Source organism: Lissotriton helveticus, chromosome 8, assembly GCF_964261635.1.
Source record: "Lissotriton helveticus chromosome 8, aLisHel1.1, whole genome shotgun sequence".
Classification (NCBI taxonomy): domain Eukaryota; kingdom Metazoa; phylum Chordata; class Amphibia; order Caudata; family Salamandridae; genus Lissotriton; species Lissotriton helveticus.
Window position 1 is genome coordinate 168985419 of NC_136069.1, and position 576716 is coordinate 169562134.

Sequence of the window (576716 nt, forward strand, 5' to 3'; positions counted from 1 at the left end):
TGTGAACAAGATTTTCTGGTCCTTGAGACTGTACATGTATAATGGTGATCTTATTAGATGTGGCAAATTATAATTTTCAGAAATACTGCTTTGCCACTTCCACAAAAAGTGACCCTTTTTTGAGATTTACTTTTTTGTGTTTTGAATCGTGTTTTCCACAAAGTGGATTTAGTAACAATAATATTGTTGATAGCATTTACAGTCATAAAACGCACACCATAAATAAATTAAAAAAAACTGCTTCTATGCCTTTAAATAATAGTGGTTACATAATGGTGCTTAAATAATAATACTCTTTATCAACATGATATGTTAAGTTGGCACCTGGATTCGAATATGTGTACTGGCAGTTTATGGGAGATCGGTCAATCCAGTAAATTCTCCCCCCTGACTGTAATGAATTCATGTCGGGGGGAGCGCATCAACTATTTTCATACACACTTGCTGCAATGTAAGCAAAAATACGGATTTTAATTTGTCTGTTGCTACAAACGGTGCACTTCGCTCAAACACACCATTGTAACTCCCCTCACTGCTGAGGACAATGCGCAAGGCTACTGGAATTTTGCATAGTTATGAAATTGTATTTGCCCCATAATCCATCATCTGCTGCATAATTGGCAGAATTTTACCCCAAAAAATAATTTCTTGCTCAAACCGATTTAAAGCTACTAAAGACTCAGTGACATGTGTTGCAGTGCAGTGGGAGTCCCTTTGCAAAAGTTGACTAGTCACCTTTCTTTTGCTTATTGTGGTATTAAACTGGTAATAATGAGGTGAAACCTTTGCCCAGACTGTGCCAATATGATTAACAATGACAAAATAATGAGGTAAAACTACCACACAATCTGCCAAATTAAACTGCATCTTTTCCCTTATTTTGTCGTCTTAATTATTCAACCCTGCCACATAATTTGGCCCTCCCCTGCTGCACAATTCCTGTGGCCCTGACAATGAGTGGCCTTATAAATTCGCTCCAGGAAGAATGTCATTACAACACCTTACTTTGTTGTTTTTTCCTTTCTTCTTTTTGGAAGTGGGTAGTGAGTACATGTTAGGCAGAAGAGAACTGACCCTGTAAGCTCCATTCCATTTATGATGCAAATACATGCAGGGCACCCTTCTCTGGGCTTCACAAAACCTGGTCTTAGCTGGAGGCCAGGGGAGGGGCTGCCTCCCCTGGTCCTTGCAAAACTAGACCATGGCTGAGGACCCCTCCACCCCACCCCCACAACCCTCTACCCCGCGCCTAACAACACTGAGACATACCTGCAAGTTGCAGTGAAGGGAGATCCCTCCCCTGGGCTTCACAGGAATAGTTCATATCTGCGAGGCACAGGGGAGTGGGGCTCCCTCCCCTGGGTCTTGTAGTGCTATACCCTGCAAGGCACAGCTGATGAGGCACTTCTAAGGGGTGTAGCTATTAATAATGCAGCGGCAATCATTTTCGCTATGCGAAAAAAACAATCCACATACATTTACTAGAAATTACTGATTGTAATTTTGCAATATACAACTTACTGTACCAAACATGTGACCTAGGTTGAGTTGATGGTGAATACTCAACAGTGCAATGTCAAGTTTTCTTGTTTCTTGATAGAATTAGCCTAGGAGAAATTTCTAAAGACTGTTAACTGAATCTGCATCATGGTAATTTACAAAAGGATATTCACTTTTACCTGCCTCAGTGTATACTAATAATTAGAATTCGAACTTTGAAAGGGTGCAGGGGGGTTGCTAGAGGTCTTCTAGCCCACATATCATTGCATTGTGGTAGTTTCACAATTACCAATGCATGTTTGGGCTGAAAAATTCCAGAATGCTAATCAATGACAGACAAAACTATAAATAATAATGACTTGTTTGCACAGCACTCTGCTGCCCTTTTCCTAGTTTTTACCTGTGCTATAAAATCGTTCAGATAAAAAGGTAAATGTATCAACATTTCTCATTAATCCCATAGCTTAATTTTACAGTGAATTGAGTGAAGCCTTTACAAATATCAACCATATATTCTCTGTTGACGAACTGCGGCAGCTCAGGCCTTCTGTGTCTCCACTCTGGACACACTCTTTAGAGCTAGTCAATCACTCAGGAAGTGGAATCTTGTGCCAACATTACAATTTCACCACAGACAGTAACCCGCCTAACCACAACAGCATACAAGGTACCCAAGACAATAATGCCCTTTTGAAAATGGAGTTGATAAACTGCAGATCCCAATTAGGACACAAAATAGAAATTGGGCTGCTTCTAGAGGAAGAGGCTCTTGACGTGTTGTTTATTACAGAAACCTAGCTAAAAGAGAGTTTGGCACCAGATATCACTATGACCCTCCCCCGGGATATGGCATAAGCAGACAGGACCGGGTGGCAAAGTTAGGAGGAGGGGTGGCTATTATTTACAGACTGCAAGTCCTCACTCCAGTCCAGGTTCCATGGTCGGACCATTTTTACATCCCTCTTCTGTTTATAATACCGGTCACACAAACGCTGTCTGCAGATAATCTGAATCCAGGCAGGAATTAGCCCAGGGCTGCACCAGTAAATTGGACCAAATGTCGTACGTCCACTAACCCCTCTCGAACAAAAGATCTTAATGAGGCACACAAACAATGGGTAGACTGGATCAACCATTCGGTAGACAAATGTTTTCAGAGACCTAGAAAAACAGGACAACGCAACCCGAAAAGAGCATCTTGGTTCAATAACCAGCTAGAATCTCGAAAGGAGCTGGAGGAAAACTTTTGCCCCAGACCTCAAGCTGGTATACAGCCCTCAGACAATATCATGATGACATCAAACTAGCGCAGGCAAAATGTAATGAGGAGCGGATAAATATGGCCTTCAACTTCCCCAAATAACTTTTTAAATCGTGAATTGACTCACCATGATAAAACAAGGTGCTCACGCGCTTCATTCCTCCAAGGAAAGATGCAATGAGCTAGCCACTTTCTTCAACAACAAAGTAGAAAATATAATCACCTGGCTAAACTTGTACCCTGCAGATAGCACCGAAGAAAGGCTAGCAACCTCGGATATGAAAAGCCAATTATCCAGTCTAGACCAACACAGCCCGCCTCATCCTCCAGTACTGGATGTGAGAAGTTGGCCTGATATATGATGTTCACTAGTTCTAGTGACCACCTTGTATCAGTCCAAACAACCCTTATGGTGATTGGTTGTAAGTCAACCTTATAGACCAGCTATCCTAATGGTAGCATGGACCAAGCAGTCTTAGGCTAAACTCTTTTGGCATGTGAAGCCAGCTGTTTTACCACAATATAACCCCTTGAATACCAGATGAAAGGACACCACACAGGTTTTTATGAAAAAAAACAATATATTTATTAATAACAACACCTCTGAACTCTTTATGAGATCAGAGGGCTAAGCACATGACAATACTACGAAAGAAATACGAGTTAGCACAATATTTACACGTGTGCCTTAGGGGCACGACAAACCATATACTAAGAACAATGGAATGCGAGGAAGGAAAGTACTGTAAGGAGATCCAGAGGCTGGAGGATCGCTGGGACTACGCTATGAACTAGGTAAGTACGGAGCAGGAGGCCCACGGGACTCACGTGCAGAGTGGAAACTCTCCCGCGAGATGCGTACCAACGTCTATGGATACTACAGTTTACAAAGTTACGGATTCCGGACGAACCCGGCTGGATGGAGGGAAAACAACAGTGCACCTAGACACTAGGATAGTGATCACTGACTTCAGCACCTAGAAGCTTTAGTTACCTAACCCACAGGCTGCGGGTGCATAGGGCTGAAGTGGTGTCGGGTTTGCTGCGTTGATCCCGGTGATGCCTGAAACAAGGAGTTGCTGGCAGGCAGCCAGATGGAGGAGTCCTGTGGTTCCAAGGATGGAACTAGGAAGGAGAAGTCCTGAAAGGGAAGGGGACAGAGTCTTGGTCACTAGCCAGTGACGGTGCTGGAACCAGGAGGGAACCAGATGCTGTCGCCGCGTTCAGGTGAAGGACGGGTCGCTTCTCTCTGTAGCTGCGCGGACCAGGAGCTGTTCTTTACGACCAGGCTGGAGGCACGAGCTGTCCCACGTAGTCTGCTGCTGATGGCGGTGTTGGATCGTCGATCTGGTCAACAGGCCTTGGCCAGTGCAAGCCACGCGGTGGAACAAAGATGGCGTCTGGTGCGGACCAGGAGGGCCCGGGGTGCTTCTCTTTCACAAGGAAGCAAGGGCCAGTCTGGGGGACCAGACTAGCAGTGTTGAAATCTTCGGGTCGTCGTCTCAGAGGTCACGAGCCAGCCGGCAAGTGACCACACAACAGGAAAAGCAGCAACCAGGCAAAAGGGCCCCACGCAGATCTCGTGGAGGCTGGGGGGCCGGTCTTTGATGCAGGTGCTGTGTCGGTGTGGGGCTTCTCAGTCCCCGATGCACTTACTCGAGGGTCCCTCGGTGGTCGTGCTGGAAGCACTGTGCAGGTTTCTTCAAGATGGCCGTCTCCACGCTGCTCGTCGCACCCACAGGTCCCAGCTGTGCTGTGGATGTGGGTAGAGGTCAGAGGGGTCTGGAGGTCCGGGTCTCGTTGAGCTGGGTCGTCGGATTCCGGGAAGGAAGGACTTGCAGTAAACCGCACAGTAGCTTGATGGTGCCTGCGAAGCAGGATGGTCACTCCCTGACCATAGGGGAGATTCTTCAGTCTTCTGATGTTCAGGAGGTCGAAGGTCAAGAGTTTCTTCGTGGAAGTTGTCAAGATTAATCTAACTGGGAATGGGACCAGCTCCTACCTTTATTCAGCTAAAGGGGGCTGCACTACGACTAGGTCCCTCCTCTGGGTGGGACCAGGAAGGGGGGTGGTTACATCCCCTATCCTTTGTCCAGTTTCCCGCCAGAGCTGGGGCTAGAGTGCCCCAGCAACTGGTTGGAACCGGTGTATGCACAGGGCACCTTGTGTGCCCCAGGCATGTCTCATTCCTTTCAGCCTTGGCCTACCTAATACACAAAATCCTGTCTGGGGTGGTGCTAGCACCTCCCAAGGCAGGAAACCCTTTGTCTGAGCCTCCCTCGCTGGAAGGACTCCCAGCAGCAGGAGGTCAGACTTGTGTCTGTGGTGGCAGCATCCATCTTGTGATGCTGAGGCTCGAGTTAACTTTAACCGGGGTTCACAGTTACACACATGTCGTGTCCCTCTAGAAGGGTGGAATGCTACCCCCGTCGCCAGAATTGGCGAGGGGGTAGTATTCCAATTCGTATGACACCTTACTCGACATGTTTTGATAATGTTATACCAGAGTTAGCATTTAACCGCGAGGATTATAATGCACTTAAGAGTATATGGTATAGCGTTATCATGGAACAGCTATTAGGACTTGGTTACGCAAGCTGCAAACGGGCTCAGCTCATGCCAGAGCACCATCTCACATAGTTCCAAGCACTCTGCCTTCAGGATTGATAAGGCCTTCCATAGGAGTGACTGATAGGAATATATGTGTCCATTTTTAGGTTTAGATATAGGGAACTATATCTAAAGCAAAGGGTGATTACACCACCTTGCCCCAGCTGTCGTGCAGCCAGTTGTGTCTGTTTTGGATGGCCAGCCAGGGGTGGCATAATACATGCTGCAGCCCCTGGTAGGCCCTGGGTACACCTATGCCCTGGATACCTAAGGTATACTGTACAGGGACTGATAAGGTGGCCCAGTACCAATTGGTAAATGCACCTAGGGTACATGGTTGTAATTTAGAGAGAGAACAGCTAGGCTGTGGGTCTGATTAGCAGGCCCACAGCCAGGGAAAGTCGTAAATCAGTGAAGCAAAAAGTAAAAATCTGGGGTGGCCATGGGATTGCAGACCCCACCCTCCTACATAACCCCCCCCAAACTTAGGAACATCAAACTAACCTTGACCAGGTGAGTCTTCTTGTTCTAAGTGGAAGTTCCTGGAGAGACCATCTGCATTACCATGGTCAGTCCCTGGGCGGTGCTCCACTGTAAAGTCCATCCCCTGTAGGGAAATGGACCACCTAAGAGGTTTGGGGTTTTCACCCTTCATTTGATTTAGCCATAAGAGGGGCTTATGGTCGGTCTGAATCTTGAAGTGAGTACCAAACAAGTATGGCCTCAGCTTCTTCAGGGCCCAAACCACAGCAAAGGCCTCCCTCTCAATAGCTGACCAACGTTTCTCTCTAGGGGTCAGCCTTCTACTTATAAAAGCAATGGGCTGGTCATGACCATCAATATTCAGCTGAGATAGAACAGCTCCCACACCCAACTCAGAAGCATCTGTTTGGACAATGAAAGGTTTGGAGTAGTCTGGACTCTTGAGAATAGGTGCAGTGCACATGGCCTGCTTTAGATCATCGAATGCCTTCTGACAGCTAACTGTCCACTGAACTTTCTTTGGCATTTTTTTACTTGTCAGGTCATTAAGTGGAGTCACAATGGTTCCATAATTTCTGACAAATTTCCTATAATAACCAGACAGGCCCAAGAAAGCTCTGACCTGTGTCTGGGTGGTTGGAGGAGCCCAGTCCTTTATGGCCTGTATCTTGCTCTCCAGAGGTTGAACTTGGCCTCCACCTACAAGGTGGCCCAAGTATACAACTTGACTCTGCCCTATCTGGCACTTAGTAGCCTTGATAGTGAGGCCTGCCTTTTGCAGGGTCTCTAAAACGTTCCTTAGGTGGATCAGGAGATCCTCCCAGGTGGAGCTAAAGACAGCAATATCATCTAGATATGCTGCACAAAAGTCATCCAACCCAGTGAGAACTTGGTTCACCAACCTTTGAAAAGTGGCAGGTGCATTTTTCAAACCAAAGGGCATCACCACAAACTGGTAATGACCTCCAGGGGTTGAAAATGCTGTTTTGGCTTTGGCATCCTCAGCTAACCTGATCTGCCAATAACCAGCTGTCAGGTCAAATGTACTTAAGAAAGTTGCAGAAGCCAACTTGTCTATCAGTTCATCTGCCCTAGGTATTGGATGGGCATCTGTCTTAGTGACAGCATTGAGACCCCTGTAGTCTACGCAAAACCTCATCTCTCTCTTACCATCCTGGGTGTGAGGTTTAGGCACTAGAACTACAGGACTAGCCCAAGGGCTCTCTGAGGGTTCAATGACTCCCAATTCCAACATCTTTTGTACTTCTTGCTTTATGCAGTCCCTGATGTGGTCAGGTTGCCTGTAGATTTTACTCTTTATAGGCAGACTGTCTCCAGTGTCCACCTCATGTGTGCACCAGTTTGTCTGACTGGGGGTCAGAGAAAACATTTGTCTGAAGGATTGAAGGACTTGCTTACAATCCTTTTGTTGATGCTCAGAGAGGCTGTCAGAAAAGACTACACCATCTACCGACCCATCATCAGGGTTCTGAGTGAGCAGGTCTGGGAGAGGGTCACTCTCTTCCTCCTGCCCCTCATCTGTGGCCATGAGCAAGCCCATGTCCTCCCTGTCAACAAATGCTTTGAGCCTATTCACATGAAGTACTCTGTGAGGGCTCCTGGGAGTTCCCATGTCCACCAAGTAGGTGACTTCTCCCTTTTGCTCAATGATGATGTGGGGTCCAGACCATTTGTCTTGGAGAGCTGTTGGGGCCACTGGCTCCAACACCCATACCTTCTGTCCTGCATGGTAAACAGTTAGGACAGCCTTTTGGTCGTGCCAAGCTTTTTGAAGTTCTTGGCTGGCCTCCAGGTTTTTAGATGCCTTCTCCATGTACTCTGCCATCCTGGAGCGGAGACCAAGTACATAGTCCACTATGTCAAGTTTAGGCTTTTTGAGAGGTAACTCCCATCCTTCCTTCACCAGACATAGGGGTCCTCTTACAGGATGTCCAAACAAAAGCTCAAAAGGGCTGTAACCAACCCCCTTCTGTGGGACCTCTCTGTAAGCAAACAGAAGGCAGGGTAAAAGGATGTCCCATCTTCGCCTAAGCTTTTCAGGTAACCCTTTTATCATCCCTTTGAGGGTCTTGTTGAATCTTTCAACAAGCCCATTGCATTGTGGGTGATAAGGTGTGGTGAATTTGTAATTTACACCACACTCCTTCCACATAGCAGTCAAGTATCCTGACATGAAGTTTGCACCTCTGTCAGAGACAACCTCCTTAGGAAACCCCACTCTGGAGAAAACTCCAACCAGGGCCCTAGCCACAACAGGAGCTGTAGTGGTCCTAAGGGGAATAGCTTCTGGATACCTGGTGGCATGATCCACTACCACCAGTATAAATCTGTGCCCAGATGCTGTTGGGGGGTCCATTGGTCCAACAATGTCAATCCCCACTCTTTCAAAGGGAACCCCCACCACAGAAAGTGGTATGAGGGGGGCCTTTGTTGTGCCACCTGATTTGCCACTGGCTTGGCAAGTGACACAGGAGCGACAAAACTCTTTAGTGTCCTCAGACATATGAGGCCAGTGAAAGTGTGGGGCAAGCCTGTCCCAAGTCTTGTTCTGGCCTAAGTGACCTGCAAGGGGAATTTCGTGGGCTAAGGTGAGAAGGAAACCTCTAAGAGACAAGGGGATGACCAGCCTCCTGGTAGCACCAGGCTTGGGGTCTCTTGCCTCAGAGTATAGGAGTCCATCGTCCCAATATACCTTATGGGCACCTGTAGCATTCCCTGCAGCCTCAGCAGCAGCCTGCTGTCTGAGGGGTTCAAGAGAGGAACAGTCTAACTGTGCCTGCCTCAAGTCTGCCCTGGAAGGTCCCCCTGTCCCAAGAAACTCAACCTGTTCAGGCTCAAGCTCTTCTAGGACAGTTCCTTCTGGGGTCTTGGGGTCAGTCTCCCTCCTGAGAGAGCTGATCCTCCACCTGAGGCAGGGGGGAAGGGTCAACCTTACCCCTACTGCTCTTTCTCTTGGGTAGTGTCTGGTCCATTCTTCCAGGATCCAGCACTAGTTCAGCTGGGCATTTCTTGGCCTGTGACCTAGTCACAGCAAGGACATGTGCTGATAAACCTAACATTTCCACATGAGTCCTGTACTCCACATCTGACCATAAGGAGGATTCCAAATCATTGCCCAAAAGACAGTCCACTGGGAGGTCTGAACTAACAACAACCCTTTTGAGGCCATTTACCCCTCCCCAGGAGAAATTAACAAGTGCCATACTATGGGAGGTAGTGGCATTGCAGGTACCAGGTAGGTCACCAGGTAGTCAATCAATCAATCAAAGCATTTATATAGCGCACTACTCACCCGGAGGGTCTCAAGGCGCTAGGGGAGGGGGGGTCCGCTACTGCTCAAACAGCCAGGTCTTGAGCTGCTTCCTGAAGGAGTCTGAACCTAGTATTATCTGTTCAGGGTCCACAAAGTTTGGTGTCACCATAGTGACACTGGCACAAGTGTCCCTGTAGGCCTGAGCCATTTTTCCATTGATCAAAGGCGTTTGCCTGTACTTGCCCAGAGTACTGGGACTTATTGTAGGGGTCATATCCATGTCCCCAGTACAAACAAGAACCGCCTGAGTAGGTATCCTGACTAAGTCAGAACCCGCCTCAGTTCCCAGGGTTAACCCCACTATAGCCTTGGGAGGATTACTACCACTACTAACTGTACTAGGGGGTGCAGATGCCTTAGGAGCAGTAGTGGTAGGAGTTGTGTGGTTCTGAAAATTCTGGACTCGTGTAACCATTCTGGACTCGAGAATTAAACTTCGTCGAAACATGACGAATTTGGTATCAAAAAGTCGAGAATGACGAGTACACTATGTACAAGCATTTCCAGCAAATTCGAGTGACGATTTCACCTCGAAATCGTCATTTTCGTTCAGAACCCTCAACTTCCATTTTTGGTATGGAAGCCATTTTCTGAGTTGCCCTTTACATAGGCTTATAATCCAGCTGAATTCGATCCCAAAAGGACACCTACACCTTCATCGACTTTCCTATGACCTGTGCAAGTTGGAACCATTGCCCCAGGCCGAACTCGTTAGGTCAGTTTCCCTCCCAGTGGCCGAACAAGATAGCATCAAGGCTCAACAAGCCATAAAACCATTTTCAGCGCACACACCTGCCGTATCTTGCTCGCATCTGTCTCTGCTTTTTTTGCTTCACTTGCTTTATGGTGGGGAGATGCCCGTTTTATTGGGGGTCCACCGATATCTGATGAAATGTTGGGCCTTGCCGGGTGATTTGTTGTAGGCAGCACAAAGTGAAATATGCACATGTCATCATGACTCTGCTTTTTCTTTGTACTAGAGATATGTCAATGATTTACTGTAAAACCAAGAATGTTTGCCTGAAGCTTAAAATTCTGTATAAGAAGAGAAGCCTGATTTTGTAAATTTGAGCAGTCTCCTGAGAATATACTTCCCGTGTGTTGTACTTCTAGGACACTTGTTACCTTGGTTGCAGCCAATAAAATCGATCCTTGACTTCACCTAGAAGACTCTGAGTTTCTGTGGTCTAAATCAGGAAGGACTCGAGGTCTCTGGGTGTACCCTGACACCGCTGGGTTGCCGGTTCTGTGCCGGTTCTTAAAAACCCAGTACCTCAGCTGGCACCCAACGTTTGGGGCGATTCCAGTGGTACCAGCCCAGCCAGAGGTTCGTGAGGAGCTTCGTGTGAAAATTCCGGAGGACGGCCAACCACCTCATCGACCCCTGCATGTCAACGTGGTCCGAAGGTCTTTGCTGCGAGGTTCCCCGCTTCCTAACGGCTACAGAGGACTGCTGCCCTGGCTATCGCCCTGATTTGGACCCTTGAAGTTTGGTAGAGCGAAACACTAAGACGAGTCTTCTGGTGACGTCATCGATATCTCAGTTAAGTATAAGTGGAGCGTCTCCCATTCCTTAGTTGGCTTTGATTTGGAGCTTGCAAGCGCCAAAGCCGAAGGACTCCTGTATTCACGAGAAATATCGTAATCGATAATCCTTTGAAGTTTGGAGCTAGACTAGAGAGCGAAGATGCCTAGTCTTAGACTTGGAAATTTGTTTTGTCTTGGTTGTAATAATAGGGACTACCGACTGGAGGACTCATGTCTGGTTCCTCCGGTTGGAACTCCAACTTACGAGTTATATGTGAAACATGGGGTAGGCCCCATCACATACAATGAAGTGTGGATCAAATACACCAGAAAAGATGGTGTTTTAAAATGGCCCCAATATGGTAGCTTTGATACCGAAATCTTAGACAATCTTGAAATTAAACTCTTTAAAAAGAAAGCCCGGCCGGCAATGTTTGACTCTTTCCGCCTATGGCGTAAGGAGGCCAAACAGAAGGAAATCAAATTAGCTAAGAAAAATAAGAGAGAAGGGGGACTTTCAGTAATGCGAGCTGCTATGCAGTTTAAAGATAATGAAGAAGAGCAGATGAGTGAGCAGTTGCACAGGCAACGTAAAATGGCAATGGATAAATGCTATCCAGTTTTGCCGTCTCTTCAGCAAGAGGCAGCAAAAGAGCGTGAAAAAGATCCATTAATGTCGCATTTATTAAGTTCGCCACCCCCCTATGCGCAAAATGCCACGGCACCTCCGCAACCTTTAGTTGTGCAACCTGCGCCTCCTGTTCCTCCACAGCACCCACCAGCTGTTCTTCAGCTGGCTCCTGCTCCTTCGGTGCAGCCTCCTCCAGGCCCACCGACCACTTCTGCTTCACCTGTGCTTTCTACGATTTTGCCTAGTGTACTTTCTACTTCTCCTAATGCTCCCTCTACGATTTTGCCTAGTGCTCCTTCTATTTCTCCTGATGCCTCCTCTGCTATTGTCTCTGCCCCTGCCCTATCTCACCCCGTTTTTCCACCCGTTCTTCCTTCAGTTTCACCTTCCGTTCGGCAGAAAATGGCCAGCACTGTTACTAACCTTTTCTCACCTCTTTTCGGGTCGCCTACTACGACCCCTAACATGGGACGCAGACAGTTGCGAAGTCGACTGCCTGACTATCAAGAGAGAGATTCACTGAATCGTTTAGCGCGTAAATGGGTTATGGATACTGTAAAGTATGATGTATAGTCTGTCATGGAAGTTTTCTGTCAATGGGAAGCACCGACGCAGAGATATGTTTTTGAACAGATGTGTGTTTTCCTTTGTGAGGATTTGGAAGACAATGATCTGGAATGCAACCCGCAAGAGTTGTGTCGTGTGCGGTTCAAGTTTGGAGAGGGCATGATTGTAGGTCCCGATGTGGAGAAAGCGGTTGAAATATTGTTATCATATCGGAGTAAGGGGAGCAGCTCTGGGTCACAATCTGAGCCTGGTGCATCTAGTAGGAAAAAGGCGCGACAATACCCCATGAGGGCAGTTCCCCCACAATGGAGAGAGGGCGACACAACTGTTGACCCCCCTATTCTGCCACACTTTCAGCGTGTATGGGTACATGTCCCATGGAAGCGAGCTGAAGTTTTAGCCCTTAAACAGACATTACCTGATCCGCGCAAAAATCTTGCAGGGTATTACAAAGAGTTGTCACAAACTGCTGGGTCATGTATAATGAATTTAGCCGATATCGATATGCTATTTGGGAATGTTGTTCCACAGCCTTTATGGGGTAAAATTCGTCATACAGATCATGATCAGGAGTTAGGTGACTCATGGGCTAATATTGCTGCTGCAGATGCCCGACAGATTGGTGGTGCTAAGCCTGAGCCTTTGATAGCAGAATTCCCTGGTAAAATAGTTGATTACATGAAAACGATAATGCCTGCAATACGCGTAAATTGGGATAAGTTGTCTGCATGCAAGCAGAAGAAAGAAGAAACTGTCTCAGATTTCTTCACCAGGTTTGAAGAAACATTTGTCGACCACAGCGGTCAAGATATGACCACAGAAGGTGGTCAGAGATTGTTCGTCGATAAATTCGTGCACAATCTGCTTCCAGAATTGTGTAAAAAGTTAAAGGATTCAGAAAGTTCTTGGGCTGTGTCATCTTCAGCCCAGATATTGGCTACTGCACAATATTACGAAAATAGAGACAAGGACGAGAAAGATAGAGCAGCAAAGAAAACTAAGGAGTTGAAAACAAAGGTTTTGTTACAGCAAGCATATCCGCCACGTAGTGGTGGTGGTCAAAACAAAAGTGGTCAGAATAACTATCAGAATAATTTTCAGCAGCCTCAACAGTATCAGAGGAACACGCAAAGAGTCGAGTACACTCAGCCACGTGTCCCTGTAGGCCCCAACCAGTGTTCGTATTGCAAGGAAGAGGGTCATTTCAAGCATAGTTGTCCTATTTTGTTACAGCGTACAAATGGTGGTTCTAGTGCAAGAGGTCGTGGTGTTCAGCAAGCGCCTAGAGGTAGAGGACGCGGAAACGTCCCCCATAAGGCACGTCCCCTTCCACCCCAAAATTCTCTGAATAGGTTCGATCAGCAGAACAACGCATCTGACAGGACAGCTCAATACTACTATATTACTATATATATATATATTACTATACAGAAGATGAGTATTTGGAGGGTAATGATTGCTAGGACAGCCATAGACAAAGAGAGGGAGTTGTTTCAGTTCCAGTAGATCAGAGTGGACCTTACGTTGAGGTGATTACATCAGGTGTGTCAGAGCCTTTTCTGTTGGATACTGGTGCTACAAAGAGTTCTATTATGCACTCCAAACTCCCTGGCGCACCTTTGTCTGGCGAAATGAACGTTTCTGTAGGTTTTTCTGGCGCCCCGGTTAGAAATCCGATTTCTGACCCTTTGTCTCTTTCTGTTGGTCCTTGCGAATTCGAAGCACCCCTTATTCTGACAACAGGTTGTGGCGAAAACTTGCTAGGATTGGATTTGTTAAAAAGATTGTATGCGACTTTGTACTGTTCTCCCTCAGGAGTACAGCTTACTTTAGGTAAAAAGGTGGTTTCTCCAATGTATTTGTCGAGGGATAAACTTCCAGCAGAATTGTCGTTTCTTCCAGATATTCTTTGGGCTGCTGGTCCTAATGATGTGGTTCTTTTAGAAATACCCCCATATGTTGTAACATTGAAAGCCAATGTTCAAATGCCACGAATTCCCCAATATAGGATATCTAGTGAAGGTGAAAAAGCTTTGCTAGCGATCGTTTACGAACTGATTGAAAAGGATGTGATTGAAGAAACACGAGGCAACGTTTGCAACAGTCCTGTTCTGCCTGTTTTAAAACGAACTGATCCCTCTCAGCCACCTGTGTACAGATTTGTGATTGATCTTAGAGAGGTGAATAAAATTGTTGTGCCACAATTCCCAGTTGTCCCCGACATTACCACATTATTGACTATGATTCCAGCTTCTGCCACTTGGTTTTCCGTGATTGACCTGAAGAATGCTTTCTTCAGCATTCCGATTGCTGAAGAAAGGAGGGATATTTTTTCCTTCAGTTTAGGAGGTCGCAGCTTCCGTTTTAAACGCGCTCCTCAGGGCTACTGTGAAAGTCCATCAATATACAGTCAAGCTCTAAAAACACAGCTTGATACGATTATTCTACCTGAAGGTGCTGCCCTTATTCAGTATGTGGATGATTTGCTCATTGCTGCAGACACTGAGGAAATTTGTAAAAAGGCCACGCTGTCATTATTGCGTCATCTGTGTGATCTTCATCACAAGGTGTCACTTTCCAAACTGCAATATTGCCGACAAGAAGTGACCTACTTAGGTCACCTCTTATCGAAGGAGGGAAGGAAACTGACCCCAGAAAGAATTCAGGCAATAGCGAAATTGAGTGTGCCAAGAACACAGAGAGAAGTGCGTGCTTTCTTGGGCATTACATCGTACTGTAGACAGTGGATTCCAAACTTTTCATTATTGGCCAAACCTTTGGTGGCATTAACATGTAGAGCCACACCCAATCCCATTCCTTGGTCTGAAGAGTATCAGAAAAGTTTTTCTGAATTACGCACAGCATTATGTTCGGCTCCTGTGTTAGGTACCCCCAACTACAGTAAGCCTTTCACATTGTATGTCCACGAGAAAGAGGGCTGTGCATTGTCAGTGTTGACTCAGTTGTTTGGAGGTAGGCAGCGTCCATGTGCCTAATACACTAGTCGTGATGGTCCCACATGCAGTAGACACGTTGTTAAATAGAACCAAGACACAGCACTTAACTAGTGCTCGATTGTCAGGTTACGAATTAACATTGTTAGCGAGTCATGTGCACAATAAAAGGTGCAATACTTTAAACCTAGCCACATTGTTGCCAATTGTAGAGGAATCAGGTGTTTCAGAACAGCACGATTGTTTTCTTAGAACAGAGGAAGAGACGAAAGGGAGAGTAAATCTATCCGATACTCCTCTTGCTGAGTGTGATGGTACATTGTGGGTGGATGGTTCATGCTTCAAGCTCCCGAATGGTGACACGACTGCAGCATATGCTGTCACGACTTTGCATACAATTGTTGAGGCTGCACGTGTCCCACATAATTCAGCTCAAGCAGCAGAATTAATTGCACTCACGAGAGCATGTGTGTTGTCTAAAGGAATGAAAGTGACTATCTACACTGATAGTCAGTATGCATTTGGAGTGGCTCACAGTTTTGGACGGTTGTGGAGTGAACGTGGGTTCCTGACTTCGCATGGAGCTAAGATTCAGCATGGTCAGTTGGTGAATGAGCTTCTTGAATCACTGACCTTGCCTCTGCAGATGGCGATTGTGAAATGTAGTGCTCACAAGAAGGTGACTGATGATGTTGGTCGTGGAAATGCATTTGCTGATGAGATCGCGAAAGAAACGGCAAGGAATGTAATGAGCCGAATGTATGTTGCAGGCCCTGCAAGATGGACTGGTGATGTTGGAATGTGTGAAGACACGATAGAGAGTGTGAAGTCCATTCAAGCTGAGGCCACAGAGAAAGAGTTGAGCACGTGGAGAGAAAGTACGGGTAAAATGGATGCGAATGGTTGCTGGATTGAATTATCAGAGCATCAGAGATGGTTGTTACCCGATGCATATGTGTAGGCTTTCCTGTTTTCAGTTTCTATTTTTGGTAAATTCTGGTGGTGTTTTTTCAGTGTTTTCCAGTGATTTCCATACCGCAAAAAAACAGTACTTTTCAGTGTTTGCTCATTTTCACGCCATAAAAAACAACTGAAACGGTGTTTTGCCGGTGCTTATGGAACGTTTTGCTTTTATTATTGCTTGCTTTCTGCACTGATAGTGCATGGTATAATGACATTGTACATACCGTGTATATGTGGCCCAAATACATTTTTACAAATAAAACTTATTGTAGCACACCATACTATACGTCTTTAGTGAGTGTTTGGTCATGAGTGCTTGCTCTTTCCTTCCCATGGGAACTTTTATATGTGAAAGGGCCCTCTCAACATTGCCACTTGAGATGGGCAACGCCAAAACAGCCAGAACACAAATTAAAGTAATAAACAGCTCTTGTTTTTATTTGTTGCCCTTCTCCTTTTATAAAATTCAGATCTTGAACCCTTTTATATCTTTGTGGCTTGGCCACTGCAGTGCTCCGTAACTCAGTCTTACAGATTGTTACCTTCATTCTCTTTAGCTGGTCAGAAACTCAGGGCCCAGAATGGTGTTGGATCCGGACAGAAAAGACCATGCAACTCCTGCCTTAACTTCACTACACTGGCTCCCTGTTAAACAACGAGTATTTTTCAAAACCTCATGCTTGCTACATGAAACCTTAAATGTTAATTTGCACGCTCCCCTCAGATTGTGTGTAACCATGTACTACCACCCTCGGGCTCCCAAGTCATAAACACAATGTATCCTTCAAATCTTAAAGGTGAGGATAGAATTGCTAGGTGGCTGGACCTTCTCAGTGATGGCAACCTCCTACTAATGTAAGACCAAGTTTCTGAACTTTTCTAAATCAAAAAAGACCTTGTTTTATCTTGTTATAGGATTCTTAGAAAACAGTAAATTGAATTACTTCAAAACTAATTTGCATTAATACATTTGATGGCAATAGTATTACGAAAACAGTGTTAAATCTCAGGGCCTCTGTGAAGTAGAGACTGAAAATTGGCTCCCAAGGTGGGACTAGGTGCCTTTTATCTACTGCCACATTTCATGTTTCTAGGAGAAATACATCTTCATTGAGGGCTGGCTGGCAGGGATTGATGCATAACCTATTCTAGAAAGATTTATGCTTCACATTCTTTTATTCTTTAATGGCTGATGGGGAAAAACATTTGAAGTGAAAGGAATGGTATGGAAGCAAGACTGATGCATTCCTTGGTTTCTCCACAGAGAAATCACTTCCACTGCATTATATAATAATTCTTTTTTTTGCACATCGAACCCTTGCTCTCTTTTAAATGATCACCCCAGGTACCAATGAAAAGCACCCTCCATGCCCATCCCATTATTGGCCTCTTTCATAGCGTGCATTCTGAATGCCCATGCCATTTTTTACTAATAGACATGTAGCACTACCAATTAGATCCTGCAACACTCTGTTACGAACATATTTCACATTGAAAGTATTCACGTAGTTCCTCATTCACTAAACATGTATCTCTTCCTGGGATTTCCTTTTTTGTAAACAATGTTTATCAAGTGTATTATTCTGGTGCAGTCACATAAAGTGAAAAGAGTCTGCAGCTTTGATCCAGTTTGGAGCTATTAATGGTTGTAAGACCGTTTGCGCACCAGAGCAGATTGGTTTTGGCACCCCAGTGGTTCTTCAGTGACAAAGGTGAATAACGTATGAAAACAGTCTTTTCGCCTTTCCCAGAGTATTGTTCTGTTGGCACAATTTACATCAATCAGTGAAAGCTATTTCCATTCATCATGTAATGCGCACAAAGTGAAAAGATAGGCGCAGAACTGGCTTTTGGCATGGCATGGGCGAGCTGTACCGAGGTGCCAATCTTCAGAGCGGTGAAAACAACTATTTGCATAAATGTCTTACACCCAGCAACGCCCCCTACCTTGGCTGGAGTGATTCCGTTTAAAGTACTCTCAACCGTTCTTAACGTGCTGCAATCAATGTCTTTTAGCTCCCATTCACCCCCTACCTTGCCCTCCCATCTACCCCTCACCCTCTGTCGCCACTGATCTGTGAAAAAAGCCTACCAGCAAGGGCGGCATATTTCCTTTTGTCCACGGGAGCGATTGGGCCGTCTCTGTGTGCACCTCTCAAATGGAACCCTGTGCGTTTTTTATGTTTTAAACAAAAGCTCCGTATTGTTAACATAATTACATAATTTAGCATCTGCTGCATTATAATTTGATTCTTTCCAGTTTCATGAGATGCAAAGAACGCGGCACTGTTGACTCTTTGTTTTTGGTAAGTCACATGGTTGTGCAGTTTTCAGTTATTGCTTGCTTCTTTAAGCAGTTAAGCAAGTACTAAAAAAGCAAAATCTTTTTTCAATCACATTATATAGATGCGTGTTTATTAAATAAATTATTGCTACAGAAAGAGCCTGTAACAGCGAGATTTTTTGAGCATTTAGGGGAAAATTGGCAAGTTAAAAATTGTATTTGTTCATAGCAGTGTTACAACTACTGAAAAAAACAATGTGTAACAATGGGTCAACAGAAAAGTAAAGCAGCTATCTAGACAACTGTAAGTGTGTTTTTAAAGAGAACACAATCCCAGAATCCAAAGTATTCTTAGTGAAAAATTGTTCCCATCAGATACCCGTCCTGTACCGCCCTACATCACTTGGGATCCTTCACCAGAAGGAAGTGGAACGAACCACTTAGGATTAGGTGTATTGTGACCCAATCGAGGTGTGAAGGAATGTAGGGTGTGTGGGTAGACTATTATGATGGTATCAGGGGGCATAAACAGAACAAAACACAGTGCATTAAGTGCTCGCTGTGGCATGTGAGAGTGAGGAAGTTAATATTGGGTTGAGGGAGTGGAAAAAAGAGTTTATTGTGTTCCTACCCTCACCCAAGGTTAAAAGACAGTGCAAGTAGTGGTAACAAATAACTACTGAGATTTTAATTGGTCGACATGTTTCTGCAGTATTAGGTTCAAAGGATACCAGTCTGCTTCATCAGGACCTAGTTGTTAAGGAAGTGCTACTGCTCATCTTGAAGTGAATGTTGTGTCCGTCGGTACCCCGCGCCTTCCTCTAGGCAGTCAGCCTAGAGGAAGGCGCGGGGTACCGACGGACAGAGCGGTGCTCCATTTCTGTACCTGAGCTGTTGCCGGGTGAGGTGGAGAGTCCATTCCCCAGAACATGGGTGATATGATTTTATACACAACATTCACTTCAAGATGAGCAGTAGCACTTCCTTAACAACTAGGTCCTGATGAAGCAGACTGGTATCCTTTGAACCTAATACTGCAGAAACATGTCGACCAATTAAAATCTCAGTAGTTATTTGTTACCACTACTTGCACTGTCTTTTAACCTTGGGTGAGGGTAGGAACACAATAAACTCTTTTTTCCACTCCCTCAACCCAATATTAACTTCCTCACTCTCACATGCCACAGCGAGCACTTAATGCACTGTGTTTTGTTCTGTTTATGCCCCCTGATACCATCATAATAGTCTACCCACACACCCTACATTCCTTCACACCTCGATTGGGTCACAATACACCTAATCCTAAGTGGTTCGTTCCACTTCCTTCTGGTGAAGGATCCCAAGTGATGTAGGGCGGTACAGGACGGGTATCTGATGGGAACAATTTTTCACTAAGAATACTTTGGATTCTGGGATTGTGTTCTCTTTAAAAACACACTTACAGTTGTCTAGATAGCTGCTTTACTTTTCTGTTGACCCATTGTTACACATTGTTTTTTTCAGTAGTTGTAGGGACTGTAACAATGTTAGGTCAGTAAACATGTCCCACCCATGCCCCCCTCGTGTTTTATCATAGCAGTGTTAGCCTTAATAACAACAGTGACCTCCGGGCAAAAACGTCTACTAAAGATGTACTAATCTTATTTAAATGAGTTATTGGATGAAAGCAGCTGCTCAAATACGGCGATGCGAAAGGAACATGTAGGTGAATCTGCTAGCATTGATGAAACATCATTGAACTCGTCAAAAGGGCAAGGTAGGAGAGTGTGTTAACTCTCGATTTGAGATGCCTGCTTCAGATTCTCGGGGGAGGGAGGGCTCGGAGGACTAAGCCCCCCACAATCCTACCTGCTGGGAGGTGTGCCACTGCTACAGCGCTGACTGGGCACCATTAAACGCATCGCATCAGCCCGTCGCAATATCTTTTGCACTGCTTTGGCGCGCTCAAGTGGCCAAGCAGTGCAACAACAGTAAATGCAACAAATGTAAAAAATCTGCGATACTCGGTTTAAACCGAGTCAACTGATTTTCAGCCAGTAGGGTACTGTCGGCGATATTCGGTTTTAACCGAATTCCGGACAGCCTACATATGTGCTTGCAGTGATTACAATGGCTCATGTAATGGCTCATATCAGCGTAAAAGGGATTTGCGAGTTGTTGGCCCCAGTATGGCAGAATTCAGGGATTCCCAAGTGTGCAGAGAATGTCGTCAAGAATTGCATGGTATGTCTGAAGCACAATCCTGGTAGGGGAACCCCAACTCCAGCTGGTCATTTTGCACCTCCTACGTATCCGTTCGAGGTTTTGCAGCTAGATTTCATCCACATGGAGAGGTGCAACAACTTAAAATATGTACTCGTTGTTGTTTGTGCCTTCTCAAGATGGGTAGAAGCATATCCCTTAAAAGACAATACTGCTTTATCCACAGCGAAAGCCCTTGTGAAAGAGTTCTTCCCCAGGTTTGGAATGCCTAGAATGGTCTGGTCTGATAATGGAAGTGAATTTGTGGGTCGTGTCATGAAGAGAGTGTGTGAAGGGCTAGGTATTCGGCAGAAGTTCCACGCTGCAAATCACCCCCAATCAGCTGGATTAGTAGAATGCTACAACAGCACTTTAAAACTTAAACTGGCCAAAATCCAAGCGAGCACAGGTCTTAAATGGCCTGATGCTCTACCCTTAACACTCCTGTCCACCAGAATGACTGTGCATTCACAAGTGAAACTTAGCCCTTATGAGATCGTTTTTGGCCAGCCAGCCAACATATGGGGAGTGCCTGGACCCACAAAATTCAGCGAACTTGAACACCCTGTTTTGCCTGATTATCTGTATGAATTGACGGCTAAATTGCGTGTTTTGCATCAACAGGTTCACAACACCCTGCCTCCGGTCTCTGAGACTCCGGGTCACGCCATTGACCCTGGTTCCTGGGTTCTTGTTAAAAACTTTCAGAGAACGAAGAACGACCAGCCCAGGTGGACCGGACCGCACCTCATCCTTCTCTCCACAAGATCAGCCGTTCGCGTGGAAGGGAAGGCGAACTGGATCCACGGGATCCACTGCAAGCGGATCCCCCTGCCTCTGCCATATGACCAGTGGGTCCAGAAGGGTGTCGCTGACTCAGAAACCGACACCGTGCCATGCGTCCTACCTTTCAGTGATGCACGTGTAAAAGGAACACTGACCGAACAAGAGAATGAAAAACTTTTGCAACCAGCTGTATCACCATCAGAGCGGTTGAACACTATGGACAAATAAAGTAATTATTTTTCCTTCCAAGTATTTTTTTTAAAAGCGCAGCTCTCCCATCTGAAGAAAACTTGCTTATTTTTGTTTTTCGAACCGCCATCCGGGTTCCGCTGCTAGGGCCGCGATTGCTTAAAGTCTTTTGAGTGCAGCTGACGACGTTAGGTCGGCAGTTCTGGTTGGTCTAAGGGAGTTGCCCTAGACTGACAGAAGCATTCTTTAGCAGAATCAACCTGCCGTCGCGGGCAGCACTTTAGAGAGGATGGAGTTTTCCGAGATGGAGAGACCTGCCAAACCAACGAACTTTAAACGCAAATTATGTAAAGTGATGACAAAGAAAAGCTTTTTAATATTGTGCATTTGTATATTATTCAGTATGATGATATTTTTAATAAGTTACGCTTTATTCTCTTTTCGTGTAACATTTGCACCCACTACATCACCCATACCTCCTCCTACTGTTTCCTCTCACTCTTTCCACCCTCTTCCTGACCATGAATCCAATAGGAGATTGGAGTTCATTAATAACTCCTTTGTTCAGCTCTTGCACCAACTTGTAATGAACACAACTAACTGTTGGGTGTGCGGTCTTATGCCTCACACAACGGATAAAGGTATCCCTTATCTGGTCCTGCCATTTAGTCACAATGGTTCTGTATGGGCATACAGAACAATGTTCATATATGCCCATGAAGTCTACCCCCTACGTTCTGTAACAGACAATCCTAGAAAAAGTGCTCTAGTTAAGGGTATAGTGGACATGATTAAGGAAGGAATTTCTTATGAGACTATCCCGAGAGATGAGACACTGGTGTACATAGGATGGAACATGACTGGATATGGAGCTACTCTGAGTGAGAAACAGCAAGTTAAGAGATCTTCTCCGATTTGGATTGTACCCCATCAGGGTCATCTGTGTCTGCAAGGTAATGGCACGAATCCCAGAGCTCAGTTAGGGAAGAGTATCTGCACTAAAACGTATGTTTTTGCAGCCCAGACTTCCCCCGCGTTTTTAGCAGCTAAGGGTACTTATTTCATCTGCCATGATAGAGCCTATACATGGTTGCCCCCTGACTTTTCGGGCTCATGTTTTGTTTCATTCCTGTTGCCTCCCACCTACACAGCAGCGGCAGATTACTACAAGACAAGGATAGTTAGAGGTGTCTTGAGTGAAGAAGACACTGCAGGTCAAGAATTTGGGGACTTTGCGAAGGGTTTTCTGCCGTTCTGGGGATCCATGGCTAACAGCAGGAACATAAGGCAACTGACAAGGGTAGTTGAGTCCACCGTGATTGAAACTGCTGGTGCCCTTAGTAACCTGACTGCTGAGCTCCAGTCGGATCGCCTCATGACCCTTCAGAACAGGGTCGCTTTAGATGTCATACTTGCAGACCGAGGTGGGGTATGCAGATTGATCCGATCTAGTTGCTGTGTTTTCATCCCAGATAACGCTCCAACAGTGTACCAGGCCATCTCCAAACTACATAAGATTTCCGAATCTATTCATGTGGATAAAGGAGATTGGTCGTTAATGGGATGGTTCTGGGAACTGATATCCGACTGGGGATGGAAAATTCTGATAGTCATGGGGATAGTCTTAGCCATTCTTTTCTTGTTCTGTCTATGCGTGCAGTGTGCTCCTGCAAAATGTGGCCTTTGTGTCACATCCTGTGTAAGGAAGCCTGTATCAAGAGATGAACTGAGTACTAGAATGATGTTACAGAAACATCTCAATGACTTTAAGAATATAGATCTGGACTCAGATTAGCATGAGGATAGATTAATTGCCTATGTAAGGGCAAAAGGAGGGTTTGTGGTTCTGAAAATTCTGGACTTGTGTAACCATTCTGGACTCGAGAATTAAACTTCGTCGAAACATGACGAATTTGGTATCAAAAAGTCGAGAATGACGAGTACACTATGTACAAGCATTTCCAGCAAATTCGAGTGACGATTTCACCTCGAAATCGTCATTTTCGTTCAGAACCCTCAACTTCCATTTTTGGTATGGAAGCCATCTTCTGAGTTGCCCTTTACATAGGCTTATAATCCAGCTGAATTCGATCCCAAAAGGACACGTGCACCTTCATCGACTTTCCTATGACCTGTGCAAGTTGGAACCATTGCCCCAGGCCGAACTCGTTAGGTCAGTTCCCCTCCCAGTGGCCGAACAAGATAGCATCAAGGCTCAAAAAGCCATAAAACCATTTTCAGCGCACACACCTGCCGTATCTTGCTCGCATCTGTCTCTGCTTTTTTTGCTTCACTTGCTTTATGGTGGGGAGGTGCCCGTTTTATTGGGGGTCCACCGATATCTGATGAAATGTTGGGCCTTGCCGGGTGATTTGTTGTAGGCAGCACGAAGTGAAATATGGACATGTCATCATGACTCTGCTTTTTCTTTGTACTAGAGATATGTCAATGATTTACTGTAAAACCAAGAATGTTTGCCTGAAGCTTAAAATTCTGTATAAGAAGAGAAGCCTGATTTTGTAAATTTGAGCAGTCTCCTCAGAATATACTTCCCGTGTGTTGTACTTCTAGGACAATTGTTACCTTGGTTGCAGCCAATAAAATCGATCCTTGACTTCACCTAGAAGACTCTGAGTTTCTGTGGTCTAAATCAGGAAGGACTCGAGGTCTCTGGGTGTACCCTGACACCGCTGGGTTGCCGGTTCTGTGCCGGTTCTTAAAAACCCAGTACCTCAGCTGGGCCTTTCTTGGTGCACTCACTAAGCCAGTGAGTATTACTTTTACAGTATTGGCACCATGGTTTCCTCTGACCATTATACTTCTTCTTTTGGGAATTCTGGGACCCACCCTCTTTAGATTGTTGGGGCCCTCTTGAAGACTTCTGGTCATTCTGCTTATTCTCATTACCCTTGGGGTCTGCTTTCTTCTGGCCACCACCCTGGTTCTGGTTCTGCTGCTTGACCCTTGTCCTGACCCATCTGTCTGCCTTCTTTCCCAATTCTTGGGGAGAGGTCAGATCTGAGTCAATAAGGTGCTGATGCAACAACTGATTTTGACAATTATTTAAGATTTGTTCTCTCATAATCAGATGATATAATCCTGTGTAATCAGTAACTTTACTTCCCAGTAACCAGCCTTCAAAAGCCTTGGTGGCACAATCAACAAAGTCAGCCCAATCCTGAGACTGAATTTTCTGGGTGTCTCTGAACGGCAACCTGTACTGTTCAGTTGTTAAGCCAAACCCATCAATCAGTGTATTTTTCAGGACTTGGTAATTGTTAGCATCCTCAGCTCTAGTAGTGAGGAGCTTATCTCTACCTTTACCTTCAAAGGAGAGCCACAATATAGCTGCCCACTGACTCTGGGGGATGCACTGGACAGTGCAGGCCCTCTCCAAAGCAGTTATCCATTTGTGGATGTCATCCCCTTGTTTAAAGGGGGGCACTATTTTACTCAGGTGTCTAGTATCAAAACTCCTGTCTTTATCCTTAGGGATATTGCTGCCACCAGTGGGGACTGCCCCACTCAACTGTTGCTCTCTAGCAAAGGCAAGCTTCTCCTTGGCAAGGGCAAGTTCTTCCCTCTGGATCCTCAGATTAGCCTGTTTCATCCTTGCTTCATGTTCTCTCCTATGAGGGGAAGTCATTCTCCTCTGGGGAGAAGTCATTCTCCTCTGAGAAGAGGCATTAGAGTGCACAGATCTATTGGAGTCCCTAGAATGAGACCTGTCTCTTCTAACTCCAAAGTTAGGCCTGCTTAGGGTCAGTACTGGGGGTCCCCCAGATCCTTCCCTATGTAGGTCTAAGTTGGCCCTAGTAAGTCTGCTGACTAGCTCAGGACCTTTGTCTGCCTCATCCCCAGAAAGATCCTCTTCGTCCTCCTCCTCCTCTACTTCCTCAGTTTCAGGGAGGTCAGGATCACCAAGGGTACCTTCTAAGGGGGGCATGCTCCCATCTTATTTATTTTTATTTATTTTGTAGTTTATAGAGCGCGCAGCTACCCCCGAAGGGGTGTCCCGGCGCTGGAACCAGAGCCTCAAGGGAAGAGGGGAGGGAAGGAAGCAACATGAAGGGGATCAGAGTGCGGAGAACAGTCAGGTTTTTAATCTAGCACGGAAGATGGGTTCAGAAGGACAGAACCTAAGATCGATAGGGAGACAATTCCACAGTTTAGCAGATATAACGCTGAACCCTCTGCCGCCCATTCTGGCGCGTGGAAAGCGAGGAGAAACCAGGAGGCGTAGGTTGTTAGACCTCAGGGATCTAATGGAATGAGATATGGATACTCGCTTTTTCAGGTAGTTGGGTCCAAGGTCGTTGATAGCTCGAAAAGCGAGCGTAAGGCTCTTGAACTGAATGCGGCTAGCGATGGGGAGCCAGTGGAGTTCTTTGCGGTAGGCGGTGACTGACTGGCGGTATGGGATATTTCCGATCAGTCTGGCCGCCGCGTTCTGAACGATCTGGAGTCGATCGATCAGATACTGAGGAGCGCCAGCGTATAAGCTGTTGGCGTAGTCCAGGTGGGACGTGATGAGGGCCTGGGTGACTGTTCGGCGGGCGTCCAAGGGGAGGTAGGGAAATATCTTCTTGATCATGCGTAGTTTCATGAAGCAGGCAGATGTGACCTTGTTGACTTGGGATTTACATGAGAGAGAGTCGTCGAACTGATAGCCTAGGTTGCGAGCTGAATGGACAGGGGAGGGGGCGGGGTCAAGTGCAGTGGGCCACCACCGTGAGGGGGGGATAGGATTTTTCTGGTTAAAAAACAGCACCTCTGTCTTATCCGCATTGAGTCTTAAATGAGTGTTAGTCATCCAGACACGAATGCTGTCAAGACATTGGCGGAAGTTGGCAAATGTGGAGTCCGAGTGGTCTCTGAAGGAAAATACCAGCTGAGTATCGTCAGCATAAGAGACCACTCTGACTCCACAGGCCTCCACCACGGCGGCCAGGGGTGCTAGATAGACGTTAAAAAACAGAGGACTGAGGGCAGAACCCTGCGGCACCCCACACAGCAGGGGTTTATCCTCTGATTTAAAAGGCCTAAACATCACCCTCTGACTTCTTCCAGAGAGGAAGGATTCGATCCAGGTGAGGGCAGTGCCACCGATGCCGACCTGCTTGAGACGGTCTAGGAGGATAGAGTGGGAGACCGTATCAAAAGCGGCGGATAGGTCGAGGAGGACAAGCATGGCCTCCTCGCTCCTATCCACACATTCACGAATGGTCTCAGCCACTTCCAGAAGAGCCGTCTCAGTGCTGAAACCTGCTCTAAATCCGGATTGTGAATCATGCAACAGAGAGTTGTTCTCCAAATACTCCGTAAGTTGCAGTTGCACGGCCTTTTCCAGGATTTTGGCGGGTTTGGGGAGGAGGGAGATGGGACGGTAGTTAGCGAATATGGTGGGGTCGGCATCGGGCTTTTTCAAGATGGGGACCACCAGTGCTTCCTTCCACGTGGTTGGGAAGAAGCCATGGTGGAGGGATGCATTCCAGATGGAGAGGAAGGAGTTGGCCAGGGAGGGGGCCAACTCACCCAAGAGTTTGGCAGGGATAGGGTCGGAAGGGGCACCCGATCTGCATTGGGTGAATAGCCTGAGTGCTGTCTCAAGAGTCAACTTATTGAAGGACTGTAGGGAGGCGGATACAGGGGGCCTTGTGTTGGGGAACTGGGGGGCTGACCCACTGGGGAATGAGGCACAGAGTTTATTTATTTTTTCAAGGAAGTAGTCCGAGAGTCCATCACAGAGTGCCTGGCCAGCGGAGTTCTGCGTGGCCCTAGCGGGGGGGTTGATGAAGTCTTTGACAATGGTGAAGAGGATTTTAGATGAGTTCTTGGCGTTAGCAATTTGAAGTGAGAAGTGGTCTCTCATAGTGGTTTTTTTTTGTTTAAGGAAATTTTTCAGAGCGGATTTGTAAATGACTTTGGCTTCCGGGTCGTAGTTCTGCCTCCACTTGCGTTCGAGTGCCTTACATCTACTTTTTTCCTCACGGAGGGTGGTAGAGAACCAAGGAGCAGAAGGCCGGGACCTGGCGGAGGAGATGGATTTGAGGGGGGCGATGGAGTCAATGGCTTGGATTAGTGCGGTATTGAGCCTGGAAACATTAGCGTCAATGTCAATGGAAAGGGGGTCCGGTTGAAAGTGGAATAGAGGGTCTATGGTGGCACATGTGACCTTATGCCACTTTCTCCTCGGCTCCTTTCTGGGTACCGAAGGGGAGGGTTTCAAGCCCAATGCAAGGTAAAAAGGGATAAGATAGTGGTCAGACCAGGTGAGAGGGAGGGAAGGGAGGACTGTGATATTGGGGAAGTTGGCAAAAACTAGATCAAGGGTGTGTCCAGCAATGTGAGTAGGGCCCTTGACTAATTGTAGTAGGTTCAGACTCTGCATAGTTTCCGTCAGGTTGCTAGCTTTCGGGCAGAGAGAATTATCAACATGAAGGTTGAAATCACCCAACACCAAGAAGTGTTGGTGTTTGAGAGAGAGATCGGCCAACTGGTGAGTAAGTGCAGTAAGTGAGAGAGTGGAAGCGGTAGGGGGATTGTAGACTAATATACCCGCTAATATTACTGCCGCGGAGTCCGAGACAGAGAAGTACATAGCTTCAATTATCCCGATATTTGTCAGTTTGGTGGTGGTCAGATGCAGATGGGATTTGAGTATGATGGCTAAACCGCCTCCTGATTTGCCCCCAGTTCGATTGATGCCCTTTATGGTGTAACCTGGCGGGGTGGCAAGGTGGATATCAGGGGTAGAGGAGTCTGTGATCCAAGACTCAGTGAGAAATAGAATGTCCCATTCGTCAGAGATAATAGACATCCAAATCTCATTTGCATGGCGGGGCAGTGACCTGCAATTAACCAGGCCTGCTTTCAGCGTCAGGGGATGAGACAGGCGGTTAGGCATGTTGGGGCGGGGAGGGGGACGAATGCTCCCTGTATGAGAAGCTTTTCTAGCATCATATGTCTCTAAGAGACCTAACAGAAAAGGAGTGGTAGGGTTAGAACCCTGTTTCAATTTCCTGGAGGTACACAATTGTCTCATCTCCTGGAAACTGAGAGCTGCATATCTGGAAAGGACCTGTGGAGGGTCACTAACCACTAGGGGAGTCTCTGAAGACTCTCCATGGGTAGACATGCTTTCTAGTGAGGTGTAAGTGATGCACCTACCTACACTATGGGTTTTCCTACTGATCCCTTGCTAAGAGTTGTAGTCAGGGTGTGCTAGGCCCTTTCTACTACAACAGCTGGTTCAGTAGAACTCAGAGTATTTCTAAGCTTGCTATATGTACCTATGGTACATTATGTGATCTTTCAAATGATATCTCAAGATTATATTTGGTAAACACAACAGCAAGCTCAAATCCCAACCGCTGCACACCAATGTGAGAAGTTGGCCTGATATATGATGTTCACTAGTTCTAGTGACCACCTTGTATCAGTCCAAACAACCCTTATGGGGATTGGTTGTAAGTCAACCTTATAGACCAGCTATCCTAATGGTAGCATGGACCAAGCAGTCTTAGGCTAAACTCTTTTGGCATGTGAAGCCAGCTGTTTTACCACAATATAACCCCTTGAATACCATATGAAAGGACACCACACAGGTTGTTATGAAAATAAACAATATATTTATTAATAACAACACCTCTGAACTCTTTATGAGATCAGAGGGCTAAGCACATGACAATACTACGAAAGAAATACGAGTTAGCACAATATTTACACGTGTGCCTTAGGGGCACGACAAACCATATACTAAGAACAATGGAATGCGAGGAAGGAAAGTACTGTAAGGAGATCAAGAGGCTGGAGGATCGCTGGGACTACGCTACGAACTAGGTAAGTACGGAGCAGGAGGCCCACGGGACTCACGTGCAGAGTGGAAACTCTCACGCGAGATGCGTACCAACGTCTATGGATACTACAGTTTACAAAGTTATGGATTACGGACGAACCCGGCTGGATGGAGGGAAAACAACAGTGGACCTAGACACTAGGATAGTGATCACTGACTTCAGCACCTAGAAGCTTTAGTTACCTAACCCACAGGCTGCGGGTGCATAGGGCTGAAGTGGTGTCGGGTTTGCTGCGTTGATCCCGGTGATGCCTGAAACAAGGAGTTGCTGGCAGGCAGCCAGATGGAGGAGTCCGGTGGTTCCAAGGATGGAACTAGGAAGGAGAAGTCCTGAAAGGGAAGGGGACAGAGTCTTGGTCACTAGCCAGTGACGGTGCTGGAACCAGATGCTGTCGCCGCGTTCAGGTGAAGGACGGGTCGCTTCTCTCTGTAGCTGCGCAGACCAGGAGCTGTTCTTTATGACCAGGCTGGAGGCACGAGCTGTCCCACGTAGTCTGCTGCTGATGGCGGTGTTGGATCGTCGATCTGGTCAACAGGCCTTGGCCAGTGCAAGCCACGCGGTGGAACAAAGATGGCGTCTGGTGCGGACCAGGAGGGTCCGGGGTGCTTCTCTTTCACAAGGAAGCAAGGGCCAGTCTGGGGGACCAGACTAGCAGTGTTGAAATCTTTGGGTCGTCGTCTCAGAGGTCACGAGCCAGCCGGCAAGTGACCAGACAACAGGAAAAGCAGCAACCAGGCAAAAGGGCCCCACGCAGATCTCGTGGAGGCTGGGGGGCTGGTCTTTGATGCAGGTGCTGTGTCGGTGTGGGGCTTCTCAGTCCCCGATGCACTTACTCGAGGGTCCCTCGGTGGTCGTGCTGGAAGCACTGTGCAGGTTTCTTCAAGATGGCCGTCTCCACGTTGCTCGTCGCACCCACGGGTCCCAGCTGTGCTGTGGATGTGGGTAGAGGTCAGAGGGGTCTGGAGGTCCGGGTCTCGTTGAGCTGGGTCATCGGATTCCGGGAAGGAAGGACTTGCAGTAAACCGCACAGTTGCTTGATGGTGCCTGCGAAGCAGGATGGTCACTCCCTGACCATAGGGGAGATTCTTCAGTCTTCTGATGTTCAGGAGGTCGAAGGTCAAGAGTTTCTTCGTGGAAGTTGTCAAGATTAATCTAACTGGGAATGGGACCAGCTCCTACCTTTATTCAGCTAAAGGGGGCTGCACTACGACTTGGTCCCTCCTCTGGGTGGGACCAGGAAGGGGGGTGGTTACACCCCCTATCCTTTGTCCAGTTTCCCGCCAGAGCTGGGGCTGGAGTGCCCCAGTAACTGGTTGGAACCGGTGTATGCACAGGGCACCTTGTGTGCCCCAGGCATGTCTCATTCCTTTCAGCCTTGGCCTACCTAATACACAAAATCTTGTCTGGGGTGGTGCTAGCACCTCCCAAGGCAGGAAACCCTTTGTCTGAGCCTCCCTCGCTGGAAGGACTCCCAGCAGCAGGAGGTCAGACTTGTGTCTGTTGTGGCAGCATCCATCTTGTGATGCTGAGGCTCGAGTTAACTTTAACCGGGGTTCACAGTTACACACATGTCGTGTCCCTCTAGAAGGGTGGAATGCTACCCCCGTCGCCAGAATTGGCGAGGGGTTAGTATTCCAATTCGTATGACACCTTACTCAACATGTTTTGATAATGTTATACCAGAGTTAGCATTTAACCGCTAGTATTATAATGCACTTAAGAGTATATGGTATAGCGTTATCATGGAACAGCTATTAGGACTTGGTTCCGCAAGCTGCAAACGGGCTCAGCCCATGCCAGAGCACCATCTCACATAGTTCCAAGCACTCTGCCTTCAGGATTGATAAGGCCTTCCATAGGAGTGACTGATAGGAATATATGTGTCCATTTTTAGGTTTAGATATAGGGAACTATAGCTAAAGCAAAGGGTGATTACACCACCTTGCCCCAGCTGCCGTGCAGCCAGTTGTGTCTGTTTTGGATGGCCAGCCAGGGGTGGCATAATACATGCTGCAGCCCCTGGTAGGCCCTGGGTACACCTATGCCCTGGATACCTAAGGTATACTGTACCGGGACTGATAAGGTGGCCCAGTACCAATTGGTAAATGCACCTAGGGTACATGGTTGTAATTTAGAGAGAGAACAGCTAGGCTGTGGGTCTGATTAGCAGGCCCACAGCCAGGGAAAGTCGTAAATCAGTGAAGCAAAAAGTAAAAATCTGGGGTGGCCATGGGATTGCAGACCCCACTCTCCTACACTGGATACCTTCCTGATATTGAGAAAAGAACAGACAAGACTAATCTTTTTTTTTTTTTTTGTAAAACAGTTTTTATTGCAAAAGGTATAGCATACACAGCTGGTCATTGCCAATAACCCTGGGGCCGGCAGCGTATAATAATCATGGAAAAACAGAATAGTACACAGCCTGTGTGCCGACATCCCGGAGGCTCGGCGGCGATTACAGATCAAGGCGTGATGCTAAGACCAGAAATACGATCGTAAGGTAGTGTAGTCAACTGCTTGGTATTTTCTTTGTAAAACCAACGACAACCACATAATTGAAACATGCAAAATAAGAAGAGCAGAGTCAAATAATAGTCACAATTGGTGTATCAAATAGGAAGAAACAGCGCAATAAGGACGCATCAGTAATTAACGCAGGAGCCTTCCCACCGGTCCAGCACGTGACATAGCTAATTCAGCAGTCGGAGAGTCACACAGTTCACCCCTGTATACATTCCAGTGACCCCACTTCCTGTCCCACACCTTAGGGCAACCCCGTACCTTGTATACCGTCTTTTCTGCAATCATGCAGCGATCCATTTCAGCCACCCATCCCACCACCAAGGGGCTATCTCGGGAGCCACATTTCATCGTAATGGAGCGTTTAGCTAACAAAAAACCTAGAGCTGCCCATTGTAGTTCCTGAACATTAAGGTCGTTGGCACCCCAGACATCGAGGACACATGGCCTCGGCAATGGTGGCAGTGGCTTACCCAAGGAGTCGCTCATTTTCGTGAGGACGTGGCCCCAAAACTCCTGCACCTTCGGACGATCCCACAGTATGGGAAAGAAGGTGCCAGGTAAGTTACAGCCTCGCAGGCACAAGGGGTCAGGGCGCCGCCCAATTTTCGCCAAAGTAAGAGCAGACATCTAAGCCCTATGTAATACCTTCAACTGAATCAGGCGAAACCTATGGCAGATAGCCGATTGTCTAGAGGACATGAGGTTGGATTATTGCAACTCTCTCTACATGGAGGCCAACAAGGGCCTTATACATCGGCTGCAAATCGTGCAGAATGCTGCTGCACGTTTTGTCCTAGATCTCTCTAGAGCTTCTTCTGCTACTACTGCGAGGAGAGACCTTCATTGGCTGCCTATTCAGCACAGAATCCATTTTAAGATTCTGTGTCTGACCTATAGAGCTCTCGAGGATGGACCTAAGGGCGCTATTAGCTCCCTGCTTACTCGTTACCACCCTACAAGGTGTCTTCGCTCTTCGGGACTATTCCAGCTTGTTGTCCCTCGTTTCAAGCTCACCAGATGGGGAGCCAGGGCCTTTTCTGTTGTCGCTCCCCAGCTCTGGAACATTTTGCCTATGGAGATTAAGACTCTACCCTCTTTAGTTTTGTTCAAAAAGGCATTAAAAACGTGGTGCTTTTCAAGGGCCTACACTGGCTGAATTGTAAGGTCTTTGTTATGAGCTGATTCTGTAATTAGGCGCCTTGATGCCCACTGGGCTAAGTCCGCGCACGATAAGATCCCTTTTATTATTATGAGGGCGGAACGCCACTCTTCCTCATCGAAGGGGCCCAGGTCCGCTTCCCATTTGGCCCGCAGTGACGAGAAAGAGTTGGGGAGGTTATTACACAGTTTTCGGTAGGTGTAGGAGATAGCCTTCTCAGCGAGCGGTTCAGATAACAATTTGTCCTATAGGGGGGAAATAGGAGGAATTGAAGAGAGGTCTGGAATGGCGGACCGAATGGCATGTGAAATTTGCAGATAACGAAAGAATTCTGTGGATGCCAGGGAGTATTTAGTCTGAAGAGCACTAAAAGACAGGATGGAACCCTTGTGAACCAGATCTCCCACCTCAGAAATCCCTATCATGTCCCACTAGTCGAATCCCTGGGAGAAGCAGAGGGAGCCCAAGCGTTGCGACGACCACAAGGGGGTAGCTTTAGAGAGCGTGTCAGCCCATCCCAAACCCTTGTTGGCTGTGTGCCACAGTGTAACTGTGTGAGCCATGGGGCCGACGTATCTATGTTTAGCGGGCTTGCTATAGAGGGCTCCTAGATAGCCCTCCCGACCAGTTTGAATTCTATCAAGGAGGAAGGCCGGGTTAAGGGGTGAGCCGTGTACCCAGTGGTTGACAGCCACCAACTGTGACGCCCAATAGTAGAGGTTGGGCAGGGCAATGCCTCCATCATACCAGCCTTGAAAAAGCTTAGACAGGGCAATCCGAGCAGCACCACCGTCCCACAGTAGAAGACGAAGCTCCCCTTCAACCATGCGAAAATAGGAGTCAGGGATCAAGAAGGGGCAGTTTTGCAGGGCATATAGAAAGTGCGGGAGAGCTAGCATTTTGAACAGAGCCGCTCTGCTCGGAAGAGACAGCGGGAGGGATCGCCAATGTGCAACATCGCTGCGGAATCTGCGCAGGGGGCCTAATAAATTACGATCATGACATACCTTTGAGTCAGGCGTGATATAAATGCCAACATACTGGAAGCCGTCAGTGGCCACCGCAATGGAGAACCCCCGGGGCAGTCGGGGAGGGGGGCCATGCAACATACATAGCGTGGATTTAGTCCAATTAATCGAATAGCCCGAATATTTGCCAAAGTTGGTGAGGACATGAAACAAGCTATTAATGGAAGACCAAGGAGAGGACACATAAATCAAGATGTCTTCAGCATAGAGGGAGATTTTGTCCGTCACGTCGTCATTCCACTGGAGACCTCTGATGGAGACGTCCGTGCGGACCCAGTGTGCGAGGGGCTCGAGGGTAAGGGCGAAGAGCAACGGAGATAGAGGGCAGCCCTGCCCGGTGCCCCTGTGGAGACGAAACTGGCGCGAAGTGTGGTCATTGACCCTGACCTGGGCAAAGAGGTCTGTGTACAAGAGCCATACCCAGCTAATAAATTGGGGTCCAAAGCCAAAGCGGGCCAGGACCTCGAAGAGGTAGGGCCATTCGATCGAATCGAACGCCATCGTAGCGTCAAGGGATAAAATGGCCGCATCTTGTTGGATAATGGATTGATGACTCATGACATTGTTGACTCTGCGCAGATTCAATGCCGTATTGCGGCCCGGAAGAAAACCGGACTGATCATCATGGATGAGGGAGGGGAGCACGAGAAGTAGTCGAGTAGCCAACAGCTTAGCCAAGACCTTCGCCTCTGCGCTAATCAAGGAGAACCGCAACTATCTGGTGGTTTGTTCGGCTTCAGGAGTACAACAATGGAGGCCAGTCGCTGAGCCAATGGGAGGACACCATCATCTCGGCTTCGTAGAAATATATTTCGCAGATGGGGGATAGTCTCTCTGGCCATGCCCTTGAGGAATTCGACAGGGACTCCATCCGGGCCCATAGCTTTGCCGGAGTTGACGGCAAATAGTGCCGAAGTAAGTTCTTCCACCGTAATATCAGCGTCCAGGGTCACCCTATCCACATCAGATATGAGCGGAAGACGCATCTCCGCCAGGAGTTGTCTAGATTCTTCAGGCGTGTAGGAAGGACCCGCGGTATATACACTCTCCAAGCAAAAGCCTCCGCAATATCTTGTGGGTCATTAACCGTGACTCCGTCCAGTCTAAGGATGGAGGATACCCATCTAGAGCCCTGATCCCGGCGCTCCAGCCAAGCAAGCATTTTCCCAGCAGTATCTCCGAATTCGTAAACCCGATGGCGCGAGTGGAGCAGGCGGGCTCGCGCCCTCTCCTGGGCCAGCGCTTGGTAGGCCAGTTGTTGTGTACGGAGGCGGGCAGCGGTGTCGTCGGTGGGAGCGGTGTTGTGTGCCATTTCGAAATGGACGAGGTCAGATTCTGCCTGGAGGATCTGTTCATTATGTTTACGTAGGTAGCCCGTTTTTAGTGTCATCGCCTCGCCCTTTACAACCGCCAAGTACGCCTCCCAAAGTGTCACCGCAGAGTCAACCGAGCCGACATTTTCAGCTAAGTAAAATTCGGTACGTTCGAGGAGAGCGTCTTTAATATCAGGTATCTGCATAAGCCAGGGGCTAATAACTATAGGGCCCCGATTATAGGGGCGATGGTAGGTCAAGGACAAGACTAATCTTAAGCAAAATTATTCTGACTCTCCACTTGATCCCGCCCTCCCTCACATCCTACTTCAGGTCGGTAATTCAATTCTCTCCACAGTGGCAGATCTTCTATCACGATCGTACAAGTTACTTACTTTCGGTAACGATGTATCTGGTAGAGACGATTCAAACCGCAGATTCCTTAACGTAGAATTATCCCCAGGAGTGAGACTGGATCCGGAAAATTTTCTTTGCCACAGCATCTCTGCGCCGAGGGCGGCACCACGTGATTCCGTCCTGACGTCGTCTGCGGGTGTGACGTCAGCGAGGTCACACAAGCCCCACCTCGGCGCGCCAACATCAGTTTTTGTCGGAGAACATTTCCGCACCACCATGCGGAGCCATCCCAAACAAAAACTGTGAGAATATAGGAACAGTGTGCGAAATAGGAGAGAAACAGAAAGGAAAGAAGCAAATGGAGGGGAACAGCCCATTCGGGGAAGTGCCAGGCACTGTGGCACCTAAAGTCATAGAAGGGAAGAGCAGATCACAGACACTGCAAAGCAACCCTGCAAGCAAAGACAATATTCTCCCTGGGGACAGAAAAAAAACATGTGGAAAACTGCAGCAGACGAAAGAAGCCTGCAACCACAGTCCATTAACAGTGAAGGACTAGGAGTCCAGGATAGACGAGTAACAACAATCTACCCCAAGACAACACCATCAAGGAGAGTCGCGTCCCCTGAAAGGAGCTAAGTCTGAGGCCCAGTCAAGAGACCCAAACTCAGAGGACTGCACATGAGTCAGAAACTCCAATCAAGGAAAAAGGGGGAAATATGAGAAGGCCCCACACTGGAAACACCAGAGTGTAGGGATGCAGGAGTACCCATGAACCTACCAATCGAGTACCAGAAAAGAAGGAGTGCATGCAAACCCACCAAACAAGCATCCCGCTAGGGAGGAGTGAAAGAGGGCACTCGCAGAAGACAAAGCACCCAGAACGGGGAGGAAGGGCGGGTCGTGAAGGAATCTGCGGCTAGAATTGTCTCTACTAGATACATCGTTACCAAAGGTAAGTAACTTGTACTTCTGATAGAGACTACTCGACGCAGATTCCTTAACGTAGAATAGATACCCTAGCCTTACCCACGGGGAAGGAGGGTATGCAAGAGGACCCCATCAGCCTGGACATAACAGAGGGTCCCACAGGAGATGAGTCCAACGGACAGGGGGAGGAGCCCTGTCCCCCCAGGCAAGGGGAACCCCTACAGTCAGAACACCACCGATCCCAAAGGGATGCAGAAAGAAGAAAGGAAGAAAAGAAGAGGAAGCCCATTCACACTCCGCAGAGAAAACAGGGGCACAGCAAGAAGAGGCCGAAGCACCCCATGCCCATATCAGGCAACAAAACCTCCATCCAAGGCCAAGGCAAGGAAGAGGAAGAAGATCAACCTAGAGACACCAAGGAGACGAGGCAGAAAGGAGGCAAGCCCCCCCATCAGGAACACACCCCGGGAAGAGGGCAGCTGAGCCTACCACAGCCAGAAGTCAACAGACCAGACAGAACAGCGCCGACAGCAATAAAGCGGAAGCAGAAAGAGTAGCCTGGGGGCACCTAGGAAGACCCGGCAGGGTGCGCGTCTGAAAGAGGGAGGAACAGAAACCCATCTCAGCCCCCAAGACAGAGAGCAGGAAGGTGAAGAAGGGCCCGGACACACCTCAGAGAGGGGTCCGCACACACAACACAAAAAGACGTGGAACCAGAGCCATGACGCCAGGTCGCAGGTCCGACCAGGCTAACAGTGCATCGACCCCAGAGAACGATACCCCGGGGTGCCATCAAAGGCATTCAACCCAACCAAAAGGGATTTGCACTTGCAACGTACTTAAATGCCAGGGAGAGCAGAGGCCCGAAAGCGACCACAACTCCCAAGCACAGAACAAGCTATATAACAGCTATCACTACTCCACATAGGGTATGTTATGTCCCAAGACATGGGAACACTCTTAGGAAGAAACTTCCGCAGCAGAGGACAACACAAAGATTAGCGGGAAAACCCCCCGCAGAAGGCTTGTCAAGGAGCCAAAGAGAAAAAAGTAGAAGGCCTAATCTGAGGGCCAACCTGGTGTAAATAACTCAAAGCAAAAACACACAGTCAAGAAGGGCCGGCCAGCGGACAACAGAGCCACAGTCCCAACAAAAGAGGACTCGCAGGCACACCAATCACACAGATCACACAACTGGGGCTACACGCCCCGACGAAAGAACAGCTTCCGAAAATCTGATCAACTCACAGGTCACTGAGTGGGAAAAAGGAGGAGGAGGAGGCAGAAGCCCTGCCAAGAACCTCCGGATGGCTGAGTCTGCAGTCTGTATTTAGAGACTATCTTGTCCGTTTGTGGAATCCATTTTGTATTTCTGTCAGCCATTTTGTTTGCCATGTGCTCGCCATGTGCTCTGTCCTACCTTCCTGTCAACTGCTCTTGAAATCTGCCTAGAGATGAGATATATTTAGCCTCTTCTGCTTCGCACATGCTCAGTTGAGCTTACAGCTGTCCCCAACTTGTAACTGTCAGGATGTATCTACCAGAATTAGCTAACTGTCAGCCCCTCCCACTTGTTGCCAGCACACTCTCTGTATGAACTTATATGTATTTAAATCCAGCATTCTGTACTCGTACCGCCTTCATTTGAGCCCCTGTGTGGGTATAAAAGGATCAAGCTCCTTCCATTCAGTGTGCTACGTCATACATTACCGAATGGTGTTGTGTGAATGTAGTTCCACCTCATGAGGTTTCATAAACTCTGTATTTTCTTTTCCAGTTTCTGTGCCAACTTCTTCCTATTGGTCTGAGGACTCTGTGCAGAGAAGGGCGAATCCCTTGCACTGGTAGGCCTTGCTGAGGCTCACCTCCACAAATTGGCACTCCCAACGTGGGGCTCATCGGCGACTCGGATGCCCGAAGGACTGGTCGAGACGAAGGATTGGAATCTCGCTTTTTGACGCGATCGCTGCCTGAGGAGACCAGAGTCTTGGCACCCACGGCGGTTTTCCTTTCTTTCTGATCTGACCATCCAAGTGGCGCCGGTCCTCAACCTAGATCTCTTCTGTTGATTTGTCGTGCAGTGACCATTTGGTCGATTTGAGAACTTGGCAGTTGGAACCTGAGCCGTTCTGCGGCACTTGCTGTTGGTTTTGATGCCTTTGATTGGTAAGGTAGTTTAGCAACACTTACTGCGGCTTTTTGTTTGTATGATTGGCCAATATTAGAATTTGTTTGACAATTATATATGTATTGCAATTCATATAGACAGGTTGTGGAAAAGTAAATTTTGCCATGTTCTGTGTCCCTACATGTCATCCATCATATGTTATGTGTGCATGATTAATATGTATATGTACTCCCCATGTTCGATTAAAGACGCAATTACAGTTGTGTCCACCTCTAGTATGTCAGTTTTCAGTCCTCGTGAATAATACGAGTATCAGGCCTATGTAAAGCTACGTTGCCACGTTTCCCAGTGTGCACGTTATTTCATTGTAAAGTCCCCGTTTCCAGGCCTCAAAAGGGCCTGGACATCAGATTCAGCTCCTGTCTCCTGAAGCCTCGCTGAGGAGGGATACAGCCCCCACCTGTATCCTCGACCCTTCACTTACTTCCTGCCTCGCAGTGCCCGGTGCAGCTTGGCTCTGCCTCTAAGTCTGCCAAGACTATGTTATGATTCCAGTTATCAGTTCAGCCCTCCTTCCCTGCATTCCTAAGCTACTGGATCGCATCAATAGTTTCCGTCATTGTCTAGCCTTTAGGGCTCCATGTTAAGAGAAATACTGTATTTAATGGTCATTTAATATTCTTCATCACGCACTACATGAAGAATAATGCATGCTTCAGTCTTAGAGTCTGTTAGCCTTTCCCTTCCTGACTTCTAGTTTATATCAACATGTTCCCTAAACATCAGATACTAGATAGGGTTTAGGTACATGTCGCTCCGACCCTCCAGACTTTAGTCTCTGCTCCTAGCACAGAGTTCATAGCCCCCAGCTTCTCCTAGTGATACGTCATTGCCAGTTTGCGCGCACCATTAGGTTAGAGGTCCCGGCTCCTTAGGTAGCCCCCTCCATGGTTTCCGCCCATTCATGACATATTCTGTTACGTTTGCATCCCATGTCTATGTATACGCCCTGTTACACCTTCTTCTCACCCTTATCTTTCGCGACTGCTACGCGTCACACCTACTGCTCCACCCACTGTTACGTCCATTGCAATGTAATGCTATGTGTTTGCGTTATGTATATATGCTCATGTATTGTTATTAAAAGTTAGAGCTAGCCATTCCAGATCCTGTCCCCGGCAGCTGCCGGGCCATGCTAGTCCTTGCCATCCTGTTCCTATGCAGGTTATCCTGTCCCTGTCCTTTATGCTGTAATAAACCTGCAAAACTCCCACTACCTCGAATCTTGACTCTTATTTTATTGAGCTATCTGTTATTCATTCATTCATTCAAAAATAGATCCGGTATTATTTATTTATATACCACAAGGTAATGAGGAGATTTTTCTATATTTAAATTTGTTTGAATGGCTTAACGTACGAAGAGTACTTTAAGCGCTACTTTGATCATAATACTGCATATTCTGCACTATTTTTGGCATGTCTGTTTCCAGCACACTTCGTAGGATGTGTTTCTTTTGTAGTGGTACCAATTTGAGACTTGACGAAGCACAACGGCCCCCCCGGAGGGGACTCCTAATAGGGATATATATATTAAGTATGGTATTTCTTCCATAACGTACAGCACTTTATGGAATAAATATACTTGTAAAGATTCTGAGTTGCGTTGGCCTATGCATGGGTCATTTGATTTGCAAAAGATTCAGTATGTGGAGCAACGGATGTTTAAGCGAAATGCTAGGCAAGATATGTTTGACTGTGTACGAATGTGGGAGAAAGAAGTGCGTGAGCAAGCCTTGATTGAAAAAGAACAACGTAAGAGCATTCATGCGAACGCATTGGAACTGAAAAATAGGGAAATGAAAGAAATTAAAGAGAGGGAGAATAGGGAGCGTCATTTACAGGTAAATAGCCAATACGCTATTCATAGACCTCTTTATCCTATTCTTAATAAACCCCAAGATGATTCTCTCTTATTAGATCGTTGTCCACCTCCGTATATTCTTCCTACTGCTCCTTATGAGTCAGATGAGGACTCTCCTACAGACCAGGGCAAAGCTCGAGAAACTCGTTCAATGCTGGGCGTGCATCTGACATTATATCTGCTGCGCGTAAAGCCGTTTGTAGTACTGCCACTGCTTCTGAACTTTTAAATAGTATAAAAGGTTGGCAGGAAAGGGAGCAAATATATTTTACCAATACATTTGCCGCGGAGGTTATTGAAAGATTTAGGAAACATTAGATAGAAATGGAGCCCGATGATATAGCAGCTGATTGTAAACAATTACGTTACGGTCTTTTTGTCTTCTCCCAGGTGCCTGACACGATTAGACGCTTGGTTAAAGTGCGTATTGACGCAGCCCGTTTGCAAGCGGAGAGAAAGGCAGCAGATGCAGCTGCACAAACATCCCATGTCAGCATGGCACTAACTTCTACCCTTGAAACAGATAAGAATGTTGTAATTAATGTGAAACCCATGCGGGAAGCCGCGCCTTTATATGTTCCTCCTAAGGGAACGGGTACAAATGATGATAAGACTTCTGTAGATGCTAATGGGTATTTTATTTATAATTGGGTTTACACTACTTGGAATAGAGCAGATGTTATGGCCCTTAAAAATGCATTGCCTGAGCCGCGAAAGAATCCAGCAGCCTTTTATGAGGAAGTTGAGGGTGCAATTAGTTTTTGTACTATGACTTTGCCTGATATTGATTTGTTTTTTGGATTAATTATTTATTGTACTTGTAGAGCGCGCTATCACCTCAAGAGGCATCCTGGCGCTGGCAGTCACAAAAGCAAAGAGAAAAGGCAGTTGGAGGCGGCTGAAAATTAAGGCAAGCGTGGAAAAAGCAAAGTTTTTAGCTGCCTTCTAAAAGCAGGCAGGTGATCAATCTGCCTGAGTTCCATAGGCAGGGAATTCCACAGCTTAGCCGCAGCTACACTAAATGCTCTGCCTCCAGCTCTAGATCTTTTAAACCTGGGGACAGCCACCACCGTGGCCAGGGAGGAGCGCAAATTACGGGCCGGAACATACCATGAAAACATCCGTTGAAGGCAAGCCGGACCGAGCCCATGAAGGGCTTTGAAGGTCAGACACAAGGACTTAAAGGTCACCCTCTCCCTCACTGGGAGCCAATGTAGCTGCGCCAAGGCCGTAGCAGAAGAGGATCTCGGCGGCCAACCTAAGGCCAATTTGGCAGCTGCAGACTGAAGTCTCTGAAGCCTATCCAAAAGATAGCTCGGGGACTCCAACAGAAGGGCGTTGCAGTAATCTAACCTGCTTAGCACAGTGCAACGTACCACGTCTATCCGTGCCATCGGTGGTAGCAGGGGCAGTATTTTTCTGAGGGCGAATGATTGCCATACAGCTAGCTGCCACCTTAGAGACCTGCGCCTCCAAGGAGAGATCACTATTGAACATGACACCCAGGTTCCGAACTACCCTCACCGGCTGGACCAATGTGGTGTAGTCATTTGGCCAGAAGTTATGTGGTAAGGAAGAACTTATCCTAGGCCGAGGGCAATAAAGCACCTCGGTCTTCCCGGAGTTAAATTGCAGCGAATTGGCTTTCAGCCATTCTGCCGTGGCTCGCATGCAGCTGTGGAATTCCTCCAAGGAGGTAAAATCATTCCCCTCCAAGGACAGAATCAGCTGTGTGTGATCAGCGTAGTTGACAATTTTGATCTTAAAATGTTTGATGACCGCTATTATGGGCTTCATATAGATGTTAAAAAGAACTGGGCTAACTGCCGAGCCCTGTGGAACGCCATGCGAGACAGTGGAGAAGGCCGATTGAAAAGGTGGAAAGGATACAGCCTGTTCTCTGCCTTGAAGAAAGGACTCACACCATCGCAGGGCATTCCCCACAACTCCAACATCTCTCAGCCTGCCCAGTAGAATATCATGGTTCACCCTGTCGAAGGCGGCAGACAGGTTGAGCAGGATCAGAACCCCTGCCTGCCCCCTGTCTGCCCGCCAACGAAGCTCGTCCAGTACGGTCACCAGGGCCGTCTCGGTGCCATGAGATAGACGAAAGCCAAATTGCGCTTCGTCCAGGAGCTTATGCTGTTGGAGATGTTTAGAGAGGGTACCTGCCACCACCCGCTCTACAATCTTAGCTGGATAGGGAAGAAGCGAAATCGGCCTAAAGTTCTTAAGAGAGTCCGTATCAAGGGAGGGCTTTTTTAGTAAAGGGGTCACTATAGCTTGTTTCCATTGTGATGGGACCCTACCCGTGGCAAGAGACTGGTTGCATACCCGCCTGAGCGTCGGGAAGAGCTCCGGCTCATACTCCTTCCAGATTTTTAATAGGAGCGGGTCCAGCGGGGACCCAGATGTTATACCAAGAGCCACTTCCCTAAACTCCTCCACTGACAACTGTGCAAATTCTGCAAGGGGCTCGACTCCTCCCAATGCAGACGAAGTGTCGGGCGTCAGTAGGCTACCACCGTCAGTTGTTACCAGAGATGTTAGAGGCCTCACTCCCAAGTCATCAATAATCAATTTGATTTTACCCTGAAAGAACCTAGCTAGGTTCTCACAGAGCTCCTGCGAAGGGGGGAAGTCATTCTTCACACACTCTGGACTGATAAGCTTATTCAGGATATTGAAGATACTACGGGAGCTGTTTGGGGCCTCAAGGATCATCCTCGAGAAGTGATCCACCTTAGCTCTGTGAATCTTCTTCTTATATTCCCCTCGCTTGATTTTCCAGTTCAGCTTATCCCTATCCAATTATGCATGCCTCCACTTTCTCTCTGCCTGTCTACATTCCTGCCGTAGTTTTTTGAGGCTGTCTGTAAACCATACTGCAGAGGGTCTGCCCCTGCTCACATGATGTTTAAAAGGAGCAGAGGTATCCAATACTGCAGTGATCTTTGCGCAGAGAGACGCATAATTCACCTCTGCCTGTAAGGCGAGAGAAAAGCCTTCCTCAACCATAAATGTCGGTTATATATCTTTCTTCCGCGCAAGGGCCTTCCAGTCCCTACTCACATATTCCCTTACTTGGCCGGCCGGCCGGCCCTGCTATAAACACATCTGACTTTATAAAAAACGTAATCAAGGAGTGATCAGTCCAGGCCATAGGTAACACATCCCCAACCGTAAGAAGATTGATCTCGGAAAAGATCAAATCCAACCGGTGACCTCCTATATGAGTAGCTTGTAAAATATGCTGAGAGAGGCCGAGGGCCTCACATGAATGGATTAAGTTGAAAAAACCTGTGTTCAAGGTACCATTCAGCCAGAGATTGAAATCCCCCAGAATCATCAAATGCGAATGATTAACAGCCAGATTTGAAAATAATTCCAGCAGCGCCTGCTGCTGGGCCAGCGTAAAGACTACCGGAGGCCTATAGCAGATAATACCAGTCACAGCAGGTCTCTGCGAAATCTTCATGGAAAAACCAAATACCTCACAGCCATTACACTCTTCCAAATTAATGACGTTCAAACTAATAGTATCTTTAAAAATCACACCCACCCCGCCCCCTCTCCCACTCATCCTAGGCTTATGACACATTTGAAACCCCAATGGGCAGGCAAACCCGGCATCAACATCACAGCCGGGTGCCATCCAGGTTTCGGTCATGCATAAGAAGTCTAACTCGTGGGTCTCCAGCAGCAATTGAATGTCCACACAGTGCTTGGGAAGGGACCTCACGTTCAAGAGTCCCCCAACTAAGGAGTCACCCTTTAGAATGTCTACTAATGGGGAGGCCGTATTGGACAACAGAAGTGTCCCTATGCCACGACCCTTCTCACCAATATTGATAAGTTCCTCGCTGGAATACCTTAGTAGGTCACCCTCAGCACCCGGTACCCGTCCTGGCCAGATAGGAGCAGCCTCCCCGGCACTGGGTGCGTCCTTGGCGCGGACGGGCGCAGACGGGCTTGCCGTTGGCGCGCCCGCTGCGCGCGTCCGCTGCGCGCTCGCTCCAGCGTCGGCTTTTGTGCCCCCGTGAGTGCCTGAAACTAGACCGCCACTTTGCAGATCGAAACTACTTCCAAGATGGCGGGTCCGCTCGCACGGACGGACCCCCCACTCAAGGAAGAAGCAGAGTGAGCAGCGGCTGTTCCAGACCCCTTCTGCCCTAGGGTAAGTACCAGCAGTGCAGGAGATGTTTTGTAGCAAGAGTGAAAACTGTCACAGACTGTATCACACAGCAGCTGAAGACACAAGATTATGCCCCCCAAATGCGTGTCACATGCAAAGTTAAAACATAGCGAAATCAATTATTTAAAAACAATGGAAGCCACAGCCGTAGCTCCAACGAGACTGCCTTCCGCCTTCGAGCTGCCCGCATATACTGCCCGTATTAATATTACCGCCCGATATGTAGAGAACTGTGCGTAAAGTTGATGCCCGTGCGACATTTGGAGCATTATAGAAAGATTTAGAGCAGTTAGATGAAGACAGAGAACCTGCAGAGAAACCGTGTCAGTTAATTTTAGACCTTCGGGCAGCTATATTAGTTAAGTTAAAGACAATTATTCCCCCCTAAAAAGATAGATTGGACTGTATTAGCGTTGTGTAAGCAAAAGGCAGATGAACCGGTTTTAGATTTCTTTACACGCTTTGAAGAGGCATTCCACGATTTTAGTGGCCAGTCATTGACAAATGACACGGGTAGGCATCTGTTTGTCGATAAATATGTCGCGAACATTTTGCCAGGAATAGCTAGTCGCCTAAAGGCCAGTGAGAGTTCATGGACTACCTCTTCTCCGGTTTCACTCTTAACCATTGCTCAGTATTATGAGCGACAAGAATTAGAAGCTAAAGGTAATGAGGATAAAAAGTCTAAAGAGTTAAAAACAAAGGTTATGTTAGTTCAAGCTTATGGCCCACCTTCAAGAGGTAATGATAGAGGCAGACGTGGATCTTATGGTTCGTCTTTTCCTTCTTATACTCGTTCGAATCTATCTGTTGGCCAGTGTGCGTACTGCAAGAAATTTGGACCTTGGCTTTCTGATTGTCCAGTACTGCGTGCTCAGCAGTGTCCATGTGGTCAGGAACAAATGAGAAAGCGCTCAGGATATTCAGGGCCTAGAGGAAGCACAAATGATCGCGCTAGGTTTGATGCAAATACACGTGGGCAGGATGGGTTTAACACTTTTGATAGAAGGAATCAATATCAAATGTCCGACTACGTGCCGTCTGATTTTCAAGATTCTGCTTATGCATAGGATTGCCTAGGATGGGGTAAGGAATCAGTTGAAGTTCCAGTAGATCAGAGGGGTCCCTATGTTACAGTACATGTTTTGGGTTCTACTGATCAGTTTCTGGTTGATACAGGGGCTACTCGTAGCGCCTTGTCTAAACAATTGGTTCCAAGGGCTCCCCTGTCTGGCTTAACCATTACATCTATAGGTTTCGATGGAACACCTTCCCTTAGCCCATTGTCACAACCACTTGCATTCCATGTTGATAAGTTTACTGCTCCATGTCCGTTTTTGCTTTCTCCAAACACACCAGACAATATTGTGGGTCTCGATATGCTTAAATATTTCAGGGCTACGATACGATGTTCTCCGGAAGGAGTACGGGTTATTTTGAATGACAACTACCCTGTGATTGAGAGATCTTGTATTGTTAAAGAGGACATTGCACTAGCCTCACTCCCTAGTACTTTGTGGGCTACTTCAGACACCGATGTAGGGCAAATGGTTATTCTGCCAGTGCATATTAGTGTCAAGGAGGGTGCTTCATTGCCCAGACTGCCTCAGTATAAGATTTCTCGAGAAGGAGAAGAAGCACTCACAAGCATTGTACATGACTTGATCAAAGTAGGGGTCGTAGAAGTTTCTTACAATGTTTGCAATAGTCCGAATCTTCCCATTTTAAAAAAAGATACTGACACTAAGATTTACCATTGACTTGAGAGAAGTAAACAAGATTGTAGTACCGCAGTACCATGTGGTTTCTGACATAACAACACTACTTACTTTGGTTCCTCCGGCAGCAACTACATTCTGTGTTATAGACTTGAAGAACGCTTTCTTTTCGATCCCTATTCTTCCTGAAAGTCGATATTTGTTCGGTTTCACTTTGAATAACCGGTCGTATAGATTTTGTAGTTCCTCAAGGCTATACTGAGAGTCCTAGTATTTACAGTCAAGCATTGAAGAGACAGCTTGATTCCTTTACTTTGCCTGAAGGAGTGGCTCTCATACAATATGTCGATGACATCTTGTTGGAGGCCGATACGCCTGAACTATGTGAAGAGTGTACTTTGTCTTTGCTTTCTTTTCTTGCTACACACCATCATAAAGTGTCACAAAAGAAACTGCAATATTGTAGACCGAAGTAAACTATTTAGGTCACCTTCTGTCTAAGGAGGGCCCTGCACTGACACCAGATCGCATTCAAGCAATTTTAGACACCCCAGTACCTTCCACACAGAAAGATGTCCGTGCATTCATTGGTTTGACTTCGTTTTGTAGGCAATGGATATTGGGCTTTTCACACATTGTTAAACCCCTGCTAGCGCTTTTGACTAAAAACACTCCGATTCCCCTTCCATGGACAAATGAATGCCAAAATCCTTTTAGTCAGTTAAGACAAGCTCTTTATTCTGCACCAGTGTTAGGTACACCAGATTATACGAAAGCTTTTACACTCTATGTAGACGAGAAAGATGGGTGTGCATTGTCAGTTTTAGTACAGACACATGGTGATAAGCAGCGTCCCTGTGCATATTTTTCTGCAGTTCTTGATCCTGTTGCTCGTGCGTTGCCTGGATGCTTCCGTTCGGTTGAAGCGACAGCTGTGTCCATACGTCAAAGTGAAGGGATAGTTTTGTCACACAAACTGTTGGTGCTAGTACCCAATGCAGTAGATGCCCTTTTGAATCAGACCAAGATACAACACTTAACTAGTCCTCGCCTGACAGGATACGAATTGACATTAGTGTAGGAGAGTAGGGTCTGCTTCCTATGGTCTCCCCCACGTTTTGCTTTGCTTTACTGGTTTACGACTTAGATGTGGCTGTGGGCCTGCTAATCAGACCCACAGCCCAGATGCACTCTCTTTAAATTTACACCGTATACTCTAGGTACATACACAATTGGGAATTGGTTCACCTTGTCAGCCCCTGTAGAAGTGTACCCTAGGTACTCAGGGTATAGGTGTAACCAAGGCCTACCAGGGGCTGCAGCATGTATTATGCCACCCCTGGCTGGCCACTCAAATAGACATAACTGGCTGATCACTCAGCTGGGGCAAGGTCGTGTAATCACCCCTTGCTTAGGTATGGTATTCCTATACCTACTTATATATAGACACATAGTAACCTATAAGTCACTCCTATGGCAGGCCTTAACAATCCTGGAGGCAGAGTGCTTGGTTATGTTTGAGATGGTGCTCTAGCATGAGTTGAGCCTGTCTGTAGCTTTCGGAACCATGTCCTTATAGCTGTTCTATGATATTGCCATACCATATACTCTTCAGTGCATTATGAACCTCGCGGTTAAATGCTAACCCTGGTTTGGCTTTATCAAAACATGGCGTGTAAGGTGTCATATGCTTTGGAATACTACTCCCACGCCAGCTCTGGTGACGGGGGTAGCATTCCACCCTTCTAGAGGGAGAAGACATGTTGTTGCTGACTATCCCGGTTCAAGTTAACCAGAGCCCCAGTGTCACAAAATGGACGCTGTTTCCACCGACACAAGTCTGACCTCCTGCTGCAGGGAGTCCTTCCAGTCACGGAGGTTTGGACAATAGGTTTCCTGCCTGGGGAGGTGCGAGCACCACCCCAGACAGGACTTTGTGTATTGGGACAGGGAGGGCTGAATAGAATGAGACACTGCCTGGAGCACACTAGGTGCTCCATGCATACCCCAGTTCAAACCGGTTGCTGGGGCACTCCAGCACCAGCTCTGGCGCGAAACTGGACAAAGGAGTGGGGGTGTAACCACCCCCCTTCCTGGTCCCACCCATAGGAGGGACCTAGTAAGTAATCCAGCCCCTTTTAGTTGTATAAAGGTAGGAGCGGAGTCCTGAGACTTTAGATTAATCCTGAACTGAAACTTGAAACGAAACTCTGGACCTTCGACATTCTGCTGAAGCTGAAGACTGAAGATTCTCCCTTGTGGCCAAGGAGTGACCACCCTGGGCAAGCAGGCACCATCCAGCAAATCAACGGCTTACTTTGTCGACGTTCCCGCCGGAACCCGAGCACAGAGCCTGACAAGTCCCAGACTTCCAGACCTCTCTGACCCTCTCTTCACGACTGCAGCATAGCTGGGATCCGTGGAGGCGACGAGACACGTGGGACCGGACATCTTGGAAAGCCTGCAACTTGCTACCTGTGCAGCTCCTGAGGTACCCTCGAAGCTGTGCACTGGGGATTGAGAAACCCCGATCCCGAGCTCCATCTGTGACAAAGATCAGCCCTCCACACTCCACAAGTTCTGCGTGGGGCCCTTCTGCTTTTGTACTGCTCGACACGGTGTCCGGTTGCTGGCCCGTTGGTTAGTAGCCTCTGTGACGACAATCCTATTGAACCACATCGCTGGTCTGGTTGCTCCAGACTGGCCCTTGCTTCCCTGCAAAGGTGAAGCACCTCAGACCTTGCTGGTCTTCACCAGAAGCCTTTGTTGTATCCTGCGTGGGTTGCCTTTGCCAAGGCTTGTTGACTCCAATCCGGAAGTCGACCTCTCCATCTGCGAGATCCTTTGTGGGACAGTCCGTCTCCTGCACCTGGTCGTCGTCGACGCCGCCTCCTGGTCCACGTGGCTGCCAAGACAAGCTTCAAGACAGCACCTGATTGCTCCTCGACGTCGTCTGGTTCCTACCTGGTTCCACCCGGTCACTGGCTAGTGACCCAGACTCTGTCCCCTCTGCTTTCAGGTCCTCTTCATCCTCGATCCACCCTTGGATCCACCCGGACATCTTCCTCCTGGTCGCCTGCAGCCTTTTTCTTCAAGTCTCCATAGGATTCAACGACGAAATCCGACACATCTTCACACCTATGCACCCGCCGTCCGTGGGTGAGGTAACGCGAGTACTTCGGTGCTCCCAATGGTATTGACTATCCAAGTGTCTAAGTCTTTCGTTGTTTCCTCCTAGCTAAACCGGAAGTGTCCTAAATCCTTCTAAATCTAACTTCTAAGTTCCCATTGGCTTTGCATTGAATCCCGTGTGTGTGTAAAGACACTGCACGCGCCGCCTGGGGGCCTCCTACTTCTAAACTATTGTTAAGACAGTGTAGCCCCAGCGATTCCCTAGGCCCTAGGCCTTTTCTTTTCTCGTGACGTGGTACTTATACCACTTTCTTAATATATGGTTTACTTCGCCCCTATGGCCTAACCGTAAATTGTGCAACTTAACGTATAATAACTAAGTGTCTTGTTATGTGCTTTGGCCTCTGACCTCATAAAGAGTTCAGAGGAGTGTGTTAGAAATAAATACATATCTATTTTACATATATATTGTGTGGTGTTCTTTCATTTGATATTCAAGGGGTTACATATGGTAAAACAGCTGGCTTTACACGCCCTCTAGAGTCTTTTAGCCTAAGACTGTTCTGTCCACGCTACAACTAGGATAGCTGGTCTATAAGGTTGACTTACAACCATCACCATAAGGGTTGTTTGGACTGGTGCAAGGTGATCACTAGAATAGTGAACATCATATACCAGGCCAACTTCTCACAGTTAGCACCTCATATTACCTTGAAGAGGTGCGCGACACTGAACCCAGCCACTTTGTTGCCATATCCTGTGACTCAGTCCCAGTCAAAGGAACCTCACGATTGTATATTCCTTACTGAGCAACAGACAAAGGGTCGCATCGATTTGCAAGATACGCCCCTTCCAGATGTAGGTGGGGAACTGTGGGTTGATGGGTCTACCTCATGAGGTTTAATAAACTCTATATTTTCTATTCCAGTTTCTGTGCCAACTTCTTCCTATTGGTCTGCGGACTCTGTGTAGAGAAGGGCTAATCCCTTGCACTGGTAGGCCTTGCTGAGTCTCACCACCAAACCGAGATGTCCAGAGCAGAGCGAAGGATAAACGCCGCCCGCTTCCGGCCATCTAACGCATGGTGCCGCAAGTCAACACCAGCACCCTCCTGGGAAGCTGCAGATCCAAGGGACTCCGCCGAGTCCCACAAGCAAGAGGTGGCCCTAGCCAACACACAAAGTGTTAAGGGCCCGCAGAGCCGCACTGGTCGAATCTGACATAGTGAGGCCCCAAGAGTCCAGCCAGCGGGCCTTCCGTGATGGTGGAGACAACAGCGACGGCAGGGAGGGAAAGGCAGTCCGCAAAAGGGGGACACTGGCAGAGGGGTGGAGGGAAAGACACACCGGGTCATGCGGCGCTGGAAGGTGCCGGTGCAGAAGGTGTTGGGGCACCGGATCCCCCGTGGTGGGGTGGCCCCAAGTCCCCATCAGAGAAGAATAGAGCGAACCCTCAAAGGGAAGCAGCAGCTCCCTCCCACCAGAGCCCTGGTGAAGACCTCGCAAAATTCCCACAGCCGTGGAAACAGCGCGAGCGAAGGCCGCACCCACCTCCGTAGGGCGCCACGGTGGGGAAAGCAGCTCCTCTGTGGGTGACGGCTGCAAGCTAAGGCGGCCATCCCCTAAGCCAATCGGAGTGGGGAAGGGCCAGGTCCGGAAAAGAGAGGCGCCGAGGAGGGGGGGACCTGTGGCTCCTCCGGCGAAAACCATAGCCGTGGCGAGGTGCCGTCCTTAGATGATGTCGGGGAGGTCCGGAGACGAGTCCATGACCCGACGCCTGTCCGATGCCGTAGAGTACGCAGCCTGGAGCAGGGCGTCCTCTTTGTCCAGCGTCAAAGGAGATGCCGAACAGGCCTCCACCACATCACACGGCGCAGGAGACCGGGGCTGGCCGGAGCCTAGGCGGCTAAGGTGCCGACTCGACCTCTGACGGGGCAGTCGCCTGCGTGGAGGGACGAGAGGCACCCGGGGAGTGACAAGGAGTCCCCCGCCAGCCTCGACCCATGAGGGGACGATAGGGGCCCGCCGACCCCCATGGCGGCGCCAAAGCCGACTCGACCTCCAGTGAAGCATCCGCCTGCATGGAGGGACGAGAGGGACCCGGGGAGTGACAAGGAGTCCCCCGCCAGCCTCGACCCATGAGGGGACGAGAGGGGCCCGCCGACCCCAGCGGATCTGCCAAGGCCGACTCGACCTCTGACGAGGCAGCCACCTGCATGGAGAGACGAGAAGGGCCTGCGGAGGGACGAGGGGTCCCCCGCTAGCCCCGACCCAAGATGGGACGATGGGGTCTGCCGACCCCTGTGGCGCCGCCAGGAACAGCAGCTGCCGGCGCCGTAGCGGCGGCACCTTGGCCCGAGACAGAATCGCCGCCTGTTCAAAGGGCCGAGAGGGGCTCGGGGATGCGAACCGAGCCTCGGTGACCTCCTGCGACACCACAGGGATTCCCGCAGGAATTTGCGGTGAAGCTGGGGCGCCGCGGTCCGAAGGAGGGACCCCCGAAGGGCCGCACCCCAACGGCACCAAATCCTCTGAGCCTGGATCCGAATCAGTCGGCGCTGCCGCCGGTGATGCTGCGGAGGGCCCCGCACAGCGAAAGGGATCCACCGACGTCCCAGGAGGGAAAGGAGGAGGAGGAGAAGCCAGCGAGGCCTGCAAAGCCGCCGCATATGTCTCCATCTGGGCTCTCGATGCCCCCTCACCGGGAAACGGTGGATAGTGGGACGATATGCGGGCCGCATCACCCGAGGAGAGCCTACACCCCCAACAGGCCAGAAACCAGCCCTCGGGGACAAACTGCGACACTTACCTACAGGGGAGCGACGCTCTTGCGGCACAGGAGGGAATGACGACGAAGACGGCTGCTTCAAAAACCTTCAACAGAAGCTGATCAAGACGATGAAGCCGATCTGGACATGCGAGCCGAGAGAAGTTTTATCCGGCGCTCCCACCGTGACTTCGGCTTCAACCGTTGGTATGCCTCGCAATCAGTGGAGCCGTGATCTTCCCACAAGCACCACATGCACATGAGGTGAGGGTTCGTCGCCGACATCAGGCGTCCACAAGAAGAACACGTCTTAAAGCCTGAAGGCATCCGTACACTGTTCCCACCAACACACGCAATAGCGAGGGGAAAGGCCTAAACAGGTCCGGAGCACGAACCGGATCCGCGTTGCACGCGGAAAAGGAAAAAACTGATGTTGGCGCGATGGGGTGGGGCTTATGTGACCTGGCTGATGTCACGCCCGTGGACAAAGTCAGAACGGAATCACTTGGTGCTGTCCCCCGGCGCGCAGATATGCTGTGGCAAAGAAAATTTTCCGGATCCAGTCTCACGCCTGGGGATAATTCTACGTTAAGGAATCTGCAGCTAGTAGTCTCTATCAGATACGGAGTACTGGGATAGTCCCTAGATGTGGAAACACGCCATAGTGAAGCCTTTACTCATGAAACCGCAACTTGATCCCTCGGTTTTTGGGAATCTCTGCCCCATTTCACTATTCCCCATTTTGGGTAAAGTAGTAGAAAAACATGTCAATTGTATCATCTCACAGGTCCGGGAGGAAAATAACATCTTTCACCAGACGGAAATGGGGTTCCACCCAGGACATAGGACAGTCGGCCCTCCTAACAATAACCGATAAACTAAAAATGATACTGCATCAAGGGGGATCTGGCGCCTTCTTTTAGATCCAAGTGCAGCTTTTGATACCGTGGATCATAATATCCTTATACAGAGGCTAAACACATTGGGATACAGAACAAAGTCAATAAATGGCTTACCTCTTTCCTAAGTGATAGATAGTTCCAATGCATGGAATCAGCCAATCAATCTGATATATTCCTGGCCCACCATGAAGTTCTTCAGGGCTCGCGTTCAGTCCGACCTTGTTCTTTTTTTTTTTATATATTTATATTTATTAATTTTCAAGTGTCATGATACACATATATTGTACAGTCCACAATTACAGAGCAGTTTGAACAGTTGTAATGATCATTGCACATTTCGCCGACAGTTTAAAATTTGAAACATGGTCCATTACACTTCTAAAGATGACCCCCCCCTCCCACCCGATGAACCCTCATGCAAGTATAAGTGGCCAGTATAAAAATAGAACACACTCCGGCCAAGTTCGGTCTAGCAGCAACACTCCTGCATATAAAATGTTACATTACATAGTCTTTTGACAGGTCTTGGACACCTCCTACAAAGCCGCACATTGATAACTGCAGGACCCTATAATCTCCAGACCCCTGCTACATCTCCTTTACAATTCTTTTGCCTTAAAGTCTTCCAATATCGCGATCCACTCTAGGAAGATAGGCGTTTTGCGCAGACCCCGGTCTTCCTCCCTCTGAAGCTCAGCGCTCTCTGCTTTGCCCCATCTCACCACCTTGCTATACCACTCCGTCACCAACTGTGCCTTAGTGGCTTTCCAGCTTTTGGTGATCGCACGCCTAGCCAGGATTAGCGCTAAGTTAATAAATCTGATTGTGGTGTTGCCACTTTTGGACTTCACACCCAACCCCAGCAAGAAATGTTCCACTAGTACACCTCGCCTCCCCGGGGCCACATCCCTTAGGACCTCGTGTACTTCCGCCTAGTAGTGTTGTAAGCTCGGACATGTCCATAGCATATGCAACAGGCTGGCACTAGGGCTCCGGCACCGTGGGCATGCATCTGATGAGTTTGGATACATTGCGTGTAGCCTGCGGGAAGTCGAGTACGCACAATGTTCATAAGTTGAATAAATTTAAACTTTGCATTGCGCGACACCTTCCTTGGATATTCCATCACACAGTCTGACCTTGTTCAACGTTTATCTGACCCCTCTAGCACAAATTGTACAGGAGTTAGGTCTAACTGTTGTGTCCTACGCTGATGATACACAATTGGTAGTCTCAGGGTCGGACGAATTGAACTCTAATTATCTTCAGTTGGTACCATGCTTGGAAAAGATAGCCAAATGGATGACCAACTCCAACCTAACACTGAATGGCGATAAATCAGACCTGATGGTAATGGGCACCTGCCCTGGGCTAAGATCAGCTGGCCAGGGGACTGGGGTGCCCCTCCTGCTCCAAAGCCATCCATAAAAAACCTGGGGATGTGGCTAGACCACAACCTTTCCATGGAAACTCAAGCTATAAAACTTTCAGCAATTTATTTCGGCATATTGCGCGTGATCCGTAAAATCATGGACCTCATCCCTGAACAGGCGCGTAGAATGGTGGTCCGGGGCCTAGTGATCTCAAGATTAGACTACGGCAACTCCTTGTATTTGGGCTTCCCTAAATACGTGGTCGACAGGCTCCAAATTGTCGAGAACACCGCGTCCAGGATGCTCCTGAAAATCCATTGACAGGAGTCAGTTAGATTCTCACAAAAAAAACTGCACTGGCTCCTCATCCAGTCCAGGGTGAGGTTCAAAGCCCTTTGCCTAGCTCATAGAGCCGTGCACGATAGGGGTCCAACCCTGTTAAAAACCATGGTCACCCCTTACGTCCCCAATAGATCTCTCAGGTCCTCTACTGACTATCTTATGAACACTACAAGGATAAAGAAATAGAGATGGGAGGACGATCCTTCTCACACCTTGCCCCAAAGCTCTGGAACTTAATGACTAAGGAACCGAGGCTGACCAGAGATGAAAGAAGTTTCAGGGAAAATCTTAAGACGTGGCGTTCCCTTAAATCTTCTTCACCACACTTTCTTCCTCTCAGCAGTGCTGGGAAGCCCCTGGGCAGCCATGTGCTTTACAAATCCCATAAACATATTTTCAACAGTTTTCTTTGCTTTCATATTTTTCTTGTTTAAAAATATTCTGTACCACGCACATAACCTTGCACAGGGTATCTGGGAACGGGTGCTGGAACTCTAATCCACACTGCCTCCTCTTAAGGGCATCCTACATACTGCAGCACACCTTATTAGGGTCATAAGAAATATGACCCCATCACCCTAACCTGAAGGAACTCCAGACTCTCTTTGTCAGCCTTGTGTACTTGGATGACAAGCACTCTGCATACCTGCAGCCAGATGACAAAGAAGTCCAAAAATGAATAAAACAAAGGCCTTCTTCATCTATGCACTACAGATCTGAACGCTGTCCCTGAATCCATCCAGACAGTCCCACACCAGCTCTAATTTAGGACACAGCTGACTGCTCACCCTTTAAAGAATCATGATGCAGCTACCCCTCTTATGACATGTTCACTGTGTGTTTGCCTTTGATCCTGTAAAGCTCTCCACTGCCTTCCAACTACATTTGTGCTATACAAATACCACATATTTCCTGATATAATACAATAATCAAGGAACAGTGTTAAAATTGTAGTAAAGATATACCGCTGTGGTGCAGACGAGGGGTCGTTCCTACATACTGTGTGGAGTTGTGGAGCACTGCAGCTCTTCTGGTCTGGCGTGTTGTCTTGCTTGGGGAAGACATCGGGGGAAGGAACCGTTCTAAACCAATCCTACACTCAATCTTTTTGTCTGACCCTTTACACCTACTGCAATTCTCCAACCAAGTCCCTCACTTGCATGTCCATACCTGGCCACCAAAACCTTTCTTTCACTCTGTTGCCAGTTAAGGTCTGTCCCAGGTGCCCCTCATGGACCAAACCCATCACTGTATTCCTAATGGATTCTGGTGGTACAAACCTCTCACCCCTCAACTATACCCAGTAACCCTGTGTGGATAGTTCATCTTGCAACTTGACAAATGGTCTGAGACCTGCCGAAGCAGTACTTTCCGTTGAAACACCTTCCTTCACCATTTTCATAACACCTGTAAGGGTATAGTCATTGTGCATACCTTCCTCTCTGGTGATGGCCTTGCCTAAACCCTCAGTAATGTCAAGACTGGCAACAACTTCGTCAGTTACCAACTCTTGAAATGTCGCCTTAATGTCAGGTAGCTCTGTTAGGCAATCAGCTACACTGTTTCTACATCCTGGTACATGTTCTACCGTACATATAAAGTCTTGCATCCTCACAGCCAGACGTGCTAGTCTGCCTGAACAATTCTTTGTACCATCGGGACCCAAAACCTTGATAAGAGGCTTATGATCCGGTCGTAACATGAAAAGAACACCCCGTAAGAAGACTCTAAAATGTCTAGTGGCCCATTCAGGTGCCAGTGCTTTATGTTCAATGACGGAGTAATTCCTCTCAGCATCAGTCAATGACCGCGAAGCAAAGCCCACAGTGCCTGCCCTGCATTGGTATCAACTGGCAACGATGCTAAAATGTCAACCTGTGCGATATACCTCTTTATAAGACTAAAACCCTTATGTTGCTCTTCACCCTATGTAAATTTCCTGCCTTTCCACAATAACTCTCTTAAGGGTTCCACCTTGTGTGTAAAATCTTGAACAAATTTGGCATAGTACTCAACCATTGCCGTAAAAGATCTTAATTTGTCCCTGTCATCAGGCACATTGACAATGGCACTAACTAGATCGTGTTTGGGTTGGATCCCTTCTCTAGTGACCTGGTATCCTAAATAATCAACCTCCTAAACAGCAAAACACACTTGTCTTTTCACAAAGTTAACCCCACCCACACAAGCGAGATAATACTTGTTCTAAAATTGTTTTATGAACTCTCTCATTTTGCCCATATATCAAAGTATCGTCCTGAAAAAACACCACTCGATCGATACCCTGTAGGATCTCAGTAATAATTCATTGAAATGCACTGGCTGCCGAGCATAGCCCGAAAGGAAGTCTGTTGAATTGGAATGTGCCTTCAGTTGTGATAAAAGACGTGTATTTTTTCGAATCAGGATGCAGTCTAATTTGATGATATGCACTGCGTAGATCCAGCTTTGAAAACACCCCTCCCCCACCCCACATAACATTAACAATCTTGTTGATGTTGGGAAGCGGAAAGCTGTCCATAGTGACTCTCTTGTTTAAACTTCTTAAGTCCACACAAAAACATAACAAGCCATCCTGCTTCTTGGTGATAACAGGAGATAACCACTCTGCCGCCTCCACAGTTTCAATAACCTTGTCCTCCAGCATGTTTGATTATGTCTTTTAATTTCAAATGTGTTTTTTATTGAGTTTTGAAGAGCACAAAGAATGGGCAACACAATGCACGTCTACTGCTCTTTACTCTTGATTATGTCTTTTACCTGTGCTTTGGCTGCCATTGGAATTCTTCTAGCAACATGTCTGACAGGTACGGAGTTCTTTTTAAGTTTGATTTCATGCACTAACCCAGTGGCTCTCCCAATCTAGTGTCAAACACTTTAGCATGTCATGGCATTATGTTTTGTACTCCACTCTCATCTACAATCATCACTTGTTGCTCAGCCCTTGGGTCCACCCTAATGTTGAGATCGTATTGGTGAACCCATCCTAAATGGCAGGACCTTCTGGAGCAACATAAACCTTTCCTTTAGTTTGTCTTTCAGCTAACTTAATCTCTACTTCCATGTATCCCAGAACATCAACGTTCGCTCCCTAGTAGCCCTTCAACATTCCCTCAGATGGAATTAATGGTACATCCTTCCACACTGAATAACACAAACATTTAGGGACAATAATGTACAGCGATCCAGAGTCCACCTTTAAAGATACAACTTTCCCATTAATGTCAAAGTCAGCTTTGGGACGGATCCTGTTCTTGCCCATGTCAGAGGGACATTCTTCCTCTTTGACCACCAAAACCCTGTGTCTTCCTCCTCCACCACAGCTACCCTTTTCGCAGCAGCCTTGCACATGCAAGCATAGTGCCCCTTCTTTCAAAACTTATGACATTCCTTCCTTTGTGCAAAACTATTTTTGGAGTCTGCCAAGTGAAAAGTACTTCCACACCTATGACAAAAATGGGTGGACCCTCTCTGTGAAGGAGACGCCATGCCCTTACCTATCTCTGGTTTACTACTGTTAATGCTCCCCCTATTAGTTTTGCTGTACACCACATTCACCCCCTCAGGATCACTTTGTAAAGTCGCTACATCCAACCCTTTTTCCTGTTGAATGAATTTAATCTCCCTCATGCACTTTTCTGATTCCTCTACAACTTTTGCAATAATAGCTTCTTTTAAGTTGGGATTGCTGGCAGCCCATAACCTTTCTTGTACCTTCTTACTGTAACATTGGAATATTAGTTGATCCCTTATCATTCCCTCTTTCATCGGACCAAATTGACATTTCGTTGATAACGAACTCCCTTAGTCTGTACACAAATCCTTTAACTGATTCTTTCTGGTTGTGTATAAAATTTGTATCAGCACATAACAATATTCTCTTGCTTTGCAAATCTAGTGTGTAACCTGACCAGAGTATCCATGTAAAACATCCTCCACTTACTTCCCTGTGGCTAGCAGATATTTTAAAAAATGTTGTCCCTCTTTTCGTAACGCACCTAACAACAAAGCTTTATTTTCTCACTGCTGGAAACCTTGTACCATCTAACGCCACCAGATAATTTTTGAAGCAATCGCTCCAGTCCTCCCATTCTATGGCCGTTTCCCCAGCTGACATAAAGAAGGGTGCTGGAGCTGTGATGGTGTTGGCAATATTCATAGTGAGAACAACAAATTACCACCACCGGCTAACCACGTATCCTAGAAAACACAACTTAGTTTGATAACTTAAGGAGTGATGTACATTTGCTTTAATAATAAATTATGATCAAATTATGGCTATTCACCAGCTCCCAAAATTCACTGCATTGACTTAGCTGAGGAACTCAAAATTAACTCACATGAGTATGTTGCCTTTAAAACATGTCACAACTGTAATAACGTGCAGATTAATGTACCTTGAGGCTGCGCGTGTCAGCGCTGTAAGGCTGCACGCAGCTTTGGCGCCAATAAGGTGTGCATCACTGTTAGGATTGTAGGACACACACAGAGGCAAAAACGGTATAATGCTGCGATAGGGCGAACTTGAAGGTGTGTACGTCACCGTGGCTGCACGCAAACAGGCTCTACTGCTGGAGTCGGGTGTGCTGGTCACTGCCAATATCTGCAGGCACACGCAAAGCAGAAAGGCCAAAAACAATGCATTGCTCCGTTGAGACAAGCTTGAAGGTGTCCGCGTCACAGTTGTTGCACGCAAACAGACTTTGTGCTAGAGCCAGGTGTGCATGAAGAAGTTGAAGTTGAGGGAATTTATAGAGCGCACGTATACCAGAAAGGTTTCATGGCCCTAAATTGGTCCGGCAGCAGAATAAGGCAACAATTAGACCGCAAAGGCCCTAGTGAATAACCAGGTCTTCAGACATTTACGGAACTCCAAGTATGAAAGGGAGGATCGTAAATTATCGTGAAGGGAGTTCCTGAATCGAGGGGCCTGGAAGGAAAAGCTCAACCCCCCCATGTTTCTTCCTAGCAAAGCGTGGAACAACCAAAAGGTTCTTGGAGGAGGACCGAAGGTTTCTAGAAGGAGTGTAGATTGTTAGCCTAGATGCTAGATAAGAAGGAGCTAAGCCCGCTAATGATTTGAAAATAAGACACCCCAATTTAAGTAGGCATCTATGAGCAACAGGTAACAAATGCAATTGCCTAAAAAGCGGAAGAGCATGATGGTATCTAGACCGTCTATGAATCAGTCTAGCTGCCTGATTTTGAATAAGCTGTAGCCGGCGCAATTCATAGGCGGGAATACCAATGTAAAGGGAGTTAGCGTAGTCAACCCGTGAGATGACCAGGGCTAGAAGAATAAACTTGAGAGCATCAGTGGTGAAAAAACGGGAAACTTTACGAATAGTCCGGAGGCATAAAAAAACAGGACGAGACGACCATACTAATCTGGGTGTGCATCGAGAGGTTGTCACTGATTTTAATGCCAAGACTTTTCACAGACTTTGTAGGGGAGGGGGCAGAGCCAAGAGAAGAAGGCCAGAAATTGGGAGTCCAGGGATTGGATGGCCTCCGATCAGGACTAATTCCGTCTTGTCGGGGTTTAACTTAAGATGGTTTGTGCTCATCCAGTCCTGGATAAAGATCATGGTGTTCTGAAAGTGAGAGATAGGATCAGGAGAAGAAGAGAAAGTGAAAATGAGTTGAAGGTCATCAGCGTAATTAAACACTGTGACCTCCCGTTGGCGTAAAGCAAAAATTAGGGGAAAAATATAAAAATTAAAGAGAAGAGGGGAAAGAGCAGAGCCTTGGGGAACACCACAAGTTACTGTTCGAGGAGGGGAAGAAAAGGAGGAAAGCTGAACCGCCTGTTGACGGTCCTCCAAAAAAGAAGAGACCCAACTCAAGGCAACATCCGAGATGCCAGCACGCTGGACACGGTCGACCAAAAGATGATGGTCGACCTTGTCAAAGGCAGCCGATAAATCAAGAAGTACAATCAAGGGCCTGAGTAGATCCATGGTCAGCACTAACTTTTAGTTCATCCAAAACTGAGCGGATGACTGATTCCGTAGAGTGAGTGGGACGGAAACCAGCCTGATGGGGATCAAAGTAATCAGAGGCCTCAATGAAGGAACTAAGGCAATGAGTTACATATCTCTCCAATACTTTACCTAGAAATGGGAGAAGGGAGATGATTTATTAAGGAGAGCAAGAGGGGGGTCGGGACAGAAAGAAAAGATTTCACGAAGAATGTGTGAGGGGCAACTATCAGTGGGAGAACTAGATTTCGTAGAGCTCACCAGACTGAGAAATCTCTCTGTCGAGATAGGTGGGAAATGCGTAATGGTATGTGTACTAGAGGAAGGTAAGAGGGGGTCAAAGAAGGGAGAGGGAGAAGATATATGCAATTTAATAGTAGAGATTTTAGCAAAAAAGTAGTCGTGGAGGGAGTCACAAAGGTCCTGAGAGGGAAGAGGTTTGGCAGTGACTCGATCAAGTTTAGAAAGACTGTTAAGAATGGAAAAGATTTCCTTAGGCTTGTTGGGGGAAGATAAAACCATTGCAGAAAAGTATTGAGTTTTTGCTGTAAGAATGTCATTTTTATATTCCCTAAGTAGAGTGGAGTAAATGATTTTGTCGGAGGGATCATATCGTCGACGCCACTTTCATTCTGCCTATCTAAGCTGAAGTTTCTTTGTTTGAAGAGAGGAGGAAAACCATCTTTGCGTATCATGAGATCGTTTAATTCGAAAAGATCTCCAGGGGACTAATTCATCACAAGATGAGGTAAGCCAGGAATTAATGGCCAAGGCCTGATCGTGAAGGGAAAAGTCTAAGTTAGTCGGACTAGAAGCGGCAAGCGAGGAGCAAAGGGACTTGATGTTCACTCGCCCCCAATTTCTAACTTTGATGTAAGTAGGTAAGGGACTTCTGATCGAGGGTTTTAACGAAAGAGAAAACGAGATCAAAAAATTATCAGACCGCAAGGAAGAACAGAGATTAAAGAAATATCCAAATTGGCTGACCAGATTTGGTTCAATATATGACCAAACTTGTGAGTCGGTAAATGAACAAGTTGTGTTGGGTTCATACGAGTCAGTAGATCAGTAAACTCCTTGGAGTGAGAATCCTCCAAGGGGTCGCCAGGCCAGTAGTTGAAATCACCTAAAATCACTATACGTGAGTTGTTGACTATCAGATTGGCGAGAATCTCACCCACTAAAGAAGGGAAGGTAGGCATGGGCTGGGGAGGGCGATAAAACAATACACAAACCAGCGGGGGAGTGACAGAAGTAGTTTTCATCACCAGGTAGTCAACCGCAGAAATAATCGGGGAGGGCATTAGTGAAAATGACCACCTCGAGTGGATAATGGCAGCCACACCGCCCCCACTTTTACCAGTCGCACGATCTGAATGTAAAAGATAATCGTTTTCGGGGAGGGCAGCTAAAATATCTGGTGAAGACACTGGGGTGAGACAAGTTTTAGTGAGGAACAGACAATCAGTTTGAACTTGGTCAAGGAAGCAAAACGTCTCTAACTGGTGTTTTGTCAATGAGCGTGTGTTAAGCAGGCAGGCCGAGAAGACCACGGGGAGGGGTAGACAGAGGAGGGGACTGTTAATAAATTCCCACTGTCCTTAGGGCCAGGGACTTCCCCTGCTTCGGGGACTAAAGTAGGGGGGTCAGGGAGACAAAAGAGACCCAAGGTATCCAGCTTGGCCTGTGTCTGATTAGGAATAGACCACATACCTAGGTGCGCCATTAATTCTGAGGAGGTGTAAGTTAATTTTTGGGCAGCATCACGGGCCCCTGGGCGCGTCCGCTGCACGACCAGTAGGACATGTGGGCTTTGTAGTCCACCAACGTGACGCGTTAGGGAAAGCTCCGCCCCCCTGTATACGATGGAAAGAGGTCAGGTGACTTGTTTCCTCACAGGCCCTCCGCTCGAACGGGAAAACCCGGCGCCGGATCAGGCTGTGATGAAGAGGCACTCGTAATGAGGAGGAAGCTAAGCCGAGCATAAACAAGTGAGTGAGCCAAGCGTTTAAAAACACTAGGGCTGCTGAGCGGATGAACAAGAGAGCTCAGACTTATGCACTCCGAGTGAAACAAGTGAACAGGGGCAGCTGAGTATGTAGGCAAAGAGACTCAGACTTATGCGCCGCATGAAGGTAAAGGTCTGTTAAAAAAGTAAATAAGATCGATCAAACACAGCAATTTCACAGCATGCCACCACTTATAATAGCAGGCACACGCCGAGACGAGAGACTTCACTGCCCCTTTAAGTGAGATCAGTTGAGTGTACGTATCACCGTTGGAATGTCGCGCTGACGACCTCTACCTGATTTTTCTCACCCAGGAGGCGGATTGGAGCCGGTGGGGGCTCACACTAACGGCGGGCCCTCAGACAAACAGCGCGGGACAAGAGAGTCACTACAGCAACCTCCGGTAAGCGCTAGACCCCGTCTGAATGCACACAGGCTGCACGATAAAGTTAAACTTCGTCCGTATGCCATTGTAATGATCGTTGTGGCTGATGACATAGGGCACCCAACATCAAGTTTTAAAAAGTGATGGACTCACCGAGAAGTATACTTTACATGGTAGTGTCTTGATCAACACGTGTGTCCATGATGTAGCGCAGTCCTGAGGTGGGGGTACCACAACTTTATCGCCGAGTTGCGTAGGTTCATCAGGGTGATCTGCTGTGCTGCCTCCTGTCAATGCCTGGCCAGCTTATTAACAAAATGTAGTAAACAAACTTGATATAGGATTTTCATCGAAGTAGAAGCTTTATTCATCGGAAGCAGAGCAGTCACCCAACCGACACGGCCAGGCAAAGATGTCAATTCCCAACCGCCCCACAATAGAACATTCTGTATGTCATGGTGGAATTATAAACTTATCATGGCAGCACGAGCATAGCTGCGACTGCCTTAAGCACATTATAATGGTGATGTTGGATGTAATTTAGAATAGCCTTGCACTTTCCCTTTCTGCCTGTGGCCCCAAATATCCTGGAACCGGCAGTGCACATATGTGTCATCTTTCCTTGGCACAGCAGGAAGTATTGAAAGGATGATCAATGAGGCTGATGCTGGCACTTAAGACATCGGCTGGCAGAGGGTAAAAGGTGATTGGCCTTCGATTATTGCAGTATTTTCTAAGGAGGAAAACAGCAACTAAAAAGGGGCAGATGTGGGTTTGTCCATCAGTCACAGAAGTCTTCATCCTTTGTAAGGTAGATCAACCTTCTGGAGTAGCTTTCTCAATCCAATCAGAGTGCAACCAGATCACCAGGAGCGGTCATGATGTAAGCAACTCTTCCTCAAAGGAGTGGGGACCGGAGCTTTGTAATCCTCACAGTGTCTGAGAGATTCAGGGCCTCATTTATGAAAAGTGATGCATCGCTGGTCAAAAACAGTGAGGCGTCACTTTTCATATCACTATCCTTACGACACAATGGATGCGTCGTATTTACAATACGGCGCTCCATGGCGCAAGGAATTTCAGATATGTCAGGAATTCTGACATATCTGGTGGTGCAAAAATTACTCAATGCTGGAGTGTGTTGGAAAACTGACGCAACTCTAGGAATGTGTTGTGACCCCTGGGCGAGTTCCATGTGAAAAGACCTGAGTCAATCCTGAAGCCTTCTTGAAGCAGGCATAAGGATTTTGACGCAGTCAAGTCATAGGAGTGGTGTAGTGAAATCTCATAAATTTCACTGCGCTACTTCTACAAGGCTTTTTTACGGGTGAACGCCCCCACTGCATACATTATACTTGACGCAGGTATAATGTATTGCAGGCCTTTACTAATTGACACATCTGCCTAGATGCATCACTTGCAGTGTGGTGCATTGATTACGCTCCCGCAGCGTCACAAAAAAGTGGTACAACAGCGGCCCAAGCTCTTCATAAATAAGGACCTCAATGTCCACTTCAAAGATAAGGACGACAACCATCCCTTTTGATGCGGGCCAAGGCTGATGTTCATATTGTTTGTCCTGCATGCAACGGCCACAAACTACAACCAACATTTTTATTCACTTCTGTTGCGTTGCTGCAGTTTCTTAGGTAAAAAAAAAAAAAAAATTACAACAAGGGGTGGTGATGGACAGAGTCTCTGAATTAAGCAGAGTACTCTCACCCAGTCAAGAGATCAGGGCTAGATCCAACACCGTTTTTTAGCTCATTGCACCATCCCAGTTTCAGAACCCGGCTGTATGCAAATTAGTCTGTCCCTGGCCCAGTGCATCATGGGAACAGGGCAGACCAGACTACAAAAGCCAATTCTTACACTGGGAAGGAAACAAACTTCCGGGGACCGGTTTCTGCCATTTCAGGCGTCTTCGGCCCGGCTTGCTTGAATCCTGATGGTGCAATGAGCAAGGGACTCACATCTGAGTATACCCTTCCACGCGTAGGGTGGACAAAATAATTTACAACAAGGGGTGGTGATGGACAGAGTCTCTGAATTAAGCAGAGTACTCTCACCCAGTCAAGAGATCAGGGCTAGATCCAACACCGTTTTTTAGCTCATTGTTTCTTAGGTAGTCAGCAAACGTTGGTTCTATTAATGCTTAGAACAAATGCAGGTGCTGAACACCTGCTCTGCATTGAGTGAGCTTCAGCTATGAGCGACACAGTGTCTTGAGGATGGTACTACAACTTCAAAGTGTGCATCAGACAGTTAGGAAAGACGGTGGTAATGATGTCCTTTCGTTCAACATTCAGGAAGATGGAGTACATGTTGTTCTATGAAAATGTCTCATTTGCAACGGATATACCTTAATGTACTTGGTGACTGCATTACTAGGATCTTGTCTACTTAATGTATTAAGCAAGGAAGACACCAATCAGAACTCTTAAGCAAACATGTGGCAATACATACCATATTATATATAAATATTACAAAACTGTCACCAGGACAAAGCAATAGAGACACTAAACATAGATCGAAATAGTCTTCCCCTAATAGAAATCCCGCATATGGCCTGGTTGAACACCATGAGACGGCAGGTCCGCTCCGTTTCTTATGAAAAGGATCTAACCGCACTCCAAAATAACAACCACACGAAGGCATTGGACAAATCTTACATCCTGGGGAAAGTCCAACCATACCTAACGGAAGCACTAGGGGCCCAGGCCCGCAAGAAAATTCTGTTCATGAGGCTAATGGTCCTCAGAATTTGGGACTTCAATCCAGCATGGGCATGATCAGATGTAGCCATTTCATGTCGCCTATGTAACTACCAACGGGAATCTTGGCTCCATTTACTGTGTTGTTGTCCGAAACTCATCAACGAACGACAGCGGCTTCTTCGTCCCATCCTAAGAGCCCATGGCATCAGAACTTGCAATGAGGCATCAGATTGGTGCTTCTCGGAAACAAAAACACACCATCTTGCAAAAGTGGCAACATTTATTTTTCAGATAGGACAGGCTCCAGATGCTTTAGAACAAAAAAAGGTCTGTCCTCAAGCTCTCAAAATCAGAGTTGATAAACGTGCCAACAAACACCAAGGGGCAAAGAAGAGCCTATGTGCCACTTCAAGTGCTCTGCCTGGAACCTAGCCGCATCAAAATTAAGTACCAGGCTAGAAAGCTGAAAGGTCCCTGTAACACAAGATTGACTGTTGGAATGTTTTTTTGTTTTTTTTTTCTCACTGGAGGCACTGGGAGGGGGGTGGAAAGGGTGGGTGGAGTTCTAATTTTATTCTTTTACTGTAATGATTTTAATTAATCGAACGGTTTAATAAATCAATCAACCAGCAACCAGTAGTCTGAAAGCGTTGGTTCTATTAATGCTAAGAACAAATGCAGGTGCTGAATACCTGCTCTGCATTGAGTGAGCTTCAGCTATGAGCGACACAGTGTCTTGAGGATGGTGCTCCAACTTCAAAGTGTGCACCAGCATCAGACAGTTAGGAAAGAGGGTGGTAGTGATGTCCTTTCGTTCAACATTAAGGAAGATGGAGTACACGTTGTTCTATGAAAATGTCTCATTTGCAACGGATATACCTTAATGTACTTGGTGACTGCATTACTAGGATCTTGTCTACTTAATGTATTAAGCAAGGAAGACACCAATCAGAACTCTTAAGCAAACACGTGGCAATACATATCGTATTATATATAAATATTATAAAACTGTCACCAGGAGAAACTGTCTTTACTCGTTTTTATTTGAAACCAGAAAAAATGTACATAAACACAACAGTAGAGAGGACAAAAGAAGAGAACACAGGTAAACGCCATTCTAAACTGTAATTGTCCCGATTTTTCGATCTTCCTTCTTCACAAAACTCGAAGTTTTGAAGTGCAAAGGAGCCGGATTTTAAGAATCTCACCATTCCAGAAATATCCAGGAGTAGCAACACAACTCGTTTGTACAAAGACGACAAGAACATGCTTTATAACACATGCGGGGGTATAAGAGTCTTTACATAGCTTATGAGCTGCAGATAAGATGACAGCAAAACAATAACAGAGTCCATATGCTTCGATTCAGTTCCTGGTCCGCAAAAAGTAGCGACCCACAAGTTACTGCCATCAGTGTTTTAATCACAGACCATCAAAAGCAAGGTAACCTTGCTGTTTTGATTTTTTCTTACAGGGCCCCTGAATATACACTGCACAAATAAAAGAGTCGACTCTGGAAAGGAATAAGGACTGTTTTGTTTTGTTGCTGAACACACCACCGCTTCTGGAAATGACTGACTTTTAACTTGCTTTTTTCAAGTCATACTATGAGCATTTACGAAACATCAAAAAGAAAATTCACAGATCTATTAATTTGTTTGGTTGACATATAAATAAAAAACAAGGTTTCCAAACATCCATATATCTAAAACATAGAGTGGGGGGCACAATTAATTGTGCTGGGTCCTGGTAGTACGATTTGAATACGTGGTTCCTGCATCAATGCATGTATTTAAAGAAAACAGAATAATGCCTAAAATGTGGTATTTGATGGTGGTTAACTACTTTGATGTATTCAGTAAGACTGCCAACTGGGATGATCCCTAGGGCTCTGTGATTTCTTCCTTCTCAGCTGACAGGGTGAAGCAAAATGGCCACAACTTTGTTGCAAACCACAAGCCAACATGTAATTCCAACACCACCTGAAAGGAAATAACAGACACAATTGGTCAGTTTTCAAAATAAAAAACCGGCTTCACCAAAATCCTCAGCTTAATACAAGAAACATACACCTTCACACAAATAATGGAGGCCATCGATCTGTCAAAGACTGGCCTGGGCTTTTGCCTGTCTCTTCAGTAGTAACAATGCACGAGTCAGAAGCCTGAAATAAAATTGAGATAGGAAAAGGCAGCCACTGCGAAGGTGGTTGACTACTTGTTTGTATGCCTATGATTGATCACGGTCAAGTCAGTCAACAGGCTGTTGTTTTATGAATTTGGAAATCACTTTGAGAATCAATAAAGAAAAAGATAACACGAAATATGAACTTTATTCATCCCTTTGTCCTATAACGTATGAGAAGTTACTGACCTCATTTGCAGATGTATGTTACTCTGACTGTATATTACATCAGTCTTGTACATAGTTATATCATAGGATTGTGCTCTCCTGACCTTTCTGTTTGCTTATGTATATACTCGCTAATCCTTTGGCTTGACGAGTTTTTGCTCCTTCCTGGTAGTGGGGGACATTGGTCTATGCAGCACTCCGTCTCTGATATTTGGAGAGATTCTATTGACTGTCCAGTACTGTTTCCATTTTACCAATAGCAGTGTATGTGCGGCTTATTCCAAATTCTTTGGGAACACCACTACCAATCTTTTGTATATAATACGGTCAAGTCAGTGTTAGAAGGTAACAAAATGCGTACTAAATTGCACCATGAAAAACAGTCGAGTTGTCCACTCATTGATTGCTGTGCGACGTGTGTCTGTTGTGCAGTACCTGATCTTGGCGTAACTTGTAAGTAATCCGGTCTAGGCTCTCTGAATGCCATACAAGTTCATGCTCAACCTAAGAAAAGAAGATGTGGAACAAAAACCACCAATATTCCAGAACCACATACTGCCTACAGGAAGTTTTCTCAAACAAGAGCTACTTACATTTAGGGCTCCCTTTTACTGATTTTTACATATAAATACAGACAGAAAATTCTTGTCTGTATTTATTTTTAAAGTGGATAAAAACGGAAAATAGGTTACTTCTTCAGTAATTCTAAATACTGCCTGCCATGCCTGCCAGGCCAATAGCTGTATGGATTGATAGATAAGAGGGTTAAACAAGCATTTGCAATGTAATAGGTCTCGCATTAGGAAAGTTTGAGCTATTGGTATTGTAAATGACACATTTTTTATTTAGGTGTTGGTTTTGAAAATAGCAAAATTAATAGCTTTGTCATTTACAATGCCAATAGTTTTAACTTTCGCAAATGTGACACCTATAGCATTTGTAATGAAATATGTGTTGTATTTACATGACTTAGATGTATTGATATTACAAATAACAATGGCTTTTAATTTTTTTAAATAATTAATACTTAAATAAAAGTTATTGTAATTTATAATGGCAATAGATTAAACTTTTGTAACTAACTTTTGTGAAGATTATGTTCAGTGTATTTTATTGTGACGAAAATACAAGAACAGAAGTGAAATATTAACATCTTTTTGTGACATTTGTAATAAAGCTTGAAAAATTGAGAGAACATATTTGAACCAGTTGTTGAATGGTTGCGCAGATTGATGCTGTGGTGGCGCTGAGTGACGCTGTGGCGTTCAGTGATGCTGTGGTAGCGCATAGTGATGTTGTGGTGCCCCGGAGTGATGCTGTGGTGATGCGATAGATAGATATAGTGAGTGCGATAGATAGAGTGAGGGCGATAGATAGAGGGAGGACGACAGATAGAGGGAGGACGACAGATAGAGGGAGGGCGATAGATAGAGTGAGGGCAAAAGATACATAGAGTGATGGCAATAGATAGAGTGAGTGTGATAGACAGATAGAGTGAGGGCGATAGATAGACAGATAGAGTGAGGGCGATAGATAGATAGACAGATAGAGTGAGGGCGATAGATAAATAGACAGATAGAGTGAGGGCGATAGATAGAGTGAGGGCGATAGATAGAGTGAGGGCTATAGATAGAGTGAGGGCGATAGTGAGATAGAGTGAGGGCGATAGACAGAGTGAGGGCTATAGATAGAGTGAGGGCGATAGTGAGATAGAGTGAGGGCGATAGATAGATAGAGTGAGGGCGATAGATAGATAGAGTGAGGGCGATAGATAGATAGAGTGAGGGCGATAGATAGATAGAGTGAGGGCGATAGACAGAGTGAGGGCGATAGACAGAGTGAGGGCGATAGATAGAGTGAGGGCGATAGATAGAGTGAGGGCGAGAGTGAGGGCGACAGATAGAGTGAGGGCGATAGATAGAGTGAGGGCGATAGATAGATAGATAGAGTGGAGGGGCTCGGACTTGACAACTTACCACAACAAGGCGGAGGTGGGGAAGGGTGCAAGGGGGAGGGTGAGAAGGGTGCAAGGGGGAGGGTGAGAAGGGTGCAAGGGGGAGGGGGAGAAAGGTGCAAGGGGGAGGGCGAGAAGGGTGCAAGGGGGAGGGCGAGAAGGGTGCAAGGTAGAGATGGGTGCAAGTCGGAGGGGGAGAAGGGTGCAAGGGGGATGGGGAGAAGGGTGCAAGGCAGAGAGGAGAAGGGTGCAAGGTGTGAGAAGTTGGCCTGGTATATGATGTTCACTATTCTAGTGAGCACCTTGCACCAGTCCAAACAACCCTTATGGTGATGGTTGTAAGTCAACCCTATAGACCAGCTATCCCAGTGGTAGCGTGGACAGAACAGTCTTAGGCTAAAAGACTCTTGAGGGTGTATAAAGCCAGCTGTTTTACCATATGTAACCCCTTGAATATCAAATGAAAGGACACCACACAGGATATATATAAAATATATATGTATTTATTCACTAACAGACTCCTCTGAACTCTTTATGAGGTCAGAGGCAAAAGCACATAACAAGTTACACTTAGAAATACTTTAAATAGCACAATTTACAGTTAGGCCCTAGGGGCGCGTAAAACCATATACTAAGTAAGTGGTATAAGAACCACAACTTGGGAATGGAGTAGGCCTAGGGCCTAGGGAATCGCTGGGGCTACACTATCTGACCGTGAGGTTAGGAGAAGGAGGCCCACAGGCGGTGCGTGCAGTGTCAGTACACTCACGCGAGAGTCAATAGAAAGTCAATGGGAACTTTAAAGGTAAGTAATCGAAGATTTAGGACACTTCCGGTCTAACTAGGAGTGTACAACTAACAAAACTAGACACTAGGATAGTCAATCCCTACAGGAGCACCGAAGTAATCGTGTTACCTCACCCACGGGTTGCGGGTGCATAGGTGTCAAAGTGTGTCGGGTTTTCTCGTTGATTCCTATGGAGCCTTGGAAGAAGATGCTGCAGGCGACCAGGAGGAAGATGTCCGGTGGATCCAAGGGTGGATCTAGGATGAAGAGGACCTGAAAGCGGAGGGGACAGAGTCTAGGTCACTAGCCAGTGACCGGGTGGAACCAGGGAGGAACCAGACGCCGTCGAGGAGCAATCAGGTGCAGATGTGAAGCTTGTCGTTGCAGCCACGCGGACCAGGAGGCGTCGAGGACGACCAGGTGCTGGAGAGGAGCTGTCCCACGAAGGTTCTCGCAGATGGAGGGGTCGACTTCAAGATTGGAGCCAACAAGCCTAAGCAAAGGCAACCCATGCAGGATACACAAAAGGCTTCTGGTGCAGACCAGGAGGGTCTGAGGTACTTCACCTTTTCAGGGAAGCGAGGGCCAGTCTGGAGCAACCAGACCAGCGATGGATTTTCACAAGGATCGTCGTCAGAGGGCTACTAGCCAACGGACCAGCAACCGGACAACGCGTCGAGCAGAACACAAGCAGAAGGGCCCCACGCAGATCTCGTGGAGTGTGGAGGGCTGGTCTTCGGTGCAGGTGGAGCTCGGTGTCGGGGTGTCTCAGTCCCCAGTGCACACTTCGAGGATGCCTCAGGAGCTGCGCTGTTAGCAAGTTGAAGACTTTCCAAGGTGCCTGCTTCCACGAATTCCGACACCTTCCACGGAGCTCAGCTGTGCTGGAGTCGTGCAGTGGGGTCAGAGGAGTCCGGGAGTCGAGGTCTTGTCAGGCTCTGCGCTAAAGTTCCGGCGGGAACAAGGACAAAGCAAGCCGTCGAGTTGCTGGATGGTGTCTGGTTGCCCAGGGTGGTCACTCCTTGGCCACAAGGGAGATTCTTCAGTCTTCAGCTTCAGTTGAATGTGGAAGGGTCCAGAGTTTCGTCTTTAGTTTGATTCCAGGATTAATCTAAAGTCTCCTGGGTCAGCTCCTACCTTTATACAACTAAAGGGGGCTGGTTTACTCACTAGGTCCCTCCTATGGGTGGGACCAGGAAGGGGGTGGTTACACCCCCTTTCCTTTGTCCAGTTTCACGCCAGAGCTGGGGCTGGAGTGCCCCAGCACCGGTTTGAACTGGACTATGCATGGAGCACCTAGTGTGCCCCAGGCAGTGTCTGTTTCTTTTCAGCCCTCCCTGTCCCAATACACAAAATCCTGTCTGGGGTGGTGCTCGCACCTCTCCAGGCAGGAAACCTATTGTCCAGGCCTCCCTCGCTGAAAGGACTCCCAGCAGCAGGAGGTCAGACTTGTGTCTGTGGCAGCAGCATCCATTTGGTGACGCTGGGGCTCTGGTTAACTTTAACCGGGATAGTCAGCAACAACATGTCTTCTCCCCCTAGAAAGGTGGAATGCTACCCCCGTCGCCAGAATTGGCGAGGGGGTAGTATTCCAAAGCGTATGACACCTTACACAACATGTTTAGATAAAGCCAAACCAAAGTTAGCATTTTAACCGCGAGGTTCATAATGCACTTAAGAGTATATGGTATGGCAATATAATAGAACAGCTATAAGGACATGGTTCCGAAAGCTAAAGACAGGCTCAGCTCATGCTAGAGCACCATCTCACACATAACCAAGCACTCCAGGATTGTTAAGGCCTGCCATAGGAGTGACTTATAGGTTACTGTGTGTTTATATTTAAGGGTAGATATAGGAATACTATACCTAAGCAAGGGGTGATTACACGACCTTGCCCCAGCTGAGTGATCAGCCAGTTGTGTCAGTTTGAGTGGCCAGCCAGGGGTGGCATAATACATGCTGCAGCCCCTGGTAGGCCTTGGTTACACATATGCCCGAGTACCTAGGGTACACTTCTACAGGGGCTGATAAGGTGAGCCAATTCCCAATTGTGGATGTACCTAGAGTACATGGTGTGAATTTAGAGAGAGTGCATCTGGGCTGTGGGTCTGATTAGCAGGCCCACAGCCACATCTAAGTCGAAAACCAGTAAAGCAAAAGCAAAAAGTGGGGGTGACCATAGGAAGCAGACCCTACTCTCCTATAGCCCCCTCTTCCTCCACCTACCCTACAAGGTGCCTTTGAGTCTCTGCAAGTCACTCTGATGTGGTTCTCCTACTGACAGGTCCTACAATTGGATGCACAGATACCTCTCTCAGTCCTACTGCCTCCCTACTATTCCTCTCTGCGACCTTGGTCATCCATGAGGTTCCAACTACTATAGAGTCACCGCTCTGTTCCCGCCATAGGGGGAAATCATCTCGTTCATTTGTTTGCAGTGGGCCACTGTTTCACACAGATCCCGGGATCAAACCTTACATGTTGCTCCAGTTCCTCCACCTACTTCTGCTTGTTCAAAAAGTATGTTGTGAGCAGGAGCACACAGCTGTCTTGTTTTGTCTGTCACTGGAACACACATCAACATATTAATTGACCACCGCCATTTGACACTTGGTAACACCCTCTTCCATCTTTTCTTTTTAGATAGTCTGTGAAATTAAACAAGGGAAGTAACCAAATGTACAAAATAATGGCTCCTGCACTACATTTCAGTTCGACTAATATGAGACCTAATCTACTTAAAATTGCAAGCTTATTTTAAAAGTGGTCGGTTTTGTAGCCAAAGGCTACAGATACTATTCACTCACTAACGAACAAGAGAGGCTCACCACAAATCAATAGACCGCAAACAAGGTATGGATGGAAATGCTCACAAGAGTCATACCAACTGGGTAGCATTCCAATCCACTATTTGTATAGATTGTTGGTGCTAATATAGTACAGGACCAACCATATACAAATTAGTCTTGATGAAAAGGGACAGTCTAAGCTGAACTACTACCATATTCCCCGTGCATGGACACAAAAGCAACCTCAGGTGTGTTTTCAGCCTTGTTGGGCTCTTCTGAGAGGTGCAGCTTGGATCCGCAAGGCACCAAACGTTCAGTATCTGCACAAACACAAGCAGCATCGTTAGAACCTTATGGTTAGAACGTAGGGACTTGACCTGACCTAGACTGCTTTCAGTGTCGAACAACAATCCAGTGGCAGATTGACAAACAAGATTCATGCTAACTTCTTAGAGCTGCTTTCACCCCACCACACACAATACGATTCTCAATGTGCTGCTAGTCCCTGGAGCTCAAGCTAGGACTTTGCAATCGACAAGCTTACTTCTCAATCACTGTACAGGGGTGTACTTTCACCAGCATGTTAGAACACAAATTGTGTGTCCCCACCTCCTGCATATGTCATGAATTTACTTTGTCTGTGTATTCTTCAAATTATTGTTATACTTGTACTGCTATATTGTCTGGGTTTTTAAAGATTTCTGGTGCCAATAAAAGTTCAGATAAAAACTAGCGTAGTTTTTAAACAAACACGTTTGATTTTCTTTACAAATAAGTACATCTGTGTTACAATTCGAGAGGTAACCACCAAATACAGAACCACAAAGACAGAGGAAAAGAACAAGACCATGGGTAAGGGAGAGTAAATATAATCCAAACATAAAAACGGTACGGAATACACAAAATTAGGGCTGATTTAATGTTTGGTGGACAGGCTACTCTGTCAAAAAAGTGACAGAGGTCCAATCTGCCTTATTACAAGTGCCATAGGATATAATGCACATGTAATAAGGAGGGCAATTTATCCCTCACGTACATGACAGAGAAACCCATACGCTAACCTCTAAATCAGGCCCTTAGTTCTTTTTTTTCCAGGGACGCATAAATATAGTTTGGCTAAACATAATAACATGATTTCTATCAACACTGTATCTTTTAACAGCACATTTTGGGGGGGGGATTTTATATGGTGCAAACTCGTCTCAAAGGTATTATCACATCTCTTTACATGAGAACCAGTTGCGTTACAGACTGATACATTCATTTTGTTAGGCCTGGGGTGATTAAGTGATTCGCCCAGAATCACATGATGTTGAGCGTCCCTGCTGAGACTCGAACCAGGTTGGCCAGCTTTGAGGTCGACCGCTCTAGCCATTAGGCCACATTGTGTCGTTTTGTTTGGATATTTAGTTTGATAATACCAACTGTAACCCCAGCATCTGAATCTGGTATTGAATATTTGTATGATTTCCGGTGTGCTATCTCAATTAAAAACAATAAAATGATTTGAGAAAAAACAAGTAGTCACTACTAAGACCAAATATGAGCAGTACGTCAAATATACGACTGACTATATGAGCCTAAATATATCACTTGATACTCTTAAATTCAGAGATCTTGCCCCTGCTAAGAATTGACATCTTAGAGAATGGTCAGCTTTGACTTTTTATTTATTCCAGATTGGCTATACTTGTTCTACCAGTTTCTTAAAAACGTGTGTTTGCTAATCCAAGAGCTGTAACAATTCATTCATTTTATATAAACTAACATTTTCGGTTCCTAAGAAATCTTCTGATATGGCCACATTGACGGGCCGGCCTATTCACAAGGTGCACTTTTCAGTACTTTTTGTAGTACTACAATAGTACTACAAATGTACTACAAAATGCTATTCATAAATAGTGCTCCCGGTTTTATGGTATTTCTTTTCTTAACATTTTTGTCTGTATTTGTCCATATTTATTTTTTGCCCATCTTATTGGTATTTATCCTTATTTATTTTGTGTTTCGCGAATATATGGAATCATAAAATGGTATATTTCCACATGTATTTAACTTATAAACATGCACTCATACTTTGCTGCCTGTCGCGTTTTAGCACATTAAGCAGCCAAATATAGCAAAACACTACACCTTCAGGTAAATATGAGCATTATAATACAAATATATGTTACCATATACCCGCATTTACTGAAATCTCAATTTATTTTTACCTTTCCATGCTGCATATCTGCTCAGCTGTTGTTCTAGAAATCACGAAAAACAGTATGGACAGTCAACAACAAGAAGCACACTTTTCTGCATTTTTTCGCTTTTAAAAATAGATACAGACAGGAAACACTTGATTTTCTGTCTGTAATTATCTGTAAAAATGGAAAATCGGGAGCCTTATAAATTACTAGTAGAGGTCTACAACTTCGTCTGTCCTATCTTTTTTGTGCAGAGATCTCTACCCTGACTGTGGAGTCTCTGCAACATTAAGGCCCTCTTTAGGATGTCGTTCGGAGTTTTGAGACCGACCGACCTCGGGTCGGCGTTCCGAAACTGCAATTACGATGCGACCGCACATGGTGTGGTCGCAGACTCCCGTTTCCCTATGGGAGTTTGTGCGGTGGTCAGAAACCGGCAGCAGCTCAAGCTTCCACAGAGAAATGGAAGTCTACGTGAATCCATACACCCTGTGGCAAGCACCTCACGGTGCCTGCCACACACTGCAGGAATTTACAGAAGGGCAACACAGGTGCCCCCTCTGCCCCACACCAGAGGCTGTGGTAGAAAGGGAGCCCTGCTAGGGGCCCCAAAGCCTGACATGGAAAGCCTGTCTGAAACTGACATCATAATTCCGACAGCAGAAGCCAGCCGGAATGCCCACCCGGTGTGACTTCCAATCGCCATAATCATAATATGGCGGTCGGAAGTCAAACCAAGGATGTCGTCGGAAAGCCTCCGACCTGCTGTCGGAGGCTTTCTGACCGACATCCTAATGAGGGACAAAGTATACATTTTAGTAGTAAATACGGGAGGGATAGGGGAAGTAACTGGAAACTAGGAAACCTTTACAACTAAAGGGGAGGGATTTAGGGTGGAGTAATAAGTGGTTAAGGGAGGGTTAGGGAAGAACATGCACCCACCTACAAAAAAGTAAGCACACTCCTATCCACAAACTGCTCTTCTACAGTTATTACTGCCAGAAAGGACCTAGGTTCTAGTTAAAGGCCCTGCCTCCATTATTTTCTATGGGAGGGTGTTGCAGTATAAGTGGTTAGCCATGTGAGGTGTTGGGCTTACTACTACTACTTTTTATCAGTAATAACTTTACACTTGAAAATGTGGCTCCACTCCCTTTTCAGGTGGCAGAGACATATAAATCTACACTTTTGAGTAACTTTACACTTGGCTTTTATGCACAACCCAAAGTAGTACAGTTACTCCAAAGTGTAAAAGTAAACTTATAAGTGTAAATAGCTCACAAGCATAAACCCCCTGAGACTCTATGGGATTGGGAGGAAATGGTTTGGCACTTAGATGAGGTTCACATGGTGTAGAATGTGAGCAAGAGCCAGATACATTGAAGCATGTCCTTCATGTTAGCAATGCTATTTGTAAAATATAGACATCTGTATCACTGCTAAACTTCTCAGGTGTTTGAATAAATTATTTGATGAGGGTAAGATTATTGCTTTTATAAATGTTTGTGATTTCATCAATATTATGGCACTTGATAAATTGGCAAATGTTGAGTTGTAGATCTGTGGTAAAACTGCTGATTTGTAAAGTGTGTTTAGGTTGTTTGTATAAACTGTAAACAAACTTAAATTCAAAAAGTCACACTGAAGGTTCAGAACTTCAAGTGGCACAAAATTAAGAGTACTAGCTAGGTTATTTTCAATCAATCAATCAATCATAACATTTGTATAGCGCACTACTCACCCGGAAGGGTCTCAAGGCGCTTGGGGGAAGGGGTCTGCTATTGCTCGAACAGCCAGGTCTTGAGTTGTCTCCTGAAGGCGAGATGGTCCTGGGTCAGCCGAAGGTGGATGGGGAGGTAGTTCCATGTCTTGGCCGCCAGGTAGGAGAAGGATCTTCCTCCAGCGGTGGCTTTTCGGATGCGTGGTACGGCGGCGAGGGCTAGGCTTGTAGAACGTAGCTGGCGGGTGGGCGTGTAGAAGGTCAGGCGGTCGTTGAGGTACTTGGGGCCTAGGTCGTGGAGAGACTTGTGTGCGTGGGTGAGGAGCCTGAACGTGATCCTCTTGCTTACGGGGAGCCAGTGCAGGTCCCTCAGGTGGCCGGAGATGTGGCTGCGTCGGGGGATGTCCAGGATGAGTCGGGGGAGGCGTTCTGGGATGCGTTGGAGTCTTTTCTGTAGCTGGGCTGTGGTTCCGGCGTAGAGGGTGTTTCCGTAGTCCAGTCGGCTGGTGACAAGTGCCTGGGTGACCGTCTTCCTGGTTTCGGTCGGGATCCATCGGAAGATCTTGCGGAGCATGCGTAGGGTGTTGAAGCATGATGAGGAGACGGCGTTGACTTGTCTGGTCATCGAGAGGGAGGAGTCCAGGATGAAGCCTAGGTTGCGTGCGTGGTCTGTTGGCTTGGGAGTGGTGCCCAGGGCGGGGGGCCACCAGGAGTTGTCCCAGGCGGAGGGCGATGGTCCCAGGATGAGGACTTCCGTCTTGCCTGAGTTCAGTTTCAGGCGGCTGTTCTTCATCTATTCGGCGACGTCCTTCATCCCTTCGTGTAGGGTAGTTCTGGCGGTGGCGGGGTCTCTGGTGAGGGAGAGGATCAGTTGGGTGTCGTCGGCGTAGGACGAAGAACTCTTTCCATCTAGGTGACATAATATGACAGTTAACAAACAGATGCATTTGGCTTGCTCTCAGTGCAATCCCTTTCCAGTATTTTTCAGTGCTAGTCAGTTTGTCTCAGCATTTTCAGTGGGACACAACATAGCCTCATATTGATGTTTTGCAAGGAAATCTATTTTCAGAGTTGTCCTATTTTCTTCAGTAGAATGTGCAGAGCTGCCTAGTATGTGACAGAAATGGGATTTCCAAGATGCTCAACGTGGGATACACTTTTTGATTTATGTTTATCTACAAGGTTGTCCTCTTCTACCAAAATCAGGTGGCTGACCAACTCTAACTCAGAGGAGTAACTCAAACGTTTGCCTGTCAAGGTAAGACCTATTCTTGCCTTTGTACGAGTACACAAAGTATTTAGAGTAGGGATCCCCTGATAAAAAGCACAAGACCATTTACGAGCTAGTTCATGGGCTGAAACATGTTGGCACTTTGCAGGACAACAGAGACATAACTCTCTCTAGGTGCCTCCAATGTGCTCGCTTTTCAATCTTACCCCACGTACTCTTGAATAAACGAATTCCTATGGGTTTATACAGCGGTAGTTTTATGTAATAATCTGGATTTCTGGTTCACCCAGTCACTCTCATTTTGAACTCCCTCTCACTAAGCTTGATGCCATCTGTGAGAAGTTGGCCTGGTAGGGGATGTTTCCAATTCTGGAACCACCTACTACCTGACCAAACAATCCCCTTATGGTGTCTGGTTGTAAGTCAACCTTATTAGACAAGCTATCCTAGGGGTAGCATGGACTAAGCAGCCTAAAGGCTTAACTTAAGAGGTCGTGTTAAGCGAGCTGTTTTACCACATACAATCCTGTAATACCAAATGAAAGGACACCACACAAGTATATATTATAAAAATATATGTGTTTATTACTAAAAACAATCCCCAGTATCCTTTATGAATAAAGGGGCACAAGCGTTAAATCAAAAGCACTGTTTAAACATACAAGTTGCACAATTATGGATGAGGGCAGGGGGCCACTCAAACCATATACTAAACAAGTGGTATAAGAGAGGCCACTCGAACAGTGGTTAGGCCTAGGGCCTAGGGAATCGCTGGGAGCAGTCAGGACAAGCAATGCTGAAGTCGGGAATGGCCCTCGGGATTCGGGAGATGTGCGGAAAGCGCACGCATGCACCAATGTTAACCAATGGTGCGTAAAAGTCAAATAGTTAAAGTTTAAGGACACTTCCGCTGAACCTAGAGGAACAAAACTTAACACACAGACCCTAGAGGTGTGCACCAGTGTGGGAACACCGGCGGAGCAAAGTTACCTCACCCACAGGAAGTGGGTGCACAGGGTCGAAGTGGCGTCGGGTTTTGACACGCAGGCTCTTGGTGCTTGAAGCTGAAAGGGCTGCAGGCAGGGTGAAGACGAAGTGTCCGGTGGAGTCCAAGGGTGGACTCAAGTTGTAGAGTACCTGAAAGCAGAGGGGACAGAGTCTGGGTCACTCAGCAGTGACCAGGGTGGAACCAGGACGGAACCAGGCAATGTCGGGCGCAATCAGGTGGTCGTCGAGGCGCTTCTCTTCGCTGTCACGTGGGCTCTGGGGCATCTGCGACGTCCAGGAGCAGGTCACGATCTGTCCCACGCAGGCTCTCACCGTCGGTGCAGTCGGCTTCCGGTTTGGAGCAAACAAGCCTTGGTAAGAGCAATCCACGCGGGATTGGAAGATGGCGTCTTACTCGGACCAGGAAGGTCAGAGTCGGGGCTCCCTTTCAGGGGAGCTGGTGTGGATCTGGAGCAACCAGAATCACGAGTCTTCTTTTGTAGTTCGTCGGCACAGGGACCACAAGCCAGCTGGCAAGTGACCGGGCCAACGCGTTGAGCCAAATCGTGCCAAAGGGCCCCACGCAGCACTCGTCGAGTGTGGAGGGCTGAACTTCGGCTCAGGAGTAGCTCAGGGTGGGGGCTTCTCAAACCCCGGTGTACAGCTTCGAGGGTCACTCGTGGGCTGCACGGTCAGCGTCTCGTGGTCACTTCAAGATGGCGTGCCCCACGCTTCCGGTCGCCTCCACGGGTCTCAGCTTTGCATGGACTGTGGATCGGGCTGTTAGAAGCTGGGCAGGCTTGATCTCGTCGATCTCAGTCGCTCGAGTTCCGGCGGGAACTGCAACTAAGTAGACGTCGAGGGCTGGATGGTGCCTGCTGCTGCAGGGTGGTCACTCCTTGACCACAAGGGAGATTCTTCGGGCTTCCACGTTGAGATGGAGGGCGAAGGGTCCAGAATATCGTTTCAAATGTTTCTTCCAGGAAATCTGATGTGCATTGGCACTGCTCCCACTCTTATTCGAATCTGGTGGGCGTGATTACCTGCTAGGTCCCCTCCTATGGGTGGGACCCAGGAAGTGGGTGGATACACCCCCTTCCTTTGATCCAGGCCGCCCTGGCACGAGGGCTGGAGTGCCCCAGAACCGGTTTGGCCGGATTATGCAAGGGGCAGCCTTGTGCGCCCCAGGCAGTGTCTGGTTTCTTTCAAACCTCCCTGCTACAATACACTATCTCCTGTCTGGAGGGCGGTGACACCCTCCTGTGACAGGAAACCCTTTGTCCAGGACCCCCTTGACTGGGTTTCGGTCAGCTCCAGGGGTCCAGACATTTGTCTGTGGCAGAGGCATCCATTTTGTGGATCTTAAGGCCTTTGGAGAAATCAACCGCATTAAAGTGAAGTAACATGTCTTACCCCTCTAGAGGGGTGGAATGCCATCCCCGTCGCCAGAACTGGCGAGGGGATGGTATTCCAAAGCGTATGACACCTTACACGACATGTTTTGATAAAGCCAAACCAGAGTTGCTAAATAACCGCGAGGATTATAAGGCACTTAATAGTATATGGTATGGCATTATCCTGAAACAGCTTAGGGATTTGTTCCCGACGGCTGCAGACAGGCTCAGCTCATGCTAAAGCTCCATCTCACATAAAAACCATGCACCCAGCCTCCAGGATTGGTGAGGCCTGTCTATAGGAGTGGCTCACAGGTTTACATGTGTCCAGATATAGGTTTAGACATAGGTATACTATATCTAAGCAAGGGGTGTGTACACCACCTTACCCCAGCTGAGTGATCAGCCAGTTGTGTCAATTTAAGAACCAGCCAGGGGTGGCAAAAGATATGCTGCAGCCCCTGGTAGGCCTTAGTGGCTCCTGTGCCCTGTGCACCTATAGTGCATTCTACAGGGGCTGACAAGGAGTCCATTTCCAATTGGTATGTACCTAGGGTACATGGAATCCATTTTACAGAGAGAGCAGATGGCCTGGGGCCCTGATTAGCAGGGAACCAGGTCAACTAAGTCAAAAAACCAGCTAAACACAGGCAAAAAATCTGGGGTAACCATAGTCAGGTAGCCACCTTCCTACATAACCCCCCCCCAAACGAAAGGAGATAAGGCTATCCTTGGCCAGGTAAGCCTATATTGCCTGAGTGGCCATATAAGGAAGTACCTGCACTAGCATGGGTACCCCCTGTCTCATGGTCCACTAAGCAGTCCCTCACCCTTTGGGTATTAGAGGGTCTCCACCATAGGGAATCACTACCTTGGGTGTGTTTATGCAAAGTTAAAGGCTGGTTTGGATATGGAGTATTGAAGTGAGGCTCTACTAATTTAGGGCTTAGCTTCCTCCAATTATCTTCCACCATGTGTGCCTTTCTTTCTTTAACTGAGTTGCACTGTGCTCTCAGGGTCAACCTCTGGCTACCTAAAGCTGGAGGCTGGGTCCCTCTGTTTGGCTTGCTGGAGGGACAGTTCAGGTTTGGGCCCTTTGGGTCCCAGGTTTGGCTGTGCCCAACAGAATCCATCTGGGGGAGGTCCCTAACTGTTTTTAAGGGGGCTCCCTCAGGAGTTTTTAAAGTTTTCACCTTACTAGGGCTACTAGTTTTGGTGCACCTAATCTTTTGATGGGGGTGCTTTATTTGACAGGGGGCCCTCTGGGTCTCACTGTCCTTCTTGTCCTCTGCAGCCCTGGGCTGGCTAAGGCAAGGGAGAGAGGGGCAGGTTACCTGCTCCAGACTGGGTCCCACCTGAGAAGGGTCCACTGACATCAGAGGTTCTGTCAGGCTAGGCCCAACCACCTCTGGGGCAGTTCCTTCATCAGGGGTAAGATCAGTTCCCTGAGGAGGCTGATCCTGTCCTAAAGTCTGGTGAGGGGGAGATTTCTCTTCCTCCTCCATGCTCTCAGTTTGTGTGGAGTTATCCATCATTTCAGGTTTCACAACACACGTGTCAGTTTGAGTTTGGGCTGTGGCCATCACAGCCCCACCAACCTTTTCAGGAGGAGACTCAGTTTGGGTTTCTGCTGTTATCATAACAGCTTTGCTATTCTGTTCAGGAAGAGCTTTTGCTAAAGATGGGGCAGGGAGTATCTCCGCCCTACCAACCTTTTCAGGAAGGACATCTTGAATTGGGGCTGTAGCCATTACAGCCCCACTAACCTTTCCATTTGAATTTACCATTCTAGAATGGATTTCCTGTTCAACCCCAGCCCAGGCTGAGATTTCTAAATCATTACCCAGTAGACAGTCTACAGGCAAGTTTGGGGACACTGCCACTCTCTTTGGGCCAGTGACACCTCCCCAGCTGAGACTTACTACTGCCATGGGATGATTTGTTTGGATGCCATCAATGTTTATTACCTGGTAGGTGGCACCAGGTAAAAGTTGCTTAGAGGGGACTATGCCATCAGCCACCATGGTGATGCTAGCCCCTGTGTCTCTAAAAGCTTCAACTCTTAAACCATTGATGATGGGTTCTTGTCTATACTTGCTCAAAGTATTTGGGCAAGCAGAGAAGTTGGCAAACCCCATGCCAGCCTCATAAACAAGATCATTGGGTGATGGGGACCTGGATAGGCCAGGGTCCACCTGATTTCCAAAAGTAAACCCACCCAGATTCCTGGGTGTGCTTCCACTTCCTGGGGGATTACTGCTGACAGTAACAGGAGGTGTTGAAGCTGGCTTTGGAGGTATATTTTCTTTATTGTTATTCTTGGGACAACAGCTGTCTGTTTTGTAATGCCCCACCTGTTTACAGGGATAACAATAGGGTTTTTTCTCAGTTGAAGAAGTGTCTTGGGACCCACCCCCATCCTTGGAGTTTTGGGGCCCTGGGGAAGTCTTTTCTTTACTTTTATCCCCACCCTTATCTTGAGGCTTGGTAGACTCCTTCTTCTGGTTACTGTCCTGATTCTTAGGCCTAATCCTGGTTCTGACCCATTTGTCTGCCTTCTTTCCCAATTCTTGGGGAGAGGTCAGATCAGAGTCTACCAGGTGCTGGTGTAAGAGCTGGTTCTGACAATTACTTAGGATCTGTTCCCTCATAATCAAATTATACAATCCTGTAAAGTCATGTACTTTGCTGCCATGTAGCCAACCCTCCAGAGCCTTAGTTGCACAATCAACAAAATCAGTCCAGTCCTGAGTCTGTGTCTTCTGGGTGTCTCTGAACTTCAACCTGTACTGTTCAGTGGTTAAGCCAAACCCATCTATCAGAACACTCTTCAGGACTTTGTAATTGTTTGCATCCTCATGTCTGACAGTGAGGAGCTTGTCCCTCCCTTTTTCTGAAAAGGAGTACCATAAGATTGCTGCCCACTGTTCCTCAGGAACCTGCTGTACCATGCAGGCTCTCTCAAGAGCAGTCATCCATTTGTGGATGTCATCCCCTTCTTTGAAGGGGGGCACAATCTTTGTCAGGTTTCTACTATCATAGGACCTGGGTTTCTCTTTAGGAATATTGCTGCCACCAGTGGCATCTAAGCCACACAATTTCTGCTCTCTTGCCAAGGCAAGTTTAGCTTGAGCTAAGGTAAGCTTAGCTTGACTCAGGGCTACCTCCTCTCTCTCTATCTGGAGTCTGACAGCCCTCATTCTAGCCCTATGCTCAGCTTTCTGAGAAGCACTCATGCCTCTCTCTGATTCTCTGGAGGCACTAGAAAGATGAGAGTCCCCTGAGGGAGATCTCACTCTCCTGTTGCCTGGGAGAATCACATGTTGGGTTCTGGGGAGGTGCTGGCCCTCTCCATTCCCCAGTAGGTCCAAGTTGGCCTGGCTAAGCCTACCAACTGGAACCTGGCTACCCTGATCCTGTACTTCTAAGTCCCCAACATCTGAGTCCTCATCCAAGTCATCATCATCCTCCTCTTCAGGGGGATCAACTACAGGGGGGTTCTCTCCATTTCCTGTGTCTAGGGAAGCTGCTTTAGCCTTCTCTAAGTCATCCTGTTCTAGGATTTCTACCAGGGTTAGGCAGGTGGGGCTTCTGCCCCTTTTTAACCCTCTTGCTTTGCACAAGGCAATCAAGTCTCTGCGGGTTAGTTTGTCATATCCAAAAGTTGCCTGGGTAGGGTCAACTGTCACAGGAGCAGACCCTGAGGCTTTTCCTGTGTCAGACATGGTTACTAGTGAGGTGTAAGTGGTGCACTTACCTACACTAAGTGTTTTCCTACTGTACCTTGCTAGTTAGTTGTAGTCAGGGTGTGCTAATCCCTTCAACCTACAACTACTAAGTTCAGTAGAACTTAATATGCTAAGCTTTTGATTTTATATGTACCTAGAGGTACTTGATGTGATCTTTCAATTTGATATAAAGATTGCAATGGTAAAACAACAGCAAGCTCAAATCCGCACCGCTGCTCACCAATGTGAGAAGTTGGCCTGGTAGGGGATGTTTCCAATTCTGGAACCACCTACTACCTGACCAAACAATCCCCTTATGGTGTCTGGTTGTAAGTCAACCTTATTAGACAAGCTATCCTAGGGGTAGCATGGACTAAGCAGCCTAAAGGCTTAACTTAAGAGGTCGTGTTAAGCGAGCTGTTTTACCACATACAATCCTGTAATACCAAATGAAAGGACACCACACAAGTATATATTATAAAAATATATGTGTTTATTACTAAAAACAATCCCCAGTATCCTTTATGAATAAAGGGGCACAAGCGTTAAATCAAAAGCACTGTTTAAACATACAAGTTGCACAATTATGGATGAGGGCAGGGGGCCACTCAAACCATATACTAAACAAGTGGTATAAGAGAGGCCACTCGAACAGTGGTTAGGCCTAGGGCCTAGGGAATCGCTGGGAGCAGTCAGGACAAGCAATGCTGAAGTCGGGAATGGCCCTCAGGATTCGGGAGATGTGCGGAAAGCGCACGCATGCACCAATGTTAACCAATGGTGCGTAAAAGTCAAATAGTTAAAGTTTAAGGACACTTCCGCTGAACCTAGAGGAACAAAACTTAACACACAGACCCTAGAGGTGTGCACCAGTGTGGGAACACCGGCGGAGCAAAGTTACCTCACCCACAGGAAGTGGGTGCACAGGGTCGAAGTGGCGTTGGGTTTTGACACGCAGGCTCTTGGTGCTTGAAGCTGAAAGGGCTGCAGGCAGGGTGAAGACGAAGTGTCCGGTGGAGTCCAAGGGTGGACTCAAGTTGTAGAGTACCTGAAAGCAGAGGGGACAGAGTCTGGGTCACTCAGCAGTGACCAGGGTGGAACCAGGACGGAACCAGGCAATGTCGGGCGCAATCAGGTGGTCGTCGAGGCGCTTCTCTTCGCTGTCACGTGGGCTCTGGGGCATCTGCGACGTCCAGGAGCAGGTCACGATCTGTCCCACGCAGGCTCTCACCGTCGGTGCAGTCGGCTTCCGGTTTGGAGCAAACAAGCCTTGGTAAGAGCAATCCACGCGGGATTGGAAGATGGCGTCTTACTCGGACCAGGAAGGTCAGAGTCGGGGCTCCCTTTCAGGGGAGCTGGTGTGGATCTGGAGCAACCAGAATCACGAGTCTTCTTTTGTAGTTCGTCGGCACAGGGACCACAAGCCAGCTGGCAAGTGACCGGGCCAACGCGTTGAGCCAAATCGTGCCAAAGGGCCCCACGCAGCACTCGTCGAGTGTGGAGGGCTGAACTTCGGCTCAGGAGTAGCTCAGGGTGGGGGCTTCTCAAACCCCGGTGTACAGCTTCGAGGGTCACTCGTGGGCTGCACGGTCAGCGTCTCGTGGTCACTTCAAGATGGCGTGCCCCACGCTTCCGGTCGCCTCCACGGGTCTCAGCTTTGCATGGACTGTGGATCGGGCTGTTAGAAGCTGGGCAGGCTTGATCTCGTCGATCTCAGTCGCTCGAGTTCCGGCGGGAACTGCAACTAAGTAGACGTCGAGGGCTGGATGGTGCCTGCTGCTGCAGGGTGGTCACTCCTTGACCACAAGGGAGATTCTTCGGGCTTCCACGTTGAGATGGAGGGCGAAGGGTCCAGAATATCGTTTCAAATGTTTCTTCCAGGAAATCTGATGTGCATTGGCACTGCTCCCACTCTTATTCGAATCTGGTGGGCGTGATTACCTGCTAGGTCCCCTCCTATGGGTGGGACCCAGGAAGTGGGTGGATACACCCCCTTCCTTTGATCCAGGCCGCCCTGGCACGAGGGCTGGAGTGCCCCAGAACCGGTTTGGCCGGATTATGCAAGGGGCAGCCTTGTGCGCCCCAGGCAGTGTCTGGTTTCTTTCAAACCTCCCTGCTACAATACACTATCTCCTGTCTGGAGGGCGGTGACACCCTCCTGTGACAGGAAACCCTTTGTCCAGGACCCCCTTGACTGGGTTTCGGTCAGCTCCAGGGGTCCAGACATTTGTCTGTGGCAGAGGCATCCATTTTGTGGATCTTAAGGCCTTTGGAGAAATCAACCGCATTAAAGTGAAGTAACATGTCTTACCCCTCTAGAGGGGTGGAATGCCATCCCCGTCGCCAGAACTGGCGAGGGGATGGTATTCCAAAGCGTATGACACCTTACACGACATGTTTTGATAAAGCCAAACCAGAGTTGCTAAATAACCGCGAGGATTATAAGGCACTTAATAGTATATGGTATGGCATTATCCTGAAACAGCTTAGGGATTTGTTCCCGACGGCTGCAGACAGGCTCAGCTCATGCTAAAGCTCCATCTCACATAAAAACCATGCACCCAGCCTCCAGGATTGGTGAGGCCTGTCTATAGGAGTGGCTCACAGGTTTACATGTGTCCAGATATAGGTTTAGACATAGGTATACTATATCTAAGCAAGGGGTGTGTACACCACCTTACCCCAGCTGAGTGATCAGCCAGTTGTGTCAATTTAAGAACCAGCCAGGGGTGGCAAAAGATATGCTGCAGCCCCTGGTAGGCCTTAGTGGCTCCTGTGCCCTGTGCACCTATAGTGCATTCTACAGGGGCTGACAAGGAGTCCATTTCCAATTGGTATGTACCTAGGGTACATGGAATCCATTTTACAGAGAGAGCAGATGGCCTGGGGCCCTGATTAGCAGGGAACCAGGTCAACTAAGTCAAAAAACCAGCTAAACACAGGCAAAAAATCTGGGGTAACCATAGTCAGGTAGCCACCTTCCTACACCATCCTTATAGTATTATCTTATCAACTTGGGATGAGGTAGCAAATGAATGCCATAAAAGTGTGGGCGAGGCTTCTTCATCCAATATAATGAGTATTGGGTTTCTTAGCCATTTTCTTCACAATAGACCCGAAACCATTAAATGATTGCATTCATCGTGCGTTGTATTTTTGATATCAAGGAGGACATGCGATAATAGATGGACCTCCTGCTCTCTTGTTGTAATACATAGATAACTCTATAGGCCAGTCCAACCCTTGGCAAGGATGTCATGGGCCACGGTGAAAGCAAGAGAAACTGGTGGCCATCTACTGGTTGATAGTAAAAGACCAACAGTATTTGGGTCCGTGGGCCCTTTACACTCAGGAGCACCAGTGTCATTGCACCTGCTGCACTATTTAAACGTACATCCTCCTTAACAACCACTTGGGGTGGTGGCTGGTATGTTGTGATAGCAGAGGTGGAAGTCGGCCTGCTGCCTTCCTGCCGGGTCAACACATCAGTGCCTCCACCTTTGGATACAACAATAAGTATCATATACACCAGCATGGAAAACCTCAGTTTCCTAAAAAAATAAAATAGGAAGCATCTTGTGTTCCCCATAGCAAGAGTAAGTGACTTACTGGGGCCTACTTCTGGCTGGCTGTTGTGCACACTATCTCCCAGTACCCTGCAGCAGTTTTGTTTCTAGAGCTAATAACATAATTGCGCTCCGAAAATGTAAGTGAAAGTCCAGCCAATCAGCTTTAGGCCTCTCCAGTAGTGTAGCCAACCAGAGCTTTGCTTGTATATTCTAAGAGCGCATTGGCAAGAATAACCCTTTTCACTGTGCTCCGAGGGGATTTCTTTAGGGTTTAAGAGCAACTGATGCAAAAAGGGAAAGCCATTATGTCTTAGCATAGCCAGGAAACTCCCAATCTAGGGACAGCGAGGCTTTTTCCAGATAAGAACTGTGACTCCGAAGGCTACTGCCTCATTTAAGCTTCATACTCATGTAGTCTTGCAAATTTTAAATCCTACTATAAATCTATTAAAACAAATTGATATGAATTTATCTAATGAGACACTATCATTTATTTGAATAAGTTGTAGTTAAGACATTTATTGATCTATTACTCCCTTAAGCAAATTGTGAATACATTGCCCAATGCTGCCATGAAGGCCAAGCTGCACTCGGTATTTAAACATAACTTTCTGTAACTACTTATGTCAAATCTAAAACTGTCCATGTTGGTGGGCACCTTTTATCAGAATTTGAACGTGACTGTAGGAGAGTGGGGTCTGCAATCCTATGGTCACCTCAGATTTTTGCTTTTTGCTTCACTGGTTTACGACTTTCCCTGTCTGTGGGCCTGCTAATCAGACCCACAACCTAGCTGTTCTCTCTCTAAATTGACAACCATGTACTTTAGGTGCATTTACCAATTGGTACTGGGCCACCTTATGTTATGTTATGTTATAAAGTCTCTTCTATAGCGCACGGCTACTCCTCGGAGTGTCCCGGCGCTTTGGCAAAGAGAGCTGTAAGGAAGAGTACACAACATACCGCACAACCGCAGGCCAAAGAAGTATTACTGGGAGAAAAGCCAGGTCTTCAGTTCCTTTCTGAAAGTTCCTTTCTTATCAGGCCCTGTAGAGTATACCTTAGGTATCCAGGGCATAGGTGTACCCAGGGCCTACCTGGGGCTGAAGCAAGTATTATGCCACCCCTGGCTGGCCATCTAAACCTACACAACTGGCTGCATGACAGCTGGGGCGAGGTGGTGTAATCACCCTTTGCTGTAGATATAGTATACCTATATCTAACCCTAAAATGGACACATATATTCCTATCAGACACTCCTATGGAAGGCCTTATCAATCCTAAAGGCAGGGTGCTTGGAATTATGTGAGATGGTGCTCTGGCATGAGCTGAGCCCGTTTGCAGCTTGCGGAACCAATTCCTAATAGCTGTTCCATGATAACGCTATACCATATACTCTTAAGTGCATTATCAACCTCGCGGTTAAATGCTAACTCTGGTATAACATTATCAAAACATGTCGAGTAAGGTGTCATACGAATTGGAATACTACCCCCTCGCCAATTCTGGCGACGGGGGTAGCATTCCACCCTTCTAGAGGGACACGACATGTATGTAACTGTGAACCCCGGTTACAGTTAACTCGAGCCTTGGCATCACAAAATGGATGCTGCCACCACAGACACAAGTCTGACCTCCTGCTGCTGGGAGTCCTTCCAGCGAGGGCGGCTTGGACAAAGTGTTTCCTGCCTTGGGAGGTGCTAGCACCACCCCAGACAGGATTTTGTGTATTGGGGAGGATAGGCCTGAAAGGAATGAGACATGCCTGGGGCACACAAGGTGTCCTGTGCATACACCGGTTCAAACCAGTTGCTGGGGCATCCCTGCCCCCGCTCTGGCGCGAAACCGGACAAAGGATAGGGGGTGTAACCACCCCCCTTCCTGGTCCCACCCATGGGAGGGACCTAGTCAGTAGTGCAGCCCCCTTTAGCAGGATAAAGGTAGGAGCTGGTCCCATTCCAAATTAGATTAATCCTGAACTACTCTACAAGAAGAAACTCTGGACTTCGATGTTCTGCTCCACAGAAGACTGAAGAAATCTCCCTTGTGGACAAGGAGTGTCCACCCTGCAACTGCAGGCACCATCAAGCGTCCAGCGGCTTCACTTTGTCGTCTTCCCTCGAGGATCCAGACTTCAGAGCCCGACGAGACCCGGATTCCCAGACCTCTCCGACCTCAACTCACATCTGCAGCAAAGCTGAGACCCGTGGGCACGACGAGACACGTGGGACCGGCCATCTTGAACGAACCTGCACTTCGCTTCCAGCACGACTCCCGAGGTAAACTCGACCAAGTGCTTTGGGGACTGAGAAGCCCCAGCCCCGAGCAGCCCCTGCACCGAAGATCAGCCCTCCAGCTTCCACGAGATCTGCGTGGGGCCCTTCTGCTTGTTTGCTGCTCGACGCGTTGTCTGGTCACTTGCCGGCTGGTGGCCTCCTAGACGACGAACCTTTGCATCTTTGCTGCTGGTCTGGTTGCTCCAGACTGGCCCTTGCTCCCTTCCAAAAGAGGGGCACCCCGGACTCTCCTAGTCCGCACCAGACGTCTTTTCCACTCACCTCGTGGGTTGCCTTTGCCAAGGCCTGTTGACTACAATCCCGGATCCGACACCGCCGACAGCGAGAGCCTGCGTGGGACAGCTCGTGCCTCCATCCTGGTCGTCGAAGACACCTCCTGGTCCACGTGGCTGCAGAGTCAAGCGTCCACTCTTCACCTGATCGCGACGACAGCATCTGGTTCCTTCCTGGTTCCACACCGGTCACTGGCTAGTGACTTTGAACACTGTCCCCTCTGCTTTCAGGTCCTCTTCTTCACCGATCCACCCTTGGATCGCACCGGACATCTTCCTCCTGGTCGCCTGCAGCATCTTTTCTTTCAGGCTCCATTGACTTCAACGCGAGAACCCGACACACTTTGGCACCTATGCACCCGCAGCCCGTGGGTGAGGTAACGAGAGCATTTCGGTGCTCAAGGGTAGTCTAACTGTCCTAGTGTCCAATTCCACAGTCGTTGTTGTCCTACATAGTCAGGATTGTCCGTACTCACCTTTAACTTGAACTGTACTGTCCATAGACGCTGTTACGCATCTCGCGTGTGAGTTCACACTCTGCACACGCGTTCCGTGGGCCTCCTATTACTTACCTAGAGTTAGTGTAGCGTGGTCCCATCGATCCTACAGCCTCTGGACAGCTCCATTCTTTTTATCGACTCTCACATTCCACTTACTTAGTATATGGTTTGTCGTGCCTCTAAGGCACCATTGTAATTTTGTGCAACTTGTCGTATTTTTCGTAAGAGATTGTCATGTGCTTAGCCCTCTGACCTCATAAAGAGTTCAGAGGTGTTGTTATTGATAAATATACTGTTTATTTTCATAACAACCTGTGTGGTGTCCTTTCATCTGGTATTCAAGGGGTTATATTGTGGTAAAACAGCTGGCTTCACATGCCAAAAGAGTTTAGCCTAAGACTGCTTTGTCCATGCTACCATTAGGATAGCTGGTCTATAAGGTTGACTTACAACCAATCACCATAAGGGTTGTTTGGACTGATACAAGGTGATCACTAGAACTAGTGAGCATCATATATCAGGCCAACTTCTCACAGTGACCGCCAATGTTTGCTATTGTTATTATTTGTGTAGGGCCTGGATACCCTCACAGGTGATTAACCCCGCTCTGCAAATCCGAGTTGACGGATCATTGGTTTATACAATTATTGTATATATATATATAGCGCTTACTAACCCAAAGGAGGCACTTAAACACTATATATATAGTTGGAGGAAACAGAAAACCTCACAATCATACAGAAATACAAAAGCACGGGATGGTCAAGTGTTGATAGTGATAAAAAATACTGGAATCAAATCTTCCTTTGTACCTGCTACTCCCGTAGGAAAAGCCACTAAGCGCTCCAAGGGTGCGATCCATCTGCTTGGTAACACAGTCACTGGCTCCGAATAATATTTCCAGATGAGCGAAACCATCAAGGCAGCCTGCAGAAAACATAATAAGTCTAGGTAAATTAATTTGAAAAATAATATTAACATTACGCGGAATTATTTCCGGCGATATCACAGTAAGCAGACTGAATCAACATTGCTCAGATTCCCTCTACCCACTACCAACACTACTTCCCCACTTAACATATGCATAAAGCTTCAAATATCTGAGGGTATCTGCAACAAGAAATGAAAAGAGGCTTTTTTTGTGCCAAGTTAAGAACCACTGCTTGATCGTTCCGGCGGAGACTGCAGGCCGGGGACTCCCCCACTGTCTATACTGGGCAGGGTAGTGTTATATAACATGATAGAATGTTCTCAATTTGTTTATATTTTGAAAAGTGCGCATGTGAATTTGCAAAGTGCCCTTGTGGATCCCAGAATTGAGAGTGTGAGTGAGTGAGTGAGTAAGTGAGTGTGCGAGTCAGCGAGTGAGTGAGTGAGTGCATGTGTTTTTTTAGACCGGAAGTGGTGTCCGGTTTCGGCCCCCTCACACCACTCATGGCTCAGGGTCCTAGTGGCCACTGTCCAGGGCACGACATCTCCCCCTTTGTTGCAAAACAAACATGGTTGTGACACTACGTGTTGTCAATGAGAGAGAGAGAAAGAAAGAGATGTGGAGATGAAACTCTTCACATCTCTTCGATCAGTCTCTTTGGCCTCCTGCATTCCCTTCTCTGTCGTGTCTCTCCTTTGTCCATTTGCGCACCTTCGTCCTGTCTGGTGTCCCCCAGCATAGGTGTCTGCTTGTCTTCTTCTTCGACATTCAATTCCTTGAAGTGTGAGCTATTTCTTGTGATGTGGTAATGCCCTGCTGATGCTGTTATTATGGGCCCTTTCACTTCAGTCACCGTCAGCGGATCCTTCGAGAACGGGCTGTCTGACTTCCTCAGCTGTCTTTGCCGCACTATCACTTTGTCCCCTTGCTTTAGTTGCACCGGAGTGGCGTGCCTCCTTACATCGGCAGACACTCTGTTCATCACCACCCCCTTTTCTGAATCATTTTGTCCACCATAAGCGCGGAAGGGTATACTCAGACATGAGTCCCTTGCTCACTGCTCCATCAGGATTCAAGCAAGCCGGGCCGACGACGCCTGAAATGGCAGAAACCGGTCCCCGGAAGCTTGTCTCCTTTCTGGTGAAGAATTGGCTTGGTAGTTTGGTCTGCCCTGTTCCCAAGATGCACTGGGCCAGGGACAGACTAATTTGCATATAGCCAGGTTCTGAGCTGGGATGGGGCAGTGAGCTAAATAACGGTGATGGATCAAGCCCTGATCTTTGGACTGGGTAAGAGTGGTCTGCTTAATTCAGACACTCTGTTCATCACCACCCCCTTTTCTGAATCATTTTGTCCACCATAAGCATGGAAGGGTATACTCAGACATGAGTCCCTTGCTCACTGCTCCATCAGGATTCAAGCAAGCCGGGCCGACGACGCCTGAAATGGCAGAAACCGGTCCCCGGAAGCTTGTCTCCTTTCTGGTGAAGAATTGGCTTGGTAGTTTGGTCTGCCCTGTTCCCATGATGCACTGGGCCAGGGACAGACTAATTTGCATATAGCCAGGTTCTGAGCTGGGATGGGGCAGTGAGCTAAATAACGGTGATGGATCAAGCCCTGATCTTTGGACTGGGTAAGAGTGGTCTGCTTAATTCAGACACTCTGTTCATCACCACCCCCTTTTCTGAATCATTTTGTCCACCATAAGCGTGGAAGGGTATACTCAGACATGAGTCCCTTGCTCACTGCTCCATCAGGATTCAAGCAAGCCGGGCCGACGACGCCTGAAATGGCAGAAACCGGTCCCCGGAAGCTTGTCTCCTTTCTGGTGAAGAATTGGCTTGGTAGTTTGGTCTGCCCTGTTCCCATGATGCACTGGGCCAGGGACAGACTAATTTGCATATAGCCAGGTTCTGAGCTGGGATGGGGCAGTGAGCTAAATAACGGTGATGGATCAAGCCCTGATCTTTGGACTGGGTAAGAGTGGTCTGCTTAATTCAGACACTCTGTTCATCACCACCCCCTTTTCTGAATCATTTTGTCCACCATAAGCGTGGAAGGGTATACTCAGACATGAGTCCCTTGCTCACTGCTCCATCAGGATTCAAGCAAGCCGGGCCGACGACGCCTGAAATGGCAGAAACCGGTCCCCGGAAGCTTGTCTCCTTTCTGGTGAAGAATTGGCTTGGTAGTTTGGTCTGCCCTGTTACCATGATCCACTGGGCCTGGGACAGACTGATTTGCATATAGCCAGGTTCTGAGCTGGGATGGGGCAGTGAGCTAAATAACGGTGATGGATCAAGCCCTGATCTTTGGACTGGGTAAGAGTGGTCTGCTTAATTCAGACACTCTGTTCATCACCACCCCCTTTTCTGAATCCTTACATCGGCGTATGCATTCATTTTTGCCTTTGCTTCTTTGGTGGCAATGCTGCCTCGCTCTTTCTTTGCTACCTCCTCCATCTGCGGTATCCTCGTCCTGCTCAAACGGCCTAGCACTAGCTCAGCGGGGCACCGTCCTGTGGAGCTGTGAGGAGTGTTTCTGTAGTCTCTTAGTATTTGGCACAGTGCCTGCCCTATCGATATCTGTGTCAGCTTAGCTCGTTGCACAGCCTTTTTTATCGTTCCCATGAACCTTCCTGCCACGCCATTTATCTGTGGCCACAACGGCGTTATTTTCCGGTGGCGGATCCCTAGGTAGTCCATGAATTTTCTGAACTCCTCCCCTGAGAAGGGCAGACCATTGTCAGTCGTCCATAACTGGCAGCGTCGCGCTTGCTGATGTTGACGTCCCTTGCCGCACAATGGGAAATCTTGAAACATCATCAATTATCACCAGCAGTTAGTTTCCTGTCTCCAGGGGCCCATAGAAATCGGCTGCCAGTTCGGTCCACACTGCCTTCGGCAGTTCTGAGATCTGTAGTGGTTCCGGTTTTGTTCGCTGCCCTGTCACTTGACAGACGTGGCAGTGTGCGATTGCGGCTTCTATCATGTTGTCCAATCCCGGGAACCACACCTTTTCCCGTAGCATTTTCTTTGTTGCTACCATGCCTCTGTGTGATTCATGCGCCAGGTCCACCGTCTGTCTCCTCAGCGCTCCTGGCATTACTATTCTCGTTCCTCTTATCATTATTCAATTTTTGGTCTCTGAGAGCTCTTCATGGATCTTTTTGAATGCCAACATTTCTTCTTTGATCACGCCTTTATTCCATGATGCTGTTGTTGTTGACATGCCTCCACCTCTGTTGTCTTGTCACCGTCTTGATCGCTTGCATCGCTGGATCCCGTTTTGTTTCTTGTTCCAATTCTTCCATCTTTATTGATGCCGGAGTGTTGTGTTTTAGTACAAAGTTCAGGTACCCTTCCGCCATTGATGTTGCCTCAAGTGCGTGCGGCAGAGGGTGCCTTGACATGTAGTCTGCCGGGTTGTGCTCTTTTCCTGGTTTGTGTTTGATCTTGAAGTTGTAGTCCATTAGCCTGATTCCCCACCTCTCTATTCGGGGCGGTATTTTTGCATTGGGGTTTCCATAGATTGTTACCAGTGCCTGGTGATCTGTTATGATTGTGAATGGTTTCCCATATATGAACATGTGATAGTGCTCACATGCCCATACTACTGCCAGACTCTCTTTCTCCAGCTGAGAGTATGCCCTCTCGATGTTGGACAGGCTCTTGCTTCCGTAGGCTACTATGCACCTTGGCGAATCTTTGCCTGGTCTGTGTTGTGCCAGTATCGCTCCCAACCCCACCGGGCTGGCGTCCACCGTCAATTCTGTGCAAAGCAGAGGATCAAAGTATGCAAGGTGGTCTACTGCTGTCACTGCTTGTCTGATCTCTTCAAATGCTTTGCTGCACTCTTCTGTCCACACGAAAGTCTGGCCTTGTTTGGTCAGTTTCCTCAGTGGCGTGCTCAGTGTGGCAAAGTCTTTTATGTATCTTGCGCAGTAGCTATCAAGGCCGAGGAATGACTTGACTTTTGCAACGTCGCTTGGATGTTTTGCTTTTTTGAGCGTGTCCACTTTGCTGCGATCTGGTTGCATCCCTTTTTTGGAGCAAATGTGTCCAAAGAACAACAATTTGTCTCGCCCAATTTCGCACTTGTCCTCATTTAGCGTCAGCCCTGCTTGTTCTAGCTGGGAGCATACGTCCTGTAGTGCTTTGTCGTGTTTATCATCTGATTTGCCAAACACCAGAATGTCGTAACTGTAGTTCAGACTGTTTTTTACCGGCCTTATTACTTGCCGTATTGTCTCTTGGAATATTTCAGCAGCTGATGATATTCCAAAACTCAAACGCTTGTCTCTGAAGAGACCCATGTGCATGGAAAATGTTGTGATGTATCTGGACTGAGGGTCAAGTTCTAGCTGATGATATCCTTTGCACAGGTCCAGCTTTGTGAAACATTGTGTGCCTGTCAGAGGCAGCTCATCATGTCGTCGAGGTGTGGTCCAGGGTGTCTTTCACGATCAATTGCTGTGTTCGATATTCTCATGTCGACAGCAGATGCGAATTTTGGATGTGTTCTTCTTGGGCACCTTCGTCGCCAGTTGTCGTGTCGTCGTTCCTCAATCACGACAGAAGACCAATGATTGTATTCACGTATGTCTTTATTTATTCTTACAGCTCACTCATTCCACATCCTGCCCCTTGGTCAGTTCCTGTGTGTGTGTGTGTGTGTGTGTGACCGGAAGTGGTGTCTGGTTTCGGCCCCCTCCCACCACTCATGGCTCAGGGTCCTAGTGCCCACTGTCCAGGGCACGACATTCACTATTTCCAGGATTTCTTATGGGAGGGTGGGACGCCAATTATCTCATTGCTGATCCTCTTTGAGAGGTCAATGATGGAGGAATCTCCCTGACTAATGTGCAGAATTATTATTTGGGAATAATCAATGACTGGGTTTTTACGGATCAGAATGAACCATCTCTTAAGATAGCTAGATTTGCAATAGGCCAGAAGGGATACCGGCACTATTGATTCTGGGGAAATACACTCATATCCCTGCTCTCTCCAACGAAGGTGGTAGATAGGCAGGACCACCACTGGCACAGGGTGGAAAAGAAAGCAATCCATTATGGATAGAAATATGTATGAAGGAGGTCAGCAAACTAGGCTTCAAAAACCGGGACAAGTACACGATTAGAATAGCAAGATGAGAGACAAATGGGGACTAAATGCTATGCAGTCCTTTTCCCAGCTACATAGTTAGAGATGCTTGCGGCAGAATTATTTCTATAGCTCTGATTGCACTACACCATAGTGGTAACAGGGGAAGATGTGACAGAACATCCCCTGCTCAAAAATCGTCTGTTGAATCACTTTTTGGAGAGTATATACAGATAATGCAAGACGAGAAATGGCAAGAGGCAAAGAAGTGTCGGTTAGAAGAGTTATTTTTATATTCATGAATAAAATGAACCAGTAGATGGCAGTGTTGTCCAGTTCTTCCAATATGGGGAGAGAGTGAAGTGAGATCTTCACACGGCTCGTACAGGCACACTAATATAAGTGCCGAAACCAATGTCATAAAATCATTCAAGAACTTAAGCACACGCAACGTGCAGAGATAAAATAAATACTTCTCGGTAGCGTCACGATGAAAAGATCAGGAAAGAAACCGTTGTTTCAATGCGTTCAGCAAGTGAAAGTAAACCAAAAAAAGTTCCACACAACAGCAGATGGACACAGTCATTTGGTGACGGGAACTGATAAGCGCCCCTCTTTAAGATATATTAAATACAAGGGACTGCACAAACACAGCGTAAGCGGTGTGCAGGCGAAACTTAAAAAGGCAATTTCATAATGTTTCAAAGAAAAGTTACCCATCCATAACACCAGTTCTCCTTCATCTACATATTCAATTGTAGAAGTTTAAACATACAAACGTTTACACTAGAAGGGCATGCAAACATGATTTGTGTACAAATGATAATGTATTAGGGGGAGCTAGGGGACGTGGGCGTCATCGGACAAGTTTGTTGGCATGTACCGTGTTGTCTCCAGTGCGCGGGCAGGAAGGCTGGGGCCTTGTCCCATATTGACTTATGTGGTAGATCGAGTTCCTTATTTGAAATTCGGTGGGCGGGGCACTCAGTTAAAAGGTGACCGATAGCAATCCACTGACCTTTATTATACTGTAGCGTGCATGCAGCTATGTGCCCCAGCTTGTAGACTCTTGCCCCTGGCTGTATTTGACAGTATTTGCGATCCACACGGCATGCCTTCGTTCCGCCACTGGTGGGAAGCCGGCTAGATCAACCCAACACTTGATAAGGGGAGTTGCAAGTATGAACTTCTGTTTCAAGTTTTGTTCTATTGTTTTTATACCCCTGCAGGGTACACATAGGTCAGGGTAACATTTGTGTTATCTCGGGGCTCGACATTTGTGTAGAGAGATTAAGAGAATTTCAGATGGCACGGAGGTTGGAGCCTCCTGCCTTTTGTGGGTAATGGAAGCTCTCAGCCAGACATTAGCAATCCTATCACACTAAGGAGCGGTGTCGGCTCCTCCACTATGGCGGAGGAGAATCGCCTCACTGCTTTCTCACAGTGCGAGAAGCAAAAACATAAAATGGTGATAACTTGAAGTGGGTGGACGGGGCTGCTTTACTTACAGGGCAGGGGAGGAGGGGTTTGCCCACTCCTGAGCGTGCAGTGACTGTTTGGTCGGCCCTCTCGAGCCGCCCATACCAGACATGCGCACTTTCCCCTTCTCCAGGCCGGCTGCATTGCAGTCGGCATGGAGAACGCTCCCACTCCTCCAGCCCCTGGCTGAGCGCCGTATAACGGCGCTCAGACCAATGACAACTCTCCATTGTAGAGTTGAGATTGTTAGGGGTGGGAGCCTGGCTGCCTGCTTCCTGTTCCGACCTGGAGTCGGGCACAGGCGAGCAGGAGAGAAGACGGAGGACCCGGCGGCGGCAAGGTTTATTTACTTTTATCATTATTTTTTTTAATGCAGCCAGCGGCTGAGGCCCTGCCCTGTGCTCCCGCCACCCCACTCGTGAACCGTGCCGGCCCCCTTGCTAAGGAGCAACCACAGTGACACATTCACCCAACTGCAGCCACTGCTGATTCTTTCCTGACGTTAACTGCACAGGGAAGTTGCTTCACTGTTAAAAAGAAAGCACTGCTAAAATATTTGTATGACAAGGGAGCAAAGTTGGTGCTTTTTCAAGAAAAACACACTTGCAAACTTCTGTCATCCCTAGATTGAGATGCATATTTTGTTCCGCACAATTTCATTGTACAGCACAATCCAAAGTTGATTAATACACGAGTTAAAGTATATTTGTAATTCATTAAACAGGGACCACACTCCTTATTTGTAAGTATCTTATCACAGAATTTGAGTATCAAAAAGTTACGGATACAACCTTGCCTGAACATTTAATATGCTTAATCACAATATCAGATTGGGCAATTTATATAAATATTGAAATATATTGTTACATCCTGATGTTCCTATAGTCAGTATTATTGAAGGTTTGTATAAAAAATACTCTTTCACAGCTTTTTAGGACGTTTAATAAGCTGATTTTTTAATACTAAATTAGGGGGCAAAGTCTCCCGCATAATAATATTACTCATCTCCTTATGCTTGTCTTTACGCACCCGTATCATTTTCATAAAGGACGATGGCGAGTTTCTCTTACTGCTTACTGCCTGTTCCAACAGATATCAAATATTTTATTTATATCTATTTCTACTGACAGCTATATTATAAATAAGGCTCCCTGTTTTACCTTTTTACTGATTTTTACAGATAAATACAGACAGAAAACCATTTATTTTGTCTGTATTTATTTTTAAATGTGGATAAAAATGAAAATTGGGTAGCTTTTTGAGTAATTCCAAATACTCTCTGCCATGACTGCTAGGCCAATAGTTGTGAGGATTGATAGGTAAGGGAGTTTAAAAAAAGGAATTTTAGTAAAGCGGATTAAACAGCAGCAGATATGCACAAGAGTGATACTGAGATTGGCTTATTTTGATATAAGTGCATTGATTTATCTTACGCAAGTGTTCAGATCACTAAAACTCGGCAGCCATTCAAGCATGAGTGCATATTTATCGGTTAAATTAATATGAAAATATAACTATTTCAGCTTCATTTTTCTTACTAAGCCCCAAATAAATATGGCTAAATACAGACAGAAATGTCAAAAAATGAACTACCATGAAACCGGGAGCCCTAATCATAATACCTTGACAAACATCAAACAGCAGACACGGCCATGGCAGGAAGTTTTAATTCACACTGAATTTCATCGATCATGACTGCTTTTGGAAACTGCAATATTTTTGAACAGTATTACTCTCTAAAAGTCTCCAAGTAACATTTGGGTCACGATCACGAATTTCAGAACCCTAAACAACTATCAGAGGGGTATTATAAGTGTAAGGAGTAAGAAGAGTATCCACCGTAAATATTCATGAATTTTCATAACGCCCAGCGGAAACAGCTGTTCTAACCTTTAGAGTTTAAGATGGTCACTCCAGCTTAAACTCGTAAGAAAACAGCAGCCCTAAATATTTACATGTTGTAATTTCATCTACTCTTTCCTAAATTAAAAGCAATTTGTACTCCACGTGCCTTTTACCAAACACCATTACTGTCTATATTTATATTCAAGAAATTGTTATTAGAATATTTAACCTAAGACTCAACTTCCTTTGTCAGTCGATTTCAGTCTAATCATACAAAGTTAGATCTTAATCGTGCAAGAAAAACGGTATGTGAATATCAGACATCTTGGATGTGCCTTTCAGGAACAAAGGCAGATTGAAACTTAGAGGCCAAAGACAGTGGGTGCAAGCACACATCCATGCCATAATCCATTTCAAAGTGCTATTCTACTAGAAAAGCGCCTGATAAATCTAATTCTACCTGGCCCAAATTGGAGGTATGAAGAAGTTGGATAAGTGATAGCAGGCCAGGTGACATTCCCCAGTTTGATAACTTTTTCTAGAAAAGACTCCTTTCAAATGTATCAAATGCTGTGCAGAGGCGTATAATGCAACACCAGTCATGATGAATTTTGGAGAAATGGTGCTCTCTGGGAGGAAATAGTGCCACACTTTGGAGGATGTGGTCATACCCTGGGGTTTTGCCCTACCCTAATTGGACAGGAGTGTCTTCCTGCTTGACCCAGAGAACTTGGAATAAGTATCTGAGAGGGGCAGAGTTTCTCAGATCTGCTGCTTGAAACCGAAGAGACCAATAAGGGTCAACGCTGAGGAGTTTGATGTGCATTACCAGACCCTGCACTCTGAAGACTGCGCCTCCTAGAACTACAGCCCTGTGGACTACCTTGCTGGAAAAGAACTAAAGAGTGGACTACCTGCAAGCTACAGGTTAACAGAGCTCACCTGGAACATCACCACTTAGAATCGTCAGCCTGGAGTACTACCAGTGGATTTATAGGAGTTTGGCCACGTAGATTGTGTGAACTGAAGTCCCAAACTTTCAAGGACCATCTTGGAGCTTCCAGACCCTTAGAATATGTTTGGGACCCTTTGGGGAACTTCAGGAAGTAGTTCCAGAAGTTAGGAGCAACTTTGGAAAAAAGCTCCATAAGTGTACCGACTCAACCTGGTCAGCCAAGCCGGCGCCCCTCAACCACGAGCGGGCCTGCCGTCCAGTTTTGTCCCACTGAAAAGCTTAGGAGGTCCGACTTCCAGAGTTTGACAGGTAGTAGGCTGAGACCCAAGCCAGCGAACCCTCACCAAATCCGGTGAAGGGCATTGAGGGACCCAGCAAGAAAAGTTTTTAAGTTCGAACGTAGAAAAGATGACCGGGTCAACCAGGAGAGCCAAGCTGCCCATCTTCAATCGCAAGCCAGCCTGGATCCCAGGTTTGTCCAGTTGAAAAGCTCTAGAGGTCTGATTTCCATAGGTTAGACCGGGAGCTCGTTGCAAGGCAAGCCGGCGAATCCTCACTGAATCCAGACTGGCTGAGAGCTTTGAGGGACCTCAGGAAGAAAAGATCCAGAAAAGTTTCAAAGTCAGAAGGTAAAACCTTTGACTGAGACCTACCGCGAGGCATAGTCGTGCAGGGCTCCATCGCGGTCGGCTTGAAACGTTGACTTTGACCTGATCTAGCATGACCTGATGTCCCAATAGTGACTATATGTTTCTATATGTAATAAAGTGCTAAATCTTTAAAAATTCATATCTCCAGTTTCCTATGTGTGATTTTATTGTTTGGTGTCATTTTAAAGATACAAATATTTCCTATTTATATAAATTGATGTTGAATTTTTTGGTGGGATGTGCCTTAATTATTTACTGAATTGGTGTTTTTAAATGCTTTTCATACCGGTCTTTGAAGTTAGGCCTGCCTGCTCACTGCCAAGCTGCCCAGGGTTGAGCATGGGAATAATTTTCTAAGACTTATTCTGAGCCCTAGACTGTGTTAGTGACCTTATTGTCAGTGGCAGTTATACATTTGCAAAAGAAACATTTGATGGATGGAATGCTGGACAATGCAAACATTCATCTCCATTCACAAGGATCTGGGTTTAATCCATAATTCTTTTGCTCACCACACCACCCCAGTTTGGACCCAGCCATATGCAAATCCGTCTTGACCCTGTTCCTTGTGGGAACAGTCCAGCCCGAACTGCCAAGCCAGGTCCTCCCTGTACCGGAAACAAGCATCCTGGGACCGGTTTCAGGGCATCGCCCTTCATCAGCCAGATTAGCTTGAATCCAGTGGTGTAGTGAGCATGGGACCCATATCTGGGCATACCCTACCCACTTAGAACAACATATGCAAAAGAAACAATTGATGGACGGAATGCTGGACAATGTAAACATTCACCCCCAGTCACAAGGATCTGGGTTTAATCCATAATTCTTTTGCTCACCACACCACCCCAGTTTGGACCCAGCCATATGCAAATCCGTCTTGACCCTGTTCCTTGTGGGAACAGTCCAACCCAAAATGCCGAACTAGGTCCTGCCTGGACTTGAAACAAGTATCTTGGGACTGGTTTCAGGGCATCACCTTTTATCAGCCAGGCTAGCTTAAATTCAGTGTTGTAGTGAGCACGGGACCCACATCTGGGCCACTTAGGGTGACATATGCAAAAGAAACAATTGATGGACGGAATGCTGGACAATAAAAACATTCATCTCCAGTCACAAGGATCTGGGTTTAATCCATCATTCTTTTGCTCACCACACCAGTTTGGACCCATCAATATGCAAATCAGTCTTGACCCTGCGCCCAATGGGAACAGTCCAGCCCGAACTGCCAAACTAGGTCCTGCCTGGACTTGAAACAAGCATCTTGGGACCGATTTCAGGGCATCACACAGGCTAGCTTGAATCCAGCGGTGTAGTTAGCACGGGACCCACGTCTGGGCATACCCTTCCCACTTAAGGCGATATATGCATAAGAAACAACTGATGCACGGAATGCTGGATAGTCCAAATATTCACCCCCAGTCACAAGGATCTGGGTTTAATCCATCATTTTTTTGCCCACCACCCTAGTTGCAAATCAGCCTTAACCCTGTTCCTTGTGAGAACAGTCCAGTCCGAACTGCCAAGCCAGGTCCTCCCTGGACCGGAAACAGGCATCCTGAGACCAGTTTCAGGGCATCACCCTTCATCAGCCAGGCTAGCTTGAATCCAGTGGTGTAGAGAGTACGGAACCCACGTCTGGGCATACCCTTCCCATTTAGGGCGACATACTCGTCCCGTGCTCTCCATGCCACTGAAGGCAAGCTATCCTGGCTGAAGAGGGCTGCAAGCCCGAAACCGGTCCTAGGATGCTTGATTCCCGTCCAGGGAGGACCTGGCGTGGCAGTTCGGGCTGGACTGTTCCTATTGGGCGCAGGGTCAAGACTGATTTGCATATTGATGGGTCCAAACTGGAATGGCATGGTGAGCAAAAAAATGATGGATTTAGGCCCAGACCTCTGTACTGGGGTGAATGTATGAAATTGTTCTGCATTCTGTCCATTAATTCTTCTTTTTGCATTTGTCACCCGAGTGGATGGATATGCCCAGACGTGGTTCCTGTGCTCTCCATACCACTGGAGTCAAGCTATCATGGCTGAGGGCTGAAAACCCGAAGCCGGTCCTGGGATGCTTGATTCCAGTCCAGGGAGGACCTGGCCTGGCAGTTCGGGCTGGACTGTTTCCATTGGGCGCAGGGTCAAGACTGATTTGCATATTGCTGGGTCCAAACTGGAATGGCATGGTGAGCAAAACAATGATGGCTTTAGGCCCAGATCTCTGTACTGGGGTGAATGTATGACATTGTTCTGCATTCCGTTCATCAATTGTTCTTTTTGAAGATATACATTTGCCCCTTAATAATCCACTTTCCAACAGGTACCTTTTATCCCCTGCTGATGAATACTAGTTTACTCTCTCACAAAGAGTTGTCTTCCTTACACTTGCCGTCATGGGGTTATCAAGACGCTTATCAAGACTAGGTCAGCTATGTACATAAGGTAATGAGTATGTTCCCTGCCAATCTTGGGGCGGGGGACAAGTCCACAGTCCCTGACCCTTCTGGGAGACCCATTAAAACAGACCACGAACAATCATTTACAGACAACATAATATCCTGCATGATTATACATGAAAGTTTATCTTTATTACCATCGTGTATGAGATCATGTACAGATTTCAGAGCATATGATCTGGCCAGCATAGAACATGAATCAAGATTACGCTCCAGTCGCAGAGCCTGCAGCATTGAGTTTGTGGGGAGCACAAGGAGCGTCTTTAAACATAGACTCACCTGGAATTCCCAATCAACCCAATTGTCCAAGGCTAGCAATTCGGCCCCATAAAGGGCTTGAGGAAGCAGGTTCCCTGCCACTGCCTTTATCAGTGGCTCAATGGATAGACCCCCATACCAGTGATTGAACCTTTCCAAAGCATTTGCTGTGCTTAAAAGCATAGTCCTCACCTTCATCAGGTGCCTACCCCATTTCAAATTCCAAGAGAAGGTAATATCTAGATATTTGTACTTATTTACCAGCTTTAAAAGGGATGTATCTAAATACCAGGAACATTTATTTTGCCTGTTGAAAAAAATCAGGGTCTAGGGTTTATCCACATTAATAGTCAGAGAATTCTTCTCACAATAGGCATAAAAGGCTTCTAACTTCCGTTTCACGCTTATCAAGACTAGGTCGTGAGTAATAAAGGGGTTTGCCCTAGAATACTCGGGGACCTGGGTCCATGTAGCAGTATAAGGAAAATGGATTCGAGTAACAATTATCAAGTAACACTTATGTCTATGTTCATACACACAATCACCTTAAACTATGATTGAATTGGAAATGAATTCTTTTACACAATTTTGCATAATTCTCAAATTGTATTTGTTCATACACGGTTATAATTAGATCAATCAATGATTAATTTGGCATGATATACAATTAGATAACTTCCATGTAATTGTAGAATCATTACATTTCTAGAGTGCTCTCTGTGACGAAGGGATAGGATGTGCATAGGGAGTGAGGGACAAGGTAAAGGTGATGTGACATGTTGAAACCATCATATACATATCAAAGAAAGCCTTTACAGTCAAGTTTATGACAAAGGTTCCCAAATAGCATCACACATAGGTTTAAATAAGTTTCATTAGTTCGATCCTATGGTGTGCGGAATTGGCGTAGTTCTACGTTTCGACCCCCGAGAACGCTAAAGGGTTGGTTCAGGCCTCATGTTGGGGTCTTCATCAGGAGAAAAGACAGAGAGCATCAGGAGACGATAGCTGACTGTACCGTCTGTGGAGAGGGCCGTGGTGAGCTCCTCAGGTTGTTGGGTTGTATTGGCATTGAGTTGGTAACATCTGCCAACATCCCCGAGGGTGTTCGCCCGTGAGGTGCCTTCCTCTCCACCACACATTTTTCTCGCTTAAGGTGTGCACACATGTGGTGAAGTGTGGATAGATGTACTGTCAGTATAGGAGGCAGACATTTGTTGGACATCACGCTGGACATTTTTTGAATTGAGACCGCAGCATTTAATTTATTTTTTTGGAACAATAGAATGAGTGGGGACAATCAGACATTAGAGGAGTGATACCGCACTGCGATAGATAGCAGGGGTCTAACTCGGTATGTAAACAAAGAATACAACCTGAGTGATGTGTACTCATGTCTTTGAAACGTAATAATTGCCCCAGGTATAGGGATCTTGTTGTTGATTGAGTGCCATTCTTGGCAACATGTTTCGCCCAGTGGTCTTTGAACCAGAAAGCACCCTGATGCCAGATCCTCAGCTGTACAGCACAGATTGGTGATGGCCACCAACTTGAATGAGCAAGTTGCTATAGTTTAAGACGTTGCATCCCGTGAGCAGCCCCTTGGCGTTAACACCTGATTGTAGCTGGGATCAAAAGTGGACACACGCACACATATACTATTGGCATTCGCACAAGAGAGCAGCGCGAAGATTACAACGTACAATGACCATAGATGACAAAGCAATGACCAGTTTTATGGGTATTAATAAATAGCAATTTGGTTTGCCTGGTATTTAATGTGTGGCTATCCCACAAAGAGGCCTGCGCATTATTTTCTGCAAAGTGCTATGTCCTCGTAGCCTTCTCGGCCCAGTGGCACCATTTGCTTATTTTCTTATTTGTTTAATGTACTCAAGGCTTCACCTTGATGTCTGCAAGGTAAACATGAGTGAAGTGAGTCCATGCCTGCTGCAGCAGCAGAGCGTCAATAATGACAGCAAGCCCATTCTTACAGGAGGAATCAATAGCAAATCACACGCAACCAGCCCAGCACCATGAATTCGAGGTGCTGTGCGCTGAGATCCCACAGTGCATCTGACCGGAAAAGCGGAAAAGATTACGGCAATAAAAGGGAATATGCATGTAATATGTGGAGAAGTGTGGCTCACTGGTTAGAGGAGGCAGACCCTGAAGCAGAGGTCAGACCCGGGACCAGGGTTCAATTCCCGACGCGGCAGGGTCTTGAGCCCAAATGTCCACGGACTCGATAATTCTCGCTTCGGTGCCCACTCGAATCACGGGTTCACACTCTGCAACTCTGGGCATTAGCTTGCTTAATCTCCACAACGGCCCCACTGCGGCGGGATGCCTGGCTTTCACCTTGGGGATGCCCTGTACGGGTTATCTCACAGGGAAAAGCCAGGACGGGTTCCCAAGGCAAGCGCCGAGATGCCCCAGGGTGATTCGAGCGCTATATAAGAACATACAAATAAAAAAAATAAATAAAAATAAAATAAATAAATAATACATATAGCCACTTATCAACATTTAATACACAAATCTCTAAAACCTGTGAACCTACCTCTTTCAAGGGAGCACTCATTATCGCTCGCTCCATAATCAGGGATAAGACTGAAAATACCCTTACTATCACAACGTTTAATCTAGACTGCCTTTTTATCATTGAGACCTGGGCAAAGGAACACTCGGGCCTGACTTGTCGGATGCCGTCCCCCCAGGCTATCCTCAGATATGACCGCCCCAGTAGAAGAGGTGGCACCCTAGCCTTGGTGGCTAGGGACTCTCAACTGCACCCGTACCCCTCTGGAGAGTGCCCCTGGCATGCTCTGAAAGCAGCCATTTTTGGAAGCCAATCAGTAGAAAACCGCGATTTCTCTGGCCTCTTGGTTTACTGTCCGCCTGGGTCTAGGGCCACCCGTCCGCCTGGGTAGAAAAGCGGAAAAGATTACGGCTATAAAAGGGAATATGCATGTAATACATATAGCCACTTATCAACATTTAATACACAAATCTCCAAAACCTGTGAAGCTACCTCTTTCAAGGGAGCACTCATTATCGCTCGCTCCATAATCAGGGATAGGACTGAAAATACCCTTACTATCACAACGTTTAATCGAGACTGCCTTTTTATCATTGAGACCTGGGCAAAGGAACACTCGGGCCTGACTTGTCAGATGCCGTCCCCCCAGGCTATCCTCAGATATGACCGCCCCAGTAGAAGAGGTGGCACCCTAGCCTTGGTGGCTAGGGACTCTCTCAACTGCACCCGTACCCCTCTGGAGAGTGCCCCTGGCATGCTCTGAAAGCAGCCATTTTTGGAAGCCAATCAGTAGAAAACCGCGATTTCTCTGGCCTCTTGGTTTACTGTCCGCCTGGGTCTAGGGCCACCCGTCCGCCTGGGTAGAAAAGCGGAAAAGATTACGGCTATAAAAGGGAATATGCATGTAATACATATAGCCACTTATCAACATTTAATACACAAATCTCCAAAACCTGTGAAGCTACCTCTTTCAAGGGAGCACTCATTATCGCTCGCTCCATAATCAGGGATAGGACTGAAAATACCCTTACTATCACAACGTTTAATCGAGACTGCCTTTTTATCATTGAGACCTGGGCAAAGGAACACTCGGGCCTGACTTGTCAGATGCCGTCCCCCCAGGCTATCCTCAGATATGACCGCCCCAGTAGAAGAGGTGGCACCCTAGCCTTGGTGGCTAGGGACTCTCTCAACTGCACCCGTACCCCTCTGGAGAGTGCCCCTGGCATGCTCTGAAAGCAGCCATTTTTGGAATCCAATCAGTAGAAAAACGCGATTTCTCTGGCCTCTTGGTTTACCGTCCGCCTGGGTCTAGGGCCACCCGTCCGCCTGGGTCTAGGGCCACCTTTCTCGAAACATGGGGCCAGACTCTTGAACCCTTTTGCACCATAGCACACTACACTATTCTTGGGGATTTTCATTTCCATCTTCAATGCAAGCACGACATTGACTCTGTACACCTTCTTGACCTTATGACCTCGATGGGCTTTGAACAACTTATTTACTCCCCACCCCCAGGACCGGCCATACTCTGGACAGCATCTTTGCCAACCATAGCAGTCTTAAGATTAAGGCAGTTCAGCCTCTCAGCTGGGCTGACTACTGGCTGGTTGAGTTCGATTTTACTTTTCCTCCCCCCACTAAGGCCATCTCAAGTTTACCCACAAAAAATATATTATGTAGAAGAATGAATAGGGTCACGGCCAGGGACTGGAAGGCTGCTTTGATCTCAGCCTCGGCCGGTAGCCCCACTGCTTACCCCCCCCAGGCAGAGGGTTTCCGTAGTTGGATTACCAATGCACTTGACATTGTTGCTCCAGTCAAAAGCTGTGCCATTAAAAGAGCCAAACCCTCAGCTCCGTGGTGCTCAGATGAACTCTTGACTCTGAGACTGCTTTGTCGCAGGCAAGAACTGAGGCGGCGGGCGGACCCCTGCCACTAGGAAAAAGTGAAGCAGAGATCCTTGCTGCGGAACTATAAGCGCGCCATCTTCCGGGCTAAAGCCCAGTATTTCACTGATAAGATTGAGCCAGTTGATAATTCCTCCTCCAGCATGCCCTTTAAAGTCATCAAAGAAATTGCTGAACCTCCCGGGGCACGGCTCCTGAACCCTACTCAAGACTTCTGTGTGTGATGATATAGCCCTCCACTTACAGGAGAAAGTCTTGAAAATCTTTCACAAGCTCTCCCCTTCCGAGGAAACTGACCTTGCCACAGAGTCGTCTCTGGTATCCTTACCTCCTATGTCTGCTTTGGCATCCTTCTCTCCTATTACAACTCCTTGCATAAAGGAGTTTTTACTTGGCCTCAAGTCTGGTGCTCCCACGGAACCTTGTAGAGTGTCCACACTCAGACTTTCTCCAGAACTTACAGCTGATTTCCTGTGCAAAGTTTTTAATAACATTCTTTTATCTGGGCAATACCAGAACATCTGGAAGTAAGCAACTGTCTCACCTCTCCTTAAGAAGCCCAATGCCAACCCTTCAGAGTTGAAGAACTATAGGCCTATCTCCCTCATCCCCGCCAAAATGCAAGAAAAATGTATCAATGTCGAGCTTATGAAATATATTGAAGCTCAGGACATCCTGGGCAGCTCTCAGAATGGTTTTTGGGCAGGTTATAGCACAGAATCTGCCTTGATAGCAGCTTCGGACTGTATCCGCATGCAGGTCGACCAGGGCGGATCAGCGTTGTTGATTCTGCTCGACCTCTCGGCGGCATTTTACACCATTTCCCCAGTTTGCATTCTTCAGCGACTGCGGGAAGCAGGAGTCACCGGGAGGGACCTGCAGCTTCTTCACTCTTTTATGCATGGCAGAACCAATGTTGTCCGTTATGGCAGATTCAAAGCCAAGGCCTTCAGTCTTCTATGTGGGGTACTTGTCGTGTACTTGTGCGAGTATGTGTCGTAAATAACTCATCCGCAGTTTTAAAGCGCCCTGCCGTGATGTGGTCACCCCAACAAGCAATCTTCAGTGCCGCACAGAGTCTCTGGAAGCCCGTCTCTTGTAGTAATGTGAGCCCGGGATGATATGTCAACGGTAGCAGGGGAGAGTATAATAATCTGCAGTCGAGTCTTTTAGCCAGTCGGCACCATGCATCAATAGTACATGTAACTGACGTATGAGGTGTCGTTATGGCCGAGGGCTGGCAATGAAGGAGGCCATTCAAAGGCAGGGGATTGGCTATCCAGTCCTCCACCGCCAATTGAGGCATGAAAGGCGTAGGGCGAAGCCAGTGATATACATAGTGCGCCTGCGCACAGAGGTAGTAGAGTTCGAAATCTGGGAGGTCAAATCCCCCTTTATCATATGGCAATATCAACACGGACCATTTAAGTCTCGGACCCCTGCCTCCCCAAAAAAGGCGGCAAAGTTCCGATCTCAGGGTCTTGAAAAAATAGGCGCCTGGGTAAAACGGGATATTGAGAAAAAAATAAAGGAAGCGCGGGAGCACCACCATCTTGACCAGGGAAGCTCGTCCTGCCATGGAAATGGGAAGGGAGATCCATCGGTCTACTAGAGCAGTGAGTTTGGTCACAGCTACGCCATAATTAGAGCGCAGGATTTCGTCTTTGTCTCGGGATACTTGAATGCCCAGATACCGAAGTTCGGACCTGCACCACTCGAGGGGGTAGTCTAAGTGAAAGTCGGGGACGACCTCAGTGAGCGGAAAGAACTGGGATTTCGCCCAATTCATCTGTACCCCCAACAGTCGCCCGAAAACCACAAATTCCCTGAGCAGGGGATTTAAGTTGTGAACCGGATCCTTAACAAACAACGTTATATCATCCGCGTATAACGACACATCAATCTGGCGTTGGAGACAGCGAATCGCTCGTTCACCATGAAGCTGTCGTAGTCGGCACGCAAGAGGTTCAATGGCTATCGCGAACAACAGGGGAGACAGGGGGCATCCCTGTCGGGTACCCCTTGAGATGTCGAGTGGTGCAGAAAGACGACCATTAATCAGGACTCGAGCCGTGGGGTGCGTATACAGTAAGTGGATCCAGGATATGAAAATAGTGGGGAATCCCATGCGGGTCAAGACAGAGAACAAATAAGGCCATTCTACTGAGTTGAACGCTTTTGTGGCGTCTAAAAAGATCGCCGCGACAGGGAGGTCCGGATGGACCGTATGGAGCAGGGAGAAAAGCGTGCGCAGGTTATTTGATGTGGAGCGGCTCGGGACAAAGCCAGACTGATCCGGCAACACTATCCGGGTCATAAGGAGAGACAACCTGGTGGCTAGGACTTTAGCCAGTATTTTTACATCACAATTGAGAAGTGAAAGGGGACGATATGAATCACAGGAAGTGGGGTTTTTGCCTGGTTTCAATAAGGAGGTGATGACGACTTCGCGCATGGATCTAGGAAGGATGCCGTCCGCGAGTGACTCCACAAAGACCTCTCTGAGGACCGGAGCCATGGTGTCTACATAGGCCTTGTAGAATTCCGTGGGAAGTCCGTCTAATCCAGGCGACTTCCCGTTTTGGAGAGACATGATCGCATCCCTAACTTCATCCAATTCAAAAGGGGCAGCAAGGAATTTGTCTGTCAACATCGCTAAGCCAGCATAAAGCTAGGTCACCTAGAAAGTCATCATACTGTATGTCGGGGGTGGTGACCGTGGTGTATAGTGTGTGATAATGGGAGACGAATGCCGTTAACAAGTCCTCCGAGTCCCTGACAGTGTGTCCCCGGCTATCGACCACTTCAAGGACAGTATTGTCAGCGCGCGGCATCCCCGGCAATATGGCTAACGCCTTGCCAGGCCTGTCACCCTCGCAGTATTTCCTCGCCTGCCAGTGTTTGCCCCTAAACCTAGTCTCTCTGTGTGCCTCTTCCTCATACTGCGTGAGCTTAGCTCTGAATGCTGCGTGTGCGGCTAAGGCATCGCCCTCCAACATTTGCGCCTCCAATATCTTCATCTCACCCTCTAGTTTCCGGATTGTGCGTTGTATGTCGCGCAGCACCCCAAAACTCTTTGACATGCAGTGTCCCCTAATAGTAACCTTGAAAGCCTCCCAGGTAGTATCAACAGAATCAACAGTTCCCTTGTTTCTCGGGAAAAAAGCAGTGATCTCCTCCCCCAGTTCGGCACGGAATACCTCATCCAGCAACGCTGTTGGCTGTAGACGCCAGCGCGGCCTGGGGTTATCCCAGCCAGGGACTATCAAAGTCAGCAGTACCGGACTGTGGTCCGAGTACGATCTTGGAAGATGTGTGACATTAGTCACCCCCGTTATCGCTTCTCTAGTCAAGAGGAAGTAATCAAGTCGTGCCCATGTCCCAGTCTGTGATGTGAAATGGGTACCCTCCATACAGCCAGGGTGTAGCTGACGCCAGGCATCAACTAGGTTACCCTCAGAGAGCACACCCTCCAACGCTTCTCTTGATCTGGGTTTGTAGTGTGTCTCCCTATCTGCCCTGTCCAAGTGAGGCTCCAACGCTATATTGAAGTCTCCCCCCCAGATGATGTGGCGGGACCCTATGTCCAGAATTTTACCCCATAGTGTGGTGAAAAAGCAAGGTACATCAAGGTTCGGAGCATAGCAGTTAACCAAGGTGAAGGTGTCGCGGCCGAGCCGCCCCCATAGTAATACATATCGGCCCTCCACGTCCGTCAATTCACCACACACCTGAAAGGGAACTGTACGTTTAATCAGGATAACCACTCCTCTCGCATACGAGGAATAAGAGGAGAAGGACCGGGTAGTGGCCCATCTACTGCCAAAAGTCATGCGACCTCGGGGAGCTAAGTGTGTTTCTTGTAACATTGCAAGCTGCACCTGGTGGCGATCCAGATACGCTATGACATTCCTGCACTTCTTAGCATCGTTGAGCCCTCGGACGTTCCAAGACAAACATTTCAATTGCGCATCAGCTGCAGAATTAGCCATGCTCCTGATACATTCGGATATAAACATCGTGCCGCTGCGAGTTCAAAAGTTGTAGCAGCTCATGCACCACATCACGGAACACATTGTACTTCCAGTCAACTGCTGGCACCAGCCAAACAACCTCCCCTGTAACAGATCCCGTCCCCCCTCCCACTACTGCATCCCAATCATGCCAGCAGCCACGCAGTCCCACGCCCACCCACCTCCCCCACCCCCAGAACTCCCGCAACCGGTAGTCAATGTCGGGGTACTCCCGTAGGGGGAACATCAGCAATAGCGCACAGCCACCCCCTCACCCGATAGCCTCTCATTCGGTACCGTCCACTGTAGAGGCGGGGGGTAGAGGGGGCAGTTCCTACATATTAGGTACAGCTAGTGGATTCAGGCGATGGCAACTCCCAATAAATGCAAGAATGCTTTCAGAGGCAACAGATGTGAGACAGAAATAGCAATGCAGCCCCAGGGTAGAGTCATCCAGGGAAAGCAGGGTACATTATTCATTTTTGTCCGCCGGGGGCAACTCCACATCCGATTCCGCATGTTCATCCCGCCTGCCTCTCTGTGCCTTGCGCTGTTGTCTCAAATAGTCCTCCACTTTACTCGGCTCCGTGAAAAAGCGTTGTTTGCCCTGATGTGTCACCCTCAATCTTGCCGGGTACAACAGTGCATAATCCATCTGGGCCTCTCTCAGCTTATTTTTGACGGTCAAGAATTTCCGCCGTTCCTCCTGCACCAGGGGGGTAAAATCAGGATACAGGGAAAAAGCAACTCCATTGTAATGCAGGGTGCGTTTGGCTCTAGCAGTTCTCAAGGCAACATCTCGGTCGCGGTAATTCAATAACCGAGCAATAATTGGTCTAGGTGGCAATCCGGGCTTCGGAACAGGAGCCAAGGATCTGTGAGCTCTCTCCACAATGAATTGAGGTGAGAAGGCGTCATCCCCTATGGACGCCCGGAGGAGCGCCTCAATGTAAATCTCCATTCGACCAGTGTCTGTGGATTCCGGAATACCCGTGACGCGGATGTTGTTGCGTCTACTGCGGGCTTCCAAATCCTCATTCTTGGCTGCTATGACTCTCAGAAGACCATCCATGCGAGCAAGCTGGGAGGTGTGAGTAGCCGTGAGGTCGTCGTTGTCTGAGATTCGCTGTTCTGTCGCGGTTATCCTCTCCTCGTGTTGATCGACTTTGTGCACTAATGCATCCAATCTGGACGTCATTCTATCCACCTTCTCCACCACCGTGGCAAAGCCCTGACGCATTTCCTGAAACAGGCCGTGTAGATCCAAAGTGGCCGTGGGGGAGGGTATAACGGCCGGGTCCGTGCCGCTAGGCCCAGGTTCCACTATCCCCGGCTTCGTTCCCTTCTTGGAGCCCTCGAAGCTGAGCTTTGATTGTCGGTTTTCCGGGCGCACCATGGTGCCCCTACGTCGCTCCTGGGCCACCTTCGCGGAGTCTGCCTAGGTGGTTAAGATCTGGTGCGGGAGTAGGCAAGGTGACCGGCCCCTCTCCTCTCAGTCCTCTCACAGCCCGTTACAGCTAAGATGCGTGCAGTGCCCAGGGCCGGATGACCAGACGAGGGCAACTAGTCATGCGTTATACAGAGGAAGCAAGGATTAGGGGCAGCCGAAGCACCCACTCGTCACTTACTGATCGGAACTCTTTAGCACCGTCTCAGCGTTCCTTCTAGCTAATGGCAGCACACCGGGACCCCCGTGCCATGAGGCTCCAAATCAATCAGGATTATGCGGGCAGGTAGTTAGTCTCAAGGTGGGGGCCAGGCCCCGGCGAGCTGCGGCAGGGACGAGACTGCACCCCCACCACGGAGCGCAGGCACCACCGCCACAGGTATGCCGGCGTGTGATAAAGCAGTCCGAGCCCAATGGCGGGTCACTGCAAAATGGCCGGGTACTCACTGCGCCGCGGCGACGGTCCCCCAGTCGATGGAGCAGCCCGCTCCTCTCCCGCCGTGTTCTGCAGCCGCTGTCAGGGGGCGATCAAGTTCACTGTGCGCCGGCGGCGCAGTCACCCTCTCGGCCAGGTCTCTCGATGCCACCACGCTCAGGGGATCAGCGGCTCCTGACCCCCCAGTAGGTTCTGCCGTTGTGCAGGGCAGGATCCGAAGCCTCACCCGTCCCGTGGGCCTCGGCGATTTCTCTCGGCAAGGCCTCTGTTCAGGGCCTTCCTCCTCGTGGTCCGCACCGGCCTCGCGTGATCGCCCGCAGCCGAGGTCCCTGTCGCTGCAGTTCCAGGGTCAACGCCGGCAAAACTTCTAGTGCCGACAGCCGACCGGAGTTATCTCCTAGCGATCCGTAATCAGGGTCGAGAGTAGCCGAGACTGTGTTCCGTCGATGCCGCCGAGGTAGGGAGAGCCAGCCCTCCAGCCAGTGAGGATTAATGCAGGATTAATGGTGTAGGAAACGGGAGCCGTTCAGTTAGGCGGCCATTCCGTTTGCGCGCCAAGCCACGCCCCAAGGCTCATTCTTAACATCCCTAAACACCAGTCTGTCAGGGAAGGAATCCATGCTTTCCACTGACTTCCAATCAGGAAGCGCGTCACCTTCAAGGCCCTGAACTTGGTGTACAAAGCTAAGCATGGCATAGGCTCATCACATCTTAAAACCTTGATCCACTGGTACACTCCAGGCAGAACCTTGAGATCCTCTACTCAGAAAAAACTTGTCTCTCCCAGATATCATAGGTTCAAATTCAGTGGTCGCTCACTTTCTGTGGCTGCCGCTAAACTCTGGAATTCAATGCCCGCCTCGATCGGCCCGGGAAATTCACTTGTGTCCTTTAAAAAGCTTTTAAAGATCTGGCTCTTTGCGTCCTAGCTGGTTGGTGCAAGTCTCTCTTCCGTCTCGCCCAGCGCTTTGATACTGTTTGGTTTTAGTGCGCTTTATAAATATTCATCCTCTCCTGTCCTAATAACACCTAGCTAATTATAGAGGCAAGTGTGCAGCTGAAGTTACTCTCCTGTACGCCACACTACTTTTTATTACTCCAGCTCTCATAAAAGATCTGGCCACCTTTGTAATTGTATACCAAGCAACCCACAACATGTTATTTTCAAATAATTTTATTCTTGGTGTTTCATTTGGAATAAAAAAAAACTTAAATATTGTGTATTGATGCACATTTAGAAACGTCAGTTTTACATAACATTTGTGCCTACATCAAACAGATATTGACTGGTGTTGGGAGCCACCACTCAAAGAGTGACTGAATGAGTACCAAGCGTAACTGATATACTGTTACTCCTTAGACGGGAGATTGACTACTTGAGTTATGACTTGGCAAATAATAGAGAAAGTGCAAATTAGTCTTCAATCGAGTGAATGAGTCAGTGAATGGGTGAGTATGGTAATAGGTGAGTGAGTTATCAGTGAGTGGCTAGGTAGATGAGGGACTGGATCAATGAGTGATTGCGCGAACAGGCAGAAGGATGGATGGCTGGATGTCTGAGAAAGCAAGTTATGAAAGAGAGAGAAAGAGTGAAAGAAAGAGAAAGTGTGTGGGTTATCATAAATCCCCTCTTTGGAGACATACAAGCAGCCGTAGGCAATCAGTGGTGATTGTAGAAGTATGGTACTGAACTGTAGCATTTATGTAGGCCTTATTACCCCTGTGTGGGGAACTCATACCGCCTATGCTGCACTTTATGGAGGTGGAGTTTGCCAGTCATTAGCTAAGAGCAACCTCCTTCCAGATTTGGAGATTCCACCCCAGGCAGGAAGCAGTTCGTCATTGTGAGAAAGTGCCATCTTTCTTGCACTGGTATGCCCCCACTTTTTTTCTAAACTGCTGATGTGCTTTGACTGAGTGTGCCCTGGGTTCCTGCCAACTAGGTACCCAGGGCCTGTGTTCCTTCCCTAAAACTGTGCTTGAAACCAAACCCCAATTGACATCTCTGGCCATCTGTCAGTCTCTAGTAAATGGTACCCTAGGTACCCAGGGCATGGTGACCAGAGAAGACCCCTGGGGACTGCAGCACTTATTGTGCCACCCTCAGGGGCCCTGTACCCTGACACCCACACACTGCCTTTGCAGGCTGAGTGTCAAAGTACAGAACTAAACAAAGAGTCGACATGGCACACATCCCTGTGTGCCATGCCCACATAACCCACTGCCCTGGCATACTTCAGTCACCCCTCTAGCTGGGTGCCCTATGCCAGAGGTGTGGGCACGGGTGCATGAGCCCTGTGCTCCTACAGTACGCATGGCCATTCCTGGCACTGTAAGTGCAGTGATGCCATTAAGAGTATATGGTGCTGGGAGGTTGTCATTATGAACTCCACAGCACCATAATTGCTACACTGAAGACTGACAAGTTTGGTACCAAACTTCTCAGCACATTAAACCTGCACTGATGCTAGTGTGGGATTTAATGTAAAATGCACCAGAGGGCATCTTAGAGATGCCCCCTGAAAAACCTAACCTACAATCCACGTCTGGGCTGAGTGGCTGCAGAGGCTGCCACCCAGCAGACATGTTGCTGGACCCCTGGGTGGAGAGCCCCCCGCTCTCCTGGGCTTTCAACAATGCACATCCTGGGCGAAGTGCTAGGTCTCCTCCCCCAGGATGGGCAGGGGGAAGCTTCAAAGGCATGCCGCCTCTGTGAGCTTCTCCAGACCATTTGCTGTACCCAGCAACTGGCCCCCCCCAGTCCTGACCCCCACTCTGGCGGGAAAACTACGTCAGGAAGGGGGGGGGGGGGGAGGGTTGTCAGCCTGTGCCAACCCCACCCCTCAGGTGGGGGAGACTAGGTGCAGCACGACCCCGGGCTTCGGCCATCTTGAAGATGGGGAGCCCTGCCCAATCACAGCTAGGATCCTGCCCCCCTCCCACAGGAGAGGAGCAGGCTAGGGGTTGTACCCACACCAGGGCAGGGACCTATTGGTCCCTGCCCTTGCCCTATCTGTAACGCCCCTAAATTCAGTATTTACGGGCTCCCTGCACCTTCCTGCCTCAGATCCCAATAAGAAAAGAAGGAAGAAGACCCGCTGCGCAGCTGCTAACAACAGGACGACAACAATTGACTTGGCCCCAGCCCTACCGGCCTGTCGATCCTGGAACCTGCTCCTGCCTAAATCCCGGCGACTCCTGCGGATAGCAACCTTGGGACACCCAGAGGACCTGCCTGCCTTGACCCTCTTAAAGACTGGGACTCCCATCAGCAGAGGCTCTGCTGCAACAACCCCCCGTTGTGCCAGTCAGGAAGCTCCGGACCAGCCCACTCTGCACCCGCCGAGCCCGGCCCGTGCCCGAGTGATCCAAGACCACGAGGACGTCCCTCCGGCGACTGGGACCCGAAGTCCAGTGCCCAAAGACCCTCCTCGACGAACCAGACAATGCCTGCAGACTCAGAACCAGTGTGCCCCCCAACCGCGACCAGCTGAGGGTAAGCTTTTCCGACACCCAAAGACACCCCTGCACCCGGCGCCCTACAGCCCCCTGTGCCTCCCTTTGGGGTACCTACCTGTGCTCCAAGATCCCAACTTACCTCTCGACGTGCTGGAGAGTCTCCGCCCCTGAGCCTGCAGCCTTTGTTCCCTTTTTACCTTTTCGATTGGATAACATTGAGTGCCCGTTGGCTCAAAAGCACCCTGCACCCAGCCGCCGAGTACCGCTGGCTGTGCCACCTTTGTCCTATCCTGCTTCCCCCTTTGCCCTGAGCGAGTGACCAGGAGCCCAGCTCCCACAGCCGCGTGGCTTGCTAGCCAGCAGCCACCAACCGGAAGCCCCCTGACCCACATTGGCTGACATTGGGCCTAACTACCTCTGCAACTGGCCGCCCCTGCGCCGCTGAGGGTGACCCAACTGTACCTACCTGACCCTGGGGGACCCCTGAGTCTATGCCCAGAACCACAACTTCAGCAGTCGAGTACTCACCAGAAAACCGGTAACTCACTTACCTGCAATTGAATAACATTGACTGGTTTTGACTCGAAAAATCTTCTAAGTGTCTACTTTTGAGAACTTAAAATATTCATATAAAATCATCCAAATTCCGAAATATTCACCTGTGATCAGGAGTGGAGCCAGTACTGTACCTTGTAGCCCAGTACTGAACCGCAAAAGTAATCCCTAGCGGGTTTACTAGGAAACTTGTATTTTCTCCATAGGAATCCATTGTCTGCTTTTCTATGAAATGTCCTCTGTGTGTCTACTTTTGAAAACTAGAAATATCCTTTAAAAATCATACAAAATACTGAAACGCAATTACTTACCTGTTTTAAGTTGAGACCCCAGTGCTGGCCCCAGGAGCCCAGTAATGGATTACAAAAGTAACGAGATCGTACTTTACCTGCAACCTGAATTTTCTCCCATTGGATAACATTGCCAGATTTCTGTTGAAAAGTTTCTAAGTGTGAACTTTCAAAATAGCCTTTTATTCCTGAAAAATCACTGCAATACCTAAAACGTTTTTGCTAAACTGTTTTCAGCTTAGACCCCAGGACTGAACCTAGGAGCCAGTCCTGGAATTACCAAAATAATCTACAAAGTAATCAACTGTGTTTATACATGAAAATCCATTGAGCTCAATGCTAAATTGTGTGCAGAATTGTGTTGCCTACTGCAACCCCAGTACCTATTGTGTTTACAAAGTTTATTGCCTTTCTGCAAAGTACTCCCCTGAGACTTCTAATATTGAGAAGAAACAAGTTACTTACCTGTAACTTTAGTTCTCCAGTATTGGTAACTTTCATAGATTCCCATTGCTTGTATCATTCCCCGTCGTCGGACTGGGAGCCTCGGTAATAATAAATATATATATATATATATATATATATATAAATATATACTTAGGTAAATACACCCTCATAGGTGTAAAAAATAAAAAATTAGGCCTAGGCCTCATATTTTGTAGCCTATAGGTGTCCTTATGTAAAAAGACCCAAACTCACATTAGCAACCAATCAGATTAGCCTCACCCTGTGGAACCTTCCTGAGAAAGCTCAGAGCCTCAGATTTTCGTAGCCGTTGCTTTGCCACATAATCACCTAGCCCAGAAGTGAGCTTTCCCAGGGGAGGCGGGTGGGCGCATGGGAATCTATGAAAGTTACCAATACTGGAGAACTAAAGTTACAGGTAAGTAACTTGTTTCTTACTCCAGTATTGGAACTTTCATAGATTCCCATTGCTTGTATCAGAGTAGATAGCAGTTAGCATACCTCAAACATTTCGTGCATAGTTATAGAACCATTATAAACCAATGATATTATACATCATAACAACAATAAATCAGTAACCATAGCATAATAAACGAAATGTTTGAAAAAACAGGAGGAGGGAAGAGAGGAAAGCTCACCTCTTACTGGAAGAGATTTCTCAGGACTGCTTGTCCAACAGCCGAATCCCCCTTTGCAGCCGCCTCCAGGCAGTAGTGCCTCGTGAATGAGTGAGTACTGCTCCAGGTGGCCGCTCTGCAAATATCCTTTATCGATACTCCAGCAAACAGCGCTGTTGACGATGAGATCGATCTTGTGGAGTGCGCCTTCACCTGTCCTTCCAACGGCTTGCCTGCCGCCTGGTGGCAGAAACGGATCGCACTCGATATCCATCTGGAAATTCCCTGCTTTGACAAAGGAAATCCTTTTCTTGGGGCTCCGAAAGCCACAAACAGCTGGGACGTCTTCCGAAATCCAGCTGTGCGTTGCAGATAAAATTTCAGACATCTCTGAACGTCCAGAGAATGAAGTGTCCTCTCAGCCTGAGTGGAAGGCCGAGGAAAAAAAGAATTCAGAACCACCGGTTCATTAAGATGAAAGTCTGTCGGTACCTTCGGAATGAACTTGGGGTTCATTCGTAGGATCAATGTATCATTCTTGAACTGCAAGAAAGGTTCTTTGATAGTTAAAGCCTGAAGTTCTCCTACTCTCCTTGCAGATGTGAGTGCCAGAAGAAGCGCCACTTTCCATGATAGGAACTTCAGGTCCGCCCTATGTATTGGCTCAAATGGCGATCTCATCAGTTGAGCCAGGACCACATTCAAGTGCCAAACCGGAGGTGGGGGCCTAACTGGCGGAAAAACTCTAAAAATTCCTTTCAGGAATTGCTTTATTATCCTTGCTGATAGTAGAGAAGGGCCCGATCTTGTTCTTCTATACCTGGAAATAGCTGCCAAGTGGACCTTGATGGAAGCATGAGCCAGACCTGCCTGTGCCAAAGATAGAATGTATGGCAAGAGTTGATGCGGAGCTGATGAGAATGGATGCACTCCTTCTCTCTGGCACCATAAATAGAACCTTTACCATTTCGCTCTATATGTCTTATTAGTGCTAGGAGCTCGTGCCTGTGACAAAATGTTCCTGCATTCTTCTGAAATGTCTAAATCCTTAAACTCTCTGTGTTCAGGAGCCAAGCTGTCAACTGCAGTGAGCTCGGGTTCGGGTGGAGAACCTGGCCGTTTTATATTGATAGAAGGGTCTGGTTGGGGTGCAGATGAATGGGCCGCTTTTCCGAAAGAAGAACAACTCCGTGTACCAGAACTGGCGAGCCCAGGCAGGCGCTATTAGTATCATCCTGCACTTGTCCAACTTGAGCTTCTTGAGGACTCGAGGAATCAGGGGAAAAGGCGGAAAGGCGTAAACAAATGCACCTGACCAAGACATCAAAAGGGCATTCCCCAGTGACCCTCGATGGTGTTCCCTGCTCGCATAACACCGGCATTTCTTGTTCCTCGGTGTTGCAAACAGGTCGATCGCTGGGGTTCCCCAACGGGAGAAGATGTCCTTGACCACTGTGTTGTCCAGTTCCCACTCGTGTGAGACTGCCCTCAGGCGGCTTAGCGTATCCGCCTTCGTGTTGCATACTCCTGGAAGGTGTTCTACCACGAGCGTGATGTTCTGTGAGATCACCCACTCCCACAGCAGCTGGGCTTCCTGAGAAAGCTGTTGCGATCTTGTGCCTCCCTGCTTGTTGACGTAATGCATTGCGGTGGTGTTGTCCGTACGCACCAAGATGGCAGAATTTGAAATCCTTGGAAGGAACGCCAACATTGCCAACCGAATAGCCCTTAGCTCCAGAACGTTGATATGCAAGCGACGTTCTACTGGTGTCCAGTGGCCACTGACCTGGAGATCTTGGATGACCGCTCCCCAACCCTGAAGGAAGGCGTCTGTGGTAATGACGCGAGGAGCCGGTGCCGCTCTGAAACTGAGACCCACTGCGAGGTGAGATTTCTTCATCCACCATGAAACCGTCCGTTTCATCTGCTGGGTGACCATTATTCTGTTGTCGAACGACCCTTCCACTTGTCTCCACTGAAGGTCCAGTTCCTCCTGCAAGGGGCGCATTCGCAGCCTGCAGTGCGGAATCAATTGAATACAGGATGAAATCGACCCTAGAAGAGATTTGTACATCCTGACTGTCATCCAAGTTTTCTTCTGCAACCGAGCGGCTGAAGACATGAGTTTCATCTGTCTCTCTTCCGATGGGAAGGCTTTGCACACCTGAGTATCGAGTATCGCTCCCAAGAACTTCACCGTACCTGCCGGTTGAAGAACCGATTTCTCTCTGTTGAGTTGCAAACCCAGATGAATGAAGAGGCTCAAGCATGTGCTCACTGCTTCTGATGCCTCTTGGAAGCTTGGTGCCTTCAGCAGCCAGTCGTCTAAGTACGGGAATACTTCCAGCGACTGTCTTCTCAGAAAAGCTGCTACCGGGGCCAGCACCTTTGTGAATATCCGAGGTGCGGACTTTAATCCAAATGGGAGCACCATGAACTGGAAGTGACTCTTGCCTACTGTGAAGCGAAGAAAACGTCTGTGAGCCGGATGGATCGGGATATGAAAATAGGCATCTTCCAGGTCTAGTGTAGCCATGAAGTCGCCTGGATTCAAGAGGCGCAATATGTCCTGGAGTGAAATCATCCGAAACGACAGCTTTACGAGATAGGTATTGAGCTCCCTTAAGTCCAGGATCGGACGCCACTTTAGTTTCGTTTTGCGGATCAGAAAAAATCTTGAATAGAAACCTTCTCCTCTTTGTGATAGGGGAACACGTTGGATCGCCCCCTTCTGAAGCATTTGTTGAACTTCCAATTGCAGAAGGTTTAGATGTTCTGAAGTAGTGGCGTGGGGAGCTCTTGTAGGTGGAAATTCCTAGAATTCTAGCGTATGCCCATGTCGGATGATGTTCAATACCCACTGATCCGATGTTATTTCTTCCCAGCTGCTCAGATGTTGAGATATCCTGCCGCCCACTGGAGATCCCAGAAGCGGAGGAACAGTTGGCAGAGTCAGGAGGCCGCTATTGACGCTTGCCAGCGTCTTTGCCCTGACGCCCTTGACGTCCACGAGCGTTCTGACGAGAGAAAGATTGAGACTGTGACTGTCGCTGATAATATTGATTGCCGTACTGCGGTCTGTACGACTGCGACTGCTGCGAGTATCGCTGTTGCTGATAACCACCTCTTGGCGAAGTGAAGCCTCTTCCTCTCGCTCCACGGAATGGTGTCTTTCTATATTGGAGGTTCCCCAGAGCCCTTGCTGTCACTGTGTCCTTCTTTATTCCCTGTAGGGTGTCATCAACATGTTTCCCAAATAACATGTCCCCATCAAAGGGCAAGTCCAGAATCTTATTTTGGACCTCTGGTCGGAAGTAAGTCGCTCGTAGCCACCCCTGCCGTCGAAGAACAGCCGCGCTGCCCAGAGCACGGAAAGAAATGGTGGCGATGTCCATCGCGCAATCAATCATTTCCGAAGAAGACCGTTGTCCTTCTTCCAGAAGTTTCTGTGCTTCGGCTCTAGGGTCATCCGCCAGCAGGTACACATAGTGTGCCACATCACTCCACATCTGGCGGTCGTATCTTGCTAGAATCGCCAAGGCATTGGCCGCCCTGACCAGCAAGCTAGCCATAGACGAAAATCGCTTTCCAGCGTTGTCTAACCTTCTACCCTCCTTGTCCGGTGGAGTTGTGAGGGTGGCCGAAGGATTCCGTGATTTCTTCTGCGCCGCCTGCGATATGACCGAGTCTGGTCTAGGTTGTCCAATCAAGCAGGCGGGACTGTCATCCGGAGCTTTATACTTTTTCTCCAAGCGTGGAAGAGTTGGAATGACCGTCGCTGGAGACTGCATCACCTTCTTTCCTTCTTCCCAAATGTGCTCTACAATGGGAATCGAACGCACTGTCTTACGGTATGCCTCTTTAAAATCATACAAAAAACAATCCGTAGATGTTGCCGGCATGGTTAGCTTAAAGCGTGCCGTGGCTCTTTCCATCAAGCTGAAGAAACCTCCCACATCCGCCGGAGGTGAATCTACCGGGTCCGGCACCGGAGAAGCCGGATCCTGTGCTATATACTGGTTCCATTCATTATCAGGATTCTGATCCTGGTTGTGTTCATCATCATCCGAGGTATCATCTTGGACTTGTGTCTGCCGAGGATATTCCCTCTCTTCTTCCCCCTGTGAAGGAGGTACAGATTGAACTGCCATCACCTGTGGCTGAACCTGCGCCTGACCTTCCACTGGTCGCGACCCTTGTCTGCTTCTATACTCCTCCAGCATTGCTCTCAAGTCTGTCAAAAGACTCATAGGCATTGTAACCGTGCCCTGCTGTGCCTGAGTTTCCTGGTATGCGACCTGTTTTTGTTGTCGCGGCTCCTGCCTATAATAGTACTCATCATCTTGGTCAGAATCGTGGTATTTCAGATTCAACTGAGATGGACTATATGCATCCCCATACATCTCATTCTCCGAGTACTCATCCTCGTCCAACAATAGGGCTGGGGGTAATGATGACACCTTTCTAGGTGAAGTATTATCCGGAGTTATTCTCCTCTTCCTGGCGCCCTCTCTATCACCTGCCGTCGACGGCGTCTCCATAGCCTGAACCGTCGTCGACGGGAATGTCGACGAGATAAACTTCACCGTCGACGGGATCGTCATCGTCGACGGGCTGGTCATCGTCGACGGGTTCGTCATCGTCGACGGAACTGCCATCGTCGACGGGCTCGCCCTCGTCGCCGAGATCGTCGTCGTCGACGAGATTGCCACCGTCGACGGGATAGTCATCGTCGACGGAATTGTCTTCGTCGACGAGGTGGTAACCGTCGACGTAGTCATCGTCGTCGACCCAGTCTTCGTCGACCCAGTCTTCGTCGACGGCATCGTCGTCGAGGTCCTCGTCGACGTCGTCGTCATCCTCGTCGTCGATGGATGGCTCGTCGACGTATGAGGAGACAAAGTCACCACAGAGGCTTTAGAGCCTTTTTTGACCACTGTTGAAGCCTCTACAGTTGGTTTTCTGAAGGACTTAGAAACTTTCTCCTGAAGTGAAGGCCCAGCCGAGCCCTCATCCAGTTTTGCCTTCTGCACCTGAGGTGCTTGCCTTTCCCTCTCCTTTACACTCTCGTGAGGAGATTCGCTAGGCCCGGGCTTGCCAGACCTATCAGAGGTCCCACGCATAGCCTTTGAGGGGGGTTCAGATGAAACTTCCACAGATGGTACACCCCTCTTCAAAGATGTCTTGGAAGATGATGATCTGGCATCTTCCTCGTCACTAGATACCACTTCCTCCTTCTTTTCCAACTTTCTGAGCCAAAGAAGTAACCTTCCTTCACGATCCCGAAGGGTCTTAACAGACATCATTCTGCATATCTTACAACCCTCTGGCTTGTGGTCAGGGTATAAACAGTATATACAGTCCTTGTGTTTATCCTCAGTATAAAGTCGTTTTTTGCCACAAGTGGCACAAGGCCTGAAAAGGCTCTTCTTTTCCTTATCAGCCATAGTAGAAATTCAAAGAAATCCTGTCAAAAAACAGCTTAAATAATACCTCAAAGTAGATTTTAGAGCAGAGCTCTAAGGAGACTCCCTGTCACCAACGATGCGGTAGAAAATCTGAGGCTCTGAGCTTTCTCAGGAAGGTTCCACAGGGTGAGGCTAATCTGATTGGTTGCTAATGTGAGTTTGGGTCTTTTTACATAAGGACACCTATAGGCTACAAAATATAATGAGGCCTAGGCCTAATTTTTTATTTTTTACACCTATGAGGGTGTATTTACCTAAGTATATATTTATATATATATATATATTTATTATTACCGAGGCTCCCAGTCCGACGACGGGGAATGATACAAGCAATGGGAATCTATGAAAGTTCCAATACTGGAGTAACAGTTTATGTTGATGCCTGTTGGCTCTAGAAATAAAACAACAATATCTTTGATTTAAAACCATTGGCCTGGAGTTCAGTCTTTGAGTGTGTGAAACCTTTTGCTGACTGAGTGTGTACAACAAATGCTTTACACTGTCCTCTGGTACTGCCTTACTGTTCGACCAAGCTACCACTTTAGAGAGTAAGGTCACACCTGGCTATAACCTCTGTTATACCTCTGGGGTTTGTGGACTCTATACACACTGCACCTTATTCTGATCCAGTATATATAGAGCCACTTTCTCACAGTCATCCAGAGGCCTGTACCCAGAGGAGCGGGAGGACACGAGCGAGGTGAGAAAGCTTAAGTTTGCACTTGCTAAGCTGGAGAAAAAGCAAACTCTGAAAGAGAAGAGGCTGGCCAAGGAGGAAAAGCGAATGGCCCATGAACTGAGCCTCAGGCAGCTTCACAGCAAAGCCATGCAAGTGAGGTCCAGCAGTAATGGTGGCAGCGTACCTGCAGTGTACACTGGAGAAGGCAAAGTCCGCATCCCAGAGGATTTGGTAACCAGTTGTGTGGTGGTGGATGACATTGATAAGTGGTTCTCAGCTTATGAGGTGGCCCTAGGGGTGCCAAGGTTCCTGAGGAGTACCGAGGGGTAGCCTGTGGAGGTACATGCCCACTGTGGGGAGCGACACACTCCTAATACTAGAGGTAAAGGATTAGACACAATACAGCCCCGTGAAGGCCATACTTATCAATATGTTTGGGTTGACACCTGACGGGTATAGACAGAAGTTCAGGTAGCAGCCACAGACTTCCCACACAGACGTGGCACTAAACAGCTGGGCAAGGAGCAGCAAGGCAGAAAATTATACTGGGCTGTACAACCTGATTCTGGGGAGCACATGCTTGATATTTGTTTTACGGAGATGCACCAACACCTGGCTGATAGCAAGCTGACTGACCACAAGAAGCTTGCTGAGGAAGCGGACCTCTGGGCAAGCACCAGGGTGTCCAGGAAGGTACATGGAAGTGACCCCAAGAAGGGTGATTCAGGTTCCCCTCAGCTGAGTGAGGAGGAGGTTAAAGATGACCCAGACAAGTCTAAGAGTAAGGGATGAGGAAAAGGTTCCCATACCCCATCTGAAAAACAGAGGGATGGTTCTGGTGGGCGGTGGCCTGGGGCGCCCCATTTCTAATCCCTCTGCTTTGGGTGTTCCCAGCTAGGACACAAGCAGAGGGACTATGTCTGTCCAAAGAAACTACACACTGGTAGGACCTTTAGAAGAGTGGCCCATGTGACCTTAGGGGGAAGTAGTTCACAGGGGCAAGAGACAGAACATGCCCTACTCTCCCTTAGTTGGGGGTGAACTCACTTAATTGGCCTTTAAACATGTCTCAGGACTGCCGCTACAGAGCTTGTGTGTGCAGGTTACACTGCCATGTCGACTTGGGATTTAAAACCCCTTGCCAAGCCTTAAATTCCCATTTTATTACATATAAGTCCCCCTAAGGTAGGCCCTAGAAAACCCATAGCGCAGGGTTCTATGTAATTGAAAGACGGACATGTACTTTTACATTTTACATGCCCATATTATTATTATTTTTTTACTACTGTGAGGCCTACCCCTCCCATAGGTTGACATTGGGGATTCCATGTTACATCTAATAAGTTCAAATTCCCAATTGGAAGGAGGCAGAGCCGTCATATTTAGTGTAGGAGGCAGGCTCAGTATATAGTGTCCACCTATGGTGAGGCACTGAGTCCAGGCAACCCATAGTGATAGTGTTTAGGTCCCTGAAAACCAAAGCCCTCAAGGGGTAGCTGCTGTGGAGAGCAGCTAAGGCTTATCCAGGAGGCACGTAACCCGGATGCATGTACCACTATAGTCGGTCAGTAAGCTTTTCACACAAAAAAGAACCACACCAGGTGAGTAGAAAAATACTTTATATTTATTACTACCCACTAGACACTAACTTGGAATTCCTCCTACCCAGAGGTGTCAATTAGACACAAAGAATACTTAGAAAAGAGGTAAGTAGCATAGATAAACACATAGGGCCCAATTGGAGGGGCAAAACCATATACTAAAATAGTGGAATGAGAAATGGTTACCAAAATGGGACTAGTAGAATGCCAATAAAAATTATGTTTACAAAAAAAAAAAAATAGGACTAGTACCCAAGGTTGGGGGAAACCCAGCAGAAGCACGGAACCACCCAAAGTGAGTAGCCAGGGACCCTAAGGCGCACAGGTGCGGCGTGGTCTCACTGGGTCAGATGTTCATAGGACAACACAGGGTAAGTTGTGGTTGGAAAATTAGAGTTCTAGAACCCTTCCCAAAGGACCCAGAAGGAACCACTTGGACCAAGAAAGGTTGAGCAGCCACTCTAACCGTGGTTACCCAAAAGCTACGGATACCTGCACCAGGGAGCACGGGTACATAGGGATGAAGTGGTGTCGGAAACCTTCGTAGATGCCGATGTAAGGTCGTGGCAGTTCAGCAGCTACATCGTCTCGTGGAGCAGGCCAGTGGTACCAGGAAGAAGAATCCAACCTGAAAGCAGAAGGGACAGAGTCCAAAGCACCCATAGGTGACCAGTGGGCACAGGAGCACAATACCAGCCCTGGTTGAAGGTTCTTGATGTAGCACGGTGAGGAGAATACTGCAGCTGTGGAGACCAGGCGACGTTGCAGAAGCCAAGATCTTTTCACAAGCTGTCCCACGCCAGTTGACGAGTGCAGGAAGGTCAGTGGCCAGCAGGGCCACCAACAAGCCATGGCAAAGGCAAACAACAGTTCAAGGGAGAAGATTCTTTGACTGCAGACCAGCAAGGTCTCTGGGACTAACCCAGCAAGGGTAAGTGAGGGCCGGCACACAGCACAAAGGATACCCTGCAGAATCAATGAAGCGCCTTGAGGACCCTCTGGCAGCAGGCACAGGAGGCCGCAAGGAAGCCCCATGAGCACACAAGAGATGAAGCCCCACTATGCAGAGGATACAGGCAGGACAACGTGCTTGGAGCAGTGCAGTGCTGGAGGCATGGGGTACTTGGAGCTTGAAGATCTTCGGTAAAAGGAGAAGAAGCTTTGGTGACAATAAGCACACGTGGTCTCCCAACTTGGAAGGAAGACTGGCGTTCTCTTTGGAAGTGAACAGATCTAGTCGAGGCTCTCCCCGCCCGCTGAAAGAGACCTCGTGCCACCTCTGGATGGAGACGCCACTCGTGATCCGCAAGGCACCTTTAGCTGAGTTTGTTTGCTCTGTCGTTCAGAGAACCAGTCAGATGTTGAACCGCCAAGGAAAGCCCTGTTGTTTAAGCTAAGGCCAGAGGCGCAGAGCCTCTTGACAAAGAGTCCACAACTCCACTCCACCTTGTTTGTTGCGTCAGTGTTGTTCGTGAACATCTGAACTAGATGTTAAAAAGCCTTTCAGTGCCAATCTGACCTCCCAGAGCTCCAACAGGTTGGCATGGAGCCTGGCTTCCGCCAAAGACATGAGTCCTCTGATCTCCACCTCCCCCAGATGGCCGCCCCATCCCATAAGAGACCCATCCGTCACCACTGTGAGATCTGGGTGGGGAAGGGAGAGGGGTGTGCCTCAGACCCAACTGCGGTTTGTTAGCCACCACTGCAGGGCTTTTGCAGTGCCCTCTGAGATTTGAACCAGGTCGGTGAGATTTCATCGATGCTGTGCCCATTCGAACTTCAGGTCCCACTGCAGAGCCTGCATGGTCCACCATGCATGGTCCACCAGCAGGATGCAGGAAACCATGAGGCCCAAAAGCCTCAGAGTCATTCTCACCAAAATCCAGGGTAGAGGCTGAAACATCGGTATCATAGCCTGAATATCCTGGACTCGCCATTCGAGAGGATATGCCTGAAACTGCATAATATCTAGAACTGCCCCATTAAAAAGGGAGCGTCTGAAAGGGAGGCAGTTTTTACTTTGGCACGTTGATAGTGAACCCCAGCGAATGCAGGAGGTTCGTCATAGTCTGGAGTTGGGAGATGGCTGCTTGGGACGAGCCTGCCTTCAACAACGAGTTGTCAAGATAGGGTAAGACTGGAACCCCTGATCTGTGCAGATGGGCTACGACCACCAGCATCACCTTTGTGAACACCCGAAAGGCACTGATGAGGCCGAAGGGGAGCACTGGAAACTGAAAGTGCTTGTGGCCCACCATAAAGCGCAGGTGGCGACAATGAGCAGGCAGGATGGAAATATGAAAACAGACATCCTGCAAATCCATCGCTACCATCCAGTCTCACCGGTCCAGGGCAGAAAGGACCCGAGCTAGGGGGAGCATCTTGAACTTCTCCTTTCTGAGAAAGTTGTTGTGGGCTCTGAGGTCGAGTGACAGGACAAAGGCCTGTGTCCTTCTTTGGGACCAGAAAATAGCAGGAATAACAACCATAGCCTATTTCTAGCCCGGGAACCATCTCTATAGCTCAATTGACCAAGAGAGTCTTGACTTCCTTGTGGATTAGAGTAAGGTGATCCTCCGTCAGCTGATCGTACACTGGAGGCTTAGATGGAGGGGTAGACTTGAGGGGAGGGAGTAGCCCCTTCAGGCTATTTGCAACACTCACCTGTCTGAGGTGATGTTTCGCCAGTGGTGGAAATGATGGAGTATTCTGCCACCAACTGGTTGTAAATGATTCTGGGGGATCAGATTAGGAAGGTTTTGAGGTGGAGGAGGCTGAAATAGGGTTGGCGTCGTTGGTAGCCCCTTCTGTAGCCGCAAAAGAGTGAAAAGCAGATCCAGGGCAGGACGTTGTGGTGAGGCCCAAGAACCTGGCCGCAGCCTGTGTGTCCTTGAAACGCTTAAGGGTGGCATCTGCTTTGTCTCCGAAAGACGGGAGCCATCAAAGGACATGTACATAGGGTTAGCTTGGACATTCCTCGAAAAAACAGATGTCCTCAGCCAGATGATCATGGAAATCGCACTGCTGAGCGAGTTTATTGTGTCCAAGCCACATTGAATAGCGAAGTTTGCTGCATCTCTCCCGTCTAAAATGGCTAAGGAGAGTAGGATCTGGTTCTCCTAAGAGTCCCTGGACAAGCACCTGTGCAACAGTGTCTCATATCAAATGGGAATAATGGCCCAAAAGGCATGCAGTGTTTACCGACCGCAATGCCAAACTGGTGGAAGAAAAACATTTCTTTCCAAATGTTTCCAGTTTCTTGTATTCCCTGTCCGGTGGTGCGGAACGGGAACGCACAACGGGAAGTGGAAGCTTGAACCACCAAGCTTTGTGGGGTGGCCAGTGGAGGGCGATGGCGGAAGGGCAGTCGTCCTATTCACAGTAGCCCCTGTGCTGGGCATGGATCAGGTGCCCAGAATAATGTCCTTTAAGGTTTCATTGACAAGCAGGAAGGGTTCGGAGCTGGAGACACCTGGCTGCAGGACCTCAGTCAAGAGGTTAGTCTTGACTGCCACAGTAGGGAGCTGCAGGCCCAAGACCTCTGCAGCCCTACACACCACCATAGCAAATGACACTCCCTTCTCGGTAGCAAGGTAAAGAGGAGAAAGCATGCCAGAATCTGGGGAGGTGTCCAGGCCACTGGCATCACCCAGTTCCTCATACCAGTCCATGTGTTGTGGTTGCAGGATTTCTAAGGGATCCTACTCCCTCTCCCAATCCTCCTCATCTATTCCTAACCATTCAGAATAGGGCAGGTGCAATGGCATGGAGCTGTATGGTTCCGTGGGCGCTGGTCTCTGCGTCGGAAGATGCCCACCTGCCTCAGTGTCGTCGGGAATGAGGATTGGGGAGCCGCTGATGGTGGGCGCTGGCGACACCAAGGACCTCGGCGGCGGGGAAAGCCGCTGTGGAGGAGCGGCCTGCACTGGTCCAAACCAGGGAAAGAGTCCAGTTGGAGGCCGTGGCGCCAGGGACGGAGCTGAAAGCGCGATACCCACGGGGATGCCTTCATCATCTGAGTCTGTGGGGCCTGAAGGCGTGCCGGAAGGGTCAGGCCGCCCAAATATGGCGCACATGGCATCATAAAGCTCTTTAAGCTGGGCTGGGGTCGCTCCCGGACCCAGGAAGGCAGGGAAATGCAGTGTCGACCAAGGCCCCCGCTCTGCGGAGAGCAGCCTTGAACGCCAAGGGTCCTCCGCTTCGTCGCGAGACAGGCGGGGCGAAGTCAAAATAGGCTCTGGCTTCTTGTGCTTTTTTGTAGTGTCTCTTACCGGACTTTGACGACTTCGACAAAGAGGACTTCGATTCACCAGAACGGTGCTTGGACCGTCCTCTTGACAGACCTGGACTGGGATCAAGATCGATGAGGCGACTTCCATGTTGCCGGACACCGGTTCGCTATCAACTTTAAAGACCGCTCCCTCACAGCCTTCGGCGCCATGGCTCGGCAATCGGAGCACGACTTCTTATCACAGTTGCACTCCAGACACCAGAGACACACTAAGTGGGGGTCTGTGACAGACATGGCGAAGTGACAGGTGCCACACGGTTTTAACCGTGAGGTTTTATTACTAGACATCCTACACACCAAAAGGAGTTGACAAAACGTCGAAAAGAGTCTGTCAAAAATGAGAGGGGTTAGCTCTCTTCGATGGACCTGCGCTTGCTGGCACGGAAAGAAAAGAAGAGACTTCAGCATGTCGGAGCCGCGGTTATATTGATGACATAGACATCATGATGACGACGAACACAATGTCCACGACGTTATGCGTAGTCGACTGACGCCACCTACCGGCACGCAGGGGTACTGCTAAGAAAAATTATCTGGATCCAGCCTGACGCCTGGAAGTTCAAAAGTAAGGAATCTGCGGCTAGATGCCTCTATCAGATGGAGGGGGTCAGTGTTGGACAGTGGGTTTCTGTTGGAGTACCCCCCACTTTTTGCCAGACTTCTGATGCACTTTTCCTTGGTGTGCCATGGGTCCCTGCTAATCAGGTTCCTAGGGTCTGTGTTCTTCCCCCAAAAACTAACCCAATTGGCATATCTGCCCACGGGTCAGCGCCTGGTAAGTGGTACCACAGGTACCCAGGGTACTGTGAACAGGGCAGACCTCAAAGGGCTGCAGCAGCTGTATTGTGCCACCCTTGGAGGCCCTGTAGCCTGACACTCACAAACTGCCTTGGCAGGCTGCGTGTCTTGGTGCAAAACAAAGTGAAGAGTCGACATGGCACACATTCCTGTGTGCCTTGCCCACAAAACACTGCCCTGGCATACATCAGTCACCCCTCTAGCTGGGTGCCCTATGCCAGTGGTGAGGGTACAGGTGCATGAGCCCTGTACCCCTACAGTACCCGGGTACATTCCTGGGCACTGTAAGTGCAGTGCTGCCATTAAGAGTATATGGTGCTGTGAGATTGTCATTACAAACTCCACAGCACCATATTGGCTGCTCTGAAGACTGGGAAGTTTGGTATCAAACTTCTCAGCACATTACACCCACACTGATGCTGGTGTGGAATTTAATGTAAAATGCACAACACAACAGAGGACATCTTAGAGATGCCCACTGAAACTCGACCAACTCCTAGTGATCTGACTGAGTGGCTGCCTAGGCTGCCACCACCAGACATGTTTCTGGACCTCTGGGTCGAGAACTTGCTGCTCTCGGGGGCCCGAAACAATGCACATCCTGGGACGAGGTGCCAAACCTCCTCCCTCAGGATGGGCAGGGTTCATGAAGGAGAAGCTTCAAAGGCATTCCGCCTTTGTGAGCCTCTCCAGACCACTTGCTGTACTCAGCATCTGACCCCCACTGGTTCTACCCTCACTTTGGGCGGGAGAACCAGCGAGAAAAACAAGTGAAGGAAAGAGGTGTACCCACCTCTGCCAACTCCACCCGTAAGGTGGGGAAGGCAAGGAGAAGCACGATCTCGAAGTCCCCGCCATGTTGAAGATTGGGGGACCCAGCCAACCAGGGACAGGCTCCTGCCCCCCTCCCACTGGAGAGTGGCAGAATAGGGGGTGTACCCACCATAAGGAAGGGACCCAGAACAAGAAGAAAGAAGACCTGCCGTGAAGGTTGCTAACAAGAGGACTGTAGGAGAGTAGGGTCTGCTTCCTAGGGTCACCCCACTTTTTGCTGTGATTCACTGGTTTTTTTACTTTAGTGTGGCCGTGGGCCTGCTAATCAGACCCACAGTCCAGCTGTTCTCTCTCTAAATTGATACCATGTACTTTAGGTACATACTTGATTGGGTATTGGGTCACCTCTGTGAGCCCCTGTATAGTGTACCATAGGTACCCAGGGCATAGGTGCATCCAAGGCCTACCAGGGGCTGCGGTATGTATTATGCCACCCCTGGCTGGCCATCCAAACTGACACCACAGGCTGATCACTCAGTTTGGGTAAGGTTGTGTAATCACCCCGTACTTCGATATAGTATTCCTATATCTAACCTTATATATAGACACATATGCACCTATAGGTCACTCCTATGGCAGGCCTTAACAGTCCTGGAGGCAGAGTGCTTGGTTTTATGTGAGAGGGTGCCCTAGCATGAGCTGAGCCCCTCTGCAGCTTTCGGAACCACGTCCTTATAGCTGTTCTATGATATAGCCATACCATATACTCTTAAGTGCATTATAATCCTCGCGGTTAATGCTAACTTTGGTTTGGCTTTATCAAAACATGTTGTGTAAGGTGTCATACGCTTTGGAATACTACCCCCCCCCCCGCCAATTATGGCGGCAGGTGTAGCATTCCACCCTTCTAGAGGGAGAAGACATGTTGGTTACTGCTTTACCCGGTTAAAGTTAAACAGAGCCTCAGCATCACAAAATGGATGCTGCTGCCACAGACACAAGTCTGACCTCCTGCTGCTGGACGGAACTCCGGCAGGGGAGGCCTGGACAATAGGTTTCCTGCCTTGGGAGGTGCTAGCACCTCCCCAGACAGGCATTTTAGTGTATTGGGGCAGAGAGGGCTTTAAAATGAGACACTGCCTGGGGCAAACAAGGTGCTCCATGCATAGCCCGGTTCAAACCAGTTGCTGGGGCACTCCAGCCCCAGCTCTGGCGTGAAACTGGACAAAGGGAAAGGGGTGTAACCACCCCCTTCCCAGGTTCCTCCCATAGGAGGGACCTAGCAGGTAATCCAGCCCCTTAGTTTGGTATAAAGTTATGAGCTGTGTCTAGAGACATTAGATTACCCTGGAAAGAAACTACGATACAGAACTCTTGGACTTCGACATTCTATGCGGACTAGAAGACTGAAGAAGTTCTCCCTTGTGGTCAAGGAGTGACCACCCTGTTCAAACAGGCACCACCAGTAACTTGCCGGTTTGCTTTGTCGACGCTCCAGTGGGAACCCGACGACTCAGTGACTCAGAAACTGGACTTCCAGACTTCTCTGACTTCGATCCACATCCACAGCAAAGCTGAGACCCGTGGCGGACACGAGAGACGTGGGACTGGTTATCCTGAACAACCTGCAATTTGCTAATTGTGCAACGACCGAGGCACCCTCACAGTTGTGCATTGGGGTAAGAGAAGTCCCAGACCCGAGCAGCATCTGCACCAGAGCTCAGCCCTCCACACTCCACGAGTGCCGCGTGGGACCCGCTCCTGTATTTCAGCTCGACGCGTCTTCTCGGTTGCTAGCCCGTTGGCTAGTGAGCCCCCTGAAGACGATCCTTTGAATTTTCAATGCTTGCCTGGTTGCTCTGGGCTTGCTCCAGCTTCCTTCCAAAAGAAAAGCGCCTCAGACCTTGCTGGTCTGACCTGAAGCCAATCTTCACTTCCTGCGTGGGTTGCGGTTGCCAAAGCTTGTTGGGTCCAATCCAGATACCGACACCGCAGTCAACTAGAGCCTTCGCGGGACAGCTCGATTCCAGTTCCTGGTCATCGTCGACGCCTCCTGGTCCTCGTGGCTGCAGAGCCAAGCTTCACCTATTCACCTGTTTGCATCGCGACATCACCTGGTTCCATCCTTGTTCCTTCCTGGTCACTGGCTAGTGACCCAGACTCTGTCCCCTCTGCTTTCAGGTTCTTCAGTTCCTTGATCCACCCTTGGATATACCCGGACACTCTTCCTTCGGCCGCCTGCAGCATTTCTTTTGTAGGTCTCCATTGAAAGCATCGACGAAACCAGACACGAAAAGACACCTATGCACCCGGCTTCCCTAGGTGAGGTAACTCCAGTACTCCGGTGCTCCCTTGGGTATTGACTATCCAAGTGTCCTAGTTTAAAGGGGTTTTATCGTAGTCCACTCAGAAGTGTCCTTAATCAGTAACTTTGTGACTTCTTCGTTCCCCATTGTAAGTCAATGGTAACTCGCGACTGTGTTCCCACACTGCACGCATCTCCCGTGGGTCTCCTACTTCCAAACCCTTGGTTCTGTAGTGTAGCCCCAGCGATTCCCTAGGCCCATTCACCATCCCTGAAGTGGTTCTTATACCACTTACTTAGTATATGGTTCGTGAGGCCGGCAGAATTGTAACGTATCTCGAACTCTGACCTCATAAAGAGTGCAGAGGGGTTATATTAGTAATAAATATATATATATTTGTTATATACCTTGTGTGGTGTCCTTTCATTTGGTATTCAAGAGATTATATATGGTAAAACAGCTGGCTTCACATGCTCTCTGAAGTTTTAGCCTAAGACTGCTTGTCCAAGCTACCACTAGGATAGCTGGTCTATAAGGTTGACTTTACAACCATCACCATAAGGGTCGTTTAGACTGGTGCAAGGTGCCCACTAGAATAGTGGACATCATGGGGGCGTGGCTTGGACGCCGATGGGGATGGCGGCGTGAGCTCGTAGCTCCGCGCCTGATCCCGCAATTCTCCTGACTAACCTCGCCTAGGGGCTGCTTGCGGCGCTGGCACTCTGTTCGGAGCACCGAGGGCGAAGCTAGAGCACACTTCTGAAGAAGCGGAGACCCGAACTGCGTGTGGAGAGCAGAGTTCGGGGCTGACAGTGCAGCGGTCTATGGGCAAAATGGCGGCAGCCCCGAGCCGGGGAAAATGAAAGTAGAGAGGCGAAGCGAAATGTGGGGATAAAAATGTCGGGCAGCGGCTGCAGAGGCGAGCGGAGGGGAGCCTACGCTCCGTAAGGGACAACACCCGAGGCCAGGGAAGAGTGGAACCTCCCGTTGCCTCGAAGGACGACGATCGCTGGTGTGACGCCTGATGCCTGTGCTGGCGGCCGTGTGGGGACGACCTCCTTCTCCGAGTGCGATCTGAGGTGGCCGCTATTGAGGAGGGCCGGATAGCGGAAAGCTGCGGCAGGGCTGCGAGGTGGAGCGCCGATCCTGGGACTGCGCAAGTGGGGGATTGTCTGGAGCCGCCGATCGCAGCCCATGGGCGACCGGTAGCACCGCGCCGAGGACCCGGCAGATCCTCGTGCCCCTGTGCAGCGCAGTGGCCCACGGGGGTGGCTATACACTTGAATGGAGGGACGGCTCTGAGGGCCCCATTCCCAGATGAACACAGGGACACAGGCTTAACGTGATCGGCAACCGGGAGCGAATCTCCGGCGTGGCATGGTCGGACCGTTGAAATTGCAGGCACCTGGATCGAGGGAGGGGACGGGGCCCGGGTACCACACAGCGCTGCTCCCTGAACGACAGTGGACTCTCACTACCTGGTGCTGGCGCGCCTAATTGGAACGCAGTTGCATGGCAATTACAGTGCAACGGTACGGGGCCTCTTCGAACGGTGCATCTGGGGGGTGCAGTGAACACACTGGAGGGGCCTGCCAGACAGGAGGGGGCTCACGAGCCGTTGACTCCCTGCTGGAGTGAGGTGGTGAACTCCTTGGCGGTGCACGTTGTCCCACCGGCGGAGGTTGCATCTGATCAGGGACAGTCATTTTGTGTCCGGAGGTGGAGCCCCCGACTTGCGGGCGCCTAGAAGGTCATATCGACCCACTGCTGGGTCCCAACGACAAACAGCGTGCTGTGGTGGAGAGGCCAGGGCTGGAGCGAGGGACAGCGTACGAAGTAAGGGAGAAGGCCTGACGTACGGGCGCACAGGACAATTGGCAGGTGATTGCCCCTCTGAAGGCGGTAGCGGGGAGGGCGCGGTGGCTTCCGGAAAATTCCATCTCCAGGAGTGGTAACTGCAAATCAAAGCATATACTCGGAGGAACACCGATCTGGCAATAGAAAGAAGTACGGGCGACCCATCCGGAGACATACAGGAAACGGTGATTTTGGTGCTCGAGATGGCCGTGAATGGTCGAGAACTGAAAATGAAACAGGGGCAAGATCAGGCGGACGGGCCGGTGACAGACCATAAGGCTCAAACCGACCTAGAGGGCTCGGCGCAGGAGCAGAGACTGAACAAAAGGTTGGATGGAATACTAGAGGCTATCACAGCAACTAAGGAGTCCTTACATCAAGATATTGCACAGGTTGCCACGGGTCTGGGCCTCTTGAGGGCGGACCACGCTAAGTTAACAGATGGGGTGAAAGAAAACGAGCTACTGCTCCAGGAACTCAAACCTGCGGTGGTAACAGCGGAACATAAGCTAACCGATATACTCGATCGCTTGGCGACACTGGAGAAGAGAGCTGAAGATTCCGAAAGCCGAAATAGGAGGAACAACGTGCGGGTCGTAGGTTTGCCGGAAAAAGTTGAAGGGAGTGACGCGGTTGCCTATATGGAGAATTGGTTCAAGACAGTTGTGGCCCCAGAGGGCCTATCCCCCTTCTTTTCTTTGGAACGGGCGCATAGGGTTCCAGCTCGGCCGCCTTTGCAGGGCCGCCCGCCGCGGCCGGTGGTAGTAAAGGTACTACACTTCAAGGACAGGGACCTGCTAATACAGAGAGCGCGTTTGACAGGTCCTTTCCAGGTGGATAACAGCCCGGTCACGATCTTTCCGGACTACACGCAGGAGGTCCAAAAGCGTAAAGTCTCTTATTTAGCTGTGAAAAAAGAACTAAGAGATGAGGGGATACAGTATTCCTTACTCTTTCCAGCTAAGCTGCGAGTGATCATGGACGGTTCGACCCATTTTTTTCAGACTCCCGACGACGCTTGGACCTGGCTTGAGTCATACAGAGCTGGGACGGACCGAAGAGGTAGAGGAGAGAGAGAGAGAGGCAGAAACCTACCCAGGTACGAAAGTCACAACGCATCCGCAAGCGAAACAAACTTAAGAGGGCGATGCAGGACAGTAAAATGGCGGCGGACAAGAAGGGGGCTCTGGCAGCCACTGCAGTGATAACTGGCTCGCAACGAGAAGAGCAGTCAGTGGGATCAGAGTCTGACGGAGAAGAAAGACAGTCTGGGGGAGACGTCTCGGACGTGGACGGCGCTGGTGGACCACTAGTCACCCCCCAAACGGCAGATGGGCTCTTTAATGAGTGATGATTTCGGATGTGGTCCACGCTGACTAACTCTGTTGGGGTTGTTGAGCCTGGTGCTCTGCAGGGCAGAAGGTACTGTGATGGTCTATTATATGGGATCATGGGCGTGGGGTGGGGGCTTGGTCTGCCCCCGGTTGGCCCTAGGTCGCCCTCCCATTGCCCTTAAGGCCATCTGTAGTGGCTACTACAGAATAGAAGATTGGGTGCTATGTTTGACGTTTGGATGGGGACTGATGATGTGGTATTAGGTCCTGTTCTGTGGGTGTTTGTAGGGGGGTTTTGGCTGAGGGGTTGAGCTGCAATGATGTGGGCGATCAGGAGATACTGGTGGGGTGGTTGAATGTTGCCTACAATAGGGACGTTACCTAATTTGAAATGTCTAACATGGAACGTCCGTGGTCTTCGGACTATGTCACGGCGCTATAAGGTGCATGCATATCTGGTGAGGCGGGGTATCCAGATAGCGCTGCTGCAAGAGACCCACTTAACCAAACAGGAATGCATTGCCTTACAGAGGAGATGGCATGGCCAGGTATTTGGCACATCCTATTCGGGGAGCATTGGTGTGGGTCCCTTTTCAGGCCACGAACCATGTGGTAGACCCTGAAGGTCGATATGTAGTGGTAGAAGGGAGGTTGTACGGCCGTGATGTGGTTTTATGCAGTGTGTACGCTCCCAACACGGATCAGGCTCGCTTTTTTGAAGGGTTATCTGGTTCTTCGGCTCATTTTCTGGCCGGTCCGATAATACTGGGGGGGACTTTAACTCCATTACGGAGGTACTGCTAGATAGATCACACCCGCCACTGGCAGACTCCCCGGTGCGCAGATTGGCTACATACAGGAAGGATTGGCAAGAGAAGTGGGGCCTTATTGATGTGTGGCGTGAGCAACATCCTGATTCTAGGGACTACTCATTTTTCTCGGCACTACACGCTCTACATGTGCGGATAGATTCTGTATTGTGCAGTGGTCCGCTGGCCGCCATGATAACGTATACGGATTATTTAGCTAGGACCGTCTCAGATCATAATCCCCTGTTGGTATCTGTTCAATGGCAGCGAGTGAGATCAGCGGTCCCCACGTGGAGGCTGCGGCCTGACACCCTGGAGGACCAGGTGTTCAGCGATACTGTCCGCCAGGGCATTGAGCGTTACTTTAGCGAGAATGAGGGTATGGCCACTTCTAGGTCAGTGGAATGGGATGCTATGAAGGTGGTGGTGAGGGGCCTCTGCATGGGGAGGTTTTCGAATGTGAGAATGACAGTCCTGGCTGATTTGGAGAAAGCGGAGGGTGTACTGAGGGACTTAGAACGGCAAAGGCCTGAACGTCCGGAATTGCAGGCCAGGCTACAGGAAGCGAGGGAGTTGGTTGCAACGGAAACGGAACGATTGCGGTGTTATGGTTATAAGTTGTATGCCACCAAGGTACATGCGGAAAGGGACAAGGTGGGTACGCGGCTGGCGAAACTAGCTAACCCAGAACCTAGAGGGAGCCCAATCATGAGTATAAGGGAGGTGACGGGAGAGGTGGTCTACTCGCAGCCCGAAATCCAGTCGTGCTTCTTGAATTATTACTCGACTTTATATGAAAGTCAGTTGGAGGCCGACGCTCATGAGATTGAGACTTACCTGGCGGGTTTTCGACTCCCGGTGCTAGATGAAGATACTGCGAAGGACTTGGGAGGTAACATTACGATATCAGAGATCAGGGTAGCCATTAAACAGATGGCTAGGAACAAGACGCCGGGGGGCTGATGGCCTACCGATTGAATTCTATGCCAAATATACAGATGTCTTGGCACCCTAGCTGCTGGAAGTATATTCCGAAGCCCTGGAGAAGGGATGCCTGCCCTGATCAATGAGGGAGGCGCTGGTGGTCCCGCTGCTGAAACCTGGCAGAGAGGCTACAGATGTTACGTCATACAGACCGCTGTCTATGCTGACAGTGGACTATAAAATCCTAAGTCGTACCTTGGCCACTAGACTGTTGCCGCACATGACGACTCTCATACACAAGGACCAGGCGGGGTTCATTCCCACTAGGAACACCTCCATTAATATTCGCCGTTTGATACGGGTGTTGGAGAGCCAACTGGAACCAGAGCAAAAACCAGCGGTGCTGACGGTTGATATCGAGAAAGCCTTCGACAGCCTAGAATGGGTGTACCTTGATAGGGTACTAGAGAAATTTGGCTTAGGTGAACGATTTGGCCGTTGGACGAGAGTTCTCTACTCTTCTGCGACGGCTAGGGTAAGACTGGGATCTGTGATATCCTCTGATTATCGGGTGCATAGAGGGACGAGACAGGGATGCTCGCTATCTCCTCTGTTATTCGCATTGACAAAGGAGCCGCTGGCGGCCCAGGCGCGGATAGAGGTGATGTACAATGGGATTGGCAATGGTGGTGGGCTTCACCACATATCATTGTATGTGGACGATTTGTTGCTGTACTTGGAGGATACGGGAGTGGCGCTGGAAGGCGCAGTTGCGATGTTATCAAGCTTTGGGAAACTGTCGGCCTTAAGGTAAATTGGAACAAAACGTGTGTTTTTCCGCTGCGGAAGGATGTGCCTTACCCGCCACTAACAGTGGATGTTGTATGGGAAGGCATTTGCTTTACTTATTTAGGGGTCCGCATATATCACGAGGCTTTGGATATGCTGGAAGGTAATGTGGGACGTTGCATTAGGGCCTTGAGGGGCTGCATGACTTTCTGGGCGTCTCTCCCACTTTCGGTGCAGGGCCGGGTGGCACTGCTAAAGATGGTGGCCTTGCCCAGGCTGCTCTACTACTTTCGCACATTGCCGGTGTGGATCCCCCAACGTTTTTTTAAAGAACTGAGGACGATGATTATTGACTTTTTCTGGGGCCATGGGAGGCGTAGGGTGGCACTGAACACACTAATGAGACCCAAGCTTGAAGGGGGGATGGCGGTCCCTGACTTTGAGTTGTACTACCTGGCGGCACAGTTACAGGTGCTAACCCAACACATCGCTAGGGAGTTCAGGGGACCGGATCAAGATAGAGGGACAGGCATTCAAAGACATATATTATCGTATATAATCAAGCAGCAGAAACTAGAGTTGAGAGGCTTGACCATGGAGGAGAGGACACTGCAGCTATGTTGGCATAGGAGCTTAAAGAGAGCAAAAGCGGCGCGCCCATATGCACCGGAGATCCCTCTGGGGATGCTGACGGCGCTGCCACATGGAGGAGACTGGTCTAGGGGCGTGGCTTGGGCGCCGATGGCGATGGTCGCCTGAGAGCTCGGCTCCGGGACTGAGCCCGGGATTATCCTGTTAATCGGAGGCCGCGTGGCACCCTAGCCCCCGCAAATCGTTGTTCAGCCCGACTGGACCCTGCTGGGACGCCTGGCACAGCCTGGACGGGTGGTGATCCGCCCGAAACTTGAAGTTTGTGGTCCCGCGGAGAGCGACCCAATATGGCGCCCGGACCCCTTGGTCCCCTTAGACGGGACCATTAGCCTGGGAGAACGTCGCTGGTCATGGCGTGCCCTCCGCTCTTGTGTTTTCCTGGAGAGTGAGGAGCTGGACTTTGCCCTGCTGAGACTCTGATATTGGTAACTGCGCCCGGGCGGTCGGAGGCCCCTACCATAGTGGACCCCGGCACACGGACGCCTGGAGGGCCTGACGGGGGTGCCGACCCCCGACGCGGCGCTTGGCTGCATCCCCCGTTGGACCCGATCCCATGGGAAGCACAACCCCCTGGCGCCAAAAAGTCTCTGGTGGTGTAGGTGGCCCTCGTTCCAGATCCTCGTCAACCGGACGGGCCTACCCGGCCTGGCGCCGAGTATCTCCGCCTCCTCCTCGGCGCCCTCAGACGACACGGGGGTGGCGCGAGCCGAAACTGAGGAGACCCGCCTGGCCCTGGAGAGGAGGAACACCGGCCCTCACCCCGAGGGCCTGCATTCGGGGGAGTGATAGTCGGCGCCCGCACTTGGTGGCACCCTCCTCTGAGTCCACACTGTGCGCTTCCCGCGGCATGGGGAAGCCGAGGGGGGCCAAGGGGGCCACCCCGGCGGCCTCTGACTCAGAGACCACGGACAAGGAAGGCCATGGAAACCCGGGGAGTGCTGGTGGCGCGCCGCTGCAGCAACAGTTTGATCGCGTCCTGGAGGCGATTGCGACCACACGCTCGGCCCTTCAGCAGGACATTGCCCAGGTGGCGACGAGCCTAGGCCTCCTCAGGGCGGATCATGGCAAGCTGTCGGACAGGGTCAAGGAAGTGGAGGGCTCGGTGAAGACCTTGGAGCCGGCGCAGCGCACCTTGGCCGCGGCAATGAAAGATGCCCTGACCCGGATTTCTGCCCTGGAGCAGCGAGCGGAGGATGCGGAAGGCCGTAACAGGCGCAACAACATCCGCGTGGTGGGCCTGCCGGAGAAGATCGAGGATGGCGACATGGTGGCCTACTTGGAGGCCTGGCTCCGAGACACAGTGGCCCCGGAGGGCCTATCCTCTTTCTACACCCTTGAACGAGCTCATAGAGTCCCAGCGAGGCCACCGCAACAAGGCCGTGCGCCGCGCCCGGTGGTGGCGCGCCTCCTCCATTTTCGCGACAGGGACCTCATTCTCAATGCCGCTAGACACAATGGCCCCTTCAAGGTGGAGAACAGCCAGGTGAACATCTTCCCGGACTACACTTATGAAACCCAACGCAGGCGGTTTTCATTCTTGGCGGTCAAGCGCGAGCTTCGGAGCGAGGGCATCCAATACTCGCTCCTATTTCCTGCACGGCTCCGCGTCATTGTCGATGACAAGACTCAATTTTTTGATACCCCGGAGGATGCTTGTAATTGGCTTGAACTTTATAGAGCTGGGAAAGATGGCTTCGCCTCCGCATCTCAGCCAACGGCGGAGCCGGGACGGCGACGGCGCTCCACGAGGGTGCGGGGTCGCCGGGGCCGGTCGGGCGGCCCTTCTACTGCGGAGACATCGACGGAGCGGAAGGGGGTACTGGAGGTGCTGTCTGCGTTGTCTGGTTCACGAGATGATGCCATCGCGGAAGAGGAGAACCCTGGTGACGGGGGGGCATCGACGGCCTCGGTGGCAGATAGCACCGGCACACCGGAGGTCACGCCAAAATCGGCTGAGGACCTTCTTGATGGACAAGGTTGACGGGGTGAGCTGCATCCTTTTGGGTGGGGGCCCGTAACGGGGGTGGCGGGAGCCGATGGTTCAGCATGGTCCTCGGAGAAGCGGGGGGTGGGATGCCTTGCCTTTGCCCCGAGGGTTTCCGTTGCTGTTTGGGGCTTGCTTTAGTCCTGGTAGCCAGGGCATCGAGGGCCCACTGCCACCACCCAGCCCGCACCCGGCCCTTAAGGCCTTCCTACGGTGGCGACCGTAGGATTAGTTTGGGACGAAGGGTTTTCTGAGGGCTTGGTTTGGATGGGAACTAGATGGAATTATTTGGGTCCTGTTCTGGGGAGGGTGGGCAGGGGTTTGGTTACTGTAAGAGTTGTTGAGTTCTGGTTGGGGAAAATGGCCGCCATCAGTGCTGGGGGGATTGTTGTTTGCTTTTTGTTGAGACCCAGATGGGGAGACTTTGCACGAACAGTATGGGACAATGGCTGACGTTGCTAATGTGAAGTGTATTACTTGGAACGTGCGGGGGCTTCATACCATGTCTAGGCGGCACAAAGTCCACGCTTATTTAGTGCGTAGGGGAATACAAATGGCGCTGCTGCAGGAGACCCATTTGACCAAGGCGGAGGGGGCGGCGCTGCAGCGCAGATGGAGGGGGCAGGTCTTCAATACGTCGTACTCAGCGTATGCCAGGGGGGCGCTGATCTGGATTAGGGCTGGGGTTCCCTTCCAGGTCACAAACTCAGTGGTAGATCCAGAGGGGCGGTACGTGGCCATCTCGGGTACTCTGGGGGGGAGGGCCCTGAACGTTTGCTGTGTTTACGCACCTAACATGGACCAGATTGCCTTCCTTTCTAGGTTATCGGGCTCGCTGGCCCACTTTTTCACGGGGCCCCTCCTGCTCGGTGGGGACTTCAATTCGGTAGTGGATGTGGAGACCGATCGTTCACACCCGCCCCTTCCTGATTCTCCGGTCCGCCGTGTGGCCAAGGGCCGTAGGGACTGGCAGACACGGTGGGGTCTGACGGATATTTGGAGAGCGCAACACCCTGAGGCTAGAGATTACTCCTACTTTTCGGGTCTTCACGAGTTGCACGTTCGGCTGGACGGGTTTCTTGGCTCGACTGAACTGGTTTCAGCGGCCGTCCGTTCTGAATACTTGACTAGGACCGTTTCGGACCATAATCCCCTCCTGCTGGCCCTTCGCTGGTTTCCAGGGGCGCCGGCGGTGCCCACCTGGAAGTTACGCCCTGAGATCCTCGAGGACACTGTATTCAGAGCGGACTTAGGTGATAAGATCGAGGAGTATTTCGCGTCCAATGGGGGCTCTGCGAGCTCGAGGGCACTGGAATGGGACGCTTTTAAGGTGGTGGTGAGGGGTTATTGCATCTCCAAGAAGGTAGGGCGGGTTATCCTTGATGACTTGGACGTGGCTGATCGGAGGCTCCGTGAGATGGAACTCCGCCGCCCCGGGCACCCTGAACTCCAGGGACGCACGGCGGAGGCACGGGAGGCGGTGGCGGCTGAGGTTGAGCGGCTGCGCTGCTTCGACTACAAGGCCTATGCGGTTCGGTCCCTTGCAGAAGGCGATAGGGCGAGCGCACTGCTGGCTTGGCTGGCTAACCCTACGCGCCAGACCTCACTGACGACGTCCATGCGCATGGCGAACGGGACCATGGTGCACACTCAACCGGAGATTTTAGGCTGCTACCGGCACTACTATGACCAGTTATATCGCAGTCGTGCTGCCAAAGACCCTGACCTTCTCGAGGACTATCTGAGGCCCCTGGAGCTCCCAGTGGTGGAGCCTGACGTGGCGAAAGCCCTGGGGTCCGATATTGAACTAGGGGAGGTCCGCAGCGCCATTAAGAAGATGGCGCGGAATAAGACCCCAGGCCTGGACGGTCTTCCTGTGGAATTTTACGCGGCCTATGCCGACCTCTTGGCTCCAAGACTGGTGACTGTTTATAGAGAGGCGAAGAGGCTTGGCCGACTGCCTGGCTCGATGCGCGAGGCCCTGGTGGTTCCCCTTCTCAAGCCGGGGCGGGACTCGACCGATCCGGCGTCCTACCGTCCTTTATCGATGCTGACGGTCGATTATAAGATTCTGAGCAGCATCTTGGCCTCGAGACTACTGGGCCATATGACCTCCCTGGTGCATGAGGACCAGGCTGGGTTCATCCCCAAGCGCAACACAACAATGAACATCCGTAGGTTGTTCCGCTTGCTGGGGGACCCGCTGGTGGATGCCCCGTGCCCGGTGGTCCTATCGGTGGACTTAGAGAAGGCGTTTGATAGCCTGGAATGGGACTACCTACACGCTGTGTTGCGGCGATTCGGTCTCGGCGAGGGCTTCATCAGGTGGACCGCGGTCTTATATACCTCCGCATCGGCCAGGGTTCGGGCGGGTCCGTTAATCTCCTCGGAGTACCCAGTAGAAAGGGGCACGAGACAGGGCTGTTCATTATCCCCACTTCTCTTCGCGCTAGCGGTGGAGCCCCTCGCATTGCTACTCCGTTCGGGGGCGCATTACAGTGGGTTCTGGACACCTTCGGGCCCGCACCACGTTTCGTTATATGCCGACGACCTGTTGCTCTTCCTTGAGGACCCAGTCGAGGCCTTACATGGAGCTGAGACGGCGCTCACGGCGTTTGGGGTGGTCTCGGGCCTACGAGTGAATTGGGCCAAGACATGCCTTTTCCCGGTTCGCAGAGGCACCCCTAGTCCGGTCCTCCATAGAGAACTTAGATGGGAACCTGACTGCTTCAGGTACCTGGGAGTGTACATCTATCATGATCCATCTGACCTCCTAGACGGAAACATTACCAGATGCAGTCGAGCTCTACGGGGGAATATGGACTTCTGGGCTACGCTACCGCTTTCATTGGCGGGGCGGGTCGCTCTCCTCAAAATGGTGGCTCTTCCTAGGCTGCTGTACTATTTCCGGGCGCTACCGGTTTGGATCCCGCCAGCCACATTTAGGCTCCTCCGGTCGATGATAGTCGGCTTCCTCTGGGGCTCGGGCCGCCGTAGAGTGGCCCTTAGGACCCTGATGAGGCCGAAAGCCGAGGGGGGACTCGCGGTGCCGGATCTTGAGAAATACTATCTGGCGGCGCAGCTCCAGACCCTCACCCAGGAGATTGCCAGGGAATTCCGTGGCCCGGAGGACAGGAGGGGTATAGGGATGGCCAGGCATGTCCTATCCTTCATAGCTCTACGCCAACGCTTGACCTTGCAGGATCTGACGTTGGAGGAAAAGACCCTTCGCCTATGTTGGAACCGGGCTCACGCCCGGGGACAATTGCGGATACCGTATGCGCCTGAAATACCGTTGGGGATGTTGACGGCCTTGCCCCATGGCGGCGATTGGTCACGTTTGGCGGACTGGGAGGGCGCGGGGTTGCAGTTGGTGGGGGATCTTTATGAGGCTGGGGTACTTTTGCCCTTTCAGGAGCTCATTGACCGCTTCGGGATTCCCCACGGTGACTTCCTGTTGCACTCGGCCCTGGTCCGTGCGATCCAGGCACATTGGAAAGGCGGACGGGAGGAACCTCCTACGTCCCCGGTGTGCCAATACGTCATGATGTCTGCGGGCACGGTGAAGGCGGTCACCTGCCTCTACGGTAGGTTGATCAATGAAGGGCTGACCCCCCTTACGACCCTGAAGGCCCGGTGGGAGGCAGACATAGGCAAGGAAATCCCGGAAGCGACCTGGTCTCATCTCGTACGACGGGCTTGGAAAGGGACGCGCCACGCCCGTTTTCAGTTGGTCCACTATTACATACTCCATCGGGCATATCTGACCCCGGCGAAAATCCAACAGTACTTCGCCACGGGCTCAGCAACTTGCCCCAGATGCCCGGCGCCGGAGGCGGACCTCCTACATATGTTGTGGGCCTGCCCGGGTTTGTCCTCCTACTGGGTGGAAGTGGAGAGGACCCTGACGGAGGTGACGGGGAGACCCCTATCGGTCGATGCGGCAGTGGGTCTTTTGCATTGGTTTCCACATACCCCCAAAAACAAAATTTCCAGTAAATTTATTGATTTAGGGCTTCTTTTGGCCAAACGAGAGGTGACCAGGAACTGGAAGGCACGTGCTGGTCCGACTGGGAGCAGGTGGCATAGCGAACTCTTGAAGTGGGCGGCGGGAGAAAGCACGTTGAGATACCAACTGGCTGGGAGACAGCGTAACGAAAAAGCACAGGAGGCAGCGCTAGAATGGGAGACGCTAGTGCAGGCCCTCAGAGACTATTGCGCCCCCGGCGACTCTGATAGTGAGATTGCAGCGCGCCCTGAGTCCCGATAGGCGATTGCGTTTTCTGTTTCTGATACGCTCATCTTGGGTCTCTCACGAATCCCTTTGCGGTTGCTACCACACACTGATGGCGGGGGTGGGATGGGGAGGGAATTTTTTGTACTTTAGTGGTTTATGGGTGGGACTTTCTTTTGGATTTTGGGGCTTGTTTAGAAAAGCAGATGACGGACAGTGGATCATCCGGACCAGCCTTGCTCTCCTGCTGAGCTCCCACTGGATTTTATCGCCCAGCCTTTGGACTGTGGGCTGAATGATTATGTATGAAAACGTGCTGCGGGGGGTGAGCGGGTTGCGGTTAGTTGATTTCAGTGGAATTTTGGTGATGGTCATTTATGTAACAGTTTGCTGATTCCTGCAATAAAAATATATTTCAAAAAAAAAAAAAAATGGAGGAGACTGGTCTCCTTTATTGGAATGTGAGGATTTGGGCCTTCATGTGGTGGGAGGCCTGTATATTGATGGGGTCTTGGTCCCCTTCAGAGCACTTCAGGAGCAGTTTGGACTACCTGATGGGAGTTACCCGTTGCATGCGGCGATAGTGGCAGCCATGCAGAAACACTGGAGAGGGGGATTAGCGGAGCCCGGCACGACTATGGCCTGTCAGTATGTGGTAATGGCCGCGGGTACAATCAAGGCGGTTACTTGCCTCCCCTCTAGAATGTTGCAGGAGGGGCTGGAGCCGTTTACGGCCCTGAAAGAGAAATGGGAAGAGAGCATAGGGAAAACCATACCGGACACGGTTTGGGGCCAGATTCTGGGAAGGACGGGCTTTCAGCAGGTGCATTTTTTTTATTCTCCACAGGGCCTATTTGACCCAGGAGAAGCTAAGGAGGTTTTTCCAGGTGCAGGACGCGGCATGCCCGAGATGCTTGGCGCTGGAGGTAGAGCTGGACCATTTACTGTGGGGGTGCCCGAAATTAGGGACGTATTGGGTGGAGGTGGGGGAGCTTCTCAATGCGGTTACAGCTCGACAAGTGGAATATAACATGGCAACATGTCTGCTGCTCTGGTTTCCCCACACGGCCAAAACGAAAATCACAAGTAAATTTATTGACCTCGGGCTTATACTGGCCCAGAGGGAGATCACCTGGCACTGGAAGTCGAAGGAAGGCCCCTCAATCAGGAGGTGGATGACTGAGCTGCAGAAATGGGCCAGATGTGAGGGTGTGGTTAGGCTGAGGCAGGCCACTCGGACAGTAAATGAGAAGGGTCTAGAGATGGCGAGGGCCTGGGAGGCAATAGTGCAGGCCCTAAAGGACTACCTGACAGAGGAGGAAATCTAAGGAATGAGCCGGGCAGAGGGCTCCATGGGACATGAAGGAGTGGATATGTGGACCCCTTAGGTAGCACAGTCTTGAGTTAGGAGGTGTTTATTGCCCACATCAGCAGCGGTTGGGGGGGAGGGTCAGGGGGAGGGTTGGCAGGGATCCGATATAGGAAGTGGAGGGACACCAGCAACAGAGAGACTTGGCTGTAGACAAAGAGAGAATGCCCGTAGACCGGGGCTCCGATTGACACATAGGTTGGTACACGACGGACGTTTAGGAGTCCTAACACGGGGAGATTATGGAGTGTGACTGCAAGGTGCGGATTGTGTTGCTGATGATATTGCTCACCACTGGTGAGAAGCTGTATTCGGATGGGGGTAAAGGGAGGGGGTTTGTTTTGGAGTTACAAGAAAAGCAGATACCAAATTGTGTCGTTGACTGGATTCCTCTATGAGGTGGCTTCCTGGACATCATATAAGGACTGGACACGTACGCCGCCCGGCCTCCGGGATGTGGGCTGAATGGCTGTGTGACATTTTGTTCTGGAACTGTGTCTTTTGATGCACAGGGGCGGGAAGGTCGCCTAATTCAATGTTTTGTTTGTAAATCTGCAAAAAAAACATATTTAAAAAAAAAGAATAGTGGACATCATATACCAGGCTAACTTCTCACAAGGACGAAACCAACTGACTTGGCCCCAGCCCTACCGGCCTGTTGACCCTCAAACCTGCTCCTGCTAAACCCCGGCGTCTCCTGTGGTCAGCAACCTCAAAAACCCCAGAGGACCTGACTACCATGCTCAACTAAAGACTGGGACTCCCACGAGCAGTTTTTCTGCTCAAACATCTAAATCTCCTGGTGCCAGCCAGGAACCGCAAATCCAGCACACTCTGCACCCGCCGAGCCCGGCCTGTGCCCGAGTGAACAAAGACTACGAGGACGTCCCCCCGGCGACTGTGACCAAGAATCCAGCACCTAAGGACTCCCCTCAACGCTCCTGATGACGCCTGCAGCCTCAACACTAGGGACCACTCCAACCGCGACAAACAGAGTGTAAGATTTCCCGACGCCTAAAGACACCCCTGCACCCGGCGCCCTGCGGCCCCCTGTGCCCAACTCTTGGGTGTCTACCCAACCTACAGCTTCCCAACTTACCTCTCGAAGTGGTGGTCGCACTTGAAGAATCTCTGTCCTCGAGCTTGCAGCCTTTGTTCGTCACAAAGCTTTCCCATTGAAATCCATTGTGTGCCCGAAGGCCCAAAAGCACCCTGCACCCAGCCGCCCCAGTGTCTCTGGGAGTGCACCTACTACTCTGTTCGACTTCCCCACTTGCCCTGAGCAAGTGACCAGGACCTCTGCTCCCACAGCCGTGTGCCCTGCCTGCTAGCAGCCACCAACCAAAGGCTAACATTGGGCCTACTTTCTCTGCACCCGGCTGCCCCTGTGCCGCTGAGGGTGTAACTACAGTATCAACCTGAACCTGGGAGACCCCTGAGTCTTACCCCACAACCTTAACTCTGCCAGTCGAGTACTTACCTGAAAGCCGATAACTTACATTTTATCCATAGGGTAAAATTGACTGGTTTTCACTTGGAAATTCTTCTAAGTGTCGAGTTTTGAAACTTTGAAATATTCACAAAAAATCACCAGATCACCGAAAACAAAATTACACACCTGTTATCAGGAGAGATCCCAGTGCTGGATCTTAGTACCCAGCACTGACCAGATAAAGTGATTATAACTGTGATTTTCCGATAACCTGATTTTCCTCCATAGGATAACATTGGTTGGTTTTTACCAGAAATTCTTCTGTCGATTTTTGCAACATGCAAATATTCCTTAAAAATCGCCTGTTTAACAAAAACGATTTCCTTCAACTGTTTTCAGTTGCTGACTGAGTGTGTACATCAAATGCTTTACAGTGTCCTCTGATACTGCTTTACTGCTCGATCAAGCTACCACTTTAGAGTAAGGTTATATCTAACTTTAACCTCTGCCAAACCTCTGGAGACTGTTGGACTCTGCACACACTGTACCTTACTTAGGTGCAGTATATACATAGCCACTTTCTTACAGTCAGGGACCCTACTCAGATGTCCTAGCCAGTCAGATTCTCCCACGGGCCAAGATTCAAAATGGCATAATCAAGTGGCCACCTGGAGGAGCTCTGGGGCACCGCACTGGGAGGAGCTGGACAGGGAGATGGTCACTCTAATGTCCTTTGTGTAGTTTCACGCCAGAGCGGGGGCTATGGGCTCTTGAACTGCGCCAAAGTGGTTCATGCATGGAGGGCACCAAATGTGCCCTTCATTGCAGTCTGTTGGCGCTCAGAAGTGCCCCCCATCCTACCTAATTCTCCTTCGCAGGAAATACTTTGTTCAGCTTCACCAGCCCGAGTAAGCTCATCAGCAAGCTCATCAGCAGGGAGGCAGAACACCGTCCAGGGTCGGCAGCAGCGCAGGCTTGCAATCAAATCCAGTAAGGCTACACCGGTAGGTATTGGGGGTCCACCAAGGAGGCCATCAGTGCATGGTATCATACAACTAACACTTGAATCAATGTAGTTTCATGATTCCAACATTTTTCTGTTACCAAACATGACCAGGTTTGGGTCAGCCATTATGTAGTTAGACATCTCGACTTGCCAGTCTCCATTACATACCTTATAATAGCTGTCCAACACTTACAAAGCCCAGAAAATGGAGTCTGGGGTTTGAAGGGGTATCTATGCTCGTACAGAGGTACCAACACACTTAGAACTGTGCCTCCTGCCCTTGGACTGAAGGGCTTATTTTAGGCGTGACATAGGTTTTAAGTGCAGTGACCTGGATATGAGTGCAACCTGATATCTGAAGTGAAAGGTGCATGCACCCTGTCACGCAAACGTCAAAGGCAGTTCTGCAGACACCATTTGCATGGGCTTGTATGGGTAGCACAATACATGCTGCAGCTCATAGGAGATCCCTGGTGTACCAATGCCCTGGGTATCTCAGTGCCCTATACTAGGGACTTATAATGATACCCCAGTATGTCAATTGTGGGGTGTACAAAGTACTTCCCAGTAAATTTAGAGGAGAGAGCACTGTCACTGGGGTCCTAGTTAGCAGGATCCCAGTGAACCATAGTCAAAACACAGTGACACTAGGCAAAAAGTGGGGGTATCTATGCCAGAAAGTTAATACTTTCCTAGATTTAGTACCTATGGAATTGTACTGATAAATCCTCTAAAATGGTAAAGTCGAATTTATCAATACAATTTATAAAATGTTACTTTTAAGAAATATGGCATTTTTCTGCTTAGTCCTGTGTTCCTGCAGCCTGTCTCCAATGCACATCTGGGGTGGGTGACGGCTGGGCTATGTGCAATCCCTCTAGACAGACACACACAAAGGGAGCTTAGATTTACCTTGATGGGCCATCCTGGGTAGGATGGGAGGGAGGAGCTGGACACAGCCTCGCACTTGCACCTTAATACGTTGTTTCCTGTGCCCACAAAAAGGACAAATTGACCCCCTGTAGTGAGTCTGGAACTAGGTCAGGAAGGGCAGACCTTTGACCCGACCACTTCAGTACACTTCTCGAAATGTGGATACTCTGCCAGGAAAAAGGACTGCTGTGCTGCTGAAGCACTGCCACTCTGCTGGACTGTTGCTCTGGTAGAACTGGTTTTCTCCTGCCTGCTACCCTCCTTGCCCAGGTGAGAAGGACTCGACCCACATCACTTGAACCCAAAATGAAAGTGACTCCAAGGGCTTGCCTCCTGTTCTGAAGTCTCAGGGACATCAAAGACTCCTAACTCACCCAGCTATACAACCTCTGCTCTGTCATCTGTGAGTCTTGTCCTGCCAACTGGTGCCAACCCAGTCCTGGGCCCTTGGAAGTGAGTTTGAAGGGCTGTTTCAGTAAAAATCCAAGCATCAACACTGCTCAGAAAAGGCGTTTCCCCCTGACGACGACACATCACTGCTGCCACGAGGATCCAGTACATTGCATAGCTGTCTGCACTGTGAAGCGCCTACATTCCTGACGCATCTTCGACTTTGTTCGGCTCAGAGCCAAGGCATCGCCTCTATCCTGCAGATCGACAACTACGCATCGCCTTTTTGCTTCTCAGCCTCGTCGACGACACAAATATGGTACTGTGCACAAGGCCAGCTTTAACACTGGTGACGCCCTATGTGACAATGTTTGTTGGCGCCCCCTCCAATGACCACCTCTGCCACAGAGTCCCTCACCACCACCCTTTGACAGTGCCCTTCAAGTCTTCAGAACCACTGTCTCTCTGATTCATTTCGTTTTATAGCACCACTCATTCCATTGAAAGGTGTCGGAGCACTTTACATCACACACACATTGCACAGAGACATTCATAGGTGTGTAAATCAGTGTATAGGAAAGGTTACATCAAACAGGACTACAAGGAGTTGTGTAGGAGTAATATGTCATCAATACTGTTAGGCAATATAGTTTAAGAGTCCTTATTCTGGAAAAGCACAAATTCAGAATTTAAAATGTAACTCCATTGCTATGGGTTCTCTTTAACCACAAAAATTGTTTTCTACCCAAATGAACCCTTTTGGCAAGATTAGGATAATGAAAGACTAGACAAAAAACATATTGCTCTAACATAATACTTTCAGTTTACACACAGCTGTTTGATGACAGTTAATAGCTCAATGTTCTATATTAGAATTTTGACTTACAAACGACAAGTAACAAAAGGAGCTCTCTAACAGACGCAGTTACCCAGTGACCTATTTGCATAGGATGCACTTTGTGATCTGCATGGCACACGTTCTTTGCAGAAGGCATTTTAACCCTCTGCGCTACCTTTGGATGAGTCAAAGCTTCCACTCAGTCTCTTTCCAGAAAGTTATCTTGATATTTTAATTGATGCCTCATAATTGCTGGAGGCCAGGAACGCAGCAGCAGGTGCTTTTTAAATGACAATATACTTGCAAAAATGACGCCCCCATCCCAAGTCAGCACCTGGTGCGGTGGCACCGATCGCACCGCCCTAGAGCTAGCCCTAACTGTGCAGAGGGCCAGGGCTGGTCCCTGTATTCGACCGACGCTCTATCGCAGTCGGCCTGAACTTTTGGATTTGACCTGGTCTAGCACGACCAGATAGCTCAGGTTGGCCCTATATGCTTTTATGCAGTATAATTCAAAATCTTCTTTAGAAATTAATTACTTTAGTTCTACTTATTGGATTTTTGTTGTTTTGGTCTTGTTTTGTTCATTAAATTAAGCTCTATTGTTCTAACCTAGTGTGGTATATTTTTGTGTAGTGTTGTCACTGTTTTACTGTTTGAATTGTTGTACAAATACTTTATACATCGTCTCTTAAGGTAAGCATGACTTCTCTGTGACAAGCCACCAGGGGGTGAGCCAAGGTTAATGTAGTGTGTGGTTGTGACTTACCTTAACTAGGATTGTGATTCCTACTTGACAGGATTTAGATCTCTGCCAACCAAAAACGGATTTTCAAACACTACTCACCATATCGCCAGATTAAAAGCACTGCCTGTTTCTCCCACATGTGGTGAGATAGGCAGCATATTAGAGATACATTTTTCAGCCTCAGTTCTTTTAGAGTCAGGGAAATGTCTTGCTTTTATTGATTCCATTAAATGACAAACAAGTGTTCATTTGGTACTTTCTAATATTTGGATCTGGTTAGCCTGCTGCGTATTCCACAACACAAGGACATTCAGCATACTCTGTAACGTTGTATACATTAGTGTAAGTAAATTCAACACAGAGAATTCTGGGACATTTTCTAGCGAGTTCTGATCAGAGCATCAGAATGGGGGTCATATATTACATTAGGAACTGATCTCTCTGGCAGAGCATCTCAGGTTGGAGTGTGTGGGTTCCTCTCGGCCCCCGAGAACAGCATCTCTCTAGTAGCCGGGATAAGGCTAAACAAGGTAGTCAAAGGATTCTAACATTATTCTCTCCCCTGCAACCCTCACTTGACCCAGTCTCCTCCCTTCATCACCACCCACCACAGACTGACATCTCCTGCTCGCCAAGCTACAGCCATTCTGTACATTGCCCTAGTTCAGTTGAATATTGTTGTGGATATTTCCATGTCATTAACATTCATATGACATGAAGCTCATAAAATACATGATAAATGTGTTAACTCTTTTCATAATGGTAGGAATGCTTTCCTCTTTATGGGATTAGGTAAATGAAGCTTCATCCAATGCCCTTCCATTGATGCTTTACTGGTGCAGCACGGCCATAAGGTGGCGCCATGTCCAGTTTATTTGAAGTATCGGGCTTTGAAAGGCGTTCAACAAAAAAGATGGTATGGTTATACCAAAATGCAGCAGAATGTTTAAAACATGAAGGGATGGGTGATCAATTCAAAGAAAAGATACTTTCTCTACCATTATAATGAAAACTGAGATATTGCAAGCAGTGTTGTTTAGAAATGCTGTGAGGAAAAGGAGTCTCTGAAATGGTATACACAACTAATAAAGTTATTCATCAATCATTAGTAAACTAACACTTTAGTTGCATGGGGGCCGACTTTAATAAAATTGCAATAATGGGATGAGGAACTGAGTGAGGCGTGTGAGCTGTGTGCCTCTTTGTAGTATGATTCTAATGGATACTTCTATTCCTATATACCAGAAAAAAACATGGGTGGAACATCTTTCTCTGTTCAAGCAGCCAAACTATGAAATGCCCTACTCGCAAACATAAGAAGCAGACAACCATTTCCACTTCAGAAGATTAGTCAAAAGCAGGCTTTTTTCTACATGACGACTATACTCACAACGCAAGAATATACCACAAAAGTATACTCAAACATGGAAAACTATACATCTCATCGCATGGACAAGAATTGTCGTAATACAAGTACAAGTTCACTGTACTTTGAACTATACCTACGGTTAGAAGCAGATACAAATATAAGGGAAATTTGTATATTACACCACATGGTACATGTGTATTTCAAACCATCTCAGAATCGCTGCTTCTCTGTACATATAGGTGCATATATAGAGGGTTACCCCTGCTACTAATAACTACAGTAAGTGGCATGTGTATTTATGCATATATAAGTTAATTATAATTATTTGAAAGAATAATAAATGTACCACATGATAAATATGGACAGCAGACCATGTAGATATTGCCCTTCATTGTACATATGGATATTTATATAGACATGTCTAATCAAGCAAATAAAACCTAACCAAGCTTTATGTATATATTATCTACATTTTGCTAGTATTAAAAAAAAAACACTTCCCACATTTCCCATCACTACTCCCTCTGACTCATTTTTAACTTTGTAACTACTATGTACTCCCAAACATCCTTCTCAGTCTTTCACCCTCCCCCCCCCATTTGGTAATGCTACCCAACTAACAAGCACACCCGACCGTACAAAAACAACTTACTGCTACCCCTTTTCAAATCAACTCCCATCATTCTATCCATACCCCAAATGCCACTAAATACACAAATCAAGAGCACAACCCAAACAGAACTAATACACAAGGGAAAATAAAGCAAAAAGATTGTACCAACCTATTACTTACTAATCGTATGCCGGATTTGAGTGCTACTCGACGAAAGAAGCTCCTCAATGACTCATGCGGGGTCATAAGTGCTATATAAATACATTTACAATCACAATAGATGACAGTTCGGCAATAAGTGACACCGCTCCTTGTTGGATATACGGTTTCGATAGGGGTGGGCAGGAATCCTTGTCTGCACCCTGCATATGGTGGCCTGCAACACTTGACATGTTAAAGACTGTATTGGTTGGAACCACTATTGCAGCCACATCCAAATATTTCATCTTCGAGAATGCAACCAATATTGGTATGGCCTAGTGACTTTGGCAAAATAAGACTCTTTAATAAGTCTGATGGTCTTTGACTCTTCTAGATGAACAATTGTTACTTACCTGTAAACAGGTGGTTCTCCAGTATTGGTGTCTTTCATAGATTCACATGCTTGAATATTCCCCGTTGTCGGAGTGGGAGTCCCACAGTAAATAAAATAGCAATAACATACTAATAATATGTATATGTAACAAATAACAGATGAAATACATATTAGAAAACAGGCAGTAAATGCCTAGACATAATTCCTCATAGGAATACATAAACAGAGAAAAAACACTTGTAGCCTATTCCTGTCATTATGTTGGTCCAAACTGTAGCCAATCAGGCGCCAGCAGCCCTCCAGAACCTTCTCCTCAGAGCTCAGCACCTCAGATTTTCGTAGCACAAGAGTGACCACAGAGTCTATGAGGAGAAGAGAGCCTCTGAGGGGAGGAAGGGTGGGTCGCATGAGAATCTATGAAAGACACCAATACTGGAGAACCACCGGTTTACAGTTAAGTAACAATTGTTCTTCTCCAGTATTAGGGTGTCTTTCATAGATTCACATGCTTGAATATGGAATAGAAAGCAGTAATATCCGAAGAAAACTTCCCATAATGGAGGAGGGAAGACAGAGGCTCACCTTATTGAAAAAGAGTGCGAAGCACAGCCTGTCCCACTGCAGTGTCTGCTGCGTTGATGGCACCCAGGCAGTAGTGTTTCGTAAACGTGTGCCTGCTTGACATGTGGCTGCTGAGCAGATCTGATGCAGCGGCACACCGGCAAAGAGGGCAGTTGAAGACATCGGCCTGGTAAAATGGGCCCTCACTGAAGACTGTAGAGGCTTGCCTGCCTGTTGATGGCAGAAAACGATGGCCGAGGAAACACAACGAGCAATTGTAGGTTCGGGAACTTGACGCCCGTTGTGGAAACGTCCATAAGCTATGAAGATGGCAAAAGTCAGCAGCTGCAGAAATCCATCTAACCATGGTTTGTTTAGACACTGCTTGTCCTTGCCGTATCTTTCCATAGGCAATAAACAGTTGATCGGATATGAGAATGACAGAGGTCCTTTACAAATAGAATTTTAAACATCTTCTGATGTCAAGGGTATGTAATGCCCTCTCCGCAGTGGATTGCGGATTAGGAAAAAGGTCTTTAAGATGACTGGTTCATTCAGGTGAAAATCCGAAGACACCTTAGGCATAAACCTTGGGTTTGTAGGTAGCACCACAGAATTGGACGTGAATTGTAAGAAAGGTGAATTGATGTTGAAAGCCTGAACATCACTGACTCTTCTAGATGAAGTTAATGCTAGCAAAAGAGAAACGCTCTATGCCAAGAATTTGAAATACACCCTAAAATTGGCTCAAATGGGTGGCGCATGAGCTGCGCTAATACTACATTAAAAATGCCATGATGGAGGCGGACGACGTACAGGAGGAAACATTCTGAATAGTCCCTTAAAGAACTGTTGTATTCTTGAAGAATAAAGAGAGATGGACCCATCCTGACGTTACCTTGAAATGGCTGCCAAAAAGACCTTCAACGTTGCATGAGATAAGCCTGATCTTGCCAAGTGCAAGATAAAAGGTAATATATATATCTGGTCCGGAGGTTGCATGAAATGGGTGAACCCCAGCAGATTAACACCAAATGCAGATTCTTTTCCATTACAGTCTGTACGTCTTTATTTTAGTAGGTGCTCTCGCGGAAGCCAGTACCTCCTTACAATCCGCCGAGATAGCCCGATGAGCTAATTCAAGGTGCTCAGACGCCAAGCTGCTAATTTTAGAGAAGCCGGATCCGGATGGCAAATTTGACGATTCTGAAAGGAGAGGAGATTCTGTATTGGTCGAAACTGTATTGGATCGTACTCTGAGAGGAGAAGAAGTTTGGTGAACCAGTATTGGCGAGGCCACCTGGGGGCGAAGAGAATCAAGCGACACGGCTCTTTCTTCATCTCCTGGAGAACTCTCGGAGCCAACGGTATCGGAGGAAAAACGTAAGCATATATTTGAGAGCAGTTTATCGAAAATGCCCTCCCCTGCGAGTCCCCGTGTGGATGCCAGCTTGCAAAGAAAACAGGCATTTGCTGTTTTTTTTTTTTTCTGTCGCAAAGAGGTCCAGATCGGGATGACCCCACTGCTGGAAGATTCGATCCACCGTTGGCAGATGCAGTTCCTATTCGTGGTTGGACACCGTGGACCTGCCAAAGGTTGTCCGCCAGCACATTTGCAACTCACGGCACAAACAGCCAAGAGATTGATCCTGTGTCATATCGCCCAAGCCCATATCTCTTGGGCTTCCTGAGATAGAAGAACCAACCTCGTTCTTCCCTGTTTGTTTAAGTAATGCATACTTGAAGTATTGTCTGTGCGAACCAATACTGTGGCCCCTTGAATGATTGCACAAGAGGATTTGAGGGCTAAGAAGATGGCACCTAGCTCTAGCAGATTGATGTGCCAAACCTTTTGTTGAGGGTTCCATCTTTCACTGACCTTCAGCCCTTGAAGATATGCTCCCCAACCCTCGAGGGATGCATCTGTGGTGATTGTGTAATTTGGAGCTTCTTGAAGGAAACGCACACCCCTTCGGCAAATTTCTTTCTTAGACCCACCAAACACAACGGCCTCTTGCATCCGAGGAGTGATTTGAATGAGATGTTCGATTGAACTGGAAACCTGCAACCACTGCTTGTCTAGCTCCTCTAGCCATTATCTCATGTGCAATCTGTAGTTGGGAACCAACGGGATGCAGGTGGAGGCTGAGGCCAGGAATGACTGAGGATCTACTGAAACAGACTTTTTCGTACGTAGAAGAAACCACCAAGTGGGAGCTGCAGGCCCATCGTTCGTGTGAGACAAACACCTTTGCTAGGTTTGTATTGATTGATGCTCCGAGAAACTTTCATATCGGAGCTAGTACTAGTTGGGACTTGTCATGATTTATTGAAAACCAGGTTTAAAAACAGTGACTGACAAGTCTGGGTGTGCTGGACTGCCTGTAAATAAGAGTGAGCCCTTATTATACAGTTGTCTCAGTAATGATAATTTGTATGCCTTGCAGACGTAGATAGGCTGCCACTGGCGCCAGGATCTACGTAAAGACACGTGAAGCGGACCTAAGTCCAAAAGGTAGGGCTTTAATTGAAAATGTTTTGTACCTATTGTAAAGCGTAGCCACTTCCTGTGCTAAGGAAGGATTGACACATGAAATGATTGTAAAAGGTCACTTTTGTGAATTGGTTATATGCTTTTAAGCCGCTCATTTGTTCTGACACTCGCCATCTAACTGGAAGGAGGATTCTCGTTGCCCACGGAGGGATAACCATTTGCAAAAGCCCACCTTGGAGGTCGTGCCGCTGGTGGGAGCATTTCCGCACTCGGCGGACTGCCTGCACGCTCCCAGCGTGCGCTTGACCACAAACTACTTGCTGCCTTCACCGGGGGACTGCGAGGACCAGCAGCTTTCACTCCTGTCAGCTGGTGCCTCTTCCCCCGGCGGCCACGCCCCCCACCGGCCGCTATTTACCTTTCGCGACACCCGCTGTGCGGGTGCCGCTCGTTTGTTCTGACACTCGCCATCTAACTGGAAGGAGGATTCTCGTTGCCCACGGAGGGATAACCATTTGCAAAAGCCCACCTTGGAGGTCGCGCCGCTGGTGGGAGCATTTCCGCACTCGGCGGACTGCCTGCACGCTCCCAGCGTGCGCTTGACCACAAACTACTTGCTGCCTTCACCGGGGGACTGCGAGGACCAGCAGCCTTCACTCCTGTCAGCTGGTGCCTCTTCCCCCGGCGGCCACGCCCCCCTGCACGAAACACCATAAAACGAACAGTCCTTCCCGTAACTCGGGACGCGCGCGGGACAAAGCGCGGGGCGAAGCCCGTTCAAGGCCGGTAAAGACTGGACTGGGCCACCCTATTTACTTTTGCTTCCCCCCATTTATCACAGTTGTTATTGTATGTATTTCCAACGTAGCTGATACTAGTTTGTAGTTAGTATCCCCAATATTGTCATCATCGTTACGGAATACACTGTATGATGTCCCCCAGAACCACCAGGAATACTGCCACCCCCTTTTCTGAATCGTTTTTGGCCACTATAGGTGTGGCAGGGTATACTCAGACATGAGTCCCTTTCTCACTGCTTCATCAGGATTCAAGCAAGCCGGGCCGAAGAGGCTGAAATGCCAGAAACCGGTCCCCGGTAGCTTGTCTCCTTTCTGGTGAAGAATTGGCGTGGTAGTTTGGTCTGCCCTGTTCCCATGATGCACTGGGCCAGGGACAGACTAATTTGCATATAGCCAGGTTCTGAGCTGGGATGGGGCAGTGAGATAAATAACGGTGATGGATCAAGCCCTGATCTTTGGACTGGGTAAGAGTGGTCTGCTTAATTCAGACACTCTGTTCATCACCACCCCCTTTTCTGAATCGTTTTTGGCCACTATAGGTGTGGCAGGGTATACTCAGACATGAGTCCCTTTCTCACTGCTCCATCAGGATTCAAGCAAGCCGGGCCGAAGAGGCTGAAATGCCAGAAACCGGTCCCCGGTAGCTTGTCTCCTTTCTGGTGAAGAATTGGCTTGGTAGTTTGGTCTGCCCTGTTCCCATGATGCACTGGGCCAAGGACAGACTAAATTGCATATAGCCAGGTTCTGAGCTGGGATGGGGCAGTGAGATAAATAACGGTGATGGATCAAGCCCTGATCTTTGGACTGGGTAAGAGTGGTCTGCTTAATTCAGACACTCTGTTCATCACCACCCCCTTTTCTGAATCGTTTTTGGCCACTATAGGTGTGGCAGGGTATACTCAGACATGAGTCCCTTTCTCACTGCTCCATCAGGATTCAAGCAAGCCGGGCCGAAGAGGCTGAAATGCCAGAAACCGGTCCCCGGTAGCTTGTCTCCTTTCTGGTGAAGAATTGGCTTGGTAGTTTGGTCTGCCCTGTTCCCATGATGCACTGAGCCAGGGACAGACTAATTTGCATATAGCCAGGTTCTGAGCTGGGATGGGGCAGTGAGATAAATAACGGTGATGGATCAAGCCCTGATCTTTGGACTGGGTAAGAGTGGTCTGCTTAATTCAGACACTCTGTTCATCACCACCCCCTTTTCTGAATAGGATCTACGTAAAGACACGTGAAGCGGACCTAAGTCCAAAAGGTAGGGCTTTAATTGAAAATGTTTTGTACCTATTGTAAAGCGTAGCCACTTCCTGTGCTAAGGAAGGATTGACACATGAAATGATTGTAAAAGGTCACTTTTGTGAATTGGTTATATGCTTTTAAGCCGCTCATTTGTTCTGACACTCGCCATCTAACTGGAAGGAGGATTCTCGTTGCCCACGCAGGGATAACCATTTGCAAAAGCCCACCTTGGAGGTCGCGCCGCTGGTGGGAGCATTTCCGCACTCGGCGGACTGCCTGCACGCTCCCGGCGTGCGCTTGACCACAAACTACTTGCTGCCTTCACCGGGGGACTGCGAGGACCAGCAGCTTTCACTCCTGTCAGCTGGTGCCTCTTCCCCCGGCGGCCACGCCCCCCACCGGCCGCTATTTACCTTTCGCGACACCCGCTGCGCGGGTGCCGCTCATTTGTTCTGACACTCGCCATCTAACTGGAAGGAGGATTCTCGTTGCCCACGGAGGGATAACCATTTGCAAAAGCCCACCTTGGAGGTCGCGCCGCTGGTGGGAGCATTTCCGCACTCGGCGGACTGCCTGCACGCTCCCAGCGTGCGCTTGACCACAAACTACTTGCTGCCTTCACCGGGGGACTGCGAGGACCAGCAGCCTTCACTCCTGTCAGCTGGTGCCTCTTCCCCCGGCGGCCATGCCCCCCACCGGCCGCTATTTACCTTTCGCGACACCCGCTGCGCGGGTGCCACTCATTTGTTCTGACACTCGCCATCTAACTGGAAGGAGGATTCTCGTTGCCCACGGAGGGATAACCATTTGCAAAAGCCCACCTTGGAGGTCGCGCCGCTGGTGGGAGCATTTCCGCACCCGGCGGACTGCATGCACGCTCCCAGCGTGCGCTTGACCACAAACTACTTGCTGCCTTCACCGGGGGACTGCGAGGACCAGCAGCCTTCACTCCTGTCAGCTGGTGCCTCTTCCCCCGGCGGCCACGCCCCCCACCGGCCGCTATTTACCTTTCGCGACACCCGCTGCGCGGGTGCCGCTCATTTGTTCTGACACTCGCCATCTAACTGGAAGGAGGATTCTCGTTGCCCACGGAGGGATAACCATTTGCAAAAGCCCACCTTGGGGGTCGCGCCGCTGGTGGGAGCATTTCCGCACTCGGCGGACTGCCTGCACGCTCCCAGCGTGCGCTTGACCACAAACTACTTGCTGCCTTCACCGGGGGACTGCGAGGACCAGCAGCTTTCACTCCTGTCAGCTGGTGCCTCTTCCCCCGGCGGCCACGCCCCCCACCGGCCGCTATTTACCTTTCGCGACACCCGCTGTGCGGGTGCCGCTCGTTTGTTCTGACACTCGCCATCTAACTGGAAGGAGGATTCTCGTTGCCCACGGAGGGATAACCATTTGCAAAAGCCCACCTTGGAGGTCGCGCCGCTGGTGGGAGCATTTCCGCACTCGGCGGACTGCCTGCACGCTCCCAGCGTGCGCTTGACCACAAACTACTTGCTGCCTTCACCGGGGGACTGCGAGGACCAGCAGCCTTCACTCCTGTCAGCTGGTGCCTCTTCCCCCGGCGGCCACGCCCCCCACCGGCCGCTATTTACCTTTCGCAACACCCGCTGCGCGGGTGCCGCTCATTTGTTCTGATACTCGCCATCTAACTGGAAGGAGGATTCTCGTTGCCCACGGAGGGATAACCATTTGCAAAAGCCCACCTTGGAGGTCGCGCCGCTGGTGGGAGCATTTCCGCACTCGGCGGACTGCCTGCACGCTCCCAGCGTGCGTTTGACCACAAACTACTTGCTGCCTTCACCGGGGGACTGCGAGGACCAGCAGCCTTCACTCCTGTCAGCTGGTGCCTCTTCCCCCGGCGGCCACGCCCCCCTGCACGAAACACCATAAAACGAACAGTCCTTCCCGTAACTCGGGACGCGCGCGGGACAAAGCGCGGGGCGAAGCCCGTTCAAGGCCGGTAAAGACTGGACTGGGCCACCCTATTTACTTTTGCTTCCCCCCATTTATCACAGTTGTTATTGTATGTATTTCCAACCTAGCTGATACTAGTTTGTAGTTAGTATCCCCAATATTGTCATCATCGTTACGGAATACACTGTATGATGTCCCCCAGAACCACCAGGAATACTGTTAAAAAACAGGCCCAGACTGCTGCTCAAGTTATCGGGCCGATAGACCAATTTATAACTAAAGCCAACGAGGCCATTGAGCAGGGTATCATCCTGTTGGATCGGAGAGTTTCTCAGGACCTGGTCATTGCCAGACGCTCTTCATTGGGCTTACTGGCTACTGCAAAAACTCCCCAGCGTCCTGTAGAGTTACCCTCTCCACTCCTAGAGCATGCGGAGATTCATACAGTCCCTTGCACAGTGGATCTGTCCGCATCTCTAGATCTTTCTCAATCACATCTGTTACAGTCACTAGAAAAATCTCCAGCCATTTTCGCAACCCAAACTGATGTTGCCCCCCTCCAACCGCAGACAGGGGCTTACGGGAAGGTGCAATTCCCCCCAAAAAAAAGAATAGGAGGAAAACTTATAAGCCTCACCATTCCGCCAACTCCCTTCCTACAACTACCCCCACTACCCCTCTTATTTCCCATCCCCCCATGCAGTCCATTGACCTTGCTCAAACTCCCCACCATCTACCCCCTTCCTCACTTGTACACATAACTAACTTTACCACAGATAATTTAAATATTAGCTCTAGTAGTTCTATTAGCGACGACAGTGAAGGTGGTGTGGTTGAGGACGGTAATCTAACTACTAACACCTGTAGCAACGATGCCTTCCTGCTTAGCAAAATCGGAGACTTAATTAGGTTCTATTTAAAACCTATAGAAAAGTCACTCCAACAGGTTGAATTCCAACTAACCCAACTGTCCCTAGCCCTGAATTTAAGTAAAGCACCCACCACAGACTCCAATTCAGCTCAAGGGAGGCTTCTTAATCAGAATCCAAAAACACCTAAGTTAGACCCGATCGCACCGAATCCCTCTAAAACGAACCAGAAGGTCCCACAGGAATCATTACAAAAACAGCCACTATCAACTGTAACCAAGGCCCAAGCACCACCTAAACCACCTAATCCCTTATTGAACCAACCGTCAACCAACTCCAAGAAACAGACGTCTACTCAATCAAAACCTCCTCCTGCCTTCCCCACCCCGGCCCCTACCCTCCCTAAACACTCTGTTGGATTTAACACCATTCCGAGAAATAGAAAGAGGAGGGCCCATCCTATCCATCTTCCGCCGAGGCATCCCCCTATGTAGTAATCATGACAGGTGTCCCGGAACTTCCACCTAACCAGGACGAACCGGTCTGGTCGTTAAAAAACAAAATAATATACTGGTTGTCCAACAACAGACCTTTACCTACTTATTTGGACAACAGAGTTACCACTGTGCGAAGAGTCCCCTGGCTAGGTACTGAGCCCAAAAGTATTCAGGGGGATTGCGTCATAGTGAACTTCGTCGATCCTAATACAGTAGAGCATATTTGTTCCTGGGGAGACCATACAACTACTGAAGGGATAGCCACCCATAATCTGTCATATTTCTACCCCCCGGCCCCACGACATAATGCCGGTCCCCCTTGGAGCTGGACAAAAGTGGGGAATTGGGGTGGGAATAGAGACCGAGGCCACTGGGCAGGCTATGGATTTAGCAATCCAGCCCCTGGTCACTTTACTAATTGGAGAGGCCCACCTCTAACCAACAGATATGAATGCCTGGATATGGTTGACTGACCATCAGTCCCCTTCACTAACGACAAAGTCAGTAATAACATCCAAATTCCGTTATCCCTGTCCGGTTCTCATACCAAGCTTCATACCCCTTTGTCGGATTTGTTGGATTTATCCTTCTATTCGACAACTCCTCTGGATCAAGATCCTAGTCACGTTCACCCATCCCTCTCTGAAGAGCCACACATGAGGCAACAACATAACTCCTCAATCTCTTGTGATTTACAACTCTCCTCTTCTACCCTTTTCCCAATCACACAGACCCACGATTCAATAATTCTTGCGCATCCACAGAACTCTAATTCCATTCTACCATCAACCTGGGATCTTCCAGTCATTTATTGGCATGTGGCGGGCCTCAGATCTAAGATACATCTTCAGTCATGGATTGATGTGATTAACAAACACAAAATAGCTTGCCTCCAGGAAACCTGGGCTATCGACCCCATCCACATTCAGGGATACAAAACCTTCCACATTCCCACCAGTCCGTCCATCCATGGTAGACCAAAGGGTGGCTTAGCTATCTATATTTCTAATCAAATTTCGTTTATGACTATAGAGGTACCTTTAGTGTCTCCATCCATTCAAATCTTAAAGCTAGCCTCCGATAAAAGTTCTATTTATTATTTTATCAATATGTATAACAATTTCTCACCTGCTGATTGTGCAAAGTCCTTGACAGAAATCACTTTATATCTGCATGATCAGAGAGCTAAGAATCCGCAGGTGCAATGCTATATTGTGTGGGGTGGGGATTTTAATGTCTATCTGTGCAGCAACTATGAAAAAGGTATCTGCAGGCTTCAAGATGAACATGATTCCCCTATCACCCACTTTATTCACTATAGCACTGGGAGTATTTTAAACGACTGTCTTTTTTCATTAGAACTTGAGTTTGCGAACTAATCAGTGTGTCCAGTTGTCGAGCTCAAGCCGAGCTTTCATGGTAGAGGCCTCTCCACCACCATTGACTACATCCTGTGTTCGCAAACCCTAAAGAATCGTTTAAAACACTTCATAACAGGTACTGATCCTTCAAGTGATCACTACTCTAATAGTATTACCATCACATTTAACACAGTTCTTTTAACCAATAGTAAGTCAAGTCTTTTAACCTAGAAATCTCTGGCGATGGATAAAACCAATGGCTATACAGTAAAATGGTCAAAGATCAACCCCAAGGAGGTTACCAGTAAGATTATCCAAAAAATCCTTCCCCTAATATACATCTGTTTAGAGGAGACCTCACCTCCTCATATGATCCTTGCTACTTTTGGTAATATCCTAGATGCTATCCGGCAGGAGCTCACTCGCCAACATAAGGCATATGATAAGGACTCCCGGGGATGGTTCGACTCCCATTGCCGCAAAGCCCTTAGCGCGTTAAAAAGAGCACTCCATAGTCAAGATAGGGACACGGCCTTAATAGCCTCATTAAGAAGGAATTACAAACTGGCCCAAAAAACCCGTAAAAGGGAAATAAAAAACAATCTCTGGGCCCAACTCCATGAAAGCACAAGAAGTAAGGATAGCTCGCTATTTTGGCGAACAGTCAAGTCCCCCTTTTTAACGGACGCTACAGCTGTTCGACACCTTGATGTGGCTGTACCTGCTGAAAAATGGGTCGCTAACTACTCACAGATCTTCGGGGATTTCTCCTCTGCAACTTTGGCCTCACGAACCAGTGAGGAGGTCCTTACCACGGATAATATCTATCCTATTGACCTCCACTTCGACCTCACAGAGGTCATTGCTGCACTGACTTCCTCGAAGACCGGAAAAGCTCCCGGCCCAGACGGAGTTCCACTTGACATCTTCGTGAGTAACCTAGACTTATGGTCCCCAATTGTTACGCAAGTTATGTCCGCAGCTTCACAGGCCGGCTTAATTGACTCCTGGTCTACATCTGTGCTTCTACCCATTTTTAAAAAGGGAGAACGCGACAATCCAGCCTGCTACAGACCCATCTCCCTCTTGGACTCGCTGGGTAAGGTCGCCGGGAGTCTAATCCTGGAGCCTCTCCAGGATTGGGCCAAAGAGAAGAAGATCATAACCGACCTCCAGTTTGGGTTCCAGGAGGGATTGGGCACTGTAGAACAGGCCCTTAATTTGACACTACTTATGGGTAAATATGCTAGGGCTAAAGGCGGAAACCTTTATCTGGTCTATGTGGACCTAAGTTCCGCATTTGACTGTGTAATCCATTCCAAGTTATGGGAGATTTTGAGCAATCTGGGAGTAGATCCCCCACTTTTGAAATTTCTTCGAGAGCTCTACACGGATGCCAAAGCATGTGTGAGGTATGGCATTAATGGAGAGCTATCGGATTCATTCAGCATTGCAAAAGGCGTCAGACAGGGGTGCGTCCTTGCTCCATTCTTATTTAACATCTACACAAATGGACTGGAGCAAGCTATGCTGGTAGACAACAAGGATCTCCCCTGCATTAACACCCGACCAATCCCAGCACTATTATATGCTGACGATTCCGTCATTCTAGCGAGAACACCAAATCAGCTCCAATTCCAACTGGACAAGTATTGTCAATATATGCTTTCTCTTGGCTTAAAAGTAAATAAATCCAAGACTTTCGTTATGCATATTGGCAAGAAAGCTCAGAAATTCAAACCTCTCTATATTGACAATACTAGATTAGAAAACGCCAGGAAATACCCTTATTTGGGGATCCTTATCGATGATCAGATCTCCTGTAAACCTGCCATCACCAGTAAAAAAATGCAGTTTCAGCGCACAACAGCAGCGTTGACTTCTTTTTCCAGGAAGTTGGGCAAGCCCGCTCCTGCTGAGATACTTAAAATCTATCAAGCCAAATGTTTAAGTGTGGCTACTTATGGAGCGGGCGTATGGGGCTATGCTCCTGCTGGAGAGCTCCAAGTAACCGAAAACGACTTCTTGAAATATGTATTAGCTCTCCCTCGAAGTGCTCCTAATTACGGCAGTCATATCGAGCTCGGTTTGGATTATCTATCCGACACCATTAGATACCAACCGATCCTCCTTTGGCACCGTATATGGACCAAAGAGCAATGTCAGCTTTTCCGGTCGCTAATAACCGACTGTCTGTCATTAACCCACTGGAAAAAGATTCCATGGTTATTTTATGTTTTTAATTTTCTGAATGATTTGAACTGTCTAGCTTTTTTCACCAATCCTCCCTCACTAAAGGACATACCCAGAAAGACCTTGAAGAATCTATGTGTCACCCATTTAAGAGACCTTCGCATGTGCTCAGAAATTGGTAAACAATCAAATACCCAATTAATGGCGATTCAATCCTTCTCTGGCATACAACCTTATCTGTCTTTTTATTTGTCAAATTATGACAGATATGTTTTAACAAGATTTCGTTTTGATTCTTTTTATCGTCTTGTCTCGTTTCCTGAGTCCTTGGATTGGCAACGTGAATTAATTAGATGTCCCTGTGATGACTGTACCCCTCAGTCTACATTGCACTTAATTTTATTCTGTAGTTTCTACGAGGCCCCGCGTAAACGCTGGCTGGTCCCACTCCTCCGACAAACAGGATTGAGAAGATGCAGACCTGCTCTTTTGCACTACAGTTTTTAGACACCCAATTTGTTGCAAAATGTATAGCTTGCTTTTTAAAGGCATGTCTGAAAATTCGATCTCAATTAGCTGATTCCGCATTGTAAATTTTATGTGCATAATTTCTATGTATATAACTTATATCCAACTGCCAAGTATGGCATTATTGTATAGACGATTCTTTTTAAAGATTAATTTTATGTTTTCCTTATGTACTAGTCAATATTGTGCTTATGAAAATTTTTATAAAATTGTTGCAAATATTTTCTATAACGTACTTTTATGATTGTAAAATCAATCGAAATAAAGTTTCTTTTGACTTTGACACATGAAAATAGACATCCTGGAGGCTGAGAGTAGTTATAAAGTCGTTCTGGCATAAGAACTTTAGGACTCTCTTGAGGTACAACATTTGTAAAGTTTGCGCAAAGATCTAAAATCATGTGCTACTTTCCTGATTTGCTTGTTGATGAGGAACTGAAAGTAAACCCTAACGCTGTTGGATATTCAGAACCACTCCGACGGTCCCTGTTTGTATCCATATAGACACTTGTGTAAACGACTCCTGTAGATGAGAAGGTGGAGGTCCCTTTGTAGGTGTAGAAAGAGGGAAATTTGACAAATTCTAGTGTGCCCTTGGGCATGACGTGTAAAACCCCCCAACGGTCCTCTGTCACCTTTGACCAATTGGAATAAAAGGGAGATATTAGACCTCCGACGTTTTTGGAGGGAATAAAGGTGAGTTCAAGGTAGTCCATTGTTTCTTAGAAGAGTTGCTTCAGCTGTACGATGATTTTCTATGTAGGACCTGTTGGTACTTTGCCCATGTGACTGCATTTGATTTGAGTAACGCAGTTGGTTCTGATTGTAGGAGCCAATACTGGATGGTACTCCCTTGAAAAAAGGACGTGGATCTACGTCCTCGGCACCACGAAAAGGCTGCAATTCTATATCCAGAGAGTGCGGGCAGTATCGGTGTTCTTTAAGATGGTCTGCAGTGCCTCATCAACATGCTGGCCAGAAGGGATCCTCAATCAAAAGGCAAGTGAAGTATGGAAGTCTGAACCTCCTTGCGAAAGACGTAGCATTGAAACAAAAATGTCTTTGCCAGACAGCTCCTATTGCGAGCTGTCGAAAACCTGTACACGCAATGTCTGCTGTACAGTGTATTATATTTCTGATGCGCTTCTCTCTCTCTTTCCCCCTCCTGCAAGATCTTCAAAGCGTGAGGCTTGGAGGATTCTGGAATAAGTTCTACTAGCGCCAACATGTCAAGAGCACATCTGGCGGCATACCTGCCCAACTGGCTTGCAAGATAATCGCTGTGCCGCCTGAGTAGTGACTGAGTCAGGGTAGGCTGAGAGACTAGAAAAACAGGTGAATAGTGGGGAGCTTCACATTTCTCGTCGAGGTGTGGAAAAAAACGCCGGCACAGAGTTTGGCCTCCGCATGAGTTTAACACCTTCTTTCTAAATAAAGTCTATGATAGGGACTGAACGAACTTGTTTCTGTGGTTTCCCCAGGACGAGGGGAAAGGGGAAAACGATTTGCCGCTCTCTTCATAAGGAGGGGAAAAAACCTCCAATACTCATCCCAAGAAGAATAATGGCGTAAGTAAAAAGCCTTCACACCCCCATGTGGATGTAGCGGAAAGCTGCCGTCGACGAAATAAATCATCTACAAAAGCACTGCGGTAGAAAATATGAGGTGCTGAGCTCTGAGGAGAAGGTTCTGGAGGGCTGCTGGCGCCTGATTGGCTACAGTTTGGACCAACATAATGACAGGAATAGGCTACAAGTGTTTTTTCTCTGTTCATGTATTCCTATGAGGAATTATGTCTAGGCATTTACTGCCTGTTTTCTAATATGTATTTCATCTGTTATGTGTTACATATACGTATTATTAGTATGTTATTGCTATTTTATTTACCGTGGGACTCCCACTCCGACGACGGGGAATATTCAAGCATGTGAATCTATGAAAGGCACCCTAATACTGGAGAAGTTATAATGGGTTGTTAAAAAGTTCCACAGATAGTTAGACAAATTCATTTTTTCTTGCACATCTAGGGCCTTTGTCTTCTCTCTAAGCCTGTGTTTCCCAAACTGGGGTCTGTGACACATTCCCAGGGGGTCCGTAGGCAACAGTTTTAAAAGCACAGAAAAGTTTCTTGTATAATTAGCAGCTTTCCAGCAACAATAAAAGTGTCAAGATAATGCCAGTGATTAATGTGCCTGCTGGAGCATGAGGAGAGTTTTGTTCAGTGGCAGCTTTGACTTAACTAATGTAGCACAGAGGGTTAATGTGCCTACTGCAAAGAACGTGTAACATGCATTTTAAAAAGCAGTATTTTATGTGTATAGCTTCATAGTTACTGCTTTTGTCACAGAGATTCTTTCGTTACTGTGCACTTCATAAGTGACAATCGTAATGTAGCAGAGGGACCTATAAACTGTCAACAAAGAGCTGCTTGCAAACTGCATGGTACCAGTTAGTAACTTATGTTTTTTCCCAGTTATTTATTATCCTGATGCTGCTAAAAAGATTTATTTGGGTGGAAATACATGTTATGTTCTGAATCCTGAGTTTGTGCTTTTCCAGACCAAGCACTCTTTAAACATTTTATATACACACTGATTTACATGTATGATTCAATGTCTCTATATGTGTGTGGTGTAAAGTGCTCTGACATCCTATAATGGTATGAGAGATGCTATAAAACAAATGAAATACATGTGACAGAGGGGCTATTCAATATAAAATACTACGGGCCAGATGTACGATCCGTTTTTATTTGCGCGAACGGGTTCGCAAACCCGTTTGCGCATGCAAAAACCTATTGGGCCATGTACATTGCCTATTTCGTGAGTCGCAATTTGTTTGCGACTCGCTAAATAGGTTTTGCAACTTGCTATTTGGAAGGGGCATTCTTTTCCAAATAGTGGGTCTCAAAACCATGTACAAATGTTTTGCGGTCCCAAAACACTCGCAAATACCACCTACTTCAAGTAGATGGTAATGCATTCACAAATGGGAAGAGGTCCCCAGGGGACCCCTTCCCCTTTGCAAATGCATGCAACTTTTTTTTAAAGGGCAGGCAGTGGTCCCAGAGACCTCTGCCTGCCCTTAGAAAATGAAACGAAAACGTTTCATTTTCTTTAAATGCATGGTAAACGGGCTGCATTTTTTTAAAAACTGATTTATTTAAAAGCAGTCCCAGACATGGTGGCCTGCAGAGCCCAGCAGGCCACCATACCTGGGAGGGCTGGCATTCCCAATGGGCTCGTAAATTGCGAGAGGCTCATTAATAATAATGAACCTCACAATTTGCGACCCCATTGGGAATCCCAAACAGTGTTAAACACACTGTTGTACATTTCATTTAGCGACTCGCAATTTGCCACTCGCAATGTGTCGCCAATTGCGAGGCCCTAAATGAAATGGGCGTACATCTGGCCCCAAAATCCTTAGTACTTTGAGTATCTGTTTTGTGTGCACACGTGTGTATTTGTTTTCGAATTACTTTTTTAATATTTGAAATTTAACTCATGCAAATTGCTTGGGGGTACCCGGCTTCCAGTGGTGACTCAATGGGGGTCCTCAGGAATCAAAAGTTTGGGAACCACTGCTAAGCCATTCTGTTCCCAGTTGACATGACCAAGCTTCTTATAGCAGTGAACCTACAGCTGTTCCCTTCATTTGATCCATGTTCTCCATTTGCTTCTTTTGCTCCAATCTGAACGCTCCTCCATACATTTAGTCCCACTTATTCAATTTGAGACTTGCTCGGAAGACTCAAAATCCCCCCTACACAATAGGGCCCTTTTTTGACCCCGTGTTTTGCAAAAAACTTTGTCTTCTTGAGGTATTTGTATTGTGTATTGTATTGTGGTATACTTATATAGCGCAAACCTGTCACCACCAAGGGCATCCTGGCGCTTCGACCCATGATCCAGCAAATTCAGCAGCCTAGCCTGTTCTGGGGAAGAGGTAGGTTTTCAGCGCCTTTCTAAAGGCTAAAAGATCCTCAAGACTTCTCAGGGATATTGGCAGGGAGTTCCAGAGTTTGGCCGCCGCTACTCTGAACGATCGGCCACCCATCCTCACTCTCTGGAAACGCGGAACTATTAGTAGCCTGGATGAAGAGGAGCGTAAGGCTCGGGATGGAAGGTACCAGGCAAACATTCTCCGCAAAGGGATTGGGCCCAGGCCATGGATAGCCCTGAACACAATGCACGCTGCTTTGTAGCGAACGCGTAGATGGACCGGCAACCAGTGGAGTTCCTGTAACGCTGCCGTGGCAGAGCTGTAATAGGGGCGGGAGAGGGCGAGTTTGGCAGCCATATTTTGCACCCTTTGGAGCTTGCCCAGAAGTGTTACCGGGGCCTCCAGAAGTAGCGCGTTACAATAGTCGAGTCGACTTAGGATGGTACTTCGCACTACTTCGGGCCTGGCTTGCTCAGGGAGGAGGGGTAAGACCTTGCGCAGCATGCGGATCAGCATCATGCACGTTGAGGTGGTCTTATTTACGTGCAGATCCAGCTGCAGGTTGGGCCCAAAAATGACACCCAGATTACGTGCCGATTGTGCGGCTGACACCGTCTCTGAAAATGACGGGGGCCAAAAATCGTCTGGGAGATCTCGGTCGTTAGAGCAGTACAAGACCTCTGTCTTAGTTCCATTGAACTGTAATGAGTTCAAACGGAGCCATTCCGCTGTAGCCTGCATGCACCGGTGAAAGGTCTCCAGTGGGACTGCATCCTGTCCCTCCAGTGAAAAGACCAGCTGGGTATCATCCGCATAGTTAAATGCGGAGATCCCAAATGATTTGATGAGCTGGACTAGAGGGCGGAGGTAAATATTAAAGAGTAAAGGGCTGATGGCTGAGCCCTGAGGTACTCCTTGTCCTACTCTCCGCTCCTCTGAACTGAAGGGGGGGAGCGAAACCCGTTGCTGACGGTTGTCCAGATAGGAGATTAACCAGTCCCTGGCCTTATCTTTGACCCCGCACTCTTCCAGCCTCGAAATCAAGGTAGGATGGCTGACCGTGTCGAACGCGGCCGACATGATATTTGCTGTAGATTGCCGTAGGACTGATAGATACCAAGCCTGCTGATGCTCCCAAGGCTACTAATCTAGGGATACAAACATTATTATCACTGTGTTGTATGTTGCCTCTATAGTAGCTCCACAGAGTTGTCATGAACTGGCCCAGTATGACCCGCAAGTCACAAAGGGAGTAAAGCAAAACACTAAGTGAGAAGGTGAAACAAAAATAAATGTGTGCTGGAGTTTAAGAAAATTTACTTTGAAGGAATGGTCTTGGTCCAGGACGCTGTCTGTGTATTACTTCTGTTAAATGCAGCAATGCCCTCCCACCCAGGAAACAAAAAACTTTAAGACATGCAAAAAATATTTGCTACTTTCTTTTGGGGTGTAAAAATTGATAAGTTAAAAAGCAAACATGTTCACAAACCCTATGTGGAAAGGGGAAAGACCTCCCAAACGTACATGATTACTTCATTTTAAATTACTTAATTGTAATAACAAGAACATAAAAGTGAGCATATTTAACTGCTTGTTATACCATTGGAATTAGTAAAATAAGGGGTGATGGACCATTTACTTTGAATATCCCGCCCTGTCTATAAGGATTGCTGCCTTTCATGAAGCCATAAACAATGAAGAAATGGTATATAATGGGGATCAATTACATCGTAACAGTTAATCACAATAATACACTTAATTCTCATTGGAAACTGATGTAATGAGCACGTTGTTGCAGTCAATGACCCATCTTATATGATCTGTCACTCTTTACATCTAAAGTCATTCACACACCTATACATGTACATTTATGCACAGAATATATCACAAAATACATATGTACAGAATTATTTATACAATAAAAATTTATTTGGTCTCTCCTGAACAATTTCCACTAGAGGTTTCTAAATAATTAGTTCATGACAAAGTCCACCTCAGAGGTAGTCAATTAGACCAGGAAGATACCAGCACTTCCTAAATATCTTTCCTCCTTGTCGTCCCAATATTTCAGTGCAGCTCAATTTATTTATATGGCTCCTCCACAGGAAAAAGTCAACGCGTTCCTGCCGTGACAATTTATGTCCGCCTCAGGACAGAAGCGAAAAGCAAGAATACATTTTCTATAGAAGAACAAACAAATATGTGTAGATTGTTAACAGACATCTCCTGCCTATTGTCGCTAACAAAATCATGCTGTTTGATGCCGCCAGGGCTAATTCCATCACAATTACCCAAAGTAATAAAATAAAAGAATCAAAAAATAGTTAAAGACCATCACGTGCCAGCCAAAATAATCCACTATGCACCTAATATGTTCTGTATACAAAGAAAAGTCCATCAAGCTATGGTTGAGGTGTTCAAAGAAGTTCTCCGAGCGGCTTACATAAATAAAGATAATAGGCCAAAACAATAACTGGAAAAGGTTCAAAACATCCATTCAAATCTGAAGGGTACCACACATCTTTATCAAGAGTACAAGCAGTTAACCAATCATCCTGAAAGACACCAGAGTAGTCCTGCATAATTATTCAAATCCAATACGGTGTAATCCACAATTTACCAAAAAAACAATCTGCTGAGATCATAACTCCTTATTCACCCCAAGCTACCCAAAATACAGTGTCTGGAACCGGTAACCGTCCAGCTACACATAAACATTGCAGTACATCAAAATGAAACTTTGTACATAAAAACACTCAAGCATAACAGAACTGAGATAGAAAGGTGAGTTTCCCAGGGAAGGAGAGTGGTCGCATGTGAATCTATGAAAGATTATAATACTAGAGAACTACAGTTTCAGGTAAGTAACTCATTTCTTACTCCAGTATAGGAACTTTCATAGATACAAATGCTTGAACCAGATTACACAGCAGTTGAAGAGCACATTTGCAGTATTAAACAGTGCACCATAAATATGAGCAAATCTTATGCACATATAGGCAAGAAATACTGAAAACAATGTTATCCAAAACATAGGATTAACAACAGAATATACATACACTTATATAAGTATCTGTTCCTACGTAACGATAATCAGAGAACATCAATTGTGTATTTACTTCCCAAAATTCATAAAGATGCAGTTACCCTACTAGGAGGTCCAATAATTTCAGCCAATGGAAGTATGATGGAGAATACATCTAAATATATTAATTTTTTTTCTCCAACAATATGTAAAAACCTACCATTGTATGTAAAAGACAGTGGGGACTTCCTAAGGCTGATTTATGATATTTCTGTGGAGAGTAATTATGTGCTAATTGCTATGGATATCTCATCACTAATACCAGTATCTCACACACGGATGGACTGAGAGCTATGTACCATTTTCTTTAAAGTAGACCAGTTACTCTGTAAATGCATACTGAAATGTTATTAACCATGGCGAAGAGATATTTGGAGGGCAATTTCTTCATGTTTGGGGGGAACTGTATGAACAAAAATGTAGTACTGCTATGGGCACCTGTTTCGCCCACAGTTACGCATGTTTGCATGTGGGCTGGTAGGAGGAACAGGTGCTCTGCAGGGAGCATCAAGATATTTGGGCTGAACACATTTATAATTTGGATCAGATTTACAGATGATCTTTTGTGGTGTGGAAGGGGTTGGTTGACTCCGCAGAACAGTTTGTAAAAATCTAAGCATCAATGATTTGAACAGAACTTTTACATATCACATAAGTACATCCAAGGTAACATTTCTTGACATTGAGGTATACTGCCATATAGGGAAACTGAAAACAAGCCGACATAGGAAGGACAGTGCACGGAACACAACCCTTCAAGCCTCCAGTTTTCACCCTAACCACACAAAGTTGGGTATACCATATGAGGAAAGGACACGTGCCAGAAGAAATAGTAGCACAAATCATGATTTGAAAAAATGCCAGGATGAAATGGAGAGGAGGTTTGTGCAGAGGGGATACAATGCCTCAGCAGTGCAGGCTGCGCGAATAGCAGCCAACAGAAGAATGAGGAAAGACTTTTTGTTCTCTAAACCAAACAAAGGAAAACAAACGAAGGACAGGCGGCAATCAATCAATCAATCAATCATACCATTTGTATAGCGCACTACTCACCCGGGAGGGTCTCAAGGCGCTTGGGGGAGGGGTATGCTACTGCTCGAACAGCCAGGTCTTGAGTTGTTTCCTGAAGGCGAGATGGTCCTGGGTCAGCCGAAGGTGGATGGGGAGGGAGTTCCAAGTCTTGGCAGCCAGGTAAGAGAAGGATCTTCCTCCGGCGGTGGCTCTTCGGATGCGTGGTACGGCTGCGAGGGCGAGGCTGGTGGACCGTAGCTGGCGGGTGGGCGTGTAGAAGGTCAGGCGGTCGTTGAGGTACTTGGGGCCCAGGTCGTGGAGAGACTTGTGTGCGTGGGTGAGGAGCCGGAACAAGATCCTCTTGTCGACGGGGAGCCAGTGCAGGTTCCTCAGGTGGCTGGAGATGTGGCTGCGTCGGTGGACATCCAGGATGAGTCGGGCGGAGGCGTTCTGGATGCGCTGGAGTCTTTTCTGTAGCTTGGCTGTGGTTCCGGCGTAGAGGACGTTTCCGTAGTCCAGTCGGCTGGTGACGAGTGCCTGGGTGACAGTCTTCCTGGTCTCGGTCGGGATCCAGCGGAAGATCTTGCGAAGCATACGCAGGGTGTTGAAGCACGATGAGGAGACGGCGTTGACTTGTCTGGTCATCGAGAGGGAGGGGTCCAGGATGAAGCCCAGGTTGCGTGCGTGGTCGGTTGGCTTGGGTGCGGTGCCCAGGGCTGGGGGCCACCAGGAGTCGTCCCAGGCGGAGGGCGAAGATCCCAGGATGAGGATTTCCGTCTTGTCCGAGTTCATTTTCAGGCAGCTGTCCTTCATCCACTCGGCGACGTCTTTCATCCCTTCGTGTAGGCAGGTTCTGGCGGTGTCGGGGTCTCTGGTGAGGGAGAGGATCAGCTGGGTGTCGTCGGCGTAAGAGATGATGTTGAGTTTGTGCTGGCGTGCGATGGCTGCGAGAGGTTTCATGTATATGTTGAAGAGGGTGGGGCTGAGTGAAGATCCTTGCGGGACGCCGCAGATGACTTCGGTGGCCTCGGAGCGAAACGGGGGGAGGCGGACTCTTTGTGTTCTTCCGGCGAGGAACGAGATGATCCACTCCAGTGCCTTCTCTTGGATACCGATGTTGCTGAGGCGCTGGACTAGGGTGCGGTGGCAGACCGTGTCGAACGCAGCGGAGAGGTCCAGGAGGATGAGGGCCACTGTTTCCCCCTTGGCGAGCAGGGTCCGGATGTCGTCGGTGGCTGCGATGAGGGCGGTCTCGGTGCTGTGGTTGGCTCTGAAGCCGGACTGCGAGGGGTCGAGGGATCCGTTCGTCTCGAGGAAGGCGGTCAGCTGTCTGTTGACGATCTTCTCGATGACTTTAGCAGGAAAAGGGAGGAGCGAGATGGGGCGGAAGTTTTTGAGATCGGTGGGGTCCGCTGTAGGTTTCTTCAGGAGGGCGCTGATCTCGGCGTGCTTCCAGCTCTCCGGGAAGGTGTCGGTGTTGAAGGAGGCGTTGATGATGTTCCGGAGTTGGGGTGCGATGGTGGAGTCGGCCTTGTTGAAGACGTGGTGTGGGCAGGGGTCAGTCGGTGATCCGGAGTGGATGGTGTTCATCGTGCGGCTGTGTCTTCGGTGGTCACCGTGGTCCAGGTGCGAAAGGTGGCGTTGGTTCGACGGTTGGGTGCGTGGGTGGGGCGCCGAAGCTGTTGTGGATGTCGGCAATTTTGCGGTGGAAGAACGAGGCGAGGGAGTCGCAGAGGTCTTGTGACGGAGTGATGTAGTTGGTGCCGGTGCTGGGGTTGGAGTACTCCTTGACGATAGTGAAGAGCTCTTTGCTGTCGTGGGCGTTGTTGTCCAGTCGTTCCTTCAGGGATTTCTTCTTGGTGGTGCGGATGAGCTGGTGGTGCTTGCGGGTAGCGTGTTTGAGGGCGGTCATGTTGTCGGTGGTCCGGTCGAGGAGCCAGGGTTTCTCGAGGGTGCGGCAGGTCTTCTTGGAGTCCTTGAGGTCATCGGTGAACCAGGATGCCTTCTTGCTTCTGGGTCTGCTGGGAGGGTTCTTTAGTGGCGCGAGGTCGTCGGCGCAGGCGGTCAGCCACTGTGTGAAGTTGCGGGCTGCTTCGTTGGGGTCCGTTGTGTTGGCGGGTGGGCTCTGGCTGAGGGAGGTGGTGAGCTGGTCTGCGGTGATCTTGCTCCAATTCCTGTGAGGTACCTGTTGCGGGTGGTGGTGGGTCGTGGATCTTTTGAAGCTGAAGTGGACGCAGCTGTGGTCGGTCCAGTGGAGTCCGGTGGCGTGGCTGAAGGTGATGTACTTGCTGGAAGAGAAGACGGGATCAAGCGTGTGGCCGGCGTAGTGGGTGGGGGTGTTGACCAGTTGCTTGAGTCCGAGGTTGGCGAGGTTTTCCAGCAGGGCGGTGGTGTTGCGGTCCTTGTTGTTCTCCAGGTGGAAGTTGAGGTCCCCGAGGAGGATGTAGTCAGTGGAGGGGAGGGCGTGCGGGCTGATGAAGTCTGTGATGTTTTCGCAGAATTGTGAGCGTGGTCCCGGGGGTCTGTAGACGAGGGTGCCTCTGAGGGTCGTCTTAGGGTCGGTGTGAATCTGGAAGTGGAGATGTTTGGCTGCGGCAAAGGCGTCGTTGGCGTCGGTCGTGATGCGGATGGTGTTCCTGTGGACGATGGCGATGCCACCTCCGGTCTGGTTGATGCGGTCCCTCCTGATGATCTTGTACCCGTCCGGGATGGCGATGGCGATGTCGGGTGGAGAGGAGGCGTTTCAACCAGGTTTCCGTGAGGAAGGCGACGTCCGGTGATGTAGCGTCGAGGAGGTTCCAGAGTTCCACGGCGTGTCTGTGGACCGAGCGGGTGTTGATCAGGATGCACTTGAGGTGGTTGCTGCTGGTGTTTGTCTTGGCGGGTGCGGGGCAGGTTCGGAGGCAGGTGAACTTGCAGGTGCAGCAGGTGAAGGGTCCGTGGGTGCGTCTCGGGGTGGCTCGGCAGCAGGCGTGGGTCCGGCCGGCATTGAGTGCGTTGAGAGTGGCGGCGGCGTAGGTCAGTCTGGTCGTCTTGCCTCGGCGGGGAGGGCCAGGGGTCCTGGTGCTGGGCGCGGGCCAGGCGCGGACGGGCGCAGACGGGCTTACCTTTGGCGCACCTTCGGCGCTCAATCGGCGCTCCCGCTGCGCGCGTCCGCTGCGCGGTCGCTCTGGGGGCGTCATAAGTAAGGAGCCGGGAGGGAGGAGCAGCTGGGTGGCGGGAGCGGGGCGGCGAATGGAATCACAGGGGGGCGGGGCCGCAGGGAGGCAGCGGCGGGAAATTCCAAGAAGCAGCGGGCAGCGGGAAATTCCCAGGAGCAGCGGGAAATTCCCAGGAGCAGCGGGCAGCGAGCGAAGGAATCTGCAGGCAGGAGGCGGCAAAGGCAGGCAGGAGCGGCAGCAGTGAGTGGGGCGACCAAGCCCTGTGGAGGGCTGAGCGGTCACCCGACCGGCAATGAGATTTATAACCCCATATAACAGCCAAGAAAAATAATTAGGAGCATTGATGTGGAACAACTGGCATGTAGTTAGATCAGACCCGGTAGTGGGCAAATTGGTACCTAAATATCCCCATATAATATACAGAAGGGCACCATCTCTGAAGGATGCAGTGGCCCGGAGACAAGACGGGAACAAAGTTGGTTACGTCCCCAATCTGGTTTTAAAAATGCGGACACTGTAGGGCTTGTCCCATAGGCCAAAATAATACAACGTATGCAACACCTTTTGATACAAAAGCTATAAAAATCAAAGGATCGTACAACTGTAATACAAAATGCAGTGTACGTTCTAACATGCACTTGTAATTTAGGGTATGTCGGTAGCACAACATTACCAGTCCATAAAAGAATATTACAACATATGAGGGCAATTACCAATAGTGATCATACATATCCGGTGGCATGTCACTGTGAAATGTTTCACCAGGAAGATCCGAAACAAATCAAGTACTTTGTCACTGATGCAGTACCCGCCAGTAAAAAGGGGGGGGGGGGGCTGCAATAAATCACTAAGAGAATTGGAGATGAGATACATCATAAAGTTAGATTGTAAAGTACCAAATGGACAGAATTACATTCAACCCTCTAAAGAGGTTGATAGATCAGGATAAGGGAAAACGTGGGCAAATAGAAGATACAACCGGTATATCTACTGAGGTTTACAACCAACTTCCCTTTCCATGTCCTCCTCCTTATCTCTTTTTCCTCAATATGGGACATTTATACATTTTGTATTTTTATGTTTATTTTGAATGTATTTTTCATTTCTATTTTGGTTAGCATAGGTTGAAATTGGTAAAGAGCTCAGGGCATTAACACAGTAGAATGTGAGAAGCTTGTGAAAGCAGGGAAAGTGATAATATCGGGCTCACAAAGTGAGTTTAGGTCTGACCGTATTCCACTACAGCACTTATGATGTATTAGTGGCCAACGAGATTAAGATCATAAGAATTTAAGGGGGTATGAGAATGAGGAATAATGTCAGCAACCAATACAGCTGTAATATACCCTGTTATGTAGTTAATTAAGCTACTTTTGATATTTGAGATCAGATGCTTGTGAAAAAGGGCACTAGCCTATAAGAATAAACATTGGGGTGTGTTGGATTATACAGTGGTATAGGCACTTGCAAGTTATTAATGTGCCAGGATTGAACAGAGGGTATTATTGCTTATATACAACCTGTCGTAAAAATGACATGGTTATCAAAGATAGAATGAGACTATAAACATGCAATTATGGAAAAAGAACAAAATAAATAGTGTATTAATGTGAGAAATTAATAATACCAAATGTTTAATTTAAAAACAGTGATGACCCAGCAAATTTGAACGATCAATACCACTGGGGCACTTGCCTTTTAGAAAAACATCAGGGTATATGCACTAATATTAAATGACTTTGCCTACAAATGACACCTGAACAGTTAATGATCTCTGAGACCATGTATATAGAATTGTTATAAGGTTTGAATGAATTTATTTATTTTATTTAGAAAGTTTTATATAGCGCGAACAAGATCTTTGCAGATATCAGAGCGCTTTACAAGGACAAGGGGGTGATAGAATAATAGAATGTAATAGTTGGGGTAGTTAGGTACAAGGTGCATAGTTACATAGGTAGGTCAAAATACAAGAGGTAGGACAAGGTTGAGGTAGTGTAGGTACAAAGTGCATAGTCAAACAGGTGCGCCAATAATATAAAAGTACAAAAAGAAGGAGCATATACTTGTTTAAGCGTGCTTAAATGCTTTTGGAGATAGCATAAAGGTAGGCATAGTTGAGGTAGGTGAGTACAGGGTGTATAGTCACACAGGTGCATCATTAGTACAAGAGTAGGAATAGTTGAGGTGGTGTAGGTACAGTATGCAAAGTCAGACAGGTGCGTCAACAATATAAAAATATACAAAGAGGGAACATATACAATCAAATAAGTCGATAATACAAGTAATACAAATAGTCAAAGGGGTCAGGCAGATTCTTGAGAAGTACAGAATAATAGATCATGTGTATTTAGCCATGAGGATCGCTTTTACTTCTTTCTTAAAAAGTTTGTTGGAGGAGATGAGCCTGGTTTCAGGAGGGAGTGAGTTCCAGATCCTGGGCGCCATTCCTGAGAAGGAGCGTTTATAGGTTTTTTCCTTCCGAAATCTTCGAGGCTTCAGCAGAAGATTGTTTGTGCTTCTGGTAGTTCTAGAGCCACCAGAAATTGTCAGCTTTTGAGTGAGGTAGGCGGGTGAGTGCATGTGTACAGCCTTGTGTGTCATGCAGGCGATTTTCAGATGTATTCTGGCTTCAAAAGGTAGCCAGTTCAGGGATTTAAAGTCAGGGGAAATATGTGAGTGTTTTTTTGAGCCAGTAATGAGTCTCGCTGCAGTGTTAAGGGACGCTCTTAGGGGTGCCGTTGAAGTTAGGGGGAGCCCGCAGAGGGCGGTGCTACCGTATTCTATGTGCGGGATGACTATAGATTGTACTGCAGTTTGGAAGTCTTTGGCTGGAAGGAAGGGTTTAAGTTTTCTCAAGGTATTGATTTGGAAGTTCGCTCCTTTGGTTGCCTTGCTGATGTGCTGCTGCATGTTGAGATTGGCGTCAAGTGTTATGCCTAAAGATTTTGCTGAGTCTACAATGGTAGGTTGTACATTTAGAGCTGTTAGGTGCTTAAGCCATGTTTGAGCGGTAGAGATTTTTGCGGGAGGTGAGATCAGGAGGAACTCAGTCTTCAGCGCATTGAGTTTGAGGTGATTCTCGGCAAGCCAGGATTGGGTGTTTCTGATCGTGGTGTTCAGAAGCATGATGTCCTTGGGAGATTGTATTTTAAGATAAAGTTGGGTGTCGTCGGCATACATGTGAAAGTGAACATTGGATGCTTGTAGCAAAGTAGTGAGAGGTTCCATAACTAGGTTGAACAGTGTTGGGGAGAGGGAGGATCCTTAAGGGACGCCTAGCGATACAGGTACCGGAGAGGACATCAGGTTGTTGCTTTTGAATCTTTGTGACCGGTTGTGTAGAAAGGAGGTGAACCACTTGAGAACAGTCCCAGATATGCCCATTCTTGTGTTTAATAGTTCGAGTAGGTTCTCATGTTTAACTGTGTCGAATGCTGAGAAGAGATCAAGAAGGATGAGGAGGCAGGTATCGTTTTGGTCTAGGACTTGGAGGGCGTCGTCAACTATGTGAGTCATAGCAGTTTCGGTACTGTGCCCTGCTCGGAAGCCTGATTGATGAGGGTTGAGGAGATCAAACTTATCTATGTGTTTAGTCAGTTGTAGCTGTACGCATTTTTCCAACAGTTTAGTGAGAGTGGGAATATTTGTAATAGGACGGTAATTGTTTAGATCAGTGGGGTCTGCTGTTGTTTTTTTTAGTAGTGGTGTGACTTGTCCTACTTTGAGGGCGTTAGGGATGGATCCTTGTTGAAGAGAGCTATTGATAATCTTAGTCCAGAGTGGGAGGAACAAAGGGGTAAAGTCTTTTACAGCGTTAGCAGGAAGGGGGTCAGTGAGGTGATTGGATGGTTTCAGGGTGCTGAGCAATTTGCCAATTTCTTCTTCGGAGTAGGTGCCAAAGGATGACCATGTAGCATTGTTCTTTGGTTCAGACGCTGCTGTGTGTTGGGGGTTGGAGTAAAGGATTGCGTCATTGAGGAGATCGCTTCTTATGTTGTCGGTTTTTTGGTTAAAGAAAGCAGAGAAGTCTTCACAGGAAGGTGTAACGCCCATGGTGCTGAGTGTCTGGGGTTGTTCTTTGGATTGTGTTCTGATTAGCTCAAACAGTTTTCTTGGGCGGTTTTTTGCTTGGGCGAGCTGGAGGCTGAAGAAATCTCTTTTTGAGCGTTTTATTTTCCTGAAGTAGGCGTTTCTCTGTTTCTTCAGGGTTTTTAGGTGCAGTGCAGAGGGGGCTGATCTCCAGGTGCGCTCTGCCATTCGCATGGCCCGTCTATCTTCATTGAGGCTCCCGTCATACCATGGGTTGGAGATCTTGGACGAAACTCTTTTCAGTTGCAGGGGTGCAGCCTCATTGATTATTGTGGTCATAGCATTGAGATAGTGGTCAGTCAGGAGTTGAACGTCCGTAGCGCCGGAAGGGGGAAGTAGGAGATTGCAGCTGTTAGGCGGTAAGGAGTTTGGGTTGAGTTTCTTCATGTCTCTTTTCCAAACTTTCGGCTTAGAGGGTTGAACTGGGTTAAATTTAATTTTTTCATTGATAAGGAAGGAGACAATATGATGATCTGACCAGTCACAAGGTTGGATTGACTCAAGTTGAATAGCGTCCTCTTTGGAGATGATAAGGTCGAGGATAGAACCTTTCTCATGGGTCGGGCTATTGCATATTTGGGTGAGATCAAGGGCGTTGAGGAGGTTTTTGAGGCTATTTACCACTGTGTCACTGCTGTCATTCCAATGGAGATTGTAGTCGCCAAGGAAAATTTGGGTGTTTTGCCGTCCTGAGTTGGTTGAGATTGTATCCATGAGTTGTTGGGAGAAGGAGAGCTTGTCCCCAGGTGGGTGGTATATGATGTGTAGTGAGCATACCGGTTTGCTTTAGCTGATGACATCAAGGCAGAGGTATTCACAGGAAGTAAGAGAGGGGGCGGACGCTTTAATAACTGAGAGGTTGCTTCTGTAAATACAGGCAATTCCACCGCCTGTCTTTTTGGTCCTGTCAAGTCTAATGATACAGTAGTTGGGGGGGACTAGGATATCCATGATAGGTGTAGAAGAATCAGACAACCATGTTTCAGTCAGAATGGCTAGATCCGGTTCCAGAGAAATGATGAGATCGGCGACCCCCGCGGAATGTCTTTGGGCCGATCTGCAATTGAGAAGTATGCATTTGAGTCTAGGGGTGCAGAGGGTGGAGGAAGGTTCTATAGTGAGGGGTACATTTGTGAGGTTGTTGGGGACGGAGCCTCTGTTGTTATGCGTGTGGTGCCTGAGGGGGTTAGAGATAATCGTTGGGATGGACAGATGGTTGGTGGCTAGGCGATGTTGGGGGGCCGGGACGTAAGAGTGGAGAAGGGTGTGTATGTCATGGTCTGAGATCGTATTGGTAGTGCGTCTGGGGCGATTGGTGGTATTGCGAGAGGGGATAGAGGTCCAGTGTGAGGAGTGTTGTGTGATAAGGCGAGTAGGAGGTGAGGAGGAAGTGTTGTTAGGTGTAAAGGGAGTATTGCGATTGGTGGTATTGCGATTGCGAATGGTATTGCGATTGGTGGTATTACGAGAGGGGATAGAGGTCCAGTGTGGGGAGTGTTGTGTGGTAAGGCGAGTAGGAGGTGAGGGGGAAGTGTTATTAGGTGTAAAGGTGGTGGTAGGAGGGGGGTGTCTGGGGTGTGTGGGGTGTGTGATGAGCAACTCTTTGATGGAGTGTAGTTCTTCTTTCATTTGGAGGAGGGTGGACATAATCATGTCCAGTGTGGTGTTGGGCGCGGAGGATTATACAGTGGTATAGGCACTTGCAAGTTATTAATGTGCCAGGATTGAACAGAGGGTATTATTGCTTATATACAACCTGTCGTAAAAATGACATGGTTATCAAAGATAGAATGAGACTATAAACATGCAATTATGGAAAAAGAACAAAATAAATAGTGTATTAATGTGAGAAATTAATAATACCAAATGTTTAATTTAAAAACAGTGATGTCCCAGCAAATTTGAACGATCAATACCACTGGGGCACTTGCCTTTTAGAGAAACATCAGGGTATATGCACTAATATTAAATTACTTTGCTTACAAATGACACCTGAACAGTTAATGATCTCTGAGACCATGTATATAGAATTGTTATAAGGTTTGAATGAATGGTGATAATGATTATTAAGCGTCACTATGATACTGACTTATGTAGTCTGGCTACGCTCTTCATGAATTGTAAGAACGTAAACTGAACGACATGACGCATGCATGTCATGTGACCAAGGTCGCTGTGTGCCGAAATGTGTTATGGCGGAAGGGCATTTTGAAGGGATCTGAGAGCGATCGTGGGAAGTGATACAAATATATATTCATTACTTATATTAATATATATATATATATATATATATATATATATATATATACACACCATTCTGAAATGGTTAAACAAAATTATCTCGATGCTCCCCTGCTCCACTCAAAGGACCGTAGTCCAGGCGCTTGTGACTTCAAGATTGGACTACGGTAACATCCTCTACTTGGGGGCAAAAAAACGAAGTGATACGGAGACTACAGGTAGTGCAGAATTCTGCTGCCAGATTACTTTGGCAGATACCTAAAATTGCTTCCATCTCTGGCTCTTTGCAAGATCTTCATTGGCTCAAGGTCGCAAACCACGTATAATTTAAAGCCTTGAGCTACATGTTTAAGATCAAGTCTGGGACCGCCCCTCAATATCTGCAAGACTTAGTCCATCCTTACCGACGTCCGTTACGTTCCACTACTCAGGGGAAATTCTTGGTTTCCAGTGTTTAACTCTCACAAATGGATGGTCGTTCATTTGTCTGTCTTGGTCCAACCTTATGGAACTCTCTCCCCATATCACTCCGGAGTGAAACAATGTATGTGAACTTCCGTAAATGTTTAAAAACTTGGCTGTTCAACCAATAATTTACGATTCTCTTGCTCCTTCATGCTGGCGCTGGGAAACCCTTTTTGGGTAGCTGTACGCCTTATAATACCAATGTAACATATATATATATATATATATATATATATATATATATATATACACACATATACATTATATAGCTGTGCACTCAATCTAACAATGTCACTAAATAGGGACATGTTCCTATACAAATAAGTGAATGGCGGAAGACAGGGATCGCTCACCTTTAATGGAAAAGATGGCGAAGTACTGCTTGGCCCACTGCCTTACCGTTGAGAACTGCGAATCCAAGCAGTAATGTTGAGTAAAGGTGTGTCTGTTTTTCCATGTTCCTGGACAGCAAATTTCAGGAAGAGACACCCCAGCAAACAATGCTGTAGAAGTAGATATAGTCTGTGGAGTGGGCTCAAACTCGAGAAGTCAAGGCTCTGCCAGCTTTCTGGTGCCAAAATTGGATGGCGTTAGAAGTCCAACTGGAAATGCTTTGCCTGGAGAGTGGAAAGCCTTTGAGGACTGTAAGGTTCAGAGGTTTTGAAGAAAGCTCTAGTCTTTTCTAAGTAGACTCTAGGCATTGCTTGATGTCCAGAGAACAATGTTTTCTTTCTGCTGATGTCGAAGGATTTTGAAAGAAAGTCTTAAGAACTACAGGTTCATTGAGGTAAAAATCAGAAGGTACTTTGGGGATGAACTTTGGGTTTGTACAGAGAATAACCCCATCATTCATAAATTGGAGAAACGGTTCTTGTAAGGCGAGGCTTGTATTTCCCTAACCCTTCTCACAGTAGTCAAAGCGAGTAGTAGTGCTAAATTCCATGAAAGAAAATTGATGTCCGTTTGTAGATGGGCTCAAAGGGATCTTTCATCGGCTAGGATAGAACGGTGTTCAGTTGCCATAGTGGTGGTGAAAACTTTACTGGAGGGAAAGTACGGAATAAGCCCTTCATAAACTGTTTAATGGTTCTGGAAGACCACAGTGCCTGAGGTAGGTAGGAGATCGCTTGAAACCAGAAATGGCTACTAAGTGGACTTTTATTGAAGCAAGAGCCAAACCTGACTGCGCTAGGGGCAAAAGATATGGAAGAACCTCTTCCGGAGAAGAGGACAGAGGATGTATTTTAGCCTGATGATACCAGATGCAAAACCTTTTCCCTTTGAGGAGATAGGTTTTATTTGTACTGTCAGCACGGCCCCTAGCTAGAATCTCTCTACAATACAATAGTATGTTCAGGGATTGGAAATTATGGAATTCAAGAGCCATGCTGACAGAGGAGAGATTTAGGTTCCGGATGCAGGACTTGACCATGGTTCATTGACAGGAGGCTGAGCAATACTTTGAATCGAATGTGAGGTTCCGGAGAGAGAAGCACCTCTGTGAACCAGTGCTGATGTGGCCAAGTGGGAGCAATAAGAATCATCTTTCTATGGACTCTTGGGAGGAGAGGAAATGGAGGAAAGGCATAGGCAAAGGTACCAGACCAAGCAATAGAAAAGGCATTCCCCCATGATCCCTGTTGGGGATGCCAGCTTTCATAATACTGACATTTGTTGTTCTGAGGTGTTGCGAAGATATCAAGACTTGGCTTTCCCCAGCAGAGAAAGACATTGTTTAAAGTCTGCTGGTGTAGCTCCCACTCATGGCAAGATGTCGAGAGTTGGCTAAGAGTGTCTACTATTGTGTTGTACTTCCCAGGAATTTGTTCAGCTCAAAGGTAGAATCTTGTGAGCGATGGATCATCCCCATATTCTCTGAGCCTCTTCGGAGAGTAGGCATGATTTTGTACCACCCGGTTTGTTAATGTAGTGCATTGTTGCACAAGTTACTACTTGTATAACGATATATCTGTAAGAGACATTAGTTAGTGATAGATTCCTTACCTTAGAATATCCCCAGGCGTCAGACTGGATCCGGAAAATTTTGCGTAGCAATACCCCTGCGCGTCGGCAGGCGTCGTCCGCGGCTCTGCGTCTCTCGTCGGCGTTGTTAGCGCCGGAATGACGTCGTCGGAGTACTTAGACGCCGCCCTCGCGCGCTGACGTCAGTTCTGATACACAGATACGCAGAGCCATGATAGAACTAACACTGGTGCCATGAAACTAGGGCCCTGAAAGGGGATGACCCTAACCCTAGATATCGGTTCGCAGAACTGGGAGGATGGGTGGGTCGGTAAGGAATCTATCACTAACTAATGTCTCTTACAGATACATCGTTACACAAGTAGTAACTTGTGCATCTGAAAGAGACACATTAGTGATAGATTCCTTACCTTAGAATAGATACCCGAGCAATACCAACCCCGGTGGTGGGTCTGCGAACCAATAATCACACCAGAAAGTCCGGGAGGACGGAACGGCCAAAGAAGCCATCCCTCCAGAGTTGGCTGTCCAGGCAGTAGTGTCTTGCAAACGTGTGCAGCGAGGCCCACGTCGCTGCCTGGCAAATGTCCTGCAAGGGCACTCCCCGGCCCAGGGCAGTGGTAGTCGCCGTGGCCTGAGTGGAATGAGCCCTCAGTCCAACAGGGGGCTCCTTCTCAGCCAAGGAGTAACACGCCTGGATACACAAGATGATACACCGAGAGATGGTCCTCTTGTGCACCGCCTTTCCCTTCTTAGCGCCCATGTAACCAACAAAGAGTTGGTCATCCACCCGGAACTGGCGTTTGCGATCCAGATAGTAAGAGAGCGCACGTTTTGGGTCCAGACGGTGGAGCCTCTCTTCCTCTTTCGAGGGATGCGGAGGCGGAAAGAAGGTGGGCAAAGTAATTGACTGCCCGATGTGGAAGGCCGTGACAACCTTGGGCAGGAAAGAGGGTCTCGTCCGCAACACAACCTTGTCCGGATGGACAGAAAGGAAAGGAGGTTTGGAAGAAAGAGCCTGGAGCTCACTCACTCTCCTGGCAGAGGTGATGTCAACCAGGAAGGCAGTCTTCAAAGTAAGAAGACGGAGAGGACAGTTATGGAGCGGCTCAAAGGGAGCACACATTAGTTAAGTAAGTACAAGGTTCAAGTCCCACTGGGGCATCACGAAAGGAACAGGAGGAAACGTGTGTGATGCCCTTCAAAAACCTATTTACAATGGGGGACTTGAACAAGGAAGGCTGATAAGGTAGCCTGAGGAAGGCGGAAAGGGCAGAAAGGTACCCCTTGACAGTGCCCAGAGCAGAGCCCTGCTGGGCAAGAGAAAGAAGGAAGAGGAGAACCTCAGAAAAGTGTGCAGAGAGTGGATCCACAGCCTTTGCTGTGCACCATGCCACAAATCTGTTCCACCTGCAGGCGTATACCGACTTTGTGGAGGGACGCCTGGCTGCCAGAATGACATTACAGACTTCAGGAGGCAAGTCAAATGGCCTCAACTGTCGCCGCTCAATCTCCAAGGTTGTAGGTGGAGACTGGACTGGTTCGGATGGAGAACCGTCCCCTGCTGCTGCGACAGAAGGTCCTCCCGAAGAGGCAGACGAATCGGGGGATCGACTGACATGCTGAGTAGCTCGGGATACCAGTATCTTCGTGCCCAGTCCGGAGCCACAAGGATAACCTGGGCCCGGTCGTGCCTGATCTTCTTCAGCAATCTGGGCAGAAGTGGTATAAGCGGAAAGGCGTACAATAGACCGCAACTCCACTCGCGACGAAAACGTCTCCGAGCGAGTGCCGCCTTGGAAATTGTAACGCGCAGAACTGATGACATTGCACGTTCTCTTCTGTGGCGAATAGATCTAACCAAGGCTCTCCCCACTGCTGAAAGAGGCCTTGCACCACGTCCGAGTTCAGACCCCATTCGTGATCCATCATGCACCGACGGCTGAGTTCGTCCACCCTGGCGTTCAGAGAACCTGCCAGGTGTTGAACCACCAGGGTCACGCCCTGATGTTCCAGCCACTGCCAGAGGCGCAGAGCCTCCTGGCATAGGGTCCACGACCCCAACCCGCCCTGTTTGTTGCAGTACCACATGGCGGTGGTGTTGTCCGTGAACACCTGCACTACACTCCCCCGAACAGAGGGGAGGAATGCCTTCAGTGTAAGCCGGATCGCCCGCAGCTCCAGAAGGTTGATGTGGAGCTGGGACTCCGTCGGAGACCAGAGGCCTCTGATCTTCGCCTCTCCCATGTGGCCCCCCAGTCCTGGAGGGATGCATCCGTCACAACTACGTACTCCGGCTGGGGTAGGGAGAGGGATCTGCCGCAGACACAGTCGCGGTCTGTCAGCCACCACTGCAACTGTCTTGCAGTGCCCTCCGAGATCAAGACATGGTCGGACAAGTTGCCCTGATGCTGGGCCCACTGAAACTTCAGGTCCCACTGCAGATCCCGCATCCGCCACCGGGCGTGATGCTCCAGAAGGATGCAGGAGGCCATCAGCCCCAGAAGCCGCAACGTCAGCCTGACCGAGACTCGGGATAAAGGCTGAAAGATCGGAATCAGAGCCTGAATATCCCGAACCCGCTGTTCGGGAGGATAAACCCGAAACTGCGCCGAGTCCAGAACCGCTCCGATGAAGAGGAGCTTCTGAGAGGGACACAGGTGTGACTTCGGCACGTTGATGGAGAACCCCAGCAAGTGCAGGAGGTCTGCCGTAGTCGGGAGGTGGCTGACGACTGTCTGGGGCGAGCCCGCCTTCAACAACCAGTCGTCGAGGTAGGGGAAGACTGACACCCCTAACCTGGGCCTGAAAGCACGGACTAGGAGGGTTTTGAGGCAGTTGCTGCGGGGGAAGGTGCGGACTGGTCTCGCCGTTGTCCCCTACCGCCGCCACGGCGGTTTCCAAGGCCGCCACCACGCTGTTGAACATTCTGCGGCGCGTGGCTGGCAGCACGTGTGGGGGGCGCCCCTTCCGTGGCCACGAAAGGAGCGAAAGGCACCCGATTGCTGGCGTGGGGCCGGGAGGCCCAAGGACTTGGCCGTAGCCCTGGAGTACTTAAAACGCTCAACCGCATGGCCTGCCTTGTCGCCCTCACAGCGTCACATGGGCCTGAAAGCACGGACTAGGAGGGTTTTGAGGCAGTTGCTGCGGGGGAAGGTGCGGACTGGCCTCGCCGTTGCCCCGACCACCGCCACGGCGGTTTCCACGGCCGCCACCGCGCTGTTGAACATTCTGCGGTGCGTAGCTGGCAGCACGTGTGGGGGCGCCCCTTCCGTGGCCACGAAAGGAGCGAAAGGCACCTGGTCTGCCATGTCGCCAAAGAGGTGACGGCTATCGAACGGCATGTCCAGGAGAGTGGCCTAGACATCGGCCGAAAAATTGGCGGACCTCAACCAGGCGTGGCGTCGAACCGCCACCGTCGTTGCAATCGCCCTGCCCAGTGTGTCAGTCGTATCCAGTCCACTCCGGATGGAATATCGTGCTGCATCTCTACCCTCCGCAAGGGTTTGGGAGAGCTTAGCTCGGACCTCCTCCGGACACTGGGGCAGCACGTCCGCAACCGCGTCCCACAGAGTGTGGGTGTAACGGCCCAAGAGGCACGCGGTATTAACTGACCGCAGTCCCAAGCTGAAGGACGAGAACACCTTCTTCCCGAACTGTTCGTACCTCTTAGATTCCCGATCCGGCGGGGCCGGCGGGAATGCGGTCTGGGAAGTAGAGGCCTGGATAACGAGACTCTCGCGGGTGGGGAGACAAAAAGCAAGGGTCGCCAGGAGCCTGGCTGTAGCGTCTGGCCACGTTCCTGTCCACAGGCTGTCCTGTAGTGGGCTTGGACCAGGTGCCCAAATGAACGTCACATAATGGCTGTTTAAGGACCTCAGTGAGGAGGTTAATCCTCACGGCCGCAACGGGGAGCTTCAGGCCCAAGGCCATGGCTGCCCGCGTCAACACTACACTGTAGGCAGCCCCCTCCTCCGTAGCCACGGTGGGAGGGAGGACAAAGCCAGTGTCTGGCGAAGTGTCAATGCCACTGGCCTCCCCAAGCTCATATGTCCAGTCCTGTTGAAACTGGCACTCCTGCGCCAGAGGGTCCATAGACCCTTCCCAATCACCCTCGTCACCCATCTCCTGAAACTCACGGGTCAACGGATGGGGCCGGCTTGTTGAGATAGAAATCTCCAAACGGCGTCGGGATCGGCGCCGCTCCGTCGCCGGAGCCGAATCGAGGGGTGGGCTGAGGACGACGCCGACAGGCGGCGCCGGCGGTGACACCCGTGGGACCGGCGCCGGCGAGGTCGTGAGGTCAACCGGCGATGACCCGGATCCGGGAGTGGATCCGGTGAGGGCCTGCGGCGCCGGAACCAAAGTCGGCGGCGGCGCCGGAGCACCCAACGGCGTTGGGGCCGGAGCGCCCGACCCGCTAGGCCCTCCAGTCGAGAACGATGGGCCCGTAGGCGCCACGGAACTCGGCTGAGGAACGAGGGACCTCATGGCCATGAAGTACCGCTCGACCTCCTCTGACGTCGCATCGTGCCCAGGGACCTGCAGGTGTGGGGCAGGAAGCGGCGCCTGCGATTCCAACGGTACCGCGTGGGTGGTGTCACCCGAACCCCCGGCCGCGTCGAGCGAGCGTCGGGGTGGGTCGGAGGAACGATGACGTCGCTCCGACCTCTCATGCCTCTTACCTGAGGAGGAACCCGACGACCGATGCTGACTCCCGGAGCTGCGAGGACTCCGACCCCGCGACCGGTCCTTCGACCTCCTGTGGGACCGGGACCTGGAGCGACGCGGGGCCGACTGCCGGAGCTCCGGTCGCTTGCGGGACCGCTCCCGCCTAGCCTTCGACGTCAGGGCCCGGCAGTCGGAGCAGGTGCTGTCGTCGTGGTCGAGGCCTAGACACTGCAGGCACCGGCGATGGGGGTCGGTAACCGACATCAGTCGGTCGCACCGCGAGCAAGGTTTAAAACCAGGCATCCCTACCGGCACCGTTAGGAGTACTCGAGAAAAAGAATTATCAAAAGATCAAAAAAATGTTGTCAAAAAGTGACTAAAGGGGTAGAGCTACTCCGGATCTGCGCTAGCTGGCGCAGAAAAAAGAAGAACTGACGTCAGCGCGCGAGGGCGGCGTCTAAGTACTCCGCCGACGTCATTCCGGCGCTAACGACGCCGACGCGGAGCCGCAGACGACGTCTGCCGGCGCGCAGGGGTATTGCTACGCAAAATTTTCCGGATCCAGTCTGACGCCTGGGGATATTCTAAGGTAAGGAATCTATCACTAACGTGTCTCTTTCAGATGTTGTGTTTTCCTTGCGGACAAGCACTGCTGAAAGTGGATCTTTGTGTTAATGCTAGTTGTACCGTCATTAGTTCTAAAAAATGTATGTGAAATTGATTTTGGGCTGGTTGCCATTTGCCACTGACTTGGAGGTCCAGGAGGTCAGCTTCCCATCGCTTCAGGGAAGCATCTGTAGTTATGACTATAGGAGTTGCCTCTGGTTGAAAGGAGAGGTAGAGTGATATATGCTGGTGTTTTGTAAACCACTGTTAGGCGTCCACCATGCGTGGAGCAATTCTGATGGTGTTGTCAAAGGATGCTGTAAGTTGCAGCCACTGGTTTTTTTTTCTTCTTAATTTATTAATTTTCACATGAAAAAGCAAGAGATAAAAGTGGTGTACACAGTATAACAAGAATGGACCCAGGTGAGTGGGGCGGTCAGAGTCAACAAGGTCATATATTGTGATACAGAGGGTAGGCAATGTAGTCATACACAAGAACCAGGTGCAGACACCAACTATGGTAGAAGTATCACCATGCAAAACAAGTCAATGCATACAAAGCGAGAGCACCTTAATACAGAGAGCAGAAATTGAACAGGGGGGAGTAGGGTATATTAAAAACGAGGAGAGTAACTGTTAGTGGTATGTTGCCATGTGGCCTCCCGCCTAATGCCCCTCCGCATATGCACTGCCTCTGCTTTGTTTCCAAGGTAAATAAGTGTCACGTGCATAAGTATGAGTTTGCTGACTGATTAAGGAAGAAATCTACAGGGGTATTTCCTGATTATGTAGGGATGGAAGGCTGATCCTGTTCATGGCTTCACAACGGACAGGTCCCCTTCTGCAGGAGTGTCTACTGAATCCATGTTGTTATTTCTCTGCAGGTCCGCTAGAATAGCAGCAGCCCAGCTGGAGGCAAGTGGGAGTCTGTGGAGGCCCAGTAAGGCTTCCCTGTGAAGGGATATACTCTCTGCTATCGCCCATATCAGTAAAGAGCGACGCCGTTCTACAACGTGGGGGGGCTGTAGGAGAATTCCACCTTTTAGTAATTAATCGTTTAGCAGTTGCCATGCCCAGATCTAGAAAGTGGGAAGTGACCTTATATATTTTGCCGCTGAGGAACAGATGCAGAATATAGACTTCCTACGGAATGGGACATTGCGTTCAGTGTAGCGAGCAAGGGTGTCAGCCACAGCTATCCAGTACCCAGTGAGAGTGGGGCAGTACCAGAGCATGCGTAAGAAGGCTGCATCAAGCAAGTGACATCTGGGACAAGTATAGTCCATGCGGTGGAAAAACTTGTTAATCTTCGCTGGTGTAAGATAAAGAATTAGATTTGGCGGAATTGTTGATTGCGAGGTATGTGAGTGTGGCTTTCCAGGGCAGCAGCCCATTCTACGTCGGTGAAGGGGCGCTCCAAGTCCTCTTCCCAGTGAAGCTTTAAGGAGTCTAGTGCAATCGCAGTATGTTGCCGGAGAGAGGCGGCGAACCACCAAGTAAGGTGGCCACCGTCGCCTATCATGAGTAAGTATTGAATCGTATGGCGCTTGAGAGGCTCTGTGGATAGATCGCCCCAGCAGGCTGAAAGAGTTGCAATAAGGGAACAATGCAGAAAAAAACGACTTGGATGTAGTCCCTCCTCAGAGACAAGCTTGATGTATGGGATGAGGGTACTGTCTCGAAAGAGGTCTCCAGTGTTGTGTATGTCGGCCGTCTCCCAGTTGTGCAATTCAGCCACTGTGGTGATCCTCAGGCCCCTAGCCGTTCCCATGAGAGGGATAACAGGAGCATATGGTATTGTAGAGTGGGTGATGAATAGGCTTCTACAGTAGCATTTGTGTGCTACTGCAAGCAGTAGGGAGTCTAAGACTGTGGGTTTCGCAAAGGGATGGAACAAATGTAAGAGGAAGCGGTGTGATATGGGCGGCTGTAGAGTGGCCGTGTCAGCAAGTTGTCTAGAGGCCAGCCATCTGGCAATCCATTGTAACTGTGCAGCTAGGTAATAATGTTCAAAGTTAGGGGCGGCAAGGCATCCCCGATCTGCGGGCAGCTAAAGTTGTTGGATGGATACTTGGTGTCTAGAGGTACCCCAAATTAAATCTCTAATCGTTCCCGCAAATTTACTAAAGAAGGAGGGGGGAATATAGAGAGGCAGGTTCGTGAAGTAACAGAGAAGCTGGGGGAGAATTACCATTTTGGTGAGGGCGATCCTGCCGGTGACAGACAGCGGCAGAGTCCCCCAAAAAGCTAGCTGGGTATGTATTGCTGTTGTGGCTGTACTTATGTCATCATAAAAAAGGTTGGATTTTAGCTGATAAATGCGAATGTCTAAATAATTAAAGGATCGGCACACCATAATACTAGGTCCCCATTCAGGGTCCAGAGTGGATGCAGAAAAGGGATAGAGGGAGGACTTCAATGAATTGGTGCGCAATACCGACACATTAGCAAATGATGATAGAATAAAAGCTAGTGAGGAGGGAATGGAATGAGTATCCCGAACATATAGCAGATTATCATCTGCATACAGAGATTGTGTGTGTCTCATCCCCTACAGGTATACCTACATCAACATGGGTACGGACACTATCAGCTAATGGCTCCACAGCCAGGGAGAAGTGAAGAGGGGATAAGGGGCAGCCCTTCTGAGTTCCACGACCCACTGCAATGGGATCAGATATGTAAGGACCTGTTTCAATGCGAACTGATGGCTGTTTGTAGAGAAGCTTGACCATACCAATGAAGGTGGCCCAGAAACCAAATTGAGATAATACTGTGAGAGGTAATCCCACTTGAGGGAATCAAAGGCATATCAAGACCCAGCACAAGACACCCTGAGTAAGGCCAACAGAGCGGCACATACTACACCACTCTGAAAAAATGACGGAGATTGAGAGAAGTGCTACGGGAGGGGACAAATCTGGTCTGGGTGGACTAATGCAGGAATAAGGGTTGCGAGAAAATTAGAAGAATTATCGCCAGTATTTTGTAATCAGTATTTAAAATTGATAGGGGTCTGTAGGAACTTAGGGCTGTGGGATCCTTACCCGGTTTCAATAAGGGGACCACACTGGCCGTGCTTAATGAGGGCGGTAGTAAGAAATTTTTTATCACAGAGATGTTAAAGGCATGTAGATGTGGGATAAGTGAATCAGCATATGTCTTAAAGAACTCTGTTGGGAGGCCATCCGGCCCTGGAGGCTTTCCAGCCGCCAATGTTGATAACAACTCACATACCTCATCGGTTGCTATAGGAGAATCCAATGCCAGGTGTTGGTCGAGGAATAGCGTGGGCAGATTTATCGAGCTCAAGAAGGCGCAAATCTGCAGGTGTTCCCCGTGATTAGTGGATTTGTACAGTGTAGAATAGTAACTAGTCATGGCGGCGTGGATGTCAAGTTGCGTGCAGTGCATGTGGCCTGAGTCATCACTTATAGTGTGATTTGGATGGTGAGGGTGATCCTGCTGCACTAAGTAAGCAAGCAGCTTCCCTGCCTAGTCCGACGAGGCATGTGTGCGTGCCGAGTGGGCTAAGTTGCAGCCATTGTTTGTCCAATTCTTCTTAAAGGGAACCAATTCTACGGCGACAGAACGGGATGATCGAAAAGCAGGAAGTCCTCATCCCTAGATGGGATTTGTAACGCTGTAACGTTGAACAGAAAGAGACCTTTTTGTTTGAATGGACTTTGCCAGTGTAAGCAGTCATTGCTGAGATGGATACGCTTTTGTGGACTGTGTGTCCAAAGCAGCCCCTAAAAATACTATGGTCTGAGATGGGTGTAGATTGGATTTTTGGAGGTTGAAAAGGCCAGCTGTTGGAAGTGTTCTATGCAGGCCCACATGGATGCAATAGCTGATTCCTTGGAAGATGCCTTGACCAGCCTTGATGTTGGTGCTGTCTGAGAAATGCTGCCACAGGTGCAAGGCACTTTGTAAAAATACAGGGCGTGGAATTGAGACCAAAGTGTAGTCCCTTGAATTAGTAGCGGCTTCCGCATACCATAAATCGGAGATATTTTCTGTAATTTGGGTGGATAGGAATATGAAAATAGGTATCCTAATGGTTGAGGGTGGTCATAAAATCTCGCTGGTTTAGGACCTGCAGGAGCTCCTGTAAGGTGACCATCTGAAACACTTGTTTCCTTAGATAGGTGTTGAAATGGCGGATGTCTAGAATCGATCGCCACTGTTGTGACTTCTTTCGGATCAGGAACAAACAGGAGTAGAAACCTTTACCTCTCTCGGAGAAAGGGACTCTTCAATCGATCCCTTGCGAAGCACGGTCTTGACCTCTATTTTTAGTATGTTGTGATGCCTGTGGAGGGAAGGTTGGGTAGGAGTTAAAGTTGGTGGCCTTGGAAGGAACTCCAGAGTATGACCCAATTGTACTAGGTTCAAAACCCAGTCATCAGTGGTAATATTTTACCATTGGTGAAGGAAGTTGTAAACACTGCCCCCCTAGGTGAAGAGTTGAAGAAGGAGGGGGTGGCACTGGAGCCTGGAACACATCATTGGGTAGTTGGTATCCTTGCCAGGATGTGTTGCTTTTCTTCTATAAGGTCAGAGGATGGAGGTGATTGCTTTTGCTGGTATTGCAGACGGTTCAAGTGTGTGCTAGTGGAGTAAGAAAGGTAACAGTATTGCTGATCCCTCCCTCTGTAGGTAGGTTGTTCTCTTCCGTGAGAACCTCAAAAAGGCACTTTTCGGATCTGTAAGATACTTAAAGACCTGGCAGTATCTGTCCGCCATGATAGCCAGGAGAAACTCCTCCACATGTTTCCCAAAAAGGGCCTCCCCATCCTATGTAAGGTCCAGTATTTTATTCTAAGCCTCATGCGCTAACTGCCTGAACCCTGTGATGGTTACATCCATGGCACAATCAATGATTTTGCTTGATGTGCGTTCTCCTTCACCTAGGATTTTTTTGGCTTCCTCCCCAACGTCTTCAGGAAGCTGGTTGATCTAGGGAGCAATACCTGACCACATCGGTCGATTGTACCTTCCTAATATTGCCAAGGAGTTGGATGCTCTTACTCCGAGGGCTGCCATAGTGGAGAAATGCTTGCATCTGCCATCCTTATCTGGAAGTGTGTGTAGGAAGGTAGATCCCTGACTATGGTTGCCCCCAACTTTTTGCCTGGTGTTTTGCTGGTTTTCTGACTTAGTTGACCTGGGGCCCTGCTATTCAGGACCCCAGGCCTACTGCTCTCTCTGTAAAATGGATTCCATGTACCCTAGGTACATATCTAATTGGATACTGAGTCACCTTATCAGTCCCTGTACAGTGTACCTTAGGTACCCAGGGCATAGGTGTACCCAGGGCCTACCAGGGGCTGCAGCATGTATTATGCCACCCCTGGCTGGCCATCCAAATCTGACACAACTGGCTGCACGACAGCTGGGGCAAGGTGGTGTAATCACCCTTTGCTTTAGATATAGTATACCTATATCTAACCCTAAAATGGACACACAGATCTCCTATCAGTCACTCCTATTGCAGGCCTTGACAATCCTGAAGGCAGAGTGCTTGGAATCGTGTGAGATAGTGCTCTGGCATGAGCTGAGCCTGTCTGCGGCTTTCGGGATACATCCCTTCGCCGTTTCCATGATATCGCATACCATATACTCTTAAGTGCATTATAATCCTCGCGGTTATATGCCAACTCTGGTATCGCTTTATCAAAACATGTCGAGTAAGGTGTCATACGAATTGGAATACTAACCCCTCGCCAATTCTGGCGACGGGGTTAGCATTCCACCCTTCTAGAGGGACACGACATGTATGTAACCTGTAACCCCGGTTAAAGTCAGACAGAGCCTTAGCTCCACAAAATGGATGCTGCCACTGAGACACAAGTCTGCCCTCCTGCTGCTGGGAGTCCTCCCAGCCCAGGAGGCAAGGACAAAGGGTTTCCTGCCAGGGGCGGTGCCAGCACCGTCCCAGACAGGATTTTGTGTATCCTAGGTAGGCAGGGCTTTAGAGGAAGGTGACTGCAAGTGGCACCCCGGTGCTCACTGTGCATAGGCCGGCTGAAACCAGTTCCAGGGGCACTCCAGCCCCTGGCCTGGGGAAAGCCCGCCAAAGGAGAGGGGTGTAACGACCCCCCTCCTAGTCCCACCCATAGGGCAGGACTTAGTCGCGTGCCAGCCCCTTTTTGCAGGATAAAGGTAGGAACTGGCCCCCTTCCAAATCAGATCATCTTTGAATCCTGAAACTACTTTCCACGAAAGGAACTCAAGACTTCTTCCCAAGATTCTCCCTTGTGACTAAGGAGTAGTCACCCTGCAGCAGCAGGCACCAACCAAGCATCGCGGTTTGTTGCCAGTCTCTCCTTCGGAGCAAGACTGCTCCAGCACGACGAGAACCGGCTTCCCTGGCACCTCTGACCTCAACCTACATCATCAGCCCAGCTGTGATCCGTGGGTGCGACGAGACCTCGAGGGACCGGCTATCTTCAGAACTGCACGACGCTTGTCCAGCACGACCACCGAGTGACCCTCGACTGAGTGCTTTGGGGTAAGAGAAGCCCCGACCCTGAGCAGCTCCAGCACCGAAGTTCAGCCCCCCTGCATCCACGAGATCTGCGTGGGGCCCTTCTGCTCTTTGCTGCCAACCACGTTGTCCAGGTCGCTTGCCCGTTTGGCTAGTGACCCCTTCACGACGCTCCACGACGACAAACACTGCTGGTCTGGTTGCTCCAGACTAGCCCTTGCTCCCCTCCAAAAGAGGAGCACCCTGGACCCTCCTGGTCCACTCAAGACGCCATTTTAGGTCCACCGCGTGGGCCTTGCATTTGCCAAGACTTGTTGCCCAATCCTGGGTCCAGCGACGTCGACAGCAAGAACCTTCGTGGGACAGCTCGCACCTCCATCCTGGTCGCCGACAACGCCTCCTGGTCCGAGAGACTGCAGAGCCCAGCAGCGCCCACTCACCTGGCTGAGGTGACTTCGTCCGGTGCCATCCTGGTGCCCACTCCAATCACTGGCTAGTGATTCAGAACTTGGTCCCCTCTGCTTACAGGTTTCTTCTTCCCTGATCCAGGCTTGGATCACCACGAACTTCTTCACTGGCCGCCTGCCAGCAACTCTTTCTTCAGGCTCCTGGTTCTTCAACGTGGGTTTCCGACGCAACTTCAACCCTATGCAGCCGCAGCCCCTGGGCTAGGTAAACCAAGTACTCCGGTGCTTCAGCATAGTCCAACACCCTAAGTGTTCGGATCCACCCCCGTTTTCGACCCACCTAGTCGGGTTCGCCCGAGAACAGTAACTTTGCAACTGCTAGCCTCCATAGACTTTTTCCCGCCTTACGCGTGATAGTTCCCACTCTGCACACGACGTCCACAGACCTCCTGCATCTAATCCCAGTGTTTAGGATTGTAGGCCTAGCGATTCCTGAGTCTAGAAAAGTACTACTTACCTGCTAGCAAGTTCGCATTCCACTTACTGTGTATATGGTTTTTCGTGCCCCTAGGGCATTTGTGTAAATTGTGCGACTTAAAGTATTTTCGTAAGAGTTTTGTTGTGTGCTTAGCTCCCTGACTCATAAAGAGTTCAGGGTAGTCTTGTTATAAATAAATATCTGTTTATTTTCATAACAACTTGTGTGGTGTCCTTTTACTTGGTGTTCAAGGGGTAATGTGATGGTAAAACAGCTGGCTTAACACGCCCTCTAGAGTCTTAGCCTTAGACTGCTCGTATCCATGCTACTAGGATAGCTGGTCTATAAGGTTGACTTACAACCAATCATCAATAAGGGTTGTTTGGACTGATACATAGTGATCACTAGAATAGTGAGCACTGCATATCAGGCCAACTTCTCACAGTGTGGAGCCGAGGGATTTTTATAGCAGCGTTGAGCAGCTTGCAGGACTACAGAGTCTGGCTTAGGGTGACCTGTGAGAGATGCTGGGGCTTCTTCAGGGGCTTTATATTTAGTATTCAGGCATGGTAATATTGCAAGCACAGACACTGGGGTTTTTATAATCTTAACACCCTCTTCCCAGATCTAGTCAACTATAGGGATAGATCTAACGATTTGCGGAATGACTCCTTAAAGTCATCCAAAAACAGTCGGACAGTTTTATCGGCATTGGTAGGGCAAATCTTTTTGCTTTGCTGCCCGCTCAAGCAGGTTGTGGAATCCTCCTATATCCTCTGGGAGGCAATCCGCGGGAGGGGGAGTTGGTGACAACAGATGCAGTACCATATATTCATCCCACTCTGTTGCAGTATCACACAGCTCACGCTCTTCTATATCTTCATCTGATGTGACTGGAGCTTGGAGGGGAGCTATCTGGGGTGTGCGTGGAATTGGAAGCACTGCTGGCGACGTCGGTCTAACTGGCAACTGTGGCTGTGGGGATGTATGCTTGGCAGGAGGTGTCGAAGGTGAACAGCACCTGGGGTAATCCTCGTACATGAATTGTAATTCTGTCACTAAGGTGGAGCGCATGGAAACCATCCCCTGTTGATACTGCTGATGGTAAGGGTCAGCAGGAGCGTAGTATGCCTGCTCGTAATTTTCTTGCTCATCATCATCCTGACATTTGACATGTAAGTCAGAAGGACTTTAAGCATCTCCAAAAAGACCTTCTTCTTAAGATTGTTCTTCATCAATGAGATAAGTAGGCAGAAGAGGTGAAATTTTACTAGAAGAGGTATGATCTGGAGTGATATGGGAAGATGGGCAAAGTTTTTCTGACTTTTGTAGTTTGTCAGATTGCGTAGATGATGTGGTCTTGTTTGACGGTGCAGACTGTCGATGACGGACATTTCACCGATGACGGGCATTTCACCGATGACACTGACCTCGTCGATGGCGGTGATTTCGTCAATAGGAAGAGTCTTCGTGATGGCAATGATCTCGTAGATGGCGGTGACCTAGTTGACGGCAGTGTCTTACCCGATGATGGCATCTTCGTAGATGGTGTTTTGTCCGTAGACAATGGCTTTGTGGACAACTGATTCGTTGTTGACGTTGAGTACTTGGTCAACAGCGAAGGTTCCGCTGATGCTTACAACAATGATCGAGGAATGGTGGCTGAAATTGGAGCCTGGCCTGACTGCAATGAAGATGTTGTCAACAGTGAAAGAGCCGTGGAACATGTAGTCGAGTACTGGCAGTGGAGGCCTTCGTCATCGACCGGGTGGAGATTTTTTCGTCATCAGTTAACTTGTTGACGATTTTGAAGATGGCTTTTTTAACGCATGTTTTAGTTGTGTAGGATGCTTGGACACAGCCTTTGTAGATTGTTTTAAGTGCGCGCTATTAGAAGACCCTTTTTCTCCCTGTTTTCTCTCAGACAGAGAAGAAGTCAACCGTGGCGGTCTCTGACTGTTTTAGAAGAGAAATGCGACATATCTTACAGTCAGTTGCTCTGTAAGAAGATAAAAGCAGTAAATGCATTCTTGATTCGGGTCATCTAAATAGAGCTTCTTTATCTTACAACTGACACATTCTCTGAAGAGAGTCTTTTTTGCCTTGCCTTACATGGTTTAGCCAAACGTAGTGGCAAAAATACAGAAATAACGAATGGAGAAATATATCTGTATGTGTATATATATATATATATATATATATATATATATATATATATATATATATATGTGTGTGTTTATATTAACTTGCAGCGACATAATACAGATGCAAAAGAGCACTACTTCTGAAAGGCAACATCATGCAGAATTTATCTTAAATCTTATTAATAGATTAAGGTTTGAAATGTTTACAATTGGTATCAATGCATTGACATGTTATTAATTGCTGTTACTTTTCTGGAGATGTTTTATTATCTGCCCAGTTCTCTTAAAAATACGCAATACAAGGTGGTTTTCAAATGAAATTTTAGGCATAACCGTGTCAACATATAGAAATGGACTTTTAATTATTTATGCCATTTTTATGTGTATCTATTGTAATTATTAAACTGAAGCCGCTATGAGGAATATCACGACCGTGAAATAACTTTTCTATATCTATGTACCATGTGACATGTCATGAGTGATTGCACAAGCACTTTATTTAAGGAAAGGCACTTTGCATGCGTGTTATGTGAACAAGACCTCTGGAAGTTCGAAACGCGTCGTGGCGGAGATGCTGGGCACATACATAAAATCCTGAGCACCGAATTGTGGGTCCGTTTTCGTCATTTCCTTGAAAATTGGATTGTGTTTGGCGAATTCTTTCGATATATGTGTATACATATATATATATATATATATATATATATATATATATACACACATCTATTCACTGAAAAAAACATAGGTTTTACAGACATTATAGTTAGGAATTAGCATTTAAAAAACCTTAGAAATTCACTGAAAAAACCATAGGTTTCAGGGACGTTATAGTTAGTTGGACATTTCACTCATAGAAAACCATAGAAATTCCCCTGTTATAGTTAGTTGAGCTAACTATAACTCGCGCCAGCGCAATGCACTGCTGATGACGTCACATATTACATCATTCATGACATGGTCAGTGACATCACTGATGACATCTCAAATGACATCACTGATGAAATCATCCAGTGAATGTGTGTTTCTATAAAATGTAAATATGACACATAATGACACATATATTATTTATTGTTTGGTTAAAAACCATTACAAATTAAAACTTGATCAGTTCATCTTAAAAAAAGGACCGCTGAGTAGAAACCCACTAGAGCATTGTCAATAAGGGATAATCAGCATATATATAAAAAAAAATTAGAAGGCAGAAGTTATAAGTTATTTAAAACCTTTGAATGCATTGTGGGCAGATTGTCTTCGCCTGGAGGACCGGAAACAGTACAGCTGATGTTAGCAGTTTGAGGCTCTGTTGTTAATCCGGCAGTAGTTAAAAAATTTGGGGGGGGGGGGGGAGAAAACTAGAGTCCCGTACCGGTAGTCTACCAAGCTCCATCAGCACGCAAATCCTATCTGCCATATTGAAATGATGCGCATTTCGTATCCGACGGGTTCGCGTGCGGTGTGGTCTCCTTGCGCGCTGGGTGCACGATTGCCATGTGACCTTAAAAAAAGCATTTGATTGGTTCATAACATTTCCCATTGTACCAGTTGGAACACGCCACCCATTTTAGTCATTCTCTCTACAGCATTAGATGAGACACACCTCTTTTGCTTAGAGAGCTTTTTTGAAAATCGTTTGCTATGTACACATATCTTTCACTACACACAACATGCAACCATCATCTTCATCAATATCCATGGTCTGTAAAGTAGCCTTCCACCTGTGATAGGCACACACCTAAAAGTTACATAAACAAAGTTTTCCCCACTGCCAGAGGTAACATGGTTGCATACGCTGTCCACAGCACAATGTAATGTGGTACGGATCAGGGGCAGTATCATGCATAGATAATGAACACACTGACACAGATAGATAGTGCAAATGGGTTCGGGCACGTGCGCTCAACACCTTTTTATTACCAGTGTCACATATCCAGTGACGTCTGTGCTGGATGCGTGTGGGGTGAGTGTAAACCAGCCCTCAGGGAATGGTTGCTACTAGCATCAACTACAACTGTAATCACTGGATCACACACAGAGATTCAATAATAAAAGAGTCAATAGTTTGTGCTGCAGTAAGGTAGGGACAGTAGATCTAAAATAATACAGAAAAGATTCTATTGTAAAAGAACCATAACTTGTGATATACTGAGACACATGCAATAGATCGGAAATAATACACAAAAAGATTGTATCATAAAAGGTCCAGCAGTTCTAGTGCACTCAGATAGCCACATCAAAAGCATTCAGCATGAGCACAGCCAGCGATGATGCGTGCTGCGGGCGGGCCGTACTAGGTGCAATGTCCGTTGCCATCAATACTGCAACATCTGCAATAGCGACTCGATCTGAATTGTGAACACTGCTATCTGCAGTGTAGGCCAGAGAAAGTGGTCAGCAAGGACCCACAGCTACGTAACATGGACTTGAGCTGTCCAGTTTGTCATACACGAAGCAACAAAAACGTGTGCGGAGCCTGCAATGATGCGTATGCGTGGTGCGGACAGGGCGCATTGGAGCAATATCTTTTCCTACAGGACTGCGTCATCTACAATACCGACTCGATCTGAATTGTGAACACTGCTGTCTGCAGTGTAAATTGAAGGCAGTAGTCACACAGACATCCATGAATACTTTTTCTCACTTCCTCTTCACAAAATACAACAACATAAATTACAGAAAACTCTGCAATAAATAAATCAAAACAATTCGAATTGCGATTTCTGCTGTCCACAGTGTAGACTATTCAGTGTTCCTTTGAACTTGCAAGATCAATTTCAGCATTGTAGTAAACCTATAACTCATCTAAAAAAAGTTCTTCAAGCAAGTATACTAAAAGGATATTCTGTATATTTCAATAGACGTTGTAGTTAGTTGCCTACTGGATCCTGTAATTAAACAATCACCACACGATCTGAATTGTGGGCCCTGCTGACAGCAGTGTAGGCCAGAGGTAGTGGTCATTAACGCCTCACAGCCACGTGCCGTTGGATTCGGAAGCACGGAGTTGGTTGCACCTGATCCCAGGGGTACACAGAAATAATCACAGACTTTAACTTCTGACATCCTCAATCAAAGAATCAAGATCCCGTTTTACTGTTGGGACCTGCTGTACCGTGGTGTACTCCACCGACTGGTGTCAATCAAGCACAATAATCATGTGCAACAGTTAGCTACACAAGCACAGAGTCTGATGCACCTCAACGGGGGGAGTTCTATGAAAACCAAGCAACAGGTAATATCGGACATCGTCCATTGTGGGTTCAAGACACCGTTCCACTATTGGGACCTAGAGTAGGTTGCACCTGGTCGAAGGGAGTACCTTCATTTCCACTCTCAGATGCAGTTATTACATCGTCCATTGTGGGATCAAGACATTGTTCCACTGTTGGGACCTAGAGGTGGTTGCACCTGGTCGGAGGGAGTACAGACAGAAATCATCACAGACCTTAACTTCTGACATCCTCAATCATAGAATCAAGACCCCGTTTCACTGTTTGTACCTGCTGTACCGCGGTGTAGTCCAGCGACTACAGTCACCCAAGCACAATAATCATGTGCAGCAGTTGGCTACAGAAGCACAGAGTCTGATGCACCTCAACGGAGAGAGTGCTGTGAAAAGCAAGCTGCAGGTAATATTGGACACGTCTATTGGGTGATCAAGACACCGTTCCACTGTTGGGACCTGGAGTTGATTGTACCTGGTCGAAGGGAGTACCTTCTTCTCCACTCTCAGATGCAGTTCTAACATCGTCCATCGTGGGATCAAGACACCGTTCCCTTGTTGGTACCTGTTCGACTACTGTGTTAGTAGTTTACAGAGCACTCCAAGCTGCTGGGCCTCAGGCTGGGCGCTGTGTGCCTGTGTCGCGGTAGCCAACGTTGATCTCAGGAGCCTTCCGAGCTCGCAGACTTCGGCCCAGCAGCTTCCGCCGGCATGTGGTGAGCCCTCTTTCACATACAGCGGTGTCGAAAAATGAACTGTGCGACATATATGCGTCGCAGCAGCCATGACGGTTTCTTGGTACCAGCACACTGAGAGTATCATTCACGCAGCCACCTTCGCTCACAGTCAACCTCGTGGCGGTGTAAGCTGCGCAGACCTGGCAGACACAGTACCCATTTCGGAAGAGAACCACACCCAAAGAAACGTGCCTTTTATTCATACTCCTACGCTAGCCTTGCGTGCGCCGAGCCAGCCCACTACGCTAAAGATTTGAGGGGGCACGTACGCGCTACGTTTCCGTAATCTTCCCTACTGACTGTACTATCATAGTTGTATCCACTGTTTACTTCACTCAATAGACCATCAGTATATGTTGACCTGTACATGTCTGTGCTCTACATACTCAAGTCTGTCCGGCACATCCCTTCAACACTTTGCATTGTGTACTTTTATAATCGAGAATCACTTGCCACCTTCGTACATACTTTGCTCCCATCTCTCCTGCATTCTGCATTGTGTGGCAGGGATGCCATGCCATGTTTGGCCTGTGTACATGGCTAGTCACGGTTCCCACAGTACGTAGTGTCGTTGTGTCTGCTAGGTGTACATGTTGTTTGTTATGTTGTATGTGATTATATAAGGTAGCACGTTTATTCACGAGCAGTGGTTTCTCCCATTTACATATCGCTGTCTTAAAGAGCATACAGAAGTTTTTCTCACAGGTGAAAAGTGCGACCACAATGGCAGTCATTCATTACTATGCAAGAATGTCCAACTGCACAACGCTTCTAAGCTGACAGCCCCCAATTTCGCGTGCTTTCTTGAAAACACGCCAACTCCTACAATCAGACCAACATTCACACAGCTTTCTAATAGCAGTTATCTGCTTCTCAAATACGGAATGTGAGCTGCCATATCGTATGTCCTTACTCTTTCAAAATGAGTAACTTCCTGTGGCAATGTCTATTCCCATCCACACAAAGTAACTCCCAAACTTCAACTTGGCTTTCAATCCCACCTTTGAAAACAGATTTCATTAAACTAACCAAACTAAAGCGCTTTTGTTCAGAACAGAAGTGTCCCTCACTTCTGCAAAAGAAATGTATCGACTGCAGATAGCACGATCTTCAAGTAAAATGCAGTCCTTTGTAAATTAAAACCTCCCATTACACTTTGTGAATTGTTACACAATTTTCAACACATCTCACACTCAAGGTCTGCCATACTTTTTTAACAGGGCCTCCTCCGGCCTTCTCACAGGCTTTCAAACTGTTTTTGGTATAATACCAGACTTCATTCATCCGATCATCTCTGGAATAACAGGAACAGTACCCATAATTCTCGCTCTCTTTGCGGCCATCTACTACTATTTTTGCTTGTAAAAAATGGCTGTGCTCCATGTGGTAAAAAGCATGTCCGACAGAATACGCCTCCACGCGAAGCTACATCAATACCGTGAAAAAATGGAACTACTTTTTGGCTGCCTGCCTCTATCTATTATCTGAGCCAGCTACAACATGACATTTATTTACACATATGCAATCTGCGTGCAACCATCTTTTTACTGCAAAACTTGCCCATTCGATTGGGGAATGGATGTATGCCTTGCCAACATGCCAACAATCGTTCCCAATATCCAGCAGGTAATGCAGTATCTTGAAAAACATGAACTTGATTGTTCAGGCAGTGGAGCAATGGTGGCTGCAATGCAAAAAGGTATTTTATTTATTTATTTATTTGCGGGTTTATATCGCGCTCGAATCGACTCCCGAAGGAGTATCTCTGCGCCCTAAGAAAATGCCACTAGCACAATCAGGGAGAACACTTACAAAGATTTAGTTTTGAAACAGGAAAGTTTTGAGCTGTTTCCTAAACAATAGATGCTCCGGGCATTTCCTGAGAGCCAAGGGGAGTTTATTCCTTAATGTGGGCCCGACCACCGACAGAGCTTTACTTCCCTGTCTGGCCTTCTTTGCACGGGGCACACGCAATAAAAGCTGGTTACTAGACCTGAGGGAGCGAGCAGGATTATAGGGTACAAATTTGTCAGTCAGATATGAGGGACCTAGTCCGTTTAGACTCTTATGAATTAGACAACACGTCTTAAACTTAATCCTTTGGCGAACTGACAGCCAATGTAACTTGTCCAAAAGAGGTTTGGACGCAGCTCTGAGGGGGGCATTCAAAACCAGCCGGGCAGCAGTATTCTGGACAACCTGGAGTTTGGCTAATACTCCCTCATTTGTCGATAACAGCAGCCCATTACAGTGGTCAATATGACTAAGGACGAGAGCCTGTACCAATGTTTTCCTGGTAACATCAGGAAGCAAGGGAAACACTTTGCGTAAAAGGCCTATCACGTGGAAGCATGAGCCCACAATGTAGTTACCATGCTGCTTCAGCGAGAGCTCCTGATCTAAACGAACTCCCAAGTTCTTCACGACCTGTTTGGGGGCGGGGACTGGCCCAAGATCTTGTGGCCACCAGTCCGGGGTCCATAGGATTTTAGCCTCCCCGAAGAGCATGACTTCGGTCTTACCTACATTACATTGTAGGCAGTTCGCTGACGTCCACTGGGCCACAGCCTTCATACCCTCAGAGAAGGAGGTTTTAACCTCGGCGGTGAGAGACTTGAAGGGAAAAAGGAGCTGGGTGTCATCCGCGTATGACATTGGGATGAAACCAAAAGCTCTCATAATTCTTGCTAGGGGGGCCACTTAGATGTTAAAAAGAGTCGGGCTCAAACAAGAGCCCTGTGGCACCCCCTTGGTGATCTCTACCTCCACCGAGCGAAAGGCGCCCATGGTGACGCATTGGGTGCGGTTGGATAGAAAGCTCCTTAACCAGGCCAGTGCCTTGTTCTCAAGACCGATGTTTGCGAGTCGTCCAATCAAGATCTTATGTGACACAGTATCGAACGCAGCCGATAAGTCTAACAGTATCAGGATAACGGAATAACCCCTGTCCTGATACATATGCAGATCGTCCGTGACTGACAGTAGTGCTGACTCCGTACTGTGCTTTGGTCTAAAGCTGGATTGAGAATAATCTGCACATGAATGTTTTTTTGAAACAGCTAAAGAAAATAATGTATGGTTTGACCAGAAGGATACCGATTGTGCTTCTCAGAAGCGCAATGTTTGTGTTCTTCCTCAAAGTTCCAATGTGGGTAGAACTATTACCAATTCTGACACACACCAGATTGAATCTACTGTACAAGAGATTGCTGACTGTTCTACTGTTGATAATTTTGTGTTACAAAAGAGGAGTACCAGGGTACCCAAGAAGTTTGATGATTACATTTTGCAATTATTTTCTTAAAGGATACATATGGCAATGGTATCCTACCTTTATTTTCATTTTAGAATTTTGAGTCATTCAAGTCAAATAGGTATTGTTTATGTCACATGGAACTGTAACATGTAATGTGGAATTCAATGATGCAGGGTCTTACGTTTGAATACAGCAAAAGCGGTTGGAGTTTACCTCAGCTCCATGCCTTAGCTCTTGCACCAGTGAGTCCATTTATGGCACTTAAATAAACACACTTTTTTATATAACTTTCAAACTCCATCCCTTTATTACACACAGCCACTTTCTTAGACATACCTGATTTCACCATTTATCTTCTGTGGCATTGCAACATTCATTAGTAGGACGAGTCAATATTATCAAAATGTTGGTCTTGCCAAAAAATGTTGTATGTTTTTAGAGCAATTCCACTCTCAGTTGACAATAAGTGGTTTAAAATTTGTGAACAAATGGTTAATCGTTTTATTTGGGCAAAAGGCAAGACGCGGAGGGCACTGAGATTTATGTCACTCCCGCGGGAAAGAGGAGGCTGGTCTCTACTGGATCTAAAACGTTATTATTGGGCAGCAGCATTGCAATGTATGGTGGGCTTGATTGGAGGTGCTGAAGCGGAGGGGTGGGATAAGTTTGGTTCGCTGGCTATTTATGGTTTGGTTTTGGGTAAGAATGCTGAAAATGTATTTCTGAGATTCACGGAGGGAAGCTACTTCAAAAGAACACGATTTAAGACAGTAATGGCTGCATATAATATATGGAAAGGGTTCACTAAAAAGGTGGGACTTGGGAAGTATAATGTATATACTAGACTAAAAGATAACCCTTCCTTACCTAGCGAGATTTTTTCTGGAACTGTCTTTCAGGAATGGGAGAGTAGGGGGGATAAGAAAATTTGGAGATATGTTGGGCCTTCATGGTATATTACAATTTACCGAACTACAAAATAGTTTCGCTTTGGATACAAAACATTTTTTTAAATACCTTCAAATAAGAAGTTGCATATTGAATAAACAAGGGGGCGCATCGGGATTCGAAAGAAATATGGTAATGGACCTCATAGAAAGTGGGTGTGATTGTACGATTAAAAGGTTTTATTTAGAAATGACAAAATTAAAGAAAGATGATTTAGAGAAATAGATAGATAAATGGGCTACTGACCTAGATATAGGCAGGGATATCTTTACTGAGTCATTGGAAATGGGGAGAAAAACGCTGTGCTCATCGTCCCTACAGGCCCAACACTATAAGATACTATACCATTTATATTATACACCCGCGAAGATTGCTCAGTGGGGTGGTACATCTGGTATTACTTGTTTTAGATGTGGCAGTACAGACGCTAACCTGATACATATTTTTTCAGTTTGTCCCCATCTGGATAAAACGAAACAGGATATCGTGAATTTCTTTCAGACTGCACTGTCAACAACGATAGAGTTAACACCGGCTACTATGTTATTGGGGATAAGTGTTGACGGGCAGCCGAGTTGTATAAATTTTATATTTGTAGCAATGGCGATACTAAGACTGTTAGTGGCTTCTGCTTGGCTTGATCCTAATCCTCCCTCATACCAGCAATGGTTAGGCAAAGTAATGTCAATACAAAAACTGGAAACAGCCATATATTCTAGGAAGGGAAAAAAGGGTAAGAAACTAGGTATGCAAATTTGGGACCCTTTCATTCGATGGAAGTTAGGTACTGACTGTTAAGAGACGAATAACCTGTCTAGATGAATATTTGAATATGTATGTATGATTTTGTTGATTTTTTTTTGTTCTATTGTACTGTAATTATTGTGCCCTGCTCACGTCATAAAGAAAATGGGGGAAAAAATTCTTAATTAAAAAAAAAAAAAAAAAAAAAGCAACCTTCTGCATTACATTCTTCATGTAGGAGAGTAGGGTCTGCAATCCTATGATCACCCAGATTTTTGCTTTTTGCTTCACTGGTTTACGACTTTCCCTGGCTGTGGGCCTGCTAATCAGAGCCACAGCCTAGCTGTTCTCTCTACTCCAAATTGTACCCAGGTACTGAATTGGCACTGGGCCCTCTCTTGTGTCCCTGTAACCAGGGCAGAGGTGTACCCAGAAGTCTCCCAGGGGCTGCAGCATGTATTATGCCACCCCTGAGTTGACTAACTAAATCAGACACAACTGGCTGCTTGACAGCTGGGGCAAGGTGGTGTAATCACCCTTTGCTTTAGATATAGTATTCCTATATCTAAACCTAAAATGGACACATATATTCCTATCAGTCACTCCTATGGCAGGCCTTAACAATCCTGAAGGCAGAGTGCGTGGAATAATGTGAAATGGTGCTCTGGCATGAGCTGAGCCCGTTTGCAGCTTGCGGAACCAAGTCCTAATAGCTGTTCCATGATAACGCTATACCATATACTCTTAAGTGCATTATGTACCTCGCGGTCATATGCTAACTTTGGTATAACATTATCAAAACATGTCGAGTAAGGTGTCATACGAATTGGAATACTAACCCCCCGCCAATTCTGGCGACGGGGTTAGCATTCCACCCTTCTAGAGGGACACAACATGTTGGTAACCTGTAACCCCGGTTAAAGTCAGACATAGCCTCAGCTCCACAAGATGGATGCTGCCACCGAGACACAAGTCTGCCCTCCTGCTGCTGGAAGTCCTCCCAGCGCAGGAGGCAAGGACAAAGGGTTTCCTGCCAGGGGCGGTGCCAGCACCGTCCCAGACAGGATTTTGTGTATCCTAGGTAGGCAGGGCTTTAGAGGAAGGTGACTGCAAGTGGCACCCCGGTGCTCACTATGCATAGGCCGGCTTGAACCAGTTCCAGGGGCACTCCAGCCCCTGATCTGGGGAAAAGCCTGGCAAAGGAGAGGGGTGTAACCACCCCCCTCCTAGTCCCACCCATAGGGCAGGACTTGGTCGCGTGCCAGCCCCCTTTTGCAGGATAAAAGTAGGAGCAGGCCCCCTTCCAAACTAGATCATCTTTGAATCCTGAAACTACTTTCCACGAAAGGAACTCAAGACTTCTTCCTAAGATTTCTCCCTTGTGACTAAGGAGTAGTCACCCTGCAGCAGCAGGCACCAACCAAGCATCGCGGTCTGCTGTAAGTCCCCTCACCGGATCAAGACTGCCCAGCTCGACGAGAACCGGCTTCCCTGGCACCTCTGACCTCTACCTGCATCATCAGCCCAGCTGTGATTCGTGGGTGTGACGAGACCTCGAGGGACCGGCCATCTTCCAAGACTGCACGACGCTTGACCAGCACGACTCCCGAGTGACCCTCGACCGAGTGCTTTGGGGTAAGAGAAGCCCCAACCCTGAGCAGCCCCAGCACCGAAGTTCAGCTCCCCTGCATCCACGAGATCTGCGTGGGGCCCTTCTGCTCTTTGCTGCTCACCGCGTTGTCCAGGTCGCTTGCCCGTTGGCTAGTGGCCCTCTGACGACGAATTTCAACGACAAACACCGCTGGTCTGGTTGCTCCAGACTGGCCCTTGCTCCCCTCCAACAGAGGAGCACCCTGGACCCTCCTGGTCCACTCCAGACGCCATTTTGAGTCCACCACGTGGGTTTGCATTTGCCAAGACTTGTTGCCCCAATCCTGGGTCCAGCGACGTCGACAGCAGATATCTTCGTGGGACAGCTCGCACCTCCATCCTGGTCGCCGACAACGCCTCCTGGTCCGAGAGACTGCAGAGCCCAGCAGCGCCCACTCACCTGGTTGAGGTGACTTCGTCCGGTGCCACTCTGGTGCCCACCTAAATCACTGGCTAGTGATTCAGAACTTGGTCCCCTCTGCTTACAGGTCTTCCTCTTCTCCGATCCAGGCTTGGATCCCCAAGAACTTCTTCACTGGTCGCCTGCCAGCAACTTCTTTCTTCAGGCTCCTGGTTCATCAACGAAGAAACCCGACGACATTTGAACCCTATGCAGCCGCAGCCCGTGGGCTAGGTAAACCGAGTACTCCGGTGCTCCAGCGTAGACCAACTCTCTAAGTGTCTAGATCCACTTTCGTTTTTGACTTACCTAGTCGGGTTCGCCCGAAAACACTAACTTTGCTTTTACTAGCCTCCATAGACTTTTTCCCGCCTTACGCGTGAGAGTTCCCACTCTGCACACGACGTCCCTAGGCCTCCTGCTTGTAATCTAAAGGTTCAGTAGTCCAGTCCTAGCGATCCTAAAGCCTATGAGAATAGTTACTTACCTGCTAGTATTTCGCATTCCACTTGTATAGTATATGGTTTTTCGTGCCCCTCGGGCATTTGTGTAAATTGTGCGACTTTAAGTATTTCTTTAAGAGTTTTGTTGTGTGCTTAGCTCCCTGTCTCATAAAGAGCCAGGGTAGTCTTGTTATAAATAAATATACTTTATTTTTCATAACAACTTGTGTGGTGTCCTTTCACTTGGTGTTCAAGGGGTATATGTGATGGTAAAACAGCTGGCTTAACACGCCCTCTAGAGTTTAGCCTAAAGCATGCACGTGTCTATGCTACTAGGATAGCTGGTCTATCAGGTTGACTTACAACCAAACATCAATAAGGGTTGTTTGGACTGATACATAGTGTTCACTAGAATAGTGAGCACTGCATATCAGGCCAACTTCTCACACTTCACGATTATGAACAATTGTTACTTACCTGTAAACAGGTGGTTCCCCAGTATTAGTGTCTTTCATAGATTCACATGCTTGAATATTCCCCGTCGTCGAAGTGGGAGTCCCATGGTAAATAAAATAGCAATAATGCTAAATATATATAAATATATATATATAAACATAATACAAGAAAAAGAAAGTAAATACAACTGAAATCCTCTAAAAACGATTCCTACATAGGAATGCAAGGTAAAGAGAAAAAACTATTTGTAACACATTAGTGTCATTATGTTAGTCCAAATTACAGCCAATCAGGCGCCAGCACCCTCTAGCACCTTCTCCTCAGAAGCTCAAGCCCTCAGATTTTCGTAGCACAAAGTAACCAAGAGTGTATGAGGAGAAGAGAGCCTCTGAGGGGAGGAGGGTGGGTCGCATGTTAATCTATGAAAGACACCAATACTGGAGAACCACCTGTTTACAGGTAAGTAACAATTGTTCTTCTCCAGTATTAGGGGTGTCTTTCATAGATTCACATGCTTGAATGGAATAGAAAGCAGTAACCTCCGAGAACTGAGTTTGCTAGGCAGAAGAAATCAAGACTGTACTAATAATAATACAGTCATATAACACATCATAGCAATCACAGGAAAACACAAAGGAGGAGGGAACAGAGGCTCACCTTACTGAAAAAGATGGCGAAGCACTGCCTGTCCAACTGCGGTATCCGCTTCATTGATGGAATTCAAACAGTAATGTTTGGTGAAGGTGTGCCTGCTGGACCATGTCGCTGCACGGCAGATCTGATGAAGTGGCACACCAGCAAACAAGGCGGTGGATGAAGACATCGCCCTCGTAGAATGAGCCCTCACTGAAGACTGCAATGGTTTGCCCGCTTGTTGGTGGCAGAAGGCAATGGCTGAAGAAAGCCACCGGGCAATAGTTGGTTTGGAAACTGGATGTCCCTTGCGCAGTCGTCCGTAGGCAATGAACAGTTGGTCGGACTTGCGGAAGGGAGCAGTTCTGGCAATGTAAAATTTAAGGCATCGTTTGATGTCCAAAGAATGCAAGCGCTGCTCCGCCCGAGACTTTGGGTCCGGGAAGAAAGTCTTGAGGAACACAGGTTCATTCAAATGAAAATCCGTAGGTACTTTAGGTAGGAAGGAGGGGTTAGTGCGGAGCGCCACCCCGTTAGGTTTGAACTGAAGATAAGGCGGCTTGATAGTGAAAGCGTGAAGGAAATGGTGACTTCATAATCTGGGATAGTACAACATTGAGGTGCCAAGATGTAGGAGGGTGCCGAACAGGTGGGAACTTGCGGAAGAGCCCTTTGAAGAATTGACATATGATCCGTGATGAACAGAGGGAAGAAGAGCCATCATGTCGGAAACGAGATATTGCAGCTAAGAAAACTCTCAGCGTAGCATGAGAGAGTCCTGACTGAGCGAGGCTCAAGAAGAATGGAAGAAGCTGCTCAGGAGTGGAATGGATGGGATGGATATTGGCTGTAGCGCACCAATGACAGAATCGCTTCCACTTGAGTTTGTAAGTCTTGACGGTAGACGGAGCCCTGGCATGAGCTAGGATGTCTCTGCATTCCTGGGATATGTTCAAGTCAGCGAACTCAAGGTGCTCAGGTTCCATGCCCACAATTGTAACGTGGAGGGGTCCGGATGACACACTAGGCCCCTGTCCATAGATAGAAGGTCTGGACGAGGACGTAGAGGAATGGGCTCGCACTGGGACAGCAGAAGCAGTTCCGAAAACCATGCCTGCCTGGGCCAACGGGGTGCGATCAACAGGATGTGGCAGGGCTGCCTCCGCATTTTCCACAGTAGCCGCGGTATTAATGGGAGCGGCGGAAAAGCGTAAGCGAATAGATCGCACCAGTCGATCAAAAGGGCATTCCCGCAGGACCCGGGGTGGGGATGCCAACTTGCATAAGACGGGCATTTCCGATTCTCCGGTGTTGCAAAGAGGTCTAGATCTGGGTGACCCTACTGGCGAAACACAAGATCTAGATTCGGTTGGTGCAGTTTCCATTCATGTGTTGAGGAAGTGGACCTGCTCAGAGAGTCCGCCAGGAGGTTGGACACGCCCGGAAGGTGGACAGCTGTTAAGGTGATGTGATGGCGGAGAGCCCAATCCCAGATCGACTGGGCCAAGCGGGACAGATGTGGAGACTTGGTCCCTCCCTGTTTGTTCACGTAGTGCATACTGGTGGTATTGTCTGTTTGGATTAGCACCGACTCCCCGTGAACAACCGGGAGGAAGGACTTGAGCGCTAGGAAGATCGCCATCAATTCTAGCCTGTTGATATGCCACGTGCGTTGCGTCGGCGTCCACTTGCCCTTGATGGATAAGCCCTGGAGATGAGCACCCCACCCCTCCAGGGAGGCGTCCGTCGTCAGCGTAAGATCTGGAGCATGAACGAGGAAGGACATTCCCATTTCCAGATTTGTGGGCTGCGCCCACCAAAGCAGGCTCTTTCTCATGCGAGCTGTGACGGCAACTAGGTCGTTGAAGGACCCGGAGACCTGACGCCACTGTAAGTCCAGTTCTTCCTGAATGGGACGGGTGCGCAACCTGCAATTTGGGATCAGTGTGATACAAGATGAAGCCATTCCCAAGAATGACTTTAACGTCTGAACAGAAACGGACTGTTGTCTTCGAATGAGGGAGACCAGACGAAGGATCTTCTGACGTCGCTCGTTCGAGACGAACGCTTTTGAGAGCTGCGTGTCTAGGATCGCTCCCAGGAAGGTTCTGGTTTGCAGAGGCGCAAACTGTGACTTTTCGACGTTGATGGTCAACCCCAGAGACTGAAACACTTGCTGGCAAAGGCGAGTGTCCTGACCTAGCTGATGGTGGCATTGAGACTTGAGAAGGCAATCGTCTAAATATGGAAAGATTTGAACTCCTTATAGACGCTGGTGAGCCACCACAGGGGCCAGTATCTTCGTGAACACACGAGGAGCTGATCGCAGTCCGAAGGGCAGAACTTTGAACTGAAAATGCATTGGTCCCAACTTGAAACGCAGGTACTGGCGATGTTGTTGGATTATTGGGACATGAAAGTATATGTCTTGAAGGTCTATGGTGGTCATGAAATCCTCGCTGGATAGAAGACGCAGGATTTCCAGTAGCGTCAGCATGCAGAACGATTGTGACTTTAGGAACTGGTTGAGAGCCCTCAAATCCAGAATGGGTCGCCAATCTCCGGTCTTCTTGAGTATGAGGAAGAATCGAGAGTAAAATCCCTTCCCTCTTTGATGTTTCGGGACCACTTCGACTGCACCTTTTAAAACAAGAAGACGGACCTGAGGGTAAAGCTCCTCGAGATGTGGAGGAGGCGGGCCACGAGGTGGAGTGCAAAGAGGAATCTCTACAAACTCCAGGGTATGACCCCGTTTGACAATGTTCAAAACCCAGCGGTCCGAGGTGATCGAGGACCACTGAGAATAAAACAGAGAGATTCGTCCTCCAACACTTTGAGGGTGACAAGAGTCATTGGCGTTTTGGGTTGGATCCACGATAAGAAGACTTTCCTCTGTATGGTCTGGAGGGCTGCTGGCGAGATTGCTGATTGGCCGCTCTGATTGTAGGAGCGGTATTGTTGCCCACCTCGAACGTTGGAAGAAGTGCCGCGTCCGCGCGCACCTCAAAAGGACTGCTTCCGAAATTGCAACGTGCCCAAAGACTTTGCCGTATCGGTGTCCTTCTTAATGGACTCAAGGGCGTCATCGATATGGGATCCGAATAGCGATTCCCCATCATATGGCATATCCAGTATTTTGGATTGGACTTCCTGCCGGAAGGAGGTGGACTTCAGCCAGCCTTGTCGTCGGAGTGCAGCCGCACTTGCCAGCAGACGGAAACCTGTGTTAGCAATATCGACTGCACAGTCGGTCATTTCTTCCGATGCCCTCTGACCATCGCGAAGAATCTGTTGAGCGTCAGCCTTAGAAGCATCAGGTATGAGTGCCATGAAATCTGAAATGTCTGACCACATCTGCCGGTCATAACGTCCCAAGATGGCTAAGGCATTGGCTGCCCGGACAGATGTTGAAGCCATCGTTGAGAACTTGCGGCCAATAGCATCTAAGCGTCCACCCTCTCTATCCGGAGGGGCTGTGATCTGGGACGCTGGATTCCGTGCTCTACGCTGTGCGGCCTGAGTCACCACAGAGTCCGGCTTGGGGTGAGAAATCAGGCAAGCTGGAGAACCAGTTGGGGCCTTGTACTTTTTCTCAAGGCGCAGTATCTGAGCAGGTAGTTTGGAGCATTCATGAGTTTAATTCCCTCCTTCCAAACGAAATCGATGATAGGAATTGTGTATACCTGCTTATAAGGTTTATCTTTAAAATCATAAAGATAATATTCCTCCTCGCGTTGTGATCGCGGTAATTTGAAATGCTGAGCCGCTTTATCCATTAAAAGATGGAAACTGTTGCTTATACGCAACACCGCACTGCCACACTTCAGTCACACTTGACACGAATCTAGATGACACGACAGGAACGAAATGCTCCCGCTGAGGGCGCTCCTGCAATGACATTAGTGCCCCCCCTGAAACTGCTTACGTGGAACGTTAGAGGGCTGGGGGATAAAATTAAAAGAGGTCTGGTCCTCCAAACCATTAAGCGCTATGGGCCTGAGTTAGTGATGCTTCAGGAAACACACCTGGCAGGGTCTACATGTAAAGCGCTCGACAGACGTGGTTATGCCATGGCAGTGCACGCGGAATTCACTACGGGGTCTAGGGGCACTGGGATATTACTTAAAAAGAACTCATCCTTTATGGTTGACAGCCGTAAGGCGGATGATCAGGGGCGGTTTGCGGCGATATCTGGTCAATGGGAGGGGAGGCCCCTCAATGTTGTATCTGTGTACATCCCCCCGGCTCTCCATTCTACAGCGCTACCGGCGCTTGGACAGTTTCTCCTTGACCTCCCCGAGGGTGATACAGTAATTGGGGGGGACTTCAATGCAATAACGGACCCCTTGTTGGACACATTTCCCATGCGAGGCCGCCCGAGAGGGGCGACAGCGCTTCCTGGTTTTCTGAGCGCACTGGGCCTCACAGATGTTTGGCGTCAGTTGAACCCCACGGCGACTCAATACACGCATTACTCATCTACACATAACAGCCTTTCGCGCATTGATTATTTCTTCTTCTTAGGGATGGGAATGGGGTTGGTAGACAAACTGGAGATTCTGCCCAGAGGAATATCTGATCATTCCCCCATGTCCCTCCACCTTACTACCAAAGAGAGGAAGCGCGCCAGACTGTACCCGATATACCCCAACTATTTGTCGGTCCCTGGCATTAGGAATAAACTCAAAATGGCCACAACACACTACTTTAGCGAAAATGTGGGATCGGTCTCCTCGCCCTCGGTGCTGTGGGAGGCATATAAAACAGTCCTACGAGGGGTGGCCATGGCGGCAATCACAGGGCACAAGAGCGATTCCAGAAGGGAACTCGCAGAATTGGAGTTGGCACTCCACACCGCGCACACCGCTCACATGTCGGACCCCACCCCTGACACCTTGCATACACTGCAACTCCGACAGCAGCAACACCAGACTCACCTCACAGTGATCACTAAGGGGCATCTAGCAAACACCGCACACAGAATATACGACGTGGGGGACAAGGCTGGGAAGATGCTGGCCTGGTTGGACAAACGAGGCGGCACTACCAGAGGGATTCAGGGACTTTATACACATGACGGACAGCTGCAGACACACCCTGAACAAATAGTGCGCACCCTAGCACGTCACTATCAGGAGGTATACACCCCGGGGCGGACCGTCACGGAACGAGAGGCGATGGCATCGCTCGAACACATTGCTATCCCCGTGCTTTCACAGGAAGCACAACTAGACTTGGATTCAGACCTGACGGAGGACGAAATCCAGCTGATGATACAGAAGTTGCAATCCGGCAAAGCCCTGGGGCCTAACGGGCTACCCATTGAATGGTATAAGGCGACAGCCTCCGTGTTGGCCAAACCCCTGCTGGATATGTATGCTGAAAGTGTGGAGAGGGCGGAACTCCCTCTTGATCAGCGCACGGCCACAATAGTGGCCATTCCTAAACCAGCCAAACCGCCGAATGTGTGCGCCTCGTACCGACCCATTTCTTTGCTCAACGTTGAAGTGAAGATCCTGGCGAAACTTCTGGCCAATCGCCTGACACAACACCTGCACGCCCTGATACACCCCGATCAGTCGGGTTTCATGCCCCACAGGAGCACGGCGATGAATCTGCGGAGGATACATGGGGTGTTGGCGCGGGCACATCTTCTCTCAGACCAGGCTGTAATTTTATCCCTAGACGCCAAAATGGCTTTCGACCTGGTGGAGTGGGAGTATCTGTTTGCTGTCCTTGCTAGAATGGGCTTCGGCCCGAAATATCTTGCATGGGTGCGGTTGTTGTACGCATCACCGGTGGCACAAGTGGTTGCGAATGGACACATTTCGCCACCATTCCCACTGGGACGCGGAACTAGACAGGGATGTCCGCTCTCGCCCCTGCTCTTTGCTTTGGTATTGGAGCCATTGGCCATTCTGCTCAGAGCGACACCTCTGCTTCGGGGCATCACCTGGGAGGAAGGTTGGGAGGATAAAGTCTCCCTGTATACGGATGACATGCTGATATATATGGTTAATCCTAACGAGGGGATCCCTGCCCTGCTGGCTCTGTGTGATGAGCACGGCAAGGCGTCAGGATACACCCTGAATTGGTCCAAATCGGTTATATACATACTTAAAGGCCCGGCCCCACTATTGCGGGACGACTGTCCCCTACAATTAGCGACCACCTCCTTTAAATACCTGGGTATTTACATCACTACTGACGCCGCAGAATTTCATAACGCAAACTTGCTGCCGCCTCTGGCACGCCTACGTACAGACGTTAAATACTGGGCTACTCTACCGCTGACCCTCCTTGGGCGCGCGGCACTATATAAGATGATGGCTCTCCCCAGATTTCTCTATGTGCTTGAAAATACCCCCTATGTGGTGGCGCCGCGGTACTTCAAACAGGTCGCTGCGCTAATATCCTGCTTGCTGTGGAACAACGGCCCAGCCCGCATAGCGCAGGATAAATTGGTAAAAAGCTGGTATGAAGGGGGGATCGCGTTGCCCAACCTCCAGTTGTACTACTGGGCGTCCCAGCTTAAGATCATCAATCAGTGGATCCACGTCCCGCGGGTAGACCCCGCGTACAAGGCGGATTGGTCACAGCTGGGGACGGACAGCATGCTTTCAGTGTTATACAATTTCCCACAAGTTAAGAACCTACTCGGACCGACGTTTCATACGGCAGCCTTATGGCATACAGCGCAGTCTCGGTTGGGTTGGAAGGGGAAACTCACCAAGATGACGCCACTGTGGGACACGAAAGCGCTGGGTGGCCTGAGATCCTGTAAGGGTTTTGCGCAATGGGACCACATTGGGATTTCCGTAGTTGGGGATATGTGGGACAAAGACAAGGTGGTTACATTTTCACAACTCCAACAACAATATGGTATGAGCTCCACTGAAACATTTAGATATGTGCAGATCCGACACGCACTCCTGCAGGCAATTCCACCTGACACCGCACTCCCAGAGTCGTCGCCATTGGAGGACAGACTGTTGACAGACTTTATGGAACAAGGGGCGACCTCTCTCACATATAAAAAATTGGTCAACAACCTACCAGACCCCACACAGAAACTTAGAGAGAGATGGATGGGGGAAATAGGCGAAATGGATGATACGGAGTGGAACGAGGCGCTTGCGTCACCAAGGGAAGTAGGCATTTCGGCTAGGTTCAGACTAGTGCAACTCAAGATATTACACCGCACTTATTACACCAGAACACTTCTTCACAGAATACAGAGGGCAACACACCCCTTCTGCCTCAGGGGCTGCGGGGAGGAGGGAACTCTGCTCCACACGTTATGGGACTGCCCCCTAGTCCAGGACTTCTGGAAGCAAATTATGCGCACAATCTCCCAGGCTGTTGAAATCTCGGTCCTGCCTGAACCCCATAAGTGCCTATTGAACGTTTGGGACCCTACTGACCTGGGCAGGTATAGCCAGCTATGGGTCACACTGGCGGTGACAGTGGCCAAGAGGGACATTGCGCAGAAGTGGGGTGCCCCGGAACTGCCTACGGTAGCTGGATGGGTCAGAAATGTGGACCTCCTCATGGTGAAGGAAAGAGCGGTATACCTGCTGCGGGCATGCCCGCGTAAGTGGAATAAGGTGTGGACGCCCTGGAATAAGTACAGGGGAGAACCGTGTGAACCCCTACCGGAACAGGAGGACTTGGACTCAGAGGAGGAGGAGGATTAGTAAGGGTGGGCATTCATATTGTCTCGGGTTGATGATGGGGTGGTGCGGGTATGTGGTGTTATCTTTGATATGGTGCTGTACATGTGTAATGGCTAACAAATGAATGTGGGCAGGAATGGCCCTCTGCCGAGTGATGACCTAAGTTGGGTTCTAATGTTTTTCTCTCTTTTTTATTGTAAGTTAAATCTGCCAAGAATAGATTATTATACCGAATCCGGACGGACATTGACAGGACACCTGAACAGGGTGTGAAGGGGTGATGAAGGCAGAGAATCTTAGTAGATTATGGTTCATATAGGTGCATAATAGAAGGATAATAATAATATGTAAGAATGTGATTTGATGCATATGGTTTTATTGCTAATTCACCACATTGATGTGACGAAGGTTCCTGACCGTAATATTGTTTTTATAATTTTTGAATTTCTGAAAAATAAAGATTTACTAAAAAAAAAAAGATGGAAACTGGCGATATCTACAGGTGGGGATTCACCCGAGTTCCCAGGCTGAGGAGAGGGCGTCTGTGCCCGATAATCGTCCCATTCAGCCATATCCTGGTCGCCTGCATCGTCATTCGAGTTGTCAGGGACCTCTCCGTCCTCACGCTCTGGGACCGCCTCATCATCCGCATCCTGCGGGTAAACAGTGGTATGGATTCTAATTGACGTCTGAACTTGAGACGAAGTTGTAGGTGGTAAGATAGGCGGCAAAGAAGGTGGAGGTAGTGCCACAGGAGCAGGAGATTGTACAAGCGTGGTCTGCGGTGTCGCGGGAAAATGGCGGTTGTAATCATCCAGCATATGTTGGAGATTAGAGATCACGGTTAATGGAATGGTAGCCATAGGAACTTGGACCAACTGCTCTTCTAGCTGAGACTCTTGGTCTCCGCCATCGTCGTCAGAATCAGAGTCTTGACATTTAATAATTAAATCAGAGGGACTATGTGCCGCCCCAAATGTGTCCCCTTCATGCTCCGAGTCTGTGTCCTGCTCAGATGTAGTTGCAAGCATCGGAGAAGGTGGTTGTGGCTCTGGATCAGAGATCTGTTGGCAGGGAACCGTAGTGCGGCGATGTAAAGATGCAGAAGTCTTCAACGGCACTAACGGCAAAGAGGCAAACGAAATCGGTGCCGCCGTCGCCGGTGCCGTCGTCGTTAGCGTCGACCAGACTGACTCTGCTGTTGACGAAGGTAATTTTGGAGAAGTCTTCGTCGACGGTGTGGTCGTCGACGGAGTCGTCGAGGGGCGATCCACTGTAGACGAAGTCGTCGACTGGGCCATCGTCGAAGCTGGTAGAGCCTCCGCAGACGGAGTCTTAGTCGACGGGGCTTTGGTCGACGGTGTCTTCGTCGACGAGACCTTGGTCGACGGTGTCTTCGTCGACGAGAGCTTGGTCGACGGTGTCTTCGTCGACGAGAGCTTGGTCGACGGTGTCTTCATCGACGAGAGCTTGGTCGACGGTGTCTTCGTCGACGAGACCTTGGTCGACAGTGTCTTCGTCGACGAGACCTTGGTCGACGGAGTTGTCATCGCCGACGATTTATTCGGGTCGTTCATCGACGAGGATTCTCTCTTCTTCGCCGACGAGGAGATGGGAATCGTCGACGGAACAGGTTTAGACGGCAACGAAACCCTCGTCGACGTGTAGGCTGTCAACGATACCGTCGACGACGATGAGAAGGCTGAAGTGGTAGTCAGCGTCGTCGTCGAAGATGCAGGCAATGCTGTTCTCGTCGTCTGAACGCTCGTCGACGCTCCCGTCGACGGCGGAACTTTAAGAGGCGTGGAAACACCTCGAGAGGCAGCAGAAGACGCCTGAGAGCCAGGTCTCGTGGGCGTAGAGGTGGTAGGAGTGGCAGAAGACTCCACAGGAGCCAGAGACAAGGTCAATCTAGGCTTTTTGAGGAAAGGAGATGGAAACTCCTGAACACTACCACGCTTAGAGGCTGCTGTAGAAAGACCAGATTGCAAACTTTCTGCATCAGACAGTGCAGAATCCTTGTCCTTAAGACGTTGCAGCCAAAGGAGAAGAGGGCCTTCTCGGTCTTTAAGAGTCTTAGTAGAAAAGGTTCTACAGAACTTGCAGCTGGCAGCCTCATGATCAGGGTATAAACAGTAGATACACTTCTGGTGGGGGTCCTATTCAAAAAGGCGCAGCTTCCCACAAGAAGAGCAAGGTCTGAATAAAGACTTCTTACTTGACATGTTGAGATAAACACTGGAAACTAGATGAGTAGAGTTGAAAACTGAGGAGAGCTCAGGGAGACTCCCTTCACACGAAGTGCGGTAGAAAATCTGAGGGCTTGAGCTTCTGAGGAGAAGGTTCTAGAGGGTGCTGGCGCCTGATTGGCTGTAATTTGGACTAACATAATGACACTAATGTGTTACATATAGTTTTTTCTCTTTACCTTGCATTCCTATGTAGAAATCGTTTTTAGAGGATTTCGGTTGTATTTCCTTTCTTTTTCTTGTATTATGTTTATATATATTTATATATATTTAGCATTATTGCTATTTTATTTACCGTGGGACTCCCACTTCGACGACGGGGAATATTCAAGCATGTGAATCTATGAAAGACACCCCTAATACTGGAGAATCCTTTATTCCTCCTTGCTAAAACACTGCATTCGAGTCTTCAGACCGGATGGGGTGAGTAATTCGCTTTCCACTCCCCGTATAGTATAAACGCATACTAACACTACTTACACAGGTATGCTACAGCGACCAGTATCCTACAGCGCCCACAGCAAATCACTTTACAGCAATCAGCTCGCTGCTTACGCTCACGTTTTCATCCCAGAGTCTTCGGACCGGTACCAGTGAGTAGTTTGTTTCCCACTCCCGCTATACTTTAAACGCATACTAACACCACCTGCACAGCTATGCTACAGCGGCCAGTATGCTACAGCGCCCAGAGCACATCTGTTTACAGCACTCAGCTCACGCTTTAGGCGCACGCTTTCATCCCAGAGTGTACCGGCACCTCACCTCAGCACCATCTCACTGTGATCAAAACAACACTTTCACACCATTAGGGGTAAATACTTCGCTTCAGCCGGTATGCTACAGCGCCCAGAGCACATCAGTTTACAGCACTCCAATCACGGTTTAGGCGCACGCTTTCATCCCAGAGTGTACCGGCACCTCACCTCAGCACCAACTCACTGTGGGCAAAACAGTACTTTCACACCGGTAGGGGTAAATACTTCGCTTCGGCCAGTATGCTACAGGACACAGAGCACATCAGTTTACAGCACTCAGCTCACAGTTTAGGCGCACCCTTTCATCCCCGAGTGTACCAGCACCTCACCTCAGCACCATCTCACTCTGGGCAAAACAGCACTTTCACACCGGTAGGGGTAAATACTTCGCTTCACACTCCCTCTATAGCACACCCTAACCACCCCACAGAGCTCACAGCGCTCCTACCCTCCTCTTTCCTACTTTTTTCCCCTTACTCGCTTCAACGTTAACACAAAATGGCTGCCAACACTTCCTAGTTGCAACCGTTTGCAGCCAATAAGCAGCAAGTTCGTGCTCTTAGCGCCTCAGCCAATCAGATGACAGAATTCTCAAATATCAATATCTGTAAATTTCGATATTTCTCCAAAACTACTGAACGGATTAACACCAAATAAACAAAAGCGTACTTTCTAGACCAAGCCCCTTCTCCCTGCCAAATTCAACATAGGAGCTGATATGAACAAAGAATTAGTTTGGAAAATGTCATGAAGATTCATCAAATGATGCCAAAGTTATAAGCAAAACAAAAAATGTTCTTCCTACGGAAACTTGGTCCTAACTATAACTACCTACTGGTGACCGCCAGTAGGTAATATCTTTAAGTTTCCTGATGAAAATTGTCCTCAAATCTTGTTGTCAGAAGTAGAAGTAGGTTAAGCTGAGCAGAGCGCAGTGGAGGCTCCCTAGCACGGCGTGCAGTAGAAAATTTAAGGTACTAGAGCTTCTCTCAGTAGTGTTCTAGAGGGTGATTCATCCTGATAGGTTAAAGCTTAAGTTTGGTCGTTTTTTTTTTTTAAAGGACTATGATAGGTTACTAAACTAAGAGGCCTAGGCCTTTTCTAATGTAAACCTATCAATACATTGCTTTATTAAAGTACCCAGGGACTCTCATCTCAATAATGGGGAAGGATTCAAGCATGTGAATCTATGAAAGTTCCAATAATGAAGTAAGTGTAGGTATCTTCCTGGTTTGATTGACTACCTCTGAGGTGGATTTGGTTATGAATTCATTAGACACCGATAGTGGAAACTGTTAAGGAGGGACAAAAGAACAAAATGAATTTTTATTGTTCTATAAAGAATTCTATACATATGTATTCTGTGATATATATGTTTTGTAACAATGGACATATATATATGTATTTAGGGACTGTGGGGGACTTTAGATGAAAAGAGTGACAGGTCGTATAACATGGTCGATTGGCTGCAACAACTTCCTTGATTAAATCAGGTTCTAATGAAAATTAAGTATCTTATTGTGATGAACTTTTTGGATGTAATTGATCCCCATTATTTACCATTTAATCATTGTTTATGTGCTTACGCCCAGTTTATGTGATGTTATATGTTATATTGCCTTTCTTAAAGCTTCACAAAATAAAGACTATACCCCTGCAAAAGTAGAATGCCAAGAAAACTGAAGGTCAAAATCAAGATGATCACAGATATGACTGTGCAACCTATCTAAAACCACAGTCAAATAAGTTATGGGAACACGGCAGAGACAATGAACACACCAATGCCCATAAAGAACTAGCGTGAATGAAGGTGACAAGGTGCCTACCCCTGAAGCAGTTGCAGCATGTCTAACATACCAATATCTCCTTGAGGACCCACTTCAGCAGACTTGGTTATTCACAAGCTTTGGGACCGACCCTTTGCCCAAGAGACTTGGAAATGAATGGACAGGCTAATAAAGGAACTATGAGGGTGGCAAACACTTCCCAATGAACTAATATTGTACAATCTTTGTATGAAGCAAAAAACAAAATCCTGCTGTGGAGAATAGTAAACTGTCTTAAATAAGATGTATTGATTTCCATAAAGCTCACTATTTTTAAACAAAAATGTACTAATGAAAAGGACTGAACAATACTAGATAAAATGTGTATGCGTATGTTTGTATTGATAAGAATGCCCACAGATGCGGGGCAGGGGTTAATAAACTGAAATAAAGAGGAAACCGAGTTGATGGAAGGAGAGGTAAGCTTTTTTCAACCATAAAGGGACTGATTTATGGTATACCTTAACTCCAAAATAAGAATTACTGTGTCAGTTACTGTATTTTGTTCCAGTGAAGCTTCGTACACATAAAGCTCACAAATCTTTGAATTAATCTCGATGTCAACCACTAACCAGGTATACCTGCATGCACCTCATGGGTAAACTGAATGCCTGACATTCGTGGACAGGCTTTCCGCTAACATATGCCCTCTTTAAATTATACTTCACAAAAACAGTTGGTAGAGAACGATGTCATCTGTTCTATGCACTTGGTTGAATTTATGCAGTTTTGAAAATGTATTCAATAGGAGCGCTCAGACGTAGGCATGCAATGTTTCTTTTAAACATTTTTGAGAGGATTACCGTTTTTATGCTCTAAAAGTTGTGTGTGCTAGTTAATGTATGCTCTTTTTGGGTTTCACCTGCCGAAGGCTGCGCTCTGCGCAGCTCTTCAGCGCAGGTGAAATCCTATGTCGTCAATAAGGACTCCTGGAACGTCCCCCGGCTCTCATTGGTTAGCTCCATAAATGGAGGCTAGCCATTGAGTGCCGGATCTGTCCGTCAAGGCCGGACCAGATTCGGGGGCGTTCCCGAGATTTTTTCCCAGGGCGGAGTTACGTTTTTTCCCGTTCCCTCCCCTTTCACTGAAAGTGAATTCAGATGCGCTGTCCATTCCCGCCCCCTCTGCTGCTGTCCTGCCTTGTGTCCCTCCTCCCGCCGTCCCCCCTCCCCCCTCCTCGCTGTCCCCCCTCCTCGCTGTCCTGTTATGGCCCGATCGAGTGGCCACCTCGACCCGGCATTGCCCCGTGTTCTCACCGCTGCGGCCCGGGGGCCTGAAAGTGATCAGAAGCTGAAGCGAGAGAAACGAAGGGGCCGCGACCTGATTGGTCCTCTGTTTACAGGAGGCGCGCTCTGATTGGCCGTTTGCAGTAGGCCTGTCCCGAGAGCCGCGCTCTCATTCGATGCCTTGCCCGCAGAAGCTGGGCGTGTATGGAGGCTCGCAGAGCCGCGACCGGATTGGGCCGCAGCAGTGGAGCCGCCCCAGCGAGGATCCGGAAGCCGAGTCAGCCGTTCGACCCCGTCCTCGCCGAGGGAATCTCCGAAGTGCCGGGTAATCACCGCCGGGTCCGGGGAGAAGAGGAAGAGTGATGGCAGCTGGACTGCAGGGCCCCCGTGAGCGGAGGGAGCCCTGCGGCGAGAGGAGCGGCCTTCAGAAGCGAGCGGAGGGGGCGCGAAGCACATTGCCGGTGCCTGCCCCCTCCCCCCCCCCTGAGGCTCCCCGACTGGAGGGAGAGCCCCGAGTGAAGACAGAGCCGCCGGCCGGTGAGTGAGCCGACGAAAGGGAGGGGCGCCGGGAGACATGACAACTTCCTGCAACCCATGAGCATCTATCACAAACCATGCTTAGGTGTGCATGTTTGAAAAACTTCATTGGGTCATCATGGCTCCTGCTCAAGAGACTATTGGGGGATGGAGGATGGGCCTCTCTGTGAATGGATGTGCAGGGGCTGGCCCTATAAAGTCTCACAAAGCACCCCTTGCAGGCATCCTTAGACTGGTGAGCCTTCTTTTACTCCCACACTCAGGCCACAGACAGGAGCATTGCTCTGGGTCCCCCCTTCTGATTCCAAATGCCCTCCAGTCTTATCGTTTCCCACCAGAGGGACAAATACACGATGCCCTTCACTTTAGCTGTGCCCAGGAACCCTTACTCGCCCACACTAATGGTAAAGGAAGGGAACTGAAACCCTAATAGGTGCCGCTCAGCATGCCTGCCTCATTAGTAACACAGCTGCCAGCATACAGTGAATATCAAACCCTTTAAGCACAGATTTCTTACATTTTTGTCACAGCTTTCCTGTTCATTCCACTCCAACAACCTCAAGAATCATCAGACAACCTGTGGCCCCAGTTTACCCATCACCACCTATCATGGTTAGCATAAGGACCGTTCAATAGTGGGCCTATAATGCACTTTCTGTATGATTTTAATGTTTGGCAATATCTGGGGAGATAAAGCCAAATGTACAAATATGGTTTTCATCTGTATTGTGGCAGACATGTTAATAAATTCTCTTTGTGTGAAGGAAGTCATGGGCCTACATAGTTCCTAAATGGAACTTATGCTATGTGGATGGTCACCTATATCAGTACGTGACTGTAAAAAAGACTTTGCAGTGAATCGATTGTAGGGGCCTGATCAGAACAGGATCTGGGATGATGTCTTCTGGCATCCAGGGATCTTCACCTGGCAGAACAGCTGAGTTTGGCCTCTGCACAGCTGGGAAGGCCTGGGAGAGTTTAGGTACTGGACTCAATAAACCACTTTCCTGCCCAGATGGAGGCTCTGAAAGTACTTGGCCAATATGGTTATAGAAGTATCTGGAGGCTGCATACACTCATCAGCGACTAATAAAAGAAGAAATCCACACTGCGCAACATTGGTTGCCACTTTTTACAGCTGGGTGGCCACACAACACTGACATAAAGGGTCAAACTCATGCTGTGAGATATAACTATCTTTCACGCTACTTAATCGGCATGTGCCTTGTGCAGGGTTGAGTTCTTCTAATAAACTTACTTGATAAGTGCTTTTGCACTTTGGTGTGACAGAAAGTTTACAATTCAGAGGCCAAGCGGTCGTAGCTCAAACTTTAATCAGTGATAGCCCTGTTGAATAACTACACCACCTTCCAAACAAAGTGTGCATTCTCCGTTAACTTCACTCTTAAATGCCTGATCTCACCCACATGTGTTCCCATACCTGGCGTGTCACGTAGTTTGATGCTTACTTCCCTCCATATTGAAAAACGGTAGATGTTTCAGCACCCAGGCTAATATGCTGCATTCCTAAATACATATAACGTCCCAAAGGTGAAACCGATGCATTGCAAATGCTTGTTATTTACTATGAGTGTTCCAAATGGTGATGTCGATGATGCTAAAATGCTGCTGTAGTGTTAGCGCTAAAGATACAGCTGAAATATCTGCTGCAACCTTGGGTGTTAAGCGAGGTTAGTCACATTGGCCTCTCAAAAGAGCATGAGGTGGGTGGCAGGAGTGGGGGCACGTAGTGGCGCAGTAGTGCCACTGCTGCAGCTCATTGGGCAGGGAACGGAATAAAGGAGCTCCCTAAATGCAAGCAACATCAGCAATGGAAGGATAAAATTCAACCACTCGCAACACTGAGACCAACATGCTCCTGGGTGGGACAAACATACGAATAGGGAGGAAAGCCATGCAATCAAGAGGAGACAACTGAGATAGGCTACAAAGCCATCCGATCATGAGCAAGGGGATGACACAAAACCCATCCTGTGTATATTGGAAACAACATTTCTGGCAAACAGACAACTTTGGCTGTCTGGAGTGGAGACATACAAATGGTAAAGGAGTTGGAAACAAATCACAAGAGGCAAACTGGAGGCTACACTGAAAAAACATGCAAAAAACCGGAGTTTGGCAAGGGGAAGAGTTGTAGACTCAACCGGACAGAAAGTGGAGAATAGGCCCCTTCTTACAAAACAGAAACAAGCATTTGCAATGCATCGGTTTCACCTTTGGGACGTTATATGTATTTAGGAATGCAGCATATTAGCCTGGGTGCTGAAACATCTACCGTTTTTCAATATGGAGGGAAGTAAGCATCAAACTACGTGACACGCCAGGTATGGGAACACATGTGGGTGAGATCAGGCATTTAAGAGTGAAGTTAACGGAGAATGCACACTTTGTTTGGAAGGTGGTGTAGTTATTCAACAGGGCTATCACTGATTAAAGTTTGAGCTACGACCGCTTGGCCTCTGAATTGTAAACTTTCTGTCACACCAAAGTGCAAAAGCACTTATCAAGTAAGTTTATTAGAAGAACTCAACCCTGCACAAGGCACATGCCGATTAAGTAGCGTGAAAGATAGTTATATCTCACAGCATGAGTTTGACCCTTTATGTCAGTGTTGTGTGGCCACCCAGCTGTAAAAAGTGGCAACCAATGTTGCGCAGTGTGGATTTCTTCTTTTATTAGTCGCTGATGAGTGTATGCAGCCTCCAGATACTTCTATAACCATATTGGCCAAGTACTTTCAGAGCCTCCATCTGGGCAGGAAAGTGGTTTATTGAGTCCAGTACCTAAACTCTCCCAGGCCTTCCCAGCTGTGCAGAGGCCAAACTCAGCTGTTCTGCCAGGTGAAGATCCCTGGATGCCAGAAGACATCATCCCAGATCCTGTTCTGATCAGGCCCCTACAATCGATTCACTGCAAAGTCTTTTTTACAGTCACGTACTGATATAGGTGACCATCCACATAGCATAAGTTCCATTTAGGAACTATGTAGGCCCATGACTTCCTTCACACAAAGAGAATTTATTAACATGTCTGCCACAATACAGATGAAAACCATATTTGTACATTTGGCTTTATCTCCCCATATATTGCCAAACATTAAAATCATACAGAAAGTGCATTATAGGCCCACTATTGAACGGTCCTTATGCTAACCATGATAGGTGGTGATGGGTAAACTGGGGCCACAGGTTGTCTGATGATTCTTGAGGTTGTTGGAGTGGAATGAACAGGAAAGCTGTGACAAAAATGTAAGAAATCTGTGCTTAAAGGGTTTGATATTCACTGTATGCTGGCAGCTGTGTTACTAATGAGGCAGGCATGCTGAGCGGCACCTATTAGGGTTTCAGTTCCCTTCCTTTACCATTAGTGTGGGCGAGTAAGGGTTCCTGGGCACAGCTAAAGTGAAGGGCATCGTGTATTTGTCCCTCTGGTGGGAAACGATAAGACTGGAGGGCATTTGGAATCAGAAGGGGGGACCCAGAGCAATGCTCCTGTCTGTGGCCTGAGTGTGGGAGTAAAAGAAGGCTCACCAGTCTAAGGATGCCTGCAAGGGGTGCTTTGTGAGACTTTATAGGGCCAGCCCCTGCACATCCATTCACAGAGAGGCCCATCCTCCATCCCCCAATAGTCTCTTGAGCAGGAGCCATGATGACCCAATGAAGTTTTTCAAACATGCACACCTAAGCATGGTTTGTGATAGATGCTCATGGGTTGCAGGAAGTTGTCATGTCTCCCGGCGCCCCTCCCTTTCGTCGGCTCACTCACCGGCCGGCGGCTCTGTCTTCACTCGGGGCTCTCCCTCCAGTCGGGGAGCCTCAGGGGGGGGGGAGGGGGCAGGCACCGGCAATGTGCTTCGCGCCCCCTCCGCTCGCTTCTGAAGGCCGCTCCTCTCGCCGCAGGGCTCCCTCCGCTCACGGGGGCCCTGCAGTCCAGCTGCCATCACTCTTCCTCTTCTCCCCGGACCCGGCGGTGATTACCCGGCACTTCGGAGATTCCCTCGGCGAGGACGGGGTCGAACGGCTGACTCGGCTTCCGGATCCTCGCTGGGGCGGCTCCACTGCTGCGGCCCAATCCGGTCGCGGCTCTGCGAGCCTCCATACACGCCCAGCTTCTGCGGGCAAGGCATCGAATGAGAGCGCGGCTCTCGGGACAGGCCTACTGCAAACGGCCAATCAGAGCGCGCATCCTGTAAACAGAGGACCAATCAGGTCGCGGCCCCTTCGTTTCTCTCGCTTCAGCTTCTGATCACTTTCAGGCCCCCGGGCCGCAGCGGTGAGAACACGGGGCAATGCCGGGTCGAGGTGGCCACTCGATCGGGCCATAACAGGACAGCGAGGAGGGGGGACAGCGAGGAGGGGGGGGGGGGGGGACGGCGGGAGGAGGGACACAAGGCAGGACAGCAGCAGAGGGGGCGGGAATGGACAGCGCATCTGAATTCACTTTCAGTGAAAGGGGAGGGAACGGGAAAAAACGTAACTCCGCCCTGGGAAAAAATCTCGGGAACGCCCCCGAATCTGGTCCGGCCTTGACGGACAGATCCGGCAATCAATGGCTAGCCTCCATTTATGGAGCTAACCAATGAGAGCCGGGGGACGTTCCAGGAGTCCTTATTGACGACATAGGATTTCACCTGCGCTGAAGAGCTGCGCAGAGCGCAGCCTTCGGCAGGTGAAACCCAAAAAGGAAGCAGTGGTGAAGGAAACGATGGGAATACGGAGAGGAAACGTTGAAAACACGTTATTTTGAAATCCGGGAGGATGGGTAGGGATGAAAAAAGGGGGGTTTCAATTGAATGAAAATAGAAAGTGCAGTTTATATTGCAATCAGATGGAGCGCCTGAGGAAAAACATTTCTTCAAAAGTGCAATCACCAGGCTGGGTTCCTCATCTTGGCACATGCCATAAAGAGTGAAAAAGGAGGAATCTGGCTCAACAAGGCGTCATTGTTGCAACTGGTTTCAGCAGGTCTGTTCTTTACCAATTTCACATACAAAAAAAAACGCACCCACCATAGTTTAGTATTTCTTTAATGGCATCCATGTTTCGCAAACTTTCAAGATGGCAAGGATTCTGTACTACATGTAAAACGAAAGGATCTCAAGCAATGACCGAAAGGAGGAAGGTGAAGAAGACAAAGCAGCATAATAGGCACGAGGCACAAATTTGAAGGAAGTGCTACCCCAACTGTGTTCCATCTGGCACAGGAGTGTACAGATGCCTTGGCAGACACAGAGTTAATATTATGTTCTTAGTTTGGGCTCTTGAGTTAGAGAACCAATCAGATGCCTCTCACTTAAGCTATTTAGTCCAATGTTTTGAAACTGTTGGACCAAAACCAAATAGGCCAAATGGGGCAGAAAGAGGTCTGTAATTGATGTTCCTGGTGAGGTCATCATAATCAATACATAAATGTTAAAAATGTAAATATTGATTCTAAGCACCGAGTTTAGTTTACTAAAGGTAAGCAATCTGATGGGTGATAGCATTACTCGGTGCACACTTGAGGGTGATGTAGGCTCAAGCCTCCTGGTTTTAAAGCACACCCAACATGATATGGCCGAATAGCAAGCGCTAGGCAAGAACATGGTACTGAAGCACTTTGGTAGACATGACTATTTGAGTATATTGATATGAGCTAGGCCTAGCGTTATCAGGTACCGAACATAACAGTAAAATAAATCCGGTCACGATTTCAGGAATCCCACAATAAACATCTATGTGGACAATGTGCACACTGAGCTTCAGAGGACATTGTTTTCCCATTTCTGGGGCGTTCTGAAAGCCTGATCGGATTTTACTGTTTGGTACTACATGTGACAGAGGCCTAGGTTCAACTATTTGTAAACTTACGATCAGATGTACAGCAGGAAAGGAAACGTGTCTACAAAAGAGGAAGCAACAATAAAATACACCAAACAATTCATAAGAAAGGCGGTAGATTGTTTTTGTACAAGGTAAATAATTCAGGTGACATCTCTGAAACTCATCAATGACCAGTAACCAATTTTTCACATATGTAGGTACAAATTGTCCAAATTATTTCGAGGTACGTTCTGAAGAATGTAATTTGGTAATGTTGCGTCTATCTGAAAACGGTATCAGCAGCTTCCGCAAAACTTACAGCGCTTGTACGGGCATCCCCGTGCTTTGCAAATTGGTTCTTCAGTGGATGAACATTGACCCACACCTTAAAATCATTTCTTTATTTAGGGAGCTTAGGAGGCTTCCCTCTGACTTCCAATACGTGTTAATGTCCCTTTTGGCTGGTAAATCCCCCCCGCACACCAACTGCAGCCCCCATCTCCTCCAGCACTCTTAGTATGGTTATTTTGGATGACATGTCTGTCTGTCTTTCTAATATCTATCTCAGTGTGTTTGTGACATATTGTCAGCATTGTACAAGAGGAGGACAGTTACAAACGACATGAAAGAAATCTCTTTTACTTTGGTGAGACCTATAACATTCAGAGGAGGGACTTTTTCCTATTTTCCAGAGACTTACAGGTGTGCAATAGATTTGGTGTAAGTAGTTAATTTCGGTTAGCCTCAATCTGGCTGAAAAAGCCAAAACATATGGAGTTATCAATGCCTCCTGCCAATCTGCCTCACCCAGAGGAACCAATACATCTTCAAATTTGTTTTTAAGGCCTCTTAGACGATTGGAGGTATAACATACCAGAGTTCTATGCGACGGCTTCCGATTCCAAGTGTCTCATTAATACCCTGGCGTCATGGTAGAGTTTCTAAGCCATTATGGGTCACATGGAAACATGTGGGCGAGTTTAAATATTTGTAAAAATTGTATTTGAGTAGAATTAATTTGTTTTGTAAAGCGGCAAAAGTCATATGATCCGCCTCCCACGCTTTTCCTAGTGCAGAAATCACTATAGTATCATGTTTTAATGCCAGAAAACTGGGATGAATGCCTAAACTTGCATTCATACTGTGGTGGCGTTTCTTGTAATGTGTGATGTGACATTGTATGCATTTCAGAGCTACATGCCAACATTATAAAACCATGTGGTCAGTGGTTGGAGTTTTTTAGGAAACAGGTAGCGATATGGGATGCCTAGCAGTCTTGTGTCTCCTAAGTCTTGCTACTCAAGGCAGAAGGTTTGATCTTCACCCCATCACCAATCGGCCATTCCTTGCCGAATTAACATTATCAAACCTTTTGCAAAACTGCATTTAAACGGTTCCTTTAATGGGAGTGCAGCAGACTCCCTGCCACCTGGAAGTGAATGAAGGAACCACTTAAATGCAGTTTAAAAAAAGAATTTGTAATGTTACGCAATCACGTTTTTCCTGATGAACGACCCTGGAAGGTCAGAATTGCATAGGGGCTCATTTGTTTATTGGGACCATGTTGACAAATTAATGATGAATAACAATCAAATTCAATAATGATGAATATGTTTAATAAGCAGATTTGACAATTCACCTCTTGATTTCGGTGATTACAGAAAGAATTTTCAGTAAAACGGATTAAATTATGGTTCATATGATAGAATGAAACAAGCAGTCATTTTTAGCAGTGTTTGGAGGGAGTTTAGGTGATTACTTCTCTTTTGACGTGCAGCTACTTTCATTCATAAATCCATTTTGATCAGGCGGTATTAGGGAGATTAGGACTTTGGACAGTCTTGTTAACAATATTTTAGCAAATATTGTGCCTTCAACATTAAAAGGGATATAGAAATTCTTCAATAGGAAAGACATGAAATTTAATTCCAGTTTGCTACGGTATTTTGCTTTGGGTAGTGCTTACCAATGTATTTGCATTTTTTCAGCAGGGTTTGTTCAGTAGAGGTGGTGTACAGGATCTGTATTCACAAGGCAACCGACACACCCTCAATAACACTGCCCTAAAACTCAATTCCATAACTATTTTTGTATAACTCTGACAAGACAACATGTTGGAACAGCACTGTGCATGTTAATGGAATACGTGATAGTTGAAACCTAATGCCAGAGGCATCTTTGTTTTTCTTAAGTAAAGGATAAAGTTCTTGCACAATGCAAACATGCAGTGTGTAAACGATATCAAACAACTCTGAAATGGCTTTTGCGCCTCCATCAAGCAAGTCTCTTGTTTCCACAGGACAACACCCCAAACAAGACATGTATTAATGGGCTCAGAACATTGCTTAAATCAAACCTTTGAAACTAAAACGTGAAGAAAACAAGAAATGCAGTGGAACAATTATTTACAAATTATATTGTTGGTACAGAAATCAATTTACATTACAATTTTAAAATATCACTTCCAACGCAATTCGATAAGTGACATTATGAAGTACACATTTCATTAATAACTCCTATCAAACAATTGTAGGATTCCCTTCTATGTCGTGACCTTATTATCAAGTCAAATAGTTGGTTTAGGGAAGGAGATTCCAGTACTTGAACAGATGGATCCCGCAGTTAACAGAATTGCTAATCTCTACTTTTCGCATGCACACAACATTTTTCAGCATGTTTCCTTGGATCTATCTTTCTTACTATCTGAGTAATTTGAACATTGCTGTTGCGGTTCCAAAATTTGGCCTTGACTTGTCAAATAAACCAGAGCCTACTGTAGATTAATAAGAATGCAGAAAATTAGCAGACCCATTAGAAGAGGTTTGACACAACCTTTTCTCCTTCCTCCACCTTAGCCCTGTAGTTGCCTACACTATAGGTGCATATATGTCACCATATTTTATTTTCATCCGTCACAAAAGAGGGGAGAGGGTCCAAAAATAAGTTCCACCACCCCACAACCCCCAAGTATATAGTGTAGGAGAGTAGGGTCTGCAATCCTATGATCACCCAGATTTTTGCTTTTTGCTTCACTGGTTTACGACTTTCCCTGGCTGTGGGCCTGCTAATCAGACCCACAGCCTAACTGTTCTCTCTACTCCAAATTGTACCCAGGTACTGAATTGGCACTGGGCCCTCTCAAGTCCCTGTACCCAGGGCTGAGGTGCACCCAGAAGTCTCCCAGGGGCTGCAGCATGTAATATGCCACCCCTGGGCTGACTAACTAAATCAGACACAACTGGCTGCTTGACAGCTGGGGCAGGGTGGTGTACTCACCCTCTGCTGTAGATATAGTATTCCTATATCTAAACCTAAATGGACACACAGATCTCCTATCAGTCACTCCTATGGCAGGCCTTGACAATCCTGAAGGCAGAGTGCTTGGAATCGTGTGAGATAGTGCTCTGGCATGAGCTGAGCCTGTCTGCGGCTTTCAGGATCCATCCCTTAGCCGTTTCCATGATACCGCATACCATATACTCTTAAGTGCATTATAATCCTCGCGGTTATATGCCAACTCTGGTATCGCTTTATCAAAACATGTCGAGTAAGGTGTCATACGAATTGGAATACTAACCCCTCGCCAATTCTGGCGACGGGGTTAGCATTCCACCCTTCTAGAGGGACACAACATGTATGTAACCTGTAACCCCGGTTAAAGTCAGACAGAGCCATAGCTCCACAAAATGGATGCTGCCACCGAGACACAAGTCTGCCCTCCTGCTGCTGGGAGTCCTCCCAGCCCAGGAGGCAAGGACAAAGGGTTTCCTGCCAGGGGCGGTGCCAGCACCGTCCCAGACAGGATTTTGTGTATCCTAGGTAGGCAGGGCTTTAGAGGAAGGTGACTGCAAGTGGCACCCCGGTGCTCACTGTGCATAGGCCGGCTGGAACCAGTTCCAGGGGCACTCCAGCCCCTGATCTGGGGAAAGCCCGCCAAAGGAGAGGGGTGTAACCACCCCCCTCCTAGTCCCACCCATAGGGCAGGACTTAGTCGCGTGCCAGCCCCTTTTTGCAGGATAAAGGTAGGAACTGGCCCCCTTCCAAATCAGATCATCTTTGAATCCTGAAACTACTTTCCACAAAAGGAACTCAAGACTTCTTCCCAAGATTCTCCCTTGTGACTAAGGAGTAGTCACCCTGCAGCAGCAGGCACCAACCAAGCATCGCGGTTTGTTGCCAGTCTCTCCTTCGGATCAAGACTGCTCCAGCACGACGAGAACCGGCTTCCCTGGCACCTCTGACCTCAACCTACATCATCAGCCCAGCTGTGATCCGTGGGTGCGAAGAGACCTCGAGGGACCGGCCATCTTCAGAACTGCACGACGCTTGTCCAGCACGACCACCGAGTGACCCTCGACTGAGTGCTTTGGGGTAAGAGAAGCCCCGACCCTGAGCAGCTCCAGCACCGAAGTTCAGCCCCCCTGCATCCACGAGATCTGCGTGTGGCCCTTCTGCTCTTTGCTGCCAACCGCGTTGTCCAGGTCGCTTGCCCGTTGGCTAGTGGCCCTCTCACGACGCTCCACGACGACAACCACTGTTGGTCTGGTTGCTCCAGACTAGCCCTTGCTCCCCTCCAAAAGAGGAGCGCTCTGGACCCTCCTGGTCCACTCAAGATGCCATTTTAGGTCCACCGCGTGGGCCTTGCATTTGCCAAGACTTGTTGCCCAATCCTGGGTCCAGCGACGTCGACAGCAAGAACCTTCGTGGGACAGCTCGCACCTCCATCCTGGTCGCCGACAACGCCTCCTGGTCCGAGAGACTGCAGAGCCCAACAGCGCCCACTCACCTGGATGAGGTGACTTCGTCCGGTGCCATCCTGGTGCCCACTCAAATCACTGGCTAGTGATTCAGAACTTGGTCCCCTCTGCTTACAGGTTTCTTCTTCCCTGATCCAGGCTTGGATCACCAAGAACGTCTTCACTGGTCGCCTGCCAGCAACTTCTTTCTTCAGGCTCCTGGATCTTCAACGAGGGTTTCCGACGCAACTTCAACACTATGCAGCCGCAGCCCCTGGGCTAGGTAACCTGAGTACTCCGGTGCTCCAGCATAGTCCAACACCCTAAGTGTTCGGATCCACTCCCGTTTTCGACCCACCTAGTCGGGTTCGCCCGAGAACAGTAACTTTGTCTTTACTAGCTTCCATAGACTTTTTCCCGCCTTACGCGTGAGAGTTCCCACTCTGCACACGACGTCCACAGGCCTCCTGCTACTAATCTAAGGGTTTAGTATTGTAGGCCTAGCGTTTCTAAAGTCTATGAGAATAGTTACTTACCTGCTAGTAATTCGCATTCCACTTTTGTAATATATGGTTTTTCGTGCCCCTCGGGCATTTGTGTAAATTGTGCGACTTAAAGTATTTTCGTAAGAGTTTTGTTGTGTGCTTAGCTCCCTGACTCATAAAGAGTTCAGGGTAGTCTTGTTATAAATAAATATCTGTTTATTTTCATAACAACTTGTGTGGTGTCCTTTCACTTGGTGTTCAAGGGGTAATGTGATGGTAAAACAGCTGGCTTAACACGCCCTCTAGAGTCTTAGCCTTAGACTGCTCGTATCCATGCTACTAGGATAGCTGGTCTATAAGGTTGACTTACAACCAATCATCAATAAGGGTTGTTTGGACTGATACAGAGTGCTCACTAGAATAGTGAACATTATATATCAGGCCAACTTCTCACATATAGTACACACACCAAAAGGGGTGGGGAACAACAGACACTGTGGCGCAAGGAAAGAACTGTGAAAAACAAAATTATTTGAAAAAACTGCCCTCACTCACACACAATGTGTGTGATATGCTTCATCATCGGGTCTGCTGACAATACGCCCCCGCGTAGCCACGCAGGGGGCGGAGCATAGGGAGGGGGAACAAAAAGCACACTACTCAAAACCAACAAATACAAACAACATATAAGTGACGTACAGTGATCACAACGATTAGTGTTGTCCGTACGGACTGGGTAAGTGATAGACAAAGTGCAGTTGGAAAGTGCTTGTTAAAAATGGCTCATGGGTACCCACAAGTACTTTATTCCAGGGTCCCAAGGTCAGGATTAAAATAGAGTGAAGGATGTGTACGTGTTTAGGCAGGAAGTCAAGATCCACTAACACTACTCCTTATACTGCGGTGGTCAACATGTTTCGACCGTTGATCCGTGCCCTAGATAAATGGGTCACACAGGTCTTCGTCAGGACAGTCTAACTGTCCCAGTCCTTCTATACCTCTTACCTCAATGCAGTGGTGGGTAGAGGAAACCACGTGGAGGGTACTTCCACACCCGTGGGTCGTTATTACTACAAGACAAAATCATTATTTTCAAAACTGTAGCCATTGTGATATATTTGAGTAGAGTACTGCTATGTATTGTTAGCCCCAAATCATTATACACTCAGAATCTCAAATAATTAAAAAAGAGAACGAATTGTAATATAGATAACAGACACACTCCAGGGGCGACATGATACTCCGCATGTAAAAGAGGAATCACTCAACCCCTAGTAGAAGGTTTCGAAATTCCCATGGTACATATCCTGTCATACACTGTAAACAAAATAGCCCATAAGATAGAAAAACGGGCATAGGCGTCTTACCGAGTCTATTGATTCTTAAGGCTCGAAATGGCGTCAGCGGGTGGAGCTCCAAAGAACACAACCTGTGTTCGAGGGTGAGACATATGCAAATAGATAAAGATAGTTCTCAATGTAAACATATCATGCATATCCAACAACCCCTCCTGCTAAATACGAAGGGTAAGGGCATTCCCAATGTGACCACGTTATGCATATATAGCATCCTCACTATCCTTTCGTTATATCTCCATATTGCGGAATAGGATAAGCAATCCGTGTGGTCAAAATGTCCCCGTCCATCTCACGCAGGACCCGAGTAGAAGAAGAAAGTCCATATTGGCGCATTGAGGAATCACCATCACCTAGTAGCCCCACTCACTGTTTTGCAGGATAGCTCCAGCACAAGTCGTGCCCGCCAAACACGGACGCCGCGAAGATTACCGCATGTTGTAGCGTCGCTGCTAATAAACGCTGCCTCGCATCTACCCCAGTCCCCGCACTTCCGCGTAATCACGTCAGAGGACGTCATTACGTGCGTAGTGTAGACGGGATCAGTAGTTTTTATTTCCTATGGGGATCGTCTGTCGATGTGCCTACAAATGCCCATATATTGTAAGAGTGTCCCAATCTTAGTATTAGTGAGCTACCAAGAAGTAGGACGGTAGTGACGACTGTTGCAATAAGTTACCCTGTATGTGCCGTGATGGACCCAACCATGGGGGCGTGGCTTGGACGCCGATCGGGATGGCGGCGTGAGCTCGCAGCTCCGCGCAGAATCCCGCTAATTCTCCTGTTTTCGGAACCCTAGGCGACCCGGAGACGACGCTCCTGCCCTCTGAAGTGTGAGAGGACAGCTGGGCACACTTGGTGGACTGTTGGGGGACTGCCGCCCCCGAGGTGACCGAGTCGAAGTAGCGGTTGAGGTGTTGCCGAGGGTGCGAAGAAAATGGCGGCGAGGTGGGCGGACGGCCCCGAACTTCAGCCCTGAACCGAGTTGTCGCCGGCTGGCGGAAGATCCTGGCGAGAGATCCTGTAATCCGCTGACCGAGGCGCTAGGGTCAGCGGGGCTGTGCCTTGCGGCCAAGGAACGCTGCCTTGCCATGTCCGGAGCTTGGGGACCCTAGCTGGCCACCGCCCTGAGACTCATCCTATCCCCCTCAGGCTCCCGAGGGGGGCGGCGGAGTGAAGTGTGCTTCGCGGGTGTGACTCTTGTGCCTGTGAGTGTCGGTGGCGACATTGCACTGCCCGGTGCACGGCGACCGGCCCTGCCTACGGGCGCTGACGACGAACGGGCTCCTGGACCTGTGACGCAGCACCCCGGAATGGCGGCGACTGGAGGGCCGATGGCCGAGAGCCGCACTGAGGGGGACTCGGCGACATCAACTCAGCGGGGCGAGAGTCCCTCCCTGGAGCTTGACCGAGAACAACGGCTGCACCGGCGACTAGATGCCATACTTGATGCGATCGCCTCGACTAAGGACGCACTGCACCAAGACATCGCGCAAGTGGCCACGGGCCTGGGGCTGCTACGCGCAGATCATGCGAAGCTGGCGGACAGAGTTAAGGACCATGACCAACTGTTGCTGGACCTGAAACCATCGGTAGTGGCCGCGGAGCATAAGATCACTGACATGTTGGCCCGGCTGGACTCGTTGGAGCGGAGAGCGGAGGATGCAGAAGGCCGCAATAGACGGAACAACGTGCGGGTCGTAGGCCTTCCGGAACGGATTGAGGGGGAGGATGCGGTGGCCTATATGGAGACCTGGTTCCGCACTGTGGTGGCGCCGGAGGGGCTCACTCCTTTCTTTACGCTGGAGCGGGCCCACCGGGTACCCGCTCGCCCGCCGGAGCTTGGCCGCCCCCCCCGCCCGATGGTGGTGAGGCTCCTCCACTACAAGGACCGGGATCTCCTCATTCAGCGGGCCAGGATGTCGGGCCCCTATAGGTGGAGAACAGTAGGGTTACGATCTTCCCGGACTACACCCAAGCGGTCCAGAAAAACCGGGCATCGTTCCTGGCAGTGAAGAAGGAACTCAGGGAGGAAGGCATTCAGTACTCCTTGCTCTACCCAGCTAAGTTGCGGATCATGATGGATGGGTCTACGCACTTTTTCCAGACTCCGGACGAGGTTTGGCACTGGCTGGAGTTGTATAGGGCGGGGACGGACAGATCACATAAAAGTAGACGAGATGAGCCCAAGCAGTCCCGGGTGAGGCAATCGCAACGCATCAGATCTCGCAACAGGCGCCAGCGGGAGAGGCGGGAGGCTCTAATGGCGGCGGAAAAGAGGGATGCACTCGCAGCGACGGCGGCCATTACAGGGTCGCAACAGAACAGTGAACGAGCAGAAACTAACTCGGGAGGGGAAGGCAGCAAGACGGATGAGGAACTCTCAGAAGCGGACAGTTCGAAGGGGCCGGAGGTGACCCCACAGACTTCGGATGGTATCTTTTGCGGCTGAGATTGGATTGGGCTAGATTGGGACTTCATGGTAGGGTGGTATCCTGGTGATTGGGGACGGGATGCCGGAAGGGGGGGCTCTGTGCTTCGGGTGGGATGGAGGCGCGGGGCGTGGGCTCCGCTTGCTGGGGTCGGCGGTGATTCACCCCCCTCGGGCCCTTAAGGCAGACTGTGGTGGAGACCACAGGGTTAGAGTGCGAGAAGTTGGTTCAAGGTTTGGATGGGGGCGGACTTTGGGTTCGTGTGCTCTGTCCTGGGGAGCGGGGTTTGGGAAGTTTTTCTGTTTTGGGTATGTTCGGGGGGGGGCAACTGCATTGGGGGGGCTATGAACATTCGTTATTTGATTCGGACTGTACGAAGTTGGAATGGGGACATGCCTGACGTGGAATGTCCGGGGGCTACGAACTATGGTGAAGCGTCATAAGGTCCATGCATATCTAGTACGCAGGGGGGTTCAGATTGCCATGCTCCAGGAGACTCATCTCACTAAGAAAGAGTGTACTGCCTTGCAGAAGAGATGGAGGGGCCAGGTGTTTGGCACCACTTACTCAGCGTATGCCAGGGGGGTGCTGATCTGGGTGAGGGCGGGGATACCCTTTCAATTGCTGAATCAAGTCGTGGATCCGGAGGGTCGGTTTGTGGCGGTGGAGGGGAGGTTATATGGACGGGATGTGGTTTTCTGCTGTGTGTATGCGCCAAACGCTGATCAAGCTCGATATTTTGATAGCCTCTCGGGGGCTTTGGCCTCCTTCCTGGCGGGCCCAATAGTGCTAGGGGGGGACTTTAACTCGATTACAGATGTGGCTCTGGATAGGTCCCATCCCCCTCTGGTGGACTCCCCGGTACGCAGGTTGGCCACGCACAGGAAGGACTGGCAGGATAGATGGGGGTTGCTGGATGTCTGGAGGGAGCGACACAGGGAGACCAGGGATTACTCCTTTTATTCTGCACTTCATGACCTGCATGTCAGGATTGATTCGGTGCTCTGCGGTGGACCCCTAGCTCCGTTGATCTCCCATGCGGAGTACTTGGCTAGGACTATCTCAGATCATAACCCCCTATTGGTGCACATTCAGTGGCAGAGAGAGCGCTCAGTAATACCAACGTGGCGGCTTCGGCCGGAGACACTTGAGGATCCTGTCTTCAACGACGCGGTTCGGCAAGGCATTGATAGCTATTTCGGAATGAATGCGGGCACGGCCACGAGTAGGTCCATTGAATGGGATGCAATGAAAGTGGTGGTGAGAGGGGTGTGTTTGGGTAGGTTTTCGAATGCTCGCACGGCTGTGTTGAATGACCTCATGAAAGCGGAAGATAAGTTGAGGGACTTGGAGCGCCGTAGGCCGGCTAGGCCGGACTTACAGGCCCAGCTATTAGAAGCGAAAGAAGTGGTCGCCACCGAGACGGAACGTTTAAGGTGCTATGACTATAAGCAGTATATCATCAGGGCGCATGCGGAAAGGGACAAGGTGGGTACCCTCTTGGCCAGACTGGCCAACCCGGAACTTAGGGGCTCCCCGATCCTCGGCATTCGTACTGCGCAGGGGGAGATGGTGTACACCCAGGCAGCGGTATTGGAATGTTTTAGGGGGTATTATGAGGAACTGTACCTGAGTCAGCTGGGAGTGGGGGTCCAGGATATTGAGGGATACCTGGGGGAGAGGCAGCTTCCGGTCCTCGATGAGGAGGACGCGAAGGAACTGGGCAGCCCGGTAACGCTCACGGAAATACGGGCGGCCATAAAGCATATGGCCCGCAACAAAACGCCCGGGGTGGACGGACTACCGATTGAATTTTATCAGCAGTATGCAGATAGTTTGGCGCCCAGGCTGCTGGCGGTGTACGCTGAAGCTTTCGAGGCTGGGGCACTGCCCGGATCCATGCGGGAGGCCTTGATTGTGCCGCTCCTGAAGCCTGGCCGGGATGCCGCGGATGTGCGGTCTTACCGCCCGCTATCCATGTTGACGGTGGATTATAAGATTCTGAGCCGAATTTTGGCCACCAGGCTGGCCCCGTATATGACGGGCCTGGTACATAGGGACCAGGCCGGGTTCATACCCACGAGGAGCACGGCGCTGAACGTTCGCCGACTGGTGGGGATAATGGACGCCATCTTGGACGAGGAGGGAGCCCCGGCGGTCCTATCTGTGGACATCGAGAAAGCCTTTGATAGTTTGGAATGGCCGTTCCTGGACGGAGTCTTAGAGAGGTTTGGTATGGGCGAGGGGTTCCGCAGGTGGACGAGGGTCTTATATGCTTCGGCGACGGCGAGAGTGCGTTTGGGCAGCCTGGTGTCTGCGGCGTATCCGGTGGGCAGGGGCACGCGGCAAGGATGTTCTCTGTCTCCCCTGTTGTTTGCTCTGGCGATGGAACCTTTAGCGGTCCATGCGAGGTCGGGTGTCAGGTATATGGGGATAGCCAGAGGCGGACAGTGGCATTATATATCGCTGTATGCGGATGACTTGCTCCTGTACCTAGCTGACACCTCGCGGGCGTTGGCCGGGGCAATGGGGCTGTTGTCGGAGTTCGGCCGGCTGTCGGGCCTTAAGGTTAATTGGGCGAAGACTTGTGTGTTCCCGCTGCGAGCGGGTTCGCCTGATCCTGGTGGCAACTTGGACGTGGTGTGGGAGCCATCTTGTTTCACCTATCTGGGTGTTCGCATCTACCACGCAACCGCGGACCTATTGGAGGGCAACATTGGTCGCTGTGTCCGGGCACTGAGGGGCAGCTTGTCCTTTTGGTCGACCCTCCCGCTGACGGTTCTGGGCAGAATTGCACTTTTGAAGATGGTGGCACTCCCCCGCTTCCTCTATTATTTCCGAACGCTGTCTATCTGGATTCCCCAAGGGGTCTTCAGAGACCTGAGATCGATGATTATTGGCTTCCTATGGGGGCATGGCCGCCGTAGAGTGGCCCTGAACACGCTTCTCCGCCCTAAGGTAGAAGGGGGCATGGCGGTGCCTGACTTTGAGCTGTATTATCTAGCGGCACAGCTGCAGGTTCTTACACAGAACGTGGCTAGGGTGTTCAGGGGCCCAGAGGAGGACCGGGACCGGGGGATCCAACGCCATGTGCTATCCTATATTGTCATGCAGCAGAGGCTTGAGTTGCGGGCCCTCACCATGGAGGAAAGGACGCTCCGCTTGTGTTGGCAGAGGAGCCTTCGGAGAGCGAGGGCTTCGCGGCCTTATGCGCCGGAGATTCCGATCGGCATGCTGACGGCCTTGCCGCACGGGGGAGATTGGTCCCCGTTGCTGGCTTGGGAGGAGATGGGACTACAGGTGGTAGGTGATTTGTACATAGATGGGGTGTTGGCACCGTTCGAGGCGCTCCGGGATCAGTTCGGGCTGCCCGACGGGGGGTTCCTCCTGCACGCGGCAGTGGTGGCTGCCATACAGAAGCACTGGCAAGGGGGGCTCGCAGAACCGACGACGACTATGGCGTGCCAATATGTGGTGATGGCAGCAGGCACGATCAAAGCTGTGACGTGCCTCCATAATAGGATGCTGAATGAGGGACTGGAACCCCTCCAAGGGCTCAAGGCTAAATGGGAAGAGAGTGTGGGCCGGCCCATACCGGATACGGCATGGGGACACATCCTGAGGCGTACGTGGAAGGGCACGAGAAATGCGCGCTTTCAGCAAGTGCATTTCTATGTGCTTCATAGGGCCTATTTAACCCCAGAGAAAATACAGCGGCACTTCCGGGTGCCGGATGCCCGATGCCCACGGTGTTCGTCTCTGGGTGCGGACATGGATCATTTGTTTTGGAGGTGCCCGCAATTGGGGACCTATTGGGCGGAGGTAGGGGTACTCCTGAATGAAGTGTCTAACAGGGAGGTGGACTTCGATATGGCGGCGTGCCTGTTGCTCTGGTTCCCGCACACTAAACACACCAAGGTGACGAGCAAATTCATTGATCTGGGTCTGATATTGGCGCAGAGGGAGATATCGTGGCATTGGAAATCCAGGGGGGGGCCCTCGCTGCGTAGATGGAAGAATGAATTGCTGCGGTGGTCTGCCTGCGAGAGTGTGCTCCGGATGAAGCAGGCTGTTAAGTTGGGGAATGAGAAGGTTTTGGAAGCAGCGCGTGCATGGGAGCTAGTGGTGCAGGCTTTGCGTGATTCTTTGGTAGATGACGAGGATGGGGAGAATTGAGCCGGTGGACACCGCGGGGCGAACACAGAAGTGCTATATTCCGCGCTGTGGTGGATCCATCTAACTCGACAGGACGAGATGTACTCCTAGCAGTTGCCAGGGGGGGGGGGGCCTTGGGGGGGACTGGTTCATGGGAATTTGGGGTGGGACGGAAGCCATTAGAGGGTGGCCCATCTGGGTGCCTTAGCTCTATTAGGGAGGTGTGCACAGTGTGGAGTATGGTAGGGCTGAGGGGAGCGGCCAGGCGAGATAGGGCGGTGGCGCCTGGGGGAGGCCCCGACGTGTGAGGTGTCACTGATTTATTTCCGGGATGGCTGAATGAGGTTTTGTTGTGGGTGGGGGGGTAAAAGCAGATACGTACAACGACTTTTCGACCATGGTCCCCGTGGGACATGCACCGTGATTTTCTCCTATTGAATGTAACGACATGCCGCCCGGCCCCCGGGATGCGGGCTGAATGGCTGTGTTCAGTTTGGATTTATAATTGGACGGAGGGGTATCATGAGTGCACTGGTTGATTGATTGTATCCTGTGGTTTCTAACTCTGCAATAAAAATATATTTGAAAAAAAAAAAATGGACCCAACCATAATGTTAGTAAGCTGTCCAGGAAAGAAGCGACAGCGACGGCAGCTACTACCGTTTTTCGTTGAAAGACAGAGTGATAACGTTAATTCTTCCGAGGCTGTCATTATTAGGAGGAGGTCAATAAATATCAAACATTAAGTCTGACCCCTGATAATGGGACCCCATCTCTGATTATCTGTGCACGTTAGTGAGTACTCCTAGTCAACTGCTCAGGGGAGTCTGTCACTAAATTACACAGTCAAGACATCATCACAACTAGCACAGGCATACTGTAGAGCCTGCAGAATTGATGCCTAATTAAAGGAGTATTAACTATGAGATCAAATAAGTGGATTTCCGTATTTAATTGCTTCATCTCCCCAAAGCATGCCACGGTATTTCATCATTCAAACCGTGTAAATCACTACGGAGGCGGAAGACCCACTTCTGTTCTCTCACAAAGAGGGCTCTGCTCTCATCTTGTCCACGGGAAATGGCAGTGGGTTTCTCTATAACTGTCCACCGTAGATCCTCGGCTGTGTGTCCGAAATCTGCATAGTGGGTGGTCAGCTTTGTGTTAGACCTGCCACACCTAACAGTGCTGCGATGTTCCGTGATGCGGGTACGAATCTTTCTGCATGTCATACCGACATATTGTTTCCCACAAGGGCATGTTATTAAATATATTACTCCTTGCGAGTTGCAATTAGTGTGTGACCTTTATTCCCAGGGAGTTGGCATACCCAGGTCAATCTGTTTGGAATTGGTTGTAAGGTGACACACACTGCAAGAACCACAGCGGTAGTGGCCAGTCACAGGGGGCAAACCTGTGATGGTGCTCAATGCTCCATGTCCCGTCATCGATCTTGGTCTGGTATGAACTAGCAAATCCTTAAGATTTTGGCTTCGCTTGAAGGAAAACAAAGTTTTTCCATTTGTAAATGACCAGAATTTAGGATTTTCCATTTTTTCAAAATTGTTTGCTTGATCTGTTTTGACACGGTATTGAAAGTTGATACAAAAACAGTTTTATCCACTGGGGGTCTGTTGGCCTTCGATAGTAAAACCTCTCGGTTAGCATTGAGTGCCCTCTTCTTTACTCGTTTCACTATCTTATTAGGATATCCTCTCTTGTGTAATTTGGCCAATAACAAAGTCGCTTCTGCAGTGAAGTCATTCAGTTTGGAACAGTTCCGTCGAATCCGAAAGAACTGTCCCACTGGTAAATTTTCACGCAGTGACCGAGGGTGGAAACTGGTAAATCCTAATAGTGTGTTCTTATCTGTGGTCTTGTGATGCACCCTAGTCTGCAGGATCCCTTCACCTGGCTCAATGACCAGATCCAAAAAAGGTAGACTTGTCTTGGTAATTGTAGAGGTGAAATGAAGGAGGTACCATGGGTTTGAAGGTACAGGATATTTTCAAATTCGAAAACATTTCTAGTCAAGGCTATCTCTGTCAGGTGCAGGATAAAAGTTCTCGGGGTCTGGTATGGCCAATCCTCCTGAAACAGAATATCCTCCAGTACTCGTAAGGTTTCCATCTGGGGGATATTAATATATAGGGCTTCTATATCTAGCCCAATCAGATATTCCGATTTTGGATCAAAAGATATATCCTTGAGGAGGTTTAAAATATCCAAGGTGTCCCTGAGATAGGCCGGCAGCTTCTGGACCAGGGGCTTCAAATAGAAATCACAAAACTGTGACAGTGGTTCCAACAAAGACCCCATCCCGGAGACAATAGGTCGCCCGGGAGGGGGTCGAGTGGGTTTGTGAATCTTGGGTAGGATATATAGGTAAGGTGTCTTTGGGTGTTTGTTCACCAAAAAAGCCGCCTCCTGTTCGGAGATCCAGTCATTTGTCCGGGCCTCCTCCACCGCTGTCATGATCTCCAAGGTAATGTCTCTGGTAGGGTCCATGAGAAGTTTTTGGTAGTTCCTCTCATCAGCTAAAAGTCGTCTGCACTCATCATTGTAGGTGTCCAAATCCAGTAGTACCGTAGCACCACCTTTGTCAGCTGGTTTCAGCATTATCTCACTGCAACTGGTTAATTCCTTTAGGGGCTCTCTTTCTGAGTTGGAAAGATTGGAGAATGGGCGTGGTTGAGATCCCTGCAATTTTTCTAGATCACACAACACAGCCTGTTCAAAAGTAGCCACTTCCGAGGGTAAAATAGCCAGTTAGGGGGTAAAAGAGGATTTAGGTCGGAAGGGGGTGTCTCCCCTCGGAGAGTCGTCCGACTCTCTGTCATCAAAGAAGACCCGTAGGCGCAGGTTACGAAAGAACACAGACAAGTCCTGCCGAAGTTTGAACAGGTCCAAAGGGTTCGTGGGGACAAAACCCAGTACTTTATTCAAAAGCTGTTCCTGAATAGGGGTCAGGACATGAGAGGATAAATTCACCACCAGGGATTCTACCTGCTGGTTCCGGGCACATTGCCCGATGCCATGCTCCTGGTTATTCTCTAAATGATTTCCGGGTCCTGATCCCCCCAGGTCACCCGTTGTTGTCCTTTTTGTTTGCCCTTGCCCGTGCCTCTGCCCCCTCCTAAAAAACACCCCTGAAAATTCTGAAACTGGTTCGGCGCGAATTGAGGGACTTGAAAATGTGGGTCTTCAAAAACAGGATTGTGAAAATGGGGGGGGGAGGTTGTTGTTGATAGCCCATCATTGGCCAGTTATAACCCTGGTTTTGTTATTGGTGGGTTGATTGATGAAACCTAGGTGGTCGGAATCCTCGCCAGTTGCCCCGGCCTCGACCCCTCCTCTTTTGCTGATACTCCTCTTCACTCCCCTGGCTGGAGCTACTAGTGGTTTAATGTCTCTGTCTCCCTTGTTGGTTACTCTTGAGATTTTCCCGTATTTTCTGTTGGGCATACTCTTCCGTGGTATACGGATAAACCTTCTCTCTGGAGAAGTTCTTGAGATCCTTCTGGAGTTTGTTTATCTTGGAGTGCATTAAGTAGTCCCTATACTCAATGAGTTCTGCGTTGACTTTGTCTAATTTAATGTCAAAGGTAGTCAATAGAACATCTGTTCTCAGACCTGACTCTGATGTTTGGATTTGGATCAAATGGTGTGTGTACCATATTTTAATTATCATAGCTGTGGTGCAGGTCACAGGCTACCCTCACAGGGATGTTGTCTCCCACGTTCTCCTTTTGTCCCTCCAACCCCCGCCAGAACACATCAAGACCCAAGCTGTCACGTATAGCAGGGTGACTTAAAAAAAATTGCGTGAAGTATACTGATTGAAGTAATTAACTTCAGAAAAACAATAAATGAAAGCTGCAATTGAAAAAGCGCCACCAGGCTTGGCCGTTACCACATCACTCTTTTCATGAGTTATCATTAAGATACTTTTGCTCAGTTTGAGAGCAATGCAACTGTAAATCGCTGCACCGGTTGACTCAGGATCAACGAGTGTATTAAATTACCTAAGCCTAGCTAGTGTCTCACTAATCTGAATACAACACACACAGACCTCTCCCTTGTTCAATACATACATGGTGAACTATCAAACAATCATTTCATTTTTTTACAACATAACTGGAAAACTGGGTTTGCAGAATGTTCAGTATATTACGTCTCAATAAGACAGTAAGGGGTGATTAGTTGCTCAAAAACGTAATAATTTGGATAGTAATAATAACCTTTTGTGAAGCTGATTATATTTGACAATTTAGTGTGTTTCTTGATGCTTTGAGTTCGCGGACTCATAGGCAGAGAATGTAAGTGAGAATGTCAGTGGCTTAAGGAAACTTCTGAGAAGAAGTACAAAAGCCACACGAACAACTCTTGGAGACAATTTTTTAAAGCATTGGCAAAGTCAAAAGGTCTTATTTGGAACCTCTTGGCTGTGCCAATGGTTTTTGGTGATGCTGTACATCATCGTCGAGATGTTGTGCAGCATGGCCAACAGATGAAAAAAAGGTGCGTCATTTTTTATTATTACACATGTGCACCTACAGTATGAAGTGGGCACCATTTTCAAATTTGATAATCTGAGATGGATCTATAGATTTAAAAAAAATAACATGAAGTAGAACACAAATGTTGTTTTTTTGTGGGGCGACAGACAGCAGTTTGGTGCTTGCCCCCCCCATTTTTTTTTTAAAAGACAGTGGATGTGGAACAAGCAGGTGGGAGGAAACAACAGGGAGCGGCAGGGGAACAGCACCAAGGAAAAGAACACAAGCGAGGAAGCAACACAGAGCATGGGGAAGGATAGGAGTTTGGTGGGAGGAGACGCACATGAGAGCTTGCAGCATGAGGGAGACAGCAGCACCTGGAAGGCAGGAGTTTGGCAGGAAGAGAAACACACAAGGGAAAAAGCTGGAAAACACATGCACTCTCATGGGGTGCTTAAGCAAAAAGAAAAGAGTAGTTCTCTAAAAGTGTGCAGTGAAAGGATAGAAACCAGTCTGTACTAGAGAGAGGGCAAAGAGGTTATGCTCCAGGGAAGGGTCAAATACAAGATGGACAAGCTGTCACAATCTACTGCCACTGAATAAGAAGCAAGCAAAGGAGAGTGACAAAGCCAAAAAATGTTACAGAAAGGGCTGGTTGTAAGCCCCCTTAAGTTCACTTGGTAGGCTCACAATAGGTCAGCTGTCTGGTAGGCTCCACCTAATCAGTCTTCTACATCCTTTACTTTTTATGAGACATTTCAGCGTGATATTTCAAATAATAAGTTAGGCTTGATTGCACTGTTCTAAAAGTGGCTGGAACCAAGGGCAAAGTGGAACAGTTAAATACCAAAATAAAGCTTTTCTAATCAAAGATCTTTGGGAGCAGATTTTGAAACTCAGAACAGCACAGACTGCAGATCTAACATCAACATCAGCATTCGCCATTAAAGTGCTGTTCGTGTGCATTATGTATGGTTTGATTCAAAATGTTCTTCTAAAAAACCTGTGACAAACCTTTTTAACTCAGCGTGCAGATCATATCACTCCTGGAAGAAAGCCTTCTCCTTGTCAACCAAACCTTCTGTAGATAGCATTTAATGGCTCTTACAAATAATGGAAATCCTGAAGGCTCCTGGAACGTTATGCAGATGAAACGGAATGGGGACCTGCTTTAAGAGGACTTTGCTACAGAGACTTTTGAAAGGAGGCATGTGCTCTTAGATATTAGACCAAACTTGCAAGAGATCAACACAGAACTAAGAATTTCAACACAACCAGATTAAGAAGGGCATACATAGAAAGAACTGTGGGGGGAGGGCAAAAAGAAAAATGTATTCTCAATTAATGGATGGTCCAAGCACAAATCAGCCAACGCGTGTTTCATGATGCAAGTAGCTTCATCAAAGCCTATTTAACAGTTCCAGTAGTCCAGTAAATCCCTCAATTCATATTGTCAAAGACGGTTTCCCTAATAGCAATGGTGTACTCAAGTTTCCTTTGCTGGTACACTGTTCGTGGAACAGCATAATGCAGGTTACTCTTCTCGTTATATTAGAACTGCATTTAATTTGAAACTTGCCCTCGCAAATATTTCTATGTATGAAATGATGATACTGTGTTCCTGCGGCGACAGGTAGGAAAATCCTGAGACAGCATTTGTTGCCGGTCAATTTGAATCTGCCCCAGTTGTCAATTTAGTGATTAAAAATGCCTTTAGGCAGACCCATTGCATGGGGGTTGCATGCAGGGGCTTCGAGGATCAGTAGGGCATGATCTAATCCTGCCCACTTAGGGAAGACCCTATTTGTGTAAACGCATAATTGCAGGGAACACAAAACTACCAAGAGGAAATCCAAGTGTTAAAGAATTTGCCTCCATTCCATCACTATTCTGCTGCTAAGGGCTGGGGTGGATGTCCAAAAAGGTTTCCTGAACTAAAGATCCTGTATGTACGTAAGCTGCATCTCACTGATGAGGAGCAGCAAGGCCAAAACAAGTGTGATTGCTTGGGTTCTATGTCAAAGATGTGGCCGAAATATTACCAGCATGTGGCTTGTTCCATTGTCTAACGGTGCAGGTAAGCTAATATGATGGAATGGTGTGCTCTTAAAAAGTAATCACCAGTGATTTTGATTGATGTGAACATTTCAGCTCACCACTCTTTGTGTATCTACAGATTTGTGTTGAGAAGCCTGTGTTTCTCATTAAATAAGTACATTTATGTAACAAAGGACGGCAAAATAAAACACCTGTAAGTGGTACTCCGAGTATAATGATTAAGATTTATGAAAATATCTTTTTCATCTAGATAATTGCAAGCAAAGGGTTAGAATCAAGAACAGCAAACTATACAATAACAATGTCCCAGTCTTTCATTTTCAAAGATGGAACTTGCATTATGCTCAGCCCCCCGAATGCTTCATCGTAAGATGAGGAAAGAAGGAGAACCATGAATTGTCTCACTTGGTTGAGCTTGTTCATGAACCAATGAATGTCCTTGCATGAGTGGGCTACGCAGTGCCCTACTTCGTGGGTCTGATGCATGCAAGCAGCACATGTAGCTAGATGACAGTTTTCGACTGGGAGAAGCTGATCAATCTTCCATAGCTAAGCCCACAATTAAAAAGATGTACTACTGCAGCATGCTGGCTGAACTGGCAATTTCTTCTAGTCCAATCACGAACCTCATTCTGGGAAGCAGAGAGCAATCCCTGTCAAAGGTCTCCAATCATTTTAGTTTGCACCTAATTGTTGTATCCTGTGGATGCAGAAGGACCCAAGCTAGAACCAGGGAATAAACATGGCGTCATCAGTCTAGTAAGTGTCAAATGTGGATTATGTGCATACTCCAGTATCTGCGGACCTGGCCATGAAAGCTGGAAGTGAAATTATTACAAGAGACAAAATAAGTGTGCACGTCATGTCAGTTAATGTTGATTAGAAGTTAAAATTACTCCAGCCACAGATACATTAAAATATGTAACTAATCCCATTGATGCTTGGGCAGTGGCAATGAGAAAATCAGATTAGGAATGTATATTCTTGTGACAGTCTGCATTTGTGAAGGGGTCTAATCTATGCATGTTCACTGGAATTCAATATAGTCAGTACAGAAATTTATAATATATTTGCCTGCATCTATCATTGAACGGTATTTGCAGCATTTGTTTGTTATGTTATGTTATTTTATTTTATAAAGCGCACAGATGCCGCAGCCAAGAGGCGTCCCGGCGCTTAGGAGATGGTAAAAAACACAACACGAAAATTAATGAAACTAGAACAAAGGACTAAACAGTGGAAAATAAGAAGGTCTTCAAGGCCTTTCTGAAGGGAAGCAGATCAGGGATAGAACGAAGAGGGGCAGGCAGGGAGTTCCAAAGAGCTGCCGCCATCACAGAGAAAGAGCGTCCGCCGATCCTTGCTTTTTTGAAACGTGGCACTACAGCAAGGTTTGTCTCTGAAGATCGAAGGGCTCTGGAAGGCACATAGTGACAAATTGTTTGTGACAGAATAGGGGGAGAAGCTAGTTTCAAGATTTTAAAAGTGATACAAAGAGTTTTAAATTTGATTCTTTGCCCGACGGGCAGCCAGTGAAGATCTTGGATAGTACGGCGTACCGAAACAAACTTTGGAAGTCCAACCAACATCCTGGCGGCCGCGTTTTGCACCCGCTGCAGGCGAACTAATTCTGCTTGATTAGCGCCCAGGAGCAGGGAGCTGGCGTAATCAAGTCTAGCCAGGACCGTAGCCTGGACAATGATCTGTCTCGTGTCAGCATCGAAAAACTTAAAAATGGGTCGCAGACACCGCAGGGCCCCGAAACAAGTACCGGCAACCCGTTTAGTGTGGGTGGTGAATGAAAGTTTCTCATCCAACCACACCCCAAGGTTCCTGACTTCAGCCACTGGAGTGGGAACAGGGCCCAGTTCAGATGGCCACCACTGATCGCCCCAGAGCTCGCTCTCCCTACCAAAAATAATAACCTCGGTTTTTTACTAAATCAGCATTCCAATATCCATTCATGGGCATTATGACTTCATCTAAAACCCCAAAACATTTGGTTAGGGAGAGTTGTTTTATCTGTAAGCTGCAGTACTAATTTGCTTGCATCATTCAAGTATCACCTGTGTAACCTACTGTCTGTCAGCAACAAGGTGGAGGAGGTAAAGTGCATGGTGGTATCAAAATATGGCAAAGTGCACCAGTGTAGTGTTATAATAAAGATCAAGATCAGGGATGCCCATCCCCCCTTGGGTATGGCTGAGTTAGTATATCACAGTCAGTACAATATTGCCCACCAGTCTACACCAGATGAATGAGAAGCAAGCGTTGGCTGGAGAAGGCGGCCTTGATCAATGGAACGGAGATACTGAGAAATAGGTAAAGGACGCTAGGGAGCATTATTACATGGCTAAGTGCTATGGGCAGGGGTCTCTTTAACCTGCTGCCAGTCTGACTAAAAAGCTTGCCACAGCAAGACTACTGTTGCCCCACATGAGCGGTGCCTCCTCCTTGTGGGCCCTGATACTAAGATGGCTGGCAAACTGTGCAGCAGTTCAGTTAGTATTCAAGATTCAATGGTTAAGTAGAAGGCATGAGAGGAAAACATTTGAGTTTTCCCCTGTTGATGCTTAGTTCAGAGTACTGGCCAAATCCAAATACAGCTAGAACAACTCAAGGGAGATTAGTCTTTGGTTGCTTAAAAAAGAGCAGTGCATCAGCGACATGTGGCAATAACAGCAGACGATGGTTGCTGAATATAATTCCTCTCTGAGAATCGAAGTCACAAAGCAGACATGGTTCCATTGATATTGCAACGAGGAATGACGAGAGCAGAATGTCCTGGAGCCTCTCCTATGAGATGGGTAGTAGCCTGACCAGAGTTCCATAAAAACTGACCTTGATATAGGCTTGCTGTAACTCAATGAGCTGTACTGCCTAGTTTCCCAGTCCTATCCTATGCAGCACCTCCACCAGGAAAGCTGATTCCAATGAGCCAAAGGTCTTTGCTGCGTCATGGAAGACTGCCTTGCCTGAGACACCAGTGGGTATCTGATGGACAAGCAGATGTTATTCAGGGCCAGCTTTTGGCATGAGCGAGCGCAGGCCAAGGGCGCCAATCTTCAAAGGAGCGGAGGGAGCCGTCAGCAGCATCCTTCCCTCCCGGCTCTAATTATTCTGACTAAACCTTCTTTCAATCATTTCTTCTTCACCTACTACTGTTGACACCCTCAATACCCCACCAACTGATAGTGTTCACATGGTGCCTGTGCTCAGGTGTGTGGAGGTGACCCCCCACACCTACCTCTCATCCTGCCCATGCACCAACAACCCCATCTGCCCCACCAACAACTTGGCTAAGTGTGAGTAAATCAGGAGAGCAGGGGAAGGTGCAGAGATGCCGCACCTAAGGCTGGTCACTGCCTGATGCAACCACCCAAAAACTGACCAGTGAAAACAAAATGGGCCTCCAGCAGCAGCGAGGTCGCAAAATGTTTTTCCGCCTCAGTGCCACCCAATGAAGAGCCGTCACTGATGCAATTCGTAGGTACTAATGCTATGCTGTATGAAATCATAGTGCCCTGGGAGCATCAGTCCCATCATCAGTGTGTTTAGCCTGTTGGTAATAATACATGCTAGTATTTTACCATCATACTGACCTGCAATAGTGGTCAGCAGATGCTACCTTGCTTGTTTGGCTACAGGAGTGCTATTATAACCACATCATGAATTGAGGCTGGTAGTGTACCCGCCGAGACAGCTTCTTGGCACATAGCCAGCAACCATGAGCCAACCGCACCAGTAAATTCTTTGTAGAATTCTACTCCGAGTCCATAATTTATGGAGTTGTTAAGCTGCTTCTGACGCAAAGCGACTTGCCTTTCACCCAAATCCGTCCGAATGTACATATTGTTATAATAAGCAAAGTATCTCTTGAAATAATAGCCTTGGAACTTGAAAAGGTCTTAGCACTGGATCCAATCTATCCACGAGGACAGCCTCCCTTCATGGTGTACATGCTTGGGCGGCTCTGGCCATGAGAGGCTACGTGTCCAAAGACGACAGGGAGGCAACCCTGCCACTTTCACCTTTGGTGATAACCTGGAGCAATATGCAAGCAGAGCCTCTTAAAAACAACTCTGTACTTAAGACAGGAGGAGGACGCTTGCTGCATCTCGTGAAACATCCCAGGTGACAGAGCAACGGCTGCCAAGAAAGACGCGAAGGACTCCACCCATTCACCCTTCGGCAACTCAGACCTGAGAGTGCATTTTTGTTGTAGGTCTGGGAGTAAAAACCCCTGCCATCGCCTCTCTGGCTGTCTTATCGCTTCAGCTCCTATGGAGAGCTGGCACGCGGCCTCTGGATGCAGGCGTTCTGAGAGCTGCCCATCACTTCGAGGCTGCCCCACTGTGGCCGAGTCTTCTGCAACCAGACAAAGTCATGGGCGTCCATGAGACCAAAAACAGAAGCATTCCACGAGTAAAGTGCGGGCGTGAGGGCAGCCTGACAAACCTGTCCCGACACGTGAAGACATGCTGCAGCTCCTGTTACACAGGATGGTTATTAAGTAAATGGCCAAGGGCGATCCTTTAAAAAAAGAACCGCATACCATGCGAGGTGCACGTTTTAACCTTCTACTAGAGAAGGAAGGAGAAAACACCCTTTTAAAACGAATAGTGGTGCAGCGACGTTTTGTATGGTTAGTTTCCAAAGTAAAACATAAAAAAAAACACATGGCCAAATAAAAATGTGCAGATGTAACATTTCCCCAAGTCTCTACGGGTGTGACTTAAATAAAGTTGCACCAAGCATGAAAAACTTAGAAGCACAGGCTCGGGCACCCAGCTACTGCAAGCAAGACATCACGTGACCAGCAGCATACACTCGTCAGCACTGTTCCTCCAGAAGATGGTTCGGGGGCTGCTGGCACGAGACGGCACTGTGGCAGGCACGCCATCCAGGGAACGCAGACCGGTCAAATTTGTAAAAGTCAAATCTAATGAGCATATTTGATGACATCATAGGAAGTGAAGTCATACAGACTGACATACATGATAATAAGAGAATTGGTCAATGAAATAATAAAAAATAGACAGAAAACCTTATAAAGTAGACTCGGGCTTTCAAAAGTAGGGGTGCAGCACACTGATGTGTCCAAAGCGGCTTCTTACTTTAACTGAAGGGGCCTATGTGAGCGTTTCCATTCTGGTGAAACTGCCTCATGAAGAGTTTTCACCTCCCAGGAACTGCTCTGCACACAACAGAGCTTTGAAATGAGTCATGTTTAGTGCTCAAGCTCTAACACTTCTTACCAGATGTTTACATTTAGCCTGTTGCGAGAGAAAACCCGGCGTGAGCTCCAAATGTGACTCGCAATGAATGTGACTTAAGGTCTTGGAAAAAGGCTTAAGGACTAATAAAGTCACTGCAGGGAACAATTATACATTCAGTTTCCCTTCATGCAGATTAATTGGGTGATATAAAGCATCATTCATAGACGGCCTGAGAGGCACAAAAGGAATGCCACTGTCTTAAAGAGCCCTCACTCTTGAAGCAAATAGGAGACAAGGACCAAGGTATCCTCCTGACATTTTTTGTAATTTTGATGTGTGATGGAAATAAAGATTTTAATAGGATCAAACAAATCAAGACACTTTACTCTCTCTCTCATCAACGGTGACATTATGATCCACAATTCCAAGGAAGTGAAGAAAAAAGCTTGAGGAGTTTCCTTTTTAAAATAATTGAAGTCATCACCCTAACCTTAAAACACAAATTAGCTATTCCCTTTGTGAGAACCACAAAAAGAGGGTGAAATGAGGCTAACAATTAAAAGGAGATTTGACAGGACTGCGATGGGACAAATGTACACAGGGCATAAAGTCCGAGGACCCATGCAAAACTCCCACATGTGGTCGACTCAGGAGAGGAGCACCTGTGAGAAACATCTGTGGCATTCCTTTCAGACACACTTAAAGAATCAGCCAGGAAGATGCCATTGAAGGATTGCCATCAAAGACGTAGGAACAAAAAGATTACTTTTGGTAAGTAGGGAAAAAAACGGAATGGAAACCAGTGATTCCAGAGCCGTCTAATGCTACAATATTCAACACAGGGGCCATAAAGAAACTCTTTCAGATTCCTTTCTAGTGCTCCCAAAAAGGGATCTGACTCACAAAACACTGGGTGCACTTAAGTTCAACTTAAGTATGCATAAAGTGGATTTTACTATCAGAAAATCCAAATACTGATTTATAGACTCATGATAATTTTTTCAACTGCATAAGGTACTTACTGGGGAAATTCTTCAACCACATTGGATATTACAAAGTTGTAAGTGTAGGGTTTGTGGTGGAAGCATGGGTATTCCAAAGAGAAGAGCATGGAGACGGCCATGCCAAGTCCTTTGAACACTCAAGCTTTGTGGGCACCCAAAAATATTTTGTATGGTCATTCCCAGCCTCGAAATACACAGACACGTACTCCTACAGAAGATAACTGTAAGTGTGCTTGTATAGTGGGAAAGGGGAAAGGGAAGGGACCTCTCTGCCCCACATTTCAAAACGTTATCCAGGTGGAGTAAAAAGTACTCTATGGCATCCATACTCATCTGACGATGTGAAAAACAAGTTGTCGATTTAACTATGCCTTCATGCTAGCCACAGACAGGTACATCTAAGTATTGTGGGCATAGGTCAGCTGGACAATGTAAATATTAATGAGGGCAGAGGATCAGCCTTTGTGGAGGCCCACTCTCCAAACCTTCCAACACCAAGTAAAAGGCTCACAGTTTGGCCTTTGTTTCTGGTTTGCCAGAAGACAACTAAACACTCCCACATTCCCGATAGTGATACCCCGGACAACAGGTCATTTTGATTGACTAGGAGGATGTACACAGAAAGGCCCAATAACACATCCAAATTTATATCACTTTTATTTCAGCCTCTTAACCACAGCGAATTTTGTGCAAAGTTTAGAAGAAAGCCTAAATTGAAGGAGATGCAGAAGTCAACAGGAGACGCATGATTGTTAGGAACCATACACTTCCATTTCCCCTGATGTTTTGAAGTGATAACAGGTCCTGTAAATTCTCTGTAGTTAACTGGGTGCCATAAACAATTTCCTCTTTTTTCCCAGACTTGGCTTGAAACTGGCTATCTAAAAGAAGGAGGGTGTCCCTTCTCCTAAAGAAGCGTTATTAATTTTAAATATGGACACATCAACTCAGTCTGCTACAGTAGCAGTTATTAAGAGATGAGGTTGATCAAACGAGTCAACTAAGAGGTCACATGCATGGTCAAATGCATACAAAAAGCATGTCGAAAAGTGTTCTTCAACACTTCGGCATTTGAATCAAAATAGTTTCCCTTACAAAGTGTACTCTATAATTTGTCTGCTCCCTAGACGCAGATAACAAGTTTTAACTACTACCCAGCTAAATCGAACTCATTTAGTCGACCTCAGTGTGATAAGTGACTAAGTGGACTAGTCCGCATTTGAAACTGTGACCTTAAGGCTACACACAGATCTGTACAATGAATGCCTTACTCAAATGAGCTATCTTAACAGCTTCTTACATGTGGTCAAAAAGCAAAAGCGGCTATCTTGGCTCTAACTCAGTGTTTCCCAAACTGTGGGTCCAGAGCCAATGGTTGGTGGGTCACAAACGTCCAAGCAATAAATAAAGATGTCTTTAAATTCTATCTTCCATTTATCAAGTTTGATTCACTTTAAGGACGGAAGTCAAATTTCAGGCAATGTCTTCTGAGAAATTGCTGCTTATTTAACTTGAGGATTGGTGTTTACAAACTTCTTCCACTTTGCAGTCAGAGAAAGAAAAGTAAAGTGAATTATTTGACAATCTTACTGGGGCACAGGAAATGTGACAGGAAATGCTGCAGGGTGTCAGTTGTTTATAACACCTACCAAATTTAATAGATGTACATGAACTGTACACATTCAGCAGTTAGAAAAGGAAAAATGAAACACATTTTTTGTAATTTTAATGTGTGATGGAAATAAAGATTTGAATAGGATCAAAACAAATCAAGACACTTTACTTGGCAATGCACAAATGATAAAAAAAATCTATGAAACCCGATTTCCACACATTATCATTTGTGTGCAATATAATTTTACCACCAAAAGTGTATCTTTGAAAATGTTGCAGACATTTCAATGGGAAATGTGCTGTAAGCTAGCTGACAGTGCACTACACATAATGCTTTGCTTATATTAAAAAACTGCCCGCCTCATGTCTATTAAAGCTAGGTGGGTCGCGAACGTTTGTATTTCTAAAATTTGGGTCATAGTTCTAAAAGATTTCAGAAGCAATGCTCTAATTGCATGAATGGGGAGGTATATGTAACAATCCTAAGGGAGACTGACGCCATCCTGACTTGCATGCCACAGAAAAAAACGCGACATTCAAAAATGAATACTTTTCATTTAACCCCTTTTAACTTTGTGCTCTGATGACTTTACAGAAAGTTTGGCATATCACAAATGAGCTGTATGTAAGAGTTTTGTGAATTTCATACAGATTAGACAATTAGCGCTACAACTAAAAGTAACTAAAAAAAATGCCTCCTTATTTATCAGGAAAACTGTTCGAAGTCCACCAGACATCTTCCGAAACAAATATTTGAGAAACTACTTAAGGGATTTACATTAAACCACGAAAATAGACTAGTATGAGTAAAGTTCTAGTTTCATGGCAGGTCTCCTGTAATTTAGTTCAGGTGCTTATGCTGTAGTAAAGTAAAAGACACACAATTGATGGACGGAATGCAGAACAACTCAAAACATTCACCCCCACTCAAGAGATCTGGGTTAAATCCATCATTCTTTTGCTCACCATACCACCCAAGATTCGACCTGGCCATATGCAAATCAGTCTTGACCCTGTCCCTCATGGGAACAGTCCAGCCCGAACTGCCAAGCCAGGTCTTCCCTGGACCGGAAACAAGCATCCTAGGACTGGTTTTGGGATTTCACCCCTCATCAGCCATGATAGCTTTAATCCAGTGTGCACAGTGAGCCTGGGACCCACGTCTGGGCATACCCGGCGCACTTATAGTGAGGAAGCAAAAGACACACAATTGATGGACGGAATGCAGAACAAATCAAAACATTCACCTCAGTCAAGAGATCTGGATTAAATCCATCATTCTTTTGCTCACCATGCCACCCCAGTTTAGACCTGGCCATATGCAAATCAGTCTTGACCCTGTGCCTCATGGGAACAGTCCAGCCTGAACTGCCAGGCCAGGTCCTCCCTGGACGGGAAACAAGCACCATAGGACCGGTTTCGGAGTTTCACCCCTCATCAGCCAGGATAGCTTGAATACAGTGGCCATGTTACAGCTAGGCCGATGAGCAGAAACATAAAGCATAAAAACGTAGCTGAAGTTTATCATACTAAATTTCACGCAGATTTTTCAACCAGCACCAAAGTTATCAGCAAAATGAACAAGCATTGGCTAAATCTAGAAGGTCTGACATTCACACTTAAATTAAAAGACTGCTGCAGTGCGCAGCTTATCGCTCATGAGGGTATGCAGGCGTTGTCCATGGGCATGGGGAGATTAACTGATTTGCCCAGAATCACTGCATGTTGAGCCGACGCCTTGACGCAAACCCGGATTCCCAGCTCCCGAATCGGCAGCTCTGGCCGCTGACAACAAAACATTCCAAACTTCCACTTGTTCGCCACACTTAAATTTCCTTTCTGACAACAATAGGGTTAGCATGGAGAACCAGATGCTCACAACACAATACCCTTCCATTAGTGCAGGTGCAGGTACCAGATCGAATACCATGTCTTCCTGCACCAATGGACAGGCTGAGCTAAGCAACAACCTGGGAATCGCTCCGAAGAACAAAAAACGAAACCTCACACCCAATCCTAGCCCATCATTAGATATATATTCAGGCCCCCCCCTAGAATTATATATGTAATTGATCTAGTGCAGAGGCACCGATTGTCTCCTGGAACCTGGCGAGTCTTAGGTCTAAAATGCCTCTTCATGATTGGACCAATTTCATAAAAGAATTTGGCATCTGCCTCTTCCAGGAAACATGGAGCCTGGAACCCGCTTACAAAGGGGGTACCTAAGGTACTGGATCCCTGCCATCCCTAACAACCATTGAAGGCCATCTGGTGGGTTGCAAATATGGGTGAGGGCTTCCCTTAATTGTGCAATTACACAGATTGCCATTGACTGCCCTGATATTTTGGGCATTCGGGTTAGGGACCACAAGAATGGCACTGTAGAGATATAGAATATCTATGTCAGAGGCACAAAGGGAAGCAAGGTGTCCAAAACATTACAAATCTTAGTAGAACACCGGTACAAGAGAGACTTCTATTTTCATCCTATCATTGCGGGCGACTTCAACACCTCCTTTGAGCCCTTAAATAGGGAGGATGTCACCCTAACAAAAGAGGAAGATAACCTGTGGACTATTCCCCAGTTGGACTTAGCCCTATAAAAAAGTGGTCATATCTTGCCCTTCAATTGAAGACCCTAACACTAGGACTGAAATTAAGGGCAGCCAATAGCAGAATTGAGTCGGACAAAGGAGAGGCCCAACCTATAAAAGAATAAATTGCACCATTCACATTGTCCTGGTAGACCTGAGGTTGGGGCAAAATGCTAATGATATGGTAATCAGGAAAAGCCTTGAGAGCGATCACAATTCTTTATGCCTTAGTATGTCTGCCCTATTGGAAAAAAGGTCATCTGATCCTCTTCCACCTTGCATCACAAAGGACATTGTACTGTCTAACGGCAAGCGCCACCTAAAGTAGTGTCACCATGCGCTACAAAATTACACCCTATCTCAGATTCACCAGGATCTAAAAGTAACCTTAGTTAAAGTAGACTGCATTCTTGCAGGAGGGGGCGACGTACAGTATCCATACAAGCTTCTTTGAGCACATAGTCTCATACTTTCTAGTGCCCGCAATATCCACCAAAAAGAAAGCAGCCCAAAACCCATTATATGGTTTAACATGGAATGCAGTACACGCAGTAAGCAACTGACATTAGGAATAAGATTTAAAGATCAGGGTCTAATAAGTGCAGCGAGAAAGTATTATAAGAAGACACAGGCCAAAAGAAAAAGAGAGTGGGATGAGGAGAGGTGGATGGACCGCCTAGAATCAAGCTCAAGCAAGGACACAAGTAGATTTCGATCCCTGGTCACTTGGGGAGGTACCCAGATTACATCTCAACCAACTAATCATATTTCACCACCTGTCTGGGCCAACCAATTAAAACATGTGTATAATGGCAAAATACAGACCCCCGCGCAGGGACTTTCTACTTTATCTTTTCCTTTGGAGCAGGCGGACCTGTTTGACCTAAGTGACATCACCACATCCATAAACGCTATAGTGCATGGTAAAGCTCCAGGGCCTGACGGCATACCAGGAGACCTATTCATTCACGAAAAGGACAGCTGGACTAAATACATACATGCGCTGCCAAACGCAATAGCTAGGGGGGCTCCCATTCCTAGATCTTGGAAACGAGCTGAGGTGGTGCCTATCCACAAAAACGGTGACTAAAACCTACCTACCAACTACAGACCTAATCGTCTAATCAACTCGGTCCAAAAAGTATTCTGCTGGGCAGTCTTAACCAAAATTCAGGATTGGATTGCGGAAAACAACATACTAATCCCACTGCAGGCTGGTTTCAGAAGGAAAACTAGCACAGAAGATCAGGTCTTTTGGTTCCTTCTACTGTGCTGGAAAATTGTCCTCATCAAAGGGGGCCACCTCTACGTGGCCTTTGTTGATTTGAAGTCGGCCTTTGATCTTGTACCGCAAGAAAAGCTTTGGATCACTCTGTGTGACCTGGGAATGCCGTAGGAAATCTTACAGCAGGTTGTCCGTCTTCATGAGGACAACTTTGTAAAGATTCCGGGGGGGGGCAGCTCACAGACCAAATCCCTGTAAGCAAAGTTGTCCACCAGGGATGCGTACTTGCCCCAAAATTATTTTCCTTACATATGAATGAAGTTGTTCATTTTCTCTCTCTATGCTCCACGGACTCCCCTGTGTCTGAGTGGTAAACTGGTAATAATAAGGTGAAACGTTTGAACATAGTGTTAAAATGAGTAGACAGAATAATGAGGTAATATAATCACAAAATGTATCACAAAACTCCACATAATTTGTCTTTTCTTGCCTCAAAATATAATTATTTTAGTCCACGCCTGCAGCATAATTCCAGTCGCCCTGATTATAATACAGAGAAACATATTGTAATATCAAATTGAATAAAGAATGAATGCCAATTTACGGGTGTCAAGCATGTGATGCCAAATGGGACAAATAAGTTAATTATAAATTTCCACGGAAGTTGCTGCTTATCCTGGTTTCAGCCTTTTGGCAAAAAAATGACCATATTTACTCATTGCACAATTATAAATGAAATACCAACAAAATAGCATTTGGTCCAACTGGCTAGTCCTTTGACTTAAATTTGAGAAATTATCAAAGTGCAGAAATATTGACAGAATCTTCATCTTAGAGCTATGTATTTTGAGCTTGCTGTTTCTGCCCAGAGCCAGGACAAGTAACGTACCTAGATGTGATCCTAGTATATTCTCTGTCCGTTGCTGTCTATTGTGGAGAATTGTCATTGATAGCATAATATGAAACAACACCTGCACAATCTACTACCTATACACTTGCCATAAATTATACAGCTACTCTGCAAAGTAAGGAGTGTGCTCTGCTTTTCAAAAGCAAAATCATTTCATATAAACCAAGCCGAGAACCTCAAGGAAAAGCAGTGCACTCACTAAGTAAGTACCTTTACATCAATGAATGGCTGTGACAGAGCCACTTAGGAGCCATCACACTTGTGTGGAAGCATGAATGTGATATTGAGCAACTGCTCTTCCATGTTGTGCATTTGCTGTAATTTCATGAGACATGCAGCTGTACAAACCCTGGCTTCTGCACGTAGGCCGAACCAAGGGTAGGTAGAGTCGGAGAACGGTTTAGGTTTGTTAGCTTCCCCTCTGTTTTCAGGAACTGAAGGAATAGGTTGATAAGAAGTAGATAAGAAAGAAGAATAACAGCAGATGTTGAAACCGTACCTGTCCACACAACCTGAGAATGTATTCATGGTTTGCCAAGATTCCTATTTGGACATTGTATAAAGCTTAACTTACAAAACCAAGTGTCTGCACACATCTGACTCAGCTATATTAATGTATGTCGGTGTAGTTCAAACAGTATATGAGGCCTGCACCAGCTATGTCCGGCAGAGCATACTTAGTAGCTGGCCGCTTCCGAGCTCTCAAGCTTGACCTTAAAATAAACATACCTGCAAGTTTGGCTCACTGCGACACCACCAGCAAACTATATGCCACACTCCAACCCCCATTTTCAATACCAAAAGACATATGGCAGCCCCTCCGTATATATCAATTCCTCCCAGGAATCCCAGAACGTGAGTGACGCAACAACTTGTCCTACTCCACACACCACACCTTCCTGTCTCCCTTCCCAGCCATCTCCCAGCAGACTCACCTAAGTCTCCCTCTACATAATCTTCACTCAACCTCCCCCCTAGAACAAGGCCCTACCTCCTCCCCTCAGATTCCGTGACTCGTCAACATATCACAAGGCAGGTGCGACTATCTATAACGCGAGAATCACCGTGCTAGAACTGGGAAAACACAGTTTGATAGTTTTGTTTATTTTTTTGTTTTTGTTTTATCTAAATTCTGAATATGAAATTCAATGCCTGTAAATGCCTTATGAGTGTATATTGCTCTCCACCACCGCTTTTTCTTCCACACGACACGACAACTGCCTTATCCTCTATTTACTATGACACTTGCAGTCATTTTGCGTGGCGTGTATAACGACATCTAGAGAGTGGCAGATGGAGGCAGAGGGTCATCAGGCAAGTGGTGCGGCCAAGACAGCCCTAGTTAGGGATGGTCCGAAGTGGTTTCAGGACGGGGTTAGAATAGGGTTCAGGGTCATGCTCGACTTTTGCTCAGCCTTTTCCTGGCATTCCTATGGGTGGTGGTGTGCTTGTTCGCGATTAGCCTTTTGTCCACCTATATCACAATTTTGTAGTGGGAAGTGTCCTCTACAGATGTTGGCTTTTACGGTAATGGAGGGTGATGTTTTTTGTGTGGCCATGGGGAGTAGTTGTCAGGGGAAGTCTTGGGGGGGGATGCTCTGGCAGGTGGCAGTTTGGTTAGGCCCTTTTTATACTGTGGTAGGTTTAAGGTTGATGGATAGTGGGTTTGCTACTTTAACACAGGACGTGGCAGGAAAAGGAGGTGATAATACACTAGTCTGAGAAGACTGTGGAAACATCAGGCAGGCATATCCAGAGGAGGAGGTAAGAGGGAAAAGCAAGCAGGAGGGCATGGCGAGACATAGGAAAAGAATGAATAGTTTGAAAAGATGGTTAATGGTTATGATGAATGTGAGGTTAAACAAGAACGTTATCTCTCGGTTTGGGTTATGGGTGGGGGTTAAGAATGGTATGTGTGTTAAAATGTGGTTTTGTGTTAGTTAACCTGTCCAAATAAGGAGGTCTTTTATATTTTGATTAGATGGTCTGTGGTCTTTTGAGCCATCTCACCCAACCTAAAGATCACAGTCCACAAGGCCAGAGTGGAGCACAACTATAATTGCTCTCTGAAGCTACTGCTACATAAATAGCTACACCACTGCTGGGATACTGTAGGGATGGGAACGCAGGCACCAGCATGAGCTGACGGTGATGTCAGGCTGCGGGAGGGGATAGGAAGACTTCATCCATTTGTTTGTGGAGGAAGAAGGCTCCATCTGGTGCTGTCAGGCTGTGGGAGAAGGAGAGGGCTCAGCTTGCAATGGTGAGGTTTTGGCCTCTATGAAGATGGTCTGATACTGAGAGAATTTGGTGGGGGTGAGGCCTCAGGGAGTCTTGTTTGTAATTTTTAGGGGAGCACGAGGGAGCTGGAGATGACAGGAGGAGATTATATTGTTACAATATTGTTACAATGTAAAAATGTATGAACATCCAAAAACTTGAAGGGGAACGCAAAAAACAAATGCCTTAAGGCGCCTCATCAAAAATTCCAATAGCTGAAGAGGGCTGACTTAAAGCCACTTTTTGTAGGTATATGTTGTGTTTTGTTTGCTAGTCTGAGACTTATGTGTTGTGTATAGTGGTGAGATCAGGGTCTTTCCAGACCCTAAAAAGAGGCCTATCAAGTCAGCAGTAAAAGGATGCGACTCATTCAATCTGAACACTGTTAGATCGAATAACCCCTGTGCAGGACAAACACAAGATAGGGAGGAAAGCAGACACCTGGTTGGAAAACAAAATCATCCAATCATAAGCACAAGACTAAATCAACCCCTAGTTTAAATGTATGCAGTTTACTTGAGACTGAAAAAAATGGAAGAGATGAAGAGTTTAATGACCAACAACAGTGTACTTTTCCGATGTAAAATAGTCTCTCACGCTTTGTCAAAATGATGGAAGATGACTAACAAACAAACAAAAACAAACAACAAGCATTGGAAATGCAATAGGTCTCGCAATAGAATAGTTAGACATTTTTCGTTTTGCAAATGGAAGAGTGGTGTTGCATGGATGAGTGGCGTTGCGTGGATGAGTGGCGTGTGTGAGTGGCGTTGCGTGTGTGAGTGGCGTTGCGTGTGTGAGTGGCGTTGCGTATGTGAGTGGCGTAGCGTGTGTGAGTGGCGTTGCGTGTGTGAGTGGCGTTGCGTGTGTGAGTGGCGTAGCGTGTGTGAGTGGCGTAGCGTGTGTGAGTGGCGTAGCGTGTGTGAGTGGCGTAGCGTGTGTGAGTGGCGTTGCGTGTGTGAGTGGCGTTGCGTGTGTGAGTGGCGTTGCGTGTGTGAGTGGCGTTGCGTGGATGAGTGGGGTTGGAATGCAATAAGTATCGCATTAGAAAAGTTGTAGTTATTGTTCTTGTAAATGACATAATTTATTTATTTTTGCGATGTTAAAATTGCTATATTGATGGCTTTGTCATTTAGTGAGAGTGAGGGTGAGTGAGGTGTTGAGGGTGAGGGGTTGAGGGTGAGTGAGGGGGAGGCTGAGGGGATGAGGGTGAGTGAGGGTGAGGAGTTGAGGGAGGGTGAGGGTGAGGGTGAGTGAGGGTGAGGGGTTGAGGGTGAGTGAGGGTGAGGGTGAGTGAGGGTGAGGGTGAGTGAGGGTGAGGGGTTGAGGGTGGGTGAGGGGTTGAGGGTGAGTGAGGGTGAGGGGTTGAGGGTGAGTGAGGGTGAGGGTGAGTGAGGGTGAGGGGTTGAGGGTGAGTGAGTGTGAGGGTGAGTGAGGGTGAGGCTGAGGAGTTGAGGGTGAGTGAGGGTGAGTGAGAGTGAGGGTGAGTGAGGGGTTGAGGGTGAATGGTTGAGGGTGAGTGAGGGTGAGGTGTTGAGGTTGAGTGAGGGTGAGGGGTTGAGAGTGAGTGAGGGTGAGGCGTTGAAGGTGAGTGAGGGTGAGGGTGAGTGTGGGTGAGGGTGAGTGAGGGTGAGTGAGGGTGAGTGAGAGTGAGGGTGAGTGAGAGTGAGGGTGAGTGAGGGTAAGTGAGGGTGAGTGAGGGTGAGGGGTTGAGGGTGAGTGAGGGTGAGGGGTTGGGGGTGAGTGAGGGTGAGGGTGAGTGAGGGTGAGTGAGGGTGAGGGGTTGAGGGTGAGTGAGGGTGAGGGTGAGTGAGGGTGAGTGAGGGTGAGGGTGAGTGAGGGTGAGTCAGGGTGAGGGTGAGTGAGGGTGAGTGAGGGTGAGGGTGAGTGAGGGTGGGTGAGGGTGAGTGAGGGTGAGTGAGGGGGAGTGAGGGGGAGTGAGGGTGAGTGAGGGGGAGTGAGGGTGAGTGGTTGAGGGTGAGTGAGGGTGAGGGTGAGTGAGGGTGAGGGGTTGATGGTGAGTGAGGGTGAGTGAGGGTGAGTGAGGGTGAGTGAGGGTGAGGGTGATTGAGGGTGAGGGTGAGTGAGGGTGGGTGAGGGTGATTGAGGGTGAGTGAGGGTGAGTGAGGGTGAGGGTGATTGAGGGTGAGTGAGGGTGAGTGAGGGTGAGTGAGGGTGAGTGAGGGTGAGTGAGGGCGAGGGTGAGTGAGGGTGAGTGAGGGTGAGTGAGGGTGAGTGAGGGTGAGTGAGGGTGAGTGAGGGTGAGGGGTTGAGGGTAAGTGAGGGTGAGTGAGAGTGAGGGTGAGTGAGGGTGAGTGAGGGGTTGAGGGTGAACGGTTGAGGGTGAGTGAGGGTGAGGGTGAGGTGTTGAGGGTGAGTGAGTGTGAGGGGTTGAGGGTGAGTGAGGGTGAGGGTGAGTGAGGGTGAGGGTGAGGGTGAGTGAGGGTGAGGGTGAGTGAGGGTGGGTGAGGGTGAGTGAGGGTGAGTGAGGGGGAGTGAGGGGGAGTGAGGGTGAGGGGTTGAGGGTGAGTGAGGGTGAGGGTGAGTGAGGGTGAGGGGTTGATGGTGAGTGAGGCTGAGGGTGAGTGAGGGTGAGTGAGGGTGAGTGAGGGTGAGGGTGAGTGAGGGTGAGTGAGGGTGAGGGTGAGTGAGGGTGAGTGAGGGTGAGTGAGGGTGAGGGTGATTGAGGGTGAGTGAGGGTGAGGGTGGGTGAGTGAGGGTGAGTGAGGGTGAGGGTGAGTGAGGGTGAGTGAGGGTGAGTGAGGGTGAGGGTGATTGAGGGTGGATGAGGGTGAGGGAGGGTGAGTGAGGGCGAGGGTGAGTGAGGGTGAGTGAGGGTGAGTGAGGGTGAGTGAGGGTGAGGGGTTGAGGGTAAGTGAGGGTGAGTGAGAGTGAGGGTGAGTGAGGGGTTGAGGGTGAACGGTTGAGGGTGAGTGAGGGTGAGGGTGAGGTGTTGAGGGTGAGTGAGTGTGAGGCGTTGAGGGTGAGTGAGTGTGAGGGTGAGTGAGGGTGAGGCTGAGGAGTTGAGGGTGAATGAGGGTGAGTGAGAGTAAGGGTGAGTGAGGGGTTGAGGGTGAACGGTTGAGGGTGAGTGAGGGTGAGGTGTTGAGGTTGAGTGAGGGTGAGGGGTTGAGAGTGAGTGAGGGTGAGGCGTTGAAGGTGAGTGAGGGTGAGGGTGAGTGTGGGTGAGTGAGGGTGAGTGAGGGTGAGTGAGGGTGAGGGGTTGAGGGTGAGTGAGGGTGAGGGTGAGTGAGGGTGAGGGGTTGAGGGTAAGTGAGGGTGAGTGAGAGTGAGGGTGAGTGAGGGGTTGAGGGTGAACGGTTGAGGGTGAGTGAGGGTGAGGGTGAGGTGTTGAGGGTGAGTGAGTGTGAGGGGTTGAGGGTGAGTGAGGGTGAGGGTGAGTGAGGGTGAGGGGTTGAGGGTGAGTGAGTGTGAGGGTGAGTGAGGGTGAGGCTGAGGAGTTGAGGGTGAGTGAGGGTGAGTGAGAGTGAGGGTGAGTGAGGGGTTGAGGGTGAACGGTTGAGGGTGAGTGAGGGTGAGGGTGAGGTGTTGAGGTTGAGTGAGGGTGAGGGGTTGAGAGTGAGTGAGGGTGAGGCGTTGAAGGTGGGTGAGGGTGAGTGTGGGTGAGGGTGAGTGAGGGTGAGTGAGGGTGAGTGAGAGTGAGGGTGAGTGAGGGTGAGTGAGGGTGAGGGGTTGAGGGTGAGTGAGGGTGAGGGTGAGTGAGGGTGAGGGGTTGAGGGTGAGTGAGGGTGAGGGTGAGTGAGGGTGAGTGAGGGGTTGAGGGTGAGTGAGGGTGAGTGAGGGGTTGAGGGTGAGTGAGGGGTTGAGGGTGAGTGAGGGTGAGTGAGGGTGAGTGAGGGTGAGGGTGAGTGAGGGTGAGGGTGAGTGAGGGTGAGGGTGAGGGTGAGTGAGGGTGAGGGTGAGGGTGAGTGAGGGTGAGGGTGAGTGAGGGTGGGTGAGGGTGAGTGAGGGTGAGGGTGAGGGTGGGTGAAGGTGAGGGTGGGTGAGGGTGGGTGAGGGTGAGGGTGGGTGAGGGTGAGGGTGAGTGAGGGTGAGGGTGAGTGAGGGTGAGTGAGGGTGAGTGAGGGTGAGTGAGGGTGAGTGAGGGTGAGTGAGGGTGACTGAGGGTGAGGGTGAGTGAGGGTGAGTGAGGGTGAGTGAGGGTGAGGGTGGGTGAGGGTGAGTGAGGGTGAGTGAGGGTGAGTGAGGGGGAGTGAGGGTGAGTGAGGGTGAGGGGTTGAGGGTGAGTGAGGGTGAGGGTGGGTGAGGGGTTGAGGGTGAGGGGTTGAGGGTGAGGGGTTGAGGGTGAGGGGTTGAGGGTGAGTGAGGGTGAGTGAGGGTGAGGGGTTGAGGGTAAGTGAGGGTGAGTGAGGGTGAGGGGTTGAGGGTGGGTGAGGGTGAGTGAGGGTGAGGGGTTGAGGGTGAGTGAGGGTGAAGGTGAGTGAGGGTGAGGGTGAGTGAGGGTGAGGGTGAGTGAGGGTGAGGGGTTGAGGGTGGGTGAGGGTGGGTGAGGGTGAGGGGTTGAGGGTGAGGGGTTGAGGGTGAGGGGTTGAGGGTGAGGGGTTGAGGGTGAGGCATCCTGATTGTGATACAAAAAAACCATAGTGATGTACTAGTGAACGCCACGCACCTGAGTGCACAATGAAACCAGACTGATGTACTAGTGAGAATAATAGGACATGACGGGATGCTGGTAGCGGGCCACATTGAGTTAAGATGGCACTGACCCATGACCAGGTTTTAAGATGGCGGATGAGGGCCCCTTGTTCTGTTCTGCAGGGGTGACGAGTTTAAAACTCCCCACTTCCCTGTTGCTCCAAGAGAGACCTGGTTCACTAAATTCAAAATTGTACCACTATATTACGAGGAAGTTGACAAAAATAACACAAAGAAATATACAAACAGCGTCTTTCAGTGATATCACAGGACAGTCAGACGGCCTGACCTCTGACCCGCGCCCTCCCGGACACGTGGCTCTTGGCTTCACGTTCGTAGCCCGCGGCCGATAAAGAGTTTAAAAAAAATCAAAATATATATATATGGGCAACACATTGTGTCCAAATGGGTGCCAATGAGTTCCAGATGTGAGAAGCTGCGCTCCCAACCCCTGGCTGCTCCTAAATAAAGGAAAGTATTCCTGCAATTCAGCTGCAGCCGCCTCTGCCAAGAACAACTCCCAGATAGGGTGGGGAGAGTGTTAGGGAACACGGGGGGGGGGGCTGCAGAGACGCGTCTGTGAGTGGAGACAGAGAGAGAACGAGACAGCGGGCAGAATGAGAGTGGAGATAGGTAGAGCATTGGGGGGGGGGCGAGGGGTGAGGTTAAAAAGCACGTGAGATGTGTGAACGCCTGAAGGGGCTAGGGTAGAAGGGTGTTCTGGGGATATCGGGGTTGGGGGCGGGGGAATCTCGCGGGTGCAAAGTTGAAACTGCATAGCTGTGTGTGTGCAGGGGGAGGCTGAAGTATGGAGTAAGGGTGAGGGGGGGGGTGGGGGGTGTCAGATCCATGGGATAGCGGAGAAGGGAGCGTGAGATCAGGAGCAGAGAGGAAAAGGGGTGAGAAGCATTGCTGGTGAGAAGTTATGGGAAAACACAGGCGGGGGAGGGAAGTGAATGGCAGGGCCCGAGAGTGCAGGAGGGGTCACACAAGTGTGAGAAACAAAGGAACGCAGCTAAAGCTAGAGGCGATCCTGTGTGTGAGAGGAGCGGGTTGTAGTGAATCGTTGACCAACGAGAAGCGGAAAGGAGAGAGAAAAGGAGAGAGAGAAACAGATGGTCGAGAGGAGAGAGAGAACCCGAAGGGAGATGAACTCTACACACAAGGGAGAAGCTTAAGAGAGAGAAATCATTGCAAGATTGGAGGAGGAGAGGGAAACAGGAGACGAGGGAACCTATAGCGGCGCCACTGGCATGCGCTGACATCAATTCTCTTTTTTTCCTCACCACTAGACATGGATCCAAATATCCCTCTTATCTCTTTGAGACTCCGATTACCTCTTCAAATTGTAAAACAGACGGAGGGCATTGCTGTGGGGAGGGGGTGTAGGAGAAATGCACACGGCGGGCAGGGGAGGGGGCGGAGCGGGGAGAGCGGCATGTGGGTGTGAAGAAGCCGGGGCCTTTGAAGTGAAGCTAAGCTTCACTTCAAAAGGTGTCGGAGGAATGCGGCTGAGGGAACAGACGGCGATTGCGGCTGAGGGAACTGATGTGCACGCGCTTTTAAGCTCAATGCACATGCGCATTGAGCTTAAAAGTCACGGGCACTGCAAGGAATCGCCACGATTCCTTGCTTGTTAGTTAAAGGTTGTTTAAGCCGCAATAGTCTCGCAAGCTCGATGCGCATGCGCATCGACAGGCGAGACCTAAAAATGACTAACAAAAAGAAGACAAGGCTAAAATACTTCTCTGGACTGAACCAAGATGAAATTGACAATGTCTCAAGCCAGTGGCTGAATGTTGCGAAGGCAAAGAAGTGAACGACTGAAGAAGACTGAATCAAATTATGTTAGAGTATATAAAGAATATTATATGTTCGCCATGAATGTTGCAACCCCATTTACACTTCACACCTAAAAAAGCCTTTTCAATGCTAAGACATCATCACAGACACTGTGTGAGAGCAAGTCTGCATAGCTATGTTACACCTCCTCCCATATGAATGGTATTCATTTCTTTCATCATCATCATCCATCATCTTTTGGAGTAGCGCCCAAACCAGTCACGAAAGTGAGAAATTTAGGAGTCATATTTGATGACAACCTTAATTTCATGGCCCACGCCAATCAGACAGCCTCCACGGCTTTTTACAAGCTACGCCTGGTGAGGAAGATTCTCCCTTTTCTTCCAACAAATGTGGGAAAGACACTGATTAGCGCTTTGGTCCTATCAGCACTGGACTACTGCAATGGACTGTTTGCAAATGCCCAAGTTAGGATAATTAAGAAAATGCAAACAGTCCAAAATGCAGCAGCCAGACTTCTCCTTAACATTCCTAAATTCAAACCTATAGCAGAGTCATTGAGGAGTCTTCACTGGCTTCCGGTCAGGAACCGAATTAAATTCAAGACTTTATGTCTCGTCTATAAGGCACTTCACCGTCAAGCGCCGCAATTTCTGTGTGATCACCTGGTTCCATATACCCCCTCTCGAACGCTACGATCTGCAGGACAGAATGACCTAGTAGTGCCACGGACTAGGCTGGTCAACTGGGGAGACAGACGTTTCCTAGTTGCCGCCCCAAGATTGTGGAATACTCTTCCACAACCGATAAGATCAAGTCCAAACCTAATGTGTTTTAGGAAGAAATTGAAAACCTGGCTTTTCAACCTCTGAAAACTTTTCCAAGCTCCTATAGGAGGGTAACACAGTATAGCGCCGAGACGCCTGCGGGTAATTGTTCGCGCTCAATAAATGCTAAAAAATAAATAAATAAATAAATTTCAAACTTCAATAACTTTGGTACCATTTGATAAAATTACAAAAGCCTTCCTTTTTTTTTTTGATAATCAACTTTATTAGATTTATAACAACATGGAAATTCTTTAGTTGCAGTTCAATAACCATTGGGAAGAGCATGACAGGGCATATAGCTGACAGGGGAAGGGGCGGTCCATCGGAGAGTAGCACGGCAGTCCAGACATTAATTACAATTGTACATAGAATAAAATGAAGGCAGATCATCATGATGGCAGCATATTAAACCATTTACCCCACACTTTACTGAATAAGTCAGGGCATCCCCGGGCTTCGAAGAGGGCTTCCTCCTGGATCCCACACCAGTCCACTCTCCTCCTCCATCCCTGTACAGTAGGCGCCTTAGCCTGGGACCAGTGTCTCTCTTGGCCACCGCCACAGCTGTCCCCAAAAGGCGCTTGACCGCCCTAGAGCCATCCAAGCCATCAAACACCCCCAACAACATACGCATCGGATCATGGGGAACCTCTCATCCCAGGGCCTGCGTGAGTTCAAGCTCCACCCCCCTCCAAAACGGCGGCAAAGCCGGACAGCACCATACCATGTGATGAAATTCGGCTGGGGCGGAGGCACATCGTGTGTATGCTGGAGAGGGTTTCAACCGGGCCTGGAATAGACGTTTCGGGGTGAGGTATGCCGTATGAAGGTAATAAAGTTGGACTAGGCGCAACTTGGAGGATGTGGTCAGGGTTTTGGGCGGCATAAGGGCATCCCTCCAGTCCGCCTCTTCTAGGGGGCCCAACCAACCCTCCCATCGAGCCCTGAGCCGACCTAGTGAAGCGGGAACATTGTTCACCAGGGACTGGTATATGCGGGACACTCCCCCCTCACTAGGTTCCCAATCATCACCTGAGCCTCCAGCGGGCTGAACTCTGGAAGGGAGACAGGGGGTGAGACATGTGTATGAAGGGCGTGTCTAAGTTGTAGGTACTTATAGAGTTGGGAGTGAGGAAGGGCGTGGCGCTGCTGCAGGTCCGCAAAGGATCGGATGTGGTCCCCCACCCAAACATCTCCGAGCACTGAAACCCTGATGAGGTCCCATCATCGGAACCCCTGCAGGGACGAGACCTCTCGCATCCAGGACCCATGCCAAAGTGGCGTCTGCCGAGTGAGTTTCCGGTCCTACCTCAAGTGACGTAGGGCTGTGCGCCATGCCAAAAAACACCGTCCTGGTGACCGGGGGCATAGCCTGTGGCACTGGGCTAACATTTAAAAACGCCTGGATCTGCGTGAAGTCCGACATGCTGAGTTCCACGCGATATGAAGTGTCGGACCAGCCGCCCGCATACCAGTCGTGGATACGATGAGTTTCGTGGCGAGGTAGTAGAGGTGGAGATTGGTTACCCCCATACCCCCGTCAAAGGGGGGAATACGACAGTGCGCCAGGGATAAACGTGGTCTCCCTCCTCCCCAGAGAAACCGGGTGAGGGCGCCGTCAAGCTCGCAGAACCAACTTCCCGGGAGGTGGATAGTAATGTTTTGCAGTATGTAAAGGAAACGGGGGAGGACCATTATTTTGAAAAGTGCACTTCTGCCCAGGGGGTTAAGGGGAAGGGTCTGCCATCTCTTGAGATCAGCCTTCATCCTGATGACCAAAGGCGTAACATTCAAGGCCCATTCGAGCTCTGGCAGAAGAGCTACCCAAACGCCAAGGTATTTGACCGAGTGTCTCCTGAGGGGGATGTCCGACTGCCAGTCGTAGCAGTCTCTGTAGGGATGCAGGGGGACCAAAGTTGACTTTGCCAGATTGAGGCGGAGTCCAGAGACCCCCTCGAAAGCGGAAAGAACTGCCAGGCACCTGGGGCCAGAGCTACCTGGGTCCGCCAAATAACGTCGTCCGCATACAGGGCTATCTTATCAACCAGGCTCAAGTCCCAGGCCCAACCCCGAATAAGTGGGTCCTGTCGGATGAGCGCCGCCAGGGGCTTCATCTCCTTTGCGAATAAGAGTGGTGAGAGCGGACACCCCTGACGCGTGCCCCTCCGGATCGGGAATGCCTCAGAAAGCTCCCCATTAATGAGTACACGGGCTCTGGGATTAGTGTAGAGAACTCTGATCAGATGGCGGAACGAGGGACCGAAACCCATCCTGTCCAGCACATCCTGCAGCACATCCTGCAGATAATCTCAATTCACCGTATCGAAGGCCTTCTCAAAGTCTATAAAAAGCAGACCGGGGGACGAGCGGTGTAGAGGGTCGCGTAGTAAGCAGCACAAAAGTTTGTGCGATGGCAGAGGACGTCACTTGGAGGGCCCCGGTGTTCGAAAGGACCTCGGGAATTATACGGTTGACTTTGGGATAGGACACAAGGTTGTGGAGGAGCTTGCCGTTCTTATAACCCCACCCATAAATACGAGCAACCGACGAGCGCCAAAGCATCTTAGCGGATTCCAACGAGATCCGACGGATCTCCTCGCGAACTGCTGCCTGTTGTCGGGAGGAATCCCCTTGATTGCTAGTGAGTTGGGCTGCTTCCAGCTGTGTTGCCCGGGATTCCAGCTGGACAAGCTGGGCCGTCTGCTCCGACTGCTTCGCGTGGACCAGTCCCATGGCCGCCACTCCCTCCCCCCCGGATAACGGCCTTACTAGCCTCCCACAGTGTCCCCGGCGAGGGAACTGAGCCCGTGTTGGTGGAAAAATAGTGAAGTAGCTCCTGACCAAGTGACTCCACTAACTCAGAGTCTGCAAGAACCAGGCATTTAGCCGCCAAGTCGCTCGTGGACCCGTCAGAGTGAACCTGAGAGGGAGGGAGATGGGAGAGTGGTCTGAGATCCCCCAAGGCAGTATCGCAGCCCCAGATACCAACTGGCAGTCTGCGGCCGGCATCAGGAGAAGGTCAATTCGGGAGTGAGTATGATGGGCTGCCGACGTGTGGGTGTACTGTTCACCACGGGGGTTCCAAACCCGCCACAGAGACCTAGGGCCGAGGACCAGCTTGAGAGGATCTTCGCGGAGGTGACACGGGCCGCGGACTGGGTTCCCGTCATATCACGCAGAGGCTGCAGGACGGCGTTGAAATCCCCCCCTATCACCGTAAGTCCCTGCGGGAGGGAGATTACCTGTGTAAGGTGACGAAGTGTTGGAGGCAGGAGTGCCGGGGGAATGTAAAGGCTTAGGAGGTTCAAGGGGCGCCCTTCAATGGTTCCCAAGACGGCCACGTAGCAGCCCTGTGCATCTGTCTCGGCTTTAGCCAGGGCAAAGGGAAGCCCTTTCCTAAGTAAAATAGCCACCCCCGGGAGCCCTGTGTAAAACCAGAGTGCCAGACCCTGTCAAATCAGTAACAAGCTAGGAAGTTGCATTGTGTACCTAGGAGGTGCGTCTCTTGGAGGAAGAGAATGTCTGGTGTGTGCTGGTGAGCAGCGCGGAGGACAGCCGTGGGCTTGATTCGGTATAAGAGGCCATTGACATTCCAGGAAAGGATGTGGATAGGTCTAGTGAGGGTGCAAGTCATCTAAGGGAATGGAATGTGGAGGGGCATATATATGCATGGGACCTTGCCCAGCTGGAGGGGAGCACCCACCCGAATCCGAACTCAGAAAAGGGGCCATGGAAATTGGTGATCTGCTCATCAACTGTGGAAATCAAGGAAGGAGGGAACACGACTACCGAGGGCAGCCCCTGATGGCGGCACGTAGGCGGCCAAAAATAACAAACTGGTGGAAGATGTGATCTGTGTGTCAGCTGTGGACCAATCTGAAAGACATAGCTACCAAGAAGAACTGCAACCAGCGGCCCGTAGGCGGCTAAACAAAACAAACTGTCGAGGAACAACGGTCCCCCGTCCCTCCCATTCCCCCCAACCCTACACTTCTGAAGTGGAAGCATCTGTCGCCCCAAAACCCCAACTACTAACTACCCCACAAAGAGGTGATTCGCTACTCTAAAACGGGTAGCAACAAACAGTCAGGAGCATTGCTGAGTTGGACCCCCCTCCATGTATACGGATGCATGCCCACAGTAGATAAGCATGGAGTGGATAACAAAGAAGTCATAAGATGGTTCCGATCCAGGATGGCAGTGAGAAGGTAAACCCTGGCCGGGTCATCCAGAGGGGCCAGGGGAGAGCCCCGTTCACGGGGGCGGGGAATAGGCCCGCTATATCAGGCCCTAAAGGGTGGAGTGGAGGCAGGCAACTTGTAACTCGGATCACACCCCCTCCTCCCCAGCGGAGCCACGGATCACGGGGCTCCCAGACAGGTCCGAGTCCGAGATGGCCCTCCGTCGAGTGACGTCTGATCGCGTGGCGCTACCCATGTCGATAAATGAAGACACCAGAGTAGGGGAGGAGGCCCTCTGGCTCAAAGTCTGAATCGGGAAGCGCCGGGACCGTGCCCACGGCGACTGAGAGTTCCCCCTCCGGCGGTTGCCTCATCTTCTAGATCCAGTTTGGCACCGTTGCGCCTTGGGTATCTCCTGGCCGGGTTGGGTTGGGTTGTTTTCCGGGCAAGGAAGGGGGCGCACAAGGTAGGAGGGGCCAACTTCCGTAAGCCAGGTCCATGCCACCTGTGGGGTGTCAAAGAAGAAGGTTTTGTCTTGGAAAAACACCTTAAGGCGAGCCGGGAAAAGGAGTCCTAAGCAGAGGCCCATGGCCCTGAGTTTTTGCTTGTCCTGGTCGTAGGACCGGCGTAGAGTTTGCACCTCTCTAGAATAATCCGGAAAGACCATAATTTTGAAGTTTTGGAAGTGCAGTGGACCTAGCGCCCTGGCGGCCTCCAGAATCGCATTCCTGTCCCGGAAGTTGAAGATTCGAAGGTTAATGGGGCGAGCGGGAGCTCCAGGAGGGGGTTTGGGAGCGAGGGCGGTGAGCTCGCTCTACCGCAAACCAGGAGGAGAGTTTCTCTTTGGGGATCCAGGACCGGACCCATGCCTCGATAAAGATGTCAGTACACCCCTTCTCCACTCCCTCCGGAAAACCCAGGAGGCGCATGTTGTTTCTCCGGGCCCTATTTTCTGCGTCCTTGGCCCTTCGATGCAGCTCTGCGGTCTGTGTCTGCAGGCGGGCCACTCAGGATTTGAGAGTGCCCACGTCGTCCTCCACCGTGGAAAGACAAGACTCTGCCTCTGTAATACGGGCCATGGCATTACGGAGGTCTTGCCGAATCAGTGCCACATCAACCCTCACCTCACCAATCTTGGTTTCTACCGAGGCCTGTGAGGCACTAATCGCCTGCAGGATAGTGGAGTGGTCACCTCCAGCCGCCCCAGGCGCAGCCGTAGACCCGACGGCTGGGTCGCGATTAGGCTTGGTGCATTGGTCCATTTTTGTTTGGGTGGAGGGAGTGGTGGCCTGAGTAGCGCGGTTTCTGCCCATGTTCCCAAAGAGTCAGGTGGAGGTGCTCGACGGGGGGTGGGGGGGGTGGGGGGGACACACATCGGCACCTCTGCCACAGCCCCCGCCACCCGGTATGGTGGCCGATCCTTCTCCCACTCCCCTACGATGAAGGGAGGCGGCCGCTCTCCAAGGTAACACTACTCTTCTCATCAATGGTGGCCCTTAAGGCGGCTTCGGTGGGCCCACGACCCCACGGCCCCTCAACAGGCCTCAACCACAAGATCCCAGTCCTCCAGGGGAGAAGAGGGGGGGCAGGCACACATGTGCGCCACTCGACACAGCAGCCGATCTGCCCCTCACCAAGTCTTAGCGAACCTCATGGCCCGCAGCTAGTGGGGGAAAACGGGCCTCCCAGGCCCCTGGAGTCGGACACCCCGCCTCCTCGGTATCAGGGCGGGTAAGTAAGGTGGCCCACTTCACTGCAGACCCTGCCGCCTGCAGAAGACTGCCTCCATTGCAGGAAGAAAGACTGTAGAAAGTCTCGGGTCAGCCGCCCGCCCCGCTGGGGGTCCCCCAGCACTTATCTCCCCCTCGCCCCCCAGAGTGGCGGGGGCACGAAGAATCCCTGCAGGCCAGAGGGGGGAGAGGAGCGCCCCAGCGGGGGGCATATATGGGGTTCCAATGGGGGCCTACGCAGGTGTTAAAGCAAATCCAGGCCTCAGGGGCGGCCCGACCAGCCCGCCAGCACCGCAGCGCACAGTCCCGCTGCCCGCCTCGGTCACAGTCTCACGCTCCATGTCCCCGCGGCCCGACACGGCCGCTGAAGGGTTCGGGGGGAAGGAGGCCCACACAGCAAACCCCTCGCCTCCCCACCTCCTCCGGACCGCAGCACCGGCCGCCCCCAGCTCCAGGCACCTCTTCAGTCGCTCCGGCGGCCACGCCACCCAGGGCCCGGCGACCACTCCTCACCAGCAAGGCGGCAGGGTCCGGACCCGTCTTCCCGGGTTATCTCAGGCTCAGATGCGGCGAGCGGGAAGCGCCACACCCGGCGCCGCTCAGGCGCAACCCCCTCCGGTCACCTCCACCGCTGGGAAACCGCGGGCGCCGCTCCGCTCCCTCAAGCGCCTCCAATGCACCCCGGAGCCAGCCCACTCCACTTCACAGGCACCGGGGCAGAAGGTCAGTGCACGGATCCGGACCACCGCCACCAAGAGCGTCTCAGGGGGGCAGGGCGGGGAAGGAGCAGCCGGGGCTCCTGGACGAGAATTCAGGCCCAGAGAGCCGCCGTCTTGAAGGAGGAAGGTCGCCCAGAGCAGAGGGCCGACGAAGGCGGTGTGGGCACCAGGCAGGCCACCAAAGGGGTCAGAGCGATGCAGGCAGGGTGCAGGAGTCGTCCCCGAGACTCCGGGGCATTGATGGCGGATAATAGTGGGCCGATGCGAGGCAGATGACGGAGGGGTTCCGGAGCACTCTTAGAGTACGACCGCCATCTTGACGCCTCAAGCCCGTGTTACCACAAAAGCCTTCCTTAAGGCTGCTTCATCCACACTGACCCTGAAGCGATTCATGAAGGTCTGCCAAAAGGGACAACAGGTATGGGGGAGGGGGGGGAGTCCCAAAAGAGATAGAATGTATATTAAATTCCCAGAGAAATTCCAGGTGCAGCTACAGCAAGTCAAGCTCCCGATCCGGGCCCAAATAATTTGACAGTTAAGTCTGTCAAAGAATAATTTGTAAATACCAGAGTTCAATGGACAAAGGAAATGATTTTCCTTGGCCCAATGAAATTTGCTAATCATTAATGGCTGCATGGACTACATGTAGGAAGCTGGCTTTTTAGGTAGTGTACCAATGTATGGGTACCCCATGAAAAAAGTCCAGACAATTCTTATTAGTTTACAGGGGCTTACTTTAATAATCCCAAGTACTCTATTTGTGGTAGTGTGTGCTTAGGACTATCAGAGCGGCGTGTTAAGCATTTGTTGTATACACAGAGTCAATAATTGAAACACACACTCATTAAGAAATCCAAGACCAAATAGGAAAAATAATACAGATGTTTATATATTTGTAGACACCAAGATCCCTGGACTGAGGTAAGTACTTTTGGAGATAGGATTGTTACAGTAGAACAGCAAAATGCTCAAATAACGGCTTTTGAGGTATGAGCCTCGAACGCAGTAATGTTATCCTACGGGAGAAATATAACTCTAACGGCGAGGAGCACCTTTGCACATCCAACTTGTCTGACCTAATCAGTCTGCACCGAGCCGCCCGGCCACCAGCGAACAGGTTGGGCCACTTTGCTCCAAGGCACCTTGCGACCCAAGCCCCTATCAGGGAGCTCTCAGACTTGTCCCCCAGGGCAGCCTGTTTTGAGGTGGCCCCCTTGTCCGTAGCGTGTCCAGCTAAAACCTCACCAGCACCAGGTGAAACACAGGTAGTTCCCCAAAGAAAAGCTGGTAGTACTTTGGACCTTGACCTACTACAACTCGAAACCCAGAAGGTGAAGCCCCTGAAACCGACTGTGCATACCGTTATGCATTTATGACTTTTCCTTCCATGGGATTGCATTGTGCAAAAAAGCGCACAGGTTTGAAAGATTTACTTACCTGTAACATTTGATAAGAAAAAGTACTTACTTTTTGAGTGAAGTTTTTGGTTTTCCAAAATATATAAAAAAGTGTTCTTTTTCTAAATTTGGTCTTGGATTTATTCTTGAGACTGTCTTATTTATTGCCTCTATGAAAACAACAAATGTTTAGCACTCCCTTCTGATAAGCCTAACTGTTTGCCCACACTACTACAAAAAAAGAGCGTTCGGATCATCTACTTTAGCCTCTGTAAACCAACTGGGGACCACTGGACTCTCTTCACAGTGTACTTCTTTTTAGTGCACTATATAGATAGCCAGCTTCCTACAGTGTTTAAATATGGCAAATTTAATTTCCTGTACCAAAGGTTTCCTAATTACTTAAAAGACAGCAGCATGTATTTCCAAACGGTTTGTGTCCTTTACCTTCAGGTAAATATATGTGAGAGATCTAAACAGCTCGAGAGTCTTTCACTCAGATGTCAATTGTGATGTACCTTTTTTTAATACTCGCAATTTGGTCACTGTTTATGTCTAAATTTGGACATAGGCGTTGACCGTTGTGTCTGGATAAGTACAGACGGCATTGCCTTTGGCGCATTATCTGTGCACCAGAGGGGCACCCACTCCGTGGACATGCTGGCCCTTTCATTAACAGCTTTTCTGCTGGCCAATCAGGGTGTGACGAGGCATCTGGACGGCCCGGCATCGAAGACCCACCTGAGTGCACCCCACCCCGTGAGCACGATACTCACAAGTCCAGGGCGGGGCATGTGCAACTTAAATCGACTATCATCAGCTGTGCAAGGCGCGCGACCAAAGAGCAGAGAAGGCGAAGGAGAGAGGAAGGTCGAGACGAAGCAGGGGACACGAGACGACCGAGCGGAAAGCAAAGGAAAGGAGAAAGCCGAACAGGAGACAGGGACGACGCGAGACGAAAGGAGGGAATCTCCTAGAGACGCCGGGACGAGGTCCGAGGAAGGCGCCACGGACAGAGACGCCGGGATCCCAAAAGCGGGTCCCGGCCTCAGGCAAGTGCTCAAACGAGCCAGGAACACGGTGGTTGGTTGGTGGGGAATCCAGGCTAGCTATTCAGGTTTGTGTGAAGAGGCAGGAGTAACAGGAAGCATGAACGAGAGACAGGCTGAACTAGCTCAGGGATTTCCCTGTTCAGGAGGCCCTGATACCTAGTGAAAAGAGCCCATCTCTCGTAGCACGTGTAGGAACATAGAAACAACCCCAAAAGCTAAAGGGACAGTTTGTATGGGGTAACCAAAATGGATGTTTTTCTGTGAAGCATAGGAAGAGTAAGACAGTGCAATTAACCGTCCTCTTTCTAGTTTCTTTACCGAGGTCCCGTCCCGCGGAGGAGTGCAGGAATGGAGGGAGACAGCACCAGCAGGAAAACGAATAAGACCCCAGAGCCTTTAAAGACAACACCAAACTTTGTTTCAAACGGTAATAAAACCCTCTTAACACCGAAACAAGCCTCTCCCCTTTTCTTGCGCCCCGCGACACAGGGGTTGTGCAGAGCCTACATCACTAACCTCCACTTTGAAAATGGCAACAGCACCCAGAGATTTGCATTTCCCTAAGGTGAGTGTAGTTAAAAAGCAGCGGCCAAATGCAAAATGTGCAACATTGTTTTAGTCAACCTTGCCCCAGAGCCTACTCTTTTCTAGCCCCTAAATCGTTTTCTACAGTGAAAATATAGTTCTACTTTTCAATCTTGAACAGTCCAGTACGAGTGCTCAATAAAAAGAAAAGGTCCCTCATGCTGTAAAAGTTTGAAAACAAATTCTAATTCATCAACTTAACATTTTAAAAGAGTGGAAGTCTGATCGGAGGGTAAATGCTCATGCTTATGTGCTCAGTGTATCATACTATTCTGGACCAGTCCAGGGCTATTAAGAAGAGTTGGGCCTGGTTTGTTCTGACTTTCCCAAGAATTTGAGGCAGGAGAGACAGTAGTAGGAACACATACAGGAGACCAGTGTCAGATCGCTGTCGGAAAGCGTCTCTCAGTGACTATCATGGAGGAAACTCAAATGTGAAGTACTTTTGGCATTGCACGTTCTCGCTGATGCCTACTGGCAGATCTAATCACAACATGCCCCTTGTGATGTAGAGGTAAAGATGCCACTCGTAATCCACCAGCCAATGTCAGGCTGCTGAATGTCAGCTGGTCGAACAGCTTTCTGTACGCTTTTCCACCCATTCCCCTGATTCCGGCGGTGCTCATCAAGCTGGCCCAATCCCAAGCGCGGATGATCCTCATTGCGCCGGAATGGCCCAGGCAGTGGTGGTTCACGGACCTGCTTCACCGGTCGATCTTACCTCATCGGCGGCTGCCGTGTCGGCCGGACCTTCTCACGAAGTTTGGGGGGCAGATGGTGCACCCCAACATCTCATTGTTGAGTTTGGCGGCATGGCTCCTGAGATAGTGCAATATGGCCACTTGAATCTTCCTGAGGATTGCATGGACATATTGAAGGAGGCTAAGAGGCCGTCTACTAAGACCTCTTATGCTTACAAGTGGAAGAGATTCTGCATCTGGTGCATGTCTAAGAACTATGATCCGACGACCTGCAAGGAGGATGTTATCCTTCCATACCTTCTGCATCTAGCTCAGTCTGGCCTTAATTTCCATTCCATTAAGGTTCATCTGGCTGCATTGACTGCTTACAGAAAATGCCCTTTGCAGGCATCCTTCTTCCAGATTCCTGGGATTAAGGATTTTTTGGAGGCGTTGAAGAAGGTGTTCCCTCCTGTTCGGCTTCCTTCGCCTTCATGGGAACTGAATGTGGTGCTGTCCAGGCTGATGAAGGAACCTTTCGAGCCTATTCATAAGGCTTCGCTGCAGCACCTGTCTTGGAAGGCGGCGTTTCTCATGGCCATTACATCGGCCCGCAGGGTGAGTGAAATTCAGGCAGTGTGTTGCCAGGAACCTTATACTGTATTTTATGCTGCTAAGGTTGTTATGCGTGCTCACCCTAAGTTCCTTCCCAAGGTGATTTCTGATTTTCATGTTAATCAGACTATAACTTTACCAACATTTTTCCAGAATCCTTCTACTCCAGCGGAACGGTCTCTTCATTCCCTGGACGTCAGAAGGGTGTTGAAATTCTATCTGGATAAGACCAAGGGTATTCGGAGATCCGACCAATTGTTTGTCAACTATGGGTCGGTTAGGACTGGCCTGGCTACTTCGAAACAGTCCATCTCTAGGTGGATTGTGTCATGTATCCAGCTCTGTTATCAGAAAGCGAATAAGACCTTAGGGGGTAAGCCTAAGGCTCATTCTACCAGGGGCAAAGCAGCTACAACAGCTTTGCTTCGAAATGTTCCCATTGCAGAGATCTGCGGGGCGGCCACTTGGAAGTCGGTCCACACCTTTGCTAAGCATTACTGTCTGGATTCTGATGCCAGAGCAGATGCTCAGGTTGGGCAGGCTTCGCTGCGGAATCTGTTTGCACTATAGTGGTGTTGTCTGTTTCCCCACCGCCGGGTTGTTTTTTGGATGGGCTTGCCATTCTATTCACTAGATTATGACTATACACAGAGATCCCCTACTACAGAAGGAGTAGTTTCTTACCTGTAACTCCAGTTCTGTAGTAGGGGTATCTCTGTTATAGTCATAAGCGCCCGCCCTCCTCCCCGGTGGAGAAAATGATACTCAATCAATCAATCAATCAATCAATCAGGTCATTTGTAGAGCGCACTACTCACCCGTAGGGTCTCAAGGCGCTGGGAGGGGGGGGGGTGCCGCTACTGCTCGAACAGCCAGGTCTTGAGCTTCTTCCTGAAGGAGAGGTGGTCTTGGGTCAGGCGCAGATTGGTCGGAAGTGAGTTCCAGGTCTTGGCGGCCAGGTAGGAGAAGGATCTTCCTCCTGTTGTCGCTCTTCGGATGCGGGGGACGGCGGCGAGGGCGTGGTTGGTTGATCTGAGGAGGCGCTTGGGAGTGTAGAAGTTGATCCGGTTGTTGAGGTAGCTCGGGCCTTGGTCGTGTAGGGCTTTGTGCGCGTGGGTGAGGAGCCGGAAGGTGATTCTCTTGTTGACCGGGAGCCAGTGCAGGTCTCTCAGGTGTCCGGAGATGTGGCTGCGTCGGGGGATGTCGAGGATGAGTCTCGCCGAGGCGTTCTGGATCCGCTGGAGTCTCTTCTGGAGTTTGGCAGTGGTTCCGGCGTAGAGGGCGTTGCCGTAGTCCAGTCGGCTGGTGACGAGGGCTTGGGTGACCGTCTTCCTCGTCTCGGTGGGGATCCACCGGAAGATCTTACGTAGCATGCGCAGGATGTTGAAGCATGACGAGGAGACGGCGTTGACTTGTCTGGTCATGGAGAGGGAGGAGTCCAGGATGAAGCCCAGGTTGCGTGCGTGGTCTGTTGGTTTGGGTGCGGTGCCCAGGGCGGGGGGCCACCAGGAGTCGTCCCAGGCGGAGGGCGTGGAGCCCAGGATGAGGACCTCCGTCTTGTCTGAGTTCAGTTTCAGGCGGCTGGTCGTCATCCATTCGGCTACGTCTCTCATCCCTTCGTGCAGGTTGGCTCTGGCGGTGGCGGGGTCGTTGGTCAGGGAGAGGATCAGCTGGGTGTCGTCGGCGTAGGAGATGATGTTCAGGTTGTGTTGGCGTGCGATGGCCGCGAGGGGGCTCATGTAGATGTTGAAGAGGGTTGGGCTCAGCGAGGATCCTTGGGGTACGCCGCAGATGACTTTGGTGGCCTCTGACTTGTACGGTGGTAGGCGGACTCTTTGTGTTCTTCCGTCGAGGAAGGAGGTGATCCAGTCCAGTGCCTTCTCCTGGATTCCGATGTTGCTGAGGCGCTGTACTAGGGTGCGGTGGCAGACAGTGTCGAAAGCCGCGGAGAGGTCCAGGAGGATGAGGGCCGCTGTTTCTCCGTTGTCCATCAGAGTTCGAAGGTCGTCGGTGGCGGCGATGAGGGCGGTCTCGGTGCTGTGGTTCGCTCGGAAGCCGGACTGTGATGGGTCGAGGGATCCATTCGTCTCGAGGAAGGCGGCCAGCTGTTTGTTGACGGTCTTCTCGATGACTTTGGCCGGGAACGGGAGGAGCGAGATGGGACGGTAGTTCTTGAGGTCGGTGGGGTCTGCTGTGGGTTTCTTGAGGAGAGCGCTGAGTTCGGCGTGCTTCCAGCTCTCAGGGAAGGTGGCGGAGTCGAAGGAGGTGTTGATGATGTCCCGCAGGTGGGGTGCGAGGACAGCGTCGGCTTTGTTGAAGACGTGGTGAGGGCAGGGGTCAGTCGGAGATCCGGAATGGATGGAGTTCATGGTGCGGATGGTGTCTTCGGTGCTGATCGGGGTCCAGGTGCGGAGGGTGGTGGTGGGTGGCGTCGTTGCGGTTGTGGCTTGCGTTGGTTGGTTGTTGAAGCTGTTGTGTATGTCCGTGATCTTGTTGTGGAAGTAGGACGCGAGGGAGTTGCAGAGGTCTTGCGACGGGGTGATGTCGTTTCCGGCGCTGGGGTTGGAGAGCTCTTTCACGATGTTGAAGAGTTCCTTGCAGTTGTGTGCGTTGTTGTCCAGCCGGTCCTTGTATTCATTTTTCTTGGTGGCGCGGATCAGTTGGTGGTGTTTCCGGGTGGCGAGCTTGAGGGTGGTCATGTTGTCCGTCGTTGGTTCCCTTCTCCAGGCTTTCTCGAGGGCTCGACAGTTCTTCTTGGAGCACTTGAGTTCGTCGGTGAACCATGGTGTTTTTCTGCTGCAGGATCTGCTGGGCGGGGTCCTCAGAGGGGCGAGTTCGTCCGCGCAGTTGCTGATCCACTTCGTGAGGTTGTCGGCGGCCTGGCTGGGGTTCGCTGAGTTGGCGGGAGGGTGCTGGCTCAGGGAGGCGGTGAGCTGGTCGGCTGTGATCTTGTTCCAGCTTCTTCGAGCAACCTGTTGCTGGAGGTGGTGGATCGTCGTTCTTCTGAAGGTGAAGTGGACGCAGCTGTGGTCCGTCCAGTGGAGTCCTGTTGCGTGGCTGAAGGTGACGTCTTTGCTGGATGAGAAGACGGCGTCGAGTGTGTGTCCGGCGAGGTGGGTGGGGGTGGTCACCAGTTGCTTGAGTCCGAGGTTGTCGAGGTTGTCGAGCAGGGTGATGGTGTTGCGGTCGTTGTTGTTCTCCAGGTGGAAGTTGAGGTCCCCCAGGAGGATGTAGTCGGCGGAGGGGAGAGCGTGCGGGCTGACGAAGTCGGCGATGTCCTCGCTGAATCGTGTGCGTGGTCCCGGGGGTCGGTAGATCAGGGTGCCTCTGAGGGTGGTCTTCGGGTTGGTGTGGATCTGGAAGTGCAGGTGTTCAGCGGTGGTGAGGGTGTCATCGGTGTTGGTACTGATGCGGATGGTGTCTCTGTGGATGATGGCGATGCCTCCTCCGGTCTGGTTGTCGCGGTCCCTCCGGGTGATCTTGTAGCCCTCTGGGATGGCGATGGCGATGTCAGGGGCTGAGGAGGCGTTCATCCAGGTCTCGGTGATGAAGGCAACGTCGGGGGCGGTGGTGTCGAGCAGGTTCCAGAGTTCTACGGCGTGTCTGTGGACGGAGCGGGTGTTGAGCAGGATACACTTGAGGTGGGTGCTGCTGGAGTTCGGCTTGGCGGGTGCAGGGAAGGTCCGGATGCAGGTGAACTTGCAGGCGAGGCAGCTGAAGGGTCCGTGGGTGTGCTTCGGGGCGGCTCGGTGACATCCTGGGATGTGGCCGGTGTTGAGTGCGATGAGGTCGGCGGCGCTGTAGTTTCGTCGGGTCGGCTTCCGTCGGTGGGGGCCAGGGGTCCTGGCGCTGGTCGCGATCCGGTCGCGGACGGGCGCAGACGGGCTTACCTTTGGCGCGCCTTCGGCGCACAATCGGCGCGCCCGCTGCGCGTCAACGCTGCGCGTTCGCACGGTCGCCATATAAGGCGAAGTGCGCGGGTGGGCGGAGCAGCTGGGAGGCGGGAGCGGGGAGGGAACAGAAGGGAAAAGGGGCGGGGTCGGTGGTAGTGGCGGGAAGCGGGGGCGGCGAGGGAGGCGGGAAACCGAGCGCTAACACGGGTAGAGGATAGAGAATCTGGACAAGCAGACAGGAATGTAAAAACAGGCTAAAACGGGGAAAAACGCTTAAATACAGGCACAAGTGATTGACAAAACAGCTGAACACGGAGAAAAAAGCCTAAGAGAAGAATACAGGCACAAGTGATTGACAAAATAGCTAAACACGGAGAAAAAAGCCTAAGAGAAGAATACAGGCACAAGTGATTGACAAAATAGCTAAACACGGAGAAAAAAGCCTAAGAGAAGAATACAGGCACAAGTGATTGGCAAAAACAGGCTGAACACGGGGGAGGGATTTGAAAAATAAAAACAAGCACAAGCGCGTGGCAAAGGAAGGCAAACTGACGGCAGCAGGGTCAGTCGGCAGCGAGGCAGCGAGGCAGCTAGGAGCAGCTAGGGGGGCACACGCAGCAGCTGGCGGCCGTGCGGCGCGGGGGTGTCCCACAAGTGGGTCACACTCACCTGTGTCGCACGGTCGCCATATAAGGCCAAGTGCGCGGGTGGGCGGAGCAGCTGGGAGGCGGGAGCGGGGAGGGAACAGAAGGGAAAAGGGGCGGGGTCGGTGGTAGTGGCGGGAAGCGGGGGCGGCGAGGGAGGCGGGAAACCGAGCGCTAACACGGGTAGAGGATAGAGAATCTGGACAAGCAGACAGGAATGTAAAAACAGGCTAAAACGGGGAAAAACGCTTAAATACAGGCACAAGTGATTGACAAAACAGCTGAACACGGAGAAAAAAGCCTAAGAGAAGAATACAGGCACAAGTGATTGACAAAATAGCTAAACACGGAGAAAAAAGCCTAAGAGAAGAATACAGGCACAAGTGATTGACAAAATAGCTAAACACGGAGAAAAAAGCCTAAGAGAAGAATACAGGCACAAGTGATTGGCAAAAACAGGCTGAACACGGGGGAGGGATTTGAAAAATAAAAACAAGCACAAGCGCGTGGCAAAGGAAGGCAAACTGACGGCAGCAGGGTCAGTCGGCAGCGAGGCAGCGAGGCAGCTAGGAGCAGCTAGGGGGGCACACGCAGCAGCTGGCGGCCGTGCGGCGCGGGGGTGTCCCACAAGTGGGTCACACTCACCTGTGTCGCACGGTCGCCATATAAGGCCAAGTGCGCGGGTGGGCGGAGCAGCTGGGAGGCGGGAGCGGGGAGGGAACAGAAGGGAAAAGGGGCGGGGTCGGTGGTAGTGGCGGGAAGCGGGGGCGGCGAGGGAGGCGGGAAACCGAGCGCTAACACGGGTAGAGGATAGAGAATCTGGACAAGCAGACAGGAATGTAAAAACAGGCTAAAACGGGGAAAAACGCTTAAATACAGGCACAAGTGATTGACAAAACAGCTGAACACGGAGAAAAAAGCCTAAGAGAAGAATACAGGCACAAGTGATTGACAAAATAGCTAAACACGGAGAAAAAAGCCTAAGAGAAGAATACAGGCACAAGTGATTGACAAAATAGCTAAACACGGAGAAAAAAGCCTAAGAGAAGAATACAGGCACAAGTGATTGGCAAAAACAGGCTGAACACGGGGGAGGGATTTGAAAAATAAAAACAAGCACAAGCGCGTGGCAAAGGAAGGCAAACTGACGGCAGCAGGGTCAGTCGGCAGCGAGGCAGCGAGGCAGCTAGGAGCAGCTAGGGGGGCACACGCAGCAGCTGGCGGCCGTGCGGCGCGGGGGTGTCCCACAAGTGGGTCACACTCACCTGTGTCGCACGGTCGCCATATAAGGCCAAGTGCGCGGGTGGGCGGAGCAGCTGGGAGGCGGGAGCGGGGAGGGAACAGAAGGGAAAAGGGGCGGGGTCGGTGGTAGTGGCGGGAAGCGGGGGCGGCGAGGGAGGCGGGAAACCGAGCGCTAACACGGGTAGAGGATAGAGAATCTGGACAAGCAGACAGGAATGTAAAAACAGGCTAAAACGGGGAAAAACGCTTAAATACAGGCACAAGTGATTGACAAAACAGCTGAACACGGAGAAAAAAGCCTAAGAGAAGAATACAGGCACAAGTGATTGACAAAATAGCTAAACACGGAGAAAAAAGCCTAAGAGAAGAATACAGGCACAAGTGATTGACAAAATAGCTAAACACGGAGAAAAAAAGCCTAAGAGAAGAATACAGGCACAAGTGATTGGCAAAAACAGGCTGAACACGGGGGAGGGATTTGAAAAATAAAAACAAGCACAAGCGCGTGGCAAAGGAAGGCAAACTGACGGCAGCAGGGTCAGTCGGCAGCGAGGCAGCGAGGCAGCTAGGAGCAGCTAGGGGGGCACACGCAGCAGCTGGCGGCCGTGCGGCGCGGGGGTGTCCCACAAGTGATGTATGCTACATGCCTTGCTTTATGCACCTTCAAAACGAACTGAAAGTAAAAGGAGTGGGCTGTGCATGCTGGGATACCGAGGGTCTCTAGAGAGTTCCTTAAAGGCATGGTATCCCTTTTTCAGACACAAAATGGCAGCCTATGGAGGCTTGTCTGTCCATCCCTTCCTCTCTATCATTTCAAGGAGTTGATGAGGGGAGGAAAGTTTCTCTGAAGGGGGAAACTTGACAGATTGTGTTAAATGTGTTGGTAGTATCCTTGGCATTTCTAGTTGAAGTACTGGACAGTGTAGCCTTGTAGGTACAGGCTGCATTATTGTCTTTAATTTTCTCGTAAGTGTCTATGCAGGACTGCAATGAAGACACCGTAAGAGATTATTTTTGATTGCTCCGGGGTCCACGAACATGGGCGGGACTATTTACTAGATTATGACTATACACAGAGATCCCCTACTACAGAATGGCTGCATTGAATGCCCTTTGGAAAGAATGACCGGTATAATAAACCCGCTCAAAAATATATATTTTGATCAAATTTATTTTTATTGAGTTCAGCCAAGCTATGGAGCTCCTACCTTATTCAGCCGCCTTCCCCTTAAATGTCTTTAAAGACATGATGGCCACTGAAGGGACTGCCCAAGGGCAAACAGGAATATCTTTACCAAACTTAGTGAAGTCATTGAGATTATGAAAACCTAAAGAAGGAACCTCTTTAGAGTCTTAATAGGAGCAAGTGAATCTGTTTTGCTATCAACCTTATGGACGTGAAAGTCATTGACCGTGGCCTGAGCAACACTTGTGGAAAGCTCACCATAGGAATGCCCCACAATTCCCAAAAATTAAGCAAAAAGTGAAATATACAGCCAGCCTTTCAGTGATAAAATAATGTCTGCCAACGCAAAAACAGCATCAGGATTATTGGTGTAGTCAACCAGCACTAGGGAAAATGCCACTGGCAGGAGAATGTTAGAAGGGCCAGAGGCATAACAGAGGAAGTTAGAGGAGAGTGAGACATAGTCAGCAAAGCCTGGATGAAAACTGCCACCTCAGCTGGGTCAGCAACAGTGGCCAGGAAAGCCAGGAGCACAGCGGGCACCGCCGGCGGTGGAACTGGACCAGAGTAGGGTACAGGCGCCTGACTCCCGTCCTTCAAAGTAAGACATTGTTCTGAAGATGACGTAGAGGTGGAAGTTGGAGAAGGATTTGCCAATCAGAAGCCCTGTCCACGATCTGGATCAATGTGGCGATGAAGACAAGTCCACTACAGAGTTAAGTCCTAAACTTCGATTGAGAAGACTTCCTTAGGAGAGGCTGTCTCAGCGAGACCTGAAGAGCCACAAACACTCATGGTGGGCTCCAGAAGAGCAACAAGTTTCCACCTGGCCCTCATCAGACGATAAAGGAAAGCTGTTGTGGCCAGCAACAGGCCCACTTTCCCTCAGAGTTCAAACCCCACGGACAGATAGATGTCAAACTGATGTCTTTGTTGGCCTCATCCCTGAAGCAATTAAAAACAGTAGGGTATTTGAAGCATTTAGAAATAAAGAGCAACTCTGGATCTACACTGAAGAGCCAGGAAAAACAAAACTGACAGGGTGGCACCATACACTACTCTGTAACAACATATTTGAGGAGATAGCAGACTTGAGTGACAGTCATGGCACTTGCTGGCAATACAGGACAGTTACTTCAACTTTTGCAGACCCAATCTGCACCTGAAGGGGATTCAGGAGGTGTGCAAACTGCAAGTAGAAGTATCCACCCGAAGCAGCACATAAGCAATCCAAAGCAACTACCTAAAAATCAAGACCTTAAACGTGATATTGACTTTAAATTTTCATTTATAAATGACACCTTTCATGTTTCTTAACGGAAATCATTGTAAAAAAAATGTATAAGAAAAATAAAATCCCATAATAATTGCTACATGACAAATTGTAAATAGTCAAATATCGCACACTTACAAAATAGCCGTAGGACATCAATTAGAGTTGCGCAGAAACTCCGAACATAGAGAAGAACTCGCCTGCTGAATTTCTTTCACAGTACTACTCCTATGGTGGAGAATATTCAGCCTTTGTGAATTAAGGGAAAGTGACTATGGTGATTTTGTAGACGAGGAAGTATTATAACTTAGTTAAATTGACCGTCCTCTCAGGTTTTCCAGAATTCTTAGCAACACTGTTGGCAACCTTTAATCCCCTTTAACTTTTGGTTTTTTTCCCCACAGGGAAAATATATATATGTGTTTATTTCTGAGGCATTTGTAAAATTGGATTCAATAACTAGCAGGGGTCTCCGAATTTAGAAAGACGAACAGTCTAGTATTTTTCTAGAAAAAGTTCACTTACCTGAAAAATGTAGAACACTATACTTATCACCCACTTTACTTTGGCTAATTGAGCCGTTCGGGATTTCACTATCAAAAGAAGAAAACAGAACATGTTGGTTGCAGATACGCTTTTCAAATGTGCTGTAATAATAAACCTCACCTCAATATTTACATATTTGTATATGCACACATTTCAATTTTGATACAAGTTGAATAAAAACACTGACAGAAGTTGGAACATCTCCCAATATATATAACAATTACTACTCAGTACTGCTAATATATATTCTTCGTTAATGTATTCATTCAAACAACCTCAACTTTATTCTTTGTAAGAGAATAAGAATAAGTCTGTGCTGTAAGGCCCAAGAACCCCAAAGTAAGGCAATTAAATGACCAACGCTTAGCCAGTATGATATGAGGGACTACTGAGTTTGTGGGGAGAAAAAAAAGTGAGAACGGGAAGGTGTGTAAGGTAGGAAGGGATGGAAGGTAGGCAAGAGAAAGAAGATAAGAAAGAAGGAAGGCGAGGAAGGCTTGAAAAGAATGAAAGTAAAGAAGGGAAATTTAAATCCTTGGTGCTTGTATTTTTTTGTTATATCCGGTCATAATGTAACGAAACAACAACAAAAATGTATAACTGAAATACATTATTTTGTAAACATGTTAAGCCCTTTACTTACTTGCTCGCGTTGAAGATGGCCGCTTGAGCGTGAAGCTCCCCACGACCATCAACCTATGCGGTAATTATCCAACACCTGAAGAGCGATATCGGCTTCACTAGGTCTGATATTGGCGCAGGAGGAGTTTTACATTGGAATGCGCTGACTCCGAGTCCTGTACCGGCCTGGACGGTAGAGCGAGGGGCCTTGGCCGTGCAGCAATATGCATGATTATAACTTTAATCTGCTTTCTGGTGACACCCACATTGTACAGTCTTTAGCATATTGCCTTGTATCATTCTCAACTTACTTCAAGATTATTTCCTCTAGTTTTGTTAGGTTGCTAGCATGTCCCAAATTCAGCTATTTTTTTTTATATTTTTTTCATTTCGACTTAATTTAGTGCGATACTTTAGTGTATTTAGTTATTACTTTCCTGCAGATTGTATTTCCGTGGTTCTATTCTGCCTCACGTTAATCGCTAGATCCAAATTTCGACATCAGCAACGCAGTTGTCGTCATGCATAGAAATTGTTCATACCAGCTAGATCCCACCGCATGCTCTACTCTGTACCTCCTCCTGTTTTTTCATCTCTCCTTTGAATGTCCTTGATATATTTTTTGACATGCTATGATACCTTTAATTCTCTTCCAGGGGATATTCATTAATAGTCCTAATCACTGAATTATCTCCGCCCGTGAGCGGGAACCCGGAACATATAACAATATACATATATTTGTGTAAATATACAATAATAAGTACATAGTACTAAACCAAAATATACACATATACATGTATGTTACGGCAGTTCCTCCAGGGTACAGTGCCTATCGGCAGGATAGGCCCAAGGGAAAAGGTGGTGGAATAGCCGTCATTGTAAGAGACCAATACCAAACCCGTTGTGTACCTATACCCATCAAAGCATGCGAAGCCATGCACTTTGACATCAAAATGGCCCCCACGTACAATTTTAAGGGAACTTCGATATATAGACCCCCTGGCACCAGATCTGCGTTTCTCGCAGATCTTACCAATATTACCGAATCTATAGCATCAGAAGTATCCACCACAATACTAGGTGATTTTAACTTTCACCTGGAGCTTCACAGCGACAGGGACACCACAACCCTCATATCTGATCTTGACTTGATGGGCCTTAAACAGCTGGTTACTACCCCTACCCACCTGGCAGGCCACACGCTGGATGGAATTTTCACCAATGTGGAAGGACTGTCCGTCACTTCGGCTCTCCCTATGACCTGGACAGACCATTCTGTCATTTTTAGCGAACTTACCATTAAAGGCCCGCAGAGGAAAACAGTGAACCCTGCAACAGAAGGCACTTTTAGAGTTTGGAAGGATATTGATCCTAACGATTTAAGGTCGCTTCTCGATGCGTCAATCCCGAAACTATCCACCGACCCAGCGACTGCTACCAATCAATTTCAAAAATGGCTGGGTGAAGCTTCCACTCAGTTGGCACCCACCAAATCAATTTCTAAAAACAGAAACACGCCCAAAGCTCAGTGGTACACGAAAGAATTAAAAAACCAAAAACAACTCACCAGGAACAAGGAACGACAATGGCGTAGAACATATGACACTGAAAGCAAGGACATTTATAAGAAAGCCCTTGCCACTTATAAACTAATGATCATAACTGCAAAAAAGGATTATTACACTCGCCATATAGAAGCTGCCAAAAACTCTAGCAAACAGCTCTATAATGTCGCAAAAACCCTTGCGGGAAATGCTCCAGACCTCAACCCACCACCATCACAAACATTATGTGATGCCTTGTCAGACTTTTTCTTTACTAAAGTCAATGATATCTATCAAGCATTTAACCTGGACCAGGCTCATAGTAGTGCTTCCACCTCTCTGATCACTTCTTTGACTAATCCAACTAGTACTACCATGACCTCTTTCAACGCCCTCACCACTGATCAAGTCACGAGTATTTTTAACACGATTAAAGCAGGATCAGCCTTGGATCCTTGCCCCTCTTCTGTACTAGCCACAGTACCAGACACAGTCGTCCCCATCATAACCACCCTCTGTAATATTATTCTAGCATCCGGTACCTACCCTGATTCCCTGAAAAATACTCTTATCAAACCCCTGCTTAAAAAACCTGGGTTAGATAAAAGTGAACTGAAGAACTACCGTCCCATTGCTAGTCTCCCTTTTTTAGCAAAGGTCATAGAAAAGGCTATGAACCAGCAGTTATCAGCCTATATTGAGAATAACCACCTGCTGGATGATACCCAGTTCGGCTTCCGCAAATACCACGGCACGGAAACCGCCCTCATCAAAGCAGCTGACGATATAAGAATCATTCGTGACCAAGGAGGTACTGCTGTACTAGTCCTCCTTGACTTGTCGGCTGCTTTCGACACGGTCGACCACAAGATCTTGGTCGACCGTGTCGAGAGGATGGGCATTCAGTCCACTGCCAGAGACCTTCTGGCCTCCTTCTTGATCAACAGAACCCAGGCGGTTACAATGGGCTCCTTCCAGTCGGCTGACCTGTCCTTACCGTGTGGGGTCCCACAAGGCTCATCCCTGAGTCCGACACTATTTAATATATATGTGTCGGACCTTGCTAGTGTCATCAAAACATACGGGATGGGCCTGACCTCATACGCAGACGACACCCAGTTGGTTCTGGCCATAAAGGGAGACGGACAGGAAATGGCGGAGAGATTTCAAGACGGGATGATTGCCATAGGTGAGTGGATGGCAAGAAATTGCCTGAAACTCAACTCCGAGAAAACGGAGGTGGTTATCTTCGGCAATCTCTCCCCAACCTGGTCGGCAACTTGGTGGCCAGCGGCCATGGGCACTCCTCCCTGTCCCACGGCCAAAGTTAGAAACTTAGGTGTCACCTTTGACAACCAGCTCAACTTTATGGCCCATGCGAATAAGGTGGCTGCCAATGCTCACTTTAAGCTGCGAATGGTAAGAAAAATCACGCCTTACTTGCCAGAATCAGCAGCAAAAACACTGGTTTCTTCATTAGTGTTGTCTTCATTGGACTATTGTAATGGTCTGCTGCTCAATGCCCAGAACAGAGTCATAAAAAGACTACAGACAGTGCAGAATGCCGCTGCCCGAGTGCTTTAAAAAAAAAACAGATTTGCTCCCATCTCGGACACGCTAAAACAATATCACTGGTTGTCCATTCACAACCGGGTCAAATTTAAAGCGCTGTGTATTGTCTTTAAATCGCTCCAGGAACTAGGACCCAGATTCCTTAGAGAGCAACTGATCCCCTACAACCCCCCGAGAACGCTCAGATCCACCTCTCTTAATCAATTGGTGATACAACGCAGTCGAACAGTTTCCTGGGGCGATCGCCGCTTTTCAACTGCGGCCCCTAGACTCTGGAACACTCTGCCTATCCACATAAGAACTAGTTCCACTCTTCTACAGTTCAGAAAAAACCTGAAGACTTGGCTGTTCAATCAGTGATTTCCATCTCCGCATTTTTGTTCCAGGGTGAAACCTCAATGCAATTTCAGCGCCGAGACGCCTAAGGGTATTTGTACGCGCTCTATAAATGGCATTAAATAAATAAATAAATAAATAAATAAATAACACCATAATATGCAGCCCAACATAATGTATAGGCTAATAAGAACTTATTACACACTTTCTGCAGTATGAAAATACTCCATACACCAATGCAATAAACAGGCTAGAGCCTAGAAATGCATTTCATAACATAAATACCCTTTATTTTCATCAAAGAATCTGTTGTAAAAGGCAATTAGCCTAACAAGGCTGCATATGAAAAAATGTCTGTGTACAGAAAATCAGACTGGCACCTCGCCTTTAAGGCCCCAGAGAATCTGAGCACTTTGCCTTTAAGGCCTCCAGGAGAAACTCTGCTCCCATCATGCCCCACGGGTGACAGTTAAGTCAGTTTTTTTCCGGCTTGTTCTGTGAGGAACCTGGAACTTGAGCTTGGCTAAATTTGACTTTTTTCATTCAAAATTTGGTTTTTTTCTGTCTTTTTTGACAAGATTTAGTTCTAGTGGTGGTTTGTTTTCATTTTCTGACTGAACTGTTGGAGTTTTTTAGTCAGTTATGCCACCTTTATTTTATAAATTTCCTTCCTGTGGGAAGAAAATGTCAAAGACTGATCCACACGCTGTTTGTGTGGTTTGTCTTCCTTCTTCTCATAAGGTGGAAGAATGATATCACTGCCTTAACCTTTCCAGGAGGACTCTGAGAGAAAGGGAGAAGATGCGGCTTCTAGGTCGTTTGGAGAGAGAAGGAAAGGGGCCTAAAAGCTTGATCTCATTTGGAAGGCCCTCTTCTCGTGAAAATCGTCAAAGATCTGCGTCTCCTGAAGGTACAACCAAGAAAAAGCGTCTTAAGGAAGCGTTGACGTCGAAAATGGTTCGTTCAGCGTCGAGATCTCCTTCAGGCTTATCGACGCTGAGGCTAGACAAAGCTCCATCAGCGTCTAGGACATCACCGGTGAGGCAGAAGTCGACGCCGATGCAGTCGCCGTCGAAGAGTCTCTCGACGTCAAGACATCTGGTGTCTGTTGCGGTAAGAACGACGTCGGGGGTACGGAGTTCGACGTCGAAGGAGAAACATCACTCGACATCGAAGGAGAGACATCACTCGACGCCGACGGAGAGACAGCTCTCGACGTCGAAGGAGAGACAGCACTCGACGTCGAAGGAGAGACGACGGTCGATGTCGAAGGAGAGACGACGGTCGACGTCGAAGGAGAGAGGACGGTCGACGTCGAAGGAGAGACGACGGTCGACGTCGAAGGAAAGACGAAAGATGTCAAAGAGAAAAGTGACGTCGAAAAATAAAGTGAGATCGACGTCGAAGGATGATGCGACGTCCAGACATGAAAAGAAGAGGAGATTGAAGTCTCTATCGAGACGTAGTTCGAAGTCTAGATATGCTTCAGGCTTGAGGCATGAAGAGAGAGTATCAGTGGCTAAGTCTCCCCCACCTGCAAAAAGGTCGGCATCAAGACATTCGAGATCAGCCTCTCGGACCTCCCATAGGTCTTTGTCGAGGTCTGAAGTGATTCCACGGCCTTTGGTGACTTCTACACCTAGACCAGCAGGAAAAAATTGCGCACCAGGATTCTTCGGTGGTGGCGCACTCTGGTTCGACTTCAAGGCAGTCGGTGTCAGAGGAAAGGCAACTAGTTCCCAGAGAACAAACTCCATCTGGCTCACCACGATCTGAGCGGAGTGGCTCTTCAAGGTCTTTCAAATCTTCACTGGGAATTCAGATTGTGCAAGTTTCGCCGGAGGGCTCTCCTGAGCGTGCAGCACAGCCGATTAACATGTCACCGAGATGGTTGGAAAGCCTACGACACTGGAAGATGCAACCAACCGCTAACCTAACTAGTATGAGAGTTGCGGATACTCAGAAGGTTGTGTTGCCTAGGAGATCACGTTCTAGTTCTCCGATAAGAGGGAGATCTCGCTCTAGAGAACGCAGACAGCAGAAGTCTGCTACTCCTGAAAGGCGAAGTAGGTCTCCTACATCATCTTCTTCATCGTCATCTCCGAATAGATGTTCGTATAGAGACTATTCTCCTACGATATCGTCAAGTTCCCCTTCGAGGTTATCCCCAGTGGATGACTTAGGCACCTTTAGCGATGTGTTATGTCGTGGAGCAAATAAGTTCAACATTGTGATGGCAGTTCCCCAAGTGACATCGTCTGTCATTTTTGAGACTTTGCATCACAAGACTTCTGCTACACCTCTTCTGCCTTTGGTTCCTGGTTTGTTGGAGCCTGCTATGAAAACTTTCTTGACTCCAGCCACGGTGGGTGCAGGCCCTTCTAGGATTGCGAAGAAATATAAGGCTCCTGACCAGGATCCTTTATTCTTACGTTCTGATCCTCCTCCAGACTCCCTTATAGTGGCGGCAGCCAGGAAGGCGCATTCTGCAACTTCTGTTTCCTCTGCTCCACCTGAGAAGGATAGTAAGAGCATGGATTCCTTAGGTCGGAGGATGTGTAACACTGCTGGGTCGGTGATGAGAGTGGCCAGTGCGGCAGCCTTACTGGGCCGTTATGATCGCCTTTTGCGGGACTCTGTGGCTCGGTTTGCATACAAGCTTCCAAAAGAAGATCAAAAAGATTTCCTGGAGATTGTAGGGGAAGGAGGTTTGGTCTCTAATCAAAGTATTAGTGCAGCTGCCGACTCTGCGGATCTTGCAGCGTATGGCTATGCGCATGGGATTTGTTCTAGGCGTTCAGCTTGGCTGCGTCTTACTGGACTAAAACCTGAGAGACCCACCAATCTTGCCGACCCCGAGGGAATTTACAGTTTTGCCGCCAAGCCTGTTGCACCCGCGGAGAGGGTGTTGGGGATTGCTGTACTTGGGCATCTGGTCCCCCCCGCTGCCGCATACAAACTGCGGCCGCCGAGCGGGGGGACTACAGCCCCCACAATTCCTCCAGGCTCTGCCCACTGACGATGTCAATCGTGCCCGGAGGCGCTCAAAAAGAGCCGAGCTCTGCTGAGGAGCGAGAGAGACCCACCAATCTTGCCGACCCCGAGGGAATTTAATGTTTTGCCGCCAAGCCTGTTGCACCCGCGGAGAGGGTGTTGGGGATAGCTGTACTTGGGCATCTGGTCCCCCCGCTGCCGCATACAAACCGCGGCCGCCGAGCGGGGGGACTACAGCCCCCACAATTCCTCCAGGCTCCGCCCACTGACGGTGTCAGTCGCGCCCGGAGGCGCACAAAAAGAGCCGTGCTCCTCTTGCGTTGCGGGAACGCGCGTGAGCGTCGGGCGAAGCCCGGGCAAAGGGCGGGCCCTCTGTGGCCCTCAGAGGCACGAAGAGACTGGGCTGGGCCACCCCTCTTGGCTTTCACTGTAACCACTGCATTTCAATCAAGGTGACTCTTTTTGTATTCTTTAAGATAACATTTGTGTCTGATCACTAGGGTCATTGGATACTTGATACACTCCATCTAGGTATAATTATACGAGTCATCTGTTCAACCTATGTAACCTGAACCTTCTTGGTCCAGGACAAATTACCATCATTAACAAGCCATTGTATTGTCATAATGATTAAAAGTAAGACTACTCCAATGTCGACTAGGTCCACCTCTAGGCAAAAGGCCCAAGTTACCACCCCCCTCCCAAGCCTTACCGCGATTGACAGAATGCTCCAAAAAACTATAGGAGTTGTTGTCAACGCGATAGAAAACACGGAGAGGCACCTTTCACTGCCCCCAACCATGTGTCTTTCAAACCAGAAAACTCAAGACGTACACACGATAGCTAACTCATCCACACATACAGTATACTCTCAAAACTCCATCCTTATGGAATAATTTGCGGGTTTTCCGGTCACAGAGAACAGACAACTAGTCTTTTCTATGACTACTCCCCCGCCTGACTTTGTTACCCGGGAAAATAGGTTATCTATGACACCTAACATCCAGTTATCCGCAGAAACCTCCACACATATTGAAGCCTCTGAGGCAGTAATAGCGACAACCTCTCAAATCCCTATTATATTAACTTCCCCTAACATTTGCATCCGAGGGAAAGGGAATGTAGGCACCTCTACATCTAGGAGGAGGGTGAGGGTGACGCAGAAACCTAGGGCTAAACTGAAATATGATAAACATAAGCCCAGGCATAGTCAGGGGGTAGTTAATCAAACACCCGAAAACCCCACATCACCACATCTAAGCCAGCTGATGCTCATAGATAATAGTACAGGCCTCCAAACTGTTAATATTGACAGCGAGTTACTCGACAGGGCATGTCGACACCCACCTAGACACTATCATGGGAAAAATTGAGCACCTGTTAAAGTCCCTTACTCTCCCCCTGACACAAAGAGTTAACACGATGACCGAGAAAGTCAATAAAATGGAAGAGGTCCTCTTGCAGAACAACGAAATGCTGTCGGAGTATGTTAAAATCCCCCAAACTCAGGCCACCCAAAAAAATCTTACTAAGCCATTGTGCCCTGTCCCTAACAAGAAAATCTTAGTTGCAACATCAGGCCCAAGTAAACTGCTTAAATCTTTACAACCATTGAAAAAAACGACCAAGGGACATATAGAGCTACCCAATGTCTTACCAGCGACACCGGGTGCGAGCACAGATGTGATAACTACCCCAAGTGTGCAACCAAGTAACACCGGACCAGACATTATAGAAGGGGGGGCTGAGAGCGAGTGGGCAGCTGAGGTTCTAAATAACGACATCAGCACTAGCCGACAGGATAACCCGATTAGCTTAGTCCCAGTTAATAAATTCTCACGTATTGACCTGCCACCGGAATCCTACCCTTACACTGTGATCATGATAGGAGTCCCACCCTTAGGTATAGGGAAATCCGAGGGCTATTTAGAATTGAAAAACAAGGTTAGCCATTGGCTAACCAGACATAGACCCATTCCCCAATCACTAAATGGTCAAATTCTTCAGGTCAGGAGATTAAACTGGGTGGGACACAGGAAAAAGGATTACGAGGGTGACTGTATTGTTATAAACTTTAAAGATCGGCGGGTGGTAAACTACATTAGTGGTTGGAGGGATGGTGATCTAGAAAGCAGAATACAAACTGTAGACCTCAGCTATTTCTATCAGCCACCCTCCACGTTTTTAGGGAACGTAAACCAACAATACCCACATAGAACTAGGTTTTACACCCCACACCAAATGGCACATGGAAGCATGCACACTAATTACATCTCTGGTCAAGGGCACTCTGACTACTTTGACACTCAGTACAGGGTACCAACCTTTAATCGATTTGCTGCCCTCCATCAGCAGGAAGGCCTTGAGGGAGTGGATTGACTTTATGATATCTCATCTACACTAGTAGTAGATGCCTCCCTACACCCCGTCAAAGTGCAGATAACAGGGGGACGCCACAGGAAGATGAGACACTTTACATCGATACAGGGGTTACCACCAACCATCAGTCGAAGGCTACACACATGGACACAATTGTCACCGAGGGACATCTGTTGACAACTAACGGACTGCCGATATACAGCGAGCCTGATAGCATTTACAATTACAAGAACATCCTCAAATCCACATAAGTACATGGAATCATAATATGGAACCAAGATCAGTGGTAGCGGATAGTCCAGAGTCAAGTCCTACCAACCCCGACAACAAAGACTTAATGGGTGAAGTTCCTGTCCTAGAGGTGTTAATAGTAGCGAGGCATAATGTAATCTCGTGGAACATTGCTGGGTTAACTAGCAAAATCAATGATCCATCTTGGGTGTCCTTTATAAAATCCTACCCAATAATTTGCCTACAGGAAACATGGCTGGTAGGAAACAACGCATTTATTGAAGGATACAAAAGCTTTTTCGTGCCCGCCGAACCCTCAAGGAGTGGTAGAGCCAAAGGGGGTCTTGTTGTGTATATCGATCTAGCACTATCATGCTCTGTTAAAAGATTTCCTTTCAATAATAGTGATATCCAGATACTGACGATCAAAAAGGGGAGAGAGACTCTAACATTAATTAATTTTTACAATGCTGTTAACCTTAAAGGGGGCTGCAAGATTATGGATCTTGATCATTTTCTAAGGGATAACATGGAGAGACTCCCACCCCAGGTTGTCATTGTAGGTGACCTGAATGCACACCCCTGTGGGAACCCAGCAACTACTCCAATAGATTTATTAGGATGCAATAGACTTGAAGGCTTTCATTTCGATCATACCCCCCGAGGAAATTTGTTGAATGCCTTCATGGATGATTTCGACCTAGTAACTGCCATGGCTCAGGTGGATGATTACACCTTATAGGAAATCCCTACCTTTAAAGGCAGTGTGGGGGTTCCTATATTGACCACATACTTTATTCCAGTAATCTTAGTCCCTGTATATCTGGGTTTAAAATTTTAGAGAACTCACTGAGTGATCACAATCCTGTTTGTATTTGTTTTGAAGGGACGCTTTTCAATGTGTTAGAAGAAAGGCCTGACAGTGGGGTCCTAAAATGTACGGATGGTAAAAGACGTCTAAAGTGGGAAAGGGTGAACTCGGCCAAACTTTATGAAAAGATCAATAGGACATGTAACACTGAGTTATCCACCTGTGTATCTCCCACAACATCAGCTCAGGAAATTTTATTAGCCTTTGACGGTATAGTTACGAAAGTTGGGGGAATGCTAACAGTAGCCCCTACAGGCCGGATCTGTAATGCGCCGAAGTGGTTTGACAACGCATGCTCCAAGGCAAGCCGTGACCTAAAATTAGCACTCAAGGCCAGTCCAAGGGACCAGGTAAACATCAGGGCAGCTCGGCTCACCTATAAAAGGGCTTTGGTTAAACGCAAAGCTGAAGTAAAAGCGGCCACTTGGGAAAACCAGTTAGATCCAGAAATACTTGGTAACAGCTCTAAATTCTGGGGTATTGTAAACAAACCCCTTTTTGCTTCCACAGGTGATTCCCCCTTAGGTACCAACATATCTGAAGATGATTGGGTCTCTCATTTTAGTCGTATTTTTAACAGCGATATACCACAATCTATACATGATAAAGGTGTCTCAGGTACTAAACCTTTGCGTTTTAACATTTGTGAGGTGGAGAAGGGCATCATGGGTTTAACCAGTAGGAAAGCACCCAGGCCCGATGGTGTGCCTCCGGACCTATTTAAATCAAAGACATCACTTTGGGCCCCCGTTCTCTCTGCCGTATTTAACGCAGCCGCTGATCATTGATGCCCAAAGTCCTGGGGGCTGTCCACAATAGTCCCCGTTTTTAAAAAAGGGGACCGCAACAGCACATCCTGCTACAGACCAACATCCTTAATTGATTTGGTCGTAAAAGTAGTAGGTGGTGTAATCCTGAACAGGCTAACAACCTGGGCTGATGAAAATAATATAGTTTCTCCAATCCAATATGGCTTTAGACCAGGCCACTCTACCATCTCCCAGTGTCTCAACCTATATATGGTGTTAGGAAAATATACGATGGCACGTCAGGGCACAGTCCACATGGCTTTTATGGACCTCTCTTCAGCCTTTGACTGTGTCAATAGGGGCAAATTATGGGAGGCTATGAGTAACATGGGGGTGGAGCAGACCCTGGTCAATTTCCTGGCGGACCTACACCAGGACAACCGAGCAAACGTGCGATACACCCAGGATTTGAAGGTGACCAGGGCATTCGGAGTAAAACGGGGTGTAAGACAGGGTTGCATCCTGGCCCCGTTTCTTTTTAATTTATACATAAATAATTTGGAAAATACCCTCTTAAAAACAAGTGCTGATTATCCCTTTGTTGGACGTAAAGGGTTACCTGTTTTACTGTATGCGGACGACGCCGTTTTGTTGGCAAGGACCGCAAACGGGCTTCAACTGCTGCTTAACACTATTTTTATATTTATGAAATCCCGTGATCTCTCCATTAATAACTCAAAATCTTTTGTTATGAATGTAGGCACAGCACATAAGAGAGAGTTTTTATTTCATGTAAACGGGGAGAAGATTCCCACGACTAAAACCTTCTCATACTTGGGGGTCCTGTTTGATAACCAACTGAAATGGGGCCCCGCCATTCAGAAGAAAAAAGGGGAGATAACACGGGCAAATGCAGCAATTTTTAATTTTGCGAGGAAAATGGGGAAACGGCTAATTGCCGCTTTGCTAAAAGTATACCAGGCCAAGAGTGTGGCAATAGGCTGCTAGGGAAGTGAGTTATGGGGGCACACGAATGTTAAGGATTTGGTGGTAACAGAAAATAATTTTTTGAAACAGCTTCTGGGGGTCCCAAAAGGAACCGCCAATTTCATAGTGCATGAGGAGTTAGGCTCTCCATATTTAGGAGACACCATCGCACTTCGGCCTTTAACATTCTGGCTGAAATGCTGGCTAAATAAGGACCTCCCGTTAAACCATCAACTCCTGAGAGAAGCACTGACATGGGATAACATGTTAAAAATCCCGTGGCTAAAATACCCGAAAAATTGTTTCACTGCATTGGGGCGTCCGGAACTCTTCTTAAATCCCGACTCAATTACTGTAACCGACGTAAAGCTTGTGAAAAATAGCTTTTTTCTTTCTTAGCTTTTCCAGCGGGAGGAAGTGGATTTAAAGAAAAGCAGCAATAGAAATTATGTTGTCATACAAACTACTTTATGTATGGGACCATATCTGACTTGGCCAATGTCGAGCTTTGACCGCTTCCTGTCAATTAGGTTTCGGCTGAACCTCTTTCATTTACTACTAGCCGTTCCAAGAGGAAGCCATCAAGGCCAAGTGTTACCTACCTGCCGCTGCGACTCTGTGTCTCCGCAGGATTTGGTGCACTTTTTATTCTTTTGTCCTTTTTATGACATTCCTCGGAGGGTTTACCTTAAGCCTCTACTTAAAAGACAGAATTTTACCCAGATTAAACCTGCACTTTGTTACCTAAAGCTGCTAAATAACGAATGCACTTTATTTGTAGTCAGTTTTTTAAAATTAGCCCTAAAATTTAGAATCAGCATGGAGGGATAATGTGTGATATTGTTGTATATATTGTTGTATACATTCACCTACAGATCAATTGTGTTTTATTCCTGTGGACAACGTGGTTTCTTTTATCAAGTTGTTTCTATGATGTATATTATACTGTGCTTTTATGGTTGTTCTTTTTCGCAAATAACCGAATAAAGATCTAATTGACTAAAACCTGAAGCCCAGAGGAAAATGGTCAACTTGCCGTTCAATGGGTCGACATTGTTTGGGTCTCACACAGACGATGAGATGGCAAAAATGAAGGTAGAGTTGGATACTCTAAAGGCTGTAGGCCTAGAGAAGAAAAAAGAATTTAAACGTCGAGGAACTTTTCGTCCCTACGACAAGAGGCCTTTTCAACAAAAGAGTCAACAAACAAATAGGTCCTCGCAAAACCAGGGCCAGAACCAACAGAGATCGCAGTTCCAACAGCGTCGCCCTGGACTAGGAAGAGGAGGAAATAGACAGCAGTTCGTTGCTGCCAAACAACCTCAAAAGCAATGAAGGGAGTCTTCCTCCTCAGCCGTGGACCACTCCGGTAGGAGGAAGCATTGTGTCATTCTTAAACGAGTGGAAGCAACTGACAAAGGACAAGTGGGTGATTGTTATCATTCAGAACGGTTACCATCTCCTTTTCAAAAAGCCACCTCCTCTCATTCCTCCAAAGAAAATGTTACATTGGAATGTGAAGCTTTTACAAAAAGAAGCAAGTATACTCCTAGGAAAGAAAGCCATAGAGAAGGTTCCTCCTCAGCAGAGAAATCAGGCTTATATTCACGGTTTTTCCTAGTGAGGAAGAAGGGTCCAAACACAGAATGCAGGCCTATTCTGGACCTAAGGCTTTTAAACAAGTACATTCGGAAAGAGAAATTTCGAATGCTAGCGCTTCATCAGATCTTCCCCCAGTTACATCAGGGGGACTGGATGTGCTCCATCGGCATGAAAGATGCCTATTTTCATGTTTCATTTCCAGAAAACATCGCAAATTTCTCAGGTTTCAAGTATCTGCTCATCACTACCAATATGCAGTACTTCCATTCGGCCTGAAGTCAGCGCCCAGAACATTTTCGAAATGTATGGCGGTAGTTGCGGCCTTTCTTCAAAGGAAAAGGATTTTCATATATCCGTACTTAGACGACTGGCTTCTGAAGAGTTCGTCCCCATCTGTCAATATGCCTCCATCTCTTGCGCAGGCTGAGTCTTCAAGTCAACTTCCAGAAATCTATAATGAATCCGACACAGCGGATTCATTATCTGGGGACCCTGCTGGACACAGAAAGAGAAAACGTGTGTCCTTCGGAGGAGAGGTGGTTATCGATCAAGTCCAAAGGTTATCTTCTTCTTCAGTCCAATTACCCGACAGTTCGGCAAGTGTCCTCTCTCCTGGGGTCCATGGCCTCTTGCATCTTTATTGTTCCAAACGCAAGATTGCACATGCGTCCTCTGCAGCAGTGCCTAGAAGATCAGTGGAAGCAGAGAACGGGATGCTGGGAGGATCGGATTTGTCTCCACCAGTCTGCAAAAGATTCCATCAGGTGGTGGATGAAGAGAACACACTTGATGAGAGGAGTGCCTTTTCATCAGGACCCTCCGACTCAGACTCTGATCACGGACGCCTCACTCCAAGGCTGGGGTGCTCATATGGGCCCTCTGCAGGTACAGGGGCTATGGTCAGATTTCGAGAAAATATATCACATCAACCTGCTCGAACTCAGGGCTGTCCATCTTGCTCTAAAGTCTCTGGCTCCATCTCTACAAACTCGGTCAATCCTGGTACAGACAGACAATACAACGACAATGTATTATCTAAACAAGCAGGGTGGTACCAGATCCAGGACTCTGTCCTTAGAAGCCCAGACCATCTGGAATTGGTTACTAGCAAGAGACTTGTCAATAACAGCTGTTCACCTGCCAGGGTCTCTCAATTCGCAGGCGGACGATCTCAGCAGAGACTTCGTCGAAGCTCACGATTGGGTGCTCAACGAAGAAGTCGTGCACAGTATTTTCCAGTCATGGGGAACACCAGATATCGATCTGTTTGCAGACGCGGCAAACACAAAATGCCCCGTCTTCGCATCCAGGTTTCCCCAGAAAGGGTCGCAAGGGAATGCCCTTTTGATAGACTGGTATCAGAACTTACTGTACGCTTTTCCACCAACACCGTTGATACCGACAGTAATCAACCGGATGTACAAGACCAACTCCAGGATGATTCTGATTGCTCCCGAGTGGCCTCGCCAGTGGTGGTTCCCAGATCTCCTTCAGTTGTCGGAAGTGCCACACAGGAGGTTGCATGTCGCCCGGATCTTCTGTCCAAGCAGAAGGGGCGAGTGTTTCATCCCAATCTGTCATCTTTACGCCTGGCAGCATGGCTCCTGAAGTCGTCCAATATGGACACTTGCAGCTAAATCCGGATTGTATGCACATTCTAAAGGAGGCAAGGAAATCCTATGGATTCAAGTGGAAACGTTTTTTCCTGTGGTGTCAAAATAATGATCTTGACCCGATTCATGGTCAGGAGCAGGTGATTTTACCTTATCTGTTATACCTCGCAAGATCTGGTCTGCAGTTTAATTCCATTAAAGTCCATCTTGCAGCAATCACAGCCTACAGAAAATCGCCCACTCAGACATCCTTTTTTAGGATGCCTGTGGTGAAGGATTTTCTGGAGAGTTTACGGAAGGTGTATCCACCAATCAGGTCTCCTTCTCCACCTTGGGAGCTTAATGTGGTGTTAACCAAGTTAATGGGTGCCCCTTTTGAACCTATACATAAAGCTTCTATGCAACACTTAACTTGGAAGGTAGCGTTCCTTGTAGCCATTACTTCTGCTCGTAGAGTTAGCGAGATTCAGGCTCTGTGTTGTAAAGAACCTTTCACTGTCTTCCATGCAAATAGAGTGGTACTCAGGACGCATCCTGCTTTCCTGCCCAAGATAGTGTCGGATTTTCATATTAACCAAACTATAACATTGCCTACTTTTTCCCAAAGCCTTCTAGTTCTGCTGAAAGGGCTCTGCATTCTTTGGATTTGAAGAGAGTCTTAAAGTTTTATTTAGACAGGACAAAAGCTTTAAGAAAGACAGACCGTTTATTCATCAATTATGGTCCTACTAACACTGGTTTGGCAGCATCCAAGAGATCCCTCTCTAGATGGATTGTGTCATGTATTCTTCTGGCTTATCAGCTAGCACATAGGTCTTTATCAGGTAGACCTAAAGCCCATTCTACGAGAGGAAAAGCTTCTACCACAGCTCTTCTTAGGAATGTGTCTAAAGCAGCGACGTGGCGTTCAGTACACACGTTTACACGCCATTATTGTCTTGATTCAGACACACAGGCTGATGCGCAAGTTGGTCAAGCATCGCTCAGAAATTTATTTGCTAGTTATAGCTGAACACTGTGTTAAAATTGTTGCTATGCTCTTATCTGTTCGCCCGCGTCTTGTGGGTATGAGCTTGCTACTCTATTCAGTGCTTATGACTATTAATGAGTATCCCCTGGAAGAGAAGGATTAGTTACTTACCTGTAATCCTAGTTCTCTTTCAGGGGTATACTCATTAAAGTCATAAGCACCCTCCTGCCTCCCCGGGCGAGCAGTAGCATTGAGGTTTTTTCAGTATGTATTATGAAGTTTTTTAAGTGCAGATTCCTGCTTGCTAAAGTTTACTGTAGCGTACAAAACAACTGACTTAACTGTCACCTGTGGGGCATGATGGGAGCAGGGTTTCTCCTGCAGGCCTTAAAGGCAAAGTGCTCAGATTCTCTGGGGCCTTAAAGGCGAGGTGCCAGTCTGATTTTCTGTACACAGACATTTTTTCATATGCAGCCTTGTTAGGCTAATTGCCTTTTACAACAGATTCTTTGATGAAAATAAAGGGTATTTATGTTATGAAATGCATATCTAGGCTCTAGCCTGTTAATTGCATTGGTGTATGGAGTATTTTCATACTGCAGAAAGTGTGTAATAAGGTCTTATTAGTCTATACATTATGTTGGGCTGCATATTATGGTGTTATACATGTATATGTGTATATTTTGGTTTAGTACTATGTACTTAATATTGTATATTTACACATATATATGTATATTGTTATATGTTCTGGGTTCCCGCTCACGGGCGGAGATAATTCAGTGCTTATGACTTTAATGAGTATACCCCTGAAAGAGAACTAGGATTACAGGTAAGTAACTAATCCATATTTCCCGTCACAATTCATTTTCAATGTGACATGAATTTTGAAATATTATTATAGCTTTCTTCGCATATGTTCTTTGCTTATAGTACCTCACAGCCACAGACGCACTTCACTATTGTCACGCACTCTGTTATGCTTAAGAAATTTTGTCTTTTCTTAGGATGGACCACGACACCTTGTCGATACTTACAGCCTTCTCATACGATATGTAATATAATTGTAGACAAATGATGAAGCTCGTGATTTTAATACACAACCATGTGCTCCTCACTTAATGTTTTGGTTTCTATGGTTAGTTTGCCTTCCACTTCATGTCTTTACACACCATAGGGTCTCCACATCCACTTAGATGATCTCCCATTTTTCACAGTCAACCACCCAATGCTGATGAAACGTTTTATTTGCCCAATTTTAATTTTGTCCTTCTCAGCCCTGATGAGTCACATCTCCTTCACGGTGTGACGAAACACGTGTCGGCTGGCTATTATCATATGTACTGACTCAGATTGACTCATAAATCTTCTTAACATACGGAAACCTGGTGTTTGACCTTCATTTCATCCTCAGGAACTTTGTTTCTATTTTTTTGAGTCCCGACTTCAGGGCCGTTTACTTCGTAAGCGTGTGCACAGGATCCGTTTCTCCTTGGCCGATATGTGTTGGTGTAGGCCTGAATCCCCGAGCTGCCGTAATCAGCTGTGGTGGCCCTGCGCTCGGTGACCGGGTGATGATCTGCACCCAGGTACTGGCTGGTGAGGTCGGACTATCATCGGCGGAATGTGGGCGCTGAAGGGAGCCCCCATGAATGCGGGGAGCTGCTAAAAAACTTCCACTACCGGTGAGCAGGCTGGGAGCCTAGAAGGCGGGAGCCCGGCAAGTATCGGAGACGCTGCTGCTGGAATATACGGAGGGCAGCGGCGGCCATTTTCAGCGTTGTAGCAGTGAGGGGGAAAAATACTTACAGCGTTCCTCCTGCGGTGCTGCTGAAGCCAGGTGTGGGATGCCTTCTGGAAGTTGGCCAGCTTGCTACTTGAGGCAATTGCTGCTGCGTGGTGGGTAAGGCGCGACCCGCCATTTTGTTTGTCTGATTGCCGGCCCATCCCAATCATATAATCCCAACTGGAGGGGGAGCGGAGTCGGCAGTCGGCTAGTGGAGTTCTGTCTCCCCAGAGGGAAAGACACTTGGCACGGGGCCCCGCCTGGGAGACGTAGACAGAGGTGGGTGCTACTAGTGATCATCGGCGGCCCTGGTCGGGTTGTGGAAGAGTCTGTAGAGCTTGGCCTGCCTGGCATGAGGATTTGAGCAGACGGCCCCCCCCCGGACAATTGCATAATAGATACAACTGCTAACTTAACTGCAAAGATACAGCAGAGTGCTTGATATTGGGTTGCAACAGATTTCTCTGAAAGACGCTACAAGTGGTGGTTCGTGTAGTGCCCCGGGAGCCAGAGCAAGTGCGGTGACGCCGCTGGCGTGGGCTACCACCTGAACTTCCGTGCAGAGTGATATTAGCCTCCGACTGAAACCTGTGCGTCCCGTCCGCTTTAAGACTACAGCGAGGCCCGCGCTGTTGGACAGCCTACGCCATGGGGACCTGTGGTGGCTGCATAGTGGGTTGCCTGGTATGTAAGACCGTAAAATAATACTTTGCCCCAACAGTCACAGTCTGAGGTGGTCAGCGTGTCAGCGGAGCAGGACCTGGATTGGTTTGGTACTTGGCCCGGAACAGCAAGAGCGCTACTCTAGAGATGGGCCAAGTCGACAGAACGCAACCAAAACTCACGTTTGACCGACAGAAGTCTAAGGAGCGCGATGCTGCTGCAGAAGATGGCGAAAATACGCAGGACCAACCTCAAGAAGATGCAGATGGTGACATACGCACTATGCTTGCTGCGATGGAAAAGGGTCTGCAAAGCAGCCTTTCAGTCGTTGGCTCCAAGATGGAGTCTCTTTCCTATAGCATGGACAGAATGTCTGAGAGGTAGGACAAACGTGCACAGCGGTTGGACATGACGGAGCGCTGGGTCACGGAAGTTGAAGAAGCACAGACTACACTGGACGCGGACCACAAGCAGTTGGGCAAAGTGAAGCAGGTCCTGCAGGACAAAGCAGAGGACATAGAAGAGACGTCACTGCGCAACAACCTAATGTCGTGCCTGCAGCCGCCATGGTTGGCAAAGACCCCAGGCACAGTTGGTTGGCAAGATGGCCACGGAGGGAGAACACGCATGCGCGAAGAGCAGCGCATGCGTGTAAGCTCTGGTGTTGATATTTAGTTTCGCTTCACAAAACCAAGAACGCTTTGCGTTCCTTTCCGGTTCCGGGGTTACGTTTGGCGTCCGGGTCACGGTGGTGGCGTTCTGCGGGCCACGTCGGGTTGTGGCTGTCGACGGATCACATTCGGCGAGCTCTAACTCCCTCCAGTATTAAGGTATTCCGAACTTAGTTCGGCGTTGTGTAATTCTTGTTTGTTTTCACTGCAAATTGGTGGCAGTGTCCTTTTTGTTACTTAGTTCATGTGAGTGGATGATCTGAATCCACTTAAGACTTGTTCATTGGCTCCCTGGCATCCTTAAGGGAACCCTTGATTATAGTCTAGTCTCCCTGCCGTTCGTTGTTTTCTTCATTATTACAGTGTTATTACACTTAAAGTGTAATAGGCTTTCAACTATTCTTTATTTCGGGCTTCTAGGACTGTTATGTAGCCCCGACTTTATTTAGATTCCCTCCATAACCTCCACACAGGTAATTCACAGAACATACAAACCTGCAGTTATTTCATTATAGATTCAACAGGGTTAACATATATATATATTACCTCGCAGGGCATGCTCAGTATCTTCATTCCTGTACAGAAGCTATTCTTTTCTAACAAACATACATCCTGTAGACAAAGAACAGGTATATTCATATAATTACCTTCCCATTCATTCATACAGGATACAGAGGGAACATACTAATATCTGTTCTTTATCTTTGTAGGAGACGATTGATAAAGGTACGCTTGTTCCCAGGACTGACAGCCATCTCCACTGTGCAAGAGGACCCTGTGTTTCCCCTCCTTACCTTGTTTTGTTTCCCTTCTTTCCCCTCACGGGTATCACCATTTGTTTCCAGTGTAAACATCCTGGCATATGGTGAACCGGTAAGGGGGAGTTGTGGAATGGGCTTCACCTCTGTGGTACTTCCGAGCCAACATCAGTATCCGGCCTGACAGAACGCGAAGCCTTGAATAGATTTGCCGCCCAAGTACCATGGACGTGACACTAGGCGACCTGGCCAACATGATGAGTAATCTCCAGTTAGAAACCCAAGAGATGGCTGTCCGGTTAAATAGGCTTGACAGAGACGGAGCGGGGGAGCCTGTAGCTCCCAGAATCCAGTTATACAGGTGGTTACTCCTCCACCCCCAATACCTTTGGCCCCTCCGGAACGGTTTACTGGAGATCCTACTAAATGTGCTATGTTTATCAGCCAGTGCCAATTACACTTTATGTGTAAAGCAACGTGCTTTCCTTCGGATCAAGCTAAAGTTGTGTTTATGATCTCTTACCTAGGGGGCTCAGCCGCCAATTGGGCGACACCACTAATCGAAAGGGACGATCCTCTGCTGTTAAACTATGACGCTTTTAAATGCGAACTACGTAAGTTGTTTGACAAACATACTTTCACCCAAGCAACTGATACCGAACTACTGAATCTTAAACAGGGTTCCAGAGATCTACCTACATATATTTCAACCTTTAATAGATTAGTGGCAGAAGCAGGTTGGCCTCTTGAAAAATGTAGTGCCTTATTTTTTAAAGGGTTACGTGAAGAATTAAAAGACGCACTAGCTCACGTTGTTGATCCCCCTGATTCCTGTACGGAGTTGATTGATTTAGTGGTGAAACTTGATCACAGGTTGGGGGAGAGAAGGAAAGACAAGACCCGTTTTGACTTTACTAGGATAACCTACAGGGATAGAAAGACGGAACCAGAAGCAAGCTCAGAAGGCTCTGAACCCATGCAGATCGGGAGTGTTAAAGGTCCTCTTAGTGAAACAGAAAAACAACGAAGAAGGGACAATAAGTTGCGCTTGTATTGTGGCAAAGCCGGGCATTTTTTGAGGGAATGCCCCATTAAGCCTAAACAATCTAGGAGGTCGGAAAACTAGAAGACCCGATGCCAAAAGAGGCTGAGGCATCGGGTCATTCCGGATCTATAGTCTCCTCACTTTCTCACACTCAAAGCCACTTATTCCTTCTTTATTGCAATGGAAAAGTCAGTTTAGAAATCTCCATAATGATTGATTCCGGGGCCTCTGGAAACTTTATGGATGCGCAATGGGTCCAAGAAAACAACATTTCTCAGATTCAGAAAGAAGTTATAGAAGAGGTTTTTACCATTGATGGGAGCTCTTTGAAGTCGGGCCCCATCACACATACCACAGACACGGTAGAGATACTTATAGCAACCACCCATTGGGAACTCCTTAGATTTGACATTATCCAGTCACCCCAATTCCCGGTGGTGTTAGGCCTCCCTTGGTTAAGACAACACAACCCGTCTATTGACTGGCAAGAGGGATTGGTAGTCTTTAACTCCATATCATGTAAGGAACATACAAGATCCATGATCTCTGCTACGTCTGGGGTTACTCTTAAGAAACCATATGTAATTGAGTCCTTCCACGTTGAGGATCAACAAGGCCTAATTACAGCTGCCACTATCAGGGAGGATAACATTGATGAACCCGATAAGACCTTACCTGAATTCTATCAAGCATTTTCTTCCATTTTTGATGCCAAAGAAGCAACATGTTTACCCCCTCATAGGGTTTATGATTGCAGAATAGACTTACAAGCAGGAGCACGCATACCGACAAGCAGAGTGTATGCGTTGACAGAAAAAGAGAACGTATATTTGAGGGAGTATTTGGACAGGATGCTGGATCTAGGATTCATCAGAGTCTCTAGATCCCCCGCTTCATCCGCTCTCTTTTTTATACCCAAACAGGAGGGGGGTCTGCGCTGTTGTATTGATTACCGCTCCCTTAATGCGGTGATGATTAAGAATAGATACCCCTTACCACTCATCTCCTCTCTGGTGGACCAGGTGAAAACGGCTAAGTATTTCACAAAACTGGACTTAAGAGGGGCGTACCATCTTGTGAGAGTAAGTGAGGGAGATGAGTGGAAAACGGCATTCTGCACCAAATTCGGACTATTCAAATATTTAGTAATGCCCTTTGGGCAGTGCAATGCGCCATCTGCCTTCCAATACTTCATTAATGACGTGTTGAAGGACCTTCTAGACAAATGTGTAATCGCTTGTATAGACGATTTGCTCGTCTATTCCGCTACCTTGGAAGAGCACATAAATCAGGTCCAATCTGTACTACAGAAACTGATGGACAATTCCTTGTTCTGTAAGCTGGATAAATGTTTCTTCCATAGGTCTCAAGTGGCCTTTTTAGGATGTGTTATATCATCTCATGGGTTGGAAATGAACCCCAACAAGGTCCAAGCAGTCATACAACGGCCATCACCTACATCAGTTAAAGACGTACAACGTTCATTGGCTTTGCCAATTTTTATAGTGTAGTGTAGTTCCTATTATCCCAATAGGCTCTGCGCATTGGAATAATATCTTCAATAGTATAGACCTAGGGCAGAGGTTAACTAGGTCTTCTACTGACGATATTAGACTTAAAGTTTTTGGTTTTGCCAGCTAGCTCAGAGTTCACTAGAAACTTTCTCGAATAGACAAGGAGGAGTTTAACTTCCCTAGATAGACAAGAAGGGATTTAGTTTCTGACAACCATAGAACATGACAACTTTGCTCTCCCCTAATCAAGAGTGTATCTCTAGAGTCGTGTGAAAACAAAAGACAACTTATTTTACTCAGTCAGTACGTGCATTCTTAGTTTCACCAGATTGTAGAGAAAAGGAAGAGACGGGCGTGTTCAATAAAAGATGGTATTTATTGATCAGTCTCTTTTCTCGTACAAGAGAAATGAATCGATATTATTGCGATACTTATGGTTAAGTAAAGTGCATACAATAAAAGCAGAAGTATAAAATAATACTGCAGAAGCATTGATATGGTTTCTAAGCCATATGATATTTAAAATCGATAAAATAGATATATACATATATACATTTGACTAATCGTACTCAACTGGTGCTTCTAACCACGCCTACCCCAGTGTACCTGACCTAAGCCTAATACGTGAGCGGGAGTAGATAAGTAGCAGTTTAAGTTAAGTTGGTTTTGCCAAGTGACTGACTCAAGAATTCTCTGCAAGAGGTTGTTCAGTTCTGTACCTGAGATCTAGAATGGTTGAGGGCTGGTATCTCTCGTCTCTGGTCTTGATATTCCAGCTGCCTGCGAGGGCTGCTTGGAAGCGCCGGAGCTGGATTTCTCGGCAGGAGAAAACAGCGTCTCGTTCTCAGCGCGTCAGGAAGGCGGGGCAGCGCGTGTGGGCTTCGCTCTCTGCTGGGCTCCTCAGCACGTCTCGCTGCTCCGATCTCGTCACCACCGCGTGTGTTTGCTTAAGGCAATGTTGGTAATATTTATACCTGTAAGGTGTCGAGATTGACGTAAGGATGGACATGGATACGTCAATAAGGATGTCATACGAACGGGCTTGTTCGCACATTCTTTTGCTGAAGTTCTCGGTGAAATCAAAACAATGGCCGCAGGGATTTTCCCAGGTTGTCATAGGTTTGATTTGTTTTGAGAACTCCGTATGCCTTATCAGGGGCTGGAGGAATAGTGCTTGTCTAATTAGATGGCATGCGTTATTACCTAATCAGATAACACGTTTCTGTGCCGTGGTGTGGCTTAATCAGATAACGGTTTTTTGCACCGTGGGTCGGCTGCTAGTTAAGTATTAACCAGAACAGGGTCAGGAATAGGGGAATCGATACAGAACCTATAGGAATACATCACACCCACTCCACGTTGACTATGTCCATATTTACAAGATCTAGGCATAGTAAATATACTAGTAGAGCATGTGTATACCTTACCACCCCAAAATACATCCATATGCATTTGAAACATGAAATATACGAAAAGATATATATATACATTATATGCACTCAAGCAGTATATTAAATGCTAAATAAATCACGCATATTCATACATCATAACTAATAAAATATGAAAATTACACATGAAATGGCTCTTAATACAGAAGAAAAAAATGCGAGACCATTTCATCACAAAATAAAATATTTATGAACATGCCAGAGGGCAGCTAATGTCTCTAAAGTTCCTAAAATAGAAATATAGTTCTCTAAGAATAGTTTCTACTTTAAGCAGAAGATAAGTGTCCCGAAAAATTGTAAAATATTTTTGGGGCCGCTGAAAAATTATGTTCCGCTGTCCGTAAACTGGAGAAAATTGTTCATGATACTTTATTATCAAAGTTGAAGGCCAAATTCAGGGTGTTGGGAACGCCTTGTGCTAGCTTGTTCAAAAGTCATTATTTCTGCTCTGGGGAGAACATCATATCATTTAGACTCTCGAAAAAGCTGTCAACAGCTTCCTGTGAAAGTTCCATTAACTCGGAAAAAGATGTTACCATGCATTCGTGAGCATGATTGCCTTCATTGATGTTTGGATCAGCATAGCTGACAGAAGGTCGTGCCTGATCGATGCTGCTTTCATCTTGAACCTCACTACCCCTTAATCGTAGTGGTGAAGTCTCCACGAATGCCGTCATCAGGATTGGTAGCCGCTGGGGACAGCACAATGCATGAGCCGTAACCGGACCCAACAAAGTTTCTGCATCCATTGGCGCATCCGATTGTAGCGTCAGACAGGTGTCCAACACGCATTCTTCTCCGCATAGCAAGCACCTTAATACAGGTAAAACACAGCTTTGCCACATAGGTCTAAATGAAAGAAACCAAGTCATGTTCAGGTCTCTAAGCCGGGACAGTCCAAGGATTTTAGATATCTGGTCCCGGTATCCAATGGCTAGGATTGTTTCTTCCCTTGTCGCAGGTGTTTTGTCTGTGACACGGTTTGCCATAGCGAAATAACAGGATCAAAAATAGGATTCCTGCCACTAGTCCCAAAAGGAGATGAAGTCCACTAAAGACGGAATGGACAAAGTCTGGAAAAATACCCAGAATGGCTTTAAATCGTGTTAGAGCCCCTGAAAACACTGTCTTAAATACATTTGAGAGTCCACTGGTATCAGAAATATTTAAGATTTCGTTCAGGATTTCTGCGAAATGTATGGGGGAATTAGTCGATAACAATGAATGAATCTCTGCCGTTGTCCTTGCAACTTGGAGATCATACGTTTCTTTTGATGACGTGAGCCTGGTCGGCGTCTGAAGGAGCACAGTTTTCATTCTGCTTAAAGTATCAACTCTAATGGAAGAAATTTTCAAATTCGGCCATAACCTTGCCTCCCTGTCTGGCATTGCGCTGGGGAACAATACTCGTTCACAGCACATGACCTTCGCAGTCGTAGTTATGAGATAAGCTATTCCGGGCACCAAGCTACAACATCTGCGGTCTACAATTATAATGTAACTACCGTTCGATAGTCTCCTAAAGAATGGTTCTATTTGTGTCGCAGGTGTGCCTAGCTGGTGACATGAAAGGTTATTTGAGGACCCTTCACAGGCTCCGTGCAAACTAATACCATTACACAGAAGTGTACCGCTTAGTGACATGGCACAATTATCGCCACTAAGAAACACTTTCCGGCCTTTATTACTGACACATGCATGTGAATAGGGCAAGTTCCATGTTGACTTAATGTACCCTTTACCCAATTTTTCGTACATGCCAGCCTGTATATATTTTTGGCAGTATTGAAACCTGAAAGTAGATATTGGAATATTAATTATTCCATGTATTATCCACTCACTGACAGGTCGTTCTGACATTGTCAATGGTAATCTCTCGAGTTTCTCAATGCTCAGGATTGTATAATCAGCACCCTTCTGTGCCATACTGATTTGTTTATCAGTAAGGTTAAAGATATTGAACAGTGACGTTGTGTTGATTAAACGCCAAGGCACATAGCCTGAACGCAGATTTTGTAACGTCCAGCCAAGTTGTACAATAGAACGCAATTGGGACTGACCGTGTTGTAATAACAGTAAGTCTTGCGATATTATGTCGATTGCTGAAGACACAATGCTGTCCAAAGAGTATATTCTGGAGGACAGAGTCATTAACCCATTGTCCACCACAGAAAGTGATTTTTCCAAATTAATACGGTCAATTTCCCGTATTTTCTCTGATGTTTCAATTTGAGTTATTTTCCAGGCTTCGTTATAAGCTGCATATACAGAGGCTGCTATGAAGCGTTTTTGACGCTGTTTGCGTGGTCCCATAATGAAATCACGCAAGTCAGCACCATCAGTAAGTAAAGTTAGGTGTTGCTTCATTTCAGACAGTGTGGATGTTTGTAGCCATTGAAGGCAGAGTTTGCCCACACTGTACGTGGTAATTATCCCTGGGTGTTGTCTTTGGGAATATCTAGGGTCTGGCCTGGTCAATTTGAACCCCTGGATTTTGTTCAGGAATCTGTCTTGACAGTTATTAGTATCTGTGGGCCAGATCAACCACTTTTTCCAATCTGGATGTGTTCTGTTTTGGCTAAATATATGGTTTACTTCTATCTCCTCATCTGTAGAGCTATTACGGTTTATTGTTGGCTTTGGAATAGACGGTTTGTTTAAATCTTTGATTTTGGCTAGGCCAAGACAGGTAGTCTGTTGAATAGTGTCATTCAAAAATATCATTTGTTCTGGGAACATGCAGGCTCTAAACAATGATTCTATACCTTGTACTTGCCATTCCTTTGTACCCCAAACACTTTTTACTTCAACATTTTTGTCCCAGTAATCAAAACCAAATGCACTCATTTGTTCAAAAAACGAGTCTGAATATATCAATTTAGTGTTTGTAAGCATGGTCTTTGTACCTGTCTTGTTTGATAATTTGAAATAAAATGTTTCTGCATTACTTGTGTTGAACCCTGAAAAATATGAATATTTGTCATAAAAAGTTCTTGAGCTACCTTTTGGAGGGGTTGCACAGTGTTCCCATTGATTATAATTTAAAACATTTCTAGGTTGTGCAGATTTATGCAGATAATGATTACTATAGTGATTATAGCAGAACATTTTATCATAATTAGACGAACCCTGCAAATAATCATGTTTTGTAAATTTAGCAGACATCACTAGGTCAGACATCATATTATTAATGCTTTCAACGTCCCAATCATCAGCAACTGAGCTTGGTTTTACAAAGTCACTCAATGAGATCTTGATTTGATGTGGATACTTCAGGATATCAACCGGACCATAGATTTCATAATCAGTATTGTCCCATGCTACCCCACCGGGTATAGGATTGGCCGTGAAGTTGACTGAAGAAAGTTCCCTTTTCTCGATGTGTGAAGACGTGTGTGGTTTGAGGACCAAGTTGATTTTCTGGCTTGCTGTGTCCATTTTAGCATATTTTCCCTCAATGAAGTGTCCCAAACATAGTACCATGATGAGCCAAAGTATGAGGATAAGTGCACCTAAGGCCACCCAGAATTCAATCCATGGAGAAATCAGATAGGTTTCTTTCAGATGTTGAAAAAGTTCCTTAGCTTTATTTTTAAAGGTTTTTGTTGATTTTTGTTCCTTTGATTCACTCAGGTTTTCAGATGAATCACTGAAGTTGATGAAGTAACCGGATGCCGTTCTGTCAATTGTTCCAATTGCTTCAGGATTGATATTTGCTTTATCAGTGTGTTTTGTTGCAGCAGCATAGTCATTTATTACTTCATTGTAGATTGGTGTGTCTCTGCTAAATGTTTTTATTTGGGTTTTTAGAGGTTTAAGTTCCATTGCATTGTTGCATAGTCCTTGTTGTTGTTCTTTTGGCATTTCAAATGTGAGTAGCCTCTTAGATTGAACCTCTGTGTTTGTAGCAAACCTTGGTGGTCTGCTACTTATCGGGAGTCCACTTGGCCTACTGTTTGTTATCGGCCACATGATTGTGGTTTTATCAGGTCGATTGATACAACCCTATTCTCCTTTTTACCAGCAAGGGGCGGTAGTACTACTGATCTTGTCCCGTTGATAGACAAGACAGGAACTGCTTTTCTGTAAGAAGGCCCAAATTCCTTCTTTACCGCGATCTTTTCTCTGACTAGATCCCCGACTTTTGGAATCCAGACAGGTCTTGCTGGGACAGGTGGTTTTTCTTCAGTGGACGTTGGCTGTTGTTTCAACTTTATGTTGCTCAGGTCTTTCCTTGTTTCGTTTAAGTCCTGTAAAATAGCCAAACGATCTTTGATATCAAAGCTTTTTTCTTTAACCACTGAAGTCTGACTGTCAAGATCTAAGACCATCATTCTAGTTCCAAACAATAGTTCGTACGGACTGAATCCCCTCAGAGAATTTCTTGGCAGGTTATTTAGACTACGTTGGACACTTATTAGATGTTTGACCCACCCAGCACCCGAACCTAATACCTTCGCTGTTATAGATTGCTTTATGCCCTTGGTTTTTTCTTTACACCATCCCGTATCCCTCAGGAAGGAAGTGAGAAGAGTCCCGCTATGCTATGCTCATCTGGCCTTGCTTCCCCTTAAGCTTGAAGGCTAATGGGAATACATTGGTCAAAACGTAGCATGCTCCTAGCGTATATGCCATTATAGACTCGCAAATCTTTTTATAACAGTCCAGACGTCAGCCGAGCGCTGGGGTCCTACATCATGAGTGTAAATGAGTCTTTATGTGTTAATATAACGCTTTTTTGTGATGGGTACTTTTATTCTTGTTGTGTTTCTGGAGCGAAGTGCCATGGTAATAGTCCTCCTCGCTCGCCACTGCGATCTCTATTGCAGTCTGGGCAGTTTTTTACATAAATCTGATGTTGCAGGCTCATGCCTGGCCACCAGTACGCTGATTGTAATTCTTCCAGAGAATCTTTTTGTTTAAGGTGTCTGAGACCCTCACCCATATGTGCGTCAGCTATTAACAAGCCTCTCCTGTCCGTGTTTGGAATCACTCTATCCCCCACTCCAGGGATTCGAGCAAAAGGAACGGAGTTTGCATCGATTATGTATGTATAATTGAGTGGATAATTGATCGGTAGTGCTGAGCAGTCGCCTTTTGATGACGTTTTCACCGCCAGCATAGTTTCACCGTCAATGTGTTTTACTGTACGCTTTTTCTTGACTACGGAAGCCGATTTAGTTGCTGCCGTTGTGGCTTTCTCAGCCAATGAATTCCCTGCAACGTGAACGCCATCACGCTGATGACTCACTGAATGTATCACGTGAGTTTTTGGTAGTTCTTTCTGTAAAAGAGCTACTTGTTCCCAAAGCACTTTTTGCTTTATTGTTGCACCTGTGTCATCTTTGTAACCGTTTTGAATACATTTCTGTAAATCGTTATTGTATGATTTGACGCAGTAATATGAATCGCTCACTATAAGTGTCGGGAATTCGCGATCGGCATTATCTAGCGCCATTTTTAACGCTATAATTTCAGTTTGTTGCTCTGAATTATTTTCCACTGAGTGTGTTTTTGTAAGTAGAGGTCTTAATTTACCTCCGCGCCACACTTCCTTTACAATTTCGCATGTTGCCTTGTAAGCCAGCTCTCCCCAAACTGAGGGTTGAGCATGCCCGTCTGTATGTATTACACAGGCGTATTGTCGTAAAGGCAGAATGTCGATTGGCAGAGGGTATATTATTTCATATTCTAGATACTTTAATTCCTTTAATTCTGGATCAAAGTAGTATTTTACTCTGTCCGTTGTAATCGAATTCACCCATTGTATCCATTCTGGATTCAACGCTGTTGTTGGTAAATTACATGGGGTTGTTAATGCCTCAAAGGCTGACTCCGCTGTTCTGACTGTGATACGTTTACCGTCAGCGTTGTCTTTTTCTCTTGCTATGGCCGTTTGAACTGCATGAACAATGTTTTCTTTAATACTGAACTTCTTTTCAGCTTCTGTGTACAAGTGTGTTTTGTAAGCAATTGGTACCTTTTCTCCCTCATTAGAGGTCAGGTATGTGAATCCGCATCTTCCTGGGATGACTCGAATCACAAGATTACGTGTGTTATCACGTGTTTCTAATTTTGTTTTAATTAGCATGTCTGTTTGTAAAGATCTCAAAATTTCTGTGTGTTTTTTAGTCCAATTGATTCTTTTAAAATCTGGTTTTATTAGATCATAAAGGGGTTTGACCCTTTCTGCATAATTTGCAATGTATGTTCTTCCGAAATTTAGGAAGCCTAGAATTGATTGTAAGTTTTTTAGTGTTCTAGGAGCTTGGAGTACAGCACATTTCTCTAGGAAATTGTCAGCCAGGCTTTTGCCTTCACTTGATAATTCATATCCTAAAAACAGGACTGTTAGATGGGCAATTCTTGATTTTTTAAAGTTGAATTTGTAACCCTCTGCTGCGAACCCAAGTATTATGGTGTTCACTCTCTTCAAGTGAGTATCCAAGTCATCATCTGTTAGGTAAATGTCGTCGACATATGATAATGCCTCGTCATCGTATGTTTGTAGTAATTCTGTTACTCTCTTTGAGAATAATCCTGGGCTATTCTTGTGCCCCTGGGGTAAACGGCAGAAACTTTTTTGCGAGCCATTTACCGAGAATGCAGTCAAATATCTGCTCTCTTGTGCTATATTTTGACAAAAGAAGCCATTAGAGATGTCTAATGTTGTTTTGTATTTTTTGCGTACTATGTTATTCATTAGTGCAGCACTATGTGAGTTTTGTACTGCAACGGTTTTGCAACATGAGTTAAGGTGTCTGTAATCCAAAACTAGACGATATGAGTTATCTGGTTTGGAGACAGGAAACAAAGGATTGTTCATTTGTGAGGTGCAAGTTTCAATCACCCCCTGGTATTCAAGTTGATCTAGGATCTCTTTTACCTGTTTTTTAGCTTCTTGCTTAATTGGGTACTGCCTCTGTGCAGTAGGTTGTGATTTTAACTGGATTTTGTGAGGAGGAGAGTCCTCATCCCATCCTACATGATTTTTATATAAAACAGGAGCTTGAGCTACTGCCCACTTTCTAGCAAGTGTATATTTTTTATGAATTGGAATATGATTTGAGAAGGCAGGCATCATTATTTCTTCGCCATGAGGGCACTCTCTGACAAACTCGGGTGGCCAGTCTCGTTCAGCTAGAAGGATGTCATAGCCCTGGGAGAGATTATCCTAAAAGAGACCCCTTATTTTTCTAGTCTTATCCCCCTCTATACGTAATGTTATTTCATATATTTTGTGAGGTTTGCTGACTCTGGTGTCTGCAGTTTCCACTTGATTATATTCATTCGTGTCCACTGTCTCCAGATGATTCATAAGGACTTTGCGAGCTATGCTCACTTCTGCTGCGCTGTCTAGCATTGTCTGAGCCCATTCTCCGTTTTTCAGCTGTGTCCTCAGTATTCTCGGCATCTTTGACTACTTTAATACTGGCTACCTTCTTTTTTGGAAATTGTAACTTTTTATTTGGATGAGCAGGTTCCTTGTCTTTGGACTTGACGTGCTCTTCCCTGTGTTCTGATCGTCCTCTTCTTTCCGATTTCTGCGAGGAAGTCTGAAAAGATTGAGAGGGACGTGTATCATTATCTTGATATCTATCAGGTTTCTTTATATTATCCCTATTTCTAAGGTTGTATTTTTTCCCAGAGGGCTCACTTTGGGGAGACCTGCGTCCTTGGTTCGGAGATCTTTCTCTCCGCCGAGGAGACCTTCCTCTGGACTGGAATCTTTTTTCTTTAGGATTGGATTGTTTGTTTCCATCCCAGCTCTTTTTTTGAGTGTTTAAATTATTTTTAATAAATATCTTTTCAGGACTTTCAATCAGTTGAGGTTTTACCGGTATTCCACCCAGACTATCCCTTCCTAGTTCTTCATAGGATTTCTCTATGATTCTGGCAATTTCAGTTGGTTGGTCCGCTATGTCTGTCTCTTTTAACCTTTGGCGGATCGCCACGTTTGCTGCTTCTCCCTTTATGTTGGCTAATAATATAGCCGAGACCCGCTTGAAGTCTTTCAGTAATTTCATACCAAGAGTTAAAGCGGGTTCTGGACCATATTCATCTTGAATTTGTTTTAGCACATCTGGTATTACTGACATGGATGGTACACCATGTGTTTTCGTGTATATGGAAGCAAAGACTGTACCCCAAGTGTCACAGTCCTCCACGTGTGGTGCGATTCCCATTGGAAGACAGATAGTCAGAATCCTGTGTTTATCTACAGGGGTGGTGTCTGGAAACACCGCCTCTATTTGAGTGATTTTTTGTGCTAGCCAGAAAGGTATTTGTTCCCGTTTTGCGGGTACTTTACCTAGACAGGACTGTATGTTCTGTGGTGTAATTTTATTTGTGTTACCCTGATGAGGGGTCAGCTGTGGAATTTTACTTGCTGGTTGGATTGTTGAAGTCCGCATTACATATTGGACTAATTGTCTATGTATTTTGATTAGTTGTTTTAGCTGTATTAGAAGATCTGCTGCAGACATTTCTTCAATGTCTGGATGTGGTGTATATCCGGCTAGGACCGGCCACGTTGCTCCTGGTCTACCTAGTGGACCGAGCCTGGTGATGTGATTATTATGTTTTAGGGCGCCATTAAACAAGAGCAGGTGCTCTTGGAATTTGAGTGGTACTTCTACCTCCTCGAAAGGAGTGTAGGTATCCGGTGGTTCCTCTATTTTATAATAGTGGAACTCTTTTGTTACAGCGTTCGCTGCTGGAAAGTTTATCCATGAATAGAATACCTCTGTCTGCCGATATTCGTGTGCCTCAATTACGAATATGACTGTACCACCTCTCGAAGTCAGTCCATTTTCTATAAGTTTTAAAGTTATAGATTTTCTTATGTTGACCGGGATGAGTTTTATATCCGGGTCATTTTGTAGCAGAGTATTATCAGCTGCTACGAGTTCAGCTGCTAGTCTAGCTGTCTCCCTTTCATCATCACTGTCTACCATTTTACCGACAGGAAGGTTATTCTGTTTGTTTGCAGATCAGGTTTCTACGGAAACAAAGATTAGATGCACAATATTTTGGAACAGTGTATCCTTCAACGTTGACTAAACCAAGAACCATACATAGGAGTCTCCTCCTGCGAGGTTTGGCGGATATGACCTTTTACCCACTCCAGACGTCTTTGGAGTATTATGGGAAAAAAAGGGGTTCTGTGTGAAAAAGCACGACTGAGTTACTCTAATGTCTTGCGTTAGTTTTATCGCCTATCCAAACGTTTGGGCGCCATGTAGTGTAGTTCCTATTATCCCAATAGGCTCTGCGCATTGGAATAGTATCTTCAATAGTATAGACCTAGGGCAGAGGTTAACTAGTTCTTCTACTGACGATATTAGACTTAAAGTTTTTGGTTTTGCCAGCTAGCTCAGAGTTCACTAGAAACTTTCTCGAATAGACAAGGAGGAGTTTAACTTCCCTGGATAGACAAGAAGGGATTTAGTTTCTGACAACCATAGAACATGACAACTTTGCTCTCCCCTAATCAAGAGTGTATCTCTAGAGTCGTGTGAAAACAAAAGACAACTTATTTTACTCAGTCAGTACGTGCATTCTTAGTTTCACCAGATTGTAGAGAAAAGGAAGAGACGGGCGTGTTCAATAAAAGATGGTATTTATTGATCAGTCTCTTTTCTCGTACAAGAGAAATGAATCGATATTATTGCGATACTTATGGTTAAGTAAAGTGCATACAATAAAAGCAGAAGTATAAAATAATACTGCAGAAGCATTGATATGGTTTCTAAGCCATATGATATTTAAAATCGATAAAATAGATATATACATATATACATTTGACTAATCGTACTCAACTGGTGCTTCTAACCACGCCTTCCCCAGTGTACCTGACCTAAGCCTAATACGTGAGCGGGAGTAGATAAGTAGCAGTTTAAGTTAAGTTGGTTTTGCCAAGTGACTGACTCAAGAATTCTCTGCAAGGGGTTGTTCAGTTCTGTACCTGAGATCTAGAATGGTTGAGGGCTGGTATCTCTCGTCTCTGGTCTTGATATTCCAGCTGCCTGCGAGGGCTGCTTGGAAGCGCCGGAGCTGGATTTCTCGACAGGAGAAAACAGCGTCTCGTTCTCAGCGCGTCAGGAAAGCGGGGCAGCGCGTGTGGGCTTCGCTCTCTGCTGGGCTCCTCAGCACGTCTCGCTGCTCCGATCTCGTCACCACCGCGTGTGTTTGCTTAAGGCAATGTCGGTAATATTTATACCTGTAAGGTGTCGAGATTGACGTAAGGATGGACATGGATACGTCAATAAGGATGTCATACGAACGGGCTTGTTCGCACATTCTTTTGCTGAAGTTCTCGGTGAAATCAAAACAATGGCCGCAGGGATTTTCCCAGGTTGTCATAGGTTTGATTTGTTTTGAGAACTCCGTATGCCTTATCAGGGGCTGGAGGAATAGTGCTTGTCTAATTAGATGGCATGCGTTATTACCTAATCAGATAACCCGTTTCTGTGCCGTGGTGTGGCTTAATCAGATAACGGTTTTTTGCACCGTGGGTCGGCTGCTAGTTAAGTATTAACCAGAACAGGGTCAGGAATAGGGGAATCGATACAGAACCTATAGGAATACATCACAATAGACGCTTTATAAATCATTTTTCGGAGATTGTGACGCCTATCACCAGGCTCCTAAAGAAAGACACACCTTTTGTATGGTCTCCTGGTGCTGAAAACGCCTTTAACACTCTGAAAAAGGCTTTTACCGGTGCCCCCATTCTTAGACATCCTGATCAGCAGAGCCCTTTTGTTGTGGAGGTAGATGCTTCCCAAGTTGCGGTAGGAGGTGTGTCCACCCAGCGACAGGGGAACTACACCCAGTGGCTTATTATTCACATAAACTCACTGTTGCGGAGATCAATTATGCCATTGGTGAAAGGGAATTACTTGCAATAAAGAAGGTATTAGAAGAATGGAGGCAATATCTGTTAGGTACCCGATACACGGTCACCATCATAACAGATCATAGAAATCTACAGTATCTCAAAACTACCAAGGCATTATCCATGCGACAGCTTAGATGGACTCAGTTGTTTAGCGGTTATGATTTTGAGATCCATTTCAGAGCAGGCAAGAAGAATGGAAAAGCTGATGCCCTATCTCATATTGGTTTTGAAAATCCCCCGATTGATGAGCTCCCACCCACTATCATAGATACCAGTAGGGTAATAGGAGCACTCACAGCAGAAGAACAGTTCCTTAGGGATGTCGCTGAAGCACAACAGAACCCGAACTCAATTGAATTTCTCAAATCCCATAACGCCCAGATGAAACCGGGATTGTGTTATGTGCAAGGGGGTTTGTATATTCCTGATCCTCAGCAGAGACAGAAGGTCTTACATTGGTGTCATACACAGGGATTGGCTGGACATCCCGGGTATAAGAAAACGATTGAAATGGTGAAACGTTATTGCTGGTGGCCAAATCTTACCCAAGATGTACAAAAGTTTGTCAAGACATGTCATGTATGCGCCCAAGGAAAAGCTTCCCATATGAAACCGGTGGGTCTTTTATGCCCTATCCCTACTCCTCCCTGTCCATGGCACAGAGTGTCCATGGATTTCATCGTTGAGTTGCCATGCACAAGAAAGGGGAACACTACGTTATTAGTGGTGTTAGACTTGTTCACCAAGACTGCTCACTTCATTCCTTTGTCTGGCCTTCCTTCATTAGTCACGCTCGCACAAGTTTTTCTACAACACATCATCAGACTCCACGGCATACCCTTTGTTCTGATAACTGATAGGGGTGCACAATTCGTTTCTAAATTCTGGAGACATTTATGTGCATTATTACAGATTGACGTTCGTTTGTCCTCCAGTCACCATCCTCAGACGGACGGACAAACAGAACGCGTTAATCAAAGCTTTGAACAATTCGTGAGATGTCAGTTTATTCAGTCAAATCGAGACTGGGATGAGATCATTTGGTTGGCAGAATTGTCTTACAATAACAGCCATCATTTCTCTACATTGTTTACCCCCTTTTATGGGTCCCATAGTTTCCATCCCAGGGTACTGCCTATTCCTCTTTCTGTCTCTTGTAACACTCCAGCAGTTTCAACATTGGTCCAACACCTACAGACGGTACACAATTCCATCCACGATAATCTGGGTAAGGCCAATGCAGCATATAAGAGGGGGGCGGATGCACATAAAACACCAGAACCCACTTATCAACTCGGTGACAAGGTTTGGCTGTCAACTAAACATATTACATTACGGGGTTCGTGTAAATTCAAACCCAAGTACATAGGACCCTTCCCGATCACTACAATAGTGAATCCTGTTGCTATGAAGCTTGAGTTACCTCCATCTATGAAAATACATCCCATTTTTCACGTATCACTCCTTAAACCTGTTGTGCCTGGTACGCGTCTTCCTGTAGCCCCTGATCCTGTAACCGTTGATTCCGAGGAAGAATACGAGGTAGAAGCTATTATTGCTTCCCGAAGGTGCAGAGGCAGATTGCAATATTTGATTCATTGGAAGGGTTATGGGATAGAAGAACGTAGCTGGAAACCTGCGAGTCAGGTACATGCACCTCGACTGCTACGCATTTTTCATAGAAGGTATCCCACTAAACCCAAACCAGTGGGAGGAAGTCTAGGAGGGGTGTACTGTCGTGCCTGCAGCCGCCGTGGTGGGCAAAGAACCCAGGCACAGTTGGTTGGCAAGATGGCCACGGAGGGAGAACACGCATGCGCGAAGAGCAGCGCATGCGTGTAAGCTCTGGTGATGATATTTAGTTTCGCTTCACAAACCCAAGAATGCTTCACGTTCCTTTCCGGTTCCGGGGTTACGTTTGGCGTCCGGGTCACGGTGGTGGCATTCTGCGGGCCACGTCGGGTTGCGGCTGTCGACAGTTCACATTCGGCGAGCTCTAACTCCCTCCAGTGTTAAGGTATTCCGAACTTAGTTCGGCATTGTGTAATTCTTGTTTGTTTTCACTGCAAATTGGTGGCAGTGTTCTTTTTGTTACTTAGTTCATGTGAGTGGATGATCTGAATCCACTTAAGCCTTGTTCGTTGGCTCCCTGGCATCCTTAAGGGAACCCTTGATTATAGTCTAGTCTCCCTGCCGTTCGTTGTTTTCTTCATTATTACAGTGTTATTACACTTAAAGTGTAATAGGCTTTCAACTATTCTTTATTTCGGGCTTCTAGGACTTATGTAGCCCCGACTTTATTTAGATTCCCTCCATAACCTCCACACAGGTAATTCACAGAACATACAAACCTGCAGTTATTTCATTATAGATTCAACAGGGTTAACAGATATATATATTACCTCGCAGGGCATGCTCAGTATCTTCATTCCTGTACAGAAGCTATTCTTTTCTAACATACATATATACATAGATATACCACCTTCATGAACTCCCTGGACCTAAAGGTTAACGTAAAAAAAACTTTTGTCATGACCACGGGGAGGGGGAAGAAAGGGAAAAAAAACATCTTCCTCGATAGTCAACCTTTGGAGATCGCCACACAATATCCATACCTTGGGATTGTGATTGACGATAATCTAACATGGAGACCAGCAGTCGAGGCGAGATGTCACAATTTTAAGCGCGCAATAGCAGCCCTGCAGACCTTTTCTCGGAAACTGGGAAGGAGGCGCCCAGTAGAACTCTTAAGAATCTACAATGCCAAGTGCCAGGCGATAGCTCTCTACGGAGCAGGGATCTGGGGTCACACAGATGTTGGAGCCCTCCAAATAATTGAAAATCGATTTGTAAGATTCCTTCTTGCAACCCCAAAAGGCTCATCAAATTACGCCTCCCACATGGAATTGGGTATTCCTTACTTGCAGGATCTCCTTAAAATTCAGCCACTACTTTTGTGGAGGCGTATTTGGACGTCGGAAGCTAACACACTATCACAGTCGATAGTGGCCGACATAATGTCACTCGACTACGCCTACAGAATCAAGTGGCTTAGCTACGTCAGAAACTTTTTCACCGACCTTGGCCTCGAAAAACACTACCTCCAGCCAGAATTACTGGTAGCTCTCCCAAAAAAGGAACTCAAGGAACTCGCACTACGGCACTTGGAAACACTAAGACTGTCATCCGAGTCAGCAAAAGCTTCAGTGGTTCACGCAAACACAGTCCAGCAAACGTTTGGCATTCAACCGTATCTTACTCTCGACACTAAAACATTCGAGAGGATGTTACTTACCAGGCTCAGACTGAACCTCTTTCACAGACTGGTCGCCTTTCCATTAAACAAAGCCTGGGACCCAAACCTGCCTCCGTGCCCTTGCGACGCGATATCAACCCAATCCAATATCCACGTCATTTTATTCTGTAAATTTTATCATCCCCACAGAAAATATTGGATACTTCCGCTGTGCAGGCGATGGGGCCTCAGACAATGTCGACCAGCCTTTCTAAGACTGCAAACCTTAGAGTCGGAAGAAGTCTGTTACCTGGTTTTAAACTTTTTAAAATGCATTTTGAACCACAGAAAAAACCTTTAGCAAACTGCACTAAGGAAAAAGTAAAAGAAAACGATTTAATGACCGAAGACTCTCTGAAACAAAATTACCTTTTTCCCTTTTGCTTAAAGGCACAAATGTGTTTTTTAGGGCTCGGACTCCTTCCCCTGAAAGGGGAGGAGTTAGAGAACTAATGTTAAAGGAGAAAAAAAAGAAGAAGAGGGCCTTGGAGAGAGAAATTCCAGACATTCCTTAGCGTTTTATGTCATGTGGCCAGTGATTCGTCTTCCTTGTGTTTTCTTTTTAATAGGCTTGAAGTGATAGGGTAAATGTAGTTTTGTTCCGCCATTTTGAGGCATATTTCGTGCGTGCTCGCGCAAAGAAGTACATTAATTATAATTAGGAGCTGTCAGGGTGCCTCCGTTAGTGAATCCAGATGGCCGGGCGCGTTCACAAATCTGCAGCGCTCATTGCGCGCAGCTTCCTTTTCTGTGATGCTGCCGGCAGCTACAGGTAGCTACAGGTGGGGGGCCGTTCACTGCTCACCGAGTTGCACCGCTTGGCTTGCTTGGCGGGAGAACGGGTGCGGCGGACAGTTAGCGGTGGTTGTGGCGGGGACGAGTGATGATACGATCTCCGCTTACCGCTTGCTGCACTCCGCTCTCTCCTTTGCCGCCGGGCTGTGGTGGGCTGTGGCGGCGGCGGCGGTGACGGTTCTGGTCACCGGCCCCCGGCTACGGCTCCAGTTCTTGTTTCTTATTGGTAAGACGTTGCTCTTTGGCACGCCTTTAAGTGTGTTTACATTTACATTTTTTTTTCACTTAGTGGTGTCTACCCATGTTACATGTCCCCTTACACTCCGACTGTATTTTTCGTTTGTTGCACTCGATTTTTCACTTAACTGGTCCTGTGCCATGAACACAGCTTCAACGTGACCGCGCTATATTTTTCAACGCTTTATTTTGTTACTACTTGGGCATCAGATGGCAGGAATTGGAGGTGTGCGGGGAAGAACGGGGCAGTTTTGCCAGCGCACACCAGCCGACCTCGGAGACGCTGCTCTCTTCATGAAAGTCAGAAAAGGTTTCGGAAAGCTTGGCCTGTCTCTCGTCGCGCACCGGCCTCTCCCTCTGTTCTGCTGTAATTACTGGCAGCACCTTGCCTTACACAGCACCAGATGAAAGCTGCAGGAGGCATGGGCCTTTCAGGTACCGCAGGTATGCAAAGGAGCACCCATGATTATGTAAACGTGTGCATTGCAGTTAGTGTCATGCTAAAAATATGCAATACCGGCATCCATGCTGTTTAAAAAGACAACGCTGTAGAATAGGTAACTTGTTATGCCTCTCTACTTTTTTTTTAAAACTCTTAACTCTCTTTCCGGTCTACCTGCCCCTTCATTGCCTCCCCTTCCGCCCCCTTCACTCTTCCTCTCGCTCCCTCCTACAATCCCCATGCCTCATAAGAACCCTTAAAATGCTATGCTTTACTTTGCTTGGGTAACTGCAGTGCAATGTATTTTCTTTATTGTAGTTATTGTCATGTTAAAAATATGCATGCTGTTTTAAACAAAAAACGCTGTAGGTTACTTAACTTTTATGACTGTTTTTTTTTACTCATCTCTTTCCTGTCTACCTGCCCCTTCACTCTCTCCACGCTGCCCCCTTCACTTTTCCCCGCTCTCCCTCCCACTATTTCCTCCACTCCCCCTTCCCTTTTGAGAACCAATAAAATACTGCAGTTTACTTTGCCTGGGTTATTGGGGTGCAATCTATTTTCTTTCCTTATGGTGGTGTGTGCATGATATTGTCATGGTGGTGATTCATGCATGTGGGGGTTACATGGCAGTGTGATATATTTGTGATGACATTTGTGGCAGTATGAGGGACCGTATGGATAAATCAAGGCCCCAACATGAGAAGCGGTGCTACCTCAGGCACGGACGGATAGCAAAGTATATGCATGCTCGATACAACGGGAAGCGTGAACGCTGAATTTTCCCAAGTTCCATTGGGCTCGTTCCTAAGTTCGCACCGGTTCCCATGTGGGGGCCTTCATTTATCCATACGGGCCCTCATCGCTCCTAATGTTGAACTCCTGAGTTTTGCCAAAAATGATCAATGCAGGTCGCCTTACTTTTGCCACAACTGAATGCGTTCTTGAATCAGAACGTTTTTTAGATTCAATACTTTCTAATTTTTTTCATTGGAAGTTCAGATATTTGTGTTGTCTGTCCTGATAATGGTCATATCAAATTAGTTAGGTCGAAACGCCATTGACGCTTGTCTTTGGCATATATTAGAGGAAGCATTCTTCGCCACTTCCATTCTTGTCATTTGTCAGACCAGTTTCTAAGTTAATTCACTTTCCTCTGCAATTGGTTACACTATTAATATTACATTTTGTCCATTGTCTTATTGTCATTTTATATTAATATTTTAGTAAAAGATGTTTTTGCAGTAGATTGGTTGATTGAGTATGGGTACCTTTCCATAACCCATTCCTTTATGATGTGTCCAATTTATACTGTTTTCAATTTATTTTCTCCTGTACTCATAACAGACGCTGTTTCTTCTTATGTAATTTGTTGCTTGAACTACTGCCATTAATATAACCATCGCTTATTCTAAGTACAAGCATTTTATTTACAAGGGTTTGCCATTTCAGGACTCAATAGTAGTTGTACATGAGTGGTTTGAGTTCCTTGAAATAGAGCTGTAAAAATATTTTTAAATCCTTTTTTGTCATAGCCCACTCTCTCCTGATCCCCCTGAATACCCCTCCTAAAGTTGTTTTGGTTATTGTTCAACCCTTTTCCTCCCATCCCCTTAGCTACAAGTAGGCAAACGGAGTATCTTTTGACAGTTGTAAATAAAAACAAAATCTAGCCCACTGACTAACTTCATGCTTCCAATTTCCCAATAAGTGTAGACAGGCCTAGTGGTGAGCAACCGAGTGGCAACATAGGCAGTATTTGGAGCAGTCTCACCTGTAGCAGAACATAGTGTTTAATTTGCATACAAAACAGTGTTCAAAAGTGCTGTGACCCATATTTTTTAAATCTGAGAAAGGACAGTTTTTGCTATCTAGCAAATGATCTGTTAGTAATTCTTAAAAGTATGCTTACAGGGGTGTTGGGTCACACCCACAGGAGAATTACTGTTTCTCCTCATGGTATTTGCTGTTTGTTGCATCAGTCTGCCTCCTATCGAAGGCTTGCATTGCAATGCACGAGGAACTATTATACTGCCAGTCATCACGGAGAAAATCTTTTATACAATACATGCAAAAAGCAGCCATTTTTTAGGTCGAGCATACGAGACCTCTTGGATATACTTCTCTTGTGGGCTTAAAGCCATCTGTTTTTTTGTTTGTTTCTTTGTTTTTGAGTGCAGAGTGACAGTGAGTGCAGAGTGACAGTGAGTGCAGAGTGACAGTGAGTGCAGAGTGACAGTGAGTGCAGAGTGACAGTGAGTGCAGAGTGACAGTGAGTGCAGAGTGACAGTGAGTGCAGAGTGAGTGCAGAGTGACAGTAAGTGCAGAGTGAGTGAAGAGTGACAGTGAGTGCAGAGTGACAGTGAGTGCAGAGTGACAGTGAGTGCAGAGTGACAGTGAGTGCAGAGTGACAGTGAGTGCAGAGTGACAGTGAGTGCGAGAGTGACAGTGAGTGCGAGAGTGACAGTGAGTGCGAGAGTGACAGTGAGTGTGAGAGTGACAGTGAGTGCGAGAGTGACAGTGAGTGCGAGAGTGACAGTGAGTGCGAGAGTGACAGTGAGTGCGAGAGTGACAGTGAGTGCGAGAGTGAGTGCGAGAGTGACAGTGAGTGCAGAGTGACAGTGAGTGCAGAGTGACAGTCAGTGCAGAGTGACAGTCAGTGCAGAGTGACAGTCAGTGCAGAGTGACAGTGAGTGCAGAGTGACAGTGAGTGCAGAGTGACAGTGAGTGCAGAGTGACAGTGAGTGCAGGCTCACCCCCACAGACTCACCACCACACACTCACCAGCACACAGAAAACAACACACACAACAACACACCCCCTGCCACAACACACCCCCTGCCGTCAATGAATGCTTTCACCATGCACAAACACCAACAACCATCATCCATCTGTGCACGCTTTTACCAAGCACACACCCACCAGCCGTCAGTGCACCCTTCCACCAGGCACACACACCTCCAGCCGGCAGTGCACTTTTCCACCAAGCAATCGCAGTATGGTACACTTTACTTTTAAACATATTCATATAAAGCACAGCATGCCACCATTGGTAAAATTACAATTCAACCAAGATACTTCCACTACACACCACATGCACACACTCCATAACACATGGCAAAAAGACATTGGCATTTACAATGCCATTAGCTCAAACTCAAATAAATCCGAGCCCGATTGCATTTCTAATGCTTGTTTTTATATGAAATGGTTTTCTTTTTAATCGATGTATGTATGAATTCCTTATGTTACTTGTTTCTTTTATGGTTTCTCTTTGTGATTAACCGAATAAAGAATTATTATATTATATTTTCTAACATACATACATCCTGTAGACAAAGTACAGGTATATTCATATAATTACCTTCCCATTCATTCATACAGGATACAGAGGGAACATACTAATATCTGTTCTTTATCTTTGTAGGAGACGATTGATCAAGGTACGCTTGTTCCCAGGACTGACAGCCATCTCCACTGTGCAAGAGGACCCTGTGTTTCCCCTCACCTTTTTTTCTTTCCCTTCTTTCCCCTCGCGGGCATCACCATTTGTTTCCAGTGTAAACATCCTGGCATATGGTGAACTTGTAAGGGGGAGTTGTGCACTGGGCTTCACCTCCGTGGTACTTCCGAGGCAACATCAGTATCCGGCCTGACACCTAAGAATCACAGGACTTCCGGAATCGACCCCGACCGGCAACATGAAACAATTTGTGGAAAAATTGCTAGTAACACTCCTCGGTAGTGAGACTTTCTCGCCTATGTTTGTAGTAGAAAGGGCGCCCCGCTCTCTGGGCCTTCGCCCAGCGCTTCTCCGAGACCAATTATAGCGAAGCTGCTTAACTACCGAGACAGGGACTCAGCGCTGAAAGTTGCCAGAGACAAGCAAGCACTGCAATATAGGGTTCTACTATATTGCTGTTCCCGGATTTCACAATAAGAGTGCAGGAAGCTCGCCTGCAGTTTGCCCCATTGAAGAAACAGCTCAGGGAGAACAGCATAGACTATGCCATGCTATACCCTGTTAGACTGCGGATTAACCGCCAGGGCCAGTGGCGAATCTTCACAGACCCGAAAGTCTTGCAGAAGGCCATGAAGGAATGGTCTAAAGACAACAGACGTAGCCAGGAGAGAGACACTTGGGAAGGAGTGGAAGGTGGCAGATTGGATGAACAGGACGGACTTTTGGACTGCTCTTCATACAGATAAAAATGTCACTCATGGGGTTACAGATGAATGTCTGATTAGAATTGCAAGGGGGACATGTGAACTGAAGTGATTTTGTAATGTTTAGTGTTACTGCTGACAATGCAGGGGGACTACAATGTTGGCTCTCGGTTGGGGGTGGTATCTGCTGCAGAGGCTTAGTCAGGTTGAGGACCTCTGATGCTGTTTGACAAGTGGGCGTGTAGGGGATTGGAGAACCTATATCTTCTTCAGATGTTCCATATCATGTTGATGGTGTGCGGAGCAGAGGCCAGATTTGGACTTTTCAGTTTTTATTAGGAGAGCGTGCTACCTCTGCCTGCGAGTGTAACACACTTGGGGTATTGAGCCTCGGGGTTGGGGGGATGGGACCTCTTTACTTTTTGTGGTGCGGTCTACACTTGCTGGGTTTTTTTCAGGATGGTTCAGGAGGTCCGTTTACTAGTTTTCCATCTAGGCAATGGGGAATGCCTGGCGTGGGTGTGGGGAGGGACGGGGTGGGGTCTTATATGGTACGACATTGACTGTGGACACTACTCATTATGCATAGCAACTGCACACATTGTAGGTTCTCATGGCGGACACTAATCGGTTGACAACACATGATTATCGTTCAGTTGGTAGTTCTTCCCACAGGATGGCAACACAGGGTAAACTGCGTGCTCTCACATGGAACGTGAGGGGTCCTACTGACCAGAGGAAACTAGATAAGGTTCTAGCATATCTGAAAAGACACGAAATAGATATTGCATTACTGCAAGAGACACACCTTCCTCTTACCAGCCCCATGCTTCAAAGTAGGGGAGTGCAGGGTTTCGCCCACGCAGCGAGCTTTACCACACATGCCCGAGGGATGCTTACATGGGTTCGCCCAAAGGCTTCTCTCACTCTTTAACCTTTGGTTACTGATGTAGACGGAAGATATGTGATTTCCAAGTGCTGGGGTAAGGGGAATGACATACTTATCATTAATGTATATGGGCCCAACTATGACAACCCTGACTTTTATACCGCCCTGTCCAATAGGGTACGCAACTTTGGGACGAAACAGCAACTCTGGGAGGTGACCTAAATTTTGTTTTGAACCTCGAATGGGACCGCTCGGGAGAACCGGCAAGACTCGTTTCAGCGAGGCTAGAACGCTCACAGATATCATGGTACAAACGGACCTGTATGATGTATGGAGGCAGAGATTTCCAGACAAAGGCGGATATACGCATTATTCAGCATACCATGATCTACATACACGTATAGACTACTGGTTAGCAACCGTACAGCTGTATAGCCACACGAGGTCATGCGAGGTGCTGCCCCGTACACTTTCAGACCATTCCCTGGTTTTATTAGTTTTAGATGTCCCCCAGAAAACTATCCCCCCTACACTTGGAGGTACCCACTGTACTCTATGCTTGATGCAGTATTTAAGGAGGAGCTCGCTGAAGCGACTGAAACAAACTTTGATAAAAATGTGGGCTTCATGGAGAGCTTTAAGGTCGTGTGGGAAGCATTCAAAGTGTATATTCGTGGGGTCACCATTTCCAAGCACTCAGGGGTTCTTAGGGCGCGGCGCAAGCGGCTCGCAGATTTGGAAGCAACATTAGACAGCCTTGAGGCGCGACTCCGGGCGCTGATGACGAGGTATTGAGAGAATTCAAGTCCCAACTGGAGAAGTTTCAGGATACTGCCGATACTGAAAGTAAACATCTCGGTAAATATGCCACTGCTCACACTTCGGGGAGGGCGAACGACCGGGTAGGGAATTGGCCTCAGTTATTGAAGAAACGGCTAGGACATACAGTTGTATCTGAACTTAAGTCTGCAGAGGGAGAGACACTCACTGATGACACTGCCGTAGCAGAGAAATTTCCGCAATTTTACTCTAATCTATATGCTACACGCAGTTCAGGTACGGAGGAGGACTTTTTAAACTATTTAACACATATTAAGCTGCCCTGGCTGACTAATACACATTGTGAATGCCTGATGCGCCCATTGCAGAGAAATGAAATACTCCTGGCTCTTGCCAATATGAAGCCAGGCAGTGCCCCAGTGGGTAGATGGACTGAGTGTGGCCTTCTATAAGACGTACCTGGACTTGCTGTTACCACACTTAGCTACTGTATTCGAAGACATGTGTGAGTCGGGTACGATGCCACCCTCAATGAGAGAGGTGATCATTGTAGCTATCCTGAAGCCGGGTAAACCCCCTGAGGAGTGCTTGTCATACAGACCTCTCGCTTTCCTTAATGTTGACACCAAAATCTTTGCAAAGATCCTGGTGAATAGACTGGTTCCTTTGGTCCCAAAATTGGTAGCTCCGGAACAGGCAGGGTTTGCTCCGGTCAGAACCTTACTTATAATTTACGTACGGTGTTTGGTGCACTCCAGCACACTAAACTGGACATTCCAGCTGTCACTGTGTTTCTCGACATGGAGAAGGCCTTCGACTCAGTTGAATGGCCCTTCATGAGACAGGTTTTGTTGAGGATGGGGCTGGGGGAGGACTTCTTACAATTGCTTGGGGTGCTGTATTGTTCACCCACGGCCAGAGTGACGGACCCGATACGTATCACTAGGGATAAGCGACAAGGCTGCCCGCTTTCTCTGATTCTCTATGCATTGGTGGCTGAACCCTTTGTCTGTGCACTCCGTGAATATCATAGATATAAAGGTATCCGTGTTCCAGGCTACGAACTTATAGTTTCGACGTACACGGACGACACGCTCCTATATATTTGTGATCCCGAACAGCATCTCTCATCGTTACTGCGAGAAATAGTGCGTTTTGGAGGGGTGTCAGGGCTGCGTGTTAACTGGTCGAAGTCCATCATATGTCCTCTTACCTCGTCCACGACTCAGTTTGAACCTGAATACCCGCTGCAGTGGACGACAGACTTGGAACGATACCTTGGTATTTAGGTGCACTCGGACTCGGATGTCGTCTTTAGGGAAAATTATGGCGTGCAGGTTAGTAAATTGGAGGATGAGGTGGAAGTCTGGATCCGATTGCCGTTATCCCTCCTGGGTAGAATCTCTATAATGAAAATGGTGATACTCCCTTGCTTGCTGTTTCTATTTACAAACATACCAATGGCTCTCCCATGTGTTTTTTTTTTTAAGAGGCTCACACCAATGATGGTTAAGCAGGCATAGGCGGGCAAACAACCGAGGGTCAAATGGCAAATTCTCACGTTACCTTATCACATGGGAGGACTGGGAGCACCTGATTTAGACCTTTACTTTAGGGCAGCACAAAGTGCACATGTTTACCGCTGGATACATGGCACGCCTGACACCCCTCAAGGCGGTGGCTTCCCCCGACCCCTGCAGATTTTTTTCACCCCCCCCTGATCGTAGGGCTGGAATACAGGACTCAATCAATGCGACTACCCATACATGGCATCACCTCTTAAAGTTACAGGCCGGGGCTATCCTGTAATCACCTCTAGCTCCCCTAGAGTGGTGCCAATGGTTGCCTCCGTGTAGAGATGGTGGTGTAGTCCGTGCGCTTAATTCCATAGAGATCAGTACCATAGGTAATTTGTTTGAGGGAGGCATGGCGAAAAACTGGGAAAACTTGGCAGTAGGGGACACTACGCCCACTCTTCTCACCAAGTTTCAATCTCATAGAACCAGACATGAGTTACATCAGCTCTTGGAGGGGTGACCTGGCGGAACCACCGGAACTGACCGCCCTTTCTCTTGTTATAAAAACTGATGCACCGACCAGACTGGTATCTAAAATTCACAAACACACCATATCCTATAGGCAGAACTATTTTACCAAGGCCCGCTTGGCATGACAAAGGGATCTAAATAGGAAAATAGACTACGCAATGTGGACGTACTGTTGCACCAGTACGAAACGTGTTTCCAGTAATGGTAGACACCGGCTGATTAATTTCAAATATCTCAATAGAGTTTAATATACACCGAAAAGACTTTGCAGGTATGGTCTGAGGGAAGAATCGAGGTGCGAGCGTTGCAGCAAGCATGTGGCGGACTTCATACATCTAGCATGGTTCTGTCCGGGGATCACGAAGTTTTGGGAATGTGTTTTCTCTGAAATGGCCGCGATGACAGGGCAGGCGCCAGAGCCGGCTCTAGCACTATTGGGCTACTCTAAACCTTTGCCTACAAGGATGCATAGATTAGTGGACATGGGGCTGTTGATGGCCAAGCGCAGAGTGGCGATTTGTTGGTCGAGAGGACCGCTCCCTACAACAGCTCAATGGGCGAATGATATGCTGTACTGCTGCACGCAAACAGAGTACTATAATGACCTCCTCCCTCCCCGCAATAGGCCTAAGAACTTTTGGGCACTTTATAGTGCATATAGAGTTACTAAAGGAGGGGGCAACGAGACCACAGAGGGTGAGTGTCAAGAAACAAGGGTGTCCAGCCCTGAAGTATAGTAATATTGAACGGGCCCGGGCGGGGACAGAAGCTACATAGCGGGACCTGTTGGAGTGTGGGGATATGTGGGGATATGTGAGATACTGTAAGCCTTAAGGATAGCTTGAGGTTGGGGGTACCATGCATATTAAACTCATGGTTTGATCGGGAATAAACATCACGGAGAAGCAATGGACATTCTGCTGCACACAATTAGAACACCTATCGCCAAATTATAGGCTGAGGCTCATACACTTTAATTATTTACATAGAACTTACCGCACGCCCCGGCAGTTGGTCAAAATGGGTCTGCAGGCAGACGCGTCTTGTTGGAGATGTGGTGAGGGTGAAGCTACATTCTATCACCTGGCCTGGGAATGTGGCCCAATACACACGTTCTGGGAGGCAACCTGCCGCAGCATAGGGCAGATAATGGGTGCACCTTTGGACCCTGACCCACTAATCGCGCTGCTGGGGTTTGTGATGCCCATACCAAGTGCATCGCGGAAGCTGGTAGCCCTCCTGTTATTACTTGCCAAGCGACAAGTTGCACTTCACTGGAAGCAGAGGGCTGCACCTACTTCGTCCAATTGGGTTAAATCTGCACTGTACTGTAAAGATCAGCTGTCAGCCTATTGGGAATTAATGCCACTGCGTTCCAGACCTGCAGACATTTGGCAGCCGTTGGTAGACTGGCTGGCTGGGTCGGGAGGCAATGACAGTGACTGAGAGCAATGGGTGGGGAGAGGCTGGGGAGGTTGAGTGGGTGATTCGAGGCTTGTGACCAATTATGGAGGACAGCAGCAGAGAGCAACAGTACCTGGGGATGTGTAGTAGGACTATTACTTGCTGATATGCGACACTCACATACGTCTGTTGTAGTTTGTTGATGAGTTTTAACATGTATGGGTATCCTGCGCAACTGTACGCTCTATAATTTCTGGATGTGTACTGAAATATACTTCAGCTGCCTGCCTCCGGGTTGTTGGCTAAATAGCGGTGTATATGTTGTAGATAACAATAAAGGTTTTTGAAAATAAAAAAATAAAAAAAACTCATGGCTTGATGGAGTGCGCACAATGATAACAACAAGACATGGAGTAATGCTTGCCTACTGTGCTGTATTGCCTTGGAATGTAAGACTGCAGGAAATCGCTGTTATGGTAGCGTCATGAGAGTGGGATAGTGTCCTTTGTTTACTGTTTTTTTTAAGTGACGAAGGTTTGATGTAAAATAAAGAAATACAAAAAGAAAATAAAAAAAGCAGCTGTAGCTCTGATGGAATGAGCCAGCAAGCCATCAGGGGCTGCTTCTGAGCCACTGCATAGCAGATTTTGATGCAGAGAATGATCCAGCGACAAATTGATATTTTCTGCACTGCTCTGCCCTTCTTCACTCTAGCAAATCAAACAAAGAGCTGATCGGCCACATGAAGTTCCTTAGTATGAACAATATAGAAGCTGAGACCTCTTTTGGGATCCAGCCAATGTAATCTCTTCTCATCCTTAGAGGGGTGAGGTGGAGCGAATAATGCTGGGAAGGTGATGTTTTGCCCGACATAAGAATTAGTTACCACGTTCATGTCCTCAACAACAGCTTGTCTGGAAAGAATGTTCTGTATGGAGGGTTGATGGAGAGGGCTTGTAGTTTGCTCATATGCCTCGTCGATGTTGTAGTGATGAGGATAAATGTCTTATGTCTTCCGAGTAAGAAGTCCCCCATGAACAGAGGTGCTGTGGTTCAAAGGGAGGTCACATTAGGGATGTGAGGACTAGATTCAGGTCCTACTGGGGCATTACGAAGGGTGTGGACAGAAACAAACGATGCAGTCCTTTAAAAAATGTATCACAACAGGTGATTTCAATAAAGAGGGCTGATCCAGCAACTGCAAAAAAGCAGAAAGAGACGACAAATAACCATTGCCTGTGCTCAAAGCAAGTTCTTGTTGGGGTCGAAGCAACACAAAGGGAAACCTCAGATAGTTTGATGTGAAGTGGGCCAAGTAACGCACCAAATCACAAACTTTTCCCAATGGCAGGTGCATACTGATTTTGTGGAGGGATGTCGGATTGCAAGAATGACCTCAACTTTGGGAGGAAGGTCGAATTAAATCAACTGCCCCCGCTCAATCTCCAACCTTGGTGATGAATATAGCGTAGGCCCGGGTGCAGCACCTTGCTCTGCTGCTGTGACAGAAGATCCACGCGAAGCAGCAGCCTGTTCAGAGAATAGATGCTCATGCCCAGGAGTTCTGGGCGTCACACTCTCCTTGCCTAATCCGGGGCTGTTAGTCTGACTTGGGCCCAGTTGTTCCTGATTTTTTTTAGAACTCAGGGCAGGAGAGGTAGCACCAGGAAGGCATACAAGACTCCCAAGTACCCCTCTAGGTATAATGCTTCTCCGAGAGAGAGCCATATTGGGAACTCCTATACGCAAAAGTGCTGACATTGCGTCTTCTCAGAGGTTGTGGACAGATCGAGCCAAGGCTATCCCCATTTGCGGAAAAGATCTTGTGCCACCTCTGGGCATAGTAGCCATTCGTGTACCATGAGACATAGGTGGCTGAGTTTGTCCGCCCTGGTGTTCAAAGATCCCACCAAGTGGTGATCAAACAAGAAAATCCCCTGGTGTTACAGGCACTATCAGAGGTGTAGCACCTCTTGGCACAGGGAAACCTCCCCACCCTACCTTGCTTGTTGCAGTAGCACATGGCCGTGGTATTCTCAGTGAGCACCTGCAAAAGCCTCACTTTGGTGAATGGCATGAAGGCTTTCAACGTCAGGCGGATGGTCCACAGCTCTAAAAGGTTAATCAGATGCCTCTTATGTCCACCTCTACCAGACAGCCTCCCAGCCCAGAAGCAATGCAGCAGACTGTTGGCTCCGGGAGAAGGGTTTGCCTCTGATCCAACTGCAGTCCTGCAGCCACCACAGCTGATCGTTTGCATCCTCCTCCGAAATCTGGATGTAATCGGAGAGACCCGCGTGACAGTCCGCATATGCCACCTGGCCTGCAGGACGCAGGTGGCCATCAGCCTCAGCAGCCTCAACCAGAGCAGTGCTCACTGAGATCCAGTATAGAAGCTAAAACATCAAGATCATAGCTCGAATGTTATGGGCATTCAGGTCCAGGGGAAGGCACGAAACTGCACCATGTCCAGAATAGCAATACAAAATAGCATCAGGTGTGACTTCGGCACATTGATAGTGAGCCCCAAGGATGTCAAGAGATTTGCCATTGTCTGGAGGTGGGTTACAACTACCTGGGGGGATACCACCTTCAGCAGCCAGTCATTAATGTACGGGAACTCTGGAACGCCCGACATCAGAAGGTGCACTTCAACCACTGCCATAACTTTTGTGAACACCCATGAGGCACTGATGACACCTTAGAGAAGCACTGCAAACAGAAAGTGCTCTTGTTCTACAGCAGATAGCAACCGTGGGCCTGCAAAACGGACACATGAAAATGTGCGTTATGTAGGTTTAATGCCACTATTCAGTCTCCAGGGTGGAGGGCAGACAAGACTTTGGCCAGAGTGAGAATCCTGAACTTGTAGGACGGCGTTAAAGCATTGTCTGGTAGGGATGGACGTGCAGGGTGGAGGTCTGGGTCTATATCCCCCTATAGGTCTATGTCACAGGCATCCCACAGGTCTGTAGGATGTGTGTCCTCTCCTATGTCCTCATATCCCTGATGGATGAATGTGTGTGACGTGTAATGCTGCCCTTCTCAGACTGTGGGGGTGAAGTAGGTGGAGGAGTGGAGGTATGGGATGGTGAATATGGAGTTGAAGAGGTAGGGATAGGCACATGTAAAGGGCTTGTGGTCATGTCCTTTTTGCTCTTTTTAGGAGGCTGACTAGGAGGATTAATGGTTTCAAAGAAAGAAAGTTGCCTTTTAGATGATGGAGGTGTTGCCGGTTGTAGAACAGTTATCTTTGTCCTGGGCTGAATTTGTAATGTCTTTTGCCTCAGATCGAGAAACACTTGCAATGTCTCAAGGATTGGCTCAAATGTTGTTTTTTTTGGGTCAGAAGGTATAACATTTCGGTGCCGGTGCCTGTTTTGCTTTCAGTGTCGGAGTGTTAGGAGCCGAACAGCTGGTGGATTTGGGTTTAGTACCAAGGGTATGGTTCGATGCGTCGGTTCCTAAGCAGATTTTGAGGTGGAGGTCCCTGCTGTATGTCAATGTTTCAATGTTTCGGAGCGAAGCCTGAAGGCCTGGCATCCAAATCGATGGATCGGTGCGCACAATGGCTTTTCTGCCGTGGCGGACCGTGAACAGTTTTGTCGGCCGACTCGGAACTGGAGTCTTGTATTAACACCGACTGTCTGAAGATATCAGGTGTGTAGTTTGTGCGCTGCATCTGTAGACGCCTTTTTAGACCAAAACAACCTGCAAACCTCAGAGGTATCTTCTTGATGATCATGCGAGAGGCATAAGTTACATACAGAGTGTTGGTCAGTGTGGTGTTATTTCGAGTGGCAGTTCAAATAAAAGCGAAACGCAGTGCTTTCCATCAACAGCTCATTTTTGGTTAGAGCCGAATGTTGTGAAAAGGCCCAGCTGGGCATGGCACTGTCGTGTAGCGCGTTGCACGACTTGCAGGAACCACACAGGACACAGATTGTATGCAGAGGTACTTCTTTATTATCTTGTCTGGTCCGTCCGTCTGGGCACGTCCGTCCTCGTCCTGCTCTGTAATGTCCCTTCCTGTCCGTCCACAGGAAGTAGTGTCCGGTGACCTGGTCACCACCCTGTGACCCACAGGGTCCTAGTGTCCGGCGTGGTCATCACATCTCCCCCCCTGTCACAACAAAGTCTTTTCCACATGCACAAATTCTGAGAGAGAGAGAGAGAGAGAGAGAGAGAGAGAGAGAGAGAGAGAGAGAGGAGAGAGAGAGAGAGAGAGAGAGAGAGAGAGAGACTCTACATTTCTTCTATCAGTCTCTTTGTCTTTTTGCACTCTCTTCTTGGTCTTTGTTCTCCGCTCTGTTCTTGTTCTCCGCCTTCTTCTTTGTGTGTTGTCATCTCTCTGCTTGTTCCTTGCTCTTTTCCTTCCACTTCCGGTGTTGTTGTCGCTCTTTCCCCTTCTTCCACCTTGAACTCCTTGAAGTGTGAGCTGTTTCTTGTTATTTTCCGATGATCTGAGACCGCAGTCACCATTGACCCTTTTACTCCAGTCACTACCAGCGGATCTTTCGAAAAGGGGCTGTCAGATTTCCTTTGCTGTGTTTGTTTCACTATTACTAAATCTCCTTCCTTTAGCTGGTGTTCAGCTGCATTTCTCTTTTTGTCAGCATATTCTTTCATTTTCTTTTTTTCTTGGTTGTCTCTTTCTGCAATCTCTCTTCTGTTGGTGTCTGCTATGGCCTCTGTTTGTGGCAGCCTTGTCTTGCTTGCCCTTCCTAACACCAGTTCTGCTGGACACCTGCCCGTGGTGCTGTGAGGGGTGTTCCTATAGTCTCGTAACACTTGACAAAGCGCTTGTCCAATTGAGATCTGTGTCAATTTTGCTTGCTGGATGGCTCTTTTGATGGTCCCCATAAATCGTTCTGCCATTCCGTTGGCTTGTGGCCACAGAGGAGTTATTTTCTTGTGTTTGATTCCCAAGTAGTCCATGAACCTGCGGAATTCTTCTCCTGAGAATGGAGGACCATTGTCTGTTTTCAGCGTTTGTGGTGAGCCCCAGGCAGCAAATATGTCATCTAACACTGGTAAGGTGGCACTTGCCGATGTCGATGACACTTCCCTCACTATTGGAAATCTCGAAAATTCGTCGATCACTACCAGCAAGTACTTTCCAGTCTCCAGTGGCTAGTTCGGTCCATACTGCCACTGGCAGTTCCGACATCTTCAACGGTGTGGGCTTACTAGACGATCCTGTTACTTGGCAGGTGTGACATTGTGACACTTCTTCCTCCACCATGCTGTCCAGTCCTGGGAACCACACTCTTTCTCTCAACATCTTCTTTGTCGCTACAATTCCTCTATGTGACTCATGAGCTATCTTGACTGTTCTCTTCCTTAGCCGATGTGGTATTACAATACTTGAACCTCTCATCAGGACTCCGTTCTCTGTCTCAGACAGTTCTTCGCCTATCTTTTTGAACGCCAGCAGTTCTTCTTTGTCGACCCCTTCTTCTGTGACGGTGTTGCTATTAATATGTCTCCATCTCTGTAGTCTCACTATCGTTCCTATTGCCTTCATTGTCTGGTCTCTTTTTGTCTCTCGCTCCAGTTCTTCACTTGTTATTGACGCTGGAGTGTTTTGTTTCACGATGAAGTTCAGATATTCTTCTGCCATTGTGGTACCACCTTTCCGATGTGGGAGCGGGTGCCGCGACATGTAGGCGGCTGGGTTTTGGTCTTTGCCTGGTTTGTGTACTATTTTGAAGTTATAGTCCATCAGCCTGATTCCCCACCTTTCTATTCTTGGTGGTATTTTCGCGTTTGGGTTGCCATAGATAGTCACCAGTGCTTGGTGGTCTGTCACTATTGTGAACGGTTTTCCATATATGAACATGTGGTAGTGCTCGCATGCCCATACTACTGCCAAGCTCTCCTTCTCTGGTTGAGAGTATGCTCTCTCGACATCTGACAGACTCTTACTTCCGTATGCTACTATCTGTCGAGGTGAATCTTTTCCAGGTTTGTGTTGTGCTAGTATTGCGCCAAGACCTACCGGGCTGGCGTCTACTGTTAGTTCAGTGCATAGGTTCGGGTCGAAGTATGCTAGGTGGTCTACTGCCGTCACTGACGCTCTTATTTCTTCAAACGCCTTTTTACACTCTGTGGTCCATTCAAATGTGTGTCCTTGTTTTGTTAGTTCTCTCAATGGTGTGCTCACTGTCGCGAAGTCTTTTATATATCTCGCGCAGTAGCTGGCAAGGCCCAGAAAGGAGCGCACGTCAGCGACGTCTTTTGGTTCACTCGTTTTTCAAGCGTGTCTATCTTGCTCCGGTCTGGCCTCATTCCTTTCCGTGAGAATATGTGTCCGAAAAACACTAATTCTTCCCTTCCCAGTTCACATTTCTTCTCGTTTACTGTCAGGCCCACCTCCACCAGCCGTGAGCACACTTCCCTCAGTGCCGTGTCGTGTTCTCCATCTGACTTCCCAAAGACCAGAATGTCATCGCTGTAGTTTAGACTGTTCTTTATCGGTCTTATTATCTGCCTGATCGTTTCTTGAAATATTTCTGCTGCTGAAGATATTCCAAAACTCAGTCTTTTGTAGCGAAATAATCCTAGGTGCGTTGAGAATGTCGTTATGTATCTGGACTGCTCGTCCAGCTCCAATTGATGGTATCCCTTGTACAGGTCTAGTTTGGAAAATGTTCTCATTCCTGTCAGGCAGCTTATCATGTCGTCCAGATGTGGCCCTGGATGTCGTTCTCTTTCGATGGCTGTGTTTGGTATTCTCATGTCCACACAGATTCTTATCTGTGTGGTGTCCTTTTTTGGTACAGCCACTATTGGGGACACCCATGGCGTTGGCCCTTCTGCCGGCTCAATGATGTCTTGTGCTAGTAGGGCCTTTATTTCTTCCTCCACTTGACGTTGTAGATGTATTGGTACCCTTCGGTGGTGTTGCGCGACTGGCCTGACAGCTTCATTTATGTGCAGCGTTATTTGTCTTCCTTTCAGCTTTCCTAGTCCTTCCGTTAGTTTTGGGAATTCCTGTATTATGCTCTCCTTTTCCGACATGTGGTACATCATTTTCAGTAGGCCCATTATTTTTGCTGTTACATTGCTTAGTAGACACGGTGCAGGAATGTCTCCTCGTAACACGTGTATTTCTTCTGTGACAGTCTTGCCCTTGTGCGTCATGGTGTCGGTGAATTTTCCCATGTTTGATACAGGATTTTGTGCACCCCACGTAAATACTCTTACGCTTGATGGTTGTAGCGGTGGCTTTCTCTTCATCTTGTCATATTCCGTAGCACACATGATGTTGCACGTGGCTCCGCTGTCCAGTACAAATTCTGTTTGATGGGGCCCTACTTCAATGGTCACCCAATCCGTCTTCTTTATTGACTTCCTGTCTATTAGCCTGATGTGTTCCTCTTCATGCCCTTCGTCTGTGGTCATGAGGTATAGGCGTTCTACTTTTCTTGTTGTTTCTTCCTCTTCCTCTTCTCCTCCTGACTCCCCAGACGAGCTCCTCTCCGTCGCGTTCATGTGCCGTACATGTCTTGTTGTGGCTGTTCTTGGCCTTCCGGGCCTGCCACGTTCATTTTTGAATTGCCCACCTTGGCACATGGTGGCAAAATGGTTGCTTCTGTTGCATTTTCTGCATGTTTGACCGAATGTTGGGCATGGTCCTCTGTGAGGGAATTCCAAACCGCACCTGTAGCATTGGGAACTTTGTTTCTTCGCCACTTGTTCCTTGTGTCCTCCCTTCCAGTTCCCTTTCTTGCCTGCGTCTGACACTCTATGTATTTGTTCTCCCTTTCGGTCCATCTGTCTCGCTTGTATCATTGCTCTCGCTTCCGCTCTCGCTAGATCTAGAATCTTTTCTAGGGTGATCGGTTCTTTTAGTAGTCTTGTGCGAAATTCCGTGTCTCGGCAGCCTTCTATCAGTTTGAGGCGAAGGGCCTGTTCATTGTCGTATTTTTCAAATTCGCAATGTGCTACTAGCTTTCTCAGCCTTGTTGCAAAGTCATCCATTGACTCTTCTGGCTGCTGATATGCCATGTGAAAAGAATATCTCTCAAAGTCGACGTTCCTTTGGGGGTCGAACTTGGCCGTTAGACATTTTATTAACTTCTCGTAGGTTTCTAATTCACTCTGTGGCAGTGTTATGAGGAGGTCATCCACCTCATCCCCCACATAGTTTAGGAATAGATCTAGTTTTTTTTCGTCCACCACGTCGGTCGCCTTCATGTATCGTTCAAATTTTATGATCCATTTTTCCCACCGGATGCCCACTTGTGGCTCCGATACAGTGAAAGGCACCGGTCTGCGGTATTGTGCACTTTGCTTTGTTTCTGGCATTTTTATTTTTTTTTGCACCTTTGTCTCTTTTTTTTTTTTTTTTTTTTTAAGCTCTTTTATTTCCAGCTATTTTATACTAATGTCTTTCCTCTTTATTTCCTCTTTATTTCTATGGTGACAGTGTTGCTCCTTTTTCTGTCTCTGTGGTGCTTCCCTTCGTGTTTTGCCTGCCCTTCTAATGGCTGCCCTTTGTTTCTATTGCACGTTTTCCTTTGTCTCCCACAAAATGTCCGCCTTGTTTCTGAAATCTCGCTTCGCCTGACCTTAAAATGGCCGACTTGCGTTTGCGGCGTTTCTATTGGCCCCTCTGCCTCTTTTCAATAAGGCCGCCGATATTTTACCGCTCTCGCGATACTACGCGCTTCAATTGTGAGCGCGATCTCCCAGCGCGATCTCCCTTCTGTCTCAGGCGCTGCCGCCGCTTATGGGGCTCCTCTTACCGCGCGCTGCTCCTTTTCGTTGGACGCTTATCGGGGTGGGCTCCCGTGTAGCTCCTTGCGTCAGCGTTCGCCAAGCTGATCCCATGCACTTTCAAACGCAGTGGTGTTGCAGTTTTCCAACCACCCTCGTCGCCAGATGTCGTGTAGCGCGTTGCACGACTTGCAGGAACCACACAGGACACAGATTGTATGCAGAGGTAATTCTTTATTCTCTTGTCTGGTCCGTCCGTCTGGGCACGTCCGTCCTCGTCCTCGTCCTGCTCTGTAATGTCCCTTCCTGTCCGTCCACAGGAAGTAGTGTCCGGTGACCTGGTCACCACCCTGTGACCCACAGGATCCTAGTGTCCGGCGTCTGTCGTCTGTCGTGGTCATCACAGGCACGAAGGCCGCTGAGGCAGATTGAGAGATTATACGTGGAGGATTGTTTCCGTGCTCGAGATGGAAGAACTAAGCGATCAAGACAATACCGTCCAGTTAGAGCAGGGGTACTCAAAGTACGGCCCGCGGGCCAGTAGCGGCCCGGCAAGCCTTCAGTGGCGTCCCGCGGAGCTTGAGACATCGCGCCTGTGTGTGTGTTTTTTTTTAACTTCAGCAAACACCTCGGGGAGCAGCAGTGCGTAATCAGAGAAACTGCTCTGTGGGGGCCGGGCGATTCCAGACACAGTCAAGAGTGGAGCTGCAGGGGCGCTAAGAGGTGAACAAAGCCTCATTAACAAACAAATGGTTGTTTAAAGACCTGTGAAGTACTGGGGTGCCCGGGGGGGGGGGCTGTGTCAGTCAGGCTGACACACAGGGGAGAAGGGGGGGGGGACAGCAGGAACTGAGAGCCGGGTGAGGTGGGAGGGCAGAGCAGGGAGTGAGAGCCAGGGTGAGGGAGGTGGGAGGGCAGAGCATGGAGTGAGAGCCCGGGTGAGGGAGGTGGGAGGGCAGCAGGGAGTGAGAGCCGGGTGAGGTGACGGAGGGCAGAGCAGGGAGTGAGAGCCCGGGTGAGGGAGGTGGGAGGGCAGCAGTGAGTGAGAGCCCGGGTGAGGGAGGTGGGAGGGCAGCAGTGAGTGAGAGCCGGGTGGGGTGACGGAGGGCAGCAGGGAGTGAGAGCCGGGTGGGGTGACGTAGGGCAGCAGGGAGTGAGAGCCGGGTTGGGTGACGGAGGGCAGCAGGGAGTGAGAGCCGGGTGGGGTGACGGAGGGCAGCAGGGAGTGAGAGCCCGGTGAGGTGACAGAGGGCAGCAGGGAGTGAGAGCCGGGTGAGGGGACAGAGGGCAGCAGGGAGTGAGAGCCAGGTGAGGTGAGACAGATAGAGACAGATAAAGACAGGGACAGACGGAGCTAGATAGGGTCAGAGACAGGGACAGACAGAGACAGATAGAGGTAGAGACAGACAGCGATAGAGACAGACAGCGATAGAGACAGAGAGAGAGACAGACAGAGAGAGAGACAGACAGACAGACAGAGGGAGAGAGGGAGACAGAGGGAGAGAGGGAGACAGAGGGAGAGAGGGAGACAGATAGAGGGAGAGAGGGAGACAGACATAGGGAGGGATGGAGACAGACTGAGAGAGACAGACAGAGGGAGAGAGGGAGACAGACGGAAGGAGAGAGGGAGACAGACGGAAGGAGAGAGGGAGACAGACAAAGGGAGGGAGACAGACAAAGGGAGGGAGACAGACAGAGGGAGGGAGACAGACAGAGGGAGGGAGACAGACAGAGGGAGGGAGACAGACGGAGGGAGGGAGACAGACGGAGGGAGGGAGACAGACGGAGGGAGGGAGACAGAGGGAGGGAGACAGAGGGAGGGAGACAGAGGGAGGGAGACAGAGGGAGGGAGACAGACAGAGGGAGATAGACAGAGGGAGGGAAGGAGACAGGCAGAGGGAGACAGACAGAGAGAGGGAGACAGACAGAGGGAGGGAGACAGACAGAGGGAGACAGAGGGAGAGAGGGAGACAGACAGACAGAGGGAGGGAGACAGAAAGACAGAGGGAGGGAGACAGAGGGAGGGAGACAGACAGAGGGAGGGAGACAAAGGGAGACAGAGGGAGGGAGGGAAACCGAGGGAGGGAGGGAAACAGAGGGAGGGAGGGAGGCAGAGGGATAGAGGGAGACAGAGAGAGGGAGACAGAGAGAGGGAGACAGAGAGAGGGAGACAGAGAGAGGGAGGGAGACAGAGGGAGAGAGAGAGACAGACAGAGGGAGACAGACAGAGGGAGACAGACAGAGGGAGGGAGACAGACAGAGGGAGACAGAGGGAGACAGAGGGAGAGAGGGAGACAGACAGACAGAGGGAGGGAGACAGAAAGACAGAGGGAGGGAGACAGAGGGAGGGAGACAGACAGAGGGAGGGAGACAAAGGGAGACAGAGGGAGGGAGGGAAACCGAGGGAGGGAGGGAAACAGAGGGAGGGAGGGAGGCAGAGGGATAGAGGGAGACAGAGAGAGGGAGACAGAGAGAGGGAGACAGAGAGAGGGAGACAGACAGAGGGAGGGAGACAGAGGGAGAGAGAGAGACAGACAGAGGGAGACAGACAGAGGGAGACAGACAGAGGGAGGGAGAAAGACAGACAGAGGGAGACACAGACAGACAGAGGGAGACACAGACAGAGGAAGGGAGACAGATAGAGGGAGACAGACAGAGGGAGGGAGACAGACAGAGGGAGGGAGACAGACAGACAGAGGGAGGGAGACAGACAGACAGAGGGAGGGAGACAGACAGACAGAGGGAGGGAGACAGACAGACAGAGGGAGGGAGACAGACAGACAGAGGGAGGGAGACAGAAAGACAGAGGGAGGGAGACAGAGGGAGGGAGGGAGACAGACAGAGGGAGGGAGGGAGGGAGACAGAGGGAGGAAGGGAGACTAAGGGAGGGAGGGAGGGAGACGGAGGGAGGGAGACAGAGGGAGACAGACAGAGGGAGGGAGGGAGACAGACAGAGGGACACAGATAGAGGGAGACAGATGGAGGGCGACGGAGAGAAGGAAAGAGAGGGAGGGAGACAGAGAGAAAGAGAGGTAAGACAGAGAGAGACAGAGGAAGAGAGACAGAGGGAGACAGAGAGAGAGGGAAGGAGGGAGCGAGAGAGAGAGATAGAAGGAGGGAGACAGAGAGGGAGGGAGAGATAGGGAGAGAGAGAGAGAGAGGGAGAGAGAGAGAAAGAAAGAGAGATGTGTGTGTATGCTGGTCTGTTGGCTCAGTGGATGAATGCGTCAGCTGCAGGGGCCTATGTTCAACTTCATGGTCACAGTTTTTTTCTTTCTAGCCCCTTCCCCCTCCCCCACTGACCCCGCCTCCACCGGTGCGGCCCTCGGCCACAAACCACACTGTAAATTTGGCCTCCGAGAGAAAGTTTGTGAGTACCCATGAGTTAGAGGATCTACTGGTGAACCAAAAGGTAACGCAACCAAACTGTAACCAGGGAGCGAGAGACTACATCGGAACGTGTCGGCAGAAAAAAACAATCTAACAATGGAGTCGAAGGTCATGCGCAATATTACCATGAGGAGTCACACAGTGACTCGAAAAAACTTCTTTGAACAAAAACAACTTGCAATCATCAGAGTCCAACACTGGATGGCGGACTTATGCTAAGCATCTGCATCTATAGCCACACAAGCCTCGAACCTGTGTTTTTCCAAATCCAGGCCCAATTTGCATTTTCACTGTGAACACAGTATAAGTGAAAGGCAGACCAGCTGTTTGAAACTGATGGTTCACTATCACAGACCAGGCCTAAGTTTAAAACCAGGCAGATGCAGTCTGTCACTTTCCTGTAGGTGGATGCCTGGGGGTTGATGGGACTCCTGTATCACCTTCACAAGAAGCAACCTTGGGGCGCACTTACATGCGCCCCCTCATATGTGGCGTGCGCCTCTCTACAGCTCTTTTCCATTCCCCAAGGCTAATAAGGGAACGCCTCCTTGAGATCAGGCCGGTGCACGTTTTGTGCAGGAGTGATCCATAACACAAAAAGCATTTTGCAATGCCAATAGGTTCTACCAAATGCAAAATCTATTGACATTGTCAATGTTTTTTTAAAATGTTAAACAGTGGTGCAGAACTGCTATGCTACATAGCTTAAAGTTAAAAAAAGAAAAAGCAATAAAAGTGGGGGCGTGTCCTGGCAGTCCATCATGGCGGACGTGCCATAGACGAGCTCCCGTAGCCCACAAGTTATTCTTCTATTTATTCTATCCCATCCGCTTGCTATCTACTCTCCTGACCGACAAAGGGATCGCACTAGCACCATCACCAGCTAATGTAGACAGAAACTGCTGACCGTAGACAGATGCGACTCGACAAATAAGTTGCTGCGTCTGCCGCGCAGACGATCAGAGTCCCATGTTGCACCTGGGCGGCCCAGTCGGACTCACAGACCCACCTCGGGGAACTGGAGCGTCTGCTCAGGCGGGTGGCTGACCGTCCGTGGCCGCGGATAGCGGTACTGGAGGCGGGATGGGCCGCGTCAGCGTTGGGGCCTGCGAGAAGAAACCGGGCCTACGCTAAGGACGGTGGCACACTGAGTGAGGACAGTAAAGAGAAGACAGCATATTTGAGCACTGCACCTGGCGCTGAGATCTATCAGCGGTGAAAGCACAGCAGAGGGCCCACAGAGCTGCTCTCGGCGGACCTGGGTGCCGGCTAAGACCAAGGACTGGCCGAATTGAGGTGAGGGGAGGGCCCTGGGTCTGATTAGGCCCATAAATGAGAATGGGCAGACACACGGTCAGACAGAGCCAGCATTCCTACACGTACAGGCCCAGTGTGGGCTGAGATTGGTGCACCCACTTGTGAGTCCGAGGGGGTCCATTAGTGGAGGTGGATGGGCCAGGCCCCGTGTGGCCTGTGGGTGGATCATTACCCCCCCAGCCTCAGTAGATGGAGCATACCCCCCAGGGGGCCCGGAAGGGACACTGCTGTGGCCTCTGGCCCGCCCACTCGGCAGTGCTGCACATCAGAGGCATTAACAACACTACTGGGTTTCGGCTCCCAACAGTAAGGCCAAGCCTTTGAAAACTAAATAACAAAAAAAGATGCCAATACTGAAACTCGCTTTTTCAAAACCAAATTACCTGCCACTAATTGAGTTGAAACAAAAAATGGGGTGGACTGCTTTTTTGTCCGATTTAATCAGGTATCTATTTATTCAAACTCATACATATTTTGAAAAATTATTTTTCACTTTTTACATTTTCTGATAGCAACAATGCCACAATTAAAATATACAAAAATGTAAATCCAAAAACCTCAATAACATTTTCCCATTCGACTGTGCACTTTACATACTTTCATTCATACCCACTCTACACATTCATCCTACACAAAGCAAAATATTTACACTAGTTCCGATTTTTATATATATATATATATATATATATATATATATACACAACATTACTTAGTCGCCATGAAAGTAAACATTCCGACAAATTTTCTTTTTTATATGATTAGTTCAAACACTTCTATTTGCGAGGCTTTTATGGCTGAAAAAAGGGGTCTACGCGTTTCGAACTCTGAACAGTTATAGAGTTCTCATCAGGACCAAAAAGAACAAGCTGTGGGGAAAGATAAAAAAATAGCCTAATTAGTCTCATTTGTATTATTCAAATTTGCTGCCAGCCCTCTTTGATCAGCTCTAGCCTCTCTTACCTCAACTGAGACTTGTTGGAAACCAGATTAAATCTGCCGTAGATCACTGAAAAGATGGAAAATACAACTACTCGTTACCCTTTATACACACACCGAACTTTTCTCTAAAAACAACTACACTGCGTCTACAGCACCAAACCAGTTTTCAATAACACTTACATTTGTTTCATGAGGTCTGGTTCTTTAATTTGGGCTTAAGACGGGTTGTTCATGGTATTGTGTCACTAAGATTTAAAAGACATGTACCGATTGAGTATATATCGTTGCTGATAGATAAAGTTTGTTGCAGAAAGACATTTAGTTAAATGCACTTACTTCGGGGCACAGCCAGTCTTGGCGTTTATCATTTATTCAGGTCCCTCGTGCTCGTGCGCGCTATGGGGTAAGACAATAGCCTGATGTCAGTAATTGTTCTCACAGCATTGAAGTTTTTTATCAAGCAGAATCTTCCTTCGGTTCATACCTCAACGCGCGGCTGGGACCGCCGTCTATAATCCGTCCACCCGGGAAATCCTTGTGTTTACAACACCTTCGGTTGTTTAGTCGGAAGGGCTTTTGGCATATTACTTCCTGTATTTTATTTCAGGGAGCATGGGAATTGTAGTGCTGCCTCTGGTGCTCATGGGGGATGTAGTGTCTACATTCGCTTTACGCATGTCGTTACGATGAGCGGGTGAAACGGAGATTTAGTATTTTGATTACCGCCGAGGCTACTGGGCGATGTAGTATTTTGGGGGTTTCTTTTGTATGTATCAACAACCATGATTACCTGTCATCTGGTAGATTATGTTCAATTCAAGATGTCCCATTACGCTCTATGTGCATGTGATTAACTTAAAAAAGGCCCAACATAAAGCCTTGTGGTGGTGTTGTTGCAAGAGTATCCGACTCCGTACGGAGTTTTGGTGTGCTCAGTTTTAACATTTGACACGTCATTGTGCTCTAAAGATTAACCAAGATTATAAATTTCAGACAATTCATTGAGCCCATTCGTTGCAGTATTAAATTTAACAATGAGCATGGCCTCCCTTCTTGAGAGTTTCAGGTCCAAGTCTCCTCCTCTTTGGTCTTTTTCTACTTTTGATAGGACTGTCCACATCAGATCAGATTCTTTGTGGTTTTTTAAACACCAATGGTTTACCAGTGGTGCTGTATGAACATTATTTTTGATCCTTGACTTGTGCTGGGTAATGCGTGCCCTCACTTCCTGGTTGGTTTTTCCTATATACAACATTTTGCATGGGCAAATAATCCCGTATACCACATATCTCAATTTGCAGATTGTGAATGTATTATGCTTCCAATAGATGTTCTGGTGTTCAAATATGTTTCCTTCCTTTGTGGAGGAGCAGCATATACAGGTCCCGCATTTTCAGTGACCTTGAACCGGTGGTAATCCAGCATATGATCTAACTGTCAACGGACTTGTTTGTGGAAGTGCAGCTCTAACCAAATGATTGGCTAGGCTAGATTCTTTTTTGAATGCAAAGAGGGGTGGTTGTTTCAAGGAGGTGTCCAAATTTTTCACCAAGTGCCAGTTCTGCGTTATTACCTTTTTCAACATGTTGGAATTGGGACTAAACGTGGATACACAGACAATCCTGTCTGTTTCCTTTTTTGGACTTTTTTCTAGTAGACATTCTCTTGGGGTCCACCAAGCCCTTTTCATGGCTCTTTTTAAAAGTTTTTTAGGGTAGCCTCGTTGTTGCAAATTTTTTGAGAGTTGTTCTGCATGTAGAAAATATTCGTCTTTAAAGTGACAATTTCGCCTGATCCTAAGGTATTGTCCAAGTGGGAGATTTTCTTTTAGGCTTCTGGGATGGTTGCTGGAAAAATGCAACGCTTTATTCCGATCTGTTTTCTTTTTGAACAAGGTCGTGACTAAACCTCCGTCTGCGGGGTATACCTCCACATCAAGGAACGGCATTTTCTTTTTTGAATAGTTCAGAGTGAACTTTATTTCTTCTGTGCGGTTATTTAACCATTGATGAAAAAGATAAAGAAGATAAATTCATTTACCAGAATAACCCGTTTGGATAATTCGTCAAAAATTGGAGTTGTTATATTAACAACGTCTTCCTAGTGTGGACAGGCTCTGAGGAAGACCTAATTCGTTTTCATCAATGGTTAAATAACCGCACAGAAGAAATAAAGTTCACTCTGAACTATTCAAAAAAGAAAATGCCGTTCCTTGATGTGGAGGTATACCCCGCAGACGGAGGTTTAGTCACAACCTTGTTCAAAAAGAAAACAGATCGGAATAAAGCGTTGCATTTTTCCAGCAACCATCCCAGAAGCCTAAAAGAAAATCTCCCACTTGGACAATACCTTAGGATTAGGCGAAATTGTCACTTCAAGGACGAATATTTTCTACATGCAGAACTCTCAAAAAATTTGCAACAACAAGGCTACCCTAAAAAACTTTTAAAAAGAGCCATGAAAAGGGCTTGGTGGACACCAGGAGAATGTCTACTAGAAAAAAGTCCAAAAAAGGAAACAGACAGGATTGTCTGTGTATCCACGTTTAGTCCCAATTCCAATATGTTGAAAAAGGTAATAACGCAGAACTGGCACTTAGTGAAAAATGTGGACACCTCCTTGAAACAACCACCCCTCTTTGCATTCAAAAAAGAATCTAGCCTAGCCAATCATTTGGTTAGAGCTGCACTTCCACAAACAAGTCCGTTGACAGTTAGATCATATGCTGGATTACCACCGGTTCAAGGTCACCGAAAATGCGGGACCTGTATATGCTGCCCCTCCACAAAGGAAGGAAACCTATTTGAAAACCAGAACATCTTTTGGAAGCATAATACATTCACAAATTGCAAATCGAGATATGTGGTATACGGGATTATTTGCCCATGCAAAATGTTGTATATAGGAAAAACCAACCAGGAAGTGAGGGCACGCATTACCCAGCACAAGTCAAGGATCAAAAATAATGTTCATACAGCACCACTGGTAAATAATTGGCGTTTAAAAAACCACAAAGAATCTGATCTGATGTGGACAGTCATATCAAAAGTAGAAAAAGACCAAAGAGGAGGAGACCTGGACCTGAAACTCTCAAGAAGGTGTGGTTCTGAAAATTCTGGATTCGTATAATAATTCTGGGCTCGAGAATAAAACGTCGTTGTAACATGACGAATTTAGTATCAAAAGACCGAGAATGACGAGTACACTATGCACAAGCATTTTCAGCATATTCGAGTGACGATTTCACCTCGAAATCGTCATTTTCGTTTAGAACCCTTGGCTTCCATTTTATGTATGGCAGCCATTTTGTGAGTTGCCCTCTACATAAGCTTTAATCCAGCTAAATTCGATCCCAAAGGACACGTACATCTTACTCGACTTTCCTGTGACCTGTGCAAGTTGGAACCATTGCCCCAGGCCGAGCCTGTTAGGTCAGTTCCTCTCCAGTGGCCGAACAAGATAACATCAAGGCTCAACAAGCCATAAAACCTTCTTATCGCACACACACCCTGCCGAATCTTGCTCACATCTTTCCCTGCTCATTTCTCTAATTTGCTTTATGATGGGGAGGTGCCCGTTTTATTAGGGGTCCACTGATATCTGATGGAAATACCGGACCTTGCCGGGTAATTTATTTTGGGCTGGACGAAGTGAAATATGGACATGTCATCATGACTGCTTTTCCCTTGTAATGAAAAATGTCAATAGTATACTGTAAATTCAGGAATGTTTGCCTGAAGCTGAATATTTTGTATAAAAAGAGAAGCCTGGTTGTGTGAATTTGAGCAGTCTCCTGAGAATATACTTCCCGTGTGTTGTACTTCTAGGACACTTGTTACCTTGGTTTCAGCCAATAAAATCGATCCTTGACTTCACCTAGAAGACTCTGAGTTTCTGTGGTCTGAATCAGGAAAGGACTCGAGGTCTCTGGGTGTACCCTGACACCGCTGGGTTGCCGGTTCTATACCGGTTCTTAATAACCCGGTACCTCAGCTGGCGCCCAACGTTTGGGGCGATACCAGTGGTACCAGTCAGCCAGAGGTTCGTGAGGAGCTTCGTGTGAAAATTCTGGAGGACGGCCAACCACTTCATCGACCCCTGCATGTCGACGTGGTCCGAAGGTCTTTGCTGCGAGGTTCCCCGCTTCCCAACGGCTACAGAGGACTGCTGCCCTGGCTATCGCCCTGATTTGGACCCTTGAAGTTTGGTAGAGCGAAACACTAAGACGAGTCTTCTGGTGACGTCATCGATATTTCAGTTAAGTATATGTGGAGCGTCTCCCAGTCCTTAGTTGGTTTTGATTTGGAACTTGCAAGTGCCAAAGCCGAAGGACTCGTGTATTCACGAGAAATATCGTAATCGATAATCCTTTGAAGTTTGGAGCTAGACTAGAGAGCGAAGATGCCTGGTCTTAGACTTGGAAATTTGTTTTGTCTTGGTTGTAATAATAGGGACTCCCGATTGGAGGACTCATGTCCGGTTCCTCCGGTTGGAACTCCAACTTACGAGTTATATGTGAAACATGGGGTAGGCCCCATCACATACAATGAAGTGTGGATCAAATACACCAGAAAAGATGGTGTTTTAAAATGGCCCCAATATGGTAGCTTTGAAACCGAAATCTTAGATAACCTCGAAGTTAAACTTTTCAAAAAGAAAGCCCGGCCGGCGATGTTTGACTCTTTCCGCCTATGGCGTAAGGAAGCCAAACAGAAGGAAATTAAATTAGCGAAGAAAAATAAGAGAGAAGGGGGAATTTCAGTAATGCAAGCTGCTATGCAGTTTAAAGTCAATGAAGAAGAACAGATGAATGAGCAGTTGCACAGGCAACGTAAAATGGTAATAGATAAATGCTATCCAGTTTTGCCACCTCCTCAGCAAGATGCAGCAAAAGGGCTTGACAAAGATCCCTTAATGTTGCATCTATTAAATTCGCCACCCCCCTATGCTCAAAATGCCACGGCACCTCCGCAACCTTTAGTTGCGCAACCTGTGATTGCATTGCCTCCTGTTCCTCCACAGCACCCACCAGCTGTTCTTCAGCTGGCTTCTACTCCTTCGGTGCAGCCTCCTCCAGGCCCACCGACCACATCTGCTTCACCTGTGCTTTCTACAACTCTGCCTAGTACACCTTCTATTTCTCCTGATACTTCCTCTGCTATTGTCTCTGCTCCTGCCTTGTCTCACCCTGTTTTTCCACCCGTTCTCCCGTCAGTTTCTCCTTCCGTTCGACAGAGAATGGCCAACACTGTTACTAATATTTTCTCACCTCTTTTCGGGTCGCCTACTACGACCCCTAAAATGGAACGAAGACAGTTTGGAAGTCAACTGCCTGACTATCAATAGAGAGATTCACTGAATCGTTTAGCGCATAAATGGGTTATGGACCCTGTAAAGTATGATGTAGAGTCAGTCATGGAAGTCTTCCGTCAATGGGAAGCACCGACGCAGAGATATGTTTTTGAGCAAATGTGTGTCTTTCTCTGTGAGGATTTGGAGGACAATGATCTGGAATACAACCCGCAAGAGTTGTGTCGTGTGCGGTTCAATTTCGCAGAGGGCATGATTGTAGGTCGCGATGTCGAGAGAGCAGTTGAGATATTGTTGTCATATCGGAGTAAGGGGGGCCCTTCTCAGTCGCTATTTGAGCATGGTAGGAAAAAGGCGCGACAATACCCCATGAGAGAAGTTCCCCACAATGGAGAGAGGGTGACGCAAATGCTCACCCACCTATTCTGCCACACTTTCAGCGTGTGTGGGTACATGTCCCATGGAGGCGAGCTGAAGTTTTAGCCCTTAAACAGACATTACCTGATCCCCGTAAAAATCCCGCAGGATATTACAAAGAGTGGTCACAGACTGCAGGGTCATGTATCATGAATTTAGCCGATATCGATATGTTATTTGGGAATGTTGTTCAACAGCCTTTATGGGGTAAGATTCGTCATACAGATCATGATCAGGAGTTAGGTGACTCATGGTCTAATATTACTGCTGCAGATGCCCGACAAGTTGGTGGTGCTAAACCTGAGCCTCTAGTAGTTGAACTTCCTGGTAAAATAATTGATTACATGAAAACGATAATGCCTGCAATACGTGTAAATTGGGATAAGTTGTCTGCATGTAAGCAGAAGAAAGAGGAAACAGTATCAGATTTCTTCACCAGGTTTGAAGAAACATTTGTCGACCACAGTGGTCAAGATATGAGCACAGAAGGTGGTCAGCGTTTATTTGTCGATAAATTTGTGCACAATCTGCTTCCAGAGTTGTGTAAAAAGTTAAAAGACTCAGAAAGTTCTTGGGCAGTTTCGTCTTCAGCACAGATATTGGCTACTGCACAATATTACGAAAATAGAAACAAAGACGAAAAAGATAGAGCAGAAAAGAAAACTAAAGAGTTGAAAACGAAGGTTTTGTTACAGCAAGCATATCCGCCACGTGGTGGTGGTGGTCAGAATAATAGTGGTCAGAATAACTATCAGAATAATTATCAGCAGCCTCAACAGTATCAGAGGAACTCGCAAAGAGTCGAGTATACTCAGCCACGTGTCCCTGTAGGCCCCAATCAGTGTTCATATAGCAAGGAAGAGGGTCATTTCAAGTATAGTTGTCCTATTTTATTACAGTGTGCAAATGGTGCTTCTGGTGTAAGAGGTCGAGGTGTTCAACAAGCGTCTAGAGGTAGAGGACGTGGAAATTTCCTCCAGAACACACAGTCTCTTCCACCTCAAAATTCTATGAATAGGTTTGATCAGCAGAATAGCGCATCTGGTAGGACAGCTCAGTACTATGCTGATGATTACTATGCAGAAGATGAGCATTGGGAAGGTAATGATTGCTAGGACAGCCATAGACAAAGAGAGGGAGTTGTTTCAGTTCCAGTAGATCAGAGTGGACCTTACGTTGAGGTGATCACATCAGGTGTGTCAGAGCCTTTTCTGTTGGATACTGGTGCTACAAAGAGTTCTATTATGCACTCCAAACTCCCTGGTGCACCTTTGTCTGGCGAAATGAATGTTTCTGTAGGTTTTCTGGCGCCCCAGTTAGAAATCCGATTTCTGACCCTATGTCTCTTTCTGTTGGTCCTTGTGAATTCGAAGCACCCCTTATTCTGACAACAGGTTGTGGTGAAAACTTGTTAGGATTAGATCTGTTAAAAAGGTTGTATGCGACTTTGTACTGTTCTCCTTCTGGAGTACAACTTACTTTAGGTAAGAAAGTGGTTTCTCCAATGTATTTGTCAAGCGATAAACTTCAAGCAGAATTGTCGCTTCTTCCAGATATTCTTTGGGCTACCGGTCCTAATGATGTGGGTCTTTTAGAAATACCACCATATGTGGTAACATTGAAAGCCAATGTTAAAATGCCACGAATTCACCAATACAAAATCTCTAGTGAAGGTGAAAAAGCTTTGCTAGCGATCGTTTAGGATCTAATTGAAAAAGATGTGATCGAAGAGACAAGAGGCAACGTTTGCAATAGTCCTGTCCTGCCTGTTTTAAAACGAGTTGATCCCTCTCTGCCACCTATGTACAGATTTGTGATTGATCTTAGAGAGGTCAATAAAATAGTTGTGCCACAATTTCCAGTTATCCCCGACATTACTACATTATTGACTATGATTCCAGCTTCTGCCACCTGGTTTTCGGTGATCGATTTGAAGAATGCTTTCTTCAGCATCCCGATTGCTGAGGAGAGCAGGGATATTTTTTCCTTCAGTTTAGGAGGACGAAGCTTCCGCTTTAAACGCGCTCCCCAGGGCTACTGTGAAAGTCCATCAATATATAGTCAAGCTCTAAAAACACAGCTTGATACAATTGTTTTACCTGAGGGTGCTGCCCTTATTCAGTATGTGGATGATTTGCTTATTGCTGCAGATACTGAGGAAATCTGTAAAGAAGCCACATTGTCATTGTTGCGTCATTTGTGTGAGTTGCACCACAAAGTGTCTCTCTCAAAACTGCAATATTGTCGACAAGAAGTGACCTACTTAGGTCATCTCTTATCGAAGGAAGGAAGGAAACTGACCCCAGAAAGAATTCAGGCAATAGCGAAATTGAGTGTGCCAAAAACACAGAGAGAAGTGCGTGCTTTCTTGGGCATTACATCGTACTGTAGACAGTGGATTCCAAATTTTTCGTTATTAGCCAAACCTTTGGTGGCATTAACGTGTAAAGATACACCCAATCCCATTCCTTGGTCTGAAGAGTGTCAGGAAAGTTTTTCTGAATTGCGCACAGCATTATGTTCGGCTCCTGTGTTAGGTACCCCCAACTACAGTAAGCCCTTTACATTGTATGTCCATGAAAAGGAAGGTTGTGCATTGTCAGTTTTGACTCAGTTGTTTGGGGACAAACAGCGTCCATGTGCATATTTTTCGTCGACTTTGGATCCAGTAGCTAGAGCGTTGCCAAGTTGTTTAAGAGCTACAGCAGCAGCAGCTGTTTCTATTCGACAGTCTGCCGGTCTGGTAATGAACAATACGCTAGTCGTGATGGTCCCACATGCAGTAGACACGTTGTTAAATAGAACAAAGACACAGCACTTAACTAGTGCTCGATTGTCAGGTTACGAATTAACATTGTTAGCTAGTCACGTGCACATAAAAAGGTGCAACACTTTAAACCTAGCTATGTTGTTGCCAATTGTAGAGGAATTAGATGCTTCAGAACAGCATGATTTTTTCCTTAGAACGGAGGAAGAAACGAAAGGGAGAGTAGATCTCTCTGATACTCCTCTTGCTGAATGTGATGGTACATTGTGGGTGGACGGTTCATGCTTCAAGCTCCCGAATGGTGACACGACTGCAGCATATGCTGTCACGACTTTGCATACAATTGTTGAAGCTGCACGTATTCCACATAATTCAGCTCAAGCAGCAGAATTGATTGCACTTACCAGAGCATGTGTGTTGTCTAAAGGAATAAAAGTGACTATCTATACCGATAGCCAGTATGCATTTGGGGTGGCTCACAGTTTTGGGCGATTGTGGAGAGAACGTGGGTTCCTGACTTCGCATGGAGCTAAGATTCAGCATGGTCAGTTGGTAAATGAGCTTCTTGAATCACTGACCTTGCCTCTGCAAATGGCGATTGTAAAATGTAGTGCTCACAAAAAGGTGACTGATGATGTTGGTCGTGGAAATGCATTTGCTGACGAAATCGCGAAAGAAACTGCAAGGAATGTAATGAGCCGAATGTATGTTGCAGGCCCTGCGAGATGGGTTGGTGATGTTGGAATGTGTGAAGACACGATAGAGAGTGTGAAGTCCATTCAAGCTGAGGCCACAGAGAAAGAGTTGAGCCTGTGGAGAGAAAGTACGGGTAGAATGGATGCAAATGGTTGTTGGATTGAATTGTCAGAGCATCAGAGATGGTTGTTACCCGATGCATATGTGCTTGCAGTGGTTACAATGGCTCATGGAATGGCTCACATCAGCGTGAAAGGGATTTGCAAGTTGTTGGCTCCAGTATGGCAGAATTCAGGGATTCCCAAGTGTGCAGAGAATGTCGTCAAGAATTGCATGGTGTGTCTGAAACACAATCCTGGTAGGGGAACCCCAACTCCAGCTGGTCATTTTGCACCTCCTACGCATCCGTTTGAGGTTTTGCAGCTAGATTTCATTCACATGGAGAGGTGAAACAATTTAAAATACGTACTCGTTGTTGTTTGTGCCTTCTCAAGATGGGTGGAAGCCTATCCCCTAAAAGACAACACTGCCTTGTCCACAGCGAAAGCCCTTGTGAAAGAGTTCTTCCCCAGGTTCGGAATGCCTAGAATGGTCTGGAGTGATAATGGGAGTGAATTTGTGGGTCGAGTGATGAAAAGAGTGTGTGAAGGGCTAGGCATTCAACAGAGGTTCCACGCTGCAAATCACCCCCAATCAGCTGGATTAGTAGAATGTTACAATGGCACGCTTAAGTTAAAACTGGCCAAAATTCAAGCGAGCACAGGTCTTAAATGGCCTGATGCTCTACCCTTAGCACTCCTGTCCACCAGAATGACTGTGCATTCACGAGTGAAACTTAGCCCCTACGAAATAGTTTTTGGTCGCCCGGCCAACATATGGGGAGTGCCTACCTAGGCCCACTAAATTCAGCGAACTGGAACACCCTGTTTTGCTTGACTATCTGTATGAATTGACGGCTAAATTGCGTGTTTTGCATCAACAGGTTCACGACACCCTCTCTCCGGTCTCTGAGACTCCGGGTCAGGCCATCGACCCTGGTTCCTTGTTAAGAACTTTCAGAGAACGAAAAACGACCAGCCCAGGTGGACCGGACCGCACCTCGTCCTTCTTTCCACAAGATCAGCCGTTCGCGTGGAGGGGAAGGCGAACTGGATCCACGGGATCCACTGCAAACGGATCCCCCTGCCTCTGCCATATGACCAGTGGGTCCAGAAGGGTGTCGCTGACTCAGAAACGGAAACCGTGCCGCGTTTCCTACCTTTCAGTGATGCACGTGTAAAAGGAACACTGACTGAACAAGAAAGCGATAAACTTTTGCAACTAGCTGTATCACCGTCAATTCCATTGGACACTACAGAACCTGAACTCTTGTTCCAAGACAACACTATACCAGGAAAACAACAGTATAATTTGAGGCCGAGACCTATGGACTAATAAAACAATTTTTTCCTTCCCAGTACTATTTTTGAAAAGTGCAGCTCTCCCATCTTAGAAACTTGCTTATTTTTGTTTTTTTGAACCGTCATCCGGGTTCCGCTGCTAGGGCCGCGATTGCTTAAAGTCTTTGGGGTGCAGCTGACGACTTCAGGTCGGCAGTTCTGGTTGGTCTAAGGGAGTTGCCCTGGACTGACAAAAGCATTCCTTAGCAGAATCAACCTCCCGTCGCGGGCAGCACTTTAGAGAGGATGGAGTTTTCCGAGATGGAGAGACCTGCCAAGGAAATGAACTTTAAAACAAGGATCTGTAATATCATGACAAAGAAAAGTTTTTTGATATTGTGCATTTTCATGCATTTCAGTATAATGATATTTTTAATAAGTTATGTTTTGTTCTCTTTTCGAGTAACATTTGCACCCACTTCATCGCCTATACCTCCCCCTTCTACTGTTTCCCCACATTCTTTTCAACCCCTTCCTGAACACGAATCAGCTAGGAGATTAGAGTTTATTAATAACTCCTTTGTTCAGCTCCTGCACCAACACCAACTTGTAATGAACACAACTAACTGTTGGGTGTGTGGTCTTATGCCTCACACAACGGATAAAGGTATCCCTTATCTGGTCCTGCCATTCAGTCACAATGGTTCTGTGTGGGCATACAGAACAATTTTCATATATGCGCATGAAATCTTCCCCCTACGTTCAGTAACAGACAATCCTAGAAATAGTGCTCTAGTTAAGGGTATAGTAGACATGATTAAGGAAGGTATTTCTTATGAGACTATCCCGAGAGATGAGACACTAGTATACATAGGATGGAACTTAACCGGATATGGAGCTACTCTGAGTGAGAAACAGCAAGCTAAGAGATCTTCCCCGATTTGGATTATACCTCATAAGGGTCATCTATGTCTGCAAGGTAATGGCACAAATCCCAGAGCTCAGTTAGGGAAGAGTATCTGCACTAAAACGTATGTTTTTGCAGCCCAGACTTCCCCTTCGTTTTTAGCAGCTAAGGGTACCTATTTCATCTGCCATGATAGAGCCTATACATTGTTGCCCCCTGAGTTTTCGGGTTCATGTTTTGTTTCATTCCTGTTGCCTCCCACCTACACAGCAGCGGCAGATTACCACAAGACAAGGGTAGTTAGAGGTGTCTTGAGCGAAGAAGACACAGCAGGTCAAGAATTTGGGGACTTTGCAAAGGGTTTTCTGCCGTTCATGGCTAACAGCAGGAACATAAGGCAATTGACAAGGGTGGTTGAATCCACCGTGATTGAAACTGCTGGTGCCCTTAGTAACTTGACTGCTGAGCTCCAGTCGGATCGACTTATGACCCTTCAGAACAGGGTCGCATTAGATGTCATACTTGCAGACCGAGGTGGGGTATGTAGATTGATCCAATCGAGTTGCTGTGTTTTCATTCCAGATAATGCTCCAACAGTGTACCAGGCCATCTCTAAACTGCATAAGATTTCCGAATCTATTCATGTGGATAAAGGAGATTGGTCTTTAATGGGATGGTTCTGGGAACTGATATCCGCCTGGGGATGGAAAATTCTGATGGTCATTGGGATGGTCTTAGCCATTCTTTTCCTGTTCTGTCTGTGCGTACAGTGTGCTCCTGCAATATGTGGCCTCTGTGTTACATCATGTGTAAGGAAGCCTGTATCAAGAGATGAACTAAGTACTAGAATGATGTTACAGCAACATCTCAATGACTTTAGGAATATAGATCTGGACTCAGATTAGCATGAGGATAGATTAATTGCCTATGTAAGGGCAAAAGGAGGGTTTGTGGTTCTGAAAATTCTGAACTCGTATAATAATTCTGGGCTCGAGAATAAAACTTCGTCGTAACATGACGAATTTAGTATCAAAAGACCGAGAATGACGAGTACACTATGTACAAGCATTTTCAGCATATTCGAGTGACGATTTCACCTCGAAATCGTCATTTTCGTTTTGAACCCTTGGCTTCCATTTTATGTATGGCAGCCATTTTGTGAGTTGCCCTCTACATAGGCTTTAATCCAGCTAAATTCGATCCCAAAGGACACGTACACCTTAATCGACTTTCCTGTGACCTGTGCAAGTTGGAACCATTGCCCCAGGCCGAGCCTGTTAGGTCAGTTCCTCTCCAGTGGCCGAACAAGATAACATCAAGGCTCAACAAGCCATAAAACCTTCTTATCGCACACACACCCTGCCGAATCTTGCTCACATCTTTCCCTGCTCATTTCTCTCATTTGCTTTATGATGGGGAGGTGCCCGTTTTATTAGGAGTCCACTGATATCTGATGGAAATACCGGACCTTGCCGGGTAATTTATTTTGGGCTGGACGAAGTGAAATATGGACATGTCATCATGACTCTGCTTTTCCCTTGTAACGAAAAATGTTAATAGTATACTGTAAATTCAGGAATGTTTGCCTGAAGCTGAATATTTTGTATAAAAAGAGAAGCCTGGTTGTGTGAATTTGAGCAGTCTCCTGAAAATATACTTCCCGTGTGTTGTACTTCTAGGACACTTGTTACCTTGGTTGCAGCCAATAAAATCGATCCTTGACTTCACCTAGAAGACTCTGAGTTTCTGTGGTCTGAATCAGGAAAGGACTCGAGGTCTCTGGGTGTACCCTGACACCGCTGGGTTGCCGGTTCTATACCGGTTCTTAATAACCCGGTACCTCAAAGGGAGGCCATGCTCATTGTTAAATTTAATACTGCAACAAATGGGCTCAATGAATTGTCTGAAATTTATAATCTTGGTTAATCTTAAGAGCACAATGACGTGTCAAATGTTAAAACTGAGCACACCAAAACTCCGTACGGAGTCGGATACTCTTGCAACAACACCACCATAAGGCTTTATGTTGGACCTTTTTTAAGTTAATCACATGCACATAGAGCGTAATGGGACATCTTGAATTGAACATAATCTACCAGATGGCAGGTAATCATGGTTGTTGATACATACAAAAGAAACCCCCAAAATACTACATCGCCCAGTAGCCTCGGCGGTAATCAAAATACTTGATCTCCGTTTCACCCGCTCATCGTAACGACATGAGTAAAGCGAATGTAGACACTACATCCCCCATGAGCAGCAGAGGCAGCACTACAATTCCCATGCTCCCTGAAATAAAATACAGGAAGTAATATGCCAAAAGCCCTTCCGACTAAACAACCGAAGGTGTTGCAAACACAAGGATTTCCCGGGCGGACTCATTATAGACGGCGGTCCCAGCCGCGCGTTGAGGTATGAACCGAAGGAAGATTCTGCTTGCTAAAAAACTTCAATGCTGTGAGAACAATTACTGACATCAGGCTATTGTCTTACCCCATAGCGCGCACGAGCACGAGGGACCTGAATAAATGATAAATGCCAAGACCGGCTGTGCCCCGAAGTAAGTGCATTTAACTAAATGTCTTTCTGCAACAAACTTTATCTATCGCCAACGATATATACTCAATCGGTACATGTCTTTTAAATCTTAGTGACACGATACCATGAACAACCCGTCTTAAGCCCAAATTAAAGACCAAGACCTCATGAAACAAATGTAAGTGTTATTGAAAACTGGTTTGGTGCTGTAGACGCAGTGTAGTTGTTTTTAGAGAGAAGTTCGGTGTGTGTATATAAAGGGTAACGAGTAGTTGTATTTTCCATCTTTTCAGTAATCTACGGCAGATTTAATCTGGTTTCCAACAAGTCTCAGTTGAGGTAAGAGAGGCTAGAGCTGATCAAAGAGGGCTGGCAGCAAATTTGATTAATAAAAATTAGACTAATTAGGCTATTTTTTTATCTTTCCCCGCAGCTTGTTCTTTTTGGTCCTGATGAGAACTCTATAACTGTTCAGAGTTCGAAACGCGTAGACCCCTTTTTTCAGCCATAAAAGCCTCGCAAATAGAAGTGTTTGAACTAATCATATAAAAAAGAAAATTTGTCGGAATGTTTACTTTCATGGCGACTAAGTAATGTTGTGTATATATATATATAAAAATCTGAACTAGTGTAAATATTTTGCTTTGTGTAGGATGAATGTGTAGAGTGGGTATGAATGAAAGTATGTAAAGTGCACAGTCGAATGGGAAAATGTTATTGAGGTTTTTGGATTTGCATTTTTGTATATTTTAATTGTGTCATTGTTGCTATTGTTGTAAAAAGTGAAAAATAATTTTTCAAAATATGTATGAGTTTGAATAAATAGATACCTGATTAAATCGGACAAAAAAGCAGTCCACCCCATTTTTTGTTTCAACTCAATTAGTGGCAGGTAATTTGGTTTTGGAAAACCGAGTTTCAGTATTGGCATCTTTTTTTGTTATTTAGCACATCAGAGGCGGCAGAGAGGTTCTCTTGACCTGAGGGGCCCCGGGTTCTTAAGGAATTTTACTGCCTTGTCCTGAGGTACAAGTACAAGTAGCAAATATGACACGCGATAAGACACAGGGCACCAAACAGAGCATGCTGGATCAGTATACGGGAGCTGGGGACTAGGCGGCGGACCCAGTAGGGCAGACCCCCATCATTCCAGACAACGTTGCATTAATGGCCGCCATCACCCAATCGAGAGATACCCTGGAGGCAAAGATTGGGGCAGTAGGATAATATGCTATGTTAATCCACAAAGATCTATGTAAAGCGGGTTGACAGAATAACAGAAGCAGAAACAAGAGTATCGACTGTTGAAGATACGGTCACCTCCCTACGAAAAAAATATAATTACTAGAATCCCTCACTAAGGGCCTCGCAACCAGGTTGGAAGACGCAGAGGAAAGGGCCCGTAGGAATAACCTCCGAGTGGTGGGCTTTCCAGAGAGCTTCGAATGAAAAAATATGGAACAATTCCTCAGACTGGCTCCCGCCTAACTCTACGTCCCAATGCTTTATCATAGAACGCGCTCACCGGGCATTACTCCCGAAACCCCTCCCGGTGCCAGGCCGCACCCTATAATTGCCCGAATACTAAATTATCATGACAGGGATGTCATTCTGCGACAGACCAGATTGAAAGACCCGCTCCTCTATGCCTCTCAGCAGATACTAATATTTTTGGACTATACTAAACTGGTGAAACAACATTGTCAATCATTCATGGCAGCCAAAGTCCACCTGCGTTAGCTGAAGATCCCGTATGCCCTACTATTAACGGCCTGATTACGAGTCTCTTACCAATGGCAATCGCTCTTCTTAGACACACCAAAGGAGGTTTTAGCTTGGACCCATGAAACTGTAACTGTAAAACCATATTTGCCCCCGCAACATGATTCAGACTCCTCATTAGACGATGCTTAACAAAGTTAAAGGAAAGCACAACCATAGATAGCAGTCGCGGCGTAGGTCTAAGACCCGCACCAAATCTCACCCGAGGACAGATGAAACCCAACGTGAATTGCCAGACTCATAATCCAAAGATTGAGGGTCAAGCAGAATATCCAGCACAAGCAGATGGCAATGAAATATGTGGGCTACACCCATCGAGAAAAGTTTTGTCCCGATATGGAACAAACTTAAATATTAGGGACAGATAAAGGAAATCCATTGGCGGGGGGCATTGCTGGCCCCCGTTGGAACGGGAGCTGCACCTCTGCCACGATAGATGCGTAAACCGTTTTGAGGTATTGCGGGGGGAGGGATTGCTCAAGTTGTTGTTTGTGGAATGTACCCCTTTCCCATTTATGATGCCTTTATGAAAAATGCCATCCAAAGGTCCAAATCAAGAATCCAGACTCACCAGATCCCATGTTAACTGATATGATAGCTGGCCCCGGGGGAGGACTACGGATAGTAAGATGGAACGTGTGGGCATTCTAGAAAATATAAAAAGAGGCACCTTACTCCGCCAAGCTAAACGATACAAGGCGGACCTCCTGCTGTTGGGCACTAAAATATCATGCCTCTCCCGTTTTGACTTTGTACAGGTCTTTCACTTGGGTTTCACCAGAGGTTCCCGGGGCAAGGCGATTCTGAGACACCATAGGATTCCTTTTGTGCACACTAAGTCCTGGACCGATCCCCAAGGTAAATACATTTTTATTTCAGGGATGATTAAGGGGGAGCAGATTGTCCTAGGTAGTGTCTACGCCCCCTCCCCCCACTCCCCTTGGCCGGGTCTTTCGTAGAGCGCCTGATGAAAATCTTAGCAGAGACTCCTGGGGTGCTGACTGTTATCGTGGGCGACCGGAACAACGTCATACACTTGACACAGGACCGGTGCTGGGCAGATGGGAGGTTGGGGATAGTGCGTGAGTCATGCTTATGAACCACGATGGAAGGGATAGGTTAGGTGGACACAGAGAGGACTTTATCCGACAGATCATGGATATACATACTACTCCAGCGTTCACGACTCATTCTCCAGATTGAATTAAATATTCTTCCTTCCAGTCAATTACTTGTATAGAATAGAGACCACTGAAATATTGCCCTGGGGCCTGTCAGACCACTCCAAAGTGCTACCTGAATTGCGAATGGGTAATGACAACCCTGCCTTTCGATGGCGTATCTCGACTTGGCAGTTACAAGACCAGCATTACAATTTACATTTGCTCCAAGCAATAGTCTACTACTTCACACACAATGTTGGGTCAATTGGGTCGGTAGTGACATTATGGGAAGCCATGAAACCAGCCTTAAGGGGGTAGATATCTCCTACTGTACCACTCAGCGTAAGAAACGCCGCGAAACATTGATCAAAATAGAGGCTCAACTTATAGGACTGGAGTGACAAGTAGAGGGGAATACAGGAAGCAGTTGCGCCGGCGATTGCTTCTTTCACAACAACAACATGCTGGAGTGTTGCTAGACGAGACTAAACAGGCTTGGCTTGGCCTCCCGTAGTAGAATATACCAATGGGGAGCTAAATCAAGCACACTGCTACAACGATTATGCCAACAGGCGCTCTACGCACACAACATATTCGTGATACTGATGGCAAAGTGCTAACTGACCCGTCTAAAATTGCCTCCAATTTTGCAGAATACTTTGTGGAATTATATGCCTCTAGCAAAATCCTACCCAAATCCACCATACAACGCTTCCTAGATGATTTGCCTCCGAAAGCGTGTGCGATCTAGACGCCCCCTGACCATTGAGGAACTAGGCGCCACCCTGGTAGACCTTGGCGTGGGCAAGGCACCGGGCTCAAATGGGTTACTGTGTGAGTTGTGTAAAACATATCAGCTGGGCGCCCTCTACCTTGCGGTGGTTAGCGCGACCGTAGAGGTAGGGCGGCTCCCAATCTATTTGTCGACATGCTGAAATTACAGTGTTTCATAAGCCGGGCGGACCTCCTGATCAACACGCATCCTACCGACCCATTTCGTTATTAAAAGTTGAGGCTAAACTGCTAGTAAAAGCTTTTGCAAATCACATTTTGCCGTACATGACAGATCTGGTCCACCCAGATCAGGCAGGTTTCCTACCGCACTGGGCCACAGGCCATAATATACGCAGTGCCTACAATGCAATTTCAGCAATAGACCTTCTGGACATACCTTTTTACACTGCTACAGCGTTTAAACATTGTCCCCATACTTATCTCATATATACAACTGCTGTACAAAGAACTCACAGCTTCAGTTCGGGTGGCGGGTTCGGCTTCCCAAGCCTTTCCAATTGGACAATGGCACCTGTCAGGGATGCCCCCTGTCCTCCAATCTGTTTACGATGGCCATGGAACCACTGGCTTCCTGGGTTAGAATCAAGGTCCGTTACTTTGAGTGGTCCACAGAGATATAAGACCGTATAGCACTCTAAGCTGATGATGTCCTCTTCTTCCTCACCGACCCAAATAGGACAGGACCAAGATTGCTCCGAATAACGCAATTATTTGGTGAGACCTCAGGATTATACATGAATGCCCGTAAATCAATCCTCAGGCCCCTTCGAGGTGCCGGTGAAGTGGGAGCATGGTCTAAAGATGTGCAGATTGCTACTTAGGGTTTTAAGTACCTGGGTGTGTCGACCTCACAGCCTGTAGCATGGGAAAAGACTTTTACCCCTGTGTGGTCGAAAGTGGAGACTGAGATGAGGACGTGGTCGCGCTACCACTCTCCATATTGGGGAGATCGCCATATTCAAGAGGGTTTCTCTACCTCGTATATTATATCAGCTGCAGAACCATCCCTTTCCGATATAACCCGCATGGTTCCGACAGGTAAATACGTCACTGAGACGATTTCTTTGGGCAGACGGCACAGCCCATGTTGCACTAAGAACCTGCTTTTAATCCACATATTGTGGAGGGATAGCACCCCCTATATTCAGTCATATTATGCCGGCGCTCATCTTTACTACTTAACGAGTGGTGGTACAGAGACAGGCAGGACCCGGTGAACAATCTGGAACATTGGCTGCTGGGGGACATCCCTCTCCACTCCTACCTTTATAAGACTCAAGAGGTTTGAGTACTGCCGCCGGCAACACAGTCGGTGTTCGGGGCCTGAAAGCAATCACTGCGCCGAATGGGATGGTGGGGCTTACTGACAGGTGAGACACCCCTATTAGCCACATTATCAGGCTTCAGGGGTTGGAATGACGTTGGTATTTCCACACTAGGAGTCGTAATGCATGGTCAAACACTGACATACTTTCAAGACCTTCAAAAGGAGTTTGACATGCCACACTCGCAGTTTACAAATACCTGCAATTTCGTCACACACTGACTCCGTATATTACTCACCTAGAGGCCTTACCAGAGTTCAATCCAATAGCAGCCAAAGTATTTATGGGAGAGCGGGGGATCACAAAATTACAAAACTATATCCATCTTTAGTGACAAATATCCCTACCACGTTAGATACGCTCCGTGAGTCATAGCTAATTGACCTGGGTCCTCTGGATAATGACGATTGGGCTGAGGCATTAGAATCTTCACTCAGTGCAGCCGTGGCCATGCGCTTAAGATTAATCCAATTCAAGTACCTACACCAAGTATACTTCACCAGACATAGAATGTGGAAGGCAGGACTGATAACCTCCCCTGCATGCTTGCGCTGTGGCATATGGAGGGTACATGTATGCATACAATTTGGCAGTGTGTTGCACTTCACAGGTTCTGGAGAGGGGTCACAACATGTCTCGCCGAGGTGTTGGGATGGGAGATACCTATGTCACCGAAACTAACCATATTGCACATCGCAGAAGGGATCGGTGGTAACCAATATAAAATGCATTTACTATATTTGGGCCACTCTGGCAAAAAGAGATATAGCCAGGGCCTGGAAGGCCTCACCCCCCCACCCCCCAGCCCCCCCCCCCCCCACCAATAGGAGCCTGGAAGGCGGGGCTGGGCTTTTGTATGGGCCCAGAGCTCCCTATATTTAAAGCGAGAGGGTGCCCACAGAAGCACCCCCTTAAAACATGGAAAAGATGGGCAGAATATTGAGGACTTTATATGGCGCCCCTCATACCGATGACACAGGACGAAAGATGACAATATTATATTGGGTGGCAATGCCTAGGAAATGGTGGCAGGTGGCAATCCGTATATGGGATGGTGAAATTGACTTAGCACAATGTGTTGAATTGGTATGGGCCGACGTTTAGGGCTCATTTTGTTCTTTTTATTTTTCTTTCTATTTTGACCTTTAGCACTGTATGGACATAATAGACGTCAACAACTTAGATGTACAAATGTCTAACATTTATTATATTATGAACCATGGGAATGTGGAAATGCCTATGATTGTAGACAAAATAAAATTTGTTGTGGATAAACGAAGTGATATGATGTGGCCATACCTCGTCAAAGGCCTATGTTTTTTTTTACTTTAAGCTATGCATGGACAAACAAGTTAAAATTGTTATTTTCCTATTTTAATAAGCAGTTTATATTCTTTTTTTTAAACATCTTTTTATTGAAATAAACAATTACATCATAAGACACATCTTGGAGCAGTGAAAGTGCGGTAGTGCTTACAGTATAAAACTATGGCAAAGCATTAGGCGGCGGGTACAATAACGGTCTACCTCCAAGCCAGTGGGTTCGCCATCCCAACCCCATCTCCCTGCCCTTCCTCTTCCCTCCGAGCCCTCCCCCCTCCCGCCCCCCCCCTCAACCCCCTCCCCCCCATTTAATGTGCAAAGCATATCAGAAGCTAGGACCCTTCGCCTCCCAGGGGAGGAAGTGCCAAATGCCTGTCGTGTGCGGTGTTTAGCAAGGGGAGTTCCTACTGCGTGCCCTCCGGGGTGGCCGACCAGTCCCCTCTGTGCCTCCTCCATGCCTGCCAGATCTTTTCCCACTTTTTGGGGCAACCCCGACTATTGTAGATGACTTTCTCCGCCCTCTGGCACCAATCCACATCTCGCTCCCATTCCTCTATCGTTGGCACCAAATCACTCCCCCGAGACGTGCAATGTTCCGTTTTGCCACCATGCTTGCGAAAGCCAACCATATCTTATCTCCCTTGGACCATGTTACCTCTCCCGTGACCCCCAGAATGTGCCACCTAGCCTCCAACGGGACCTCCGCCCCGACCTCTTCCATTATATCCTTTAGTCTAACCCAATATGGCTGAATTTTAGGGCAGTCCCAAAGAATGTGGAAAAACGTGCCCTCGTCCCCACACCCTCTCAAGCAAAAGTGTGATGTCGCATATCACATTTTGAATTGTACCGTGCGTGGGGTGTAGGACCTGTGAAGGATGCGGAGCTGCACCAATCGGAATCTAGCTCGGATCGCCACCTCCCTAGGACACTGCAGGGCCTCATTCCAGTCATCATCCTCCAATAAGCCCAAGTCAGACTCCCATTTTTCCCGCAGAGGTCCTAGTGTGTCTGGAATGTTATTGACTAGCTTCTTATATGTGAGCGATATAGCTTTATCAATCATCGGGTCCAACAGCAGCCTGTCTTCAAGCGGGGCGTATTCAGGTAGCTGAACCCCCTGTGACAAATGCGAGTAGATAGCATGCTTGAATTGCTGATAGTGGAGGAATTCGCCATCACCCATATGGAATTCTAACTGTAGAGCCGCAAAGTCTCCCACCTGTCCCCTCTTCCAGACATCTCCCAGTAGATCGAGGCCTATCAGGCTCCATTGACGGAGGTCACGGAGCTTCGCGACCTCCCTGAGGAAGTCACCCCTCCATAAGGGCGTCTGGGCCGTGAGCCTCCTCGCCCATCCAAGCAATTTCGTTGCCCGTTGCGATATCCCAACCACCGCCGCAGTCTGGGGGGGCAAAGGCTAACTACGCCGCGGCTTAGAGTAGAGGGCCGCTAAATAGGTATCCACGCCTAGGGCCATACGATCCACCCGATAGGCAGGCTCATCCTGCGGGGCGAATACCCACCCATTCACGTTAACCAGATGCGTCGCACAATAATATAGGCGGATATCGGGCACCGCCAGACCTCCCTCATAGGGGCCGCGCTGCAGCTTGCGACGGGCAATCCGCGGACTCCCCCCGCTCCACAAAAGGGAGCGCAGCTCTGCTTCCACCGTTTTAAAGACATGATCCGGAATCGGAAAGGGGGAGCTCTGCAACACATACAGCAAGTGTGGCAGGGCCATCATTTTAAAGAGTACAGCTCTGCCCAAGAGGGAGACCGGTAGAGTCCGCCAGTGTTGCACGTCGCTGTGCAGGCGATCCAGTTGTGTCTGCACATTGAGTCGGAGAAACTCCGAGGCAGATGGCGTGACCCAGAGCCCTAAATAACTAAAAGTCTCAAGCCAAACCAGGCCCTCACAGCCGGCCACCGTGGGCGGCTGGGGTCCCGCCAAAACGTACCCCAAGGATTTCCTCCAATTGATACGGTACCCGGAATATTCCCCAAATGTATGTAGCATAGCCATTAGACGTGATATGGATTCCGCCGGTCGCTGGGTGTAGAGTAGTATATCATCTGCGTAGAGCGATATGCGCTCTTCCCAGCCGCCCCTCATTTCTATCCCCCACACCCCAGGGTCCGACCTTACCCAGTGCGCCAGTGGTTCCAGTGCCAGGGCAAAGAGGGTCGGGCACAGGGGACAGCCCTGCCTCGTGCCGCGCCCCAACCGGAACTCCTGTGACATGGCCCCGTTAACTCGGACCCGCACCAGCGGCCCCGTGTACAACAACTTCACCCAGGAGCAAAGGTTGTCCCCGAAGCCCAATTTTTCCAGTACAGCATGGATGTATCAAAGGCCATATGGGCGTCAAGGGAGAGCAAGGTCGCTGGCACCTTCTGGGATGTGGCAGCCGTCTGCAAAACCCCGAACAAGCGGCGCAAATTGAGCCTCGTGCTCCGGTGCGGCATAAAGCCCGACTGGTCCGGGTGGACCAGCGACTGGATCACCGCTCCCAGTCGTGTTGCAAGGATCTTCCCCAGGAACTTCGTCTCATAATTAAGGAGGGAGATAGGCCGGTACGAGCTGCATGCGCCCTGCGGTTTGCCCGCTTTATGGATCACCACGATCGTGGCCAGACGCAGGTCCCTCGGAAGGTGCCCCACATTCCGCGCCTCAAGGAACATATTGCACATATGCGGTGCAGTGTGGCTCGCCACACAGCCAAACGCTTCCGCCGGAAACCCGTGGGGACCGGGGGCTTTCCCCGTCTGCAGGTCCCCCATAGCCACCTCCACTTCCTTGACCGTAATGTCCGCCTCCAACACATCCCTATCAGCCGGCTCCAGCACCGGGAGTTGTAGGGGGGGCCAGGAAATCGCGACATTCCTGATCACTACTAGGCGTGTGCGATAGGTAAACCTCCTCATAATATCTCGCAAAGTCCTCCGCGATGGCCCTGCTCGTGGTACTCACCGATCCGTCCGGGTGCTCAATTCCCGGTACCCAACTGCGGTCACGATCTTTCTTCTCCAACCAGGCAATCACTTTGTTCGCCTTGTCACCAAGGTCATATACCCTCCGCTGGGTGGCCAGTGCATGCGCCCGTGCTTGGTCCGTTAGGGCATCCCTTATTTCTTTGCTTAGGAGGCGCGCTTTATGCAGTCTGACCCGGTCCTGTTCCCGGGTGAGTCCCGTCTCACCGTCCAGGGTATGAAGCTCCAACTCCAATTGCTCCACCTGTGCATGCCTGTCCTTACGTCTCCGCCCCACCTCAGCCTGGAAAAAATCCCTGGCCACCGTCTTATACGCCTCCCATACTGTCCCCGGGGAATCCACCGAGCCTACATTCCATTGAAATAGTGACCCACTCTCTCCCTGAAGCGCTCCTGAAAGTCTTTATCCTTAAAAAGAAAGGAGTCGAGCCGAGGGGGGACGCTCCAATCCCGGGTGGGGCCTAACAGCCGAACCCCCACTGGTGCGTGGTCAGAAATTCCTCTAGCCTTAATGTGTCCATCCCAAAACAGTGTCATGCATTCTGTGCGTGTGATATTGTAATCAATCCTAGAGGAGGATCCATGGGCAGCTGAGTGATGTGTATACTGTCTCAGGTGTGGGTTATGTGCCCTCCATAGATCAGTTAAGCCCATTGCTTGCGTGAAATCCCTGAGGTGATGCACCCCTCCCCCATCCAGTGAGGATGTCGATCTATCCAGATCCCTAGCCATCACATCATTCATGTCCCCACCCAGCACTAGTGGCCAGGGAGGTAGCTCCAGCAACAACTTACCCACGTCCGGGAGGGTAGATGTGTGCAGCTTCGGAGGAATGTACAGCGAGCAGAATTTCAGAGGGCGACCCTCCCACTGCGCTGACAGCGCCGTGTAACGACCCAGGGGATCAGACTAGCTTGCGCCCCAGAACCAATGGTAGTGAATTCTTAATGAGTATACCCACCCCCCTGGAGCCTGTCGTAAAGCCTGAGTGGGCGCGCAGGGTGTAGCCAAACCTATCCAGGGCCCGACAGTGATTCCCCAACAGATGTGTCTCCTGTAGGACATCCGGAACTTGCCCACGGAGGTACTGCAATACGACCGTTCGCTTGATTTTATTCTGCAGGCCGTTCACATTCCAGGATAAAATGTCTATATGTTGCGCCTTAGGTGAGTGTGAACCTGCCATGTCTTCCGCCAAAGCTAAAGGGGAATAACCCTCCCCCCTCCACCCCCCTTCCATTCGCCCCCTGAGTGTGTCGATGGAGTCAAAACAGTGGCACAATATAATAACCCAGAAGAAAGAAAACCCAACCCCCCGCTCTCCCCCCTCCCCAACAACCCCCCACCCTGCTACCCTGCCTCTTCGGCCAACCGCGCCAGACATCCCTAATAAGCAGAGCGCCTGTAGCCCTTGAAACGATAACCTTAGGGGTGAGTGTTGCAGCCAAGTCCAACCTCCGGGTCTCCCCCCGACAAGTCAATAAGAAGTCCAACTCACGTCCTGTCCAAAACTGATGACCTAAAGTGGAAAACCCAACCCCTCCGCAGCCTAGGTACTGCCCCCCAGCCGAAGCGGGAGCGAGCAGCATCTGCAGATGTACTTGTCCACTCGGTATCCATCTCTACAAGACCCCCCTTTGGATCGATGCCTCCCCTCCCCCATTCAGTACAACAACAAGAGGAGTATTTCACAGTCTTGTAATACATTACATGTCCGTGAGCTCTTGCCAGTTCGAGTCCACACATTCCATCAGCTCACTCCAGTTCCGGTGTCGCCGAGAGGCTGCGGGCTCGCCTCCCAGCAGGCCGAGGCTGGCCCTCCCGGCGCCGCCGTGACCCTTCCAACGATCCCACAGATGAGGCTGGAGATCGGGGTCGTGCTCCTCCAGCTTCCCTCGTGATCCGGGCCCCCCCGCCGCTGACCACACTCTTCTAGCCAGGCATGGGCCTCCTCCGAGGTGGTGAAGAAGAAGGATCGTCCCTCCGCCAAAACCTTAAGGCACGCCGGGAAAAACATCATATATCGGAAGCCACTCTCTTGAAGTTTCCGCTTGACTGCGTTGAATGAGCGACGCTCCCGCTAGACCTTGAGCGTAAAGTCTGGGAAGAAGCGGATCGTGGCATCTTCCACACGCAGGTCGCCATGTTGCCGTGCCACCTGCAGGATCGCGTCCCTATCTCTATAGCTATGCACCCGGGCAATGATGGTTCGCGGCGGGACCCCCGGACGCGGCGGCGGGACTAGCGCCCTGTGCGCCCGTTCTACAACGAAGAACTTAGACAGTCTCTTGGGTTCAGGGTGTTCAAGATAAGGTCCTCCAAGAACAGCTCCACACTGGCCCCCTCCATTTTCTCTGGCACACCTGTGGTTCTGAAAATCTGGACCCTGTTGTCATCCCGATAACGAGGTCCAATACCCGTGTCACAAAATATCAACGTACCATGACGAATTTGGTGTCAGCGAACCGATAATGATTAGGGCATCATTCCCATACATTTGCGTCATAATCGAGGGTCGCCAGCACCCCCAAATCGTAGTTTCCGTCCCGACCCCTTAGACTCCAGTTTGTGAACGACATTCATCTTACGTCTTGCCCTCATGATAAGTCAATTAATGGTCGAGCTTGATCTAAAAGGACACGTCCTCCTTCCCTGACTCCCCCCTGACCTGTCCCAACTGACTCCATTGCCTTTAGCCAAACCTGTCTGGGCAGCCCCTCGCCCAGTGGCCAAATGCGATAGCATCGATACATAACATTCCTCAAACCATTCACTACATACAAACCATGCTTTCTACAAACACACACCTGTCCTGTTCCCTGTTTATGGCCAGTTTTATGACTAGGAGGTGCCTTCCTTTATTGGGGTTTCATCGATATCTGATGGGAGTTCCGGGCTTGGCTGAGTAATCTATCACGCACTGGACATCTAAAATACGGGCTTGCCTACATGACTTCGCTCTTTTATATTATTGTAGAAATATGTGTATAGCCATATCATAAACTCAAGAATTCTCGCTCGCAGCTATTATTTCTGTATATAAGGAGAAGGCTGGTTCTGTAAAAACGAACAGTCTCCTGAGAACACATGGCCCGTGTTTGTCGTGCTTCTAGGACACCTGTTACTTGGTAGCTATCAATAAAACTCGATCTCTGACTCGACTAGAAGACTCCGTGTTTCTGTGGTCCGGAACAGGGAGAACTCAGAGGTCTTCGGGTGTTATCCCCTGGCACCAAACGGGTTCCTAAAAACCCGTTACCTCAGTTGGCGCCCAACTTGGGGCGGTATCAAGCGGCGACGGTCCAAGCCAGATGTTCGTGAGGAGCTTCGTGTGAAAATTCCGGAGGACGGCCAGCCACTTCAGCGACCCCTGTATGTCGACGTGGTTCCGAAGGTCTTTGCTGCGAGGTTCCCCGCGTCCCGACGGCTACGAAGGACTGCTGCCCTGACTATCGCCTAGTTTTGGACCCAGTGATCCTTGGTAGAGCGAAACGATAGACGAGTCTTCTAGCGACGTCACCGATCTTCAAATACTTCAGTTAAGTATAAGTGGAGGGTCTCCCAGTCCTTAGTTTGTCCTTAGTTTTTTGGTATCCTCGAGATACGCCTTGATTTGGTACTTGCAAGCCCCAAAGCCGAAGGACTTGTGTTTTCACGAGAAATATCGTAATTGATAATCCTTTGAAGTTTGAAGCTAGACTAGTTACCAAAGATGCCTGGTTTTAGCAGACTTGGAAACTTGTTTTGTCTTGGTTATAGTAAGGACTCCCGATTAGAGGATTCCTGTCCGGTTCCTCTGATTGGAACTCCAACATATAAGCTCTACGTAAAGCACGGCGTAGGCCCTATCACATATAAGGAAGTGTGGATAAAATACACCCGCAAGGATGGTGTTTTAAAATGGCCCCAATATGGTAGTTTCGACTCAGAAATATTAGATAACCTAGAGGTCAAATTATTTAAGAGAAAAGCCCGGCCGGCGATGTTTGACTCTTTTCGCTTATGGCGCAAAGAAGCCAAACAGAAAGAAATAAAGTTAGCAAAAAGGAATAAAAGAGGTATGTCAATGGTGCAAGCTGCCGTTGCATACAGGGATAACGAGGAAGAGCAAGAAAGCGAACAAATACTTAGGAGCAAGAAACTAGCAGTAGATAAATGCTACCCGATGTTACCAAATAAGGGACAAGGTCAAGAGGGAAGATCCGAGAAAGATCCATTAATGTCCCACTTATTAAGCTCACCTCCACCTTATGCGTTAGACGCTACTACAACGCCAAAGCGTTTTTCTATACCACGCCCTGGCGCACGAAACACAGCTTTTGCACACATGCCAGCTACTGTTCAGCTGGTTCCTACTTCTCCGGCGCAGCCTTCTCAAGGGCCGCCATCTTTGCTACCTACTCCATCTACTTCTACGACTTTGCCTACAGCTCCAGCTATTGTCTATGATACCACATCTGCTACTACTTCAACTTCCTCTACTATTGCCTCTACTTCTTCTTTGCCTCAGCCTGTTTTTTCCAATGCACTTGCTCCTCCGCAAGCTTCTCCTTCTATTAGACAAAGAGTGACAGGTACCGTCACTGGTCTGCTTTCACCTTTCTTCGGGTCGCCTAAGACGACCCCTAAAACAGAAGATAGACAGTTACGTAGTCAACTGCCTGATTACGAGGAAAGAAAAGTGCTAAATGAACTAGCCCGTAAATGGATTACGGATACTGTTAGATATGATGTTCAGTCTGTTATGGAAGTTTTCCGTCAATGGAATGCACCCACTCAGAGATACGTATTCGAAGAAATGTGTGTATATCTGGGCGAAGATTTGGAGACAAATGATCCCACATACACAATGAATGAACTATGGCGTACACGCTTTAAGTTCCACAAAGGCATGATTACAGGCAGAGATGTTAAGAAAGCGATAGAGTTATTACTCTCTTATAGGAGTAAAGGAAACGTCTCTAGATCATTGTATGAAGACGACGTATCAGATAGGAAAAGAGCGAGACAGTACCCCATGAGAGAGGTTCCTCCGGTTTGGAGGAAGGCGATGCCAATGTAGTACCGCCAATTCTGCCTCATTTCCAGCGTGTATGGGTACATGTCCCCTGGAAACGATCCGAAGTCTTGGCGCTCAAGCAGACATTGCCTGATCCTCGTAAAAACCCGACTGGGTATTATAAGGAGTTATCGCAAACTGCAAGCTCATGTATAATGAATTTAGCGGACATAGACATGCTGTTTGGGAACGTTGTCCCACATCCTCTATGGAGCAAAATACGCCATACGAACCATGCCCAAGAACTAGGTGACTCATGGGCGAACATTGCCGCTATAGATGCTAGACAAATTGGTGGTTCTAAACCTGAGCCGTTAATAGCTGAACTTCCCGGTAGAATTATTGCGTACATGAAAACAATAATGCCTGAAGTTCGCGTGAACTGGGACAAGCTATCTGCATGCAAGCAGAAGAAAGATGAGAATGTGTCTGACTTTTTCACAAGATTCGAGGAGACTTTCACCGATCATAGTGGTCAGGATATGGCTACCGAGGGTGGCCAAAGATTGTTTGTAGACAAGTTCGTACATAATTTAATCCCTAAACTGTGTAATAAAGTGAAAGATTCAGAGAGTGCTTGGGCTGTCTCTACGTCAGCTCAAATTTTAGCTACAGCCCAGTACTATGAAAATAGGCGCAAAGACGAGCTAGATAAAGTAGACAGAAAGACAAAAGATTTAAAAACTAAAGTTCTTCTCCAGCAAGCTTATCCGCCTCGTACGGCTAGTCAACCCAGTTATCAACCACAACATCAGTATTCGAGAAACGCGCAAGAGTTTTCCCACCAGCGTATTGCTTATGGCCCGAATCAATGTGCATATTGCAAGGAAGAGGGTCACTTTAAAAGTAATTGTCCGATACTTGCGCGACGTTTGAGCGGTGCTTCGGGTGTAAGGGGAAGAGGTGTTCAACATGCCCCTAGAGGTAGGGGCCGTGGAAATTTCACGCAGAATACAACTTCTTTTACGCCTCAGAATTCGATGAACAGCTTCGACCAACAGAATAATGCGTCGACCAGGTCAGCTCAGTACTATGCTGACGACTATTACACAGAACATGAATATGAGGGTAACGATTGCTAGGACAGCCATGGACAAAGAGAGGGAGTTGTTTCAGTTCCAGTAGATCAGAATGGACCTTATGTCGAGGTAATAGCCTCAGGAGTGTCAGAGCCATTTCTGCTGGATACTGGTGCTACAAAAAGTTCTATCATGCACTCGAAACTTCCTGGCGCACCTTTGTCTGGCGAAATGAATGTTTCAGTAGGTTTCTCTGGCGCCCCTGTTAGGAACCCGATCTCCAGTCCTGTATCTCTTTCTATTGGCCCATGCGAATTAGAGGCACCCCTCATTCTTACAACAGGTTGCGGTGAAAATTTGTTAGGATTGGTTTTGCTAAAAAGGTTATATGCGACTTTGTACTGTTCACCACTAGGAGTACAACTTACTTTCGGTAAGAAGGTCATTTCTCCAATGTATGTGTCGAAAGAAAATATTGCAACTGAATTGTCGAATCTTCCTGATGTACTGTGGGCTAATGGTTCTAATGATGTAGGTCGTTTGGAGATAGCACCATATGTCATAACATTGAAAGCCAACATTAGGTTACCACGTATTCCCCAATACAAAATATCTAGCGAATGTGAAAAGGCGTTATTGACGATTGTTTATGACCTGATTGATAAAGACGTCATCGAAGAAACAACAGGAAATGTTTGTAACAGTCCAGTTTTGCCCGTCTTAAAACGTACTGATCCTTCACAACCCCCTGTGTATAGGTTCGTGATCGACCTCAGAGAAGTGAACAAGATAGTTATCCCACAGTTTCCAGTTGTCCCCGACATTACTGCCTTGTTGACGATGGTTCCAGCTTCAGCAAATTGGTTCTCGTGATTGACCTGAAGAACGCTTTCTTCAGTATCCCGATTGCTGAGGAGAGTAGAGATATTTTCGGATTTAATTTAGGAGGACGAAGTTTCCGCTTCAAGTGCGCTCCTCAAGGCTACTGCGAAAGCCCATCAATATTCAGTCAGACCCTGAAAACACAACTAGACACGATTGTTCTACCGAATGGTTCAACTCTGATTCAGTATGTAGACGATCTACTGATCGCTGCAGACACTGAAGAGATTTGCAAGAAAGCTACGTTATCATTATTGCATCACTTATGTGACATGAGGCACAAAGTCTCTCTCTCCAAACTACAATTTTGCCGACAAGAGGTAACCTACTTAGGTCACATCTTGTCGAAGGAGGGAAGGAGACTGACACCAGAAAGAATACAGGCAATCGCAGAACTAAGTGCCCCAAGGACACAGAGAGAGGTTCGAGCCTTCTTGGGCATTACATCGTACTGTAGACATTGGATACCGAATTTCTCACTACTAGCTAAACCCTTGCTGGCACTACTCTATAAAGACACGCCAAATCCTATGCCTTGGTCTGAAGATTGCCAGACGAGTTTCCACAAGTTGCGTGATGCATTATGTTCGGCTCCTGTGTTGGGAAACCCCAACTACAGTAAGCCTTTTACATTATATGTCCACGAGAAGGAAGGTTGTGCATTATCAGTTTTAACACAACATTTTGGGGACAGACAGCGCCCATGCGCGTATTTTTCGGCAACTCTAGACCCTGTGGCTAAAGCCCTACCAAGTTGTCTGAGGGCTACCGCCGCAGCAGCTGTCTGCATCCGACAGTCCGCTGGATTAGTCATGAATAATACTCTGATCGTTATGGTTCCGCATGCAGTAGACATTTTACTAAACAGGACGAAGACACAACACCTTACTAGCGCTCGACTATCCAGTTACGAACTTACGCTGCTAGCAAGTCACATCCACATAAAGAGGTGCGATACACTGAATCCCGCAACGTTATTACCCATTCCGACAGGAACAGACGAGATTGACAAACATGACTGCTGCTTTAGGACACAAGAAGAGACAAAAGGGAGAGTACACTTACAGGACACTCCCCTTCCTGAATGCAATGATACTTTATGGGTTGATGGTTCATGTTTCAAGCTGCCGAATGGTGATACGACTGCAGCATATGCCGTAACGACATTACACACCATTATAGAGACTGCGCGCATTTCCCATAATTCTGCACAAGCTGCAGAGCTAATTGCGCTTACCAGAGCATGTGTGTTAGCGAAAGGAAAGCGAGTGAATGTGTACACTGACAGCCAATACGCCTTTGGTGTGGCTCACAGTTTTGGGAGATTGTGGCGTGAACGTGGGTTTCTTACATCACATGGTGCAAAGATACAACATGGTCAGCTAGTTAATGAGCTCCTCCAGTCACTGACCTTGCCACTACAAGTTGCCATTATAAAATGCAGTGCACACAAAAAGATTCAGGATGATGTTGGCCGCGGGAATGCATTTGCAGACGAGGTTGCGAAAGAGACTGCAAGGAACACAATGAGTCGGATGTATGTTGTAGGTCCCGCTAGATGGATTACTGATGTGGGAATGTGTGAGGACACCATTGAAAGCGTGAAATCTATACAAGCCGAGGCAACTGAGAAAGAGGTGAATGAATGGAGAGAAAGTAAGGGTAGATTAGATACGAATGGTTGTTGGGTCGAATTGTCAGAACACCAGCGATGGTTATTGCCTAACGCCTATGTACTTGCAGTAGTAACAATGGCTCACGGATTTGCACACATCAGTTCGAGAGGAATCTGTAAAGTATTGGCCCCAGTATGGCAAAATAGCAACATCCCGAAATATGCAGAGAATGTGGTCAGAAACTGTATGGTGTGTTTGAAGTACAATCCCGGTAGGGGAACCCCAACTCCAGCTGGTCATTTTGCGCCTCCAACGTATCCGTTCGAGGTTTTGCAGCTCGATTTCATCCACATGGAGAGATGCAACAATCTGAAGTATGTGCTCGTTGTTGTTTGCGCTTTCTCCAGGTGGGTGGAAGCGTACCCCCTTAAAGACAATACTGCCTTGTCAACCGCCAAAGCCCTTGTCAAAGAGTTCTTCCCGAGATTTGGCATGCCTAGAATCGTCTGGAGTGATAATGGAAGTGAATTCGTAGGACGCGTGATGAAGAGAGTGTGTGAATGTTTAGGCATACAGCAAAAATTCCACTCTGCGAATCACCCCCAATCAGCTGGATTGGTAGAGTGCTACAACGGCACTTTAAAGCTCAAATTAGCCAAGATCCAAGCCAGTACAGGTCTTAAATGGCCCGACGCCTTGCCCCTAGCACTCTTGTCAACTAGGATGACTGCCCATTCCAGATTAGGATTTAGCCCTCACGAGATAGTGTTTGGCCGCCCAGCCAACGTCTGGGGCGTGCCAAGACCAAAGAAACTTAGCGAAATAGAGCACCCCGTACTGCTTGACTATTTGTGCGAATTGACAACTAAATTGCGTGTTTTACACCAACAGGTTCACAGTTCCTCTCCACCAGCCTCTGATGATCCAGGTCACTCCATCACACCCGGCACGTGGGTCTTGGTGCGGAACTTCCAGCGCACCAACAACGGACAGCCGAGGTGGACCGGACCTTACCTGGTACTTCTTTCCACGAGGTCAGCGGTTCGGGTGAACGGCAAAAAGAACTGGGTGCACGGGACCCATTGTAAACGGGTCCCTCTGCCCCTTCCATACGACCGGTGGGTCAACGAAGGAATTGCCGACTCCGAGACAGAATCCATACCTCGTTTCATCCCTTTCAGCGATGCACGTTTAAAAGAAACTGGTACCGAAAAGGAGAGTGATCATATTTTACAAGGATTTGTGCCACAGTCTACGCAGTTGGACACTACCGAACCTGAGGCATTGTTTGAAGACCACACTGTGCCTGGAAAACGACGGTACGATTTGAGGACTAAACGAAGAGACTAAATAAAAACGAACTAAAGTGATTTCCCTCCCCCAAGAACAATTTTTTTGATTTTTCAGCTCTCTCACTCTCAGGAAACTTGCTCATTTTTTGATTTTCGAACCGCCATCTGGTTCTGCTGCTAGGGTCGCGGTTGAAGGCTGGGGAGTGCAACTGGGGACGTTTAGGTCAACGGTTCTGGTTGGTCCAAGGGAGTTACCCCGGACTGAACAGAGCGCACCCCCTGGCAGACCAACCTACCACCGCGGGCAGCAACTAGAGGATGGAGTTTCCTAGGGTAAAGAGACCTACCAGACTCCCAAACTTTGAAAGACAATTATGCACTGTACTGGCCAAAAGAAAGTTTTTGATAACATGTATTTTAATGTTGTGTAGCATAACGATGTTTTTGACTGGATATACTCTATTCGTATTCCAAGTTACCTTTTCAAATGACACCCGGCCACAGCCTCCTCCTACTATCTCTCCACACTACTTTCACCCTCTACCTGAACACGAATCTGCCAGAAGACTCGAATTTGTAAATAATTCATTTATTCAACTCCTACACCAACACCAGTCCATCATGAACACATCGAACTGTTGGATATGTGGACTCATGCCACACACGACGGATAAGGGTATCCCATACTTCATCCTGCCTTTCAGTTATTATGGTTCTCTGTGGGCTTTCCAGACCATGTTCCTATTCGCCCTAGAACCATACCCGACACGTTCTACTGAAAGTGATTCCAGTAACAAGGCACTAATAACAGGGATAAGAAATATGAGTAGAGAGTTCGACACCTATCTTACGATTCCCAAAGATGAACTCACTCCGTACACTCGTTGGAACGTAACTAAATATGGGGTTTACCTGAGTAAGAGCCAGACAGCAAAGAAATCCCACCCAGTTTGGATAGTACCCAACCGAGGTCACTTATGTTTACAAGGTATCGGCAGGGATCCCAAAGCACAATTAGGAAAGAGTATATGCACGGAAACGTATGTGTTCGCTTCCCGAACTTCCCCTATACTATTAGCAGCCAAAGGCACGTATTTCGTCTGCCATGACCAAGCTTACACGTGGTTGCCCCCTGACTTCTCAGGTACATGCTTTATCGCATTTCTGCTGCCTCCCACCTACACGGCCAGAGCAGATTACCATCGGACAAGGACAGCTAGAGGTGTCGTGAGCAAAGACGACACGCGGGTCAGGAATTCGCTGACTTCGCAAAGGGGTTTCTGCCATTTTGGGGGCCTATGGTAAACAGCAGGAATATTCGCCAGTTATCGAGGATAGTTGAATCCGCCGTGACTACAACGGCCGGAGCCCTTGGAAATTTGACGACCGAACTTCAGTCGGATCGACTTATGACCCTTCAGAACCGAGTTGCCCTAGATATCATACTCGCCGATCGTGGTGGTGTGTGTAGAGTGATCCAATCCAGTTGTTGCATTTTCATCCCTGATAACGCACCGACAGTGTACCAGGCCATCTCTAAACTACACGAAATATCTGATTCCCTCCACGTGGAAAAAGGAGATTGGTCCTTACTAGGGTGGTTCTGGGAACTGATCGCTACATGGGGATGGAAAACACTGATCTTCATTGGGATGATCTTAGCACTTCTGTTTATGTTCTGCCTGTGTATACAGTGCGCTCCTGCACTATGTGGCCTCTGTGCTACGTCATGTGTACGGAAGCCTGTGTCGAGAGACGAACTGAGCAACAGAATGATGTTACAGCAGCATCTCCACGAATTCCTTCATACGGATTTGGACTCAGATTAATACGGTTTATTGCCTTACATAAGGGCAAAAGGAGGGTCTGTGGTTCTGAAAATCTGGACCCTGTTGTCATCCCGATAACGAGGTCCAATACCCGTGTCACAAAATATCAACGTACCATGACGAATTTGGTGTCAGCGAACCGATAATGATTAGGGCATCATTCCCATACATTTGCGTCATAATCGAGGGTCGCCAGCACCCCCAAATCGTAGTTTCCGTCCCGACCCCTTAGACTCCATTTTGTGAACGACATTCATCTTACGTCTTGCCCTCATGATAAGTCAATTAAAGGTCGAGCTTGATCTAAAAGGACACGTCCTCCTTCCCTGACTCCCCCCTGACCTGTCCCAACTGACTCCATTGCCTTTAGCCAAACCTGTCGGGGCAGCCCCTCGCCCAGTGGCCAAATGCGATAGCATCGATACATAACATTCCTCAAACCATTCACTACATACAAACCATGCTTTCTACAAACACACACCTGTCCTGTTCCCTGTTTATGGCCAGTTTTATGACTAGGAGGTGCCTTCCTTTATTGGGGTTTCATCGATATCTGATGGGAGTTCCGGGCTTGGCTGAGTAATCTATCACGCACTGGACATCTAAAATACGGGCTTGCCTACATGACTTCGCTCTTTTGTATTATTGTAGAAATATGTGTATAGCCATATCATAAACTCAAGAATTCTCGCTCGCAGCTATTATTTCTGTATATAAGGAGAAGGCTGGTTCTGTAAAAACGAACAGTCTCCTGAGAACACATGGCCCGTGTTTGTCGTGCTTCTAGGACACCTGTTACTTGGTAGCTATCAATAAAACTCGATCTCTGACTCGACTAGAAGACTCCGTGTTTCTGTGGTCCGGAACAGGGAGAACTCAGAGGTCTTCGGGTGTTATCCCCTGGCACCAAACGGGCTCCTAAAAACCCGTTACCTCACACCCACCACCCTAAGATTGTTTCTTCGGGCCCTCCCTTCCTGGTCCTCCAGGCGTGCCGCCATCTGCATGAGGCTATGCTCGGCCTCCACGATCAGCATGTTCGGCGGAGGGGGGGGGCTACCGGTAGCGCCTATGCAGGGCAGAAGATGGTGTGAGTGCCCTCTCCACTTCAAAGACCAAGGACTAGCGGTCTTATGCGCCCAACTCGGCCCCCACCTCGCTCACCCACCCCCGTGCACTCCTCGCCCTCACCGTGCGTGTCCAGGCCAGCTCTCCAGGTCCGCACTCAAACCTCCAGGCCCCCCCCGGACAGGGGTAGACGACTGGACACCCCCGGGAAGGGTGATCCGGGTGTCCCAACCCGCAGCAGTCCTTTCTCCAGGGTAAGACGCGCCGCAGCAGGGCCTCTCGACCGGGCGGTCTGATTCAGGGCTTCTCCACTCCTGCACCAGGGGGAAGGAGGCCGGGGGCCGGCCTATTTGCAGTCTCTAAGGGTCGGGATGGGAGCCAGGGGGCTCCGCGTCACCCTCCAGGGTACCCCGGCGCCGGGCGCCATCCACCACCGACGTCCTGCGCCCCTCACACCCGAGGCCGGCGCTTCACAGGCGGGACTTCGCCTCTCAGGCCGTGTCCAGGTCGCACTCGCCGATCCCGGGGTCGGAATGGCCGCAGAAAAGGACCGGCCGGCGTCGGAAGGAGAGGAAACTCCGATGCCGGTTCGGGACATCGTCGTCCTTCAGGATAGTTGCCGGATGTTAGGGGTTTTCGGGATTGCCTGCGGAGCGCCGCGCTACTATGCGGCCATCTTGGCTGCTGCCAAACCACACCCCAGCAGTTTATATTCTTGACCAAATGCCCATTGCACTTATAGGCCTGTCAAAGTGTGGCTAGCTGGGACACTGAGCATGGAGGTGTTATGGCCAGAGCTGCAGACTTTGGAGCTGGGGATCAGGTTCGAGTCTCAGCGCTGGCTCAACGTCCTGTGATTCTGGGCAAATTACTTAATCTCCCCATGCCTGTAAAAATGAATGTGTCCATGTGTAATGTAACCGGAACTCATGTAAAGCACACCAAGTCCTTCTGGTCAGCTTTGGGCTACTTATAAAACAAGCTATGCGGGGTGGGAAAAGGGCATGCATCGGTGGAATTGAAGTGGTGGTCGGGACAGGCCAGCAACAAACAGAATGCACGCGCTGGAAAGGAAAGAAAAAAAACGTTGCACGTACAAACAAGTCCAAATTGTTATTTTTCTTATATTTAATATGAAGTTTCTATCCTTTAACAAAAACCAGTTATCAGTGTGTCAAAGTGGAGCTAGCTAGAACACACAGCATGGAAAGGCTGTGGTGTTACGGCCAGAGCTTCTGACTTTAGAGCTGGGAAACAAGTTTAGACTCTTGTGCCGGCTCAACAGCCTGTGATCCTGGGCAAATCAGGTAATCTCCTCGTGCCTGTAAAATGAATGTGTCCTTGTATAATGGAACTCTGTCCTCATGTAAAGCACTCAAAGTCCTTCCAGTCGACTTCACGCTATACGAAACAAGCTGTGACGAGTGAGATGGGGTGGGAAGGACAGGCCAGCAATGAACGGGGAAGGGGCAGGCAACCATGGAAGTGAGGCGGTGGTAGGGATGGGCAAGCAACAAACAGAATGCGGACATTGGAAAGAAAACAAAAATCTCAAAAAGTTGTTACAAGTTTGCAGTCAGTAGAAGACACTGGCTTCCGGAAGCAGTACTTGGTCCAAGCTCCACAGCAAGGAAGAAGACATGAAGCTGAGCAGAAAGCTGGAGGCAGGAGGAGGCACTGACCAATAGGAAGAAAGGAAACAAGAGTGACGTGGGAGCCAACCAATGGTAGGCGCAGGTAAGTAATGGACAGCCCCTTTTAATTTATTTTTCTTCATTACAAAAGATTTTGCAAGGACTGCACGAGCGCCGTGTAGGCAAATGCTAAAAAGGGCCTCACAAGCCTGTAGCCCCTTTTATAATATTAAAGCACCCTGGGATTGCAAAAACCAGGTGCAAACCCCCACTGTACTCTTAGGCACTGCGTAATACTATGTTTAATACGGTCTCAGGCGTCCAGCAGAAATGGTGGGATGTCTTACTTGGCACCTTAAAGGCATCCTCAGGGGTAAAGACTAAGAAGTTAGAAAAGGCACTGCCAACACCCATGATATCAGTTGTGCCAACTTTACTTGCAATAAAAACATCAAGAAAAGACAGACTTGAAATAAAATATAGAAAACATTCTATCGAATAACACCACTATGTTTTCGAAATAAGAGAAAAAAAGGGAAAATCTGCTATCTGTGGGGAGTATCCACAACAAAAAAACATTTTTGGTGTTAAGTACACTTCTCCAAAGATTCATCTTAAATAATATCAGAGTAGTTATTGCATAAAGGAGGATTGTTCAAGAACCAATTCCAGCCAATCAATCCAACAAAGAAATGCAGAAAAACCTCATAGCCAAAACATGCCTTATCGCTGAACCCTTAGTGCAGGTGCTGATACATTTAAGTCAATGTAGCTGCTTGGCAATCTCGACAATTGGCATGCTTCCTAAATATGCTGAGTGACAGCTTCACCTTCTGTAGTTTAGATGCTGACCCCTGAATGACAATCCTGTACTAAAGCAAGCCGAAAAAAGATAAAATGTATTTATAAAAGGTGCTGGTTAAAAGCAATGTTGAAGGTACCAACACTAATAAAGTATAAGATGTGACCACGCCATGCGGTGGTCACATTGGACGCCGCAAAGGCGTTTGAACGAGTTTGCTGGGAGTACCTATGGGCAGTACTGGAGACTATGGGGTTCGGGCCCTCTTTTTAACTATACTAAAAGCCCTATATCATCATTCTACAGCTAATGTCTTCCTCAATGGAGCTCTCCCTAAGAGTTTTTTGATTTTTAGAGGGACGAGACAGGGCTGCCCCATCTCTCCCTTGTTGTTCAATATGTATTGAACCATTCGCCCAGGCGCTCCGCCAAGATGACCAGGTTAAGGCTTTCCGTGTGGGAGCATTTGGTAGGAAAATCGCTCTGTATGCGGATGACCTCATTGTTTATACAGCAGACCCTGTTATCACAATCCCTAGAGTAGAACGACTAGCAGAAGAATATGGGGTCTTTTCAGGATACCTAGATAATAAGGAAAAACCGGAATTATGTGTTGGAATATCCCAGATTGGAGGGGGCGTGTCCAGAGAGAGCTGAGGTATTTGGGAATAAGTATTGTGAACACACTGCAGGATATACCGCAACATAATCTAGAGAGGGTTGCTAAGGATATTGACAAAGCAATGACCAGGTGGAAGAATCTCTCATTAACGTTATATGGAAGGGTTAATCTTATTAAAGTAGTGCTATTGCCGAAGCTTACATTTTTTTACCAGCATATCTCTTACCTTCCCAAGAGGCCGGATAGATAAAATGCAGGCCAAATTGGGCAGTTTTGTTTGAGCAGATAGGGGAGCACATATGTCCAGGAAGAAACTGCGGCGTAAATTGGCTGATGGAGGGCTAACATTGACAGACCTAAGGTTATACTGCATGGCTTTCCAGTTTAAGAATTGTAGAGTGTTATTATGCACACCGGGGCACAGGGTGTGAGATAGATTGCTAGAGGAGATGGTTAAAGAGTGGGGCGCGAAAGGGTTTTTGTATAAATTCGGAGCAAAGACTTTAAAAAAAAAAAAAATTTGAAAACGTTAAAGGCAGCACTGACTCTGTGGGTCAGAATTGGGAACACACTAGGAATAGGATACTATTCAGGGGGGGCGCCAATAAGGGACTCGCCAGGCACGCCGGAATGTTTGCAAGACTAATTAAGTATTCCACTTAGGAGGGCCGGAATTGAGCTCTGGGGGGGTCTTATGATGCTGAACGAGGTGGTGCCACGGGAAATATTGTGGGCAAAGACAGGTGGATCCCTCTCAAGGTTTAAGTATCTTCAGTTGTTGTCCTGGGGGGAGGCCAATAGGAACGATACAGAAGGTTCTTGGGAGTTTGGAAAAAAATTACAGAATGAAACCCCAATGAAGAAGGAAGTACGTGACTGGTATCAAACATTGCTGTCTTTTGAGGAGAAAAAAATCAGAGCACCCTATGAGATCTGGGTTGGAATGATGCAGATGTCGGACCCAAAGAAGCTGAGGCAATTTTCCTTTAAGTTGCTATACAAAGTAATTAAACCATCAAACTTAAAAGGAAATCATTTGTTTACAGTCTACAGTCAACAGGCTCTATTGGTCGCCATATAAATTAGCAACGTTTGTAACAGCTGTTCCCCCAAGATGCCACAGATGTGATGCGCTGAGCGCCGACGACAGACATATGTTTTTTGAGTGCCCTATGTTAGAAGATTATTGGTCCACAGTGGAAAAGGCTATAAATGAAATTCTATGTGTCGGCATTAAAATAAGCTTGCCATCAATAGTGTTGGGAGTAGAAGATATGCCGAGTTTGCCCCTTACTTGGGATAAGCAGGCCCTGCTCTTTTATTTGATTCTCATGCAGGGCGAGAAATTTGTAAAAAATGAATGGAAGCTGCCCCACCCCTCGGGATAGACTGGTTCCAGGCGGTAAAAAGCACTTGTAAAAAGGATACTGATCTAGAGTCTAATAAGCACTCTAAGATCTGGGAGGCTTTTTAGAATTGGAATGGCATAATAAGAACCTAAAAACTGAACTCTATCAGTCCTATGATTACACCTGCGTGGACGTGCAACCAGGGAACTGGATGGGCTCGTGCGCAGGACTATTGAGATATCGCAAAAAGCCTGGGGAGGTACAGAACGGTTGGCATGCTGGAATTTGCATATAATGGTGGCATGAGGACAAAAAAAAGTTACAATAAAGGTAAATAATCATAAGCATTACTTTAATATATTGGCATGAGTCTGTAACATATAGACAAACAAGCCAGCTGGTACACCCCAGACTTCAGAATCACCATGCGCAAATGCTACCGACTCGAGAAACGATGACGCGCCACAAGGAACGCCTCTGACCCAGCCGCAGACAAGGAGGCCCTCAACAACTACCATCTGCACATCAAAGAAGCCAAGAAAGCAGCCATCACAGCCAGCATCAATACAGCGACCAACCACATGAAAGAACTCTTCAAAATAGTCAAGGTATTAACCAACCCGGCTGCCACAAAGAACACCATCAAACCCTCCCAAGAACTCTGTGACACCCTCTCAAGACTACATTCACAGAAAGATTGCCACCATCTAAAACACATTTGACCCCAACCTACTGCTCTCAACCTCAATTGCCTCAACCCATCAGCACACACCAGCCGAATGATCACTACCTGGCCTCCGATCACCACCCAGACCACCATGACCATAATGTCATCCATCCATTCTGGGTGCACCCACTGACCCCTTCCCCCACCGGATCTTCAGTCTTGGAACCAACCACATCAGCGCGGAACTCACCAGCATCATCAACACCACCATCTCCACATCAGCCTTCCCGGATAGATGGAAACACACAGAGGTCAGATCCCTCCTAAAGAAACCCTGCAAACTCAAATACTATCGACAAGCTCCCTTATCCAACCAAAGTACTCAAGAAGACCATCAACCAACAGTTCACCAAATACCTGGACCAAAACCACCTACTGGAAGTCTCCAAGTCCAGGTTGTGCATCAACCACAGCATCAAGACAGTGCTGATTGCTGCCACAGACAACATCAGAACCCTCCTCACCCGTGGCAAGACTGTGGTCCTGATCCTCCTCGACCTCTCTGCTGCATTCGACACCGTCTCCCACCACACCCTCATCAACAGGCTCTACAACATCGGCATCCAGCAAAGCACCCTAAAGTGGATCGCCTTCTTCCCTATACGACTCACTCAGAGAATCCGGCTGTCTCTCTTCACCTCCAAACCCAAGGATATCATATGCGGCATACTCGAAGGATCATCTCTCAGCCCCACCTTGTTCAACACCTACATGACGGCCCTCGCAGACATCGTCAGTTCCCATGGCCTCAACATAATCTCCTACAAAGATGACACTCAACTTATTCTCTCGCTCACCGAAGACCCCTCCAATGCCAAAACCAACTTCTGCGACGCCATGATCAAAATAGCCAGCTGGATGAGAGACAACTGCCTTAAACTAAACTCCAAAAAGACAGAAGTACTGATCTTCGTGAAGAACACCTCCTTCTGGGACCACAGCTGGTGGCCAACAGAACTCAGACCAACACCCACACCAACCGACGAGTCATGCAACCTAGGCATCATCATCAACAGAGAACTGACAATGAAGCTACAAGCCAACGCAGTCGCCTCCTCCTACTTCTGCATCCTTCACATGCTCCGCAGAATCTTCAGGTGGATTTCAGTCAACACTCAAGCCCACGTCACCAGCCGCCTCGACTACGGCAACGCTCCTATGTTGGCATCACCACAAAGCTCCTCAAAAGACTCTACACCATACTGAATGCTGCAACCATACTCATCCTGGACCTCCCAAAATGGAATCACATTACCCCCCCACCCCCCACTCAGAAACTTCCACTGATTCCCCATTCTAAAGAGATGCCAGTTAAAGATCCTCAAGTACGCCTACAAAACTCTACATGATCAAAGACAATCCTACATCAACCATCGATTGAAATTCTACATACCCGCAAGACACCTGCGATCCTCCTCACCTGTCTGTTCACACACCCCTGCATCCATCGCAGCCGAAACAGAGGCCACTGCTCCTTCTACTACATCTCCGCCAAGGCCTGAAACAATCTGCCCCTCCATCTCCGAACAGCAGCTTTAGAAAGAAACTCAAGACCTGGTTTTTCAACTGAGACATCGTACCCACATCGCCCAAATACCCCTAGGGGTGACAGTGCTGCGCTATACAAATGTGGATTGATTGAGTGATAAATTAGGTGCATACGTAGAGCATGCACTTCAAAGTACACCAACAGAAAATAAGCAATACTGTACCATGAGTCTTGAGCTTGTCAGTCATTTTATTAATTTTTCTTTCCAGTCTTGCATATCTGGCAAATTCGTCCATCATGCTAATAGCCGCCAGCTCTAACTTCATGCCCTGAATTTCAGCTCTCATCTGGTTCTCCTGCTCTGCATCCTTCTGCAGCAGCCTGGAAATCTGAGAATGAATTACCAAATTAATTCCACTAATAATTCTCAAAGTGCGAGGGATGTTGAAACAAGCAGCATTAAACTGATACATAAAAGAACAAAGCACATTTATTAATTTATTGGGTTTTTCACAGAACTGTGGCACAATATCAATATCAAATTAGGCTGATGAATTCGGGAATTTACAAACGTAGTTTACATAGATATCTTTTGAATATACCGGTCACTCGAATTGATCCAGAACGTTTTATAACTGCTCCAGTGCCACAAGTTGCCACCATCAAACTCCGTGGCGACCTTGTGCCGCCTCTAGAAGTTAAAGACACACACAAATGATGGACGGAATGCAGAACAAATCAAAACGTTCACCCCCAGTCAAGAGATCTGGGTTCAATCCATCATTCTTTTGCTCACCATACCACCCCAGTTCAGACCCGGCCATATGCAAATCAGTCTTGACCCTGTGCCTCATGGCAATAGTCCAGCCCGAACTGCCAAGCCAGGTCCTCCCTGGACCAGAAACAAGCATCCTAGGACCGGTTTCAGGGTTTCACCCCTCTTCAGCCAGGATAGCTTAATTCTAGTGGCACAGTTAGGTCTGGACTGTTCCCATGAGGCACAGGGTCAAGACTGATTTGCATATGGCTGGGTCTAAACTGGGGTGGCACTGTGAGCAAAAAACCAATGGAGTTAACCCAGATCTCTTGACTGGGGGTGAATGTATGATGTATTCAGCATTCCGTCCAACATTTGTTTGCATAGCACTTTTCACCCTAAGTGGGATGGGTATGCCCAGACGTGGGTCCCTTGCTCACAGTGCCACTGGATTCAAGCTAGCCTGCTGATGATGGGTAATACCCAGTAACCGGTCCCATTACTGTATCTGGTCTTGATGTCCATCTGAGATGCAGAACTGAGCTTGATTATGAGATCACTGAGACACAGTTCCCAACTTCATAGGATCCCTGAGCTCTCCCTGGATGTCTGTACTACACAAGTCTGGAGGCGGCGTTCTAAATCAGATACTTACTCCTTGCTCTCTAAACTGATGCGGTTTACCAAGCTCTGATGAATGTTGGTGGACTGAACACTTGCCCTGGGACAACGATTGGCTACCACTGAGGAAAGTGCCTCCTCTGCAGCAGTCAAAGTGCTAGACTTAAAACTAATTCCAATGGAAACCTTTTTAGAGAGCTAATGCACCCATGGCCTAAAAACCCTCGCTGCCCTTCAAACTTTGATGGCAACTTGATCTAAGCGAAGTTCAGCCCCTACCTGGGAGTAATCCTGTAGTTAGGCATCACAAGTCTCCACAGGTGATCTGGGCTTTTTGAGCCAGCATTTGATTCTAGAGAGCTTGGTAGTTCAGGCATCTAGACAAAGAATCAAAACACATCAATGTCTTCAGGAAGTTAGTCTTTTCTTGCCTGCTTGGCCTTGTGGTCCCTGAATGCTGTCTGCCTGCTGGGATGAGATACCATGGCGAACATGGATACCAATGTTAAGTGCAGTACAGATTTTTCAGTCCGTTTTTCATGTTTATGGCGGAGCACAGTTGTGAGATTTGTAAAACCGTGTCGGGAATGGCGGCGAATTAGAACGCGGTGAGTTGATATAACATCGGTTATATATCTTTGCAGGACTGAAAACAGTTCGGCTACGGTTCAGGTATGTTTTGTTGATTTTGGAGACACTTTAAATGGAAATACCATACGTTATTAGACAGAGTTCGTCATTATGATTTTGTCGTTTTTACAGCTTACGGTAAGCTCTATTATATAATGAAAATTCGTTTAACTGGAGAGTGAGCTCACAAAGTCGAGTAGTAGTAAGATCACTTGAGAGAACATGAATATTCATACATCTTTTATTGATTCCAGCTCGCAAGCACAGCAATTTGTCTACACAGGTAGGATTCGGCACACTAATAATACCACGCCCATGGGCGTTCTAGTAATTTCAATACACTTACATCTCCCTATATTTTTTTGTTGTTTTTTAAGGTACCAGGGTGTAACGAAATGCATAGGGCAGAATAAGAAAACTGTAATGTTTAAAAAATAATAATGGAATGTAAATATTGTACATGTATGATTCAAAGTTAAATCAAATAATATGATGTATTTGTTGATATGACGAAATAATCAACACTCAGTATGCACAGTAAACAATGAGTAATATTCATTAAAAAAGATAATTGTTTTCTGGAATAGAGTTTGAACAAAATTTCTTTGAAAAGTAAAGGTGTAACACACCAAGTGAACAGTGCGCATCTAGGTGGGTTTGTTAGCCCACCATAACTCATATTCAGAACAAGGATTGACTACCCTTATTAGCCGCAGCACCGGTACTTAAAAGTGATAAACAAGGTTAACCAACGGAGTGCTCCTCACCGCCCACATAACTAACATTGTCCTCAGTCAAACAGTGGGGAGGCACCCAACAGCTCAAAATGCAGTTTGATACAATATCAGGGATCACAGATAACAGAGCTAACATCCTGGCTTACACTACTGAACAGGCCGATGAAATATACTCGTTAATACAAGAGGTGAGATCAATGGACGCCCATGGGGGCTCAATCAGCCAACAATTGAAACAATTGGAATACCTAACACGACGACAACTCAACCAAAGAATGCACGCATCAACTCTAGTACAGTACCATAAAGCGAAGCGTATACCTAGAGGACTAAGACTATCCATCAAGCCAATGCTGTTTCGATTTAATCTTAATGCCAAATTCATGGACAAGTGGTACAGTATTTTAAATAAGTGTTCGTTAGACCTGATCCTGTTAATTGTGGAACAATTATCCAAAACAATTCGAGAATCAGAGGAAGAAATTTTCAATTTAAAAACTGAATTGGAAACTAGGATGGAAGCGGACACGTGGAAAATCAGTTTGGAAGGTATCAATCAAAAACTAGACAAATACAGCAAAGAATTACAGGAGGGGAAACTGCGCAAATTTAAGCGCGATACTATTGACTATAAACTGAATGAAGTTTATACGTGGGCGGAAATTTATGCCAGTCGACAATTTCACCCCAAAAAGACCACGCCAACAGCTCACTCATCCGAAGAAAGTCTTGTAACAGATAAAGAAACATCAATCAGTAGAGGACCAGTGCACACAACAACATCTACTAGTACTGCGGGTTCACAAGTAGCAACAACTAGTGGCAATGTAGCTTTTTTGTCCGAGGAAGAGAATCTAGGACAACCACCATCACACCAGTTGGAAACAACAACAGGCAGCGCAAAACCAGGAGAGGAAGTGGCAGGAAAATCACTAGGGAGTGGCAGGACAGTGGTTTAATCATTAACATCTCTTCTGTAGTTTTGTCACAAAAGCAGATCACAGTGTTGAACAAAGGGCTTTCATTTGTACCTACAACCAAAGCGAATGTAATGGAAACTGAGGGAGCTATTTACCTCTTCATGAGAAACCTCAGATTGCGGCATTTCTTTACAAATGTAGTTGATTCTACAGCGCAGACAGCTGAAAATCAGGCACAACATTTTAAACCAAAGAGTACTTACATACCGCCAGTATCCCATAAAATGCTGGACACTTTTGAAATCATGGTTAAAAAGGATGTACAAACTTTGGATTTCAAAAAAGACAGACAATGTAATCTTACGAAGGCAGAATTAAATATCATTCAGAATATCGCAAATAATCAAGATCTTACAATTCAGCCTGCAGACAAGGGAGGAGCCATGGTAATTATGGACACTCATTTCTATGAGAGGAAAGTTGATGATCACGTAACAGACACTAACACCTATTTGTAATTGGATAGTGATCCCACAGTAAAACGTCAACAAATGCTGAGAGAACTATTACAGAACACCGTTGACCAACAATGGATTGACACCAACACACAAGCTTTTCTGACGACTATGCATCCAAGATGCCCAAAGCTATATATGATTCCAAAGGTCCATAAACATCTGACCAACCCCCCATTAAGACCGATCGTCTCGGGGTGTGAGTCGATTTTCGATCCCCTCGGACGGTATTTAGATCATTTTTTGCAGCAATTTGTGCAAGGATGGAGTTCCTATATCAAGGACACTACAGATTTTTTGAACAAATTATCTACAAGGCAACAGGATTTTCAGGAACATTGGATTTTGTGCACAATTGATGTTGTAACACTTTATACCTCAATCCCACATTCATCAGGTTTAGAATCAATCGAATGGGCACTACTTAGAATGGAGGATTTAAGCACAGATAAAGTATTCCTACTGCAACTTCTGCAGTTTTGTTTACATAACAGCTATTTTCAGTGGAAAGATCAATATTTTGCACAACTATCTGGCATGTCTATGGGTTTTGCAGGGGCCCCTGCGTACGCCAATATTTTTATGGCTCATTTTGAGGCAGACAATCTGATGAACACCAATGCATGGAGGAATATTAAAATGTACTGTCGGTTCATTGACGAAATTTTTCTAATATGGGACGACACAATAGATTCACTACAAGAACTGATTCTAAAACTCAATCAGGTGAACCAGTGGTTCCCAAACTTTTTTTACCCATGGCTCCCTTGACCTAATTGGCAGTTGGCCGTGGCTCCCCACCATTTGTTTACCGGCGCACTGGGGTGCCGCGGCGCACACTTTGGGAACCACCGCAGTAGACCTTTGTACTCTCTACCATTCCTATGTGACTCTTAGAGTTTATCCATTTGTAGGTCTTCCCTGTGTGACTTCACTACTTGTACATTTGCAATTTATTTCTGTTTATATCTCTTCCCTGTGTGACTTTATAACTTGTACATTTGCAAATTTTTTCTGCTTGTATCTTTTATGTAACGCCTGTAATCCTACGTTCTTATGTATCGCAACTGGTTCTTATGTAAAGCGCTGTGACACATTCGGGTAATGTTCGCGCTATATAAAATCGCATTAAATAAAAATAAAACCAAAGGGTGTACGTTCTTATTGTAGTGATTTTTCTTTTTGGTTTTAATTGCAATTACATTTCACTGTCTCTCATGAAGCACACTTAAACTCTAGGAACCATGTAATATATGCAAAGCGATACTCTTTTGCGTCTTGTCCCGTTTTGTAAAATTGCACATACAAAAACCCAATGTGATTTTCAAGCACTTCCGAAGAACTTTGCATTCTGACCGTCACAAGAAGAGGAAATGTGTTGCAATGTTTACGGTGTTATTTACACTTGTAAAACTAGGCACTTCCATGCTGTACAGTGAGGCTATTTGGGGCCCTGCCCGCTTAGCGTGGTTTATTGTTTTCCACTTCTTCTCAACGAGCTCTTAATTGAGCCATTTAAATGCAGAGTGCGGCGAGGGCAGGGCTCACTTCAGCACAAAGGTGGGGGAGGAATTGCGTCTGCAATTTCCACGACCCCACATCCTGGCGGCGGCGCGGCGCCCCTGGCTTCTTATCGCGGCGCACCGGGGTGCCGCGGCGCACACTTTGGGAACCACCGAGGTGAACCCTAGAATACAATTCACTCATAAAATTGACAACAATGTGATGGATTTTTGGGACGTCAGAATAATTAAGAAACCAACAGGATTTGAGACTGAACTGTATTCCAAGCCCACAGATCGCAACAATGCATTGATCTATACGAGTTTTCATCCCAGGAGTCTGGTAAAGAATCTTCCACTTTCTCAGTTTATCAGAATCAAGAGAATTTGCTCAGACCCAAAGACATGCGTAATCAAGTTGCAAGAACAAGCACAGAAATATGAGGATAGAGGCTATCCTACAGAAGAATTACAAGCTAATATTGATAGTGTTATGAAGATGGACAGACGAGTTACTTACACCCAAAACTAAAACAACCAGTGATAGAATGGTTTTCGTCACCAAGTATACCACACAATCTAAAGCTATCAAAAGCATCATAAATCAAAGATGGGAATTGTTGTCCTCAGAAGCTGAGTTTAAAGGCATATTCAGAGATAAACCAATGCATGCGTATACCAGAGGACAAAACCTAAGGCAAATATTGAAACAACAACAGAAACAATCAACGCAACAAATATCATCGCACAAAGGCACAGTACGCTGTCAGAACTGTACGCATTGTAACAATGTGATCACTGGAAAGTCATTCACACACCCCACAACAGGAGCACGGATCAAACTCAGACATACAAGTGACTGCAATGCGCAACATGTTGTTTACGGTATCAAATGCCCGTGCGGGATGGCGTACGTTGGCAAAACTAAGCGGAAGTTGAAAATTAGATTGACAGAGCATAAGAGCAGAATACGTAACTTACATTTATCATCTCCATTAGTTACGCATTGGAGAGATGCGAAACACACTATTTCACAAATTTGTTTTCTGATCATTGAAAAAGTTGGCATACGACCAGGAACAGACAATGACCAAAGATTGCTACAACGCGAACTATATTGGATAAAACAGCTCAATACCATGATTCCAACTGGTCTTAATGATAGGTATGATTTATCGTGTTACCTTTAAACTTAGTGTCATGGAGCCCAAAAAAAGATGGGAGATCTGAGGCCAATCTTAGGTTTTCGCTATCTGAAAACCTTCCTTCAAAACAAAGACTTCAGACTAGGTTCTCTCCACCCTGGATAGCAGGGACTGGATGTTGTCCTTGAACTTTCAGGATGTGTACTTTGATGTGCCCCATCTGCAGTCCCACACTGTTGTTGGGCCGTGGTGGGGTTGCAGCATTTCCAATTTGCCATTCTACTCTTCGGCCTCTCCTCTGCCCCATAGGTGTTTAGAAAGGTGGAGTGGTGGTTACAACCCAGCTTCGCAGATCAGGGATACATGTATTTCCATACCTCAATGACTGGCTGCTGACTGTGGGCTTGCCTCAGTCTGTTGCAAACCACCTCCAAACAACAATAAACTTTATATCCTTCCTGGGGTTTTCCATAAGAGAGACAGAGTTCCACCGGATGCAGATGCAGAAGATTCCCTTCAAAGAGCCCACCCAGGACACCGAGGCATTCAAGGCTTTGTCACCCCCACAGAAAGTCCAGGACAGTCAAGCATGATCCTGATGTATCGGGCTAAATCCTGGGAACCTGTGTAGGCAGTTCTCAGTCTTCTTGGGCTCGGACTTCATGTAGCCTACTATTCTGGCATGCCTGAAGTCACATGCGGACCTGGCAGAAGAACCTCTGCCTCCAGTGGGATCACCACTGTGGTTGTCTTTCAGTCAGTTTACACATATCAAAGAAGACAGCCCAAGACCTTCAGTGGTGGCAGGTGAATACCAATCTGCTCAATGCAGGCCGTTCTCCCTACCCATTTTCAGAGCTCATACAGGGTATGGCTGCATCGTCTCTGGTATGGCGCGGCCATGAGAGCAAAAAAGGGATTAGTGGCCAATAGTTTTCAGTGGACCAGAAGATCCATATCAACCTCCTATAGCTTTGAACTATTTGATTGGCTCGTAGGGCGGTTCACATATCCATCAAGAGAAGACCAGTGAAGGTCTTGTCAGGCAACCAGGCTAGTAGGTCGGCGTGGGGTCGCTGACCCTGTGTCAGGGGGCGCTGCACCCTTGGAAATGGCGGGACCCATTCAATCATTTGGTGGGTCACTGAAAGTCAGGACACATGAGCTAAGCAGACAGACCACAAAGGCATTTTCATTCAGTGGTGTCTCGAGATATCTTAGCTTAGTGGGGTGTGCCTTGGTTGGATCTTTTCGCCATCACGGAGAAGACACAGTGGGAAGATTTTGGCGTATTGGAGTCTCCACTAGGAGTCTCCCTGGGAGATGCTAGCTACATAGAAACACATGTATCCTGTACACCTTCTCACTGCTACCTATGCTATTCTGAAGATCAAGAAAGCATGGGCTCAGATCATCTTGATAGCTCCAGACTGGTCCGGGAGAGTGTGGTACCCAAATCTGTTTAGCTTCATAATTTGCCCTCTGATCAGTCTATCGCCTCAGAAGCATCTTCTGTCTCAGCAACAGGGCAGGGTTCTGCACCTAAAACTGCACCATACATGGTAAAGGCATATGCGTTGTAGTAAAGACTTGCGTGGTACATGATGCATGGTAAAGGCATTGCATTTTAGGTAATACCTGCGTTGCAAAAGGCCGTTTCCCCTAGCTACAGACCTTTATTCAAGCGCTGCCCTTCTACTCAGGATAAGCTACAGGAACTAACCAGCTAAGGTGAAAATAAGGAATCCTCCCTACTCCGTTCAAAGTTACGCAGTTTCAAACCATACACAGACCCTTAGCTTTACAATGGGGTCTTTAAATAGAAGAAAACAGGAGAACAGTCCAGGGGTGAAAGTAGGGAAGGGGTTCAGCAATTCTTACTATCAACTCAAGCCTTTCAAAGCACCCTCTAACTTTAGATGCTATACACCTTTGGTGGACCTGCAACTATGGCTACCCCATACCTCATGCATCCAAACACTACTCGGATACACACACCCTCATCCATTCAGGAAGACTCAAGAGACTAGACGGATTATACACAGAGAGGACCAGCAGGCAGTCTCCTCACTGGGGTGCGGGTAAACAGGCCATACCACTCAACTTTTAATCAGCGGACAGTAACAGTTAGTGCAGTCACATGGATGGTGTCACTCTGGATGTTGCAGATTCTCCGACAGATTCCAGCTCTATTTGCATTTGACATCCAAAACATGTAGCACACCTCTCAGGGGACATGGGACATGAATCTCCAGCCCAGAAAACATACTGGAATAAGCAGAACGAGAAAATACGGAGTGGGATAACTCATGACTACTATCCGGGTACGTTCAAATTCCCATACTTCACAGTTGATCTCAAGCAAACTGTAGCGTAAGTTAGCTACAGTATAGTAAAAGCCAATGTCGCCTCCTTTTTCTCACTTGGTCTAGACATGGATCCAGGAGCTCTTATTAACTTACATCTAGACTACTGCACTTCTTTTTACACCTCATTAAGGAGGTCAGTCAGAAGCTCCAGCGAGTGGTAGAATGCTGCCACTGGTTGGCTATTAAACTGAAGAAATGTTACGACATTTTCACTACAGGAGGAAATTCCACTGGATCTTAGTATCTGAAATAACAGTTCAAAAATGTGTTTGATTTACAAATCTGTATCTGAAGACTGTCCCCATCTGTTTGTGGCAGATCTTCATAAAGTCGGGGAAAATACATGTTTAGAATTTCCAAGAGCTAACTTTATGATCAAGAATATAGGTTATGGATGGGGAGTCCAAAGTAATGTCACATACTACAAGCTCTTCATGGTTGCTACTAGAGCATTCCATCCTTAAATGTCAACTCAAACAACACCTCTTTTCCTGGACAGGTTAGTGGAAGTTTACTTTGAGAGCAAACACCCACTTACTCGCCAGAGCAAGACTTAAAAGCCACATTGGCTACCGTGGCTATTGTTACGGCTAGTAGCAGTCAAAGCACCATTCCTAGGGAGTTAGTTATGCAATTGCCTAAACAATGGTTGGAACTGTCTGGCATGGCAAGGTACTTCATGGCATTGGCATTCACTTAAAATAAGAATATGCGCTTGCCCCGAAACTTTCTCCATTAAAATCGGATATAGAAATAACATCGACATTCTTTGCAGAGGAGCTTATTTACTGACAAAGTAAATCAATACTTTACTGACATGAAGGCACGCTGTCAGGCTAGTAAATGCTCTGAGAATTCAAACACCATTTGAGGAAAGAAAATCGTTTTATTTATCAGCACCAACCTCTACAAGTTGCAAATATATGCAACTGCATTTTGGCATGGTTGCGTTTCCATGAGGTACCACACAAAGAGCCAGAACTATTGGCTTTGCCAACGAACGTTCTGTTTTCAGTAATTAGGTTGTGCATTCTTATCCACATGTGATTGTGACTTGCACACTATTCCGGACTAAAATGTCAAACATTGCCTACTTTAGTGAAAATAAACTATCCACTTTAGAGGTAAGAGGTTGAGTTTGATACGCCAGGGATTTGAACTCATAACCTGGAGGACTCACATTTGTCTGCAGAGAAAGCTTAATTCACTATGAACTGCTGCTGAAATGAAATCGGTTGGCATGCTAGGGGGTTGGATCTGGTTGCAATCATGCTGCTTCTTTGCCAAATATTAACTAATTTTTGGTCAAGGCAAAATATGATGTATTATATTTTAACTGTTTAACCACTTCCAGGGATCCAGAGACGTCCATGCCACTTTTAGCTCTAAGATCCCTAGCCTAACTCTATTAAATAAATTGGTACACAATTACAAAGTATCTAAATCTCGGTCACACTTTATTTCTTGAGCAAAAAGCATGTCTAACCCATCCTCTGGAGACTTTTGTACCTGTGGAACATAGATTTTTATTTTATTTAACTGTTTTTAAAGTCTCCCACACCACCCCAATATATGCCTCGACACTCCCACTGGTCGGTTTACCCTGCTACCCAGGGTTTACACTGCTAGGGACTTGAGGGTCTGGACAGAACACTCAGTGCTCACGACAGGCAAACTCTTCTCAGATAGGCATTTCCTCCCCTTTGAACGACTGGCTGAGGAAGGCGGACTCCCGCCAGGGCAATTCCTCTTACATAGACAACTCAGGCGTTCTTACCATACTCTCTGGAACACCATAGAAGGGGACCCCCCCCTCCCACCCCACCCAGTCTTCCAATCTATCCTAACTATGGGCACTGACCGTCACCTTATCTTTAACTTTGGGAGGGTCCTTTACGACAAGGAGTGGGACGGAGTACGAGTGGGATAGAGTACGAACATTTCGATACCCTACCTTCCGTAGCAGACCTCAACATACTTTCAACTGACTCCTCAACTTCTCCGACTCCAATAGAAACACAATAACTATGTGGGAACCACACTATACGCAGACCACTGCCACCATCATGAACACCACCCACTCAGGATCACCCAGAGATTCCTGCCCCACCACATGTTCAACCTGGGAAACAGTACAATCAGCAAGGAACACACCACAATACTCAATTCGTCCATCACTCCGTCACCTTCCCAGAGGGTTGGAAACACGTGGAAGTCAAAACGCTCCTCAAAAAAACACTGCAGACCCCAAACAACTCAAACACTACCGGCCTTGTCCCTGTGGCCTTTCGCTGCAAAAGTTCTGGAAAAAGCAATAAACTTCCAACTCACCAACCACACAACAATCTCCTGGACCCCTCCTAATTTGGATTCCATGCAAATCACAGTACAGAAACCGCCCTCACCACGGCCACCGATGACATCAGAACTCTCCTAGACAAAAGAGGGACCGCCACACTGATCCTCCTCTATCTCTCTGCAGCCTTCGACACTGTATCCCACTACATCCTCCTATACGAACTCCACCAGATGGAGATCTGAGAGAAAGTCCTCAGGATCGCATCCTTCGCCACAGGATGAACCTAGAGCGTCCGCAATCCACCCTACACCTCGGGCCCAAAAAACATCATCTGTGGTGTTCCCCAAGAGTCTCCTCTGAGCCCAATACTGGTAAACATGTACATGGCCCCTCTGGCCACCCTGGTCAGATCCTATGGCATCAACATCATCTCCTAAGCGGACGATACTCAGTTGATCCTCTACCTATCTTAGGACACCACTAACACAAAATCAAACTTCCACAGGTGCATGACCAGCGTTGCCAGCTGGATGCAGTATAGATGCCTCAAACTCAAGTCGACAAAATAGAGATACTCATCTTCGGGAGCAAAACCGCCCCATGGGACGACTCCTGATAGCCAACTGAATTTGGCCCCTCACCCACAGAACACGCAAGGAACCTCTGCATCATACTCGACATCAAGCTCCCTATTAAGAAAAAGATAAACGCGGTCTCGTCTTCCTGCACCCTATGCATAGTAATGAAGATCTTCAAGTGGCTCCCCATCAGCACCAGATGGACTGTCACCCAGGCCCTCGTCACCAGCCGTCTGGGCTAAGTCAACTCACTATACGAGGGGATCACCGCACAACTACTGAACAGACTCCAGACCATTCAGAACACAGCAGCGAGGCTCACACTCGACCTTCCGAAGTGGACCCACATCACCCCTCACCTCAAGTCTCTGCACTGGCTCCCCATCAGCAAACAGTGCCAATTCAAATTCCTTACCCACGCCTACAAGGCCCTGCACAAGAGACTGGCCTACCTCGATCGCAAACTGAATTTTATCCAACCCGTCAGACAACTACTCTCCGCTTTTCTCTCCCTAGCCCACATGCCCGACATCCATAAAAGCAGAAGTGGCGGCCAAATCTTCTCTCACCAGGCCGCAAAATCCTGGAACGGCCTCCACCTTCGAACAGACCCCACCCTGCAGGATTTCAGGAAAGGCCTAAAAACCTGGTTATTTGACTAACGGCCCTCAGAAGCAGCATTATATCTCCCCTGTGCCTGGATACCCTCAAGGGTGATAAGTATCACTATTCAGCTCCTGTTTGACTGAAAGCAGTTGAATTTCCCAAAAAAGTATCCGGAAACTCCTGCTACAAAAAAATACAAATACTCATACTTCATAGGGCATATTTGACCCCAGCACAATTAAACAGTCTCTTTCCCAACACACAAACCAACTGTCTGCGCTACCAGCCTCCCGACACTGACCTTAAGCACATCAGAGTTCAGAGTTATTGACACTCAATCCACACGACCTTACGGGTCGTTACAGAACTGTCAGATGTTTACACATGGGAGGCATGCTCCCTGGGCGTCTTTAAATGTAAAAAAAAGCTAAAAAGTATGAGCCCACTGTAAGGAACTGGCTCTATATAGACTACACCAAAATGAGGTATAATGTTTATAGGGTACAGGTGACCCCAGAGGGAGGCAGAGGTTAAAGTTAGATAGAACCTTACTCTCTATTTGTGGTAGAGTGGTCAAGCAGTAAGGCAGTATCAGAGGACAGTGATAAGCATTTGATGTACACACTCAGTCAGCAAAGGAATTCACACACTCAAGGACTGAACTCTAGACCAATTGTTTTTGTATAAAAAAATATACTGTTGTTTTATTTTTAAACCAAGCAAGCCTGGCACAGGTAAGCATTAAATACTTTACAGTAATAAGTTGCTCAATGTAGAACAGTTTGAAATTGCAATAGGAATTGTACTTTGTTTGTTTTACAGGGGATGCAGTAGATTGCAATACTTAGCAAATACAGTACATTGAAATGAATAGGTTTTTTCAGTAAATTACAGGTAAGTTACTTTTTACGTTACTTTTCTACCTCAGTGCTGGATACCTAGATTCAAGCACTGGGACATTTCCTGCAAACAGGTAAGTAAATACGTTCTTTTAGATTTCAAAACCCCACACTTAGAAACTTTTTGGAAGAAAATTGTCAATGTTATCCTATGGAGGTAAAACATGTTATCGGTTCACAGGTAAGTTATCGACTGTTGAAGTTAAGGTTCAGGGGTTAGACTCAGGGGTCCCCCAGGGTCAGTGATGCACTCTTGTTACACCCTCAGCAGCACCTGGGCAGCCGGGTGCAAAGTGTTGAGGCCCAATGTTATCCAGTGGAGGATAGGGGGCGTCCGGTTGGTGGCTGCCGGCAAGCAGGCCACTGGGCTGTGGGAGCAAAGCTCTAGGGGTTTAGGTCAGGGCAAATGGATAAACAAAGTAGCACAAAAGTTGCATCCTCAGCAGCACTGGGGCAGCCGGGTGCAGAGTGCTGTTTCGACGTCGGGCGCCCTTTTGTTTTCAATGGAGAACCTCCGGTTTGCAAAAGCACTACAGGCACGGAGACAAAGGACTTCTTGGTGCGACCACCACTTTGAGAGGCAAGTTGGGAAGTTAAGGGTTGGTTAGGCACCGTTGGTTTGGGCACACAAGGCCTTGGGGCGTCGGGTGCAGGGGTGCTTTCTGGGGTCGGATCTTCTTACCAGTTCCTGGTCATGGTTAGTGGGGGCCTTCTGGATTTAGACTGCAGGCGTTAGCTGGAGGTCTGAGGCAGGCCATGCAGTGCCGGATCTCGGGTCAGGATCGCTGGAGTGACCTCCTCATGGTGTCTTCCACTCGAGCCGGGTTCAGCAGGTGCAGAGTGGGCTGGATTCGCAGTTTTTGTGGCTGCTGTTAGAGGTTGCTGTTTGAACAAATCCGGTGTTCACGGGAGAAGCAGTCTTTGGAAGTGAAGGCAGGCAGGTCCTCCGGGGTTTTCAAGGTTGCTGGCTGCAGGACACCCCGGGATTTCGCAGGAGCAGGTTCGAGGGGAGACAGGCCTGTAGGGCTGGGGCCAAGTCAGTGGACATTGTCCTCTTGTTAGTTGGCTGCACAGATGTTCGGTCCTTCTTTTCTTTTTGTCGTTTCTGGATCTGAGGGGGCAAGGTTCAGGGTTTCCCCTAAATACTAGATTTAGGGGTGTTACAGGTAGGTAAAGGGCAGGGACCAATGGGTCCCTTCCCTGAGGTGGGTACACCCCCTATCGTGCCACCCTCCAGTGGGATGGGGCAGGAGCCTGTCCCTGGTTGGTTGGGTCCCCCCATCCTCAAGATGGCGGGGACTCAGATTTGTGCTTCACCTCGCCTCACCCACCTGAGGGGTGGAGTTGGCAGAGGTGGGCACACCTCTTTCCCTCACTTGTTTTTCCCGCCGGCTCTTTTAGGGGTACAGGGCTCATGCACCTGTACCCTCAACACTGGCATAGGGCACCCAGCTAGAGGGATGACTGATCTATGCCAGGGCAGTGGGTTGTAGACATGGCACACAGGGATGTGTGCCATGTCGACTCTTTATTTTGTTCTGCACCAAAACACGCAGCCTGCAAAGGCAGTGTTTGTATGTAATGGTACAGGGCCTCGAAGGGTTGCACAATAACTGCTGCAGCCCTTAGAAGTCTTCCCTGGTCACAGTGCCCTGGGTACCCGTGGTACAGGGGCTGACCTGTGGCCAGAGATGCCAATTGAGTTAGTTTTGGGGAAAGAACACAGGCCCTGGGAACCTGATTGGCAGGGACCCAGGGTACACCAAGTAAAAGTGCATCAGTAGTCTGGCAAAAAGTGGGGGGTTACTGCAACAGAAACACACTTTCCTACACCCACTCCGTGTCCTTAGAACTTCTGGACAAACGCACCTTATCACTTCACTGGTGATCGTCTACAGCTCCCCCTTCTCCCCCCCACCAGTAACCGCTTGGCACAGGGCAATGCAAACGACGGTCAGCCGGGGAAGATGCCCTCCGCTATAAGGAGGTGCGACACCTGTGGAAATACCCGATTTCCTACCAATGGGCCACCAAGCTAACACTTCAAACAGGAGGTGAGCAATGATGATCTTCCCCCATGACATCACACACCCTGCACAACCACGATGCATCGCACCACTTTCAAGGGTTTCAACATCAGCATTCCCACACCGCCTCTTCTAATTTATCCCAGCATACACACCTTGTATACCTGCTCAGCCAAACTAGCCGCAATACCACCATTACCAGAAACACGCATCTGCTAATACTCTGCCCGCCCACCCACCGGATGTATGACGGTACAACGCGTACCGTTTCAACACGTGCCTTTACAAAGCGTCTTTAACAACCTAAGTCGTTACAACGACTTGCATTGTTGGGCGTGAATAGTATAATTTACTATTCTAACACCAGTCCCCGTGGATAGTAGGGAAGGTGTTGGAATAGTAAATATACTATTCTTTATCCTTTAGCGACCTCCAGCGCAAGTCGTGGTTACGACTTGCGTTGTAAAGGACGCATCGCAAAAGCACTGCGGGGTAACATCCGTGTTGAAAAGGATGTTCCCCCCACCCACCTTATATCCCAGATACCCCCGTTTCTCCCTATTGTACTGATGAGGCATCCCATAACCATTTCCACCCGGTGCATACCAGGGACACTAAAAACTCTTGGACAAGTTGTACTCACTACTGTTATTGTACTTTAAATGCCGGGACTCAAGGAAACTGTATGTAATATTTTGCCTTACTTGGCTCTGATACCCGTTATTGTATATTACTTTTACTTGCATTCTAAAATCGAATAAAATATATCTTCTAAAAAAATAAATGATAACTTTTTTTAAGTCCCCGCTTGTGAAGGTGGCCATGTTGCTCTCGCAAAAACAGGCAATCAAAAATAGGAGTGAAAAAATCAGGAGTCTGGATAAAGTCGGCACTCATCAGTAGTCGTTCCACTTTCCATAGGACACTGTTGCTGTTTCTAGAAGTTGTGGTAGTACCAGTATCAACATGAAGGCCTACTTGAAACGCTGAGATGGGGAGTGGGCGTTGGGGGGCAGAAGGGAGTTCGTTTTTTTCTTGAATTCTCAAGCAGGGAAAAATTCTACGGTAGTGAGTCCAACACCAGCCATTTGCTTCCTGTGTGTCTTTCACCTGAATATTGATTGAGTAATCTGTTTTGCAAGGTTCTGCGAATCTAGAGGAAGTCAACCTATGAGGAAGAAGAAACTGATGATGCCAAGTATGCTACAATAAAAGATTAGAACTTGAGGCTGTGGAGGTGCAAGCATTGGCCTTAACAATGTCTTGATTCCAACTTTTCAAAGGGTTCTGGGATTCTATTGCTATCGTTGTATTGTGTGGCTATAAATTAAACATTAAAGAGCAGAATCGCCACATTTCCGATGTTTCTTCCTTGGGGATAATACGGTGTTTTGTGGGATATGCAGGAGGTTCAAGCACCAGGATGTATTATCAGAGGAAGGGTGACCTTATAGCCCCGTCCTCTTTGGAACTAATTGGAAACAAGCACTACAAAGATTGTCCATTGGTTATTAGCAACAGGATTTTCTCAATCAGCCACCATTAGAAACAAAATACCAACGCGTATACAACAACTCTGTACACAAACCATTATATGATCAATGAATGTGATCTTTTACAAATACAACAAATCAAAAAGTAACTTTCAATTTATCATTTGACTATACGTTTCCTGGGGAGAAGTAAAAAGTAGATAAGTCTATAGGCATACAGAGAAAAAAAAAGTATAGGGAAGGGTATGGCATTCTTAGTAATACAAGTTTAAACTACAGTGACACAAGCATTAGTGAAGAATGGTAAAACTGACCCTAGCAATGATTTCTAGAAACACTAGTATCAAGGAACTGGAGAGACACCTTGCTACCCACAGAGGATGAATAAATGAGGAACTCCGTGACTTTTGGCTTTTAGGTCACACAATATTAATCAAACAAAGGTGCTCACCAGAGGTTTAGAAAACGTGGGAAACATTTCCTTATGCTAAATATGCAGGTACCATTAATTGTAATGTGCCCATGCAACAAGACAAACACAATATCATGTCTGCTAAACGAATTATATGGGCATATATGACTTATATGCATTAAATATATGACTGAAAATTACAGATTTTTAAACGTCACTTTTGATGGCCACCTCGGAGACTCAAATGTCTTGAACTGGACAGAAGCCCCCTGAACCTGCCTACACCCAACATGGGCCCACGATAAGGCAATTTCCTTGAGGGCAAGATTTTTATAAGTTAGCAAGATAGCTGCTTCAGAGCATTACAGGAGCCTATTATGGGAGGTTACAGCAAAAAAATAACGATTAATATGATCGTATGCACCAACATTCCAATGTGTGTCCCTTTTTAACTTAGTAAATCTCTCTTTGGTGGGTGGAATGTTCTAATAACATTGTAGTTCTCATGCCTGGGTGCTCTACCATTTGTTAAAGTTCCTCGGTCTTGTCATAAGGCCTTGACCTGCAAATAAAGGCATACAACTCAGAAGGCCTTCAATAACCGATACACTTGGCAGCAGGTTGCAAGGCTATAATAGTATGCTTTCGCAAGGGAGCATTTCACTGTCATGGGAGTTCAAACAAAAACATAATTCATTCAGAACTTGGAACCCCTTTGTATGAAGATGTGTGATTAGGCTTAAGCACTCTCTGCAACCTGAAGCGTCCCCGTGATTGGAAAACAAGTGAACACAAAAGAACATATAGCAATATCAACCTTTCACAAACTATCACAAAGCTCTAATGAATTAAGGATCTATTGCTAGCCAACTTGCTGGTACCTATTTCACTCTTCTCTTGTGGGTGAAACACCGTTGGTCGTGTTGTGGTTGGTTTGATCTATAACTTGCAGAGTTAAGTACAGGTCTCCGCAGGACCTCAACCAACTGACCCTTCGTAATAGCTTCATGAATCACATGTCAGTGTAAAATATATTCACACGGTGCATACAAACACCGAGTATAATAAATCTAGGGGGAGATCGTGCTGCATAAAAAGTTGACAAAAAATTCATAAGACACCGGTGCGGCGACTATAATCTCTTGATGCACTAAAACAACATGGCGTCGACATATTATTTATAAGTAGTAGTTCTCCTAAAGCCAACTTGTTGCTACAGGTCCGGCAACTTTTTGTGACACGTTTAAACCAACCAACAGAAAAAAATCCACTTTGAAAACACAGTTTCTTATGTAAACATCGGACAAAAATATGCATTTGTTTAGCATATGCGTTTAAAAAACTATTTGCCTTCTTATTATCTCGAAGTTAACATTGGCCCTGAAGGTAGGCTGAAAGCTAGTTGGTTTATTCTTGACCTTTAAAAGTTGTGAGGCGAGTTCCTTGGCTTTGTAATGCGAACCCGGTTTAACATTTTTAACGGCAAGGGGTGCAACACAAGAATGTTCTGGACAGGCACAGCCCACACCGGCCTTTGTCTTCGAGGAAATGGCGACAAACAAGGGCAGGATGGGTGCTTGATAGCAGTAGAATGACAGCAAAGGGCACCTCATTATCCGATGCTCAGTTTAACCGCAGTCATCAGCACAACAAGCGGGGACGGTTTTACCTCATACCGTGTTAAGAAAAGGGTCTTTTGAAATAAGAGCCACCCATTTGTTGGGGTGTAAATGCGACCATTTGTTTATCACTTGCATACCAACACATTGTAGTCCCCTCAGTCTTTATGAGAAGCCAGTTTCACACTCACATGATGGGAAAAGAGGCGCCACCCCCTGTAAAGCTGCAATGGCGCCAAGCCTGCCTCACATACCGGTGATATGCTAAGGAGGAGGACTGTTCTGAATACCAAAGGCGGGATCCGACCGAGCATTATTACACTTTTTCGTTTCCTCGTCATTTAAAAGATCAATCGCAATTACTCACTGAAATTTACATTTTGCAGCAAGATGGACACACTAACATTCAGAGTTGCCCAAAGTTTAGAGTTAAACCAAAAAGAATCAGCACTGAAATAAAATACCTATAAAAATCACATCAAATAAACTTACTTTTAAGGCTGAAGTTCAATTCAACGCCGGCTTTAATTCGCTCCCACTTCGGCGCCCGCCACAATCAGGCTTACACGCCAACAGACACGATTTAGGCGGGAGAATACCGATTTTTAAAAGCCAAGAAATGCTTTACTTCAGCTTCCTCCCGCTTAAAATTGTTCTCCCTCAATCGAAGTCGATAGGAAATATACACAACCCCAATTTTGTTTTTCAAATTCTCCTGCTCTACAGGTTTAAAACGTTGGCATGTCCCGTCTAAATGAACGTTTTAATACCGTGTTTTGACAGTTCTTTTGTTTTACTATCTGTAAAACTCTGAGTTTTAGTTTTTACAACCGACCCAGTTTATGGTGTCCACCCGTCTACACAGATACAAGCTGAGATGCTTTACTGTAGGTCCGATTAACTTGTTATAACAATGTCAAGCCTGGAATCTGGGCCTTTTACGTTAGTACCTAAAGGCAACTAAACTAATTTAAAGGAAGTTAGGCTGAAAAGCTGAGTTGGCTTGTACACCTTTGAACCGGCGGATAGCTGCAGCCGATCCATAATGCACGCAGCTCCCTACTGATGCCCAGACAATATCACATATCTGCATACATGCCAATAGACCCGATTCAGGCGGCCGCCTGAAATTGCATTTTCTACAATAGAAGTCAATGGGGAATTTTCATTCTCCCGATTTTTTACTTTAAATCTCCCACGTCCCTGTCCTAAAATGTTGGCATGTATGTATCTGGCTCAGATGAAAACGTGTTGCTCTTCTTGACTCACAAACCCGGAAACTGGATTTTTTAGTTAGGAGAATACTGGCTGAAAGAAGGCCTTTGTTTGCGCACACAGATCGAGTTTATTGTTAAACCTCAGTTAGAAGGATCCACATAAAGGATCCATGTATCCGGTGCAGAATTTAACATTACCCTGCCCTGGCTAGAGAGTGACCAAATGCTAATGGGAAAGGTGGCAAAGGTTTGCCATTTCCTCAACTAAAGCAGGTAGATGGAGCTCCGCATTTTGACCCGTCTGTAGTTGGTCGAGTTAGTGGTATTCAGGCAAGCCTACAGACAGATACATAAAACACGGCTATAAATAGTTTGGAGAAGAATAGTGCCCAAAGCTAATAACTCTTAGGCACAGAACTAAGAGAACTAGAGCTCCACTGACATCAATAACACACAGCTCTGCCTCCAAACTCTTCCAACCATAGTGCAATCGCTCTACAAAAACTTTTTTTTTTTTAAACTACACAGAATTGGCCATTGAACAACTTCCTCATACTTACCAAGACAAAATACAATTCCTTCTATCCACCATTTCCAACAGCATATGTGCATTCAAATTGATCTATATTTCAAACATATTTCGGATTTCACCCACCATTCATAACAAAGCAAAATCACTCCTTGGTGACACATTCTCACTACACAGTCTCGTAAATAAGGAGAAAATGGGGTTAGAGACCTATATATAAAGTGATCTCTTGTAGGGTACCAGTATCCTGTCAGCTAGGGTTCATGTGTTGCTCCAACAAAGCAATGCGCATAGTTCCCATGTGGTGGACATCGCTATAGTATCAGTTGAAAGCACACACTCAATAGTTGTAAAGATTAGCAGTTTTTTAAAGCAAAACATTAGATACAGCCAGCTGACCTGAACTGAAATTGATCTACTGATAACTTTCCAACTCCTATCAAAAAACTCCATGAATACATAAATGTACTAAAACAAAACAAATACAACACATTACTACATAACTGCCCATTTTACAAACAAAAGATAATGCCAATAGTTTATCACCTCATAACAAGAAATAAAGTGTAGCCACTCCTCATGTCCTGGGGGCTTTCATACTCTGCAACCACATTGCATTTTACAACCTTCATAAATATGAAAAGGTTTCATCAGCATTGGCATACCTATTTTTTGGTACCCAAGGAAAAATTTGAACTCTTTCATCTCCCATCCTGCCAATCAGAAATGTGATCAATCACATGATCACCATCCACTTCATTCCACCCTGACAAACAATCACAATGGAACCATTTGCATGCCAGACAAGTCGCCACATCATCACAAATGGTTGCTTACCAGTAATGCATGCAGAGTAGTCCTTAATTAACACATTTCTGCTCCAACAGTCAAACACATCCAACTTACTTCACCAATGTCAATCGGATAGAACGTTTCCTCACTCGTTCTGTTTTTTTTAGGTTTCGACCTGGCGAAAAGCTGCGCAAGCAGCGGTTCGCGCAGGCGAAATCTTTTGTGAAGAGTATGGTGCTTTGTTACGCCTCTCACTTTCATTGGCTACCTCCATAACTGGAGGCTAGCCATTGGAAGTGAGATCTGCCTGTCATCGTTCGAGGCGATTCGTGGGCGTTTCGGCGATGTTTTTCTCATCCTGCCTCTTTCTGACGTCATATGGCTGTGGGCGTGTATTTTTTTTTTTCTCCCTTGATGTTTTCGTCTTTTTGGAAGTGTCTTTAGCCGGAGTGGTCGGCGAGATTTACGTTGCCAGGAAGTTGTTGTGATTTCCGATCAGGTAAGCAGCATTCTGTTTATACTTTTGCTCGTGTTCCGTCTTATGTCGTCTCCCCTTTGTGTGTCTCGTTGCTGTCATGTTCAAGTTAAAGGTAAGTGCTAGGGAGTGCAGAGTGCAGGTACATTCAAGGCTGTCACATGCCTATACGGACGCTTGTTGACCGAGCGACTGTCGCCCCTGGATGTTCTGAAGGGCAAATGGGAAGCGGATATTGGTAGGTCCAAACACGAGACGACATGGCCTCAACTAGTGCGACGTGCCAGGAAGGGTACACGAAACGCCAGGTTCCAATTGGTTGAGTTCTTCACATTACATAGGGCCTATTTGACGCCGGTTAAAATCCTATAGTATTTCGGTGGCTCCCTGTCACAGTGCCCGAGGTGTAATGCAGACAGGGCTGATTTCCGGCACATGTTCTGGTCTTGTACGGGGTTGGGGGTCTTACTGGGAGGAGGTGATAGCATGTTTGAATCAGGCGACAGGACGAACGATAGAAGCAGAGTTGGGGGCTTGCTTGCTACTTTGGTTCCCACATACCCCCCGCACGAAGATTACTAGTAAGTTTTATGACTTAGGGTTAATTATGGCAAAAAGGGAGCTTACCATGCACTGGAAGTCGAAGACGGAGTCTAATTATCTGAGGTGGAGGGCGATTTTTTAAGTTGGGCAGGTAGCGAGGGGACACTTCGATTACAGCTAGCTAAGCGCACTGAATGATAAGGCACTAGAGGCGGCCAGGGTATGGGGGGCTTTGGTGGAGGATCTCCAAACTCCTGCTGTGGATGCTGAAGAAGGGGAGGAGGATGTGGATCAGGTTGAAAGTGCAGTATTGGCGAACCAACAGGAAGAAAGGCATGAGATGATGTACCAAGTTGTAGTATGAGGGAGGGCCACTTTGCATATTCCGGACTTAATAACACTAGTGAACCATAGTGGTGACACCAGGGAACATATCTCTTACCAACGGAGTTCCCTTTTTTTCCCCCCATTTTTTTTTAGCCCCAGTTCTTTTCCAGGAAGTATTGTGTTGTTCGTTTGGCTGGAAGACAAAACAGTTGGGTAGCTCCAACCGGGGGCTAAATAGGATGGGCAAACTGACAGGGGGTGTGAGTAGAGGGGAGGGGGTGTTAGGATTGTTGGAGGGTGGGGCGTTTAGTGAGCAACCTTGAATGAAATAAGAATATTTGATGAGTCACCTGTATAATGGCTTTGTATATGACTATCATATAAAAGGTTCTGAGGGAAGTTGAAAACAATAAAAAATCTTTTTACAAAAAAAAACTATAAACTGTTCTTTTGTATCTTTTGAACATTTTCTTCTCATTGTAATTTTTAGATCTCGCCTACGCAGTGCGCTGCATAGGAGAACCTTTAGCCGTCGTTCTGCTCTTTTTCGAAGCACATTCTTGTGCTTGTGGCGGCAAGCACCTTGCGGGAGCGAGCAGAGCGCGCCACAAGCACGAGTATGTGCTTCAAAAAAGAGCCGATTGCGCACTCACGCAGCACTCCCGGGCTCTCTCTCTCTCTCCTCTCGCTTTCTTTCTCTCTGTCTCTCCCGCTCTCTCTTTCTCTAAGCTCTCTCTCTCTCTCTCTCTCTCCCAATCGATGATGTAGCCTTCTCATCCTCTTAGACCTCTCGGCTGCGTTCAACACAGTTAATCATACCCTGCTACTCAATGTCCTCCAGGAGAGAGCGGGCTTGGAAAAGACGGTTCTAAAATGGTTCTCCTCCTTTCTCAACAACCGCACACAAAGAATAAAAATCAAAAGCTTCGAATCGGACCCTCTCCCCATTAGTAGAGGAGTCCCACAGGGGTCAGTACTCTCACCGCAACTTTTCAACATCTACATGGAGCCCCTCACATCAATTCTAAGGAACTCCAACATCCCCTTCCACCTCTACGCGGACGACACACACTATCTGGAAACCACTTTGATTGCAGACATTCACAGACTGAATGGCACACTCACAGAGGTTCAACATTGGCTCTCATCCAACCACCTCAAACTCAATGAAGAAAAAACTGAAGTGCTCCTCATCTCGAATAAAGATGAAAACCCCCAAATAGTAGAATGGCTCAAAGCCTTAAACGCCCTTAATGTTCCTCTTGTACCTACAGACTCTGTAAAATTCGTAGGGATCACTCTTGACCACAAACTGGACATGAAAGAACACACGTCAAAAACTGCCAAAAGTGCTTTCCTTAACCTGAAACTTCTCTACAAACTGAAATCCTTCCTCCCCACGAAAGATCTGAAACAGGCCACTCGGGGACTGGTGCTCTCCAGAATTGACTATGGCACTGCAGCTCTGACTGGAACGGCCAAATCTCACCTGGGACCGCTGACCACTACCCTCAACGCCGCAGCAAGAATGGTCACGGGAACAAAGAAATACGAGCACATCTCCCCGGCTCTCAAGGATCTGAAGTGGCGCCCTATTGACAACGAGCCAGCTTCCGTACAGCTTGCCTCACACACAAAGCCCTACATACAGGCAAACCAGGATATCTGGCCACCAAACTCAAAAGGGCCGGTCAGTCTAGGTACCTCAGAAGCTCCAACACGCTCCTACTCATTCCTTTGAAATCACAGAAACACAAAACATCTAGTAAATCCTTTGCAGGTAATGCTCCCAAGATATGGAACTCCATACCCCTCCATATCAGATTGACCGCCTCCTTCCAGAAATTCAAGATGCTACTCAAAGCCCTCTTCCTTGAGCGCTCTGGATCGTAACGAGAACCCCACGTTTGACTTTGAAAGACCACTATCTCTATGATCCCAGAGCCGGACGATTCGCTCTCGATCTCCGCCCTGTAGTGCGCTCATGTTATTATGCAGACTTTTACTTCCCACCTGTGCTCCCTGCTCTTGTTTACCGTCCTCACTGTCTTGTTGGTGCTTATTTGTATTTGATGTGAAGCGCTCTGATACCCTCGAGTCCAGCTAGCGCTATACAAAACTTCAATAAATAAATAAATAATGAAAGTTCGGGTAAAAGGCCATCATAAAAAGTCAAAACAAATGTTTCTTCAAATATTGTTGCTGTGTAGGTGGTATCAAGTACTGTTACACTGGTGTGCAATATTTATCTGTGTGCATATAAATTGGTCATATAGTGGTAAATGCTAAAGTTTGAATGTGGATTTAGCTTTATAAATCTATATTGTCTGAAGCACGAAGCCCTGGCATGGTTGAGGAGCTTCCTAACAAACCGCACCCGGCAAGTAACCATGGGTGCATATCGGTCAGAGGAAGTTGAAATCTCCAAGGGGGTGCCACAGGGCTCATGCTTAAGCCCCACGCTTTTTAACATATATGTGGCACCCCTAGCTAACATCATGAGAGCGTATGGATTCGTCCCAATATCCTACGCGGATGATACGCAACTCCTCTTTCCTTTCAAGACCTTCACTCCCGAGGTTAGGAACTCCTTCTCCCAGGGCATGAAAGCAGTGGCACACTGGATGTCCTCCAACTATCTGCAGTGCAACGTTGGAAAGACAGAAGTCATGTTGTTTGGTGAGGTAAAACTACTCTGGACTCCTGACTGGTGGCCACAAGATCTCGGCCCAGTACCTGAGCCTAGACAAATAGTCAAGAATCTGGGAGTCCGACTAGATCAGGAACTGACCCTCAAACAACATGGCAACCAAGTGGTGGGAACCTGCTTCCATGTAATTGGCATGCTGCGTAAAATTTTCCCCCTTTAACCAGATACAACTAGGCGGAGGTTGGTATAAGCCCTAGTCATGAGTCGACTAGATTATTGCAATGGTCTGCTACTATCGGCCAACGAGGGAGTCATGACAAGACTTCAAGTGGTCCAGAACACGGCTGCCCGCCTGGTCCTGAACGCCCCTCCTCGCACGCCTTCAAGACCCCTACTGACAAAACTTCACTGGTTATCTGTCAAACAGAGGGCAAAGTTCAAGGTATGCTGCACCATACATAAAAGCCTCAACGGAATGGGGCCTGCATACCTGTCCGCCAAATTTGTTCCCTATACACCCTCTCGGTCACTCAGGTCGAGCGAACAGGGCCTTCTCTGTGTACCTAGAGCAAAGAAGGCCAGACACGGAAGTAAGGCCCTATCAGTAGCTGGCCCTTCCCTTTGGAACAGTCTCCCAAAAACTCTCAGGCTATGTGTGGATCACCTTCCTTTCAGAAAAATGCTGAAAACATTCCTGTTCAATCATTAGAAGGCTGCAATTCTAACTCTTCCTCTTAACCAATGTGGTAGAAGTCAAAGGCGCGGAGATACTCCCCTGGGAGTCGAAGCCAGCGCGATACAAACATGCAAATAAATAAATAAATTGTTAAGTAAAATTATAAATATACATACTTTAGAAAAAGCTCATCTTCTGTGTGGCTGTAGAGCATAAACTTTTATGTAGTGTGATAGGAAGTATCCCTGATAGCGTTTGCTGTTTAGGTAGGTTTCGCTTCAGATATTATTCTGGTTATATTACTGGATTATGAGAAACGTTAGGTTACAATCTTTTTTTAAATTTTATTAGAGCTTGTTCTTGTGTGAACTATTGCCACTCTTCTTAGGAAACATAAATTACTCGGTCCACTTTAACCCTCTATTGAAATATTCGAGATGCTGGGTTATTTACTGGGAATGGGCATGCTCCACAAATATTTCCTAGTTGCACTGGTCTTTCATATGGTTTTCTTAACTCTCAAAATAGAAAGACAATTTTTCGTAAGATGCTGAGTTCATTCATGTTCAACTCTGCATCTCTCTTATCTTGGGATGGGATATTTCTAACTCTTTTACAGCAACTTCTTGCCCAAAATGTTTGTTTTAGTTGCTTTTGTTCTAATCTCTAACACTTCAAGATCTGGGTCGCAAGACATAGCTCCCCACCCTCATGATCCTTTGATTTACTCATCAGATTGAGAACAAATTGCTGAATCGCCTGTATTGCCTCAACCATGTTCACCAATGGTGTATAATCAATGGATGGTTGGAGGCAATATAGTTACTTCAGAGACAATCGCATCTCCCTGGTAATGTTAAGTCATCTGAATTTGTATAGCCCATCTACAACTAGTAACGCTCTGCATTACTTTCTTACTCTCTGTACCCTTAATAAGCATTCAAAAAGTTTACATCAATCAATTGCATAGTATTGTTTGTATGTGGTTAGTAGAGAAGACTTCTGTAGAAGCTTAATATTCTAATGGTTCGTATTTATTAAGGTAAAAGTTCAATCAACTAGACCAAGACAGGAATCTCTGTAGGAGCTATTTCTATGAAGGGGCGTTGAGAAGGACTTCTGTTTTTTGCTGAGCTAGATGGTTGGCTAGCCCAAGCCCAGACTGCACTGTGTATTTTATAATGCTGCGTTGTTTGCCGTTTATAGGGCTATGATGTGATGCAGTGAGGTTGTTCTATGCGCAAGTTAACTTTAGCTAAATGATACTAAAATGTTAGTGTGAAGAAAACCTGATGGTAAGATAATGTTGCTTTGCCAACTATACAGCTTTAGTGCTGCATTATACGAATTAGGCTGTCTTTACACTGGCAAGCTTTTATTGTTTGCAAAAAATTAATTATAGGTGAAATTGGATGGGTACTGTGTAGTATTACTTATTAGAATGGGTTTGTTGGTATGGGAATGTCCTCTGCAGTGTGTACTAGCGTGTTTTTCTCTCATGAGTGACTGCTGAGTGTATCTGGTTTTGGATATCTGGCCCTAGTCTCACGTTAATCTACTGAGCGCAGAGGCATAGGTCTTGTCCCTTGACTTAAGTAAAGTCCTGTCATGTGACCTGGAGGGGTACATCAAGCATGTCCTCATTTGGCCACAGAGGACTTCCTTACTTCCATCACCCTTTATACAACATTCAGGGATTTCCCACAAGTGCATATGACTGTTTGGTTAGACATTTCTTGTGTGTGTGTTATAGTACATACTTTGAAACAGCACATATCTACTGCCTACACTGTCCGCCACTGCCTTTGGAATCTGGGCCACTCGTTGTTTTTGGACTCCCATTGATTTAATTAAAATAGTCTCATTACTTTGTTTAGTTATGTGGTGTGCAGTTTATAGTTTAGAGGAATGTCTTATTTGATAGTGGATACCGGACAGTAAAGGACTGATCCACTGCACCACCAATAAATTCCTTTTTTTCTTTCATACAACAAATTGCCCACCTCCCTGGGTTAGCTGTCTAACAACCCACTGTTAGAAGAATCCAACCAACGGAGATGCAACAATCCACAGTAAATTCCTTATCATACAAGTACATTTATGAGTCACAAGTTTGCTTATGTAAAAAGGAATTTACTGTGGATTGCTGCCTCTCCATTGGTTGCATATATCTGATAGTGGCCACGAAGTTTAGAATATGCTAATTTATTGTTTAGAGAGTAATTATATTACACTGTGGCAAGCTCGGTCTTTGTTGTGCACGCAGCTAAGGACTCCGTGGTTAGTTTGTTCTGCTGAAGTGCAAGGTTGTCTGTCCCCTGCTGAGCCTGGGTGGCTGTCAAGTTCAGAGGCATCTTTGCTAAATCTCTGGCGTTGCTGTAATGTTGTATGCAAATTTAATTAGATTGATGTGTTCTACAGATGGTATTACTTACCCTCCTAAATGGCTTGGAACCTTGCAACATATATGATGGTGCTAGGTAACATCTCTTGTTGGCGAAGAACAAGGTATGACCATAACTTAATACTGATGTGCTTTTGAAGTGGCAAACACTTAGTCAACTACATGCTGTAGAACCATGATACAGATATAATTTGATAAGCATGTATTGCTGAGGTGGACAAAGTTGAGCCAGATAACTGGCTTGGAACCTTGCTTTGGCCAGGATGGTAGCCAGAGTCATATCTCATATGTGTGCCGCTAGTGTTGGTATATGTGTGAAATGTGAATGAACAGGGTCAAAGTGGACTGGTGTCATATTTTGATAGGCATATTGTATGAAAGTTGCATTCGGTCTACTATGTTTTTGTTGATGGTCATGTTGTGTATCTGCCATATTTGCATGTGATATCTAGATCCCAGGAGTTCTTCTTGATCGGACTAGAAAATTGGTAACAAATTTGGCTCTTAACCTGATAATTTGTTTCGTGGCACGGCACAACATTATACCCATATGTAATTACCTGCCTGAAAGCAGAAGGTAGAGCAGAGAGAAAATAACTATAACCGTTGTCAATAACCAGCAAATTAGTACAAAATGATATAGATCACCCATGAACCCACACCCCACTCTGGCATTAAAAGAGTGATTACATACCGTTCTTGGCTCTTCAATAGTATTCTTTAGTTTTAATGACCTCACTCTGCCACTCTGGGTGCAGTACTTCAAAAAATATTTAGAATTTACCCATACCACCAATTTCTCTACATGGTATATCTGCTCCACTGATAAAACTTGTTCTCCTGGCTTTACATGGGCTCAGTTGGTCACATATTTTATTAAATGATTAACTAATAGGTTTTAAAACCGTTGTAGGAAATGTTGGAACCATACCCTGTGATAGTTCCAGGCTAAATGTGGGTGGAACAACAACTCTGGCCCTCATGCATCAACACAATCCCCCAAAAATACAGAATGTGTAAAACCCTTAGATACACCAAGTCCTTTGTTTCTTCCCTTTCCTAACTGCTTATTTAAGGCCATGGATTTCACACAGAGTTACAACATTTAAGTTAGTTTTTACCAGGTTTTTTTATCATTTCTTGGTATGGTGTCAATAACGGCCATGTCGGTTACAATGTAATAAAAATCATTGTTTCTATGAAAAAAATGTTACCCCGGAGCACGCTCTTTTCTTCAAAGTCTTACCAATGGATTATCCCCCCAAACAATGTAGCTGTCTTATTAGTTTTGATAATGCAATAAAAAAGAAACATAGAGTGCAAGAGTTTCAGTTATACACAACACCCCAATGGAAACGAAAGGAAGGCAGTTACAAATACAGGTTGACTCCACATGTAAGGCGTTGCAGCATCAGAGAAGTACATACAATAGTTAGTGCAATTTGGTAGGTGAAACAAGTCACAGAGTAAACATCAGATGGAATAAAATCACAATAATAACACACTCTGTTGTCATAAGTATAACAGGACTACCATCAACCAGGACAGTTACCCCTCTGCCTCATAACTATCACCAGTGCTCAAGCCTCCATCCTCAACACATTTCTTGAGTAATTGGGACTATATCAATATCTCTTCCACCACCCCCGTGTCAGTGCGTGACAGTCTCATGTGGTGCTCCTCTACCAAACCCCTTCCATGAGGTCCCTCAACCACTGAGCCAACACTGGGATCCTAGTGCTCAACCATCCGACAGCCACAAGGAGTTTCATCAAAAGAGACAGCTGAGTAAGCTTGTAGGGGATTTTCCGTCCCCTAGGTCAACCCACCACTCCAAATAAACAAGCTTTACGCGTCAGAAGAACCGTTATGCCACTGGTATCCACAATTCGTGGTAGCATTTGCCCTCTGTATGCCCAGACCCAACAAATTCTCAAGCCAGATATAAAAAAGGTGGCACCCCACTCCCCACAGCGGGCAGGCCATTCAGCACCTCAGAGGGCCACAGTCTTCTTCACAACACTCTCTAGTCACCCACTACCTGACTCTTGGACAGCTAAGCATCCATCCTCTGTGTCCCTTTTAAGCACTATAAATGCCACCCTGCTGCGCTTCCCTACCCACATCAGAGAGACGAACAGGCTAGGCAGCTTGCGAAAAACCTAGCTTCCAGCGTGGAAAAGTGAGTTTTGAACGCGGTCCAGGTAGGACGGGAGGAAAACCATTTTCGTTATGGCTGCTAAACCCATCAAGGAAAGAGGGAGCTATTCCAGAACTTAATTGAATTCTTGAGTCAGTTCATCATCTTGTCTACATTCCTGAGCTTGTGTTCTGCATCAGTGTGTGTAACCCAGATACCCAAGTATCGAGACCCTTCCATCTCCCAACGGAGTACGACCGACGACAGTTGATCTGGGTGTTTTCCAATCAACCTTCCCAAAGGTTTGCGAGCATTAACTTTAAAGGTTGGAAACCCCACATAAAGCTTCTAACAGCCGCAACAAGAGCAGGACAGACTTCCCGGCGGATCAGACAAACGAGTGCGTCTCTCGCATACAATGAAAAAATGAGTGGAACCACCCACCCGCATCACCCAAGGCTTCATTTCTCTATGCAACAATAGAACAAAAGGCTTGCTTGCTAGTACAAAAGAAGGGGCAAAAGAGGACCCCTCTGACTAGGTTCCTCTACTGACCATCTACAGGTCAGAGAGGTCACCACTCCCCCTCCGAGGGTCCAGTATACAGGAGTTGTATCCAAGCACAAAAATTGGGCCTGAACCTCATGCCTCGGAGCACGGCCATTAAATATCCCCACTCTATTGTTTCAAATGTCTTTTCAAAATTAAGGGAGACCAGGGCCAATTCAGCCTTACCTCCTACAGAGTTATGGGGCACACGGGTCTCTCTTCAAAGATTGTGGGATTATACAATGTTAATATTACCTGAATGTTAAATCAATTCAATGCACCATAACATTCTACTCCTTCAGCACTTGTGAGGTCACTTACAAGAATCTAACACATTAATTCCTTTCAAGTGTCATATAAATCTAATACGGTCTTCCCTGTGCTAAACTACTCTAGATTTCTCATCTCCAACACATGACTTATCACTTTGCTCCAAGGACACAGACCTTTAAAAAGTTCATGACATCTTACGAACAACGTGCTATCCTTTAAATATGCATTTAACACCTTGAACGCTATGGGGATTTTTCCCCTGTGCTGGAAAAGCAGCAGATGCACTTTACATGACGAGCTGGGCTCGTCATGAGCGTAGCAGGAGGCTACTGCATGACGAGCCCAGCTCGTCATGAGCGTCGAAGGGGTTAATTGCTGTACTGGGTCATTATAATCCAATATGTTAACACAGCAAAGCAGTATCATAGTACCTAGACTGGACAACTGGGGGTCTGCAAGTTTTATGTCACATGCTACAACTAGGAAGTGTCAGAGATGTACCTGCCTGCAAAAGATTGCTGCATCTTTAACAAGAAAACAAAAAGGCCAAAGAGAAGTTAAGTCAAAGAGCATTTTGGTAGAATAATGCTCATTATTACTCCCATTCTCTGCTGAGTATGGATTTGGTCTCAAATGAATAAATTACCTCATTTTAGAGCACTTCTTAATCCCTGATAAGAAATTAAAGACATTTGGGGTTTTCATAAACGAATGTCGTAAAATTTACACTAGCACATGGCTGCCATTGGATTAGAAGACCAACCCCAAATAAAGCACAATATATTTACATATCAGCATATTTGGCTACTAAAAATATATCTGTCTTAATGAAGGATGGGTACGTTAAAATTTAGATTTTTAGTTGCAACCCTGGTCAGAGAAGGATTTTATACTCCTTGAGGTTGGCCACTTGTCAATGCCCGCACTTCTCTTTAAAAACACCTAGCACAGGCTGCACAGCTCGTTTCAGGGAAGATATGAACAGGGCCCTCTTTCAGAACCACAACCCCCCGTTCCGCTTTGCAAGAGATTTATAGTTTACCACCCAATTAGGACGATCGGGAAAACGGGCGTCTGCTCGTAATATGGATATGTCTGTGTATGTTGTTTGTTACGAACCACAAAGACAGCAGTTTGTATATTACTTGTTTACCAGTATTACCAACCACAGCAAAAAAATGATTTATTTTCGCAGATTATGTATCGCAAACACGCGGGTTCAGCACTATACAAAGACTACTTAATGGCAAAAGTAAATGTCAAATCTGGCACAAATGGGACGCCATTTTATGGTAAATTTACAAAACATCAACCGTGTCAAAGAAAAGGGAACCCACCACGTGTTAAATCCATTTCCCCACTCAGTTTGCGATGTGGAAATAAGAAACGTCCATCACATAACCCTAAATGTTCTTTACTGGACTGAAAAAAAGACATTTATAGTGCTGTGGTAACCTGCCTGATCATTACTCTGTTGCACCACCAGCCCTTTTGTTCAGCCTGGGTTTACGCTGCACGGAGATACACCCTTGAAACATCGTGTGAATGCTTTTTTTTTATTTAATTCGGAATATGACTCTGAATGGCAGTAAGATCGGGAAATGGAGGGGTACGGCGCTTGCACTTGGCGTTTCCATCATACAAAGAACTGGCACTAACAGGTATCAATAAATACCCAGCTGAAGCCACCTTTGCTTCCGCACAAAATGACCCAGTCCCCGGGACCATATAAGCCTTTCAGCATACTAGCTCCCCCATCCGGTTCTACTTACTATAGAGGAAAAAGAGGGGAGCAGGATTTTAAAGAGGTTGCAGAGAAAGACTGAGCTGAGCACCAGCAGCCAGGCGCAGCTCTCCGCCATGTTGCCGGCTACCGTCACAGCACACGCTCTCAGTGGCTGTCAGTAAACCCCACCCCTCCAGACATCGGCATCCAGAACTCCACTCGAACTACACACCAGGCACCGCGAAAAACACCACAACGCACATAAAACTCTGCTTCCACCAGCCTCGACGTTTTTAAAAAAAATGTTTTATTATTATTAATTACAAGTACGCCATCTGCGCCAACAATCTGGTGAGGGAGCCAGGCTAAGGCTCAGCACCGCCGTGAGGCGTGCAGACGATAATACGGGTCATGTGACAACGCTGGGCCCAATCAGGAACAGAGGCTTTATTTACCACCGCTTCCAAAAACTAACAAGAAAAAAAAACTGAAGCAGGGAAACGGGGGTGGGAGAAAAGCCGATTTACTATCTTACCCCTTCCCCCCTCCTCCTCTCGAGCTGGCGCAGGAGAGTCCAGGAGGCGGGACTGAACTAGGTGACTGACAGCGGTGGCTACCCATACAGGTGCCCGTGTTGTGATTTGAAAGAGGCCCTGTGGACCGTGCCCGCCAATGGGCGCTCGTCTAGCGCCTTTCTGTCCAGGTCGGACCGGTGAATGTGAAGGGGGAGGAGGGGGCAACTGGGGGATCCAATCCGGTTTGATCTAGTTCGGCTGGCGAGGTTATTAACTGCTTGGGAGCGCTACCGAGCAAGGTAGTGTCTTGTTGTAACCTTGCAAGAGTAGTTGGCTCGATAGAGTCCTTGCAGGTTTCCCGCCAGTGACCGATATCACCGACACTCCTTAAGATGCCCAAGCGAAAGGTAAGTGTTTGCATCAGTATGGTGTTTTATGCATGCATGTTTCCCATAAACTAAATGTATATCGTGTTCTAGCATTTCCTTGCGGCAGTGTTTCTTGCATAAGCAATACTGCGCGCCGATAATTGTTCTAGACCCACATTTATTGTGCATGATTCAATATTGGAGAAAACCTAAATTGATGCATTTTTACCCCTCGATTGCTCGATCATTTCAGGGCGGGTAGTTATTTATAGGTTAAACGTGCATAGGCGATTCGAATCGTCAATTCGTTTGGCGCATAAAAGCGCTACCTTATGCAGTTCTTATATTTTTAAATGTAAAAAGGCGCATTTATATATTCGATTCTGTTCTGTCTGTAAATTGATAAGCTATCTGGAAGGGTTGGCGGCTACGCGCCTTGGCCAAATGGAGCTTCTAGCAGTGCTGCAATGGCGCCTCTTAGCCTTTTGCAGGCACAAGGACTTGTTCATGTCCAATGCGTCACCAGTACTTCGTCGACACGAGCGGGAGGGGCTTGTGCTAGATTGAGCACCGCGCCAGACTGCTTTTTCCCTTTAAGGCGGATAACCATTACGCCTTATTAATACAACCCCCATTAATCCCATTGTGTCACGGTAGCGTTTTTTATCGGTTTTAAACATGCAGCCGTATTTTCTTGAGCCGCGCTATGGTCCACATAAGCGCCTCCGGGGAGTTGTCTCTCGTGTCTTGTAATGGCGCTCGGGAGCGGCGTTCTGCGCGGTCCAGAACGTTCCACGCTCCTTGCAGCACGCTGACTGGATCTGCGAACTGAAGTGTAGATTCGAACTGGTGGCGGGAAGGGGTTGGACTACGTGACGTATGTAACGCTGCGTCAAACGTCACGGGGTCTGGAGCAAGATTTTTTTTCCCGGGCTTTGAGTAACCTTTATCGCCCTGCAGCGTTTCTCTGGTGAATATTAACGACACTGAAATACAGATATTTACATTGCAAGAATGTTATACATAAAAATGTAATACTTTTAGACGTTAACGACTGTTTTTTTCAACAGGTCAATGATGCAGCTGCCAAGGATGAGGTAAGCCCTATTTAGTTCTCTTTCGAAGCTGAATTAAAAAGCCCATGGTGTTATGACGGGATTTTCGAGTGCAGCATTTGTTCTCACTTATTGAAAATGTCAAGAGTATTCTTTTTTTTTTTTTTTTTTTTTTTTTTTTTTTTTAGCTGTGACTGAATTGAGATCTTATTAGGGTAGTGTGGGGGAGAAGGCTTCTCTAGTCTCTACAGTTGACAGCTCTGGCTCAGGGAGCCCGGTTCGAGTCCCGACGCCCCGGTCAAACGTTTTTAGGCAAAAGGTTTCAAGTACCTAGACCTACTAAAATGTAATTTGCTCTCTAATGGCATCAGTTCAATTTCGCGGTGCTTGAATACGGCGGAAAAAGGAAAGCAGCACTTAGATTTGTTAAGTTGAGTATCTGGGGAAGGCGTGATGAGGGCGGGGTAAACTAGTATGTGGTTCATGTACACAGTTGTAAAGCGCTGATCTTACGGCCAGTTTTTCGATTTCTAGCAATTGGAATGTCGTTTTTTCCCCGAGGGTTATGTATCGTGTCTGTGCCTATGTATGCTGACATCTTTCTTTTTTGTCCTCAGCCTAAGAGGAGATCTGCACGGTTATCGTCTGTAAGTATTGTGTACGATTCAAATTTGTCCATGACGCGTAGTTAAATACAAACGTTGCTACAGAATAGCTAATGTTGTGATATTTCTTCCTTCAGAAACCCGCCCCTCCTAAACCAGAACCCAAACAAAAGAAAGTAGCTAAGGTGAGCTTTAGTGTATTAACTCTTGGCTGCGCTTTTATCTGTGACGCCAGTACATGGGCGTGGCAAATGACCCACTGTAGGATTATCGTCAAGCATACCACTCATGCTTGAATGCTTTGTGCGCGATCTCCCGTGATTGGGCTGACATTTCAGAGCGTAGTTCGTGTGAAGCTGCCCTGAAGCAGAATAGCTTGTCTCGCCTCTGTCATCATGTATTAATGATATGCTGTCTTAAAGGGCAACCCAAGCAAATACACACAAGTATTAGAAACCCTATTTTGTCAAATTTCTTGGAAATGGTGGGTCAATGCGGGTGATTTATATGGTAGAAAAATTATTTTCCATTGGTCAAATGTGTTGCCCGTAATCTTGATTGGGATGTTTACAGGGCGGCGTGTGGCTAAAGTAATACCGTTTCTTGCTTTCCTTTTAGGAAAAGGCTCCCGCTAAAGGTAAAAAGGGAGCTAAGGGAAAGAATGACGATGCCAGTAAGGAGGCAACAAAGGAAGACCTGCCCTCCGAGAACGGCGACGCCAAGGACGAGGTGGGTGGATGTCTAGTATAATGTGTAATATTTACATGGTGGGGTCACGCACAGTCCAAGGGCTTAAGCCGCTGATAGTAACTAGCACGGATTTATAAGAGACTGTTGCAACAATCGTCGCTATTTTTCAGTTTCACTGTAGCCTTTAGCGCTCCCTTACAGGATCAAGTTGCTATACTTTCTGTCTTTTAATCCGCTCATGTTTTTAATCTCTGCTTTTCTCTTTCAGGAACCCGCTGCCGATGCAGACAAGGAAGACAAATCTGATTAATCTGCACAAGTGCTCTGTGGTCCCCCGTAACCTTCTTGTACAATTCAGAGGAATATTTTTATCAACAATTTTGTAAATGCGAGTTTTTTTTTAGTAGTTCTAGCGAACATTTTTAAAAATAGGAGGGATTCCACCCACATCCTCCCCTTTTTGTAAAAACCTATTACGGTTTGTGGGATCTTGTTTTAAAATGAATTGTTACAGCCAGCGTGGGATGGCGGTGACCAGCTGTGTAGAACATTCCTTATGCTGCAAACGGACAGTTTTTAACCAGGAGCGTAAAGTGAAGAACGGATATAACTGGGGTTGACTTTTCTGTTCTCTGCCCACATTGTTCATTGGGTCTCTCTAAGAATCATGTGCTATGTGACGTTTTGGTAGCTTTATTTTATTTGTGAAAGTGCTGTGGTGGTTGGATTTTCCCATGGATGTGTAAGTGTGCTGTTCCTGAAAACGGGACATTCTGCATAGCAGAGCCAACTGACTTGAAACTGGTACGTTGTAATCCATTCATCATGATCTTGTCACTTGTCAACGGATGTCAAGAAGAATGGATTTCTACATAATTCAACACTAAACGTCAACTGTACAGAATGTGTTAATAGTGTGTACACTAAAACAAGAACCAATAAAAAAAATCTTGGTTATAAACTACTGCATGGCTTGCTCCTTTTCGTGGTTTTGTAGCACATGATTGTAAAAAAAAAAAATGGTGGCGTTGGACTCCAGGCACGGTACCTAATACGTCAGTACAGATCTTTCCCACTGTCCATGTCTGGCATGTCGCCTTTAGGCTGCTGGAACTTTAAAATTACATGAGTAATGTTCACTAGTGGTTCTTTAATAAACGTTGATGGTCGGTGGTCTCCTAGGTACAGATTACCTGATAAATCATTTGGGTGCCTACAAGGTGGTCTCAAAATCTATTAAAGCTAACTGCTAGGGCGCTCGACATTCGACATGGTGAACTGGGTTCGAGTCTTGGTAAAGACGCTAAACCTGGGATTCTGGGCAAATCACTTAATCTCCCCGTGCCTAACAAAAATGAATGTCTTCTCATGTAATGTAACTGGTGTTATGTAAAGTGGTCTGATACCCAATTCGGGTCAAGTTCACGCTATATAAAACTGAAAAAATATATGTATATCCCTAGGCCCAAAGATATGCCACTCTGCTCCATTTTAATTTAGAGTTTGTTCATTGAAATTGGGAGTACATGTACTTTTATGTTCCTAGTTGACGAGATACAGTCCTGTCTAATTTATAGTGTAATCTGTGTTTCTTGCTAACTGGTTGCGAAGGTGAGGGTTAAACTTACTTCGCGACGGCTTGGGGTATAAAATATGTATGTTTGCCATGTTCTGTTTCGAGTAATTGGTCTTTCTATTAACCCCATATGATTTTTGTGAGTGATAGTGCATCCTAGTATTTCTGGTCTTGCATCAAAAAGAAGTGATTTATGTCCCAGAGTGCCATTGTTGGCCCCTTCCTCTGGACTATCTGACCCCTGGCTGCTAGGATTTATAGGCCCTGCAAGTTTGATTAGACAAAGCCCCTCTATATAACCGAATAATAAAAGCAAGCGGCCTCCCGGAGAAATTATTGCTGGTTCTAAGGGGAGGAATGTAAATTGGCCTTAGTCTAGTGGGTTCCTTCTCTTTGCTATCCCAGACAAGCTCCGAGCGCTCAAATGCTGCTTTGAGCTAAGCAGAGGCACGCTTGGTCACGCCACATACCTTCCTAATTTGGATGTGACCAGTTCCCTGGCTGCAGTGATTATAGCATGCAAATCGGATGTATACAACCTCGAGGTTAGCTGCTCATTTAGTTGAGGTGTTGACTAACTGATCTGAGCTATTCAAATCCGATGCAGTGATGTCCCGCTTTGATGGTTACAATTTAAGTGTATTGGCAATCATGAACTTAAGTGCACACCTTCCTCGCTCGAAGGCCAGTAGTCTAGACACGTTGAACCCCCTGTGAATTTTTTATTTTATTTAAGTAAAGATGGTGAGGTTGGCTTGAGCTCCTACAGCCACAAGGTGTCTAGTAAAGAAACTACTTGTGTGGTGGTTGGCTCCATCCCAGTAGATGGCAGCTGAGGGCCTTGGAAGATTAATTATCCACTCGTATTCCAGAGAACGAGGACCAACCATCTTATTTGCCAACCTTCTTAATTTCTAGGACTTCAAAGCCATATCTGTTAATTCCTGGTTTAAAGTTTGCCCCTTGCATTGTGCAGAAGTGTAGAGCCATTGTTTTCTAGAAGCAAAAAAGAATCTCGAACAAGATGCTGTTAAGGCAATGGTCATGGTACTGTTAAAAGGCTGCAACAACCTGTTGTGATGCGCATAACGTTGGAATTACTCTACCCACTTCACCTACATTTATGTTTAAGTGGCTGCTCTATCAAAAATCAAGCCATGTGTATATCCAGGCCTAGCATGGACAAGGGATCAATCGTGCCAATCTCTATTCTGTTGGAACGAGCCCTAAAGTGCTGCGTGTGTAATCGGCATCTGCCTGTCATCCTGGCAAGTGGCTCTTTTAGAATTTGCTTGATGAGAACTCTATTCTAGCTTGTCGGGCATCAGGCCAGTTGGCCCTACAATAGTTTTAGGTTGCTCAGGCGACTATGCAATGGTGTAGAACCACGGAATGAGTGTCCAGAGGTTTCTCTGACCATTAAACAACCCATAATTAATCTTCTATTGTTACTCGTGCCATGTGTGTAACTTGCCCGCAGAGCATTCTGTGCACTCCATACGTTTTTTTTATTACCCTCCCATTTACTCAAACAGTTTAAACGTGTAGCCTTATAAGCACCTATGAGTCAATAATGGCCATTTCTTCAAGATTTGGGGATTAAGCTGAATACATTTTTTTCTAGCCTTTAAGCTCTAGGTCATGAGCGTTATTTTTTTTTCCTCTCCCTGCCATTATTCATGATTTCCTTCGTAGTAAATGACCATCTTTTTGACCCAGCTGGCATTAAAACTGCACATGAGTTAAGTCTCTGCTCGCTCTTAATGTAGTTGACATTGACTTAAAACTGATCAACACAACTAACTTTCCTATAAATATACAGTCTGGATGAGTAGATTTTCTTTATCTGCTTGTGCATGTCTCAATGCTACAGCAATGAAATTTGTTCCAGTTATTGCCTAAATTAACTTTATGGACTATAGGTGCTAAACCAGTTTCCTTTGTTCTCACTGAAGGAACCTGGCTCTTTATGTAGTGATGGCAGTGAAAGGGCACACCATGCAAAAATCCCAGAAGACCCTTATTTGGTTTACAGGCTTTAAAAGAACCCCAAGTGCTCTATTGGTGTGATCGTGCAATGTAGGTTTATTAGAGGGGAGTGTTCAGCATTTGTTGTAACCATTAACTCAAATGGTTCATGCTTAATAAGAAATCTGAATCCAATTTATAAATATTTGATAGGAATTTAGACACCAACTAATACATTCAGGGATTACAAGTTCAAAAGGAAAATAGTTGTCCCTCGAATGCTACAGTATTCACCTATGGGAGAAAAACATGTGTAGTCAAATAGTACTAGCAGTTGTTCAGAGGTGCCCTTTGGACTTGAGCTTCTAGTGTGCCATGGACCAAACTACCACCTGCAGTTTCACTTTACCTGCCCTGGTGCCGCCTCAAGCGTTAAACCGGTTAAGTCAATGGGACTTAGAACAATGGCTGCTGTGGGTAGAGTTAGCTGAACCCAAAGGGGAGCACAGTTTGTGGGGCCCCCTAGGCAAAGGGGATGCAGTCAAGTCATAAGGCTTGCGGGTTTCAAGGAGGTCGCCTGGCTGACCACTTTGCTTGCAGTTGCCAGTATATCGGCAGGTCATGGGTCTCAATTGACCTGAAATCTTTTGACCTGCAGGAAAGCTTTGCTTCCAAGGCAGTGGTGCCTGGCCAAGGACACGTCTTGGTTGGTGCAAATGCCAAAGTACTCGTGCTGGGGGCCCTAGAGGGTCCAGTGTCTTGAAACTGCAGAGTGATGGGGCTGATCTAGAGCCACACAAACCTCACATGTTGCTTCTGTAGGCCTGATGGCCAACAGCGTGGTGAACCAGATGTGGATCAACGGGGGTGATTCATCCACCCCAAGGGAGATGCTAGTTGGCTGTCAAAATGCTGGACAGTCCTCCCAAGTGTTGGGGAGAATGCAAAGCTGCACAAGTCAGGTGTTTACATCTCTATGGGGCGGCAGCAAGGCAGGGTATGGTGCAAGTTACTGTGCAGGTCCTTGGTTCTCAGTGTTGGCTATGAGTCTGTTCCCAAGTAGTTGAATCTGAGGACCTGGGTGGGGGCCTAACATTGAATTTAGGGGAGTGTGTTGTAGCCAATGGGCAACGTCACTCTAAGCTCACTTCCTGGGGGGAGGAGGTTTAAACCTGGCCCATGAGTCTTGATTTCACCAAAAATAAAGTTTGTGAAACCATTTGGCTGTTTACTTCAGGTAGCCACCGCTACCCTGTGGGTGCAACACTCCTGAATAGCTAATTTTCAGTCTGCTTGGATGCTAAATGGCCCCCATGGGGGGGGCGTTTCCAAGGTCTGTTGGGGAGCCAGGGCTGCATATCAAAGGTGGCAGAGGCTTTGACGCCTTTGGCCTTGATTTGCTAAAATGCTAGCTGGATATCCTGCTGGAGCAAGTGCGAACCTCTGCCAAGCAAGCTTTGTTCCTAACTGGTGGCAGGCTAAATATACCAGTCATCCAACACTCTAGGGTGTCCTATGGGTGCATGTCTTAATACATTCGTATTAATGGCAGTATCACAATTTATGAAAACAAATTACTTTATGCCATGTTGTTGGGTAACTCATAAATGACCGGTGCCCAAGCATGTTCTCAAAATGGCTTCCTGAACACTTGCAATGACTAGCATGAACAGCGAACGCTAGATATTCTGGCTATGATACTGATGTTTCAGACTCTATCCTGGGTTTCGGTGAAGCTGAGGCTGCTGGCCCTCATGACCTGCTTGTGACACATGCCTCTTGAAATATGAGGGTTCTGCAATGGGACCTGAAGTTCCAGTGAGCACAGCATTGGGGTAATCTCCCCATGTTCCTCATCTAGGAGGGAACTGCAAAAGATCTGCAGCGGTGGTTAATGAACAGTACCTGGGTCAGCGGTAGACCATTGAGATGTGACTGAGTCACTCCTGAGATTGGGCGGCCATCTGGGAGAGGTGTAGATCAGAAGTCTCTTGCATAATTTAGACACCACATCAACCAACTAGAGCTCCGGGCAAGTCGGCTGTCATTGAAATCCTTGCTACCCTTAAAGGGGTATCTTTCTGCCAGCTCTGCCTTTCTGTGGTAGGCAGATCTGCCTAATCAAACCCTGTTTTGAATACGTTTTTGAAAGGTCTCCACCATGTTTCCACCTTCAATCATGCCTCAGTGGGACCTCAATCTAGTACTTTCTGATTTGCACTCCTTTTGAGCCACTGAACACCTGTCTTCTTGGGCTCCTTACCATCAAGATGGACTTCCTAGTGGCAATAACATTTTCCCTGAGGGTCCGTGAGCTCCAGGCTTTGTCATCTAAGCCTCTGTACCTAAACCTTTTCCCAGACAATTTGGTTCTTCGCTCTAGAGCTTTCTTCCTGCTGAAAGTTGTCACTCCTTTTCGTGTAGAACAGTCCCATCACCATGCTGCCTTTATATGTGCCTATGTATATCTCTAAGGAAGAAGAGTGACTCCACCAATGACCCAAAAAGGAGTAATGTGGTTTTACCATGACTGTACAAGAGTTCCAGGTGGATGACCAATTCTATGTGAGGTATGTCTGAGCAAATAAGGGGAAGGCCTGCAGAAATAGACCATCTCTCGATGGATCCTGCAATCGCCTGAGGGTTTGGGTGCTCATTTCACCAGCGCTAAGGATGCGTCCAATGTAGTAGCACACTGGGTTCGGTCCTGGACATCCGCCAGTCAGCAACGCAGGCTTCTATGCACACGTTCACCATGCACTACTACCTGGACAGTCCGGTCCGTTGGAACATGCACTTTGCACGTTCGGTTCTGCAGGACTTTTTACTGCAAAACTTTCGCAGACCCACCTCCGGAGGGAGTACTGGTTGGGTATCCATTCTAAGGTAAGGAATCCGGCTAGAAGTCAGTATCAGATGAACAAGTTACTTAACTTCAGTAACACCGTATCGGGTAGAGACTGTATTTAGCTGCATATTCCTTACTGACCCACCCATCCTTGATTTCTAGGGACATGTTTTTTCCCTTCTGGGACCTAGTTTTGCATGCCAGTGATCAGGGTTCTTTGTTACTCTGTGCTCTTGACACAGAATGTCAAGGAAAGAAACTGACGTGAGCACCTTGTGGTGCTGTTTATATAGGTACCGCACACATTCCTTCCAGTGCTGCTTATGCCACCGACCGATACGCAGGGTTACCGCTCCCTTAAAATTTCTGAATCTAGTCTGACACTGGAGGATAATTCACCACAAGAGTCAGACCCATGGCATGATAAAAAACACAGATCCTGATATAACTAATGATCCAGATTTCTACTCCTCAAAGCCATCTCCACCAGATGATAATGTGGGGTTTCACAACTTATAAATAGGGCAGCTACATATCACAAAGTCAAACTCCATTCAGATCCTGTACAGGAACACTTTGTTAGAAACTTTTGCACAACCGCAAAAATCTACTCCTGTCTTGCCTATGCTACAAGGCCTTATTAGACATGCTCCTGAGGTTTTTAAAGACCCAGTCAGAGCTAGGGTTTTTAACCCCAGAATTGATAAAAAATATAAAGCAGCCCCTATCTATATTAAGGGCCAACTTCCCTTAGATTCTTTAGTGGTACCCAATGCACGTAAAAGGGCAAACTCCCAGGGATCAGGTGACGCACCACCTCCTGACAAGGAATTTAAGCTATTAGACGCATCAGGAAAACGTATGGTGTCTCAGGTGGCTAATTCATGGAAAATTGCAAACACAAGCTGTGCTAGCAAGATATGACCGGTCTCACTATGACGAGCTAGAGAAGCTCATTCAACACCTTCCACCAAAGTACATAGACCAAGCTAATGACCTGGTACACAAAGGCAAACTAATTACTAATATCTCAATAAAATGTGCACTAGATGCAGCAGACACTGCGTCACGTGCCATAGATACTAGCGTGCTACTACGTAGACCCGCATGGCTCAGAGTGTCTGGATTTAAACAGGAGGTGCAAAATACAATTTGATGAAGAGTACCTTTTTGGACCTGCAGTTGATATATCTTTTGGGAAAAAAAAAGATACAAACATCTAAATCTATGGGGGCCCTGCAGTCACCATCTGCCAGAGGTTCCTTTCGGCGCTCCTTTTACAGAGCAGGTTCCAAAACTACCACATCAGAACACCCTACATCCTCATACAAAAGTCAAACCAAGGTTACTTTTCTTGGGGATACAATAAAGGAGGTACAGAGGTAACAACAACAGGGGTAGAGGCAGAGGTAACAACTCCCCTAACAATAAACAGTGACTTCCCTAAACTTCCCCCCCCCCCGATCATCCCCCTCCTGTCTGGGGACGCCCCTCAGTTTCTACCTGCCTGGAACTCCCATCACAACAGACGAGTGGGTAAAACAAATTATCCAGTATGGTTATTGCCTGGAACTCACTTCTACACCTCCCAACATTCCTCCAAGACAGCGACCAATGTCATTAGACCATCTAACGCTACTCAAACAAGAAGTCTTGGCAATGTTACAAAAGGATGCAATAGAGCCAGTTCCTCTAATTCACCAAGGGACAGGAGGTTTACTCCCTTATCCCAAAAAGGACTGCTCTCTTAGACCGATACTGGATCTCAGACTGTTAATTGGTTTATTCATTCAGACCACTTCCACATGGTCACTTTACAACAAGTGCTTCCATTACTACAGCAATGTGACTTTCTCTCCACTATAGATCTAAAAGACGCCTACTTCCATATTCCAATAAATCCCTCTCACAGGAAATATCTCAGATTCGTGGTAGATGGTCAACACTAGTTCAAGGTGCTTCCATTCGGAGTCACCACAGCACCCAGGGTCTTTACAAAATGCCTCGCAGTAGTTGCATTCCATCTCAGAAGACAACAAATTCATGTCTTCCCCCTACCTAGACGATTGGCTTATAAAAGCTCCCAAGGAAACTGCAACACACGCTTCGGACAGTACAGTTGCTTCACGGTCTAGGATTTACAATAAATCTAACCAAATTCCACCTCCAACCGTCTACAATGCAACAGTAAACACTCTCACAGCCAAAGCTTATCCCAATCCCATCAGGATAAATGCTATACAGACACTGGTTCAAAAATTTCAACCGCAACACACTCTACCAGCAAGAGTGTTTATGCAACCAATAGGAATGAGGGCTCATGCATTTTTCTCGTCCCTCATGCAAAACTATAAATGTGTCCATTAGAGTTCACGGTCAACTAACAGATCTGGTGTTGGTAGACGACCGCACCCATAGCTCTCTGCAGTGGTGGAGCACAAAAAACCTTGCCAAAGGACGGTCGTTTCTAGAGCCACTTCCACAGGTAGTGCTAACAGATGCGTCTCTCACCGGATGGGGAGCACATCTCAAAGAGCATACCACTCAAGGGTTATGGACCTCTCAGCAAAAACAGTTCCACATCAACATGACGGCAATGTATTACATACAAAAACAGGGGGGAGGGGCGACACACACTCTCCAGTTATCCCGTGTAGTACAGAGCATCTGGAGGTGGGCCATTCAGCGAAACATATACCTCCTAGCAGAACATCTACCAGGAGTACACAATCAGATAGCGGATCTGCTCAGTCGTCAAACACAACAGATCCACGAATGGGAACTTCATCCTCAAGTTCTTCTTCCATTCTTTCATATGTGGGGACAGTCAGACATAGATCTGTTCGCCACACACAAAAACACAAAATGCCACAACTTCGCATCCAGACAGACTGTCCAAAGGCGATGAACTGGTCAGGGAAATTTGCTTACGCTTTTCCGCCTCTCCCACTCATTCCATTAGTGGTGAGAAAACATCAACAACATTCCCTTACAATGATCCTAGTTGCTCTAACATAGGCAAAACAACCATGGGTCCCAACTCTGCTGCAGCTATCAGTAGTGCCACATCAAAAGCTGCACCTCTCCCAAGTTTCTCACTCAGAACCATGGAGAAATAAGACATCCAGATCCCAGCCAGCTCAATCTAGCAATCTGGCTCCTGAAATCTTAGTTTGGATATCTCAACCTTCCACAAGAATGTATGAACGTTATCAAAGAAGCTAGACACCCTACAACAAGAGCGTGCTATGCTGCTAAGTGGAAAATATTTGTCATTTATTGCTCTAACAATAAGATTGACCCACTAGATGCTTCTATTCAAAACATTATTTGTTACCTTTTGCATCTACTACGTTGTAATCTAGCATATACTTCTATAAAATTACATCTAGCAGCTTACCTACAGAACAGACAACATCTCGCTTTTTAAAGTACCACCAATAAAAGCTTTTATGGAAGGGTTTAAAAGAATAATTCCATCAAGAGTTCCACCCTCCCCAGTGTGGAGTCTCAATATAGTCCATACCAGACTAATTGGCCCTCCATTTGAATCTCTACACAAGTGCGAATTACAATACCTTACTTGGAAAGTGGCATTTTTAGTCGCTATCACATCTCTTAGAAGAGTGAGCGAACTCCAGGCATTAACCATACAAGAACCATTCTTACAAATTCATCACAACAAAGTGGTTCTTAGAACAAATCCTACTTTTCTACCCAAAGTAGTTTCTGCCTTCCATCTAAACCAGTCAGTTGAACTACCAGTATTCTTTCCTCAACCAGACTCAGTGGCAGAAAGAGCGCTACATACTCTTGATGTCAAAAGAGCATTGCTCTATTACATAGAAAGAACTAAACCATTTAGGAAAACCAAACAACTTTTCGTACCTTTCTCCCCACCGCATAAAGGCAATCCTATTTCTAAACCAGGAATTGCAAGGTAGATTGTAATTTGTATACAAATATGCCACCTTAAAGCTAAACGCACATTAACAATTCCTCCTAGGGCTCATTCCACACGCAAAATAGGGGCATCTATGGCATTCTTAGGAAATATTCCTCTAGATGAGATATGCAAAACAGCAACTTGGGCCAAGCCACATACATTCACAAAACACTATTGTGTAGATGTGCAAGCAAAACAACAAGCTAGTGTGGGCTAGGCTGTATTAAAAACACTTTTTCAAACTACTGAAACAGATAGAGGTGGCCACAGCTAAGGATGATACTGCTATATAGTCAATGCAAAGTGTACAATCTGCAGCTCATATGCCTCGAACGGAAAATGCTACTTACCAGTATGCATCTGTTCTTGGCATGTAGAGCTGGTAAGTAGCATTTTCCTTACACAGCACTTAGTACCCCATAGGAGGTTTTGAAGTTATGTAAAAAAATTAATTTGCATTACTTACAGTTGGTATTACTAAATGTACACTTTGGAAGCACCATTTCATCGTAAAACTATTTGCACATTTTGTAGCAGTCTATCTTATACTGTGTGAAATGCAAGTTTAAAATGGCGACCTACACATTCACAGTGCTTTCTGTCACAGTCTGTGACCTTGTAGCACTAAAAATACATAAGTCACTAGTCTCCAGTGCTCCAACCAAATTTAATTCTGTGGATCTCTGGTTGCACACAGACCTCTGCAGTACATTTTATAATGGAGGTTTCATAATGTACTACAGTGTATTTCCCACTTACACCTTTTTAAAATGTATTTTTGATTTAAGCTACCCATTATTTTATATGTAGCTAACTGATGGCGAAAGACCTAAAAAACGCACAAAATATATTGAGGCTTATTTATGAGAGGCTTGCACCACTGGAGCGTCAGTGTCAGCGGCACAAGCATCTCGATCATATCTGAGGTGATGCAGGGCCAGCCTGCGTGGCTTTGCATGGCCTCATGGATATGGAGTAGGACAAAACAGTGCTATTCTCGACGTTGCCTTACTCTGCATCAGGGATGCGTTCCATGGGCATTGTGGTGCGGGTTCCCACGCACCACCTGATAATTTTGATGCTGTCCCAGATTTATAAAATAACGTAAACCCGGGGCAGCGCCAAAACCGTATGCCTCCCCACAGCAGGGATAACAAGGACAAATGTTTTCATTTCTCCTCTTTTTCTTCCTCTTTCCATATGTGCTGCATTCTGGAGCACACAGAAAGAGGAAAACACCTCTGGATTGTGGATTGTTTTTTGTGCAAAAACAATCCTGCCTATGTTGGCGCTATGTAGCAATCTGTGTGCCAACGCAGGACGAAAGGACAGGGATGTACAATATTTCAGAAATACGGTGCATGCCTGCACTTTCACATTGGCGTAGGACAATGCTCCAAGAAGGCTTGTGGCGCTGCTCTGTGCCAATTCCTCAGAAATGAAGCCCATTGTTTTTAGCCACCCCTTTGTCCATGTCCCCTCGCCCACTGAGCGTTGGTTTGCTAAACACAATTATTTACTCACCGTAAAAATAATTTGTTGTGGGAATTAGAGGCGTTTATAGTTGTCTATGATAATGAGGAGTACCAGGCTCTAGAATTTTTTTCTCAGGAGGGGCTCCTTATGTCTACAAAACTTTGACTGGGGGTCTTGGCATCAAAAAGTTTGAAGACCTCTGCTCTACACAGTTGTTCTATCCGGCTCCTCACCTTCAAGGCAGTTATTCTTGTTTCCATAACATTGGTGCAGTGAGTAGCGAGTTACAGAAGAAGGGCCATCTCATGCTGGATTGTACTCTGCATTAAGATCTGCTAAACATTTGCCCAAAAGCAGCCCCCTGATGGTTTGCAGGGTCATTCTAACAGATCCAAAGCTGCTACCATTACATTGGTGTGTGAGGCTTCTACGTGGGTGTCACTTCATACTTTTATGAGGCACTACTGTCTGAGTTCTTCCACTGATGAGATTTGCTTCCACATTTTGTGAGAACAGCATCGCTACTGTGCAGGTTCTGCTTACCAAAATTATGGGTTAAAACAGTTATTGATATGAGGCTTCAAGTTAATATAATTGATAGTCTGGTCATAGTAGGCACATAAGGGAGAATACTTGTCTGTCTAACAAAATAGAGCTAAAAACGTGTTGTCTCTGACAAAAATCCATATGTCTCAGGTGTCAGGCGATAAAAAAAACTCAACATCCCTTTATATAGTGCAGAGATCGGAGGAAGGAAAGAAGGCAGAAAAGAGAGAAAGAAAAGAATGAAGGCAAAAAAGAAACAGAAGAAGGAAAATAGAAAAAACAAAGAAAAGGGAAATAAAGCAAAAAAGAGAGCAAGAAAGAAGGCCGAAAAGAAAAGAAAGAAGAAAAGAAGGCAAAAAATAATGAAAGACGAATGAAGGCAAGAAAAAAGGGCAAGAAGAAGAAAAGGCAGGAAAGGCAAGAACGAAGAAATACATTAGGCCAAAAAATATAGAAAGACGGAAAGATGAAAAATAGGCAAAAAAGAGAGATGTAAAGACAATAGAAAAAAGATAAGAAAGAAGGCAGAAAAGAAAAAGGTACAAAGGAAAAAAAGAGAGAGAGGCCCAAGGACCACGTTCGGTCTTCTGGGGTTCATGACTGTCCGCCCGGCGACCCCATCCAGAGGAGGCTGGGAGTAGCGGACTCGGCAGGGCTCGTCCAACTCCCAGATGTGAGGAGAAACCTAAAGTAAGCTGGGCACAGGTGTCACGGTTCGCGGCGATTGCCGCTTCCGGCCATCCCCGCAGATGCACACACAGAATGCCGGAATACTCACTTCCGGGCGGAAGTTGAGTCCCGGTCTAGTCCTGGGCAGCGACCTGGGAGCACAGAAGCACTTCCGGGGGAATCGCATAAACATCGCGTTTCCCGCCGGCTCTGTGCTTCGAATCCTTTCTGGATGCTCTTGTTACGCGGACGTGTTACCAGGGCAGAGACTCGTCAGTTACCTGCAGGGCCACGCCGCGCTGGAGCGCTGTCTGTTTGTTCGTGCAACTCGCACTGGAGCGCTGTTTTGCTGCCACGTATACGCCGCGCAGGAGCGCTTGCTTGTTTTTCCTCTTGGTTTCTCCAGGGCTGTACCTGTTTCATTTTCATTAACCCTTGCCACGCAGGAGCGCTTTGAAGGGGGTTAAAGGTCCTTTTGCACAGGAGTGCTTGTTTTGGGTTTGTTTCCATAAGACTTCGGTTTCCCCACCGTGCAGGAGCGCTAGATGGGGAAATAGCTCTGCTAATAGGAGTATTGCTTATAACTTGTTTTCCTTATCAGGGATGCCATATGTGAAAAACTACGTTCTATTCCCTGCTACACGCGCAGGAGCGCTTTGCTTTCCAGTTTTGATTTGGTTCCTTTGCACCTGCGCAGGAGCTCCTTCCTTTTGGTTTGAGCTTGGGTGCAACGCGCAGGAGCGCCTCACCTTAGCTATCCTTATCCGGAGCTGAACTTGGCTGAGTACCACGATTACAGAAGCATTGGTGAGTTCCTAGAGGAATACTAGTTCTGTGTGTGTCTTTGTGGGGTGGTTCTTTTCTGATCTGGTTCCTTTTCTGATCTGGCTCTTTTCTGGTTTTCAGTTGACACCGGGACGCCCCGCCAGCTCCACACTATCATTTAGCCTCTACACCCTGGCTCCCTTCCCTGCGTCCATCTCATCCCTGCTGGGTCTTACCTTCCACGAGGGTCAGGTGGGTACAGGGACGGGTGCTCTTGTCGTCTCTGCGGCTTTGCGTCACAAGCAGAGGTAAGTCTTGTGGGGCACCCGACAACAGGTCAGGGATGTCTGGAGGTCTGTCTGTAGTCTCTGCCTGAATCTGACATGGCAGCACATTGGTCTGTGTAGCACTGGGGGACCTCGGCAGGAGCAGCAGAGACTGAACAGGGTTGGGTTCTCCACCCGTCCTGCAGCAGACCTCATGGTTTGAATGCCCCCTTTCCACAACGCTGCTGGGCTCCTGGTGCCTGACCTTGCAATGGAGCATCCTGGGGACAGGATCTAGGCCTATGCCGAGCATGCAACGTTAGATGCACATGGTTGAAGAGGGTGTGGGGGCATGTCACATGCTGTAGACCCTGGTTAGACTAGTGGGAACGCAATTCGTGGCAAGAGGCTGGGACACTTCTCCCCGATAGAACCACATGGATGTAGACTGTTGGCACATGGGCCCTGGACCTTGAAACCAAGTCTACCAAACTAGGGCAACGAACAGGGCGCCTAGAGTTGTCAACGGACGTGCTCTGACAACAGCTATAGGCAGGAATCCTTAAATGTGAGGGCATGGAAAATATGTCACACTGCGACATTGTTCGCATACGTGGTCTGGAGGAAGGAATTGAGGGCCCGGAACTAGAAGCCTTTGTGACAGGGTTATTTATGGAGCTCTTGGGCAGCCCCACGACCAATGTGAAGATTGAGGGTTGATCGTGTGGGACCACCGTCTCTGGGCTTGAGGGGAAGGCTCCTAGACATCTTGACCAAGTTACATGCCTTCAAGGTTAAAGAAGCCATCCTATTAGCGTCTGGGAAGGTGGAGAGAGTTACTTTTCAGGGGACGTCTTGCACACACTTTCAAAACATCGCCCCAGCGACACTGTTGAGGTGCCAACAGTTTCCCCCAGTCACTGACACACTGCGGAGTGAGGGCATTAAATATTGATGAAAATACCCATTTGGCTTAGCCTTCGAGTTCAACAATAAACCTCGACATGTCACCGACATGTCCGAGGTTTTGTCACTCTTGGACATGCCACACCCAAGCATGCATTCTGCTGTGGGTCCTCAGGGGGCCGAGCACGAGAGCCCCACGACTCCCTCTGTCCTGCCCACTACAAACTAAGAAATAAGAACTGCTAAATACTTTTTTGGGGCCTAAGGCATTGAACCAATGGAATTGTTGTACTTTGTAACCAGAATACTACCAGCTTGAGGGGAGAGGGCTCATCCTGCCTGGGTCAGCTCCAATGCTGGTTGGAAAACTACTGAGAATATATGAGCCCATTCGAGCAGCCTGGTGATAGAATTGGTACCATGTTTTTCACTTTCTGGTCTCATTAATTGTAAGTTCCTACATGCCTTAACTTCATGCTACTAAGTGGCACAGATAGCTGTAGAATACCGATTCACCCGTCATATGTAGGAAATACCCCCACTGTGATCAGACTTAGGGATTGATAGTTGCAATAGTTAAATGTTTGAGATTCTTTTTTTCTTATTCTTTCTAGAGAATGGTCATCCTATTGTGCTTGCAGGGGTGGTGGTGGCCAGAGGGGTAGGGTGGGGAGGATTGAGGGTCTGGTGGTTCGAGGGGACAGAGTGTACAGTCTCAAAGATGCTCAGATGGCAAGGAGTTGGGAGAGGGCTGGACGGAGCAATAGGATTTGACAATTGATATGGTGATCACAGTACTTACCTGGATTGTTAAAAGCCCTAATTAACTAGCCAAGTGTTGCAAATTGTGGACTAACGTGAAGATGTGGTAGCTATTCAGGAGACACACCTTAAGAGAGATGAGGATCATAAATTAAAACTCAGAAACTACCCCATGATATTTAAATCCTCTGCCTTTTATAAACATAATGGCGTAGCCCTCATATTCCACTCCTCATTACAGTTTAATCCAGACAGATACAAAACAGACAAGGAAGGTAGGATCATTATGGTAAAAGGCCATCTGAGGGGCAGACGGTGTACCCATGTCTTTGTGTATGCCCTAACCTCCAATCAGACACCCTTTATTACATCTCTCTTGACGATACTGGGAGGTTTCACCGAGGGGGACATAGTCATGATGGGTGATTTTAATTTGACCTCGCACTCAAGCATTGACAGTACGCACCCCCATATAGCGTCCACTGGTAGCTTCTCTAAACCTCTTAAACAGGCCTTTCAGGCAATGGATCTCATGGATGCATGGATAACACTTCATCCCACTGTACAGGATTATACGTTCTTCTCCCAGAACATAGAACATGTTCTAGATTAGACTATGTCTGCACCAGCCAAGCACAAGGGCGCAACCTACTGAAAGCTTCAATTCTCCTTATATCCTTTTCAGATCATGCACCAGTTTCAGTGACACTGGAAGAGGGGGCATCCTCGTCACAATACCGACAATGGTTCTTTCCTGCCTTCCCGAGGAGGGATTGTCTTTTAAAGGATGACCATAGGAAGGCTATTAGGGATTTTTTCAAACTCAACGATCCCCAAGACACTTCACAAGCCAACAACTGGAATACATTTAAAGCGTATATTAGGGGCAAATGTATAGCACCAAGCTCGGTCCTTAACAAAGATCTGCAGAAAGGTTGGCACTTGAGGCAGAACTAGGCCAACTTGAACAGGTACACAAAACCACACCAACACTCACCCTTCAGCGAAAGGTCATGGGGTGAGGGGGAAGCACAGTACTATCTAGAACGACCGAGCAGAGTTAACACTCCTGAAACTGACATCTTACTCTCAGGGTAACAAAGTAGGGTCATTCCTAGCACAGCAACTGAGATCTAAACGTGAGATGGAACGTATTGGAGTTTTACATGCACAGTAGGGTCTTCCTGTGACATCAGACACGGAGAAGGCACACGTTTTTAGGGAATTCTATAGTACACTTTACACAGCAGATTGGGTAGACATTCGTTCACAGGATAAATATTTGGTGGGAGTGACTTTGCCACAAATTACAGAGGCCCAAAACCAGATGTTGGGAGAACCCATATGTGAGGATGAGGTACGAAAGGCTATCGCATCCTTAAAGCTCCACAAAACACCTGGGCCAGGTGGCCTCACAGCCCCATTTTACAAGATGTTTTCACATGACCTGGCCCCGTAGTTAACAGCTCTGTTTAACCATTTAGGTGAGAAGGGGTGGTTACCCCCTCCATGAGTGAAGCATTAGTAACAGTGATTCCAAAACCAGACAAAGATGCGAGCTCTTGTAGCTCCTACAGGCCCATCAAACTGCTCAACTTAGACGCTAAGTTATATGCAAAGATCTTGACTTTGCGTCTGCACTACTTAATGCCAGGCCTGATCTAGTCGGACCAATCTGGCTTTATAAAGGGCAGACCGACTCAGGACAACATGAGGAGAGTCTTGCATCTAGTAGAGAAAGCCACAAATAAAAGGATCCTGGCAGTACTTTTGGGTCTGGATGCTGAAATTGCATTTGACAGGATGGATTGGTTCTTTCTCTTCACATTGAAATGTTTCGGTTTCTGTGAAGAGTTTATAGCAATGAGCTGAGCAAACTACACGACCCCAAGATCCTAATCAATGGGGCTGGCTCTGAGCATTTTCATCTTGGAAGAGGGACATAGCAGGGATGCCCCCCTCTCCCCGCTGTTATTTGCTTTAAGCATCAAGCCATTGGCAGCAGATCCAGGCGGATCTGCTGCCAATGGTCTTTACTATGTGGACCCCGCTCGCCCCCGCGGCAGGCCTCAAGACTATCTGTGCCCACCCCACAGTGTGGCGATTATATGGGTGGGGTGGGAGGGGCTGGTCTCCGTCCCCCCTACATTTGCCCCCTTGGGACCTCAGCATTGCGGAGACTCGCCGGTCTCAGGCTTTGTGTGGCCAGCTGGTCCGCCTCCTCACCGAGCCTGCAGCACAGACTTCACCAGCCGTGCAGTGCTGCGGTTCCACACAGTGGGCCGTCAGTCTTGCTTTTCTTTGCCGTCCTATCTCTCGGGTCCACCAATGGCCCTCTGTTGTCTCCGCTTCTTGGATGTGGCCTGTGTACTACCCCTCAGTCTTAACCGGGCCACCGCCACTTTGTTTCAGACCCACCTGATGGGTGCGTACTGCTTGCAGGTTTTCAAAACACATAAATAAAGTCATTGTCATTTACAATGCCAATACCTCAAATTCTCACAAATGCAAGACCTTTGTGGCATTGGCGCTTTAGCTGTAAACATCGTAAGCTAAATCTTTCTTCTATTTCTGTACTTTTTAAGCAATCGCGGCCCCCACGCTTTAGCTTACGATGTTTACAGCTAAAGCGTGAGTGCCGTGATTGTAACAAAAGTAATCAAATAGGAAAAAATGGCGGTTGCACACTTTTCTTTATCGGTTTAATTTTGTTGCAATGGCAGCACAAGCCCATAGGCTTTGAACAGCTTAAGTTGAAGAGCGATATAGAAAAAAGATTTTGTTCTATTTCTTTGCTTTTGAAGTAATTGCGGCACCCGCGTTTTAGCTTAAGCTGTTTAAAGCTAAAGCGCAGGTGAATGCATTGTAAAAAAAAAAGTAAAAGGCATTCGGCTGCATGTCCAGTATTATTAGTGCTGGCCGCTTTAGTTAAATAAAAAATATATATTGCAGGAGAGCGTGTCCTGCCTACAAAACACCCCACTGAACAACCGCGAGCACTAGAGCAGTGGTGGGCAGGACTTGATAGAAATATGCACTGCAAAAAGAGCAGACATCTGCCCAGTGGGGCAGGAGGGTCCAGAAGGCAGGGACACTAATCATGAAAGTGATCAATGTTGGATTCTTCGAGGGAGGGCTCCAAACACCAGCATGCGTGCAAAGATAAGCTAACACTGATCCAGTGAGTAATTTGTTTCTGAATATGGAGCAAACACAGGATGAGGAAGAAGTATCTGCTCCACTGTTGCTCCTAGAACAGAACCAGGCTGCTACGACACTACCCTCTGCCATTAGGAAATTCCTAAAGAAAGAACTGTGAGGAATGGCTTGAAAGAAAACGTCTATAATAACGAAAGGTCTGTAAAGAAATATATCAAGGGGTAACCTAAAAAACAACGACTATCTGTACCGATTGCATTCAGTGGGGGCCACTTGACAAAGTTTCAATAATGAAGGTTTTTTCCAGCGTCCTGAGGCTTGACCTTGATTGTTCATTTCCCCCTCTCCCCAACACAATTGCTATGACGAATGCTCAACATCTTACGAAATGGCTCAGACACTGGCACTAGGTGGATATTTGGCATGCACGTAACAACATTACCAGAGTATACTTCTGTTCCTGCCCACATGACATACATGTCCACATCAACTACATTGTTGGCTCCCCAGACCTACTCACTCACATCTATTACTTGGGGTGCACACTCTCTGGTCACAACCCTCAACTCCTGCATTTAATTGGGAAAGGTGCCCCCCCCGTATACCCACCTGGCATTTACAACCAGCGGCTTTATAAGATGCCCCCCCTTTGCACTTTCCTAGAACCTGCCATTACAGACTATTTTGAGGCCAACACCGGCACCTGATTGAATGGGAGGCCTTTAAGGTAACAATATGGGGTCAGTATATTGGCACCACTTGGAATATCCGTCACCAATTAGACACAGACATCATGAGAATCGAACATGATATGCTGAGACATGAACCCCATGCCTTACTGGCCCCTGCTCACTGGGTTAACCTGATACATACACGACAGTAGCACAAAGCCCTGCTGAAGAGACTTAGTTGTCTCATCTATGTAGCCTACTCAGCCAGGACACACGCCGAGGAGAACAAGTCTGGAGTGCCACTAGCGTGGCTCACCCGACAAGAGCAACATTGTCCCTCGATAATGAAACTGTGTGTGGCCGAAGGGGCTCTCCTCTGCACCCAGTGAGACATACATGCGGAACGGACCGACCGCAACTCCACTTTGTACAGATCAGTTACCATATCCACTACATCTGACATAGAACCATTCCTCACTGGTGTCATTGTTCCACAAGTCGCACTTGAGCAGAAGACAGAACTTGACAGCCTCCTTACCCTCTTTAAAATTCAGGAGGCCATTTGCTCGCTCCTTATCCACTGGCAAGTCATTGGGCCCAGATGACCTGCCTGCTAAATTCTATTAGACATGCGCACTGCTATTGGCCTCTAATTTATTGACAGTCTATGATGATGCACTTCAGGCTTCTTGCCTGACGGCTTTATTACGTCAAGCATTAATCATATCTCTTGCCAAATCGGACAGGGAACCCACTGCACTAGGTTCCTACAAGCCGTTAGCCCTCCTAAACTCTGACTACAAGATTCTGGCCAAAGTACTTGCCGACCACTTGGCACCGTTGGGATCGATACTGGTGTACCCAGATCAAAACGGGTTTGTCCCAACTTGTAATACCTAGCTCAATGTGCTCATATTTTTCAGGATCCTGGAGTATACCCCTGCCAAACTCTGGGTGCATGGTACTGGATCTAGAAAAGGCATTTGATTCCCTAGAATAGCCCTTCCTCTTTGTGATTTTACAGCGCTATGGCATTGGGCACCGAATCATTAGTCTGGTTAAACTCCTTTACACTCTCCCATTTTCACGATTAAAGACCGATGCCCTTGTCTTTGAGACCATTCTGGTTGCCAGAGGCACATGCCAAGGCTGCCACCTCCGCCCCTTTCTTTGTTCACTAGCCATCAAATTACTGTGACTAGCACTCCATGCCAGTAGCCACACCTGGAAAATCACGCTTGGAGATTCCCTACACTCGGTGCTCTGTACCCTTCTCAAACTCCTTGATGCACATGCAGTGAGTTGTTCTTCACAATTCCTTTTTTGTTTCAAAATTGCCACTAAACCTTTTGAGCTGGCATCAGTCACTACTATTGTTACATCACTAGGAACAAATCACGGAGCGACAGTTGACTTTTGACATGGCAACATGCATACTGCATTGGTTCACTCACACATCCAAGACCAAGGTGACAAGCACATTCGTGGATATGGGGCTACTGCTAGCAAAGAGGGAAATATTGAGGCACTGGAAATTGAAAGATGGCCCAAGTATCAAGAGATGGAAGGCTGAATTACTAAAGTGGGCTGGTAGTGAGAGTGTCCTTAGTTATCAGCAGGCGCGACGTCTAAATAATGAAAAGGCGCTAGATTCCGCAAATGCATGGGAGACGTTAGTACAATCTTTAGCGAATCACCAAACAGGAAGAATAGGAGGTGGGACGTGGGCATAATGCAAACCCCTTCCAGGTACATTGTGGGACACTCTCAATTGTAGCTCCATCACAACCTGAATCTGGGAAACGATGTTTACAATAACACACACCGGTGGGGAGGGAGGGGGGAAGGGGGATGTATTTGGGCTCGGGGTTAGTTATCATAAACGATTTAAGGTTTGTAACTCCAAGGGGTATATATAGTAAGATGATATGTGAATCACCAGTGCACTAGGGCGTTGACTTGATATACCATTGGCTGTCCCATGTGTGATGCGCTGGGGAGGGATACTGGGTGATTTGACGTATGGAGATGACGAATGTTTACGGATCTGTAATTTGTACATGTAAAACCAATAAAATATGTTTTTTTTTAAAATCACTAGGAACAAATGCCTGCAAGTGTGGTGCATCCTTCAATTCATTTTTTAATCCCTCAAATTCTTGTTGAAATTCTTGAGTCCATTTGAACTCCTGTTTTTACCAAGTAACAACCTCAAGTTGTTTATATACTTTCCATAGTATTTCACATACCCAAAAGTGAAACAACCTCCTATTTTGCACATGGTGTTGCTAATTTCATAATAGTGTCTACTAATTCTTTCTTCATTGCAACACCTCTTCCGGTGATCAGATGTCCTAGATAATTACCTTCTTGTACGGAAAATTAGCATTTTTCTTTCTTTAATATCAAACCTACATTTCGCAACTTCTCTAATACCAACCCTACCCTTGCATCATGCTCTGCTTGTGTCTCACTAAATATCAGTAAATCATCCTGATAACACTTAACATCGTTCACTCTTTTGAGAATTGAAGCCATTACTCTCTAAAAAACAGAGGCTGCTGACACCACTCCAAATGGCATCAGCTTAAACTTGAATGCTCCCATGGGAGTTATGAACGCTGTTAATTCTTGTGAACTCTTTGTCAATTGCACTTGGTGATATGCCTGAGTGAGATCAAGCGTAGTGAAGAATTTTGCCCCTGCTAAAGATGAAAAGATCTCATCTATATTTGGAAGTGGAAACGTGCCTACAACCACTTCTTTATTTAATGGCGAGAGGAGTTAGTCTAGCGGCTACGGCGGTCGACCTCGAATCAGAGGAACTGGGTTCGAGTCTCGGCAATGACCCTGAACATCCTGTGATTCTGGGCAAATCACTTAATCTCCCTGTGCCTAAAACAAAAAAAATGAATGTGTCCTCAAGTAATACAACTGGTGCTATGTAAAGTGCTCTGATACCCGATTCAGGTCAAGTTTGCGCTATAGAAAACTTTGTAAAATAACATAAATAATGCACTACGGTCCACACATAGTCTGATATCGCCACTAGCCTTCTTGGCCACAACAATCGGAGCCAACCATTCTGTGGCTTCTACAGGTACTATGATTTGTTGACTTATGAGCTTCTCTAATTCCCGATCAACCATACCTTGTAATGCAACAGGAATTCTTACTTTAGCCATTGATGGTATTGCTCCTTTCTTGAGTGTTATGCAATGTTTATAGCCCTTCAAGAATCTAATCCCTTTGAACAATGAAGAGAATTCAGATTCAAAATCCCCAAACTTTGCTTCAACCTCCAGTACTTACACTTGAGATTTTGCATTAGGATTCAACGTAACTCTCAACAATCGTTGATGTGGCCAACCAAACAAATCATCCCCGCTCTTGGACACATACATTTTCCCAATCATTAATTTCTTCCCCAGTTCAATACATGCATTAAAGTATCCCAGCATACTTATCGGTTGTCCTTCATACCCACCAGGACGCACATCCATACTATGTAGTTTGTTTTTCTCTCGGAACCATTGATCATACATTTTTTGTTGTTGAAATAATCGTTAGATGAGAGCCACTGTCAAATTTCAATTTCAGATCAAACCCATCAATTCTCATCACACCAGTTGAGTGATCTCGTCGTTCAGCTCCTTCAACCTGAAATTCAATGTCCTAGGTGATTTCTTTCAACTCCATGTTCTGTACTCTCCTTTGCTTTGCTTGTTTATTTGCTCACCAAGCCACCCCAGTTCAGACATGGCCATATGCAAATCAGTTTTGACCCTCTGCCTCATGGGAACAGTCCAGCCCGAACTGCCAAGCCACGTCTTCCCTGGACCGGAATCAAGCATCCTAGCACTGGTTTCTGGCTATCAGCCGTCTTCAGCCAGGATAGCTTGACTCCAGTGGCTTAGTGAGCACTGGACCCACGTCTGGGTAAACCCTTCTTACATAGGGTGAACAGCAAAACACACAAGATGATGGACAGTGTGGCGCACAATGGCAAAACATTCACCCCCAGTCACAGATCTGGGTTTAATCCATCGTTATTTTGCTCACCAAGCCACCCCAGTTCAGACATGGCCATATGCAAATCAGTCTTGACCTGTGCCTCATGGGAACAGTCCAGCCCGAACTGCCAAGCCATGTCTTCCCTGGACCGGAATCAAGCATCCTAGGACCGGTTTCTGGCTATCAGCCGTCTTCAGCCAGGATAGCTTGACTCCAGAGGCTTAGTGAGCATGGGACCCAAGTCTGGGCAAACCCTTCCCACATAGGGTGAACAGCAAAACACACAAGATGATGGACGGAATGTTGCACAATAGCAAAACATTCAACCCCAGTCACAAATCTGGGTTTAATCCATCGTTATTTTGCTCACCAAGCCACCCCAGTTCAGACATGGCCATATGCAAATCAGTCTTGACCCTGTGCCTCATTGGAACAGTCCAGTCCGAACTGCCAAGCCATGTCTTCCCTGGACCGGAATCAAGCATCCTAGGACTGGTTTCTGGCTATCAGCCGTCTTCAGCCAGGATAGCTTGACTCCAGTGGCTTAGTAAGCACTGGACCCATGTCTGGGCAAACCCTTCCCACATAGGGTGAACAGCAAAACACACAAGATGATGGACGGAATGTTGCACAATGGCAAAACATTCACCCCCAGTCACAGATCTGGGTTTAATCCATCGTTATTTTGCTCACCAAGCCACCCCAGTTCAGACATGGCCATATGCAAATCAGTCTTGACCATGTGCCTCATGGGAACAGTCCAGCCCGAACTGCCAAGCCATGTCTTCCCTGGACCAGAATTAAGCATCCTAGGACCGGTTTCTGGCTATGAGCCGTCTTCAGCCAGGATAGCTTGACTCCAGAGGCTTAGTGAGCACTGGACCCACATCTGGGCAAACCCTTCCCACATAGGGTGAACAGCAAAACACACAAGATGATGTACGGAATGTAGCACAATGGGAAAACATTCACCCCCAGTCCCAGATCTGGGTTTAATCCATTGTTATTTTGCTCACCAAGCCACCCCAGTTCAGACATGGCCATATGCAAATCAGTCTTGACCCTGTGTCTCATGGGAACAGTCCAGCCCAAACTGCCAAGCCCTGTCTTCCCTGGACCGGAATCAAGCATCCTAGGACCGGTTTCTGGCTATCAGCTGTCTTCAGCCAGGATACCTTGACTCCAGTGGCTTACTGAGCACTGGACCCACGTCTGGGCAAACCCTTCCCACATAGGGTGAACAGCAAAACATACAAGATGATGGACAGAATGTTGCACAATGGCAAAACATTCACCCCAGTCACAGATCTGGGTTTAATCCATCATTATTTTGCTCACCAAGCCACCCCAGTTCAGACATGGCCATATGCAAATCAGCCTTGACCCTGTGCCTCATGGGAACAGTCCAGTCTGAACTGCCAAGCCATGTCTTCCCTGGACCAGAATCAAGCATCCTAGGACCGGTTTCTGGCTATCAGCCGTCTTCAGCCAGGATAGCTTGACTTCAGATGCTTAGTGAGCACGGGACCCACGTCTGGGCAAACACTTCCCACATAGGGTGAACAGCAAAACACACAAGATGATGGACGGAATGTTGCACAATAGCAAAACATTCACCCCCAGTCACAAATCTGGGTTTAATCCATCGTTATTTTGCTCGCCAAGTCACCCTAGTTCATACATTGGCCATATGCAAATCAGTCTTGACCCTGTGCCTCATGGGAACAGTCCAGCCCAAACTGCCAAACCATGTCTTCCCTGGACCGGAATCAAGCATCCTAGGGCCGGTTTCTGGCTATCAGCCGTCTTCAGCCAGGATAGCTTGACTCCAGTGGCTTAGTGAGCACGAGACCCATATCTGGGCAAACCCTTCCCACATAGGGTGAACAGCAAAACACACAAGATGATGGACGGAATGTTGCACAATGGCAAAACATTCACCCCCAGTCACAGATCTGGGTTTAATCCATCGTTATTTTGCTCACCAAGCCACCCCAGTTCAGACATGGCCATATGCAAATCAGTCTTGACCCTGTGCCTCATGGGAACAGTCCAGCCCGAACTGCCAAGCCATGTCTTCCCTGGACCGGAATCAAGCATCCTAGGACCGGTTTCTGGCTATCAGCTGTCTTCAGCCAGGATAGCTTGACTCCAGTGGCTTAGTGAGCCCTGGACCTACGTCTGGGCAAACCCTTCCCACATGGGGTGAACAGCAAAATACACAAGATGATGGACGGAATGTTGCACAATGGCAAAACATTTACCCCCAGTCACAGATATGGGTTTAATCCATCGTTATTTTGCTCACCAAGCCACCCCAGTTCAGACATGGCCATATGCAAATCAGTCTTGACCCTGTGCCTCATGGGAACAGTCCAGCCCGAACTGCCAAGCCATGTCTTCCCTGGACCGGAATCAAGCATCCTAGGACCGGTTTCTGGCTATCAGCCGTCTTCAGCCAGGATAGCTTGACTCCAGTGGCTTAGTGAGCACGGGACCCACGTCTGGGCAAACCCTTCCCGCATAGGGTGAACAGCAAAACACACAAGATGATGGACGGAATGTTGCACAATTGCAAAACATTCACCCCCAGTCACAGATCTGGGTTTAATCCATCATTATTTTGCTCACCAAGCCTTAAGTGAAGCCCTTATTGGGGCCAAGGTATATTTGGGGAGGCCACAGAGTGTAGCACTGCCGTAGTCTAGCCTTGGCAAAACAAGTGCTTGAAGTCAGCTTGTGGGAGGAAAGGTTTGAGATTCCGGAGTATCCTCATAAGGTGATTCACTCCCTTACACACATTGCTGATATGAGATTTCATGTTTAGATGCTTGTCTAGGGTGAGTCCGAGAGATTTGGCCGAGTCAACAATGAAGGGGGAGCAGTTGAAGGCAGTGAGGTGGTTCATCCAGAGGTCCATCTTGGGGATGTGATTCGGGGGTGAAATTAGAAGGAATTCTGTTTTGGAGGTGTGGAGCAGGAGGTGATTCTCAGTTAACCAGTTCTGTGTCTTTATTAGGGTAGAGTTGAGTTCTATGAGGTTATTTGAGGATGAGATTTTCAGATAAAGTTGCGTATCATTCGCATACATCTGGAAGAGAATGTCAGCGGAGTTTAGAGCATTAGCTATTGGTTCTAAGAACAAATTGAAGAGTATAGGGGATAGGGCGGACCCTTGGGGGACCCCCATGGATACTAATGATGGCTGGGAGAGAGAGTGGTTCGCCTTAACTCTTTGGGATCTGTAGTGGAGGAAGGACGAGAACCATTGCAGCACCGCACCCGAAAGGCCCATCCTGTGCTTCAAAATGGATAGGAGGCTGTCGTGATTAATAGTGTCAAATGCTGAGGAAAGATCCAAGAGGATAAGGAGGCAGAATTCATTTTGGTCGAGCATATTTAAAATGTCATTCATAAGATGCGTGAGAGCCGATTCTGTGCTGTGTCCACTTCGGAAACCAGATTGGTGTTGATCCAGGAGCTGAAAATTCTTGATATGGGCACAGAGTTGAGATTGGATGCATTTTTCTAGGAGTTTTGCAAGGGTGGGGATATTAGAGACAGGACGGAAGTTGTTAAGGTCCGTACTATAAGCTGTAGGCTTTTTCAGGATAGGTGTTAGCTGAGCAGCTTTTAGACAATCGGTATTGTACCTTGTGTAAGAGACGCATTGACAATCTTTGTCCATAAGGGGGTGAGGAACTCCTTCAGTTCTTTGAAGATGGACGGTGGTAACGGGTCGCTAAAATGATTAGAGGTGCCGCTCGAGGCTAAGGACTGTGCTTTGTTCTTGCCCTGCTTGCTGGGAGACGCCGCCTGCCTGAACTTTACTGGGACCAAGCTGACTGGAAGCTTACCTCTACTCCACTGCGGGACTGCGAGGACCAGGTAGCCAAGCACCAGAGACGCCGGCCGCACCTGGATCCTCTTCCCGCCACGCCACGCCCAACAGCACTCCCTACTTAGCCACGCCCATAAACGCGAATGCGGGGCGCCGGGCGAAGCCCAGGCCAAGGGCGGGCCCGTTTAAGCCCGTTAAAGACCAAAGAAGCCCGGATCGGGCCCCCCCTCTTACACCCCTCATTTATTGTATGTATAAATTGTAAAGGCTGGTGATTGTTGTATAAGTAGTAAGGGAGATGTCCACACGTGAGACTAGAAGTAAAACTGCATTAGGTGGGTCGCAGTTGATAGGAACCTTGGACAATTTCATTATACGTACTAACTCTTTGATCGACCAAGGAATTGTATTAATGGAACGAAGGGTTTCCCAGGACTTAGCATTAGCTAAAAGGTCGTCTATGGGACATATCGCATCTGCACGTACGCCTGATAGCATTAAAAGTAGGCCTAATCTTGTGCAAACACAAGTTGTGGTGCATAATATCCCCAGTGCCCAATTAGATCCTCAAGTTTTGACCATCTCTGACCCCCAGACTTTGACCCCCCTCGGAAATTATTCCGGAAACTACACTAGTAGACATGCAAGATGGGACTAGCAGTAGTCAATTGCGAGGGAGACGGGAGGGTGCAATTCCTAAACATAAGAGAGTAAATAATAATGCCCCAGGATCTAGAAAAGCTAAATTAATAAAAGCAGGGCATACAAATGATATTAGTAGTAAAGAGGTGGGGAAGGAAACCCATGGGCAAGCGACAGGGCAGGAAGAGATATTGCCTGAAACTTCTGCTTTAAGAATTTTAGATGATACCATCTTAGATGATACCATAGCTGAATCCATAGCTGATAGCACTATAGCTGATAGTACGGGTATAAGAGATGAAATGGTGGGCTTGTTAACAGACACCTTGAGGAAGCTACTTAAAACTCTCCTCACTCCCCTGGAAGCAAGGCTTCGAGGTATAGAAAAACAGCTCCACGAACTACAGAAGGATATAAAATTTCTGAATAGTGATCAGGTGAAACAGGCTGCCTCAGCAGCCCCATCAGCTAGTATACCCCAGGTATCGAATAAACGTCCAGCAGTGCCAAAAAAAGTAACTCCTAAGATACCAACCCCAAACGCTCTAAATACTGAAGGTAATAAATCATGTGCCAAACCCCCGGCAAGCGGTGAACATAACAAACAAAAACCGGTTGGTCCTAATACTCCCATTCCAAATTCTGACAAAGTCCCTATAGAGATGGTACTAAAGCGTAGAAGCATTAATCTACCCCCGGAAGTTTGCCCCTATGTGGTAGTTTTGACAGGGGTTCCGAAATTGGCTTCATCAATTACGGAACCCTTCTGGGCATTGAAAAATAAGGTATCCCACTGGCTAAATACTAACTACCCTTTACCACCAAACACAACGAGTGACATCTTAATGGTACGGAGAGTTCCTTGGGTGGGATACAATAGAAAAATATCACAGGGGGATTGTGTGGTCGTAAATTTCAAAGACCCACGAATAGTGGATTATATTTGCTCGGAGCCCCTCAATATAATGGTAATGTGATAGTGGCTAGACCACTATCTTACTTTTATATTCCAGAGGAACAATCAGATAATGGATGGAGTTGGACCAGGGTTACCATCCATGCAAGGGGTGGGATGGGACATGGGGGCTATAGGCCATTGAATACAAACAGTTGGGGAGGGATTGATACATTTAATATCAAGTTGCGCTTACTTCACCCTCCTGAGGCGGAAAGCCGGGAGGTCCTCTCTCTCTTATTTTAATTGTATGCTCATAACTCTGCCATCACCACCCGCGCCTGATTGGAGAAGCATTTTTAAATGTATTTTACTTGTGGTGCTTTTCCGCTTGAGTAATAAGCGTTCGTTTGGCAGACACTTCAGCCTCTTCCCTGCTCGAGCCCACTCTCAGCTGAGCATTGACGCTGAGAGTGTGGTCCCGGGGAGGCGAAGCATTGACAGCGGCCATCTTGGGTGTGACTGAGCGCTCTGGTGCGCTCTAGCTCCCTATAAAAAGGCACGGCCCCCCTCCGCTTAGCGGACGCGAGTGGCGGACGCACCGGACTCACGCCGGAGTCATGCCAGAGTCATGCCCGTCTGCGCCCGTCCGCGCCAGGACGGGCCCAGGGGCCTGTCACTCTGCCCTCCCCCAGCTTCACCCGACCTCATACTCACGCTCCTACCTTCTGCAATTAAACCATGCCACGCCTCTACCTAAATCCCTTTGCAAACATGCGTTAGACCCCTCATACAACCAATACCACTGTCGACACTGTCCTTTTCAATTGATCAAACCGGCAGAGATCAGGCAGAAACAAGCACAAAATCTAAATATGGCACTTCTGAACTGCTGATCTCTGCCAAAACACGCTCCAGAGATCTCCTTTTTACTTCAGGACGGAGCGTTGGACTCATTGTTTCTCACCGAAACATGGCTAGGGCCCAGCTCAGGCCCAGATATTGTTCAGGCCCTACCACCGGGCTACTTAATTCAGCATCTTGACCGAACAGGGAATGTAGGTGGTGGGATCGCCATCATTTATAAGGAGCATTTAGTCTGTCGCCTCTTAGACAGCCCACTGCGGGACTGTGAAAACACCCATTTTTCAATCACCCTTTCACCCTCAGCCTCCTTTACGGGGCTCTTAGTCTACCGTCCACCAGGATCCTTAGGACATTTTAATAAGACATTGCTGGAAGCTGTTGTGAACCTTGCCAGCTTGGCCTCTAATTTTACTATATTAGGAGATTTGAATCTCCACTTCGATGATCCACATGATACGATAGCCGTGGATCTAACCCAAGATCTAGAGACCTGCCAAATGATTCAAAAAATTCAAAACCCCACACATATGAAGGGACACCTGCTCGATCCCATTTTTTCCAATATTGTCGATCTAACTACTTCGCATCCGATCCCCATCCCATGGTCAGATCACTTCATCATACCCTTATCCTGGAGCTCTCCTCCATCAGCCCCGGCCAAACCGTTTAGTACCAAACAGATAAGACCTTGGTCCAAACTCAATATAAACGAATGGTCGGAAGCACTAAGGATCTCTTTACCATCTGCTAACCATAATATAAATCAGGCAAACTTAGAGTTCAACCAGTGGATAGAGAACTCACTGGATGCTACCCTACCTAAGAAACCTGTATCTCAAAAAAGGGGATGCATCAACCATCCCTGGTTTAGTCCAGAGCTCCGGAAACTTAAACAGAGCTGCAAAAAAGAGGAGAGACTATGGAGGAAAAATTTTGACCCAGCAATCAAAACTAAATACAGAGCCTCCATCAAAACCTACAAAGCTGTTCTAAAGACGACTAAAATAGCCTTTTATTGAGAATGGCAATGAGAATGGCAAAGAGTGAAAACTGCAAAAAGTGAATGGCTAATATGTGGCCTGATGTACAAGATGTACTAGTGTTTTTTGACAGTCTGGATTGTGTTCTTGCCTTTATTTTGTGATTTCACTGGTGTACTAATGAGCTGCAACACAAAATGTAGATTCACTTGAGGTTGCAAATCTTTCTATCTAAAGTATCATTTATGTAGAAAGTATTCTGCAATCCCTGGAATGCATGGGACTGTGGTTCTGAAATTCTGGACCCTACTGTTGTCCCGTATCGAGGCCCGATATCCGTGTCCCGAAACCTCAACGTACCATGACGAGTTTGGTGTCAACGAACCGATAATGAATCGGACATCATTCCTATGCATTTGCGTCATGATCGAGGCATGCTAACACCCCTGAATCGTAGTTTCCGTCCCAACCCCCAGACTCCATTTTGTAAACGGTATCCATCTTGTGTCTTGCCCTCATGATAAGTCAATTAAAGGTCGAGCTTGATCTAAAAGGACACGTCCACCTTCCCTGACTTCCCCCTGACCTGTCCCAACTGACTCCCTTGCCTCCAGCCAAACCTGTTTAGGCAGCTCCTCGCCCAGTGGCCAAACACGATAGCATCAATGTACAACATACCATAAACCATTCACCGCGCACAGATCATGTTTTCTACACACATACACACCTGTCCACGCTCCCTGTTTATGGCCAGTTTTATGACTAGGAGGTGCCTTCTTTTATTGGGGCTTCACCGATATCTGATGGGAGTTCCGGGCTTGGCTGAGTAATCTATCACGAATTGGACGTCTAAAATACGGGCTTGCCTACATGACTTCGCTCTTTTGTATTATTGTAGAAATATGTGTATAGCCATATCATAAACTTAAGAATTCTTGCTTGCAGCTATTATTTTTGTATATAAGGAGAAGGCTGGTTCTGTAAAAACGAACAGTCTCCTGAGAACACATGACCCGTGTTTGTCGTGCTTCTAGGACACCTGTTACTTGGTAGCTATCAATAAAACTTGATCTCTGACTCGACTAGAAGACTCCGTGTTTCTGTGGTCCGGAACAGGGAGAACTCAGAGGTCTTCGGGTGTTATCCCCTGGCACCAAACGGGTTCCTAAAAACCCGTTACCTCAGTTGGCGCCCAACTCGGGGCGGTATCAAGCGGCGACGGTCCAAGCCAGATGTTCGTGAGGAGCTTCGTGTGAAAATTCCGGAGGACGGCCAGCCACTTCAGCGACCCCTGTATGTCGACGTGGTTCCGAAGGTCTTTGCTGCGAGGTTCCCCGCGTCCCGACGGCTACGAAGGACTGCTGCCCTGACTATCGCCTTGTTTTGGACCCAGTGATCCTTGGTAGAGCGAAACGATAGACGAGTCTTCTAGCGACGTCACCGATCTTCAAATACTTCAGTTAAGTATAAGTGGAGCGTCTCCCAGTCCTTAGTTTGTCCTTAGTTTTTGGTATCCTTGAGATACGCCTTGATTTGGTACTTGCAAGCCCCAAAGCCGAAGGACTTGTGTTTTCACGAGAAATATCGTAATCGATAATCCTTTGAAGTTTGAAGCTAGACTAGTGAGCAAAGATGCCTGGTTTTAGCAGACTTGGAAACTTGTTTTGTCTTGGTTATAGTAAGGACTCCCGATTAGAGGATTCCTGTCCGGTTCCTCCGATTGGAACTCCAACATATGAGCTCTACGTAAAGCACGGCGTAGGCCCTATCACATATAATGAAGTGTGGATAAAATACACCCGCAAGGATGGTGTTTTAAAATGGCCCCAATATGGTAGTTTCGACTCAGAAATATTAGATAACCTAGAGGTCAAATTATTTAAGAGAAAAGCCCGGCCGGCGATGTTTGACTCTTTTCACTTATGGCGCAAAGAAGCCAAACAGAAAGAAATAAAGTTAGCAAAAAGGAATAAAAGAGGTATGTCAATGGTGCAAGCTGCCGTTGCATACAGGGATAACGAGGAAGAGCAAGAAAGCGAACAAATACTTAGGAGCAAGAAACTAGCAGTAGATAAATGCTACCCGATGTTACCAAATAAGGGACAAGGTCAAGAGGAAAGATCCGAGAAAGATCCATTAATGTCCCACTTATTAAGCTCACCTCCACCGTATGCGTTAGACGCTACTACAACGCCAAAGCGTTTTTCTATACCACGCCCCGGCGCACGAAACACAGCTCTTGCACACACGCCAGCTACTCTTCAGCTGGTTCCTACTTCTCCGGCGCAGCCTTCTCAAGGGCCGCCATCTTTGCCACCTACTCCATCTACTTCCACGACTTTGCCTACAGCTCCAGCTATTGTCTATGATACTACGTCTGCTACTACTTCAACTTCCTCTACTATTGCCTCTACTTCTTCTTTGCCTCAGCCTGTTTTTTCCGATGCACTTGCTCCTCCGCAAGCTTCTCCTTCTATTAGACAAAGAGTGACAGGTACCGTCACTGGTCTGCTTTCACCTTTCTTCGGGTCGCCTAGAACGACCACTAAAACAGAAGATAGACAGTTACGTAGTCAACTGCCTGATTACGAGGAAAGACGAGTGCTGAATGAATTAGCACGCCAATGGATTACGGATACTGTTAGATATGATGTTCAGTCTGTTATGGAAGTTTTCGTCAATGGAATGCACCCACTCAGAGATACGTATTCGAAGAAATGTGTGTATATCTAGGCGAAGATGTAAAGACAAATGATCCCAAATACACAATGAACGAACTATGGCGTACACGCTTTAAGTTCTATGAAGGTATGATTATAGGTGCAGATGTTGAGAAAGCAATAGAATTATTGCTCTCTTATAGGAGTAAAGGAAACGTCTCTAGATCATGTCATAAAGACGATGCACCAGACGTGAAAAGAGCGAGACAGTACCCCATGAGAGAGGTTCCTCCGGTTTGGAGGGAAGGTGATGCGAATGCGAATCCACCGATTCTGCCTCATTTCCAGCGTGTATGGGTACATGTCCCCTGGAAAAGATCCGATGTCTTAGCACTCAAGCAGACATTGCCTGATCCTCGTAAAAACCCGACTGGGTATTATAAGGAGTTATCGCAAACTGCAAGCTCATGTATAATGAATTTAGCGGACATAGACATGCTGTTTGGGAACGTTGTTCCACATCCTCTATGGAGCAAAATACGTCATACGAACCATGACCAAGAACTAGGTGACTCATGGGCGAACATTGCCGCTATCGATGCTAGACAAATTGGTGGTTCTAAACCTGAGCCGTTAATAGCTGAACTTCCCGGTAGAATTATCGCGTACATGAAAACAATAATGCCTGAAGTACGCGTAAACTGGGACAAGCTATCTGCGTGCAAGCAGAAGAAAGATGAGAATGTGTCTGACTTTTTCACAAGATTTGAGGAGACTTTCACCGATCATAGTGGTCAGGATATGGCTACCGAGGGTGGCCAAAGATTGTTTGTAGACAAGTTCGTACATAATTTAATCCCTGAACTGTGTAATAAACTGAAAGATTCAGAGAGTGCTTGGGCTGTCTCTACGTCAGCTCAAATTTTAGCTACAGCCCAGTACTATGAAAATAGGCGCAAAGACGAGCTAGATAAAGTCGACAAAAAGACGAAAGATTTAAAAACTAACATTCTTCTCCAGCAAGCCTATCCGCCTCGTACGACTAGTCAGCCCAATTATCAACCACAACAGCAGTATTCGAGAAACGCGCAAGGAAACGAGTTTTCCCACCAGCGTATTGCTTATGGCCCGAATCAATGTGCGTATTGCAAAGAAGAGGGTCACTTTAAAGGTAATTGTCCGGCTCTTGCGCGACGTTTGAGCGGTGCTTCAGGTGTAAGGGGAAGAGGTGTTCAACATGCCCCTAGAGATAGGGGCCGTGGAAATTTCACGCAGAATACAACTTCTTTTCCGCCTCAGAATTCGATGAACAGCTTCGACCAACAGAATAATGCATCGACCAGGTCAGCTCAGTACTATGCTGACGACTATTACACCGAACATGAATATGAGGGTAACGATTGCTAGGACAGCCATGGACAAAGAGAGGGAGTTGTTTCAGTTCCAGTAGATCAGAATGGACCTTATGTCGAGGTGATCGCCTCAGGAGTGTCAGAGCCATTTCTGCTGGATACTGGTGCTACAAAAAGTTCTATCATGCACTCGAAACTTCCTGGCGCACCTTTGTCTGGCGAAATGAATGTTTCAGTAGGTTTCTCTGGCGCCCCTGTTAGAAACCCGATCTCCAGTCCTGTATCTCTTTCTATTGGCCCATGCGAATTAGAGGCACCCCTTATTCTTACCACAGGTTGCGGTGAAAATTTGTTAGGTTTGGATTTGCTAAAAAGGTTATATGCGACTTTGTACTGTTCACCATTGGGAGTACAACTTACTTTAGGTAAGAAAATCGTTTCTCCAATGTATGTGTCTAAAGAAAATATTGCGACTAAATTGTCGTGTCTTCCTGATGTACTCTGGGCAAACGGTTCTAATGATGTAGGTCGTTTGGAGATAGCACCGTATGTCATAACGTTGAAAGCCAACGTTAGGTTGCCACGTATTCCCCAATACAAAATATCTAGCGAATGTGAAAAGGCGTTATTGACGATTGTTTATGACCTGATTGATAAAGACGTCATCGAAGAAACAACAGGAAATGTTTGTAACAGTCCAGTCTTACCGGTCTTAAAACGTACCGATCCTTCACAGCCCCCTGTGTATAGGTTCGTGATCGACCTCAGAGAAGTGAACAAGATAGTTATCCCACAGTTTCCAGTTGTCCCCGACATTACTGCTTTATTGACGATGGTTCCAGCTTCAGCAAATTGGTTCTCGGTGATCAACCTGAAGAACGCTTTCTTCAGCATCCCGATTGCTGAGGAGAGTAGAGATATTTTCGGATTCAATTTAGGAGGACGAAGCTTCCGCTTCAAGTGCGCTCCTCAAGGCTACTGCGAGAGCCCATCAATATTCAGTCAGGCCCTGAAAACACAACTAGACACGATTATTCTACCGAATGGTTCAACTCTGATTCAGTATGTAGACGATCTGCTGATCACTGCAGACACTGAAGAGATTTGCAAGAAAGCCACGTTATCATTATTACGTAACTTATGTGACATGAAGCACAAAGTCTCTCTTTCCAAACTACAATTTTGCCGACAAGAAGTAACCTACTTAGGTCACATCTTGTCGAAGGAGGGAAGGAGACTGACACCAGAAAGAATACAGGCAATCACAGAACTGAGTGCCCCAAGGACACAGAGAGAGGTTCGAGCCTTCTTGGGCATTACATCGTACTGTAGACAATGGATACCGAATTTCTCACTATTAGCTAAACCCTTGCTGGCACTACTCTGCAAAGACACGCGAAATCCTATGCCTTGGTCTGAAGATTGCCAGACGAGTTTCCACGAGTTGCGTGATGCATTATGTTCGGCTCCTGTGTTGGGAAACCCCAACTACAGTAAGCCTTTTACATTATATGTCCATGAGAAGGAAGGTTGTGCATTATCAGTTTTAACACAACATTTTGGGGACAGACAGCGCCCATGCGCGTATTTTTCGGCAACTCCAGACCCTGTGGCTAAAGCCCTATCAAGTTGTCTGAGGGCTACCGCCGCAGCAGCTGTCTGCATCCGACAATCCGCTGGATTAGTCATGAATAATACTCTGATCGTTATGGTTCCGCATGCAGTAGACATTTTACTAAACAGGACGAAGACACAACACCTTACTAGCGCTCGACTATCCAGTTACGAACTTACACTGCTAGCAAGTCACATCCACATAAAAAGGTGTGATACACTGAACCCCGCAACGTTATTACCCATTCCGACAGGAACAGACGAGATTGATAAACATGACTGCTGTTTTAGGACAGAAGAAGAGACAAAAGGGAGAGTAGACTTACAGGACACTCCCCTTCCTGAATGCAACAATACTTTATGGGATGATGGTTCATGCTTCAAGCTGCCGAATGGTGATACGACTGCAGCATATGCCGTAACGACATTACTCACCATTATAGAGACTGCGCGCATTTCCCATAATTCTGCACAAGCTGCAGAGCTAATTGCGCTTACCAGAGCATGTGTGCTAGCGAAAGGAAAGCGAGTGAATGTGTACACTGACAGCCAATACGCCTTTGGTGTGGCTCACAGTTTTGGGAGATTGTGGCGTGAACGTGGGTTTCTTACATCACGTGGTGCAAAGATACAACATGGTCAGCTAGTTAATGAGCTCCTCCAGTCACTGACCTTGCCACTACAAGTTGCCATTATAAAATGCAGTGCACGCAAAAAGATTCAGGATGATGTTGGCCGCGGGAATGCATTTGCAGACGAGGTTGCGAAAGAGACTGCAAGGAACACAATGAGTCGGATGTATGTTGTAGGTCCCGCTAGATGGATTACTGATGTGGGAATGTGTGAGGACACCATTGAAAGCGTGAAATCTATACAAGCCGAGGCAACTGAGAAAGAGGTGAATGAATGGAGAGAAAGTAAGGGTAGATTAGATACGAATGGTTGTTGGGTCGAATTGTCAGAACACCAGCGATGGTTATTGCCTAACGCCTATGTACTTGCAGTAGTAACAATGGCTCACGGATTTGCACACATCAGTTCGAGAGGATTCTGTAAAGTATTGGCCCCAGTATGGCAAAATAGCAATATCCCGAAATATGCAGAGAATGTGGTCAGAAACTGTATGGTGTGTTTGAAGTACAATCCCGGTAGGGGAACCCCAACTCCAGCTGGTCATTTTGCGCCTCCAACGTATCCGTTCGAGGTTTTGCAGCTCGATTTCATTCACATGGAGAGATGCAACAATCTGAAGTATGTGCTCGTTGTTGTTTGCGCTTTCTCCAGGTGGGTGGAAGCGTACCCCCTTAAAGACAATACTGCCTTGTCAACTGCCAAAGCCCTTGTCAAAGAGTTCTTCCCGAGATTTGGCATGCCTAGAATCGTCTGGAGTGATAATGGAAGTGAATTCGTAGGACGCGTGATGAAGAGAGTGTGTGAATGTTTAGGCATTCAACAAAAATTTCACTCTGCGAATCACCCCCAATCAGCTGGATTAGTAGAGTGCTACAATGGCACTTTGAAGCTCAAATTAGCCAAAATCCAAGCCTGCACAGGCCTTAAATGGCCTGACGCCTTGCCCCTAGCACTCTTGTCAACCAGAATGACAGTCCATTCCAGATTAGGACTTAGCCCCCATGAGATAGTGTTTGGCCGCCCAGCCAACGTCTGGGGCGTGCCAAGGCCAAACAAACTTAGCGAAATAGAGCACCCCGTACTGCTTGACTATTTGTGCGAATTGACAACTAAATTGCGTGTTTTACACCAACAGGTTCACAGTTCCTCTCCGCCAGCCTCTGACGATCCAGGTCACTCCATCGCACCCGGCACGTGGGTCTTGGTGCGGAATTTCCAGCGCACAAACAACGGACAGCCGAGGTGGATAGGACCTTATCTGGTACTTCTTTCCACGAGATCAGCGGTTCGGGTGGAAGGCAAAAAGAACTGGGTGCACGGGACCCATTGTAAACGGGTCCCTCTGCCCCTTCCATACGACCGGTGGGTCAACGAAGGAATTGCCGACTCCGAGACAGAATCCATACCTCGTTTCATCCCTTTCAGCGATGCACGTTTAAAAGAAACTGGTACCGAAAAAGAGAGTGATCATATTTTACAAGGATTTGTGCCACAGTCTATGCAGTTGGACACTACCGAACCTGAGACATTGTTTGAAGACCACACCATGCCAGGAAAACGACGGTACAATTTAAGGTCTAAACGAAGAGACTAAATAAAAACGAACTAATGTGATTTCCCTTCCCCCAAGAACTATTTTTGATTTTTCAGCTCTCTCACTCTCAGGAAACTTGCTCATTTTTGATTTTCGAACCGCCATCCGGTTCTGCTGCTAGGGTCGCGGTTGAAGGCTGGGGAGTGCAACTGGGGACGCTTAGGTCAACGGTTCTGGTTGGTCCAAGGGAGTTACCCCGGACTGAACAGAGCGCACTCCCTGGCAGAACCAACCTACCACCGCGGGCAGCAACTAGAGGATGGAGTTTCCTAGGGTAAAGAGACCTACCAGACTCACAAACTTTGAAAGACAATTATGCACTGTACTAGCCAAAAGAAGGTTTTTGATAACATGTATTTTAATGTTGTGTAGCATAACGATGTTTTTGACTGGTTATACCCTATTTGTATTCCAAGTTACTTTTTCAAATGACACCCGGCCACCGCCTCCTCCTACTATGTCTCCACACTACTTTCACCCTCTACCTGAGCACGAGTCTGCAAGAAGACTCGAATTTGTAAATAACTCATTCATTCAACTTCTACACCAACACCAGTCCATAATGAACACATCGAACTGTTGGATATGTGGACTCATGCCACACACGACTGATAAGGGTATCCCATACTTCATCCTGCCATTCAGCTATTATGGTTCTCTGTGGGCTTTTCAGACCATGTTCCTGTTCGCCCTAGAACCATACCCAACCCGTTCCGTTGAAAGCGATTCCAGTAACAAGGCACTAGTAGCAGGGATAAGAAATATGAGTAGAGAGTTCGACACATATCTAACGATTCCCAAAGATGAACTCACTCCATACACTCGTTGGAACGTAACTAAATATGGGGTTTACCTGAGTAAGAGCCAGACAGCAAAGAAATCCCGCCCAGTTTGGATAGTACCCAACCGAGGTCACTTATGCTTACAAGGTATCGGCAGGGATCCCAAAGCTCAATTAGGAAAGAGTATATGCGCGGAAACATATGTGTTCGCTTCCCGAACTTCCCCTATATTATTAGCAGCCAAAGGTACGTATTTCGTCTGCCATGACCAAGCTTACACCTGGTTGCCCCCTGACTTCTCAGGTACATGTTTTATCGCATTTCTGCTGCCTCCCACCTACACGGCCAGAGCAGATTACCATCGGACAAGGACAGCTAGAGGTGTCGTGAGTAAAGACGACACCGCGGGTCAGGAATTCGCTGACTTCGCAAAGGGTTTTCTGCCATTTTGGGGGCCTATGGTAAACAGCAGGAATATTCGCCAGTTATCGAGGATAGTTGAATCCGCCGTGAGTACAACGGCCGGAGCCCTTGGAAATTTGACGACCGAACTTCAGTCGGATCGACTTATGACCCTTCAGAACCGAGTTGCCCTAGATATCATACTCGCCGATCGTGGTGGTGTGTGTAGAGTGATCCAATCCAGTTGTTGCATTTTCATCCCTGATAACGCACCGACGGTGTACCAGGCCATCTCTAAGTTGCACGAGATATCTGGTTCCCTTCACGTAGAAAAAGGGGACTGGTCCTTACTAGGGTGGTTCTGGGAACTGATCGCTACCTGGGGATGGAAAACACTGATCTTCATTGGGATGATCTTAGCACTTCTGTTTATGTTCTGCCTATGTGTACAGTGCGCTCCTGCACTATGTGGCCTCTGTGCTACCTCATGTGTACGGAAGCCTGTGTCAAGGGACGGACTGAGCAACAGAATGATGCTACAGCAGCATCTCCACGAGTTCCTTCATACAGATTTAGACTCGGATTAACATGGATCATTGCCTTATATAAGGGCAAAAGGAGGGTCTGTGGTTCTGAAATTCTGGACCCTACTGTTGTCCCGGTATCGAGGCCCGATATCCGTGTCCCGAAACCTCAACGTACCATGACGAATTTGGTGTCAACGAACCGATAATGAATCGGACATCATTCCTATGCATTTGCGCCATGATCGAGGCATGCTAACACCCCTGAATCGTAGTTTCCGTCCCAACCCCCAGACTCCATTTTGTAAACGGTATCCATCTTGTGTCTTGCCCTCATGATAAGTCAATTAAAGGTCGAGCTTGATCTAAAAGGACACGTCCACCTTCCCTGACTTCCCCCTGACCTGTCCCAACTGACTCCCTTGCCTCCAGCCAAACCTGTTTAGGCAGCTCCTCGCCCAGTGGCCAAACACGATAGCATCAATGTACAACATACCATAAACCATTCACCGCGCACAGATCATGTTTTCTACACACATACACACCTGTCCACGCTCCCTGTTTATGGCCAGTTTTATGACTAGGAGGTGCCTTCTTTTATTGGGGCTTCACCGATATCTGATGGGAGTTCCGGGCTTGGCTGAGTAATCTATCACGAATTGGACGTCTAAAATACGGGCTTGCCTACATGACTTCGCTCTTTTGTATTATTGTAGAAATATGTGTATAGCCATATCATAAACTTAAGAATTCTTGCTTGCAGCTATTATTTTTGTATATAAGGAGAAGGCTGGTTCTGTAAAAACGAACAGTCTCCTGAGAACACATGACCCGTGTTTGTCGTGCTTCTAGGACACCTGTTACTTGGTAGCTATCAATAAAACTTGATCTCTGACTCGACTAGAAGACTCCGTGTTTCTGTGGTCCGGAACAGGGAGAACTCAGAGGCCTTCGGGTGTTATCCCCTGGCACCAAACGGGTTCCTAAAAACCCGTTACCTCAGGACAGCAGTCCTCTGGGCCATACTCAGAATTTGGCGGAGGCAAGATATATGCCTAAAACAACAGATGTCCTATTCACTCTATTTAGAGTGCATAGACGCCATATAATCTCGAATATGGTGAATAGGATGGGCCACATATTAGCAAATGTCTCGCTTTAAGTAAAAAACATTTGGGCTCTGGCCCTTCACAGACTGCTGAAAGTGGCGCCTTTTTAAACTATACAATTTAGCTTCCTTCAGTTGGCCATATATTGCTAAATTAATTTGTAACTGACATCACTCCTGGAATTGATTTTGGTACTTTTTTACTGTTTATTTACAATTCTTCTTTTTGTACTCTAGCACAACACATCCCATACTGTTCATCGTTATTTGATACCATCACCAGTGTACACAAATACATGAGACAGTGAGGAACTAAAACAATAAGTGTAATAAAAATTGATGTTTTAAAATTCTAGCAAGAGCCCAGAAATCTAAATAACATTACCACTTCACTTAAAACAAAAAGGTGTCGAGAAATTCATTACTTCACTCAAACCATGAAACAATGTCGCACTGAGGCAAGGGAGCACAAGCCCTTGTTTTAAAAAAAAATACGTTTTGTACAATTACAGAGTGGTTCCTTTGGGTGAAGGAGGCCACATCTCTTTCAGATTACTTCTCAATAATTAATGTTGATCTCATACGTTTTGACATCTGAGAGTGATAGGGCTTTATGAAGGTCTTCCCCAAGACTAAGAATTTAGGAAAGTGGGCCCGATGTTTTAAAGGAAACATTCTCCTTTTGCCGGGGACCGTGCAAGTTGTAAACATGAAATTAATACATAAAGCAAATTTAAGACATACTAGCTTGCCTAGTTGTTCATACTGTGTCTATAACAAGAACAGCAGAGACTTACTGTATATTTTTCCCATACATCCTATGGAAAATCAAACACTGTCACATGGAAGTATGAGTCCTGGTAAAAAAAAACATCTTTACATGTTCATGTTCTTAAATTGCCTTCTCTCCCCTTTAACGCAATTACATTTGGCACACATTCATTTGCGTGCATACACAGGATAATATTCCTCAAACTCAGTTTGCTTACAATACCGTTTTCATAGGCACTATATCATCCCACCTTGAACACTGAACTAGGGCTAACTTCAGCACGCAACTTGTTGTTATTTGTTTTTGGTTGCCTGACGACTAAGATATCACAATAGAATAAACCATAACAGCCTAACTGGGGCTACGGCATAGTAACAAGGATGATGTTATTATGTATATGACATCAAGCCTTTGTTTATACAGAGGAGTATTTTGCTGGCACTGAGAGGTCAGTCCATGCCAGAATTCCAGCTCAGCTGATTCCTGTCACCTCATGCGAGAGATGCTATCCAACTCTACACCAAGTTGGGCACCTTTGTGACACTAACCCATAGGTAATGGGGAGTTAGACCACCCGACAGGGATTTGGCAGATCCACGCACCTTAGACACAATATGGTAGAATGCGCTAAGTAGCATTACAGTACTTGTATGCAAGCATATGGTTTTCTGTTTCCCCGAAATTGTTGAAATATGTATCCTTTTCTCCATTTTTTTAATGCTAGTAATATTATTATGTTTCCTTCTATTAGTCATTGAAGCACATGTATTTTACTCAAGAATCACAATACTTCAATAAATATTGAAACTGCAGTTTGTGTTTTTCTTGCTTATCTCATTGGTTATGCATAAGTGACTGAGCGAAAGGGTTCTAGATCTGTTACCACAATTTCCTTGGGATCAGGGCTGTCATGTTCTGAGGTTGCTCACACATGTGTTACCCAATAAGGTTAGGGGTGCATGTGGTGCACTGTGAGCGAGCAGGACTACAGGGCACCATATCCTGAGGGGTACCCAGAATCAGTCTCGCACCAATCCAAAGTTTATGTTATCCTACAAATGCAGTTTTAGTTGAGAAAGTACAAGCCGCACGACATGGCGCCACCAGCGCTCTAGGTTGGGCTCTTATTTAATGGATCGCCTGAGTAGTTTACTGTTGTATACCCTACTCACTCGTACCCGGAGACGTGCGTGGTGTTAGGGAAAAAATCCTCCACAGCTGAGGAGGTAACCACTATGTATTGGCTGAAGGTTGTTCAAGTTTGAACCTTTTAAAGGATCTCCCCATAATAGTACCTTGTCTGAATTCCACATATTCCAATGGCCAAAGGTGTGGCACGAAACATACCGGACAATGGCAGACATGCAGTAACTCAGAAGCTGCTCCAACATGATCTCACACTTGCAGGTGGTAATGTTTCCTTCATGGTTGAGGCTCCTGAAGCATTTAGGACACACGTATTCTATTCTATTCATGGGTTGCGTTCTCAGCAGTAAACAACCAATCAAGATTGTTTCACACTTACTCTGCAACGGACGTTCGAAATAACTACACAGCTTACAAAGCTTTAGAGATACAATTAACTTACCAAGAACATCAAAATTGGTTTGAAGGCGCACTACCACACACTACAGAAGATGCCCTGAATTTGGGAAAAATTGATGGGCAATTTTGCCTCAGTATCCACCATTATGTCAAGTAACATTAAAGGGAAGCGGAAGCGTTGGCTTGAATCCGAGAGAACAGGAGCGTGAGTTACCTAAAATTATTGAGGAAACCCATGCAACAATAGGCCGACATAATCTGAGAGCCAGACCTAGTAAACCACAAATTAAGAGTAATACTGAAAAGGATAACTCAAAGCAAGCACCCGAATCTTCTAAGAAAAAGTGGGATAATAAGAAACATAAAGAAAAGACTATGCCATGGGGTGGATCTTCTCAACAGGACACCACTGAAAGCGCTATAATCTGCGTAACAGTGACAACATTAAGATGTCTAACAGGTATCAGGATACTGATGCACGTTCAGGGTAGTGTTAAGCATATGTTGTACACACTCTATCAGCAAATGATATCACACACAAAGACTGAACTTCAGACCAATTGGTTTTGTACAGAAATATTATTCTTGTTATTTTATTTCCTAGAACCAAGCTAGCCTGGCACAGGTAAGTGATAAATACTTTGCAGTAATAACACAGTTTGTAAACAGTTTGAATTGCAGTTGTATATATACTTTGATTTGATTACAGTAGAGTTACTAGTAATACAATGCTTTGAAATACTGTACATATACTTTGTATTGGCTTTTTAGTAAAATGTCAAGTAATTACTTTACAGATTGCATTTCTTACACAGTGCAGTATACCTGGATACTACACTGGGACATTTCCTGTAAACACGTAAGTAAAAGTTACAGTTTTAAAGGGTTTCATAGATTTTCCAACTCCACACTTGAAACTTTTCACAGAAAACCAGTCAATGTTATCTTATGGAGGAAAATGGGGTTATCGGTTCAGCGGTATTCGGTTGTGGGAGTTGGTATACTGGGGGTAGACTTAGGGGTGCCCCAGGATCAAGGATGCACTCTTGTTACACCCTCAGCGGCACTAGGGCGCTGGGTGCAGATTGCTGATGCCCAATGTTATCCAATGCGGGATAGGGGGCCTCCGGTTGGTGGCTGCTTACGAGCAGGCCACAAAGTTGTGCGAGCAAAGCTCCTGGACTTAAGCTCAGGGCAAATGGGGGTTCAGGTCAGCACAAAAGATGCGCCCTCAGCAGCACTGGGGCAGCTGGGTGCAGAGTGCGGTTCTGGCGACGGGCTCCCTGTAGCTTTCAATGGGGTTTCTCCGGTTTGCAAACACACTGCAGGCTCGGGGACGAAGGTTTTCTGGGTACAACCTCCACTTGGAGAGGTAAGTTAGGATGCTGGGTGTTGGTTAGGCACCGTCAGTTGGGCCACAAAAGGCCGTGGGGCATCGGGTGCAGGAGTGCCTTTTAGGGTCGGATCTTCTTACGTACTCCTGGTCGTGAATGGGAGGGATCTGCCAGATTTAGGCTACAGGCGTCGGCTGTAGGCTTGAGGCAGGTCAGGGATCACTGGATCTCTGGTCTGGATCGCTGGGCAGACCTCCTCGTGGTGTTGGGCCACTTGAACTCAGGCCATGGGCATCGGGTGCGGAGTGGTGCAGACTCACAGATTTTGCGATAGCTGGAGTCTGTTGGCGAACAAATCCGGTGTTCATAGGAGACAAAGTCTTTCTTTTGGAAGGCAGGGCAGGTTCTCGGGTTCTTGAGGTTTCTCACTGCAGGTGACACTGGAGTTTCGCTTATGCAGGTTCGAGATGGGGACAGGCTGGTAGGGCTGGGGCCAAGTCAGTAGGCATCCTCCTCTTGTTCACTTCAGCATGGCTGTTCGGTCCTTCTTCTTTTCTTCTTATAGTTTCTTGTCTGTATTTAGGGGGTGTTTTAGGGGTCTTGAGGTCAGTAGCCAATGGTCTATTGGCCTTAGGGTGACTACACCCTTGGTGTGCTCACCCCACGTGGGGGAGTGAGCACAATCCCTAATCCGATTTGGGAGTGCCTGCCATCTGCAAGATGGTGGGCACTGGAGAGTGGGCTTTTCCTCACCTCCCCCACCTGAGGGGTGGTGTTGGCAGAGGTGGGCACACCTTCTGGGCTGGCTAATTTTTCCCTCCTGTCGTCCCAATGAAAAGGAGGGGAGACAGGAGGGGGACCTGCTCCTGATAGCAGGAGAGGCTGGGGGTCGCATTACAAAGGCTGCAAAGCACCCCTGCCACAGATGGCTCTCAGTAGCCTGGGGGAGGTGTGACCACCTCCTCCCAGGAAAGGCTTTGTTTTGGGGCTCAGTGAGCGAAGGCTCCTACCCCAGGGGTCCAGAAATATGTCTTGTGGTGGCAGGCTGGTGTGTAGTAGTCAGGGAACCTACCAGAGGCTGGTCGTTTTCCAGGGGGCATCTATAAGATATCCTCTGAGTGCATTTTTCTTTAAATCCCACACTGGTATCAGTGTGGGTTTAATGCGCCGAGAAGTTTGATACCAAACTTCCCAGTTTTCAGTAAAGCCATTATGGTGCTGTGGAGTTCGTAATGACAAACTCCCAGCACCATATACTCTTAATGGCATTACTGCACTTACAGTGTCTATGAATTGGTCTAGACCAGAGTTATTCAAACTGTGGGGTGCGCCCCACTGGGGGGGCGCGACGCCATCTCAGGGGGGGCGCGCTCTCCACCATAAAATGTATTTCACCTTTCATTGTTTGCCAGGCGGAGAGGCAGAGTGGAGCTGCAGGGGCCCTAAGAAGGGGTGAAGACATCAACGCCTGATTAACATGCAAAAGGTCTTTAAAAGACCTGTGGAGTACTCGGGTGCGGCTGTGTGTCTGCGAAGTTGAAGCTGTTTCATCTCGGGCTGCCACCCAGAGACGCAGGAGGGGGTGGGGGGGGAGAGAAGCCCTTCAAGTCCAATGGGCGTTGCGCGCCTGTTCTTGGCTCGGGTAATCATTTTTAATACACCAGTTTTGCTTATTACACGTATTGTAAATATCTGCGAAATTATTCACCGGCTGCTGGCAGCATAAAAAATAATGAAGACTCAGTGAAGGCACCACGGAAATAGCGCCCCCTTCTCCAGAATCCTTGCAATACTTGTCTAACAGCGTAACCAGTAAAATGAAAATATTTAGAGATTTTCGGGCTCCTTGTAGAAACCGCGCCCTTTCCGGTAGAGATTAAGAAGGGTACAATTAAGGATCCAGATCTGTCCGGAGAACGGGAGGGCAGGGGCATCATACCCGGCCTGGCATTTACACCCAGGCTTTGCTGGCATCCAGAGGGAACTGGGACAGTTAAAAACAAGCTGGAGGAGGCAGGAGATGAAACTCATAAAAGGATCTGGGATTAGAGCGGGGCATAGAGTGAAATGAAAGAAAGTGTAGGAAGGAGAATGAGAGGAAGAGGGAGAAGCAGAGGAGGAAGGAGAGTGGAAGAGGGAGAGGCAGAATGGAGGACGAGAAAACATGGGAGGGGAAGGGGATGAACGAGGCCTTAGAAGTGAGGAGAGGTATATACTGAAAGTTGAGAAAAAGAAGGCGGGCACAGGAAGAGAGAGATTAGGAGGTATGAAAAAAGGGTGGGAGTAGGAGGAAGAGGGAGATAGGAAGTGAGTGTGGAATAGAAGGGAGTGAAAAGAGAAAGGAAGAGATAGAAAGCGAAATGGGAAAGAAGAAGCGTAACATTGGGCAACAAAATGGAGGGAAAGGGAATGAGAGAAGATGAGTGTGTGTGAGGGAGAGAGAAAGAGGAAAAGAGTGCAAGTGAACGAGAATAAGTGAAAACAAGAACGTGAGTATGTTATTTATGTATTTATTGTTTTACAAAGTGTTTAACAGTGGTCTTTTTGTCACTTACAGTAACATATGGACCGCCTGGGCTCACCATAGCGCGCTTAGGTAGAAAAAGCATAAGTATGAGAAACCCATTTTCCCCAGTATATGCTTATTTGCACTTTTCTGCAGATGGATTGAGAAAAAGTTGAAATTAGAATCTTTTGTGAAAATAAATGTCATTCTCCTTCCAGAAGGGCTTTTAAAATGTGCCAGGATTTTCTGCAGGTTATTTCGTTCACCTGATCCCAGAAATCCTGACCACTACCATTGTCCCAAAGAAAACACCTGCCTCATTTCCAGGTCCAGGGAACAGGGACATCTTAAGGATTTTGGGGGGGGCCATATTCAGAACCGCTTTGAATTTATGATCCAGTTTCAGCTCTTTCATGCCCTCTTCGGTCTGATCACTGACCGTGCACTGGCACACTGGTCCAAATTCTAAATGTGTTGACATTTCATATTCAGGGATAGTGACGTGTGTATTCAATATTGTAGCACAGCGGCAGCTCACTAATATTACTGCAAATAATCTCTGTGACACCCTCCCATTTCTTGTGTGTGCAGTGCGGTTTTGTTTTAAAATAAACTTTTTTCATGTGTGTTGCATGAAACTTAAACACATTTGTCTGCAAAATGTCTTTAGTAGACTCTCACACATCACCATAGTAAAAATAAATTAAAGGAAAATGCTATTTAAAACAATCTGTTTAAGAATGATTCAAGATAGTCAGGGTAAGACTCTCTCCAGAACAGAGCTGGCTCTATCAGGGGTCCCCCTTAAAGGCTGGGGCCCTGGGCCAGAGCCCACGTTGCCTATGTCTTAAAACGTCTCTGCCAGGGAAGACACCTGCTACAACCTGTTTATCAAATAAACTGCTTACCTCAATGCCTGGCAGAGGGTGTCAACCGCTTTTTTTCATGGAAAGAGAAGCTGTGATAGGATGGGCAGTGCAGGAATGGGGAGTTTTTTCTGGGAGGTGAGAATGGGGCAGTGCTGCTTAGGATGGCCAGAGCACTGTCCAATGGCATTGGTTTTTTTTTATGCCATTGGACAGTGCTTCTCAGTGGAGAGCATAGTCTTTGAATGGTACTCATGTTATTGACCACAGAAGTTTCTTTGAGGAGGCTTTGCAAGAATTAAGTGGAGAACCCGTAACAATTTGCACACATTTTATCTTGAAAAATGTAGTTTTGGACTGTGTAGTAAGCCTCTGTCATTTCACCACACCAACTCGAAACCTGCAGTTTTCTAAACACTCTTACTGTGTTTAACATTATTAGCCAGATATGGACTGGGAAATGCAGATGACCGTCGATTATGTAGAATACCAGGTTCCAGAATTTTTTGTCAAGTGGTGGGGGGGCCCGACATCTAAATAAATTCAGCTGGGGGGGCTCAACCTAAAAAAGTTTGAAGACCTCTGGTCTAGACACTGTAGGAGTACAAGGCTCATGCACCTGTACCCTCACCACTGGTATAGTGTACCCAGCTAAATGGTGGCTGACCTATGCCAGGGCAGTGGGTTGTAGGCATGGCACACAGGGATGTGAAACTCCCAAGGAAGTGCAAGTGACAGATAAAAATAAATGGTTATACTTGGATCAGATATGGAAAAAGGGAAAGTTGGGAAGGAAAATGAACCCCCTAAACAGGGCACAGATACTTTCCGCTTTCGCCAAATGCAGAAGCTTGAGTGGGATCAGTACAAACGATCTCCGGCAAATCGGGTTTGTAGAAAACAGAAATGGGAAAGAAATAACAAAAATGTCACTTCACTCAGACCTGGTAAAAAAGGCAATCTTGAAAGCTACAAGCGAGATAAACCAACAGGGTATAAAGATAATCCCAGAGAGAGAAGTAATGGTTCCCATTGATAACACATTCTTAAAACATCATGCAGGTCTCGGGAGGAGGCAAGTGAAACTATACAGAGAAAATGAAGGAAACCGTAGTTGCCTGAACATAGTAATAGACAACACAGGTAATGAGGCTTCCTGGGATAACTGGTCCCTTGGTAGTAGCCCTGAAGGAGATGATAACGAGAGCGATATGGAGGAAGAAGTAGAAGAGGGTGGCTTGAGCGAGGTAGAATAGGACGGGGGGTGCCGCAAAGTCTAGGTCTCATAACCTGGAATGTGAATGGGCTAGGCAATGATCTAAAGCGAGAACATATAAAGGAAATAGTAAATAATGTAGACATTGCCTGCCTACAAGAGACCTGGACATGCGACGAAACCCCAATCTGTGAAGGATATCTACAGCTAAGTCGGCCGGCCACGAAAAAAAGCTTTGGCTGACCTTCAGGGGGACTTATGATATTGGTTTCAACAAAAGTTCTGAGAGAAGTTACACCGATAAAAACAAAATGTAAATGGGTCCAAGCATGCAGAATAGAACTATTGGCAGTGGAAACGAAGTACAAAATGTTGACTGTGTTAAATGTATATATGCAGTGGGATAACAAAGCAGAGTATGAAAATGAGTTGAGACATTTCAAGGAGGATGTTGATACCATACTAGAAAAATATGCATTGGACATACTGATAATAATGGGGGATTTTAACCATAAATTAGATCCTAAGAAGGCAGACCTCTGGAATAGAGAACTGTTAGAGGTGTATGGAATAAACCCTGCTATCTTCCCAGCTGGAGAGATCTCAAAACAGGAAACTGAACTAGTACATATCCTAGGAGGTAGGGGATTCCAATGTGTGAATGGCAGACTGAAGACAGATTGTCCAGCAGGGAAGACCTTTAAATTAGGCTCACAGAACTGCCCAATAGACTATATGTTTTTACAAGCCTGGAATTTCCCCCTAGTTCAAGAATTTAGGATAGAACAAAAAGAGGTCAGCGATCATAACCTATTACACCTAACAATATCTGGGGGAAGCAAAATGATTAGAGACAAAGTGATCCACCAGGAGGTTGAGTATCCCAAACGAGTGTCGACACGACTGACGGAGGAATATCAGGAAAAATTAAATGCCATGCAAATTAAGATCGAGTCCGGAAACTTAGAGAACAAAAACTTGGAATGGTTCATAGAAAAGTTGGATGAAGTGGTTCAGTGCCTAAGAATAGAATTAAAAAGGAATAAACAGTCTAGGGTAAAACCTCCCAGCCGAGTAAAATGGTTCTCCGCTGAGTGCCAATCTAAACAAGCATTTACAATGCAATGGTCTCGGCATTATTAAAGGTAGAGCTATTGGCATTGCTCATGACTTTTTTTCATTTTTCGTTTTTTTAAAACATAAATAAATGGTATTGTCATTTACAATGGCAATAGGTGAGCATTAGAGAGTAGTAGAGAGTATTCGCGGACACAGATCCACACACACAGAGCCGTGCACACACACACAGACAGAGCCGCTCACACACACACACAGACAGAGCTGCTCACACACACACACAGACAGAGCCGCACACACACACACAGAGCCACGCGCACACACACACACAAAGCCACACACACAGACAGAGCCACACACACAGAGCCAAGAACACACACACAGGCAGAGCCACGCACACACACACACACACAGAGCCACGCACACACACACAGACAGAGCCACGCACACACACACACAGACAGAGCCACGCACACACACACAGACAGAGCCACGCACACAGACAGAGCCGCGCACACAGACAGGCAGAGCCGCGCACACACACACAAACAGAGCCGCGCACACACACACAAACAGAGCCGCGCGCACACACACACACACACACACACACACACACACACACACACACACACACACACACAGACCCGCGCACACACCAGCATCACCACTGCAGAGTTCTCCTACGTTTTCTTCTCCCATTTCATCATCACAACATCTTCTTCCAAAACCTCCTCCATTCATTAACATTGCAGCTGCCCCCACCCCTCCCCCACGTAACACCACTGCATGGTTCCCCTACTACAACGGCCAACACTGCTCCTGCCATCAGCACACCTCCACAGTAGCAGTTCAGAAATAACCACCTGCATATATATTGACTCCGAATAATAGCTACAGAGGTAGCCATCCACACGACAGTGAAAAAGAATATGAAGAAAGTTTTAGGAACTTTGTTCTAAGAAAAAAATCCAGGGACAAACTAGTGCATTTTGGCCCCCTCCGGTGCACACAGAGAGGGTGAAACTAGGGATGGTACCTGGCTAGGTTTGACCCACGATGTTTTGTTTGAGGTGATCTAGTCAAGTCAAGCGTAATAGGTGTCCCATTTTGTATTCTTGAGTTTTTTCGGTTGGAGAAGGGTTAATTTGTAATTGCTCAATTGTAGCTAAATTTTGACGCATACATGCATCAACGTATGCACATACAACATACATAAATGAGGTGGACACACACAAAGAGCCACATCCCAGCAGAGAAGCCACACAAAAACGTTTTAACACAAATGCAAGAGCCATCCATCCACATTAGCACAGAAAGGAGCTTGGCACACACATACTCATAATTCCCAGGGCAAAGCATGACACACATATACAGTCATGCATTAGACATGCAAACTTGAAAGACACACAAGCACACTGAAACATCTGTTCATACACACGACTAATACATATTCAAGAGCACACATATACACACTTAACAGAAAAAAACACCAAAAGAAGAGTCATTCTCAAAAGTAAACTCAAGAGCCAGACACACTAACGCAAACACATACATCCCAAAACCACAAATATCAACACAAACAATTGATACACACAACACAAGAACCACATACAAGAACCACCCACCCACCATGAATCATGGACGTATAGCCACAAACACCAGAACACAACAGAGCTACACATACTAGCAAACGTAGGTCCCACACAAAGTAAATTCTGTCAACCTATGGTTTGGAAATTACCAGGTGAGTAAGTAATGCCGATAAGTGCCTCCACCCTCAAAAATAGGGATAGAGATGTAGATTTTAGAGCTAACTGGTATTTACCAGGCATTTCCCCCCAGTAAATTCCGGCATGTTTGACCTGGCCAAATTGACCTGGTGAAAATTACAGAGGTATGCTGTTTCCTACATTTGGTTAACGCTTCAAGGGGGGGTGGAAGGGGGAGTGTCCACATGACTAGGAATTCTGATATATAAGGTAACTTGGGTTCCTGCACATACCAGATTTTAAAGCTAGACACGTCATTACCCTAATAAGAGTCATACACACTATTACACAAATACACTAGGGTTACAATACACATCATATTACGAGGACACCGCATTGCAATCTTGGGCTTTCTGGGAATTGTAGTCTCAATGTTGTTCAACTGAACCCACTGGGCTACCAGATCTAAAAACAATGTTCTGCTCATCCGTAGGACTAGAATATGTGTGTAGCCCATCACTCCTCCACCCCAGAGCTCAGGTTAGCTCCATCAATTGAAGACTTATAACAGGTATGAAACGCCTGCTAATCAATAAACATTTTGTTACCATCTCCCAAAACAAACATCTCTCATGTAAAGACTGGTTGTCATGAGTGAAAGCTCACGCATGGGCAGTACAGCCATCCTATTGTGCAGACGAGTGACACTACTGCTACTCGGACCTTTCCTGTGGTTAGCGGATTTCAGGAAAGCTGAAACTCTGCCTCCAATCCAAGCAAACCCAAGAGACCAAGTACAAACTGATCAGCCAATTAAAGGTCAACAGTCCATCAAATCGGTAACCTTAACTACACCACCAGGGCCATTAAACACCCTTGGGATCACTTCCAATATTTCCCCTAGGTGAGATTGCCACGACACACACTTCTCTCAATATAAACGAAGCAGGGAGAGGCTGATGAAGTTGACGATGGAGACCCAAAGCCAGCAGGGGGCACATACTCTTTCTGAAGGCTGTTTCATACTCTCAGAGATAAACAGGAGAATGCCAGCCTCTTTATGGCATGGGTATAGGTGGGCGGGGCTTAGGGTTCACCTCCCAAGTAATGTCTAAGACAAGAAAGACGGTCATAGAGGTATTACATTAATTACTCTTCCTTTAACTCTGCTGGGACGTGGCCCATACAGAGCAGGGGAGGGTGGGGAGCAGCCCCCAGTATTTTTGCGCTTACATAACATTTAAATGCTGAAATCCTTTTTTAGATTTGCACTCTGAGGCCGTCTGGAGAATTGATAACTTTTTGAGATAAATATTAGCCCTTCTTTCAGATTATGAAGGGTCCAACAGTTGGCACTCCAATATTGCATTGAACACTCCTACGTCCACTTCAACATGGCAGTTATGCGGTTGCTTCACGAGTTTGTCGTTTTAGTTGTATATTTCAAAACGGAAAAAATACTGGCCTTGGTGAGTCGCTGTTTTTCTACCTTTTTTCAGGTCACATATAAACATAACGACCTGTTTCGAAAATACAGGACTGGTGGCAACCATATCTTTACTGTTTTTGGCACTCTAGATTATATTATTGTTGAGGCTTACTCTGGCCAATTGCTTTTGGTTCTGAACTGCAAGTCACACTTTCTTCTAGTGTATGTACAAGACTTCCGTGTAAAACCAAAAGGAATCATCCGCCCGCATTCTCCCGTTTGATGGCTTACTTTGTACTAAGATTGATTTGCTTCGACAGTATGCGCCTCACTCCCCTGCTTCCTTTGGATACATGATGTGGTTTATTGTGTATAAAGAACCCCCTGCTCCTGAACGTGTACCAGGCCGCCAGTCCCCAACCTCTCGGTTGTTCGGCGCTGCTGCTCACCTGCACACATGGGGCGGACCGGCCAACCCCGGAACAAGGATAGACCGAGCCTCAACTTATCTAAAGCAGCCTTGTGTGGGCCGGGTCCAAGTCCTCAACAGGGGGGGAGGGGGGCGGTAGCCCGAGCGAACGGTAGGAGGGGGCAGGTGAGAGGTTGTGTTTGAATTTAGGGCGTAGCTGCTGGTGCAGAGGAGGTTTCAGTTACAGTTGGGTGGGGGAGGGTGACAAACATCTAGCAATAGAAGACGTGAAGCGCATCCACCCGTAAGCGGTGGGATGGAGCGAGGTTCCGTTAGATTCAGGGAAGTGAAGGATGAACCGGGCCAGACGGATGTACCGACCCATCCAAATAAGTTACCGACGTTCTTTGGATTAATCATTGTACCGAAATGAACAAACCCCTCGAACTGTTCACATCATGTCACCCCCGAATTACCACTATAATGATGAATAAATTAATCGTCGCTCTACCACCAGTATTACCTCTCCGGGTGCTGTACCCTCTCCGCCACCAAAAGTACCATTTAAATTAATGCTTTAATACATTTTCCAACCCTGGAAGCCTTTTCCTGGTTTCTCACCTGAGATATCCTGCCGCTATGTCGCCCCCAACCCCAGCATTCCCCCGAGGCTTTGAGCGCGCTCTCTGAGGGAGTCCACATGCCGCCCCGCTGGCGCTACTGTACCCTCTGCACCCACAGGCCGTCCCCTCGGACATGAGGGCAGGGCTAGAGCCTGCCCGGTGGGAAACCGTTGGGCGCAAAAGAAGCGGTCCCTGGGGACAATAGACGTCCACGTCGCCTAATCCAGTCAGGGTGAGAGAGCCCGGGGGCACAGCGAGACTTAGCGGATCTCCAGAGCAGGTCTGCCAGGCTCTCCGCCGCCCCCCATGCCTTCCACCTGCGGCCTCCGGCCTGGGCGTTCACACACACCTTGTCCCTGTGGCACTGCCCGAGACCCGGCAGTACCTGCGCACCTCCCCCGCTTAGATGCAAAAATTTAAGTTTGAAACTCTGTGATTCAATCAAATCACAAGCGTGAAAGACGCGCGTGTTACAATCGTTTTGAAGATACAAGGTCTTAGACCCCCAGTAAGATACCCAGAATTGGAATTGTATTTCATATTAAGTTTATCTTGCAAATAGAATTAAATTAACACCCGTCCATCAAATAATTTGAGTTTTCAAGTCGCCCACCCACAACAAAACAACTCTCAACCTGCACACTTGCATCGTTTCACATTTAGTTTCACCAAAATGTTACCATGAGAAGTTATTCTTAGACAAGGTGAGTTCCGTTCCAAAAACATTTTAACTCGATGTCATAAACCACTTGCGTGTATCTGCTTCTCTCTTCCGCAGACTTCGCTCTGCGCCCACGGTTAAGAAGAGGCAGTGCCGGTTACTCACCAGGTACGTAGTTGTCCCCGCGCTGTTCGTCGGGCAGTTCGTGCCAGCTGCGGGCGGGGGGGCTGCGGGCTACGCCGCTTCACCAGGAAGGCTCTGGGCATGGCCGGGCCGCCGGGCTGGAGGCTGGTAACGGGTAAGCGGGCCAATAGTTTGCTTTCCACCTGGCGGTGCCTCCCTTCCTAGCCTCACCGGTCTCTTCTCCCCGCCCCGCCCGGGGCAAAAGCAGCCGGGTGCAGCACTCTAGCGCCTCGGCACGTCCCTGGCCCAGGTCTCGGCGCACTGTCCTTCGAGGTCCCAGGAAGCCTCGAGAAGAACAGAAAACTTCCCTGAGGTGGGATAGCCGCCGCTCACCAGGAAACCTAGCAGGGAGCATGCGTGCAGCAAACATAACGGTGTCAACAAGCTGTTTCTTCCTTACCTGCTCGACCGGTTGGGGCGGCTCGGGTTCCTCCCTAGCCCATCCTTAGGCACGACATGATTCAACAAGACCAAGACGATCCTCACCGGCAGACGAGAAAAAAAAAATGGCAGCCACAGCTTCAGAAATTTTTCGGATTCGGGGGCGTGTTTTGCTGTCCTGAGTGACGGACGACGTCACAAGCTAAAGAACAGCAAAACTTACGCCCCCAAATCCGAAAAAGACGGAGCTTCTTTGGAGGGACGGCTCTCTCCTCCAATGGCTGGCCTTCGTTTAGGAAGCCAGCCAATGGGGGAGAGACGGGCCAGGGAGGCGGGTTCCTAAAGCCCTACTAAGAATCATTAAATCTCCTCCCTAGACTGCGCAAGCGCAGCCTTTAGGTCCTCGACCTAAAAAAGGGAGATACGGGCAGCACAAAGAAGGCAAAAAAAGAGCTTCACACATGAGAGACAGGTACATATAAACAAATTGAAAAGAGAATTTAAAAAAATGGCAGACAATGCGAAAAGGACATATAAAGAGAAGTGTTGGTTGAACCTGTTAGAAGCAATTGAAGAGAAAAACCTTAGATATTTTTGGAAATTGGTAAAGGCTGCAATTGGCCCAATAGATGGTGAACTAAAATGTGTAGTTAGCGAGGCAGTATGGGAGGAGTATATAAGAAAACTGTACGGGCTAAGAGCTCCCAGAGATCTCGAAGATAATGAAAAGTGGCAAGAAATTTCAGAAGATCTCAAAGCTAAGTTTAAAGAAAAACAGGTAGAGCATACAATAAGAGAACTGAAGCTAACCCGTGCGGTAGGACCCGACAACCTCCCTGCAATAATATTAAAATCGGAAGTAAATTGGTGGGCAAGATTTTTTACTCAGATGTTTCGCTTAATTCTTACAGAAGGCAGAATGCCACCCAACTGGAAGGGCGCAATAATTAGGCCAATCCACAAAAAAGGGAAAATGGAGGAACCTCAAAATTACCGATTGATCAACCTCCTTGACATAGGAGAGAAAGTTTTCTCAAGAATTGTATTGAACCAACTTAACGCATGGGTAAAGGAGTTCCACATTGTACCCATAGAACAGGGAGGATTTAGGGAGGGGCACTCCACGATTGATCATGGTTTTGCACTATGGGCTATGGCGAAGAAGTCGACGGAACAAAATGGCAAGTTATGCTGTTGCTTCGTCGACTTCCGAGCCGCATTCGACTCAGTCGATCGGGTCTGTTTATGGGAAACTTTAACGAAGGCACATATCCCTAAAGACCTTTTGACCATAATAAAGAAATTACATAGAGGAAACTGGGCGCAAGTCATCAAAGATACTGAGGGGTCTCTGACGAAAAAAATACCCATTGACAATGGTCTAAGACAGGGTTGTGTTCTGGCCCCACAGCTATTCTCTATATTCCTGTCAGATCTCCCGGCCTATTTAGAGGTTGAGGGTAGTGCAAGTCCGAGAATGGATGGTAACAAGGTGCCCTGTTTACTCTATGCAGACGACCTGGTAATAGTGGACCAGACCGAGAGAGGCCTCCAAAGAAAGCTTAATGCTTTCAATGTATACTGTGCCAGAAAATTCCTAACAGTTAACCTAGACAAAACAAAAATACTATGTTTTGGGAAAAAGATAAGCAGGTTTAACTGGTACCCAGGGGACCTTAAACTAGAGACGGTAAATGAATACCGATACCTAGGTATATGGTTTGATAAGACATTGAACTAGGGTACCCATTTGGATTCACAAAAAGCAAAAGCACATGCTTCAATTTGTGGACTAAAAATGTTCAATAGGGACTACGGAGAAATGTCACATCGACCTATGTTAAGAGCTTTTGAGGCAATGATTCCCCCCAAGTCCTATATGGAGCAGAAATCCTTTATTTGAGCGGTAAGGGAGCTTGGGACTTGGTGGAGGGGAAATGTCTAAAAAGCCTTTTATCTCTCCCACAATCGTCTATGGTTCAAGCCATAAGAACTGAAATAGGTACAAAGGCTTGGGATATACAAACACAAATGGCTCTAATTAGACTGTGGAATCGATTTGAAGATTCAGAACTGCAAAAAGTTGCTCAATGGTGTAGGAGAGAAATCCAAAAGAGTGACCTAAAATGGGCAAAAGCGTTAAGGGAAAGACTGATGCAAATTTGCATTAACCAACGAAGATCGTAGCGCTAGCGCTTGACTGTGATAAGGATTACTGCAAGCATCTATTTCGTTTTACAGACTTTTAAAAACCTATTGATTGTACTAATATGTGTTTTTAAATATATTTCTGAGCTCTCACTTGCATTCTGGTCGCTACTCCCCGGTCCACCACAGCTTCTGTGCTGATTGTTGTGGAGGGAGGTTCAAGCGACACCACTTCCTGGTTGCTCCATCCTGGGCAGCCATCTTGGGGAGGTTGACGGGCTAGTCTCCCCCCTCGCCCTCACTATTTTAGGGCGGGAGTCAATCGCGCACGATCATTAACCAACGAAGATCGTAGCGCTAGCGCTTGACTGTGATAAGGATTACTGCAAGCATCTATTTCGTTTTACAGACTTTTAAAAACCTATTGATTGTACTAATATGTGTTTTTAAATATATTTCTGAGCTCTCACTTGCATTCTGGTCGCTACTCCCCGGTCCACCACAGCTTCTGTGCTGATTGTTGTGGAGGGAGGTTCAAGCAACACCACTTCCTGGTTGCTCCATCCTGGGCAGCCATCTTGGGGAGGTTGACGGGCTAGTCTCCCCCCTCGCCCTCACTATTTTAGGGCGGGAGTCAATCGCGCACGATCATTAACCAACGAAGATCGTAGCGCTAGCGCTTGACTGTGATAAGGATTACTGCAAGCATCTATTTCGTTTTACAGACTTTTAAAAACCTATTGATTGTACTAATATGTGTTTTTAAATATATTTCTGAGCTCTCACTTGCATTCTGGTCGCTACTCCCCGGTCCACCACAGCTTCTGTGCTGATTGTTGTGGAGGGAGGTTCAAGCGACACCACTTCCTGGTTGCTCCATCCTGGGCAGCCATCTTGGGGAGGTTGACGGGCTAGTCTCCCCCCTCGCCCTCACTATTTTAGGGCGGGAGTCAATCGCGCACGATCATTAACCAACGAAGATCGTAGCGCTAGCGCTTGACTGTGATAAGGATTACTGCAAGCATCTATTTCGTTTTACAGACTTTTAAAAACCTATTGATTGTACTAATATGTGTTTTTAAATATATTTCTGAGCTCTCACTTGCATTCTGGTCGCTACTCCCCGGTCCACCACAGCTTCTGTGCTGATTGTTGTGGAGGGAGGTTCAAGCGACACCACTTCCTGGTTGCTCCATCCTGGGCAGCCATCTTGGGGAGGTTGACGGGCTAGTCTCCACCCTCACCTAATCTATATGACCTCTTCCTACCTCGCGCAGCGGTGACGCGCAGCGGTAGCGCCGTATACGCGCCGAAGAGGCGCCAAAGAGAAGCCAGTCTGCGCCAGTCCGCGTTCAGATGCTTCTCGCTGGCCCGGGCTTGGGAGCCGCCCAGCACTATGGTGGGTCTTCGTATTTCCTACAACTCTTTGTTGTTACACTCCCTACGTCCCCCCACCAGTCCCTCCTGTCGCCACTCTTTTCCCCCAGCTAATCTTGAACATTACTGTAAGCACTGTACATGGAGCACCCCCCGCCCATACATCTACACTCTCCCCCCGGGAGAGATTTGGAGATTGTATCTCCTCAACTGCCGGTCACTACCTAAACACTTCACAGAGCTGCATCTGATGATTGAAGAGCTCAATCCTGATGCTCTATTTTTAACGGAAACTTGGCTCCAGATGGACAATGACCCGACTACAATATGGGCCACACCTCAAGGCTATACCCTCAAGCGCCTCGACCGCCAGTCGGGGAGAGGCGGGGGCCTGGCCATCATATATAGGGACAGTTTTAAGTGTCGTGTCATTCCCAATTCCTCGCCGACCTGCGAGAGCTTACACTTTGCGCTTGATTTTTCCCCCACCACCACTTTCTCCGGTATCTTACTCTATCGCCCACTTGGTTCCCTTAACAATTTCATTACGCAAATCACGGACCTCACTGCCAACACAGTTTTGACCTCATCTAACTTCACCTTGCTTGGGGATTTTAACATCCATTTAGATGACCCCCATGATACGTCAGCTAATAACTTACGGGTCAACATGCAAGCGTTAGATCTTTGCCAGAGAGGCCATCAGGCAACCCACAAGAAGGGACATCTTCTTGATCACATATACAGCAACACCAACCTTAATGTAGAGTCCCCAGTTCCACTACCCTGGACCGATCACTTCCTGATACCTTTTACCTGGCTTTCCAACTCCTCTTCCCCTTGTGATGTTCCTATCAAGTATCTGGGCAGGAAATGGTCCTCTCTTTCTCTCACTGACTGGACAACTGCTCTCGTCCAAGATCCCCCGAGGAAGGCTACGACTCCTGCCTCTGCCTCTAACGATTTTGATCACTGGATTTCCAGCACCCTAGACCTAGTTCTTCCCAAACGCCCTTGTAAACTCATTAGAAGACCTAAAGTCGCACCTTGGTACACTCCTGCTCTAAGGTCATTAAAACTTGACTGCCGTAAACTGGAGAGAGCGTGGAGGAAGGACCATTCTTCGTCTAGGAAAGATGATTATAGGTCTGCAATGAAGCTCTACAAATTAGAGATTAAAAAGGCGCAAGCCTTTTTCTATGAAGGGAAAATTAATGCAGCAGCCAATGCCCCTAGGGAAATCTTTAGGATAGCTAAGTCCCTTATCTCTCCTCCGGCTGAGCGTCCCACTGCCGAAGGTGCACAAGATCGCTGCAATGAGCTGGCTGCCTTCTTTTCAAAGAAAATTTTGACCATATACTCCTCCTTTAGCAATTCTATGGTCATCGCCCGCTCTGCCCCACACAAACCAGCTGACTCTCTGGCTCTCTGTAAGCTGGACACAATTCCGCTTCTTGATGCCTGTAATCTGGATAGATTAATCTCCAAAGTTACTTCCGGGTCACCCAATGACCCGGCACCCCCCCGGATCCTTGTCAAGGCCTTGGACGTTATTCGCCCTGTCATCTTGGAAACCTTAAACACTTCCATTGTGTCCAAATCGGTCCCACTCTCCTGGAAATGTGCCATGGTGAGGGCACTTCTCAAAAAGCCCACCCTGGATCAGAGCAACCTGTCCAACTACCGTCCCATTTTGTTGCTCCCCTGGTTGAGTAAACCGCTGGAGAGGCACGTCAACAACATCTTAACAGACTATTTGGAGTCCAACTGTCTGCTGCGTGCCTCCCAGACAGGATTTCGTCCTCAACATGGTACCGAAACCGCTATGTTAGCGGTTACAGAAGAAGCAAGAGCTATTCTTGATCAGGGAGGAAAGGTGGCCATCATCCTGTTAGACCTTAGCGCCGCGTTCGACACGGTGAACCATGCCACGCTATTACATCGACTGGCTGGCATGGGCGTGTCGGGCGCGGCCCTGGATTGGCTTGCCTCCTTTCTGAGCGAGCGTTTCTTCCAGGTCTTTGAGGGTGAGACAGTCTCTCCCAAACATCCTCTCAGGTGCGGGGTTCCTCAGGGCTCCTCCCTGAGCCCGACCCTTTTTAACGCCTACATGGAACCTCTGAACAGGATAGTCCATCCCTTTGGTGTGCGTATTGTCACCTACGCGGATGATACACAGCTGGTGGTCTCGCTAGACCACGCAGACGGATCATCCAACACCTTAGGCCCCTGTCTAGAGGCTGTTGCCAGATGGATGCAAGCCTCCTGTCTGAAACTTAACGGGGAGAAGACAGACATCATTCTCCTCGGAAATTCCTCCCCGTCTGTTCTTGCACCCGTCTGGCCACCATGTCTTGGCGTTCCCCCCGCCCCCAGGTCCCAGATAAAGAGCCTCGGGATCTGGCTCGACACCGCTCTTGATTTCTCGGTCCAGGCCACTAAGACCGCTGCCACTTGCTTTGGACTAATGAGGATGCTCCGGCGGGTGCTCCCTCTGCTCCCTCTCCAGGCGAGGAGGATCATGGTCCAGGCCCTGATTCTCTCCCGCCTGGACTACGGGAATGCTCTCTATCTGGGAGCACTGGCCTCGGCACTTCAGAAGCTCCAGGTCACACAAAATAGTGCGGCCCGCCTACTGTTTAATCTGCCCCGTCGGTAGTCGGCGAGGAAGGCTCTGAAAGACCTCCATTGGCTCCCAATGGCTGCCAGAGTGCAGTTCAAGGCTTTGTGCATCCTGCACAAATCCTTCCATCGTGTAGGCCCAGCGATTCTGCACCCCTTGGTTACGCCCTATGTTCCAGCTCGCTCCCTTCGTTCTGGCACCCTGCAGCTGGCTACCTCCTCTAAGATCAATAAAGCCCGGTGGGGTGGCCGCTCTTTTTCCCACTCGGCGGCCAGATTCTGGAACGCCCTTCCCCTCACCATCCGAGGAAACAGCAACCTCTTGTCTTTTAGAAAGGCCTTGAAAACGCATTTGTTTGCAAAATCCTGCTGATCTGCCCTGAGCCTGCGCTAAACCATTTAATCTTCAAGCGCTACGAGGCCTCAGGGCAGTTATGCGCTATACAAATGCAATTTTTCATTTCATTTCATTTCAAAAGGTTAAAGGTGGAGGTGTCCCAGGAAACGTTCCAAGTATCGTGTACTAAGAGTGAGTTGAAATTAAATGGGAAGGAAGTATCCAGAACCATTGATATGGGATACCTAGCGAAGAAGAAATCAGTAACACACATGATGAATGCCTGGTCAAATGAAAATTGGTTTCCCTACCTAGACATTCTTCCCAACCGTGGCTACAGGCAGGAGATACTAAGGCTGCGGATAGGGATCCACCCATGGCTAATGAATAAAAACCTGAAAGCAAAAATGCTAGATCAGGCAGGGTGTTGCAGGTGTAGTTTAGGATGCAAAGGAGACCTGGTACATATTCTACTTGATTGTCTGGCATTTCTAGAACAGCGGAAAATGTGGCTGCGACCTGTATTTATAAAACAGGATGTAAGGACAAGGGCGCAGGCAACAAATTTACTACTTGAAATCCCAACTATTGACATTGCAATTGCCCTGGGGAAATATATAAAGGCGATGTTAAGTGCATTAAGAGACCAGGAATAATCTGTAGTACTGCATGAACTTTAATATGAAGGAAATGATACAAGAACTAAAGGAAAGAAATGTGTTTTAAATAAGAATACGTTTTTACAGCAAGATGCAAATTTTAGTGAAATTGATATACGTAAAAAAGGCATGTAAGAGTTTTATCTGACATTGGACTCATTTTATACTGTTTTATGGGTTTTATGGGAATATTTTAAACTTGTGATACTGCTTCTTGCTCTTGTTTAAGGACTATGGTCATAATAAACATAATCTTGACTTGACTTGACTCTTCACTTTGTTCTGCACCACAACACGCAGCCTCCAATGGCATTGTGTGTGTGTGTAAAGGTACAGGGCCTCTAAGGGTGGCACAATAAGTGCTGCAGCCCTTAGAGGCCTTGCCTGGCCACAGTGCGCTTAGTACCCATTGTACCTTTTACAAGGGACTGATATGTGGCTAGAGAGGTGCCGATTGGGGCTACAAGGTACAGTTTTGGGGAAGGAACACAGGCCCTGGAAACCTGATTGGCAGGGAACCAGGGCACATCAAGTCAAAGTGCATCAATAGTCTGGCAAAAAGTGGGGGGCTGTTACTGCAACAGAAACCCAGCTTCCTACAGATGGTCAGAGCGCAGATCAGAGTAGTACACAAAACCGAAGAAGGACTCACAACGTTTTTCCAACTACATAATAAAGAAGGAAGATAAACCTAAACAGTCAAAGCTGTAGGCAGGTGGATATCTGACTATATGGTTACCCCAACTTTTTGCCTTGTGTTTTGCTGGTTTTCGACTTAGTTGGCCTGGGATCCTGCTATTCAGGGCCCCAGGCTATCTGCTCTCTCTATAAAATGGACTCCATGTACTTTAGGTACATACCAAATTGGATATTGGGTGGCCTCTGTGAGCCCCTGTATAGTGTCCCATGGGTACCCAGGGCATAGGTGCATCCAAGGCCTACCAGGGGCTGAAGCATGTATTATGCCACCCCTGGCTGGCCATCCAAACTGACACCACAGGCTGATCACTCAGCTTGGGTAAGGTGATGTAATCACCCCTTACTTAGATATAGTATATCTAAATCTACCTTATATATAGACACATAGTAACCTATAAGTCACTCCTACGGTAGGCCTCGACAATCCTGGAGGCAGAGTGCTTGGTTTTATGTGAGAGGGTGCTTTAGCATGAGCTGAACCCTTCTGCAGCTTTCGGAACCATGTCCTTATAGCTGTTCTATGATATAGCCATACCATATACTCTTAAGTGCATTATAATCCTCGTGGTTAATGCTAACTTTGGTTTGACTTTATCAAAACATGTCGTGTAAGGTGTCAAACACTTTCGAATACTACCCCCTGGCAATTTGGCGGCGGGGGTAGCATTCCACCCTTCTAGAGGGAGAAGACATGTTGGTTACTGCTTTACCCGGTTAAAGTTAAACGGAGCCTCAGCATCACAAAATGGATGCTGCGGTCACAGACACGAGTCTGACCTCCTGCTGCTGGACGAAACTCCGTCAGGGGAGGCCTGGACAATAGGTTTCCTGTCTGGGGAGGTGCTAGCACCTCCCCAGACAGGCTTTTAGTGTATTGGGGCAGGGAGGGCTGCAAAACGAGACACTGCCTGGGGCACACAAGGTGCTCCATGCATAGCCCAGTTCAAACCAGTCGCTGGGGCACTCCAGCTCCGCTCTGGCGTGAAACTGGACAAAGGGAAAGGGGTGTAACCACCCCCTTCCCGGGGCCACCCATAGGAGGGACCTAGCAGGTAATCCAGCCCCTTAGATTAGTATAAAGATAGGAGCTGTGTCTAGAGACATTAGATTATCCTGGAACGAAACTCTGAAACAAAACTCTTGGACCTTTGACTTTCTATATAGACTAGAAGACGAAATACATCTCCCTTGTGGTCAAGGAGTGACCTCCCTGTTCAAACAGACACCACCAGTAACTTGCCGGTTACCTTTGTCGATGCTCCCGATGGAACCCGAAGACTCAGCTACTCAGGACTGGACTTCCAGACTTCTTGTACTCCGACCCACATCCACAGCAAAGCTGAGACCCCTGGCGGACACGAGAGACGTGGGACGCGACTCCCTGGACATCCTGCAAATTGCTAACTGCATCGACTCCTGAGGTAACTCGCAGTTGTGCATTGGGGTACGAGAAGCCCCAGACCCTAGCACCATTTGCACCAAAGCTCTGCCCCCTCACTCCACGAGTGCTGCGTGGGTCCGCTCCTGCATTTCAGCTCGACGCGTCTTCCCGGTTGCTAGACTGTTGGCTAGTGAGCCCCCTGAAGGCGGAGCTTTGAAATCATCTTGCTTTCCTGGTTGCTCCAGGCTTGCTCCAGCTTCCCTGCAAAGGAGAAGCTCCTCAATCATCAATCAATCATGCCATTTGTATAGCGCACTACTCACCCGGGAGGGTCTCAAGGCGCTTGGGGGGAGGGGTATGCTACTGCTCGAACAGCCAGGTCTTGAGTTGTTTCCTGAAGGCGAGATGGTCCTGGGTCAGCCGAAGGTGGATGGGGAGGGAGTTCCAAGTCTTGGCAGCCAGGTAAGAGAAGGATCTTCCTCCGGCGGTGGCTCTTCGGATGCGTGGTACGGCTGCGAGGGCGAGGCTGGTGGACCTTAGCTGGCGGGTGGGCGTGTAGAAGGTCAGGCAGTCGTTGAGGTACTTGGGGCCCAGGTCGTGGAGAGACTTGTGTGTGTGGGTGAGGAGCCGGAACGTGATCCTCTTGTCGACGGGGAGCCAGTGCAGGTTCCTCAGGTGGCTGGAGATGTGGCTGCGCCGGGGGACATCCAGGATGAGTCGGGCGGAGGCGTTCTGGATGCGCTGGAGTCTTTTCTGTAGCTTGGCTGTGGTTCCGGCATAGAGGGCGTTTCCGTAGTCCAGTCGGCTGGTGACGAGTGCCTGGGTGACAGTCTTCCTGGTCTCGGTCGGGATCCAGCGGAAGATCTTGCGAAGCATACGCAGGGTGTTGAAGCACGAGGAGGAGACGGCGTTGACTTGTCTGGTCATCGAGAGGGAGGGGTCCAGGATGAAGCCCAGGTTGCGTGCGTGGTCGGTTGGCTTGGGTGCGGTGCCCAGGGCTGGGGGCCACCAGGAGTCGTCCCAGGCAGAGGGCGAAGATCCCAGGATGAGGACTTCCGTCTTGTCCGAGTTCAGTTTCAGGCGGCTGTCCTTCATCCACTCGGCGACGTCTTTCATCCCTTCGTGTAGGCAGGTTCTGGCGGTGTCGGGGTCTCTGGTGAGGGAGAGGATCAGCTGGGTGTCGTCGGCGTAAGAGATGATGTTGAGGTTGTGCTGGCGTGCGATGGCTGCGAGAGGTTTCATGTAGATGTTGAAGAGGGTGGGGCTGAGTGAAGATCCTTGCGGGACGCCGCAGATGACTTCGGTGGCCTCGGAGCGAAACGGGGGGAGGCGGACTCTTTGTGTTCTTCCGGCGAGGAACGAGATGATCCACTCCAGTGCCTTCTCTTGGATACCGATGTTGCTGAGGTGCTGGACTAGGGTGTGGTGGTAGACCGTGTCGAACACAGCGGAGAGGTCCAGGAGGATGAGGGCCACTGTTTCCCCCTTGTCGAGCAGGGTCCGGATGTCGTCGGTGGCTGCGATGAGGGCGGTCTCGGTGCTGTGGTTAGCTCTGAAGCCGGACTGCGAGGGGTCGAGGGATCCGTTCGTCTCGAGGAAGGCGGTCAGCTGTCTATTGACGATCTTCTCGATGACTTTAGCAGGAAAAGGGAGGAGCGAGATGGGGCGGAAGTTTTTGAGATCGGTGGGGTCCGCTGTAGGTTTCTTCAGGAGGGCGCTGATCTCGGCGTGCTTCCAGCTCTCCGGGAAGGTGGCGGTGTTGAAGGAGGCGTTGATGATGTTCCGGAGTTGGGGTGCAATGGTGGAGTCGGCCTTGTTGAAGACGTGGTGTGGGCAGGGGTCGGTCGGTAATCCGGAGTGGATGGTGTTCATCGTGCGGGCTGTGTCTTCGGTGGTCACCGTGGTCCAGGTGCGAAGGGTGGCGGTGGGGGGCGTTGGTTCGACGGTTGGGTGCGTGGATGGGGCGCCGAAGCTGTTGTGGATGTCGGCGATCTTGCGGTGGGAGAACGAGGCGAGGGAGTCGCAGAGGTCTTGTGACGGAGTGATGTCGTTGGTGCCGGTGCTGGGGTTGGAGAACTCCTTGACGATAGTGAAGAGCTCTTTGCTGTCGTGGGCGTTGTTGTCCAGTCGTTCCTTCAGGGATTTCTTCTTGGTGGTGCGGATGAGCTGGTAGTGCTTGCGGGTAGCGTGTTTGAGGGCGGTCATGTTGTCGGTGGTCCGGTCGAGGAGCCAGGCTTTCTCGAGGGTGCCTTGCTGGTCTGACCTGAAGCCAATCTTCACTTACTGCGTGGGTTGCGGTTGGCAGGGCTTGTTGGGTCCAATCCGGATACTGACACCGCACTGATCCTTTGTGGGACAGCTCGAATCCAGCTCCTGGTTGTCGTCAACGCCTCCTGGTCTTCGTAGCTGCAGAGACATGCTTCACCTCTTCACCTGTTTGCATTGCGACATCACCTGGTTCCATTCTGGTTCCTTCCTGGTCACTGGCTAGTGACCCAGACTCTGTCAGTTCCTCGATCCACCCTTGGATCCACCCGGACACTCTTCCTTCGGCCGCCTGCAGCACTTCTTTTGCAGGTCTCCATTGAAAGCATCGACGAAACCCGACACGAAAAGACACCTATGCACCCGGCTTCCCTGGGGGAGGTAACTCCGAGTACTCTAGTGCTCCCGTGGGTATTGACTCTTCAAGTGTCCTAGTTAAAAGGGGTTTCACCGTAGTCCACCCGGAAGTGTCCTTAATCAGTAAGTTTGTGACTTCTTCGTTCTCCATTGTAAGTCAATGGTAACTCGCGACTGTGTTCCCACACTGCACGCGTCTCCCGTGGGTCTCCTACTTCCTAACCTCTGGTTCTGTAGTGTAGCCCCAGCGATTCCCTAGGCCCTAGGCCTATTCACTATTCCTGAAGTGGTTCTTATACCATTTACTTAGTATATGGTTTGTGAGGCCCCAAGGGCAGAATTGTATTTGTGCAACTTATAGTATGCTTAATGAGCAACTTGTAACGTATCTCGAACTCTGACTGCATAAAGAGTGCAGAGGGGTTGTGTTAGTAATAAATACATATATATTTGATATATACCTTGTGTGGTGTCCTTTCATTTGGTATTCAAGGGATTATATATGGTAAAACAGCTGGCTTCACATGCTCTCTGAAGTTTTAGCCTAAGACTGCTGGTCCATGCTACCACTAGGGTAGCTTGTCTATAAGGTTGACTTTACAACCACCAACAATAAGGGTCGTTTAGACTGGTGCAAGGTGCCTACTAGAATAGTGGACATCATATGCCAGGCTAACTTCTCACAAAAGCCTCAATTCAAAAAGAAGAAGGTAGCTGGGCTCAAAGTCAAGCATGCAACTGATATTGAAGACACTGCTTGTGAGTGGGGAATGGACCCTGATCATACTAGACAGCGTGGCAGAAGTCACAATAGTTCACCAGAACCTGATGGATTATTTTGTGGCAGTAGCATTGAGTGACAATATCCAGGGGGAAACACTGGATAGGAGGGTGAGTGTCCCGCGTCATTTATACGAGATGCAACTTCAATTGGAGTGGAACATACTGAGATACATTAATGTTCTCTTTTGGGAGAACTTGTTATTCGGCTACAACATTCTCATGGCCTAAAGGATTGGCTGCCTGAATTTGTGATAGATTGCCCATGCAGTTAAACATTCCTACGCCAAGGAGTGAGCTTTAGCGCTAGCTCTTTCATTATACCGCAACCAGGTGGGTTCCCCTTCTCACGTTATACCAGTGAGGTCAACCCCAGAACCTCAAAGACAATACCCCATTAAAAAGAAGGCTTAAAAATGAGTTAGTGAGAGACTTACACAACTTGAATACCAAGGTGTAATAGAAAGTTGCACCTCCCCTATGAATCATCCTCTGTTTCTAGTACTGAAATGTGATCAGTCATATCATCTAGTATTTGATTACAGACACCTAAACACAGCTAAAAGTGCATTCACTGTCTAAAACACACATAGCGCAGAACCAATAAACAACATAGTGCGGAAGAAATACAAGACACCCCTAGATATCTTGAATTGATGTTTCTGCCAAAACATAGACCCGGAAAGCAAGTACTTGTGTTACACACTCATCAAGACAGCAAAGGATACAGGGTGTTAACGCCACGCATGACAGGAAAGAAGGTCCTCTGTTAAATCAAGTGACTTCCTTTCTGACCCTCTCTCATGTATTAACACTATTTCAAGTCCTGACAGGGTAGTGGAAATATGCATACTTTGTGGTTGTTAGAGCTACATCTCCCATGGGCGCTCTCACCCATCTGGGACGAATTAAGGACTTCATTGGTTGCCGGCGATCTGAAGCAGAACCTATAGGTATTGCTTCCACGAACATCGCGAGGCAAAATATTTGTTTGGAATTTCCTGGTTCCTGCCTGCCGCTTTTTCAGAACAAATGCTGATTCTGGTGGTAGTAAGGATGCTTCACACCAAAGTCGTTTTTATACAATATAGCGTGCCACCAGTAGGCTATTAGCGAACAGCGAGAGGAGCTCATATTTTGGTGTCAGCTCTCTGTTCATGGCTTATTACGGCACTTAGATGACGTTTTTGTTTGAAATTGCTGTTTGAAACCTGGATGTGTGGAGATGCAAAGCGTGCCCAGGTGTTCGAGCACATAAATGCTGCATTTGTTGTTGTTGTTGTTGTTTCGATGATAGGAGAGACTATCTAGATATTCATATAAATATATTACGTTACTGGGAAACACTTTTTCTGCATGAGATAATTATGGGAATTCCTGGAAGTGGCCCATAAGGAGTATTTGTGACTTGCTGATAAAGTCAGCTTTGTTTCAGCTGTATGATTTCAAGAGTGAGAATTTGGGATCGCAAAGGATTTCTGAATGCCATGATTATAGAGAATAAATGATTTTTTTATATATATATTTTTTTATTATTTGAAGAAAAACAAGAGAGTGAGTACATACATCGGGTACCGTACAACAGAGCACATTGCGGAGGTGAACAGGCAAATAGACTAAAGGGGTACATATCAATTAAACGATGACTGAGACGTCAACACTAGCAAATACGTAGCAGGAGTAAGGACATAACAATCCACAACCCGGCTAGGCTGAAACCTTCAGGGCCCGTCCACCCGCAAAATCAGGATGATTATAGCCAGAACACATGACACCCGAATATGAGAAACAGAGCAGCTCAGGATAATCCACCCACATCTCGTAGAAGAAAGAAAGAAAAGAAGAGAAGGCCATAGAAACAAAATAAAGACAAAACAAAAAAAAACCATCCCCCCACCCTGCACCCCTGCAGATGGCTACAGCCCAACCCACTAGCAGCGTGCCTGTCGCCCCAGCTAACTAAGCCCTAAAAGAAGGAAGAAACGGAGGAGGGCATCGTCTATCATATCCCCGGCCTCCCCTCCCCCCGCCTGAACCAAGAATCCCCTGAAGTAAATCAAAAACTTAGTAAGCTGTAAATTTGTGGCGTAACAGGGGAAACTTCAAATACCGCCCTGCCTTCCATAGATAATACCGGTAAACAGACATAATATCGACTACAAAATATCGAATGGACATAATATCGAGTACAAAATATAGGCTGGACAAAATATCGAATGGACATAATACAGACATCAAAAATATCGTTTTGAAGGTAAGAAATGTAATATCGAATGTTAAAAATATGGAAAGTTAAAATATCGAAGTATATAATATAGGTTATTAAAATTATTGAATTTTTAATAATATCGAATTTTTTATAGTGTTTGTTATGTTATTATACGTGTGAAAAAATGTGTATTTATGTTATAATTAATTTTAATTAATGAATTTGGTTTTTTTTATTTTTGCGTAATTTAATTCTATAGCGGGTTGTGGGTTTATAGGGGAATAGGGTGGGAAGTAATTTAATTATAATTAATTAAATATGTAAATGTATATATTGGTATTCATTTTTAATTAATTGTTAATTAATATATATTTGGTAATTAATTACATTTTAATTAGCAATTAATTTTAATTAATTGATTAATCGCTAATTATGTTAATTTAACTAATTTATTTTCTGTAGCGGGTTGTGGGTTTATAGGGGAATTAGGTGGGAAGTAATTTATTTATAATTAATTAAATATGTAAAAATATTTATTGGTATTTTTTACAATTAATTGTTAAATAATTTTTTATGGGTAATTAATTAAATTTTAATTGCCAATTAATTTTATTTAATTGATTAATTACTAATTATGTTAATTTTACTAATTTATTTTCTGTAGCGGGTTGTGAGTTTATAGGGGAATAGGGTGGGAAGCAATTTATTCATAATTAATTAAATAATTCAATTTAATTGTTTTTAATTTTAATTATTGTTAATTAATTTGTAATTGTTAATTAATTAATTGTTAATGTGTAATTAATTTGAATAGGTAACTAATAGTAAAAATTATTTGTAATTTGTCATTTTAATTGATTAATTATTATATTATATTAAATTGATAATTACTTTTAATTAATTTTTATAGATATTAATTTATACTGTTTTTAAATAATATAAGAAGTATTTACTTTCCCTACTGTTGCACTCTCTGGAGTGGGAATAGTAATTTTTACCCCTACGCTATCCAACGTTTTCCCTACTGTTGCACCCACTGGAGCGGGAATAGTAATTTTTACCCCTACGCTATCCAACGCTTTCCCTACTGTTGCACTCATTGGAGTGGGAATAGTAATTTGTACCCCTGTGCTATCCAACGCTTTCCCTACTGTTGCACCCACTGGAGTGGGAATAGTTATTTTTACCCCTATGCTATCCAACGCTTACCCTACTGTTGCACTCTTTGGAGTGGGAATAGTAATTTTAACCCCTACGCTATCCAATGCTTTCCCTACTGTTGCACTCTTTGGAGTGGGAATAATAATTTTAACCCCTACGCTATCCAAGGCTTTCCCTACTGTTGCACTTTTTGGAGTGGGAATAGTAATTTTCACCCCTACGCTATCCAACGCTTTCCCTACTGTTGCACTCATCGGAGTGGGAATAGTAATTTTTATCCCTACGCTATCCAACGCTTTCCCTACTGTTGCACCCACTGGAGTGGGAATAGTAATTTTTACCCCTACGCTATCCAACGCTTTCCCTACTGTTGCACTCACTGGAGTGGGAATAGTAATTTTTACCCCTACGCTATCCAACGCTTTCCCTACTGCTGCACTCTTTGGAGTGGGAATAGTAATTTTTACCTCTACGCTATCCAACGCTTTCCCTACTGTTGCACTCTCTGGAGTGGGAATAGTAATTTGTACCCCTACGCTATCCAATGCTTTCCCTACTGTTGCACTCTCTGGAGTGGGAATAGTAAATTTTACCCCTACGCTATCCAACGCTTTCCCTACTGTTGCACTCTCTGGAGAGGGAATAGTAATTTTTAAACTTCCGCTATCCTACGGTAATAATATTGGATATTATTTAATTATATTATGTTACATATATATATATGTTTTAACAAATATGATTTTAATTTTTTTTTAATTTTAATTAAATATTTAATTATTATAAGGTAATTTAAGTATTTGTAAGTATATTTTAGTAATTCATTTTTAATATTAATTAAATTTAACATTGTTTTTAATAAAGTCGATATTTTTATAAACTATATTGTTGTAAACAATATTTTTTACTCGATATTTTTGTACTTACCTGTTTGTAGATACAAAGTCGATATTCTGTCTGTCGATATTTTGTTAATGATATTTTTGATAGTCGATATTATGTCCCTCGATATTATGTCAGTGATCCGATAGTACCATCGCAAACCCCGTGTCCAGCAAGACTCGATGTGAAACTCAGTCCCTCAATCTCAACCTTGTCCCCTTCGAGCAGACACCCGAACCCCTTCCGGACGAATAGCCGCTTCAGCAGGATAGTCAAAACATAAAAAGATCGGAACAGAGTTAAAACCAGGCTGTAGCACCGGGTGGAGAGTGCTGATAATTCCACCAGGGTCCGAGACTCCCCTAACCCTCACGGATGCACAGCGTTGTTGCAGCTGCCATCTTAGCGGCCTAGACACACAGGGGAGCAACGCAGGCCCAGGCCGACAACAGTTCCCAGCGTTGGGTTCCGGAAGGGGACCAGCAGGTAGTCCATCCATAATCAGCAGTAGTCTTAGGCCACACGATCCAGTCACCACTTCGTGTTCTCTCCGTTCACACACAACACCGTTCAAAGGCTCCAACACCTCCCACAGCACAGGGTCTGGATCCCCCATCGAAGTGGCCATCAAGGGCATCTCGAGTAGTTCCGCTTCCCGCAGTGGAACAGGGTCCGGTCCGGTCCGCTCAATTCCAGTCAAGCAAGTTATCATTGTGCGTAGGTGTGCATCAATAAACTCATGGAATGACCCTATGGCTGCCAACACAGTTAGTAGTGACGGGACACTACCAGTTCCTTCCACAACACAGCATTCGGTCTCAATCATAGTGTCGGCACCGGAGAGCCCGGTCCCTCGGAGGGGAAAACAAGTGGATGCGGAACGGAAGACTGCAGAGGGGACACTCCCTTGGCGACAATGATAGTCCGGACGCAGCTACCGCAAGCGGAGAACCCCACCCAGCGAGCACCGGCCGTCCCCAAAACCGGGCCACCGGGCCAGGAACCCAGGTCCGCTGCTGCAATTATGTGTCATCACCCCTCTTTCAATGTATACCAAGCACACCAATTGCCGTCCGTAGCGGGTCAAAAGAAAACTTGCCACCACAGCTGACCGGACCCTGTCACACAACCACGGCCGATGTTGTTCAACTTCAGCCCGGCTGGGCTAGTACTCGAGACCCCGGCTTTCAAGCTGGTGTAGGCCGCAAAGTGCCACACGACGTATCTTTTTCCACCGGAATGGCAGAAATCTCAGGATTGCACCATTTCGATCCAGACCAGTTCAGACACAAGAAGGCAGGGCGCAAATTCAGGATATATGACAGGATCTACTGGCAGGAGACGGAGGTCGGCGGAGCCGGGAACTCACGCGGCCATCTTGGTTGCTATGGTAGCTCCTCCTCAAGAATAAATGATTGATGTTATCTCTCTCCCTCTCCAAGCATTGCCATGTGAAAGATAGAAGGAAGGAGTTATGTTCTGTGTCTCTGATTATGTTTCATATTTTGCCATTTCTAACAGGTTTCTTTATGAATCCTTAGTGATGATTCACCTCCTGTGAGGCAGTGCCTTTTAGGTTGTTTGGTAGGTATCCACTAAATTGGTTCTAAAGACTTTGTTTAATTATTTTATTTTATTTTTATTTATTTGAGTTTTATATAGCGCTGGCTAGACCCGGAGGTATCAGAGCGCTTTACATAAGGTTCCACAAAAATACAACAGTTACAAGTTACATCTGTTACAAGAAAACATTTCAAGAGAGTGGGAAGATGAAACAAATGGAGCTTAGAAGGGTAAGGGGGTGAGGTAAGGTGTAGGAGAGAGAAAGGATGGACATAGGATGCATGGGGAGACGCAGGAGAGTCTGTCCAAAGTCCAGCTGGGTAGATGATGGCCGAGGGGGAAGCCCACAGCCCATCTCCTCTAAAGCTATCAGGTAGCTCCACCGTGCATCAGTCAAGCGGCTAGGTCTCAATGAGAAAACAATTAGAGAGCAAAGAGGAGGGAAAAATGGAGCATAAAGGACAAAGTGGGTGGAGTAAAGAAGTATGAAGGAGAGTACGAAGGAGAGACGAAGTAAGGTCTGCCCAATGTCTGGCTGGGTAGGTGACAGCCAAATGGGGTAGTCCACAGCCCATCTCCTCTACAGCTATCAAGTAGCTCCACCGAGCATCGGCCAGAAAGCTAGGTCTCCACGGTCAGAGGCAGGTTCACAGATTCAGTATCCTGAAGGGTAGGCCGGATAGGGGATGTGTTCGAGGTCTGGACGAAGTCCGTGTTTTTCTCAGAGGAGTAGCTTGACGTAAGAGGGAACACTGTGTTAGCCATCTTGGGTTCAGGCAGTCCCAATGATTTTAAACAAGAGATCCAAGCTTCCACAGGAAGGAGATCAGCTCCGCTAATGCCCACGAGGATAACACCTCATTAGAGACGGGCCCCCGGCCATCAGCTATTCCGGGCTGTTAGTACAGAAGGATCGGGCGCGTCTCACTCACCGGGTTATTACAGTCAGGAACGCTGGTCAGTCTCGGCATCTGCACACTCCACTCATGGCAGTACACACACCTTCCTTGTGGCGATGCCCGGGGATGCCACTACTGCATTGCTGGGCACCACCGGGAAAAATAATGCACTCCTCCTCTTCATTAGGCCGCCATATTAGGGTCAGGTATTATCCACATCGAAATCGCTAAGAAGCTGGACTCGGTCCCACCATGAAGCGCTTTACATGAGACACTCACGCTGCAACCACAGCGAGCGAAACACGCATAGCTGTCTCTTACATGACATCCGAAGTCGGAACTCCGATTCGTGCAATGGATTGATAGCCGTCATTTTAGGGTCAGGCATCAACACGAAACAAACACCTCAAAGTGTTAAACTTGGCTGGATCGGTATAAATTCCTTAATTTAAGCTGTGTTTGGTCAAATCCTCCTGAATCAGGTGTCTGAAAGGGCAAACAGAGTCCTTGTTGGCTTTTAAATATGTCTGTAAAGTCGTCTCTCGCAATCCGCCATTTTGTCTCCTCCTCAAACCATACTTGGTTAGATTACTGAAAATATTTGTGCTTAAAGCTAATCAGGGCTGATCCAGCGCTCCTATTGAAAAACTGTCTCAATAACGCTACCTATCACCTCAATACTCACCATAAATCATAAACACATATGAAGGCCCATACTACCACTGAGACAATTTCTGAGCGACTGAATCAGGTGGTCTGATTAACTAAACTACTCATATATTATTTATAAAATTATATACAACTGCAGTTTTCCCTATTTTTACCATGGTTTAAAACACTTATCATTCATTAATCAGGCCACTAAGGCGATTGAATCAACTGATGGTAACTAGATCATGAATAAACAAGACCAGCTTGTCATTTCAAATCTAATTTTTATTAACTTTATTTTTCATAAGAAAAGGCATATACTTTTTAGAATCTTTATTTTATAAGCAATCAAGAAAGCGGCATTTTAGTGAGGCAATGAATTAATAAACTGACATTTTCAAAGCAAGCTCAGAAAACATGAAATATTAGCAGAATAACAATTTCCATTCCCTAAATCTATTTCCCTGTCTGATTCTCACTCCACCTAGAAAGGAAACATCATTTAAAGTCTGCTATCCTTACGTGCGCCAAAAGTCTGACAGCATGTCACGTCAATCAGGAATAGGAAAGAAGAGAGTTTTTTCTCCGCTCCAAGTGTCAGGTTTTATACCTTTCTTTCTATCTAAACTTTCTACATTTTTCATTTTTCTGAAGGAATCCGAGCTTTTCAATGGCTGTCCTGTGTCAGTCCATGATAAAACCTTAGGTCATGTCCGTTACTTGACCAGGCCCAGGCTTTTACATAAGCCCTATTGTCTCTCATTACCACGTCTTCCAGCTTCCTCAGGAAAGATACTTTTTCCACGAGTTTCAAACATTTACTTCTTAGCCTTGGCAGACACAACAAATTCCTGTCCTTGAGTCTTTTTCCGAGAGCACGTTTAACTCAGCTGAAGAACTGCTTTTTCAATTTATGTGATGATTGTGCAGTAAAAGTCTTCACAGCTACGCATGTGCAAGGCATCGCTCTGGACAAGTTTTCATCTGCAACTCTGTCTGCCATTTTTTCTGAACCACTTTTAGGCCTTACTTCGGAAACTATTATTAAACAAACACAAAACATCAATTAATTAATGAATTGAGACCCATTCTGGTACCCACCCCCTTTACTAATTAATCCTGTTAATTATGTTACATAATTGAAGCACAAATAAGCAGCATTATATTTACCTTTCCTTTAGGAACTGCTGGAACTCTTTTATGCATTTTGTCACAGAAAAGACATAACATAAGCACACAAAATAAGCACATGCCATTAGTTAAACAGCCGCATTTAATACTGACAAAGACAATAGACAAGGTTAGTTTATTATTTCTTCTTTGCATTTGCAACATAAAACACATTAGTTATCCCGCGTGTATGCATGATTTCTTAAACTAAATTGATTAGTAATTTCACCACAAGCATATTAGTTCAATTATTTGTTACGAGAGATTAACTTCACAATTTTGAATAAAATCTTGTTCATCACCTTGCTCCATCAACTCCTTCATCTGGTGATTTATAAATCACCAAACAATACCCAAAATTTATAAAATTTTCAACCCATGAACATGTTTTGGACTTTCTTAATATTAGTATTTCTAAACTTTAGATTCATCTGTTTTTCTGCATTTATCATATTGAGTTCTCCGAAATTCTTCTAATTCTATTTCTTTTTCTTTCTCCTTTCTAAGTTTGCAAATTCTTTTCTTTTCTACTACATATTTTCTTCTCTTGTGTATCATGCAACTAATTTTTAACAAAAGTATCACTATAGCTATGACTATTAAAGGAAAAACTATTTTACCTATAAACCAGTGTTTCATTGCTGCAATTCCTTTACTTAAACATTCTGAAAAACTATCATCTTCTAAAGGTTCTGCTTCTTCATGTAATTCAGTAATGTTCCTAATGTACATTTCTATATTCTGATTTTTGTCTGGTATATAAGTACAACAATGTTGGACATGCAAAATTCCACAGACTCCACCCTCTTTTGCTAGCAAAATGTCTAAAGCAAGACGATTCTGCATTACCATAGACCTCATTGCAATAAGTTCTGTATTCACTAATTGAAATCCACTGGCTGTATCAGTTGACAATCTATCAACAATTGTAGACATTTTTCTGATTTTGTTTGCATTCAGAGTTATACCAACCATAGGTACTAATGCACCAAATATGTCTCCCATAATTTCTGAAATACTTTCCCTTCTAAATCTATTCAGATGATTGCTAATTTCAAATGAACCTTTTGCGTTTCTATCCACATGGAAAATTTTGGGAAAAACTAAACCCACATAACATGTTCCATACCAGTGATCAGGGAGATTGTAATAAGCTTTGTTCCCACAAACAAAATAAATTCCAGGAAAAATTGGATCTTTGCCTCCTTTAAATCCCCAACCCCCTATAATACGATAAGTGTCTTCGCATTAACTTGCACCAACAAAATAATTATCAAACAAATTATTATCTCTTCTTATACAGAATTTTCCACTAACAGGTGTATCTATGTGAATTGCAACATTTTCATTTCTACCATTAAGCTTTTCATCTTCCATTTGCCAAAAGTTTGACTTAGTATGTTTCATCATCTCATTTCGCTTATAAATTGCCCTTCTCTCTTCCACCATATTCAAAAAAGACTTTTCTTCTGTTCTCAATTTACATGTTAAATTATTTCTAAAAGCATACTCATAAGTGAGTTCATTAGTCACTAGGAAAAATTCCCTCATCTGTTTAGCATATTTCAATTTATTCAAGCTATCTACAACTTTTAAATTTGCAAACATTTCGTCATGATTTGAATAGTAATACTCCAAGCGTCCAGTTTGATAAAAACAAACTAGCTATTACACTACATGTAATGCCATATGTAAGTGGAAGAATATTATAAGTGACACCTTCAGACACAGAAGTAGGAAATTTTACACAAATGTAACAATCTTTTGCGTCCATCACCTTAACATATTCAGTTAAAAGTCTTGAAAAGGTATTACTAGAAAAATCTCCAACAGATCTATCTTGATGAATTTCTGGTTTATGTACAATGATTTTATTAGTCTTATCAACTATCTCATGATTAACCACAACTTTACTAGTCATATTAGTTTTATACGTCTCTTTATCTATTCCAAAAGGAAAAATGACAGCTAAAATTAACCAAACTAAAATTATCAAGATTACACATATTGAAGACAACTTGCAGCATCTTCTGAAAATTGAGTATCTCGAATTATTATTAGAATAAGAAGGCATCTTTTCTTTCAAACCAAAGCCCTAAAAATAAAAAATAAAATTAAAAATTACTGATACTCCCCTCTTTTTTTTTTTTTTTACTTTTAACTTTATATTCTAACAGTTTTTCTTCGACCTTATGTCATACAATGATATGTTTCCAGCTAACACAATTTCTTCGACCATGTGTCACCTAACACAATATCTTCAACCTTGTGTCACCTAGGGCCATATGTATCAAGCTAATTAGCATTCGCAAAGGCCGACTTTGCGAATGCTAATTAGCAAAATGGTATGTAAGTAACATGTTTGATGCAAAATAAGGAATCGCACATTTTGCTATTCCTTATTTTGCAATTGCACTTAAGGAATCGCAAAGTTTGCGATTCCTTAAATGCAATGTGTCAAAGAAATATTTATGCAAAAATGCCAATAAGGATTCGCAGATTACCACCAACTTCTAGTTGGTGGTAAGTTGCGAATTAAAAAAAAAAAGCAATTTATTTAAATTCCAAAGGTGCCATATGACGCGCATAGATGCCCTTAGGGAATGTATGTTCGCCATATGCCCCCGAATGTCATTTTCAGGGGTGCAGCAGGGTGTTCTTGAGACACCCCTGCACCCTTGAAAAAATTCCTAATTTGCGATTAGCAAATTGCTAATCGCAAATTGCCCCTTCATTCCTATGGGCCTCCTGGCCCATAGAAATGAATGGATAATTTGCGATTAGCAATTTGCTAATCGAAAATTAGGAATGGTAAGGAATCGCTATAAAAAAGCGATTTTGTACATACATACCGTTTTGCGAATTCTAAATAGCGATTCCTTAAAAATCGCTATTTGGAATTCGCAAAACGGAACAATGATACATATGGCCCCTAATGAATGAAATCAATCATTATCACTTGCATCATCAAAATTTCTTTGACTACTATTTACTTCTACCATCGGTGGAATAATTATATAGCTCCACTCAGGCGATTTGTAATTCTGATTTGGCTTTATTACTCTTTTTGCTCTGCTGTTTATCACTTCTATTTTCTTTCCTGGTTGAACTTTTTTATTTGAGATTTCTTCTTTTTGACTTGTGATTTCGTTCACCTGCTCTTTTGCTAATTTAAACTTTAGGCCTTTGTTTTCGTTTGGCCAATTATCTCCTTTTCTTGATAATTTCTTTTTCGGCTCTGCCAAATTATATCCCACTCTCCAAGCTCTTTTCCTTAATCTTTTCACTTTCGATTCATCTCCACTTTCATCTGTTTCACTTTCTGTGTTATCAGCTGATTCATTGATAATCAGTTTTGCTGTATCTGATTTTTCCTTAGATTCAGGAACTTCTTTACTCGGCAGTTTCACTCTGTTAGGAACATCATCCTTATAGCTGGTACTTGGAATTTCTTCTTCTTCTTCTTCAATTACTTCCAATTTTCCAGTTTCAGAATTTTCGTTCCTTCTTCCAGAGCTTCCGATCTGCTTTTCAATACTCTCCTGATCTTGATCTTGAATCACTACTTGTTCAGTTTCTTTTTCTGCTTCTTGATCTAGCAGATCTTCATCATTTTCATTTTCTTCAGAATCTTGTATCACAATTTCTTCATTCAATGCCTCATTCGCAAGTGAATCTTCCAGATGTCGACTTTCTTGTTGATCTTCAGGATCTGGATTTCTTTCAGGTTCTTCTTCTGAATCTGAATCAGCAGTTGTATCACCTTCGTCTGGATTCTCAGGTGTTGGCACTCGTATGGTGTGGCTAGCATGAATCCATCTCTTCAATCCCCTATACTTTACTGCATTTGTTGTGACTAGTATCACCTGTCTTGCCTTCTGCCACCTTGGTACTAGGCAGTTTCTTCTTCGGTGAACTTTTGTCCTCACCCAGTCTCCAGGTAACAGATCATGTGCTTGTTCTTTCTCTTTTGTAATTACTTCAGTTCCCACCTGATGGAACACAAAAGTCACCACATCAGATAGATTTTTGCAGTAATCCATTATGATGCTATCATTAATGCTCAACAGTTTATCAACTGAAACAAATGCTTGCCTCATGACCCTACCCATTAGTATCTCATGAGGGCTCAAACCTGTTTTTCTATCTGGAATGCTTCTTAATGACATCAAAACAAGTGGAAGAGCATCTGTCCACTTCATTCCTGTTGCTAAACACATTTTTGCTATTCTGTTTTTTATTGTACCATTCACTTGCTCAACAACACCTGATGCTTCTGGTCTGTAAGCACAGTGCAACCTTTGTTTTATGTCCAGAGCTTCACAAACCAATTGTAGCAATCTGTTTTCAAAATGTGTGACACGATCTGTCTCGACCGTCACAGGAAATCCATACCGTGGTATGATTTCTCTCAAAAGCAATTTTGCCACAGTAATTGAATCATTGCGGCGTGTTGGGAATGCTTCCACCCATCTTGAAAACAAACAGACTATCACCAAAACATATCTGAGTTTGTTGTGAGCTGGAATGTCAATGAAGTCGAGCTGTAATCTGGTAAATGGACCACCCTCCCGTCCTATGGTTCCCATGCTTACAACAGTTTTTCTGTTTGGGTTGATCTGTTGGTAGGGATCACTGACATAATATCGACGACACAAATATCGAGATACACAAATATCGAGTCAAAAATATCGATTGACAAAATATCGACTCCCTATCTTCAAACAGGTAAGTACCAAAATATCGACTCCAAAATATCGACTTACAAAAATATAGACTGTCAAAATATCGATTTTTTTAAATGTCTTAAAATTAAGTTAAAACTAATATAGTAATAAATATATTTAATATAAACTTAGAAATAATTAATAAAAAAATGTAATTTTAATAAATAATTTATATAATTAAAAAAATTATATCACCAAAAATTACACACACACATATATATATATATATATATATATATATATATATATATATATATATATATATATATATATATATATATATATATATATATATAAACATATTATTAAATAAACATATATAACATTTTAGAAAATGTTTAAAATTTATTGTTACAACTATAGTGAGTTCAACATTAGCAAAAGTGTTGGATAGCGTAGAGGTCAAATTTACTACTCCCACTCCAGTGGGTGCAACAGTAGGGAAAGCGCTGGATAGCGTAGAGGTTAAAATTACTATTCCCACTCCAGGGATGTATGACGTTACAACGCATACTTTTACAACGCCTACCATTACAACAAAACTTTTACAACGCAAAAACTTTTACAACGCATACATTTACAAGGCAAGATTTTACAACGCATATACCTTTACAACGCATACCATTACAACGTAAGTATTGGTAAGTATATAATAATTTTTTGAATATAAATTAATAAAAAATATTATAATATAATTTAATATAATTTAATTTTATTAAATAAATTTAATTTAAATGTAATTTTACTTTATTTTTACAAAGTACCCCTGTACCCCAAAAACCCAAAACTGACCCTGAACCCTAAAAATACCCCTTTACCCATAAACTGAAAACTGACCCTGAACACTAAAAATACCCCTTTACCCGAAAACTGACCCTGAACCCTAAAAATACCCCTTTACCCCAAAAACTGAAAACTGACCCTGAACACTAAAAATACCCCTTTACCCAAAAACTGAAAACTGACCCTGAACCCTAAAAATACCCCTTTACCCCAAAAACTGAAAACTGACCCTGAACCCTAAAAATACCCCTTTACCCCAAAAACTGAAAACTGACCCTGAACCCTAAAAATACCCCATTACCCAAAAACTGAAAACTGACCCTGAACCCTTAAAATACCCCTTTACCCCAAAAACTGAAAACTGACCCTGAACCCTAAAAATACCCCTTTACCCAAAAACTGAAAACTGACCCTGAACCCTAAAAATACCCCTTTACCCAAAAACTGAAAACTGACCCTGAACCCTAAAAATACCCCTTTACCCATAAACTGAAAACTGACCCTGAACCCTAAAAATACCCCTTTACCCAAAAACTAAAAAGTGACCCTGAACCCTAAAAATACCCCTTTACCCAAAAACTGAAAACTGACCCTGAACCCTAAAAATACCCCTTTACCCAAAAACTGAAAACTGACCCTGAACCCTAAAAATACCCCTTTACCCAAAAACTGAAAACTGACCCTGAACCCTAAAAATACCCCTTTACCCAAAATCCCAAACATATAACCTTTTTAAAATAATTATATACTTACTAATACTTACATTGTAATAGTATGCGTTGTAACGGTATCTGCGTTTTAAAAACATGCTTTGTAAATGTATGCGTTGTAAAAGTTTGTGCAATTTAAAAGTTTTGTTGTAATGGTAGTGCATAGTAAAAGTAGCGTTGTAAACGTTGCATACCCACTCCAGTGGGTGCAACAGTAGGGAAAGTGTTGGATAGCGTAGGGGTTAAAATTACTATTCCAACTTCAGAGAGTGCAATAGTAGGGAAAGTAAATACTTCACAAATATATATAAATAACATAAATAGTAATACCAATTACAAATAATTAAAATATTAAAAAAGTGTATAAAAATATTAAATATTTATTTATAAATACAAAAAAAAAATATTTAATTATAAAAATTGCCTACTCATACTAATTAATTACCTATTAACAATAAATTAATTTACAATTTAAAAATTAATAAATTATTTTCAATTACCAATTATATTTTAATTAATGACCAATTAATAATTAATTAACAATAAATTCAAAATAAATATCAATAAATAAATTAACATATTTAATAAATTATAATTAAATTACTTCCCACCCTATTCCCCTATAAACACACAACCCGCTACAGAAAATAAATTACTAAAATTAAAATATTTATCAATTAATCAATTATAATTAATTACCAATTATATTTTAATTAATTACCAATTAATAATTAATTAACAATTAATTCTAAGTAAATATCAATAAATAAATTAACATATTTAATTAATTATAATTAAATTACTTCCCACCCTATTCCCCTATAAACCCACAACCCGCTACAGAAAATAAATTACTAAAATTAAAATATATATCAATTAATCAATTATAATTAATTACCAATTATATTTTAATTAATTACCAATTAATAATTAATTAACAATTAATTCTAAATAAATATCAATACATAAATTAACATATTTAATTAATTATAATAAAATTACTTCCCACCCTATTCCCCTATAAACCCACAACCCGCTACAGAAAATAAATTACTAAAATTAAAATATTTATCAATTAATCAATTATAATTAATTACCAATTATATTTTAATTAATTACCAATTAATAATTAATTAACAATTAATTCTAAATAGATATTAATAAATAAATTAACATATTTAATTAATTAGAATTAAATTACTTCCCACCCTATTCCCCTATAAACCCACAACCCGCTACAGACTTATATTACACAAAAAATAAAAATTATTATTAACTTACCTTAAATTCGATATTTTTGTTGTCTATATTATGTCTAGTCGATATTATGTCCATTCTATATTTTTTACTCGATATTCTGTCCAGTCGAAATAAAAGACTCGATATTATGACTGTACACCGTTGGTAGATAAGACACCTCTGACAAAAAGATTCTGCAATTATTCTGAATTTTGGATTGTACCATGTTTGTCTAAATAATCTAATCATTGAATCTCTTCCAATATGTCCTGGACCATGGTACATGCGTGCCATGTCAGAAATCATACTGTCTGGCATTACTGGTCTGTCATCTTTGTAAACCCAAATCTCATCTTCTTCTCTCTGTCTGCATCCTGCTTTTAACCATGTGTTTTTCTCTTCATCATCTGCCTCATCTTGCAATTGTTTTACTCCCTGCCAAGTCTCAACTACAGATGTTAGCATAAGTGAGTTTAAAACATGTTCATTTGCTTTTTCCCGATTAATTGACACATTATTTTTTGCACAGAATTTTGCTATTTCGTCAGCATATGAATTTCCTTTTGTTATGTAATCCTCTCCCTTTTTGTGTGCTGTGCACTTTACAACTGCAATCTTTTCTGGTAATTGAATTCCACCGATTAGTCTCTTTATCAACTCTGCATTTCTGATTGGTGATCCCGCAGAAGTTAAATAACCTCTTTGAGACCAGAGCTGGCCATAGTCATGGACTACGCCATAACTATATTGACTATCAGTCACAATGGTAATTTTTTGTTCTTTTCCCAATTCACATGCACGAATCAAAGCAATCAATTCTGCTATTTGAGCTGAACGAATTCCTTTGAGACAAGAGGCTTCAATTACATCTGCAACTGTGCACACCGAATATGCTGCACTCAGAACACCTTCATCTGTTCTCAAGCATGAACCATCAACAAAATAAACATAATCTGATTCAGCTAACGGGACATCGTTTATGTCCTGTCTGGGTTTTGTGCAATATTCTAATACATCCAGGGATTCATGATCAACAGCCTCATCCCTGATTTCTGTTTCAGAAGTGTCAGGTAATAATGTAGAAGGATTTAGATTCACACATCTCGCAATTGAAACATTATCTGAGCCAAGGATAACCTTTTCATATTTTGTTAACCTACTGTTTGTCAAATGTTGTGTTCTGCTTCTTGTGAGGAGAATATCAACTGAGTGTGGTACATATACTTTTACAGGAAATCCCATTATTATTCCTTCAGTTTGTTCCAAACTTACACTGGTTGCAGCTACTGCTTTTAAGCAACCTGGTAATGCTTTTGCAACTGGGTCAAGAACAGCTGAGAAATATGCTATTGGCTTTCTCAGTCTTCCATGTCTCTGAATCAGAACTGATAATGCACATCCTTCTCTTTCACTGTAATACAGCTCAAACTCTTTCTCGTAGTCAGGCATTCCCAATGGTGGAGCTTCACACAAACCTTTCTTTAACTGTTCAAAAGCTTCTAACTCAGTTTCTGTTAGTTTAATCGGGTCTTTTATGTCTGCTTTTGTCAGTCTTTGTAGTGGTTTTGCAATTACAGAAAATCCACTAATCCATTGGCGACAATAACCAACCATTCCCAGAAACATTCTAACCTGTCTCTGTGTTTTGGAGGTTGCATTGCTTGCATCATTTTTATTCTTTCTGTTGTCACTTGTCTGACTCCTTTTGCAATTCTGTGACCAAGATATTTTACTTCTTGTTTGTAAAACTGTAATTTTGCAGGAGATACTTTATGTACCTCATCTGCCAGATGATTTAAAAGAGTAATGGTATCTGTTACACAATTATCTCTTGTTTTTGCAGCCACAAGGATATCATCAATATACTGCACTAATGTAGATTTTCCAGGTAAATCTAGATTTTCCAATGATTTCTTTAGCAACTGATTAAAAATAGATGGACTTTCGGTGTACCCTTGAGGGATTTGACACCATGCTAGAATATGCTCTTTGAACCTGAACGCAAAAATGTGTTGGCTTTCTGGATGCAATGGAACAGTAAAGAATGCATTACATAAACCAATAACTGTGTACCATTCTGCATCATGCGGAATTTGATATAAAATCACCGCTGGGTTTGGTACAACTGGGCAACATGGAACAACAATTTTGTTAACCTTTCTCAGGTCTTGAACAATCCTGAAAGTTCCATTTGGCTTTTTAATTCCCATAATTGGTGAATTACATGGGCTACTCTCAATTTCTTTTAGAACACCCTGTTTTATAAATATGTCTATTACAGGAATTACTCCTTCAATCACTTCTGCTTTCATTTTATACTGAGGAATGTTTGGATCATCTGCTCCTTGTTTTACTGAAATTTTTACTAGATCTACATTTTTCATCAAACCCATTTCATCTCCAGTGAAATCCCAAATTTTAACATTCACTGTGTCTTTTAATTCTTCAGGTAGATTATTCTTATCAAACACAGGAAATAAAGTACTCTCTTCTGCCTCAATCATTAACATTGTTAATTTGTAAAGCTCATCTTCTTCTGGAGTTTGTAGCTCAATACCATCCGGTGAGCAATATGTTGCGCAATTCATCTTGCACAGAATATCCCTACCTAAAAGATTTACAGGACTGCTACCACAAACTATGAATCTATGCTTATCTTTAAATTTACCTATCTCAACTTCAACTGGTTCAGTTAGATCTGTTTTTATTTGCTGAGAGAAAGGTTTTCTATTTCCACTGATCTAACAGTAGAACAGGTAGCACCTGTATCCACTAGGAAAGTAATTTCTACATCATTCACTTTACCATTTACAAATGGACCAGACTGATCTACCTCAAGAGTGGCTCCAAGCACACACTCTTCCTCCTCTCTCAGGCACCGTCAGAAGTAATCATCAGATTCACTCCCACCATCTTCTTTCAACCAATATTGTTGTGACACATTCGACACATCCACTCTTGGTGATCTGTTTACTTGTTCACCTCCGCTGAATCCTGTTTCTGCACTGTATGTCTGCACATTTACACAGTTTGGAAGTGGCGGTTGTGGTATCTGACTTTGCTGAATCATACTACCTGTCGCTGTAGCTGTTGCTGCTGATTTATCTCATTCTGCATCTGTGGATTTAATAATGTATTCTTTAAATAATTTCTGGGCGGATTCTTACATTCGCACTTCCAGTGTCCAATTGCGCCACAATTAAAACATGGGAGTTTCTGTTTTAGCTCATCTATATTTCCCATCAATTTTGGCTTATTGAAATTACCTTTAAATTGTCCTTGATTCTGGTCAGCATTTTTATTTCCTAAAGTTGTTAATTGCTGTTCAGCCACTTTTACCTGTGCCCACATGGAGAAGTGTGGCTCAATGGTTAGAGCGGCAGACCCTGATGCAGAGGTCTAGCCCGGGACCAGGGTTCAATTCCCCGCCTCGGCGGGTCTTGGGCTCAAAATTCCACAGACCTGATAATACTCGGTGCCTATTCCAATCATGGAGTCCCACTCTGCAACTCTGGGCAATAGCTTGCTTAATCTCCACAACGGCCCCCACAACGCTAAGGATGCCTGGCCTCCACCTTGGGGGTGCCCAGGAATGGACACCTCACCGGGAAAGCCATGATGGGTTCCACAGCGGTATTCGTACAAGCGCCTTGAGACCCTTGCGGGTGAGTAGTGCTCTATACAAGTATCAATTTACAATTTACATTTCCACATAGCTTTTTCTTGGTGCACAGACATAATATCGACTCCAAAATATCGACTGGAAAGAATATCGAGTTTTAAATATCGTTTGGAGAAAATATCGACTAGACAGAATATCGACAGTCAAAATATCGTTTTTAAGGTAAGTGAAGTAATATCGACTGTAAATAATATAGACAGTGAAAATATCCAAGTATATAATCTAGATAGTAAAAAATATAGTTTTTTAAATAATATTTAATTATTTATAGTGTTTTTATGTTATAATATATGTGAAAAGTGTCATTTTTTTATAATTATTTTTAATTAATAATTTTTTTTAATTATTGTGTAATTTTATTCTGTAGCGGGTTGTGGGTTTATAGGGGAATAGGGTGGGAAGTAATTTAATTATAATAAATTAAATATGTAAATTTATTAATTGGTAGTAATAATTAATTAATTGGTAATTAAATAATATATGTTAATTATTTACAATTTAATTGGTAATTAATTTAATTTAATTGATTACTTGCTAATTATGTAAATTAAAATAATGTATTTTCTGTAGCGGGTTGTGGGTTTATAGGGGAATAGGGTGGGAAGTAATTTAATTATAATTAATTAAATATGTAAATTTAATAATTGGTAGTAATATTTAAATAATTGTTAATTAAAAAATATTTTTTAATTAATTAAAATGTAATTGGTAATTACTTTAATTTAATTGATTAATTGATAATTATGTTAAATTAAAGGGGTATTTTTAGGGTTCAGGGTCAGTTTTCAGTTTTTGGGCATAGGGGTATTTTTAGGGTTCAGGGTCAGTTTTCAGTTTTTGGGCAAAGGGGTATTTTTAGGGTTCAGGGTCAGTTTTCAGTTTTTGGGCAAAGGGGTATTTTTAGGGTTCAGGGTCAGTTTTCAGGTTTTGGGCAAAGGGGTATTTTTAGGGTTCAGGGTCAGTTTTCAGTTTTTGGGCAAAGGGGTATTTTTAGGGTTCAGGGTCAGTTTTCAGTTTTTGGGCAAAGGGGTATTTTTAGGGTTCAGGGTCAGTTTTCAGTTTTTGGGTAAAGGGGTATTTTTAGGGTTCAGGGTCAGTTTTCAGTTTTTGGGTAAAGGGGTATTTTTAGGGTTCAGGGTCAGTTTTCCGTTTTTGGGTAAAGGGGTATTTTTAGGGTTCAGGGTCAGTTTTCAGTTTTTGGGTAAATGGGTATTTTTAGGGTTCAGGGTCAGTTTTCAGTTTTTGGGTAAAGGGGTATTTTTAGGGTTCAGGGTCAGTTTTGGGTTTTTGGGGTACATATACAATATTGCCTATTATTTAATTAAATTTTGTTACTATATATATATGTTTTAAGAAATATGATGAAAACAAATTTATTTTTTTACTTTCATTAATTATTTAATTATTAAAAGTTATTTTAAGTATTGTTAATTATATTTTAGTAATTAATTTTTTATATTAATGTAATTAAACATTGTTTTTAGTAAAGTCGATATTTTTTACAACGATATTTTTGTAAACGATATTTTGTACTCGATATTTTTGTACTTACCTGTTTGTTGATAGAAACTCGATATTTTGACTGTCGATATTTTCTCAACGATATTTTGGGTAGTCGATATTCTTTCAGTCGATATTCTTTCAGTGATCCCTTTTTCTTTTAGCTTCTTTTGTTTAGCATCAATTTCATCACTACATTATTTTGCTTTTCTCAGAATCTCATCTACTCTGTTTGACTGCCAACCAACTATTCCAGTTCTTACCATTTCACTAATTTCAGGTCTCAAGCCATAAACAAATCTGTATATAAAATGGCTCATTTGCATTTAAATTTTCATAACCACTGTATTGTTTGAAAACCAGTAGTAGTCTTTCATAAAATGAATGTACTGATTCTTTTGGCTCTTGGGTAGTTCTATCTATTTTAACCCAATCTATCTCTTTTGGTGGAATCTTGTTCTTCAAAAACACAATTACCTGATCATATTTTCTCATTACCTCTGGTGAAGGAGCACCTGTTACTTTATGTCGAGAGTATTCTTCACTAGGCCAATTTATAGTGATTTTACATTCTGCCCAAAGATCTGATGGGACAACTATGTCAAAGAATCCATCAAGATCAATCCACAAAACTTTTGAGACTTTCACAAACCTGTCAACCTGTCGATACCATTCTACAGGTTTTTCTCTTAAACGTGGAAAATCTTTTGTGAACATTAAAATGTCCTGTCTTGTCCATGGGACATGCACATACCCTCCTCCCGGTATTTCTCTCATTGGTAACTCATGTACTACTTCCACGTCCTCTTTCTTTTCTCTGATAGGAAAAGCTAAGCTTGTCCTGTCTTCGTCTCTTTTCTTTGTCCATTTCACTCTCCATTTACTTAGTTCACCCCATTTTCTCAAAATCACAATTAAATCTTTTATATGAATTATTCTTCCTGTGGTATTCATATTTTCAATATCTTTTTCAGAGAAGTCCACCCTATAATGTTTCTGCATATTCTTTTGCTTATTCAAATCTACTTCTAATTCAGCAGCCATCTCCTCTAACTGATCATATTTGTTTTTCGTTTTCCAAGTTATGCTTTTGCAAATAAATAATAATTCATCATCCTGATATGCTTTCAAACTGTCAGTTCCAATTGTTCCAATTATTAATTCCTCTATATCTGCTTTCAATTTTGCAACATCAAGTAATTTACATTCTGGGGTTTGTGTTAAATCTATTTTACTCGGACTCTTTTCTGGAGTTCCAGAGTCGGATTCTGCACCAGATGGAGTTTTACTTGTCAAACTTTGATTAAAAGTTAAGTCAGGCATCATTATTTTCTCTCGATGTATTTCAGACAAGTCTGAATAAAAATTTTCAGTCACCCTCTGTATTTCTGAATTTAATGGAACGGTCAAAGCTGAATGTCTAATTTCCTTTTGATCAAATACTGGAAGAACAGGTCCAATCGTTACAGGTACTGTTACTGCTTCCATGCTTTTAGTTAACTGCTGTATTAAATCATCCTTCGAACGATTATATTCTGTGATATTTGGTAATTCCTCATATCTTTCTGTTCTTTTTCCATTTGGGGTTACATTTCTCTGAACTGGGGTTTCATTTCTATGGACTGGGGTTTCAGCATAATTTCTATTTTTTCCCGATAAATTTGAACTACATCTTGTTTCTACTCTTTCAGGTGTTTTTCTATAATCAGGATTTGTTTTAGGAGATGCCTCCTCAATAATTTCTCTCGGAGGGGCACTTGGAGAAGTCCATGAACAAACTGGTTGATAAGGTGGAGGTTTTCTAGTATAAATTTCTTCCAATACCGGATCTTCTAAATCATTTTCTTCACTATTTCTATTTGTCTTTTTGGTACACTTTTGTCCAGTTACCTCATCAATTAGTCTCACTGGGTACAAGCCATCACACATATCTGCGCTTCTCCATCGACGCATTCTATCCTGATGTGTTTCTCTATTAAGATCTAGCCCTGTTATCCTTGATATTCCTCTATTCTCTAGTTGTAACTCAAACATTTCATCCACCCATTCAACTAGAGCTTCAAATTGAGTAGGTCTAGGCTTTGGTACAAGTTTCATCATTTTTTCTGTTAAGTTTTTCAAGACTGCCATGTTAAAAGATCCATCTTCTGGCCATGCTAACACACCATCATTCTCAGTATACTTCATCCAATTCTCAATCCAAAGACAAGTATGAAAACCATATTCACCCAACATATACGCTGCAGGTGTTTTGTACTTGTGAATTAATCTTCCACCTCGCATTGCAATTTTCTTGTCAGGTTTAAGCTTATTTTTCAATTTCTGAAAACATGAAAGTTTCTTTTCTTCTTTCATGTAATAATAATCCATGTTTTAAAACAATTTCCCTTACTTCGGTAAAGATCGTAACAACTTCCTTGTTATTCCGCGACACCAACCAATCCGTGCGCGAAACTCACTAACAAACCAATCAGGTTCAGCTACGTCAGTATTCTGCTCAACCAATAGAATTACTGCTTTACAGGATGAGCCAATCAGCTGTGGCTTGTCTTAGTCACATGAACCAATCGGTGCGCGAACACTGTGACGTATGTTAGCCAATCACAGCGCGACAATTATGACGTATGCTGCTGCTGCAGCTTCTCTGTCTCTCGCTCCGCTCCTTAACAATTTTTTTAAAGCCCCATATTTTCAAATCTTACGATTGAATTCTGTTAATAACTCCACAAATAACAAACCATTTGCCTGTTTCGCTAAATATAGTGATAGCTTTCCCAAACATTCAAGTATTCCTTTACGTGAAATAGACGACGCTATTTTCACAGAATATTTAAATTCGTCGATAAAGTAAGGCTACTTTACCCTTCTAGCAGGTAATAACAAACTCGTTTCTCTCCAAATGCACATACAAAGATGTTTTACACCTCCTTAGAGACAATTCAGAGTTTGACTCGATCGAATATTACAAAATCATTTACGCACATCCATACGGAAAAATCCCTAACCATGCATACATAAAATCTTTAGTAGGACTTTAACCCACCAATAGAAATCCTCACTCGCCAGCAAGATAGACGACGCTTCCTTACCCTTCACTCAAGCTTAGATAAATTCTACTACTCTTTTCACAGTGAGTTTTAAAACAGGATCCAAATCCCTATACTCGAAAGCTACGATTTCATAGACAATCCTCACTATGCATTCTACCTTACACACCTAAAATCCCTAAACTTGTGCTGTACGTCCACAACACTTGTGATATACGGCGATACCACTATTTGAAACAGAACAAATGCACTGTGTAACTTCACCTGTCACACTTCTCATGCCGGCACAAACCAGGAATTTTCACACTGCTGGAAAAAACCTTTCGACTACAAATAACAACTGAACAAACTTATAATACCTAACACATGTTAGACATTGATCCTATGTATTTACCATGTAACATGTCAGTTACCATAGTAACCGAACTCTGCTACCAAGGAATTGATGCAGTGCTCCTATTGAAAAACTGTCTCAATAACGCTACCTATCACCTCAATACTCACCATAAATCATAAACACATATGAAGGCCCATACTACCACTGAGACAATTTCTGAGCGACTGAATCAGGTGGTCTGATTAACTAAACTACTCATATATTATTTACAAAATTATATACAACTGCAGTTTTCCCTATTTTTACCATGGTTTAAAACACTTATCATTAATTAATCAGGCCACTAAGGCGATTGAATCAACTGATGGTAACTAGATCATGAATAAACAAGACCAGCTTGTCATTTCAAATCTAATTTTTATTAACTTTATTTTTCATAAGAAAAGGCATATACTTTTTAGAATCTTTATTTTATAAGCAATCAAGAAAGGAGCATTTTAGTGAGGAAATGAATTAATAAACTGACATTTTCAAAGCAAGCTCAGAAAACATGAAATATTAGCAGAATAACAATTTCCATTCCCTAAATCTATTTCCCTGTCTGATTCTCACTCCACCTAGAAAGGAAAAATCATTTAAAACCTGCTGTCCTTACGTGCGCCAAATGTCCGACAGCATGTCACGTCAATCAGGAATCGGAAAGAAGAAAGTTTTTTATCCGCTCCAAGTGTTAGGTTTTATACCTTTCTTTCTAGTTAAACTTTCTACATTTTACATTTTTCTGAAGGAATCCGAGCTTTTCATTGGCTGTCCTGTGTCAGTCCATGATAAAACATTAGGTCATGTCCGTTACTTGACCAGGCCCAGGCTTTTACATAAGCCCTATTTTCTCTCATTACCACATCTTCCAGCTTCCTCAGGAAAGATACTTTTTCCACGAGTTTCAAACATTTACTTCCTAGCCTTGGCAGACACAACAAATTCCTGTCCTTGAGCCTTTCTCCGAGAGCACGTTTAACTCAGCTGAAGAACTGCTTTTTCAATTTATGTGATTATTGTGCAGTAAAAGTCTTCACAGCTACGCATGTGCAAGGCATCGCTCTGGACAAGTTTTCATCTGCAACTCTGTCTGCCATTTTTTCTGAACCACTTTTAGGCCTTACTTCGGAAACTATTATTAAACAAACACAAAACATCAATTAATTAATGAACTGAGACCCATTCTGTTACCCACCCCCTTTACTAATTAATCCTGTTAATTATGTTACCTAGCTGAAGCACAAATAAGCAGCATTATATTTACCTTTCCTTTAGGAACTGCAGGAACTCTTTTATGCATTTTGTCACAGAAAAGACATAACATAAGCACACAAAATAAGCACATACCATTAGTTAAACAGCCGCATTTAACACTGACGAAGACAATAGACAAGGTTAGTTTATTATTTCTTCTTTGCATTTGCAACATAAAGCACATTAGTTATCCCGTGTGTACTGATGCATGATTTCTTAAACTAAATTGATTAGTAATTTCACCACAAGCATATTAGTTCAATTATTTGTTACGAGAGATTAACTTCACAAGTTTGAACAAAATCTTGTTCATCACCTTGCTCCATCAGGGCCAAAACGGGTCCAAATGACTCTCGTTGCGCCAATGCTGTTGTTACAGGGCCGGCCGGAGTGTACACCGGGCAAGATCCAGGAGACACCAGTCGGAGTGGTGGAGGGAGAGTACGCCAGAGGAAGCTCCGCAGTGGGCGATGTGTGCACTTCAACATGTGACCCAGGGAGCCGAGAGCTCCGATGTATCCAATTGCAGGGTCGCGGTGCCTCAGGAACTTGCACCCACCTCAAGTCTACTGTTCCCCAAATCATTGCTGCCTTTCAAGACGCCACCGATGTCGAGCCCAGTCCGGCCACCATTGCTAGGGCCCCGTCACGGCGCTCCTTCAATGCTAGATGTATAATACTAGATGTATAATTACCGTTGCAGCATCATATCAGAAATACCATAGTCGTTTTGAAGCCATATGGTATCAATTTATTGCCCAAATTTAAAAAAAGTTTTTTCTTTTTCAGGCAAATTATAATACTAAGGAATAGATTAGGAATCATTGCAGCTGTCTCACCATATAAAGTGCGTTTTGTTTGTTTTACAGGTCTCCTTCTCCGCTGGTCCCTTCCCTTTCTTCCCTCACTTGATCACCTTGAGTTTTTGTGCTATTATAGCAAGCAGAATTGAGGTTATCAGGAGGTGGACTTAATAAGCAATGAGCCGACCCAATGGATTTGATTATGCAACCGTTACAATTTGACCGCATATAGCGCACTCGGGTCTCAAAAGCAGTTCTGCCATTTGCCTTAAAGGTATAAGAACAGCTCGGGTTGTTTTCAGCCCAGGTTACACAACTTCTGCAAGAATATGATGTTCAGGCAATATCCTATGTCGATTACATCTATCTGACGGATAATGACCTTTTAACATACTTGGCAAGAGTGGATCGCACAGTATTGGGATTTGCTCACATGAGCTACAAATCTAATTTCACAAAATCAATGATAGCCCTACTCAATGTCCTATTTTTAGGATATGAGCTGTGAAGTGAAGGCAAAGGCCTAGCGACACATTTCCGTGAAAATTGTGCACTTCTACAACCAGCAAACACCTTAAAGAAACTTGGGGTTTCCTGCAATTCTGTAGAAGTTACATTGCAGATTACGCAGAGTGGGTAAAACCGTTCTAAGACTTGATGCGTCCAGACTTTTTAAGCACACATTGGACACCTGAACATACACAAATACTACGTTCAGTACGAGCTGACATGCTAGCTTCAAAACATCTACACACATGTGTAAACACCACCAACCTGGTGATCTGTATCATTGCGGGTGCATCAGGGTATACTTATATTACATTCAACTAGGGAGACACTGCACCTATTGCATATGTCTCATTCATACACCAATACTGGGATGTATTTTGCACCAATAGAAAAGATTCTGATGGAGGTACAGACTGCTGTACTGAGAGAAAGATCTTGAAAATGAATTATTGACGTGACTCTTGAGGCTGTCACAAAGGCCAGCGTTCCTAACGCTAAGGCTTTACATCTGTGATGGATACAGTGGGTCAACTTTTTCACTGCAACAGATATAGACTACAGATTTGACTCTACACTACAAATACAAGCATACCTGCTATATGAAAATTAATATACTCTGAATAATGAAGTCATGCCTCTTGATCAGTATGATTACATTATCTATACTGACGGTTCTGCACAGCCTGTTGTAGGGACAAAACACCAATACCCGGCAGCATGCACCACTGTTAAGAGTATAACAGAGTATGGTGAATTCCACCCTCACAAGACCTACATGCAGTCACTAGGTGATTGCACAGTGCAGTAGGAAGAACGCAAGGTGGCACTTGAGATCCCGGATTCCCCACTATGATAGGGTGTGATTCATATGATTGTGTCCAGTCTTACAACAAGTGTTACACTACTGGAGAAAAAATAGAATCAGAGATTCCAAAGGATACACCATAAAGCATAAAATGCTTTGGGGACACGCGGCAAAACGTAAGAGTTCATGTAATACACACACTGGGTCATCAGCGTGTAGGAATTCATGTTGTAGGGAATTCCATTGCTGACGAAGCCGCAAAAGCAACAGTGCAAACTGCTGCAGTTGCTGTAATTACTCGTTCCTGTACGAGGATAGATGGAGACATCATGGTGGGTGTCAACACTGTGCGCCACAGCACCTACCTACCGAAAAGCTGTCCTGCAAAGTACTCCTACCAATTAAGTGCACAAAACATTCCATTTGCTCAGATTCTCGGAGTGGGAAATCAAGTGATTCCAAATATAGATAGCAGGTTAGGATTGATCCTGGCAGCACAGGAGGGCCTAGCATGTGCACATGCCGGGGTGGCAGCTACAATTTTACTACTGCAGGAACACAATTGGTGGCCAGGTCTCCATAATTAGACAAAGAACTTTATCCTTAAATATGACATCTGCCAGTAGATGAAGGGTTTCACCGTGGTGCGTCCACCACAGATGCCTCTCTTGATCTCAGCCAAGCACTAGCTTTTGTTTATCTGGACCACAGCGGCCCTTTACAATCAGACAGGGCTTACAAATACATCTTGGTAGCAGTGGATTCCTACTCTCAATTCCTATGGGTTTGGCCACAGCGATCGGCTGACGCCCGAACTGCAAGTCTATGTCGGAACATACGCACTAGCACATTCCATTTGGACCAGAGCCCGGCATTGGCCTCAAAGGCTTACATAGACACCATTGAGTGTGGCCGTGTAGTACTTCTTCTCCTATCATCCCAAGGGAAATACGGTAGTGAAGAGGAAGAACCAGGACTTAAATCAATATATAACAGTGAGGGTATTAGTTTCAGGTCGCAGTTGGGTTAATCGCCTACAGGGGGTTCAGAGAGCCCTAAACAATCTACCTAGAAAATCCCTGGGTAGCCGGATTCCCCATGAGGTCCTGGTTGAAGTTAAGATGTTGTTTCCAGACCTCAACAGTCCTAGTAAAGTAATGGCTGAAACACTATATGACACCAATGAACATTTGGATTTTTTATAGGATCTGAACAACTTTCGAGAAGCTCACAGCAACATCCAGCAGAAATGTTAAACCACTAGTGAAGTGAGGGAAGCACCAGCAACTCCTGGTTGGATCCCCAAGATTGGTGAATTGGTCCAGGAGAAAATAATGGACAAGAAAGAATTTTGGCCATCTTACAGAGTGCCTGTACCTGTCTTGGCCATTGAAGGTACGAGAACTGTACTTCTACCGCCCCTTGCTGGTTACAAAAACAAGAGGTTTGTGTCAATAGATCACGTCAAACCACACTATATGGCCGGTACGCCACAGTAGGCCAAGAGAGCTCCCAGGCAGTTACCTGCCTCCTCTCACTACCTTACAGGAAGTCCCAATAGTAGCTTTGATCTATGATGAAGCCTCTTCTCCCTTCCATGGGACAGCTAAAACTGAAGTATTACTTTTTTCTGTTACATCAATGAACTCTTTGCAAACATCATGCACAGAGACACAGATTTCAATATGACAATTTTCCCTTTCAAGTTTGCCCTGGATATATTTTTGGGATCGCAATTGGTTCAACGCCTGGACATAGCCCTACTTGTGGGCCCGTTGACTGCTCACTTGTACTGTTGTTCTCCGCACTTGCCATTGCTCCTGAATGGTAAACAGACATAATATTGACTACAAAATATTGAATGGACATAATATCGAGTCCAAAATATAGGCTGGACAAAATATCGAATGGACAGAATATAGACATCAAAAATATTGTTTTGAAGGTAAGTAATGTAATATCGAATGTTAAAAATATAGAAAGTTAAAATATCGAAGTATATAATATAGTTTATTAAAATTCTCGAATTTTTAATAATATCGAATTTTTTATAGTGTTTGTTATGGTATTATATGTGTGAAAAGTGTGTATTTATGTTATAATTAATTTTAATTGATGAATTTTTATTTTTTATTTTTGCGTAATTTAATTCTATAGCGGGTTGTGGGTTTATCGGGGAATAGGGTGGGAAGTAATTTCATTATAATTAATTAAATATGTAAATTTATATATTGGTATTCATTTTTAATTAATTGTTAATTAATTTATATTTGGTAATTAATTAAATTTTAATTGGCAATTAATTTTAATTAATTGATTAATTGCTAATTATGTTAATTTTACTAATTTATTTTCTGTAGCGGGTTGTGGGTTTATAGGGGAATTGGGTGGGAAGTAACTTATTTATAATTAATTAAATATGTAAAAATATTTATTGGTATTTTTTTAGAATTAATTGTTAATTTTTTATGGGTAATTAATTAAATTTGAATTGCCAATTAATTTTATTTAATTGATTAATTGCTAATTATGTTAATTTTACTAATTTATTTTCTGTTGCGGGTTGTGAGTTTATAGGGGAATAGGGTGAGAAGTAATTTATTCATAATTAATTAAATAATTCAATGTATTTAATTGTACTTAAATTGAATTAATTGTTAATTAATTTTGAATTGTTAATTAATTAATTGTTAATTTGTAATTAATTTAAATAGGTAACTAATAGTAAAAATTCATTGTAATTTGTAATTTTAATTGATTAATTATTATATTATATTAAATTGGTATTACTTTTAATAATTTTTTTATAGATATTTATTTATATTTTTTTAAATAATATAAGTATTTACATTCCCTACTGTTGCACTCTCTGGAGTGGGAATAGTAATTTTTACCCCTACGCTAGCCAACGCTTTCCCTACTGTTGCACTCTTTGGAGTGGGAATAGTAATTTTAACCCCTACGCTATCCAATGCTTTCCCTACTGTTGCACTCTCTGGAGTGTGAATAGTAATTGTTACCTCTACGCTATCCAATGCTTTCCCTACTGTTGCACTCACTGGAGTGGGAATAGTAATTTTTACCCCTACGCTATCCAACGCTTTCCCTACTGTTGCACCCACTGGAGTGGGAATAGTAATTGTTACCTCTATGCTATCCAACGCTTTCCCTACTATTGCACTCACTGGAGTGGGAATAGTAATTTTTACCCCTACGCTATCCAACGCTTTCCCTACTGTTGCACCCACTGGAGAGGGAATAGTAATTGTTACCTCTACGCTATCCAACGCTTTCCCTACTGTTGCACTCGCTGGAGTGGGAATAGTAATTTTTACCCCTACGCTATCCAACACTTTCCCTACTGTTGCACCCACTGGAGTGGGAATAGTAATTTTTACCTCTACTCTATCCAACGCTTTCTCTACTGTTGCACTCTTTGGAGTGGGAATAGTAATTTTTACCCCTACGCTATCCAACGCTTTCCCTACTGTTGCACCCACTGGAGTGGGAATAGTAATTTTTACCTCTACGCTATCCAACGCTTTCCCTACTGTTGCACCCACTGGAGTGAGAATAGTAATTTTTACCCCTACGCTATCCAACGCTTTCCCTACTGTTGCACTCACTGGAGTGTGAATAGTTATTTTTACCCCTATGCTATCCAACGCTTTCCCTACTGTTGCACTCTTTGGAGTGGGAATAGTAATTTTTACCTCTACGCTATCCAACGCTTTCCCTACTGTTGCACCCGCTGGAGTGGAAATAGTAATTTTTACCCCTACGCTATCCAACGCTTTCCCTACTGTTGCACTCACTGGAGTGGGAATAGTAATTTTTACCCCTACGCTATCCAACGCTTTCCCTACTGTTGCACTCTTTGGAGTGGGAATAGTAATTTTTACCTCTACGCTATCCAACGCTTTCCCTACTATTGCAATCTTTGGAGTGGGAATAGTAATTTTTACCCCTACGCTATCCAACGCTTTCCCTACTGTTGCACTCTCTGGAGTGGGAATAGTAATTTTTACACTTCCGCTATCCTACGGTAATAATATTGGATATTATTTAATTATATTATGTTACTATATATATATGTTTTAACAAACATGATTGCATTTTTTTTTATAACTTTCATTAATTATTTAATTATTATAAGGTAATTTAAGTATTTTAAGTATATTTTAGTAATTAATTTTTAATATTAATTTAACATTGTTTTTAATAAAGTCGATATTTTTATAAACTATATTTTTGTAAACGATATTTTTTCCTTGATATTTTTGTACTTACCTGTTTGTAGATACAAAGTCGATATTCTGTCTGTCGATATTTTCTCACCGATATTTTTGATAGTCGATATTATGTCCCTCGATATTATGTCAGTGATCCCTCCTGAATGCATATTACAAACCCTCCTAGGATACCTCGGCTCCTGGTGATCTGGATCCTGACTATTCATCTGCAGAATCAGCACCGGCTGTTCCTCCCTTGGCGGAAGCTGAGGTGGACGGATGGGATAATTTCTGCTCTATAGACCTGATGCGTTGGGTGCCTCTGGGCTCATTGTCTGCAGTTGCTGGGAACAGCATTGTTCCGTCTACTCGGAACACATTAACAGTCTGACTGTTTCGAGTTGTGGGAATATTTTTTAATTCAGACTAGTTTTAACATCCTAAGTTGTTTTTACAGTTTTTAATTGTTTTATATACCACCTTTTAATGCATTGATAAGCATTCCTTATGGCTTGCTGTATGCTTTAATCCTCAAACTTGCATAGTGCCTTTTCATAGTTTTATGGGTTTTTATGCTTTTATGTAGGTTTAACATTCTGTTTAGATAGCTTTACTTTCTTAATCTTACATCCAAGAAGTATGTGTCACATGGAGTTATTAGTACTGGTTAAGAAACAGCATCTTTACATGCTCACGTTCCTAAACTGGCTTGACAGTATAATATTCCTCAAACTCAGTTTCCTTACAATACCATTTCGAAGGCACTATATCAGACCACCTTGAACACTCAGTACAAGGGCTATGTTCAGCATGCAAGATGTTGTTATTTGTTTTTGACCGCTCAAAGAATAAGCTATCACAATAGAATAAACAATAGCTGCCTAACTGGGGCTTCGGCATGGTTACATTGAGGATGTTATTATGTATATATGACATCAATCCTTTGTTTACCCAGAGGAGCATTTCCCTGGCACTGAGAGGTTGGTCCATGCCAGAATTCCGGCTCAGATGATTCCTGTCATCTGTCACCATGTGAGGGATGCTGTCCAACTTTACACCAAGAAGGGCAGCTTGCTGACACTTACCCACAGGTAATGGGGAGAGCCACTCACCTTTGGCACAATAGGGTAGAATGCACTAGGTAGGAGTACACTGTATTACAGAACTTGTATGCAAGCATATGGTTTTCTGTATCTGCAAAATGGTTGAATTATTAATCTTTTTCACCATTCTCATAAAGCTAATAACAGTATTCTGTTTCCTTCTATTAATCATTGCAGTGCATGTAGTTTACTGTCACATTTCACCCTGGGTTAACCGTACGAAAGAGGAACGTGTGAGAATGAATGTAAAACGACAGCGCCCAGAATGCCTGGGGGCGATGTCCTTTCTCTCTTTTCCTTCTCCTACACATAACTCCTCCCTATCCTACAGTCCGGTGCTTGTCACCTGACCTTAGGAGTAAGCTGTGGTGTTTGCAGCCCGTGAGTCGCCTTGGATTTTGAAGTATTTCCCCCCGGTTTTTGGAACCTATTGTTATGCCTTCTGGAACTTTCACGCTCTGGTAAGCCGTCTGGATCTTATGGGCCCTGCCTCGATCGCGCATTGAACGCGCTGGGATCTGAGGCGGGCATGGCCAGAAGTCGAAAGACTACTGACAATCAATCACGAATCTCATCAGCCTCACGGTAAGGCGCATTGTTCCCATCTTAATCGCGTTTCCACACACATCGGATACCAGTAGTAGAGCGGATGCTCTACTGAATATCGGAACATCAAAAGGCATTTACAAACTTTACCTTTGGGTTTTCCCCCACTTGTTTCAAACTTGCCAGGATCACTGGTTTATTTTTTCTTGTTTTTTTTTGGTAGCTTGCATAAGTTTCCGGTTCACTAGAAGTGAGACTATTGAATTATCTTTATTTGCTGGTCATTGAATACTTTTGTGTGTTAACAGAAATATTCCTACTGACATTGCTTGTACAGCTTACCTTGACTATTACTGTGTTACCCAGGAGAATATGTTAGTGATTGCCCGAGGATCTTATGGTGACTAAACTTACAGAATCCTGAGTGCCTTGCTAACTTCAGGATCGTTTCTTTACTTTTATGCTTTCTTTTTCTTTTTTTTTTTTAATGTGTTCTTTGGGATTCATGCAGCTATGTAAAACTGTAAGTTATATCCACACATAGTGCATTGATCTATATTAGAGGTCTGGAACGTATGACTGATTCCTTGTCTCTCCCTCTGCAGGGTCTACCACCAGGGATCAGAGAGTTTTATACTGCGCACAGATATCCGAAGTTATCTGCCACTTTATTTTGAACAGCTGCAACTTTATTGTTTCCTTTGTCCCTTTTTTCCCCTTCCCTGGTAGTGATACTCTCTGTGGTGTTTGCTACATACTCACAGGGTGTGCCATTACTTGGGGATAGGGAGAATTAGCTCAGTTCATCGCTCCCGCTGTACCCTGCTAACAGGTTAGTGGAAATCTGCATGGAATCACGACAGAGTGACAAGCCCACGGTTTAGTACAGCCCGAGCGATGGACACCAACACTGTCTTAACGTCAGTGCTGGAAACTATGACTGCCTTAAGGATGGAGGTGGATGCCTTCAGGGGGCAGAATTTAGAAATGAGGAACGAGTTGGGCACACTTCGCAGGGAGGTAGCTGGCCTCTCTACAGCTGGTCTGATAAGTACACGAGGAACTCCTTACATAAGGAATTGGACTCTTCCTCCTCCCTCACCCCATGATGCAGCACAGACACAGGCAGGGGGATCTGGGTCATCCACTATCCAAGTAATACAACCCTTGCAACTGCCATTAGCCCCTCCAGAAACATATTTTGGCGATCCCAAACATTTTTGGCATATTTTTGGGGCAATGTAAATTGCACTTTATGTGCAAACCGGCGGTGTTCCCGGATGACCAAGCTAAGACTGCTTTTGTTATGTCCTATTTGGGGGGAAACGCTGCCAGTTGGTCCTTTCCATTAATAGAAAAGAATGACCCGGTGCTGCGCAATTTTCATGACTTTTGTGAAGAGATGCATAAGCTATTTGATAGGAAGGCACACCAACTGACTTTAATAGAGAACTCATAACGCTGAAACAGGGTTCACAAGATCTTATAGCGTATATCACCACATTTAATAGGCTGGTCATAGAAACTGATTGGCCAGCGGAAAAAAGAACATCACTATTCTATCAAGGCTTAAGAGGTGAACTGAAGGATGTGTTAGCACAGGTTGTTACTATGCCTTCAACCTGTGATGAGTTAATAGATTTGACAGTCCAGTTAGATCATCGCCTTCAGGAGAGGAAGGGAGATAAACAGCGGTCTGACTCTAGGTTCCTGTTTACCAGAACGAAACCCACTTCAGAAGAACGTCCTTCGTCCGTGGATGAAGTGGAACCCATGCAGGTGGGTGGTATCAGAGGTCCCCTTAATTCCGAAGAAAGACAAAGAAGACGTACTTTATGGCTCTGTATGTACTGTGGGAAGTCGGGTCATTTTATTAAGGACTGTAAATCCAGAACTAGAACTCCCTACAAGGATCCTCAAGGAGGAAAAAAGGCTTCTGCTATTGACTATCAGTTTGAAACGTCGGAAAACTAATGAGCGCAAATAAGCAGGAGGCCCCTTGTTTGCAGCTAGATGATTTCGAGGTCTTCCCTACCTTGGCCAACACTGTACAAACCTCTGTCGCTCATATGAACGTATGTGTCGTATTGGAGATTCAGGGATATGGAACCTGGGGCATCTATACCCTGCAGTAGGATATATGCCCTGACAGAGGCCAAAAACACGTACCTGCAATCATATTTGAAAACGCTGCTGAGTTCTGGATTCATCCGCCCTTCCTCTTCTCCTGCATCGTCGCCACTCTTCTTCATACCGAAACGGGAAGGTGGCCTCCGCACGTGCACAGATTATAGAGCCATCAATAGGATCACCAAAAAGAACCGTTACCAGTTACCATTGATTCCTGTATTACTTGATCAACTGAAGGGATCCACCATCTTCACAAAATTGGACCTCAGAGGAGCATACCATTTTGTGCGAATGCGGCGGGGGGACGAATGGAAGACGGCCTTTCGTACCAAGTATGGCTTGTACGAATACCAAGTAATGCCCTTCGGTCTTTGCAACGCCCCCGCCGCATTCCAATATTTCATGGATGTGCTGAGGGGATTGCTGGATGTATGCTGCATAGTCTACATAGATGACATTTTGATATACTCCGCTTCTCTGGAACAGCATGTGCCTCATGTAGCAGCAGTATTGGAAAGACTGAGTCAACATGCCTTGTATGCCAAGTTAGAGAAATGTCTCTTTCACACGGAAGAAGTTGAATTCTTGGGGTATGTGATTGGGCCAGGAGGGCTCTGTATGGATAAGAAGAAAAAGGATGCCATAGTACAATGGGAATCCCCCTCGAGTGTGAAAAGTCTTCAGAGTTCTCTTGGGTTCTCTAACTTTTACCGCCGGTCCATCAGAGACTTTTCGAAAATCATTCAACCCATGACTCATCTCTTAAGAAAAGGAGTACAGTTTCGTTGGACCGAAGAGGCAGAGCACGCCTTCCAATCTCTAAAAAGGTGTTTCACCAGTGCGCCCATACTGAGACATCCTGATCCTAGTCAGCCCTTTGTCGTGGAAACTGATGCTTCTTGTTACGCCATTGGAGGCATACTATCCCAGAGGAACCCAGACACAGGTCAATTGCATCCGGTTGCTTATTTCTCAAAAAAGCTCTCGCCATGTGAAGTGAACTATAGTATCACAGACAAGGAGTTGCTGGCAATCAAGAGAGTCTGTGAGGAATGGAGACACCATTTGATGGGGGCTAGGAATACACTGGAAATCTTCACAGACCATAGGAATCTACTGTTTTTGAAGAGCGCTAAGGCATTAACGCCTAGACAACTTCGGTGGTCGTTGTTCTTCGCTGATTTCGATTTTGTGATTAAGTTTAGACCTGGACCACAAAATGGCAAAGCCGACGCTTTGTCAAGAACTTCCTCTGGTATGGATGTCACCCAAACGATGCTGGAAGATCCTCCTATCATCCTACAGAACGCCTCCTTTGACTCTGTGATCCCAGTGGTGACAACAGCAGATGATTTCCTGGAAGAAGTAAAAGCCCATTACCAGCAAATGGATGAACAGGAGTGGTTAGATGGAGCCCCTCAGCATAGAACTAAGTCTAATGCCTTGTTGTTCCACGACAGGAAGCTGTATATTCCTCATGTGTCTTTACAACAAAGAGTGCTATTATGGACTAATGATTCTCCTCTAGCCGGTCATCTGGGTTTACAAAATACCTTACACACCCTGTCTAGATACTTTTGGTGGGACACTATGAGAAAGGATACAGAGGCCTATGTCAAAGAATGTTCAGTTTGTGCTCAGTCTAAGTCTAGGCATCAGCCTTCTAGTGGTCTGCTGAGACCTATACCCGTACCTCCCGCACCCTGGCATACCGTCTCCATGGACTTTATCGTGCAGATGCCTCCTAGTCGGGGTTATGACACCATTTTAGTAATCATAGATTACTTGACTAAAATGGGCCATTTTGTATCATTGCCCAAATTGCCTACATCAGGAGAGTTAGCTATCACATTCCTTCACCAAGTTGTAAGACTACATGGTCTTGCTTCTGTTTTGATTACAGATAGAGGAACTCAGTTCATCTCTAGGTTTTGGAAGGCACTATGCTCAGCAATGAAGGTAGATGCAAGACTATCTACTAACTATCACCCCCAGACAGATGGCAAGACAGAAAGGTTGAATCAAACCCTGGAGCAATATCTTAGATGTTTCACCTTACAGCATAGTGAAGAATGGAGTATGCTACTTTGGTCAGCTGAATTCGCATATAACAATGCTGTCCATTCCTCCTTAGGCTGTTCTCCTTTCTATTGCCTCAACGGATTTCATTTGAATATGATTCCCTTTGAGCAACCAGTTACCTCCACGCATCCTACAATACAAGAGCATCACACACATCTTCGAGCAGTGTTACAGGAATCTAAACAACACCTAGAATTATCTAGAGCTAGGGACAAGAGCCAGGCAGACAAGAAAAGAACACCCGAACCATTGTACAAAGTTGGGGATAAGGTATGGCTCGACACTAAGCATTTGAGGTTTAAGGGTAACACTAGGTTAAAACCTAAGTTCGTGGGTCCTTATCCTATTAGCCGTGTAATTAATCCTGTGGCCATGAAACTGATTCTTCCCTCTTCTTGGCACATTCACCCTGTGTTTCATGTTTCCTTTTTGAAACCTTGTCCCCTTCACACTAGGTTGCCATCTAAACCATCCCCAGTAATAGTGGAGGGCAAGGAGGAATACGTGGTGCGGGCCATTCTTGATTCCAAGTGTGTGAGAGGAGGGTGCTGTATCTTATTGATTGGCAGGGGTATGACCCTGAGGACCGATCTTGGGAGCCTCGTGCCAATCTGCATTGTCCAGCTTTACTGCGACGTTTCCACGCTGGTTTCCCTACGAAGCCGGGTGGACCGCCGAGACGTCGGTCATGGAGAGGGGGTTCTGTCACATTTCACCCTGGGTTAACCGTACGAAAGAGGAACGTGTGAGAATGACTGAAAAACTACAGCGCCCAGAATGCCTGGGGGCGATGTCCTTTCTCTCTTTTCCTTTTCCTACATATAACTCCTCCCTATCCTACAGTCCGGTGCTTGTCACCTAACCTTAGGAGTAAACTGTGGTGTTTGCAGCCCATGAGTCGCCTTGGATTTTGAAGTATTTCCCCCCGGTTTTTGGAACCTGTTGTTATGCCTTCTGGAACCTTCACGCTCTGGTAAGCCGCCGGGATCTTATGGGCCTTGCCCCGATCGCGCATTGAACGCGCTGGGATCTGAGGCGGGCATGGCCAGAAGTCGGAAGACTACTGACAATCAATCACAAATCTCATCAGCCTCACGGTAAGGCGCATTGTTCCCATCTTAATCGCGTTTCCACACTCATCGGATACCAGTAGTAGAGCGGATGCTCTACTGAATATCGGAACATCAAAAGGCATTTACAAACTTTACCTTTGGGGTTTTCCCCCACTTGTTACAAACTTGCCAGGAGCACTGGTTTATTTTTTCTTGTTTTTTTTTGGTAGCTAGCATAAGTTTCCGGTTCACTAGAAGTGAAACTATTGAATTATCTTTATTTGCTTGTCATTGAATACTTTTGTGTGTTAACAGAAATATTCCTACTGACATTGCTTGTACAGCTTACCTTGACTATTACAGTGTTACCCAGGAGAATATGTTAGTGATTGCCCGAGGATCTTATGGTGACTATACTTACAGAATCCTGAGTGCCTTGCTAACTTCAGGATCGTTTCTTTACTTTTATGCTTTATTTTTCTTGTTTTTTTTTATGTGTTCTTTGGGATTCATGCAGCTATGTAAAACTGTGAGTTATATCCACACATAGTGCATTGATCTATATTAGAGATCTGGAACGTATGAATGATTCCTTGTCTCTCCCTCTGCAGGGTCTACCACCAGGGATCAGAGAGTTTTATACTGCGCACAGATATCCGAAGTTATCTGCCACTTTATTTTGAACAGCTGCAACTTTATTGTTTCCTTTGTCCCTTTTTTCTCCTTCCCTGGTAGTGATACTCTCTGTGGTGTTTGCTACATACTCACAGGGTGTGCCATTGCTTGGGGATAGGGAGAATTAGCTCCGTTCATCGCTGCCGCTGTACCCGGCTAACAGGTTAGTGGAAACCTGCATGGAATCACGACATTTACTCAAGAATCACAATGCTTCAATAAATATTGAAACTGCAGGTTGTGTATTTCCTGTGTATCTCTTTGGGTGTACATAAGTGGCTTAGCGAAAGGGTTCTAGATCTGTTACCACGATTTCCTTGGGGGATAAGAGTTGTCATGTTTTAAGCGTGCCTGCGGAGAGACATTGTTTAAGCTTTGCTGTCTACCCCTGAGTGTCTCTGATTAATAATTTCTTTCCCCCCCCTTTCCTTTCCTGTCTGCCTGTCTGGCCCTGTCCCCCCCCCCCTGCTGAGCACCTAGCGAAAAAAAATTCTCTCACTACTCTGCTACTATTGCGAGGCGCAGGCCTGCCCCCGCCCGCCTGACCTACGCGCCCCACGCAGACACATGCACTCACAGTTATACACCACCCAGTCTCTGGTTCTAGCATCTATTTGTTCAGATTGTTCTTTATATTTGATTGTTTAGCATTAAAGCTTTGACTGTATATTGTATTATGAATGTGCCAAACCTATTTTGGACTTTTATCAAAGCACACCCTATGTTCCGGATTGAACACGAATCTGAGGAAATGCCGGGAAGCAGCACTTGCCTTACTACCACCCTTGTAACTTTCTATCTACTGCTTGTATGCCGATTGTACACGAGATTGATATGCTGCTCTGCTATTCTGATTACATATTAGCCCTCACACTCATACTGAATACTGTATGTAACTGTGTGCAGTAACTACTGAGCTTTTATTTGTATTAAGGCATGACTACTCATTTTAATTTTTTCATTACTGTGACACTGTGATGTGATGGGAAAATGCAATAAACATATTCAAACAAAAAAAAAGAGTTGTCATGTTTTGAGGTTGCAAACACAAATTGACGCACGGAGTGCTGAAACTTTTCAAACACTCATCCCCAGCCAAGAGATTTGGGTTAAATCAATTGTTTCTGTGCTCACCATGCCACCCCAGTTTGGACCCATCCATATGCAAATCAGTCTCATCCCTTCTCCCCATGGGAACAGTCTAGCCAGAACTGCCAGGCCAGGTCCTCCCTGGCCCAGAAACAAGCATCCTAGGACCAGTTTTGGGGCATCACCCGTCATCAGTCACGCTAGCTTGAATCCAGTGGCATAGTAAGCAAGAGACCCACGTCTGGGCATACCCTTGGCCACTTAGGGCAAACACAGTCTCGACCCTGCCCCCATGGGAACAGCCTAGCCCGGTGAGTAAAACAAAAGATGGATTTAACCTAGATCTGTGACTGGGGGTGAATGTTTGACAATGCTCAGCATTCTTGCAATCATTTGTTTGTTTTGCTATAGTTGCCCTATGTGGGAAGGGTATGCCCAGACGTGGGTCCCGTGCGTACTATGCCACTGGATTCAGATTGGCTTGTCTGATGAGGGGTGATGCCCAGAATCCATTCCCAGGATGCTTGTTTTCTGGTCCAGGAAGGACCTTGCCTGGCAGTTCAGGTTGGACTGTTCTCATGGGTAGCAGGGTCAAGACTGCTGCTTTGCATATGGTTGGGTCCAAATTGGGGTGGCATAGTGAGTACAGAAATTATGGCTTTAACCCAGATCGGTTGCTGGGTGTGAATGTTTGACAATGTTCTGCATTGCGTCCATCATTTGTTTGATTTGCTATATGTTCATAGGTTGCACACACATTTGTGCAAGCGGTGCACTGTGGGCTAGCAGGACTATAGGCCATTATATCCTGAGGCATGCTCAGAATCGGTCTTGCTCCAATCCAAAGTTTATGTTGTACAACAAATGCACAATTTTCCTTGAGAAAGTACAAGCCGTATGACAACACCATGTGGTGTGTCATCCTGGTGTCGTCACATCAGGGTTTGAAAATGGCCTTTTGCGTTATTTCTGAATTGCCTTCTCTACTTCTGCCTCTGTGCTAGGTACACTGCTAGGAAGAGGTAAAGGAGGACATTCCAGCTAAAGAACACTGGCCATTCAGAAAAGCAGGCCATAATGAATACTGTGAGCACTTGCAACATTGATGTACTAATTGATATGGTCCTAAATGAATCCAAACTTTGCTGATTATGCACACATGTATGTACCGACTGATTGTGCTACAGCATATGTTGAGCACTAAGTGAAGAATGTTCAAAACATTCGATAAAAATATAGATAGAAAATGAATACAAACTTCACAATGCTTTTCAGAATACCGCAAAAAAGCCATATTCAAACCATTGAGGTGAGAACACCAGGGTGACGCAGGGTGGTGTTTAGTTTTCCACTAAACACTTGGGCACAATATAAAGCAAGGCACAATCTCTTTCTTCCAGATACATTATGAAGAACCATTAAAACCAGCATATCCTCCATTCACTTTATGCACTCATTTCATCATTACAACCTGGATGGTCACATGATTTTTAAACAACAGGGCCACAATATGGACCCCATATACACTTCCTGGTGGCCAGGAATGGCTGAAGGACTGACTTTGAACATTTATTTTTTGGGTTACTCCAGTTCATTTTTGCAGAGGGTTTTTTGGGGTTGTTTCTGGGGCTTCCATTCACCATGCAACCACACCACAAGGCTCACCACAGTGGCACCTAGAACGGGGGTTTTACACAACAGACGTAACACTGATTATCAATAATGCCACCCACCAGTCTTTGAATTATCACCCACAACGTGAGGGAACTTAATAACCCGGTAAAGCGCAGAGCGATGTTATCATAACTGGAAAACACGAAGGCAAACATCTGTCTTCTACAGGAAACCCATCTACTAGCCAGAGGTTGTCATTGGCTCAGACCGCGCAAATTTCCTATGCAGTTGTTCTCTTCATGCCCTACCAAAACGGCAGGGGTGGCTATCTTGGTGTCCTGAACTTTTCAGGGCAAGGTGGTACTAGCAGAGGCCGAAATCAAAGGGAAGTTCCTCCCTTACCAATTCACATTGGGGGGCCAGGCATTGGATATAGGATCGATCTACGCCCCGAATGAGGGACAGGAGAGGTTCCTTCACACGGCACTGTCTGAGGTTATGGCTATGAACTAACGTGAAATATTATTAGGGGAGACCTCAAACTAGTGTTTGACAATGTCATAGACAGGTCAGCTCAGCGACATGGACAGGCTGGGGCATTGTCCAAAGAAGGTCAAACTCGGATGAGGGAATTAGGACTGGTGGACCTCTGGAGGGCGTCCCATCCACAGACCAGGGAATACTCCTGTTATTCTAATGCTCACAAAACATATGCCAGACTAGACTACCTTTTTGGCACTAAAGACATACATACACTTGCAGCGGACATAGAGATTTTCACAGCAACACTCCCAAATCAAGCTGGGGTAGTCACCACATTGTTGCTTCCCCCTCAGAAATGCCCCTTCAGACAGTGGCACTTAAGAGACATGCTCCTACAACACCCAGGGGTAGTGGCACAAATCCAGTGTGCTATAGGGGACTACCTCTCACGTAACGACACTCCGGTGACAAGCACATCAACGTTGTGGAAAGCACTCAAAACCGTTATCAGGGGCGAATTCATTACCCTGACATTAATCTTGACGGGTCACATAGGTGCTTTCTCCCTATAGTGCACATGTTAGGTTAGATGATGGCGGCATCACAATCGGACATTAACATCCTCACACTCAATGTCCGGGGCCTACACACACCACGGAAACGCTACTCCGTGTACTTTTACATTAAACGTCAGACAGCCGGGATAGCACTCCTACAGGAAACCCACCTTACCTGCACCGAAGTGGGCAGATTAAAGGCAAAATGGCGCGGCACTATTTGCGCTACGACTTACTCCGCGTTTGCATGGGGTGCCCTGATCTGGGTCAAACCAGGGACCCCCTTCCGAGAACTTCGCCGGGTGATTGATAGAGAAGGCAGATAAGCTCTACTTGAGGGGCTCCTCGATGGCCAAGCAGTCCTTCGGGGTAGCATTTACGCCCCTAACGTAGAGCAGGATAAATTCTGGGACCACCTCACGGGAATTTTAGCCCAGTTCACCTCTACCCCTTGGCTTCTGGGAGGGGATTACAACTGCACACTCAACATCACCCTAGACCGCTCACACCCCCCACCCCAGCGCTCCCCGGCTTATAAGCAAACGGAGAAGTTCCGCGCTTGGGCCCAGCATTGGGCTCTCACAGATGCATGTCGACACCTTCACCCGCACACCCGCTTGTACTCCTTCCACTCTGTCCCCCATAACTTACGGGTACGCCTAGACAGGTTCCTCTGCTCCGCGCCGATTCTCCCTAAAGTAGTCTCAACGGATTACATGGGTAGGATCGTTTCGGATCATGACGACCACATCCTGCGACTCAACTGGCGCCCCCCACACCCGCCAGTTCCCACCTGGCGGCTACCTCGGGAGTGTCTGACTGACCAGGTCTTTCAACACGCACACATGCAGAGCATACAAGACTTTTTTACCCACAATGCGGGCTCAGCTTCGTCCCTATTGGTAGAGTGGGATGCATTCAAGGTGGTGGCTCGCGGAGAATGCATCAAACAAATCACCGGGGTTTGGCGGACACTAGAGCAGGCTCTCACCAAAACGGAACAACATCTCGCCATGGTCACCAAGCGAGACGACCTCTCCGAGGAGCATGCTGCATTTACAGCAGAGGCTAAAACGGCCTATCAGTCGGCTTGCGCCGACCTCCGCAAATACAATTTTAGGGCATATGCTGCCCGAGTACATAAAGATAGGGATAAAGCCGGCACAATGCTCGCCTGGTTGGCGCGCCAAGACACTGAGATCCGACCAATCACCGACATCATTGCTCCTGATGGTACCCTAGTGCGCTCCCAACACAAAATCCTCCTAGCATTCCAACATTATTATGCAATGGTATATAATGCCCCAAACATCATCTCACATTCCTCGGCGGACCATTTTCTTGACCCATTGACATTGCCTACGATCGCGGATGCTACCAAACAGACGCTGGACTCCGCGATAACATCTACGGATGTCACCCACGCGATACGCCCCCTATCCCATAATAAGGCCCCAGGCCTGGACGGGCTTCGCTAGAATACTATACAACATTCTCCCCATTACTAGCACTGCAACTAATTCTGATGTTTGCGACAGCCCTCGAGCATGGGAAGCTGCCACATTCCTTGCGGGAGTCTGTCATAGTGACCTTTCTAAAACCACACCGGGATCCACAACTTATGTCATCGTATCGCCCCATCACACTTCTGTCAGCCGACTGTAAAATCCTAGGGAAAATATTGGCCGATAGATATATTCAAATTATACGCCCCCTGGTACACCCGGATCAATGCGGGTTCGTCCCCGGCAGGAACACAACCCAAAACATTCGTCGTATTTTCCACGTACAGGATCAAGCGAAAACTCTGTTCCTACGCTCTGCCTGCCTCATCCTAGACCTTGAGAAGGCGTTTGACACCCTCACTTGGCCATACCTGTTCTCCGTCTTGCGCCGGCTTAACATCGGCCCTGTGCTCACAGCGTACACACAGCTTCTGTACACAGATCTTACCTCACGAGTTCGAATAGGGAAACACATCTCTGCGACCTTCGCGGTGCAAAAGGGTACGAGGCAAGGCTGTCCGCTCTCGCCTCTCCTATTCGCCCTCGCGGTCGAACCCCTAGCCATTAGATTGCGTCAGGAAGGTGTACACTGGGGCATTCCACTCGCAGACGTCACTCACAGCGTATCCATGTACGCCGAGGACCTCTTGATTTATGTAAGAGACATCTCGTACGACCTTACTCCTGTATGGTCGGCACTCACAGACTTCGCGAGCGCCTCTGGGCTCGGAGTCAACTGGGACAAGTCCACAGTATACCCCTTTCATCCGGATTTGCCCCCTCGCGACATCTGGATAGGGACACAGAAAGTGTCCTGGACGGCGGAGGCCCCTCGATACCTCGGGATCCGTCTCTACCACTCCCCGACCGATCTATTTGAGGGGAACCATTGCAGGGCACTAGCCGGCATCCGATCGGCGGTCGGCTTTTGGTCCAAGCTCCCACTCGCCCCGATTGGTCGCGTAGCCTTAGCTAAAATGATCATGCTCCCCCGACTCGTGAACCACTTCGTGAACCTACCGGTCGTCCCACCCAGGAACTTTTTCCGCGACCACAATTCCCTCCTGCGTACACTCATATGGGGATCGGGCAGGCACAGAATAGCGCTAAGGACACTGCAACTGACTACAACCCAGGGAGGCCTAGGAGCCCCATCCTTCGAGTCTTATTTCCTGCCGGCCCAACTCCAGTGGTTATCTTACTGGACGGCGGGGCGATACATGAGCGAAACACACACCCCGATGGGCGAGATCCCATACCGGAACTCACCCGTCTCCTTCTTCCGGGAACGAAACCACGGCGTACATATCCCCTACAGGTGACGATGGCGCGCCGATGCATGCTCAGGGTACATCGCATATCGCCCGGTACACCCCCATATTCCCCACTGCTTCCGTTGATCGGTTGGCCCAGGCTCGAAACATACTTCCCGACGAACATGCTCACTGCATGGACGACATATGGGATCACGGACATGGAATCCCTCTTTGAAGATGGGCAGCTCAAATCTTTCCGACAGCTTGTGAACGAGTACGACCTCCCCCCAGGTCAGTTCCTACGATATCGTCAGCTCCTGGAAGGCTTCCGCCCACATCACAACCTTCAGGCTGGGGAACCAAGTACGCATCCGGTTATACACGCCATCCTACGCATGGAGTTGGGCGGACACCTGGTTACCTGGCTATACAAGGCGCTATGCGACATTGTACACATACCCCTGACAGCTTTACGTGCCACATGGGAGGACGAAATTGGACGTCCACTACACGACTCTGAAAGGGTCAAGGCCCTCGAGGCCCCCAAAAAGACATCTAGAAATGCCCGTTTCAAAAATATACAGTACAACATTCTTCATAGGGCATATTTAACGCCAGCACGCCTACAAAAATTCTACCCCGACTCCCAATTCCTTTGCCCCAGATGTCACTCCCAGGACGCAGACTTCCACCACATGTTCTGGAGCTGCCCTACCCTCCACACTCTATGGCAGGCGGTCCATACCACTCTGACGGAACTCACAGGACTTACAACCCTCGCCACATGGGAAGCCACCGCGCTGGGCATATTCAGGATCCAAAAGCATCTCAAGGTACACAAGTGTTTCATCTCCCTAGCGCTATTACTGGCAAAGAGGAACATAGCCATGCACTGGCGATCCCCCGCAGGCCCCCCCTTAGCGGCATGGGTGGGAGCAGTATGTAAGTGGGCGACAGCGGAGGAAGATGCTTTACGCGAAGAAGAGGTTAAAGGGGTCCAGAAACATCCCATCTCCATGGAATGGGCCATGCTGATGCTTAGCTTCAAACAGCTGACACAGGAGAAAGCCCCGGAAACTCCCCCGCCCAATTCCGCCACCCCGAGCTTCCCGGTGCAGTCATGATCCTAGTCCTTATGCCCCCACTCTAACAGCACCACGATTCTACGATACAACTAGCCATGTCCATTCTCACCAGACCTGTACCGCCCCTTTCATACGCACACTCTGCACCTACATGCTTCTTTCCCTAGTTTATACCCCACACGTTTCTTGCTACTGCTGATACACGGACCATACAGACCCGACCCTATCGCCACTGTTCCCCTATTCTAGACTTCCAATGCTGTTTGTACACATTATTGGTTATATGTCTCATGATATGGTCTGTATTGTGCAAAATCAAAATGCTAATAAAAACAAGTTTAAAATAAAAAAAAAGGGGCGAATTCATTGCAATATCCGCCGGGGATAATAAACTCTGGAAAGAGAACAGGGAGGGCCTCTCCCAGCAAATCCGGGAACTAGAGCACATACACCAGAGGACAGGCGCCCCCAGAATCTGGCGCCAAATCTCGGCACTACACCACAATTAGCTGCGATAGACTTAGACAGGGTGGAGTATGAAGCCCTCTGACTGCGCCACTCTTTCTACGTGGAGGGGACAACTGTGGCCACTGCTTAGCACATAAACTCCGCGAGAGCCGACAGCACCTAAACGATACAGGACCAGGTAGGAGACTTAGTGATGGAAGATACTGAAATAATCAAGGCCTTTCAAGAATGTTATGCGCACCTCTACTCAGGCCAAACGTTAGTTAGCACAGAGGGCAATGGATACCTACAAGATGTACAGACAACCACACTGACCCCGGAACAAGCTGAACAAATGGATGGGGAAATTCGTACTGAGGAAGTTATCTCAGCAATCTTCCAAATAAAAACTGGCAAAATCCCTAGGTCCAGATGGCTTTACATCGGCCTTTTACAAAACATTTTTCCGGGTGGTGACACCTCTCTTGACACCGCTCTTCAACACATTCTCGGAGCCAGGCATGAACCAGGCATCGATGTTGGAGGCTGCAATAATAGTCATCCCCAAACCAAGGAAAGACAAAACACACTGTAGATCGTATCGGCCCATCTCGCTCCTAAACGTGGATCTAAAACTATTCACAGGAATACTGGCCCACAGACTGAGCACACACATGCCTGCCCTGATAGATCCTGACCAGACATGCTTCATCCCTCAGAGACTGACATGCCACAACACCAAACGGGTCCTCCACATCATAGAGAAAGCATCCAGAACATCGTTCAAATAAATGTTGTTGGCTATAGATGCCGAAAAAGCCTTAGACAGGGTGCACTGGCCCTATCTTGAATAGGTATTGACCCATTTTGGCATGGGAGAGAAGATGAAGACCCAGATACTGAAATACTACTGCTTCCCCATGGCAGCAGTTAGATTCAACAGCTACACTTACGCCCCACTGCAGATAGCTGGGGGTACGAGGCAGGGGTGCCCCTTATCACCCTTGCTGTTCGCGTTATATATGGAGCCATTAGCGCAGAGAGTTAGAGCACACCCACAAATTTCTGGAGTACCATTCAGGGGGGACAAACATACCATAAGCCTTTAACGACCTCCTAGTGACGCTCGACAATCTGGACACATCCCTATGGGCCTTCCCCAAGGAACTTGAATCCTTCTGCAGGGCCTCGGGGTTTAACGTGTATATGGGAAAATCTGTAGCACTTAGCTTAGCCTCTCCCTCCCACAGCAAATGGTGGAACAATTTAAGAACCAGCATCCCATTTAGTGGACTCACAGTACCATCCCCTTTCTGGGAGTTCAACTAGCATTAACCACACAAGCCAACGCCGCAATTAACCATTGCAACCTTTTTAGGCAAAATCGCACCGGCATCCAAAGGTGGAAACACCATCAGATTTCTTGGTTGGGCAGAGTAGCCGCTATTAAAATGATGTTTCTCCCCAAAATTCTATATCTATTCGGGACCCTCCCCTTGCAGCCACCCACGGGAATGATTCATAAAATGAAGGCGCAGATTATACAAGTCATCTGTCAGGGACAGAAACCACGGATGAAGAAAGCCATTAGCTTCCTAACACCTAGTGAGTGAGGGTTAGAGATACCTAATCTTCAATTGTATTACTAAGCAGTTCAATTGAGATACCTAGTGGAGTGGAACCGTACCAAATCAGTGAAGCACTGGTTATTTTAGGACAGGGCAGTGGCTGGAACATCATTATAGAAAATCCCCTTTTTAAAGAAACCACACAGACCGCAAAATCTGTATCTGACCGCCATTACACAGACGACAATGGTAGTGTGGGATCAGACTAGCACTAGGCACAACTTGACAATGTTCCCCTCTCCCATGACTCCATTATTTGACAACCCGAAGTTTGAAATGGGGGTGGGCGAGGTCCGGAGTATACTGTGGCCTCGTTCAGAATGCAGGCCATGGGTCATCTCTTTGATGAAAAGGGGGTACTCCCTTTCCATTAGATTAAAGTGGACTATGGCATCCCCCGAGATAGAGCATCTACGTTAACTGCAGCTTCGACACTGGACAGTACAGCCACAAAATAGGCCCACCGCGCAGCAACACCTCACCCACTATGAGAAATGCCTCCTGTCTAAAACTTCAAACAAGAAACGAATCTCAGAATGATATACTTTATTGAACACGCAGAACAAGCACATGCACAATCTCGGGACGAGACAGGTGGGAAAAAGACTTAGGAAAAGCCCTAAGCAACAAAGAATGGGAAGGAATATACTATAGGGCCAGACATACAGCCAGCAATATGGCTTTGACTGAAACACTCACAAAGGTAGCTATCTACTAATAACACACCCCGATGCAGCTTCACAAGACCAACCCTACACAGAGTGCGGACTGCTGGCGGACGGGAAACACTGGTACACGACTTATGGGAATGCCTGCGACTGCAGCACTGGGATCAAGTGTTGGAAGAAATCGACGTACACTTAGACACCCAATTACCCAGATTTCCAGCATATGTTCTCCTGGGGGTACCAAACCCACTCACATACCCATTGAAATCTAGAAGAGGGCGACTGATTGGATTGGCCCAAGGGGCAGCCATGCAGATTATACTTACACACTGGGTGACCCCCGAGACTCCCACACATGCAGGTTGGCTCCTCCAGATATGGCATATTCTAGGAATGGAAAAGATAACGCTCACACTTGCCTGGCAAGGTTCAGCCTTCATGGAGGTATGCAGCCCTTCTTGTCTCTTCTCTCGCTGAATTTCCGAGAGCTCACTTGCTTAAGTTACTTGTGCTTGCTACGTCTGTAGGAGTCTGTTACGCCACCAACTTCGGAGCAGAACTAATTTACACTATTGCTAAACTTGAATCTCAAAAGTTAAAGCAATGGTGAATGGAGGGAGGGAGGTGGGAGGGATGGGTTTTGTGTTTGTTTGCCTAAATGACACTTGCTTGTAAGTCACATAGCGCAGGGCTCTGGGTAGCTCAGGATAGCGCAAGGCCTACAGTTGGTACTGTTTACTGATTTCATAAAACTCAATAAAAGATTTTAACTATAAAAAACAGGGTCATTAAATGATTAGTCCTGAGGACGACCTCCATAAATCTCTTTACCCCACTGTTGGCTGAATGCATCAATGTCAATTATTGAGGAGCTAGCTGGACAAAATGTGAACTTCTACACCCAAAATGTACAAAAAGATTTGTTTTTTTGGTTTTTCTGTGGGGAATTATTTGTTATATTAAGATGAGACCTTGAGTGAAGGAATGTACTTCTGTTGAACTTTTGTAGGGTTGAAATGATGTTATTTTGATTATTTGGGCTTTCAATATTGCAAAACATTTAGGCCCTGATTTTTACTTTGACGAATGGGTTACTCTGTACCTAATGTGATGGATATCCCGTCCACCTTATTACTAATGCATTATGACCGATGGCACTTGCAATAAAGGGGACAGGATAGCCGTCACGTTTGTGACAGGGTAACACATCCGCTAAACTCTAAATCAGGCCCTTAGGTTTTATTACACTTATTGTTTAGGTTGTTATTGCTCCATGTATGTGGGAACATTGATGATGGACAAACGATGAACATCACTGGATGTGTTATGCTTGAATGCAATGAAGAATTGTAAATAAACCATGACTATCACCAGAATAAAGTTCAGGTGCAGTGTCGTTTACATATTAGGTCTCGCCTGGCGTTAGCAGCGTGCATGCCTGCTCTCGCCATGCGAGAGGCCTCTTGGAATCAATACTGATTCGTGATTTGTGTCTCGTGTCTCTGCTCCACCTGTACTTTTGATTGGCGAGCATTGTTTGTTGTCACTGTTTATGTTAAACCCTGTTTTTGGATTGCACCATGGTGTCTTTACTCCCTGTTTGTTGCCATCATGTCCACTTTAGGCCACGCCCACCTGGACTGGATCTTTCACTGGCAGCGTGAGACGGTGTGTCTTGTATTAAGCTTCGGCACTTTTTTCTTTTATTATTGCATGAGTTTTTTGCTTGTCATGTTAACTCTTTCTATTGCATGCGTTTTTGTAGTGTTCACGTTAACTTTTTTGGGGTTCGCATTTGGAGGGCCGTAGCTTTTGCAGCGAATGTTTACATTGAGAAGGTTGCATGTATAGGCTTGCGTTTTTATATTGTGTATGTTCACTTTCGTTCATTTTCGTTTACGTTTATTTCTTTTATTTAGAAGCACGTATGTTTTTTTCTAGTGCTTGCTTGTGGCGTGCACTAGCGGCGCGTGCGGCTTATGCTGTTTTATTTAAGTTGAATATGGCATATACTAACTGTATTATTATGCGAGGTGCCTCTCCCAGCAAATCCGGCAAATCCGGGAACTAGAGCACATACACCAGAGGACAGGCGCCCCCAGAATCTGGCGCCAACTCTCGGCACTACACCACAATTAGCTGCGATAGACTTAGACAGGGCGGAGTATGAAGCCCTCTGACTGCGCCACTCTTTCTACGTGGAGGGGACAACTGTGGCCACTTCTTAGCACATAAACTCCGCGAGAGCCGACGGCACCTAAACGATACAGGACCAGGTAGGAGACTTAGTGATGGAAGATACTGAAATAATCAAGGCCTTTCAAGAATGTTATGCGCACCTCTACTCAGGCCAAACGTTAGTTAGCACAGAGGGCAATAGATACCTACAAGATGTACAGACAACCACACTGACCCCGGAACAAGCTGAACAAATGGATGGGGAAATTCGTACTGAGGAAGTTATCTCAGCAATCTTCCAAATAAAAACTGGCAAAATCCCTAGGTCCAGATGGTTTTACATCGGCCTTTTACAAAACATTTTTCCGGGTGGTGACACCTTTTTTGACACGGCTCTTCGACAAATTCTCGGAGCCAGGCATGAACCAGGCATCGATGTTGGAGGCTGCAATATTAGTCATCCCCAAACCAAGGAAAGACAAAACACACTGTAGATCGTATCGGCCCATCTCGCTCCTAAACGTGGATCTAAAACTATTCACAGGAATACTGGCCCACAGACTGAGCACACACATGCCTGCTCTGATAGATCCTGACCAGACATGCTTCATCCCTCAGAGACTGACATGCCACAACACCAAACGGGTCCTCCACATCATAGAGAAAGCATCCAGAACATCGTTCAAATAAATGTTGCTGGCTATAGATGCCGAAAAAGCCTTAGACAGGGTGCACTGGCCCTATCTTGAATAGGTATTGACCCATTTTGGCATGGGAGAGAAGATGAAGACCCAGATACTGAAATACTACTGCTTCCCCATGGCAGCAGTTAGATTCTCCAGCTACACTTACGCCCCACTGCAGATAGCTGGGGGTACGAGGCAGGGGTGCCCCTTATCTCCCTTGCTGTTCGCGTTATATATGGAGCCATTAGCGCAGAGAGTTAGAGCACACCCACAAATTTCTGGAGTACCATTCAGGGGGGACAAACATACCATAAGCCTCTAACGACCTCCTAGTGACGCTCGACAATCCGGACACATCCCTATGGGCCTTCCCCAAGGAACTTAAATCCTTCTGCAGGGCCTCTGGGTTTAACGTGTATATGGGAAAATCTGTAGCACTTAGCTTAGCCTCTCCCTCCCACAGCAAATGGTGGAACAATTTAAGAACCAGCATCCCATTTAGTGGACTCACAGTACCATCCCCTTTCTGGGAGTTCAACTAGCATTAACCACACAAGCCAACGCCGCAATTAACCATTGCAACCTTTTTAGGCAAAATCGCACCGGCATCCAAAGGTGGAAACACCATCAGATTTCTTGGTTGGGCAGAGTAGCCGCTATTAAAATGATGTTTCTACCCAAAATTCTATATCTATTAAGGACCCTCCCCTTCCAGCCACCCACGGGAATGATTCATAAAATGATGGCGCAGATTATGCAAGTCATCTGGCAGGGACAGAAATCACGGATGAAGAAAGCCATTAGCTTCCTTACACCTAGTGAGTGAGGGTTAGAGATACCTAATCTTCAATTGTATTACTAAGCAGTTCAATTGAGATACCTAGTGGAGTGGAACCGTACCAAATCAGTGAAGCACTGGTTATTTTAGGACAGGGCAGTGGCTGGAACATCATTATAGAAAATCCCCTTTTTGAAGAAACCACACAGACCGCAAAATCTGTATCTGACCGCCATTACACAGACGACAATGGTAGTGTGGGATCAGACTAGCACTAGGCACAACTTGACAATGTTCCCCTCTCCCATGACTCCATTATTTGACAACCCGAAGTTTGAAATGGGGGTGGGCGAGGTCCGGAGTATACTGTGGCCTCGTTCAGAATGCAGCGCCATGGGTCATCTCTTTGATGAAAAGGGGGTACTCCCTTTCCATTAGATTAAAGTGGACTATGGCATCCCCTACGTTAACTGCAGCTTCGACACTGGACAGTACAGCCACAAAATAGGCCCACCGTGCAGCAACACCTCACCCACTATGAGAAATGCCTCCTGTCTAAAACTTCAAACAAGAAACTAATCTCAGAATGATATACTTTATTGAACACGCAGAACAAGCACATGCACAATCTCGGGACGAGACAGGTGGGAAAAAGACTTAGGAAAAGCCCTGAGCAACAAAGAATGGGAAGGAATATACTATAGGGCCAGACATACAGCCAGCAATATGGCTTTGACTGAAACACTCACAAAGGTAGCTATCTACTAATAACACACCCCGTTGCAGCTTCACAAGACCAACCCTACACAGAGCGCGGACTGCTGGCGGACGGGAAACACTGGTACACGACTTATGGGAATGCCTGCGGCTGCAGCACTGGGATCAAGTGTTAGAAGAAATCGACGTACACTCAGACACCCAATTACCCAGATTTCCAGCATATGTTCTCCTGGGGGTACCAAACCCACTCACATACCCATTGAAATCTAGAAGAGGGCGACTGTTTGGATTGGCCCTAGGGGCAGCCATGCAGATTATACTTACACACTGGGTGACCCCCCAGACTCCCACACATGCAGGTTGGCTCCTCCAGATATGGCATATTCTAGGAATGGAAAAGATAACGCTCACACTTGCCTGGCAAGGTTCAGCCTTCATGGAGGTATGCAGCCCTTCTTGTCTCTGCTCTCGCTGGATTTCCGAGAGCTCACTTGCTTCAGTTACTTGTGCTTGCTACGTCTGTAGGAGTCTGTTACGCCACCAACTTCGGAGCAGAACTAATTTACACTATTGCTAAACTTGAATCTCAAAAGTTAAAGCAATGGTGAATGGAGGGAGGGAGGTGGGAGGGATGGGTTTTGTGTTTGTTTGCCTAAATGACACTTGCTTGTAAGTCACATAGCGCAGGGCTCTGTGTAGCTCAGGATAGCGCAAGGCCTACAGTTGGTACTGTTTACTGATTTCATAAAACTCAATAAAAGATTTTAACTATAAAAAACAGGGTCATTAAATGATTAGTCCTGAGGACGACCTCCATAAATCTCTTTACCCCACTGTTGGCTGAATGCATCAATGTCAATTATTGAGGAGCTAGCTGGACAAAATGTGAACTTCTACACCCAAAATTTACAAAAAGATTTGTTTTTTTGGTTTTTCTGTGGGGAATTATTTGTTATATTAAGATGAGACCTTGAGTGAAGGAATGTACTTCTGTTGAACTTTTGTAGGGTTGAAATGATGTTATTTTGATTATTTGGGCTTTCAATATTGCAAAACATTTAGGCCCTGATTTATACTTTGACGAATGGGTTACTCTGTACCTAATGTGATAGATATCCCGTCCACCTTATTACTAATGCATTATGACCGATGGCACTTGCAATAAAGGGGACAGGATAGCCATCACGTTTGTGACAGGGTAACACATCCGCTAAACTCTAAATCAGGCCCTTAGGTTTTATTACACTTATTGTTTAGGTTGTTATTGCTCCATGTATGTGGGAACATTGATGATGGACAAACGATGAACATCACTGGATGTGTTATGCTTGAATGCAATGAAGAATTGTAAATAAACCATGACCTTCACCAGAATAAAGTTCAGGTGCAGTGTCTTTTACTTATTAGGTCTCGCCTGGCGTTAGCAGCGTGCATGCGCTGCTCTCGCCATGCGAGGGGCCTCTTGGAATCAATACTGATTCGTGATTCGTGTCTCGTGTCTCTGCTCCACCTGTACTTTTGATTGGCGAGCATTGTTTGTTGTCACTGTTTATGTTAAACCCTGTTTTTGGATTGCACCATAGTGTCTTTACTCCCTGTTTGTTGCCATCATGTCCACTTTAGGCTACGCCCACCTGGACTGGATCTTTCACTGGCAGCGTGAGACAGTGTGTCTTGTATTAAGCTTCGGCACTTTTTTCTTTTATTATTGCATGAGTTTTTTGCTTGTCATGTTAACTCTTTCTATTGCATGCGTTTTTGTAGTGTTCACGTTAACTTTTTTGGGGTTCGCATTTGGAGGGCCGTAGCTTTTGCAGCGAATGTTTACATTGAGAAGGTTGCATGTGTAGGCTTGCGTTTTTATATTGTGTATGTTCACTTTCGTTCATTTTCGTTTATGTTTATTTCTTTAATTTAGAAGCACGTATGTTTTTTTTCTAGTGCTTGCTTGTGGCGTGCACCAGCCGCGCGTGCGGCTTCTGCTGTTTTATTTAAGTAGAATATGGCATATACTAACTGTATTATTATGCGAGGTGGCGTGCGTTTTTGGAGTGTTCATGTAAAAGAAATTTGCCCTCGCATTTTGAGGGTTTTCTTTGATGTCACGGGTAGGCGGGAGTCTCGATGCTGTTTCGGTCAGGCTCCGTGCGCTGCTAAGCCACATTTGTCACGGTGAGTGCACTAAGCCCCCCCGATCTCCCTGTCTCAGGGACAGTGCCATGGCGCGAGCTGCAATGGGGTGGGGGGGTGAGCTCTTGGTTCTGCCAGGCACGCCATCTCTGGTCGACCCAGGGTCTGCGTCAGGTTCTCATATCGGCAGTTGGTGGTTGCTGAAGTGAGTTTAGCCCGTTTGGGCAGTTTCTGTTGTCTCCTGGAGCCAGTCTTTTGGGACTGGATGCCTCTGCCCATAGGCGGGAAAAATCAAAGCTCACGGTTGCCCCCTCCTCTTTCTGAAATGGGGATAGCAGAGGGAGCAACGTGCCGAGTAGAGTGTGGCCACAGTTCACTGCACTGTGCGACCAGCAGCGTTGGCATTAGAGCACAGCACAGGATGTCCATGGCATGGGTTAAGGGCCTGCATCCTGGTCTGGTACGGCGTACAGCAAACATTTCTTTGCAGCTGATTTTTCTTTTATTATTCATGGCTAAGATAAGGCTGCTTTTACGTTCCTGTGCTTCCACATCTGCATTTTATTTTTAATGAGCAAGAGAGAAGAGTATCAGGTTTACTTCAAATAATCCTTTCCTTCAGGGAAAACATGTGCGTGTTATAAGAAGCATAATACGAAATGGAGTTTTTATTGCTATATGTATTGAGCAGCGGTTCATCTCTACACATCCCTTTTACCCTGCTTTCACAGATATAAATCACAAAAGAGGTTAGTGATGTCCCTTTACAGAGCACCTTAGTTCCTCTAATTTTTTCCACACTAAAAACAAAGCACTGTTGTCAGCATGATGCTGCTTTTGGCCAGAGTCTGGCGCCCTCTCTGGGATCACTTGAGACCCCCTAGGGGAGCCAGACCCCCAACAGTTTAAAGACCCCTGCTCTAGAGCATGTTTGCTTTGACTCCCCTTCAATGCATAATCACTGTTGTCTGTTTAAAAACACTGTTTTTGAAACATTGGTTACACGCGATGAAATGAACTCCCTCCATGTGGCCACTGACCACGGCAGTTCAGTCGTAATACTCTTCTCTTCTCTGAGAGGCACCCTGGCTGCTGCACACCCTCCTTCCTGCCCACCCTCCTTCCTGCCTCTGATCTGTGTGCGTTCATCTCGCCACTTCACCTTAGGAAGCATGTACACCCCTGGAGCAGGGCTCTCAAAGCCCCACCCCTGCGTGCCTCCTTGCTGTGATGTACAACTGCCACGCAGCCTATTGTGCAGTCAGTGCACAGACACCACACACTGGATCGTAGTTATGGACCAAGACCTATGGCCAGATGTACATAGACTTCCTTTTGTGATTTCCTAATAGCTAATTTTTGCGATTCGCTAGTAGGAAATCACAAACAGCTTTGTACAACAGTGTGTTTTACACTGTTTGTGATTCTCAATGGTCACAAGGGGCTGCCTCATTAATATTCATGAGGGAGGTCAGAATTTGCGACCTACTCAGAATGGCCAATGCAAAACCAACAGTTGATGGACAGAATGCAGAACAATGTCATACATTCACCCCAGTACAGAGATCTGGGCTTAAATCCATCGTTCTTTTGCACTCCACACCACCCCAGTTCAGACATGGCCATATGCAAATCAGCCTTGACCCTGTGCCCCATGGGAACAGTCCAGCCCGAAATGCCAAGCCTTGTCTTTCCTGGACCGGAATCAAGCATCCTAGGACCGGTTTCTGGCTATCAACCGTCTTCAGCCAGGATAGCTTGACTGCAGTGGAGTGGAGAGCATGGGACTCACGTCTGAGCATACCCATCCCACTCGGGGTGACAAATGCAAAACCAACAGTTGATGGACAGAATGCAGAACAATGTCATACATTCACCCCAGTACAGAGATCTGAGAGAGAATGGCCGGCACTCACAGAGATGGTGGCCTGCTGGGGTCAGCAGACCACCATGTCTGTGACTGCTTTTTAAATAAAGCAGTTTTTTTATTTTGAAAATGTAGCCCATTTTCCTTAAAGGAAAACTGGATGCATTTAAAAAAGAAAAATGAAAAGTTCCTGACAGCTGTCATCCTGACAAGAGTGCCTATTCAACTGACGAGCAGCCAGCTACAAATTTTGGCGATTTGTTTGCTTCACTCCTTTTGGCATCACACATTGCTGGATGCCAACAGAATACGCATCCTTCTCCCCAGCATAAGGAGTCCTCTTGTGACTTAAACTACTCCGCACCAGTGCGGTGCTATGTTTTTATATTACAGATGATTCATTACTGTGAGCTGTGGACTGACCTGCACTGCCATTTTGGGCTCCCAGTACGGTTGCCTCATGTATATCCTAATGTCCTAATGAAGACCAGCATTCAGAGGTTTGAGTGTACCCCCTACTCCTAAGTCCGGTCAAAACGTCACCACCACTTATCCTGTGGCCCGTACGGCTTCGGATGATGCATTTTGAGCAGACAAGCAACATTTTTAGAAATGGACGTGGAAGAAGAAATAAAACTGTTTTGAAGACAGGCCCATGCACACTGGTTTACTGTTCCTAGCAATATTGCAGCCAGTGTCCACTGTGTAAAATTATAAAACCATGATCTGTAATGACTTTTCTTTGAACTTTCCTTTTTCTTACTCCCCTCACGCATGAGCACTTTTTCTTTGTATCCTCCCTCAGAGCAACCGTCTAGTGATATATCTTTGACATTTAAATGTTTTATCTATTTTGTCATTTCATAAAATAAGAGAATATAAATGGGATTTTTTCTCAAAAATGTAGTAATTTTGGGCCAGATGTAGGAAGGCAAATACCGGTCAGTAACGGCCGATTTCGGCCGTTACCGACCGGTATTTGGTTTTTAAAATGTAGGGGGCCCAAATTTTAACGATTCTGTAAATTTACCAATTCGGTAAATTTACAGATTCGGTAAAATACCGAATTGGTAAATTTACCGAATCGATAAATCTAGATGTAGGTGGCACTTAAAATAGTGCCACAGGCCCTTAAGAATTTGTTATTTACCATGAAATACTATTTCATGGTAAATAACGAATTCCTGTGTACATGCACATCACATCTGTGCATGTACACCTGTGCCATGTGGCACACATACATGCCCTAAGGGCACACAAGCAGAATCAGGGGTGCAACAGGGTGTCAAAGTGACACCCTGTCCCCCTTGTCAATTCACTAATTTTACCGAATCTGTATTTACCGATTCGGTAATTGACATTGATTCCTATGGGCCTCAAGGCCCTTAGGAATCAATGGCAATTACCGAATCGGTAAATACCGATTCGGTAAATACCAAATCCTACAGATTCGGTATTTTTTACCGATTTTTTACCTACATTGGATTTACCGAATCATAAATACCGAATCGGTAAAATTCGGTATTTATGAATCGTTAAATCCAATTTACCTACATCTAGCCCTTTGTCTTTTTCTCTGGTGTGTTGTGAAGAATATTCTCTCTGGTATAATAATTGTGTGTAAACTTTACAGTGACAGACCCAATTAATTTTAGGAGTCACAGCTTTTTTGGTCCTTCCAGGAAAGGACGTCAGGAACACTATGTGTCTTTACTACAGTATTTATGCGGTCCTACTGGTGGTTGAACAGGGTTTACATCTGGTTCTCCGCATATCGAAGAAGGTCAACATTCGCACCGCGGGAATAATTTCCGTAACACTCTGTCTTTATTGGGTAGAACTTTTGGACCGTAGAAATGTAGAAACAAGTTTCCAGGAATAGCACACTTCATTCCAGATTAAGGCCCTGATGAAGGGCGCAGCCCAAAATGCACTGGGCAGATTTAAGTTATGGACATATGAGTTTGAAGAAAATTAAAATGGATACTACAAAGAGAATATGGATGTAATTCATGAAAAGAAAACAAAATAAAAATAATTTCAGTGATTACCTCTACACAGCTTGAATAATTTATTTTGAAATTCAAAATAAGAGTGGTTGGTTCCACGCATAGGGTGGGCGATACGCTAGATGCCATTTTCACAAATATATCTGAGTTGTCAGGTGAGCCCCCTCTAGTACTTGGTTGGACAGACCATATGGCTCTGCGATTCTCGGTGCTGCCTGTGCCATCAGATAGACGGGCACAGGGGCAGGAGATCTTCCGCAGACCATGGTCAAGAATAACTCCGGCTGCCTTTGGTCAAGTCTACAGGGACCCCAATTTCAACCTGGATGTGGACCCTAACTTGGCCTGGGCAAAACTGGAGGGAGCAATCCAGGAAGCCCTCGACGTTGTAGCCCGACCACTTAAAAGGGTAAATATTCAGGAGAGGGCTGCTCCTGCCCCCTGGTATACCGATACCCTCAGAAAGGAGAAGTCCACATGCAGGGCCCTGGAGAGGAGGTGGAGGAAATCAAAGAGTGACACAGATGAACTACGACATCAAAAGGCCCATAAACTTTATCTTAACAGCTGCAATACAGCAAGAAGGGTTCATCTGGCCGTACGCATTACAGAGGTGAAAAATTCCTCTAGGGAATTATATAAGATCTTGAAGGAATTCACGAATCCTAAGGTCGAGAATGTGGCACCTCCCGCCACTCAGGAACTTTGTGATGACCTAGCCAGGCATTTTATCCAAAAGATCGATCTGATTCATCAGACTTTCGATTCGGAGGAAAAGGAACAAGGTGAGGGACAACCAGCCAGGTTAGCGTCCTTCCCTGGGCTCGATTCCTTCTCGTATGTAACTAAAGAGCAAGTAGGCTCCTTATAGAGTCGAGTAAAATCAGGTTCGCCACTGGATCCTGTACCACCGGCGATCATGTCAACACTCAGTCCGGTCCTAGCAGGTGCGATCTCCACTATATATAACATCTCATTGGAGACGGCCATATTTCCTAATAAGTGGAAAAGCGCACGTGTAAAGCTACTGCTAAAAAAAGCACTAGCAGATCCATCTGAGTTGCAGAACTATAGACCAATCTCCCTTCTTCCCTGTTTCTCGAAGGTCTTGGAAACTTTGGTGAATCAACAACTTTCCGTCTATCTGTCACAACACAATCTTTTGGATCCCTCGCAGTCCGGCTTCCGTGCATCACATAGCACGGAGACCGCACTGTTGGAGGTGACGGACACCATAAGGATGACACTGGATAGAGGAACCCCAGTGATCCTAGTCCTCCTTGATCTGTCAGCAGCATTTGATACCATCTCGCACAGGCAGCTGCTGGACAGATTGGGGGGATTGGGGTGAAGGGCAGGGCTCTTAAGTGGATACAAAGTTTCCTATCAGGCCGTACCCAGAGTATTCAGCTGGACTCATTTGTATCGCAAACCACAGGGATGGACAGGGTGTTCCGCAAGGATCTGTGCTGAGCCCTACCCTGTTTAATGCATACATGACTCCTTTGGCCGATATCATCAGAGGCTATGGCTTCGCGACCATTTCTTATGCAGATGACACGCAGCTAATAGTCCCCATTGAGGAGGACATTATGTCAACGCAACTAAAATTTAGGAGCTGCATGTCCAGCATTGCCAGCTGGATGAGGAGGAATTTTTTACAACTTAACTCCTCAAAAACAGAGATTCTGCTGTTTGGGAAGGCCAAATTAATCTGGTCCCCTGAATGGTGGCCTACTGAGCTCGGCGAAGCCCCCCTCGCTAGGAGTTGGGCCAAGAACCTGGGCGTTAGGATAGACGACAATCTGTCTATGGAAGAGCAGGTTAAGAATGTGACCGGTACCTGTTTCGGTACAATGAGGATGCTCAGGAAGGTTTTCCCATGGGTCCCTCTGTCAGCAAGAAAAACCCTTACCCAATCACTCCTGGTGAGCCGGCTGGACTATGGTAACTCGTTGCTGGTGGGGGCTAGGGAGCATCTTCTATCAAGGCTCCAGGTGGTACAGAATACAGCAGCCCGTCTAACCCTTAACAAACAGGCACGGACTCCTTCTGCCCCCCTGCTGAACCAGTTACACTGGCTCCTCATTAGAAAGCGAGCTATCTTTAAGCTGCTCTGTATAGTCGTTAGATCACTACAAGGGAGTGGGACGGCTTACTATAGAAACAAGCTTAACTGGTATCAGCCTGCCCAACAACTTAGATCTGGCAATGCCAACCTGTTGTGTACTCAGAGAACACACAAGGTCAGGATGGATGGCAGAGCCTTTTCCTATCTGGCACCCAGTCATTGGAACAAAATGCCACAGAACATCAGAGCCTGTAAGGAGTTTACCAGTTGTGGTGACGCATGCCTGACAGCTCTGCTATGTCATGGAATCTGTTCAGTCGGATTCCATGACAGGCAGTTGCTCTCTGGGGCGCCGTGTATGATAAGACTTGTACTTATGTCTCTCATTCTAATAAATACTCTTTAATGCCAAGAAGACTCCGGAGGTCATCATTTCAATTTGGCGACGAGGATGGGAATAGGAAGGGGCGTGCCAAGGGACCCCTTCTTCCTATTAGCTACTCGCAAACCCAATTTGCGATTTGGTAATAGCTTACTGACTCGCAAATACGGTTCGTTACATTTATAAATGAGATTCTGTGAATCGGGCCGTTTGCGAGCTGAAAAAAGCTTCGTACCTCTGGCCCTTTGTGCGGTTTATGGCCTTTATTTATAGCCATAGTCGCGGGGTGGCTCACTACAATGTTGACTGTGGCAATAAGACACAGAATTTCAGTAAAGAGTTAAACCCTCCGTGTTATAACACCCTGGTCTGTTCACCTGTCAAAGTGACATAAGGGGTTAGCTATCTATCTGCTATAAATGTTTTAGCACCAGCGAGGACTTTTATGGACAGTAAAAACCTCACACATAAAATCTCTGGCCTACATCCCCATCATTTACAGTTGTCTGGTAAGTGATTCCGCCCCCTTCTGCCTCTTGACATATCAGAAACAATGCCACATCCATTGTCTCTGTCTGTACAGTAATGAGCTTGAATATGCCTGCCATCAGGGCTGAAAAAAGCAAAGCTCCCTCACTCGCCACAGGAGACAAGAGATTTCAATATTTGAGAACAATTTAATTAAAAAATAGAACGGTACTGGAGAGAGCACTAAATTCATGTTTCACCACTCGATTGTCAACAGGTCAGGCTAAAGTGTATCAAATGTAAAAGCTATTTAGTTACGTATTTAAATTACACATTTATCAGGATTTAGCTGCCAAAATGAGTTTACATTTGAAAACAAAATATGTTAGAATATTTCGTGAACTGTAGAGCAAAAGCCGTCACACAGGCGAAAATGGAACAAAAATTACACTTCATTAAGCAATGTTTATATGGTGGATGGTTTTGATGCCACACTGATGAATTATGCATGATTCACTAAAAGGGGAGATTTGCATTAATGCCTTCCAACATCTGGGCAAGGGTTAGGCCAGTGTAAACTTGCACCTAAAAATCAAAAGAGTGTAAGAACTATTGTTTTCTGCAAATATACCAATTACAGTTTAGCCGCTGGAATCCACAAAGCAACGAGACACAAACACAATAAGGCAGTCTGTCATGGTCAGCTATTTTTATTTTTTGTACAACATATTAATTTAATCTAACAAGTAACATCAACCACAAATATTCAAGTATTACGTCGTGAAGGTATAGTAATTCCATTTTCGTTTCCTCTAAAATAAAAATAACCGTTATACAGCAAGCGCAAATTTCGTGAAAAAAAGCAGTGGAGGGAAAGATGGTTGAGCATATAGTAACAGACAAAGGTTACCTCAGGGGAACAACTCGAGTACACTTGACGGCAAACTAGCGTCTTCTTCCACATGCTAAGA

At 46.8% G+C, this 576716-nt stretch overlaps 2 protein-coding genes across 2 annotated transcripts; one reads left to right on the forward strand and one right to left on the reverse strand.

Moving 5' to 3' along the window:
• Positions 1-67095: 67095 nt before the first annotated feature.
• Positions 67096-440516, reverse strand: GET1 (guided entry of tail-anchored proteins factor 1). The gene is made up of 5 exons (XM_078656836.1): positions 440348-440516; positions 407095-407260; positions 300383-300450; positions 92658-92772; positions 67096-68055 (listed from the first exon to the last, which is right to left on the reverse strand). Exons 1-5 carry the CDS (start codon positions 440435-440437, stop codon positions 67982-67984), a joined length of 513 nt encoding a protein of 170 aa, XP_078512962.1. The 5' UTR covers positions 440438-440516; the 3' UTR covers positions 67096-67981.
• Positions 440517-441081: 565 nt separating this feature from the next.
• Positions 441082-444498, forward strand: HMGN1 (high mobility group nucleosome binding domain 1). The gene is made up of 6 exons (XM_078656837.1): positions 441082-441223; positions 442255-442281; positions 442857-442886; positions 442982-443029; positions 443463-443573; positions 443803-444498. Exons 1-6 carry the CDS (start codon positions 441209-441211, stop codon positions 443842-443844), a joined length of 273 nt encoding a protein of 90 aa, XP_078512963.1. The 5' UTR covers positions 441082-441208; the 3' UTR covers positions 443845-444498.
• Positions 444499-576716: the final 132218 nt, after the last annotated feature.

Coding starts and splice junctions, on each gene's coding strand:
- HMGN1 (XM_078656837.1), top strand. Junction 442,887..442,981: donor GATCTGCACGGTTATCGTCT/GTAAGTATTGTG, acceptor TTCTTCCTTCAG/AAACCCGCCCCTCCTAAACC. Junction 443,574..443,802: donor ACGGCGACGCCAAGGACGAG/GTGGGTGGATGT, acceptor TTTCTCTTTCAG/GAACCCGCTGCCGATGCAGA.
- GET1 (XM_078656836.1), bottom strand. CDS start 440,437: ATGGCGGAGAGCTGCGCCTGGCTGCTGGTGCTCAGCTCAGTCTTTCTC. Junction 407,261..440,347: donor TCCCCTCTTTTTCCTCTATA/GTAAGTAGAACC, acceptor ATTCATTCTCAG/ATTTCCAGGCTGCTGCAGAA. Junction 92,773..300,382: donor TAGTGTTCTACATTTTTCAG/GTAAGTGAACTT, acceptor TGTTTTCTGCAG/GCTGCCTTGATGGTTTCGCT.